Genomic DNA, 576,716 nt, shown 5'->3' with positions numbered 1-576,716 from the left:
TCTCCCGCCTCCACACCCAAACCCGGTCTGCTTCCCTTCCCCTCCCCAGCCAAACTTGAACCCCCACTGACTGAACCCAGTCTGCTTCCCTTGTCCACCAAACCCGATCCCCCAGTATGACAAAGTATCCACCATTCTAATTTTATAAAAACAACAAGGAGTCCAGTGGCACCTTAAAGACTAACAGATTTATTTAGGCATACGCTTTCATGGGTAAAAACCCCACTTCTTCAGATGCATGGAGTCAAAATTACAGATGCAGGCATTATATACTGACACATGAAGAGAAGGGAGTTACCTCACAAGTGGAGAACCAGTGTTGACAGGGCCAATTCAATCAGGGTGGATGTAGTCCACTCCCAATAATTGATGAGGAGGTGTCAATTCCAGGAAAGGCAAAGCTGCTTCTGTAATGAGCCAGCCACTCCCAGTCCCTATCAAACCCAAATTAATGGTGTTAAATTTGCAAATGAATTTTGGTTCTGCAGTTTCTCTTTGAAGTCTGTTTCTGAAGTTTTTTGTTCAAGAATAGCTACTTTTAAATCTGTTATAGAATGTCCAGGGAGACTGAAGTGTTCTCCTACTGGCTTTTGTATGTTACCATTCCTGATGTCCGATTTGTGTCCATTTATTCTTTTACATAGGGACTGTCTGGTTTGGCTAATGTACATGGCAGAGGGGCATTGCTGGCACATGATGGCATATATAACATTAGTAGATGTGCAGGTCAATGAGCCCTTGATGGTGTGGCTGATGTGGTTGGGTCCTTTGATGGTGTCAACAGAGTAGATATGGGGTCCAATAACATGTATTAATTCTAATGAACAATGCCGTATTATGCAGTATTCATTTTTGAAAGTTTATAATAAGCAATGCTCCAGGGGGACGGGAGGGGAAAAGGGGAGCACAAGGTGGAAGTTTCGCCTAGGGCGCAAAATATCCTTGCACCAGCCCTGGAAGCACCTCCATTTCTGCTGCATCCTCTTTGAGATGTGGTGACTAGACATGAGCACAGCACTCCTGATGAGGGTATCCAATTGGTTTATGTGATGGCATGCAAATACTTTCAGTGTTATTCTTTGTTTCATTCTGATGATAAATCCTAAATGTATGCTTGCTTTAGACCACTGCTGTGCTCTGACGAGAGATCTTCACTGAGTTGTGTGAGACCCAGGTCTCTTTCCTGAACATTCACACTTATTCTAGAACACAGCAATATGTCAGATTAATTTAGGTTATTTCTCCAATGGGTTTTACCATGCATTTGTGAACACTGGAGTTCATCTGCCATTGTGCACCTTAGTTAGGATCCAGTTAGTTAGTTGTGAAGTTCCTCACTGAGGAGAAATATTTTGGCCATAACTTTTTTTCAGTGAAAAACTTTTTTCATGAATTCATGTCAGTTTCACTGAATAGTTCACTTTCAATAAATAATAAATACATCTGAAAAAATCACATTGCATTTTGACACTTTTGAAATGAAACATTTAATTTTTTCAGTTTGAAATAACTGTTCAAGTCAAAATTTCCTTTAAAGTAATTGGGAAAAAAATAAAAAATGTTAAAAAAAAAGGTTGAAATCAAAATGAAACATTTTGTTAGACCTGAAACAGAAATGGTGTGTTGACTTTTTGATTTGCCAAAAATTTCAAAAATGTTCATTTTTGGCCCAACCCAAAATGATTTTCCCCCCAACTTTTTGAAATTGCTAGTGAACTGAAAAATCTGTTATTTCCACTGTTCTGCTCATGATCTTATCCAGCCTTGACTAACCTAAGCAATTCTGTGTCATCTGAAAATTTTCCCACCTCAGTGTTCATCTTCCAGCTATTCTAGGTGGGTGTAAAGTCCATAGAGGTCATTTCAGCTGGGGTGCAACACAGGGCAGCATTCTGAGCTGCTCTAACCATAATTGAGAATGCTAAAATCAGGAAAGCACATTGCTACATCACTTGCCAGACTCAGCCCCAGTTCAGAGATGAATCGGGGTTGTGCCATTTAATAACATGGTAGAGAGAGGTCCAAACCCAAACCCAGGGTCTGAATAAGCCCTGATGTGGATCTGAATTTCACATCTGATTTCACAGGACAGGTGAAAAATCAGGACTGCAATCCTGGAGTGCTGTGATGCAGCCAGGGATCTGCAGTGGCCTGCTATTTACAGGGCAAGTGCCATGTAATTATAGATTAAGCATGCAGGGTCAGACTGTGCCCTCAGCCCTCAGATGCATGTGTGCAAGCTGTGGTACAATCAGCAAGAACCCCGTCTGTGTATCTGAGGACAGGATTTATCCATAGTTGGGTTTTCCACCTTTATAGTGTAGTTCAGGCTGCATGGTAATCCCTTTACTCTTCACGCTCACCCATTTCCTTAGGGTAGCTATAGTGGCTCAGTATCCAGGGGGCTGGTCAGTTTCCTCAGGTTTGGAGGTGGCTGTTTGGGGTTGTTTGCTGAAGAGATGGGTGAGCTTCTGGCTACTGGGAGACAGGACACGAAGAAACTCTTTGGAACAGCTAGTCCCTTCCTCAACCTGCACTCCAGACACAAGTTCCCACCTCCTGCTGGGGATGTGGTGGGGGAGCTGCTGAGGTCTGGGGCTGGCAGACAGAGAGGGCTAGTGGGGCAGGGAGGGGGGGCTTATGTTTGGATGTTCATGGGGAGCTCAGGAAAGGCTGAGAGAGGGAAGGAGCAGGGGCAAGTTGGGAAATGGGGTTCCTGCTTAGGGGCACAGAGAGGAGGAGAATGGCCCAGGCACATGGAATCAGCTGCAGCCCTTCAGTGAGGAGCAGTGAGGGCTCAAAGGGTTAAGGAGCATTTCACTGGCACGTAACTACCCAGCACAGAGCCAAAACCTGTGTTTACCCCCACTCCTATCAAACATGGCACCCAGTGACAGTCATAGGCTTGCCTGGCTGTATGCTGGGGCAAAGTTGGGCTCTCTGGGAGTTCAAACAGCCCTGCAGTTCCTGAGTCACTGCCTGCCACCAGTGGTCTGCAGTGCTGGGACTTGTCCTCGCACCATGGCCTGGGCTCCTTTTGCTAGTTTAATTTTTGGATATGTTGACTCTGGAACAGCTTCAAAGTGTCAGCTCTGCCCATCTCCCAGGGAGAATCAGCGTTTTGTAAAATGTTAGCAGTGTCCCTATTCATTACAAATTTGCGAAAGGCCCACAGCACAGAACAATCATTTCTCCCAGATGGTAGCGGCTTCCCATGTGGGTCCAGAGCAGCCTGTGGCTTTGCCCAGTGAAATGGGGCTACAACACATGCCTACTACATACTTACTGCCCTGGGGCAGACCCCTCCAGCTGTGTCCCCCAGTGAACTAACCTGCTGTCAAGGCCTCCTGAAGACAGGTAGTGCAATCTTAAAGCAGTAGCGCTTTTCCCCCCCTGCAGCATGTGGAGGTTTGGGTGATGGATGGGGAAGGATATATGCACACACAGACACATCTACATGCATATATCATGCTTCCACCTGCATGCACATACATACACAACTGAACATACCAAATTTTGCTTTGAGTTTCAGGCTCAAGTTTCAGTGGAAGCTATCAGTTTCATGCAGCTTGGAGGTGAAACCGTGACACAGGCGGATGTCTGCTCCAAACTATCAATCTAGTGACAAGTGCCACGAATAAAGATCGGGATGGTGGTTTGGATTGCAAGTATTCACCAAAAGGTGGGGGAGGGCTGGATCTGGAGTTCTGGTTCTGACCAGATCTGTTTCAAACAGGATCCAAGTTGGCTGTAAGGTCTGTGAACATTAATGAACCCATCGTCAAAGCTGGGCTTAGTTCCGAGTTTGCAGCTGCATCCCAAGGTAGCTCACTCAGCTGTGTCCACAGTAAGCCTCACCGATTTCTGATCCTGCTATTGGTCTCTCTGCCAGGGAATCTGTAGCATGCACCCTCTGCTCAAAACACCACACATGCTGTGACCATGACACATCGAGTCTAACATCAGATACTTAGGTGAGAGGCCTGAGAACCAATCAGAGCAGTATCTAAAGTCCAACCAAACCCTGCCTTTAAGAATCTATTTAAACCCCACAGAGGGGATTATAATAATGATTTCTACAGCACTTTCTAGCCAAGGATCTCAAAGCTCTTGAAAAACATTAATTCATTCAGCCACGATACATCCCAGGGATGAAGGTAAATGTAACTCCCTGTTATACAGATGGGGAAACTGAGGCACAAAGGCATACAGTGACTCACCTCAAAATCACACAGTGAGTCAGTGGCAGAGCATGGAACAGAAACCAGGAATCCTGATGCCCAGTCTCAACCTCTAACCATTACACAACACTGCCTCTTGTTTGTTTGACTAGGTCCCCTCCCTGTGCAACAGATGGAAAATTTACTGCTCTAGCAATCTTACTTCCTCTGTCTCTCCTAGGAAGGCATAACACAGAGATGGATGGGGTCCCTGGGGAGATGGACATATGGGAAGAGATGGACTTCCAACAAGTACATATAAATAAATAAGAGCTAGAGATGTGTAGACAGACAGACAGACAGACAGACAGGAGAGCAAAATTCAAGTTCTATCCAAGCTGGAAAAAAAATAAAACGAGAGGGGAAGGCTTGGTTAAGACAGTGCACAGGTCCCCAGGACTGAGAGCTCATCCATATTTCAAATACCAGTTACACAAACAAAACAAGAACCAGAGGCAGCAAGGAGACCATTTGTCATATCAAAAGGGGTTGCAGTGGTACCTTCCTTGGCTGCCTGTCCCCTTGAAGTGTATAGCGGGGGGGGGGGGGGAGAGAGAGAGGGGACAGCTCCCTCTCCATCCAAATGGCTCCCTGCCACAGCTGGAGATGGCCTGTGCGTAATTAACCTCCAAGCCAATCCCCCAGTGGTGGCTGCCAGGCAGATCAAAGCACTCACACATCTTTGTCTGAAACCAGCAGCTGAGGGGAGCAGGGAGGAAAGCAGAGCAGGGGTAGGAGAAAGTGTGTGTGTGCTCCTAATTTATAAAAAGAAAGAGCATCTTCCTCCGAGACATCTCAAACTCCATCAAAATGGAGGAGAAAAAGAAAAATACTTTCTTTTCCCTTAAAGGAACATACTGAAATCCTAGCTGCTTTCAACAGAAACATGGCTGGTGCCATTTGGGCCCAACTAGAACAACCCTAAATGGGCATCATGCGGCCACATGAGGACTATCTAGCTAAATGGATATGAGCCCAAGCTGTGAAGTGGGATCCAAACTTTCCCAAATTACTGAGTGTTAAGTAATATGTCTCAATGTTCCCAGAATCTCCATGCATTGCTGAGACTCACTAGTAACATACAGAAACTACAAGCTGTATCGAACACATCTGCACTGCATAGGGATCCACATATCACGGACTAAAGACTCCAGCACCACACTCTCAACTGGTGTAAATTGGCACTGCTCCATTGACTTAATGGAGCCACAGCAATTATACAAGCAAAGAATTTTGCCTCCAGAGCCCTGCCCCAGCATGCCCCAAGCTCGGTGTAACACCCAGGGTGGATTTCCTGGGGACGGTGTCTTCCTTTGTTATACCAAAATCCTGATCAGGAATCCAAAAGCAGTGCCCCTAGGGCATTATATCTGGATCAGGGGCATTGGAGTTGGGTCCCATATCTGGTACTGATGTACCTCAGAGTACCACCACCAGTGGTGGTATGTGCTATTGAGGCTATCATATTTATAGGTGTAGCATGCAGGGGTGCTGAAACAATTTGTATAGTAGGGGTGCTGAGAGCCATTGAACCAAACTGTAAACCCTGTATAGAATGGAAACCACTTCCAGCCAGGAGGTGCTGGAGCACCTCCCGCCTCCCTAGCTCCAGCACCTATGGTAGCATGTGATTTCAATTTTCACCCACAAAAGCAGATATCTTTCTTCTGATTACATATTTCATAAATAGGATTAAACCCAATAAAACCCAATGATTTTACTAAGGGTGTGTCTACACTACAGGATTATTCCGATTTTACATAAACCGGTTTTTTAAAACAGATTGTATAAAGTTGAGTGCACGTGGCCACACTAAGCACATTAATTCGGCAGTGTGCGTCCATGTACCGAGGCTAGCGTCGATTTCTGGAGCGTTGCACTGTGGGTAGCTATCCCATAGTTCCCGCAGTCTCCCCTGCCCATTGTAATTCTGGGTTGAGATCCCAGTGCCTGATGGGGCAAAAAACATTGTCGCGGGTGCTTCTGGGTACAGCCTCACCCCTCCCTCCGTGAAAGCAGCAGCAGCCAACCATTTCACGCCTTTTTTTCCTGGGTGAACTGTGCAGACGCCATAGCACAGCAAGCATGAAGCCTGCTCAGCTCAACACTGCAATCATGGACGTTTTAAAAACATCGCGCATTCTCATGCACTCAATGCTGAACCGGGACCTGCAAAGCCAGGCGAGGAGGTGGCGGCTACGGCAGCGCGGCGACGAGAGTGATGAGGACATGGACACTGAATTCTGTCAAACTGCGGGCCCCTGCGCTTGGAGATCCTGCTGGTAATGGGGCAGGTTCTAGCTATTGAACGCTGATTTTGGGCCCGGGAAACAAACACAGACTGGTGGGATCGCATAGTTTTGCAGGTGTGGGACGATTCGCAGTGGTTGCCAAACTTTCGCATGCGGAAGGGCACTTTCATGGAACTTTGTGACTTGCTTTCTCCTGCCCTGAAGCACCAGAATACAAAGATGAGAGTAGCCCTCACAGTGGAGAAGCGAGTGGCAATAGCCCTCTGGAAGCTTGCAACGCCAGACAGCTACCGGTCAGTCGGGAATCAATTTGGAATAGGCAAATCTACTGTGGGGGCTGCTGTTATCCAAGTAGCCAAAGCAATCACTAATCTGCTGCTACAAAAGGTAGTGACTCTGGGAAATGTGCTGGTCATAGTGGATGGCTTTGCTGCAATGGGATTCCCTAACTGTGGTGGGGCGATAGATGGAATCCATATCCCTATCTTGGCACCGAAGCACCAGGGCACCCACTACATAAACCGCAAGGGGTACTTTTCAATGGTGCTGCAAGCACTGGTGGATCACAAGGGACGTTTCACCAACATCCACGTGGGATGGCCAGAAAGGGTTCATGACACTCGCGTCTTCAGGAACACTACTCTGTTTAAACGACTGCAGCAAGGGAATTACTTCTCAAACCAGAAAATAACAGTTGGGGATGTTGAAACGCCTGTCGTTATCCTGGGGGACCCAGCCTACCCCTTGATGCCATGGCTCATGAAGCCATACACAGGCAGCCTGGACAGTAGTCAGGAGCTGTTCAACTACAGGCTGAGCAAGTGCAGAATGGTGGTAGAATGTGCATTTGGCCGTTTAAAGGCGCGCTGGCGCACATTACTGACTCGCTCAGACCTCAGCCAAACCAATGTCCCCATTGTTATTGCTGCTTGCTGTGTGCTCCACAATCTCTGTGAGAGTAAGGGGGAGACCTTTATGGCGGGGTGGGAGGCTGAGGCAAATCACCTGGCCGCTGATTACGCACAGCCAGACACCAGGGCGATTAGAAGAGCAGACCAGGAAGCGGTGCGCATTAAAGAAGCTTTGAAAACCAGTTTCATCACTGGCCAGGGTACAGTCTGACTGTTGTGTTTCTTTCTCCTTGATGAAACCCTCCCCCCCTTGATTGACTCATTCACTGTAAGCCACACACCCCCCCCCTTCGATCACAGCTTGCTTTCTAAGGAAATAAAGTCACTCCCATTTAAAAATCATGTATTCTTTATTACTTAATTATAAAAAGAGGGAGCGAACTGACAAGGTAGCCTGGGTGGGGTTTTGGAGGAGAATAGTAGGGAAGTAAAATGCCACTATAAAAATTTCATAATTTCATAATAATGAGAGCTTTTTGGTTGGGCTGTCCACTGGGGTGGAGTGGGCGGGTGCACGGAGCCTACCCCCACGAGTTCTTACTCATCTGGCGGGTGAGGAGGCTAAGGAACATGGTGAGGGGGGAGGGTGGTTATACAGGGGCTGCAGCGGCACTCTGTGATTCTGCTGCCGTTCCTGAAGCTCCACCATACACCGGAGCATGTCAGTTTGATCACGCAGCAGCCCCAGAGTTGCATCCCGCCACCGCTGATCTTCCTGCCGCCACCTCTCATCTCGAGCATCTCTCCTGTCCTCATGTTCATCCCTCCTATCCTCACGTTGGTCCCTCCTGTCCTCACGGTCACTGGCATCTTTCCTGTACTTTGCTACCACGTCCTTCCACTCATTCAGATGCGCTTTTTCATTGCGGGTCACTTCCATGATTTCCGAAAACATTTCTTCTCGCGTCTTTTTTTTCCGCTGCCTTATCTGAGATAACCTTCGGGATGGAGTAGGGATGCTTGAAAAATTTGCAGCTGCATGAGGAAGGGAAAAAAGGAAGAGAAGTATTTAAAAAGATACATTTTAGAGAACAATGGTCATACTCTTTCACAATGAACAACACTATTCACCTTACATAGCACATGTGTTTTCACTACAAGGTCGCATTTTGCTTCTTAATATTGAGTGCCTGCGGCTTTGGTGTTACAGATCACAGACGCAGGTCCGGGCATCAGAATTCTGCTTGCATGAGGTCATAGTAAGCCATTGTCTTTCATCTTCTGCAGCCTTCATCTATCCAGCGCCCTCCTTTTCCAAATAGCAAGCAAAGCCCATTGAGTGCTGCTTCTTTCCTGTTAACGTGCAGCAGCAGAAACCACCCCGTGGCTGGTATCATGGAAGATCACTGCTAAACACCCCTCTTTCCACCACCACCCCCAACCGCGTGGCTGGTAGCAGGAAAGATCCCTGCTAGCCAAACGCGGAAAAGCGCAGCGCCAATCGCGCCCTCCTCCCTTCCCCCCACTTGGCTACCTGCAGGGAAGGATTTCTTTTAAGAAACAGGCAAACAGCCCAGTAGGAATGGCCATCTCTGTCCCCTTACTTAAATTCCTGAATTTCAACCAGGTTACCATGAACGATATCACTCTCCTAAGGATAACACAGCGAGATAAAGAACGGATGTTGCTTGAATGCCAGCAATCACCGGGACCATACGCATCTAGGCTTTGTCATGCAATGATACCAGATTACTTGCTACATGCATGGCGTGGTCAAGTGTCCTACCATGGAGGACAGAATAAAGCAGCGCTGCCCAGAAACTTTCTGCAAAGGCTTTTGGAGTACCTCCAGGAGAGCTTCATGGAGATGTCCCTGGAGGATTTCCGCTCCATCCCCAGACATGTTAACAGACTTTTCCAGTAACTGTACTGGCCGCAAATGCATCCCAAGTCCTCAGGCCAAATTAATCATTAAAAAACGCTTGCTTTTCCACCATGTCATGGGGAGGGATAGCTCAGTGGTTTGAGCATTGGCCTGCTAAACCCAGGGTTGTGAGTTCAATCCTTGAGGGGGGCCATTTGGGGATTGGCCCTGCTTTGAGCAGGGGGTTGGACTAGATGATCTCCTGAGGTCCCTTCCAACCTTAATAATCTATGATTTACAAGGTACACTCACCAGAGGTCCCTTCCATGGCTTCATTGTCTGGGATAGTTGCTTGGGAGGGTAATTCTGTCAGGGTGAGGAAAAAGCTCCTGGCTGTTGGGGAGTGCAGTGTGCTCTCTACAAGCTCTTCCTCCTCATATTTCCCATCCGCAGAATCCTCAGCCATGGCTGCAATTACCACCCACACCTTGGAATCCACGGACAGGGGTGGGGTAGTGGTGGCGGACCCCCCTAGAATTGCATGCAGCTCAGCGTAGAAGGGGCATGTTTTTGGCCCTGCCCCAGATCTTCCGTTTGCTTCTTTGGTTTTCTGGTAGGCTTGTCTGAGCTCCGTAACTTTCACACGGCACTGTACTGATCCCTGGTGTGGCCTTTCTGCATCATGGCCTTGGAAATTTTTTCAAATGTTTTTTCATTTCGTCTTTTGGAACGGAGTTCTGTTAGCACGGAATCCTCTCCCCATACAGCGATCAGATCCAGTACCTCCCGTGCGGTCCATGCTGGAGCTCTTTTTCGATTCTCAGGAGACTGCATTGTTACCTGTGCTGATGAGCTCTGCGTGGTCACCTGTGCTGATGAGCCCTCCACGCTGGCCAAACAGGAAATGAAATTCAAAAGTTCGCAGGGCTTTTCCTGTCTACCTGGCCAGTGCATCTGAGTTCAGATGGCTTTCCAGAGCGGTCACAATGGTGCACTGTGGGATAGCTCCCGGAGGCCAATACCATCGATTTGCGGCCACACTAACCCTAATCCGACATGGCAATACCGATTTGAGCGCTACTCCCCTCATCGGGGAGGAGTACAGATATCAATTTTACGAGCCCTTTATATCGATATAAAGGGCTTCGTTGTGTGGACGGGTGCAGTGTAAAATTGGTTTAACGCTGCTAAATTAGGTATAAACGCATAGTGTAGTCCAGGCCTAAGACAACGATTTAAACTACTCCTCTGTATTTTCCTTTGCTACTGATTTATCTCAGGGTATGTCTACACTATGGGATTATTCCGATTTTACAGAAATCGATTTTCGGAAACAGATTGTATAAAGTCGAGTGCATGTGGCCACATTAAGCACATTAATTTGGTGATGTGCATCCATGTACCGAGGCTAGCACTCTGGGATAGCTTCCGGAGGCCAATAGAGTAGAATTGCGGCCACGCTAACCCTAATTCGAAATGGCAATGTTGATTTCAGCGCTACTCCCTTCGTCAGGGAGGAGTACAGAAATCGATTTTAAGAACCCTTTATGTCGACAAAAATGGCTTCATTGTGTGGACGGGTGCAGGGTTAATTCAATTTAATGCTGCTAAATTCAACATAAACTCGTAGTGTAGACCAGGCCTCAGTGTCTGATCCAGCTCTTCCTGTACTGCTGGTAAGTGAAGATGGTACCATAAATAGAGTGGTAGAAAAGCTGTGAGCTCCATATACAACATAACTGTATAAACCAGCTTCTGTAATGTCTAATATTATTTGCTGGAAAAGATGTGTATTTCAAAGATTTTAAGGCCAGATGGGACAATTAGATCATCTAGTCTGATCTCCTGTATAACACAGGCCATATAGTTTCATCTAGTTACTCAATACCTTGTGTTTCACTAAAGCAGATCTCCCAGAAAGGCATCCAGTGTTCATACAACATCACCAAAAGATTTAATCAAGTCAACCTTCATTAGATATAATGACTGAGTTCCTGATCTACACAATTTGCATCAAAATAACTAAATCAGTTGTAATTCACACCTTTATTATTTCAGTGCCAGTCTGTGTATGGACAACTTTTATTTAAGAATGAAAATGGCCTGTTTTGATGTAGTTTGCCTTTCTTTCCTTTTGTTTTGTTTTGTTCCTCCACTGAAATAACAGGAGTGAATTAAAATCCATTTAACTGTTTCAGGGCAACTTGATGTGTAGACCAGCCCTGAGTTGTTTGGGATATGCTTTAAGATGGAGAAAGAAGCAGAGTTTGTGACACTGGTTGTCTAAAGCCTGGGGTTAGGATTCTGGTTTTGGAAACAGTTCACTTTCCTCATTGAGTTTTTAGATTTAAGCAAACACAGCTCATAAGACAAAGCTTCCTGGTGAGTAGGCTAAAGCGTATGCCAATGTCAGGGTGCTTGGAAGCAGTTGGGAAAGGATGGAGCAGGGAATTGTTTGCAGACATAGTGCTATGGAAATATGCATAGAACCTTCAAAGAAACTGGGATGTGCTAAAAGCATATTAAAAGTGCACAACATGTCAAGTTATATGCACAATGCATGAATCAGAAACCTTCCACTGCCGGACTGTCACAGCCAATACTAATTCAGATGCAATTAAAACACCCAATTTAATTCACATGCAGCAATAAAAATATCAACCAGCTTTAACCCCACAGAACTGAAAGAAAAAAAAGCAACCTGAAATTCAGCATGCCCTGCTTATAGAGCTTATGTGAACACCTGACAGGCAAATTTCAATAGCACATGCAGTGTCTCTGTTCAGCACTTGGACTCCATTCTGAAGGGCAAGGCCCTTCATGTTGATGCTTGTCTCTTCAGCCACAGAGGCCCACAGAGCCATCTCTTGACCTATGGGGAACGGAGAAAAGCACATCAGATATATTGAACTGAACCTAAATGTCTGCCAAATACACAAATAGATGGGGCCTGATATTTGGCTGGCTGTTGGGACCCATGAACGGCCCTAATATTCATGGCTAATGGCAGAGATGGCCCAGATTCAAAACTCTGGGTCTGAATTAGAGCTGGTTGAAATATTTTCATCAAAACACTTTTTCAATAGATAGATAGATAGAGGGGCGGCTCTAGGCACCAGCAAAGCAAGCAGCTGCTTGGGGCAGCCCATTTGCAGGGGCGGCAGCTGGCAGGGATCCAGCCTGGGAGCTGAGAACCAACAGGGGGCCCTGGGAGCTGTAGTTCCTTGGTTAGCTCCCTGCCTATAGAGCCAGCCCTGGAGCAGGGAAAGAACTACATTTCCCAGTATTCCCTTGGCCGCTCTCAACAGGAAAGGGAGGAGGAGAGAGGAGGGTAGCTGAAACCTCATGCTGCAGCTTGCTGTGAATGGAGAGCTCACTGTTAGAGCGGGGTGGCACTGTGAATGGGGAACAAGTGTGCCCAAGGAGTAGAAGGCTTTGGCCCAGATATCCCCTTCAGAAGACATCCTTGCAGCCCCCAAAGAAGGAATTGGGTGGACTAAATGGACAGTGCCCCTCTCTACCTGAAGCCTAGCAAGGGAGGTATGTGGTTCCCACTAGGATTTAAAATGAAAAGTAAGGGAGGGGAAGCTCTGGACCTGGGCAGCTTTAAATACAGTATCAGGCAGGTAGGAGGATTTCCACTTCTGAGCCATAGAAGCAGAAATTGACGTTTCCTTTCCAGATTTAGCTAATATTCAGAAAGGGAATCTAGCACCTGCCTTCCAGATTTGAACACCTCAAAATTCAGGAGTGCTCAAGCTCAATTTGGGCAGCTGTTACTTCATTTCTCCCAAATCAAATATACTGATCCACTGTAATTTGCTGTAAAAAAATTAGGATAAAATTGAGCAAGAAATGCTTCCCAGTGTTTTTTAGGACTGGAATTGCTATTTTCAACAGCCATTGCCTTTTTTTTTTTTTTTTTTTTAGTGATATTGCATTGGCAAATTCCCCATAGAAAGAAAGAGTGGAACAAAAGAATAATAAAGGCACCTCAACTTTTCCTCATTTATGGAGGACAGTCTTCTAATATGCATCCAGATATCCTCCAATCACACAAGCTGAAAATTGTTCCACTTTACTGCAGTTCTGTAACCATATGGGAACCAATTCTGTCTGTGTTCTGTGCACATCCAAAATTCCTGCTGAATGACCCACCCTGGGAGCAAGTTACCAGTGACCCAGGGCTGGTGAGGCAGGGGGTGCGGATGGAGGAGGCAGAGCCCAGAGCTGGGGCAGCAGGGTGTGGGTGGGTGGGGGGCACTGGTGGGGGGGGGGAGGGGAGCCTAGAGCTGGGGCAGCACAGGGTGTGTGTGTGGGATAGCCCAGGGCTGGGACGGCAGGGGGGTGCAGGTCGGGGGGGAGAGCCCAGGGCTGGGGCAACAGGGGTGTGTGGGTGGGGAGAGCCCAGGGCTGGGATGGCAGGGAGTGCGGGGGTCAGGGGAGGCCCACAACTGGGGCAGCAGGGGATGCAGGTGGAGTGGGGAGAGCCCAGCGCTGGGACAGCAGGGGAGGATGCGGGGGGGGGGGGAGCCCAGGGCTGGGGTGGGGGCAACCAAACTTTTTTTTGCTTGGGACGGCAAAAAACCTAGAGCTGGCCCTGGATAGATAGATAGATAGATAGATAGATAGATAGATATTTGACCCAAAAGAAACTATCATGAAAAAATTAAAATTGGGGCAATTTTTCCAATTTTAGATGAAAAACCAGGAACTGAACAAATTCATTTTGGGGTTAAAATGAACCTTTTTACTAATAAATGTTTTTAGAGAACTTTTTTTTCTTTCAGTTTTCAGGGCCTTTTTATTGAAAACCTGAATAAATGGCAATTTGGGGCCAGTTCTAATCTGGACTGCCACAAATGTCTCAGCCCAAGTCCCAACCCAACTTCCAGAGAATTAAATTAAGCAAAGAAGAGAAAGTATCTGCAGCTACACAAATCACGTTACCCTCAGAAGATTCCAGTCACATTGTGCCCTCCGTTTCAGCCATGCAATTCCCTCGAATTCAGGGAGATTGAGCCTGTGCAAATGAGAACAGAATTGGGCCCTGTATGGTGTAGAAATAGGAATTTTTCATTTTACAAGTTTTTTTGTTTTCTTCTGTGTTGTTTTATATCAAGCGAAGGACATTTTTGTGCTGATCAAAGTGGAAAACTGCTGGCTTCAGAGCTCTGGAGAGTGAGGTTTGCTGTTTGCCTTCTCCTGCACTGCCAGACCAGTCACCTCTGAAGACTTCAGCTCTTGATAAGGGAGTTTAGTCTCTGATCTATTAAATCTTCAGGCTCTGTCCTGAGATTGCCAACAAGGGGGCTCATTAATGCTACTTACAATGGTAGTTTGGCAGATTTAGATACCTGGGTCCACTTGCAGCTGCACTGGGACTAATAATTTATTTCACAAAAGCCGACTGGAGAGTCATCAGATGGAAATGACTCTCACTTACTGGAGATCTAGGTACTTACCTGGACTGGATTTGAACCTGAAATTGGCCCCTGAGCTATCCTCTGCTTCCTTTAATGTGTTAGAGTTTGTTGGGATCTTCCCCCATCTCAGTGTTCCTGCCCATGCAGAATATTATATCAGCCCCAAACCATTTCCTAGGCTGACACCACATGCTCACATGACACAATGTAGAGCTGATAACCCCATGAATGATGCAGTGTGGGGACCAAGATCTCTGGCTCTAGATTCTCCAGCTGGTTGATTATTGGGGCTGGAGGAAGAGAGAGAATGAAACCAACCCCCCAAATTCAGACCAGAAATAAGGCATAATTTTTTAATAGTGAACGTGGTTAACCACTGGAACTGTGTACTATGGGTTGTGGTGGATTCTCTGTCACTGGCAATTTTTAAATCAAGATTGGCTGTTTTTCTACAAGATCTGCTCTAGGAATCATTGGGGGGGGGCATTTTTATGGCCTGTGTGATCCAGGTCAGGATAGATGGTCACAGTGGTCCTTCCTGGTCTTGGAATCTATGAATTCTTCCAGTGAATAGTCTCATTTTCTGGGGGGAGTTTATTTTAACCCACAGCTAAGCCTAGGTTTCCTGGATGTAGCACCCGGTTGGCACTGAGACTTAGCTGCACGTTAGAGTACAAAGCTATGTATGGGACACACGGCACATAGCTCAGTGAAGTCTGCACACTGGGTATGGGGTTCTCCTTACAGAGATCAGGGAGTTTCCAGTGCCACTGAGATAAACATCCTCCATTGACAGGAGGTTTTACTTCTCATTAGTACAGCATAATTTAGACCCCTCTGCTGGCTCCTTGGTAATATGAGTTTGGTAGATTGCCGTGTGTGATGGCGATGGCTTCCTTTGATGGGAAAAGCTTCCAGGAGCCAGGCCAGCAGGATATAGGGGACACCTATGAGCATAAGCAGACTCACAATCATGAGCAAGCCTATAATTTGTCCTTCAAAGCTCAGAGAATGGGCTTCAGGACTTATTCACTGCTCTTGCCACATTACAAGCACAGTCTCCTTTTGGGAGTGTTCCTCTCTGGGCCCTTAGCATGACCTCCTTGTCCCACAGACACGCTTTATGCCCTCTTGTCTCCAGCTGATGGTCAGCCCACTCCTGCTAAGGTAGCCATCTGACGAAGAGTCCCAAGCTTGAAGCAACACAAGACCATGAATATCCACCACCCATGTTATCAGACCTGGTACATCTTATTGCATTGTCTGGTGATGTTACAGCTTCATGTTGCAACCTTCAGGTGAGTGAGGAGGACTGGCCCCTAGCAGACCCTGGAGCTGTTTTCCTTTTGGTTTGGATTGTTTTACACCTGCTGAGAAAGGGGTGTCCATGCCAAGAGGTACAGCCAGAGGGCTGTACCCCATTCCCCGGGATTGGACCACATGACTGCTGGTGCCAAGGGAATGACATGCGAGGTAAGCAAGGCAATTGCTTTCACCCCAGTGGGGCAACCTTGACACATAAATTTGGACATGGATGGTGGCTTTGGAACAATTTTTCTAGTGTGGTTGCTGACAGGGGCGGCTCTAGAAAAGAGGCTGCCCCAGGCAGCGCGGTGCGCTGCACCGCCCTTCCTCGGTCCCGCGGCGGGTCCCCTCTTCCCGCGGCTCCGGTTGAGCTCCCGCGGCAGGTCCACCGGAGCCCCGGGACGAGCGGACCTGCCGCAGGCATGCGCGGCTCCACACCAGCCGCGGAACAAGCGGACTCCCGCGGGCACGGCTGCGGACGGTTCGCGGGTCCGGCGGCTCCGCTTGAGCTGCCGCAGTCATGCCTGCGGGAGGTCCAGCCGAGCCGCGGGACGAGCGCCCCCTCCGCAGTCATGCCTGCGGCAGGTCCGGTCGTCCGCGGCTCCGGTGGACCTCCCGCAGGCATGACTGCGGCAGGTCCACCGGCCCAGCCTGCCGCCCCCTAGATTTGGCCGCCCTAGGCAACAGCTTGGTTTGCTGGTGCCTAGAGCCGCCCCTGGTTGCTGAGAGCCACTGAACACCCTGTATATGGTGGAAACCACGTCAAGCCGGGGGGCTGCCACACTCCCATCATCTCTAGTTCCAGAATCCCTAGAGAGGGAGCAAGCTTGGCCTTCATTACAAACATGAAAATAGCCTGCCTGTAGCTACCATATGAGGCAGCAGAGTGGGTGGATTTAAAGGGGAGGACAATGGGGTATTTGTCTCTGCAATTTTGTTTCAGTTAGTAACTGTGTGGAGTGAAAGTGCTCCTGTAGGTAATGTACATGCAAGAAACCTGCCTCTATGCTCCAAAGGAAAAATGCCTCAACCTACACCCAGGGACACGGAGAGCCCAACAACTGTCTCTCACAAAGGGGCTTGTCCCAAATCAATCCCATGGTAATTAGTATTATACTGCTTCTTGTACTGATTTAGGACCTGATTATCTAGGGCACTTTGCATCCACTGCTCCAACTGAGGTCAATGTTTATGCTCTGTAGGTGCCAAAGGGAGCTGTGTGTGCATCGTACCTTTCCCAGATGGTGATCATGAGACTGTTGTTTCAGGGATAGGAGAAGAAGGGGTGAAGTTCACACTAGCTCTCACCCCTGTGAATGCTAGGAATTTATACGAGTAAGAGGTGTCAGAAGGATTTGCAATGCATCATCTGCATTACAGCATCTTGGGAATTACAGTCACAGGGTGCACTAAGGGAGAGGGTCTCTTTAACATTCTTCCACCTGATTGGCTAGCCATCCATCCTTCGTGATTTATTCACACCAAGTCAAGTCAAGATCAGAGAGGCTGCTAAGTGCCAGCTCGGAAATCTCACCATGCAGCAGAAGGCTGTAAAAACCTGGGCAAATATTGGGCACAAACATGCACAGATCTCCTATTGTTCTCCCATTGACTATTTGGACAGGTCGAAGGCTTGCAGAATTAAGTATCCATGCCTTAGCCATATTGATCCTTAAGAAAAGGTGGGCAAGGAAGGCAAATAACATGGTGCCCTGTGATGTCTCCAACAAAGAACTGTGCAATTCTCAGATTTCCGCTGTCTGAACTACTGCTTTGTCTGCACTGAGGTTAGGTCCCCCAATATGTACTGCATACACTGGAAAAAAGCTCCTTTGCTCATCCCAAATCCCGCTTATCTGTATAATTTTCTTGCCCTCACCTCTTTCAGATAAACAAGGTTTCTCTGTGTTTGATATAGGAGAGAGGAAAAGTCCTTATTTATGATAAATAAGTGTTTCAACCAAAATAATCTCTATTAAATGGTGTTTGCCTGTAAATATCTCAATGAGCCAGAAGTGGGCTCAAACCAACCCTCTGCCCCCCAATCCAGACACTTCAGACTTTAAGGAAGTTTAAGATTTGAAATCAGAGAAAGCCTCTATAGTTTAAATGGAGCAAAGAAACTCCAGACCAAACAGTCCCAAATGTTAGGGGGCAGCCTCCAGATCCAGATCTGAATTTCATGGCTTGGGCACAGCCCTAACACCAGTCTGATCTATCAAGAGAAATTAGATAGATTGATATTTTGGATTCTGCCTGGAATATGCTAAAAGCCATGAAGTATTTAGGTGTTTAAACAGATTGAGTTTGTCCCTTCAAAAATCCTTATGGGTAGGATTAATGAATAGCTAATGTGTTTGTTTCTTTGATTCAAGCAGAGCTAATAAGGCTGCTCCTTTAGCTGTTTTTTGTTATCTGCCTCTACCTCACGAGTTATTTATACTATGCTGGTCATGGTGGTATCTGAGCACCTATATAGTTATATTGCATCTATCCATATTGTTAGGCTTCCCTAGCCGAATGACTCCCGTAGGCAGGTTTTGCTGAATATCCATTTAAAATGATATTAATGAAATAACTGTTACTTAAAGTCAGTTATTGACTAGCTCATACACTCACAATGTGATTTTGCAAACCAGTCTAGAACAACTGGATTTCCCATCTTACCATCTGGCTCAAGTTATTAACAGGCTTGCTCAACATGAGTTTGCCCTGTTAAATGTTAAACAGCGAGGCTGGTTGAAATCCAATAGTGCAGCCATTGGGATGAGTCATTATTGGCAGTTGGGATGAGGCGAGCGGTTGACCATTGGCAATTTGATGTAAATGTGAAATTTTAGAGTGGCAGAGTCACGGCTTGTGGTAAATCTGTGGCAATTGTTGTAGCAGACACAGCCGTCCCTTGGGTATAGCGAATCGGGGCAACTGCCCTGGGCCCCATGTTTTGGGGGGCCCTGTGCTTCGTGTGCATGTGTTGTGTGGGGGATCCTAGGCTGGCCCAGGGGGAGTGGGGTTAGAGGTGCCTGGGGAGCCAGGCCAGCCCGGGGTGTGTGGAAAGGGTTTGGGGGTCCAGGCCAGCCTGGGGGCTAGTGGGGGTTGGGCCCACACTCACCGTCAGGAAGCGAACATTGTATTTCTTTTTCTTGCTTGCCTGCAACTGCACCAGTCGCCAGCATCCTAGTGCCACTGGAACATGCCAACTCCAACATGCTCTTCCGCCCTGGACGCCTCCCTTTTCCAGGACCCCTTTGCCCTTAGCACAGGTGCCACCCTGTGACTCTCCATCATCCCTTCCTCCCCAGCACTGGTATCCCCTCCCCACACGAGATTTCACTTGTATAAAAAATGTTAAGGGGGGGCCATACAGGCTGATTTGTCCTGGGCCCTAGGAATGGTTCTGATAACAGGGCTGCCCTAAAATTGCCAATTGAGGCAATCACTGGTATAAATGAGCCTTATGCAGTGTCCAGCACTGGTGTATGTGGTGTACACTCGTGAAATACAGGCAACCAGGCTGATGGCTCCAGTAGATTATACAGTTATGGGGCAGTAGCTACAGGAATCAGGGAGTCTGAGTCTCCAGTGCCTTGGCACCTTGTGCACTCTGTTAGGAGTGCTAGTAGTGACAATGTAGGATTCAAGCCTGTATTGTTGCCTGAGATAGAATTTTGGGTCTTGTTTGCCTGGTTTTTTTTAATACACTTTACTAATATGCATGAACAAAGAATGAAGACACTGTGTTGTTTCTGCATAGCCAGATCGGTTTGTTAGTATAATGGGTACAGATAAGAACAATCAAAGTGTTACGGGGCATAGTGGGAGTATAATATACAAGCACACACTTGAAGACTGCCTCAACTCCTATCTCAAAGCAAGATCAAGCAACCAGTTGGGAGGGGCAAGGACATTGGGGGAAGGTAAAAGATACATTAAATCCAAAGAAATTCCTGACCTGACTAAAACACAACCTCACTCCTTCCTTACCCATCCCATGGGATACAAAAGAGGTGAGATGAAGACCCCAGACTCACGACCCCCAAAATGGAACATGACCATAGGTTGTAAGGAGTGGGCCTGAGGGCATGCATTTCAGGTATAATTATGCCTGCTAAGGAGTGGGGCAGACAGGACACTGGGAAACAAGGCTCTGCGGCGTCAGAGTTGTGGTCATGCTTGCTGGAAACTAACCCCAATAAACATTGCATTGCCTGCACCTTGGACTTCTAGTCTTCTTCTTTCTGTCTGCATGACAAGAACCAGGGAAGAGTGTGAAGGGAAAGCCCTCTAACACGCTCTCTCACACCTCAGCACAATGTGTTTAAAACACTAGCAAATCAGCATGGAAGCATTTTACACTCTGCACAGGAGTGACCAGGTGCAGGGCAGTGGAGGATTAGGCCCCTGGGAGTAGCTTGGATGTTAGACCTAATTTTCATAGGTGCTTATCAATCACAGCTCCAGTTGATGCTATGGGTGCTGAGCTCATCTGAAAATCAGGCCAGTTCTGTTCCAAAATCTGCACTGGATCAAGCAGGCTGTACAAGTGGACTCAGATACTGCTATAGGTACCAGTGAGAGAAAGTTTAGCTGAAAGATTCTCTGGCCTGGCACCCATGCAACACACTGCCTGGCATCCTATATCCTCTCCCTGCCCAACCCCTCACTTATGGGACAGAGTCTTCCCTTATAAATGGACCATGTGGAGCCCTGAGTTCCACAAGCACACAGCAATTCCCAAGGCAATCAAATCAGTGTCTAAAAGGAGGCAAATCAACAGTGTATTTGGGTACAGACCATAAGCCATAGAGCCTGTGCCATTAAAACGGCTGCCTGGTTTGATCAGAGGAGTCACTGTGACCATCTGGCAATTTCTCCTTCCAAGAGACAGTGCCTGATGCCTCCTAAGCCCTCTCTTTGTTAAATCAGACTGAGAGGACACATCTGAACACAGGCCCAAAGGTGCACTCACCTACATGTCTCACATATGTCAACACATATGTCATGGAGAACATACCCCACCCACATGAGCATACATGGAGGGAACACACTGACATACATGGGAGTGCATGTACAGAAGTACAGGAACAGACATGGTGTATGCATGTAACCCACACACTTCCTGGGTGTGGTGCTCCGTCCCCTCTAATGGCACTGAGACCACTTAGAGATTAATGAGTCTGCTACAGCTGTAGCTAAGGGGCATATGGCTTTTATCTCGTGCAGTAGAGGTTCATGCATTTAGCTCCAGAGGTCGCAGGTTTGATCCCACCCGCCGACAACTGGGGTCTGTCAGCGTCACATGCACACATGCAGGAGCAACACACGTGGGAGCACATATGTAGGATGCAAAGACATACAAACAAGCACACAAATGGAGACACACAATTAAGTGTACACACACAACTACACATGGTATTCAGAAGTATCCAGGAGATTCTGCAGAATATAAGCTTTCAGAGGATGGGTCTGGATGGAATAGAGCATCACCCTGTTCAGAGCCCCCTCTCAGATCCACACATAAGAGAAATCATACTAAGTTTCAGAGCTGACAACATAAGTCTCTCTTTCTGGGCATAGTGCATTCAAGGTCTGTTTGCTACTTGGTAAATGCAGGAGGCATTTAATGGCCATCTCTGTTCTTTTTGATGGCAGTCTCCATTGCCAGAACAGGATACTGCAGCTGACGTGTCCAGGGCATGCGGATCTGGAGAAGAGCTCATTGACACAGCGAGCAATGGTAGGGTGTAGCCTTTCCACTGGGGAGGAAAGAATCACTATCAAAATCAATAGCTACTCTTCACAAGAAGGAGATTTATCTAAGAGGGTGGAAGCAGCTCTCTTGCAGCTGGCTGGTTTTGGTAATCCATTATTAATGCCTGAGTTACAGGTCCCATGGAAGGTACTTCACAAGTTCAAAGGTCATCACAGCAAAAGCGTTTGTTGTTTGTTTCTAAATGTTCCCCCCCACCTCCCCCCCGCAGCCCCTGGCCATGGGGGGAGTTCATCCAGCAGTTACTGTTAGCACTTCCAGGCACTTTCTCTCCAGCTCTTTTGCTGTGCAGTGTTTCCTGCACACGCAGAGATGTGGCTTGGTAGCAATGGCAGATAACTGAACCTGCTCTGTCCCATTCTTGGCACACACTAACCTGCTGCCACTGCAAGTGAGGGTAGATGTTATTTATGATGCAGAGCATTCTGCCCCCTTGGAGGGATTAGGAGTTAGGTTATTGGCTTATTGCAACACTGTAAGCAAATTGTCTCTTCTTGTGCTGTACTGGACAGGAATGGCAAAGGACCGTACTCAGTGTCGGAAGCTTTAAAGATAAAACTAGAGGTGCACTCAAAAGGCAGTACTCAGATTTGTGTGAGACTATAGCTCAGGTTCAGTGCTGCATCAGGGAGAGAATATTGTTTTAGGTCTGGGTTTGACAGCACTGAAATGTGAACTGGAGATGGATCTGAACCAAAATCCCAGATCCAAATCCAAATCCAGTTTCAGATCCAAGTGTGCAGCTCAAACATACCTTTAGAATGAGCCAAATCCAAACATCCTGAACTCTGGGAAAGTTCATCCCAAATCCAAGCTGGCATGAGTGATAGGCCATTTCCAATGTTAGACCTGACCTAACACCAACTATTTGAATCCAAAACAGCCCTAGATTTAAAAAAAAAAACATGCACCAGCAAATATTTTGGGGAACTCTCAAGAATTCTACCATAGCTTATTATGCAGCACAAGAAAAATTATTTATCTCTGCTTTGGAATAAAGAAAAATGTAGATAGACTGAAGGATACTGTAGGTCTATCTAGCCTTTTCCATTGCCTCCTTTTGCAAACACTGTAGAAACCTACCCCTTCAATCTGAAACCTTCTCTTCAATAATGACATGACAAGAGAATCTATGAGAGCAGGTGAAGTACAGGATGTATGGTTCAGCTAGCTCTGCTAGCTATTTACCTATGCCAATAGGGAAGGTGGATACAAACTAAAAATCAAAACCTAGCACACTTGTAGTGACAGCTTTTGTAAAGAACATTCAAAAGTCAAAAGACACATTTTAAAAAGAATTGTTGTTGCTATTGCCAGCCCTTGACTCACCAGTGACATGTGATGATGATGATGATGATGGGCGATCACTCGTTACCGAGTATGATCATCTTCCATGGGAGTTATGGGTCCTCAGGTGGCTAATAAAGCCAATCCTTGAACCACAAGTTCTCTTACAATGGGGGCAGATGTTTTCAGGCTCAGCAGAAGGCTGTTGACCATGACTGGAGAACAGTCTCTCCTTCCTCTTGTGCCTCTTGTTCTCTTCGGCTTGTCAGCGAGCAAGTTCAAAATGCCTGGGACCATCAAGTAGGACTTCACATCATTTTAAGCGATCCCAGGTATCAATGTCAATATTACATTTTTTTAGGTTGTCCTTCAGCAAGTCCTTATAATGCTTCCATTGTCCACCCACATTATGGAACCCTTCTTTCAGCTGAGAGAACAGGACCTGTTTTGGGAGGCGATGGTCTGGCATCCGGACAACATGACCAGTCCAGCAGCATTGCTGACGGATGATCATTGCCTCGATACTGGTGGTCTTTGCCTCTTCCAAAACACTAATATTGGTGCGCCCGTCGTCCCATTTGATCTTCAGAATCTTACGAAGGCAGCGTTGATGGCGCCTCTCAAGGACTTTCAAGTGGTGTCTATAGGTTAGTGACATGTATTCATTTTTCAGAGAGGATTTTTTTCCAGTTGGGATGAGATCCTCACACCTGCTTCAGCCCATTTACACTGCATAAAAAGGCCAGAGCAGAGAAAAGGAGCCCAGTTCTCGGGCTGCGGGAGAATTCGCTGCAGGCAGACACTGCAGAAGATGGACCCCCCTCAAACACTGGCACAGGAGTGTGTGGCATGCAGCTCTGCAGAGATTTCAGGCATGGCTGCAGCCTGTAAGGCATTCTGCAGAAGTTCTTGTTACTTAGATAGGTCCTCAGGACTGTCTAGGTTATGCCACGAGCTGTTCCAGACCCTGTAGCACCCCAGGATCGGAAGGGCTCAAAGGCGGTTTAAAGACACCTTAGCCTCCTCCTACCTCTGATCTGTGAATTCTGTGCTGTGACCCTTAGGGTGTGTCTGCACTGCAATTAATACCCATGGCTGCCCAGGTCAGCTGACTGGGATCAAAGGGCTTGGGCTATGGGGCTGTAAAATTGCAGTGTAGTCAGTCAGACTTGGGCTAGATCCCAAGCTCTGGGACCCCCAGAGTCCAGGCTGCAGCCTGAGGCTGAACATCTGCACTGCTGTTTTACAGCCTCGTAGCCCAAGCCCCCCGAGTCCAGTCAGCTGTTTAACTGCAGTGTGCGAGGCAAAACACGACTCTCACTTTGGGTGTCTGAATGAGTTTATCATGAAACACTGAACAAGGGCCATTAACGTTCCTGCTCAGCAAAAGCTAAGCCCTGACAGTGTCTGCACTTGGTCACATTTTCTCTTCAACTCCAAAAACTCCTCATCCCCCTGAGCACTCGTTTGGCTGGGATGTTTGTTCCTCATCACATCGAGGAGATTCTGCTCAGGCAAACCACGCAGCTTGGAGAAACTCTGTGAAGTTATGACCAATCCCCAGATGTTTTAATGGATGAATGGAAAGGATGGGACATTTCTGGGACATCCTATGAAAAATTGGGCCTTTCCTAATTGTACCAGGACATATGATCACTTTCCCACATAGTATTTATAGCTAGATACAATCAATCCCGCATTTAAACTGCTCGCTTTTTGCCCCTCCTGCATTCCAACTATGTCAGGAAGGGTCACCTAGTGCCCATGTTAATGATCCCTTGGGTGAAAGAATGTTTTCTGGTCTCTACCCCAAACCTCTCTTTATTAAGTCCCTGTGCATACTCCCAGGTTTTTGCCCTATAATAATAGCACAGTACTTACCTCCCTCAGAGGGGTTTTTGAGAATTAAGTAATTAAAGTGTATCAATACTCTGAAGATGAAAAGCAGAGCTGGTCAGAAAAGAAAAGAAAGGAGGGAATTTTCATGATTTTGTTTTTTAATTCTCCCTCCACATTTTTAAAATTCAGAATATTTTGACAAAGCTGGTCAAAAAACAGGAGAAAAAAATTCATGAACATTTTGTTAACATTTTCCCATTTTTTAAAAAAAGGGTGACATTTTGTATTTTGAAAGGCAAAAGATAGCTCTAAGGTAAAACACTAGACAAGTGCTGGTTATTCTCATTCCACAGAGTTTGCATTTCTGCTGTCATTCATATTAACCTATTAACGAACAAAATCGCACCCGCTATAACCAGCTACAACTTATTTAATTCTAAATCCAAATATTGTCACACAACATACTCGGCCCTTGTCCTAAAGGGAGCACACTTGGGATGGGGGAAGACTTCACAATTTATGCCTTTATAGTTTTAGTTGTCACTATCCCACCCTGGACAAATCCCCACTTACCACAGGAGAAATCAAGTCATATCTGTTCTTTCAGTCCTGGGATTTTTGACAATAGATCTTACTTCTGCTCCAGAAGGACTGGCCTTAACTGAGGGAAAAGGCTGTCTTGATTAACTCTCTCACATGGTTGTACCTCTGGCAAGGGGTATTTCTCTGTAATATCCCTCTGCCCCCTCCTAGCCTCTTTATAGATTAGGTCAAGTCAATCTGTATAATTCTCCTTTCTCAGTTCCCCACTGCATGCAGTATGATAGGAAAGGAGCCTTATCATAGCACTGTAGGGCTGGAAGGGATCTCAAGAAGTCATCTAGTCCAGACCCCTGAACTGAGGCAGGACCAAGTGAACTTACACCATCCCTGACAGCTGTTTGTCCAACCTGTTCTTAAAAACCTCCAGTGACAGGGATGTCACAGACTCTCTAGGTAACCTGTTCCAGTGCTTAACTAGCCTTGTAGTGAGGAAGTTTTTTCTAGCATCTAACCAAAATCTCCCTTGCTGCAAACTAAGCCAATTTACTTCTTGTCCTACTCCTGGTGGACATGGAGAACATAGTTAGAGTTCTAGTTGGCATCAGAAATAGATGTATGTAACTAATTAACACAGTATGAATGACACGTATTACAATCAAATGTATCATTTGATATTTGCTTTGTGGGAATTCAAAGGAAACATTGCTCATCAGCAGGATTAGCAATGGGGGAGCTTGAGCACTCAGATGCTGACAGAGCAAGACCTCACAGACATGGTCCAATCAAAATCCACTTTGGGAATCAAACTACCTCGAACTTCTTGGCACAATGTCAGATCTTCACCTGCCGAATGTCACTGCTGCAGCCAGGGCTGACTCTAGGCACCAGCAAACCAAGCACGTGCTTGGGGTGGCACAATTTCAGGGACGGCATTCCTTTGCTCCCGGAGGGTTTTTTTTGTTTATTTTTTTGCTTGGGGCGGCAAAAAACCTAGAGCCGGCCCTGGCTGCAGCAGTGCAGCTATTCCAAAGTACACCAGCTGCAGATTAGGCCATGAATCTTATTATTAGTAATTATTTGTATTGCAGTGCTGCCTAGGAGCTCCAGTCATGGGCCAGGACCTCATGGCACTAGGTGCTGTACAAACCCTGCCCCAAAGAATTTACAATTGACGCATAAGATGAGACAGCAGAGGGATGCAGACAGATGTGGGAGTACAAGAAAACAAAAAGACCGTGTTGGTCAGCATAAGGAGGACAATGAGGTGGCTTTGGAGATGTTTATGGGGAGCTCCTCCAATCTTTAGGGATTCACCCATCACTGCTGAAGAGTTATAAAGGGTGGGGGTGTCCCATGTCTCAGGGTGCACCTTCTCCCATTCTGACTTCGAGTAACCCACACAAACTAGACCCTCCTGCAGCCATCTGTCTAACATGGCCCTTCTAGCTGTTTCTCTTTCACATGGGGATATCCCCAGCAGTGCCCAAGGTGAAGCTAAAATATTTAACCCTCTGAAACACCCAGGCCCCACTTCCCAAACAGAAGCTTAGCAGCCTCCCTCCACACACAGCATTTAGATGTTCTTTTTTATTATTATTATCATCATCATCATCATGATCATCATTATTTTCTGTTGTGTTAACAGAGCATCTAATGTGACTAAATAGGACAACCTGTTCTCCCATCCCTATGAAAAATATATGATGTGCTTTATACATCTCTCATCTTGGCTTCCCTGCCTCCCAGCGTGCTCGCCCGCCCCAGCAGCCTTTGCCCCCCTTTCTCCCCCTCCCAGGGACAGCACACAGGAGACCCAGAAGCACCTCTTGGTGCAATGGGTATCATCGGCACCAGCCACAAGCGAGTGTGTGGAGGTTGGGGTTTGGGAGGCAGGGTTGAGAAGGATGGAGGGGTGTGTGTATAGGAGAGAGGGAATCTATGCGCAGAAAGCGGCCAAGCGGCAGCTTACCCTGTTAAATATTAATCATCTCTGCTTCTGCAATTTCGGCAATGCGTCTGGGCCCACCACTATTGAATTTTTCATTAATACCACTCACTTTCAACTGCGCTTCTCCCACTTTCCTCTGCCAGTAGCCCCCTCTGTCTTCCCCTCCTCCCCACCCGCTATCAGCCTCCCCACTGCCACCAAGCCCTCTGATTCCTGCATCTTTCCCTCCCCCATTATGTTCCCTAGGCCAGAGCTTGGTGGGGGAAAGGGACATGGACAGGGGATGGGAAAGAGGCGGAAGATCAACTCCCTGTGGGGGAAAAAAATATGTTAGGGCAAGTCAACAAGTCCCAGGCTAAATAATACACAAGACAGGTCAGGGCAGAAATGCTGACTCGGGACTGGGAGCTTTTTAAACCACACAGTCTAAGTTTCTTCATCACTACCTTGCTCTCTGCAGGTAAATTAGGAGCACAAATGTGTATGCCGAAGGGGGGCCCTGAGTAATTTCCACCTAATTGCAGCCTCAGTCTTCTTTGCCAGCGCAGCCAATGATTGAAGAGCAATGCCATGACAGTCACTGCATGTTAAACAGCCAGAAGAGGCAGTGGCGAGAATCAAGGACAGAGAGGGCTCATACAGGCAGTCTGAGCATTGAGAGGGGAATCTGAAGAAGACCTAGGTGAGACAATACATTCTAGCTCTCAGACACATCTTGTGACTCCACCCATGTTTTTTAACCTGTATTTGCCTCTGTCCTGTTGTAGCTGGTGCCGTTTTGTTCATTAATAGGTTAATATGAATGACAGCAGAAATGCAAACTCCATGCAATGAGGATAAGCAGCTTTACCTTAGAGCTGGTTTTTGCCTTTTAAAATATGAAACATCGCCCTTTTTTAAAAAAATGGGAAAATTTTAACAAAATGTTCATGAATTTTTTTTCTCCTGTTTTTTCATGAGCTTCGTCAAAATATTCTGAATTTAAAAAATGTGGAGGGAGAATTATTAAAAAATCCTGAAAATTCACTCTTTTTTTTTCTTTTTTAAACAGCTCTGCTTTTCAGAGTATTGATAGACTTTAATTACTTAATTCTCAAAAAACCCTCCGAGGGAGGTAAGTACTGTACAGGCAGGGAATGGAAGGCCCAGAGAGGTTAAATGATCTGTCCATGGGCACAGAGCAATTGGTATCAGAGATGGACTTAGAACTCAGGAACTCCTGGTCCCCAGGCCTGACCTTTCACCACACTTGTTGCTAAAAACAATTTCATCCATATTTCAAAACTAGACGGCTGTATTACAAAAGTCAGTTCAGGCTGCTGAATGGCAACCGTGTAGCAACAAGTCATATAATTTATATACTCCAAGTCTTAAAAAATAAAGAAATGAATAGGCCAAAACATACACTGACTACATAATTAACAGGCTGGGCCAAATTCTCTGCTGGTGTAACTCTATCAAAGCCAGTAGAGTTACATCAGCAGAGAAGACAACCCGTTGTTCTTATCTAGTGTAAAGAATTGTATATTTCATTGCAGCACAACTGCTGGTAGATGTTTGTAATGTATTATTTTTATTAAGTTTATTTTTGTTAAGTTAATGCTAGTTCTAAATTTTTTAAGGGATAATGCTAAGTAGAAAATATTACTCATTAATATATTTATCAAATGCAAACTGAATTATATGGTGACATGCTTATAACTTTGCACTTCATGAGACTAATTTTGTATCTGCAGGTCATTAGGAAAGTGTATATCACATTGTTAATTTATGTTAAAATGTTGAGTGTATGTGGATTTGCCTCTGAGACTGAGCACTGTGTCCTGGAATACACACATACATACTGTAGATATGATTCTTATATTTCTTTGCCAAAAGAGCAAACCACTGAAGTTCATGCTTAGCTTTAAGCACAGGGATTTTCCCATCTGAATCAATGGGACCATGCACAGGTTTAAAGTTGAGCATGTGCTTAAACACTTTGCTAGAGTGGGGCCTACATTTGCCACAAGTGCTAGTCACATTGATTCATTTGACCAGCTGTAGTAGAAAAGCAAAATCTAAATCGAGACTGGTTAGTTTATGCTTGTGATGTGCATTGAGGGCGACAAATATAAAAATATCCTTGGAATGATCTGCATAATTCACTAGTGGCTTGCACCATTTAGGTGAAATTACACCTGGGCAGACAGCCAGCCAAGGGCTAGGCAGCATTTATTTCTTGATTAAGAAGGGACATAAGTGGTACATAGCCCTTACGTTGGCTTATTGCCTAGGGCTAAATTTCATCCTTTATGCCATATACACTGTGCTATAAAAATGGTATTTAACTGACCCATAGCCCATGCAGAGCCCCACTGCCTTGCAAGATCAGAGCCTAAGCCTATGTCTACACTACAGACTTTACCACTGCACTGCTGTAAGGTCTCCTGTGTAGCCGCTCTAAGCTGGTGGGAAAGAGCTCTCCTGCCAGCATAATTAAACCACCCCAATGAGCAGTGGTAGCTATGTCAGTGGGAGAGTGTCTCTCGTCGACATAGTGCTGTTCACACTGGCACTTTTGTCGGTGAAATTTTTGTTGGTCAGGGGTGTGTTTTTTCACACCCCTGACCACCAAAAGTTTTACCGGCAAAGGTGCTGGTGTAGACAAAGCCTTAGAAATGTTTCAGAGAGTTTTAAGCAATTAGTGCTTGGCCTTATTGTTTATAACTCTTTGCCTGCAGCAGCAACCTGCTTCCGTGCTAACTGCACAGGGCTCAAGAGGTAGGGAAAACATTATCATTGATACATTTTAGAAACTGCTAAAAATGGCTTCTCTGTAAGTGAGGCTGCCACCACGCTCAGGTCTAATGTAGCTCAACCCAGCAACGCTGGAGACCAGCACCACAGGATCGCCTCATTCTGAATAAATAATGAAGCTTTTATCCCCCCAAACTGGTCTGGCACAAGTGACATGTTAAACATTCATTTCAAAATTAAGCAATGGTGGTACACTATGAATATTTTATAATGTTGCCTCAAGAGCATCTGGGCCCTGGGGAGACATTAGCCAGTCCTGAGTCCCCTGCTTCACCCCTCACTACCCCTCCTCATCTCTCTCTCAACCTTTACTGTAGCCATCTACCATCGTTGGTCTCCCTCCTACTTCAGCCCTCTTGCATTCCTCTTTCTGTTGCCCTCCCTTCACTTTCCCCTCCAGGCTTTTCTCTGGTGTATCAATTGTATGGAACAATTGGCAGAAATCTGATACTTCTAAAAAATTGGTCACTTAAAAAATATCATGTTGATATTGACGGTGTGCCTCTAAATGTTATTTTTATCACCCCCATTCGGGCCCTACATTGCCCAGACACAGACCATTCCAGTGTGATTAGGGCCCCTTGTGAAAACTATGGGGTAGATTCTTTCGGACGCCTGCCTGGCACCCTAACTGGCCTGCTCAGAGTACCCCTGAAATGGGGGAGCTCTGAGGTGGCCTACAGCATATAGATGATTGCTACTTCAGCTGTCCCCGGCACCCCAATGAGAGCTGGACAGGGGTGAAGCAGGACATACCTGTATCCTGCCAGTTCTCAACTGGCACATGGTCCCACAAGGAGTAAGCTGGGTCAGTCCTTAGGATGTTCTAATTTCTGTGACAGGGATAGGGCCAGCACAGATGCCCTGGGAGAATCAGGGAGGAATAACTTTTTCCTTTGCTGTCCATATAGTGAAGCACCTGGAGCAGAAGAGTATCTGGACCCGTATTTAATAACCACCACCATGCCATTGACTATCAGCAGGTCTCAAACCCATCTCCTGTAGCTCCAAAGCACAGGCCTCTACCACTTGAGCTCTGCATGTCTTGAGCTAAACAACGTAGGCAGATAGCTTTTATGTGGCCAGCCACCAGATGGTGACAAAGATATATTTGGCAGTGTGGTGCATATAGTAAAGTCGCCATTGTGTTGAAATGAGTGAAATTAATCCCCATTTGGTATAAGGCACACAGGTGTTTGCAGTGTCAATTACTCATCCATCCATGTGGAAAATGCAAAAATTGCAATGGTCTGTAATGTTATTAACAAGTGGAGAAAGGGAGTTTTTGCTGAACAGGAGGAGTGCTCTTTGTCCATGGTACGTGTGGCACAACAGAAGATACTATATGCAAATCTCAGAAAGGGATTGAGATATTTCTTCTTTGTAGTATATTAAACAAAATGTGTGCTATAGAAAATCCGCTTTAAATATTGAAGGAGATAACTAAAGCTTATTAATGTACGCTCTTTCTTTCCCCCTTTTTATTAAAAATTCACAAGGCTTGTCAGCCCTGATCTCAATTAGGCAATGTGTTTGTCAGGATTATTTGTTCCACGTTTTCATAAACATTTGATGAATTATATGCAAACGTTACATTAATGTATTAATAAGACCAAGGTTTTATTTACACAACATGCAGGAAAGGCAGAGTTAAGACTCCCACCGTAACGCAAACTCTGCCCCCCTTAGGCATCTGTGCATTGCAGTGGGACCTTGCCTATGGTGTGATCACATGACCTGGGACAATGACAACATATTGGGCCCAAGCCTCTGCTAATATAAGTCAGCAAAGCTTCACAGACTTCAGTGGAGCTGCACTGATTTACACAGGACAGAGCCTATTATTCTGCATTATACAGTGTTGGGAAGCAGTTGCACCTGTTTCTATAATAACAGATGCACCTATGAAGACTTTTATTTGATTGCAGCTAGGGCCTGATCCTAAAAGTGCACAGGACCTCTCGTGAGAGTCTGAGTGCCTTCAACTCTTGTTGGGTATCAATCCTCCAGAGAGTAAGCCCTCATCTTTCAGGGCATGTCTACATTGCACACCATGGGCAGTGGCATGTAGTGTACATGTAACTACACACTGCAGTGGAAAGCAGGCTGTGTCCACACTGCAGTGTGTAGCTGCATGTCTCAGTGAAAAGCTCTGGCAGCGGCAAGGAAGCAGGATACTACACTGCTAAAAAATAGCAATGTAGATGTGGGAGGCACTGCTTGGGTATGTAGAGAACCATGAAGGGGCTATATCCACAGAGTTCTGGTCTGGCTTTACTCGCCTGAGCAGTGCCTCACCACCTACACTGCTATTTATACCCTGGCTTAGAGGATGTGCAGTGTCTGGACTCTGCATGCCACCATAAGGAGTACACTGTGTAGAGGTACCTCAGGGATTTTAAAACCAGAAAGCATCAACAAACCCTATTGTTTGTTATATTTAACCACTAGGGGGCAGAATTCCAATTTCTACAAGACCTAGTCTAGACACAGCATTTGTATGAGTACATCTATTTGGATTAAGGGTATGATTTTTTATCAAAATAGTTTTTTACCAGTATGACCTCTGTGGATGTACTTATACTGATATAATAGTGGCTTATACCAGAATAGCTTTTTCCACACAGGAATGAGTAATAGCTGCACCTTTATACTGGGCTAGCTGCATCCACATCAGTGGGTTATAGCACTTTAAATATATTGGTATAATTAAAGTGGCACAACTTTTGAGTGTGGACATGGTGTAGGGCCCAGATCCTCAAAGGTATTCAGGTGCCTAACCCCCAATGACTTCAACTGCCTCAAAGATATTTAGGTGCCTTACTTCCATTAGCACCTCTGAGGATTTGGGCCTAGGTGCCTCCTGGCTTTTGTGCAATTTAAATCTCATCCTTAACACTGCACTAATGAAGAATGTTGTGTGTGTTTATAAGTATAATAAAAATAAAATAAAATAAACAGGTGGGAGAGAAGGATGCTCACAACTTCAGGGAGAGATTTCATAGAAGATAAACTAGCAGCTGCAGTCCACTGAGCTGAAGATACATGGGTTTCATAGATTTCTTTGATGACTGACAGTCTCCCACTTGAGTTACTGAAAGGATAATATGAGAGTGATGTCCACTGATGAGATAACTGTATCCCAGGCTACAGCTTGATGTGGGGAAAAAAGTTTAGTCTTTAGATTCTTGGACGTACTTGTGTGAGTAAGTGCTACTGAACCAGGGTAAAAGATGCAGAATTGGACACTTTAGGTCCATATTTCCCAAGAACTGGCAGCATCTGGTGACAGCAACTCTCTCTGCTGTGTCAGGGACCCAGTGCATTGCCTCAGTGACATACCATTCTTCTGATTGTTTCTTTAGGAATCCAGCAATCCAATAACAAAGAATTTTAATCCCAGATCAAAATAATCCATGTCCTTATCTCCCATCCACTGCAATTTATGTTTTCCCCTCTTTCTCGCTGGTCTGGTTTATGCCCTTAACACCAGCAGACAAAGCTAAGTATAAATGCTGGTAAAATAGACAGTCCACGAACAAGGTACACATCTCCTACCCGACTACTCTGACTCTTTACAGTATGGTGTATACATAGGGAACTGGCTACATAAAGGAAAATATTACTTCAAGGACAGTTTTTTGCTTCATACAAATGTTACTTCTACTTCTGACTTGTTTCTGGCATCTGCTAGGATTAGGTACCCTTTGTTAAGAGAAGCAAATAATTCTGCATCCTCGACTTGATCTTTAATAGCAGAAAAATAAAGTACAAAGGATCAGTTTCAGATCAACTCTTACAAATATTTGTATCTGTATTACAATAGCACCTAGATGGCCATTCTACCAGGCACATACACCTGGACAAATGCGGGATGGGGTTTAAGGGGGCAACAGGGGCAGGAGAAGGAAAAGTGACTTGCCCCAGGTTACACAGCAGGTCAGTAGCAGAGGCAAGAGTTGAATGCTAGTCCAAGTGTCCTATCCACTAAACCATGCTGCTTCTTTGCAGCATAGACGCCTCTTCCTAGATACATGGCTGGTGTTCCTTGCTCACATGCTCAGGATCACCAGATTTGGGGTGAGGAAGGAATTTTCCCTCAGGTCAAGGACTTTTTTTTTTTTGCCTTCCTCTGCAGCATGGGGTGTGGATCACCTGGGCCTGTATCTCACCTAATCAGTTCCCAGCCAGCACAGGGATCCCAGGCACGGGTGGCATGTCAGTCTCTGCCTGTGACACGCAACAGTTTAGTCTCCTGAGGACCAAAATGCTTTAGTCTAACTAAAGTCATTGGACTCAATACAGAGGTATGTGGGTGAAATTTATTGGCCTGTGATATACAGAAGGTTAGACTTGGGATGGCTCATTCAGCAAAGGGGGAGGGATAGCTCAGTGGTTTGAGCATTGACCTGCTAAACCCCCGGTTGTAAGTTCGGCCCTTGAGGGGGGCATTTAGGGATCTGAGGCAAAAATACCTGGTCCTGGTATGATGGTAGGGGGCTGGATGCAAGGTCCCTTCCAACTCTATGAGATAGGTATTAAATATTTAAAAAAAAATCTAATGATCCCATCTGGCTTTAAACACAATTAAACTATGAACATCCAGTTCAATGTAATTTACCCTGAAGTCTACCAGGCCTCACACAGACACCATACAATTTCCTATCTGACATATAACAATTCCTCACTCTGAATCCTAGGGGAAAAAAAGTCCTCTGGGAAATCCTGGCCTCATCCAAATCAATGGGAGTGACTTCTCTGGTCCCAGCTTGCTCCTCTCTGAACCCACTGCTAGCTCTGCAATATCCTTTCTGAGCTGTGGTGACCAGTACTGCACACAGTAACCAGATAAGGCCACACACATTATGATATTCTCCATCCCTTTCCTTATGCATCTGAATGTCTTGTTAGCTTTTTTGACCAGAGCTGTGCATAGAGCAGTGATCTTCATTGAGTTATCTACAGTGGCACCCAGGTCATTCTCTTGAGTTGAGCCAGTTTATTTAGAAGTCTGCAAGGTGTATATGTTTAAATTTCTCCCTCCAATGTGCATTACTTTGCATTTGTTGACATTGAATTTCATTTGCTATTATGTTGCCCATTCCCCACCTTGGTGAGGTCTCACAAAACTTCCTCACCTAAATAACTTAGTGTTCTGTGTATGCAATGTAGCTGTAGCCATGTCAGTCCCAGAATATTAGAGAGAAAAGGTGGGTGAGTTAATTCTTTTATTGGACCAACTTTTGTTGGTGAGAGAGACAAGCTCAGAAGTTTGTGTCTTTCACCAACAGAAGTTGGTCCAATAAAAGATATCACCTGCCCCACTGTGTCTCTCATGGTGTTATGTGCACATTTTGCTCCTTCACAACTAACCCCTACTCTCCACATCATTCCAGGAGCCGGCCAACAGGGCTGCTAACAGGGGAGTTTGAGTGGGAGTTTACAGGGGGAGGTGGAAGGGGGCGGCGCCGTGTCCCCCGAGTTCCCCAGGTAGGAACGCCGAGCGAGGCTGAGACAGCAGCAGCCATGAGCCAAGCAGTGGAGGATACACCGAGGATGAGAGCATGCAGCAGCTGCAGTATGTACATGGTTCTAGCGGGGGACCCAGAACAGTACTATGTATGCATGAAGTGCCGCCTAATAGAGCTGCTGGAGGAAAAGATCCAAGGCCTAGAGCTGCAGGTAGAAACCCTGGTAGAGCATAGAAGGGGGTTTGAGCAGCTGATGGAGCAATGGCAAGCAGTGACCGAAGGGGAATGCCCAGGAGTACAGGGGGAAGCAGGGGATAAGGCCAGTGAGGGGGGACCGCCGGATGAGGAAGATGGGCGGTGGAAGCATGTGACTGTGAGAAGCAGGCCGAGAAAAAGGAGAGCCAGTGAGGGAGAAATAGAGCTAAGGAACAGGTTCAAAGGTCTGGAGAATGAGGAAGGGGTAAAGCAGGTCGTAGCTGACGGTGGGAGGCCAAGGAAAAAGAGAAGAGCGGCTAGTCCGATAGAAAGAGGGGAGGAGTCTATGGAGGCAGCACCAAGTGTGGGCCAAGGGAGGATACAGGATGGCTTAACGGGAACCACAAGGAATGATAGGAATGGAAGGAGCTTGCAACCACGGGGGACGGAGGATAGGTTAGAGGACCGCACTGTCCCCAGGCAAAGGCATGTCTACGTGATTGGGGATTCCATACTGAGAAGGTTGGACAGGCCTGTGACCAGGGCCGATCCGGAGAACAGAAGGGTGTGCTGTCTACCGGGCGCTAAAATACGGGATGTGGACCTGAGGTTGAAAAGGATCCTAAGAGGAGCAGGTAAGAACCCTTTGATCATCCTTCATGTAGGAACGAATGACACAGCTAGATTCTCGCTAGAGAGGATCAAGGGAGACTATGCCAGGTTGGGTAAGACGCTCAAGGAAATTGAGGCTCAGGTGATCTTCAGTGGGATCCTACCTGTCCCTAGGGAAGGGCGCCAAAGGGGTGACAGGATCGTGACGATTAATAGTTGGCTGAGGGAGTGGTGTTACAAGGAGGGCTTTGGGATGTATGGGCACTGGAAGGCTTTTGGGGACAGACAACTGTTCTCACGGGATGGGCTCCACCTAAGTAGGGAAGGAAGTAGACTTCTAGGAGGGAGGCTGGCTCATCTGATTAAAAGAGCTTTAAACTAGACACTGGGGGGAGACGGTTGGGAGAGGTCCAGGTGCTCTCCACGCCAAATTTATACATTGGGAGTGAGAACAACAGGATAACAACAGATATAGCCAGAGGGGGACGGTTAGGTGTAAGGAAGAGGGGGGAACGGATACTAGATCAACAGGTCATACTGGTAGTACTGTGTCCCTACCAAGTTGGGTGAAAAGGGTGAGAGGAGCCAACCAGCAAAAATTAGGATGTTTGTTCACCAATGCGAGAAGCTTAGGTAACAAAATGGAGGAACTGGAGCTCCTGGTCCGGGAATTGAAACCAGATATCGTAGGAATAACCGAAACATGGTGGAACGGTAGCCATGACTGGAGTACAGGTATGGAAGGGTATGTGCTGTTTAGGAAAGACCGATGCAAAGGTAAAGGTGGGGGAGTAGCATTGTATGTCAATAATGAGGTGAAATGTAACGAAATAACTAGCAATGCAATGGATAATACGGAGTGTGTTTGGGCAATGATCACATTGGGGAAGAAAACTACTAGAGCCTCCCCTGGGATAGTGATTGGGGTGTGCTATAGACTGCCGGGATCTAGCCTGGATATGGATAGAGAGCTCTTTAATGTTTTTAAGGAGGTAAATACTAATAGGAACTGTTTGATCATGGGGGACTTTAACTTCCCGGATATAGATTGGGAAACAAATGCTAGTAATAATAATAGGGCTCAGCTTTTCCTAGACGTGATAGCTGATGAATTCCTTCATCAAGTAGTTGCTGAACCGACGAGGGGGGATGCCATTTTAGATTTGGTTTTGGTGAGTAACGAGGACCTTGTTGAGGAAATAGTTGTAGGGGACAACCTTGGCTCGAGTGATCATGAGCTAATTCGTTTCAAAATAAATGGGAGGATAATCAAAATTGCATCTGAGACTAAGGTATACAATTTCAAAAGGGCTAACTTTACTAAATTAAGGCGACTAGTTAGGGAAGTGGATTGGACTAACATATTTAGGGATCTAAAGGCAGATGACGCCTGGGGTTACTTCAGGTTGAAGTTGCAGGAGTTGTCAGAGGCATGTATCCCGAGAAAGGGAAAACGGCTCGTAGGTAGCAGTTTTAGACCGAGCTGGATGAGCAAGCGTCTCAAAGGGGTGATTAAGAAAAAACAGAAAGCGTACAAGGAGTGGAAAATGGGAGGGATCAGCAAAGAAACCTACCTTATTGAGGTCAGAGGGTGTAGGGAAGCAGTGAGAAAGGCAAAGAGCCGGGTGGAGATGGACCTAGCGAAGGGGATTAAAACCAATAGCAAAAGGTTTTTTAGCCATATAAATAGGAAGAAAACCAAGAAGGAAGAAGTGGGACCGCTTAAAACTTTAAACGGAGTGGAGATTAGGGATAATCTTGGAATGGCACAATATCTGAACGAATATTTTGCCTCAGTCTTTAATGAGGCTAATGAAGGGCTAAGGAATAGTGATAGAGGGACTGATGGGAATGAAGATATGGGGGTAGACATTACGGTATCTGAGGTAGAAGCCAAACTTGAACAGCTAAACGGAAGTAAATCGGGGGGCCCAGATAATCTTCATCCTAGAATATTAAGGGAATTGGCGAGTGAAATTGCAAGCCCGTTAGCGATGATTTTTAATAAATCTCTAAACTCGGGGGTTGTACCGTTTGACTGGAGATTAGCTAATATAGTTCCTATATTCAAGAAGGGGAAAAAAAGTGACCCGGGTAACTACGGGCCTGTTAGTTTAACATCTGTAGTATGCAAAGTCATGGAAAAATTTTTAAAGGAGAGAGTGGTTACGGAGCGTGAGGCCGATGGCAACTGGGACAAATTACAGCATGGATTTACGAAAGGTAGATCGTGCCAAACCAACCTGATCTCCTTCTTTGAGAAAGTAACAGATTTTTTAGACAAGGGAAATGCGGTGGATCTAATATAACTTGATTTCAGTAAGGCGTTTGATATGGTACCGCATGAGGAATTACTGGTTAAATTGGAAAAGATGGGGATCGAAATGAAAATCCAGAGGTGGATAAGGAGCTGGTTAAAGGGGAGACTGCAGAGGGTCGTATTGAAGGGGAAACTGTCGGGTTGGAGGGGGGTTACCAGTGGAGTTCCTCAAGGTTCGGTTTTGGGTCCGATTTTATTCAATCTATTTATCGCTGACCTGGGAACCAAGAGTAGGAGTGGGCTGATAAAGTTTGCGGATGACACCTAGTTGGGAGGTATTGCAAATTCGGAAAAGGATCGGGATATCCTCCAGGGAGATTTGGATGACCTTGTAAACTGGAGTATTAGTAACAGGATGAAATTCAATAGTGAGAAGTGTAAGGTTATGCATTTAGGGATGACTAACAAGAACTTTAGTTATAAGCTGGGGACGCACCAGTTGGAAGTAACGGAGGAGGAGAAGGACCTAGGAGTCCTGGTTGATCGTAGGATGACTATGAGTAGGCAATGTGATGTGGCGTTAAAAAACTAATGCAGTCTTGGGATGCATTAGGCGAGGTATTTCTAGTAGGGATAAGGAGGTGCTAGTCCCGTTATATAAGGCGTTGGTAAGACCTCATTTGGAGTATTGTGTGCAGTTTTGGTCTCCCATGTTTAAGAAGGATGAATTCAAACTGGAACGGGTACAAAGAAGGGCCACTAGAATGATCCGAGGAATGGAAAGCCTGTCATATGAAAGGAGACTTGAGGAGCTCGGTTTGTTTTCCTTAACCAAAAGAAGGATAAGAGGAGATATGATTGCACTCTTTAAATATATCAGAGGGATAAACACCAGGGAAGGAGAGGAATTATTTCAGCTCAGTGCTAATGTGGACACGAGGACAAACGGATATAAATTGTCAGTCAGGAAATTTAGGCTTGAAATTAGACGAAGGTTTCTAACCATCAGATGAGTGCAATTCTGGAACAGCCTTCCGAAGGAAACAGTGGGGGCGAAGGACCTCCATGACTTTAAGATTAAGCTAGATAAGTTTATGGAGGAGATGGTATGATAGGATAACGGGCTTAGTCAATAAATTACCACACTGGTAATTAGTACAATGGGTCAATGATAGGATATTGTTAGCCTTTTTCCAGAGGGTATGGCTGGAGAGTCTTGCCCGCATGCTCGGGGTTCAGCTGACCGCCATATTTGGGGTCAGGAAGGAATTTTCCTCCAGGGTACATTGGCAGTGGCCCTGGAGGTTTTTCGCCTTCCTCCGAAGCATGGGGCAGGGGTCGCTTGCTTAAGGAGTGGGTGGATCGGCTTATGTGGCCTGCATCTTGCAGGAGGTCAGACTAGATGATCATAATGGCCCCTTCTGATCTTGAATTCTATGATTCTACGATTCTATGATTAAACTCAGAACCTTGAGGCACCCACTATTAACCTTTTGCCATGATGAAAACTGACCATTTACAACTACTCTTTGTGTTTTGTTTCCTAGTCAGGTTTTGATCCCCATGACTACTTAGCTTCTATAGTAGCCTCTTGCGTGGGACCTTGTCAGTGGCTTTTTGGAAGTCTAAATACATTACGTCAACCGGTTCTCCTTTATCCTCTCCTCTGTTGAGACAGTCAAAGAATTCTAGATCAGTGAGACTGTTTTCCTTTCATTTTAGAGGGTGATACTATTCGGTATATTACATGGCACTCTGGGATCTTTGGGATGAAAGGTGCTATGTATGTATAAGGCATCACTCTATACCTGGTCTTTTACATCTCAGAAGAGTTTCTTTCTCACCCATGGCTGCTTTGTACAGCTCCTCGCTTACCCATAACATTCTTACAACAGGTGAAATTCAGTGGTGTGCTAGGGGCCAGCACAAGACCTATGTACTACTGATGTCCCAAATAAGGCCTACATGAAGTACACACCCTACAGAAGTTTCTTGTACCTCCTACCTTGCTTTCTTTCAACTCCTCCACACTAGCTTGTGGTCACTAATAGGTGAGGTGAATCTGACATACCTCCAGCTCCGTATGGCTCCAAAGAAAGCCAATGGCTGCTTGCTTGTTCATGTGAAATGAGCTTTGAGGTGCAGCTCTCCATAGGCAAGTACATACCACAAATTCCACAGGGAACAAGGTACTAGAAGCCAAACAGTTTGCTGCCATGGGTAGTGAGCTCTCCCCCAAGCTCCAGAACACCAGCCTGACCAGGCACAGAGACTGTTTGAGGACTCTGAGTTGAGGGGCAATCAGTGGTCCTGAGATCCCTTTCACAGAGGACACCTGATGCCCCAATTGGGGGAAAGGAAGATGTGGCTTAGCCACAGTGCTAACCCTGACCCCAATGGGGCACACAGGCACAGCACACTCCTTTGCACTAAGACTCCATTCTCCTATTCTTACAAACTCAGTTTTGCTCACCATTTCATTAGGGGCCCAGAGGGGCATTGGAAACCCATACCGGAGAAGTGGTGTACACCAGAGTCTTGTTAAAACATATCCTGCTACTGTTCCAGAAAAGTTAAAAAATTTAAAAAAAGACTTTGTGTTGGTGTGTGGTCCTTAACCAACCCCACAGCACACACCCCACTCACCACCAACCTGGACATTTTCCTAGCTCCAGCTTCTGCTCTATACTGAGTCCACGCATCCCACCTCTGACAATGGAACTTAGCCACGTCTTGCAGATCAGTGAGACTGCATCATCACCATGAAGTTTGCTCATCCAATAATAGGGCAATGAGGAAAGTATAAACCCTAGATAAGACAGACCATGGAGAGATGGTCCGGAACAGATTGCTGTTATTAACAGACTTAGGCCCCAGTTCATCAAAGCATAGACCTAAGCATGTGCTTTGCTAAAGTGGGACCTTCATTTCTTAGCTTAGGTTTCCAGTCACCCTTGTATGACTGGAAGGGAGCAGAACCACCAGTGGTCTTTTTCTCCTCTGACATGTTATGGCATATTATGATATAGTATAATAGTCAAAACAGTATTTTAGCCCTAGAGCATTTTGTATTTTATTAGTTTAGTTTAATTTTGTAGTTTAATTTTATTTTATGAATTAGAGTAGCAGCTCTTTTTAATATCTTGTTTTAGCCTGGAATATTTTCTCCAGTATATTAAAAACAGTGCTACTCTAGTTAGTTCTGAGTTTCTTGTTAGCTTCTTGTTCCAAATGTCAAACTGTTTCATTACAACTACAAACAGGAGACACTCTGAATAAGAAACTAAGATAAGCACTCGGTGCTAATTTGGGAAGCTGTTTTTAATATAACATAATATAATATAATATAATATAATTAATAAATTAATAGCTGACATATGAATAGTACCATATAACACTGACATCTTGTGAAATAATATCAACAAAATATAAAAATTAAATAAAAACAATGTTTAAATGTAAACTTTGTTTCAAAACAAAATTTTGAATTTTTCTAAATTAAAATTGTTCATGATGATTTTTTTTTCAGAATTTCTGTTTCATGAGAAATTTGGAAATTGTTTCTTTTTGTTCTGATCTGGAACAAAACCAAATTTCAAAGTGTTGGTATTTCCTGGAGAACTGAAATTCTTCATTTCAACCAGCTCTAGTCATGACACCTTTGCCTTTAGTAACCCAGAGATCCCTTCTTCACCAATCAGAATCACTCTCTCTTTATCTCTCCCAGTATCCCAGGTTAGGGATGTACCTCCCCACTTCTTATTCTCCCTCTGACACAGGTGATTATCTTTCCTCATGGCAAAAGCCTGTTCTTGTCTAGACGCAGGCTATAGGGTGTTTTTGCTCTCCAAGGGTAGATCTGTTGTAGGCATTGAATACAAATCAAGGCAGTTGCCTTAATACTCTCATTACATTTAAATCTAATGGGCTTTTTAAATATTCAGAATCAAAGGCACTTCACCACCAGTAAGTTTTTTTTATACATCTTTAAAAAAAAATCCCTGCATTCAAAAATCACCACTCTTGGCATCTCCACTCTCTTGCTCCCTCTTTTTTAATTTTTTTTTTATAAACTGGGCTAACTCACCAGGGAAGGGCAGTGCTTACAAACAGATGCCACTCACACAGGTTCCAGGAGGCCTTCATATCATTAGATGACGGTGAACTTTGAACTCCTGATTTGGAGCCTCTGTTTGCTGGAGAAGAGGAGGAGGCAGTGGGCACGAAGGGAAGTTCAGGGGGGGTTGATGGGGCCTCTCTAGTGTATTGCTGGCCTACCCTGGCACAGGAACGCTCAGGACTTCAAATCGGCTCCAGTCACTTTGAAGCTTCTCTCTCTCTCTTTCTGTCTTTTTTTCCCCCTTGCATCTATGAATCATTCATGTCTCCCCCCTCCCCCCTCCGAGGTTCCTTTTGAAAAAAAAAAAAGAAGAAGAAAAAAGAGGGAGGAAAAAAATACCCACACGCACACAAAGCCCGGCCTATGTTTATGTTCTTATTGCTCTGTGCAGCTTATTATCACCAGTGTTGAACAAATTACTTACATGATGTTTGAACTGCACTGGCAGCCCTCAGAGCTACATACTTGGTGGGGCAAATTATTTTGTTTTAAATGTTAATGTACAGTGGGGGAGTGTTAAATGTACAGGCACAGTGAATACTATTTACTTGGTGCATTGCAAAGCCTTGGTCCCGGCTAGGGAGTTGCAGAACGCTACTGCGAGAGCACACACACCTTCAGCCGCAGGCTTATACCCCCCCCCCCCCAGTTGAGAATGAAGATTTGGGTAGGAGAGATAGCTGTACATTTAATGATGATTTCTGATTTCTTTGGGGGGGGTGTTTTGTATTTTTCTTCATTACCCCACTGCATTAAATGCCCCCACTCACCCCCCAACAAAATATAGCTCCATTCAGGAAATAAACTAGAGATGGGACTCAGCAGATCTGGGTTGGTCCCCAGCTCTGCCTTTGTGACCTTGAGCAAGTCACTGAGGGCCAGATTTTCGAAAGCTCAGTGCACACGGCTGGGGCCAGATTTGCAGAAGAGCTCAGTTGAGCTAGTTTGAAGTCAGGCTGTAAGACTCACGATGGGAAGTGCTGGACCTTAATCTCTCCGTGACTCAGACCCCTCCCCGCACCTATAAAATGGACTAATCAGAGTACTTTTCTCATATCCATTGTTTCTCTGGTCTAGTTAGATTGTAAGATCTTTGGGAAATGCATATGTACAGTACCTAACTTAGTCCTGATCTTGGTTGTGGACTCCAAATCCTCTTGGAATAATATAATATAATATAATATAATATAATATAATATAATATAATATAATATAATATATGTAAGTGATGGATACAGCAAGAATGAACTGTCAAAGTGGCACCAGACCTTGACAGAACTACAGCTGCAAAATCTGCAGACATATCTCCACTGCTATAATGATCAGTACCCCCCACAACACCCCTTTCCAGATCCATGTGTCCTATACATGCCCACCACAGCACGTGGTGCACCTCATCCAGTGCATCAAATGCCCCAGCTACAACTGTGTGGGTGAAACCACATAATCACTACCCCCCTCAATTAATTCATCCAGAAAAATGGCAAAAGACAAAAACACCTTTACAACACCTTCAAAAGATGAGCCTGGGACCTTAAATTCATAACTATGGATGGACTTATCAAAGACTCTGGTTTTATGGCCTATTACATGCCCTGCTGCCTAAACTAACCCTCCATTATCCTAGGACTGCAGATGTGTTAATTGCCATACCTACAGAATCTTCACCAAGCATTCTCAAAACTACGATACCTGCACGAGGAAATAAGGAAACAGATCAACAGAGCCAGACGTGTACCCAGAAGCCTCCTACTGCAAGACAAGCCCAAGAAAGAAACCAACAGAACTCCACTGGCCATCACATATAGTCCCCAGCTAAAACCCCTCCAACGAATCATCAGTGATCTACAACCCATTCTGGACAATGATCCCTCACTTTCACAGGCCTTGGGTGGCAGGCCAGTCCTCGCCCATAGACAACCCGCCAACCTGAAGCATATTCTCACCAGTAACTACACACCACATCATAGTAACTCTAACTCAGGAACCAATCCATGCAACAAACCTCGATGCCAACTCTGCCCACATATCTACACCAGTGACACCATCACAGGTGCCACACCATTACCGGTTCATTCACTTGCACATCCACCAATGGGCAATCCACAGAAAAATGGGCATCCCCATGCCCATATCTGCTCTGCCCGCCCAGCATTCCTGCTAGGGAGGAATGGCATGGGGGCTTCCTCTGCTCCCCCACCTGTCCGGCTCTTCTAACATGAAGTGGGGTCGGAGCACAGGAAGCAGGGGGGACTGCAGGGAGAAAGGGTGAGGATGGGCCCCCACTCACTCTGGCCCAGGACGCCACAAACCCGTAATCTGTCTCTGTATGGAAAAAGGCGATTTTGGCCAAGGGCACTAGAATTAACATCTGCTCTTATGAAAAGTCCCCTGACAGGATTTCTGTTATTCTTATCTGAAAGATCCTCATGCTGTAAATGTCATGGATCTCATTTTATCTGCCTCTGGCAGGCAAACAGCTGAACTGATTTCATTGGGATTTGAAACTATGGCTCAAGAGAGTCAAGGAGGTAGATAACTAACGCCCTAATACTGTACTCTGGACTCATGCAAAGTTCCCATTGAGCCCAATGTGAACTCTTCCCAGATAAGGACTGCAGGCTCATGCTTATTGTGATGGGTTGGATTCCCCTTCCGGGGTGCTCAATGATGTACTGGGGTCCCACTGATCCCACCCGTTCTACCAGCCTGCGATCCCTTACACTGTCCTGCTGCACGCACATACACAGGTAGGGACACACCCAGCTGTAGAATCACACAGGGTCTGCAATCAGCTCTGTGTGGGAAAACACAGCTCAGAGATTGCCCAGTACTCAGGTACACACATCCTCTGGAGTGTAAACCCAAAATTATATTGTCTTGCGCTGTATAGAGATCTATACAGTGTAAGATCATGAAATTCACTCTCTCCCTCAATGTGGAGGAAGATATGCATAGCTTTTTGCCCCCTTCCCTCCACCCCCCACAGTTATGAATTGCACACACCAGGTTTTAGACTAAACAAAAAATAAGTTTATTAACTACAAAAGGTAGATTTTAAGTGATTATAAGGGATAGCTAACAGATCAAAGCAGATTACTGGGAAAATAAAACAAACACATAAACTAGGCTTAATACATTAAATAAATTGGCTACAAATAGTAATTTCTCACCCTAAATGTTGTTTTATGCAGGTTGCAGAGTTTCTTGAAGGTAAACTGCACCACTTGCCCCTTAAATATCCAGATATTCCTCTTACAGGCTAGATTTTTCTCGCCTGGGCCCAGCCCCTCCCCTCATTTTACTTCCTTTATTTCTTCAGATATTTTCAGCAGTCTTCCTTCTTGGGTGGGGAGGCAGTGGAGAAGAGCCAAGATTAACTCACTTCCCATCCTTAAGTAGGGTTTACATATGGCAAGAATCCTTTGTTTCCTAGTTTGACCCCCACCCTTTTCCAGTGGAAAAATTCCAGCATTTCAAGATGGTATCTGATACCAGGTGACATGATCACATGACCCTACAGTGTCAAAGCAGCATCCCAGGAAACTTCTCAGGAAGGAGGCAGATTAGTATCTTCAAAGTCCTATTGTCCTTCCTAATGGCCCATCCAGGCTGATTGCCTACTGTCTGGTGGGCGTTCCCCAAGTGTACACACAGTTGTAATTGTTACATAGTCAATATTCCTAACTTCAGATAAGAAATGATACATGCATACAAATTGCATAATCGCATTCAGTAAATTATAACCTTTCTAATGATATCTCACATGGCCTATCTTGCATAATATACATCTTAGTTATGCCATATTCATATCATAAGCATATTTCTATGAAGAATATGGGGCATATGATCACACTTATATAGGTTATTAACTACCCTCCCACTCTAGAATGCTGTATTATCTAACCAGTAGAGGGGCCATTTAAAACTTCCCCTGACACTGACCAGAGTTAAACAGAACCTCCAACGTATTCCTTTTGTAGACACGACAGGCAGACTCTAAACAAGAGGTCATTTGCCAGTGATGTAGTTTAGCGAAACTATGCACATTTCAATCTCCATTCCCCTTCATTAACAAAAAAACTCTGTGTACATGTGTTGATATAGTTTCCTCCCTGTATGTGGAATGTGATCTCTTTGTCCCTGTTATAGAGAAGCATTCCCAGGTTATGAACCAGGTTATATGGATAAGCTGGAAATCTATATCCATTAGAGAGGAAGACAGAGAACTACAGTAATGTACTCTTTATTCAGAGGATGTCATGGGTGAGTTTCAAGTGGGTTTCCTCTGTGATCTGATGCTCTAGTGCAGGGGTAGGCAACCTATGGCACAGGTGCCGAAGGGAGCACGCGAGCTGATTTTCAGTGGCACTCATACTGCCCGGGTCCTGGCCTCCAGTCCAGCACGCTCTGCATTTTAATTTAATTTTAAATTTAAAACATTTAAAAATTTAAACATTTAAAAACCTTATTTACTTTACATAGAACAATAGTTTAGTTATATATTATAGACTTATAGAAAGAGACCTCCTAAAAACGTTAAAATGTATTACTGGCACGCGAAACCTTAAATTAGAGTGAATAAATGAAGACTCGGCACATCGCTTCTGAAAGGTTGCCGACCCCTGCTCTAGTGGGTCAGGAGCTCACTGCTCCCATCTGTTGGTGAGCAGGGGGAAGAATGACCACAGAGCTGTTTCATCTGCATAAGCTATTTACCCAGAACTCCAGATGGACAGAAGCTCCAGGGGGAAGGAGCTCTCTGCCACATCTGTTGGTGACCAAGGGGAAGTAAGGCTACAGAGATAATTTACTTAAGCTTTCTAGCCAGAATTCCTCCAGTGACACTAGGGGAGTCATCAAAACTGTATATAGTGTCAGAATTGTTTGGGTAGAGGAACTGAGCAAGAAGCAGGGGGAGGGAGGAAAGGGTTGTATGTCCTGTAGCAAGGATTCAGCTCAAGGATTAAGTATGGTAGTGTGGCAAAGTCCCGTCTCAGTCTCCCCAGCCTCTGCTGTTTTTAGCGCTGGTGAGACCGGCTTGGGTAATGCAGTCCCCCTTAGAACTCAGGGGAAGTCTGTCCCCTGTCTTCCCATCAGTCTTAGTTAAAGTATTTTTACCCTGCCTTGTAGGAGAGCGTCCTGCCGCTCCTCCTGGGAAGGCTTGCTGCTTCACCACTCCTGGCAGCCGGGCTCCTTCTCTCTCTGCTTTTCCCCCCTTCCTTCCTCCCAGGAAGGGGTTTAAAAAGGTCTCAGGCAGCTCCAAGTTAGAATCAGCTGGTCCTAATTACCCTCAGGTAGCTCACCTCAGCTGATTCTAATTTGCTACCTTGGTAACCCTTTCTCAGCTGAACCTGGTTGACCTGTAGTTGCCTCTCAGTTGATAAGGAGGAGGGCCTTTTAACACTCTGGGACTGACTCCTCCCCCCCTCTTGCAACTGTCTGTCCTGAGTTTATCACACATCCCCCCCCCCTGCGCAACACTACAGGGTTGGGCTACTTGGGTCGGCAAACAGTGTACCCTCGAAAGGCCATCCGCGTTGCCATGCTTGATTCCAGACCTATGTTGTACTCTGAAGTGGAAGGGTTGTAGCGACAGGAACCACCTGGTCACTCTCGCATTTTTCTCTTTGTTTTGGTGCATCCACTTCAGAGGAGCATGGTCCGTGACAAGGGTAAACTTCCGTCCGAGTAGGTAATAGCGAAGACTTTCAATGGCCCACTTTACGGCCAGGCATTCCTTCTCTACTACGGCATATTTACGTTCCCTGGGCAGGAGTTTCCTACTGAGGAACAGGACGGGGTGTTCTTCCGCTCCAACCAGTTGTGAAAGCACCGCTCCCAACCCAACCTCCGAGGCATCCGTTTGCAAGATAAACTCCTTCTCCCAGTCTGGAGCTACCAACACTGGGTCGGTGCAGAGCGCGGTCCGCAAATCTGCAAACGCCTCCTCAGCCGCACTAGACCATCTCACTATATCCGCCACGGGCTTTCGTTAGGTCAGTTAGCGGGCATGCCCTGGTGGCGAAGTGGGGATGAACCGCCTGTAGTACCCCACCAGCCCCAGGAATGCTCTGACCTGTTTCTTCCGGACAGGTCGGGGCCAATTCTGTATTGCCTCTAACTTGTTGAGTTGGGGCTTCACCACTCCTCTCCCCACTATATATCCAAGGTATTTGGCTTCTGCTAGCCCAATGGCGCATTTGGAGGGATTTGCAGTCAGCCCTGCCTTCCTCAAGGTGTCCAGGACTGCTTCCACCTTCCCCAAGTGCGTCTCCCAATCCGGACTATGTATAATGACGTCATCAAGATAGGCGGCCGCATACCTGCCATGTGGGCGCAACAGTTTGTCCATGAGCCGTTGGAAGGTTGCAGGAGCCCCATGTAAACCGAAAGGGAGGACAGTGTATTGATACAGTCCCTCTGGAGTTGAAAAGGCCGTCTTCTCTTTGTCAGCCCTGGCCAAGGGAATTTGCCAATAACCCTTAGTCAGGTCAAGGGTGGACAAGAACCGTGCTTTCCCCAGTCGGTCAATTAGCTCATCTACCCGGGGTATAGGATACGCATCAAATTGGGACACCTCATTCAGTTTCCGGAAGTCATTGCAAAATCTCATACTGCCATCCGGTTTAGGTACTAGGACCACGGGGCTTGACCATTGGCTATGAGACTCTTCAATGACCCCTAACTTCAACATTTTCCTGACTTCTGACTTGATCTCTTCCCTTTTTGCCTCCGGGATCCGGTATGGCTTTACATTCACCTTCACTCCAGGCTCTGTGAGAATGTGATGGTGAACCTCAGTAGTCCGGCCTGGCTTTTCTGAGAACACGTCCTGGTTGCGTTCGATCATGTTGATCACCTCCGCTCGTTGGTCAGAGGTCAATTCTGGGGATATTCCCACTTGGCCAGGCAGGTTGCTCTCGGGAGGAGGTGACCCTATAGTGACCACATGCGCTTCTCTGTCTTGCCAAGGTTTCAACAGGTTCACATGATAAATTTGTTCCAGCTTCCGGCGTCCGGCTGTCGGACTTTGTAATCGACCTCTCCAACGGCTTCTATTATCTCGTACGGCCCCTGCCATCTGGCCAGGAGCTTGCTCTCTGCTGTGGGTACGAGTACCATCACCCGATCTCCCACCTGGAATTTTCGGATCGTCGCCTGGCGATTGTAATATGTTTGTTGGGCCCCTTGTGCCCTCTCCATGTGTTCCCGCACTATGGGAGTGACTTGGGCTATCCTGTCTTTCATCTGCAACACATGCTCGATGACGTTTCTCCCTGGGTTTGGCTGTTCCTCCCAACTTTCTTTGGCAATGTCCAGTATGCCACGGGGGTGGCGACCATATAACAGTTCGAACGGGGAAAACCCAGTCGAAGTCTGAGGCACCTCCCTGATCGCAAACATTAGGTACGGTAGCAGGGTGTCCCAGTTCCTCCCATCCCGGCTCACCACCTTTCGTATCATGTTCTTCAACGTCCTATTAAAACGCTCGACGAGGCCATCGGTCTGCGGATGATAGACTGATGTCCTTAGGGTCTGTATGTGGAGCATTGCACATAGATCCTTCATTAATTTAGACACAAAGGGAGTTCCTTGATCTGTCAGGATCTCTTTGGGTATTCCCACTCTAGCGAAAATTTGGAATAATTCTTTAGCTATGGTCTTGGACGTAGTGTTCCGTAGGGGAATGGCCTCGGGGTATCGGGTGGCATAATCTAGCACCACCAGTATGTGCTGATGGCCTTGGGCTGATCTTTCTAACGGCCCTACTAGGTCCATAGCTATCCGCTCAAAGGGGACTTCAATAATCGGAAGAGGTACCAAAGGTGCCCTTAAGCGTGGTCGGGGCCCGTGTAACTGGCATTCTGGACAGGAGGCACAATATCGTCGGACCGCCGCATATATTCCAGGCCAAAAAAACCTCTGCAGAATTCGGTCCAGGGTTTTATCTACCCCTAGATGTCCCCCGAACAGATGGCTGTGGGCTAGCTCCATCACGCCCCTCTGATGTTTCTGTGGTACTAGGAGCTGTTCCACGACTTGCTCTTGGATACGGACGACTCGGTACAGCAGATCCTTCTTGATCATATAATACGGCCCTGGGCCCTTGGCTCTCCCTTCCACAGGGACCCCATTCACCTCCACTACTTCTTTGCGAATGTTCTGGTATACTGGATCATTGGCCTGATCCTGTCCAAAATTTTCTAGTGAAGGTCCAATTTGCCCAAACTCAGGGGGTTCTATTTCCCCCCGCCCTTCAAGGGAGGTCCCTGGGGAACTGGGCCCGGCTATTGGCTCCCCAACCTCCTGCCTAGTCCCCTTGTCAGTTGGGCCAACCCTCTCCCCTACGAGTATAGGCTTCTGGTTCCGGGCCAAGATGCTCGTTCCTCCTCTTATCTGCCCTCCTTTCTCGCCGAGTCTTCCTGGTTTTCCCAGGGGGCGAGAATAAATCCTGAGCAAATTCTTGGAAGGCTGGGGGGTTGCTAACTATTGAGGCCACCCCATTGCTTTCTGGGGTGTTATCTTCGTCTGGCTCCTCCCCAGGAAGTAGACTGCCAAACCCTGGGAAGTCTCGTCCTATGAGGACTGGGTAGGGGAGTTTCGGGACCACCCCCGCCATCACCTTAGTGGGGTTTCCTTGGACCTCTATTTTCACTCGGATGGTCGGGTAGTAATTGACATCCCCGTGGACACAGGATATTCCTGTGCGCTTGGCCCGGGATAGTTGATCATACCCGACCAGCTTTCCCGAGACCAGCGTGACCGCACTTCCTGAGTCTACTAACGCGGTGGTCCTTATACCATTCATTTTAACTTGCCTAGTATATCTATGAGGGACCATCGCTACTCCTACTAGACTTATCAGGTCACATGGCTCTTCTAGGTTTCCCAGGTCGCATTGCATGGGCTCCTCTAGGTTTGGGCATTGGGCAGCTATATGCCCTATCTCTCCACATGCATAGCATCGGTACCCTCCTCGGGGCAGCCCCTTAATTTTTGGGCTGTGAGGCTTTACCCCCCGAGTCTCTCTCTCCCAGTCCCCAGGTCCCTCTGAGTACTTTGGCCGCTCTTCGTCCTCCTTCTTCCCTGCCATAGTTCGGCCTGGAGCTATGGCAACTCGGGCTCTTGGTAGATAGACTTGTCTCCTATCCGGGCGCTTCCCTTCCCCAGTGGTCCGAGAGAGTTCCTGTGCTGCTAGGCGCCTCTACGAGGGCAACTAGCTCATCATAGGAGGAGGGATCGTTCTGACTGACCCATCCTCGTATGTCGGGCGGTAGCCCTCTCATGTACCTGTCCACAACTATGGTCTCCACGACTTCCTCCGGCCGGCGGGTCTCGGGGCATAGCCACTTCCGGGCCAGATGGATCAGGTCGAACAGCTGGGACCTTGGGGCTTTGTTGGCTCGGTATTTCCACTCATGGAACCTCTGCGCCCTTATAGCCGTCGTCACGCCAGACCTCGCCAGGATCTCCGCCTTTAGCTGGGAGTAATCTGAAGCTGCTTCTGTTGTCATATCAAAATATGCTTTCTGTGCCTCCCCACACAGAAAAGGTGCCAGGATACTGGCCCACTGGTCTTGGGGCCAGGCCTCCCGCCGGGCCGTCCTCTCAAACGCGAGGAGATACGCCTCCACGTCATCATCTCTCGTCATCTTCTGTAAGTAGCGGCTTGCGTGCAGGGGCCGAGTCCCATGGGGGCCGTGCGTTAGGGTGGTCAGGGCCTTTAGCTGGTTCACAACCTCATGCAAGGTGGCTCGATCCTGAGCTGCCTGGCTCATCAGGAGTTGATTTGTCTCCTGCTGCATTCGCACCGCCTCCTGCTGGGCAGCCATCTGCACCCTGGTAGCTTCTTGTTGGGCCGCAGTAGCCTGCACCAATGCCTTCACTAGATCTTCCATTTTTGGGGGGGGGGGGTTTACCCTGCCCCGAGACGGTTTGCCGCAAAGTGTCACTCACATCCCACTCCTGACACCACGTGTGGCAAAGTCCCGTCTCAGTCTCCCCAGCCTCTGCTGTTTTTAGCGCTGGTGAGACCGGCTTGGGTAATGCAGTCCCCCTTAGAACTCAGGGGAAGTCTGTCCCCTGTCTTCCCATCAGTCTTAGTTAAAGTATTTTTACCCTGCCTTGTAGGAGAGCGTCCTGCCGCTCCTCCTGGGAAGGCTTGCTGCTTCACCACTCCTGGCAGCCGGGCTCCTTCTCTCTCTGCTTTTCCCCCCTTCCTTCCTCCCAGGAAGGGGTTTAAAAAGGTCTCAGGCAGCTCCAAGTTAGAATCAGCTGGTCCTAATTACCCTCAGGTAGCTCACCTCAGCTGATTCTAATTTGCTACCTTGGTAACCCTTTCTCAGCTGAACCTGGTTGACCTGTAGTTGCCTCTCAGTTGATAAGGAGGAGGGCCTTTTAACACTCTGGGACTGACTCCTCCCCCCCTCTTGCAACTGTCTGTCCTGAGTTTATCACAGTAGGTAATCTGTTCCTGTGATGTTCAGAGGATGTTATAGCAAGAGGTGATACAGACTGATGGTTCCTCAGGAAGAGTTATTACAGAGGCAGCTCCTTGGTAGGGTGCAACCCAGATATGGTTCTTTGTTGAAGCCACAGAGGATAGTCCAGGGTTGAGTGAACTCTAGTGAAGCCACTGAATGAAACTAAAATCACTTTAGCTGGACTAACTGCTGGAAGCTCAGGACAGGACAAGGCAGCACTTCCCAAGGGACTGGAGACAGACCTGGCTGTGTGCACCTCACGAATCTGGGACTGTGCTATGAGTGGGAAGTAATGTCGTAAAGGGGTATTTGCCTATTGGACATTCACACCAAGTTAACAGACTAATATCAAAGTTACTGTGGGCAAGTGTATTCACTGGAGGGTACTCATAATTAATTTAGATACATGGCTGCTGTGTTTTCCAAAACAGATGCTGTGGTCACTTTCCCCCAATAAAGTTTTTGTTGTTTCATGCACAGATTTAATGCTTGGGAATGGAAACCGTTGCCTCTTAAGGAAGGTATTTAGTGATCCCAGAAATTCTGTGTGTGTGTGTGGAGGGGAGTGGTGGGTTGACCACTGATGTTTGTTAGCTTTAAGGGGGTCTCCTAGCTCTTCCAACCCAGTCCTTGTTGCTGCTGCTAACACCTGACAGGAAGGATATATGCATTTCAGTATTTGTACATTTCCCCTGGTTGTCTTACCTGAAGTGCAATAGATGAATAGCATGGATCTGAATGTAATGGAGTTTTATTTACATGCACTCGAGGGATGGGAGCACGGACTTAGAAATTTATGGTGATATCACAGGGATAACATTACCTGATGGCTGCTGCTTGTGAAGTGGAGAGCTTGTGTGCATACTGGATCTATTATAAATAGACTATCTACAGTTGAGTTCCCTCTCTGGCAGGAGTCACTGAGCTAAAAGCACATGCTGGTTGCTATTAGCAGGTTAGATTCACTCCAGAAAGTATGTCCATTGCAAGTCTTCTTCTCTGACCCTGTATAAGCAATGAAGCCAACCCACAGACCACTTCTACAGTGGTAATATCCTCATGATTAACTGCAGATTCATGTGACCTGTTCATACCTTTTTGAGTGGCTTATCTGAACGCTGCCCACTTGGCCATCTCCCTTGAGATTTATTCTCCTTTTCAACCTACTGAGCAGCTTCAGAGAGCTGCCATTTGTGTGGGATTTTCCTCCCCAAATGACACTGTTCTGAGACACAGAATGGGCAATACTGAATCCTGGACCAGTGGATGGTCTAAGTCCAGTTAGCGCTTATCATCAGTAGATCTCACAGTACTTTATAAAGAGCAGGATCATTATCCCCATTTTAAAGATGGGGAAACTGAGTCATAGAGAGGGACGTGACTTGCACAAGGTCACCCAGCTGGCCAATAGCTGATCTAGGAATAGAATCAGGTCTCCTGAGTCCCAGACCAGTGCTCTATCCACTAGGCCACCCTGCTTTGTTTACACCCTTTGATCATAGAACCATAGAATCATAGAACTTAAGATCAGAAGGGACCATTATGATCATCTAGTCTGACCTCTCACAAAATGCAGGCCACAAAAACTGACCCACCCACTCTTGAAATAATTCTCTCCCTTGACTCAGCTGTTGAAGTCCCCAAATCTTGGTTTAAAGACTTCAAGTAGCAGATAATCCTCCAGCAAGCGACCCCTGCCCCATGCTGCGGAGGAAGGCGAAAAACCTCCAGGGCCACTGCCAATCTACCCTGGAGGAAAATTCCTTCCCGACCCCAAATATGGCAATCAGCTGAACCCTGAGCATGCGGGCAAGACTCTCCAGCCAGACACTCAGGAAAAAGACTTTCAATATCCCAACATTGACTCTCGGTACTAATTACCAGTGGCAGCACGTTATTGACCTATTGACTAAATAGTGTTATCCTATCAAACCATTCCCTCCATAAACTTATCAAGCTTAATCTTAAAGCCAGAGAGGTCCTTCGCCCCCACTGTTTCCCTCGGTAGGCTGTTCCAGAATTTCACTCCCCTGATGGTTAGAAACCTTCGTCTAATTTCAAGCCTAAACTTCCCGACTGCCAATTTATATCCATTTGTTCTCGTGTCCACATTAGTACTGAGCTGAAATAATTCCTCTCCCTCCCTGGTATTTATCCCTCTGATATATTTAAAGAGAGCAATCATATCTCCTCTCAACCTTCTTTTGGTTAAGGAAAACAAACCGAGCTCCTCTAGTCTCTTTTCATACGACAGGCTTTCCATTCCTCGGATCATTCTAGTGGCCCTTCTTTGTACCCGTTCCAGTTTGAATTCATCCTTCTTAAACATGGGAGACCAAAACTGCACACAGTACTCCAAATGAGGTCTCACCAACGCCTTGTATAACGGGACTAGCACCTCCTTATCTCTACTAGAAATACTTGGTGTCATCCGCAAACTTTATCAGCCCACTCCTACTCTTGGTTCCGAGGTCAGTGATAAATAGATTGAATAAGATCAGACCCAAAACCGAACCTTGAGGAACTCCACTGGTAACCTCCCTCCAACCCGACAGATCACCTTTCAATACGACCCGCTGCAGTCTCCCCTTTAACCAGTTCCTTATCCACCTCTGGATTTTCATTTCAATCCCCATCTTTTCCAATTTAACCAGTAATTCTTCATGCGGTACCGTATCAAACGCCTTACTGAAATCAAGATATATTAGATCCACCGCATTTCCCTTGTCTAAAAAATCTGTTACTTTCTCAAAGAAGGAGATCAGGTTGGTTTGGCACGATCTACCTTTCGTAAAACCATGTTGTAATTTGTCCCAATTGCCATTGAACTCAAGGTCCATAACTACTCTCTCCTTTAATATTTTTTCCATGACTTTGCATACTACAGATGTTAAACTAACAGGCCTGTAGTTACCCGGGTCACTTTTTTTCCCCTTCTTGAAAATAGGAACTATATTAGTTAATCTCCAGTCAAACGGTACAACCCCTGAGTTCAGAGATTCATTAAAAATTATCGCTAACGGGCTTGCAATTTCATTCGCCAATTCCTTTAATATTCTAGGATGAAGATTATCCGGGCCGCCTGATTTACTACCGTTAAGCTGTTAAAGTTTGGCTTCTATCTCGGATACTGTAATTTCCAACCCTGTACCTTCATTCCCATCAGTCACTCTGTCACTATTCCTAAGCCCTTCATTATCCTTATTAAAGACCGAGGCAAAATATTCGTTTAGATATTGTGCCATGCCTAGCTTATCCTTGATCTCCACTCCGTTTACAGTTTTAAGCGGTCCCACTTCTTCTTTCTTAGTTTTCTTCCTATTTATATGGCTAAAAAACCTCTTACTATTGGTTTTAATTCCCTTCGCAAGGTCCATCTCTACCCAGCTTTTGGCTTTTCTCACTGCATCCCTACACCCCCTGACCTCATTAAGGTAGGTTTCTTTGCTGATCCCTCCCATCTTCCACTCCCTGTATGCTTTCTGTTTTTTCTTAATCACCCCTCTGAGATGCTTGCTCATCCAGCTCGGTCTAAAACTGCTACCTATGAACTGTTTTCCCTTTCTCAGGATACAGGCCTCTGACAGCTCCTGCAACTTCAACCTGAAATAATCCCAGGCGTCTTCCGCCTTTAGATCCCTAAATATGTTAGTCCAATCCACTTGCCTAACTAGTCCCCTTAATTTCATAAAGTTAGCCCTTTTGAAATCGTAAACCTTAGTCTCAGATGCAATTGTGTTTATCCTTCCATTTATTTTGAAACGAATTAGCTCATGATCACTTGAGCCAAGGTTGTCCCCTACAACCATTTCTTCAACTAGGTCCTCACTACTCACCAAAACCAAATCTAAAATGGCATCCCCCCTCGTCGGTTCAGCTACTACTTGATGAAGGAATTCATCAGCTATCACGTCTAGGAAAAGCTGAGCCCTATTATTATTACTAGCATTTGTTCCCCAGTCTATATCCGGGAAGTTAAAGTCTCCCATGATCATAAAGTTCCTATTAGTATTTACCACCTTAAAAACATTAAAGAGTTCTCTATCCATATCCAGGCTAGATCCCGGCGGTCTATAGCACACCCCAATCACTATCCCAGGGGAGGCTCTAGTAGTTTTCTTCCCTAACGTGACCATCGCCCAAACAGACTCCGTATTATCCATTCCATTACTAGTTATTTCATTACAGTTTACCTCATTATTGACATACAATGCTCCTCCCCCACCTTTACTTTTGTTTCGGTCTTTCCTAAACAGCACATACCCTTCCATACCTGTACTCCAGTCGTGACTACCGTTCCACCATGTTTCGGTTATTCCTACGTTATCCGGTTTCAATTCTCGGACCAGGAGCTCCAATTCCTCCATTTTGTTACCTAGGCTTCTCGCATTGGTGAACAAACATCCTAATTTTTGCTGTTTGGCTTCTCTCACCTTTGTTACCCAATTTGGTAGGGACACAGTACCTCCAGTATGACCTCTTGGTCTAGTATCCATCCCCCCCGTCTTTATTACCTCCAAACCCCTCCCTCTGGCTATATCCATTCTTATCCTGTTGTCCTCCCTCTCAATGTTTAAATTTGGCGTGGAGAGTGACTGGACATCTCCCAACCGTCTCCCCTCAATTCCTAGTTTAAAGCTCTTTTGATCAGTTGAGCCAGCCTCCCTCCTAGAAGTCTATTTCCTTCCCTACTCAGGTGGAGCCCATCCCGTGAGAACAGTTCTCTGTCCCCGAAAGCCTCCCAGTGCCCATACATCCCAAAGCCCTCCTTATAGCACCACTCCCTGAGCCAACTATTTATCATCACAATTCTGTCACCCCTTTGTCGCCCTTCCCTAGGGACAGGTAGAATCCCATTGAAGATCACCTGAGCCTCGATTTCCTTGAGCGTCTTACCCAGCCTGGCATAGTCTCCCTTGATTCTCTCCAGCGAGAATCTAGCTGTGTCATTCGTTCCTACATGAAGGATGATCAACGGGTTCTTACCTGCTCTTTTTAGGATCCTTTTCAACCTCAGGTCCACATCCCGTATTTTAGCGCCCGGTAGACAGCACACCCTTCTGTTCTCCGGATCGGCCCTGGTCACAGGCCTGTCCAACCTTCTCAGTATGGAATCCCCAATCACATAGACCTGCCTTTGCCTGGTGACAGTGCGGTCTGCTAACCTAACCCCCATTCCCCCTGGTTGCAAGCTCCTTCCATTCCTATCCTCCCTTGTAGTCCCCCTTAAGCCATCCTGCATCCTCCCGGGGCCCAAAGTTGGTACTGCCTCCATCGACTCCTCCCCTCCTTCTATCGGACTAGCCGCTCTTCTCTTCTTCCTTACCCTCCCACCTACCGGACTAGGAACAAGAGATGTACAGCCTCATGAAGGGAGGTTCCCAGCTTCCCTATGAGCTACACAACAGTCACCCCTAGCCCTTCGAAATCCTCAGCTTTCAGGTGTGACATTAGGGCATTTTATAGAGATGATACAATATACTGTGCAGCATTTTCACTGCCTCCAGTGTCTGGGCTTCACAGCACCAAGCTCCTGTTTCAGGAAAGCACTTCAGCAGAGCCTAAATGTTAAGCATTCAGTTTTTAGGGCCTGAAGGAGTGCAGATTTATAGATGTGCTTCACAGGATGAGGAGTGTGTGGGTATTCACCCACGAAAGCTCATGCTCCAAAACGTCTGTTAGTCTATAAGGTGCCACAGGATTCTTTGCTGCTTTTACAGGATGAGGAGTAGAATGCTTAGCATCTGCCCAGGGACTTACCTGGTTTTATCATGGTAATATCTGAGCACCTCACAGTCATTAATGGACTTCATCCTTATAGCACCCGATAAGGCAGGGAAGTGTCATCCCCATTCTACAGATGCGAAACTGAGGCACAGGCTAGATTAAGTGGCTTGCCCACTATCATACATTGAGTCCATGGCTGAGCAGAGATTTGAACCCAGGGCTTATGACTCCTACTCAGGCAGACCATCTTTCCTCCCCTATGGGTAAAAAAACAAGAAGTCAGTTGTGTTTTAAAAACCCAACCCCTTTTTCAGTGAGATGGGTGGCATATATATAGCTCACACAATGATGTGAACTAAGGATTTTACCAGCCAGTCTGTGATGACCTGCTTAATTGACTTAGGGGTACAAGTCTTCTGAGTTACACAATATGCCAACTCATATGCTCATTTTCTGTACAGAGCCACTACAGCAAAATTCCCACTGTCAGAACTAAATACGGGCTTATGGAGAGGGATGTATGACCTATTTAATATGTTAAAAATATTAACAGCTTTAGTATTAATAATACATATTTAGGGCATATTCTGACTCCTCTGGTGTGGCTGAACTGTAAACTGTTTACTTTGAGTTTCTTTCTCAGGAAAAACATTTCTATTGCGATTATGTTAGATGTAAGCAGGGTCTGAATGAGCTCTCCCCTGACAGCTAGTGGGGGAGGGAAAAGGCTGCAGGACCAGAATGTATTTACATGAACACACCCACTCTGCATATGTATCCAGCAAACAGAGCTGTGTTGCCAAAGTGATCAACTTTGAATGGTGTTGGGTTAAAAATCGCTTTAGTACTGAATGCAGGGGGTAATGAAATGTTGTTGTCCTTATTGTATGAGAAAAGTGTAGCAGAACTGTAATTGTGGGGGTCCACCTTCACTTTAAATAAACTCGCTAAGCAGGGGGCTCAAATGCCAGACCACTGTAAAAATGAATGAGAGTAGGGATAGATGTCACTGTTTAGAGAATCTGGGCCCTGCCTAAGAGTCTGAGGCTTGGTGTAACATGTTTCTCTCCAATATTCAAAGATAGAACTAATTAAGGCTCTAGTAGAAGTCTTTGGGGGTTGGTTTTTAAGTGGTTGTTAGAACTGAAATTGTCTGCTGTGGGAGAGTGTTTCTACCTAGTTTCTTTCAGCACTGAGGTTCTCCCACTGAGAGCTAGGTGGAACCTTAAAAGACCAATCTACAGATGTCACAATAGAGAAGTAAATGGAGCAGCAATGCTAGAGCAAGTACTGGATGGTGGAGTGAGCCAGGTGCCTTCTCTTCTCCTACTCCAGAGTAGGAGATGAATTCATAAGCTACACCCATGAACTCTGGGTCTTCACTGATCAAGGACAACAACTGTGAGTGAGGTGTGGTGGAGGGAGAACAGACAGGACTTTTGGTTGTTGAACTCAAGAACCAGAGGCAAAAGACACTGCCCAACATACTCTAGGATGGGTCTTTTTCTCATAGTTGAATACTGCTGGTGGTTTTTTCCCAACTTAATGTGGGTGATTTCCCTCTTTTCATTACAAGTTTCTTTTCTATACTCAGATTCTGTGATTGCGAGAGGGGAAGTATTGCTTCTTAGAAGCATCCAGAGGTGGTGTGTAATTTTCTAGGTTATTGGGTGGGGGCTGAAGCTGGTTCTGTGTATGTATTGAACCTGACCCTGGTTCCTGCCGACTCCATCGGGCAGAAGGGTTACATAGATCATGTTTAGTACATTCCCCTCCTCTTTCTTTCCTGTGCAAAACCTTCATTTTTGTCCTCAAAGTCTTGACACGTGTCCTGCTGGGACAAACTCTGAGGTTGGCAGCATCCATAACTGCCCTACATGTCAGCCACCTGCACAGAATTCTCTTTCCAAATCAACTCAATCCCAATAGTAAGAAACTAGTTCACTAATGCGGTTTGCTACCTCTGCTCCCGTGCACCTTAGATCATTTTGCCATCACATTCAAAATAACAACTCTTCAAACTGCTCAAGATGCAACATACTAAAGAGAGTGCAAAGGGGGACATCTGTCAACCTGAAATAATTGAGCAAGCAGGCAATGTCCAGTGCAGCACAAAAGTAAACTTGTTACCCATCTCCTTGGGTAACTTCATCTCTGTCACAGCAGCCTGCTGTTTGAAGCTCCCTCTGGTCACCTCTGCTGCTGCAGCTGAGCCCTAATAAGGAAATCAAGGCATTGAGGTGCCCGTTACTTTGGAGAAGGGCTCAGCCCCTACAAATGGGATCAGATTTTCCCCAAGAGCTGAGAACGTTGGGTGCCGAGCTCTCTGGAAATGCAGCCCCATGGGGCTGGCAGTCAACCGATCTCCATGGGCTGGGTGTATGGTTCCATAATATTTGATGCTCATGAATTTGGGGGATTAAAAGACCCAGCTAGAACAGATGTGTGCTGTGCAAACTTCCCACCTACAGCTGTGCCCTGCCCCTCACTCCTGACCCGCAGTACCCCTTTTCATCCAGTCGTGTGCCTCCACCCACAGCTCTGCCATCACAGTTCAAATTCTGACCTGCTACAGTCTGGTACGTTGCTATGTAACTGTGGTCAAACCCACAGCACCACTTCAGACTGCTCTGTGCCTTGTTTTAAAGCAAAATGCTACAAATGAGCCTGACGAATGTTGTACTTGATTCTGCAGCTAGTCACACTGAGATCTACAGGACAGATTCAGCCTGTCATGGAGCAGGGCAGTCAGGCCTAGTGGTCAGAGCAGTGTCAGGAACAGTGCTGAGGATCAGAGCTGGAGTCAGGAACTAAGCAGGGCAGGAGCAAGGCTGGCAACAAGACAGGCTCTGGAGTGATTGCGGCTGCAGCTGTAAGCACTGCACCTGCAGGCTCCTTGAAGCCAATTGTGTGGGTGGGCCAACCAGCTAGGTGATTTGCCACAGCCACTCCCCTATGTGGAGGAAATTCCTGAAGGGCCTCTGTTGCAGCTTTACGGCCACATTGGCCTGATGGAATCAGCCTGACATGGCACCCATGAGCCAGACCCTGTGGAGTGCTTACCAGGGATGGCTATCCCCAGCATAGGAGAGGGTGGCCTGGTGACAGGTTGCTGTGCATTCCCCAGCACAAAGGAAATAAGATGATCTTGTCAGCAGCATCCTCCCTCGGTCCCTCCCCCAGGCTCTTTCCCCACAGGAGCTGCTGTTAGAGCAAAGCAGTACAAATTGAGGGGGGTGTCAAAAAGCAACGAGAGAGGGAGACGGGCACAACGCTTGCCGAGTGTCTGATGCTCTTAGCTGGCGCTCCCCACACAGTCAGGAGAGTCATGAATGAGCCGGGGCTCAGGGAGCTCTCAGCTGTAAGCAGCCTAATTAACCTCTGCACGTGGGCTGCTTCGGCTCTGGCCTGACGTTGAGGTGGGCGACCACACGCGCGGCTTTGTGCTCTGGATTTAGCAGCTCAGCAGGAACGTGTATTATATCGATTCCCTAATCCCATTTCTTTTCGCCTTCTTGGCTCACTAATGAACGCTGGGGCTCTCAGAGGCTGCAAGGTTCACCTTGCCTAGTGCTGGAAGTACCTGTATGGGGGAAGCGAACACGAGGGAACCTTAATTTCCTCCAGCTTGGATCATTCACCTTTTCTGAGCCTGGCTGTGGAACTGGGCTCATTTGAGGGGTTCAGGACTTTGTCTGCAGTAAAAAAGGTGGGGGCTAGTTCTCCGGGGCCTGCACTGTGGGGAATCATTTACACAATGTGAATAGAGTGCAAAGCAGCTATGAAACACCCTGGCTGACGTGCTGTACTGGTCTCTGAGAGGTACAACCCAGGAGTGGAAGGGGGGCAAACTAATGTTGCATTAAACCACCTTTGTGTCCTCCCTGTTCTCCATGGCTACAGAGGTTGGTATGGCCCCAGCATCAGCCAGAGTAGTTCCACCATGCTCTTCATACGCAGCTGCCTATTTGCTACACCAGAGCCTGCAGCAGCCCTGAAATCCAGGGCCGCCTGGGGGGAAGGAGGGGTGAAAGTGGGACAATTTGCCCCAGGCCCCGGGCCCCACGGGGGCCCCCACGAGAATACAGTATTTTATAGTATTGCAACTTTTTTTTATGGAAGGGGGCCCCTGAAATTGCTTTGCCCCGGGCCCCCTGAATCCTCTGGGCAGCCCTGCTGAAACCCCTGTAGCAGCATCTGCTTCTGCCTCTGCTTCCTAGCACACCCCTTATGACTGGGCTTGGGAGGGGGTCTCTGCAGGCTGTCCTATACTACACATGTGGCTAGGGGAATCTCCCCAGGCTACACCCCTGTACATCACCCCAGGGGAGAATCATCAGAATCTAGAGATTTCCAGGGGTGCCGGCGGGAGGAGGGAGAATAACATTGTTGTGTAGTCATTAGAATAGGAGACAGAAGAGTAGGGCAGATTCCAGCAAATGAAGGGCCTTTGCTACTGATTGCAGATTGATGGCTGCCCCTGGTTCCTGTCAGATGTTGGACAGATCACTTAGGCACTGATTTAAGGTGCCTACATACCTTGGAGGATCTGGGCCTCAGTTTCCCCTCTGTAAAATGGGGTATAATAGCACTGTCCTATCTCCCAGGGAGGTGTTGGGGGAATATATTAAAGATTGAGATACTACAATAATGGAGGCCAGAGAGTGAAACCTAGAATGGTGAAACTCCAGGTCTGGAGGCTTGGCTCAGAGAAGCACCCAAACCTCGCTTTAGAGAGACAGTGGGATGCGTCAGTTTCTGTAAATTAATCATGTGCATAAGTGTTTGCTGAATCTGAGCCTACCTTGTATATATCAGCTGCCTGGAGACTGTCAGGGCTTTCCAAAATGAAAGATCTCACACAGCAGACGGGCAGGCAGCCTCCTTGCATTGAAAGGGGCCTTGATGGAAACCTGGCTCCTCTCTTGCACTACCGTTGCATACAGGTTTCACCAGGGAAGAAACAAGTAGCATTGGGGAAAAAAACCGCACATGTAAATAATTTAGTATTTGAAAAGCAATGCTATTTTTAGTAACAATCAGAGATGGGTTTAAGCTGAAGAATGTGATCCATATTTCTAACACCTCAGATGTCAGGGAGCAGGGGGTTGATTTGTCCAATTAAAAGCTAGACTATCTCTAACATGTGTTTGTCTAACCAGTTCTTAAAATCCTCCAATGACAGAAATTCTACAACCTCCCTAGGCAATTTATTCCACTGCTTAACTATAGTTAAGAATTTTTTCCTAATGTCCACACTAAACTTCCTTTGCTGCAACTTAAGCCCATTGCTCCTTGTCCTATCCTCAGAGGTTAAGGAGAACAATTTTTCACACAACGTTTTATGTACTTGAAAACTGTTATGTCCCCCTCAGTCAAACAAACCCATTTTTTCTAGTCTTCCCTCATAGGTCATGTTTTCTAGACCTTTATATTTTTGTTGCTCTTCTCTGGACTTTCTCCAATTTGTCCACATCTTTCCTGGCACCCAGAGCTGGACACAATACTCCAATTGAGGCCTAGTCAGTGTGGAGTAGAGCAGAAGAATTACTTCTCGTGTCTTCCTTACAACACTCCTGCTAATACATCCCCAGAATGATGTTTGCTTTTTTTGTAACTGTGCTACACTGTTGACTCATATTTAGCTTGTGATCCACTATGACTCCCAGATCCCTTTCCCCAGTACTCCATCTTAGGCAGACATTTCTTATTTTGTATGTGTGTAACTGATTGTTTCTTCCTAAGTGGAGTCCTTTGCATTTGTTCTTATTGAATTTCACCCTATTTATTTCAGACCATTTCTCCAGTTTGTCCAGATCACTTTAATCCTAACCTCCAAAGCCACTTGCAACCCCTCCCAGCTTGGTATCATCCACAAACTTCATAAGTGTACTCCCTATGCCATTATCTAAATCATTGCTGAACAGAACCAGACCCAGGTCGGATCCCTACAGGACCCCACTCGATATGCCCTTCCAGCATGACTGTGATAACTACTCTCTGGGAATGGTTTTTCCAACCAGCATAGCCTGAGCTATAGATTATGCATTAATTATATTGATTTACTTAAGAATTCCAAGTTATTCCAAGGCTGAAAGTTAACAGGTTCTTGTCCCAAGATCAGGCCCACTATTATTACAATTACTATATAGTTGGGAACCCCAATGTGCATGGTTGCAACACTCACACTATAGGAACTCTTCTATATTTACAACAATTTATTAAGTATCAGAGGGGTAGCTGTGTTAGTCTGGATCTGTAAAAAGCAACACGTGTCTGATGAAGTGGGTATTCACCCACGAAAGCTTATGCTCCAATACATTTGTTAGTCTATAACGTGCCACAGGACTCTTAGTAATTTATTAATACATTTAGCAAGTCACAAACACTCTATCTCCCTTACTGAGTTGGAGATACTACAAAATGTACATCTGCACATCCATATATTCACACCATCCCTTGCAGAACAATCTGCACATAGGCGGCAGGTTTGTATAATTTTTGGTGGGGCCCAAAATGGTGGTGCCCCCCCGCTCCCGCCCTGTAAGCCGATATAAAATGAAGCTACAACGCGTCAGCACCACAAGATTACAAGGGTCAATTAAAAGTGGAAAGTCAGAAGCAGAACTTGCCTACTTCAATATACAGTATTATATTTTGTTGCACCTGTTGTGATGAAGTGGGAATGTTCTTAATATTTTCTCTGAATACTGTGTGGGTGCCTCAGTTTCCCCTGCAAGATGCCAACTGAAGGTGTTGGGGACAAAGAGATCAGGTGGCCTCCTTGCCCGGAAGAGACACAGAGGCCAGAGGAGGGAGTGTCAGTTTGGAGCTGGCTGGGGAAATGGGGAGAGACTCAGAACTTGGTTCTGGGCTCCCCACCCTGCAAGATGGACCTGAGAGAGGGGTCTGTTTTCTGTACCAACAAGCTCTGTTTAAACTGTGTTCCCGTCATCTAATAAACCTTCTGTTTTACAGTCTGGCTGAGAGTCACATATGACTGTGGAGTTGGGGTGCAGGGACCTCTGGCTGCCCCAGGACCCCGCCTGGGCGGACTCACTGCGGAAAGTACATGGTGTGGAAGGGCATGCTGAATGCTCTGAGGTCAGACCCAGGAAGGTGTAAGCTTCTTGCCCTGAAGACAGTCTGCTCAGAGAGGAGGCTCCCCCAGAGTCCTGACTGGCTTTGAAGGAGTGGTTCCAGAGCATCCCAGCATCCCCTTCCACCCCATGCACTTCCCAGAAGTCCGCACAGGCACTAACACTCCCTCCTCTGGCCTTTGTCAAGAAGGCTAACAGTATTTTGGGCTGTATAAGTAGGGGCATTGCCAGCAGATCGAGGGACATGATCATTCTCCTCTATTCAACATTGGTGAGGCCTCATCTAGAGTACTACGTGCAGTTACATTGCAAGAAGGATGTGGAAAAATTGGAAAATCCAGTGGAGGGCAACAAAAATGACTAGGGGGCTGGAGCACATGACTTCTGAGGAGAGGCTGAGGGAACTGGGATGGTTTAGTCTGCAGAAGAGAAGAATGAGGGAGGATTTGATAGCTGCTTTCAACTACCTGATAGGGGGTTACAAAGAGGATGGATCTAGACTGTTCTCAGTGGTAGCAGAGGACAGAACAAGGAGTAATGGTCTCAAGTTGCAGTGGGGGAGGTTTAGGTTGGATATTAAGAAAAACTTTTTCACTAGGAGGGTGGTGAAACACTGGAATGGGTTACCTAGGGAGGTGGTGGAATCTCCTTTCTTAGAGGTTTTTAAGGCCCGGCTTGACAAAGCCCTGGCTAGGATGATTTAGTTGGGAATTGGTCCTGCTTTGAGCATGAGGTTGGACTAGATGACCTCCTGAGGCCCCTTCCAATCCTGATATTCTATGATACTCTAAACTGACCACCAAATTTAAGTTGCGTGTTTTTCCCATCAGGTGAGGACTCTGGGGCAGGGCTGGGGATAAGGAACTTGGGGTGCAGACAGGCTGCCCCAGGGCTAGGGCCAAAGAGGACTCCCCTCCACCCTCCCTGGCAGCAGCAAGCTCCAGGGGAGGGACCCCTCCTCTCCCCCACAGTTCACTGCACATGCTCCTAGGTCCCTCTCAGGTCCAGAAAGCCCACTCGCCTCCCCTATGGTGGGTACCGAGGGGGGAGGTTGCCATCACGTGTGGCCTCCCCTGCTGCCACCCCTCACCATAGCCTTACTGGGGATGGGGCTGCCCCTTGCCCAGCATGGTGCAGGAGTGGGGATTGCAGGGCAGTAGCTGGGGAGGGGCACAGTATCACAAAATTCACCTAAGCCCCAGCTGCACAGGTCTAGGAAGCTCCCCTCCCCAGTGGTGTAGCCAGGTTCTAACATCAGGGGGAGCGAACACGTAAAAAAAGATGCCAGCCAACATATCCAATTACTAATCAGGTAGTTCTAGAACAGGCTGCCCTGGACCCCATCACCCCCTGAAGCACAAGGTAGGGGTAGGCACCACCATGTTGTGCAACAAACACTTGACAAAATTACTGGACTTAGTGATGGACAATGCGGGCAGGTGGGTATTATGTCATTCAATTATTCAACCCATAAAATTGCACACATTTTGCCTCAATTAAATATCCAGAGAATTACTGGGCCTGTGATGATGACCAGGGCTTGCTCACCTGTGGCTCCCCCTCCCTGTGCTGTGGAGGCACAGCCAGGCAGGTCTGCATCTGCAAGCAGGCACCCTGCCTCAGGTGCAGCTCCCATGGGCCCTGATAGCCAATAGACTGGGAGCCTCCCGGCCAATGGAATGGGCTGGGCTGGGGGGCGGAAGGCAAAGGGGGAGATTGTAGGGAGCTTTGGAGGAGGGGAGGCTGTGGGGGAGGGGAGTGGGCTGGCACAAAGGGGAGGGCTCTCTGGAGAGGAGTGACAGGGGCACAGGGGTCATTGGGAGTCTCTCAAGGGGGCAGAGGGTTGTGTGGGTCTCTGTGGGGCAGGGGGCTGTGATGGGTGGAGTCAGCTGCAACCTGGGTCTGCTCTGCGGGGGGTGTTGCTATAGTCCCCTCAGGAAGCTCCCCCCATCCTGTGTATTTTATACCAGCCCCGGGGTGCCCATTGCTGCTCCTTTTCCCGCCCACGGCTCCATCTGTCTGTCCCCACAACCCCCCAGCTGTGTCCTGGTGTGTGTCTGTCCCACAACCCCCTGGCTGTGTCTGTCTGGCTGCCCCCACCACCTCCGGCTGTGTGTGTCTGTCCCACAACCCCCCAGCTGTGTCTGTTTGTCCCCACCAATGCCCCCCCCCGGCTGTGTCTTTGTGTCTGTCTGTCCCCACCACCCCTGGCTGTGTGTGTCTGTCTGTCCCCTCCCCCCGCTGTGTCTGTCTGGCTGCCCCCACCACCCCGGCTGTGTGTCTGTCCCACAACCCCTGGCTGTGTCCTTGTGTCTGTCTGTCCCACAACCCCCTGGCTGTGTCTGTCTGTCTGCCCCCACCACCCCGGCTGTGTCTGTCTGTTCCCCGCCGCTGTGTGTGTCTGTCCCACAACCCCTGGCTGTGTCTGTCTGTCTGCCCCCACCACCCCCGTCTGTGTGTGTCTGTCCCACAACCCCCCGGCTGTGTCTGTTTGTCCCCACCAAACCCCCCTCCCCGGCTGTGTCTGTGTCTGGCTGCCCCCACAGCTCACCGGCTGTGTCTGTCTGATAGGGACAGACCCTGCTGCTTGCTCTGCCCAGGGCTCAGCCGCTGCCTGTGGCTCGCTCCCCCTCCCTGCTGTGGAGGCGCAGCCAGGCAGCTCCAGCACCGCCCCCGGCAGCTCCCATTGGCTGGGGTTCCTGGCCAATGGGCTGTGAGCCCAGTCGCTGCTGGGGCGACATTGGTGGAGCTGGGCCCAGCTTCAGGATTATTGGTGGGTCCTGGGCCCCACGGGCCCATAGAACTCGCCGCCTATGAATCTGCAATGTTAGCCATTGTTGGTGTCACCAGGCATGGCCCAGTGTTGACAGAGGGGTGGAAAACAACAGTGCCAATGAAGGCTCCCTGTATCAGGCCTCTGCTTGCCCGAACCGCTTCCATGTTAAGAACATAAGAACATAAGAAAGGCCGTACTGGGTCAGACCAAAGGTCCATCTAGCCCAGTATCTGTCTACCGACAGTGGCCAATGCCAGGTGCCCCTGAGGGAGTGAACCTAACAGGCAATGATCAAATGATCTCTCTCCTGCCATCCATCTCCATCCTCTGACGAACAGAGGCTAGGGACACCATTCTTACCCATCCTGGCTAATAGCCATTTATGGACTTAGCCACCATGAATTTATCCAGTCCCCTTTTAAACATTGTTATAGTCCTAGCCTTCACAACCTCCTCAGGTAAGGAGTTCCACAAGTTGACGTGAAGAAGAACTGCCTTTTATTTGTATTAAACCTGCTGCCTATTAATTTCATTTGGTGACCCCTAGTTCTTGTATTATGTGAATAAGTAAATAACTTTTCCTTATCCACTTTCTCAACATCACTCATGATTTTATATACCTCTATCATGTCCCCCCTTAGTCTTCTCTTTTCCAAACTGAAGAGTCCTAGCCTCTTTAATCTTTCCTCATATGGGACCTTCTCTAAACCCCTAATCATTTTAGTTGCTCTTTTCTGAACCTTTTCTAGTGCTAGAATATCTTTTTTGAGGTGAGGAGACCACATCTGTACACAGTATTCGAGATGTGATGGATTTATATAAGGGCAATAATATATTCTCAGTCTTATTCTCTATCCCCTTTTTAATGATTCCTAACATCCTGTTTGCTTTTTTGACCGCCTCTGCACACTGTGTGGACATCTTCAGAGAACTATCCACGATAACTCCAAGATCTTTATCATGTTGTATGTATAGTTGGGGTTATTTTTTCCAATGTGCATTACTTTACATTTATCCACATTAAATTTCATTTGCCATTTTGTTGCCCAATCACTTAGTTTTGTGAGATCTTGTTTAGACTTTAATTAACCCCACAGGCCAGATGGAAAGAATGGAATGTGTGGCAACTAGTTATCAGTACCAGGAGGCAATTATACAGCCTGCTTGCACCTGGTTGAAGGGAGTGAAACAGAATGACCGGTCAAGAAAAGTTACTAACGAGATAATATGTTTGCTGCCAAGTCTTTATAATGTGCTTGCTGTATGGGAATGCGAGGGGGAGGAGGGGGGTGAGTAGAGGAGGTAATAGAGATGCTTAGCTAAAATCATGTATAAAGAGAGAGAGCTGTTTGTATCTGTGTGCAGGATTTGAGATTGCTATGTCTCCCTTGCACCTTTTTTGGGCTTAAATAAACCTGGTTTTTTGCTTCTCCACCTTGGTGTGTTTATTGCAACACCATCATCTTCCTCATCACCATCACCTTCCTCATCATCCCTAGTGGCCATCATTCTGGCACCTTTCTAGGGCTACATTTCTCTCTCTCCCCTCCTGCCCACAGGCTGGGATGCCACTTCTATACTATGTTACACTAATGCCACTATGTCTAATGCATCATTAGAGGTTTCTCCCCTCTTCCTTATTTGTATTTCCTCACACTAATAATGTTGGAGTGTCCTTCTCATATAGGTTCAATGATCTCAACTTATTATTGCAAACATCAATTGGTTGCCATGGCACTCTTGTGGTTAGTCATCTGCGGATGTTGACTAATGTTCCTGTGGTTGATAAGTGTCATTATGGTCAGAATCCCCCCTTGCACATTCTATTTTCAGTTCCCCCAAACTTAGGGGGAACTATTAGGTTATTTATCTGTGTTCATAGGCCTCAAGCCTCATGCTAACTGCTGAAGCCAATGTCTGTAAGTTCTTTGCATTACTGCTGTATATAATGTAACTAGGGCTGTCAAGCAATTAAAAAAATTAATCGTGATTAATCACACTGTTAAACAATAATAGAATACCATTTATTTAAATATTTTGGACATTTTCAAATATATTGATTTCAATTATATTACAGAATGCAAAGCGTACAGTGCTCACTTTATATTTATTTTTATTACAAATATTTGCACTGTAAAAAACAAAAGAAATAGCATTTTTCTATTCACCTAATACAAGTACTGTAATGCAATCTCTTTACTATGAAAGTTGAACTTACAAATATAGAATTATATACCAAAAAAACTGCATTCAAAAATAAAACAATGTAAAATTTTAGAGCCTACAAGGCCACTCAGTCCTATTTCTTGTTCAGCCAATCGCTCAGACAAACAAGTTTGTTTACATTTGCAGGAGACAATGCTGCTAGCTTCTTGTTCACAGTGTCACCAGAAAGTGAGAACAGGTGTTCACATAGCACTGTTGTAGCCGACGTTGCAAGATATTTACGTGCCCAATATTCTAAAGATTCACATGTCCCTTCATGCTTCAACCACCATTCCAGAGGACATACATCCATGCTGATGATGGGTTCTGCTCAATAACAATCCAAAGCAGTGTGGACCGACACATGTTCATTTTCATTATCTGAGTCAGATGCCACCAGCAGAAGGTTGGTTTTCTTTTTGGTGGTTCAGGTTCTGTAGTTTCTGTATTGAAGTGTTGCTCTTTTAAGACTTCTGAAAGCATGCTCCACACCTCGTCCCTCTCAGATTTTGTAAGGCACTTCAGATTCTTATGTCTTGGATCAAATGCTGTAGCTATCTTTTGAAATCTCACATTGGCACCTTATTTGCGTTTTGTCAAATCTGCAGCGAAAGTGTTCTTAAAATGAGCATGTGCTGAGTCATCATCCCAGACTATTATAACATGAAATATATGGCAGAATGCAGGTAAAATAGAGCCAGGGACATACAATTCTCTTGCAAGGAGTTCAGTCACAAATTTAATTAATGCATTATTTTTTTAATGAGTATCATCAGCATGGAAGCAAGTCCTCTGGAATGGTGGCTGAAGCATGAAGGGGCATACAAATGTTTAGCATATCTGGCATGTAAATACCTTTCAATGCCGGCTACAAAAGTCCCATGTGAACACCTGTTCTCACTTTCTGGTGACAGTGTAAATAAGAAGTGGGCAGCATTATTTCCTGTAAATGTAAACAGACTTGTTTGTCTTAGCGATTGGCTGAATGAGAAGTAGGACTCAGTGGACTTGTAGGCTCTAAAGTTTTGCATTGTTTTGTTTTTGAGCGCAATTATGTAACAAAACAATCTACATCTGTAAGTTGTACTTTCACAGTAAAGAGATTGCACTACAGTATTTGTATGAAGTGAATTCAAAAATACTATTTATTTTGTTTATCATTTTTACAGTGCAAATATTTGTAATAAAAATAACAATATAAAGTGAACAGTATACACTTTGTATTGTGTATTGTAACTGAAATCAATATATTTGAAAATGTAGAAAAACATCTAAAATACTTAATACATTTCAATTGGTATTTTATTGTTCAATGATGCAATTAAAACTGCAATTAATTGCAATTAATTTTTTGAGTTAATCACATCAGTTAACTGTGATTAATCCACAGCCCTAAATGTAACCTTTCTGCCAGTCAAAGTTGGCAGCAACAAGGGCCGGTATCTAGGGGTTCCTTTTCAAAAATAAACACAAAACCGTTTCAAGTGCCCACCCAGTCACCTGGGACAATTACACACCACCCTCTGGGTGCCTCTAAGAGGCAATACTTCTTCTCTCACAAGCACAGAGTCAGAGTGTAGCAAAATAAACTTTTAATAAAAGGAGGGAAGTAATTTGGCATTAATTTGGAAAAACACTGCAAGCAGGTTCATAAACATAAAGCATGAACAACAGACCCACCCCCAAGCAAGTGGGGCAGTGTTCTTTTCCCTCAGGTTCTCAAGTTCAGCAACCAAAAGTCCCTTTAACTTGTCCATCCCTTCTCTGTATCCCAATCACAGTTGTCCTTGGTTAGTGCAGACCCAGAGTTCAGAGGTGGAGGTGGGGTAAGAAGGCACCTTTCTTGCTCTGCTGTCAGGGCACTTGCTGGCTGCTCCTCTCCACCAGCCCCCCTGCTGGCCAATTGCTGCGCCTCTCCACCAGGCTCTGCTCCAATCCTCTCTGCTAGCTGATTGCCAAGATATCTTCACATCCCACCACTTAACAGAGCTCTCAATTATTTCAGCCATTATTGGGGGAGTTTCATTTCTGGTGCACACTGGGTAACTTTTTGCATCAGTAACACAGTCCCAAAGCACATTTAACACTTAAACTTAGGTATCAGTGATTTCAACTCTACCTCGTGTAATAAGGCTCTTCATTGAGTCTAAATTAGCCTTTTTATTACATAGTGAAGGAGGAAAAGATCAAATGTCATCTAGGACCCCCATACAAATATCCTCTCTTAAGTCATTGGGCTTTGGAACCCATGTTCCCTGGCTAGTGAATGCCATTTAGTTGAGGGTAAGTCCCTCAATCGGGATATACCAAGTACAGTCTACTGTCCTTGATTCACACAACAAGGCTAATAGCCCTTTATTATTCCTGCCCCAATAACAAGGAGACTGGGGATCCAACACCAACCACAAGTGACCATTTCGGCAAGCAATCCCATCATGCTGAGCTCCTAGGCAGAGTGGGTGTGCCCATACAAAAGAGATCAGCTCCTGAACGTCCTCTTGCACAGCTCATCACTAAATGTTAGAGGAGAGCTCATTCAGACTCTGCTTGCAATAATAAAGGCAGAATATAATGAAGTCAAAGCAGTGACTAGCTAGACCTATGGAGTACACCAGAGTTATGCACCCACCTTATAGTAGCTTCATATAGGTTGCATTTCCCTAGTTTACTTATGAGATGGTCTTGTGAGCCAGTATCCAAAGCCTTACTAAAGTCAAGATATACCACATCTACAGCTTCCACACAACCAACAGGCTTGTTACCCTGTCAAAGAAAGCTATTAGATTGGTCTCACATGATTGGTTCTTGACAAATCCATGCTGACTGTTACTTATCACCTTATTATCTTCTAGGTGTCTGCAAACTGACTGTATGATTATTTGTTCCATTACTTTCTGAAGGTAGGCTCCTAAGCCATGTAGGTGCTTTTAAAATTTTTATCCGATTTACAAAATTTGGATGCAGATCTATAGTTATATGTTTTAGTCTTTCCAAGCTCAAGCATTACAAAAGCATCACCCTCAAGGCCTCCAAGATAATTATACTTTATATAAAAATAAATACATTTTTGGATGTTTAGTTGCTTTGTGTGGTTTGACCCTTGAGGAGTCACATTTTCAAGTTTTGTTCTGAAACTATGAAAGCTAAAACCCTTTTTTTAAAATGAAAGCTGAGATGCTTATGCATTCCCAGGACTCCAGAGGTTGGGACTTTAAAAAAACACACAAGATATGGTGAGATTCAGGATAAAATCACCAGAGTTTGCAACAGAGCATTCTGAATACACTCACAGCTCAGAAGCTGGGGTTGGTTTGAGTGAGAAGTGGTTTCGAGAATTGCCAGGGGATTACCCTTACCACTGTGGCTATCCCTTCCCAGAGGGACATACATGGAGAATGTCCTCAGCTTCTCTTGGATTGCCTTTTGGCTTTGAAATGCAGGAGTTGCCCTAGACTCAGAACGTAACTGGAATATTTTGATCAAACAAATATTTAATCCACACTTCTCCAGAGGTTAGAGCATAAAGATTTGGTCTGATAGGAGTTTAAATCCAATATTGATTTAACCAATTCATCCCACCCACTTCACAACATCTGTACCCACTGATAAAGTATACTGGCTTTATTGTGTATTTATGCACCTCTTCACTCAGATTCCTTTAGCTGCTTCTCGTATTTGGGTAGGACACTGTATAAGCAGTGCTGTCATCTCTACTGGTTTTTATCATGAGTCTCTGCAATACTTCTCTGGCCCCCATCATCGGACTGTCTGAACATGTCACAGCATTGTTGATAGATGCTGTTAGATGTTTGGCTGTGTGTGTGTTTTCTCTGTGTGCTGCCCCAGCTTTGCACAGATAGTTGGCACGGCAGACCTCGATCGCACTGCCCAATAACCACAGACCCATTTATAGCAAAGGAACTTGGTCCTGTTTACTGTCAACGAAGCACGGTCTTAATGTCCTGACTCAATGGTTACAAGTACACGAACACATATATGCCCGTTGCATTGGACTAGCTCAGTTAACAGCAGGACTTCCATTCTCCTGCAGGCCAGCCAAAGACTCTCCCTCTGAGACTTCATTTTATACATCAATACAAACAACTTTCATACTGCCCCCTGAAGTGGTTAGTACTGTCCCCTGATGTGGGTTGTTACCACCTGTTGCCTTGTACATGTTGATTTGATCAAAACATCTCTATCCATCACACTGTCATCCTAACCTTATCTTTAGGAGGGGTTGGTGTATTATTGTTATCTTTGGGGGGAGGAGTTTGTACCATCCTTCTGGAATGTGTTTGTATGTGTGTCTTGTGCCCAGCCTTTCTCAGGAATGTCAGCCCTGTTCTTGCCAGATTCTGTGAGTTTGCAGGCAGGCAGAGCCTGACTTCTGATCACTTTGCTTCTTTGCTTTCTATCAGCAAAGCTTGACCACTGCTTTAGTTCAGGCCTCAGGTCTCACACCAGGTTTCTGATACAAGGCCTTATGTTTCAGGCTCGCTTCCTACTACAAGCATTTGACACATTTATCCTCACGCACCCATAGGAAGCAGACCAGTGCTATTATCCCCACTTTTTATTTATTACAGAGGGGGACTAAGGCCCAGATGGTCTGTCTATACTGCATTGGAAACCCATGTCTGTGGGATCCACACTTACAGACTCAGTATTTCCAAGCTCACGTGTGAGCGTCCACACTGCATTGTAAACCTGGGTTTACAGTTTCTAGACCTGAGTCTCACAACTGTGCTAGCACGTCCACACTGCACTACGCAAACCTTCTGACTCCAGTTGTCAGCTTGAGCTGTGTCCACATGCAGGGGTGGCTCTAGACATTTCGCCGCCCCAAGCAGGGCGGCATGCCGCAGGAGGCGCTCTGCTGGTCGCCGGTCCCGCTGCTCCGGTGGACCTCCCACAGGCGTGCCTGCGGAGGGTCCGCTGGTCCCGCAGCTCCACCAAAGCCGCGGGACCAGCAGACCCCCCGCAGGCACGCCTGCGGGAGGTCCACCGGAGCCCTGCCTGCCGCCCTCCCGGGAACCGGCAGAGCGCCCCCCGTGGCATGCCACCCCAAGCACGCGCTTGGCGTGCTGGGGTCTGGAGCCGCCCCTGTCCACATGGCAAAATGACAGGGCTTGGACCCTTGCCCTGCAGGACAGTGCTAGGATCTTCTTCCTGAGTGCTTGCTGACCCAAGTCAAAAGATTTATGTGTGGATAATAGTTGAGTTTAGGCTCAAACCGGAGTCTGAGTTTACAACAGAATATAGAGAGACCTGGAGAGGCTAAGTAATTTGCCAAAGGATATACAGGTAGAGCAAGGAATTGATCCTAGGTTGCCTGAGTTCCAAGCTAGTGCTTAATCATTGAACTATCATCTCATTATATTTGGTGTCTTTCTTCAAGCCCCATCTCCTGGAGGCATGTGACTAGAAGAGACTGAGCTGTTGTTTTCATAAAAAAGGAAATCTCTAGCCCACCGGGCTGAAAAGAATAGCTTGAAAATGTGATCTAAGTGCAGCCTAAAGGCTTGGAAACGAGAAGGCAAAGAAAAAGAACCCAAAACATTTTTAAAAAAAAGTCATGATTTTGGGGGGCTAACTCATGATTTTTAGATGCTTGGGGTTCTATGTGAGCCTAGTGTGAGTCCATGCCCTACTGAGTCCATTTTAAAAAGTAGGAGACTGGACAAGGGAAGCTCTTAAGGTTTAATGCTAGACCTTGTGGGGGATTGTTGCAAGTTTTCTGATCCTTAGACAAAGCTACTAAATACAGTGTAAACCCTTCAGATCTTCTTAGGCTATTGATTTTGGACTTTCACTCCTCCTGCCACCTCCAACTAGTTAGCTCCGCTTAAGGGCTAAGGCAGCCTAATCTGACTTGATTCTTAGATTTCAGATGGATGGATTTAAACAAAGTCACCTCTCTCTGGCTCTAATGCACTGCCTAATGGGCCATCTGTATGTCACAGGGGACCAGAGGAATGGACGGGAGCTGGGCATCAAGGCTGATGCTGCTTGTTCTATGTCAGCAGAAAAGCTGCAGGTTTCTCCAGTGTCTGGGGGATTCCAGGGCTGTTATCTCAGTGCAGGAGCTGAATGGGATGTGCAGATTGGGGCATGGGGCTAAGAAAGGATGTTGGAAGCTGGGTGTTTAGGATCCTACTATTCCCCACCTTCACCCCAGATTTCCCTTACTTCCTTTGCCCTTGGTCTCATATTATATGATGGGTTGCCTGCAATAGCAGTGGACTGGACTTTACGACCTAGGAGGTCCCTTCCAGTCCTGTGTTCCTATTAGGGAGAGGACAGAATCTCATCACCTTTATGAGCACATCAAATACATACAATGGGCCAGATCCTCAGCTAGTAAAGGTGCGGGTATCTTCATTGACCACCAGGGAACTCCACTGATTTACCCCAGCTAAGGATCTGGCCCATTCAGTGAAAGAGGGGAACCGATAGGCAAAGGATGGCAGAGGAAGTCAAGAGGAAAGAGGAAGGATGGTGCAGTGGTTAGGGCACTAGCTAGAGACATGAGTGCAATTCCCCACCTTGCCACAGACACCCTGTGTGACCTTGGCTGAGTCACTTGGTCTCTGTGTCAAATGGGCTGAATAAAGCTGCCTTACATCACAGGGCTGAATACATGACAATACATGAACTATTGCGGGGCTCAATCTTGCATTCCTGCAGTTTTTAGGAAAGCACAGCTCTGCCTCTCACTCGAATGGCAGTGTGCAGGCCCGGCACATGGCATTTGCCCCACTCTGTGTGTGCAGTGTCCTACAACATAAAGATGCCATGACATCACTGGCCCTGGCAGCCTCAGCTCAGGAACACCTGTGGCAGGAAATAGAACCCATCTACCAGCCAGGACTGGAATACAAAGATCGAGGCTACAGCCAGTGCAGGAGGTAGGAGCTGCTGTCTTGCCTGGGGACGGTTGCGAAGGTGATAGGTACACTACAAATACCTCCACCTAACAAGCCACCCTCCAGGCCTTCTGCTTTCCCATCTATACCATGCATAATAATGTGGTGAGGAGAAATGAGTTAATGTTTCTGAAGTCCTTTGGGAATGTAAGATCTGATTCACCATTGACTTCAGGCAAGTTACTCTTGATTTTCCCCAGGGCTTGTCTACACTGGGAAATGTACTGAAATAGCAATTCAGGAACAGTAATGACCTGTGTGGATTACCCTGTGTGGATACTCTCCTTTTTCCAATATAGCTTAGTCCACTATTCTGGAATGAGAGTGTCCACATGGGCACTTATACTGAAATAACTATTCTGAAATACACCCTATCACCTGTGGGCACACACTTCACAAAAAGACCACTCTATATCTGACTTATCAGTCCCCATCCTCAAAAGAAACCAGCACAACCCCTTCAAAAGACGAGCCTGGGAGATTAAATTAATTACTCTGCTAGACACCAAAAAACATAGACTCAGTAGAGACACTGATTGTATGTCTCATTACAACCACCTGCAATGCACCAACCCTCCTTTGGTCTAGGACTGCAGAGGTATTAACTGCCCACTTCACCTGGAATGGTCTCTTGCAACATGTGCTATCTCCTTACACTTAACAATCTGTCCCACCTTGTATTTAGCTGTGATGCTCGGAGTACCTTTCCTAGAGTTGGAGAAGAGCTCTGTGGCTCTCGAAAGCTTGTCTCTCTCACCAACAGAAGTTGGTCCAGTAAGAGATATTCCCTCATCCACCTTGTCTCTATTCTGAAATAGTTATTCTGGACCAGTGAATTTCCAAGTGTAGACAAGCCCTGTTGAAAATCAAGAATAACTTGCCTAAGTATTATCCTCAGTAAGTTCCCCATCATCCTACTCCAGGGGCGGAACTGCCCCATCATTTAACTTTTATTTCTCTCTTCCTCCTTCCTATTCTATCCTTCCCTTCCTCTTCTTTCCCCTCTCTCCTTTTAGGTGCCACATCACTGTTCCCTTCTACACCTCCTTCCAGTTGCCACTGAGACCTCTGGCCATGCCTTGGTTGCTCTCAATCACCAGGGCATCTCCAATGGTTTAATGGCCAGAAATCCCATCTTCCAGCAGATACTGGTAGGAAGTATAGTTTCCCCTATGAAAAGAATGTGACTTGTTGAATAATATGGTATGCTGAAAGGTGCTAATGGAGTCTTGGCTCCAAAGACCATTACCGACACATTTACATCAAGAGCTGTGCCAAGCAACCTCCTTCAGGTTCAACAGAAGGAGCAATCAAGCCCCTTTTTGTAGTAAAGACAGTTGTAGACAATAGCAGCTACTGTTCAAGGACTAGGCTGAATGGCAGGTCAGAGCTGAGATGTGTGGGCTGAGAACACAGGGGCTAGGGCCTGGCTTCAAAAACAGGGGCAAGGAGATTGGTTGCAGCCCATATGTACCGGAGGCAGAGAAAAGCCAGTAGAAGCATTGTGAGTGTGACTCTGAAAGGAAGCAGAGAGACAGGGCTTCTGGGGCACAGAATTTGCTGGAGTGCCAGATACAGAGATTTCTGAGCAAGGGAACTGCCTGCTGTTATTTGTTTCTACTGTGTTCCAAGAAACAGCACTTTGTGTGTGTTCTTTGAACGCAAACAGGACCACACCAAGAACAGACCTGACTCTTAGCACCAAGTTCTCATCCCAGTGGAAACAGCCCTACAAGGCCCCAAACTTTAACTAGCTGCTGGGGCAAATGCAGCACCATAGGAAGTGAGGACACTTCTGCAAGTTGAATAACTCCCATTTTAGACCTTATCGTCTTTGGGGCCATGATTTTTTGTCTCCCTTTTGTTTTTTAAAGGTACCTAGCACACTGTGAATGCTACTGCAATCTAAACAATTGTCGAGGGAATTTGTTCAGGAATCTCAGGAATTTAGGGGCTCAGCTCCCCCTGAATTTTAACAGGAATTAGGCACCTCAGGATTCACTAGCAATCCCAGGCAGTAAGAGTAAGCTCAGTCCTAGAATGTGTTTTGCTAAAGGTTAGTGTTGGCGGCGCTGGCAAATCTGCAACTACAGCAGCGACGGGCCCTACAAACAGCATGCTAGAGTCCCACCAGGCAATGTGGAAAATTCTGTTCTAGTGAGGCATCATTTAAAATGTTCCCATCACATCTTGAGAGTAGGGATAAACTGCTAGCTCACTAGAGTGGGGACCTCTTAGGGCTGGTCTACACTGGGAACTTACATTGGCAGAGTTACATAGCTCAGGGGATGAAAAATCCACACCTCTGAGCCACATAGTTAAGCCAATCTAAGACCTGGTGTAGACAGCACTAAGTCCATGAAAGAATTCTTCCTACTGCCTCTTGGGGAGGTGGATTAACTGCAACAATGGGAGAACCCATCTCGTCAGTGTAGGTCATACCTACAATGAAACCCCACAGCAGCACAGTGCCTCAGCTGTGCCTCTGTAGCGTTCAGGTATAGACAAACCCTGATATGGCTTCACTTGTCACATGTCACAGGAACACAGGAGTTTACTGCCACCAGGAGTTACAAACTAGCAGCCTGCTACAGATAGTGACCAAGAACCGAGGCTTCAAAGGGAGGCAGAAATATCCCTATACAACTGTGAATAAAATACACTGCACTCAAGATCTGATCCAGGGCCTGCTGATGTCAATGGGAGACTTCCTATTGACTTTAGTGGGCATAATTCTGCTGCCCCTTAGCATGCAGGCCTCTCCCTTCTGGGGTACAGGCCATTTCAGCCAAACCCCTTGTAATGAATCCACGTTCTGAATGCAGCAGAGTCTGAATGAGCTCTCCTCTGACATCTAGTGATGAGCTGTGGAAGAGGACTTTCAGGAGCTGATCTCTTTTGTATGGGCACACCCACTCTGCCTAGGAGCTCAGCATGATGGGATTGCTTGCCCAAATGATCATTTGTGGTTGGTGTTGGATCCCCAGTCTCCTTGTTATTGGGGCAGGAATAATAATGTTATCCTTGTTGTGTGAACCGAGGATAGCAGAACTATACCTGGCATTCGCCAATGGAGGGACTGACTGTCAACTCAATGGCACTTGCTAGGCAGGGGACATGGGTTCCAACGCCAATGGGTTGATAAGGGGGTGGTGTTTGTCTTTGTAGTAAAATAAAAGTGTGATTTAGACTCAAGTGAGAGTCTTATCCACTCAGTTCTATTTCTTGTTCAGCCAGTTGTTCAGGTGAACAAGGTTGTTTACATTTGCAGGAGACAATGCCATTAGTTTCTTGTTCTTGAACAGGGGCTGCTAACAGGGAGTTTCGCAAGGGAGTTTAGAAGGGGAGTGGGAAGGGAGTGGGAGTCCCTTGTCAGCCCTAACCCCTTCCCTGTAGTCCCCTTAAAACCTATAAACCAAACTACATTCCAAAACCTCGTTCTGTAAACCACCCTTCCATTAACTAGGAGACAATGCAGGCAGAAGCCCAGCAGCAGAGTGGGGGCTATCCAGTTTATTGCGCTGAATGTTGCATGTATGATTACCTGCCTTGTGGGCGGGTGGCATATGTGTGCAGTCGGTGCAAGGAGCTCCTGGCCCTCAGAGACCATGTATGGACTTTGGAGGCCAGGGTGGCGGAACTGGAGGAGCTAAGAGAGGCAGAGAGGTATGTTGATGAGGCTTTCCGGGACACTGTAGAATTGTCCCACCTCTGCTCAGACAGCCCCTGCGCTGTTGAGGAGGAAGAACGGCCCAGGGAAGCAGAGCAGTCAATGGGAGCAGAGGGAAACCTTCCCGTATGTAGCGGGGATGCCCTTGACTCTCTCCTGTTTGGCAGAGTTCTCTAGCCCCAACAAGACTGGGCCCAGGATTCCTGGGGACAGGGCTAGGTGTCCCCCACCCCGTACCCTCTCTCTGCACTGGGCACTCCTGACCCACTGATTATTCCATACAATTTAAAGCAAATACAAGTTGTTTTTTAACAATCAATTTAAAGAAAAGAAAAACACATCACCCTGCTCTGTGGCAGGAACATTACAAACATTAAGCACTTTGCAGTCTGTTCCTTGTAGGCCCCAGGCCTCCTTCTCAGGCCCTGGCTGTGCTGCAGGGAAAAATTACCACCGGTACACCACAGCCACATAGCCCCCATATAACCAATATATACATTATATTATATATATTAAAATAATTAAAAATTAATTAACAATTATTTTACATTTAACAACACTACATACTTTACACTACTATACTACTATATATAACAATATACATCAACACACTAATAAGAACCAATAAAATAGTATCTCTAAAGTCTAACAGGAAGTACACTTATTACTCCTCTCTCTAAACCTCCTTAAAACTGGGTTAGTTACCACTTTTTTTTTTTCCCTATCCTTCCGGGGTCTGGTGGTCAGTTTGAGGATCTGGCATTCGTCGTTAGGGGGTTTGTTGCCACCTCCCCCCCTGTATTTTGTTTTGTGGGACACTAGAACCATCCCAACTGGTTTCAGCCTCCTCAGAGTGTACTGATTACGCCTCCCTATGGTCCCTGTCTGGACTAAGACTAAGAGTGCAAACTGGTCCCTGTACTGCTCTCTCTCTCTCCCTCCTCCTCTCAGGGCGAATGGTGTAAACTAGTAGCGGGATTGGTGTGAGAGCAACACAAATGTGGGCTTTGACTCCCACTTGTCCTGTATTTTATTACGCCCGATGGTTACGAACGTCACGGGCCTGATGAGAGCCCCCCTGGACTTGCGCATAATAAGTCCTTTTACTTGGGCAGGCAGTGTCTTTTTTTATGAGAGCAACACTTCTTCAGGCTATTTCAGCCTGTCATGGTGACCTTGACTTGGTCATCATAATTGGTCACCTCATCCTTAGAAAAGATTGAATAACTGCAGTCTCCCATCATCATCTTTGAAAGAAAGGTAACCCTGTCCTCCCTCCTCTCCTCATCATCAGCTCATTTTTTGGTACACAGCGGTGTTCATCAAGGATCTTCCCTTTCCACGGAGGAATAATGGTCTTCTGTTTCTGCCCACTTTAACATTTTCAATATGCTCCCTGGGCCCCAGGAATGACTATAGTGCTCAGTTCCTCCTCCTCCTCCTTTTCCCTCTCCTTAGCTCCTAGCTCACTCATGATGTTGATGATGTTCATCCCTAGACTCTTCTCTTCTTCTGGCTCCCTGGCTTTTGCTTTTTCTTTCTTGATGAAGATGCATTTGCATTTTCAGCGTTGGCCCATCATATATATCTATGCTCTGCTTCAGCACCCCGCCACTGGGATTGCCAGTCCATTAACAGCTGTTAGACTGTGCATGGTCAGGTCCTTCAAAAATTTTTTTTTAAATGCGACTTCTGTAAATGGTGGTGACCGCGCAGTATCTCCAAAACATCTGGTCTCTCCCCTGCTATATAATACTTCAGCAGTAGACAGTCTCCAAATGCTCAGATATGACCACACTTTCCCTCCTGTATGCAGTTTTATTTTCATTTCCACCCAGAGGACAGGCTAGGGCTCCCTCTGCCACTTCTTCTCTACTCGATGGACCACTGGACCACTGCCCATGGCATTGGTTTGTGCCCAGTGCCTGGGACTCTCTTCTTCTCAGTGAACATTCTCGGCTATGTCCTGTCCTGGCCTCACAAGTGTAACAAATGTATCCCAGCAGCTCATCCTTCAGTGGGGCTCTGGATGGCATATTGGTGGGTTTTTTTTTTCATCACCTCAGTCATTACTTTCAGCATCTCCCCCCTTGGACCCCCAGTTTTTTGACAGCTTCACTTAAGCTTTCCAATGTTAGCTGTGTTTGGGGCAGGGCTTTTCCTACTCTGCCTCTCTTCCTCTCTTCTCTCTTCTCATCTGACCATGATGGCATGCATGAGTTCATGAGAACTTTCTTGGCTCTTTCTTCCTTTTCCCTTTTCATTTCAGAGTCATCACCAAGTCCCAACCCCAACCAGCAGAACAGAACAACTCTCTCTCTGGAACTCGTTGAGGGTGAGGGTCTCGCGCGCCACTTTGCTCTCTCTCTCAGAGGAGCTACATATGCATATGGATAGTTTCTCCTGCTTTCTCTTTTCTCCTCAAGAACTCCTTCAACTCCTTTCCAAAAGGCACCCCTCTGTCCATACACTCTTCTAGGAGGAGTGGATAATTTTCCACATCTTTCTTGTCTGCCACTGCCATGAACTTTTACTGTGGCCCCTTTGGGGCCTTTGAGATGTTCCCTCATGAAGTCTACATGGTCTCTACAGGTACTCTTCAGCACAGAGAGGCGCCACAGACAGACTTGACCCCTCTTACCGTAATGTCTCTCCTGGTTGTGGGGAAGCCACCAAACTCTGTGGCTGCTGTTGGTCTATCTCTGCCTTGGCCAGCTTCTCTCTTCTCTCTTCTCTGTTTCAGCTTTTTGTGTTGTTGCCTCCGCTGGTCTGATAATCTGCGCTGAAGTTCAGCAAACTGGGTTAAGTAGTTCTTCAATTCCAGCCAGAGTGAGTGCTCCTGACAGTGCTACTAGAACTCAACCAAACCAGTAACCAATGGGTGGACCTGTGGTGGATAGGATCCTGTTTCTGACTAACTACTATGTAGCGGGGAATGGTCCCTATTGTGGGGAACTTTCCCTGGCTTCTGTGTACCCGGTGAAGTGGGCTGTCCCACTTCCTTTAGAGGCAGGCCTCCCTGCCCTTGAGGACTCTCCTGTTTGGCAGAGTTCTGGCTGGCCCCAGTTGCTCACCACACTCTGGCTCTCTGGCCTGCTGCTCCCAGCACTGGATCTGCTCTCTCCTGGGCTGTGCCTCTGGCTCTCTGGCTGCTGCCCAAATCAGGGCTGACTGGAGCATTGGCCTCTTGCCATTGTTCCTGGGGACTGTCAGTCTCAGGGTCCTGATTTGCCATCAATCCGTTGGAACCCTCCTTCCAGATGGTGCTGGGGTTGCCTCTCGCACTGAGGTTGCCTCTCTGGGGGAGGGAACTCCAGTTTCTAGGAAAAGGCAGGTTTTAGTAATGGGAGATTCGATTATTAGAAATGTAGATAGCTGGGTCTGTGATGATCAGGAGAACCGTATGGTGACTTGCCTGCCTGGTGTGAAGGTTGCGGATCTCTCAAGGCATCTAGACAGACTTATGTGTAGTGCTGGGGAGGAGCTGGTGGTCGTGTTACATGTAGGTACCAATGACATAGGGAAGGGTAGGAGAGATGTCCTGGAAGCCAAATTTAGGCTGCTAGGGAAGAGACTGAAATCCAGGACCTCTATGGTGGCATTCTCAGAAATGCTCCCAGTTCCACGCACAGGGCCAGGTAGGCAGGCAGAGCTTCAGAGTCTCAACGCGTGGATGAGACGATGGTGTAGAGAGGAGGGGTTCACATTCATTAGGAACTGGGGAAACTTCTGGGATGGGAGGAGCCTATACAGGAGAGATGGGCTCCACCTAAACCAAAGTGGAACCAGACTGCTGGCACTAAACATTAAAAAGGTTGTAGAGCAGTTTTTAAACTAGGAGATGGGGGAAAGCCGACTGCTGCAGAGGAGCGTGTGGATCGGACACAGACTTTTCTTAGGGTAGAGTCTGATGATAGAGAATCTCCAGGTTATAGTCAGGAGCAGAGGACGGAAGAGGATAATGTAAGGGCCGGATCAGATGATAAACAGTCACATAAAAAAGAATCTGGCACATCGGAAAAAGGCAGGCTAATAAACAGGGACAAGTTTTTAAAGTGCTTGTACACAAATGCCAGAAGTCTAAATAATAAGATGGGTGAACTAGAGTGCCTTGTGATAAAGAAGGATATTGATATAATAGGCATCACAGAAACCTGGTGGACTGAGAGCAATCAATGGGACACAATCATTCTGGGCTACAAAATATATCAGAAGGACAGAACAGTTCGTGCAGTGGGAGGAGTGGCACTATATGTGAAAGTGTAGATTCAAATGAAGAAAAAATGTTAAGCGAATCCACATGTTCCATAGAATCTCTATGGATAGAAATTTCATGCTCTAATAAAAATATAACATTAGGGATCTATTATCGACCACCTGACCAGGACAGTAATAGTGATGATGAAATGCTAAGGGAAATTAGAGAGGCTACCAAAATTAAGAACCCAATAATAGTGGGGGATTTCAATTATCCCCATATTGACTGGGAACATTTCACTTCAGGACGAAATGCAGAGATAAAATTTCTCGATACTTTAAAGGACTCCTTCTTGGAGCAGCTGGTATGGGAACCCTCAAGGGGAGAGGCAACTCTAGATTTAATCCTGAGTGGACCGCTTGGAAATAGTGACCATAATACAATAGCATTCAACATCCCTGTGGTGGGAAGAACACCTCAACAGCCCAACACTGTGGCATTTAATTTCAAAAGGGGGAACTATACAAAAATGAGGGGGTTAGTTAGACAAAAGTTAAAAGGTACAGTGACTAAAGTGAAATCCCTGCAAGTTGCATGGGCCCTTTTTAAAGACACCATAATAGAGGCCCAACTTCAATGTATACCCCAAATTAAGAAACACAGTAAAAGAACTAAAAAAGAGCCACCCTGGCTTAACAACCATGTAAAAGAAGCAGTGAGAGTTCAGGTTATGTAGTTTCCACATTGTTAAGTGGGGGTCCTTGAAAACATCTTGGTAAATGGCCTGCTGGGAGGCTAGCAGGGCAGCGGGTGGACAGGTGCTGTGAGTGGCCAGCAGGTAGAGAGGGCCAAAGCAAAGCCCCACAGAGAGGTGTGGCAATGGGCCATTGGGGCAATGAGCAGCAGAGCATGTAAGGTGCCTCCTTGCCCTCCCTTCCACCCAGGGTGAGAGGTGAACTCTGCAGATGAACCTCTGAACTCTGGGGCTGCGCTGGCCAATGACAGCAACTGTGAGTGGGGAACACAGAAAGGATGGGCACGTTAAAGGGACTTTTGGGTTGCTGGACTTAAGACCCTGAGGGGAAAAGGACACTGCCCAACTTACTTCAGGGTAGGTCTTTTGCTCATGGTTTATGTTTATGAACCCCAGTTGCAGTGTTTTCCCAAATTAATGCTGAGTTACTTCCCTCTTTTTATTAAAAGTTTTGCTACACTCAGACTCTGTGCTTGCAAGAGGGGAAGTATTGCCTCTTAGAGGCACCCAGGGGGTGTTGTGTAATTGTCCCAGGTTGCTGGGTGGGGGCTTGAGCCAGTTTTGTGTTGTATTGTTGAAAAGGAACCCCTAGATACTGAACCCAGCCCTTGTTGCTGCTGGCTCCACCATTATATAAACCTCAGACAGACTTGGGAAGCTGGGCCTAGAACCTGATCCTTCAACACCACAAACACAGACCTCAAACATTTCAGCTAATGGAGAGCTCCTTTAGCCTGTATTAGTAATATGTCCCTTAGTGTCTGTCTATACTACAAAAAATGACCCACAGTAGCAAGTCTCAGAGCCTGGTTCAACTGACTGACTCATGCTCACGCTACAGGGCTAAGAATAGCAATGTAGATATTCCCACGAGACCAGGGGCCCAGATGCTGAAACCCAGCAAGGGGGTGGGGCTCAGAACCTGGGCTCTAGCCCAAGCCCAAATATCCACAGTGTTATGTTTAGCCCCATAGCCTAAGCTCTGGGAGTTCAAGTCAGCTGACCTAGGCTCTGATATGCTGTTGCAGATCTTTTTTTGCAGTGTAGACATACCTTAGTTTCTCTCTGGACACACCCACTAGAAGGCCACAGAACTCACTTGGCCAATATGTTACATTCCGGACCTTTCGTTGTATTACTAGTATTGCAGTAGCCCCATTGTGCCAGGCTCTGGACAGATAACACAGAGACAGTCCATGTGCCAAAGAGCTTATGATCTCAACATAAAACAAAACACAACAGGCAGCTACCCAAAGAAGCAGATAAGGGGAGCAGAAGGGTGGCCTGTCACTAGTATCAAGGTAGGTTTTGAAAATGCTCTTGCTTTAGAGTCAGAAGAGCAGTGGCTCCCTCTGAGTGTATCCATTTGTAGCACTGCTGTTATTTATTACCATAGTACCACAGTGCAGGTAGAAGTGATCACATCCAACAGAAGGAGCCGCTGCCTGTACATTAGCTGTGGTTCAAAATTCACTTTCTTCCTCCTGCTGCGCGAGCCCGATCCAATGGAAAGGCTTCCCTTTGAACCAGCTCTCATGGGCACCAGCTTAGTAAGGGCGTCTGCATTTCCCCTCTGACTAAATGTACACCAGTCGGGAGAGCTAGATGTGTGGTTTAGTCCCCAAATCCATACAGGATACCACCTGGAAGTAGGGCTTACCCACATCCATTAAGCCACAAAAACCTTCACCACTCATGGGGTCTCCTCGCAGCAGTGTTTCCAACTTTCTAATTGCACAAAACCAAACATCCTTGCCCTGCCCATTGCTCCGCCCCTTCCTGAGGCCCCGCTCCTATCTCACCCCTTATCCAAGGCCCTGCCCCTACTCACTCCATCCCCCTTCCCTCTGTCGCTCACACTCTCACTCCCTTTCACTGGGCTGGGGCAGGAGCTTGGAGTGCGGGATGGGTGAGGGCTCCGGCTGGGGGTGAGGGCCCCAGGATAGGGCCAGAAATTAGTGGTTATGGATGTGGAGGGGGGGCTCTGGGCTGGGGCAGGGAGTTGGAGTATGGGAGGGGGTGAAGGCTCCAGCTGGGAGTGCAGGCTCTGAGGTGGGGGCAGGGATGAGGGGTTTGGGGTGCAAGAAGGGGCTCAGGGCTGGGGCAGGAGGTTAGGGGGTAGGGTGGGGGGTGGGGTCCAAAAGGGAGTTTGTGTGCAGGAGGAGGCTCAAGGCTGGGGCAAATAGTTGGGGTGGGGGATGGGGTTCAGAGTGTGGGCTCCAGCTGGGCAGCAGACATGGCAGCTGCTTCCGGGAGCTGCATGAAGCCAGGGCAAACAGGGAGCCTTCCTTAGCCCCTCTGCGCCGCCAACCAGACTTTTAATGATCCAGTGAGAGGTGCTGACCAGAGCCGCCAGGGTCCCTTTTCGGACATTCCGATCGAAAACCAGATGCCTGGCAACCCTACCTTGCAGATCAGCCCTGGGATGCATTGACCTGATCACAGGCCCAGGGACACCCAGGATGCAAGTATTGGAGCACTTTGTGGTGCCTCTTGGGGCCTGCTTGTAATAGCCCCTTTCCTCTTGCTCCCCTGGGAACTGCAGACCACCTGGACTGTCCAGTCATTGGCTTCTCCACTGGAAGGACAGTCTCACAGCAAGGGCCTTTGGGAACTATTATGATTATGCGGCATTGGATTTCAGTGGCCATTGGTGCAGGCCCTTTCTGCTGAGCCAGCAGGCTCCTGTGTTCTGGACCAGCTGGAGACAGTTCAAGGCTGGCTACTGATGCTCCTGAATGTCCTGGGGGCCTGAGGAACATTCCCAGGAGCCTTTTGGTTGCTCCCTGTCCTCTGAGAACTGGACTGAGCATGCGTGCAGGATGCACTGCACACACTCTATGCACTTGATTTGCTACTGAGCTGGGCTGGATTCAGATTGGTGACCTAAAAAGGAAAGTCTAGATCTTCTTTTGCAGATCTCAAGAGCCCCTGTTTATGTTTCAAAATGAAAATGGAAGGTGAGAAGTTAAAGGGGCTCATCACCTTAAAAATCATACTCCTTTCTGAAACATTTTTCCTGAAGTTGGTTGACAAGTAACACCCAATGTCACCATCTATGAAAGAGATCAGATGGAAAAAAAACACTTTCCTCCATTCTTTTCTGTCTGTTTTCTCCTGGGTCCTTCACACAGACCAAGGTGAGAGAAAAAGATTTTTGAAAATAGGAAAATGTGATTATAACACCTCAACCATTGGCAGGCCGGTCTCAGGAATCAGAGTTGAAGTTATTTTAACTCAGGTTTTAAAACTGACTAATTTTAACCACTCTGCGGTGTTTCTCTCATGGTGCAGAATGCTCCATTTTTGTCACAGACATTGTCTGCTTCGTCACACAATTATTGCTTGGAAACACACAGATCTAATCAAATATATCCTCATAGGGTCTGGTTTTGGATTATTAAATACCAAATAAGGTATGTCCCTGAAAAAAACAGGCAAGTGGCAGCGGTGCTGGAACAATTTGTATAGTGGGTGTGCTGAGAGCCATTGAACCAAACTGTAAACACTGTATGTGATGGAAACCACTTCAAGCCAGGGGGTGCGGCAGCACTCACAGCACCGTGACAAGTGGTCACCTTACCATCATCTACCAGGTTTATTAGAGCCAGTGAAAAATACTGTGGTTGAGGTCCATAAACTCAAATATGGGGCAGGGGGAGTTAATGACAGGTCTGATTGTCAGACCATTCTTCCAAAGGGGCTTTACTTGGGGAGTGGGAGGGAGGTAGGGGGACTGGGTTTGGTCCAATTCTCAATATTTGCGAGAGAGATCAATCAGTATTTTCGATGATTATTTATCGTCATGGCTCTGGAACCTGGGTAGCAGATGTGAACTACTCCCAGGCCCTGTCTACATTTAAAGGGAGTGAACACAGAGGGACTGGTTGGAACAGACAGAATCATAGAATCAAAATTGGAAGGGACCTCAAGAGGTCATCTAGTCCAGTCCCTTGCACTCATGGCAGGACTAAGTATTATCTAGACCAGGGGTGGCCAACCTGAGCCCGAGAAGGAGCCAGAATTTACCAATGTACATTGCCAAATAGCCACAGTAATACGTCAGCAGAGCCCCATCAGCTTCCCGCCTGCCCCCACTCCCAGCACCTCCTGTCCACGGCAGCCGTGCCAATCAGCGCCTCTCCCTCCCTTCCCACACCTCCTGATCAGCTGTTTCGTGGAGTGCAGGAGGCTCTGGGGGAAAGGGGGGAGGAGTGAGGGCATGGCAGGCTCAGGGGAGGGGGAGGGAAGGGGTGGAGTGGGGACAGAGCCTGTGGCAGAGCCAGGGGTTGAGCAGCGAGCACCCCCCAGCACATTGGAAAGTTGGCGCCTGTAGCTCCAACCCCTGGAGTTGGTGCCTATACAAGGAGCCACATAGTAACTACTGAAGAGCGGCATGTGGCTCTGGAACCACAGTTTGGCCATCCCTGGTTTAGACCATCCTTGACAGATGTTTGTCCAACCTGCTCTTAAAAATCTCCAATGAGGGCGATTCCACAACCTCCCTAGGCAATTTATTCCAGTGCTTAACCACCCTGACAGTTAGGAAGTTTTTCCCAATGTCCAACCTAAACCTCCCTTGCTGCAATTTAAGCCCGTTGCTTCTTGTCCTATCCTCAGAGGTTAAGAAGAACAATTTTTCTCCCTCCTCCTTGTAACAACCTTTTAAATACTTGAAAACTTATGATGTTCCCTCTCAGTCTTCTCTTTTCCAGACTAAACAAACCCCATTTTTTTTTCAATCTTCCTTCATAGGTCATGTTTTCTAGACCTTTAATAATTTTTGTTGCTCTTCTCTGGACTTTCTCCAATTTGTTGACATCTTTCCTGAAATGCTGATTTTGTGTGTGGTGATGGGGTGCTTTTAAAGGACCAATGTCCCATCTTGAAAGATGGGTGAAGAGTGCTGAGTTGGGACAGCCTTTCACCCATAAACCACCCTCACCCTGCATTACAGTGTCTATTCTAGGCTGATTAAATATTAAAACAATTCATTTTGTACTTAAACTGTTTCGATGGCCCCTGCTGATGGCAGCTTTGAAGTCTGCAGCCAAAGGGTTTAGCTCTTTGGATTTTTTCCTTTCCCTTTTTAATTTCCAGGTTTGCGGGGGAGGCTCATGAGCAGCCATGCCTGGTTTTCCGATGCCAGCAGTTGTTTGTATGACCCAGTCTCGTGTACAGCTGTTGGAGGGCGTGCTGGCCTGCACGCAGGGGCAGCTCTACCTTTTTGGCCGCCCCAAGCAGTCATGCGCGGGAGGCGCCCCGGAGCCGCGGGAGCAGCGGACCTACCGCGGGCATGACTACAGAGGGACCGCTGGTCCCGCGTGGCTCGGCTGGACCTCCCGCGGCTGCGGACGGTTCGCGGGTCCGGCGGCTCCGCTTGAGCTGCCGCAGTCATGCCTGCGGCAGGTCCAGTCGTCCCGGGGCTCCGGTGGACCTCCCGCAGGCATGACTGCGGCAGGTCCGCCGGCCCAGCCTGCCGCCCCGGCAGCAGGGGACGGGCCACTCCTCGGCTCGCAGCGGCAGGATGAGCTGGGACCCCAGCCTTTTGCCGCCCCCTAGATTTCGCCGCCCTAGGCACCAGCTTGTTTTGCTGGTGCCTAGAGCCGCCCCTGCCTGCACGCAAAGGAGACGGTTCAGTCGAGCTCATCTCAGATGTGTGCTGTGCCATAAGGTGTATGAGCAAAGAGGGGACATGGGTGGGTTTGGGGTCCGGAAAAGCATCATTGACACCTCTCCTGGACCAGGCACGAGGTCCCATCCTGGTACTTCTGGAAAACTGGACGTGGGAACTCTGTGCTCAGAGCTGGATCGCGAGAATGGGCCATGTCAGGGCATTTACTAAAGATGGTAAATGTGCAGACTGTGAACCTGTGTTTACTGCCAAGCTGTGTTAATGATGGAGCTGCCTCTCCTCAAGGGCAAGAATGATCTCTCCCTGCACAAGGCAGAGGCCATCTGGCTCCGCACGGGGAGACAAACAACAGAGGGGAGAATCCAACCTGTGGCTGAGAGATGCAAGCCACTCATTCATTTCCCCATGGCACCCCATCCATGGTAGTTGTGGGCACAATGGATTCTGGATCCTTTGACATTTCCTCTTGCCCATTCCCAGTGGTCCACGTCAGGGACCCAGCACAGGAACCACTCCGTCAGCAACACAGCTGAGCTGACTGCACGCAGTAGTTGCTCTGGACTTCAAAGAATATTTGTGGTCTGAGCTGGCTATAAAAGAAGGACAGCCAGCTGCTGAGTTCAAGCTAGTCCTTCGGGGAATTTATGATGAGGAGAGCCCACTCTTAGACCCCCCATCCAGCAAAGCACTTGAATTCTAGTTACATTCTTTTAAAAAGAATTAATTGATTTTTAAATAAGGAGGCAGCATGGCCCAGTGGGTAGGGGACTGGACAAGGTCTTGCCAGACCTAGATTCTGTTGCTGTCACTGCCACTTGCCTCTTGTGTGATCTTAGGTGAGTAACTTCCTTTCTCTGTGCCTCAGTTTTCCCATATACAAAATGAGGACAATGACAGTGACTTCCCGTATAGAGTGATTTGAGAACTAGGGACGAAGAGAGCTGGGTATTACTAAGCACACGAGCAGCCGCATGGAAGCCAATGGTGCTACACACCTGCTGAAAGTTAACCATGTGCTGAAGTGCTTTGTTGGTTTGGGAACTTAATTAAAAGGTTGCACCTTAGCTGGTTCTCTTGCTGGGCCTGGTTTTAGGAGCAAGAGCACAGCTCCCATCAAATAGCCAGTATTTCATCTGTTTGCTGGAGTCTGCGGAGGGAGGGCAGCGAAGAATTTAAAAAGAAGGAAAAGATTTTTTCCCAGTAAGAAAAAGAAAATCAAATTTCTCCCCTGCCCCCATCTCATTCTTCCTTTCCCATTTTTACATCTGTTGTATGTGAAAACTGAGCAAACTCTCAGCAGAGCTCATTATCCCGCAGCCCCATTGCACTGAAGAGGGCTGAAAGGTCCTTCATGTAATGATTCAGAGGTGATTTGTATTTAAGACACTTGGCTTTCAGATACCAAAAGGAAAAAAAATTAAATAATTGAAAGCTGTTAGATGGGGGGGAGGGGCTGAGGGGAGGAGGATGGGGAGAGAGTCAAAGAGAAAAAGAGAGAAGGATAAATAGTTTTTTATTATTAAAATACATGTGTATTTCTAGTCATCTATGTAAACAAGGAAGCCACTTAAATATACACCAGCAAGAGGCACAGAGCCAGGAAAGGAACTGTGATGCCCATGTGGTGGCTCAAAGCCGTCCTGCAGCCAGATCAGTGAAAGCTCTAGGAGAAGGATGTGCCTGAGAGATCCTGAGCATCTGCCCCTCCCAGTGAGGTCACTTGGAACTGTGGGTGCTCAGCGCCTGAAGACTCAATTCTGCCTTGGGCTGGGGCTTTGGGGTAGAGAAAACAAGGAAGGGGTCTCTCCCTCTGAGTCTCTTTTGGTCTGGCCACCACTAGCCAGACCCCATCCTTAGTGATGGACAAGATTACCCAAAAGGTCCTTCAGTTCCTTAATGTCTGGGCCAAAGGAAGAGCTTGTAGAAGGCCTGCACAAGATAGTTAAGTCCAGTACCGGATTTACCATGGTGCCGCACCAGGCCCAGAGTCAGAAGAGGCCCCGGCCAGCCCGATCCCCCGGCTAGCTGAGCTGGCCAGGAAAGCTGCCCCCACCCCTGCTGCATCTCCGCCCCACCTCTTCCCACCCCTGCTCCACCCCAGCCCCGCCCCCACTCTGCCTCTTCCCCCACAAACCCTGTCCCCTGAGCTACACATCCCGGGTGACTGCAGCAGGGGTCGGGCGCGTCCTGCACTCACCAGGCAGCGGGAAGTGGAGTGACCCAGCCCCAGCCCTCTCCGCTCCACCGGCTCCCAGCTGCGTCACCAGTGAGTGCTGGGGGGCAGTTCCCCCTGAGTCCCAAGACTCAAAGCCAGGGAAGCAGAGTGGAGTGGGCTGGGGCCGGGTCACTCCACTTCCCACTACCCCATGAGTGCGGGGTCGGGCCCACCTTGCAATCACTAGGTGGCAGGAAGTGGAGCGACCTGGCCCCAATCAACTCTGCTCTGCTGGCTTGTGCTGGGGGGCGGTTTCCCCCCGTCACCTAAGCCTGGGGAGGAGACGGAGTGGTGGGGAAGGGGCATGGGATGGGGAAGAGAAGGGGATGGGGGAAGCGGGGTCAGGGGGGAAGCTGGAGCCCAGCACGCGGCATGCCCTTGGCAGAAGCTGGGGCTTCCCTCTTAAGCAGGTCCATCGAACCCTCACCCTGACAAACCCCACCTCCCCTGCATCTGTACCACCCCAATGAGCCCCCCCAGACACCCTCCCCACTGAGCCACAACCACCTGCACCTAGACCCCCACCCAAATGAACCCCACCTCCCCTGCACCTAGACCCCACCTGCTGAGCCCCAAACACCTTCACCTGGATCCCCTGCAGAGTCCCATTGCCCCTGCACCTAGAACCCCCCAATGAGCTTCTGTGCATCCAGATCTCCCACTGAGCTGCCCACACCCAGATTGCCCCACAGAGAACTCTCTTACCCCCACCTAGATTCCCCCCACACCAAGTCCCTCTGTACTTGGATCTTGCTGCCGGGCTGAGCCTGCTCACCCACACCTGTTGCACCTGGCACAGGGAGGCAGGGCCCCAGGGTATTTCTGGGACAGGCCTGTCCCTTGTACTGTGTCAGGGTTGGGTGCAGCCTCACTGCCGAGTCCCTGTCCCGGGGTGTGGGGAGGTTGCAGGGTAATCTTCCACCTCCATGCAACCAGTGGCCTGTAATCCCCACTGCCATGTTGGATCCTCCACATTTATTTATTGACAAATAAAATGTGCAGAATTTTTAAATATTGTGCACAGAATTTTTAATTTTTTGGTGCAGAATCCCCTCAGGGCTATGGGGTGCTGTGCAGCTGTGGTGGTGGGACTCTGAGGAAGGTGGTGGGCAGTGAAGAAGTCTATGGGCGGGGGGCACTGAGCAAGCGGTGTGGTGTGCAGGGTGCTGTGCAGTTGTGGTGGGAGGCCAGTGGGGGAGGTCTCTGGGAAGGGTGTGGGCTGGGCATAGAGATCTGTGGTGGCAGTCTCTGGGCAAGGGGGCACTGGGCATAAGGATGGGACAAGGAGGGCAGTGTGGTGTGGTCCCGCCCTCAAGGGGAAGGGGCATACTGGTAGCACATGGCTGGGCAGGCCAGTGTGCGTCTGGCAGCTGCAGGTTTGTAAACAGTGTCCTCCTGCTGGGCTGCGCAGAGCGGGGCTGCTCCTGCCATGCTGTGCCTCATTGCCCCCAGCTTGCCCTTCACTCTGGAAACTGACCATCCCACCCTCCTTGCCCACAAATATGCTTGGTGCCGGGCCCACAAAAAGTTAATCCGGCCTTGGTTAAATCCCAGGCAGACTGCGAAGAGCTACAAAAGGATCTCTCAAAACTAGGTGACTGGGCAACAAAATGGCAGATGACATTCAATGTTGATAAATGAAAACTAATATATATTGGAAAACATAATCCCAACTATACATCTAAAATGATGGGGTCTAAATTAGCTGTTACCACTCAAGAAAGAGATCTTGAAGTCATTGTGGATAGTTCTCTGAAAACATCCATTCAATGTGCAGCGGCAGTCAAAAAAGCAAACAGAATGTGGGGAATCATTAAGAAAGGGATAGATAATAAGACAGTAAATATCATATTGCCTCTATATAAATCCATGGTATGCCCACACCCGGAATACTGCATGCAGATGTGGTTGCCCCAGCTCAAAAAAGATATATGGAATTTGAAAAGGTTCAGACAAGAGCAACAAAAATGATTAGGGATATAGAACGGATTCCATATGAGGAGAGATTAATAGGACTGGGACGACTAAGGGGGGATATGATTGAGGTCTATAAAATCATGATTGGTGTGGAGAAAGTAAATAAGGAAGTGTTGTTTACTCTTTCTCATAACACAAGAACTAGGGGTCACCAAATGACATTAATAGGCAGCATGTTTAAAACAAACAAAAGGAAGAATTTTTTCACACAACTCAGTCAACCTGTGAAACTGCTTGCCAGAGGATGTTGTGAAGGTCAAGACTATAACAGTTCAAAAAAGAACTTGATAAATTCATGGAGGATAGGTCCATCAATGGCTATTAGCCAGGATGGGCAGGGATGGTGTCCCTAACCTCTGTTTGCCAGAAGCTGGGAATGGGTGACAAGGAATGGATCATTCTGTTCATTCCTTCTGGGACACCTGGCATTGGCCACTGTCGGAAGACAGGGTACTGGGTTAGATGGACCTTTGGTCTGATCCAGTATGACTGTTCTTATGTTCTTATGAGTGGCCAGACTGGTGTGAGCCTCTCTTGTACCACGGGCCTGGTTCACACTCTAGAGTTAGGTCAATGGGAGGCAGCGTACGTCACCCTGTCTCTGTAAGTGGCTACACTATAATGTTGTCCCTGCCAATGTAAGTCGCCCACTACACCAACCTAGTAACTTCACCCCCATGAGACATTGTGTTACTTGCATCGCCTGTTGGCTGTCAGCGCTAAGCCCCCAGCCACGGGCTGACAGCCGGAGGGCCCCCGGCCCTGCCCCAAGGCTGATAGCTTGGGCTCTCAGCTCCCAGCAGTGGGGCTCCAGCTGTGATCCCCGGGGTGGGGGGGTGTTTCCGGCTCTCAGACCTGGGGTGGGCAGGCAGGCAGGTGTGTGTGTGTGTGCTCTGAGTGTCAGTGCCCCACAATGCCACACATAGTTAAATTGGTGGAAGCGCTCCTGGTAAGGACGTACACCACCAACAGAAGCACAGCGTGGACATGAAATACCACTTTAATTACTGTGGCTGTATGTCTACTTAATTTTGCAGTGTAGACATGCCCTTATGTTCACCTACTACTATTATGATTTGCATTACACAAGCCCCTAGAGTTCCAGCTCATTCAGACCCCCATTGTGCTAGGTGCTGAACATACAATGCTTACCCTAAAGCTCTTACAATCTAAAGAGACAAGCCAGATGAAAGATGGCAAAAGGGAAGCATTATTTTCCCCTTTCTACAGATGGGGAAACTGAGGCACAGAGCAAGCTAAGTGACTTGCCCAAGGTCATCCGAACAGAGATGGGATTCAAATGCAGCTCTCCTAAGCCCCAGTCTAATGCTTTAACTGCAGTACCATCCTTCCTCTCTTGAGCTGAAAACCATACCCACTCCTGAGTTCTAGGCTTGTCAAGCCTACACAGGGAATATAGAAAGCAAATGGTGCAGTTGAAGGTAAAACAGTTATTTCACTCTTCCTTTTTGAAAGGCACCTGGTGCACCTAGCCAGAAGGGAGATGTGAGGAGTGCAGACACTGCGCACAATTGGAAAAGTTAATTTCACTGAATAATAACCATCCAGATCTGCCAAATCTGGTTCATGTGGAGCAAGGCTCCTTCATTTTGCGTTAATGCTCAAGCGGCTTCTAAAGCGGCTGCCTCCCGGGAGGAAGAATTCACCACATGTTCCAACGAAGCATTTAAAACCCCTTGCTCCAAACTTTTTTGAAATCTCACTCATTTAAATTGGCCCAGCTTGAGAGCCTTGAATAATAGATAATATACCATGTATAAGCAGATATAGGGGCAGAAACTATCTCTTACCAGACCGGGTTGCTGTACAGAGCCTAGCACAGCAGGTCCTTGATTGTGTTTGGTGCCACTAGGTGCTATGTTACACAAATAATCATAGGAATAGAATGCAATGCAGGAGCAGATGCTATACACCTCTGCCTATGTCCATAGACATACAAGCCAGATGTAATGCTGATTGGCATAGCCCCACTGATTTTGATCTGGTCCCGCCTCAGACTAATGGTACTGGAATCTGGTTCAAAGATTAATTTGGGTTATCCCTCCGACATCCACCTCGCTTTGATCGGTGTGTCTGATTGGTCACTACTGTCAAGGTGATACAAACTTCCTGAAACAGACAATGTTTGTGCTAGCAAACTCCTGTCCACCCAGGGCCGAGCAGGTTCTATAAGGCTGTGAGAGCTGCCCTGGGTGGGTCAGTGCCAGGGCAGAAGCACGACTGATTGTAACTAGCTGTATTCTGAGTGCCTCTGGTCCAGCGGCTTCAAAGGGATTGAGGAGGGCTACCTTCCTGGATGTGGGCCTCAGTGACCTAGGCGCACAAGCTCCTAGGACTTCAGCTGGAGACTAAGGGCATGTCTTCACGTACAGAACTGCATCGGCACAGCTGCATCACTGTGGTGCTTTAGTGAAGATGCTGCTACACCAAGAGGAAAGCTTCTTCTGTCAGCACATTTATCCATCTCCCCGAGAGGCTGTAGCTGTGTCGGCGGGAGACAAGGGTTAGGCCCGTAGAACTACACCATTCAGGGGGGTGGATTTTTCACAGGTTTGAAGATCCTACTCAAATTCTGCTAAAAGTCCAGTCCTTTCCCTCATTTGAAAACATCCCCGGCAGTCCCTGCCCTCCAGTGACATCTACTTAGCTTAGCAAAGAGAGGGTGACGGGGTGACTTGATTACAGTCTATGAGTACCTACATGAGGGACAAATATTTAATCACGACTCTTCTTCCAGTGGCTGGAAGCTGAAGCTAGATAAATTCAGATGGGAAATAAGGCGTAAATTTTTAACAGTGACAGTAATTGACCACTGGAACAACTTACCCAGGGCTGTGGTGGATTCTCCAGCACTGGCGATGTTTCAATCCAGACTGGCTGTTTTGCTAAAAACTCTGTGCTGGAGATTATTCTGGGGAATTCTCTGGTCTATGCTATGCAGGAGCTCAGAGTAGATTATCAGAATGGTCCCATCTGGCCTTGGACTCCAGGAATCCATGGATCTCTACAGTCCCAGGCCCCTCGCTGAGAGCTATATTCCATGGTGGGAGGGGCACACATAGAAGCACAGATAGGGACTGGCTTTTGGCAATGGTGGTTTGGAGCTATACCGGTGCACGATCCCTACATCTTCCTCTGCACTAGACAAGACCTAATGCAGAACGGAGACCCTCCCCCCTCAAATGGGGGAATACGAGAGAAATAGTAAAGCAGGAAGCTGCAAGCCATGAGGGACTCATTCCTTCAGCATAAACACCACTGTTTGTAACCTCAATTTCCTGATTCAACATTTCAGATGGAAATAATTGCCAATAATAAAAGGCAATGAGGTCTCTATGGGAGGGAGGTAAGTGAGGGAACTAAACTCTGTGCTAAGGATCTATCAACCTAGTTTTCTGTGTCCATAACAGAAAACACCATCTCAAATGATGGTGCCAGCAGAGAGGCCAAGGATTGAATGGGCCCTGGGGAATGAACTGCCCCTGCAACTCTTAGGCTTTGTCTGGCATCACTCCTGTGATCATGTGGACTCTGTTCTGGAATAAAAATGACTTGACTCCAGAATAATTACTCCTCTCCCAAGGCAAAGCAGTATTCTGGAATATCTTATCCCACACTGGCTGTGCTTGGCAGTTTCCCTATGCAGGCAAGGCGGGGTCCCTTCCAGAGCAGGAGTGATGTATATTGGCAGGATGGAGCAAGAATACTTGTCCTAATGCTACCCATGCTGAAACTCTTGCCAGAGCAAACAGAGGCCTCCAGAGCTGTCAGTCCAGCCCCTTTCACCAGAATCAGTGCACCCAAAAACTAGATTTAAATGAACACAATTAAGGCTTGATCTGCAGCTGGTGTCAATTGGCACAGCTCCATTGCAGCCAGCGGAGCTCAGCTGACTTACACCTGCTGCTGAGCTGGTCATTCAGTTACTCAAAAAGTGTCTCTAAAATGAATGTAATAATAATAGCACCCAGATCTTATAACACACTTTCCATTAGCAGAGCTCCAAACACTCCATACGCCACACATTCTTCCCATTTCACAGGTGGGGAAACTGAGGCACAGAGTGGGGACATGACTTGCCCAAAGTCACCCAGAAAATTCATAATAGAGATGGAATATTAATCAGGGCTCTTGAGTTGCAATTCCCTTCTCTAACCACTAGGAAACACTGCTCCCCTGTACTATATATTAATGAAGAGGTACAGTCTGGAATCTGGGAGGTACAATCTGGGAGATTACTGGGCACAGAAAACTGCAGTGGAACTGAATTCTACTGGATAGACTTGTGGGTGGGGGAATGACTACATTAAGCTGGTTGAAATTTTAAAAACAAAATTTTGAATTTTTGAAATTAAAAAAGACAAAATTATCACATAAATTTTGCCCATGGACCTGATACAAATGCTTTGAAAATTCTGACCAGTACAGCTACATACATATATATGACCATAGAGTCATACCATCCATGTCCAGAAGGGACCTTTGTGATCATCTAGTCTGACCTCTTGTATAACACAGGCCAGAGAACTGCCACAACATTATTCCTATGTTCTTATCTGTTCCTAGAGTAGATCCTTTAGAAAAACATCCAGTTTTGATTTTAAAATGGCCAGTGATGGAGAATCCACCACGACCCTTGGGAAATTGTTCCAATGGTTAATTACTCTCCATGTTAAATGCACCTTATTTCCAGCCTGAATTTCTCTAGCTCCACCTTCCAGCCATTGGATCGGGTTATGTCTTTCTCTGCTAAACTGAAGAGCCCCTTATAAAGTGTAATCAAATCATAGGGGTTCCTTCTGGCCGTATAATCTTTGAATCTATAACTGCCTGAAATGGCACATCCCTCTGAAAGTAATCAGACCACAAACTATTTGGCTTCTCCAGTGACTTACCAACATGTTCTATAGCTTACCTCATTTTAGAGGAATGATACTGGCTCATTTATTTTTCTTTCCATGGAACAAGCAGCCCCTGCAGAGCAGGTTTCAAAGGAGGTCTGCTAGCCCTTCAGGGCATGATCCAATTCTCATTGGAGCCTGTCCATGAACTTCATGAGAGTCAGATCAGGTTGTGAAGTCCCGAACCCAGTGTGATAATTATGACATGTCACCTCCCCCAGCCAGTGTCATGATAATGATACCATCACATTGCAATGGGTACTAGAGTTCAGGGGAGCAGGGAAAAGTTAACAGCTGACACTGTCCTTCTACCTGTGCTCTGAGGGCTGGGGTCCCTTCTTTGTGGTGGCGCCAGATGCTGTTGGCCTGATGAGACACTATGGTGCTGTAATGTAAAGATGAAGGTGGCGATGTGATGAGCTGCCGAACCTGCCCCCTTACCCAGAGCTTGTTCAGGTGGGTTCATATGGACTGCTGCACCACTCAGCCAGCCGTGCCAAGCACGGGGCACCAAGGATGCGAGGAGCTGGGACTGGCTGGGGGAATGACACCCCCACTCGTGCCAGCATGGCACCATTGCAACCCAGCTAGGAGAACAGAGAGTTCTGCTGAGAAGCTCTGCAGAGCCTTGGAGCACCCAGGGGAAGGGAGAGGCCACACCTCTCCTGAGGGAGTGGGGAACGGGTACTGGATGGGAGACACGCCTGGGTCATGGTAACAGCAGGAGGCTAGAAACATAGACTGGGCTTCGAATATGAAACAAAGCCCATGCTGTCCAAGTGCTGCCATTTTCAGGAAACAGGAAGATTTCAACAGCCTGGTGCCAGGGGCATTGCCCATCCGTCTCCATTAGCCTTGATGTGATCAGTGAAGAGTGGTTAGAAACGCACACACACACACACACACACACACACACACACACACACACACACACACACACACACACACACACACACACACACACACACACACACACACACACACACACACACACACACACACACACACACACACACACACACACACACACACACACACACACACACACACACACACACACACACACACACACACACACACCCCTTGGCCATCTCTCCTGGTGTCTAACTTCTCCTACAGCTAAAAGCAAGAATGAGAGAAAATTGGCCTAAGGCAGGGATCCAGGACTCCTGGGTTCTATACCCACCTCTGCCACTGACTGGTGGTATAACCTCAGGCAAGCCACTTCACCTTTCCATATCTCAGCTTGCCCATTGGAACAAAGGGGATAATGATGCTGACCTGCCTCATAAGGGGGACTTAAGTGGTGTAATTCCTTTACCCTTGTAACAGTCCCTCAAGACTCTGGATGGCAGGGCATGCTGTTAATGAGTGAGTGTGAGACGGTCTTACTAAAGCATGATGTGCAGAAAGTATCTTTCATTTTGTCTTATTGATGCCCAAGGTGTGAGATAGACACAGATTAAGTAGATTAGGTAGATGCACATGCACACACAGGGACTTCCTTGGCCATCTCTGCATCCCCACCACACTCAGTGGGGGCTTTTCATCTGAGTCTGAAACTGGGATGAGGCAGTGGTTGCTTTTGCGCAGCACTTGTGAGAGAGGGCTGAAGGGGAAGTCTCCCCACCCCCATCCACTTTGTCTCAATTCTTGCCTTGACAGTGACGGGTGCTCCCCCGCCCTGCTCCTTGGTTTATTACTCAGGATCCTGGGGAATCCCCAGGGTTACCTAACTGGCGACTGGTGGAAGGCCAGGGCACCCTGTGGTTCAGCCCTGGAGGAGTCCGCTGCAGAGCATGTTACGAGAAGAATCCTGGGGAAAATAAATAAGACTAAAACCATTATCAATCAGGGTTATGTTTCCATTAGCTGCCCAAAGAATCCTCTCTGCCCAGAAGAGGGCTTTGCATTGTGGGTTTTGAGTTACTGCAGCTTAGCTCTTTCGGTAATCTGCTGGATGTAATAAATAACTCCAGGAGCCCTGCATGGGAAATTTGGGATCATTAAACATGCCAGGTTATTTTTACAGTGTTGCTGGTAGGAAGGAGAGAAAGAAGAAGATGAAAAAACCCAGCCCTCTCTCTGAAATAGGAAAACAACTGAATGCAATCTAGCCCTGAGCCCAGAGCTTTGTAAACACTTTCCTACCAGCACCATCTACTGACCATTACACGCATTGAATCTATTTCCCCATGTTAAGTATTCTCACACCTCTTATCAAACTGTCTGTAATGGGTTATCTTGATTATCACTACAAAAGTTTTCTCTTACTTAATTAGCCCCTTAGAGTTGGTAGGACAACTCCCACCTTTTCATGTTCTCACATATATACCGGTGTGTGTATATATATATATATATATATCCTTACTATATGTTCCATTCTATGCATCCGATGAAGTGGGCTGTAGCCCATGAAAGCTTATGCTCAAATAAATTTTAGTCTCTAAGCTGCCACAAGTACTCCTGTTCTTTTTGACTAACATAGTGTCACTGCCTCTCCACCAGCAAGCTGCTGGGCAAAGAACTTCCAGGAAGCACACTGCACAAAACTTCAGTGACTGTTTACGAGCCAGGTGGAAAGAGGATGCTGAGGAGTCAGCAGGATCAGGATTTTCTACATACTTTCAGTGCAAGGCTGGAATGACATTTTCTCAGTGAGGAGTGCACCTCCAGGGAGGTTTCTAGCACTGGGAAGCAGGTGGGCTGGAACAGGGTGGGCCAGGGGGCCATGGCCCCTCACTTTCTACCTGCTTTCAGGATGAGCGACAAGGGGAGGGGGAGAGAGGAGTAAGCAGGGGCAGAGCCTTGTGGGAAGAGGCAGAACAAGGGCAGGGCTTCAAGGGAAGAGGAGCAGCAGGGCAGGGCAGAGGAGGGGAACGGGCAGAGGGGGGCAGGATCTCAAAGGAAGGGGTGGAGCATGTGCAGGGCCACAGTTTAGGCACCAGTGGCCCTCCATTTCTACAGAGCTTCCAGCACTCATGCTGGGAAGGATTTGCCATCCCTTCTGACCTGAACCTCTTCTCATTTACATTGGTGTAATTCAGGAATAACTCCATTGAAGTCAATGCAGTTGCCTCAATGTAAGTAACAGACTAATACCCCCAGCACTCAGAAAACCAGGTTTCATTAATGGGCTACCAGCATCATGCTGTGCTTAGGGTGGCTACTCCCACATCCCTTGAATACTGGACATTCTGGTACTTATGGGCTGTAACGGGGCAATGCTCACCTCCACGGGGCTTCCTGGGGAATTAGCTCACCAGCCTCCAGAACACCTTCTGCCAGCCGGTGTCTCACCTTTCACTGGCCCCTGTGTCCCTCCCAGACCCCGGTGCCCCTTTCTCTTGGTGGTTGCCCCCTGGCAGTGCCCCCATAGTATCTGTGTCTCCCCACCCAGGGGAACTCCCACCCACTATCTCCACCTCACCTCAGTATCAGGCTACTGCCAGTCACCATCTAGCCCCTGTTCACTGGGGGAGACTGCAGTGTACAAGCCACTCATCACAGGCAAGAGGGATTTGGACCTGCTGCCTCTGCCTACCCTTGGGCTGCCCCTCTGCAACCCCAGTACCCTTTTGGGCCTTTAACAAGGCCTGCAGGTTTTCCAGGCCGGACCTCCCCAGCTCCTCTGGCCTTTCCCCAGCCCTGCTCAGCTCCCAGCAGCCAGGCCCTTCTCTCTCAAGATCCAGAGAGAGACTGACTCTGCTCCTGGCCCACTGCCCTCTTATAAAGGCCAACTGAGCCCTGACTGGGGCGTGCCCACAGCTGAGCCTGCTTCCCCAATCATCCTGGGAACTGCTTGCTCCCAGCCATAGCCCTCTCCTGGGCTGTTTTAAGCCCTTTACGGTCAGAGCGGGTGACCACTCTGCTACATGGGCCCACACCTGCCCCTTCCTGCCTGACCCCTACCCATCCAATGTGTCCTTGCCTGCATGGTGCACACAAGGTCATGCTGTAGAGAAGTCACCATTTTGAAGAGCACCTCAACATGCCCTGCTCTTGTTGCGTGGTGCATGTGAGATCACACCGATGGAGGCAGAGTAGTATGCTCTTCAAAATGGCAGCCCCCTGTAAGGTTATTGACATGAACTGTGACCGTATAGGTCATTGTTGCAACCAGGGTCCTACACCCAGAGGAGGTCAAGTCGGGTGTCTATGGAAAGGTTGTAGTTTGCTGGTTATGATTATGCTGTCTGTATGTCTGTATCATGTTTGTATTTGAATTTATGAATATTGGCTATGTACTTGTATCTCAATGTGTTTGATTCTAAGTAGCCTAAGTGAAGCATTTGGTCAGCTTCTTGAGAAAGGACTATTCTCAGTAAGTGCCCAGTCAAGAAACACTTAACTCACAATGGACTTTGGAGACGCCAATCCACATCTGAGCTTTTCTGGGAACATTCAAACTAACGTGTAAACAATGGCATCGGCCTGCAAAAAATGGAATCATTCATGGACTTGTGACTTGCCTGGTGGCTACAAACGCAATCTTGTTGCTGTGATTTTGCACAGAAGAACAAAGGGGATTCCACCCACAAGAGAAAGAATATAAAAGGCCCTGGCAACCCCTCCATTTTGTCTTCAGCTGGCTTAAAAGATGGCCTCTCTGTGACATTGGACTCTATATGATTTTATGAAAATATGCTAATGAGTTTAAATATAACGTGACTGGAATATGCTCCATGATAAAGGTCTCTTGTAAGGTATCATTACAAAGCTTATAATCTACTGAGTGTGATCATCCTATATGTATAAATGTACCACTTTTGTATCTGAAACTAGAAATATGAAATATAACTCTGAGGGCCTATTTTAATTATGCAAAGTATGGGCCATTAATGGTGGTTTGGAATCTTGATGACTCCCATTAACCAGAACCATTGTCTGCAGATGGCTCTGTTTTACTTGTAAGTCTTCTTGTATATATGTGTGCTGGCAAGTGGGTAATGAAGTTTTACAATGATACGTGATCATGTCATCTGAACTGGAATCCATCTCTAACCTGGTACATTTCATTGAGAAGGAGGAGGTGGGAACCCAGAGAGGGACAAAGGATTCCCACCTTATGCAAAAGATATATAATTGGGTGGAACAGAACAAAGGAGGCAGCCATCATGAGGAATCCCCTAGCTACTACCTGAGCTGAAACAAGGGCTGTACCAGGGGAAAGGATTGTGCCCAGACTAGGAAGGTGTCCAGTCTGTGAAAGAAACATATTGAAACACCTCTGAGGGTGAGATCTTATCTGTATTCCCTTTCTTACTGTATTAGACATAGACTTGCATGTTTTATTTTATTTTGCTTGGTAATTCGCTTTGTTCTGTCTGTCACTACTTGGAAACACTTACATCCTACTTCCTGTATTTAATAAAATCACTTTTTACTTATTAATTAACTTAGAGTATGTATTAATACCTGGGGTGGGGGGGCAAACAGCTGTGCATATCTCTCTATCAGTGTTATAGAGGGCGAACAATTTATAAGTTTACCCTGTGCTTTATACAGGGTAAAACTGATTTATTTGGGGTTTGGATCCCATTGGGAGTTGGACATCTGAGTGTTAAAGACAGGAACACTTCTGTAAGTTGCTTTCAGTTGAGCCTACAGCGTTAGGGGATGTAGTTCAGACCCTGGGTCTGGGTTTGCAGCAGGTCAGCGGATCTGGCTCAAACCAGGCAGGGCACTGAAGTCCTAAGCTGCCAGGGCAGGAAAGCAGGGGCAGAAGTAGTCTTGGCACATCAGTTTGCAGCCCCTAAGGGGTTTCTGTGATCCAACCCATCATACTCTCCACCCCCAAGAGATGCCTGAAGGAAACTGGAACAAAGGACAGTAACTATAGGGGTGTGCATGATTGCTTGACCCAGACTAGGAAGGAGTCCAGTCTGTGAAAGAATCTTATTGGAACATCTCTAAGGGTGAGATTTACTTGTATGCAGTTTCTTAATGTATTAGGCTCAGACTTGCGTGTTTTGTTTCATTTTGCTTGGTAACTTACTTTGTTCTCTGTTATTATGTGGAACCACTTAAATCCTACTTTTTATATTTAATAAAATCACTTTTGCTTATTACAGAACCCAGAGTTAGTGACTAATACCTGGGGGAGCAAACAGCTGTGCATATCTTTCTATCAGTGTTATAGAAAATGGACAATTTATGAGTTTACCCTGAATAAGCTTTATACAGAGTAAAACAGATTTATTTGGGGTTTGGATCCCATTGGGAACTGGGTGTCTGGGTGCTAGAGATAGGAGCACTTTTAAAGTTGTTTTCAGTTAAGTCTGCAGCTTTGGGGGCGTGGTTCTGGGGGCCTGGGTCTGTGTTGGAGCAGACTGGTGTGTCTGCTTGACAAGGCAGGGTTCTGGAGGCCCAAGGTTGCAGGGAAAATGGGCTCAGAGGTAGTCTCAGCACATCAGGTGGCAGTCCCAAGGGGATCTCTGTGACCCACCCGTCACACCCCCCATCCATCATACCAGACAAAACCACCTGTGGTTTTGGCTCAGTACTGGAGAGGGATTCAAGGCTTTAAAAAATAGGACTGTCTGGCATAAAACCTGACTAATGGCCTGCCTAACTGTTACAAGTTGCTAGCCCAGTGCAAACAGTAATAGGATTATATGGGGGACTGTACTGAATATACCATTTAGCCTTATTGGAAGCCTTCAGACCTAAGCTGTACCTCCTAAGACACTAACCCAGAGTTTTCAAACCGTGCAGTTTGCCCCCAGGGGTGTGTGGAGGAATGTTCAGGGGGAGCAAGCAATGATGCCAGCCCCGCGCATCCCCTGACTTACACCAAGCCACCCAGCCTGTCTGGGTTGGGAACAACCAAAAATTATAACTGAAAGCGGGGCTCATCTCAAAAAGTTTGAAAACCACTGCACAAAGCATGCCCCATCTGTCTCTGGCAGGATTCCAGACAAAATGAACCATTAGTCTGTTCCCCTAAGGCAATTGTAACAGAGCCTAGGCAGGGACAGTGGGCATTGCCAGAGCGATATTATTAATTATTATTATTATACTATAACCCCACATGCCATCTTGCATTGTCCTTTGCATAGCTTGCAGCTGTTCACGTTTTGCAAAGGACCGGCAGAGAACAGGAGGATCCTCCCAGCAATCACTTTCAGTAGGCCAGTGTTCAGACTTCATCTACGGTTAAATGCTGGACGGAGAAGGAGCCTATCATTAATCCAAGGATGGTTCATCTTCCAGAGAAGTGAAATCCAGCAAGTCAGGCAGGAATTTAGGTTCATAACTTCCATTGTCTGGGCTTTTGTCCTTGGAGCAAATGTTAAGGGCTCATGACACTGCAATTCAACATGCCACCACTAGATGGAAGTAGCCAGCAATGCACAGTTGCCAGAAAAGAAGTCAGGCTCTGCAGAGTAAGGACTCTGCTGCTTTGAGTCACACAGGGTATGTCTAGGCTGCATTGTAAACCCAGATCTGTGGGACCTGGGCTTGCGTACTCAGTGGTTCCAAGCCTGCGAGCATCCACACTGCATTGTAAACCTGGGTTTGCAATTGTTGGCCCTGGGTCTCACAGCCATGCTAAGTAACCTGGCCATACTGCACGGCACAGACCTTCTGACTCTAATCTGCAACTCTGTAGCTTGAGCGGTGTCCATACTGTTAATGACAGGACTTGGACCCAAGCCACAGTGGGACTCAGGCTCTGACCCAGCCTCCCTAGTTTTTTCTCCCATTAAATGTTTAAAATAAATCTTCACAGGAGAAATTCAAAACAAAATGAAAAATTTGTATCAGTTCAGATTTCATTTTTGTTTCAATTCAAGTAAAAGTTTGTTTTGCTTTGAACTGACATTTTTGTTTTGATTTTCAAAAAACAAAACATTTCAAAATGTCAGATTTTTTATTTTTTCCCTTTTTTTCTTCCTTTTTTCCTTCTCCCATTTGTTTTCAATGAACTTTTATGGGAAATTTCTAAATGAAACTGAATTTTGTTTGTTTATTTTGCGGTTTTTCCCTTTCTGGCTCTCTTTTCCTTTTTTGCCACTGAATGCAATGGACTGGACCAAGTCTAGGGTTTTCTAAAAACAATTCTTTTTCTTTTTTTAATTTTTCCTTTTACAGCTCAGTAACTTTCCAAAGCTTTTCCACCTTTGCAAAAGCAACAGAATGCAAATAGGGAACACTGAAAAAAGACAAAGAATGTTTAAAAAAGCTTTAATATCATTCATTCTGTTGCCTGAAGTGACCAAAAAGTAAGAGAGAGAGAGAGAGAGAGAAAGAGAGGGGAACAAATACACAATTTCCAAAAAAGTTGGCTTTTGAAAAAAATGAAAAAAAATGACAATTTCAATTTAAACTGAAACATTTTTTTAAAAATTGTGTTATATTTTGAAATTCCTCTTTGAAAATGTAATTGAAAAAAACATTTTCCTATGGAAAAAAGCCAGACTTTACAAAAACCCATTTTTGGCAATTTGTTGAAAATGTTTGACTCTGTCTGTGGGTAGTGAACCTCAGACAGTGAGGAACCATGCCTGCTGGCATGGCCATGTCTGTAACCCACATCCCTGCAATATTAGAAACACAGTGAGAGCTATTGGCTGGGATCTTGGTCTATAGAACAGAAAGAGTTTACAAATGTAAGTGTGTCAGCCTTTTCCATATCCCGCTCTTATGAAGAGCTAAACAGTGAAGAGTTAGTGAGTGTTACAACACTTGTTAGGAGAGAAACTGAACTCACCTGCTGAGATGCCACTGAAAGCTCAGACCTTACAGTAATCCAAACATTTCTGAGGTTTTGTATTAGTGATGGGGACCATACAAAGGAAGGATTGTGTAGGGTGTGAGCCAGAAAGATAGATTCAGTTCCACATCAGCATTATTATGAGACCCAAGTTCAACAATTATAAACCCAGGTTTGCAATGCAGTGTGGATGCTCAAATGTGGGCTTAGAAACATGGAGTCCATAAGCATGAGTCCCACAGAGCCAGGTTTACAAGTCTGTGCAGACATACCCTTAGTCTCTCTGGGCTTACCTCACAGGGGTGTGAAGGTACATACATTAAAGCTCGTGAGATGCACAGACACTAAGGCAGGGATCAGCAACCTTCGGCACATAGCTCGCCAGGGTGCTTACCCTGGCGGGCTGGGCAGGTTTGTTTATCTGCCGTGCCCGCAGGTTCGGCAGATTGCGGCTCACACTGGCCAATGGGGGCTGTGGGAAGCAGCACAGGCTGAGGGATGTGCTGGCCGCCACTTCCCGCTGCCCCCATTGGCCTGGAGTGGCGAACTGCGGCCAGTGGGAGCAGCGATCAGCCGAACCTGTGGATGTGGCAGGTAAACAAACAGCCCAGCCTCCAGGGTGCTTACCCTGGTGAGCCACGTCCCAAAGGTTGCTGATCCCTGTGCTAAGGTAACGGGGAGAGATGAGGTATATAAAATAGATACAGGATTTGAGTGACACAGAAATAGAAAAAACTCCAAAGGTGTGGCCCAGACCAGCCTTCAAGGGTTGGGATGCTGATCTCAGCACACAAGTGGCCTCAGCATAGAGCTGAGTGGGCAGTTTCTGGTGAAACACTTATTTTGTTGGCAAATCCTAATTCATTGAAACCATGGGAGAGTGTTGGTTCTGATGAAACTTTCATGGGAAAGTTTCTTGGGTCCAGGATGAAATTTCTGAGAGAGAGAGAGTGTGTCCAGGGATCAGAATAAAGAATTTGGGATGTGGGGAGTTTGGCTGTTTTATCTGTGTGCTGGCCCTGCTGTGACTGTAAATTTTGTTTCTGGTTTGAAGTTTTGTTTCATAAACGTGAGGTGAGAGCCCGGTGGTTCGGGCATTGAGCTGGGATGTGGAAGACACAGGCTCAAGTCCTGGGTCTCCCTGATTCACAGAGGGGATAGCTTGTGATTTGGTGACACATTTGGAAAAGTCTGTTTCACCCCACCTTGGAACAGAAACAACTGTTGAACCTCATCATTTCTCATGAAATGGAAATCTTGTTTCCTGACCAGCCCAACCCAACATAGACAGTTAGTTTGGGAGGGTAGAGTGAGGCTGGAATGCAGCTGGGCCCACTATGTTCAATAATGTTTCACAAGCCTACTGCCCTTCTGTAAGGAGGTGGCTGGGAATGCCGTAAAGCATCACAGCTCGTTAGTAAATGACCTCTAGAATGTGTGATAGACCCAGGCCAGTTGGGTATAGCAGAAAGCAGATATACTGGCCACTGGATTAACAGTTTTCTGTTCCCTGACTGACCAGAGCAGGGGCTGCTCCAGGCTAATGAGAACACCTGACTCTAATTAACCTGCAAAGAGTCAGGTGAGGCCATTAAGTTAATGTGATCACCTGACTCTAATTAAGGCCCTGCTGATACTATAAAAAGGGCTCACTCCAGTCAGGCAGAGGAGAGCCAGGGAACCAGAGGAGAGAAGTGCGGCTGAAGGGCTGGTTACTGAAGACACCCTCAAACCATCGATATGGGAGCCCTAAGGTAAGGGTGAAGAAGGAGATCTGTGGGGAAGTGGCCCAGGGAAATGTAGCAACTCTGGCAGTGAAAGGTTGGCTGCCAATAGCTGCTACCATTAGGGTCCCTGGGCCGGAACCCGGAGTAGAAGGCGGGCCCGGGTTCCCCCCAACCCACCACTACAGGAACATCTCCTGGGAGGGGAAGTCAGGTCCCTGTCAGGACAGGAGGCTGAACAGAGACTGTGGGAGTTCTCTCACCAACCTCCTTGCTGGCCTATGATGAAAAGGGCTCAGTAGACTGTAACCCTGGCCCTAGAGAGAGAAGGGCTACGTGGAGGGTCACAGTGAGCCACTGAGGCTAGCATAAACCACCTAGAAGCGCAGGACCCACGGGAGCAAGGTCAGAGCTCCGCCACAAATGTTACTACCATCTCAGCATCATGCGCTAAGGAAGGCCTGTGACTCTCCATTCCCTGCCCCCTGTGCTGCTTCGTGCCATTGTATCAATGTCTCGGAAACACTTGAGGCTGCTTTTTCATAAAATGCATGTTATTGAAACCCAAGGAATGGGACTGCTCGGGGCTCGACTCTTTGCTTGCCTGTTGATCCTGCTTTATCTTAACACCCAAAATGGGGTGATGTCACACCCCAATGGCTCCCTCCCTCAGGGCAGATTTCAGTTACCAGTCTTCCTGAGGCATCAGGTGATCAGGCTGAGGCCGCAGGATCATTAGGGGAGGAGATGACGGAGCACACCAAGTGACTGAGTTTTAAGCTTTATTAATAAAAAATTAAAATAGCAGCAGAGAGTGCTGAGGGTTACTCACCTCATTCAGAGGAAGGAAGAAAGCATTAGTGCCCCAAGCCCTAACCCGCTTTCATACTCACACACGCACTACCCGGGGCTGGCCAAGCCTGGGTGTAACGTATGAAGAAGGGAGGAAAGAGGTGGATGGGAGTTCTGTCCTGTGCACAGGTCGTCTGGGGTCCACTGTTGATCTCCGATTTGCTTCAGCTCTCAGGAGGGTTTTAAGTCCTGGGGTCTTTTCGGGGTGTTTCGTTCAGGGACCTCTGACCCCCGTGCTCTTTGTACCAGTTCAAACCGGCTTTCTGTGGCCTCCTCAGTGTTCCCAAAACACACCGGCTTCAGGGACGTGAGATGGTTGTTTTTAGTCTGTTCGAGTGCAGTGACCTTGGACTGGAGCCGGCATCTTATCTTTGGGCTGAGCTGAGTCATTGCGTTAACTCGTTCTCTTCTCCCTTCCTCCCTCTTCGGCCTCTCACAACCTGCAAAGGAATCTTCCACTCCACACTCACACCTTTAACCCTTTAACCCTTCCCAAAATGCCTTGTGATGCTTGTAACAGAGATAGCAACATACAATGCTGATGTGCCTCCCCAGGAGACACCTGGGGTCATTGGGGTGTGACAGTGACCCCTGGACAAATGGGTCCACTTTGGGTCCATCTCTAATCTCAATGCCTGAAGGCTGGCGTGATTGGGGTCTGGTCTCTCAGACAAGGGGGGGGGAAAAGAGGCATTCTATACTGGACCATATCTTCAGCTGCTGTAAATTAGTGACTTCCATGGAACTATGCTGATTTACACCACTTAGGATCTAGTCCACTGTATGTGCCTCCCCTGTGCATCAAGAAAAGAAGGAACTCTTGAGCCCGTAGCAGCCTGTGACTCTTATGCATTATTTACTGGAGTTCGTAAGGAGCCGTTGCACAGTGCCATAGCAGGTTAATAATATGGAAACTTTTACCTAGGAAGTTAGAATAACAGCACAGCTCAATTCAATTGAAAGACAACATATTGTGGGAGCCAGCAGGTCACACAAAAGGCCACTTAACCTTTTGCCTCAGTTGATCTCATAGAAATTCTTCGATAAATCACGTGTGAAATGAGTTTCCTGGTCCTCAGTGTAATCCCCAGTGAGTATAGACCACAATGCCACTCAGTTTAGCTTGGCTGGCATTTTCTCTTAGAGAGAGATTCAGGATCTAATTTACCTCGATTTCAGTAAGGCATTTGATATGGTTCCACATGGGGAATTATTAGCTAAATTGGAAAATATGGGGATCAATATGAAAATTGAAAGGTGGATAAGGAAAGGGGAGACAACAACGGGTCAAACTGAAAGGTGAACTGTCAGGCTGGAAGGAGGTTACTAGTGGAGTTCCTCAGGGATCGGTTTTGGGACCAATCTTTTTTAAGCTTTTTATTACTGATCTTGGCACAAAAAGTGGGAATGTGCTAATAAAGTTTGCGGATGACACAAAGCTGGGAGGTATTGCCAATACAGAGAAGGAACGGGATATCATACAGGAAGATCTGGATGACCTTGTAAATTGGAGTAATAGTAATAGGATGAAATGTAATAGTGAAAAATGCAAGGTCATGCATTTAGGGATCAATAACAAGAATTATTGTTATAAGCAGTTCACAGTAACAGAGGAGAAGGACCTTGGAGTATTGTTTGATCACAGGATGACTATGAGCCACCAATGTGATATGGCTGTGAAAAAAACTAATGTGGTCTTGGGATGCATCAGGGGAGGTATTTCCAGTAGAGATAAGGAGGTGTTAGCACTGTTACACAACGCACTGGTGAGACCTCATCTGGAATACTGTGTGCAGTTCTGGTCTCCCATGTTTAAGAAGGATAAATTCAAACTGGAACAGGTACAGAGAAAGGCTACTAGCCCCTGCCCATGTCCTAGGGTTGCCAGTTTTGGTTAGATGTATTCCTGGAGATTTTATCACATAACAAAATCTTTAATTAAAGATTAAGCTTTAATTCCTGGACACTCCAGGACAATCTTGAAGGGTTGGCAACTCTACCATGATCCCACCCCCTGGGACTCTCTCTCATGGCAGATGGAGTGACCCAGGCTCCCCACAACTGCCCGCACAGCTCTCCCAGACGTGGCTCCAGCTGGTGGGTGGGGCCTCGGAGCTGCAGCCTGGCCATGATAAGTGCCGCATGGACAGATGTGGAGAGCTATGGAGGACCCTCAACCTGCCTGCAGTGCGGGAGGCCCACTGAGAGCAGCTTCCAGCCCATGTCCCCTTCCCCCAGGATCCCACCCAGTGCAGCTGGAGGGTCCATGGCTCCCCACAGCTGCTCGCATGGCTCTTACCATGGCTGAGCTGCAGCTCTGAGGCCCCCCCACGGCTGGAGCTGGGTCGGGGAAAGACACGCTGGCAGCTGTGGTGAGCTGGCGGGGACCCTCCATCTTCAATTGCCCTGAGCCAGGCGGGGAGCCTGGGGGATGGGAGCACGGGCTGAGGCTGCTTTCAAACCACAGGCAGATGGAGGGTCCACACGACTCCCGTAACTGCCCGGATTCCCTGGCTGGGCTCCATGCCAGCCTGGCTGGGGGGTGGGGCCTCAGGCCAGGCCCTTCCGCTGGCGGGGACCCTCCGTCTTCAACTGCCCTGAGCCAGGCGGGGAGCCTGGGGGATGGGAGCACGGGCTGAGGCTGCTTTCAAACCACAGGCATGTGGAGGGTCCACATGACTCCCATAACTGCCCGGATTCCCTGGCTGGGCTCCATGCCAGCCTGGCTGGGGGGTGGGGCCTCAGGCCAGGCCCATCCGCTTTCAAAAAGTGGGAAGGCTATGGCCCCTCATGTCTCCCACACACACACCCAGTTCTGGTGCCACTGGGACATACAGAGCATGGGGCTGCATCCCTGACCATCTTGGCTAATAGCCACTGATGGACCTATCTTCCCTGAACTTATCTAATTATTTTTTTAACCTGGTTATACATTTGGCCTCTACAGCTCTCCTTTGCAATGAGTTCCACAGGTTGACTACACATAGTGTAAAGAAATACTTCATTTTTGTTTTAAACCTGCTGCCTATTAATTTAATTGGGTGACCCTAGTTCTTTAGTTATGTGAAGGGGTAAATAACTGCTTTATTCATTTTTTCCAGACCACTCATGATTTTATAGACCTCTATTATATCCCCCCCCCCAGTCTCTTTTCCTTCCTCATGTGGAAGCTGTTCAATACCCCTAATCATTTTTGTTGACATTCTCTGTACCATTTCCAAATCCAATATATTTTCTTGAGATCGGGCAACCAGAACTGCATGCAGTATTCAAGGTGTGAATGTGACGGGATCCCCAGGGTACAATCTGGAATTGGGGTACTGCTGTGCCCCCTTAACTCTCCAGGCTGGGCTTTCTCTCCCAATGCATCGCTAGTGACAAGCAGTGAACACAGAGAAAGGCACCAGCAAATCTCCTGAGCCCCGAGCCTTGCGCTTCTGGAATTACCGTCTTGCCCTGGTCAGAAGCCTGACCAGTGTAAGTTTATTATCCAGTTTGCCTTTCCCTCAGTGTGAAGGGGGCACACTCTACCTTCGTAAACTGAACTGATATTTCCCAAGCACCTCAAATAAAATGCACTGTTTTAGATAAAATATAAAACAGATTTATTAACTACAGAACGATAGATTTTGAATGATTATAAGTGGTAGGCACAAAAGGGCAGACCAAAGAAAATAAAAGATAAGCGCACAGTCTAAATCTTAAACCTTATTACAGTAGGCAGAGGCGGATTAAGGTTTCCTGGGGATGTGGGCCAGAGCAAATGGGGGGGTCCCTCCCCAGCCCTTCTGCCTGTGATACCACCCCCATTCTGCCCCTTCCACCTGTGGCCCCACCCAGAGCTCCACCCCTTTCTGCCCCTTCCCTGGATCCCTGCTCCTGTTCCACCCAGGGTACCCCCTCTGCATACCACAATCTTTTTGTCTAAGACCGGAGAAACTCTGTCCCCATGCCATGGCCCCAGGGCCACAGCAGGGAGTGAAAGCTCCTCCAGTCCCAGGGCCACAGCGGTTGTCCGGGTATTGGGGCTTCCCCTGACACACACACACACACACACACACACACACACACACACACACACACACACACACTTCTGTGGGTGAACAGAGTCGGGGCGCTGGAGCTTCTCCTGCCCTGCTCACCTGGCGCATCTGCCGAAGAGAGGGGTCAGGCGCAGGGGCTTTCCCTGCCACCCTGCGGCTTCTGCATGGACAGGATTGAGGCACTGGGGGCTTCCTCTGCCAGGGAAGGGGGCAGTGGGCCTCTGGGTGGGGTTCCCCTACCCCATGTCTTTTGCCGGGGACAGGGTCGCGGGGTGCAGTTGGCCGTGGCCCCATGGCCACTGAGACTAGGCAGTATTTGGATCAAGCATTTCTCTCACCTCATTGGATGTTGCAGGTAGGTTAGCATATTTAATACACAGGCTTCCCCTTTAAGCCTGAAACCAGTCTCCTCAGTTCAAGTCTTTGTCTTCCCATTGTTCTTGTTGTTTTCAGCGTAGGTGGGAGAGGAGAAAGGTAAAAGCATGGTACCATTGTCCCCTAATTTATATCCTCAGTCCATGTGCATGGAAAACACTAGCCCAGACATTACCTGATGGTCTTTGCTGAGTCACACAATTGAGCAGTCCCCCATTGTGTGATGCTTGTGCAGCCCTCTTACTGAATTATAAATCCCTTGTTTACAATTTCCCTGCTGATGAATGGTCACTTAATACCTTCCTGGGAGTGGGTCACCTCCTTTGTTGTCACTGGGGAACTAGCAATAGACTTTCAAACTTAAAACATATTTCAGTAACAACTATACCGCAAAATCTCATAACTTCATGCACACTAATGATATACATATTTGGACAGAACAATGGGTTTCAGCAGATCACGACCTTTCATATGATATCTTACATGGCATGCTTTGTATGAACTAGATCATAATTATATGACGGGGTGAATATGGGAGTTCCAGGGTGCTGCTTTGAGATACAGAGTGCCACAGTGGGTGTCTAATGGTGTCTAAAATTCTGATAACTCTTTTGACTGCCACTGCACATTAAGCAGATGTTTTCAGAGAACTATCGAAGGTGACTCCAAGATCTCTTTCTTGAATGGTAATAGCTAATTTAGATTTTGTATGTATAGTTGGGATTATGTTTTCCAGTGTGCATTACCATGCATCGATTAACATTGAATTTCATCTGCCAGTTTTGTGAGATCCCTTTGTAACTCTTTGCAGTCAACTTTGAACTTAATCTTGAGTAATTTTGTATCATCTACAAATTTTGCCACCTCACCATTTACCCCTTTATCCAGATCATTTATGAATAGGACCTTACCAAATTCACGGCCATGAAAAATCATGAAATCTGGTCTCCTCCCATAATTTCATGGGGGAGACAAGGGTTTCTCAAATTGGGGGTCCTGACCCAAAAGGGAAATGCAGGAGAGGTCACAAGGTTATTTTAGGAGAGTCGCAGTATTACCACCCCTACTTTTGATCTGCCTTCTAAGCTGGGCGGCCGGAGAGTGGCAGCTTCTGATTCAGGGCCTAGCTTGCAGGCAGCAGCACAGAAGTAAGGGTGCCAATACCACACCATGCCATCATTACTTCTGCGCTGCTGCTGTCGGTGGCTCTGCCATCAGAGCTGGGCTCCTGGCCAGCAGTTGCCGCTCTCCGGCTGCCCAGCTCTGAAGGCAGCGCTGCTGCCAGCAGCAGCGCAGAAGTAAGGGCAGCAGTATAGCAACCTCCCCCCCTCATGATAACCTTGTGACTCCCACACACATCTCCTTTTTGGGTCAGGACCCCTACAATTACAACACCATGAAATTTCAGATTTAATAGCTGAAATCATGAAATTTATGATTTTTTAAATCCTATGACCATGGAATTGACCAAAATGGACCATGGATTTGTTAGGCCCCTATTTATGAATATGTTGAACAGCCCAGGTCCCAGTACAGGTCCATGGGGGACACCACGATTTACCTCTCTTCATTCTGAGAACTGACCATTTATTCCTACCCTTTATTTCCTGTCTTTTAATCAGTTACTGATCCATGAGAGGTCTTCTCCTCTTATCCCATGACTGCCTACTTTAATTAAGAGCCTTTGGTGAGGGTATGATTTTACATCCCATATTCTTCATAGAAATATGGGGGAAGACTAAGAGAGGCAGGCAGAGGAACACACAGGCTACTGAAGGGAGTGTGCAGTGTTCTAGCCGTGTCTTGGTGCTTGTTGGGGGTTTGTTTTGCTGTGAGTGGTGGTGTTTTGCGTTGGTTTGTGTTTCCCAGTGTAGACGTGCGGACTCACCCCTGCGGCGCCTCCTGCTGGTTGTCCTCGGGAATTAGCTCTTTTTCCAGCCAGGAGCGCCCTCTGCAGGCAGGTGATCCGCCTGTCCTCTTGGCCCCCGTGTCCCTCCCTGGACCCCGGTTCCCTTTTAACTGGGGTGCTGCCCCCTGGCAGTAACCCACCAATCTGGGTCTCCCCTCCCTGGGGAACCCCCAACCCACTATCCCCACTTTGCCTCAGTTTTGGCTACTGCCCAGTCTCCGTCTAGCCCCCGTTCACTGGGGCAGACTGCAGTATCAGCCACTCGTCATAGGCAAAGGGGTTTGGACCTGCTGCCTTTGCCTACCCCTGGGCTGCCCTCTGCAACCCCCAGTACCTATTGGCCTTGTGCTAGGTCGCAGCCTGGGGCTTTCCAGGCTGGAGCTCCCCCACTCCTCTGCCTTTCCCCAGCCCTGCTCCACTCAGGTACCCTGTGTCTAGCTCCTTGCAGCCAGGCCCTTCTCCCTCTACAGACAGAGGGAGACTGTTTGCTCCTGGCGTCCCTGGCCTTTTTATACAGGCCAGCTGTGGCCTGATTAGGGTGTGGCCCAGCTGCGGCCGCTTCCCCAATTAGCCCAGCTTTTAAAGCTGCAGCTTTCAAGCCCTCCCCCGCTTTTTAAACCCCTCAGGAGCGGGTAACCACCCTGCTACACCCAGATTTACAGGATTTAGGTGGGAAGCCTATGACAGATACAGAGGCAGCAGTTGTAGTGACCCAAGCAGTGGAAGACACAGTGAAGATGACTGGATGTGGAAGCTGCAGCATGTACATGATCCTGGAGGGGATACCTGAAAAGAGTTTTGTCTGCATAAAGTGCCGCTTGATAGAGCTGATGGAAGAAAAGATCTGAGGACTGGAGATGCAGGTGGAAACTCTGGTCAAGTTTAGAAGGGGGTTCGAGCGGATGATGGAGCAGAGACCTGATGAGGCCAAAGAGAAAAGCTCAGACTTGCAGATGGAAGCAGGACCAAAGAACTCTGAGGGGAGACTGCTGGGTGAGGAAAGTGAACAGTGGAAGCATGTGACTAAGCGAACCAGGCAGAGGAAAAGACGGGCTAGGGAAGGAGCAATAGAGCTCAGGAACAGGTTTGCAGAGTGGGAAAATGAAGAAGGGGCACAGCAGGTGGTCGCTGAAGGTGAGTGGGCTAGGAAGAAGAGAAGAGCAGCTAGTCCTATAGGAAGAGGGGAAGAGTCAATGGAGATGACACCAAACATGAGCCCCAGGAGGATATGGGATGGGTTGCAGAGGATTGCAAGGGTGAATAGAAATCGAGAGGACTTGCAGCCAGAGGGAACATGGGATAGACTGGAGAATTGCACCATCACCAGGAAAAGGCAGGTCTACATGATTGGGGACTCCTTACTGAGAAGAATAGACAGGCCTGTAGCTAGAGCTGATCCGGAGAACAGAAGGGTGTGCTCTCTGCCGGGTGCTAAGATACGAGATGTGGACCTGAGGCTGAAAAGGATCCTAACAGGAGCGGGAAAGAATCCGCTGATTGTCCTTCATGTGGGAACGAATGATATGGTTAGATTCTCGCTGGAACGTATCAAGGGAGACTATGCCAGGCTGGAGAAGACACTTAAGGAAATCAAGGCTCAGGTGATCTTCAGTGGGATTCTGCCTGTTCCTAGAGAAGGGCAATGAAGGTGTGACAAGATTACGGTGATCAACAGATGGCTCAAGCAGTGGTGCTATAAGGAGGGCTTTGGGATGTATGGCCACTGGGAGGCATTCATGGACAGAGGACTGTTCTCTCAGGATGGGCTTCACCTGAGTAGGGAGGGAAATAGACTTCTAGGATGGAGGCTGGCACAACTGATTAAGAGAGCTTTAAACTAGGAATTGGGGGGAGATGGTTGGGCGATGTCCAGGTAATCTCCACGCCGGATTTTAACATTGAGAGGGAAGAAAATGAAGCAAGAAAGGAAACTCTCATGGGTAGGAGAATGGACATACGGAGGAAGGGTACTGTAGATACAATTCTAATAGGTGATTCTGGTGGTAGAACATCTGGGCCTAATCGGGTAAAGAATGTGAGTGAAGCCAAACAGCAAGAATTAAGATGTTTGTACACCAATGCGTGGAGCCTAGGTAACAAAATGGAGGAACTAGAGTTACTGGTGCAGGAAGTGAAATCAGATATTATAGGGATAACAGAAACATGGTGGAATAGTAGTCATGACTGGAGTACAGGTATTGAAAGGTATGTGCTGTTTAGTAAAGACAGAAATAAAGGCAAAGGTGGTGAAGTAGCATTGTATATCAATGATGAGGTTAACTGTAAAGAAATGAGAAGGGATGGAATGGATAAGACAGTCTGTCTGGGCAAAAATCACATTCGGGAAGAAAGCTATTAGAGCCTCCCCTGGGATAGTGCTTGGGGTGTGCTACAGACCGCCGGGATCTGATTTGGATATGGATAGAGACCTCTTTAATGTTTTTAATGAAGTAAACACTAATGGGAATTGTGTGATCATGGGAGACTTTAACTTCCCAGATATAGACTGGAGGTAATAATAACAGGGCTCAGATTTTCCTGGATGAGATAGCTGATGGATTCTTTCACCAAGTAGTTGCTGAGCCAACAAGAGGGGATGCCATTTTAGATTTGGTTTTGGTGAGTAGTGAGGACCTCATAGAAGAAATGGTTGTAGGGGACAACCTTGGTTTGAGCGATCATGAGCTAATTCAGTTTAAACTAAATGGAAGGGTAAACAAAAATAGATCTGTGACTAGAGTTTTTTATTTCAAAAGGGCTAACTTTAAGGAATTAAGGAAATTAGTTAGGGAAGTGGATTGGACTGAAGAACTTGGGGATCTAAGGCAGAGGAAGCCCGGAATTACTTCAAGTCAAAGTTGCAGAAACTATCAGAAGCCTGCATCCCAAGAAAGGGGGAAAAAATTCATAGGCAGGAGTTGTAGACCAAGCTGGATGAGCAAGCATCTCAGAAAGATGATTAAGAAAAAGCAGAAAGCCTACAAGGAATGGAAGATAGGAGTGATCTGCAAGGAAAGCTACCTTATTGAGGTCAGAACATGTATGGATAAAGTTAGAAAGGCCAAAAGCCATGTAGAGTTGGGCCTTGCAAAGGGAATTAAAACCAACAGTAAAAGGTTCTATAGCCATATAAATAAGAAGAAAACAAAGAAAGAAGAAGTGGAACTGCTAAACACTGAGGATGGAGTGGAGGTTAAGGATAATCTAGGCATGAATAAATATTTAGATAAACTTTAGTTAATAATTCTTAACTACAGTAGGATACAGTTCCTATTCACTTTAAAGAAAGGGTGCAATGTGTACTGTCTATCCAGCTATCTATCCACCCAACTTCCTCAATTTTTGAAAAATTATGGAATGGCAAAAATATATCTTTTCATTTTTCTACTCTGTAACTTTTCCAAAGTTGGGGCTCTTTTGGAAAGTCACACACAAGGGAAAAAAAGAATCAGGAAAAAAGTGGTGGAGGGGAAATGCATTGTAGATATCAGTCATTCTATTGCATTCCGCAGTGGGTGGAAATGGAGGGAGGAAAAAAGAGAGAGAAACAGAAAAAAACAAAATTTGAAATTTTGAACATTTTAAAAAATTCAGTTTTTAAAAAATAAAACCAAAACACACATTTTGTTTTGAACTGAACTGAAATACAATGAAAAATTCTTTTTGTTTCATTTTGAAACTTTCCCATGAAAAATCCATTTTATTTATTTATTTATTGGTGGGGGGGACAAATGAGGTTTTCATTCAGCTCTAGTATACTATACTGCAGGAGTAGGCAACCTATGGCACAGGTGCCGAAAGCAGCATGCGAGCTGATTTTCAGTGGCACTCACACCTGTGGTCCTGGCCACTGGTCTGAGGGGCCCTGCATTTTAATTTAATTTTAAATGAAGCTTCTTAAACATTTTAAAAACCTTATTTACTTTACATACAACAATAGTTTAGTTATATATTATAGACTTAGAGAAAGAGACCTTCTAAAAACGTTAAAATGTATGACTGGCACGCGAAACCTTAAATTAGAGTGAATAAATGAAGAGTTGGCACACCACTTCTGAAAGGTTGCCGACCCCTGCTATACTGATTTGAGCTTGTATTCAACACTGCCCACTAGTGGTTGGGACGGTGACATGCTGTCTGCTTAGGAACTTATCAGCATCGTGTATGAGGGGTTCTCAAACTTCATTGCACTGCAACCCCCTTCTGACAACAAAAATCACAACACAGCCCCAGGAGTGGGGATTAAATCTTGAGCCCACCTGAGCCCCACTGCCCCAGGTGGGGGGTGGGGCAAAGCTGAAGCCCAAGGGCTTCTGCCCCAGGTGGGAGGCCTGTAACCCAAGCCCCGCCACCCAGGGCTGAAGTCCTCAGGCTTTGGCTTAGGCTCAGAGTGGTGGGGCTCATGCTTCAGCTTCAGCCCTAGGCCCCAACAAGTCTAAGTCAGCCCTGGAGACCCCATTAAAATGGGGTTGCAACCCACTTTGGGGTCCTGATCCACAGTTTGAGAACCGCTGAACAGGCTGTCCCTAGGGGATGCAGGACCCAGGGCAAATCAGCCTGTATGGGGCCCTCCTTAACATTTTTTATACAGGTGAAATCTGGTTACAGTCAACTTCAAGGGCAGCTGCTGGGCAAAGGTTAAATATTGATAGTGCCCAGCTGTATTATTATAAAGTTGTTATATTATATTGTAGTTCTTTTTTATAATTATAAAGAAGTTTATATAATTAAAAAAAAAACCTCACCGATCATGATCAGTGTTGCACCGCTTACATTCTGAAATCCACTTTCCTGGACTTTCTTGCAGCAAACTCACTTCCCGGGTGCATATGATCTTGCTACCCTCAGTGGGTTTTTTTTTAAATGTAATTACACATTCGCAACACTGAGAGCCCATGTTTCCGGAACTAGGTGGCTCTTGGAAGGCCTATATTTGTCCTGGTGCTGGGGGACCCCAGGACCCTCCAGCATGGAGGAGGGGCTCTAAGATCTGTTTTCTCTGTGGGCTGGGAGGGGGGGCAGAAAAGCAGATGGATGGAGGACCTTAGTCCTGGTGGGTGGTGGAGAGAGCAGAGTTGTGGGACCCCAGGTACTGTGGGGAGGGGAACCCCAAGGCTGGACACTGAGGCAGGGGGGTGATAAGGGCTGGCCTTAGCTGGGAGGTGGCATTAGAGGATCCCACCCAGTGCTGGGAGAGGGGAGAAACTGCAGTGGAAAGGAGGTGTGGGCATAGGCGCCGACTTATATGGGGCTCTGGGGCTTTAGCCCCAGGAATAAATCCCAAGCAGGGGCTCTGCCCCACCAATGTTTTCTCCCCTGCTTGAGCGCACCCGCCGCCACCGTCGCCACGGCTGGAGCTTCCCCCCTCCCCGCCCGGCAGGGGCGGCTCTAGGCACCAGCAAAACAAGCTGGTGCCTAGAGCTGGGGCCCCAGCTCATCCTGCCGCTGCGAGCCGAGGCGGCCCGTCCCCTGCAGCCGGGCAGGGCCGCTACCGGCTCCACTTGGGAGAGGATGGCCAGCGCAGCCCGCCTGGCTGCGGCGGACGGGCCGCTCCTCCGCTTGTTCCCCGGGTCCTACACAGCCCGGCAGCAGCTTGGCTGTGGGGGCGGGGCTGAGCTCCGCCCCGCTCAGAGCGGCGTGGTCAGGGGGCAGGGCTGGGAGCTCCAGGCCGAGCGGCTCCTCCCCTGACCACGCGGCTCTGAGCGGGGAAGAGCTCAGCCCCCTCCGGGAGCCATGCGGCTGCCTCTCTGTGCAGGGCCGCTTCCCCAGGCGCGCAGTGAGCGGGGGGTAAGCAGCTGGGGCCGGGGGGTTGGCTAAGGGGCAGGGAGTCCCGGGGACACTCAGGGGGCAGGGAGGGGGCACAGGTTCTGTGGGGGGAGGGGCGGTCAGGGGCCAGGGAAGGGGGGTTGGATTGGGGGGGTCTCAGGGAGGTGGTTGTCAGGCACCCCCCGACCCCATTACCCCCCAGGCCCAGCCCTGACCCCCAGCTCCAAGCCCAGCCCCACTGAGATGGGCACCCCCCCAAACCCATCCTCCCCACCCAGCCCTGTCCCCAGCTCCAAGCCCAGCCACTCTGAGGTGGGCACCCCCAAACCCATCCTCCCCACCCAGCCCTGACCCCAGCTCCAAGCCCAGCCCCTCGGACTTGGGCACACCCCCGTCCCCATCCCCCTCACAGCCCTGACCCCAAGCTCTGAGCCCAGCCCATCTGATCCGGACAACCCCCTGTCCCCATTCCCCCACAGCCCTGACCCCAGCTCGAGCCCAGCCCCTCTGATCCGGACACCCCCGGCCCCATCCCCCTCACAGCCCTGACCCCCAGCTCCGAGCCCAGCCCCTCTGATCCGGACATCCCCCTGTACCCATTCCTCCCACAGCCCTGACCCCCAGCTCCGAGCCCAGCCCCTCTGATCCAGACACCCCCCTGACCCCATTCCCCCCACAGCCCTGACCCCAGCTCCGAGGCGAGCCCCTCTGAGCCAGACAACCTCCGACCCCATCTCCCCACAGTCCTGAGCCCAGCCCCTGTGAGCCAGGCACCCCCCAGAGCCCAGCTCCCCACCCAGCCCTGGGCAACAGCAGCACCACCTCCAGGCAGTGACAGCCCATTGGCACCAACCATCACCCAGCAACAGCCCATTATGTAATTGCAAATGTAGACAGACCAGTAAAGCATTTAATGTTTTTAAATAATGTATTTGGTGTATTTTCAAATTATTACAAATTAATTTTCACTAGTTATTTTTTACATTTCCAAATACATGTTACTATAGTATTGCAACTTTTTTTTATGGAAGGGGCCCCCAAAATTGCTTTGCCCCAGGCCCCCTGAATCCTCTGGGCGGCCCTACCCAGTGTGTGTGAGGAGCTGGGGAGGGACGGAAACGGGGTTCCCCTGGAGCCGAGCCGGGCTGCGATGGCGCTCCTGGAGTGTGTGAGGAGGTGAGCAGCCGGCTGGGTTCGTCGGTGCTGAGCAGGTAGCCCCGCAGCCGGAGATCCTTGCCTTCCCTCCTGCCGGGGCTGGGCCAGGGCACCGTGAGGCTGAAGAGCAGCAGGTCCAGGGGGCTCTCCAGGTCCTCGGCTGCCAGCAGCCAGACAGTAAAACAGAAGGTTTATTAGATGACAGGAACACAGTCTAAAACAGAGCTTGTAGGTACAGAAAACAGGACCCCTCAGTCAGGTCCATCTTGGGGGGTGGGGAGCCCAGACCCAAGTTCTGGGCCTCTCCCGATTTCCCCAGCCAGCTCCAAACTGACACTCCCTCATCTGGCCTTTGTGTCTCTTCCGGACAAGGAGGCCACCTGATCTCTTTGTCCCCAACACCGTCAGTTGGCACTTTGCAGGGGAAACTGAGGCACCCACACAGTATTCAGAGAAAACATTAAGAACATTCCCACTTTGTCACAACAGGTGCAACAAAATTTAATACTGTATATTAAAGCAGGCAAGTGCTGCTTCTGACTTTCCACTTTTAATTGACCCTTGTAATCTTGTAGTGCTGACGCATTGTAGCTTCATTTTATATCAGCTTACAGGGTGAGAGCGGGGGGGGGGACACCACCATTTTGGGCCCCACCAAAAATTATACGAACATGCCGCCTATGGGTGTGGGGCACTGGAGGGACAGCAGTGCTGGGCAACTGGCAAGGGACAATGGAGACTACTGGCTGGCACTCACCTGTGCTAGGGGCGAGGGGGCCCCCTGTGCTGGTGGAGGTTCCCACTGGAAAAGGGTAGGGTCCATCTGAGGCAGAAGGGCAGGGTCAGGGTCAGGGTCAGCTGGGGTCAGCATGCCCTGGGAGCCGGCGGAGCAGAGCAAGCTGGGGCCAGGTCTCACTGCTGCTGCCGCAGAGACTGAGCCCGAGCCCAGGGGCCTGCAGGCAAGAAAAAGAAATAAACACCCAGGGCAGTGAGTGCAGGGAACAGGCCCAACCCCCGCTAGGCCTCCGGGCCACACTGCCCCCGCACCTCCCGCATACCCCTGAAGCCCAGGGGCCCCAAAGCAGGGAGCCCAGGGCAGTTGTCCCCCATCCCCGGGGACAGATCTGCCACTGAATAATGGAGCAGCTGTCTGGGAGTGTTATGAAGAGTCTTGTGAAACACACCAACAGATATACCCTTCAAGTGATGTTCTCTTAACTGCTACATAGGTTCATGTGTTTATGGTTTTGTTATTAGGAAATAACTGTCTTCTCCAGCAAGCACACCTAGCCTGAGCAGAGGATTAGCTTGAAATGATGGGCCACTGCCAAAGTATCCAGTTGTAGTATTCACTAGTTCTCATGTAAAATGTGGAATGGATTCTTCAGGGACAGATTTTTTTTCTTTGGGTGTGTCTAAGTCCTGGCTTGAAGTGCAAGTAGGAGCATCACAGTCTAAAAGAAATAAAGAGCTGGGATTGGTCCATTATGAGTCAGGCTCCAAGCCTGGTGGGGATATGTGTAACCACTTGGACCCAGACTTGCTCCCTTGACCATAGAGTCTCCACTTTCAATTCTCCTTTGCTTTAATTCCAAACTGGAAACAAATCAGACTGTGTAAGGAAATGGAGGGGAAACAGAAACAAGTGACCTACAAAAAGAGCACAGATGTTTGATTCACACAGCACACTCCAGGGAATGCATTACATCCTTACCTCCTTGAGTGATTAAAGCTACAGACCCCTGGGGTCTCCAAACCCCAGTATTATTGTGACATTTTAACGGGAGAAACAGGTAGGTTTATAGCTGAGATGGGCCTGAACTAAAGACTTGTATACAAACACCCGCAAACGTTGGGAGGCTTGAGAACCAGAATGGAACTTGATGGCCTGAGCCCTAGCCTAGTTCTTCTCTTGTTGCTGAAATAAACCATTCTATCTTTCAGCAGAGTTGTCTCTAGTTATTCTGTGCTGCATGCTACAGAGCTCTTTCTGGGCTCCATAAGTCAACACTGACTAATGTAACAGAAGCCAGGAGAGCCAGCATCCCTCAGCACTGATGAGACCTAAAGAGAATTCATGTGAATCAGCTGTGCCAATAATACAGATGGTGCGGTGGTGAACACAGCATAAATACTCAGACAGATCAGACAGAACATAGGCCAAAACTGCAACCATTTACTTGTCCTCTCTCCGCTGAATGTTGGCAGTTCAGATAAATGGGAATGTGCTCTGAACTTCCAGGAGTTGGGTATTGATTTTCCAGAACTGAGGTTACCTTTAGTTATGCCAGTCTCCAAATGCCAAGTATCTCCAAGGCCAGTTGTCTGGTATTCACTCTTATCCAGACCAGGCACCCACAGTATAGCACTTCCACTACACATTCCATCACAGGCAGCACTGTTATGCATTCATCCCCTCACCACTGTCCTCCCTGTCACATCGCCAGTGCCCATCGGGACTTACACTCAGGATCATGAAGTGTGCATGGAGAGTGACCACTTGCACCATGTCATTGTCAGCCACCATCCTGCACATATACCAGCCCCGAGAATGAAAACTTGCCCTGATGCCTTGTGTTTGCTGCCGCTCCTCCACCCTCTTCTCTGAGTGATTGACCCTAGAAGTCATTTTCCCACCAGTAGCATTAGTAGCTTCAAGATCAACAGCTTCCAGGAAATGGACGGGAACCCTATGAATGCAAACTGATCTGCGACACAGCCCGGCTCCCTGAGCACACAGTGGGTGGGCTCATTCCCGCAGCCCTGACCGAGGGCACATACCTCTCAGGCCCTGTGGGATTATAAGAGTTGCCATGGCAGTCTGTGTTCTTGACCTTTTGGTCCAAACAGGATATGACCAAACCAGCCACTCATCCAAGAAACATCAACCTCTGTCTATGTGTTTTGGAGAGTAATTGGAAATGTCCTTTTGTCTCCTCTGGTTCATCGGCACAGCAGAAGAAGTGCTTCATGCCCTGCTAATAAAGCCTAATTAAATCTTAGAGGTCATCCCACTTCAAACAGTGACTCATTAGCTCATTTGATTTCTGGCATATACCTTCCTCCCCCATCATGTGTCCCTAGTCTGTCTCTCTGGCTGGGTCATCGCTTGTCTTTCTTGCCCTAAAATTCCTGACCATTTCTATGACTCAGCCACTGATGATGGATGTGCTAATGTAAACCATTGTGTTGTCTAATCCTACTCATAACAATCATAGGCCATGCCTACATTATAAAGTTAAGTTGATTTAATGTAAGTCAACATTGAGCCACTGATTTCAACAAGTCAATCTTGTGTGTCCACACTACACTCATTGAGTTGGCAAAGTTCATCCTCACTAGCAGGGCTTGCATCAATGCACGGAGCACTGCACTGTGGGTAGCTGTCCCACAGTGCATGTAGCCGAGTGAAATTTTGGGATAGGCTTACAATGTCTTATGGGACCAAAACATTGGCGTGAGTGGTTATGGGAACATGACGTTAGCCTCCCATGATGTACTTACCTCCCTCTCTCCTTCCCTCCCTCCCTCCCTGAAATCAATGACAAACCAACCAAGCCTTTGTCCGTACATCTGGGTTACCTGCATGGACGCCATAGCACGATAAGCATGGACCCTGCTCAGCTGTATACTGTTGTTGTGAGCATTACAAACACCTTGCACCTTATCCTGCAGTATACAGGAGCCACCGCGTGGAACAATGTGATGCCATGCATGCAGCCCTGCTGGAAGACATAGAGCAAATCGTGGTTGCTGGTGACAGTCACGCATCACCTTGACACAGTTGAGCACCGCTTCTGGGCCCGGGAAACAAGCACTGACTGGTGGGACTGCACCGTTATGCAGCTATGGGATGATGAGCAGTAGCTGCAGAACTTTTGAATGCATAAAGCCTCTTTCCAGGAACTGTGGGAAGAGCTTTCCCCAGCCCTGAAGTGCAGCAATACTAAAATGAGAGCTGCTCTGACAGTGGAGAAGCAAGTGGTGATAGCTCTGTGGAAGCTTGCAATGCCAGACTGCTACTGGTCAGTGGGACATCAGTTTGGAATCAATAAATCTACTGTGGGATGTGTTGTGATTCAAGTTTGCAGGACCATTAACAAACTTCTGCTAAGGTTCGTGATTCTGGGCAACGTGCAGGACATAATGGATGGTTTTGCTCTGATGGGGTTCCCTAACTGTAGTGGAGCTACATACAGGACGCATATCCCTATCTTGGCACCAGACCACCTCGCCAAAGAGTACATAAACTGAAAGGGGTACTTCTCAATGGTGTTACAAGTGGTGGTGAATCACAGGGGCCATTTCACTGACATCAACACGAGAAAGGTTCATGACATGCGCACCTTTAGGAACACAGATCTGTTCAGAAAGCTGCAAGCAGGAACTTTCTTTCCAGACTGCAAAATAACCATTGGTGATGTTGGAATGCCACTCATGATCCTGGGAGACCCAGCCTACCCATTGCTCCCATGTCTCATGAAGCCATACACAGGCAGCCTGGACAGCATTAAGGACCGGTTCAACCATAGGCTGAGCAAGTGCAGATACACTGCAATAACAATCAAAGGTGCAAGAATGGGCACGTTCTGGTCCTTGTACCCTCCCCTGGTGTTGAGTGCAAGGGATACTGAACTCCCCTACTGGATGTATGGGGGAGGGTGATGTAGAACTGGGTGATGATGGCAGCAGGTTCAGCATAGGTTGCAGAGGGATTCTAGCATCCAGTTGCCTTTCTTGAATCTCAACCAGACACCTCAATATGTCTGATTGCTCCTTCATAATCCAAAGCATCTCTTCTGTGTGGCAAGCTCTCGTTCCCTGCATGCTCTCCTGTCCTCCCTGTCCATGTCGAGGTTCTCAGACAGTGTAATCCTCCATGCTCTGAGCTCCATCTTGTCACCCTCGGAGGCGCGCGTTAACTCATTGAACATGTCTTCCCGAGTCTTCTTTTTCCACCTTCTAATCTGGGAAAGTCGCTGTCCTTGTGTGGGGGATGTGCCAACGGACAAGGTTTCAGCTGCAAGGAATGCAAAGCACAAGGGTAGCACTGACAGTGCATACATTATTTCTGGAGCAAGGTTAATTTTTTTTTATTAAAAAAACACCCCTCAATACACTTTACTGCAAGTCACAACATAATCACAAACACTAGCTATTGCAAGAGTCAGTTTGCTGCTCCAGTTGTGGTGAGTAAGGCCATGAAACATGGGCAAGAGGTTTTGTGCTGCTGCTTTTGTGAAGACATCCTTGGGATCACAAGTTGGAACTTGAGAAAAGTCCCCTGTCCCCTAACAACCTGGATAATGCTTGAGGACAGGCACCAGTGTAAAGCCCCCCCCAGATAGTTTGTTTTTCACAAAAGCAGCACCAGGGGCGGGAGGGGAGACAAACAGGAAGCCGTCATTCCTCCTCCCCCTTTTTTTCAATGTTGCTTGCAATACACAGTGATCCCTTCCAACCACAGCCCTGGCACATTTGGGAAAGCGTGGTTGTATAACCCAGATTTCACCAAACAGGGGATGATTACTTGTTGAATTGTTTGCAGCTTAAGGGCTAGCATTGAAAATCCCCCCAGGTGACCCTATGTGATATCACTCTCCTCAGGGTAACAGAGGCAGCAAGGGAGCAGATGCTGCAAACATCTGGGTACTGACCTGATCCTTGTGTTGCAATGCTGTGTGCTGAAATGATGCCAGCAGAGTTAATACTGGAGTGGTGCAGGAAAGTGTCCTACCATGGTGAACGAAATAAGGCAGCCCTTTCCAGAAACCTTCTGCAAAGGATTGCAGAGTACCTCTATGAAACTTCCTAGAGATCTCCATGGAGGATTCCTGGGCCATCCCTGTACACATAAACAGTCTTTTTCAAAGAGTACCCTCTGCGTAGCTGGAGTGGCCACCGATACCCTCTACACCTAATTTTTTGTTCAGATTAAACATAAAAAATAATAGCATGTAACAGTTTGATTGGGAATGTGTACTCACCAGAGATGCATTGCGCTCCACCACCAACTGGTCTTGTGAAGGGATGGGCTCCAGGATTAAAAATAGCTCTCGGCTGTCAGGGAGAATGGATCCTCCACTTGCCTGCCTCACATCCTCCTCCTCTTCCTCATCAACAATGTCCTTCTCGTTGTTGCTCAAGGTCGCCCAGGGCTTCTGGGAGGTATCCACAGAGTGTTTTGGGGTAGGGGTGGGGTCGCTACTGAGAATCACATGCAGCTTCTCATAAAAGCGGCATGTCTGTGGGGCAGAACCAGAGCGACTGTTCACCTCCCTTGTCTTCTGATACACTTGCCAAAGCTCCTTTATTTTCATGTGGCACTGCTGTGTGTCCCTGGTGTAGCCCTTCTCCCCCATGCCCCGTGCAATCTTGGCATAGATGTCAGTGTTTCTTCTGCTGGATCGGAGTTCTGCCTGCACTCTTCTCCCCACACAGAAATAAGATCCACCTCTTCCTGTGTAGTCCAGGCTGCAGCACATTTGCAGCCTTAAGTCACCATGATCATCTGGGCTGGTGAGCGCTCCACGCTGATCAAACAGGAAATGAAATTTTCAAAAGTTCCCGGGGCTTTAACAGGGGAGCAGCTGTTTCCTGTATAACTGGCTGACATGCAGTGGAGTTGAAAGTGATCTCCAGAGCGGTCACAGCAGAGCTCTGTGGGACACCTCCCTGACACAACACAGTGTCTACACTATCCCCATGTCGACCCATGGATGTCAAATCAAGTGCTATGTCTCTCGCGAAGGTGGAGTACAAAAGTTGACTTTACAGGCCACTTAGGTCGGTGGAAGGGACTCAGTAGTGTAGACCCATAAATTATTAGATCAACTTAACAGGGCTTATGTCAACCTAAGTTTGTAGTGTAGACCAATAGATTCAGAGATTCCATGGCCAGAAGGGACCATTGTGATCATCTAGCCTTATGTCTATATAACACAGGCCAGAGATCTGCCCCGAAATAATTCCTAGAGCAGATCTTTTAGAAAAACAACCAGTCTTTATTTTAAAATTGTCAGTTATGTAGTATCCACACAACCCTTGGTAAATTGTTCCAGTGGTTAATTACTCTCACTGTAAAAAATATACGCCTTATTTCCCGTCTGAATTTATCTAGCTTCAACTTCCAGCCACTGGAATGGGTTAGACTTTTTTCTGCTAGCTTGAAGAGCCCATTATTAAATATTTATTCACCATGTAGGTATTATAGACTGTAATCAAGCCCCACCCCCTTTGTTAAGCTAAATAATTGAGTTCCTTGAGTCTATCACTATGAGGCAGGCTTTCTAACCCTTTAATCATTCTGGTGGCTCTTCTCTGAAGCCTCTCTAATTTATCAACATCCATCTTGAACTGTGAACACCAGAACTGGACACAGTATACCAGCAGCATGCACTCTGTTTCTCTCACTGCAGGATACAGCTCCCATTGAAGTCAATGGGTGCAAGTCATATCCGCTAGCAAGGGAATGGGATTCCTTACAATGTAATCTCTCAATACAGACATTTTTGTGTCTTGAATTTTCTGAGGGCAAAGAGCTGGGGCAGTAATTATTGTTGAGCACAATTAATGTCACATAGATATCTGAGTATCTGACTGGGCCTTTGAGTAATCTAATTAGACATATAAATTACCCAAATTGCACCCACAGATAATTGTAGCTGCAGAATTTCACCCACAATTATTTGTGCCTGGCACTAATAGTAGAGTATTGTTGTAGCTGTGTTGGTCCCAAGATATTAGAGAGAAAAGACAGGTGAGATATTACATCTTTTATTGGACCAACTTCTTTTGGTGAAAGAGACAACTTCCGAGCTACACAGAACTCTTCTTCAGGTCAAAGAGCCACGTGTAAGCTCAAAAGCTTGTCTTTTTCACCAAAAGAAGTTGGTCCAATAACAGAGATTAATTCACTCTCCTTGTCTCACAAATAATAGAATCCATCTTCTGAAAATCTGGCCCAGAGATCCAAACTGTGCCCTTGTTTACACAACCCCATTAACATGACTGAAGTAGTCTGGGTCCAGTGAAGTAGAACTTGGTCCAAAGAAAGCCATGGGCAGAGTCCTTGTACTTGTGAATTGCACCACAAGTGTCTTAGCCCTGGTCTACACTATGAGTTTAGGTCAAATTTAGCAGCGTTAGATCGATTTAACCCTGCACCCGTCCACACGATGAAGCCATTTTTATTGACTTAAAGGGGTCTTAACATCAATTTCTGTACTCCTTCCCGATGAGGGGATTAGCGCAGAAATCGACATTGCCAGGTCAAATTTGGGGGTAGTGTGGATGCAATTTGATGGTATTGGCCTCCGGGAGCTATCCCAGAGTGCTCCATTGTGACTGCTCTGGACAGCACTCCCAACTCAGATGCACTGGCCAGGTAGACAGGAAAAGCCCTGCAAACTTTTGAATTTTATTTCTTGTTTGGACAGTGTGGTGAGCTGATCAGCACAGGTGACCATGCAGAGCTCATCAGCAGAGGTGACCATGGAGTCCCAGAATTGCAAAAGAGCTCCAGCATGGACTGAACAGGAGGTACTGGATCTGATCACTGTATGGGGAGATGAATCTGTGCTATCAGAACTCCGTTCCAAAAGACAAAATGCCAATATAGTTGAAAAAATCTCCAAGGGCATGAAGGGCAGAGGCTATAACAGGAACCTGCAGCAGTGCTGCATGAAACTTAAGGAACTCAGGCAAGCCTACCAAAAAAACAAAGAGACAAACGGCCACTCCAGTTCAGACCCCCAGACATGCCACTTCTATCATGAACTGCATGTAATTCTAGGGGATGCCCCTACAACTACCCCACCCCTGTGCATGGACGGTCTCACACAAAGAAGTCTCACGCAACAGGGATGAGGATTTTGGGGATGAGGAAGATGAGGAGGAGGAAGTTGAAGATAGCGCACAGCAGGCAAGTGGAGAAACCGTTCTCCCCGACAGCCAGGAACTATTTATCACCCTGGAGACATTACCCTCCCAACCTTCCCAGCCCAGGCTCCCGGACCTTGAAGGCAGAGAAGGCACCTCTGGTGAGTGTACCTTTGTAAATATAATACATGGTTTAAAAGCAAGCATGTTTAATGATTCATTTGCCCTGAAGACTTGGGATGTATTCACAGCCAGTAAAGCTACTGGAATGCAGTCAAGCAACATCCTCAGGAGAGTGATATCATTCATGGTCACCTGGTTGAAATAGGGGAATTTTATTAAGGGGACATTCAGAGGTGGCCATTCCTGCTGGGCTGTGTGCCTGTGGCTGAAAAGAAACCATCCCTGCTGTTAGCCACATGGTGCGGGGAGGGATGAAGTGATCATCCCAGACAATTCAGGGGGTGGGGGTGGTTAGTTGGGTTTGTGCTGCACGTTAACCCGAAAACCACAGCCCCTCCTTTTAAATGGCCAACCCATTTTAAATGGTCAACCCAACTCTCCCTTTTTTTCCTCCCGCAGCTGCAAATGTTTCAACGCTCCCCCTATCATCTCTGTCCCAGAGGCTAGCGCAGATAAGAAGGCGAAAAAAATGCACTCATGATTAAATGTTCTCTGAGCTCATGCATTCCTCCTGCACCGAAAGAGCCCAGCAGAATGTGTGGAGGCAGACAATTTCAGAGTCCAGGAAAGCACAAAATGAACGCGAGGACAGGAGGGATGCGTGAGAGTATAGATGGCTGGAGCAAGAGGAGCGGTGGTGGCAGTGTGATGAGAGGAGGCAGGCTGCAATGCTGAGGCTACTGGAGGATCAAACTGATATGCTCCGGCGTATGGTTGAAGTGCAGGAAAGGCAGCAGGAGCACAGACTGCCGCTGGAGCCCCTGTGTAATCAACCGCCCTTCTCCCCAAGTTCCATTGCCTCCTCACCCAGATGCCCAAGAACGTGGGGGCGGGGGCGCTGGGCACCCAACCACTCCACCCCAGAGGATTGCCCAAGCAATAGAAGGCTGGCATTCAATAAGTTTTGAAGTGCAGTGTGGCCTTGTCCTTTCCTCCTCCACTACCCCAACCGGTGCTTCCCTCCTCCACCACCCCTCCCGGGCTATCTTGGCAGTATTTCTGTGACTAATTAATAAAGAATGCATGAATTTGAAACAACAATGACTTTATTGCCTCTGCAAGCAGTGATCGAAGCGGGGAGGGGAGGGTGGTTGGCTTACGGGGAAGTAGAGTGAACCAAGGGGCCGGGTTTTCATCAAGGAGAAACAAACAGAACTTTCACACTGTTGCCTGGCCAGTCATGAAACTGGTTTTCAAAGCTTCTCTGATGTGCAGCATGCCCTGCTGTGCCATTCTAACCACCATGGTGTGGGGCTGCATGTAATCAGCAGCCAGACGATTTGCCTCAACCTCCCACCCCATCATAAACGTCTCCCCCTTACTCTCACAGATACTGTGGAGCACACAGCAAGCAGTAATAACGATGGGAATATTGGTTTCGCTGTGGTCTAACCGAGTCAGTAAACTGCACCAGCACACTTTTAAACGTCCAAATGCACATTCTACCACCATTCTGCACTTGTTCAGCCTATAGTTGAACAGCTCCTGACTACTGTCCAGGGTGCCTGTGTACAGCTTCATGAGCCATGGCATTAAGGGGTAGGCTGGGTCCCCAAGGATAACTATAGGCCTTTCAACATCCCCAGTGGTTATTTTCGGGTCTGGAAAGTAAGTCCCTTGCTGCAGCTGTTCAGACAGAACAGAATTCCTGAAGATGCGAGTGTCATGTACCTTTCCCAGCCATCCCACATTGATTTTGGTAACATGTCCCTTGTGATCCACCAGTGCTTGCAGCACCATTGAAAAGTACCCCTTGCAATTTATGTACTGGCTGCCTTGGTGCTCCAGTCCCAAGATAGGGATATGGGTTCCGTCTATCGCCTCACCACAGTTAGGGAATCCCATTGCAGCAAAGCCATCCACTATGACCTGCACATTTCCAAGAGTCACTATCCTTGATAGCAGCATCTCAGCGATCACAGCAGCCCCCACAGTAGATTTGCCCACTCCAAATTGATTCCCAACTGACCGGTAGCTGTCTGGCATTGCAAGCTTCCACAGGGCTATCCCCACTCACTTATGAACTGTGAGGGCTGCTCTCATCTTGGTATTCTTGCACTTCAGGGCAGGGGAAAGCAAGTCACAAAGTTCCATGAAATTGCCCTTATGCATGCGAAAGTTTTGCAGCCAGGGGCGGCTCCAGACCCCAGCACACCAAGCGCGTGCTTGGGGTGGCATGCCACGGGGGGCGCTCTGCCGGTCGCCGGGAGGGCAGCAGGCAGCTCCGGTGGACCTCCCGCAGGCGTGTCTGCGGAGGGTCCGCTGGTCCCGCGGCTTCGGTGGAGCATCCGCAGGCATGCCTGTGGGAGGTCTACCGGAGCCACGGGACAGGCAACCGGCAGAGCATCCCCCGCGGCATGCCGCTGTACTTGGGGTGGCGAAATGGCTAGAGCCGCCCCTGTTTGCAGCCACTGGAAAACTGGGACTCATCCCAGACATGCAACACTATGTGATCCCACCAGTCTGTGCTTGTTTCCCGGGCCCAGAATCGGCGTTCCACGGCATAAACCTGCCCCATTACCACCATGATGTCCAAATTGCCAGGGCCCGTGTTTTGAGAGAAATCTGTGTCCATGTCCTCATCAATCTCGTCACCGCGCTGCCATTGCCTCCTCGCCTGCTTTTGCAGGTTCTGGTGCTGCATATACTGCAGGATAATGCGCGAGGTGTTTACAATGCTCATAACTGCCACAGTGATCTGAGCGGGCTCCATGCCATGGTATGGTGTCTGCAGGAGAGCAGGAGAACAGAGTGGCAGCGGAAGCGTGATGATGGTTTGCAGCCCTACTGCACCATCTGCTGCCAGAGCAGGATTGCAGAGTGGCAGCAGAAGCGGTTGTTCGGTCGTTCGATGACGATGGTTTGCAGCCCTATTATACCCCATCTGCTGCCAGAGCAGGAGAGCAGAGTGGCAGTGGAAGCATGATGATGGTTTGCAACACTACTGCACCATCTGCTGCCAGCAGCACCCAGGACACAACAGCGGCGGCTGAGCTGAACGGGCTGCACGCTTACCATGGTATGGCGCCTGCGTGGAAAAAAGGTGAGAAACGATTGTCTGCTGTTGCTCTCATGGAGGGAGGGGCGACTGACGACATGTACCCAAAACCACCCGTGACAATGTTTTTGCCCCATCGGGCAGTGGGAACTCAATACAGAATTCCAATAGGTGGCGGAGACTGCAGGAACTGTGGGATAGCTACCTACAGTGCAACGCTCCGAAAGTCGAAGCTAGCCTCGGTACTGTGAATGCACTGCGCTGACTTAATGCGCTTAGTGGGGACACACACAATCAACTGTATTAAATCACTTCCTAAAAAATCTACTTAGAATCATAGAATTCGAGATCAGAAGGGACCATTATGATCATCTAGTCTGACCTCCTGCAAGATGCAGGCCACATAAGCCGATCCACCCACTCCTTAAGCAAGCGACCCCTGCCCCATGCTTCGGAGGAAGGCGAAAAACCTCCAGGGCCACTGCCAATCTACCCTGGAGGAAAATTCCTTCCTGACCCCAAATATGGCCCATAACCAACCCCTGTGGCTACACCCGTTTAATTATCCATACCATCTCCTCCATAAACATCTAGCTTAATCTTAAAATCATGAATCCTCCTCTACCTCTCCACTACCTTCACTAACTTCTCTGAATGTTCATTTCCTCATGGTTAGGTTCCTTTCTTGCACTCGCAAGCCTATTTAAACTGCCTGATCTTAATTCTCTCCTTCCTCTGGTCCTTCATTCAATTTCCTCTGAATAATTTCAATCCCTTCTCTTTATATCCCTCTTATCCTCCTTAACAATTATATATCCTAATTCCCTTCTGACTCTTTATATCCTTTTGTCCTTTATCATTCTTTAAGCTCCTTCCTAAGGCTTTCATACGTCCTTCTTCATCCTTCTAATTCCTTCTACTTTCCTCTCAAAATACAATTCATCTCCCCTTTCTCTTCTTAAACTCCTAAACTAAAACATCCTTCTCTCACTAGTTTACCTCTTCTTTCTTAAACTCCTAGCAACTGCTGTCGCCTCTCTTAAAATACTTCGCCAGATTGCCTACTCTACTCCAATTCCTCAGAAATACTCTACGAAATCATCCCCAAGACCTCAATCTCTTTTAACGACCACATCACCTTGCCTACTCACTCTCCTCCGTTCAACATCCCGCACTCCTAGACCTCCTACTTACTCTAAACCATATTCTCTCCTTACTATTCTCATAATTCATAACCTCCTCCAATACTCCAAGTTCCTGTGCCCATCCTTCCTCCTACACTAATACCTCCTTATCCTTTGACTATTTATACATCCAGTTCACTCCCGGTCCACTCTATATCTCATCCCCCTCCAATTACTTTAGGTTCCCATAACTCCTAACTCCACCCAAAAAATCGACCCAAACACTATCTAAAACTCCTCCAACCCGAAAATAGATCCAACAAATTCAAGATTGAAACCCTCACTGCTCCTTCCTCACCCTTTCTGGATTTCCCTCCCTTATTTTTCCTTTTAATTTTCAGTTTCCCTACCTAAATCTTACCCACCTCCCTCTTACATTTGGATTTTCTCCTCCAATCATCCACTTTTTTAATTTAATCAAATCCCCTCTCTAAGTACCCTTTCCTTTTTCTTGAAATTTTCAAGATATAAGGAGATCAGGTTGGTTTTCTTATGATCTACCTTGTATTAGCTCCTGAAATCAAGAAGCTCCAGATCCATGGACCTATGTAATTAACACCCTCTCTCCTGTTTAAATTTTCATGGCTTTTAATCGGCCTAAAGTAAAATTAAGGCCTTTTTTTTATTACTTCTTTTTGCCAACTTTTACATTAGACAACATCCAGTCAAACAGTAAAATTTCCACTTTTTTCTTTTTGAATTTAGATTTTACATTAGCTAATCTCCAGTCTCAATTTCACTTGCCAATTCATAGAATATATCCTAATCAATTCTAGCACTTGGGCTTTCACTTTAGTTTCAAGTTTGGTTTTTCTTTCAGATACATTTATCCTCCGTTAAATGTCCTTCTTTCTTTCTATTTTCTATCACCTAGTCTATCACTATTCCATTCATTTCCCTTCATAAGATCAAGATTCCTTATCTGCTCAATATACTTGCCATTCCAAGATTATCCCAAGATTATCTCCGAGGCAAGTTTTCCTTAAAGTTTATCCCCTTCTTTGGTTTTCTTAGCATTTATATGGCTAAAAACCTTTGCTTTTGCTTTTTTCTTCTTCTGCCTGGTCTTATCTATTTCTTGGCTTTGCCTCTTTTTTAGTCCTGCCACTTCTGGCCTCCTGCCTAAAGTACCTTTGTTTCTTTGCTAATCCCATTTTCCCTTTTTTGCTTTCTTCGTTTTTTCTTTTCTACCTCTAAGACGCTTCCTCCCATCAGCTCCAGCTCGTTTGCTACCTATGAGCCATTTTTCCTTTCTTGGCTCACATGCCTGCTGCTGACTCCTGCAACACGCCTGAACTAAATTCTAGGCAGTCTCCGCCTCATGCCTATCCCTAACCATCTGCCTTAGTCCCCTAGCCTACGCCTTAATTTAGTAAAGTTAGCCCTAGCCCTATCGTATACATAGTCTTAGTCAACTAATTGATATTTTCCCATTTATTTTTGAAGCAGATTAGCTCATGATGATTATCCTCACATTTATTATCCTACAACTATTTCTATTTCCTGTCCAAGGTACTCTCCAAAACCAGAAAATCAATCCTAAGCATCCCCCTCTCTTAAATCAGCAACTACTTGAAAAGATCAGATCCATCAGCTATCTCGTAAATCTAAAGCCCCTAGCCTATCATTATTACTAGCATTTGTTTCCCTCTATATCCGGGAAGTTTAAAGTTATTCATCCCAGATTGTTCCTAGTAGTATTTACCTTTATAAAAAAATTAGCTCTCTATCCATCCATCTCCAGGCTAGATCCTAATCCTAGCACACCCCAATCACTATCCCGGATCCCGGCCTCTAGTAGTTATCCTCCCCACCTGCCAGGCCAAACTTCTTCTTATCCATTGCATTGCTGGTTATTTAGTTACATTTCACCTCATTATTGATATATTATGCTGTTATTTCCTACCTTTTACGTTACATAATGCCTAAACAGCCACCACCCTTGCATTCCATCCCCTACTCACATCACATCTCCACCACTGCCATGTTCCAATCCGATATCTGGTTTCAATTCTCGGACCAGGATTGATTATTCCTCCAGTCCATTCCCTCTCCTTCTGGTGGTGGAGGCCAATTCAAATAACCTTTTTGTTGGCTCTGGTGAACAAAAACCTAAAAGGGAAGGGACACAGTACTACCTCACCTCTCTGTCGATCACAGTATCCATCCTCCTCTTCCAGTACTACCAACCGTCCCTCTTCATCTTGTCTCTTTGTCCTCCTGTTGTCTCTACTCAATATGTTATATTTGTTGTCTCCCACATCTCCTCTCCTCTCAGGACTTGCAGAAGATCTCTCCTCCCTTTCCTTCTATAAGCTCGACTTACCCTAGTCACTACTTCCATACCGTAGTGTAGTCACCCCCATAGCACACCAGTACAAGTACAAATAGTTAGCTCTATTTTTCTGTTGTAATGAATTGAATTATCTAAATTTGAATTCTCTTGTTGAAAAATTGCTAACACAAATTTGTCCGTGTTTAATAGGTTTCATTTGGAAATTACCCAAGCATCTTCTTTAACCTTGGGGGGAAGCATCAGACGGAGCTCCACCAGACAGGAGGATTGTAGACATAGACCCTTTTGTTTGTTTTAGGTCTTGTTTCTGTGTTGCAGTAGGTTAAATTAGTTAGCAGGGTAAGCAGGTAATGCAAAATCAGCAAAACAATTCAAGTATCAGAGTATCAGAGGGAGCAGTCTGGTTCTCTGTTAGAGCAGCACAGAAATCCTGCAGCATTGAGTTTCAGCATGAGTTGTGGTGATCACCCACTCTTCTCAGTGGCAAGCAGTGGCTGCAAGAAGCGCAGTGGGTAAAGCTCATGCAAAGCTCATTCTGCAAAACTATCTAAGTCTAGCCACAGGATTCTTTTGCTGCTGCTACAATTCAGTTAGCATACTAACAACAGACTGAGAAGGGGTTCTTGTTTTTTCTCATTTTTCTCAATTAACCTGCCCATGTTTCTGCAGCACTCTGGGCCCCAGAGAAGAGAAGGGTCTCTTGGGTGACTCAAGGCTTTTAATTAGCAGGCAGAAACAACAAAACAAACAAACTTCTCAATTTCTATCATTCAATGATCATCATTTCCAAATAAAAAAAAAAAGCTGGGACTCTGTCCTCTCCCCAGTCCCATTACATTACATTCAGTGGGGGTTAACCCGGAATGATCTGGCTTTGGCTTTTTTTTTTTTTTTTTTGACTGACCCAGAAAATGTGACTGGGAAGGTTCTGAGCCATGTGGCCCTACAACAGTCGCCTACTGGTGTCACCTCTCTCGGGTTCTGCATCAGTCTGCGTAGTTTGAAATTAAATACATGGCTGTGGGAGGTGCCATAGAAATCAGCACTTAGGTACTGATCCTCTATTTTTGACATCAATAGACATTTTGCTAGTGGCTTCATTGGGTGCAAGATCAGTCTCTGTCGCAGATAGAAAATGAGTTTTTCACCAAATCTCACAGTCACAGTTCTGCCTGTGGAGCCCTGAGACGTAGGCAGATGATGGTGTCACCATCCAACATGGCAATTAAGCTATTGTGCATCACATATTGCATTGGCTGTTCAATGCTGCAAATGTGCTGTGCTTCCTCTCCATGCCATTCTAAAGTCAAAGCCCATCTAAATCAAAGACTTCAATGGCCTTGGCATGAAGGCCTTTATGCTACACGCATAGTGCCCATAATTGGAATGCATAGGCTTTCACGGTGGGAGCCTGGAACATGCATATTATGATGATCAGTAATATTGCTGTTATTAACTATGGCTTTACTCCCATGGGTCTGCCACTTAGCTTCTCTGGGGCCAACAGTGCATGGATGGATGGATGGATGGATGGATGGATCTGCAAATAGATAGGTAGATAGATATGCAAAGAGGAAAAAATAATTGAGTCTGTGCCATTTTTTGCTTAAAAAAGACCTAAGAGGAGAAGATGATGATTAGGGAGCAGGGAAGTTTCTGCTCTTTTTGATGTTAAAAATCCAGCTGTTGTCCCCTCTGTTTTCCTGGAAGACTCTCTGAATGACTGGAGAACTGATAGGATTGTGATATCAGAAGTGACAACAGGAAATGAAAGCTGAGCACTTGCAAACTCTTTGGGTTTTGTTTGTTTGGGTTTTCATTACAAACAGAAATGTATCTCATGCCTGCTGAACAGTCTGAAGAAAAATTCTCTTTAAGATTTAACATATCTGCCCTTTCAAGCGAAGGCTGGGAAAGCTTCTATTTCAGTTCTCTGGTCTTCTAAGCAAAACAGGGAAGAAAAGTCTTGGTATCCTGTTTTAAATCAAGACTGGATTTTTTTCAAATATATGCTCTAGTTCAAACAGCAATTAATTCAGGGAGGTCCTATAGCCTGTGAAATACAGAAGATCAGACTAAATAATCACAGTGGCTCCTTATGGCTTTATAATCTATGAATCAGTGTGTGACAAACTGGGAAAGTGTCTATATTATCTTATCTCTATAATATGTGTGACTCAGTTTCCCTGTTCAGATCAGTATTGTTACCTGTCTGAATGTAGAATCAAAGGAGGCTGTAAAGGAGGATTATTAGGAACCTCAGAAAAGGTAAAACAATGCCACATATAAGACAGGCCCTCGGGTATTCAGCTTCAAAGAAGTTAAGATAACAACAGATGGCTCCATCCAGGTTACAATACAGTATGTTCCTCAAGGCTAAGTCTAGGATCAAAGGAGGCAAAAAACCTAGGAGACCCTAGAAAGGGAGAGGTTTTACTGATGAGCTGGGATTATAGGGTTGCTAACTTTCTAATAGCACAAAACTGAACACCCCTGCCCTTTCCCAGAGGCCCTGCCCATGCCCTGCCCCTTCTCCAAGGCCCCGCCTCCACTCACTCCATCCCCCCTCCCTCTGTTGCTTGCTCTCCCCAACCCTCACTCACTTACCAGGCTGGGGCAGGGGGTTGGGGTGTGGAGGTCTGTGGGAGGGCTCCAACTGGGGATGTGGGCTCTGAGGTAAGGCTGGGGATGGGGGGTTTGGGGTGCAGGAGGGGGCTCCAGGCTTTGGCAGGGGGTTGGGCTGTAGGGGGATGGGGAGGGATCCAGCTGGGGGTGTGGGCTCTGGGGTGGAGCCGGGATCAGGGCTTTGGGGTGCAGGAGGGGGTGAGGGCTCCAGGAGGGAGTTTGGGTGCAGGAAGGGACTCCAGACTGGGGCAGGGGGATGGGGTGCGGGAGGGAGTGCGGGGCTCCCAGAAAGCGGCCGCCAGGTCCCTGCAGCCCCTAGACACATGGGTGGCCAGGGAGGCTATGCTGCCCTCGCACCTGCAGGTGCCATCCCTGCAGCTCTCATTGGTCATGGTTCCCAGCCAATGGGAGTTGCAGACCCAGCACTTGGGCGGGGGCAGCATGTGGAGCCTCCCTGAGCCTCGGGACTGCAAAGATCTGGTGGCTGCTTCTGGGAGCTGCGTGGAGCCAAGGCAGGTAGGAAGCCTGTCTTAGCCACAGCCCCGTGCTGCGCCACTGACTGGAGACACCAGAGTCCCTTTTTGACCAGTCATTCCAGTCAAAAACCAGAGATCTGGCAACCCTAGGTGGGAAGAATGGGAAGAGTTGCTAGCATGTTCATAGCATAAATCACTGACAGTGTGTGTTACATCCTCCTCCAGTGGCTAATTCTCATAAGAAGATAAGAATCCACTAATTCTCCTAGCTACAGGATTTATTCTGTTAGGGTAGGTGGTAGAGGTCCACGCTTTCAGGCCTGAACGTCCTGGCTTCAGACGCTGTGGCTGACTCATTGCGACTGTACTGCAGCAGTGGGACAATTCGGGAGATGGATATGAAGTGGCTATAAGCATTTGATGAAGAGATGGTAAGAAGATCTCCAGTTTTCTGCTCTACCCCTTTTTCCAAAGTCCTGTTTGAGGGAGTCATTCCCTCTGACTGCACAAGGCTGAAAACAAGTCATTGCAGACCCCACCACACAATGCTACTCCTGTATTCAGCCAGGAGGTTTTGCTAGAGAAGGCAACTTGCATTGCTCACTTCTTGCTACAGGTTCTGTGCTGAAGGTCCTGCTAAGAACCCATGTTTCTCTCTCACTGTCTTGTCTCACTGTCAATTGTCAGGTTCCTCTCCTGTGGCTTTATCCTCCTCCTGGCTGCGTGGTGCCCCTCTCTTGCTTACCGGTAACCTGTTGACAACCTTAAATGCTCTTCTGTGAGGCATGTGTCTACTGTTTCTTTAAATCTGTGACAGGAGGCCTAGGGCTAGTTCTAGGAGAAAAATAGCAAGTCTTTATTTGTATTTTATGTCTATTAAAGGAATGTAAAAACTGATGTGCGCTGAGTAACACTCGCAATAGTGATTTGCAGTGAAGCAGAGAGAGATGGGAGCTGTAGGGATTGTGCTATCTTCCTTACTTTAACAAGGTTGCTTGGCTCAGTGTTAGAAGGAAGTGGCTCTTTCTGTGGTCTTTTACCTTGTTCTAAAACATACTCGTGCTCCTGCTGCCCCTGCCGCTGGTTGAGGCCTCCCCTCTTTCCGCCAACTCTCTGCATGGTTAGAAGTTTGTGCTCTTCTTTCCTGGCCATCCTTTGAGCCAGTGCAGATGGATGCTAAAGTGCCCATGGCCTATTGGAAGCAGTAGGGAACATAAATGCCCTTGCTCTCTGAGAAACTTCGTTATACCCACGAAGTTGCATAGTGAGCACAGCATAGCCACCCATCTGACCACAGAGCAGCACAGAATTCAGAGCTATCTGCGGGCTTGGGTTCACAAAGCAACTGCTGGCAGTCTGTGGAGAAATGTCAAAGTACAAAGTGCTGGCTGCTGTCTTGGTTTCCAGCTGTTAAACGGAAAGAAAAGCCAGCTAAGTGGGCACTTGAAATCTGCTTTTCCTTCTAAGCAAGTGCTGTGGTTACCACGGAGATGCCATGTGATGGCCAGGGGGGAGGGAGATGTCTGTGAGACAGTCTCTCTGATTGGAGAAATCTATCCATCCCCACCCCCAAGGGTAGCTCACTACAAAGGGAAACACACAGCATCAGGAGCATGAAAAGCACCAAAGAAAGTCAAAATCGCTGGGCCTCAGCAAATTGTTACGTCATTTCCCATGGCACCCACACCGTTTCCTGCTGGCAAAACTGGCAAGGCTGCAGGAAGACTCCTGACAGGGGCGGCTCCAGGGCCCCAGCACGCCAAGCGCGTGCTTGGGGCGGCATGCCGCAGGGGGCGCTCTGCCGGTCGCCGGGAGGGCGGCAGGCGGCTCCGGTGGACCTCCCACAGGCGCCTGCGGGAGGTCCACCAAAGCCGCGGGACCAGCGGACCCTCCGCAGGCACGCCTGCGGGAGGTCCACCGGAGCCGCCTGCCGCCCTCCCAGTGACTGGCAGAGCACCCCCCGTGACATGCCGCCCTGCTTAGGGCAGCGAAATGTCTAGAGCCGCCCCGACTCCCGAAACAGGATGGCAGACTCTATCCTCAATGCCACCCCCCAGCATTTAAAGGCAAGGCATTCTCAGTATGGCCCCTCACTAAGGCCCATGGTTCTCCAGTCACATGCTCGGCTTGTGACCCAGCTGCACTCATTGGACATAGTCACCTCCACAGAGGGCCCAGTGTCTCCAGAACACAGAGATGCTATTGAGGAGCCTCACATGAAGCCAGCCAGCTTAACATGCATGACCAGCTATTGCCTGCAAATCATCCTTGATTTATAGGGAAACTCATATATTTTTAATCATTAGTGTTATTTAAGTTCTTCTGCCTGTAATGAAAAGCCTCTCAGCAAACCCTGATCATTTGACTCACCACGGGTCAAGGGGCTGATTTCCCATTGCCTCTCTTGGCAAATGTTACCAAGGTTGTGAGTGGGACCTTCAGGCTGGCTGTCAAGGTTATGCATGGGGCCTGAAGGCTAGCTACTAAGGTTTGAATGGGACCTGAGGCTGGTGGCCATTAAGATTACAACTAAGGTTGCTAACATTTGTATATCAAAAATACGGGACTGTTTTCTTAGCACTCATATGGGAGAAGAGTGCCCTGTGCCCTGGGGGACAGGGGTAGGGTGCCCACTACTATAGGGTCTGGGGGTGCTAACCATGTGTCAGTTGAGGAAATCTTCCACTCCCTGCAGCAGTCCGGACTGTTGGGACCCAACTCTGGAAGTGAACAGAACAGCACTGAAGGCCCAGGGTCAGGAAGGGGCTCTGTCTGGCAGGGGGGTGGAGTCAGTACTCCAGGGGTGTAGCCTTCCATTCCCAGCTCGCAAAGTCTCTGCCAGCATCCCCAGCAGAGAAGAATAACTGCTGGTTGGTGGCTGCTGCAGCTGCAGCAGTGGGGGAGCGAGGTGAACAGGAAGGCTGGTCCTGGCAGCCAAGACCAGCTGCACAGAGCCCCATCCACTTCCCCTGCCAGACAGAGCCCCCTTCTGTCTCCAGCCTTTCAGCGTGGCCCCATCAGATCTTCCTACCCCCTGTTAACCATCTTGTGCCCCCCAAGGGGCCACACTCCCTAGTTTGGGAACCTCTGTGCTATAGGTACATGGTTCATTAAACCATGGGACTGATTTTGCATGATTACATAGTCTAATGTTACAAACTTGAGATCACTGGAAGGCAAGGGAATAATAAAACTGACTTTGCAATATGAGAATATTTGTAATATGTTGAAATACGGGATAAAAGGCATCCCGTGCTGATTTAATATGGAACAGGCAATTTTCTATTTAAATCAGGGATGTCCCTTGTAATATGGGACTGTTGGCAACCCTAATTACAACTTAGATTTTGATGGAGGCTTAGCTTGGGGGTGGGGGGGTGTTTCAGGAACTCTGCCTTGCAAAGATTTCTGTACTATTGCTGAAATCTTGTTGGTGTGGCAGTACCTGGACAGGGTGCATGTTTATATTCTCTGCACTGCTGCTAGAGTTTAAGGAAGGTTTTTTTGCTATCTAAAATCAATCAGCCAGTAGCTGACAAGGTAAGTGGGACAGGGAAAGGGAAAGGCAGTGAAGAGAGAAAGCAAAAAAAAAGTCATGGAAAGAAAAGAAGGGGCTAAACCCTGGAGTCACTGAAGTCATTGGCAAACCTATTGACTCCAATGGTGGGGAGTGGGGGGGATTTGGCCCTGTATGGAAATGCACAATACACACCATCGAGAGCCCCTGCAGCTTCTGAGAGAGCAGCCTATAAAATTAGTGGCTGCTGGACTCAGGCTAAAGAGTGTTGCCAACACTTATGATTTTGCCAAGAGTCTCATGATATTTTTTTTCCTTAAAGCCTCAACTCCTGAAGTCAAATCATGTGATGATATCAGCCTTCGTTCTTAAAGAAAAATTAAGTTTCTAGCCCTCGTGGCTGTGGAGAAAGCTTCAAAATGTGACCCCAGTGCACTCTAAAGGCTCAAAAAGTGAAAGACAAATAAAAAGAACACCAACTCTATTATTTTTACATAATTTCGTGATTTTAAAGCCAATCTCATGATTTTTGATAAGCCTGACTCTAGATTTTCGAACATTTGGGGCTGGCAACACTGGAACCATGCTATTAGTCCCTTTTTCTGTTTATGAATTAGCCACAGACATTACAAATTTGCTTGTTATTCGAAATTATCCAATGAGCTTTCCCTATAAATGTATATCAGCCGGCAAGCTGCTCATCGGTGGCTTACCATGGCTATTGTCTGGAGTAGTCAATGTTTCTAATTTGCAGGGGCGGCTCCAGGCACCAGCATGCTAAGCATATGCTTGGGGCAGCAAGCCGCGGGGGGCGCTCTGCCGGTCGCCGCGAGGGCGGCAGGCAGGTTGCCTTCGGCGGCATGCCCGCGGAGGGTCCACTGGTCCCGCGGCTTCGGCGGACCTCCTGCAGGCTGCCACCGAATTCGCGGGACCGAGGACCTCCCGCAGGCAAGCTGCCAAAGGCAGCCTTCCTGCCGTGCTTGGGGCGGCAAAATGCCTAGAACCGCCCCTGCTAATTTGATATTCATTCTGAGTAACTGGTTACCTCCATCACATGATAGAATGTCCACTCCCTGATTGGATGATTCCCAATCCCACCAAGACCCTTCAAGAGAGCCGGGTGAACATTTATCACAAATACTTCTGTAAATATCTTCTTATTTGGTATTTGTAACCTCAAGTGTTCAAAAATCATGAGTCAAGCCCCCTCAAAAATCATGAGATTGAGTTAAAAATCAGGAGATTTTAAAAAAATAATTAACATTGGATTTTTTTTATTTTCCTTTTGGGTTTTAAATCTTTCAGAGGGTCACATTTTCAAGCTTTTCTCTGCAAACAGACAAGCTAGACACTTACCTTTTTTATTTTTAACTGAAGGCTGGGATTGTCATGGCTAAGGTTAAGATTTTGTCATGGTTATTTTTAGTAAAAGTCAGGGATGGGTCACAGGCAATAACCAAAAATTCTGGAAGCCCATGACCTGTCCTGACTTTTACTAAAAAAATGGGACTGCAGGGGGAGAGGACTGAAGCCTGAGCAGGGGGATGAGAGCCTGAGCCCCACTGTGGAAGGAGGGAGGTCCAGCACCCACACCCCGCAGCAGCTGGGAACTGCAGGGGCTGCTGCCACCCACAGTGGTTCAGAGCTGCGGGGACCCCCACTGCCCGCGGAGGCTCAGAGCTTCCAGTCCCCCTGCTGCCTGTGATGGCTGAAAGCAGCAGGGCCCCCATTGACTGACAGCTCTGGCCCGTCATCCCAGGGGCTGGAAAATGTCAGTGAGGTCTCTGTAAGTCATGGAATCCATGACTTCTACAACCTCCATGACATAATCTTATCCTTAGTCATGGCATTATGATCCAGGAGCTGTTTGGTCCCCTGTTGCCACATCTGCAGAAACAAAGTGAATGCTCACTTTCCTTTTGTCAACTCAACTGCACACTACCTCTTAAAATCAGGCACAAGATGTCTCAGGTTGGTCACCCAAAAAGTCATGCACACAAAATTAATTAATGCTTTGACCAGGTGAACCTCTCTTGTGCCTGACTAGGTTGGTGGAGGCAGCTCATCTAAGGTACCTGTTTAGACAGGATGCTTTTTTTCAAAACGAGCTGTTCTAATTCAGCCAGAAGTTCTTAGGCTGAATTCTATCCATTGCTGGAGTCAATGGGTAGAATTCACTGATCTTTATTATACAGGAAGTCAGAGTAGATGATCATAATGTTCCCCTCTGGCCTTAAAAGCTATGGATCTGTGTAAACGCTGGCCTTAGTTCCAAGGGTGGGGGGAGAGGAAGGAGTGAGAACTCCCACATGAAGAAAATTGGACTGATGTAAAAAACAGTGCTGGCAGGAATTCACTGTGCTCAGAACACTGCAACATTTACACTAGCATTTTCATCACATTTCCCACAGTCACTGTCACCAGTGCAGCATCTTCAGCAAGCATGGCAATGGTGGGACTAAATTGGCTCCCAGCGGTAGTGCCAGCAAGCCATCTAACACTGCTCAAGGCAGGTCAAGACAACAGGGTAGTTAAAACACCAGTGGTTGGTCTGCAGTGGTGGTCCCTCCATAATTGTTACCGGAGCGAATGCACCAGTTATAGTGCCATGTTTAGAAGAAAGATGTTAGTATAGAAAAGGCAACACAGTACCTTGGCTTTTTACACATATGGAATGATCTTAACTGCAAAATGTTAAGAGAAATTCCAATAGCCTTTGTCATTTCTTTTGGGTACCATAACTCATGGCTAGAGCTCGGTGACATTTTATGGATGAATAGTTTATTCACTGAAAAATATCATTATGAGCAACTTGAAACTATTTGTGACTTTAATGCAAACAGCTTCAGCTATTTGCTAAATGGCTGGAAGATTTGGTACTGCTACCCTATAGTCATAGAATATCAGGGTTAGAAGGGACCTCAGGAGGTCATCTAGTCCAACCTCTTGCTCAAAGCAGGGCTAATCCTAATTAAAGATTATTAGGAAGTTGCTGGGGGGTGGAAGTCAGAAGCAGAAGGGGACTGTGGCAAGAGAGGGAAGAACTCAGAAGACACTATCCTGGTGATAGAGAGCAGGGGATCAGCAGAAGCTGGCACACAGAAAGCTGGGATGGAACTGGCCAGAGCTGAGGACCCCAACTGGGTAGAAGGCTTCTGTGGGGCCCTGAGGTAAAGGGGAAGAGTTGGCTGGACGCAGGAGTAGGAGGTTCTGGAGGAGCCTGGCAGGGATGGCAGAGGAACAAAACACTGCAGGGATCCCTGACGTGAGGGTTGTGGTGGGTTGGGAACACAGCCAGAGGCAGAAGCCAGACTGCCAGGGAAACATTCTGTGAGCTGTTGCTCATTGGAAGAGCCCAGAAAGGGGCTGGGAAGAAGGCCTGAAGAAAGGCTATAGTAAGAAGAAGTCCAGGGAGGCAGCAGCAAGGAGGCTGAGGGAGCTGAGCTGGATTGCTGGTTACAGGGCCCCTGGACTGGAACCCAGTGTGGTTAGAGGGCCTGGGGTTCCCTACAAGCCACTGTGTAAGGTATCCTGAAGCCCCCTGACATAAGGGGATAAGGACAATTCAGGGCCTGGAGAGAGAGGTGTCATAGAATCATAGAATCATCATAGAATCATAGAATATCAGGGTTGGAAGGGACCTCAGGAGGTCATCTAGTCCAACCTTCTGCTCAAAGCAGGACCAATCCCCAACTAAATCATCCCAGCCAGGCCTTTGTCAAGCCTGACCTTAAAAACCTCTAAGGAAGGAGATTCCACCACCTCCCTAGGTAACCCATTCCAGTGCTTCACCACTCTCTGAGTGAAAAAGTTTTTCCTAATATCCAACCTAAACCTCCCCCACTGCAACTTGGGACCATTACTCCTTGTTCTGTCATCAGGTACCACTGAGAACAGCCTAGCTCCATCCCCTTTGGAACCCCCTTTCAGGTAGTTGAAAGCAGCTATCAAATCCCCCCTCATCCTTCTCTTCTGCAGACTAAACAATCCCAATTCCCTCAGCCTCTCCTCACAAATCATGTGATCCAGCCCCCTAATCATTTTTGTTGCCCTCTGCTGGACTCTTTCCAATTTTTCCACATCCTTCTTGTAGTGTGGGGCCCAAAACTGGACACAGTACTCCAGATGAGGCCTCACCAATGTCGAATAGAGGGGAATGATCACGTCCCTTGATCTGCTGGCAATGCCCCTACTTATACAGCCCAAAATGCCATTAGCCCTCTTGACAACAAGGGCACACCGTTGGCTCATATCCAGCTTCTCATCCACTGTAACCCGTAGGTCCTTTTCTGCAGAACTGCTTCGTAGCCATTCGGTCCCTAGTCTGTAACAGCGAATGGGATTCTTCCGTCCTAAGTGCAGGACTCTGTACTTGTCCTTTTTGAACCTCATCAGGTTTCTTTTGGCCCAATCCTCTAATTTGTCTAGGTCCCTCTGTATCCTATCCCTACTCTCCAGCGTATCTACCATTTCTCCCAGTTTAGTGTCATCTGCAAACTTGCTGAGGGTGCAGTCCACGCCATCCTCCAGATCATTAATGAAGATATTGACCAAAACCGGCCCCAGGACCGACCCTTGGGGCACTCCGCTTGAAACCGGCTGCCAACTAGACATGGAGCCATTGATCACTACCCATTGAGCCCGATGATCTAGCCAGCTTTCTATCCACCTTATAGTCCATTCATCCAGCCCATAGTACTTTAACTTGCTGGCAAGAATACTATGGGAAACGGTATCAAAAGCTTTGCTAAAGTCAAGGAATAACACATCCACTTCTTTCCCCTCATCCACAGAGCCAGTTATCTCCTCATAGAAGGCAATTAGGTTAGTCAGGCATGACCTGCCCTTGGTGAATCCATTCTGACTATTCCTGATCACTTTCTTTTCCTCTAAGTGCTTCAGACTGTGCTTCAGACTGTCAGGGCGACTGGGCCCTTAGTCAAGGTCCACAGACCTGACACAAGGTCTTGGAATTATTATTTGGACTTTTGTTTGCTGAACTTTCTAGTATCCTGGAAGGGGAGAGACTTTAACATGACCTGGCCATAGGGCCAAGCCACGAGAAGAGCCAGAGCACCAGACAGGAGCAACTGCTAGCTGGGACTACTCGCTAACCAGGTGAGTTCCCACTTCAGCACCATAGCAACTTCTGTACTTTCCACGCTGCCCTGTAACCATCTGCAGTAACACTCCTTCCCCTGGCATTGGATGTGCTCCCTGGCACAGGTCATTTCTCCTGGAGTGTGCAACAGAGTGCCAAGTCCAGCACAAGGCATAGGGCAAGCGACACATCACGCAAGTGTTCTCCACACAAAGCAGTACCGAGTCTCACAGCCTCTGTGTACCTGCTCCCTTGCTCACAGATTTGCAGGATTCAAAAGATACCGGTGAGGGAGAAGAATAGACATGGCTCTGATGACATTGGTTTAACCCTGATCCTCCTCATGTTTATGAGGCAGTGAGCCATGTTTTCTCCTCTTTGGCCTCACTACTACCATCAGGCAGTAATAACTTGGCCATCAGGCAACAGCTCAGGATGTAGTGAGCTCCTCACTTTTCCAGGTCCTGCTGCTACATGTGGCTGTGCTGCATCAAACCCTAAAAATCAGGCTTAAAAACAAGGCCCTGGCAAAGCTAATAAGGATTCCCTATTGCTGTGCCACCCCCTGTATTACTGAACCATACTATTGTTCCCAATGGAAAAGCATGGGGCCAAATCCCTCCTCCTGGGCTAGCTCACAAGGGAATATTGTCATCAGTAGAGTGAGAAAGCTGGCATAGATTTTTGAGGACTCTGAATCTGGACTTGGTCTGCTAGTACATGTGTGTTGCACTGGAAGGAAAATCACAGTAAACTCTCGATAAAATAAGCATATCTCAGTATTGGATTCTGAGCTGTCAGGTATTTGGCTAACTGCTCTTAAAAAACTCCAGTGATGCAGATTCCACAACCTCTCTAGGCAATTTATTCCAGTGCTTAACCACCCTGATAGTTAGGAAACTTTTCCTAATGTCCAAACTAAACCTCCCTTGCGGCAATTTAAGCCCATTGCTTCTTGTCCTATCCTCAGAGCTTAAGAAGAACAATTTTTCTCTCTCCTCTTTTACCAGCCTTTTATGTACTTGAAAACTGTTATCATGTCCCCTCTCAGTCTTCTCTTTTCCAGACTAAACAAACCCAATTTTTTCAATCTTCCCTCATAGGTCTTGTTTTCTAGACCTTTAATCATTTTTATTGCTCTTCTCTGGACTTTCTCCAATTTGTCCACATCTTTCCTGAAATGTGGCAGCCAGAACTGGACACAATACTCCAGTTGAGAGCTAATCAGTGTGGAGTAGAGCGGAAAAATTACTTCTCATGTCTTGCTTACAACACTCCTGCTAGTACATCCCAGAATCGTGTTCTCTTTTTTGTGCAACAGTGTTACACTGTTGACTCATATTTAGCTTGTGGTCCACTATGACCCCCAGATCCTTTTCTGCAGTACTCCTTCCTAGGCAGTCATTTCCCATTTTGTATGTGTGCAGCTGATTGTTCCTTCCTAAGTGGAGTACTTTGCATTTGTCCTTATTGAATTTCATCCTATTTACTTCAGAACATTTCTCCAGTTTGTCCAGATCATTTTGAATTATAATCCTGGCCTCCAAAGCACTTGCAACCCCTCCCAGCTTGGTATCATCCGCAAACTTTATAAGTTTATTCTCTATGCCATTATCTAAATCACTGATGAAGATATTGAACAGAACCAGACCCAGAACTGATCCTTTCGGGGCCACATTCGTTATGCCCTTCTAGCTTGAGTGGGAACCACTGATAACTATTCTCTGGGACAGGGGCGGCTCTAGGAATTTGGCCGCCCCAAGCACGGTGGCATGCCGCAGGGGGCGCACTGCCGGTTGCCAGTCCCGCGGCTCCGGGGGACCTCTTGCAGACGTGCCTGCGGAGGGTGCGCTGGTCCCGCGGCTCCGGTGGAGCATCCGCAGGCATGGCTGCGGAAGATCCACCCGAGCCGCGGGACCAGCGCACCCTCTGCAGCCATGCCTGCGGGAGGTCCACCCGAGCTGCGGGACCAGCGGACCCTCCGCAGTCATGCCTGCCGCCCTGACGGCAAAATGCCACCCCAAGCACATGCTTGGTGCGCTGGGGTCTGGAGCCGGCCCTGCTCTGGGAACAGGTTTCAGAGTAGCAGCCGTGTTAGTCTGTATCCGCAAAAAGAACAGGAGTACTTGTGGCACCTTAGAGACTAACAAATTTACTTCAGCATAAGCTTTCATGGGCTACAGCTCACTTCTTCAGATACATAGAATGGAACACACAGACAGGAGATATTTATACATACAGAGAACATGAAAAGGTGAAAGTACGCATACCAACTGGAAGAGTCCAATCAATTGAGATGAGCTATCATCAGCAGGAGAAAAAAAACCTTTGAAGTGATAATTGAGATGACCCATAGAAGGTGTGAGGAGAACTTAACATAGGGAAATAGAATCAATTAGTGTAATGACCCAACCATTCCCAATCTCTGTTTAAACCTAAGTTAATTGTATCTAATTTGCATATTAATTCGAGTTCAGCAGTCTCTCTTTGGAGTCTGTTTTTGAAGTTTTTTTGTTGCAAAATTGCCACCTTCAAGTCTGTCACTGAGTGGTTAGAGAGGTTGAAGTGTTCTCCCACTGGTTTTTGAATGTTATGATTCCTGATGTCAGATTTGTGTCCATTTATTCTTTTGCTTAGAGACTGTCCGGTTTGGCCAATGTACATGGCAGAGGGGCATTGCTGGCACATGATGGCATATATCACGTTGGTACATGTGCAGGTGAACGAGCCCCTGATGACGTGGCTGATGTGGTTAGGTCCTATGATGGTGTCACTTGAATAGATTTGTGAACAGAGCTGGCATCGGGCTTTGTTGCAAGGATTGGTTCCTGGGTTAGTGTTTATGTTGTATGGTGTGCAGTTGCTGGTGAGTATTTGCTTCAGGTTGGGATGCTGTCTGTAAGCGAGGACTGGCCTGTCTCCCAAGATCTGTGAGAGTGAGAGATCATCTTTCAGGATAGGTTGTAGATCTTTGATAATGCGCTGGAGAGGTTTTAGTTGGGGGTTGTAGGTGATGGCTAGTGGCGTTCTGTTATTTTCTTTGTTGGGCCTGTTCTTTAGTAGGTGGCTTCTGGGTACTCTTCTGGCTCTGTCAATCTGTTTTTTCACTTCAGCAGGTGGGTATTGTGGTTCTAAGAATGCTTGATAGAGATCTTGTAGGTGTTTATCTCTGTCTGAGGGATTGGAGCAAATACGGTTGTATCTTAGAGCTTGGCTGTAGACAATGGATCGTGTGGTGTGTCCTGGATGGAAGCTGGAGGCATGTAGGTAAGTATTGTCGTGGAAAAATTGACCACGCCTTTGATTTTGGGTCAGACACACTGAGGCACTTTTATTATAGTACAAGCATGCATGCAGGGAGAGGGTTAAAACTCCCCTCTGCCTGTTACAAATTTTACCAAGCTTATAAAGTTTAAAACCGCAAATTAGCATTTACTTAAAATACCCTTATTTGGGAGTATCAGTTGTGACATTTGCAAGCTACTTCAGTTTTTTTCATACATGGTGTTTCCTTTTATTGTTTCTGGGCAGTTTTCGTTGGTAGTCTGCCTGCCTGTAAGACCCCTCCTTTGCGGTTGCATTGGATAAGGCTCAGCATTCTAGCTGAGCTTCCTCAGTTCCCTTTCTCTGGTTTCTTCATCACCCCCCCCCTCATGCCCCTGATATAGACAGACAAGAATTGCAGAAGTTAACCTTTGTTCTATATAGCAATTGGGTTTTGCTAACAGACCTGGGCCTGAAAGGCAGGGGTTAGGATGCAGTTTGCTTCTGACCCTATGGGTGGGGTCTGGATCTTAATTGTTAATAACGCCTTATTGTTTACCAAATTGCCCAATACAACTACTTCCAATAGAGTTGCACAGCAAGCCCCCTCCCAACTACATGTGCGCCCACCTACGTGCGGCTACATTGTACAAGACTCTTTATTAATTTTCCATTGCTAATATGCTGTTATACTAGGCCATGTTTCACAATTATCAGTAGGCGTTGGTTCCCCTTTCTATAGGCCTCTTTAATTACGCCATATCATACTATTACAAATTTTCCACTTGGTCTATAGTAGCCTACTGTTACTTATGCTAAGCCAACTTAATGCTAGGCCTATTGCTTATGCCAAGCCAAGCCAACTCACTTGGGCCTGCGAGACAGAGTCTTGGGGTCTTGTGCATGGGTTATAAGGAGGGTTTAGAAAATCCCCAACAACCCCCTCCTTTTGATGCATTTTGCATCAACTTCCTCAATGTGAATATTAAAAAGGTTGGGAAGCAAGGGTTGTTATGTGGCCGTTATCTTCCCAACAAATATGATCATGGTCAATAACAATTTCTCCAGGGTTAAGCTTTCAGACGGACTGGAGTTGAGGGGGTTCTAAGGACCATAATGTCCATAGATTACCTAGTTCTATCCAGAGACCCTGTCTTATTTTCATGGTACCGATTAAGAACCAGTTAGGGCCCTGGGGTGGTTTAACTGGTTCACCACCTTTTCTGTAGTTCCAAAAGCAAGCTCAGCTGTCATAATATAATAGATATTCTGGTTTCCCTTTATCCAAGTCTAGTTCCTCTTTCTGGGGCCCTGACCACATCTTCCTGCCCCCACATGCCCTTTGTACAGAAAAACCACCGTTCCATTTTGGGAACTTTCCACTGTGACTCCTTTTACCTTTTGACACACAGGAGCAACTTTCTATCACTCTTTCATCACTCTGTCCCCTCCTCTCTTTTCCTGCTTATCCGTATACACATTCATCACTGCTCCTGACTTCCTTTCTTTCCAACTGTTGCCATTAAGTTCATTAACAATTATTAGCTTCATTCGCTCTTATGCATTAAATCTAGCAGGTTTAGGACTGGGCAAGTAATAATAAATGCATCCATTACAAAGGCAACAATAACATAAAAGCAATAACATTTCTATGGCAATAAAACAATGGGGTTGGGATTACTAAATGGTTACAAAACACAAAACATCATATTTAGTACACAAAATAGAAATCCTATAGGCTATATTAAAAGCATTATTTTTTAATTTGATATATATTCTGAACTATGTGAATTTGCCATTGAAGTTCAGAAATTTTTTGTGCTACTGGTAAGACTGCAAACAAATTCTGGAACCAGTCAGGTACTAGGGTAGTCCAATTAAAGGGTATCTAAGCCTAAAGGGCTGGTTGTAAAATTTCTCTTTTAGGCCAATTTAATATATGTCTGTCTGCAGCAGTGGTGAGATCAAATGTATGTTTTGTAAATAGTGGTCTCTATAAGCACACAACTATCATTAGCTTAAAGAAGCAGGTGTCCTGTCAGGATAGTTTCTTGTTCTATATTCTTCTAACAAAACTGTGAGAACTTCTCCTGGCTTCAGTTTACATACACACTGAAGCTGTGGGGGTTCTAATGGGGAGAGCATCCATTGGTTACCTATCCCAATCCAAATATTGATATTTCAGGAGCACTAACTATGAATTGGCTAGGCATATCAGGTGGCTTAATTTCCCAAATGTCTTGGTGAATTACCCAATCTCATATGCATCCTTCCCACGGGCCTGGCAGGATTCGGTATGTGGAAGCTCACACTTTCTTTAACTGGTCCATATGCTTGGAAGGAGTACTGTGAATGCACACACTTTTGCCCAGAGAATTTCCAATTATGCTTCCATGACCACAGGTCAGATGGTACTCCTGAGATGTCTGTAAGGGCCGTGGGCCAAGCCTGGTGCTCAAGGTCACTCTGAATGGCCATTAGCTGGTCACTCAGGAAATCCCAAACATGCCAGATCCCACTGCAATTCCTTTCCAGCATCAGTGATATTTAATACCACCTCTTAATACCTTTTGGGTCATAGAACTAAGGGCTGAAATAACGTGCAATCCACCCATTCCTGCCTACACCTGAGTTAACTGCGCCCCAGAAATAATACTGGGTATACTTTTCCAGTTGGCCCAATTTACCTTCAGGCTGTTGGGTTTCACAAATACTTGGACAAATAGCGGCAATTTGAAAGGGAGTTAACGGTAAAGTAAACCTGATAGTTCCTAACGTGGCATTAAGTATAATTTATTTGAATCCCTCTGGGTCTCTTTTCTATAGGGGCTATACCACAGCTATTGGTTATATACGTGGACAACTTCCTGCGATGCCTCTGGGTTTGTAGTACGAGAGGGAGAATACTGTAATAAGGTACAGGTGATGTTATCTGCTACAGGGATGGCCTCTAGGCAGGAAAACAGACTTTTCCATGAGTATCGTGGCAGATTCCAGAAACTAGCATTTTATCTACCTTGTCATAGAATGCATCTATGTCAAAGATTGTTTCCTTACACAGTTTGGCTAGTTTGTTTGCAAGTTCCCCTTTTCCCGTTCCACTGTCCCTACATACTGAGGGTGGTGAGCACAATGTAAATGCTGCTCAATGTGGAGAGTCTTGCAGACTTGCTGCATGTCCTGACCCATAAAGTGGATACCTCGGTTACTGTTTATAGAAACAGGGAGACCGAATCATGAATAAAAATCCCTAAACAATTTCTTTGCTACTGTGATGGAGGCAGCCTCTGCACAAGGCAAGGCTCCAATTTATCCAGAGACTATACAGACACATATTCATATGAGCAACCGTTTGGCATGTTGATAAAGTCAATCCAGATATTCACAGACAGGCCCCACAGAGTGGGGTGAGCTGCCGGTTAGTCCGGACTGGCTTACCACTATTGTGTACTACTAGTGTCGTGACACCAGTGTAATCATCCCTCCTTTGCTCACGTGGGCCAAACCATGGGTCACATGAGCAAAGCAAGGCAACAAAGTCTTGGGCGCTACCGAGCGACCATCCAGCTGCTCCATCAGCCCCATCCCACCCTAAGTTCATTAAGGAGGAGAGTTTGAGGAACACTACAAGTTTCATTTTCAGGTAGTTTTGGCTAGCTTCCGCAAGCTATTCTTCGAGATTTCGTAGTCTTAATTCACTTAGCTGTCCGGCAGTGAGGCAGCAAGGGAGAGGTTGCTAGCACTATCACCTTGCTTGCTTGGAGGCTTTATTATGTCCTCAGGTGGAAAGGTTGTGTTCTTAGTAAGATTCAAAGGCTCAGTGGGTTTGTCAGCAGACAAAGGAAAAGTTGCCACATCTTTACCCTGTCCTTTACTCCTGTTGTCTAGAAGGAGCAACAACGCCAGAAGGAAAGATAGACCGCTCATCAGTCGGAGAGCCATTACAGTGAGAAACATGGGCAGGTAGTCAGTTCTCGGCACTTCACAGCGGTGTTGGTAATTAATAGGATTTGATAAGGGTCTTTCAGAATGAGGCCAGAGTAGTTTCTCACTGGTGGACTTCCATGTAGATTCAGCCTTCTGGTTCCAGCAAGCAGCAGAGCTATTATATATAAAAAGACCTAACACATTTCATTAGTCTCTTGCAATAATTAAGCATTGTGTTATTTATTAAATGAATGTCCATCTGAGCCAAAGCCAGCAGGGCACTGTTGATAGTTGCATTGGGTGCCCTGGTATAAATTTTATAAAAGCTTAATCTGGCCTTTCAATTGGGAGTGGCCTTCAAAAGGCATTTAACCATACTAGATCTATGAAGTTGCACAACTTGTTATAATTTTTTTTTCAGTACATTAAGTTCATAATCACTGTTGCTACTCACAGTTTTACAGCAGTTTTGGCATTTGTCTTTTCACAAGAGAATACTTTACTAAAACTAACACATACTTACAATTACAACATTCAAACAAAATTAATCTAAATAATTTTCCTTACTGATTGCAGGCAAAACTGAGGAATTACTTAAATTACTCCCCATATTTCCTGTATTTGTTCCATAGACAGGTCAGGTTTTAATGGTTTCTACCTTTTAACTTCTGTTCTTAAATACATGTTGATTTTTAAATGGAAAACACAAGCCATTTTGGCTTTTCTTTGACAACATAACCGTTGATTGCATAGAGCCACCTTGAGGCTTAGTGTGGGGGTACTTACTACAGCTTTTATTTGCTATTTGTTACCAAAACAGATTTAAAATCTCTTACCAAAATTTTATAACACATTACATTACCTTAAGAATCAAATATTAAATACCAAAATTAATACTAGTTTCTTTTTGTTTGTTTTTACAACCCCAAAACAACACCAATTTATTATAAAAGAAAGATTGTACCCACCATACGTGTTTTTTAACAAAATTGACTATCTTTTATAGTCAAATAATTTTACTTATATAACCTCTTGCCTGGATTATTCACAGACACTCCCAAAGGAATGACTGCAAAGAAACCAAGATTTTTCTTTTCATAACACCTTCTTTTAATATTTATACATAGTTTTACTGCTTAATTTTCTCCAATAACTATAGAGTTAACTTTTAACTTTCCTTCTTTTAACTTCCTCAAACTGCGGTTGCCTGCTTGTATGGGCCCGATCCTTTTTCTTGCTACATTTTTTCTTTTCATGGGCACAGGCATTGTTTCACTACCAATTTAGCAAGGAGGGCGGGCTTTTGACTTAACCCCCCATCTATCTATTTACATACACACATCACATTTTGATGCATATTATTTATTAATAACATTTTTATATGTCTAGACTTAATACAATCCTTCTCTGAGCCGGTGACAACCCCTCAGCACTGAAAACAACAGCATGAACAGCACAGTAAAATTCCTCTCGGTCTAGTTTGAGAGAGGGTTTACTACACTTTGGGAAGTGGTCCTGCTGGGTTTAGACAAATTTCAGCCAGTTGGGCAGCCCCAATGTGCCCAACCCGGTTGGCATGATCGGCTCACAATGCCCACAGGGAGGGAGAGACTTTAACCAGCTGTTCCTGTTGCAACGAGGAAGGGCTGGGGTCAGTCTGCTCCTTCAGAGTGTCCTTCTGAAAACCTGCCAGGACCTCATTGTGAGCGGGATCAGACACATCCAGATACACACCATTTGGGGTACAACAGATTGCACAATTTAATTCACAAAGCAAATCTTTTGATATTTCTTCCTCGGGCCAGTGGAGGCCGGGCAACAGCTCCTGCCTACTTTCCAGGACCATAATATGAGTATATATACGTGGCAGGAGTGCCCTTCTCTGGCATGGGAATCTACCTAGATTCCCCCTTTGCCCCCATTACGGATACCGGGCAGACAATTACAACCTAGCTGACAGGCATCCCCAAAGGGCTAACTATAAAACACTTAACAGACATGCTAGCACAGTGGACAAAACATACAACAAAACACATCACACCCCTTTGCCTCTCTCACCAGCAGTCAGGGTGTAAAGCTCAATTATTTCAGCATTCACTGGCACATCTACGGGCTGTTAGCTTCAATTACTGACAGCTAGTTTTACGGCCCTCCACTGTCTGCCTATTGCTGACGGGAGCCTTGGCCAACCTTATTCTCTAGGACCACTCCGGGTTACTCACTTCCCAGGGTTCATAGCGACTTCTACCTCGGGGTTCTAACCCCAAACCTATAACCGACACAAAACAACCTTCACAATACAGGCATGGCGTTGACAAGGAGTGCACCCCTGAGGTGTACAATCCCGTCAAGGTCAAAACTTCCCTTCAGGGGAAATTGCAGTTTTGGATCATTTCTGGTATACCAATTCCATTTTTCTAAATATTTACACGTCGACGACCTATAATGTACGTACATATAAGCAGCAGGCGTGCCTTGGGGTGGGACCGGCAGGACTTTCGATCCTTTGGCCCCCATGCTCACCACAGCACACTTCACTCAAGCCAATCACACCAGGATGCTAACTCGGGGGTTACCACAGTTCTACACTAATGGCCCAACTCGGCCTGCCCTTTTTCCATGGCAGGAACACAAGGGAGCAGGTTCCCAGGCATTTTCCCTCTGGCGAACCTACAGGAAAGCGGACAAGGGGGGCGGGCTGACTGAACAACCCGTGGTCCCCGTACGTCCCTCTCCAGCCCTGGGCACCAGCCTTCAAGCCAACGGTGCTGCAGTAGCTTTTGAGCCGACGGTACGGTTTCCTGGGGCTTCCCTCCTCTCCGAGGAAGGGAAGGGAGCTTATGGCTCCGGGGGGAACAAAAGGGACTCTGCGGCCTTCTACAAGGCAGTGCTCAAAGAGCGGTCACAGAGCCATGGGATATGGAGGGGTAAGGGACACAGGATAGGGAACAACACAAGCACCCTGACTGGTTAGCCACTTACCAAAGCCTGCCAGTCAGGGAAGCTTTTCAATCTCTCTTCAAGCGGGTTGTGGAGCTTGCTTTCCACAACCAACAACACTCCGGCTGCTCGGCCTTATACACACACACAGGCCGCACGGCCTCACACACACAGGCACGTTTCCTGGCACAGCTCGCCAGGGCGGAAACTACCCCTGGTCCCTCCCAACCTAGTGGCTCCGGGACGCCGAACGCCCAGCTCTAATAGGCGATCAGTTTTCTCCGGACCCAAAGAGCGTGGTCCGAGGGGCTGCCGGCACACCTCGCCTTGAGACTGAGACTGTAACTCAGCCTAACCTTGCCTTGCCTTGAGACTGACTGTAGCTCAGCCTACAGATCAGCCTAATCCTGCCTTGCCTTGAGATTGACTGCAGCTCAGCCTGCAGATCAGCCTAAATTCCCATTCCCTCCCAAACCCCAGCTCGAGTCTATTAAGGCCTTAGCAAGGGCCCCAGGTGCGTCTGACCATGTCCCAAGGTTGGATCCAGCTTATGACTTACCCCAGCCAGAGCCTACGGACCAGTCCTCCTCCAAGCCCCCATTAGCAGAGATTTCAAAAGGTCTCTTACCTCTCAGATGGGCCCTGGGGTTGGAAGGGAACTGCCCGCGGTCCTCTGATCCAGGGATGTCATCTGTGGATCCCGGACGAGCCCCCAAATTGTCGTGGAAAAATTGACCACGCCTTTGATTTTGGGTCAGACACACTGAGGCACTTTTATTATAGTACAAGCATGCATGCAGGGAGAGGGTTAAAACTCCCCTCTGCCTGTTACAAATTTTACCAAGCTTATAAAGTTTAAAACCGCAAATTAGCATTTACTTAAAATACCCTTATTTGGGAGTATCAGTTGTGACATTTGCAAGCTACTTCAGTTTTTTTCATACATGGTGTTTCCTTTTATTGTTTCTGGGCAGTTTTCGTTGGTAGTCTGCCTGCCTGTAAGACCCCTCCTTTGCGGTTGCATTGGATAAGGCTCAGCATTCTAGCTGAGCTTCCTCAGTTCCCCTTTCTCTGGTTTCTTCATCACCCCCTCATGCCCCTGATATAGACAGACAAGAATTGCAGAAGTTAACCTTTGTTCTATATAGCAATTGGGTTTTGCTAACAGACCTGGGCCTGAAAGGCAGGGGTTAGGATGCAGTTTGCTTCTGACCCTATGGGTGGGGGTCTGGATCTTAATTGTTAATAACGCCTTATTGTTTACCAAATTGCCCAATACAACTACTTCCAATAGAGTTGCACAGCAAGCCCCCTCCCAACTACATGTGCGCCCACCTACGTGCGGCTACATTGTACAAGACTCTTTATTAATTTTCCATTGCTAATATGCTGTTATACTAGGCCATGTTTCACAATTATCAGTAGGCGTTGGTTCCCCTTTTCTATAGGTCTCTTTAATTACGCCATATCATACTATTACAAATTTTCCACTTGGTCTATAGTAGCCTACTGTTACTTATGCTAAGCCAACTTAATGCTAGGCCTATTGCTTATGCCAAGCCAAGCCAACTCACTTGGGCCTGCGAGACAGAGTCTTGGGGTCTTGTGCATGGGTTATAAGGAGGGTTTAGAAAATCCCCAACAGTATAGAGGTCAGTGGGTTTCCGGTATAGGGCGGTGTTTATGTGACCATCGCTTATTAGCACAGTAGTGTCTAGGAAATTGACCGCTTGTGTGGATTGTCCTCACTTACAGACAGCCTCCCAACCTGAAGCAAATACTCACCAGCAATCGCACACCATACAACAAGGCTTGTTACCCAGTCAGAGAAAGCTATCAGGTTGGTTTGACATGATTTATTCTTGACTGTTACTTATCACTTTATTTTCTTCTAGATCGGGCTGTCAATCGATTTAAAAATAATTGCAATTAATCATGTAATTAAAAAAATAATCACAATTAAGTGTGCGATTTATCACACTGTTAAACAATAATAGAATACCATTTATTTAAATATTTTTGAACATTTTCTACATTTTCAAATATATTGATTTCAATTACAACGCAGAATACAAAGTGTACAGTGCTCACTTTGTATTTATTTTTATTACAAATATTTGCACAGTAAAAAACAAAAGAAATAGTATTTTTCAATTCACCTAATACAAATACTGTAGTACAATCTCTTTATCATGAAAGTTGTACTTACAAATGTAGAATTATGTACAAAAAAAACCTGCATTCAAAAATCTCTCCTGTCTTCCATGACTTTTCAAAGATAATCGCTCAGATATCTCCTCAGTAAGCTGGCAGAACCTGGAACAGAACCCAACTGCCAGTTAGATGGGAGAAATTCTTCAGCCCCAACTTTTTTCAGCAAAACATGCGGATTCAGACACACTGAGGCGTTTCATGAATTCAGGTCAATTTTGCCAAATTGTTTGTATATGTCAAAAAAAAATTCTGCAAAAGTCAACACATTTTGTCTTGACATATTTTAAATTTCATTTTGAAATTTCCCTCAATTTTATAAAAACATTTTTAATGTTAAAAAAATGTTCAAAATCTAAATAAAGCGTTTTTGTTTTGAGTCAAATGAAACTTTTCATTTAACCCAAAATGAGATTTTATTCCAAACTTTTGATTTGCCAAAAATGTCATTTTGGGACTGACCCAAAACTATTTTTCCCCTCCAGGATTCTCTGCAAACTGAAAAGTCTGTTTACACAGCTGTATTCTCAGTCCTCATGCCCTGCCCACTGGCACACACCGCCCACTGAGGTGCTTTTTCTGCATCTTCGTCACTGATTGCCAAGTGACAGCATTCAATTACTAGTGGAGATGGAGAGTCTTACCCCCTCCCCATCCGGGGTGCACATGTCTTGTTTCAGAGGACATTTCCAGCGTAGAATACTCACATATGAGTGGGGCTTGTGGGTGCCTTCCTCTAGGATTTTAACGATCACAGGGAAAGTCCACATGACATGAGATTTATTTAAAATAAATCGCATGATTTGTATAGCAGTCTCAGTCCAAAATGAATTATCTTCTAATTATTGGACTCTAGGGGCTGGTGCAGAGAGGAAATAGGGCTCTGACTTCTCTCTCAGTAGTTAAGGCTCAGGGAATAAAATACTACTTTCTGCCCTCCTGCCTCATAATCTAGGGCAAACTTTACTAGATTTTATCCCAGGGCGTTTATGGAACTGTTTTCCTGTAGTAACAAGTCTGAACAAATAGCCTGAAACCAGGGTCTGGAGCTGAAGCCCACTGGCCAAATTCAGAGACGGCATAAAAGCTGGTATATATTATAGAAAACGGGTGTTGTAAATTAGACAATGTCAAAGTTATTCCCTAAATTGGTGAGAAGTTGTCAAGTAGATGAGTCATATAGATGAGATCTAACTCTGTTCTGGGCATGTCCAGGGATTTAATCTGGTTATAGGCACATAGTTAAGACCCTGTGTACATTAAAACTCCTAACTGGATTGTAAGCAGGGCCCCTGACTGTGTTGCAGTTGTCCTATACACAGGAGCATACATGCTGAGGAGACAAAAGGGGAGAGTGTGTAGGAGTAACAGCTGATTAAAGGGTGCCAGCAATTGTCACACCCCCATTTACATCACCTCTCCGCTTGGTCCCATATACTTATAACAGACCAATCCACAATACAAGGTGTGCACACTCCAGAATGTGAATGCTGGAAATCTGAATCTAAATCCAAGTCTTCCCACATTCAGGGAGTATGGATCCACCCATTATTGGAAATGATCCAAGTTATAAACTCAGCTTGGGGTTGGATCTAGGACCTTGTTTTGGGGCCTTCAATTCTTTTTATGCCTCACAAGGTCCCTCGGGTGCCAATGCCCTGTGCTACAGCTAGAGCACAAAACAACTCTGTTATCATAGAATCAGAGAAGATTAGGGGTGGAAGAGACCTCAGGAAGTCATCTAGTTCAACCCCTTGCCCAAAGCAGGACCAACTCCAACTAAATCATTCCAGCCAGGGCTTTGTCAAGCTGGGCCTTAAAAACCTCTAAGGATGGAGATTCCACCACCTCCCTAAGTAACCCATTCCAGTGCTTCACCACCCTCCTAGTGAAATAGTTTTTCCTAATATCCAACCTAGACCTCCCCCACTGCAATTTGAGACCGTTGCGCCTTGTTCTGTCATCTGCCACCACTGAGAACAGCCGAGCTCCATCCTCTTTGGAACTCCCCTTCAGGTAGTTGAAGGCTGCTATCAAATCCCCCCTCATTCTTCTCTTCTGCAGACTAAGTAAGCCCAGTTCCCTCAGACTCTTCTCATAAGTCATGTGCCCCAGCCCCCTAATGATTTTCGTTGCCCTCCGCTGGACTCTCTAATTTGTCCACATCCTTTCTGTAGTGGAGGGGCCCAAAACTGGACACAATTGTCCAGATGTGGCCTTACCAGTGCCGAAGAAACAGGAATAATCACTTCCCTTGATCTGCTGACAATGCTCCTACTAATGCAGCCCAATATGCCATTAGCCTTCTTGGCAACAAGGGCACGCTGTTGACTCATATCTAGCTTCTCATCCACTGTAATCCCCAGGTCCTTTTCTGCAGAACGGCCGCTTAGCCAGTCAGTCTCCAGCCTGTAGTCGTGCATGGGATTCTTCCATCCTAAGTGCAGAATTGTGTACTTGTCCTTGTTTAAGCTCGTCGCATTTCTTTTAGCCCAATCCTCTAATTTGTCTAGGTCACTCTGGACCCTATCCCTACCCTCCAGCGTATCTACCTCTCCGCCCTACAGCTTAGTGTTAAACAATTGTAACACAGCTTGTCCACATGCAGCAGTGAGGGAGAGTTGGCAGGTGGGGAGTGGGGTGGGATTTAACTCAGGGATTCACCCAGCCTCTCTCCCCTCCAGTATGTGTTGCTCATACAGCATTGTGCTGTGCCCCACCTCCACTAGCAATCCCTATCTCTCAGCTAATGGCAGGTCATGTGAACTTAGGGAAGATGAAAGGTAGATGAAGAATCTGTGGGTGGCTCTATGCATACAGGTCATTAATCTTTTATACTGTATTACAAATTTGTGCTGTGCCCCAGATTTTAAACAGCCTCTTTCAGGAACCTCATCCGCATGCCAGACCCTCCCGGGGTCCTACTGTTTCTTCAGAGTAGGCCACCTGGCCTCACCACCTCCGAGACTGAGCCTCTGGACTCCAGCCCTCCTGCTTCACACCAGGAGCTCTGCCTAGCAAGTCCAGCTGAAAGAGGCTCCTAGTCAGAGGTTTGTAAGCTCCCCAGGGACTAATGCACTCAGCAAGTATTTGCAGTGACACCCGTGAGCCTTTCAAAATGGAATAGGGTTCATTAGTCAACAGGAACACAGCACTGGAAGTCCTTAGGTTTGCACAGAGAACCAAAGGTTAAGGCATAATCCATCTGGTGAAGCCAGAGCAATCCAGCCAAGCTGCTGTGGGCTCTGTTTCTCTCTGACCTTGTCTCAGTCCCAGGTGAGAGCTACCAGCATCTTCTATGGGCAGTAGGGGAGGCATAGCTCAGTGGTTTGAGCATTGGCCTGCTAAACCCACAGTTGTGAGTTCAATCCTTGAGGGGGCCATTTAGGGATCTGGGGCAAGAATTGGTCCTGCTAGTGAAGGCAGGGGGCTGGACTCAATGACCTTTCAAGGTTCCTTCCAGTTCTAGGAGATTGGTATATCTCCAGTTACATTTTTTTTTCTCCAGGAGCCCACTCTTTATCCCTTGCTGGTCACATCTCAGTCCTTCACTCTTGAATTCAGCTTGGAAAAAAGACAATTTGGGGGGATATGAGAGGGGTCTATAAAATCCTGACTGGTGTGGAGAAAGTAAATAAGGAAATGTTGTTTACTCCTTATCACAACACAAAAACTAGGGGTCACCAAATGAAATTAATAGGCAGCAGGTTTAAAACAAACAAAAGGAAGTATTTTTTTCAAACAACACTCAGTCAACCTGTGGAACTCCTTGCCAGAGGATGTTGTGAAGGCCAAGACTATAACAGGGTTCAAAAAAGAACTAGATAAATTAATGGAGGATAGGTCCATCAATGGCTGTTAGCCAGGATGGGCAGGGATGGTGTCCCTAGCCTCTGTTTGCCAGAAGCTGGGAATGAGTGATGGGGGTGGGTCACTTGATGATTACCTGCTCTGTTCATTCCCTCTGGGGCACCTGGCATTGGCCACTGTTGGAAGACAGGATACTGGGCTAGATGGACCTTTGGTCTGACCCAGCCTGGCTGTTCTTATGTTCTTTTATAGTGTCTCCTTGATGTTTTGTGGAAGTGACCCATCCCTATCCCAGTATCATAGACAAGAGCTTATAACTCCAGCCCTTCTCCAAATTTCAGAACTATGGCAAATTTAGCTGCACAGTGGCTTCCTCTGGCTCAGGTGTTTGTGCTTCTCTGTAGCTGTTACTGGTTCCCTCAAGATTCACAGGATATTTGTAACTGGAGACATAAAGTTGGAAATAGTGTGATGTGGAGGCTGCTGCATCAGCTTCTGTGTTCCTCTGGGCCAGCAGAGCTGAGTTAGCAGCCTCAGGTTTGCAGAACACAGAATTTTCTGCCATCCAAGGCAAACTGGGAGGTCTGTGACACTATTCACACCCATTTGGGGCACAGACACTTTGCAGTTGTGATCTCTTTGTAGTTGCATGACAAACAGCAACAGCGGACTTCCAGTGACCATCATCCTATCTGACATATCCCGAAGCCCCAGTTTTCAGGACAAAGAGCAGATTAATTTTTAATTATTGTGATCTAGAGGTCCCAATCAAGATCATGGTCTTACTGGGCTGGCCAATGTACAATTATGCAGCAAAAGACAGTTCTATGTCTCAATGAATATTAGGTGAGGACAACACATTAGAGAGGGACTTAAGGAAACATGGGTGATAATTAAATAATTTCTAATTGGTTGGGCCATTGATGTCACTGGGAAGCTTACTGTAGGCATTATACTTGATAGGAAGAAGTTGCAGTAGTCAGGATGTGTGATAAGAGCCTAGATAAGGGTTTTAATCGTGTGAACAGATAGGAGAGGCTATGTAAGGCAGATAGAGGCCTGCACATGAAAATTGGACACAAAACTAGGCTTTTTAAGAGTAAATGACCATTTATTCTGAAAGTGCTGAGGTTTAACCTGTCACTCATCGTTTTATGTAAAAAATCCTCTATCATATCCCCCTTTAGTAGTCTCTTTTCCAAGCTAAAAAGTCCCAATCTTATCTTCTCCTCATACAGAAGCCGTTCCATACCCTAATCATTTTTGTTGCCCTTTTCTGAACCTTTTCCAATTTCAATATACCTTTTTTGAGATGGGGCAACCACATCTGCATGCAGTACACAAGATTTGGGGGGGGGAGGGATAGCTCAGTGGTTTACACATTGGCCTGCTAAACCCAGAGTTGTGAGTTCAGTTCTTCAGGGGCCATTTAGGGAACTGAGGTAAATATCTGTTTAGGAATTGGTCCTGCTTTGAGCAGGGGGTTGGACTAGATGACCTTCTGAGGTCCTTTCCAACCCCAATATTCTATGTGGGCATACCATGGATTTATATAGCAGCAATATGATATTTTCGTAATCTTTCTCAACATTCTATTTGCTTTTTTGACTGCCACTGCATACTGGGTGGATGTTTTTAGAGAACTATCCACAATGACTCCAAGTTCTCTTTCTAGAGTGGTAACAGCTAATTTAGACCCCATCATTTTAGATGTATAGTTGGGATTATGCTTTCTAATGTGCATTAATTTGCATTTATCAACATTAAATTTCATCTGCCATTTTGTTGCCCAATCACCCAGTTTTGAGAGATCCTTTTGTAGCTCTTCACAGTCTGCTTGAGACTTAACTATCTTGAGTAGATTTGTATCATCTGCAAATTTTGCCACCTCACTGTTTACTCCTTTTTCCAGATCATTTATGAATACGTTGAATAGGAATGGTCCCAGTACAGATCCCTGAGGGACACCAATATTTACCTCTCTCCATTCTGAAAACTGACCATTTTCCCCTACCCTTTGTTTCCTATCTTTTAACCAGTTACCAGTCCATAAAAGGACCTTCCCTCTTATCCCATGACAGTTTATGAGCCAGATGTATCCTCTCATTTACATTACAGTAACCCTATTGACTTCAGTGGAGCAGAGATGTGGCCATGGATGGGCCTGGGATGGTAGTAGCCTACTCAGTTAGCGCCTAGGCCCACCCAGATCTGAGCCTGTGTAAATGCAGAAGCTGATGTCCACATGATTATGGGTCAGAAACTCTTGGCTGAAGGGCAGGAGGTGCTTGGCCCATTGGCAGAATGGTATGGCCAGCAGGGAATGGAACTGTCTGGCCAACCATGACACCACCTTCGCCCAGCACTGTAGACTTCTCCCAGCCCTGGAAAACTTTGACGAGAGCTAGGCCTCATGCAGGTGCCGATCAGCCCCCACTGGCCTGGCTTAACCTGTGCCCACCTGTGAGTCTGCAAGGATCATCCTCGATTCACCAATCCAGTCCTCAGGCTCCCTGTGCTCAAAGCCCTTCTCTGGGGACAGGGGACTGAAGGAACAAAGGAAGAGGTGTGGGCAGGAGACTAGGGTATGTCCAGAGTGACCATATTTCCCTAGTATCAGAGGGGTAGCCGTGTTAGTCTGGATCTGTAAAAGCAGCAAAGAGTCTTGTGGCACCTTATAGACTAACAGACGTTTGGGAGCATGAGCTTTCGTGGGTGAATACCCACTTCGTCGGATGCATGTAGTGGAAATTTCCAGGGGCAGGTATATATAAGCAAGCAAGAAGCAGGCTAGAGATAACGAGGTTAGTTCAATCAGAGAGGATGAGGCCCTCTTCTAGCAGCTGAGGTGTGAAAACCAAGAGAGGAGAAACTGGTTTTGTAGTTGGCAAGCCATTCACAGTTTTTGTTTAATCCTGAGCTGATGGTGTCAAATTTGCAGATGAACTGAAGCTCAGCAGTTTCTCTCTGAAGTCTGGTCCTGAAGTTTTTTTGCTGCAGGATGGCCACCTTAAGATCTGCTATTGTGTGGCCAGGAAGGCTGAAGTGTTCTCCTACAGGTTTTTGTGTATTGCCATTCCTAATATCTGATTTGTGTCCATTTATCCTATGCTGAATACAGGACACCTGGTAAAATTACTCATATTCATGCAAGTTCAATGGCAATCAATCAGAACTATGCAGTACAAATGTACAAATTAACATGCGCTGCCATTAAAAAGAAATACTGCGTAGTTGGATTCATTTTATTTACTTTCTTATCTTTAAGGCTTTAGGGTTCACATAGGGAGGGGTGACACACACACTCCCGTACACCTCTTACACGGGTTGTGTGGGGGGTGACCAACCGACCCTCCCCTCCCTGCCCAGCGCTCTCCACCCTCCATGCCTGGCTGGGCCCCCAGGATATACAATCCTTTCCTGGTACCTGGCCATGCACCTTCCTGAGGCAACACAAGGAGGGGATGGACATACAGGGTCACATGCCCCAGCCCCAGATTTCTGCCAGGTTTCACACCTCAATGTGGCCAGCAGCAGCCTTTTGGCACTGTATGGGAGTGAAGGGACTGGAGCTGCTTCCAGCCATGGAGGGGCGGGGGAGGGAAGTGATGACCTGGTCAGTGTCTTTGCAGAGTTTATCTCTTCCCTCCCCCCGCCCCATGGCTGGAAGCAGCTTGTCCCTTCCTGCCTGCACAGTGTCGAAAGGCAGCTAACACCTCCAGGCTGCTGCTGGCAACCAACATAACGCAGATGCCTTCTGCCTCAGTGTGGGCAGGAAGGGGTTTAGCCCTAAAGATGCATTGTGCACCAGGGCCCAGGGAACCTGACTGCAGGGGCTTCAGCGAACCTAGCTAGAGAGGTGGCTCAGCAGGGGAGGGTGCCTAGGGGATGGAGCAGCCCCACATTCCCTGGGGGCAGGAGCTAGGGCAGGGTGGGGGCAGGTGAAGAGGGTGCTAAGCTCCTGCCTGGGGGCTGCTGTGTAGCCTGCAGGTTCAGGGTGCGAACAGGCTGGAAATTGCTCCCACACACACATTCCAGAGCTTAGCTGAGGGGCGGAGAGGCTTCCCTGTGCCATCGCTGTACAGGGCTTTGACACATGCAGGGCTCAGCTCCTCCTGGCCAGCACCCCAGGCTGGACAATCTTGGGCTTTCCTGGGGCACCGGCCCAGCCAGAGGCAGTGGGGGAAGAAAGGACCCTGCCGGTCAGACTGCTGGTGAGCTGAGCACTCTGATCAAGAGCCGGTTCTCTGCACAGCGCTGGGAGCGGAATGTGCCCTGCAAGGGGGGCGGGAATTATAGGGGAGCAGCAGGGCTGGGGAGGTGAAGGGGCAAAGCAGGGAGAGGACAGCGAGAGGTGGAGCATGTAAAGGGTCAATGAGTAGGCAGCAGAGGCAACATTTAACCAGCCACTGTCTGGCACCTGCCCGCACTCACCAGCTACCACAGGTCACAGCACACAGCCAATACCAACCAGAAACGGGATGGTGTGGTGAGCCCCTGCTCGTAGAGAGACAGCACAAAGTGGGAGCTCCACTGATGGACCAGCAGGGGGAGCAGCCGGCCCCGTGCACTGAATCTTTGCCCCATCACTAGCCTTGTACACCCACCCCCATCACTGGCCACTGGACCCCCCACTCACCACTGGTGGGCAGGCAGCTGGTGAGTAGGGATCTGGCCAGTAGCAGGAACCTCCAGTACTGTTGGAGGGAGACAGAAAATGAGGGATAATTTGCCTGTTTCTTAAGAAAACGTCAGGACACCTGCAGGGAAGCCTATAGTGCAATCTCAGAATGTGGCTGCAATTTGAGTAGACATAGCTAGCTTGAGTAGTGAAGTTGCAACAGTATGTGCTTCAGCTTGGGCTGTACAAGCCCACCCATAATCCTTGGTAATTATCCTCAGGGCACCCTACACCGAAGCCCATGCTGCTTCACTACTCCAGGACACAAGCCAGCTAAATTAAAGCTGACTCAGGTATGCCTGCTCAAGCTGGAGTTGTACCCAGTCATTGCAGTATAGACATGCCTGAGATGGATATGGAGGCAGGACTGTGATAAGGGAAAGGTATGGAGCCTGCTAGAATGGCAGAGCCCCCCCAGCCCAGGGGTTAGGAGCAGGTACGTGGAGTCCCACTACAAGCAGCTAGAGGGGAGGCCTCCTTTATGTGTGTGCATTTAAGGTTGTTTATTTTTTTAACCTAAAAGAACCACACAAAGTGGAGTGGGCTCAAAAAAAAGGCTCAAAAAATAAACAAACACAGGAGACAGAAAAAACAAACAGCCCAACACACGTTATATGTTTTATTATTATTATTATTATTATTATTATTATTATTATTATTTTAAGTCAATCTTATGATTGTTTATTTTTAACATTTGACACATGGTGTCTGATCTCTTGAGGTTCAGTCTTGGTGCTGCTGTGGGGAGGAAAAAATGGCTCTCTGCCACTCCTTCCCTGAGCCCCAGGGAAGCCAGGAGCTAAGCTCGTCTAGGCGGAGTGCATGTTTTGTTTTACTGAAGGGACCAGGAGATGACATGCAGCCTGCCAACCAGCTATATCACCAGCAAGTCATGTCCTGCTCAGCTACTATCAAGGATGCCTTAGAGATCTCAGCAGTACTGTGTTTCGATACTTGAACAGCCCAAAGAGCACTGCAATCCTCACTTTCCATGACTAGACTTGTTGACTAACTCTGAGACAGCAGCTGAATAAAAGCACCATTCAAGAACTCTGTAAGCTTGGGAGGCGCAGGCTAGAAAGTGTTCATGCTATATCCGCCCAGCCTGCTCTTTGCTCACCAGTCTCCTTGCAGAATCAAGAAAACTGGATCAGCCAAACAGCCATGCCCATCACCCATCTTTGGCAGACCTGGGCTTCCCAATTTGTAATGACCTTTAGACTTTATAGCACAGGATGACAGGTGTCCTTAGATAAGTGTGATCTTCTCCCTTTTGGTAGCCAGTGCTCTGGGGCAGGTCTTCGGTTCGTGTCAATTGTCAGCCTAACAGGAAGCCTGACCTATGGCCAAAAGGAGACATGAATGGCATGTTCAGAGTGCATCTTTGAACCCCCTAGAGTGTTCAAGTGCTAAACTTCTCCACTCCCCACCTCCTACTTCCTTTCTCAGTCACTGTGGACAACACCATCATCCTACCTGTCACTCAGGCCTGTAACCTGTGTGTCATCTTTGTCTCAGACCTCAGTCTGCTCCTCTCATCCAGGCTTTGTTTAAACCTCTCAGATACAGCCTTTCCTCTTCATCTGCACTGCTAAAACCCCTGGCCATGCTCTCATCAGCTACTTCTCACTGTCTGCAACATATAGAGGGGAGCATGCAGGGTCAAGGGCCCCCTCCTCCCAGATTTCTGCTTGGCCTGCTGAGTGGGGAGGGGAAGAGGGGCTCTGTCTTACTCCTGCTGCGCCTGCCCCCCCGGCACACTTGGCCCCTGTCCCTGGCAGCTGGGCCCAAATGGGAAGCAGAGGGGGTGGGACCAGCTACTTCTCGGGCCGGGCACTCCAGGCAGCTGCCTGCGAGAGCACCACTGGAGAAGCGGTAATGGTGGCCGGGCTCTTGCAGGCAACTGCCATGCTGCACAGACCAGTAGTGACCATGAGCAGCCACCATCAGCCGGCTTGAGAAGCAGCTCTGTCCCGCCACCTCCTCCTCCTGCCTGAGCCCAGGTGCCATGAGAGCAGCCAATGTGCCGGTGGGAGGTGCGCAGCGGAAGAAGGACAGAGCCCCTCCCCTCACAGGTAACTGGTGAGGCAAGGAATGTGTGGTGTCCCTGGGTTGGGCGCAAGGGGGGTGTCCTGGGGCAGAGTTGCTGCTGTGAAACTCCCTGTGGCTTAGAAGTCAGAACAGCAAACATTCTGTCATCCCTAGCAATCATGTGTCCTCCCCTTTAGATTGTGCCCCCCCCCCAGTATTAGGAGTCATGAGTTGTCTATGGCCTGTAATAACATTTTAAAATCTGTCCTTTTCTCTCCCTTGACAAATCTAAAATGCTTACAAAGAACTCAACAATGGTTAGGCAGCTGGTGACCATCATGCTGACAGATACTGTTGTGACAGGATCTCTGGGGTGCAGCCTGGGACTGTGGGGCCGCTGTGCCCCTTGAACCTTTTCCAGCCTGGGCTGTATCTCACAATGCCTTGCTCGTGCCCAGTAGTAAACCCCTCCAGGTGCTGTTATCACTCAGCACAATCACATATGGAGCCCCACATCCAGCTAGATTGCGTGAATGCTCCCAGAGCCACTCATGAATCACACAGGGAAAGGCACCAGCCAGATCCCCCCAGCTCCCAGCACTGTACCTCAGGAATATACCATCTTGCACTGCTCAAGACAACCAATGCAGATGTATTAATTGGTTCACCACTTCATCAATGGAAAATGAATAAACTCACCAACCTTTGCAAAACCTGAGCATATTTACCACGCACTTCAGGCAAACTCACTGGTAAAGATAAACAGTTAAAGAAGTTTATTGATTACAAAAGATAGATTTTAAGTGATTATAAGTGACAGGCAAAAAGTCATAGTTAGTTACCAAAATAAAATAAAATATAAGCACGCAATCTGAACGCTCAACCTTATTAGACTGGGCAACATCTAGATTAAGCAGTTTTTCTTAACCCACTGGATATTGCAGTCCTTAGTATACAGATGTCACCCTTGAAATCTGGGCCATTCCCCTCAGTTGGAGTCTTTTGAGTGTCCTTGTTGCTTGCAGCGTAGGTGGGTGAAGGAAAAAGGCCCAGCGTGGTGCCCCTGTGTTCTGTTTTATATCCTCAGTCCCATGTGCTTGGGGAGCACAAGTCCAGGCATGTCTGAGTTGGCATTACTGAGTTTCCTGGCAAGGTTGAGCAATTTCCCTAGTGTGGCCTCATGCGGGTGAGTCATTGAATTTTAGCTCCCTTTCTGGACAATGGTTTTGGTGGTTGTGTCAGTGGTGTTGGTTACTTTCTATGCCGTTGCTTCTGGGGAGCTAAAATCTGGCTGATTCCCCAACTGGCATGTTTTAGTAACAACCATACAACACAATTTTCATAACTTCACATGCATTAATAATATACATATATGGATAGAGAATGACTTTCAGCAGATCATACCCTTTCCCCTGATAGCTTACAAGGCATGCTTTATATGTCAGATCATGATTATATAAAAATGAGGACTATGGGGATTACAGGGTGTTCCTCCAAGGTACAGAATATTACAATTGTCTCGTTGCCTTGTATGCCCTATTGGCCTGTATCCACCAGCTGTCTCTTGTGTTATACTTATGTTGAGAGCCAGTGGCATAGCCAGGATGGGACATTTGGGTGGGCTCCAACTTTGTGTGGGTACTCAATGACGGGGGGATGAGTGGGCAGGAGGGATCAGGGGGCCTGCCTCCCTCTTCCTCCCCATTCCAGTTGGCCTTGTGTGGAGCAATGGACACTCTGGCCAGGGGCCCCCGGGGGCCCTGGGCACACACCCAGCTCCGGGAGGAGACACCATACTCTAGCATGCATGGCTCTCAGCACCTGTCCCTGTCCCACCACTCCACGCCAGGCCCAGCTCCCTAAGGAGCCTACCTTTTTTGAGGATTTCCTCTGCTGCCGCTGGGCCAACAGGGCCATGCCCAGGGGCCTGAGCCAATTGGGGGGCCCTGGAAAAATGGGCACCTCCGCACCCCAACCCACTCTGCCTGGCACTCCAGACAGGAAGCAGGGTTGGAGCACGGGGGCTTGTGGGCAGGCACCAGAGTGGGGCAAGCCCCTGCACGCTGACCCTGCTCCCTGGCTGGAGTGCCGGGATGATAGAATGGGGCAAGCACTGGGGTTGGAGCAGAACCAGGACTCAGGGGTGGGCCTGGATGCCCCCTCAGCAGTAAAGCAGGACCCTCCCAGGTCCCAGTGCACAAGGCAACACTGAGGACCAGATCCTCCTCCCACCCAGGCCAACCCATGGCTACGCCCCAGTTGGGAGATCTTAGGGCAGGGACTGTCTGTCTAGTCTGTGTCTGTGCATGCAGCACCGAGCAGCCTGGACCATGATTGAGCTTCTAGGTAACAAGAGCTGGTCAAGATTTTCCAGCTAAACCATTTTTCGCCTGGAAATACGGATTGGTTTTGACAAAACAGTTTCACAGAAACATGTCGTTTTGATGCACTTCCACCAAAATGGAGGCAGATCATACCCTTCATGCCCGGACCCTGCCTGGGTGGGTTTCTTTGGAAACCTGCCTGCTTTCCTGTGGCAGGGTGCTAGGAGTCTGAGGTTCCATGGTCTGCCATTCTGGGCAACCCTGCCATGCTGACTGCCCCAAGGTCAGGGACATCAAGGCTGCTTCCAGGGTCCCTGCCACAGAGCCAGGAGGTGGGGAAGTGCCGGACGTTCCCAGGAGGCGGGATGGTGCCAGTCATCCTGGGTGGGCAGGGTGTCCAGGTGCTCATTCCATTTTTCTGAAATGATTTTTTTTTGTAATTTTCAATCCATGGGAAATTTCAGCATTTCTAGGTTTGTTCTGATTTGCAAGCGAAATGTTTGTCAAATGTTGGAATTTCCTGTGACCTTCTGAATGTTTACCAGCATTAGGGTACGTCTACACTACGGGATTATTCCGAATTTGCATAAACCGGTTTTGTAAAACAGATTTTATAAAATCGGGTGGAGCGCGGCCATACTAAGCACATTAAATCGGTGGTGTGCGTCCATGGTCCGTGGCTAGCGTCGATTTCTGGAGCGTTGCACTGTGGGTAGCTATTCCCTAGCTATCCCATAGTTCCCGCAGCCTCCCCCGCCCCTTGGAACTTCCGGGTTGAGATCCCAGTGCCTGATGGGGCAAAAATCATTGTCGCGGGTGGTTCTGGGTAAATGTCGTCAGTCACTCCTTCGTCTGGGAAAGCAACGGCAGACAAGCATTTCGCGCCTTTTTTCCCTGGATTGCCCTGGCAGATGCCATAGCATGGCAATCATGGAGCTTGTTTTGCCGTTTGTGACTCTCACCGTATGTGTACTAGATGCCGCTCACAGAGGCGATTCAGCAGCGCTACACAGAAGCATGCTTTTGCTTTTGCATGACAGCAGAGATGGTTACTAGCCATATTGCACCATCCAAACCCTTCCATAAATTGGAACTGAGGATGATCATGGCTACCAGTCCTTTTGTACCATTTGCTGCTAGTGCCCCTGGCCAATCAGCCAGAAGATTGGTTACTAGCCATATTGCACCTTCCATCGTTTTGTACCATTAGCTGCTGTCATAAGTGCCCCTGGCCGATCAGCCAGGGGCAAAAGCAAAATTGGGAATGACTCCTGAGTCAATCCCTCCTTTTTGGTATCTAAAAATAGAATCAGTGCTGCCTAATATAGGCAAGTGTGCTAGAGAACCACCGTATCATAGAACCAGAGAGCACAGCTGCTCTGTGTCAGAGCCTGCAGAAATTATCTGTATGCTATTCACAGGGGGTGCTCCTGTAACAACCCCACCTGTTGATTCCGTTCTTCCCCCAGCCTTTCTTGGCTACCGTAGCATTGTCCCCCCACTTGTGTGATGAATTAATAAAGAATGCAGGAATAAGACACACTGACTTGTTAGTGAGAAATGAGTGGAAGGCAGCCTCCAGCTGCTATGATAGTCCAGACAGGACATTAAGCAGTGTGTAGGAGAGAAGCCCAGCATCCCACTGCTAGTCCAGGGGCAACTGAATCTTTTCTTTACACATGAAGGGTGGGGGCTGATGGAGCTCAGCCCCCTGTTGCTATGATGAGGATGGTTACCAGCCATATTGCACCATCCATCCACCAGAAAAAATTAGGGCCAATAGGCTGATGACGAGGACGGTTACCAGTCCTTTTGTACCATCAGCTGAGGCTGATCATGAGGATGGATTTCCAGCTTTTTGCACAATCAGCTGATGCTGATGATGAGGATGGATTTCCATCATATTGTACCATCAGCCGCCCATGGCGGGGGGGGGGAGCAAGGATGTTGGTGTTGAGTGCTGCACTATCGCGTCTATCTGCAGCATTCAGTAAAGATAGGGTGACATGTAAAAGAGTCAGAGGATTGTTTTACCTTTCGCTTCTGGAGGTGGGTGGGGGGTGGGTGAGTAGATTGCCAAGCTATGCCCTGACCCGCGGACACTGTGTTTGACCCTAGAAGCATTTGGAGCTCAGCCAAGAATGCAAATAATTTTCGGAGGCTGCAGGAACTGTGGGATAGCTTCAGTCCTCCAGTCCATGAGCATCCATTTGATTCTTTGGCTTTCCGTTACGCTTGTCACGCTGCAGTGCGCTGAGTCCCTGCTATGGCGTCTGTCTGGAGATTTTTAAAAAAGGATTCTGAATTTCATCTTCTGTAACGGAGCGCTGATAGAACGGATTTGCCTGCCCTTACAGCGATCACATCCACATGGTCCATGCGGGAGCTCTTTTTTTAGTTTGATTTCGGACTGCATCGCCACCCGTGCTGATCGGAGCTCCACGCTGGGCAAACAGGAAATATTCAAAAGTTCGCGGGGCTTTTCCTGTTTACCTGACCACTGCATCCGAGTTCAGATTGCGGTCCAGAGCGGTCACTGGTGCACTGTGGGATAGCTCCCGGAGGCCAATACCGTCGATCAGCGTCCACACTAACCCTAATCCGATATGTTAATACCGATACTGGCGTTACTCCTCTCGTTAGGAGGAGTACAGAAACAGTTTAAAGAGCCATTAAAATCGATATAAGGTGCCTCCTAGTGTGGACGGTTGTGGCGTTAAATCGGTTTTACGCTCCTAAAACCGATTTAAACGCCTAGTGTAGACCAGGCCTTAATTGTAACACTGAGAGAACTTTCTAGAATTCTGACTGGGCTGTCACTGTCCTGTGCTGATTGTCTATTTGCTCCAGCCCTTCCTCTCTTCACCTGAGCAGCACTTTGCACCTGCCCCCTTACCCTTTCCCTGTCCCCAGCCCCTTCCCTTCAGTATCCCAGCTCCCTTCACTTTGCTTTCTAGTTAGCTGATCCCCTCCTAATTAAACCCACCCCCCAAAAAGAGAAAAAAGTGACATTACTATGCCCTGTGCCACCATCACATTGTTCACTCTATTGGCACGGTCTGCCCCTGCCTCTGCCCTGGGTTTGTTAAGGCTATTTAGACTCTGAGCACTTTGGGACAGGCATCGTCTGCTACTCAGGGTTTGTACAGCACCTAGCACACTGGGACCCATTCTTCGCTGGTCCTTAGGCACTGCCATAATAATAAATTAATAATAAACATGCCCAGATTGAGGTATCATTCTCTTCAAAGACGGAATCCAATTTGTTCCTCCCCTGACTCTAGCTTCATCACAGCCAACCTTTTCAACCCTAGACCAGAAGCAATGGCGCTGCCTTTTCTCTGTCTCACTGTAGTAGATAAATAAACCCATGCCTGAGGAGTTGACCTATTTTGAAAGCAACAACATTGTGTAGGAGGAGAACCTCAAAGCAGCTGAGAGCCTCTGGCACCGCACCAAAAGTGAGACTGTACACAGAAGCCAAGGGTTCACTGAGCACAGCCAATTCTGAGTTCCAGTCAATGATGCTCTGCTGGTCAGACCAGGCAGTTCCCTCCATGCTGCCTCCTACCCACTCACCTCTGACCTGAAGGGATGTCTGTTAGGTGGCAGAGAAATTCAGTCAGCCCTTGCCCTCCGAGCTGCCTGCCAGCAAGGGCCACTTTTAACACACGGAGTGGGCTGGATGGTTCGTGGGGATGGAGAGAGAGTGTGCAGAGAGAAAGCATGTGCAGAAACTAGTCTTGGTATCAAGGAGTTTCCATGAGGAGATACTCAGCCCCCTCAGCGGTAAAGCAGGACCCTCCCATGTCCCAGTGCACAAGGCAACACTGAGGGCCAGATCCTCCTCCCACCATGGTGGCTAAATGCTGGCTTTACCAGCTGAAGCAGGATTCCCCCAGGGCAGTGAGATGCCCTAGGTTGCATGGAACTGCTGGGCCAACTCCTACACCATCTCCTTGCTTTGGTGTAAGCAACCTTCCTGCAGTACATGGGGTGTCCAGGGTGTCTACACCTCAGCACCCCAACTACTAGAACAACCCCTTGGGGCCTAGACCTGAGGCCTCTAATTCCCACAGGAGACTGGCCCAGTCAGTGGTGTAGGGGACGGTTGAAAGATGCTGTAAAGCCCTCTCTGGCACACACCCCATTTCATAACTGTTCTGAGTGCTGCTTAGACACAGCTCATGATTGGGGCTTCATTGTCTTAACATGACTGAGCAATGAGGAGGACCCTGGCTGGTGCAGGTCATGATTTACCAAATCTGAGCAGGAAGTCAGACACGTACACACACGTGCATCCATCCCCTGACACCAGGACACAGTAATCAGCCTTTACAGACAAGAAGCTGACAATCATTCCTTTTGCTGCAGTTGCTGCTGTGAAACTCCCTGTGGCTTAGAAGTCAGAACAGCAAACATTCTGTCATCCCTAGCCAGCTCAACTCTGCTTGCCCCTCGTAGATCACATTGCTGGCAAAACACATCAAGAGCAGGGTTGTCATGGGCTCATGGGAACAGAAAAAAACTGGCTCAGAATTATAGATCTCCCTTCTGCATCACCCCCACCCCTCAGTGAGAAGGAAGAGCTCTGTGTTCATGTAAGCAGACTGGCGTTGGAGAGTTTTAAACAAGACTCTTCTCCCCTGTCTTCCTAATTATTAGGAAGGGATGTGATTTTGTTTGCGTTTTGTTTGTTTGTCTGTTTGTTTGGCCTCCCTCTGAAACATCAGAGCTTGACTACAGCTGGAGACGAGATGCTGGATGGGATGGACCAGTGCTGAGGTAGTACAGAGAATCCTCTTCCTAGATGCCTGGCTGGTGTGTTGTGCTCACATGCTCAGGGTCAAACTGATCACCATATCTGAGGTCAGGAAGGAATTTTCCCTAGCTCAGATTGGCAAGGACCCTGGGACTTTTTTGCCTTCCTCTGCAGTCTGGGGGATGGATCGCTTGCTGTGATCAACTGGGCATGTCTAACATAATGCACACTCTGTCATCCCAAGGAGGTTACTCCATGTTTTTCTCCCTTTAGCTGTCCCATGTGCTCCTTCAGTGACTTCATGGGTTAAACCTGAGAGATATCAGCCTGGCCAGGCTAAGCAATATAATGATGGGTCAAAGATGAACAGCTCTAGAGAACTTGACAAGAATAAAAACATGTACAGTAGCCAAGCAGGCTTGGGATGATTCCAAAGCTGCTGTCTGGGACTCCCACCCCTCTCAGGAGGAGATAGTCAAAAGAAGTGCCTACCCCACCCTCATTCTGGCAGCACACTTCACAAAGTGACAAGAAACTCAGGGCTGAAATTGAAGAAATCAAGGCAGGATGGTGCCAGCAATGCAGTCCTGAGAACAGTGGTTGGCAAATTATGAGGAAGGGGATGTATGGCTTCATGTGGAAAGTGGAATAGCTCTGGCAAAAACAAATGTGCAGGTTTCTAAGATTAGCGCTGCTTTATAAGAAACTCGGCTCTCAGTTTTCAACTGGCATCATTAGCAGGTGTTCCCAGGGCCAGTTAACCACCAGGAGGGAAACTTTTCAGCCTTTTCAGCAAAGGATATAATAAACAAAAACAATGGATTTCTAAGTCAAAATAGAACATGCCTCTAAAAGCAGCAACCTCAATGGTTCCCTCTCCTGGAGTATTTACTTATTCAAATCCCACAGGGATGACTACTGCCACTAGATTTTCCTATCCAAATCCTTTAGGAGTTTCCCATTGGCACAGAAGTGACCAGTCCCAGTCCCACAGCGATATCCACACGCACAGGGCTTGCCCAGACAGCCCTGTCTTCCATGCATGCTACTTCCTTTTTTCCCTGCTGTGAATGGGATGATTGAGAGTATTTTAAGGCATTGTTTAGAGAGAGGGAATCCCATGCACCTATGTAGATCTCAAGGACCTGGGGTGGCATGGAGAGAAACAGAGCTGGGGGTGTCAGGGCAATCAAGGGAGGCACGGGCTACAAAAGGGCATGGGAGAGTGAGCGAGGTCGTGTAGTGGGAATGAGAGGGAGCTGGGCTGTGGAATGGCACGAGGGAGTTTGGGGGGATTATGGAGGATAGGAGAGACATCTGTCACGAAATGAGAGTATTAGTGGGAGAAGCCCTGTTCTGACAAGCTTCCAATGCTTCATCAAGCTGGAGCTCGTCGGTGGAGAACCACAGATAAGTCGTCAGAGCAGAGGTCATCTCTGGCCCTGCTTCTCCGCCAACCCGCTCCTCAGCTCTCCCCCATGCTCTCCCCCCAAGCCTCCGTGCCCCAGTTCTGCTACCCCCTCGCCTCTCTAACCCCCACATCCCTACTCACTCCCTCATGGATGCTGCCCCCAGGCCCTCCACTGATCACTCTAGGTCCCCCCAGCATGGTTGCTCACCTCCCCTTAGCACCCTATGACATTATTGCCTTGGCTCCCACATGCACCAGGCAGCAGCACCATGGGAAGCCATTCTAGGGCCGGTGCCTCAAGCCCAGAGTCACTGGGTTTCTCCTCCATCGCCAGCTCCAACCTACCTCACAGCCTTGCTAGTTACCATTTCCCCACATCCCTTCCTGCAGCTCACTGCCTGCCAGACCCCACAGGGCTGTGTGCCGCACCAAGGAGGGTATCAGGAAGGCATGGCGTGTGGGTGCGCTAGCTCAGGGTGAAGGAAGGCATAGTGTGTGAGCACGCTGGCTCAGGATGAAGGAAGGCACGGTGTGTGGGTACGCTAACTCAGGGTAAAGGAAGGCATAGTGTGTGAGCACGCTGGCTCAGGATGAAGGAAGGCATGGTGTGTAATACGCTGGCTCAGGGTGAAGGAAAGCATGGCATGTGAGCACGCTGGCTCAGGATGAAGGAAGGCATGGTGTGTAATACGCTGGCTCAGGGTGAAGGAAAGCATGGCATGTGAGCACACTGGCTCAGGGCAAAGGAAAGCACAGCATGTTGGCACACTGGCTCAGGGCGAAGGAAGGCAGATTTGATGTCTCCTTGATCTCCTATTCCAGCAGGAGTAATTTATATTCTGCCTACTTAAAAGTATTCCTATAGTTTCAAATGGACACACTATTCTCTCTGTCCTAAACTGCTGTGATGTGTTGTGGGGCTCTGTTAAATAGGTACCATGTCCTACCCCAAAAGTGGTTGCTTTCCTGTGGTGATTGAAGATGAATTGGAATCCTATGCTGGCCAAAGTGGAGTGGGGTAGGGAGCACCCCCTTTGTTGTACAATTTTTACAGTATATTTGTGAAGGGTGTACTTGTGTTTATTAATCTGGGCTGACGTTGTAGGAGAAGGGTAGTGAAAGGATGAACTAGCGACACAATCTGCTCTTATGAAATAAGACTTTTCAAACAGAACTCTAGAACACTGATGAAGCAATCAAGAAGAAATCTGTATCTCCCCATAAGCAGACGCCTCCCCTGCTCCAGGGTAGACCAGAGGGGAAATCCTCTTGTCCCAAATGGAATGTCCAGTTGGATCAAGGAAAGTCAGGAGATCAAACTCGTAGATTGGGTAGGGAGAATTTTAAAAGCACTTTGGGTCAGCTTTTCAAAGGTATTTAGGTGCGTAAAGATGCAGAGTGGTGCCTATGAGGATTTCAGAAACATCTAGATGCCTAATTCCCATAGAAACCAATGGAAGTTAGGTGTCTATGTGTTTTAGAAAATTCTTCTAGATGCATTTCTGCACCTTTAGGCACCTACAAACCTTTAGAAATCTGGCCTTTATTCTTTTTACTGATTCATACCCATAAAGCCCTTCCCTGCGTCTTGCATGTCAGACCCCATGACATATGCGATCCAGATCCTTCACTGGTGTAAACAACCACAGCATCACTGACGTCAATGTAGCTATGCTGGTTGACACCTGTTGAGAATCTGACCTTGCCTCTGTACAGCCAGTCTGTGGAATTCAGTACTGAAGGGGAATCACTGGAACAAATACAGTAGCTGGGTCTTTTAAAAAGGATGAATAATGGTACTAATACTAATGACATGACATCTGTCAAGGCTGATTCCCCACTCTGGCACTTTGAGTGCAGAAGGTAGGGGCCTACAAGGATTCTAAAAATTAATACTGGCCACTCCAGGGTGGTATTAAACCCCTGACATTGGATGGGTAGATGCTGCCACCACCCAAGTGCAAAAAAAACCTTGAACCCATGAAGGCGTACTTGGGAATGCCTTCCTGTGGGGTATCCTCAAGCCCTTTCACACACCCTCTGGGGAAGAGCTGAGAAAGAAAACAAAGGAAATTAGCTGTTGCCCCAGCTAATTAAACAACATGCACAAACCTCTTAGGACACCAAAAATCCAATCCTGTTCTTAAAGGTAAATTTTATTAAAAACAAAAAGGAAGAAAACACATCTGGAACTTAGGCTTTTGCTAGATTTAAAAAACCACTTACAAAAGTTAAATATCAAGAATAACCTTCTTGAGGTCCAGCTTAAAGGTTACACACAAAGGAAAAAGCATTTGAGGTTAGCACAGAGGAGTCCACAAGCCAATAAGAAATAAACAGAAATGAACAGAAATAAACCTAATCACATCTTTCTAAACATTCCTGATCTACTTACATATTGGGTTGTTTAATAAGTAGGTCTAGATATGATCTGATGATTTTCATATCTGGCCTTCAGCTTCTCACAGCATAACTGCTCCCTGTTCCCCTCTTTTCTGAAGAACAACAACAGCACACAAAGGGAAAGCTTTTTTCCCAATTTTAAAAAGTTCTAGACTTCCCATTGGCTCTTTTGGTCATGGACTTTTTTAACCCTTTACAGGTAAAGCAAGTAGAGAACAGCTACTAAGAGGAATTTTATAGCTAAGTGGCTGGCTGGGTATCCATAAAGGAGCTACCCCCCCCTCCTTCATTTATCACACGCCCCCACCAAATCACATATAGTTCCTTGACCCATCTAGTGTCCAAGGTATGTTACCCTGTTTAGGCTTATTTGACATTTTTTGGCCTTAATGGTCAAGTTACAGTAGGTGACAAATCTGAGGAATTGTTACAGATTGAGGTGTCACTAGAGGAGGTTTTGGAATTAATTGATAAACTTAACAGTAACAAGTCACCGGGGCCAGATGGCATTTACCCAAGAGTTCTGAAAGAGCTCAGATGAGAAATTGCAGAACTACTAACTATGGTTTGTAACCTGTCCTTTAAATCGGCTTCTGTACCCAATGACTGGAAGATAGCTAATATTTAAAAAGGGCTCTAGAGGTGATCCCAGCAATTACAGACCAGTAAGTCTAACGTCAGTACCGGGCAAATTAGTTGAAACAATCGTAAAGAATAAAATTGTCAGATGCATAGAAGAACATAAAATGTTTGGGCAAAAGTCAACATGGTTTCTATAAAGGGAAATCGTGTCTTACTAATCTAAAACCGATTTAAACGCCTAGTGTAGACCAGGCTTATGAGAGTTCTTTGAAGGGGTCAACAAACATGTGGACAAGGAGGATCCAGTGGACATAGTGTACTTAGATTTCCAGAAAGCCTTTGACAAGGTCCCTCACCAAAGGCTCTTACGTAAATTAAGCTGTCATGGGATAAGAGGGAAGATCCTTTCCTGGACTGAGAACTGGTTAAAAGACACGGAACAAAGGGTAGGAATAAATGGTAAATTTTCAGAATGGAGGGTAACTAGTGGTGTTCCCCAAGGGTCAGTCCTAGGACCAATCCTATTCAATTTATTCATACATGATCTGGAGAAAGGGGTAAAAAGTGAGATCGCAAAGTTTGTAGATGATACTAAACTGCTCAAGATAGTTAAGACCAAAGCAGACTGTGAAGAACTTCAAAAAGATCTCACAAAACTAAGTGATTGGGCAACAAAATGGCAAATGAAATTTAATGTGGATAAATGTAAAGTAATGCACATTGGAAAAAATAACCCCAACTATACATAAAATATGATGGGGGCTAATGTAGCTACAACTAATCAGGAAAAAGATCTTGGAGTCATCATGGATAGTCCTCTGAAGACGTCCATGCAGCGTGCAGCGGCAGTCAAAAAAGCAAACAGGATGTTAGGAATCATTGAAAATGGGATAGAGAATAAGACAGAGAATATCTTATTGCCCTCCATGGTAAGCCCACATCTTGAATGTTGCATACAGATGTGGTCTCCTCATCTCAGAAAAGATAGACTGGCATTAAAAAAGGTTCAGAGAAGGGCAACTAAAATGATTAGGGGTTTGGAACGGGTCCCATATGAGGAGAGATTAAAGAGGCTAGGACTTTTCAGCTTGGAAAAGAGGAGACTAAGGGGGGATATGATAGAGGTATATAAAATCATGAGTGATGTGGAGAAAGTGAATAAGGAAAAGTTATTTACTTGTTCCCATAATATAAGAACTAGGGGCCACCAAATGAAATTAATGGGCAACAGGTTTAAAACAAATAAAAGGAAGTTCTTCACACAGCGCACAGTCAACTTGTGGAACTCCTTGCCTGAGGAGGTTGTGAAGGCTAGGACTATAACAGGGTTTAAAAGAGAACTAGATAAATTCATGGAGGTTAAGTCTATTAATGGCTATTAGCCAGGATGGGTAAGGAATGGTGTCCCTAGCCTCTGTTTGTCAGAGGGTGGTGATGGACAGCAGGAGAGAGATCACTTGATCATTGCCTGTTAGGTTCACTCCCTCTGGGGCACCTGGCATTGGCCACTGTCGGTAGACAGGATACTGGGCTAGATGGACCTTTGGTCTGACCCAGTATGGCCATTCTTATGTTCTTATCCTGCCTCTCTTATGTGCTAGAAGACAGCTTGGAAGTATTCCAGGTGTTCTGCCCATGAATCTGAGAATATAGAGAGAATATAGCTACATCGTCATGGTAGGTGACTGCAAATTCCCCAAATCCAGCCAGAAGGTTGTCTACCAATCTCTGGAAGGTGGTGGGTGCTTTTCACAGTCCAGAAGGGAGCACATTAAATTAATACGGCCCTACATGGGTGATGAAGGCTGACCTTTACTTGGCAGGGTCATCTAGCGGCACTTGCCAGTACCCCTTAGTTAAGTGTAAGGTGGAGATGAACTGGGCATGTCCCAGTTTCTCCAGTAGCTCATCTGTGTGTGGCATTGGATAGTTTTCTAGGCGAGTTACAGCATTTAGCTTACGGTAGTCCGCACAAAAGCGGATTTCCCCATCTGGTTTGGGAACCAGAACCACTGGAGAGGCCCATGCATTCTCAGAGGTGCGGATTACACCCATCTGTAACATATGCTTGATCTCCATTTCTATTGCAGTTTTTGCTTGAGGAGCCATCCAGTAGGACTGGGCTTTAATTGGGCAAGCATCACCTGTGTCAATGGCGTGGTATGCCTGTTCTGTCCATCCTGGGGTGGCTGAAAACATTGGTGCGAAGCTGGTGCACAGCTTCTGGATTTGCTGTCGCTGCTTACGCTCAAGGGTGATGGAAAGGCTCACCTATTCTATGCCACTGTTGCTTTTTTTCTTCATAGTAGACTCCTTCGTCTCTCTCCTGGGCTGTAAACTGGAGAACCTTGATTTCTCAGGAATCAAAGGCTTTAGAGAATTAACATGCTATACTTTCGGTTTTAGGGTAGGGTCTGGGAATGCTATGAGGTAATTAACAGCTCCCAGGCACTCTCAGACCATAAATGGCCCTTCCCACGATGCTTCCATCTTATTGGCCTGGAACATTTTCAGGACCATGACTTGGTCACCTACTCTGAAGGAACACTCTCCGGCATGTTTATCATGTTTAGCCTTTTGCTCTTGTTGAGCATCCTGTAGGTTTTCTCAAGCAAGGGCCAGAGAGTCCTTGAGGGTGTGTTGCAGGTTGGTTACAAAGTCCAAAATGTTAGTTCCTGGAGAAGATGTAACCCCCTCCCATTGCTGCTTCACCAACCGTAATGGCCCCTTAACTTTGTGGCCATAAATGAGTTCAAAATGTGAAAATCCCAAACTGGGGTGTGGTACAGCCCTGTAGGCAAAAAGCAACTGCTGCAATACTAGGTCCCAATCACTGGAGCACTCATTCATGAATTTATATATCATGGCCTCCAAAGTTCCATTAAACTTCTCCAGTACACCATTCATTTAAAAATGGTAAGGGGTGGAAAACAAGTGGTTTGCCCCATGAGCTTCCAAAAGACATTTCATGGTCCCTGCCAGGAAGTTAGTTCACGAATCTGTAAGGATGTCGGATGGCCAACCTACACTGGGAAAAATCAACAAAGAATCCTGTGGCACCTTATAGACTAACAGACGTTAGTCTATAAGGGAAAAATGTCTGCCAATGCCTGGATTATGCTTTTAGCCCTGGTGTTGCTCAGAGCTACCGCTTCCGGCCATCAGGTGGCAAAATCCATGAAAGTCGGTATGTACTGCTTTCCTCTGAGTGTCTTCTTAGGAAAAGGACCCAGAATATTCACAGCTACACGCTGAAATGGAACCTCAATTATGGGGAGTGGCTGGAGAGGGGCCTTGACCTGGTCTTGGGGTTTTCCCACCCTCTGGCATACCTCACAGGACCAGACATAGGTAGAAACATCCTTGCCCATCCCCTCCCAGTGAAATGACTTCCCCAAACAGTCCTTGGTCCTGTTCAACCCAGCTTGGCCACTAGGGTGATCATGGAATAAGCTCAAGAGCTTTTCCCTATACTTAGTTGGAACTACCAACTGTCTCTGAGGATGCCTGTCCTCCTTCTCCCCACCAGAAAGGGTCTCCTTGTAAAAAAGTCCTTCTACAACAAACCTGGACCTATTGGAAGAGCTAAGAGGCGGTGGTTGCTCTGTGCTGCTGTCCAAGCATCCACTTCCTGCTCTGCCTGGAACTGTTCCCTTGATGCTGGAGACATTAGTTCCTTGCTGGGTTGTGGACTTGGGCTTGGTCCCACTGGAAGCGATGCAGGTGATGGGGGTGCGTGTCTCCGTCGATTGTGAACTGCTCTCTGCTGGTGAACTAGATTATATTTCAGGTTCCAGTTGAGCTTCTTGAGCCAGTTTAGCTGCTGCTGCAGATGCAGGCTCTGTGGCACCCTTTGGTGCTGGGGTTGCAAACATGCCCCCCCCCCCCCGCATTTATCACATCATCCCATAGAGATTACAATCAAAATGAGCCCACATCTGCAGCCATGCTTCCTAAGGTAATGAAAAGGGTCATTTAAGCGCATGCTTTAGGGGATAAACTGATCTCTCTTACGGTTAGCAAAGAATATTTTTACCATATACACATCAGCCTCAGTTGTCTATTAGCCCCCGAGGAGACAGGCACATGGGTCACAAACAGTATTGCACAGTTGGCTAGGTCCACTAAATATTATTTTAGAGGATAAAGGAGTTTTGCTGTCTGTTTAGCATCAAATGCAGGCCACTACTAGAAGGACACTGATTTAGATGGCCCAGAGGTCTGTTCAAGTCAGAAATTTGCTGTGTTCACCTTTGAAGGCAGAAAACATGAAGGAGAGAGAGAGGCAGCAATTTTCAAAGGGCCTAACACAGATAAGCACGAGGTCCAGATCTGCACAGCTACTTACGTATGTAAGGATACATGCAGGCACCTAGTGAAAACCCCACTAAAAAAACTTCAGCCAGTGAGATGCCTACCTGCCATTGAAATCAATAGGAATCTGAGCCCAGATGATCAAAGGTATTTAGGCATTGTCACAGGGTGGCTAGCTCCTGTATTTGAAATAAGTCCAGCAACGCTGTGCCAGATCAAGTGCTCCCATTGGACCAATTAAAGGGGCAGATCAGCTCCTGAGCTATAAAGGGACAGAGGGCAGTGCAGTGAAAACAGGATAGAGCTGGAAAGGAACTGGCTGACAGAGCTAGGAGGCAGGACTGCCAGAGTTGCCTGGAAAAAGTGGCAGGGGGAGTCTGAGATATGAAGGGTGAGCTGAGGACCTGTTTTGTTAGTTAAGCTGGACAATAAAATTGCCTCAGAAAGACTTTGAGTGTGGCATGGAGTCATTTGGCAGCTGGGGAGAAGCCCTGACTTATCACTGAAGTCAATTCTGAGTTAGATACCTAAATACCTTCGAGAACCTGGGCCTAGGTGTCTAACCTGCTTAGGGGCTTTGGAAAATCCCACTAGATGCCTAGCTGCATCATTAGGCACCTAAATAGCTTGACAAATCTGGCTATCAGCTCCCACTGCCTTTCAATGGCAATTGGGCATCTAAGCAGTTAGGCCTGTTTGAAAATTTCAGCCATAATTAGCAACAAACTTCCCTGCAGAGCTGATGGAGACAAAGCTCCCATTGACATCACTTCCAGATGGCAGGATTGGGCCCAGAGTTTTTTACTGTCTGACTGTATCGATGATTTAAAGGATACTCATTTCCTAAGTGTTGTTTCCCATTGCCCTCTAATCAGAGGACTGCACACGTATCTTTGCTTCCAGTTCCCTTAGAGCCAGCTTGCCCTCTGGCTTGAGAGCCCTGCACTGCAAACACTGCTGGAGAACAGCACAGAGGCACGAACAGAAGCCGCATGGTCCATGTACAATTTGGCCCTACTCAAAAGAAAACAGTGTCCAAGGGCAGATGCTGGTTTGTCCCATTTGATCTCCTACTGGCACTAGAATGAGGTAAATAATGGATTTTTCAGTTTGCTGGCAATTCCGTATGGAAGAAAGAAGCATTTTGGTCCAAATGGAAAATTAAATTTGTGAAGCAAAAAGTAAAAAAAAAAGAAAAATTTTGTGTCAAACAAAATGTTTTGTTTTGATTTTGAGCCACCCAATTCTTTATCCCCCCAGATACATACGTCAGTTGCCAGCTCAAGCCGCCACCCATGCTAGCTCAGCTCCACTGCTGGTTTTAGGCATGTTAGCTCAAGCAGCACTAGCATGTATACTTCTGTGCCAGCTGGGAATCAAACACCCAGCTCCAAGTGTAGATGTAGCATAAGAGAGGATAAGGCAAGGGAGAGGTGAGAGTCCTTTGTTAGGTTCCACAGATTTGGGATGCTTAATGTAGTGAAAAGAGAGAGTCTGAATGGGGGGTTTGTTCTCAGCTCCTCTGAATTAAAAGACTGTTCTGGTAAACAAGAGCATACAGTAAATGAAAACGCTACTTATCTCTGGATTATCCACAGCTCCGGTTGATCAAAGTTGCAGGCAGCCAGGGACATCATTCAGTGGAGCAACAGAAAATAATTAGTTTGCATTCTGAGGAGAACAGTTTCCAAAGAGCCAAAATAGAAACTTGCAAAAACCCTAATGAGAGAGTTTTGGAAAGGATGAGCAATTACCCCAAGCTATACACTGTGATGTCTCAGTGCCAAGGACTTGGTTAGCTGCAACAGTGTTAAACATGGTTTGTCCTAGTCTACATTTACAGCTAAACTATTATTTAGCCCTGGTTCTACTGACAAGATTGATAACATGTTCTGGCATGGTTACATTCCATAGTGCCGACCAGGCCTTTGTAGAAAGGATGGATCTACTCACAAGTGATAATGTTTATCCATCTAAGAACTATGGTAAATGGTATCAAAGGCTGCTGATTAATCTAGAAGGTCAGTGTGATTTTCCATCCCAGGAAGGGGGATCATCAGCCAATAAGATTAGGGTAGCCTCTGTGCCATTCCAGTGAGAAGGTTGCATTAGAGATGGGGCACCTGCTGGAGTAAATCGGTGCTCCAAGGTGCTACAGAAAATTCTCTATCTTAGATGCCTGGCTGGTGGGTCTTGCTCACATGCTCAGGTTCTAATTGATCACCAGACTTGGGGTTAGCAAGGAATTCCCACCCATCGCCCCTTCACCACCACCAACCCCCATTCTGATTGTCAGGGACTTCGGGAGTGTTTTGCCTCCCTCTGTTGCATGGGGCTTGGATTGCCTGCTGGGATCATCTGGGCATATTTCAGCTGATCATTTTGCTACCATTGAAGGTCCTCAGGCATTAGTGATGCCTCAGGTTATGTCTATGCTGCAATCCAAGGTGCAATAGCAGCACAGGTAACACTAGCACAGCTAAAATAGCCACGTAGACATAGCAGAATGGACCCCAGAGCGGACTAGCAACTTGAGTACATACCCAGGTTTCCTGGCATGTATCTACAGCCCATGCTGAAGTCTAGCCCTGCTAGCAAGACCTGCTAGCAAGAGTATGTCTATCTGATCTGCAATCACACCTCGGACTGCAATGCAGACATACCCTGGTCTCTGCCTGTGGTACACAATAGTTTAGCCTCCTAAGGACTAAAATGCTTTTGCATTGGGCTCAATGTAGGGGTATTTAGATGAAATTTAATGGCCTGTGATATACAGAAGATCAGATTGTATAATCTAATAGCCCCTTCTGGCCTTAAATGCTATGAAACTATGAAATTAGTGGGCGCCAAACAAGGCATCCCTGCACTGCCACAATGCAAGATCTAACTCTGTAATCAAAGTCTTTGACAGATATGACAACAACAACTCTATGAAAACTGCAGAAAGATAGCACAGAACAGGCTCTAAGGTTAGATACAAGAAATACCAGGTGATTAGTGCTTGCCCTGTGTGTGCATGGAAAAAAATTCTAAACCTGGCATCCAACAAGCAGTCACTGGTAAAATTCCTCCAATTATGTGGTTCGAAATGCACCTGAGAGTGTAGGAGCACACCCAATACAAACACTCCTTCTTACTGCAGGCTTTTCCAATAGTGAAGTAGCAAAGTCTATCACCGGTAGAGCTATTGAAGAAACCCAAGACTTGTACCATACTCAAAAGGAAGTGTACACAACAATATATCTGCATGGTGTATATACCAGTATGGCTTTGGGGACTCTTGACATCAAATTAGGTCACCTGATACAGATGTTTTGGTCCTTGCTGTTCACTATTTTTCAAAAATGAAACACGTTGGTAACATGTGCATTGAAACAGGCACCATTATCAGCACAACTGACAAGCGTTACTTCATACCCATGCATGCAATTTATGATGCACTCGCTCCTTACTTCTGCAACATACTTCTTGCTGTACATGTATTAACAGGATGTGATTCTGTGTCATCCCTATTTGGTATTGGGAAAAATCTGTGTTTAATGTTGCCAAAACAAAGGGAATTTACCGCCTCACAGATCTTGCCAAATTGGGAGAGAGTGATGGAGAAGTGGCAATTTCTGCATCATGGAAGTTGGGTAGCAGTGCTGTCTGACCATAACAAAAAAGAAAAGGAAACCCAAGGAGACCTGAATTGCTTGTGCCTCAATCTACATAAGAACATAAGAATGGCCGTACCGGGTCAGACCAAAGGTCCATCTAGCCCAGTATCTGTCTACTGACAGTGGCCAATGCCAGGTGCCCCAGAGGGAGGGAACCTAACAGGCAATGATCAAGTGATCTCTCTCCTGCCATTCATCTCCATCCTCTGCCGAACAGATGCTAGGGACACCATTCTTTACCCATCCTGGCTAATAGCCATTTATGGACTTAGCCACCATGAATTTATCCAGTTCCCTTTTAAACATTGTTATAGTCCTAGCCTTCACAACCTCCTTAGGTAAGGAGTACCACAAGTTGATTGTGCGCTGCGTGAAGAAGAACTTCCTTTTATTTGTTTTAAACCTGTTGACTATTAATTTCATTTGGTGACCCCTAGTTCTTGTATTATGGGAATAAGTAAATAACTTTTCCTTATCCACTTTCTCCACATCACTCATGATTTTATATACCTCTATCATATCCCCCCTTAGTCTCCTCTTTTCCAAGCTGAAGAGTCCTAGCCTCTTTAATCTTTCCTCTTATGGGACCCTCTCCAAACCCCTAATCATTTTAGTTGCCCTTTTCTGAACCTTTTCTAGTGCTAGAATATCTTTTTTGAGGTGAGGAGACCACATCTGTATGCAGCATTCAAGATGTGGGCGTACCATGGATTTATATAAGGGCAATAATATATTCTCAGTCTTATTCTCTATCCCCTTTTTAATGATTCCTAACATCCTGTTTGTTTTTTTGACCACCTCTGCACACTGCATGGACATCTTCAGAGAACTATCCACGATGACTCCAAGATCTTTTTCCTTACTCGTCATAGCTAAATTAGCCCCCATCATATTTTATGTATAGTTGGGGTTATTTTTTCCAATGTGCATTACTTTACATTTATCCACATTAAATTTCATTTGCCATTTTGTTGCCCAATCACTTAGTTTTGTGAGATCTTTTTGAAGTTCTTCACAGTCTGCTTTGGTCTTAACTATCTTGAGCAGTTTAGTATCAGCTGCAAACTTTGCCACCTCACTGTTTACCCCTTTCTCCAGATCATTTATGAATAAATTGAATAGGATTGGTCCTAGGACTGACCCTTGGGGAACACCACTAGTTACCCCTCTCCATTCTGAGAATTTACCATTTATTCCTACTCTTTGTTCCCTGTCTTTTAACCAGTTCTCAATCCATGAAAGGACCTTCCCTTTTATCCCATGACAGCTTAATTTACGTAAGAGCCTTTGGTGAGGGACCTTGTCAAAGGCTTTCTGGAAATCTAAGTACACTATGTCCACTGGATCCCCCTTGTCCACATGTTTGTTGACCCCTTCAAAGAACTCTAATAGATTAGTAAGACACGATTTCCCTTTACAGAAACCATGTTGACTATTGCTCAACAGTTTGTGTTTTTCTATGTGTCTGACAATTTTATTTTTAACTATTGTTTCGACTAATTTTCCCGGTACCGACATTAGATTTACCGGTCTGTAATTGCCGGGATCACCTCTAGAGCCCTTTTTAAATATTGGCGTTACATTAGCTAACTTCCAGTCATTGGGTACCGAAGCCGATTTAAAGGACAGGTTACAAACCTTAGTTAATAGTTCCGCAACTTCACGTTTGAGTTATTTCAGAACTCTTGGGTGAATGCCATCTGGTCCCGGTGACTTGTTAATGTTGAGTTTATCAATTAATTCCAAAATCTCCTCTAGTGACATTTCAATCTGTGACAGTTCCTCAGATTTGTCACCTACAAAAGCCAGCTCAGGTTTGGGAATCTCCCTAACATCCTCAGCCGTTAAGACTGAAGCAAAGAATCCATTTAGTTTCTCTGCAATGACTTTATCATCTTTAAGCGCTCCTTTTGTATCTCGATCATCAAGGGGCCCCACTGGTTGTTTAGCAGGCTTCTTGCTTCTGTTGTACTTAAAAAAACATTTTGTTATTACCTTTGGAGTTTTTGGCTAGCCGTTCTTCAAACTCCTCTTTGGCTTTTCTGATTACACTCTTGCACTTAAGTTGGCAGTGTTTGTGCTCCTTTCTATTTGCCTCACTAGGATTTGACTTCCACTTTTTAAAGGAAGTCTTTTTATCTCTCACTGCTTCTTTTACATGGTTGTTAAGCCACGGTGGCCCTTTTTTAGTTCTTTTACTGTGTTTCCTAATTTGCGGTATACATTGAAGTTGGGCCTCTATTATGGTGTCTTTAAAAAGGGCCCATGCAACTTGCAGGGATTTCACTTTAGTCACTATACCTTTTAACTTTTGTTTAACTAACCCCCTCATTTTTGTATAGTTCCCCCTTTTGAAATTAAATGCCACAGTGTTGGGCTGTTGAGGTGTTCTTCCCACCACAGGGATGTTGAATGCTATTGTATTATGGTCACTATTTCCAAGCGGTCCACTCAGGATTAAATCTAGAGTTGCCTCTCCCCTTGTGGGTTCCCGTACCAGCTGCTCCAAGAAGCAGTCATTTAAAGTATCGAGAAATTTTATCTCTGCATCTCGTCCTGAAGTGAAATGTTCCCAGTCAATATGGGGATAATTGAAATCCCCCTCTATTATTGGGTTCTTAATTTTGGTAGCCTCTCTAATTTCCCTTAGCATTTCATCATCACTATTACTGTCCTGGTCAGGTGGTCGATAATAGATCCCTAATGTTATATTTTTATTAGAGCATGAAATTTCTATCCATAGAGATTCTATGGAACATGTGGATTCGCTTAAGATTTTTACTTCATTTGAATCTACATTTTCTTTCATATATAGTGCCACTCCTCCCCCTGCACGACCTGTTCTGTCCTTCCGATATATTTTGTACCCCAGAATGATTGTGTCCCATTGATTGCTCTCAGTCCACCAGGTTTCTGTGATGCCTGTTATATCAATATCCTCCTTTATCGCAAGGCACTCTAGTTCACCCATCTTATTATTTAGACTTCTAGCATTTGTGTACAAGCACTTTAAAAACTTGTCCCTGTTTATTTGTCTGCCCTTTTCTGATGTGCCAGATTCTTTTTTATGTGACTGTTTATCATCTGATCCGGCCCTTACATTATCCTCTTCCGTCCTCTGCTCCTGACTATAACCTAGAGAATCTCTATTATCAGCCTCTCCCCTAAGAGAAGTCTGTGTCCGATTCACATGCTCCTCTGCAGCAGTCGGCTTTCCCCCATCTCCTAGTTTAAAAACTGCTCTACAACCTTTTTAATGTTTAGTGCCAGCAGTCTGGTTCCACTTTGGTTTAGGTGGAACCTAAACCAACTATACTTACAAAATGATGGGTCTAAATTAGCTGTTGCTAAGGAGATCTTGGAGTCATTTTGGATAGTTCTCTGAAAACATCCACTCAATGTACAGCGGCTGTCAAAAAAGCTAACAGAATGTTAGGAACCATTAGGAAAGAGATAGATAATAAGACAGAAAATATCATAATGACACTGTATAAATCCACAGTAAGCCCACAGATTGAATACTTCATGCAGTTCTGATCACCTGATCTCAAAAAACATACATTTTAATTGGAAAACTAACTGAGAAGAGCAAAATAAATTATTAAGGGTCTGGAACAGGTCTTTTTGAGGAGAGTTTTAAAAGATTGGGACTTGTCAGCTTGGAAAAGTGATAACTAAAAGGGGATATGTGGAGGATAGGTCCTTCAATTGCTATTAACCAGGATGGTAAACCACCCCATCCTCTGAGTGTCCCTAGCCTCTGTTTGCCAGAAGTTGTGAGTGGACGACAGGGGATGGATCACTTGATTGCCTGTTCTGTTCATTCCAACAGAAGCACCTAGCATTGGCCACTGTCCGAAGACAAGATACTGGGCTAGATGGACCTTTGGTCTGACCCAGTCTGACCATTTTCATGGTCTTATGTTCAGAAATGAATGCAAATATTTCAAAGTGGTCATTTTAACATGTTGATGGTATTATTGTTTAGCCCTATTTCTGTGGAAACGGCAACACTTGACAGCTCCACATCATACCTCAGCTTCAAGACAATATAATAGGCTTTCAAATGATGTATGATGTGCACATGTGTAGTAAAGGTACACTGAGTTGATCAAATTGGTGATGTCAGCCACTATCCTATTAAGGGAGACTTTCTCCTGTAGATAAAATTCAGGCCTGGTATTCACTATTAGAAAGAGGAGAGGCCACCAAATTAGATACGACGAAGGCAAACCAGCAAATACAATTGTAAACAGTGCCTTGTTATTAATTTATCTTAAAAGATGTGTTGCAATAGAGCAAATTACCCAGTGGCAGGACTGATTTCCAATGTGTTAAAACGAGCCATACATTGCAAGAGCTAATATGATAACTAAGCCCTAACAGGATATCTGGATGGTAAGTTAGCTAACAGGATAACCAAGCTAATTGTATAGCTAGATAATATATTATCCTTATCTGCTTAAGCTATACGATGATATCCTAATTATGGGAGAAACTAGAGAAATGGACTTATGCAATTTGGAAGCCATGCTAATCAAAAAGCAAGGCCATGGCCAGAAACCAATTCAAAGCAAACAGACATTCTTTCAGATATATGACACAGAATTGTTGCTGAAGAAATAAATGTAATTAAGGGGGGGAAAAAAACAGAAGCTATGAAATTAACATTGGCACTGTCCAAGCTGCGAGCCCTGCGATAGAAAATTAATTTCATGCTTTTCTGCTGCACAGCACTAGCCATTACTATTCCTTGGTGATGGTTGTAACTAAGACTGAGCAAAAAATTTTCACCAAAATGATCTTTTGGGATTGTTATTTTTGAAACACAGAATGGCTTTCTAATTACATTAAATGTTTGGGTGAGTGGGAGGGAGTGAAACTCCTAGTTTGTCAAAATGTCTTATTCAAAACCCTCCAAATGCTTTGATTTTCAGTGACCAAAAATCAAATATTTGTTTGATGAAAACACAAAAAAATTCAAAGGAAATTTTCATTTTTGTCAAAAATGTTCTCCAGGGAAAGATGTCTATGCCAGCTCCAATTATAACTAGCTTTCCATTCCAAGCTAAATTTGGAAACATCTCACCAGATTCCCAAACAAACCAATCTGTTGCAATTTCTCAGGTATGTCTTTCTGCCAGAACACAATCAGATTTCACGTTAATAAAGCTTGTAGCTTGATCCCGAGGTTATAAACCAAATGGGAATTAGAAACATGAGAGGCTTTTTGCTTTTCCAAACCACCAGGAAATGCACAATAGGAAGTAGTTAGTAGGACTTTTCTTCTCTCTCTGACTCATATGGTATCCTTACATGCATATTGTACCTTTCCCTCCAAAGTGCTTTATTAACTGTGCCCCAAATCTTTGCCTGCAGATAAGGAGCACACTGTGCAACTCAAGAGTAAGGGGGTATGTTGAGCCACCTTTTGGGTCCCCTGATCCTGCAGCTGCTGTTTGCTTTTTGCTGCAGCCAGGGCCGGTGCTACCATTTAGGCCAACTAGGCGGTTGCCTAGGGCGCCAACATTTGGGGGCGCCAAAAAGTGGCGCCCTCCATTTTTTTTTAAGTCTTTCAGTGGCCGCTGTGCTGGGAGGGAGAGGGCGTCTGAGCCACCAGCAGGCAGCCCAGGGGTTCCCCTGGGTCAGCGCACCGCCGCCAGCAGCCAGCCCAAGAGTTCCCCAGGGTCAGCGTGCCACCGGCAGCCCAGGGGTTCGGGCTGCCGGCGGTGCGCTGACCCAAGGGAACCCCTGGGCTGCCTGCCGGCGGCTCAGACTCCCTCTCCCTCCCAGCGCAGTGGCCGCTCCATCCCATATGATTCTTCTCATTGCCGGCGGTGGCGCCGGCGGCTGGGCAGAGCTCCGCAGCTCTGCTTAGCGCACGTGGCACGAGCCCGGCGACGGGCACAACAGCAGGGCTTCTGGAGCAGAGGTGAGTTGGGGTGGGGAGGTGCCAGACGGCTCCCCAGTAGGGGAGCTGCCATGGGGGGGGGCTCAGGGCAGGGGGGGAGCTGCCACGGGGGGGTGCATCAGGGCAGAGCTGCCACAGGGCTTGGGGGGGTGGGGCGCAAGGTGGCAGTTTCGCCTAGGGTGCGAAACTTCCTTGCACTGGCCCTGGCTGCAGCCTGGTGACTACTCTTTTGCCAGCTGCTTGTGGTCCCAAGAAACCATAATGGCAGACTTAAGGGAACTCTGGGCATAGCCCTTTTCCCCTGGGTGTCCGTGTTACAGCAACAGGGAGGGGGATGGTTTAGCAGTCGGTATGCTGGTTCTGTGATACACAGGATCCCCCTAAGATGGGATAATCTTCCCATGGCTGGGTATATCTACCATGAAGAATCACATAGTAAGGCCCTAATGTAGGAAAGAATCTAGCCTTGTACTTCCATCACGCTACTGTGAACCATGGCAGTGTTTAATAGTTCACAGCACCATTACACAATCGTTGAGGGCAGGGCATGAAATAGAACATGCGTACAATTTAAATTGCAGAAAGAATATTGGGAGGAAGGAGCTAATTACTAATTTTGGCAGTTGGCCAGAATACCACAGTGAACACTGTGACTTTTACAGATAGCCCAAATAGGGTTCTAAAGATTACTAGAACCTCAGTTTTTTGTCTCATCCAAAAGAAAACCTCCATCCCCTGCCACTATTGGCTCAGTACTGAGTCAGAAGACCACCACCAACACAGCTTCCTACCACTACTAGGACATCCCCAATCTATGCGCTGACTAGTAGAGATAAAAGATTTCAGGTGGGAAAGTTTTCAGTCAGAAAATGCTGATTTGATGGAATCTAAACATTCTGGGGGCATGTGTTGATTTGTCAAAACTTTAACAGAAACTAGTTCCCTGCCTGGCTGTCCAGTTCCCTGGTGCACTGGACTCCCAGGCTGCTTGGCTCCCCAAGATACAGGCAGTTGGGAGCTGGGGCTCTCTAGAAAACCCCAGGGCTCCAGGTGGCTGGCTGGCTTGACACAACAGACTTTTTTTTTTTATCTTGGGTGTCAGAAACCTGCATGCTAACCTGACAGCCATAAGTCCAGTGCCCACGTCTCTGTTCCCTCACTGAGCTGCTAAACACATTCCCTCTGTCCTAGAGCCCCACATCCCTTTCCCACTCAGAAGTGTTTGCTTCCTGTCTTCACGCTTCAGCTCTAACAAACATTTTCAGTCAAAGTGGAGAGTAAATGACATTCGTTTCAGATAATTTCTCTGTACCTTCATTTCTCCATGGTTCTGTGATGTTCTTTGCTGGCTCCAAATTCTCTCCCACTGGCCCTTTCATTCAAGAGCTAGTTTCAGCTGGATTTTTTTAGTTCTCTGTGTTAGAATCAGTCACAGATTGATTTGCAAACAGAAAAATGAAGCACTCCTTCCCCTCTCAAGGAGATTCATGCCAATATCACATGAACTGAGCTTCCAGCAGGCATTTGCGGCATGCACGAGCAGTGATTTTGGCCACACCTGCAGCCTTTGCTAGTGGACTAACGAACACGTAGGAGGTGCTCACAAGCTGAAGTAACAATCAGAAAATCCAGTGAGAGCTGGGCACAGCTCGGTGGGTTTGGACAGCACTGCTTCAAGTGATCCTTGGCTCTAGTGTCTGTGCATTTTTTTAGCCTGAACTGCTGAGATGAATGACTCTGAAGTCCCCGAGAGAAGTTTAATTGCCTTATACCTGATCTCACCATTGTGGTGTATTTGAAAACCGTGTTGAAACTGTAGACTCTCGCTTAAATTTCAGGGATGCGTGGGTCTAGCAGCAGTTAGTTTGCTGCAAGCCTAGAGTGAGGTGAGGTGAGTTGTGCCTTTGATTTAGTGAGCAGCCTGATTTTTCTCTGTGTGTCTTGTGTGTTATCACTCTGAATTCTAAGACAGTAGTGTCATGCTGCAACCTTCCAGCAAGAGTCTTTTATGTTTTTATCTAATTTCTCTGTGTGTGCTGTCAACATAAAAAGCCATGAAAACATTAATCATTCCTGGTTTGCTCAGAAGGTTCAACTCATGAACTTTAGCAAAACCTTTGGTCCCTGTCTTGAGTTTCAAGTCGTAAGGATACCACAAGCCAAGTGATTTTTCCATGATTTGTGGATTTTGTAGTACAAGTTTCATACCTCAGTCAAATTTCATACTTCTGGGCATAAGTTGATTGCCTGTCTGGCTTAAGAAGGAAATTTCCCCTTAGAAGTAGGTGAGCCAAGGAGAGTATTGATCTAAAGGGGGAATATTGAAATCCTGCAGTCCAGAAACAGGTTTGGTCAAGCTGCCAATCCGTCAACGGAAACATTTAGTTTAAGATCACCCCTACCTCTGGGCATGAGGGAAAGGAATTTCATGAAACAACCTTGCAGTCTTCACCAGAAGCACACAAGTGTTAGCCTCCATAGGGAAGGCTGGTGGAAGCAGGCCAATCCCAGGAACAGGCTCTCTGTTGCATTACTGGCAAAGAGGATTCTGGTGGAACTTTGGGGAATTTTTCTTTCTTATATTTTTGGATGTTGTAACCCTGAAGAAGTGGCAGGTCATAATTATTTGGTTTGGACTAGACAGACCAATGATTGGCTCCATTATGAGTAACCCTCTCTTCACCATCCTCCAAGGCATGAGCTACTTTAATGGCACTAGTTATTGTCAAAAAATGTGGTCTGTAGGAAGCAGAAGGCAGATGATGCTGGGCATTTCTGCTGCAGACGCGCTGTCTGTGACTGGAGTTACTTACTAGCTGGGATTTCCATACACTGAAAGCAGCCATAAACTTCCAGTCTAATCTATTTTGGGAAAATAACAAAACAAGACCCAACAAAAGCAGAAGCTACATGGGAGAGCACAGTGTGTGTGACCCCCCCATAGCTGAGGTTGCTAGACAGATTCTTGGAGTGTAGTCAGTGATCCATTCCATAATTGCTGACTCCAGGCAGGCACATAGGGAGATGTTAGGTAGGTCAGTCTGTGATCCAGAGAAAATCACAGGTCTCCCTGTCTGCAGAAGCCTCAATCAAGAATCCCCTTTACATTCATTACAGCTGAGTCCTGTCTCTTCCCAGATGCAAAGGACATTAGCACTCGCCCTCTCAGCCCCTCCAGATGGACTCTTTCCACTCACGAGTGCTTGACTTTCTTCCTAAGTGGGGCAGCCGAGGCTGTTTCCAGTGGGAGGCAATCAGCTGAGCTGCCATCTGCCCCTCTGTCACACTCCTCCATCAGGAGTGCTGGCCTGGACGGAATGTCTGGATCCTGCCTTACTCACCCCTTGCTGGGCTCAGGTGCTAAGGGACACGTCACACCTGGGCTGGAGCACACTCTGGTGACACATTCCTGGTGCAGAGGGAGCAGGCTATCAGCTTCTTATGGGAGCAACCGGTTTTGTCCAGCCATTGGCATCAGGGCATGTATCTCTTCAGCACCCTTTCCCCAAACAGGCTCAGCTCTGGCTGCAGCCTGCACTCTGAAAGACAGTTATACAGCGCAGGAATTCGGGCCCCATTACAAAAATGCTCCAGTGCAGTATCAGGCCAGCTATGTTTCTTGCAATAATAAGGGATCCAATCCAACCTTCCCTCCCCATCCTCCCCCCCCACCCCGCCTGTGGATCCCTCCTCCTCCTCCTTCCTGCCTGCAGCACACTACTTGTTTATTATTTTCATCTCCCTTATGAGAGCTACCCTGTATTTTTCTCACTTCCCCCTCCTCCTCCAACCTCACCCTGGCCTTCAACCATTGGCTGTAGTGCTGGTGTCCGGGGGGCACAGAGGGACCGCTATATAATTAACCACCCCATTCAAAGCCACTTCAGCAGGTAATGAGCAGTCAGTCTCGGCGACACCATCCTTTCCCAGCTCATGCACATTAAAGAAAATTCTGGGATCTAACACCCTTGGGGCCTCCAGACCAAGCCCAGCTGCCTATCCAGAAAGAAAGAGCCATCAGAGTGAATTAAATTAACCCAAGGAGCCTCTGAGTTCCTAAGGACGAGGAAGGTAACTTAATCCTGATGAAGGCTATGTAATTTCATGCTGTGTTTTGCAAACAAGCCAATCCAACAACTGAACCTCCTAATAAGAACTTTTGCATGTTTGAATGTCATTTTCCCTCTCTCTCCCCGATCTCTCCTCTGGATGACAAGCTAAAAAGGAGGTTGAGAACTGCTCAAGATGTTCCTGAGGTGTGTATGAGAAAGAGGGTGTGAGCAATAAGTCTTTTGGAAAGCAAGAAAGGGAGTTCAGCAGTTTATAGGGCAAATCCTGCATTTGTCCCTTGTTTGTGTAGGAACCTGATTGTGTTCAGACCCAATAGACAGCTGGGCATGTGATGTTAATACTCTGCCCTTTATTTCAGTTATCTTTCATGCCAATAGGTGTTTATCTCCAGAAAGGTTCTTACTCTGTTGTCTGCTGTATAATATGTCAGGTTTGTCCAGGAAGAGCACACACCGGCAGTGCTGCTGGTAAAGCAGGTACATACGGCTGTCCCCCTGAAATCAGCATGCCATCACACAGCAGGTAGATAAGGGAGAGGCTGCATCAAAGTGAATGGCTAACTAAGGATCTAGTGGGTTCATCCTTACCTCAAGAGAGGTCTTAATTCCCAGGCTTATGCCACCTCTGGGATGCTAGCATTCTGTATGGGGTGGGGCTGTGGTGATTTTTGCTCCATTTGTGGCTAGCGTCCCATCTGAAAACTGCTTCAATAATGGCTACCTCAGGAGTGTAAACAGACCACAACCTTATGTGGATTCATTTATGCTCTGTAGCCTCATCCCAAGCGCAGCAATCAGAGAGTTGTCTAGAGATGGATGCTGATATTTTTACACATATGGTGTATATACTAATGTGAGGGTCTTATTGCAAAAAATTCTAACATTCAAAAATATCAGGTGACTCCTTTGAGGAGTCTAGTTCCAGCTTGGTACAGGTATAATTCTGATCTGATACGTTTCATGCTATTTAGAAGGAAATTGACTTGTAGTTTAGGCACAAAGGTGCTACACCGGCAGCTAGTTTAAATCGGCACAGCTCCACAACAGCTCAGAATCTGGCCCAACTGTGTTGCGGGGAGGGTTACACAACCAGATAGTAACAGAAGTGTTTTCATCAATTGTTTTAGTCCAAACAATTTTTGTTTGCATTTAAATGTTTCCCTGCAGTGTTGACAATACAAACATTGCAGCAATGCGCTAGTGCATGAGACACAGAAAGTGACACTGACCAGTCTATTTTCATTGTTGGGTGAAACGCAAGAATTACACTGGAAAAAAACACAAAATCAGAAAGGCACCATTAGGAGAAAGTCCATTAGGATTTAGTAGAAAATGCTGCTAACCTTTGAATAACATTTTTAAACAACCCACGGATTTCTAGCGCAGGGATATAATTTTCTGTACCATCTACAAAATGGTTTAAAGATTCTACAGAGAGGATCTCATTCTCCATTAAATTCTCTAGCTTTCTACAGAAATTTCTGTATACCACTGTTGAATTTCTAGAGAACCATATTGGTTTAATTCCTATTACTTTTCCAAAAAAGGAATGTAAATGATTCTGTCAGTACAGTAGTTAATGGAGTTGTTAGTAAAACCAGGATGGATTTTTTTTTTATTATGAGGAGTATAGCATCGTCCAGGGATTTTACCCTTGGCTTTTCAGTTGACTTGCTGGGTGTCCTTGGACAAGTTTCTTCCCATCTGTGCCTCAGTTACCCCATCTGTAAAATTAGGATGATGAAGGATGGACCATATCCTGCACCTATTAGTCCTATAAAGAGATGTTACAATGATTACTTATCTGGATGGTCTCCCTTTAAAAGAGATTGTATTGCTTCAGACCAGCATGCTAACATTTCAGGCACACACAAGAGCCTGGAAATATGAATCAACAAAGACACTTTTTCATTAATTTTTGGACTTTCAGACTTTTAAGACCAAGCAGGAACAGTCGCTGCTTTCAGTTAATTGTTTTACAAGCACCTTGTGGGAAAAGATATGTAGGAATTGGAACTGCCTGATCACTCTCTCCTTACTCACATGAGCTGTCCCATTTAAGTAAATGGGGCTGCACACTTGCATAAGAATTGTAGGACCAAAGGCTGGCAGAGCAAAAGGGGGCAGAATTAGGTAGCAGGCAGCTCTTGTGCTAATTACAGCTGTATTATAACAGATTTTTTGGTTTGTTGGCAATTCTGAAAAAACATTTTAAAAGTTTCAGGTTGAATAAAACATTTCATTTTGATTTTAATTCAAACAATAAAACTAAAGCATAGTCATTATGAATTGAAAAATTGAAACATTTTGTTTCAAAAATGTCAAAATGAAACATCTGCATTTTTTAAAAAAAATGTCTAATGAAGCAATTTGGCAAAAGTGACACAAATTTGCAAAATGTTTCAGCAGCAAAGAGTCCTGTGGCACCTTATAGACTAACAGACGTATTGGAGCATGAGCTTTCGTGGGTGAAAGCTCATGCTCCAATACGTCTGTTAGTCTATAAGGTGCCACAGGACTCTTTGCTGCTTTTACAGATCCAGACTAACACGGCTACCCCTCTGATACTTGACAAAATGTTTCAGTGACACCGAATCGGCATTGTTTTCCAAACAAGATTTCACTCAGCTCTAGTGCTAATGTAATTAAGGGAGTGGTACAAGTGTAGCTGTTTTTTGGTGGGTGTCCCTCTGCTATCTGGTTAACAGCTGATAAATGTCTTTCACTCCACTGAGTTGCATATGTATGGATCCCCCACTATCAGCCATGTTGGAATCCTGGACCCTTAGTGTCAAAGCACAGACCTCTACTGCTCGAGCTTAATGAGCAACTCTGTTGGCTGGCAGCATATATTAGCCTGTAGATGAACTAGCCCCTAGATAGGAACACAGAGCATCTAGTCAGTATCTTACACTAGCCTGGCACAAAGTGCTGCAAACAATTAAATAATATTGGTAGATAGAATTTTCAAATATATAATTTTGTTTGGCTAAATGCTGCCATTTTCTGGATGTGACATAAAACCAAGGTCATGACCACTTGAGGTCATTAAAGATCTTATCTCACTTTTTGCATGAGATGGGGTATTAGCCATAGGACCTTATATACTATGATGATCAATAGATAGATTGATGTCCTGACTGAATTCCCAACTGCAATATATTATATTCTGCCTAAAATCCCAACTCTCTTGCCCTTGCAATGGAATATCATCTTTTTCACTTCCTGTCTTAAACTGTTGTGCGGTTTTTCAGTTGCTGCTCTTCACCACAGTGGTGGATGGAGTGATGCGGGCATATAGTTTATCCACTCGTTATATTTATAAGGCTGTTTGGGCCCCTTCTGGATAAAAGTTGCTATGCACATGTGCAATCGTTAGCATGAATATTTTACCACACAGAAGCATCCTAGTTATTAGCTGGTGAAAAAATTGATGGGGCACTTTGACTTTTTCTCCTCTATCATAAGCAGCAGGGGCGGCTCCAGGCACCAGCGCAGCAAGCGCGTGCCTGGGGCAGCAAGCCGTCGGGGGCAGCCTGGTGGTCGCTGTAAGGGTGGCAGTCAGGCATGCCTGCGGGACGTCTGCCGGTCCCGCGGCTTCGGCGGCAATTCGGCGGTGGGTATGCCAAAGGCGCAGGACCGGCAGATCACCTGCAGAAACACAGCCGAAGGCCGCCTGACTACCATGCTTGGGGCAATAAAAATCATAGAGCCACCCCTGATAAGCAGTTATAATACAAAGAAATTGTCTTTAAAAAGTATCTTTTATTACTAATCCCTTTAATAAACTCTACAGCAATTTGAATTCTCCAGCATCACTTAGGAGATCCATTCTGTGACTAAAAGATTTGATTATTTTTTAATTATCCATATTTGGCATATAATCAGAAACAAATGCTATAATCTCCCTCCCAAAGTTGTTTGTTTGTTATTTAAACTACCAAGGACTCAATTGCCTTTAGGAATTAAAAGGAAGGAGAAACACTTTGTGGAATGGTTCAATTTCAGTGAACTTCCAGCAGAACATAAGCAGAGTGTAGATTGCCTCAGAACTTGTGAGCCCAAGGCTTCTAGGGTCTGCAATTCTAGGTCAGCTGGCTATCTCGGCTCCCTGCTCCCAACAAGAGTCTGGTTAGTTTCACTGCAGCTATTCAATGGTGGGCAGTTGTGAAACTGACAATAATCAATCAATTTCAGTCAGCAGTGACTGCAAGTGGGCAGCAGGGAATCCAGGAGCATATTTCATTTCAGAAACACTAGACTTTGTGGGATTTCAGTTCTATAAAAATGCTCTAGTTTTAGCTTTTTTGTCCCAATTCAAGATAGAAAGGGGAAAAAACATCCCCTCCTTCTACCTCTCCTGGAGCTTCCCTATTCTGAGACCAAGCAGTGCACCTTGTCACTACCTTTTACATCCCTCCCAGTCCCTGGCCCTCATCTCCATGCCCCCACTCCATACCCCTTTCCTGGAATCTTGGCCTGCCACATTTCTCCTTTCACCCCATCTCTTACCAGTACTCTGAATATCCCTGTCACAAATGGTCCCCATAGTTTAACAAGCAACTTGCTGGAGGTTATAGTCTTACTGTGACTCCTACTGAAGTCAAAGCTCCCCTTGACTTTACTGGAGGAGAGATCAAGCCCAATATCACTTTATACAATGTTAAATACAGAAGGCAAAGTTCATATCTATTTATCTAATCAGCAAGGTATTGCCCTGGTACATCACAAGTGTTAATTCTGTTATACACCTCTACCCCGATATAACGCCACCCGATATAACATGAATTTGGATATAACATGGTAAAGCAGTGCTCCGGGGTGGGGGGGGGCTGCGTGTGCTGGTGGATCAAATCAAGTTCGATATAACGCAGTTTCACCTATAACGCGATAAGATTTTTTGGCTCCCGAGGACAGCGTTATATCGAGGTAGAGGTGTTTGTGCTCAGTCTGTTGTATGGTGGACTGTAGTTATCTAAAACTTATTTTATAATTGCAACTAGCTAAAGCAGGAGGAAGGATGGTCATGTAATTATGGCAATTGTGTAGGAGTCAGGAGACCTGAACTGTATTCCTGGCTCCACCATGGTTTTGTTCTGTGAGTTTGGAGAAGTCACGTGCTATCTGTGCCATTTTTCTCCTCTGTAATATTAACCTACTGCCTGGGACATTGTGAGGTTAAATGGCTTAGTGTTTTGAAATCCTGAGATGTGCACACTGCTATTTTAAAACAGTGGCCATGAGCTGGGAAGTGGAATAAGCACTAATGTGTATTATTTGCTTTATGGGAGCACCTAGAGGTCTCAAGTGGGAGGTGAGCACCACTGTGCTATCATTCATCAAAGCAGCATATTGCTTTGGGAGAGTTACATGTGTCCACTAATATTTAACATGAATGTTGTGGAAGATTCTGAAATTAAGCATTGCAATTAAAGAACTATACCAATAGAGGGGGAAAATATTCCCCCACCATATTAATTGGTATTAGATGTTTGGTTTAAACACACCATAATGGGAGAAAATCTTGTGGTCTATTCCAAGCAAATGTGGTCTATTCAGGGATGGATTCAGCCACATGGTTTCTTTTAGTTCTACATGGAGCATGCTGAAAATGGATCTTTAACTGCTTCACGACTGCCTCACACAGCTGTAATGTTGGACAAATCTCTACTGGCTGACTCCAGTGCCTACTGAAGACAATGGGAATATCTCCATTAGCCTCAGGTCCAGTTCTAATGGGACAGTGGGCACTTCAGAGACTGTCATAATGCAGTGCTGTTGTGTGGGGTGTGGAGAAGGGGTTTACATGGGGTGTTACCAAGGCTATCAAAGAGGAAGGAAGATCCATTGGTTAGGGTGTTAGCCTGGGACGTGGAAAACCCAGGTTCAACTGCCTGCTCTCCCAAGCACTTCCTGTGTGACTTGGGGCAAGTCATCTCATCTCACTGGCCTCAGTTTCTCCTCTGTACCATGGAAATAACAACACTGCCCCGCTACAAAGGGGAATTGTGAAGATAAGTATATATTAAAGATTGTAAGGCACTCAGATACTATATATCAGAGGGGTAGCCGTGTTAGCCTGGATCTATAAAAGCGGCAAAGAGTTCTGTGGCACCTTATAGTTTTTAGAAGGTTTTAGAAGTCTATATATGATAGACTTTATATATGAAGTCTATCATATATAACTAAACTATTGTTGTATGTAAAGTAAATAAGGTTTTAAAAATGTTTAAGAAGCTTCATTTAAAATTAAATTAAAATGCAGAGCCCCCCGGACTGGTGGCCAGGACCCAGGCAGTGTGAATGCTACTGAAAATCAGCTCGCGTGCCACCTTTGGCACGCATGCCATAGGATGCCTACCCCTGTTATAGATTAACAGAAGTATTGGAGCATGAGCTTTTGTGGGTATTCACCCATGAAAGCTCATGCTCCAATACATTTGTTAGTCTATAAGGTGCCACAGAACTCTTTGCCTCAGATACTATGGTGATGCCTAAGCTAGATGGATATTACTGCTGTTCTCTTACCGACGAGCATTTCTTCTGTGTTTTGGAATCGGAGAAGATTGTTTAAAGATAAACTCAGATGTAATTATCTGAGGCCAAATTATAAATGGAAGCCATGTGGGGGCCTGGGATGACAGCCAGCAAGATATAAAAGGCAGGCCTGAGATCAGTGTTTGTTGGCAAACCTCAGACTCACAGCATTCAATCTGGTTTTGTTCTGAGAGCAATAGGACATAGAATTCTTAACAGGAGACTGGCCTATTCTGCACTGGTTCTTGTAACAATGATAGCTCTTAGCTAGCACATTTCAACCACCGATCTCAGAGTACCTTATAAGTGAGGACATTAGCTACATTTTACAGACAGGGAAACTGAGTCACTGATGGGTGAAGTGGCTTGACTGAGGTCAGACAGCCAATCAGTGGCTGAGCCTGACTGTTAAGCCTTCACCGGGCCAGGCTGAGAAGAAACATCTGTTTGTATTTCATGCACTGAAGACGCTTTGTATCAATCACATCCCAAAGTGCTCTACAGACTATATGAAGCACTCTGCCCACCACTTCAATGCAGCAACCTCAAACGGGAATTTTCTGGGAAAATTTACAGTGAAATTAAAAAGCCACTTTTCTTCAGAAAAGTGTTTTGACATAACATTTTTAATCAACTGCAGTAATTACCTGGTTTGGAAGTGAGCCCAGACCTGGGGTTCACACACTTACAGCTGTGATAAGTGCCATGGGATTTTCACTGACCACGTCACTGGTTCATACTTCATCTGATATATTGCACTGCCTGTGGCACAGTGCAGCACACTGAGCTGTTAGCCCATTCCTGGTCTGAAGTGAAGAATGCCAACTGCAGTACTGAATCAACACCACTACTTGAAATAAAACCAATGTTTGTTGTTGTCAGCAGACCTCAAAGTACAGTATAGCTCCATTTAACTAGTCTCTGGATTACTCATGATCCATGAATCAATGTGCATCATGTATTGTCTCCCTATGTCTCTGGGAAGATAGGACTTCTATTGTACTGAGCAAACTGGCCCTGGTTAGCTTGGCTCACTTGAGATCTCAGCTTAAGGTGATATAGCTGCAATACACAAAATAAATCATTTTAGACGGGGAATAAGGACTGGGCAGTGCCTGAGGGGCAAAGGCTTTTTGCTGAAATACTGAATTAAAGGATTTCAGACACAGCAGCATTTTTTTGTATTTAAGATATTTAAAGAGGTTAGTCCATGTTAGATTCAGTGACTACTGCTCTGAGAATGGACTGGATCCAAAGCCATTGAAGTCAGTGGAAAGACTTCCACTGACTACACTGGACTTTTGGTCAGGCCCTATGAGAATAATGACAGTGGGGTTTCTTTGCTGATTCATCATTCAATTCCTCAATTTCATCATGCTTCCCCTTCCCCCATAACTGTTTTCCCCCCATTCCTTCTCTACAGGAGAAGCCAAGACTCAAACAGACATTCATACTGCTGCAAGCAAATGCACATAGGAATGTGGCTGGGGTTTGGTGTTCCATCCTCAATGGCTAGAATCCCAACTTCTGTAGTACTAGCCATTTGCCTGACTTGCCTCTTCTCAAGCGTCGGCAGTCAGACCCCGAGGAACGTCAAGGAGAGCACGATTCCATTTAAGGTTCTACACCAGGAGCAGGTTTACAGTCTTATCCAATCGAGCTTGTTCCAGGATGTCAGAGCCTCCTCCAACGAGTCGAATGACACCCCTGAAAACGCCCAGTCACAGCTACCCCTGCCCACTATGTGTATAAAGCCTGCTGAAATCAGACACATCTTCAAGTACATCAATACCATCGTGTCCTGCACCATCTTCATGGTGGGCATCATCGGCAACTCCACCCTGCTGAGGATCATTTACAAGAACAAATGCATGAGGAATGGGCCCAATGTCCTCATTGCTAGCTTGGCTCTTGGGGACCTTCTCTACATCCTCATAGCTCTTCCCATCAATGTGTACAAGGTAGGCATTATGGGGCACTAATAATCTTGCCATCTGGGGAGGTGGCAAGGGGGATTTCACCCTCCCACATTACAATGCTCTGATCCTACCATGATAAATACCTGGACAGATAACACTGATTTGGGTGGCCAATGCACACCAAGAAGTATGATAACTGTATACAAGTATCTGAAGCAACTGTCAGAGAACCATTATGCCAGTGGAGAAGGCATTGGGTGGGGACTCAAGAAACTTGGGTTCTCTTCTGAGGTCTGCCACTGATCTACTATGGGCAAATCACTACAGTCTCTGAGCCTCCGTTGTCCTTATCTATCTTGGGAGTAAATTCTTTGGCAGGGACTGTCTCTCCCTACAGACAGGGCTTAGCACAATACAGTCATAGCCAAGACCTGGAAATGCTATTAGAGCAATGAGTGCCACCTGGTGCAGAGATGGATTCTAGGGTGGTGAATAGGGACACAATTAGGAAAATTAAATTATTTGAAGAAACAAACAGTTAAACCACATATCAGATGGGAGGTTGATTGGACCAATGAACAATCTCTCCAGGGAAGAGGTAAAAATTACTCAGCACTAGACTGGAGAACAATTCTGTATTGACCAGGAGGCAGACTAGCCTACTAGCCAAAGCAAAGACTGCTGTACTGGGGGGAGATGGGGTCAAATGGGGCCTTCTCCCAGTCCCAGAAATGCTCTCAGGGCACTAGGGCACTCACACTCACCCACCAGGTGGCAGGTGGAGAGAAGCTGAGGTAAAGAGAGAGGGAGGGGAAGGGGCAGACGCACCTAAAGCAGGGACCTCTAGACATTGAGAGAACTTTCTGCTTTTCTGCCTGGGCTGTCTTTGCCCTGTGCTAATCGGCTCTTGGATCCAGCCCTCTCCTTCCCCTCCCTCACAATCTCTGCACCTCAGCTTCTCTCCACACGTGCCCCTCTTACCTCTTCTCTGCCCTGTCCCCTCACCCCCTTCTCTTCAATGTCCCCTCTCCTTCACTTATCTTTCCATTTAGCTGATTCCCACCTATGGAAAAGTACCTAAAAACAAAACAGTAGGACTACCATGCCATTTGCTGCCATTCCAATCACTCTTGCTGGCGTGTTCTACACCTTCCCTCACCCCATGTCTAACTGCTCTGTTTAGACTGTGAGCTCTTTGGGGCAGGGAATGTCTGCTACTCAGTGCTTGCACAGCACGTAGCACAACAGAGCCCCACTCTCGGTTGGCTGTTAGGCACTGCCATAATAAACATGGTTAATAATAATTAGCAAGAGGTAACAAATCCTCAGGTTTCCTGTGGGTGCTGGAGGTCTATGGAATGAAGTGAAGAGCCTGTGTCCTGCTGCAGAGGGAGAGTCATGAAACCTGAGATTTGTTCCCAACTCTGTACAATCATGGTCATATCACTTCCCGTCTCCATGCCTTAGTATCCCCATTGATAAAATCTTGCAGTGCAAAGGTAGATGAGCGTTACTGAGCTCAATGGATAGAGCATGCCAAGTGTCATTACTGAGCAGGAAGGAGTGTTCTGAGATAAGGTGGAGTGAGAGTATATATCCTTCAATTAACGTAATGCCCTTCTAAATCACTATTTCCATAGATTCCAAGGCCAGCAGGGACCACTGTGACCATCATCTGACCCCCTGTATAACACAGCCCAGAGAACTGCTCCACAATGTGTGTGTATGTTATACAACTGTGCACTGAGCAACTGCAGGATGTGTTCTTAAGCCCTGCAGTGGTACTGAAACAACTTTTATAGTGGGGGTACTGAAGGCGGAAGCCATATATTTGGGTTGTTACTAGCATACCAGCAGCCCTAGTTCCAGCATCACTCTCCCTGGAGAGAGAATAACCTGGGATCCAATAACTCAGTTTATTCCTGCTCAGCAAAATTTTTAGCATCCTTCTTCATTTAAAAATACCTATCAAGGTTGGAGTCATTTTTTAATCTCCTCCATATAATGAGCTGGGCGTGTGAGACAGAAAAACTCAGAGGCAAATAAGAATGGCAGCAAATTCAAGGGTAGGTAAACACACACACACAGTTTGAATCAACCAACCCTTTGGGGTAGAACTCACCTGTGCACATTTACACATCCAACAGGTTGCAAGGGAGAGCAAGTGATAGAGCACGCTAATCTGCAGTGCAGCAAGGACCTCTAATGTGAGTGAGATGATGTCCTCTTCTGTGAGCACAGGGGATTTTCAAGAACAGGTTTGACAAATAGCTGTCTGGGATGGTCTAGGTTTATTTAATCCTGCCTCGGTGCAGGGGGGGATGGACGATAGAAGACTCTTGAGGTACCTTTTATACTTGGCTGGTGCCCCTGGACCCATACATGTTTGCTTTCAAGGAGACTCTGGAGAAATTGCGCCAGTATTATGATGTCTATTATCTCCCCTGCACTTCAGGTGTCCAGTCAAAGCCAACAGATTGCCCAGTCTGTCCATTTTTGTGCAATGGCTCAGGACCGCACATCCCCAGTCCATCTAGCAGCATGAAATTTCTGTCTATATTTTTTGCCCAACAGGCCAACCCTGTCCAGGACGGCCACCTTCACTGTATCATAGTCCCAGGCCTGTTCTTCATTCAGGGTCATATAGGCCGCCTGGGCTTCTGACAAGTAGGGTGCCACTCAGAGGGCCCATGATCTCTTAGCCCATCTGGCTCCCATTGCTACTGTCTCGAGTAACGGGCATCCAGAAGTGGAATAGGACGGGCTGCTGCTGATGATTGCACTGCATTAGCAGAGTTCTGTGGGTTAGGGGAGCCTGGCATTGTTCTGCACTGGCACCGCTCTGTGGGCAAGGCTAGAAGAGCAGGGGCCATCTCAGCGCAGAACTGAGATATGCTGAGGAAGCCAGGTGGGGTTCCAGAACTCAAACAAATGGCGCTGCTGCAAATGGGGAACACTGGCAGAGTCTTGTGGGTGGTGGGAATTGGTTAGCAAAAAGGGGGTGCCGCTCAGGGACTGCAGTGCTCATGTTGAGGAATAAACTTCTGTTGGAGTTTAGCTTCTGTTCTTTCCAATGCTTTAGTGAGCATGACTACAAACTCACTCTTCTGCAGCAAGGCCAGAGGGGGCTTTGTATGTGGGCAGATGTTATAAACCAGGCTGATCTAGACTTAATCTGGGTTTGGGTGGGAAACCTCCCCGAGAAGAATACACTTGTTTTGTGCCACAAACAGCAGTTCTCCTTACATTTCCTGCAGCAGCACTGATCCAGTTCTGTGCACACCTCACACCCCAATTTGGGACTGATTTTAATAGCGATTCTTTTCTTTTTCAAAAAGAAAAATCAGAGATCTAATGTGTTACGTTAATACACAGCTACAGCTGCGATTTAAACCCTGGTGAGTAGGGAAGGGAATGTTTTTGTCATGATCAGGGCTTGTGGGGCATAACTCAGGACTCTTCTTTTAGTTTTTAAATAAAGTGATACATTTTTTTTCCTTCCCTTTAATGGCTGGCCAGCCCATTGGGAAGCCTGGCCACTGGGTTTACACTCTGAGGACAGGTATTTATTATCAACTAACAGTGATAATTTAGTAGTAGTAGAAATAAGTATATAGCAGCATTTTATTTTATTTCTGCAATGCAACCCAAAGACCCTTTCCCCAAAGAGCTTATGGTCTAAAATTATAGCAGTAGCACAGTGAGGAAATACCCCATCGGCACATTGGTGTGAGGGGGAAGAGGAAGAGGGGAGCCCAGGGAAAGCTTTTAATGCATGTATTCTCTTGGTTAATAATCCTGACCCAAAGCCCACTGAATTCAATAGGAGTCTTTCCATTGCTGTAAGTGACTTTGGATCAGGCCCCATGGACAGGAGATTGGCAGAGTGGCAAGAGGGAAGAATGGTTTGAGGAAAGACTTGAGCCTGATGCTGCCAGGTGGTAATGAGATGAGGTGGGTGATGGGTAGTGTGACAAAGCTCTGTCCTTGTCTCCGTGGGTCCCGCGTTTCCTGGTGGATTTCGCTAGCCTCAGAGGCTCACTGTGACCTTCCACATAGCCCTTTTCTCTTTAGAGGTAAGGGTCACAGTCTACTGAGCCATTTTCAGCATAAGCCAGCGAGGGAGGTGAGGAGAAGCAACCCTCCCTCACACAGTCTCTGACTTTGATTTGCAGCGCTGCAGCTTGCAGCAGGTGTGAGCTGCAGCGCTGCACACTGCTGCGGCTGCAGCGCCGCGCAGTGTGTCACAAGCCCCCAGCGCCAGGGCGCTCCAGCCCAGCGCGCTTTCCCCTTCCCCAGGCTCGCTGGAGGACGCTGGGGAGGGCTTTCTTTTTCTCTGGGCGCTGGGGCACTACACAGCGCTCAGCGCGCGCTGCGGGCGCTGGCGCTGCCGCGGCAGCGCTTTGAAATGCAAGTGTAGCCAAAGCCTCTGTTGTCTCTCAGTCTCAGTGATTAATCAGGAGGGCAATGGGGGGAGCCTGGGCCTGCCCTCTACTCCAGGCTCCAGCCAAGGGACCCTAATAGTATCAGCTATGGTACAATACCCTGGGCTACTTCCCCACAGCAGCCCCCACTTCCTCAAGCTCCACTTCACCCTTACCTCAGGGCCTCCTTCCTTGTGCCTAATATGGTGTGTACAGCTCAGTCTCTCCAACAGCGCAACTTCCTCCCACAGCTCCCTGACTAACTGGGAGGCTTTTAACTAGTTTCAGCCAGTCCCTGATTGGCTTCAGGTGTCCCAATCAACCTAGCTGTCTCCACTGCTTTCTGGAAGGTTCTTAATTGGCCCCAGGTGTCTTGATTAACCTGGAGCAACTGCCATTTGGTTACCATGATAACAGGGATTTCTTTAGCCTGGGGCTAACATACCTGTTTCTCACTACTTTCCTATAGCAATCTGGCCTTGCCCCATCACAGTAGGCTTCCAGAAAAGGGACTGCAAGAGGGGTAGGGGAAAAGGATCAGCACATAAGACCCCAATGGGAGACAAAGGGAAATCATAGGTGTTACAATACTTGATAAAGTTATCCCAGTTTGCTGAGCATCATGGCTTCCATTCAGATTCTTATACCACCCTCATCACTGCAATAGCTGAGCACTTCCAGGAGTCCATTAAGCAGCCTAACAAACTCCTTTCTCTCCTGCTGTCATTGTGTGTGCCATGAAGTGGTTTGTGTTGATATGGTTTTGGTTTTGCATTTTAAAATGTCCATGCTGCTCTGCATTCGTATTAGACAGCAGGTCAGAGTGCACCTGGCACTTGCAGCAGAAGGGGGAGAGGAGGTTTGGGGATGGCTCTTTGGCCAGGTCTGCACTGGGGTGGGGGGAAATCGATCTAAGATATGCAACTTCAGCTACGAGAATAGCGTAGCTGAAGTCAACGTATCTTAGATCGACTTAGAATTACTTACTTTGCATCCTCATAGCATGGGATTGACAGCTGTGGCTACCCCGTCAACTTTGCTTCTTCCTCTCGCTGAGCTGGAGTTCAGCAGTCGACGGGAGAGCGATCGGGGATCGATTTATCACATCTACACTACACGCGATAAATTGATCCCCGATAGATCGATTCCTACCCGCCGATCCGGTGGGTAGTGTAGACATACCCTTAGTTCCTGGAGGAGCTCATTGCATAGGCTTGTACTGGCTCCCAGGAAAACTCTGACTCTTGCACAGATGAGCTTTATGTTCCAATATGCCTGAGGAGCGGAGATGTCAGTTTATAATACAGACCCTCCTACCAGATTATTAACTCCACTGACATCTCTCTAGGTGAGTATCTCAGCTTCATTTCCATAGTATCCAAGCATCACATAATCATAATGCATGTCAACCTTCACAATACCCTTTTTATAGGTGGGGAACTGATAGATTAAATAGCTGCTCCAAACCCCATTGAAGACAATGGATCAGGTCATAAGGGTATGTCTATGCTGCATCTGAGGGCTAGTCCGCACTAGAATCGCTACAGCAGCACAGCTGTCGTGCTGCTAGTGCAGAAGCTCTATGCTGATGGGAGAGAGCTCTCTCACTGGCAAAATAAATCCACCTGTGCAAAAGACAGTAGCTATGACAGTGGGAGAAGCTTTCTCCTGCTGACATAGCACTGTCCATACCAGTGCTTAGATCAGAATAACTTACATTGCTCAGGGGGATTGCTTTGTCAGACCTCTGAGCAACATCAGTTATACCAACATAAGCAATAGTGTTACAAGCCCTCTGAGCGAGCCTCCTAGCCTGATGCCATAGACATTTTCTGGTGGAGATTTGGCTGGCACATTAAAAACAACTGCACAGATGTTTTGGTTCAGGCTGGAGCTCAGGCTCTCAAGCCTACCTCAACCCCTAGGCACTTATATCGGCGGGAGCAAGGCTGTAGTGTGGACACTGACATAATTATGTCAGCATAAGCTGCCTTACGTCAACCTAACTCTGTAGTGTCTTAATGTAAGGTTGCATTGTTCCTTTTTTGCACATGTGCAAAACAAGCCCCATAACTGGATTTCAAATGGTGATGTTCAATTATATATTAACTTAACAACTTAGCATGAGTACACTATCCTGCCAAATTAGAGATAGTGTCCTTAGTAAACTCAATGGGGCAAATTAAGACCTGGTATAATGTCATTGGGTTCAATGGGATGAATTTGAGCCAGTATGTTAAAGTAAAATGAGTCCTTTCTAATCATAGAACTTATTTTTAAATCTTTATGGGTGGCTACCTAGGGCCAACCCAGGTTGCCTTACTCAGATAAGGGTTTCCATTGAAGTCAAGTGGGTAAGGTAGAACAGAATTTGACTCCTAGCAAATACAAGATTATAAATGGTTAGTTTATTCTCTAATGACCAAATCCTGATCTCAGTCAAGTTTAATTAGGATCTGATCCTAAATGTTTCCTTGTTGTTCCTTGTCTGAGTCTGTTCAGTGACTTCTGAAACATTGAAGGGTGCTCTGTCAATTAGAGCCCTCAGCAAGTTGGCCATTTTTATGCTTTTAGGCCTGGATCCTCAAAAGTATTTAGACACCTAAACTCCCATTGATTCCAGTGGGAGTCAGGGACCTAAATGCCTGTGAGGATCTGGGCCTCAGTCTCATGCAATGAACTACTGGCTAAAGCAGCTAGTGCTGCACAGAAGAGTTGGTGTTGAGATCTACATGTATATGAGCAGTAAGTTCAAGTTTGGATACAAGGCTGAATCTGAGCTTGGCTGGAATCTGATGGCACTGAAAATCAGCAGCTGTTCTTGTGAGATTTCAGCAGCAGCTAAAGATGAGCCCCTTGAAAATGGGAGGCCAGCCCAGAACTCAACTGCCAGGGGGGCTTCCGGCCCAAAGGGGTCAAAGTTGAATTCTGTACCTCTCAAAAAGTGCCAGTGTTTGGGTTCACATATTGGCTTCTGGACCACCCCTCAGCACAATAAACCCTCCTCCTAAAAGTGTGCTCATGGGAGAGGACTTATTCCCAGTGTGACAAGCCACTGTACAACTCCATGCTCACACAGCCCAAGAAAGGTCACCCCAAATCCCAGTGGAGGTAACATCCAAGTGTTTCATAGCGTCCTCCCCTTTCCATGAAGGGAACAACCTGATCCAAAAAGCCTGACACGGCCTGTTAATCATGTGCGTCTTCGTCCTCTTTCTCAGCTATTGGCAGAAGACTGGCCATTCGGCGTCCAGGTATGCAAGCTGGTTCCATTCATTCAGAAGGCATCTGTGGGCATCACAGTCCTCAGCCTCTGTGCACTCAGCATAGACAGGTAATGAACCTGTTGTCACCACCATGTTCTGCAACCAGGTCAATTTAATCAGGGCACTGCCCTTTGCTGTCCTCGAGGCAGCCGATTGAAGAGTGGACTCAGTGCTGGTGTGCTCCCTCGTGTCTGGAGATGGCATGGCTTGCTCTCCTCTAGCTCCCCCTGCAGACACCTGCTCCGGCCCTGCCGTGGTTGGCCAGCCAGGTCACGTTTAGTGCCCCCCCCATCTTGGGGGGTAAACAAAGAATCCAATAAACTAAACTCAAATCAACAAATGCTTCACCCTGACCTGGGCTCTGCAGGGCTGCCCTTGGGCTCTCGGGCAGAGCGACACCTCCTAGTGCTTTCTCCCTGGCTCCAAACTCAATTGTCCTTCTCCCTCTTGTGGCAGGGGCTTCCCGCCCCACCGGTCCTGGAGGGCAGGGGAACTCAGGCCTGCCCTCTGCTCCAGGTTCCAGGCCAGGCACCCTGTGGTGAGCAGCTGAGCCTCTGCTCCCTCAGACTCCGTGCTGCCTCCCTGGACTTCTTCCTACCTTGGCCCCTCCCACAGCCCCTCCCTGGGCTGCCTGTGCACCTGCTTCTCTCCAGGCCCCTCCTCCACTCTCCAGCATGCAGAGACGGACTGCAGAGCTGTTCACCCCTCTCCCTACAGACCGGGCTTCCCCCTGGATTCCCACCACCCAGTTTCGCCCCCAGCTTGGCTTCACCTCCCACCCTCCTGGTGCAACCAGGGGCGCTATTTGCTCTCGGTTTCCAGTTAACTCTTTCATTACTGGGGGGGCATACCCCCTCACATAGCCACAGTGCAGCCCACTGGTCCCACATGGTCCCTGCTTCCCCGTGAGCCGAATTCAGAGAAGATGCTTAACATGCTGTGAGCCTCACTCAGACCCTGTGACACTCACTGATGCCCAAGGCAGTGGGGTAACTGACATGCAGGGGAGACTGAAGGTGCTCTAAGTCTAAGGCAGGGTTGGGGCTTCTCAGCCCTCCAGGCAGTTGCTTTTCTTGCAACTCTGCTCCCTGGACCCTTCCGCCTGTGAGCGTGACAGCGCATGGCCTGCACTTGTCCCCTTACAGCACAGCATGGTCCTGTGTGTGTTCTGCCTCAGCTTCCCCCCAGTGCCCTGTGACCTACCCAGCTGTAATAGCAGCCTTGCCCTCCAGGCAACTGAGCCCAAAGCACCTGACCCATTGGGGAAAGGAGTTCTGCAAAACAAAGCTCAAAAGGTACAAGACAACAAACTCTTTCACCAGGCAGGCTGCACTTCCAGGCCCTGCTCCTGTAAGTAATGACCAGCCATGCACAGTGGCTCTGCACCTCTCAGACACATCGTTCAGATTCAGCCACTGTCTTCTTGGCTCAGTCCTTCCTGCTAGCAACCCGTTCTTGCCAGCCAGGTCCCAGCTGAGCATCTGGAAGGAGCTGCCTGTCAGCACTCTTTCCAGGCCCCAGCTGGATTTCCCCCTCTTTCAGACTAAACCCAGCACCATTCCAGAGGGGGTCACTTCCTGAGACCAAAGTTTGCCTTAGCTCTTTCTAGCAGGGGACGGGGCTCTCATCCTGTCACAGTGAGTTGCAGCATGTGAAATGAAGGCAGTAACATCCTGTTGTGTCCGGCAGGTACAGAGCGGTGGCCTCCTGGAGCCGGATCCAGGGCATAGGGATCCCCATGTGGAAGGCAGTCGAGGTGATGCTGATCTGGGCTGTGGCTATCGTCCTGGCCGTCCCTGAAGCCATTGCCTTCGACATGGTGGAGCTGAACTATCGCGAGCAGATGCTCTGGGTCTGCATGCTGTCCGCTGAACAGAACTCCAGATTTACCCTGGTGCGTACTCCACCGCTGTTTTAGTGAGGAGGAGGAGGAGGAGGAGGCACTCCCCTTCTGGTGCTCACTCCTAGCATGCAGATGGGAATGGATGGTGCACAGCCCCTCAGTGCCAGCGAGGCGATAGCAGTACTGGGCAAAGCTCCAAAGGCAGTGGGCTCACATCTGAGCTGCAAATCGCAGGGTGGAGGTTGGATATAGAGCTTTGGTTCAGCCCATTGTGGAGCCAGAAGCCAGGTGGGATCTCGATCTAGAACCACATTTTTCTGAAGTCTGATGGTGCTCAGGTCAAGGGTTTGGATTCAGACCCTTCTCTAACCCTAGACTCTCAGTCTGGAAGCCTATATAGAAATCAGGCTGTCTTTTGAGGTTCCTTGTACTCCTAGAATCATAGAATATTAGGGTTGGAAGAGACCTCAGGAGGTCATCTAGTCCAACCCCCTGCTCAAAGCAGGACCAATACCAACTAAATCATCTCAGCCAGGGCTTTGTCAAGTTGGGCATTAAAAATCCCTAAGGATGGAGATTCTACCACCTCCCTAGGTAACCCATTCCAGTGCTTCACCACCCTCCTAGTGAAATAGTTTTTCCTAATATCCAACCTAGACCTCCCCCACTGCAACTTGACACCATTGCTTCTTGTTCTGTCATCTGGTACCACTGAGAACAGCCTAGCTCCATCCTCTTTGGAACCCCCCTTCAGATAGTTGAAGGCTGCTATCAAATCCCCCCTCACTCTTCTCTTCTGCAGACTAAATAAGTCCCTCAGCCTCTCATAGACTCATAGACTTTAAGGTCAGAAGGGACCATTATGATCATCTAGTCTGACCTCCTGCACAACACAGGCCATACAATCTCACTCATCCACTTCTATAACAAACCCCTAACCTATGTCTGAGTTATTGAAGTCCTCAAATTGTGGTTTGAAGACCTCAAGCTGCAGAGAATCTTCCAGCAAGTGACCCGAGCCCCATGCTGCAAAGGAAGGCGAAAAACTTCCAGGGCCTCTGCCAATCTGCCCTAGAGGAAAATTCCTTCCCGACCCCAAATATGGCGATCAGTTAAACCCTGAGCATGTGGGCAAGACTCACCAGCCAGCACCCAGGAAAGAATTCTCTGTAGTAACTCAGATCCCATCCCATCTAACATCCCATCCCAGACCACTGGGCATACTTACCAGCTGATAATTTGGCAATTGATCTTTGATTAATTGCCAAAATTAGGCTATCCCATCATACCATCCTCTCCATAAACTTATCAAGCTTAGTCTTAAAGCCAGATATGTCTCTCCTCATTAAGTGCCCCAGCCCCCTAATCATTTTCATTGCCCTCTGCTGGACTTTCTCCAATTTGTCCACATCCCTTCTGTAGTGGAGGGACCAAAACTGGACACAATTCTCCAGGTGTGGCCTCACCCATGCTGAATAGAGGGGAATAATCACTTCCCTTGATCTGCTGGCAATGTTCCTACTAATACAGCCTGTAACGGGCCGGACTCACCCCTGCGGCGCCTCCTGCTGGTGACTCCGGGGAATTAGCTTGGCTTCCAGCACAGAGCGCCCTCTGCAGGCCAGTGATCCGCCTGTTCCCTGGCCCTGAGTCCCTCCCTGGACCCCAGTGCCCTTTTACATGGGGTGCTGCCCCCTGGCAGTAACCCCTTTCTCGTAGGGTCTCCCCTCTCAGGGAACCCCCACCCTCTATCCCCACCTTGCCTCAGTGTATGGCTGTTGCCAGTCATTGTCTAGCCCCACATCCTGGGGAAGACTGCAGTATCAGCCTATTCATCACTGGCAAGGAGGGTTTGGACCTGCTGCTTTGGCCTACCCCTGGGCTGCCTCTGCAACCCCCAGTACCTGTTAGCCCTCTGCCAGGCGGCAGCCTGGGGCTTTCCAGGCTGGAGCTCCCCAGCTCCTTTACCTTTCCCCAGCCCTGCTCCACTCAGGTACCCGGTCTAGCTCCCTGCAGCCAGGCCCATCTCCCTCTGAATGCAGAGTGAGACTGTCTTGGGCTTCTGGCTTCTCTGCCTCTTATAGGGGCCAGCTGGGCCTGATTGGGGCGTGGCCCAGCTGCAGCCACTTCCCAATCAGCCCAGCTTAAAAGCTGCTTTCTCCAGCCACATTCCCTTCCCAGGGCTGTTTTTAACCCCTTCCGGGCAGGAGCAGGGGTCCACCCTGCTACACAGCCCAATATGTTGTGGAAGTAGAGCAAGAGTCAGGCTAGCTGTAACCCTAATAACGCGAGATTTGTAGAAGTGAGGATTGTGTGAGGCGAGTGGGAAAGAACTGTGTGAAAAGTTGTTGCGACCTTGTGTCGATAATGAGGAATGTAGACTGACTCTTGCTCTACTTCCACAATGCCGTTAGCCTTCTTGGTAACAAGGGCACACTGCTGACTCATATCCAGCTTCTTGTCCACTGTAATCTCCAGGTCCTCCTCTGCAGAACTGCTGCTTAGCCAGTCGGTCCCCAGCCTGTAGCGGTACATGGGATTCTTCTGTCCTAAGTGCAGGACCCTGCACTTGTCCTTGTTGAACCTCATCAGATTTCTTTTGGCCCAATCCTCCAATTTGTCTAGGTCACTCTGGACCCTATCCCTTCCCTCCAGTGTATCTACCTCTTCCCTCAGTTTAGTGTCATCTGCGAACTTGCTGAGGGTGCAATTCATCCCATCATCCAGTGAAACAGTGATTTCTCCTGGGTTTGAAATGCTATAAGAGCAACATCCCTAATGATTTTGGGATCCTTTTGCTTCTGGATGAAACCAGACAAGTGGGGAGTGCAGATGGATGTACTGTAAACATCTTAAAGCAAACTAAAAGTGAAGGGAACTGGACTGGACTATGCCCCGTGCATTCAGTATAGGGCCAGTGACACTCACCAGGACTCAGAGCTGAGCAAAATTCAGTGACACTGAAACATTTTGCAAATTTGTGCAGATTTCACCAAATTGTTTCTGTCAGAAAACCCACAGACAAACCCTCAAATAAAACCCTAATCAAAACATTTTGTTTTGTTATTTTCAAAATGTTTTGATTTTCTCTTCATAAATTACTTCATTTCAAAATGTGACAAAGAGTCCTGTGGCACCTTATAGACTAACAGAAGAATTGGAGCATAAGCTTTCGTGGGTGAATACCCACTTCGTCAGATGCATGTCCTTCAATTTTATTTTTAAAAAATTAAATTTTAAGAAAAACTCAAAATCAAACAGAAACATTTTGTTCCCCCTAAAATGCATTGCTTTGGCCATTTCAGAATCGTCAGTGCACCAAAGACTTTTGCACTGCTTTACCATGACTAACATTATGGATGTTTACCTGCAGAGACAAGAAGTGTAGAACTGAGCTGACCCTCCATTTACTTTTTACTACAGCTTTACAGAGCTGAAATCATAGTATCTGCGGATGGAAAAAATCCCTAATGAAGCATCAAAATGTATCCCCTTCCAGAACAGGATAGAGCCCTGCATGATATTTTGACTTGTGATTGCTTCCTGACTCTGTGTACTGTATATGATCTGCAGGAATAAGAAAGAGGTGCTATTGGAAGGCATATTAAACAGATATAAGCCATTCTCTCTAACTATTTTGGATTAGGAGACCTAATGTAAACATAATTTGACATCTGCCTAATGCAAGGATTCTTGCATCTTCCCCTGAAGCATCTGCCAGGGGACCTTGTAAAAGCCAGGACACTGGGTTAGATGGAGCCTGGTTCTGCCCCTGGCTGGTTATTCCTGTTTCCTATTCATGTCCTTTCTGTTTTGTGTGTAGTTCTACAGGGATGTGAAGGATTGGTGGCTTTTTGGCTTCTATTTCTGCCTGCCTCTGGCATGCACCGGTGTCTTCTATACCCTCATGTCCTGCGAGATGCTGAGCAAGAGGAACGGCATGAGAATTGCCTTCAATGACCACATGAAGCGGGTGAGGGGATCCAGCCTTCTGCTAGGCAACCCACAGAGAGAGGATAGAGCTGCAGCACAAAAGACCATGTATTGGCCCTAGTCCACAGTCAGTGTGAAGTCCATGGAGAAGGACAAGTCAGTGGAGTTATGGAAATTGACACCAGTGGAGCCTCTAGCTCTGTATAGCTCATCTGTCACTTTCATAGAGTTTAAGGCCAGAAAGTTCATCAGCTCATCTAGTCTGGCCTCCTGTGCATGATAGGCCACCACATTGCACCCGGATATCCCTATGCTAAGCCCATAGACTTTAGTAAGACTAAAGAATTTCCTCAGGTGACTAAACTGTTGTGTGCCATGGGCAGGGAACTGGAGGGACCAATGTGCCATCAGTGCCCAAGACCCCATATGATGGCAGGGCATAGACTAGGTGAGACATGCCCAGATGATCCCAGAAGGTAAACCATGCCCCATGTTGCAAAGGAAGATGAACCCCTCCCTTCAGGGTCCCTGCCAGTATGAGCTGGGGGAAAAGCCCCTCTTCTGCCCAGTGGTGAGTGTCACCAGAGTTCATCTGGTACAACTCCAAGCACTAGCATTAAGGCTGCAAAACAGTTTGACTTTTAATGTATTATGCTTAGTTATATTCCAGTAGTGGGTAAAGGCCCATGGCAATCAGGGTCCCTTTGTGCTAGGCGTGGCACATACCCACAAGTGCCAGTCCCTGCCCTGAAGAGTTTAGTCTAAATAAACAAACCAGGCAAGGGGCGGGGGGCAGAAAGGGTGGATTATTATCTGCATTGGACAGAAAAGGCAGGGAGGCCCAGAGCTTCACAGGGGGTTAATACACCTAACGCTCATTGAGGAGCTGGGCCTTAGTCCTAAGATGTCTTGATCTCCACCTCCTTGTGCCACAGTGGCTCCCCTGTTCCCTGTTACATTCCAGGGCCACCCAGCCAATAGCTACAAATACCAGTACAAGAGCAATCATGCGGTGTTAGGTTAGGTCTCCAGCCCAGTCTGGCCCAATCTGACTGTCTTGGGGAAGCCAAGGCCTCCCTATGTATTTATTATACTGGGGTTATAAATAGTCCTGTTTGCCTGTTGTTTAAAGAAATGTTGTACTGGCAGTCCTCGGACTTACGACACAATTGGTTCCTGAAAATCGTGTCGTAAGTCGAAATGTTGTAACTTGGAACTGCAATACACTTCATTGTGGGACCGAGCATCGTAAAATCGAAACCAATTGCCATAAGTCGAATCAGAGGGTCAATTCAGAAATGTCATAAGTGCTGTTCATCGTAAGTCGAACGTGATAAAGTTGAGGACTGCCTGTATTACCGCAGCAGCCGCACGCACGTTGCCAGTGGAGATGTCACTATGTTAGTGGGCAGAAGGGCTGGCTCTGGTAGCTTCATTGTGTGTTCACATCTCTTAATAGCAGACTCACTGCACTAGGAGAGGCTGGTGCTCAGCCTCCTGGCTTGCTTCTGATGTAAACTCCTGTCTTTGGCTATGCGTAGGTGAGTAAGGGAGACCTCATGCCTCAGCAGTGAAGGCTCTTGTAGGTCTCACCTCCTGGCTGGTTCAAGCTCACCACAGGCCTGATCCAAAGCCCACTGAAGTCAATGGGAGTCTTTCCACTGAATTCAGCCTGTTTGGGTCAGGTCCTTTGAGTGTTCACTAAAGCAAACATTGCTGACTCTGACTGATCATAGATGGAGTCCCTAGTCCCCACCAGTATTGTACTGCTTGTACTGTGCCACCCTAGCCCTCACAACCCCTCTGATCATGCAGTCATGTAAATTTCTGTGCTGCTGGAGGTATGTAAGGATTTAAGGGGGTCTCCAGCCCTTATCAGTGCTGTGCAATGATCATTCTGAGTGAGCACTAAATGCTGCTGGATGTGCCTAGGGATTTAAAGGTCCTCTACCAGGGTTGTGCTAGTGGTGCCCTGCTCCCCTCCTCAGACAGGCTCACGCTGAGTGTGCACTCACCCACACTTCTCCACTTGTGCGTCTTAGCGCCGGGAGGTTGCCAAGACAGTGTTCTGCCTGGTGGTGATCTTCGCACTCTGCTGGCTGCCTCTCCACCTGAGTAGGATCCTGAAGAAGACCATCTATGACCAGACCGACCCCAACAGATGTGAATTGCTGAGGTGAGGACGAGAAAAAGACCCCCACTTCTGTATTGTGCTTCAGTCTTGTGATCGCAGCGATATTAATACTGGACTCTGAATCCAGGCTGCTGCTGACTGCGTAATTGTCTCTGGAACTTCAGTCATTGGTTTGTTTTTTTGTTTTTATTTTAATAGCCACAGAAAGGTGTGGGGTGCAGATATTCCAGTGAGGTCCCAGTATGGCTATGGTAGGTGGGCAGGAAGCTGCTGTTATCAAAGAGCAGTGCACATGTTTTGAGCTTACAGAAAGCAGGATGATTGAGATAATCAGATGTTATGCTTCCAGGCATGAGCTGGTCACTGCAGGGGTCAGAAAACAAATATTTCCCTAATGTCAGAACATTGCACAATTGGTTAGGTGTGTTAGGGGACTGTTTTACTTTCCTTTGAAGTTCCAATCACTGCTTCTTTACAGAAGCAGGTCAGTGGGCTAGACAGAGCACTCCAAGTACACCCATCATTCTCTCTCCTCTCCATCCCCAGTTTCCTCCTGGTGATGGACTACTTTGGTATCAACATGGCCTCCCTGAATTCCTGCATCAATCCCATAGCTCTCTACTTCGTCAGCCGGAAATTCAAGAACTGCTTTCAGGTGAGAGTCAAACGCAGCTTGCTCAGACTTGCTGCATGTGCCATGTGCCTTCTGTGGAGGCTGCTGAAGATGTCTCAGCTAGCAGGAGCATGAAGCAGGGTGTGGGCTGAGCTTTGGGAGGTGTTTATCATTGTATTACAAAAGAACCTAGAGGTCCCAGGCAAGACAGGGAACCCATTTTGCTGGGCATGGTACATACACATAGCGAAGACAGGACCTGCCCTGAAGAGTTACAGTTGAAAGAAACTAAACAAAGAAAGAAAAACTGAGGCACAGAGTGGGGAAGTGACTTGGCCAATGGCACCAACTGGCAGAGTCAGGAATAGAACCTAGGTCTCCTGACTCCCACTCATGTGCACTGTCTAGTAGTCCTTAGAGGATGAATTCCCATTTGGGAAGGGACCAAAATGAAACGAATTCTCCCTAGCACCTCCCCAGTGACCTATTTTTACGATGGCTCAAAGGGTCTCCATTTTGGTTACTGATGGTCTCACTCCCATCCCGTGCTACACTCAGCAGGGCTGTGAAGTGGAGCAGAGGGTTTTGATCTGGAGCTAGCAACAACTGATGCTCCCTGCAACACGAGCAGCAGTGGCGCACCATGCGCTTTCAGGAAGCATTGAAACGTGACCAAAAGCACATGGGGAAACAAAGTCAAGTTTTACTTCTGGGGGAATTCTGCGCACAATATTTTAAAATTCTGCAAATTTTATTTGTCAAAATAATGCAATATAATCATACCAGTTTCAATTATGTTGGTAATTTTTTAAAACTACAATACAGTGGATGGAGAATGGGAGTGGGGGTGCATTAGAGGAAATCCCCAAACTCCCTTGTCTAATAGTAATGTAGCTAGGTTTGACCCTTTATTTCTAGCTATTAGTCAACAAATATATGCAGCCATATGCTCAGTGTTACATTGTAGGCAACTGAAGAGCAAGTGAGGGCTGGGGAATCAAACTCACAATTTATATTGGCTATTGACCATCTCCAAAAAGGTCAGCACCAAACAGGTTATGGAGCACATTTTGATAGGAATTTTTTTCAGTCCAAAAATTTAGACCAATTCTAAATTGGACACTAAAGCACCATAAGCATTTGTAAGGCCATACTGTCCTTTACACCACTCTGGCAATGTCAAGGAGCCTTAAAACTTTTACACCTGTTTTATATTCCTGCGGGAATTCACAAAGACAATGGGAACAATTCACTAAGAAGGCAGGCTGCTACATTCTGCTCTGCCCCATGCCTACCTCCTCAGAAACACTCCAAAGCCCTGCCTCTCCATACCAAACATGCTACAATAGCGAGCAAGAGGGACAGAGTGTCTCTCTCTCATACACATTTGCACAGCACCCCACCCCAGCAGTGATTTCTCTACCAGCTGCTCTGGATGGCCAAACCAACCTGCCTGCGCTGCAGTGGGGGGATGCATGACTGCTCTTGTGGGCTTCCCTTTGCTTCCTCGTCAGAAGTAATTTTTCTGCAGGGAAGCAAAGAAATCTGCAGAGGACATGAATTCTGCACATGCGTAGTGATGCAGAATTCCCCCAGGAGTAAAGTTTAAACTTTGTCTTCCTCTGGCCCAGCAGTCAAAGCAAATGGCTCCCAGACAATGCATGGGCTGAGATCCCGTCACACAAAGGGTTCTGTGGTCTTCAGTGCTTACGATGCCTGCAAGAGCTCTGCTTTATGCTGTACCTTGTTCCAAATGGCTGTACATAACAACAAGAACATCACAATGCCCCGACAAGACTCTGTCTGTGAAGTTCAGCCCTTAAGGGCATGGCCCCTAAGACCACAGGGTCACCAAACAATTTCAAAGTATGATAACTTGAAGTCTGTTTCCAGATAATTTATTTCCAGATAATATATGTATATATTCTCCCAGGCCAAGACCCTGCCAATCACTTACCCACAAGACTACCCTTCCTCTTGACAGTAATAGGGGATATTTCACCATAGTCCCAGCTCCTAACCTCTTTCTGTGTACCTCTTTCCAGTCCTGTCTGTGCTGCTGGTGCCAGAGACCAGCCTTGAGCAGCGCACCAACGGATGATAAGGGATCTGTTGGGAAGTGGAAAGCCAACGGGCAGGAATTGGGGCTGGACCGAAGCAGCTCCCACCTGAGTAATAAGTACAGCTCTTCCTAAAGAACCATAAATCAATTGGAGAGCTCGCCGCAAGAGCTGAAAGGAGCCATCCATCCCACTCACAGTCATTTCCTGGCTGGCTGGCTCTGAGTCACTTGCTTTCCTTTCACAGATCCATTGGAAAAAGCAGCAACACTTCACTTACCATTGAACTAGCCACTGCCGGGGGCCTTGGAACCTCACTTCTCATCTGTTCCTTTATAATCATCTTTTTTGTTTTCCTCAAAGGACCTTTTGGGTTTTAAATCCTGCTGGAGAAGCTGAGTGACCCACGGCGCTATCTGTCTCCAGACGGCAAGACCATTAGATGGGGAGGGATGGTGCTGTGGGTGATGTCACGTTTAAACTGACAAGGGACATCACTGGCGGAGGTCAATTCTGATCCTCCAAGTTGATACATTAAGAAGCTCAGGTGAAACCAAAGCAGCTGCATCACAGGCCTATAGCCTTCCCCTCTTTGCTGCTGGGACACAATTACTGGGGGTGAAATTCACCCTGGACAGCCAGCCAGCAGAAGTCCGAGGCACCACTTAAGCCCTGTTTAAGCTCAGAGGGTGCCTAGGAATTGTGCTGCCCTCTGCCCATGGGTGAATTTCACCCTGCATGTCTATAGTGTAACAACACAGTGATGTATATAGAATAGAGCTGCTTAGGTGATGTTATATTCTTAGTAGAAATGGGGTTAAGAAAATGTTCCTTTTTTGAAATTGTAGCATACAAAGAAATGGACTGTTGTAGCTTCTCCCCTCTCCTTTCCGGCAGCTCCTTCACAGTGAGAGCTGTGTCTGGTCACGCTGGTGTTTGTAAAGGCAAGCACAGGAATGGCAGCCTTGGCTAGAGTCAACGTGGGCAAAAACCAGGCACTGTTGGCTGTCATCCACCACTCAACTCTGCCAACTTGTCCTTAATTGTTATCTGCAGCATGTTGCTCCAGTCCTGGTCCTTCTGAACAGGAAAGATCAGCTCTGCTGGGGTTGTGCTATGAACAGATGCCAGCAAGCTCACTGCACATGTCACCTAAGTTAGGAGATGAACTAGAAGTGAAAGGGAACCCTTGATCACCATTGGGTCTGAGCAATGCTGGCTGCGTACCTAGCTACAGGAACACTGTACTGCATAAATTCATAGAGTCTAAGGCCAGAGAGGCCTGCTAGATCATTTCTCTGATCTTCTATATATCACAGTCCAGAAAATGTCATCCAGTTCCTCTTGGCTTGAGCCCATTGGCTTGTGCTTGGCTTAAGCCTGTCTACCAGAAAGACCTGTCTTGATTTGAAGGCTTCCAGAGATAGCAAAGCCACCGCGTCCCTTGGTAGTCCATTTGTGTGATTCATCAAACTCAGGGACACAGTTCAGAGACCTCTAAGGAAACCCCAAGTGCTGCAAGAAGTGGTGCTGGAGACTCCTTAGGACGTACTGGTCCCTCTCTTGCAATACTGAAACAATGCTCCAGCATGGTGCTGCTGGCACTGCCGTTTGGCAGACTAGCCATAAACTCACAATTCTGCCCACTCATGGTGGTCTATAGGCCCGTCGCTCTCCGTGCTAGCATCACAGCTGGGAGCCCTCATGCACAGGGGCCAGATTCCAGCATAGGGCTTACGAGAGCTGCTCAGAATATGGTGAAGAGCCTTCACGGACATAGTCGACCATTCAGATGGGCTTTCACCCCACAGCTTCCACAAAGGAACAATCTTGCATTTATTCCAATGATGTCATGAACATTTTTATGGGGAATTTTCATGGAGGAGGGGGTCAGGTTTTCTCCTCCTTTCTTTCCTTTTCTTTATTTGCCTCTTTGCCCCCTTTTCCATTCTGCCACTAAAAAAAAGGGGTGGGGAGAGGAGGGAAAAAGGAAAAAAATGGAAATAAAAATCCTAGTTTTGTTTCACTTTTGGTATTTTGCTTTACACACAGAGACACACACACTGACATGCTTTGCAAACATTTCCATTTTGAAAAAATCCCAATTCGCAATGAGAAAAAATTATTTGACAATTGAGCCACTCTAGTAATTACAGTCTGCCCAGCTAAATGCCCACAACACTTGATTGGGCTGTTCTTGCCTTCACCTCCTAAGAGTTACACAGTGCTGCTGTTACTGTGTTCTCTCCCCCCCCCACCACAGAGGTGGCTGTAGTTTCATTGGTGGCTGAAGTGCTCCAGGCTGGAGGGCACTTTCTCAACAGCAAGTATTTTTAAATCATTGTGATTTCTGTCAGGGTTCTGGTATTTCCATGTGCTTACAGATGACCTGAGCGTGTGTGTATATAAACCCCAATCTCTGTGTTCCTGTTCAGCATGTGATCTGACATCAGCACCCCCATACCCCCCTGCATTAACCCCAAACATGGTCAACATCCCCACACTCTGGAATCAGAGCATTTAGTGGCAGAGAGACTGAGAGGATCTTAAAACCAGAGACAGCTGACTAATTAAATTGATCTCTCCACCCCATTGGTTAGTGAGTCAATAGGCTAAGTGAGTCAATAGGCTAAGTCGCCCTAAACTTTGGCATATGGAGCCTAGAATTTCTAACGGGCCAGAAAAAGGGGCAGTTGGGGTTGGAGAGGGCAGCCGCTGCTTGTGGGGGGAGAGAGCCATTGGAGGAGGGAGTCCTGGAGATTTGCTCCTGTGGGAGAGGAAAAGCTGCAAGCCAGTTTGACAAGTCTGGTGGTCATTTTCAGGTGACTTTGAGGCAAGGCAGGTGACATGGCAGGACAAACTGCTGTCAACCCAAATGGTAAAATCAACACACCAAACAAGCTGAAACCAACCCAGAAAGAACAGTAGACCCTCCCCAGCATGTCAATTCCCATTGGGCTAGCACTCCCCAGGCAGCTTGGCTAGCTTCTGTCCTGATACCCTCTGCTCTTCAGGGCTTTCTAGCCATTGCTCTTCATGTCCTTGACCTTACACAGGCTCCTTTGCTGGTTTTCAGGCAGTTCATTTCACCATGATCCTGCCATGCCTGGATCTGAGGGCTGTGCTCAAGAGCTAGAGCTGGCAGTGGCCATCTCCCTGGCGGACAGGTCAGGGGAGCAGGTGGCAGGAGCAGGGGCAAGAGGGGCAGGGGGGGCAGGGCCCCCCTGCCCCAGGGGCCCCCCCGGGCCCCCCCCAGGTTTTTTTGGGCCCCCCTGGGCCTCCCCGTCTTCCGCCGGCTGGCATGACGCTGGCGCGGGCGCGGGCGCGCTGGCGGCTGTCGGCTGCTGGCTGGACTCCCGGCCACGCGCTGCAGTCACGCAGAACTGCTGACCACGGCGGCACCCGCGCTGTCATGCTCCGGCCGGGCAGGCTCCGCCCGCCCCCCCCGCTCCGGCGCCGAGGGCGAGAAGGGAAGCCCGCCCACGCGGCCGCGCGCTGGGGCTGGCGCTGGTCTGCCGGACGCCCTGCCCCGCCCCCGCCCCCCCCCCCCCCCCAATTCTCTCTGGGCCCTGGGCAGGAGCAGAGAGGATGCCTCATTTAGGAATGGCAGCATTTCAGAATGCAGAAGGAGAGGCAAAAGGGGCATTAACTCACTTAACAAGACAGTAACGGGCTATTTCTCTTGGTTCAAGAGAGACTTTGGACCATGGCAGAGGCCCAGATCCTCAGAGATATTTAGGCATCTAATTACCATTGATTTGGATGATAGTTAAGTGCTTAAATATCTCTCAGGATCTGGGCCAAAGTGCTTTGTGCTTCAAGGGACAGGCATGGGAAGAGGGTCCAATCCCCCTAGTGCTTGGAGCACCGCTTGCTGGATGAGCTGCAGAGCGACAGATTGTGCAGGTCCCCAGCACTCAGCTGAACACTGTGCCACAGTAGCACAAGCAGGGGTTTGCAGACGAGAAAAAAGGAAGCTCATTGGTTTATAGCTGTAATTTTGCCCCTTGTTAGTATCTTCCCTGTGCAAAAATGTTGCCAGTACCAACCCCAAAGAGCTAGCCCTTATCACACCACCACATAAAGAAAGCACCCAGGGTTCCTCACTAACCCAGACCATGGAAAGGGGCCTCAGGCAAGTCCTCCTACTGTTCAGTAGGCTGGCAACGAATTTGGGCCTGTGACTCATTTTATTCCACCTTTGGGGACCCCCTTGCTGCCTTGTGCTATATTGACATATTGGGCGGTGGGAGGAAGGGGGCAGATGCACCACTCCCATTAATTTCAATGGGAAATGTACCTCTAAATCCCCAAGGGCTGCTTTGAAGCTCTCAGCCATAAGCATTGAGTGGTGGCGGTAAATACACAACATCCTATACTTTCAACAGCCACAAGCTGCTCATTGGCACTGGAAGGAGAGCTCAGGGCACTTTGCGGAGCTCGAACCAGACAGACATCAATTACAGGCACCCTGGGGGAATGCAGATCACTGTATTGAACAGCCAGACATAGAAGAGCTACAAACCCCTTGCCTCTTCATCCTAAAGAAGCAGGTTTATTCATTTCCACATTAACCATTGCATGCAAATCAATGTTTAGTTTTATAAATGTTTCAAATCTTTCAAAACAGCCTCAGATCCACATTATAAATATTGCAACAAATAGGCTGCTGCGAATTTATTCCAGCTCTAGATTCTGGTGGCTCCAGCCATGTTCTTGTTTAATGAGGGCCTCAGTATCCTTCAGCATAGCTGGTCCCTTGAGGCTCACTGGGGCACCCTCTGTAATTCTCTTGTCAAAAGCAACAGATCTCAAAGTTTATTTGGCGCAACAGGAAACTGTATATGCTTTTTTGAACCCTTTTGTATGATGGATGCATTTAAATGTAATGTCCCCAGCCTTAAAATATCATTGTTGGACTAAGACCAGCCCCAGAAAATTCTTGCCTGAAAGGAAAAAAATCTCTGAAAGTTATGGGCACCTGAAAACAGGGAGTTACAATGGAAGCTATTCTTCGGCCTTAAGTTTAGCTTTCGCTACCAGCAAAAAATGTTAATACAATGACATAGCCATCCACAGAACAAGATCATATCTACATGATGCATCCAGCTTTGAGAGGCAGATAGAATAATTAAGCATGTATGTAGCCATTCCTCTCTTCTCATTGTGGGAAGAAAAAGAGGACAAGGAGGGCTTCAGAGCCAAATTTAGGGCTCATGCAGCAGTTGTTATGTCCTGACACCCTGAGATATCAGAGAAAGTCACCCGTCAGCTACCAGAAGCCAGATGGGTTTCAGATCATGTAAACTACAAGGAGGTTTATTCTCTGTCAGTTGTCCTCAGCTGAGCAATCATGGGATAAGCCTGTGTGTGTGAATCAGCTCCTGTTTGCGGACCCGTCCCTCCCGTCCCCGCAGGGTAATTGCCTTCCTGCTAACTAGGATGCTTATTTTTAACAATCCCCTTTCATTCGGGTTAGGAAATCTGGTGATCACGAGTGCAAGAAACTGATGGCACCATCTAGAGGCAGGCTGGCCCTGTGCAAACACCACCCCCCTCTACACATGGCTCTGTCAAAGACTCACCAGGATGAGCATCACAAACTCAATCCAGCTGTGGCTCAACTCCCCCTTTGAAATCAGGCCTCTACTAGAGAAAGGCTTTGCAGCCTGCCAATGGAAAGTGCTATAGAAAAGCAGCCCTTGCACCCTCCCAAGCCAAGTGCTTGACAGTTCCTTGTATCACAGTGAAATAGACAAGATGGGCCAGCTGTGGTGGAGAGAGGAGAGAATCTTATCATGAAACCCAGGGTTAGTGGGTTTCTTGACCTAATGTCTGTGAAAGCAAACACACTGTTAACCTGTCACAGGGCTCCAGTCCATCAATTTGTCTTGGAAAGAGCAATATATAGCAAATCATGACATGTTATGCCCTGTCTTTTTCTTCTCTGTATGTTAATAAAACATTTTCATGTTTGATAGGAAAGACTCTGGCTGTCTCGTATCATTGGGCAGCAGCCCTGGGAAGTCTGCTAAATACTTAATAGAGGGTCAACTGGTTCCTGTGACTCTTGTGTTCATTTGGCGACTGCAGACATTGCACACACCCCTCTAAACACGCTCCCCCGGGCTAGCATCTTGGCAAATGTCAGCCATCGAAAGGATTAAGAATGGCTTCATTTATGACAGACTAAAGGCTGGAGGGCAGCAGACAAACTTCGGGCAACATTAGGCCACATTGCACTTGGTATATACTGCAATGGGCTTGCCAGGCTCAGGCTCCAGGGCCCAAAATAGCTGTGTGGGCGTTCTCACTAGGGCTGGGGCCCAGACTCAGAGAACCCTACCCCCTCGCCAGGTCTCAGAACCCAGATTCCAGCCTGAGCAGGAATGCCTACACTGCTATTTTTAGCTCCGCCACCCAAGACCTGTAAGCCTGAGTCAATTGATCCAGGCTCTGAGATGGGGCTGCAGGTTTTTCTTTGCAGTAAAACCAAACCCATGTAGTGGAGTTCCTCTGCAGACAGTGCTGCATTAGGTTACATGCAGGAGGTTTTCTCCAGAACTCTAAGAGCTAGAATCTTTTTTTAAAATTTATTTATGGAAAAGAAAACAATTTCTGCCAAAGCTGCTGGGTGCACAGAGAAGTGCTGGTCCTGCGGGCATGCCTGCTACAGGTTCAGTCCATACACTGACCCTTAGATTGGAGCTGAAAACCCTGCTTTGATGGAAATGATTTAAAAAATGCAGTTTAAAGCTGTGCAGAAAGGCTTTTAGCCGGTCAGAGCCTGAGTTAAGCATTGTCGGCTCTTCCTGCTGGCAATTCTAATGCCATGAGTTCCTCGCTCTTCCTTAACATTCAACTACTAATAATAGACCCATGGGCTGGGAGATGTCACCAAGCCCCATTGTGAGGTGACGAATCATCCCTGAGCTAGAGCCTGATGAAGCTGCATGTGGTGATGGGTCATCCCTGTGCTAGGCTCCAGCCAGTCCTCAAGCCAGGGGCTGGTCCAGTGATTCTCAGGGACCATCCCCATCACAATTTCTGCCAGTTTGAGCAGACTGACCCCGGTCAGGCTTAATGGCCAAGGTGGATTTCATAATGCCAGCTGCTATCCTCTACAAGCAAAATAACATTTCCAGGCTCCCCTACCACTGAGATGGCGGAGCTAGTTCGAGGTCACCAGAACCAAGGGCCCAAGCTACAGTGGGAAAACATCTTCCTAGGATCACAGATCCCAGCAGTCCCAGGCCCCCTCGTGCCGTCAGCGAAAAGAGCCCAAGATCTAGGCCCAAAGCTCCCATTACGAGAGAGCTGATGGTTTCTCAAGCAATGTCTACTGTTCCGGGTGATGTTCTACCCAAAGAACCAAACCAGAGTAGGGATTGTCATCAGCTTATTGAGAGGCAAAGCACTGGATTGTGCATTGCCACTCCTTGGGGGTAGGGAGGAAGAGAAGGCGGGACACAATTCTCAATGACTTTGATGAATTTGTGTCTTTTCACTCATGTTTGATGACCCAAACTGTGCCCGCTCTGCCGAAGTTGCCTTGCAGTTATTGAGACAAGGCCCCTGTCACAGCCTACGCCACCCACTTCTGTCCCCAGGTAGCTGACAAAGCCTGGAATGAAGCAGTGCAGTGTTACCACTTCTGGCTAGGCTTGAAGGATGAGATTAAAAATGTGATACAGGCAAGTCTTAGGCGGGGGTTATCAAGTAAAGTGAAAACCGCGTATAGTCAAAATTATATCCCCAAGCCCTTTAAATGCCCCCCTGGCCCGGCTGCCAGAGCTGCGGGCAGGGTTTAAAGGGTTCCACCGGGCTTTCCGCCGCGGCGAGGAGCCCGGTGGAGCCCTTTAAATCCCACCCACAGCTTTGGCAGCCGGGCTGGGGCTGGCATTTAAAGGGCCCAGAGCTCCACGATGGCTGGAGCCTCGGGCCCTTTAGTTCGCCACAGGGGCTACCTGCCACCTCTGCAGCTGGGAGCCTCCTGGGTGATTTAAAGGCCCTGGGACTCCCAGCCACAGCTGGTGCCCCAGGACCTTTAAATCTTGAGGCCACGCCCTCCCCCGCTTGAAGCCATGCCCCCCGACTCCGGCCGTACGCGTAAAGTTGAAATCACGCATGTTAAATGCACGTAAGTTGTGACAGATCTGTATATGCCAATGTGATATATACCAATGTGATATATTCCATCACGTGCCAGCAATGCCCCTCTGCCATGTACACTGGCCAAACTGGACAGTCTCTACGCAAAAGAATAAATGGACCCAAATCTGACATCAAGAATTATAACATTCAAAATCCAGTAGGAGAACACTTCAATCTCCCTGGACACTCAATAACAGACTTAAAGTGGCAATTCTTCAACAACAAAACTTCAAAAACAGACTCCAGTGAGAAACTGCAGAACTGGAATTAATTTGCAAACTGAACACCATCAAAGTAGGCCTGAAGAAAGACTGGGAGTGGATGGGTCACTACAAAAACTAATTTCCCCCTGCTGATACTCACACCTTCTTGTCAACTGCTTGAAATGGGCCACCTTAATTACATTGGCCTCATTAGCACTACAAAAGTAATTGTTGAGAATAGCCCACTTCCACCTTAATTGAATTGGCTCGTAAGCACTGATCCCCCACTTGGTAAGGCAACTCCCACCCTTTCATGTGCTGTGTATTTATACCTGCCTCTGTATTTTCCACTCCATGCATCCAATGAAGTGGGCTGTAGCCCATGAAAGCTTATGCCCAAATAAATTTGTTAGTCTCTAAGGTGCCACAAGGACTCCTCGGTGTTTTTATTAAAAATGAACTGGCCCAGGTCAACCCCCACCACTACATTGTTCCCCTTCATTGACCTGTGTTGTGTATCCAAATTGACAATCAACTGTTCGATGCCAGGAAAGAAGGAAGGTATGTGCTCAGCCCCACCTGGCCCTGCCCTATTCCTGTTCCCCTCCCACTCCCTCCATGCAATCACTGGACCTGAAGCCATGTAGGTAGACATGACATGAACGGGACCTCAGATCAAGAGAAGGAATAGCGTTTTCTCAATGGCCTATGCCTGTACAGTGGAGAACGAGGCCACTTTGCCACCAGGTGCTCCGTGAAGTCCTGTCCCATGGGTAGTCTGGGAAAACAGGCAGGTCCAGCCTCATGAGAGGGGAAGTGGCTGGCCAGAACAATAGACATCAGTTCCCCAAGCAGACCCTCTCTGCTACCTATCCTAACAGCCACAGACAATTGCCAATCTCACTTTCTGTTCAAGCTCCAACTTTGAGGCCTGTCTACACCCAAAGCAAGCTGCACACAGCTCACACTGATAGATTCTGGAGCCTCTGGTAATTTCATGGACACTAAATTTGCTAAACAAACCACCTACTGGTGCAAAGGAAGCTTATCTACAACTTGGTGGAGGCAATCAATGGCAGCTTGCTGTCCTCAAGCCAGGTCATCTCTGAGACACCCCTCCAAGGGTACGTCCATACTACCCGCCCAGGTCTGCGGGTAGCGATCGACTTCTCGGAGTTCGATATATCGCGTCTCATCTAGACGCGATATATCGAACTCCGAACGCGCTCCCGTAGACTCCGGAACTCCACCACCGCGAACGGCGGTGGCGGAGTCGACGGGGGAGCTGTGGACTTCGATCCCGCGGCGTCTGGACGGGTAAGTAGTTCGAACTAAGGTAGTTCAAGTTCAGCTACGCGAAGTTCGACCCGCCCCCCCAGTGTAGACCAGGCCCAAGTTGTAATTCAAGACCACACAACGTTGGGGAAGAGTCAGCATGGCTTTTGAAAGGGAAATCATGTCTTACCAATCTACTCGATTTCACTGAGGGGGGCCACAAACGTGGACAAGGATGATCTAGTGGATATAGTGTATTCAGACTTCCAAAAAGCCTTTGACAAGATTCCTCACCAAAGGCTCTTAAGCAAAGTAAAACAGTCATGGCATAAGAGGAGAGGTCCCTCCCATGGAGCAGTAAGTGATTACACGATAGGAAACAAAGGGTAGGAATGAATGTTAATTTTCACAGTGGAGAGAGGTAAATAGTGGGGTCCCTGAAGGATCTGTACTGGTACCAGTTCTGTTCAACATACTCACAAATGATCTGGAACAAGAGGAAAACAGTGAGGTGGCAAAATTTGCAGATAATGCACTATTATTCAAGACAGTTAAGTCCAAAGCAGACTGGAAAGAGTTACAAAGAGGTCTCACAAAATTGGGTGACTGGGCAGCAAAATGGCAGATGAAATTCAGTGTCCAAAGTAATGCACATTGGAAAACATAATCCCAGCTATACATATAAAATGATGGGGTCTAAATTAGCTGTTACCACTCAAGAAAGAGACCTTAGTGTCACGGTGGATAGTTCTCTGAAAACATCTGCTCAATGTGCAGCAGCAGTTAAAAAAGCAAACAGAATGTTGGGAATCTTTAGGAAAGACATAGATAAGAAGACAGAAAATACCATAATGCCACTACATAAATCCATGGTCTGCACACACTTTGAATACTACGTGAAGTTTTGGTCGTCCCATCTCAAAAAAGATAAATTGGAATTGAAAAAAAGTACAGAGAAGAGCAACAAAAATGCTTAGGAGTGTGGAGAGATTAAAAAGACTAGGACTGCTCATCTTAGAAAAGAGACGACTTGCGGGGGATATGATAGAGGTCTATAAAATTATGAGTGGTGCGGAGAAAGTGAATAAGGAAGTTACTTACTCCTTCACAGAACTATGGGTCACCCAATGAAATTAACAGTTAGCAGGTTTAAAACGAACAGAAGGAAGTACTTTGTCACACAACATACAGTCACCCTATAGTACTCATTGCCAGGGGATGTTGTAGAGGCCAAAACTGAGTTAAAAAAAGAGTAAGAACGAAAAAACGGCCATACTGGGTCAGACAAAAGGTCCATCAAGCCCAGTATCCTGTCTTCTGACAGTGGCCAATGGCAGGTGCCCCAAAGGGAATGAACAGACAGGTTATCATCAAGTGATCCATGCCCTGTCACCCAATCCCAACTTCTGGCACAGAGGCTAGGGACACCATTCCTGCCCATCCTGGCTAATACCCATTGATGGACCTGTCCTCCATGAATTTATCTAGCTCCCTTTTGAACCCCATTATAGTATTGGCCTTCACAACACCATCTGGCAAGGAGTTCCAGAGGTTGACAGTACATTGCGTGAAAAAATACTTTCTTGTGTTTGTTTTAAACCTGCTACCTATTAATTTGGTGGCCCCTTGTTCTTGTATTATAAGGAGTAAATAACACTTCCTTAATTACTTTCTCTATACCACTCATGATTTTACAGACCTCTATCATATTCCCCCTTAGTCACCTCTTTTCCAAGCTGAGAAATCCCAGTCTTATTAATCTCTACTCATACGGAAGCCGTTCTATATCCCTAATAAGTTTTGTTGCCCTTTTCCGAACCCTTTCCAATTCCAATATATCTTTTTTGAGATTGGGCGACCCACATCTGCACACAGTATTCAAGGTGTGGGCATACCATGGATTTATATGGAGGCAATATGATATTTTCTGTCTTATTATCTATCCCTTTCTTGATGATTCCCAACATTCTGTTTGCTTTTTTGACTGCTGCTGCACATTGAGTGGATGATTTCAGAGAACTGTCCACAATGACTCCAAGACTCCAAGATCTCTTTCTTGAGTGAAGCACTTGGAGGAGAGGAAGGTGATCAGGAACAGACAACATGGATTCACCAAAGGCAAGTCATACCTGACCAACCTGATTGCCTTCTATGATGAGATAACTGGCTCTGTGGATATGGGGAAAGCGGTGGATGTGATATATCTTGACTTTAGCAAAACTTTTGATACGATCTCCCACAGTATTATTGCCAGTAAGTTAAAAAAAGTATGGATTGGATGAATGGACTATAAGGTGGATAGAAAGCTGGCTAGATTGTCGGGCTCAATGGGTAGTGATCAATGGCTCAATGTCTAGCTGGCAGTCGGTATCAAGCGGAGTGCCCCAGGGGTTGGTCTGGGGCCGGTTTTGTTCAACATCTTTATTAATTATCTAGATGATGGGATTAATTGCACTCTTAGCAAGTTCACAGATGACACTAACCTGGGAGGGAGACGTAGATATGCTGGAGGGTAGGGATAGGGTCCAGAGTGACTAGACAAATTGGAGGATTGGGCTAAAAGAAATCTGATGAGGTTCAACAAGGACAAGTACAGAATCCTACACTTAAGAAGGAAGAATCCCATGCACCGCTACAGGCTGGGGACTGACTAAGCAGCAGTTCTGCAGAAAAGGACCTGTGGATTACAGTGGACGAGAAGCTGGATATAAGTCAGCAGTGTGCCCTTGTTGCCAAGAAGGCCAACAGCATATTGGGCTGTATTAGTAGGAGCATTGCCAGCAGATCGAGGGAAGTGATTATTCCCTCTATTCGACACTGGTGAGGCCACACCTGGAGTACTGCATCCAGTTTTGGGGCCCCCACTACAGACGGGATGTGGACAGGGCCGGTGCAAGGATGTTTCGCGCCCTAGGCGAAACTTCCACCTTGCACCCTCCTGGTGGAGGAGGGTCAGGGGTGAGCTGGGGTGGGGCGTTCCCCTGCATGCTGCCCCCTCTTACTTGCTGCAGGCGGCCCTCCCCTGCCCCAGCTCCCTCCGCCTAAATCCCAAAGATCCGGCCACCGCGGTCACTGCCGAAGAAAATGGCGCCCCCCAAATCCTAGCGCCCTAGGCGACCGCCTAGGTTGCCTAAATGGTTGCACCGGCCCTGGATGTGGACAAATTGGAGAGAGTTCAGTGGAAGGCAATGAAAATGATTAGGCGGCTGGGGCACATGTCTTACATGGAGAGGCTGAGGGAACTGGGGTTATTTAATCTACAGAAGAGAAGAGTGAGGGGGAATTTGATAGCAGCCTTCAACTACCTGAAGTGGGGTTCCAAAGAGGATGGAACTCGGCTGTTCTCAGTGGTGGCAGATGACAGAACAAGAAGCAATGGTCTCAAGTTGCAGTGGGGGAGGTCTAGGTTGGATATTAGGAAACACTATTTCACTAGGAGGGTGGTGAAGCACTGGAACGGATTACCTAGGGAGGTGGTGGAATCTCCATCCTTAGAGGTTTTTAAGGTCAGGCTTAACAAAGCCTTGGCTGGGATGATTTAATTGGGGATTGGTCCTGTTTTAAGCAGGGGATTGGACTAGATGACCTCCTGAGGTCTCTTCCAACCCTAATATTCTATGATTCTAACAAAGCAAGAAGTGGAGGCCAGGTGACCGGTTTGCCTGGGAAAGAGAAAAAGGACAGAGGAGGGGCAGCCAGGCATGGCTGAGGGTGGGCTGCTTGAAGCTAGTCAGTCTCCTAGTTTGGGACTGAGGGGGGAGCCCAGGGCTCTGGATCTCCGCAAGATGGACTTTGCTGAATGTTCCTGCTTTCTGTGCTAACAAGATCTTTTTCTACGCTGAGTTCCACAGAACTAATAAACCTTCTATTTTACCTTGCTGGCTGAGAGTCACTGCTGACTGTGCAGTTGGGGTGCATGGCCTCTTTTGGGGTATGTGTAAGGCTTCTCCATGTGTCCTATTCAGGTGGACTCACTGCAGGGAGCTCACACTGTGAACAGGGCTGCTAAATGCTCCAAGGTCAGACCCAATGAGGCTTGCCCTAGTGAGTGTGTGGCCTGAGGGGTTGTTGCACTACAAGCGCGTCCAGTGTGAACTTCATTCAGAGCCGTTCCAGAGCACTGAGCCTGCAAATCCATGACAAATGGGCAGAGACACAACCCCATGTTCTGGTTGTCCCTAAACCTCTGCCTGCCAGAAGTAGACCACAGGGCAGGGATCACTTGACAATTGCCCTGTTCTCTTCATTCCCTCTGAAGGGCCTGGCAGTGGCCTCTGTCAGAAAATAGGGCAAATGGACCATTAGTCTGACCCAGTATGGCTATGCGCATGTTATGTTCTTATCTAGCTTTTATCCTTGGTAGATCTCAAAGCACTTTCCCAAGGACGTCAGCATTATCGTTCCCATTTTACAGTTAGGTAAACTGAGGCACAGAGAGGGGAAAGGACTTGCCCAAGGTCACCCATCAGGAAAGTGGCAGGATAGAACCCAGGTCTGCTGAGTCACAGTCCAGTGTGCTCTCCCCTATGCCACACTGCCTTTAGGGGAAAGGACGTTAACTCTCCTGGGGGATGAGACAGAGACTGGAAGGCAGGCTCTTGGTGGGTAAAAGAAGGATCAGACTCTTCTGTTTTAAAATACATGGAGCTTGATTCTTCTCAGCTTTACCATAAGTGAAAATGAGGATTTCAAACAGTGCAAAGGAGATCGGAGTCAGGCGGACAGACTGGTAAATGGTTCAGTCTCCATAGGGATCCTGTTACTGATTTGGGATCCAAACTGAATTGATTTATTGTAAGGGAATCACATCTGTTCTCCTTGTACATTACACGTAATTTATGCTGCTCGGGATAAGCCATGCCCAAGTAAAGCCTAATGATACGTTCTCTGCTGTTGTAATGAATGACCAGAGTGCCCGTTTGATAATTAAACAAATGGGATCATGATAAACCCACAACCGTTGATGGCGGATTTCCTTGTGCACCAAGAGCTCAATCAAGGGAACTGGCCACTACTCCCTCTTTGCTTTGTGAACTGATGCTTTTTAAAAAACACACACATGCTCACAAGAAAGGCGCAAACAGGCACAAGGAGGGTGGGAACTGCACATTCATTGGACTGATGAAATCTTAATGCTCTTATTATTCTGGTCTTTGCAGTTACCCTTCCAACACCACAAAATCATAGTCAGTTTCTCCCAAGGGGTGGGTAAAGGGTTAGGTGGAAATCATCAAGGCACCCCAAAAGTGGAAGAAGTGTGCAAATGTAAGAAGTTCAGAGAAAAGGGATGAAAGCTGAAAAATTAGTATCAGATTTCAAACACTGCAAAGGGTTGGAGGTGCTTTGATCTGAGGGATTTCTGCAGACTCAGATCTTGAAGTGAATTTGAGACTGTGGAGATTTCTAAGGGGGAGAATGGAAGTGTAGTGGGGACTGCTGACCTGAGAAAATTTCAGGGAACCCCTTTCTTATTCTGGATCTGTGGCAGGTCTGAATGGAGTGAAATGCAAGCAAGACTGAACCTTACAGCATTTATTAGAGAAATTACACCGTTTGCTTCAGATTTGTCATAAAAAAATAAAACCTCTTTCAACAGGGGCATTAAACATACATGAACAATATATGCATGTCCATTCCGTACTCCAGCAGCTGCAGGGGCTAGTCCATTTCTGCCTCTCTTTGGGCCTTGTATTCCTTTACGCTTGCCTGCAAAAGAGATCAAATGACCAATGTCAGTGCTGTATGTTTGATGAATTAAAACACAGCCAGGCCCATGCCCACATCTGCGGAGCTTTGAGAGGCTCTCTGGTTCTGAACATACTCTCCCGGGCAGAGTAAGACAAGAAAAGAGCAACATTTTAATGTGGCTGAGGCTCCTGCTTGAAAAGGCTGGAGGGTCTAGGAGGACCGAAGGGTGAAGGAAACTGATGAGCTTTAGGTGCTCTGAGAAATGGTTGCATTTTATTTCTGATCAGTCTTGGATCACTGTAAGGGAGGTGAGGCAGCGCCTCCAGGAGTAGCCCCAAGATCAGCCTGCCTATTGACACAGATGCTTTATTGTCATAGGTTTATTCCCCACTTTGAACTTTAGCGTTCACAAGATGGGGACCTGCATGGACTCCTCTAAACTAAATCCTAGTTTAGATCTGGTAAACGCTGCCACCAGCCAAGTTTTTAGTGTCTGGCACACTCCCTGTTCCCCCAAACTTTCCCTGGGGAACACAGATCCAAACTTTTTGAATCTCAACACAAAGGGAAATAATTTATTCCCCTCACCTCCTTCCCCCCTCCCCTCTCCTAGTCCTTAGGAGAGATACCTTGATTCAAACTCATTGAATCAAACAAAGAGGGATTCATTTTTCCCCCCTCCCCTTCCCCTGAAAATCCAAACAAGGGAAGAAATCAAGCAAGTTCTAAAAAGAAAAGATTTTATTAAAAGAAAGAAAGAAAGTACACTATCTCTGTAATACCAGGATGGAAAAATTTACAGGGTCTAACTTATAAAAACTGGAGAGACTGCCCCTCCCTCCTCCTCAAAATAATCAAAGTAACAGCAAACAGAAATAAAGATATTTCTTCAGCAAACACACAATTGCAAATGCAGAAATTAATTATAAGACTAATTCGCCTTTCTAATACTCACTATACTGAATAGAAGAAAATACTTCAGGAAACTTTGGAGAACTTGAAGAATATGTCTGGCCTCTCTTAAATCCAAAGAGAGAACGGCAATCCAAACAAAGGACACAGACAAAGACTTCCCTCCACAGAGATCTGAAATTATCCTGTCCCTTGATTGGTCCTCTGGTCAGGTGTTCCTCAGGTTACTGAGCTTGTTAACCCTTTACAGGTAAAAGAGACCTTAACCCTTACTATCTGTTTATGACATTTACAGATTACAGCAGCATGTTTGAAAGACAACAAATTCAGGGCTCATTTTTGCCCCCACTGAGGTCGCTGCCACTGCATCCAGCCCTTCCTTCAAAGAGCACACGTCCACATTCGTTAGGGTTGGGGGAAGCAGATTATTGCACCACCTTATTGCTGACTGATCCCAAACTTATTCTCATAGCCCTGCTGCATCCAGGTTCCATATGCACCACTTACACCCAAGCCACCCTTCACATTGGCACTCTTACGCTCCTACCACACCAAATTGTCTCTGTGATGCGCTAGCTGCTCTCTGCCACAAGCAGGATTATTGAGCCTCAGGTGGCTTTCCAAATCCTATCCCCCAGGTATGGTAGAAAAAACACCTCTTCCAAGATGATAGGGAAACCCCTTGGATGTGGAATGCAGATTTGTGCATTCTCTGAGCTTCACTTTACACTGCAGTAAAATGTAACCAACAGGGTGAAATAGCAATATTTTGCATTTAACTTGTACTGCAACTTCCATCTGAGGATCCCAAAGCACTCTACAAACACTGCTTGCTTCTCAGAACCCCCCTTTCAGAGGTAGGTGAAGTGTCATTTTAGAGATGGGGAAACTGAGTCACACAGAGGTGAAGTGACTTCCCCAAGGTCACACAGTGATTCAATGTCAGAGCTGGACAGAGAGCCCAAGTCTGCTGACTCCCCGTTTCACTTCTCTAACTACTACAACTGGCTGCCCTCCAAATATGTGCAGATCTTGCAAGAGGAGCGAGGAGGGGATCAGTTAGATAACATCTGCAGCCATGGACATGTTAGTGCCTCTGTCAGTCAACCAATGCAGCCAGCTATTTCTCTCTTTCACAGACCACAGAGAGGAGGAGCCCAGAGTCATTCTACCATGAAGCCGTGACCTCACCTCAAACTTGCTGAGCACGTGCTGGCAGACGTCCACCAGTTCTGTCAGTCCTCTCCGGAATGGCTCAATGGCTAGGATCCCCCCTTCAGAAAAGGAGAAGCATTCACAAAAAGTGTGGCTGGCTCCAGTATTGGACATGGGGCCCTTCCCCTCCTAACCCAACCATCATACACCTCTTTGGCGGCCCCTGTGATGAGGTGAGGATCTTAGGCCAGCATTCATGTCATGCTCCCTCCCACTCCCATCAGCAGTCTGAGAAGATCATACAAGGACTGAATGAACCATGGAGGCTTGAACTGGTGTCTCAGAGCCCCAAGTCCAGGCTGAAGCCCTTTGGCAGGGGACAGCATAGGGGAAGCCTGCCCTGCAGTTTGTGCTGAGGACAGACACAGGGCTCCGCTCTCCGGGGCCAGCAATCCAGCACTTTGCACTACTGCTACATTCTTCAAAAAATTAAAAAGCCATTTAGCACAACTTGGCCATTTCCAGTGGCTCTGCTCTTCTACGCAACCGACACTCAAGGCCACAGGAGAGGCGACCTGTGAGCTGGGAACCAAGTTAGAGGCTCTGGCTGGATTTTACAAACTATTCAGAGGAACAATTGTGAGGTAGGTATGGAAATGGAGCCGCTCAGCAGCCTCGCTCTTGCAATGGCAGATACAGTCCCAGGTGAATCCTGCAGGCTGCCCTTTGGTGTGGACATCAGGATAGGATGAGGGAAACACAGAGTACAGCACCCGGAGGGCACCCTGCTGCATAGAGCACTTGCAGTGCTATTCACCCCAGGAACTAGCAATATCTGCCCATCGAGCTGTGTAACAGACTGGATCTGTTGTTTAGTGTGTAATGTAACAAGCTCTGTGTGAAGATCTAACTTGGAGGAGGCACCCAAGAGCTAACTAGGGGGTGATGCCAGGTGGGATGCCCAGCGCTGTGAGGCTTTGGGACCACAACTCCCCAGGCTTGCTGATTACTACAGAGGCCACGTCTGGGCTCTGCAGTGGGGGATGACGGAGACCAGCTCTATCATTGCTACTCAAGCTGCACTGATCATGGATGGGGATTGCAACTGCCCTGTAGAATGCTGGAACCAACGACATGCAGAGGGAGGGGGAAAGACTTCACGGGCTGGCAGATCCATGGTTTCAGGGCCTGACATGGCAAGGGACAGCTGTCCAGGGAAGCCCAGCTGCATTCCTACCTCTGGTTTGGATCCGGAAGTTGATTTTGCTTTCAGATGGGTGGGTGATGCTGTAACCACAGAACTCCACTTCAGGGCTACAGAAAACAGAAGCAGGAAGCACAAGTGGGCTCTCAGAATCAGCAGCAAGCCAACTGCAGAGACACTCATGTTTAGGAAGCCTCTGAAGCAAGCAGACCTGTGCTGCATCTTGGTCCCACGTGTTTCAAAAGCAATCACTTCCCATCACCCACAGCTCCCTGAGACAGGCGTGCAGGAGGAAAAGGTGTGCTTCTGTGGGGTGGGCTGGATCCTAAAGTTGGTGGGGTATGGAATAGATAAACACCCCCTGTCCTTTCTATGCTGTGGATGGATTTCACACCTGCCCAGACTCAAACTTGAGACCAGTCAAGTGGTTGCCCTGGCTTTAGCAGCTGAAAGAAAGCATGGCCTAAAGGTTACAGCACTGGTTTGCGGATGGTGATTTATCATGAGCAGCTTACAAGACTATCACAATTTGTCCTCTGAAATTATCAAATGCAACCCCCCCTTCCTGAATACTTCTAGAGCTGGAACTCATGACAAGAAGTTCCTCATTAATATTGACTACTGGATAGGGTCATGTAGGTCATGAGATACTATTCCTTTGACTGCATGTGCATACGAATCAGGCTCCCAGTGCGAATATTTGTGTTTGCAAACTCAAAACAAGATTCTCTAATACTCACTTGAACACTGGCTGTTTCCACTCCCAGGCCTGTCAGTAAACTTGTTCCCAAAGGGGCAGAGATGCAGTCAAAGTGCATTTGTTTAAAGAACCCAAGTAGGGAGATTTGCAATATTCGTCTGGCTTCAGCAGTGCCAGAGGTGCTAGATCAGAAGTCTAGGAACAGCAAACATAGCCCTGAGGTGGTACCAGTTATCACAGGGACTTCACTTACTTTTTCATGATCATGTAACGGAGGGAGTTGCCAAATGTGTGGTCCTCATCATGTAACACAAATGTGACACAGTTTCCATCCGTCCCATCTGCCTGGACCTGCCACAGCCAGGAAAGCAAGAGGAGCACAAGAATATGGTTATATCTCCAGATGATTTAAACTCCTCCTGAAGTAACTAAGGCCAGGTCTACACTAGAAAAATGACTCACTTCTGATGACTGGTGTCAGCAACAGGGTCACCCCCCATGGTATAACTGTAAGCATAGACCTGGACAACTAGGTTCATCATTGTTCATCTATGTTCATCATTGTGTTAGAAAACAGTGGTTGAGATTTGCCAAGAGCTTGTTTTTGGAGAAACGTCACAGCTGGAGTATGGGCCCACCACACAAATCTGGAGGGGAAAAAAATATAAAGCCAGAGCCTTCCTCTTAGAACCCAGGGATTTCTAGACTCCCAGATAGATGAAAGCTAGATATACTGCACGATAGAAAAGCTAGGAATTATTATTATATGCACGGTCAAAGGGTTAGTGTTATCCTAGGTTCTGATCCTTCCATTCCTTGCACACCCAAAGGTCCCAGCCTTCAAAGGGAATTTTGGGAGCATGAGTACAACGACCACCCTCAACGACCTTTAATACCAAGCCGTTCTTGGATCTCATTCACTGGGAGTCACATTTCAGACCCAACAATAGTCTCATAGACTTTAAGGTCAGAAGGGACCATTATGATCATCTAGTCTTACCTCCTGCATAACACAGGCTACAGAATCTCACCCACCCACTCCTGTAACGAGGAGTTATTGAAGTCCTCAACTTGTGGTTTAAAGACCTCAAGGTGCAGAGAATCCTCCAGCAAGTGACTCGTGTCCCACGCTACAGAGGAAGGCGAAACACCCCCAGGGCCTCTGCCAATCTGCCCTAGAGGAAAATTCCTTCCCAATCCCAAATATGGCGATTAGCTAAACCCTGAGCATGTGGGCAAGACTCACCAGCCAGACACCCAGGAAAGAATTTTCTGTAGTAACTCAGATCCCACCCTGTTTAGTGTCCCATTACAGGCCATTGGGCATATTTACTGCTCATAGTCAAAGATCAATTAATTGCCAAAATTAGGCTATCCTATTGTATCCCTTCCATAAATTTATCAAGCTTAGTCTTGAAGCCAGATATGTCTTTTGCCTCCATTGCTCCCCTTGGAAGGCTATTCCAGAACTTCACTCCTCTGATGGTTAGAAACCTTTGTCTAATTTCAAGTCTAAACTTCCTGATGGCCAGTTTATATCCATTTGTTCTTGTATCCACATTGGTACTGAGCTTAAATAATTCCTCTCCATCCCTGGTATTTATCCCTCTGATATATTTACAGAGAGCAATCATATCTCCCCTCAGCCTTCTTCTGGTTAGGCTAAACAAGCCAAGCTCTTTGAGTCTCCTTTCATTTCCCCCCCCCCCCCCAAGGTTTTCCATTCCTCGGATCATCCTAGTAGCCCTTCTCTGTACCTGTTCCAGTTTGAATTCATCCTTCTTAAACATGGGAGACCAGAACTGCACACGGTATTCCAGATGAGGTCTCTCCAGTGCCTTGTATAATGGTACTAACACCTCCTTCTCTCTACTGGAAATACCTCACCTGATGCATCCCAAGACCGCATTAGCTTTTTTCACAGCCATATTACATTGGCGGCTCATAGTCATCCTGTCATCAACCAACACTCCAAGGTCCTTCTCCTCCTCTGTTACTTCCAAGTGATACGTCCCCAGTTTATAACAAAAATTCTTGTTATTAAACTCTAAAAGCATGACCTTGCATTTTTCACTATTAAATTTTATCCTATTACTATTACTCCAGTTTACAAGGTCATCCAGATCTTCCTGTAGGATATCCCAGTCCCTCTCTGTATTGGCAATACCTCCCAGCTTTGTGTCATCCGCAAACTTTATTAGCACATTCCCACATTCAGTATTAAAAAGATTAAATAACTGTCTGAGTCTGTGGAAACTGGCACCTAGAGTGTAACAAGACTCTGCTTTTTTTCACTCAAGAGAGGGGGGGAAATAGTCCCAGCATCTATTGCTGCTGGAGGAGTCGTAGGGATACCAGCTAGGATCCTTTGTGGGGAGAAAAAGGAGAATATCTAGGAATAATGGGATGAAATAAAAAGAAACAAGCAATGAGGTGAGACAGGAGGAAAAGCTTCCTAAAGGAGAAAGTTTGTTGTGAGGAGTCAGGCCAAGTCTACACTTACAAGCGTACAGCAGCACCAATACAACGTGCCACTGTCAAAGCGCTCGTGTAGCCACGTTATGCTGACAGGAGAGACCTCCCCATCAACAATGAGCAGCAGTAGCTCTGGCGGCGGGAGAGCTGGTGGCCACTTCTGGGACTGTGCAGAGCAAGGGAGCTTGCCTTAGCCCCGGGCCCTGCTGCGCCGCTTACCGGACTTTTAACTTTTACAACAGGCTATGTAAAAAGCACTAGCAAAGTCAGTACAAACTGAAATTTCATACAGACAATGACTTGTTTATACTGCTCTGTATACTATACACTGAAATGTAAGTGCAATATTTATATTCCAATTGTTTTGTTTTATAATTATATGGTATAAATGAGAAAGTCAGCAATTTTTCAGTAACAGTGTGTTGTGACACTTTCGTATTTTTATGTCTAATTTTGTAAGCAGGTAATTTTTAAGTCATTAGCTTGGTCTTCTCTGCACTAATTTCCATGCCATATTTTGCAGAGATTTCATCCAGTCATTTCACAAGGTTGGCAAGTTCATCTTCGCTGCCTGCCAGGCCATCAGCGTCATCAGCAAACCGAAGATTTCAGATTGTTCGCCCCCCAATGCTGACTGTGCATATGTGATCTTCTAGGGCATCAGTCATTATGCACGCCAAGCAGATGTTGAACAGTGTGAGCGAAAGAAGACAGCCTTGGTGCGAAACCACTCTCCTATTGTGCCATTGATGATAACTGCACTGCTGGCCTTAGCATACAGTTGTTTAATGGTAAGAATAAACTTACAACCAACATTGTACTTCTTCATAGTTGCCCAGAGAGCTTTGTGCCACACTCTGTCAAATACTTTCTTGAAGTCAACAAAGACGTGGTAGATGTCCTGCTGGTGTTGTAAGTACTTCTCACATAGAACATGAAGGTTGAAATCTGTTCTGTAGTATTTCTTCCAGCATGAAAGCGAGCCTGTTCTTCAGCGATGATATTCTCAGCTTGTGGCTTCAATCTGTTTAATATGACTTTCAACATCACTTTGCTGGGATGGCTAATTAAACTTTTGGTCCGATAATTTTGACACAATCGCAGGTTGCCTTTCTTTGGCAGAGTGACTGTGTCCATGTGGAGGGCCACTCACCAGTCTGCCAGATCTTCTTGCAGATCTTGGTGAGTACATCTATTACTATTTCTCCTCTGAATTTCATCAACTCCGCTGGGATGTTGTCAATACCTGTAGTCTTTCCATTCTTGAGTGATTTCACAGCTGTCTCCACTTCTTCACGTAGTATTGGAAAGTCATCCTCCTCTGTTGAATCTGGGTTGTCTAAGCTGATGACAAACAAACGTGATGGGATCAGCTCACATATCACTGTCAGTGGACAAGAGCTAGAGACAGTAAAACAGTTCAAGTATTTGGGGGCAATCATCACTGATGAAGGATCCAAGGCAGAAATCTGGACAAGAACTGTGAAACCAGCAGCACCAGAGGCAAAGCTAAAGCCAATTTGGAGGAATAAGAACATCTCCCTGGAATCCAAACTGAAACTGCTGCACGCACTGGTCATCTCCATTCTTCTGTATGCGTGTGAGACATGAACCCTTATGGCAGAACTTGAACAGAATATACAGGTAGTAAAGATAAGATACTTCCGTAAAATCCTGGGCATTTCCTACTTCGACCACATCACTAATGAAGAGGTCTGCAACATCATCACCCAATGCACTGGGTCATATGAAGACCTGCTGATGACCGTGAAGAAGCGCAAGCTGAAGTGGTACGGCCATGTAACAAGATCATTGGCCTATCCAAGATCATCTTCCAGGGGAGAGTACAGGGGAAGAGAAGAAGAGGTAGACAGAAGAAGAGATGGATTGACAACATAAAAGAGTGGACAGGAATGGACATTGTAGAGACTCAAGAACTGACACACAATCGTCAGGGGTGGAGACAACTGGCTGATTGCTCATCAATGATAGTGCCCCAACGACCAAATGTGGTTATGGTAATGATGATGATGATGATGATGAGTTTTTAAGTGAAGTGAAACTCGGGGGTACACAAGCCAAATCAGACTCCTGAAAGGGGTACAGTAGTCTGGAAAGGTTGAGAACCACTGCTCTAGGTGAAATCCTACCCTATTGAAATGAATGTGAATTTCACCAGTGACTTCAATAGGATCAGGATTTCACTTCAGTAATTACACCACAACCTAGCTCTTATCTAGTGCTTCCATCAGCAGATCTCAGGGTTTTACAAAGCAAGTCAGTATTGTTATCACCATTATCTATAGGGAAACTGAGGCACAGGGCAGTGACATGACTTGTCCAAGGAATCAGAGTGAGCCAGTGGCAGAGCTGGGTCTCCCAGGTCCCAGTTCAGTGCTCTATTCACTAGGCCACACTGCCTCCACCACCCCCTGGGTTTATAACTAGGACTCCATGTCTATCACGGAGATCAAGTCAGCACTAGGAGTTCCATTTTAAAATCCTGTTTGTCCAGCATTTAGATTAGCTCTCGATACCTGGTCTTAGCTGAAGGGTCTCAGGCAGGGAGAACATCTCGGTAATTCTGTGGCTAAGGCACTACATCTGGAAGTTTGGGTTCAGTGCCAAGCTTTGCTGCAGACTCCCTCTCTGACGTTGGGCAAATAATTTAACCCTCTGGGCCACAGTTTCCTATTGGTGACATGCTGCTTTTCCCTCCCATCCCATTGTGAGCTCTTTGGGGCAGGGACTCCCTCTGTGCCCACAATACTGGGGCCCTGATCTCGGTTGGGCCATCTAAGCCCTTCTTCTGCCTGTCAGGCCCTTCATTGGTTTCCTTCAACTTCTCAGGAAAGAGCAGGTTGAGGGCTGTGCACGATAGGCTGATGGTAGAGGTAGTTATTTACAGGAGTGGGGTCACGAAGGGTGGTTTAAATGGGCTCGTATGCTCTGAGAGAGGGGAGAGCAGGCAAGGGGGATTTTCTCCTTTAGTTTGATGCATTTTAATCCAAGGAGCCCGGAGCTATGGAAAGTTGCTTCTGAGCATCTATAGACACTAATGATATCAGTAAATACTTCCTTGCAGACTAGCAAAATAACAACAGGCTCTGGGAACAAACAGGAAGGAGCTGGGCCTAATGCGCGTGGGAGGGGACTGGGAGTCAGTTCACTTGGGTTTTGTTCTCAGCAATGCCACCATCTCACCGAGTGGCACAGGGAAAGCTCCTCATTTCTTGTCTTCTTACTCCCATGGAAGTTTTGCCAATGACCACCGTGGCGGAAGGACCTATTCCTTAACCTCTCTCTCTACACCTAATTTTCCCCATGTGTAGAATTGGGGATGATATTTACCTACTCCACAAAAGGGTTGTGAGGCTTAATTTATTAAAGTACTTTGAGATCCTAACATGAAAGGAGCTGTAGAAATACAAAGGATTACCGGTATAATGTTAATATAATTATTGTGCCGCATGTAATCTACAGGGGCTTTCTGGAGCCAGTCCTGGAATTCTCTAGCAGATCTTGATAACCTGTCTCATTCTCTGAAATCACTGTCCCTGTTCTTCTAAAACTCTGAGCAAATTCCTTGCAGTGTTTGTGCCTGTGGAAAGGTGAATGTAACTGCTGAGGGTGTTGCTATGTGACAAGAAGTGAATGGAGTTGTGAACCTTCTGGAGCATTTGAGGAGCTGGCCGTGGGCAGGATGTGAGGAGATGAGGGCTTTGTATAGCTCTGGCTCCACACTTAACCTTGAGACCTCACACCAGTTCCAAGGTCGGCTGGGGATTGACTGGTCAAATCAGGCTCCGCAGCAGCTATATTTAGCCCAGGGAGAGGTCAGAGGCTCAGCAGCGCTCTGATGGCTGGCAGATTATTTAGATACTCTTGGTTTTGGAGACAATCCCAACCCCAAACCAGTCCTGTTGGAGCTTTTAGTTATTGGCGCATTGGCAGGAGTCCGAACAGACTATATCAGGAGGATTCTGGATCCACTCCTGTGTCATGTCTCTAGGGGCCTGATCCTGCACAGTGTGGCATGCCCTTAAGGCACAATATGTCACAGGATTGGGCCCTCTATGCCCAAACACCTGCACATGTGGATTTGGACGTTATAAATAAGGCTACGATTTAGTCATGGGTATTTTTAATAAAATTCATGGACAGGTCACGGGCAGAAAACAAAAATTCACAGCCTGTGACCCGTCTATGACTTGTACTATAAATACCTCTGACTAAATCTTAGTTGGGGGGCCCCTCAAGAGGAGTCCTGCTCTGTGGGACCCTGGGGGTACTGCTGGAGGCCCCCGGGAGGCCGCTACTCTGGGGGTGCCCCCAGGGACCATTCCCAGACTGCTGCCAGGGGCCACTGAGCTGCGGCTGCTCCTGCTGCCCTGGGACCACTGCTCAGGTGGTTCCTGGGGCCAGCCGCACCGGCTGCTGCTCGGGCAGTCCCTGGGGCCAGCCACCCAGGGCCACCCGAGCAGTGGCCATTGAGGCCGGCTGCAGAGCCACCCAAACGGCTAGCTGTGGCACCCAGGGTCAGCCACACTGACCACTGCAGAAGTCATGGAGTTTGCGGAAAGGAGGCTGTGTGGCCTAGTGCAGTGCGTGACAGGAGATGCACAGGGCAGACTTCTTAAAGGAGACTGAGAAGACAACAAACCATGCAGCAGACTACAGTGCATTTAGCTTTTCCATCTGTCTAGTACATTGAGAAACTGGTGCAGTGATCTGATGGATGACAGCCCATGCACCACTATTTCATGGAGCCACAGGGAACATGCTGTGCCAGACCAGTCTGGTTCCCGGAGACTTGATTTTTCCCTCCTGTTTCGCACAGAGATCCCTTTGATACATTTCCGGATCTCCATAGGGATGGAAGTTTTGCGGTAGATGATCAGACCGCTGGTCCTCCAGCAGTGGCTGTTATCTGATGCTTCAGAGGAAGGCAAACAGCATCCCTCCAGTAACACACCACTTGACTTATGCCATGCTGTATACATAGGGAGGGTTCTGACATGGCCTCGCGGTAATCAGTTTGTGCCCAGAGGCATGAAGTTGGATGCCTCTACGTATTTCTAATGTGTCCATCACTGTGGTATGTAGGTGTCAAATTATCCAACCCATTTGAAAATTGTTCTCCATTATCTGACCTGAAAGCCCGATCCCCTTCCTGGTGTGGAATTCTACCCGGTTTAGGGAATTCTAGCTGGTGTGTGCAGCAATATTTTATTTTTCTACATTTACTTGCCATCCATTTCATCTGCTGGACCCTTATTCTCAAATTATGGACCAACAGGAAAAGAGAAGAACTGATCTGTTTTCATGGCCGCTTTCCTAATCTGAAATACACAATCAATCAAATTGCCTCTAGATCCCCAAAGATGTTTGGAAGTGGAGTAATTATTCCAGAAAAAAGTCGCTTTTATTCCAGAAGAGTATCTATACAGGGCAGTTATGCTGGCATGGCTATAAAAGAACAGTGATTCTGCTAAAGCTATGCTGATCAATTCCCCTGCATAGACAACCCCTTAGAGATGGGAACGACCCACAAGATTATCCAGGGTATCCACATCAAGGGCAGGGTGTTGACCCTGGTCCTGACAGACCATATCTCAGATATTTGTTTGCCTCTCCCAGCTAAGCAATCCTAATAGCTGTAATCCCACATCATATAAAAGATCTTCCTGCTTAGAGGGACTGTGATTTACAACTGTGAGTTATTTACCCTTGAAAGTGGTACCCACATACTGCAGTGATGGCTGCATTATCACTGCACACAGAGGGACTAGATTAGCTAGACAGGGTGGTGTCTAGTTTATATTTGGGACACTGGTTTTTATTCATGTTCAATGGGCAATCAGGAGGGTCAGTTTATACACAAATTGTCTTGTATGCAAGTGCAGGTGGTAACTGGTTAGGGACCATGGTGCAAGTCTGTCCCTAAATTCCCTGACATCTCTTACATCAAGCAACCCATCTCAATCCGTTTTCTCTTCTACTGTGTAGGGGTCTGTTCACTATGGGACATTTCTAGATCAAAGTGTCTGGTTTGCTGTCTAGGGGGCTGATCCTTCTACCCTTTCCCACATCTGTCTCAATGGAAGTACTCATGGTTACTCATGAGGAGATCTGCATGATTCGGCATTTGGTTGGAACAATAACTGACCATATTAACATGATTCCTTTTTAAAATCAGGCAATAAATAATAGATGCTACTAACAACAATCCATTTGTTTCCCCTGTGCAGCCACCTCCATTCTCAATAGCCCCTTCCCCGTTGGTTGGTTGGTTGGTTGGCAGGCAGGCAACTGGAGACTCTGGAGGAGCTGTCCAGAGAGTAATAATTTACAATGTCTTGGGCTGCTGGACAAACAAGTTCCTTTCAAGCTAGTAAGTGATACAAATCCAGCTACGGTGAACTGTGGCGCCATCTAGTGCATTGGCTGAGAGAGAAAAAAAAAGTACAAGGGACCTGGTGAAGGAAACGTAAGATGGTGAGGTAATATCATTTATTGGACCTACTTCTGTTGGTGAAAGAGACAAGCTTTCAAGCTAACACAGAGCTCTCCATCAGTTGAAAACCTGAAGAAGAGCTCTGTATAAGCTCAAAAGCTGGTCTCTTTCACCAACAGAATTTGGTCCAATAAAAGATATTACCTCACCCACTTTGTCTTGCTAATAACAGGACCAACACAGCTACAACAGCACTTAACCATCTAATGAAGGAAAGGCAGACATAAGAATAAAGTATGGGTTCATGGATAGAAAGGCCAGTCTGAAACTCTCACTACAGAGCTGAATAATCTTGCCAATGTGTCAGTTTAGAGTGTGGGGCAAATCTCTACCAAGGAAAGATCTTGCAGCTATCAAATTGATTATCTGAGACTCCTTAGGCCTCATTCCAAAAACTCCCCTTGAAAAATAGGGCCAGTTTTAGAAAATATTGACCCTAGCTTCTAACCTAGCTCCATCTAACATAGCACAGACTTTGCTGTTCCTATTCCACGTAGGATAATCTTGGAGAGATCAAAACACAGGGCAACACAATGAAATGCTTCAAGAAATTAAAGCAACAGGCACCTTCTCGGATCTCACTCTTATGTCCATTTCTGAAAATGCCACTTTTGTCTCCTCTCAATTTCTCCCTCCCTCCACTGTTGGCTTGGGTTCTAACTTCATACCTGTGTCATTTAGCTCCATGAAACATATTATACAAAATAAAGTGGCATCACATCCTGTGGTGCTGACAAGCATTAGATAGGGCTACTGATGTTTCTCTTAAAGATCAGGGGTGAAATCTGAACTCAAAAACATCCTCCATTACCTTGTGACAAACACCCTAAAACAAACATGTTCCTAGGTTCGAGAATTTTCTGTGCAAACTTCCCACACTGCTGCCTGGGGAAGAGGGAAGCCCACTACAGAATCAGTACTTACTAGGGCTGTAGATTAATCAGAGTTAATCACATGCGTTAACTCAAAAAAATTATTCACGATTAAAAAAATTAATTGCAATTAATAGCAGTTTTAATTGCACTGTTAAACAATAAAATACCAATTGAAATTTATTAAAGATTTTGATTTTTGTACATTTTCATATATATTGCATTCTGTGTAACTGAAATCAAAGTGTATATTTTTTATTATAAATATCTGCACTGTAAAAATGATAAACAAAAGACAGTATTTTTCAATTCACCTCATACAAGTACTGTAGTGCAATCTTTGTCATGAAAATGCAACTTACAAATGTACATGTTTTTGTTACATAACTGCCCTCAAAAACAAAACAATGTAAAACTTCAGAGCCTACAAATCCACTCAATCCTACTTTTTTTCCCAGCCAATCACAAGCAGACAAATAAGTTTTGTTTACACTTACAGGAGATAATGCTGCCCTCTTCTTATTTACAACATCACCAGAAAGTGAGAATAGGCATTTGCTTGGCACTTTTGTAGCCGGCATTGCAAGGTATTTATGTGCCAGATATGCTAAACAGAAGTCTTAAAAGAGTACCACTCTGATGCGGAAACTACAGAACCTGAGCCACCAAAAACAAAACCAACCTTCTGCTGGTGGCATCTGACTCTGATAATGAAAATGAACATTCATCAGTCCATACTGTTTTGGATTGTTATCGAGCAGAACCCATCATCAGCAGAGATCCATGTCCCCTGGAATGGAGGTTGAAGCATGAAGGGACATATGAATCATTAGTGCATCTGCATGTAAATATCTTACAACGCTGGCTACAACAGTGCCATGCGAACGTCTGTTCTCACTACAAGAAACAGACATTATCTCCTGCAAATGTAAACAAACTTGTTCGTCTGAGCGATTGGCTGAACAAGAAGTGTGACTGATTGGACTTGCAGCCTCTAAAATTTTACACTGTTTTATTTTTGAATGCAGTTTTTTTTGTACATAATTCTACATTTGTAAGTTCAACTTTCATGATAAAGCAATTGCACTACAGTACTTGTATTAGGTGAATTGAAAAATACCTTTTTTCTTTTGGTTTGTTTACAGGGCACATACTCATAATAAAAAATAAATATAAAGGGAGGACTATACACTTTGTATTCTGAGTTGTAATTGAAATCAATATATTTGAAAATGTAGAAAACATCCAAAAATATTTAAATAAATGGTATTCTATTAATTTTTTAATTGCGCAATTAATCGCAATTAATTTTTGTAATCGCTTGACAGCCCTAGTACTTACCCCTTCGATCTATCTCAGGCACTATACAGACCTCTCACTGCAGCATCTGAGCACCTTACAGTCTCTGATATAGTTATGCTCCCAATGCCCTGGGAAGTAAGGCAGTGCTATTATCCTTATTGTACAGATGGGGAATTGCGGTCCAGAGAGACTAAGCAACTGGCCCAAGGTTATACAGGGAGTCTGTAAAAGAGCAGGGAACTGAACCTGGTTCACCCAAGTCCTAGGCGGGTGCCCTAACCACCATCCCACCTGAGACATCCCTTAGACTGCATAGACCACCTGCCATGTAAATTCAAGCTCTGTATCTCAAGAGAGGGCAAGTGAAGGGGCAAATAATGGCTGTTTGCCATAGCACTACCCAACCCCAAATAAAACCAATCCAGGGCCTTACCTAGTATACAACTTCATACTGACCATCTCTCTGTTCATCCTGACCTGGTTCCCTGCCTGTTCTGTGAAACAATGAGAGCAGCAGGGGAGCTCTGGCATCACAACTCCTGAAGAAGCCACACTACCATGAAACAGGGCTGTGGAGATGGCAGAAGGAAGTGACTTCTGTGCCAATGCCAGCTGTCTCTATGACCTATACATTCATCAAGGACCTATGGATTTTTGGAGATGGGGACCTCCTGCCACTTCTGTGAATCCCTGATAGAAAGATTTCTTCCCCAATGTGTGATTAACCCTTGCAGGAAAACACTGAGCCCATAGTAATTCACTGCTACGCAAGGGACAAGATTTTGTCTGCTAAACAAACTAATCCCCCAACTGCTCCACTGCTGGGCTAGACTGATTATAAAATAATATGCCATACGCCATGCAGCTGTGGTTTCACATACAACTTTCTGTTCTGGCACAATATCCTATATTTAGAGAATCCTTTAATCGAATGTATTAGGTTACAGTTAATTGAACCCACCCCTATGAAGGCCTATGCCCCTAATCCTGGTCCCAACTCCCACTGATATCAATGTCAAAACTCCCCATTCTTTTCAGTGTCATTAGATTCCAAGACCAGAAGGGACCATTGTAATCACCTAGTCTCATCTCCTGTATAACGCAAGCCAGAGAACTGCACCACAATAATCCCTAGAACAGAGCTTTTAGAAAAACATCCAATCAAAACTGTCACTGATGAAAAACCTATCACAATCCTTGGTTGTTCCAATGGTTAATTATTCTCACTGTTAAAAATGTATGCTTTATTTCCAGTCTGAAATTGTCTATTTTTAACATCCAGCCATTATATCATGCTATACCTTTCTCTGGCCAGAACTACACTATAAATTTACATCAGTGTAACTACATCACTCAGGGTTGTGAAAAATCCGCACCCCAGAGCAACCCAGTTATACTGACTTAACCCCTGGTGCAGACAGCACTATGTCAACAGGAGGGATTCTCCTGTCGACATAGCTAGCTACTGCTTCTTACAGAGGTGGCTTAACTATGCTGGTGGGAGAAGGTCTCCTATCAGATAATAGTGTCTTCACTGAAGCGCTACAGTGGCACAGCTGCATTGGTGCAGCGGTGCTGCTTCAGCGTTTTAAGTGTAGACCTACCCTTGGATAGATGGGAGAGCCCATTATTAAACAATCTTCTCTTTGTTAAGATCAAGCACCTTGTGTCTATCACTGTAAGGCAGGTTTTCTAATCCTTTAATCATTCACATGGCTCTTCTCTGAACCCTCTCCAATTTATCGACATCCTTCTTGACTCCCTTGCTCCAAACCACACTGTAAACCAAGCATAAAATGTTCTTAATTATAAACAACACATCTGCTGTTACCAACAGCCAATACTTAGAACTACATTACACAGAGGAAGTTTGCAGCATTAATTGTAATGGAGGCTCAAGCTGAATGTAGGGAGATGAAAACTCTGAATGGGATTGGCTGAAGATCAGTAACAGGTTGGTGGTTCCTCTATTGCTCTGTAGCTATGCCACATCTTATCTTCTTCTGAAGGATACACTTGCTTTCTGGCCTCAGTTGCAGGGCACACTGAGCTCATTTTAACAGAGTGGTGGGCTGTGGAGGCAAAAGGTCCTAGCAAAACCAGAAGTGTGGCCTTACACTTAAGGAGACTCAAAATCTTATTACTACTGAACATTTATATTGCAGTAGTGCCTAGTGTTGACCAAACTGGGATCCATTGTGCTAGGTACTGTACAAATATAGTGTGACTAACAATCCAGGCCCTGCTCAAAGGGATTTAGGCACCTAATTCCCAATGGGAAATCCATGGGAGTTAGCGGCCTAAATAGCTTTGGGGATCTGCTCCTTACAGGCTAGAAGAAAAGACAACAGGTGATGAGACAACTAAGCAGATGGGGAAGGGGGGAACAGCATTTCCAACTGTCTAGAATCACAAGTGTTTTTCTTAAAGCCCCAGCTTCTAGATTCAAATGATTTTGTGAGAACCTGTTTTCATTTTCAAAGAAAAGTAAAGTTTCTAGTGCTCATGGTGGTAGAGAAAGCTTGAAAACATGAGCCTCAAAAAAGGCTGAAAACCCAGAAAGAAAATATAAAGAACCCACATTTACTATATTCTAAAATCTCATGATTTGGGGTAGGAGCTCAACTCATTATGTTTGAAGGGCTGAAGTACTGGGGTATGGAGGCTGGGGTGGGACCACAAATAAAACAGTATTTTAGGACAGATCTGGGTGTAAGTCCCAGTTCTGCTGCAAGCTACCTGGTGCAATCATCACTCACCCCAGTGCAGACCCAGCCCCCATGTGCAGAACAGAGACAACGCGCCTTTTCTCTCTGAATCCAGGACCGCAGGTGGGCTCTCAGATATTCCAGCCATGGGAGCCAGATAAAGATCGAGCTAGGCAGAAAACAGGGCCACTCATGAAAGCACTCCCAGGCCCGCGGAAGCTGAAGGATCTGGGAACAGCACACCCTGGGGGCTGCACAGGGGAAGCAGTGGGTCACCACGTGGCTCTTCTGCCACAAGCCTGAGTCCCCCAGCCTGCCTCCCTAGTGCATCCAGCCAGGGAGCCCTGGCCTCCCAGACACTCACCATCTCAAGCACCGGCTTCCTCTCCACCTCTTCAGCCATTGCTGCCTGGGAAGAATTTCCTTCCTCTTCCTCCGACGCTGCTAAGGGATTCTGGGAGTTGTAGTCCAACCCTAGTGAAGTGGGCAAACAGGGACGATTTTGGTGTGCTCTGAAAGCACTTTCCCGGCATTGCCAAATTGGAGCTATATTTGTTGTGTTTCTTAAAGCCCGCAGCTCCTGGGGTCCCGTGATTGCCTGGGAATTTCAGCTTTCTGTGTTTTTAAACAAGTTTCTAGCCCTTTGTTGAAGAGAAAAGCTTGGAAATGTGACCTGAGTGCAGCCTAAAGGTTCAAAACTCAGTAATGTGTTAATAAAAATTAGTCAAGGCCCCTAAAATCATGAGATTGGCTTTAAAAACTCAGTTGGGTTTCTTTTTGTTTGCTTTCTGGTGCTGGTACATGTATGGTTCATGCTTTCAAGCACTTCTTTGCAGCCAAGAGGGCCAGAAATTTAGCTTTTTTAAAAAATGAAAGCTACAATTGTCAGGAAATGATCAGATTCCATAACTGAGATGCTAACCTAGCCACTAAATATTATGCCACTCACAGTAAAATTGCAAGAAATGACAGTATAGAAAACCAGAAGTCAAATAAAAAGAACTCCAAATGTACTATTAAAAAAACAACAAAGCAAAACAAAACAAAAAAACCTTGTGATTTTTAAGTCAGTCCCATAATTTGGAGGGGCCTGGCTCAAATTTGAACACTTAGGGTTGGCGACGCTGCTGCTCTTGTGGCTCGTTAATTCCACTCAAAGGCATTCATGGGACCTGCCAAGGGTCTGTATGACACTGGCTGCTTGGGAGAAATGCAGTGAGAGCAGGATTAGGAAATGAAGGTATGTGAAAAATAAAGGGTAACTTATTTTTAAAGGACAGCGCCACAACAAGCTATGTCCTTGGCACCTAACTACATATCTGCACCACAGAGCATATCCTGAGCATGACTGGTGCTGAAATATGGAGAAAATTGTCTGACTCTGCCATGTGAGGAAACGGATGGCAGAGATAGCATGATGTGAGATGCTACAGGATCAGGACTGGTCATCACCAAAACAACCCAACCCCGGGTTTGAATCTCATGCTGATGGCTGCATGGAATTTTAGGAGCTGGCTGACAAGTACCCCACCCCTGACTGACCCGTCCGAGGTGGGGGGGGTTGTAATGCCCATGTCTGAGGATTATGCAGACAGGGAAGATGAAGAGGAAGAAGAAGAGGAAGAGAATTCCTGCTCCCAGCCCTCACAAGCAACTATTCCAGAGAATGACGCGCAAATTGTTTTGTTTTTTTTTTTTTTTAATGATTGATTGATTTGCCCAGAGAGGACTTAGGATGCGAGACAGTATAGTTACTTAGAAAGAAAGTTTGTTAATGTGTGGATTGTTGAGGAAATCCTCCAGGGACATATGGTACTTTACCATACATGGCATGCAGTAAGTAATCAGGTATCATTCATGCAAAGCAAAGCATAGCGCGTATGGTCGTGACTGCTGGCATTCAAGAAGCATCCGCTCTTTATCTTTGTTCTGTTATCCTCAGCAAGTGATATCGTTTCAGATAACCTGGTTAAAAATCAGGAATTTAAGTCAAATTACAGCCAGAGTGAGTGAGGACAGGGAGGGGAGAACGTGAGGACAGGGAGGGACAACCGAGATGAGAGTGGGGGCAGGAAGACCGCAGGAAAAATCAGCGTGGGGGCAGGAAGATCAAGCGGTGGCGGGATGCACTCTGGGGCTGCTGCGTGATCAAACTGACATGCTCGGCGTCTCACATTCCACCATTCTGCACTTGCTCAGCCTGTAATTGAACAGATCCTGACCACTGTCCAGGCTGCCTGTGTCTGGGTCCCAGAGGATAACAGGCATTTTCAACATCCCCAACTGTTATTTTCTGGTCTGGGAAGCTGTGGGCTGCTCTCATCTTGGTATTATGGCGTTTCAGGGCAGGGATGGAGAATCTGCCCCATTACCATCAAACATACTGTGAAGTCTTGCTCTGAGTGGATAGGTGGTACATCACTAAGGCTACCTCGGGGGTATTTTTGGTAAAAGTAACGAACAGGTCACAGCAATAAACAAAAAGTCACGGCGGCCAGTGACCTGCCCATGGCTTTTACTGAAAATACCACTTACTAAATCTTAGGTGCTGGGGGTGGGGCCCTCTAGCGGACGCTGCTGCTGGTGGGGGGGGGGGGTGCTCTGCGAGTCGCTTCGAACTGGAATCTGAATGTGATTTGGGGCAGCGGGTCTAGGGAGGCCCCAGGAGGACACGGGCTGGGCAGTCTTGAGTAGGGTGACCAGATAGGATGAAGAAAATATCGGGACACGGGGGGGGTCCCCACCGGTGGAGCAAAAAAAAACAAAACATAAAAAACCGGCATCCCGAAGTCCTGCCGGCAGAGAGAGAGAGAGAGAAAATAACGGAGTCCTGCCGGCGGGGGGGAGGGGGGTGGCAGTGGAGTCCTGCCGGCACAGCAAAAAAAAAGCGCGGAGTCCCAGAGTGCCGCCGGCAGAGAGAGGGGGGAGGGGAAACAAGAAAGAAAAATAACACCCAGGGGTGCGAAATATCGGGACAACTTGCGTCCCGCCCAAACATCGATCTGGACGTGGGACAAACGCCTAGAAATCGGGCCGTCTGGTCACCCTAGTCTTGAGCCAGCCAGGGGAGCTGCCCCCTGCCCCTCGGCTGCTCGCTGCTGTCCTGGGCTCTCGGCGGAGCCTCTTCCAGCGAGCCGGACGCGCTCACCTTAGAACTACAATACCCAGCAGTCAGAGCGGCTGGGTAGGTGGCGTTTCCCAACGTGCAGCGCGGCTCGGGCGGAAGCGGCCCCCTCCCCGCGCTGGTGACTACATTTCCCGTGAGTTCCTGCGGCGTCGGGAGCGTCTTTGGCGGAAGTGCACGTGCTCGCCGAACGGAGGGGAAAGCGACTTGGGGAGGCAGGTAAACAGTGCACCGGGCTGGGGACACCCCCGCCCGGAAAGCGAGGCCGCGGGTGCAGGTGAGAGGGGGCGGGAGTTGGTGGAAGGCTCCAGAGGAGGGGGTAGGGGTAGGGGTAGGGCTGGGGGCAGGAGGAATCTGGAGGGAATCTGGGGGGCAGGAGGAGGCTGGGGGATGTGGGTCTGGGGAGTGGGCTTGGGGGACAGGAGGAGGAGGAGGATTGGGGAGAAGGGGGGGGGGTAATAAAGCAGGAGGACGGCGGAAGAGGGCCTGGGGGCAGGGGGGGGGAAGGGTAGGACTGGCGGGGGGCAGGAGGAGGCTGGGGTGGGTGGGTCTTGGGGCGGGAGTAGGAGCAATAAAGCAGCAGGAGGAGGAGGTGTGGGGCTGGGCCCAAATGGGGACTAGAGGCAGACGGAAGAAGTGTGGGGGACAGGTAGAAGGAGTAGGGGTGGGAGTTATCACCCAAGGAGAGTGCTGAAGCTCAGGGGCAGAGCCTGGGGCTTTCCACCCAAAGGACCGAGAAGCCGCATCATGCAGCGACATTTATTAGTAGCGTCTGGTGCAATCGAGGAGGAGTGGGGTGTCCAAGTTGGTGGCTGTCGCCTGTACACCTGTGGGGTGTTGCCAGGAAGTTTCACCCAGAGACATTGCAGCCTTCCTGATTTGCCTCACTAACAACACCTGCAGTTGCTGACTGGAATCTAAACCTCTCATTTAACCTTCCCTGTTGGTGCTGTTTGTTCTCTAGCCTGCCTTTATCTTGTTTACTTATTGCATTTCTCTTCTCCTGGGCAAGCTTGTTGGTTTCACTTTCAGGTTCTGGTGTATGGGTGAATGTTACCTTGCTGAGCTTGTAAACGCCTCAAAAGGGTTTTTAATGCCAGTCCCCAAAACAAGTCCCAATATTTTGCTCGTACAAATCTAAATATTTTGGCATAAACTGATAGTCTCTCTTTAAGAGTGGGAGGAAAGGGACAGACTTCCAACAGCAAAGCTGTCCCTTTCTAAAGAGAGCTGCCATATAGAAGTAGAGGTAAACAGGAGGGAAAATAGTGAGACGATCTTGGGAGAAGCTTTGTGACAGTTGAACTTCTGTAGGTGAGAGTTGTATAATCTTTTGTTAGAGACAAAGGCAATTTTGAAACCAAATTAGCTTTAAATGTGGAGGGGGTGGGGAAGAGAACAAATATTACTCAATAATTACAAAAGGGAAAACAAAGTTTGCTGTTTTCCCACCTGTTCTGGTTAGGTGCTCGCATTGAGTGATGTGTTCTGGTTTTAGCTCATAGGGGGATGCTGGAAGTGGAAACCGGAAGACTGTGGAAGTCAGCTAGCTTCTGACTTTGCATGTGTGCTTTTATGCAAACATAAGAATGGCCAACTTGTGGAACTCCTTACCTGAGGAGGTTGTGAAGGCTAGGACTATAACAGCATTTAAAAGAGAATCTCCATGAACTTATCCAGTTAAGTCCATTAATGGCTATTAGCCACAATGGGTAAGGAATGGTGTGCCTATACTCTGTCAGAGGGTGGAGATGGATGGCAGGAGAGAGATCACTTGTTCATTACCTGTTAGGTTCACTCCCTCTGGGGCACCTGGCATTGGCCACTGTCGGTAGACAGGATACTGGGCTAGATGGACCTTTGGTCTGACCCAGTATGGCCGTTCTTATGTCCATCTAGCCCAGTATCCTGTCTTCTGACAGTGGCTAGTGCCAGGTGTCCCAGAGGGAATGAACAGAACAGGTAATCATCAAGTGATCCATCCCCTGTCACTCAGTCCCAGTTTCTGGCAAACAGAGGCTATTCATATTCATATATGGAGATATACTTATCTCATAGAACTGGAAGGGACCCTAAAAGATCATCGAGTCCAGCCCCCTGCCTTCACTAACAGGACCAAGTACTGAATTTTGCCCCAGATCCCTACGTGGCCCCCTCAAGGATTGAACTCTACCCTGGGTTTAGCAGGCCAGTGCTCAAACCACTGAGCTATCCCTCCCCCACCCCCAGGGACACCATTCCTGGCTAATAACCATTGATGGACATATCTTCCATGAATTTATCTAGTTTTTTTTTTTTAACTCTGTTATGGTCTTGGTCTTCACAACATCCTCTGGCAAGGAGTTCCACCGGTTGACTGTGTTTTGTGTAAAGAAATATTTCCTTTTATTTGTTTAAAACCTGCTGCCTATTAATTTCATTTGCAAAAGGGGTGGAGAGGTAGAATGAAGGCTGACTTTGATGGGAAGCTAGTCAATGAACTTGATGGAAGTTGTAAGGAAAGTCTGTTTTATTTTTGTTTTTTCCCCTCTTCAGTCTAGGCTTGGTAAGTTCTTATCTCTCAACAATAATTAAACACTAAAAAGGGACACAGAATGAAAGACTCATCAAACTTGAATTTAGTAAAAGCAAGGTTTTACGGAACTCGAACAATAGAAACGTATCAGTGATGCAACAAAAGTTTTCAGTGGAAAATCTCTTGGCTTGTATTTAAAAACCTGAACTATGTAAGACTGTCAGTGCATGAGAACCTGAGTATGAAATTGATCAGGTATGCAAAGTGCAACAGGCCAGTTTATTTTAGTTTATCTCTGGAATTAAATGTCACTATATATACACCGTATGTACTTGTTAATAAGCCAGGTTTTTTTTAGTAAAAAAGGGAAGCACCAGCTAAGGGGGTCGGTTTATGAATGAAGCAAGGAGAGGCAGCAGAGCCCAGAAGGGAAGAGGTGGGGCAAGAGTCTCTCAGCTTCTGGCCACACTGCTCTGCCCCCCAGCCTCCGAAGCAGCTGCAGCTATGGGCTGGCAGGCTGCAGCCATGCCGCTCGGCCTCGCCGCCCAGCCCGCTGGAACATGCTGCAGCCACGCCGCCTGGTCTGGCCCGCCGGAGTAGTCTGCGGTCGCGCCATCCAGCCTGCGGGAGCAGCTCTAGCCAGGCCAGAGACATCCTCCCCTGGTCCTCCCCAGATAAGCTGGGAAGAGATGGGATGGGGAGAGTGTGGGGGTCCCAGGATAGGGCTGGGATCATGTGGGGGGTGGTCACAGGGGTTACTCCCCTGACCCCCAGCTTCTCCCCTACAAAAAATTTCCCCACCAGTTGCTGTTCCGGCCCGTCAGTGTAAACAGCTGACACGCCGGGACACTTTGTTTACTTAGGTTTACCTCTGTGCCTGCGGACGCTCGAGGTAAACAAACCATCTCAGCCCACCAGCGGCTTATCCTGATGGCCCGGGAGCCAAAGTTTGCTGACCCCTGAATTATAGGGTTGGCTTATGAAGGGGTCATAAAAAAATTTCCATTTTTACTTATCCATCGGGGGGAGGAGGGGGGCGGGGGGCGGCTTATAAATGAACCAGCTTATGATCGAGTATATACGGTAATTTAGGCCAATTATTTAATTGGATTCAAAATAAGGATTAAACACTCTCACAGATCATGAGAAAATGTACAGTTACATTTGCTAGGGGGGAAAGTAGAAGGGATATAAACCTTCATGTTTCAGAACATGCATCAACAGCTGAATTACGTAAATTAAGTTGTCATGGGATAAGAGGGAAGATCCTTTCATATATTGAGAACTGGTTAAAAGACAGGGAACCAAGGGTAGGAATAAATGGTAAATTCTCAGAATGGAGAGAAGTAACTAGTGGTGTTTCCCAAGGGTCAGTCTTAGGACCAACCCTATTCAACTTATTCATAAATGATCTGGAGAAAGGGGTAAACAGTGAGGTGGCAAAATTTGCAGCTGATACTAAACTGCTCAAGATAGTTAAGACCAAAGCAGATTGTGAAGAACTTAAAAAAGATCTCACAAAACTAAGTGATTGGGCAACAAAGTGGCAAATGAAATCTAATGTGGATAAATGTAAAGTAATGCACATTGGAACTATACATACAATATGATGGGGGCTAATTTAGCTGCAACTAATCAGGAAGGAGATCTTGGAGTCATCGTGGATAGTTCTCTGAAGACGTCCATGCAGTGTGCAACGGCAGTCAAAAAAGCAAACAGGATGTTAGGAATAATTAAAAAAGGGATAGAGAATAAGATGGAGAATATCTTATTGCCGTTATATAAATCCATGGTAGGCCCACATCTTGAATACTGTATACAGATGTGTTCTCATCTCAAAAAAGATATACTGGCATTAGAAAAGGTTCAGAGAAGGGCAACTAAAACGATTAGGGGTTTGGAACGGGTCCCATATGAGGAGAGATTAAAGAGGCTAGGACTTTTCAGCTTGGAAAAGAGGAGACTAAGGGGGGATATGATAGAGGTATATAAAATCATGAGTGGTGTGGAGAAAGTGAATAAGAAAAAAATATTTACTTGTTCCCATAATATAAGAACTAGGGGCCACCAAATGAAATTAATGGGCAGCAGGTTTAAAACAAATAAAAGGAAGTTCTTCTTCAAACAGTGCACAGTCAACCTGTGGAACTCCTTGTCTGAGGAGGTTGTGAAGGCTAAGATTATTAACAGGGTTTAAAAGAGAACCTCCATGAATTTATCTAGTTAAGTTCATTAATAGCTATTAATAGCTATTAGCCAGGATGGGTAAGGAACGGTGTCCCCAGCCTCTGTCAGAGGGTGGAGATGGATGGCAGGAGAGAGATCACTTGATCATTGCCTGTTAGGTTCACTCCCTCTGGGGAGGATACTGGGCTGGATGGACCTTTGGTCTGACCCAGTGTGGCTGTTCTTATGTTATGGGCTAGGAAGAAACTTCTTTAAGGAGCTGGTTATTTCATAATCGTTATGGAGTCATACAAAATACAAACATAAATCCTACTGCCACAGGGTGAGTAATAGTTCTCTTGTATTGGGCTAATGCACTGCCATGTTATACCACACAAGGTCTGTGAAACATCTTTTACTGCCCGTCTGACTAGACGGGATTTGACCAATCATGGCAGCTTTTGTGTTCCTGATGCTCAGGCTGAGAGATGCAAAAAATAAACAGCCTAAGTACAGAAAAGAAGGTTAGATTTTCACATTTGTTTTAATGTAAGGTGGTGTTAATGGTAGGAATATCTTTAAAGGGACACCTGTCAGGTCAAAATAAACTAAGAGCCACATGGAAGCTTTGGAGGATAGGATAAAAACTTTTCCTCATTTTAAATGAACGAAAATGAGGGGAGCTAAAAAGAAGTTTGGCTCACTTTCTGCTCAAGTCATCAAGTTTAAATATTCACTATAGAGGTCAAGAAGGAATCTGTAGTCTATTGATACAAATGTTGCTCATGCTAGTTTTGTTAACATATGTACTGTGGAACAACACGTACCATGCATTGTCTGTACTGAATCTGATTTGGAGAAAACCTTTTCTGGTGACCTTAGGAGATTTCCCAACAAAGTGATAGGGAAGGGATTGTGTTCTGTATCCCTTGTGGCTCTTTTTGCCCCCCACAAGCAAATAGAATCATATCAATCTAGGGCTGGAAGGGACTTCTAGAGGCCATCTGCACTGAGGCAGGACCAAGTAAACTTAGATCACCCTTGACATGTTTGTCCAACCTTTTCTTAAAAGCCTCCAGTGATGGGGATTCCACAACCTCCCTAGGGAATTTATACTAGAGATACCCTCAGAGTTAGAATGTTTTCCTAATATCTAATCTAAATTTCCCTGGCTGCAGAGTAAGCCCATTTCTTCTTGTCCTACCTTTGGTGGGCATGGAGAACAATTGATCACAGTCCTTTTTATAACAGCCCTTAACAGATTTGAAGACTAACATCAGGTTCCCCCCAGCTGTCTTTTCTTAAGACTAAACCTTCCCAGTTTGATAGCAAGCCATTGATAATTAGTCTCTGAGTAATTTAATCTGGACTGCATTTTCCTAGAGTGTTTTTGGAGAATTCCCTTATTTCTTCTCTCTCCTCCAGTTCTGAGCTGTAGCTACAGTCTTCTAGTCTAGGAAGACTATGGAGTTCTCCTCAGTGAGTGGGGGCAGTACTGTTGAGTGAAGAGACATAACTGTGCTATGTCTGTATTGATTCCTGCTCCATGCTAGCATGAAGAATGAGCAAACAATCTAACTCAATTATCTCAGATGGCAGCTCAGCACTTACTGTTGTCTAGGCCTTAGTTCTGCAAAGTCTCTTGCTGCTTTTCATCAAAGATGCCAAGCACTGTAGTGCATTTTGGGGTACTTGACTGCATAAGTATGAAACCCCAAATTGTAGACAACTGAAACTGTACAGTGTCTCATGATTTCTTTTCTCTTCCTCACCACCTGATTGAGTTACTCTCATTCACTTTCTTGAGTCTTCTCTGAAAGATCACTGGGAAACTTCAGCTAATGCAGAATGCAGCAACCTGTTCACTTACTGGTCTGCATATGGAGTATATTGCATCATTATTTTGACTATACTGGTTACTTACTTGTTTCTGGGCATGGTTCAAGACATAGATTTTGATTTGCAAGGTGCTATATAATTTGGGTCTGGATTATTCTGCAGACAGTTGAAATCAGATGAGATTCTTGCTGAGAGACCCTAGATTTGAAATCTGGCAGAGTCATCTTGAAAGAGGCCTTCAACTCTGTAATATATCTATCCTCTTCTCCCCCCTCTTGGACTGGCAGTTTGCCTTGAGCGTGTTGCAAGGCCTGTTTAGTCACTCAGGCTCTTTCTAAATGAGCAAAGTAGGTCCAGATTTTCTTCCAGGAAGTTTTGAGTTGGTCTTGTACAGCTTGGGTATTTCTAAACATTATGTTTCTAATGACTATAAACATGCTTAGAGATTGAGGGTACATGTTTGATACATTAAATATTCAAAGCATTAGTTGTAAGGGGTTGCTGCCGTACTTCCTGCTTCCCCCATTATAAGGGTGGAACCTCTTTAGCATTTAGGAATAGCACAAATAATTTTAATTGGAGTTAAGGGCAAGATTTTATCCAGATTGTTCAGTTGGCCAATGGGAGCTGCAGGGGCAGTGCGCGGAGCCCCCATGGCTGCCCCTGCGCCTAGGAGCTGGACATGCCAGCCGCTTCCGGGAGCTGCACGGAGCCAGGGCAGGCAGGGAGCCTACCTTAGCCCCGCTGCGCCACCAACCGGACTCTTAGTGGCCTGGTCAGCACTGCTGAATGGAGCCGCCAGAATCCCTTTTCGACCAGGCATTATGGTCAAAAACCAGATGCCTGGCAACCCTAGTCATGGTTTTTTTCCTAGTTATGCCATACTGTTTGTATCAAACAGTGACAGTCTCCTGTTAGACCAAAATGCATCTCTTACCCAGTGACCTGTAGTGCTTCAGTGGTGGCTGTGCACTGCAGTGTGGGAGATTCAGGCTTGATTCCTTATCCTCTCCTACTGCAGATGTAGTTTGCATCCTTTCCCCACCTCTAGCTGAAGTAGTGGTGCCTCATGCCATTCCTTGAGGTAGATTAAGGAGGGGTGTTGAGAGTCTCTAAAGTTGTCACCTAAAAGGAGCCCCGGAAGTGTAAGAGGGAAGTGGAAAGGAAATAATACTTATATCTATACAGCACCTTTCATCCAAGAGTGTAAAGTGCCTTAACATATGCCTCCTGCTCAACCTCATTTTTTTTCCAAGTGGGGAAACTGACACAGAGGTTAGGTGACTTGCCAAGGACATGCCACAAGTTAGCTGGCCATTACGTATCCTGTCTCTGGTGGATTCTTGGCTTATGCTGAGGAAGCATCATTTGTACTCTAGGCATTATCTCATCAGGCACTAATGAAGACAGCCGCTTTCTGTGTAATGGGGTTGAGCAAGCTACAGTGGTTCTGTAGCCCTGCTTGCTCTTTCAAGATCCTAGTCGGGGATCCTAGTCTGCTTCTGCCTCTCATGAGAGTATTAAGCCCCAGTAAATTGGCTTGTACAGAGATGCAGTTGTGTTTGGGATCCAGTCTATTTTTGGCTTGGCTTTCTTCTCCATTTAGGCTTTAGATAGGTAAATGTGGTGGTTTTCTGCTGGAAGGTTTCAAGTGATGAAAAACTTTCTTTCTGAAATAGGCTTCCAAGGGAGGGTTTGGGTTTGTTTTTGTTTTGTTTTTTTAATTCCCCTCTTTGGAGGTTTTATGACAGATTGGACAAACACCTGTCAGGGATGGTCTGGGTTTACTTGGTCCTGCCTCAGTGCAAGGTGCTGGACTTGACATCTCATGGACCTTTCCAGCCCTACTTTCTGTGATTCTATGGTTTAGTCAGTCCTGGCATGTGCCTTTTTATATCATCATGGCCCCACTCTAAAATCACCTGGTGACCACAGCATATAAACAGATAGATGTGTCCAGTGGGCTAAGCCCTTTTCCTGCCTTTCAGAATAATGGAGGGAGGTATTTATTTGGTAACTGATGCACTCAACCGTGTCTGGTTGCACTTAAGCTGAATTCTTGCTATATGAGGTTCTTAATACTTAACTCTCTAACCCTCAATAAGAAACTTCCCCAGCTCTAGCAATGTGCTCTGAAGATCCATGGACTCAGGCTTTCCCAGACCAGAGGTGACAAGCATCTTGACTGTGGAGTCTATTTGCCTCGTCTGGTCTGGGTCTCCTTCCCTGCTCTGGTGTTCTGCAAAGGTGCAATGTAGTGTAATGGGTGTGTCTGCAAAACTTCTCTATAGTTCTGGATGAGAAATTACTTAAAGCAACTTGATCAGTTTGAAATCTGATTAGGAAGAGGTCATGGCAACTTCTCTTCCAGAAAGGTCTATCTCAAGACACATAAGGACACTTCTGTCTGACCAGACTACAGTGATACACTCCCTTGCAGACGGGCCAGTTTATGGACCTTGATTTCTCTAGATATCTCTCTGAGACTTTTGGAGGAAGGGGGTTGTTATGCTTATAAGAAGCACACAGCGTCTTTTTCAGGGGAAAAGGCAATACGCCGTGTTTATTGAAGATACAACAATTAGCAGTTAGACTGCCAGTCAATGTTATAGTTACCAGTCCAGAATCCAGATCAATCTAGTGGCCAGCTAGGTTGATCGTGGCAGGGGCGGCTCTAGAAAGTAGGCTGCCCCAAGCAACGCGGTGCGCTGCGCCGCCCTTCCGCGGTCCCGCGGCGGGTCCCCTCTTCCCGCGGCTCCGGTTGAGCTCCCGCCGGTATGACTGCGGCAGGTCCACCGGAGCCAGGGAGGAGCGGACCTGCCGCAGTCATGCCTGCGGGAGCTCAACCGGAGCCGCGGGAAGAGGGGACCCGCCGCAGTCATGCCACCGGAGCCAAATGCCGCCCCCCGGGAAAGGGCCGCCCCACGCGCCTGCTTGGCGCGCTGGTGTCTAGAGCCGCCCCTGGATCGTGGGTAGGTAGGAGCCAGGCTCTGTCGGTCGCAACATGATGCTCCGGGGAAGTCTTGGCAGGATGAACCCAAAGTTTCATGGCAAGGCACCTTTTTTATATAGTGATTTTCCTTCATTTGGGACCAATGAGTTTTAAACCATCATGCTGTAATCAGTTGTTGTTTGACAAGTGCTTGTTTTCTTAAATTGTTTTTCTCATCCTTTATCTTGTTCTTTCATCAAGTCTCTCAGGGAGTTACCCCATGCTGGTTTTGATCACAGCTATCTTGTCCCCATTGATAGGTGCCTGTCTCATCTTTCAATCTGCCCTCTTCTGACATTTCAGTAGGGGCATGTTGCAACCTCCTGGTGCTTTTGCATCTGTCTCTGGATCCTCCCTAGACCATCTGGTTCAGCGATGGCCTTCACACTTATCTCAACACACACAAAACAGAATTAATTTACACAGAAAATTTTGAACAGGAACATCAAGTTGCAATGCAAAAGAAAACAATTATGGCATTCTTTTACTTATTTGAGAATGCTAAACCTACAACAAAATAGTGACCCTCAAAGGTCTGTTACTGCATTAAAATCAGTCCAGACACAAAGAAATTCTGGCTGATGCATCTCTACTAATGGCGTATCAAGCCATTCCTATCAGCTATTCAAAAAGGGTGGCTGGCAGGATATGGTCACATCATACATCAGTACATTTAATACACGCTACATTATTATCTCATTATTCTTTATCCTTCATTCTAAATCATACAAAATACAAACATAAAATCCTACTGCCATAGGGTGAGTAATTGTATTGGGCTAATGCACTGCCATGTTATACCACACAAGGTCTGGCTTACAGCAGGTAGGTTTCCAGATATTGGTAGGAAGGAGCAATAGATTGTTGTGGTCAGGCTTCTAAAGTCTCTTTCATAAGTAACTTGTAGGTCAGTGCGAGCAGGTCACCTCAGGTTTTTACGATCAGATATGTCTCAAACAGCAGAAGAGCTGATGAGGACTCCTTGAAACCATGTTTTAAACCCCTTGTTAAATCATCATGCAGAGCAGATGGCTTAAGTGCTGCTAATGATGATGGTTTGCAGTCCTGTATGCCTTTCTCTGTGTAACTTGCTGTCTCTTCTGTGAAATAGATATTCTGATCATTGTACGGATGTGGGCAGGTGGTGGGAGATATGAACATAGTGAGGCTAAGAAAAAAGGTCAAGGCGTGAATTGATAGAATGGCCAGAACCATGCGCCCTGACTCCTAGTCAGTCCCCTACTCTGATCACAAGTGAAATGCCCTGTGGGTATGGTGCATGTGGGTTTTTTTGTGTGTGTGGTTTCTATTTTTATGTATGTATGTGGACAAGTGCTCCGTTTCATAAGTGTCTGTTTCATCCTGCAAAAGAATCCTGAATGTCTGTGCTGCAGATGTCAATTTAACTGCCCGACGTAGAGGAAGAAAGCAATAGCCTGTTAAGGGATCATGACAGGAGTTAAGGTCACCTGAGCTTTTAGGGAACCTTACTAAAAAGCATTCTCTCCTAGAAGTGCTCCTGCACATAAATAAAAATTAAAAAAAGTGCAGTTCTGTTAGAGAAGATGGGTGAAGTAATGAGAGAAGAGTCTTATCTTTATAGTAATAAAGGACAATAGCAAGTCTTGCATGCCATGATCACAGTTGTGCTATCTATAATATTGGGGAAAATAACTCTACAAAGATGATGGCAAACAGAAAAAGGTCACCAAATAAATGTATTTGCCACTGTAGCTTTTGTTCTCTTTGACTAATCTTTTGCTTGCAAATCAGAGATAAGAACAGTGCATGCTGAGAGAGAAGCCTTCAAAGCCCCTGAGAGCTTGCTTGCTGACTTCCTCAAGCTGGTAGGGCCTTGAAGCTGCATAAGCAAACAAAACAGCTGCACAGTGAGGATAAGCAGGAAGCTTGCTGACTGCTATGCATGTAGCGGGGATAGTGCTGAGAAGCCAACAGGGAGTGACTGTGTAGCACTGATGCAGGGAGAAGGATGCTGCAAAAAAGGCTTCATGGCAGTTTATCAATGGGATGTCAGTCCTACTGCTTAAGCCTAGATTAATGTCCTAACCAGGTTGTTCCCTCTAGGAGTGAGAATGGGTGGGAGTGACTGAGGTAAAAACAAGCACTTTGAAATATAAAGGGGCCTGGGGAAGTGGGGAGCCATCAGCACAGCTCTAAAGAAGCAAGGAGGACACAAGTGCAGCTGGTAAACATATGTATCAAGTTGCAGTCATCCAGAGACACTGATTGGTCTGCACTAGTTCTGCTTTGAGCAATCAAAGGAGTAGCAGGAGTAGGAGTAGCCCTCTACCTCTAGGGGGGTGAGGCTGAAAGCCCATTAATTTGGGTCTGAAGATTGACTATTATAGACCAAGAGGGAAGTGAAAGAGGCAAATTCAGTGAACGCTAGGGCACTGGAGGGAAATACTGCTGTGACTGGCTGACAAATGCTGGAGGGCCCTTCGCCCTGCCCTGCTTATTGCTCTGTTTTCATGTAAGAGGCCAAGGAAAAGTAAGTGTGGGCAGCTCTCCTGCGTCTGGGATTTCATCGATTCAGGGGGTGTTCTCTGGGTTTGTAAAGCTCGTCCATTTAATGGCATATCTGATTTGCCCTCTTCCTCTGAAAGTCTCCTTCAGCAGCCCGGAGCGCTCTAAATCTTTCATTGCTCTGGTCTCCTGCTTATCTACTCTTGTGTCTTATCACACTGGCTTTGCCAGTGATGCAAGCTTGAACACCTGGCTGTTCCCACAAATGTCTCTATGCTGATTTTCAGCATGGAATGCCATTTCTGACTTAATCCATAAATCCACTACCCTATTCTTCAAATCCCGCCTCATAACACATTTCCTGTGATGTCATCAGTTGGCCAACTTGCATGGCACTCAGCACTCTTTAATACAATGATATCAACTCTATCGGATTTCAAACCACTAAGCTATGCAATAGCTAACCTATATAACACTGTGGCCTTAGCATCATTGCCCCTCTTCCTGCCTTCCCACGTGCCTACTGTTGGCATACTCACCATCTAATTTGAAGTGAGATTCAGCAAGTATGATTACTAGTGCAGAACTCTATCTCTGTGTCTCCAGTGGCTGGCCCAGTGGGGCCTTGATCCTGAGTTGGGGCATCACAAACATCAAATATTAGCCCTTGTGCAGAATTAAGTGTTTTTAAAAAAAAAAGTCATTTTATGCCCATATTGCTAGAGCAGACCGGGTTTGGCTTGATAGAAAGGTAATGCTAGTTCTTTCAGTACATGCTTTCTGGGTTCAAAAGTTAAAGGCTGCTTTATGGTCTGGTGCCTCCTACTTCCTCTGTATGTGCCTTTCTCCTATTTTCATGCATAACGACTCTTGCACATGGTGGGGAAAGTGCTGGCCAGAAAGAGGTTGCTGAAGTGCAGGTCGTATCAGGTTGTTTTGTCCCTGCTGCCTCCTAAGATGGACACTGATGTGATCCTTGATTGCACAGAGTCATTTCAAGTCTCAGTAGCTCTGTATATGCTAGGGAATTGGGCTGTTGCTGTAAACAGCAGTTGGTACCAAGTTTCCAATTCAATGCTTGTTTCCTGTAACAGTGTACATAATGCAGAAGGGTCAAAACCAGCAGTTCTCAATGTTTCTACTGGGAATCTGGCACTGACCCGCTATTGTCAGGAATGGGTCATTTTCCTACTGTAGATGGAGTCCTGTTGTATTAACTGAGATGGAATATGTGGGCCCAAAGACTTAAAGGTGTTAACATAACCCTGAAATTGTCCAACGTTAAACAGTTTAAACAAGGTTTGGGGTTTGGTATCCGGTGACCTTAATGGCAAACACACCATGAAACATTCTTTTAATCATTTATTAAAGATGGGGGAGGGGGGGACAGTTAAAGCATTTGAAATGTATGTAAAGTATTAAATCAGGTTTTCATTTGAACAGTAACCCTTGTTGCCTTTCCCTGGAGCTCTGGAGAGCCTTCAGAAAGGAGAAGAAACCTTATTTGACCATCTTTCCGATGGCAGCCAAGATAACAGGCCTTTCTGGGGAAAAGCGAAGAAGTTAGCTGAGATGACCTGGAGGAAGTGGTGGTGGTGGTAAAGTCCGATTTAGTTTCCTAAATGACAGAATGAGAGAGCGGGAGAAGAAGGAGGAGAAAAGAACAGCAAAGATAGAAAACGCAGCTGCTGTCTCTGGTGTTGACTCTCAGTGCTGAAAAATCCAGGCACAGCACACAGTCTGATCAGCCACTTCAAGACCTGGCAAACTTGTATTAGTGTCAGGCTGTTTAGATCATTGCATTTAGCTGCCTCTCTGGTCACAGGCTTGCAAAATATACAGGCCAGGCTAGGCTAGCCAGACTCTACTTAGGCAGAAGGAAAGAGAGACAGAAAAGAGAAGAAATAGAGGGGAAGAAAAAGAACTGGGGGGAGGAGAACGAGCATGCAGCAGGTGACAGTCTTACATCCCAGGTCAGTTTCCCCAAGCCATTGGCTCATGGGGATGATGTGGTTAAGGCATGTCAGTTTCATAGCCTGTGGTACCCAAGGGAGTAGTGTGGCCAGCAGCACATCCAAATGTCTTTGGCTGCCCTAACCTGCTGGCTCATTTGGCCACTGTGTAAACTGGAGATGCCCTTTCAGTGTGAGATCAAGTGAGACTCCAAAGCACAGCTTTGGGGGTTGTAGTTGAGTTAACCACTCAGCCACTGCACTCACATCCCAGGTACTAGTTGGGTTTAGCTGCAGCTGGTAGAGGTGGAGGTGCTGATGTCACCTGAGTCCTCTGTCAGGACATCTCTCAGGTTAGGATGAAGACGGCCTGGGGGCCCAAGAGACAGTGGGGCCGGCAGCCATGATGTTGAAACTCACTCTTTCCCCTTTTTTTCAGTCAGCCAGGGTTGCGGTAGCCTCCTTCTTATTTCCCCCAAAGAGTCTTTTCTTGTAAGGACCCCAACAGAAAGCGATGGGTAGAATATCCATCCCCTCATTATTCTGTTGACCAGTTTGGTCTAACTTCTGACACACCAACTGTGGTCTCACTGTTCTTGTATACCAGGCATGATTTTAACACACTTCTGGAATTGTATCTGTAGGTGTCTGTTTGGACTAATTCAGTCATTGTCTCTCTTTTGTACCTTTTCCCATCATTTGATGTTATTTTGACATTTTATGAACTTTGAATCACTTTTTACAGTGGAGCTCACAATTAGGGTCAATTTGTAGGACCAGTTATCACAACAGTCCACTGAAATGATAGATGCTGGGTTTATGGGCAAGGAGACTAGTGCTGAAAATGCTGTGATTTAGTGCCTTTTCTTGGCCTTTTACAGTTTTTCAGTGGAGATGAGGTGTTTACTAGAATAAAACACCTCATCCCCACTGAAAAGAAAGTACCAGGGAAACCAGCACAATCCTGCTTCCAGTCTGAACAGGGATTTGATTGCTTGGCATTCTCAACGCTGACTTTCCACTCATCCCAGTTGCTTCAGCACACAATCCGATGGCTCTGCCAGCCAGGCTTCCCAAGTTCAGATCCGTGGTGATGTGCACAGCGTCTGTTTCAGTGGCTGAGTACAAGATGGATGACATTGGAACTCTCCAAGTGGAAAGTGAAAAATAGTAGGCTCCCTTGCAGGGTCAGGAGGCGTTCCGTTTACATACGCTCTAAGCAGAAAAGAGGCTTATGGATGTACTGCACCTTTTAAATCTTGGGTCCCTGACAGCAGACTAAAGTGTTGCTATTCCACTGATTAACACAGTCTGCTGCCTCAGCAGCTAACAGGTACTTCTCTACCGTCTTGCTAGACTCAGCATAACCCCAGTCACTTGGAAGCTTAAACCCTGAATTTGATATTCATATGATGTGAGGATACATGGTTACCTTCCCACCAAAGGATGCAGTCTGAGGAACATTCAGTCTAATTTTAAAAGATTCAGAATGGCATGCTGTGAGGGTTTTTTGTTGTGGAAATCCATGCATGTTGATTTGCCTAAAGCATATGAACCTCATTAACTGCCAGACCAAGAGATGCTACTGGGGAAATGTATATGGTGGTTCCAGAACTGTAAGCTGCTGGTGTCTCTCCTGTACTTTGGATCCATAATTTACCAAAATCAGGAAACCCCTTTAAAACAGCCAGCTAACCCACAGAGATTTGTGTGCATGCATTAGCACGGGCATTGGTGCATTGTGACCACTACTGGTACAATAATCATAGTCTTGCTCCCCTTGTCTGTTATGAGACGGGGGGCTACCTTTTGCCCCAAAGAGCTTACAGTCTGAGATGGTCTTTCCATTGCACGTGGCATGTCTTGTGCAATGGAGCCATGCAATGCTAACTTGGGAAATGGTGAAAATTGTGACTCTCCTGTGAAACTTAGTTACCTAGAAGCAAACTCCTTTGCAACGTTTTCTCTTGGTGAGGAGATTGGAAGGGCAATTAACTGCATGTAGTCCCATGATGCATGACCTGCATCAAACCAGAATCTTGTAGCGAGGTCAGCATAATTCTACCTATCTTATTGAGTGGTGCCTAGAAAAGGGGAAGAGGAAGAAAGATGGGCTGCAGGTAATGGCATCCAGTAGAAATACTGAACAGTCTTACTCCTTCCTTGCTCTCTATGCCAAAGATAGAGATGCTGTTAACATGGAATTACTGTGCTCTGCTGAGACGGATCTATAGAGGAAGTGTTATGAGTCTCCTAATCCTGTGTGTGTTGTGTCTCTAGCTAGTGTGAAGCAATGGCTATCCTGTTTGTCGTTGTTGCCAGAGGCACGACCATCCTTGCCAAACATGCCTGGTGTGGAGGGAACTTCCTGGAGGTGACGGAGCAGATCCTGGCAAAGATACCATCAGAGAACAACAAACTCACCTACTCACATGGAAAGTGAGTAATGCTCTGTCTTCTGGAGTTGTGGGGAAGGGGGAGAGAAGGGACCTGCTGTGGGGAGAAACTGAGTTTGGGCTATTGCTACTTAGTGATGTAATAAGACCTGAGAAGGACATTGCTCCCACCCACCTTGTTTCTTATGCAAAAAATTCAAGTCTTGAATGCCCTGTGAACAACTAGGTGGATTATGACATCACACGTCAAGATTGAAAGCTGAGCAATTGATCTAACCATGCTTTCTGAAGTGTTGCTGAACATGGGATGCCTTGGGCTGCACTTGCAGTTATGCAGAGTTTAAGGGCACCAGGTTTGCTGCACTGATTGCTGACACTTCTTGGGTACTGATACATTTAAGATGTCTCATTGCTCAGGCAGTTCTTAGAAACCTGTCCCTCTAAGAAACCAGTGGAGTTGGTGGTATCCTCTGGTATGGCTAGGAGAATCTTTTTACTATGAGTCGGAGATTCATTGGACATACCCAGAAATAGTTATCAACAATGGGGGAGGCCAGAAGGGTGCAACTGGTTATGTGCAATTTTGGCTTTGGGCCATGGAGAGCAAAATCTGTGTGGGATAAAGCTTTAATATAGATTTATTTAAACTTTCCTAAAGGATGCTGACTCCCTGCCTTTACAACACTGCGTGACCCAAACTGCCAGGCACAGAACTATGGCTGGACCTCAATGGCACAGATCAGATGGATGGTTTCCCAAAGTTCAGGGTGCATCTCAAAGTTCAATTGCATCTCTACTCTAGATCTGTAATCTAGAGTAACCCCAGACTTTCCCTCACACTGTAAGGCTACGGGTCCAAAACTTGGTGCACTTTAGGATTCCAAATGTGCTTTCAGGTAACAAGTGGCTGGACCTGCCTGCTCCATTGTTACACACAGGCTGTCTGATGAAATTTGTAGGAATCCCACAAATTATAGCTCTGACTGGGGAGGACTTTGACTGGGAGCACTGCGAAGTGTTGTATTTTAGGGATGTGTCTCACTGAGTTGGCCTAGTATCTGCTTTGCAGTCTTCAATTTTTACAAAAATACTAAATCTTAGTCTTGAGGACAGCTCACATTCCTTACTCTAATCCTGAATTTCTCCTTAAAGTCAAGCTGGGCAGTTGGCTTGGCGTGCCTCCATTAGTATATTTGATGCATGCTAATTGGGCTAATTCCTGATAGAGAGGATCTTGGCTCTGCAGTCTGTCTCAGCTGTGCAGGGAGCTCAGATGAGGGATAATGATTACTAGCAGACATGTCTGCTTCCCAAGTGTGCTATGGGTTACGTGACATGCAGCAGGAGTGTATACACCCCAGGCCTTGAGGGAGCTAAACTTGGAACTGACTGAAGATATCAGCTGGGGATGGGTGGCTATAACTGGAGCAAGGGAGGATTATTGCTTTATTAAACACTTTGCTTGAATAGGGTGAACTGCATTTCCCAGACTTTCTAAACTACTGCAGTAGGATAATGCATAATGGGCAGCTCTGAGACTAGGCACACACCTCCCCAGCCAGAATCGCAGGGGCTCCCTCCTAGCAATCTAATTCTGCAGTGTTTATATGCCCATAACAAAATGGGGAGAACCACCCCTTAGATTGGAACTCCTCTGTCCTTCCACAGGGGGAGGAAATGGGCAGATTGGCTCAAATTCTATACACCTCCTTTTGAAGAGTGTTTAGAAGGTAGGACGTCTTCTTACTTGTGTTCAAAATCCTCCAAACAGCCCGGCTTCCCTACTTGGGACCAGGCAATTCCCTCCCCTGGGACAGAGCAGAGATCATGGCATGGGGCTGGGAAGATACAGTTCAGTTCTGTCCAGTTGTGGTACTTTTGGACACCTGAGCAGGGCACCTGGGGTGGCCTGAGGAGAGGGCTAAGAGTTCAGAGCTTAGGCAGTTACTTTCTGCCCAGCGTCCTGGCCCCCAAAGACAGGGAGACCCGGGAACGCTCTTCCCCCTGTGCCAGAATGTCTGGAGTCTCTGCTTCTAAACCAAAAATAAACTCAGAGAGGAAATAGCTGAAGCCTGGTGTGTCCCCGTTAATGCAGAACTTTAGGAGTGAATGCCTGATCTTGCTGCAACCACTCCTGGGTTTCAGGGTCCCTACCTAATGCTGTTTAGCATCTTGACTGCCCGATGCTATCCATTCTCTGCTACTGCCATGAGGGAGCCTTCTGACATAGAAGGGATGGAGTTTATTCCCATTTGGGGATTAGGGTTGGGCTTTTAGGGGCTCACAACCACCCAGTAAAAATCAAAACCATGTCCAGAACTCCTAGTGTGTGTGTGGGAGGGTGTCCTGTGTGTGTGCATGTGCGTGCAAGCACACAGGTGAGGCAGAACTGGACAAATTGTACTAGGCAGACTGCATCTCTCAGGAATGTTGTGAGACTTAATTAATGTCTTGTCAATTGTTTTTTACATCCTTAGATGAAAGAGGCTGTATAATAATTCAAAAGTATTACTAAGATGCCTTTCTAAAACCTGGGAAAGAACACTGCTGTTGTACTCATTTATAGGTGTTTAATAATGCAGAACATCAGGCTTGCTTAAGTGTGTCAGTCTAGGTGCAAATGGAAAAATTAAGAATGAATGCAAGACTTAGAGCAATGTGGCTGCTCGCTATTTCCAAGGAGTTGCTCAGTTAATTAAATGCAGCCTAGCAGTCGGAGGATGCCAATCACCATAGAGCTGTTTGTGTAAGCAGCTGATGGAGGCTTGTGGAGGCATTTGATGGAGGCCTTTGAAATTGGTTTAGTAAAAACATTAATCCAGTTATTGATACAACTTCTGTTGTGGTAACACCCAGAGAGTCCAGTTGTGAACTGGCCTCCTGGTGCTAGAGAATCATAGAAGATTAGGGTTGGAAGAGACCTCAGGAGGTCATCTAGTCCAACCCCCTGCTCAAAGCAGGACCAACACCAACTAAATCATCCCAGCCAGGCCTTTGTCAAGCCGGGCCTTAAAAACCTCTAAAGACAGAGATTCCACCACTTCACACATTCCAGTGCTTCACCAGCCTCCTAGTGAAATAGTTTTTCCTAATATCCAGCCTAGACCTCCCCACTGCAACTTGAGACTTGGGCCAGAAGAGTTTACAATAGAAATTTCATTGCTTCATTAAGCAAATTACTGTGTGGACACACTAGCTACACTTTTTCAAGGAATTTATGTTGGCTTACTTCGGTAGGCATGATTGTTTGCTTTATACTTGGGATGATGTTGCATTGAATCGTATCTGTGGAAGCCCCTTGATGGTTTTACCTTGGTATGTTAAATGATTAGTACAATGCGTAACTTTAATACATCTGCAGTTAGACATTGCCTCACTTGGCTGTTAATCCAGAGGGAGCCAAGTGTGGGCTGTGAGCTACATGGTGCCATTGGGATACCAACCTGTACCACTGCCCACAGCTGTTATCTTTAGTTCTATGCAGGTTACAGTACAAAGGTCCCAGAAGAAACATGCTGTGATCAAGATGGAGCATTGCATGCTGGGACCTGTTTCTTTTCTGTAGGGTGGCTGCAAGTTGCTCCACTCCTTAATTTGGGTGTGCCTGGCAGATAGCTGTGTGAACACATCAGACATTGGGGTCTTCTACAGTAGTTCATGGAGTCTTGCTGGCAGCTCTGAATAAGATTTGCTCTTTTTTTCCCTCCCTTTTTGCAGTTATCTATTTCATTACATCTGCCAAGACCGGATTATATACCTATGTATCACAGATGATGTAAGTATTTTGGATAACGCTACTATGCGTACACCCTGAAAATGGCAGCGCTTTTCTCTCTGTGCGTATTCATGAAAATCAATAATGGGCACAAACCCATGGGGCTGTTTTCTTCAGTGGCATTCCTGCATATTTACACTGGTGTAACTCAGAACATGGGCCCCTCTATCTAAAGTCAAAGTTCAAATATTTTAGTTCAGTCTACCTCAGTATCTAGCTGGTGTGTGTATGGGGGACGACAGTGTCTCCTTCCCACTGCAACTTCCCCTGCTGCTTTCTACTTGCAAGTGAGTTGGTAAGAGTCACCCAGCTTTTTCAGCAGGACCAGTACAATAGAACTACAAGGATCAGGTGACTTTCGCTCTGCAGTCATTCCTAAAGCATCCCAGTCATTAGTGTACAGTACACTTAAGCTTTGCCCTCAGCTGTGGAAGAAAGTACAAATAGAAGCTGTGAAGTCTTTTGTCTTTGTCTTTGTTTCCCCTTAAAAAGTAAATAAAGCACAGGCTTGCTTTTGAGCTTTGTAGGGCTGATTCCAGTGGGTATCCAGGGAGGAACAGACTGATACTAAAAAAGTGACTGCTGTTAACAAAGAGATTAAGAGGAAGAGGTAGCAAGGCTTTTGCAGGGTTATGCGCAGCGTGGTGGTTCGTATTTGATAAAAGGTGGAGGGTCTCTAAATGGTTACATGTCTTAAGTTTTTCTGTAGGCCACCTATCCCCCAGTTTCCTAACTAGAATGTTGTTAGGGGACTTGCAGTTTTCTGCCTGATGTGAACATTTTGTTTTTACTTTTAGAACTTTGAACGTTCCAGAGCCTTCAGTTTCCTGAATGAAATCAAAAAGAGATTTCAGACTACATACGGTTCAAGAGCACAGACAGCACTTCCATATGCCATGAACAGTGAATTCTCCAGTATCTTGGCTGCACAGCTGGTAAGATACATATGGTTAGAAGGGGCTCTCTAACCAGTCTCATCTCTCCCTGGTAAACGCTCCTGTTGTTGGCTTTAAATCAGTGGTTCTCAACCAGGAGTATGTGTACCTATGGGGGTACGCAGACGTCTTCCATGTCATCAACTCATCTAGATATTTGCTTATTTTTACAACAGGCTACATAAAAAGCATTAGCAAAGTCAGTGCAAATTAAAATTTCATACAGACAATCTTTAAGTCCCTAGTCAGACTCCACTCCTATCCTTGGAAAGAGTTCTCCTAAGTAGGGAGGAGAGTGGTGTTTTGGAAAGAAAAATGCATGCGTACTTGGTAATAGCTTGAGCAGAGCTGTGTTGGGAGCTCCTGCCTGAACATTGATGTGCTTCTCATCAGCAGGACTCATACACCTGAGGAGTATGTAACCTTTCTAGGACTGGGCATGTCTAAGCACTTGATAGTCATAAGCCCGGCCGATGTAGTCTGCTGTTTTGAGACTGGAGAATTTCCTGTAGAATCCACCCTTTGTCACAGATCTTGCTCCAGTCTCAACTTCCATATTGAAAACCTTTCAAGGGAATGTTTAAAAATATGAACTGAATGTAACGTGACTGCCCGTAGTCTCAGGTAACATGGAAACAATAACTTTGAGCAATTAACTGCCCCATTCATTTCAATTAAGTGTTGACTCCTACTGACCGCTTAACGGCAACACTCTTTTATTGCGGATCACTTGAGCAAGAACATTATGCTAATATTCTTATCCAGCAATCCTAAACTGCCTCCAGAGTGTGGAAAGCTTTCACCCTACTGCTCTCACCCAGCTTCCTTCATAATGATGTTGATTATGCAGATAATTAGCATTCTGGAAATGTGGGGTAGCACAAAAGGAAATACAAAGTATCATGCGGTTGTAGTGCTTGTAGTATTCACTTTCCTACTGAATTCAATAAAATCCACTTGTATAATTAAATGAAGCTGTAACAGAATTTCCAATCAGTTTGCCACACTAGAGCACCACAGAATTTGTCTAGCTTGCTGCAGTGTACACAGGGCACTGATAACAAACTTTGCAACTAACCTTGCAGTTGCAGTTCCCGTTTCCCAGATGAGGATTGATGTACACGAAAGAAGTGACTTGCCCAAGACTGTACAAAGTCAGCTAGGACATAAACTCTGTAATCTTAGCTTCCACCTCAGTTTTTATTTTTCCATGCCTCCTGTAATACCTAGTACTTGTCTAGTGTTCTTCACCCATAGATTTCAAGCCATCTACAAGGGTACTGAAGTAACAGGGAAGATAAACCTGAGAATCTCTGGGTAGAACTTCACTTGTAAGCTTTTGGAAATTAGTAGCAAGCTACAGTAGATGTAGGAAGTGGTTGAAAGCAGTCCGCAAGACCTGTACAGATAGAACACTGGTACAGTAACTCCTCACTTAACGTTGTAGTTATGTTCCTGAAAAATGCGACTTTAAGCGAAATGATGTTAAGTGAATTCAATTTCCCCATACAAATTAATGTGAATGAGGGGGTTAGGTTCCAGGGAAAAAATTTTCACCAGACAAAAGACTACCTATATTATATTTAGATTATTATCAGATATTATATTTGGATTATCTCTCTCCCCTCCCACCTCCCCCAGCTTGCCAGCAAGCTCTTTAGGAGAGAACAGGGAGCTGAGATAGGAGAAATTTGTTTTCATTCTAAACAGATCTGTACCATCACTGACTCAGTTCATCTGTTACAGAAACACCACTCGGAGAACAAGGGCACTGATCGGATGGTGGAGACACAAGCCCAGGTTGATGAACTTAAAGGAATCATGGTCCGAAACATAGGTATTTATCACTTCACTTCCCGCTCTGCACACAGCATGCAGCCCTGGGTCCCAGAGGAGCATCCCTTTCAGAGGCATTCCCAATGGTATTGTGCAGCTGATGCTTTCTGGGAGGCCAAGGTTTACCTGCCATCTTCTGCAGTGGTAACTTGGTTGAACAACAGAGTCTGCTACAGTTGGCAAGTATTTCAGGCCACATACAGAAGTGCTCTGAGTTTGCAGGAGAATTTGTTTGCACTAAGATTTCACTCTGAGTGGCAGATTGGGATTGAGGAGTGGTGTTGCAGACCAGTGGTGGATGCGCTCCAAATTCCAAATGCTCAATCTCCATTCTGCACTGAAAACCATGTGGGCCTGAGTGCTGGATCAGGGCCTTAGCAAAGCATGTGTATCACTCCTTTCCTGATGGATTTGAAGAGTCTTAAAGCTGGAAAGATTTGGAACACCTTCTATTCTTGGAGAAGGCAATGGTTTATCCAAACTAAGGCTTTGTCTACACAGTGGGGTAATGTGCTCTACAGGTTGTTGTTTTTTTAAAACTCATTACTTGGTCTGTGTAGACCTTGCTGGTGTGCTTTGATGTAGTGCTGTTTGAAATGCATTGCATTAAAGCACACTAGGGAACCTTTAGTGCACACCAAGGTCTACACAGGCCAATTAATGTGCAGCATGTTAGTGTGTTTTAGAAATCACACTCCTCTAGAACACATTACCCCACTGTGCAGACAGGCCCTAAAATCCACTTGGCTCTTTGTCATAGCCAAAATAGCAACTCACCAGTTTCTGATGTAGGGCTCTTTTACACTAAAATACTTACTTCTGGACCCAAACTATATAGCAGGTTTATAGAGTTATACAAGTGAGATGAAGCTAGAGGTACTGTATTAATGCTTCCTTCAAAGCCTCGAGTAGCTTGTTAAATGACTAATCCAGAGGTAGGCAACCTATGGCACATGTGCCAAAGGTGGCACGTGAGCTGATTTTCAGCGGCACTCACACTGCCAGGGTCCTGGCCACTGGTCTGGGGGGCTCTGTATTTTTATTTAATTTTAAATGAAGCTTCTTAAACATTTTAAAAACCTTATTTACTTTACATAGAACAATAGTTTAGTTATATATTATAGACTTATAGAAAGAGACCTTCTAAAAACGTTAAAATGTATGACTGACACGCAAAACCTTAAAGTAGAGGGAATAAATGAAGACTCAGCACAGCACTTCTGAAAGGTTGCCGACCCCTGGACTAATCCATAGTGTGACCTGTTTCCTTTTGAGGGCTTCATTCATAAACAGTGCCCTAGCCCACTGCAATAGAGTTCAAGAAAAACTTGCTTGCTCACTTAAGATAGAGGGCCAGATCCTCAGCTGGTATAAATTGGTGAAACTCTAGGCTCTGGCTCAGAAACTAATTTGGGATTGCTTGGGACATGGGGATTTTCTCCTCCCTCCACCTCAAATACTGTACACCAAGTAGCTCGGAAGGGTTGTGCACAACCCTTAACTGTCTAGCAAGCGAGTTTTTTATTGGTAAATGTTTGTAAATGTCGATTTCACTGTACTCCTACCCAAACCAAGGGAAACGTATTCCCATTGACATTACTCAAAACTTCCATTAAATAAGAAAAATGCTGCTTGAGAACTTAGTTTGATTTAAAGATATTTATTTTTTACACTTTGACATATGTTGACAATTTGTGTTGAGAATCAAGAAGCTTTATAACTTAACATCTAACTTAACGTCATCGGGGCAGGAGGGGCGGTTCAGACAATTATGTGATTTCCTGGAGCTGTGAAAATTTAAATTGAAAAAAATAGAAAAAAGGATTTTTTGAAATTATAAAAATACCAATTGAATTCTGCCAACCCTAGTTGTATCAGAGATGTCTCCTGGCTTTGAAGTAGCAAGAGACTTGGATAAGGAAGGTGCTTTTGCACCTCGATTCTAACTGCTGATTTGTTCTTCCTCTCTCAGACCTGGTGGCCCAAAGAGGAGAGAAGCTGGAGCTGCTGATAGACAAAGCGGAGAATCTAGTGGATTCAGTAAGTACAGAGAGGCATAAGGGGGAGTGAGGGGGAGGTGTGGACTTTATGTAGTAACCAGACATGCTGGTATCATATTAGTTATGAGCAAAAGCTGATATTAACCAGTGTGCAATGAGTGCAGGTGGCAGCAAAGACCAGGCACAAGAGCTGTACACAGACAATGCAAATACTGGGGCTTCTAGACACTCAGCCCTTGTGTTTGTACTGAGCCTGCATATCGTGTGTACAAGACACATGACTTTCTTTCAGTCCCCCTCTAGGCCTTACCTGTGCAACTTGGTTTCCAGCAACAAAGCTGTGTTTTGCTTGTGGCGTAGCTTATTGTGCCCTCATTCCTTACTGCACCGTGTCTTCTGCTGTTTGCATCCGAGGCGTAGCCGTGCATGAGATGTGTGGATGGATACTGGATACCAGGCTACATGTAGACATGACAGAACTCTGCTCCCACTGGAATAATGCCTGATTCCTACCTCCTTGGTGCTAGTTCAGTTATGTGCTCCTGCTGCTGCATCCTGCTCTGTTAAGGAACCTTCCTGTATAAGTTCCATGCTTCCCCTTTCTTCCTGTCTGTGCACACAAGCCCCAAATGCCCATGACCTTCCTTCCTGCTTTCTAGTATGTAAGGGGAAAGCCACAGTCTGGGTTTCCTTCATATTTTGGTTCCACGACATCTATGTTCTTCATTAGAGAAACCTTAATTATGAAAATAACTCTCAGATCAATTGACTTCAGGCTAATTATGTGGAAGCCTTCTGGCCTACAATAGTGCTTTGGCTACTGAAAAGAAATAAGTTACTGCAGCTAACACCCACATAGCTATGAATGGGTCCCCTAGTTGTTCTTCACCTCTCAGAAATGTCAAGAAATGCCCTTCTGCATTTAAGAAAAGAAGGGAGAAGGGGAAATAATGCAAGGCGGTGCAGACAATTCACTTTGCTCCCAACAGAGGGCAATGCTGAGTTTCCGATAGCTGGATTGGATTGGAAGCTGTTGCATGTTCCTGTGTTGAATGTCCAGCATTTGCCAGTTTTTTCCATTCAGAGAGCTCTTTGCACTGGGATGTTTAGGGGTTTTTGTGCAAGAAATCATCTGATCTTAAAAGACAGTAGGCTGCCATCCTGGGATGAAACCCTATCATTTGGAGTGTGATGGGGTTCTGGATTACAGAGAAGCAGGATGGGAAAAACGAATAAAGTGAAGATTTACCACAAGGTCAGAATATCATAAATATTGGAGATAAGCTTCAGGTTTTCAAAGGTCTCCAGTCAGCTAGACCAAAAGGGAGCTGGTATTAAAAGTTGCTCAGTTTGAAACCTCTCAGTATATTTATTTACAATGGTAAAACTGTGCACAATGCCCTCTCTACTACTGGATTGTAGGCCTGCAAATGGAACAGGGTAGATTAGCCTGGTTGTATGTGCAACAGGACATGTGACGTGAACAGGCAGTGCATAGAAAAGCTGGAGGCTGAGCAGAGGGGTGCCCATGTACAAGGCTTACTTTCAGGCCCACACAAGCTTTGATGTTGCCTCTTTAACTACCACTTCTGTGGAAGAGAACTAGGGCAGAAACTTGGGGCCCCAATCCTGAGACGATCAGTGCTAAAGGATTGCAGGTACAGAGGCAGGAATGGGAAGGGGCTCCCTTTCCTAGGGGAAATGAAGGGACAAAGCAAATAAGTGACTTTGACAGGGGCCCCATACAACCTCCAATGGATGAAATGACCTGCTCTTCAGCAGGGGGAAGTATCCAGATTTATTGTAAATGCTGATGAAGAGGTGGGGGTTGGGCACAGGGAATGCATCTCTTTTACTCACTTACTCATAGACTTTAAGGCCAAAAGGGACCATCATGATCATAGTCTGACCTATACATCACAGGCCACAGAACCTCACCCACCCACTCCTGTAATAGACCCCAAACCTCTGGCTCAGTTACTGAAGTCCTCAAATCATGATTTAAAGACTTCACATTACAGAGAATCCACTGTTTACACTACTTTAAACCTGCAAATGACCAGTGCCCCATGGTGCAGAGAAAGGTGAAAAACCCCCAAGGTCTCCACCAATCTGACGCGGGGCAAAATTCCCTCCTGACTCCTGAGCATATAAGCAAGACGCACCAGCCAGATACCTGGGAAAGAATTCTCTGTAGTAACTCGGAGCCCTCCCCATCTAATTGTCCCATCACTTGTCATTGGAGATATTTGCAGCTAGCAGTGGCTGATGGGCCACGTGCCATTGTAGGCAGTCTCATCACACCGTCCCCTCCATAAACTTACCAAGTTCAGTCTTGAAGCCAGTTAGGTTTTTCCCCCTATTGCTCCCCTTGGCAGGCTGTTGGAGATTAGGTATTGGATCAGGAGGGACTAGGGCTGCTCACCAGGGCACATCGACTAAGTGCGGGTTGTCTTTCTCTCATAGTCTGTCACATTCAAAACTACCAGCAGGAACCTGGCCAGAGCCATGTGTATGAAGAACCTCAAGCTTACCATCATCATCACAGTAGTATCGATTGTAAGTTACTAGCCTTCATCCTCTTTCTTCCAAGGAGGTAAAGCACATGCTCCTTTCTAAAGTGAGGCCTGGATGTTAGAAAATGTCATCCATGTCTCTTCACAGTAGCCCCCAAATAACCAGTGTCTCCTAGTGATGGAGGTAAATGGGTTCCTTCTTGAAGGTTCTCTTCCCAAGGCTAGGAACCAGCATTTCACTACCCTTTTTACACTAGAGCAGGTGGCAATATCCTGCCTAGAGCTGGTCGGGAATTTTTCATCAATATTTCCCAACAAAAAATTCCCTTTTCCCAAAACTAATATCTTCTGCAGAAAATTCATTTTGCCCAAAAATTCTATTTTTCCATCAAGAAAATTGAAGTGATGGTTCCCTGGCTGCCTGCCTGCCTGCAAAACTCTTGTCAATTACATTTTCTGTCTGCCAGTTCCAGAGCCCAAGAGTTAGGAGGCCACCTCCTGGGGAGGAAGAGGCTTCCTTGAGGCAGGAAGCCAGACATTCCATTTTGGTTCTCTCAATCCCTTCCCACAAAAAAATGTTTCATTTTGACTTGTTCCATTCCAAATATGAGGACCTTTTTCAAAAATGGGAAATCTTTTACAGGCGGGGATTTCTCTTTTCCAGTCATTTCTAGCCCTGCCCATAACAGTGTGTGGGGGTGATGTCTGCTATCTTAATGTCTCAGATGAGAGGGACAGGAAGTGTAGCATTCCAGAGGGTGCCCTGTCGCTGTTCTCTCTAGCTGTATATAGCCCTGTAAGAGAGGGCAGGGACATAGCTGCCTTGTTGACTCTTAGAAGCTGAAGCAGTGAGTTCACAGTATCTGGGCCCAGTGGAGACTTAAGTTTTAAGGAGCCCTGTGCCCCTGTTGCTCTTACTTGAAATGGCTTCATGCCTGAGTCATGGCCTCTCCTCCTCAGGTATTTACCCTCAAATGTTCTTGCTCTTAACCTCTTTCATCTGAGGACCTCAAAGCATAATTGCAGATGACATAGGTGCAATGCTGTCCTTGATGGAGCCTTGCATCACTCTGCAGGGCGGGTGGTGGTATCCCAGTGTTTCAGTTGGGGAAACTGAGGCAGGTTTCCCCTGAATCGTTGAATGCCAAAGGAGAAGTTGGTGGCAGAGACAGGAATAGTACCCTAGTCTGGGTTTCCAAACCTTGTTCTAAGGTACTTGAGTGATGGGAAAGATTATCTATGTGACAGTGCTTTCTTCCTCCAGGTGGTCATCTACGTCATTGTGTCGGCTGCCTGCGGTGGGCTTACATGGCCCAGCTGTGTGCATAAGTAAACAGATGGCCTGTGTTGATCAGCCAAGGATGAGAGCGCATGAGCGTGTGCGAAGGAGCAACCCACAAAATAATGTCTTTCACTACTGACACCTCATTCTTCCATCCTTCCAGGACTTTGGACTTCTCTTTGTCTTATCACCCCCAGTGGCCCCAAATCACTGTCTCAGTGCACTTTCAGCCTGAAGGAAGAGCTGTGTTTTAAAACTACTTGAAGGGATTTTGTGTCTTTGTTCTTTTGTCTTAACTGCAGTTTCTCAGCTGGGCAGACAGCAAGGCTGGCTCCAGAGGGTACATGCATGCTCATCTGTGTGTGTATGTACAGCTTTGCACTTTAATGGGAGCGTGCTAAGCAAAGAACAGCATTGCTAGTGCCTCCATCTCTGCATGAGGAGTGGGGCTGGAGAGCTCAAGGTGGGTCTATGAAGGTAGTCAGAGTGGTGAAAGTCCATTTTGCTGCCACTGTATTGGGATCTAATTAACATCTCCTCCCTACATGTTTGGTCCACAAAGTGATGTACTATGTAGAGTTAAATGCTTGCTTGTTCAGGGGCCACCAATGCAAACATGGGTTGAGGTCACAAATGGAACGGCACAGTAGATGTTAGGATCCTTGAAAGGCATAGGCCCCTCTGGAAGAGACATCTCTCTCTTCAATATGGAACCCTTTTTTCCTTTGGGGTATCTCTTTGAACATCTGTACGGATGGGTGGGGATTGAGTGGGCATGTTGAAATTACTCCTCTTTCACCCTCTGTCTTCTGCCCAGCTCCCCTACTCTGTGATTAAGTCGATAGAGTAAAGATGATGGTTGTGATAACTTGGCTGCTGTTTGTCATTGTGTTTTAAGTATTGTTTCTGTCCTGTATGTTTAATCCTCCCCCACTCAAAATAAACTTACAGCAAGTGCTTATTACTACTCAAGATGGAAGAGATGGAATTGGGGCCAAGCTATTTTTCTAGTTTGCAAAGAGGATATGTGTTCTGAGGTGCCATGTGCTTGCATTTCCATCCTGGTCAGATCCTTCCATATGTTAAAGAAACAGGTAACTGATGGTTCCGTCCCAGTTCTAAGTCTCATCTTGTGCTGCTCTGAAGGGAAACTCTTAGCCCGAGATGTATTCTGGATTCTTATCTGTGGTACAAAACACCATTAACAACCAAAGGCAGGGGTCCTTGACAAATATACTGCTATGAGAACCTCACAGGGCCAAAAATAGCCCCATAGAGACTTGTCCAGTGTCTGATGATAGCTTTGATTATAAATCCTTTGTCCTACCTGGACATCCTTATACTAAGGGTAGCCCTGTATAATTCCTCAATAGCTGAAATTGGGGTGGCACTGTCCAGTTATATACAGTGCAGATTTGTAAAGTAGTGGCTTGAGGTCTGATCTAGGCAGTGTGTAAAAGGCTTTCTGACTCTTTTTTTAATTGGTAAACTATTCAATATTTCTTTTGAATGAGCTTTGTTTCCTATGGAGGGGATGGAGACAAAAGCAAATCCTCTGATAAATGAGAAATATGAGATGGCTTAACACAAATATCTAACTCCTGGGCCCTAGAGTTTCCCAGTGCTCAGTGATTGAGCACTCAGAAAGTAACTCCTATTAAGGTGGTGGAGGGCTGCGTGTGGGAGGAAGGGAGAGAGAAGCTTAATACTAGTGCATATATTTAAAGCCATGTGCTTATTGCTGTGCCATTAATCAGATATGATGTACAGAACAGCTTCTGCACTCTGGCCTTGAGTTTATCCCTGAGGCCATTTAGTACTGGGTCCCTATGAAACAGGGCACTGAAAACCAAATTGCCACCCCATCGCATCCTTTGTGCTTCTGCATGTTACACACCGATCTTTCAGCAGGTTCCATTCTGTAACAGTACTCTAAATTCACATCCATGCATGGGTTTATCCTCAGAAGACCAAAATCTGATCCATGGTAGTTGGAAATTGGTTAGTGTCTTCCTGCCATGCAAGTAAACATATTTGTGACCCTGTTCTCCATGTTAAGTTCACTTTTATCGCCAGTTGGACTAACCCCTGAGAATCGAGGCAGTGCTGAGTTTACTGGAAACCCTCAATTGGTGAAATACTCATGGCTCATCTGGGAAGAGCAGGAGATAGGTCATCTCCTTCAAGTATGCACTACTGCCCACAATCAATGTGCAACTCTGCATGTTTTAGGGATTTGTAATGTTACTGTTCATTTCCTATGATTTGTCTCTTTATGTACAAACACTTTTTATATAAACAATTTCCTCTTGTTTTAAAGAATGCAGAGAGGCATTACTGTAAAACAAAGTTATCCTGTTTGAATAAATTTACTCTATGGCAAATGACCAGACTTTGCTAAGTTTTGTGAAGGGTAGCTTGGCATTAAATGGCTGCTCACAACTCATGCTGGAGGAGCACCACTAATATTAAACCCAGCAGTGTTCTGAAAAGTTATTCTTTAACTTAACTTGATGTGCTTCTGAAACAGGCCAAATTACTAAGACACTAAATATATCAGCAATAGTGCTGCCTGTCCTGATTAGACTGACTTGGTTCCTCCTGAGCCGGGAGAAAACTAGTCACTACTACCTTGCCTATAAAGCATATTATCTAAATCCTCCACATGTGGAAGAGTTTGGTACATAGACTTAAATCGAGTAGAAAAACAGCTTCAAGAAAGCAGATTAAAACAAATCTGGACCATCTTTTTCTGTTTGCACAGCACCTAGCATGAGGTTGTCTAGCTGCTTCTGCAGTGCACTTTTGCATAGCCATCCTCAGCATGACTGATGTTGCCCTCAGGAGTTACACTGGAATAAGCTGTCAGAAGTGAATTTTGTGAAGAACACTCAGTAAAAAGCATGCAGAGATTCTTAATCTGAATCTAAACCAACCATCCCCTTTTCATGTGCAAGAAAGGGAAGAGGCATAGCTCTTTCTGCTCAATCCCACAGCAAGACAAGTGGGAATACAGCTTAAATCTTCAAGCAGAACTATTCACCAGAGAAAGAAGGAACTGTTGTCACATTATTCACTGCCTTACACCTTAGTCATTAAATAGCTAGATGGTGTAAGGTACCAGAGAATTGGGCCTTGCATATTGGTTGAAAGACAAGTTGTCCTTAATGTTTGGAAACTGCATTATGTAGCTTGTCTGAAGGCTACAGTGAACTTAATTTTGCAGGCTACTGTAATTAAAATGCTAACCCTGGTCCAGGTTCATAAAGTATAGTTTTTTCCTGCACATTACTACATTACATGTAGCAAATACAGTTAATGGGCCGTTCTGTAAATCCAAAGTAAACTGCATCATAGAAAGCTCGTTTACTAGAAAATACATGATTTTCCCCATGCTTAATGCTTGGCGTGGCTTGATAGGAAATGCAAAAATGCCTGTAAGCTATCCCTTTCATCTTCAAAACATCCTTTGCATAAAACATTCCATTTAATATAACTGATTTAAACTGAACATCTTGCATATCCTTCAAGTAGTTTTACCGCTGATTCAGGCAGCTAAAGGAATACTGCAGAAATTGCTTACTGTGGAGCTTGCTCTGCTGAAAGCATGTTAAACTGAGTTTTAAATACCTCATTTTTCCTATCTCAAATTAGTATTTAAGATATATGCACCATTTAGGCTACCACTTAAGATTTCAGCAGGAATCCAAAACAGATTCAGGACAACTAAGTAACTGAAAAACCAAGTTTAGAATTTACACTTTAAAGGGTGCTTACATTTAAAGTGCCCCCAAAAGCCTGTGGGACTCCAGCTCTAAAAGAAAATCCAAGTGCCAACTCTGCATGCATTGGCTAAACCGACTCTATGCATGTCTGGTAGGCACTCAATATTTTCTACATTTCTGTGCCACCTGTGATTCAACATAGCTAATGGTACCATTCCCTGCGTAAGTTAAAGCATCTTGTTTACTACAGTTTGCCTTTAGGAAGCACCTTCTCACAGGGAAAGTGTGGGGGACAGTTAGCTAAAAGAAGGTAGTAAAAAAAAGCAGCAGCCAGGATTTAAACTCCTTGGCTAGTTTTTTTTTTAAATGTAGTGTGCAGCCTTCATCCTAATCTACATTTTCTAGCCCAGTTTAATTTTGGTATAGGTAGGCAAAGCACCTCAATCTCAATGATTAAATATGGATAAGGAACTGAAATATATCTGGTCCTTTCCCAGTGATTGAGCTGGCACGGGGAGAAGGAGCTAGTCATCAGCTGTCAGTCAATAAGTAAAGTACTCAAATTAAAGCCAAGTCAGCAGTATTTCTTAAAGATGAGGTTTTCTTACATAAGCTCATGGGTTCTCAAACTGGGGGTTGGGACCCCTCAGGGGGTCATGAGGGTATTACATGGGGGGGTCATGAGCTGTCAGTCTCCACCTCAAACCCTGCTTTGCCTCCAGCATTTATAATGGTGTTATCAATTAAAAACACATATTTAAGGGGGGCGGGGGTCGCACTCAGAGGCTTGCTATGTGAAAGGGGGTCACCAGTACAAAAGTTTGAGAACTGCATTTGCTAATGAAAGAAATCACAGACATGGCTGTTTTAAGATGGTTTACTTTGCCCTGCTAACCTTAAAACAACTGCTGCCTTCAATAGGAGTAACCATGTGAAAACTACCTTGTCACTAGCTAACAGGTGGAAAGACAACACTTAGGGAAGAGGCATCCAATTGGAGGTACCTCTTTAAACCTGAACAGTTGTGCTCTGAAGCTGGAGTCTTGGAGCAGCTGCCTTAAACAGTGAGCTACAACCAATACCAAGTATTGCTCATATTTCATTTTCCACCTTTCTACCTCCCCCTCCACAGCTGAGGGCACTCCAAACAGGTGTAAAAGAAGATATCATGTATTGTACAACTAAATTTAGTGTGAGCTTGAGAAAAGTATTTCATGATATTGGAGGAGACCAGATTTAACTCCAGCCAGTCCAAGTAGTGTTTTTCTACAGATTTAGACAGCCCACTTTAAAATGTCCAGTGTTTAAAAGTTCTCTAACCAAACAAAACTAATCTATTAACTTAAGAAGCTGAGGGTTGGTTAGTCCCCAAAGTATTTTGAACTAGCCCTTCAAAGCTGTGCAGGTATAAGTTCTCTCCAACTGCTGTTTTTTAAAAATCTCATTTTTACTGCATCTGTTAATCAAACTAATCTACCAATTCATACCTCCATCTACTGATGCTGTATGGAAGGTCTTGTCCCTTCTTTAACAATAGTACTTGTACTCCATTACTTTAGACTATCAAATGTATTTGCATGCAACTGCCAGTATTTAATAATACAAAGCAACCTAGATTACATGGTAGCTGGTACAAGCAAACTAAATATTTTAATACATGTAAATGAATACATCTAGGAACAAAGCATATAGGCCAGTTATATGAGCATCTGTGGGAGACTATCTTCGAATGCAATGACTGAAAAAGATTTTGGAGGTGTTGGTGGTCTTAGATAGTTCTGTGAAAACATCCACTCAATGTGCAGCGGCAATCAAAAAAAGCTAAAAATGCTGGGACTCATTAGGAAAGGCATAGATAAGACAAAGTATCATATTGCTGCTACATAAATCCATGGTACACCCACAATGAATACTGTGTGCAGATGTGGTTGACCTATCTCAAAAAAGATGTGTTGGAATTGGAAAAGGTTCAGAAAAGGGCAACAAAAATGATTAGGGGTATGGAACGGCTGCCATCTGAGGAGAGATTAATAAGATTGGGATTTTCATCTTGGAAAAAAGATGACTGGCGTGGAGAAAGTAAATAAGGAGGTGTTATTTACTCATAACACAACAACTAGAGGTTACCAAATGAAATAGGCAGTAAATTTAAAACAAACAGAAGTATTTCTTCACACACCACACAGTCAATCTGTGGAACTCTTTGCCAGAGGATGTTGTGAAGGCCAAGCCTTTAACAGAGTTCAAAAAAGAACTAGGTAAATTCATGGAGGATGGGCAGGGATGGTGTTCCTAGCCTCTGTTTGCCAGAAGCTGGGAATGGATCACTTGATGATTACCGTTCTGTTCATTCCCTCTGAAACACCTGGCATTGGCCACTGTCGGAAGACAGGATACTGAGCTAGATGGACCATTGGTCTGACCCAGTATGACTGTTCTTAACTGTATGGCTGTTATCAGCTGAACAGGAGGTTGCAGTGCAACACTGCCTAAAAGGGCTGCTGTGATCCTGGGATGCATAAATGGGAACCTCAAGTGTGAGTAGGAAGGTTATTTTACCTCTGTATTTGGTGCTGGTGCAGCCACTGCGGCGAACAGCAGAGGCTAACAGAGGGAGTTTACCTGGGATCTGTCCGAGAGGAGGTACGCTAAGTGCTACATTAGGGGGGCTGTGTTTGTGAGTATCTGAGTGTCTGTTGCAGAGGATAGTTTGTCAGTTTGACCGTATGAATGCTTGCTTGATTGTTTGAAAAGTGTGAATTGGGAGTGCTTTGTTCCAGGTGGGGCTTGAGTGGGCCTGTTATAAAAAGGCACTCAGCAGCGAACCAACTGAGTGGCGAACACGGAGGCTAACAGAGGGAGTTTGCCTGGAAATTCGCCTGGGGAGAGCCCCCTGAGGCTTTCATCTCGCGGGCTTCTGTGAGTTGCTGCAACAGCTGAGGAAGCTCTTAAAAGGAAGAAATTATGGAAGGTGAGCGTTCAGCTATTGTAACCTGCACAGGTTGTGCCATGTTTGTCTTTCTTCCACAAGACGGAAGCGACTTTGGGTATGGCTACACTTACGGTTTGCAGCGCTGGTAGTTTGCAGCGCTGGTCATCCAGCTGTGTAGGAGCAGCGCTGGTGTGTGGCCACACTCACAGCTACCAGCGCTGGTGTGTGGCCACATTTGGAGCATTTGCAGCGCTGTTGGGAGTGCTGCATTATGGGCAGCTATCCCAGCATTCAAGTGCACCAACGTGCTTTTCAAAAGAGGGGGGTGGAGGGTGGTGTACTGTGACAGGGAGCGGGGGCAAAGAGAGAGGGGATTTTTGGAGCCAACACTGTGTTAGCTTCCTGGATTGGAAAAATCACAAAATGTTCATGAGCCCTTAGTCTTAATTCTAATTGCAAACAGCCTGCCTCCAACACAGACTGCCCCCTGTTTCACTCACTCCCTGTGGTGTACTGTGACAGGGAGCGGGGAAGAGAGATTGGAAAAATCACAAAATGTTTGCAAACCCTAACAGCCTGCATCCATGTTTCCCCTGCCTCTCATTTGATCGTTCACAGCCAGGTACAGATAGTTCCTGTTTGCTGTGATCAGTGTTTGTTTTTATAGATAAGCAGTTCAAACGGAGCTCGATGGGCTCCGTTCTGTTTCATTCACTCTGCCTGCCTGCCTCTCATTTGATTGTTCACAGCCAGGTACAGATAGCTCCTGTTTGCTGTGATCAGTGTTTGTTTTTATAGATAAGCAGTTCAAATGGAGATCGGCTCCATTCTGTTTCATTCACTCTCCCTGCCTCTCATTTGATTGTTTACAGCCAGGTACAGAACGGAGCTCCGATCGGAGCTCGTTCACAACAAAACAAAGAGAGGCTGCATAACAAAACAAAGAGAGTAATTTATAAAAGCATTCTGGGATACACCTTATACCCTGGAGGCCAATCACAGCGCTGGTGTGTGGCCACACTTGATGACCAGCGCTGCAGCACCAGCGCTGGAATCCTTATTCCCCATGCTGAGTGAGGTATACGGCCAGCGCTGCAGCCAGAGAGTTGCAGCGCTGGAAGTGCCCTGCAGGTGTGGCCACTTACTAATTGCAGCGCTGGTGGAGGCTTTCCAGCGCTGCAAATCGCCAGTGTAGCCATACCCTCAGTCTGTAAGCTGGTCTCCATGTTAGAAGAGAAGGTTCGAGGTCTGGAGAAACAAGTATCGACCCTGCGTTGCATATGAGAAAATGAAGATTTCCTGGACAGATGTCAGGATATGCTTCTACAGGCACAACGTTCTGAAGAATCGGAGCAGGCTGCACAGAGGGGACTGAGGGATGGTGAAGAAATTTGGCAGCATATGACCTCCAGAAGAAGAGAGGAGCGTCCATGTACCAGCAATGGAGATACAGAAGAGCAATCGTTTTCATGTTCTCTCCACAGGTACTAATGCGGAGAGTGGACTAGATGGTACATCTGAGGGTATGTCTACACTACAAGAGTAGTTCGATTTAACTTAGGTTGAATTTGTGGATTCGACCTTATGAATTCGAATTTGTGTATCCACACTAAGGACACTAATTCGACTTTGTGAGTCCACACTAATGGGGCAAGCGTCGACATTGGAAGCGGTGCATTCTGGGCAGCTATCCCACAGTTCCCGCAGTCCCCGCTTCCCATTGGAATGCTGGGTAGAGCCCCCAATGCCTGCTGGGGGAAAAATGTGTTGAGGGAGGTTTTGGGTAACTGTCGTCATTCAACCGTCACTCCCGCCCTCCGTCCCTGAAAGCGCCGGCGGGAAATCTGTTACCGCACTTTTCTGGTCAGTGACAGCGCGGACGCCACAGCACTGCGAGCATGGAGCCCGCTGCAATCATCGCTGCACTTATGGCCGTTGTCAACTCCTCGCACCTTATCGTCCACCTCTTCCACAGTCAGCTGCTGAGAAATCGGGCGAGGAGGCTCCGGCAGCGTGGTGAGGACATGAAGTGTCAGAGTGGCACAGACCTCTCACAAAGCACGGGATCCCGCGCTGCGGAGATCATGGTGGCAATGGGTCACGTTCATGCTCTGGAACGGCGATTCTGGGCCCGGGAAACAAGCACGGACTGGTGGGACCGCATAGTGCTGCAGGTCTGGGATGAATCACAGTGGCTGCGAAACTTCAGGATGCGTAAGGGCACTTTCCTTGAACCGTGTGACTTGCTGGCCCCTGCCCTGAAGCGCCAGGACACCCGGATGCGAGCAGCCCTGACTGTGCAGAAGTGAGTGGCCATAGCCCTCTGGAAATTTGCAACGCCAGACAGCTACCGGTCAGTAGCGAACCACTTTGGCGTGGGCAAATCTACCGTGGGGGTTGCTGTGATGCAAGTAGCCCACGCAATCGTTGACCTACTGCTCTCAAAGGTAGTGACCCTGGGAAACATCCAGGTCGTCATAGATGGCTTCGCCGCGATGGGATTCCCAAACTGCGGTGGGGCTATAGATGGCACTCACATCCCTATCCTGGGACCGGCCCACCAGGCCAGCCAGTATATTAACCGCAAGGGCTACTTTTCAATGGTGCTGCAAGCACTGGTGGACCATAGGGGACGTTTTACCAACATCTACGTCGGGTGGCCGGGCAAGGTTCATGACGCGCGTGTTTTCAGGAACTCTTGTCTGTTTAGACGCCTGCAGGAAGGTAGTTTCTTCCCGGACCACAAAATAAGTGTTGGGGATGTGGAGATGCCTACAGTGATCCTCGGGGACCCAGCCTACCCGCTAATGCCCTGGCTCATGAAGCCCTATACAGGCGCCCTGGACAGTGACAAGGAGCTCTTCAACTACCGGCTGAGCAAGTGCAGAATGGTGGTGGAGTGTGCTTTCAGATGTCTCAAGGGGAGATGGAGGAGCTTACTCACTAGCTTGGATCTCAGCAAAACCAATATCCCCATTGTTATTGCAGCTTGCTGTGTGCTCCACAATCTCTGTGAGAGCAAGGGGGAGACCTTTATGGCGGGATGGGAGGTTGAGGCAAATCACCTGGCTGCTGATCACGCTCAGCCAGACACCCATGCGATTAGAAGAGCCCAGCGGGAAGCGCTGTGCATCCGGGAGGCTTTGAAAGCTAGGTTCCTCAGAGAGTAGGGTAACCTATGACTGTCCAGTCTCTTTACAAAGAAGCTGAACCTGCCCCTGTTTCAGTTACTATTGACTTTTTTCAGCGGTTACATACCCCGTTCACCAGGTTTCCCCCCTTCCAACAGACATTTAAAAATAAAGTTATTGGAACATTTTTAATTAACAAAGTTTTCTTTACTAATGAATTCACGTTAAAGGGTTCAAACAGGGACACAGACTGTGGTGGGTATAGTGTGCAGTGATGTACAGACCGCTTCTACACTCGAAGACTGACAGGCTCCTGCTCCTACAGCGGTCTCTGGCGGGAGGACAGTTACAGAAGGGTGTGCAGGAAGGGGTGAGGGGTGTGTGGGAAGGGTGAGTAGGTGTAGGGGGTGCCTCCCAGGTTACCACCCACTTTTCCTTCCCGGTTTGTGAGCAGCAGGTCTAGAATAGCTCTGCCCCTAGTTGGTTCCTCCAGCACTTGCACCAGGAAATTGTCCCCTACACTTTCCAAAAACTTCCTGGATTGTCTGTGCACCGCTGTATTGCTCTCCCAGCGGATATCAGGGTGATTAAAGTTTCCCATGAGAACCAGGGCCTGTGATCTAGCAACTTCTGCTAGTTGCCAGAAGAAAGCCTCGTTCACCTCATCCCCCTGGTCTGGTGGTCTATAGCAGACTCCCACCATGACATCACTCTTGTTGCTCACACTTCTAAACTTAATCCAGAGACTCTCAGGTTTTTCTGCAGTTTCATACGCTCTGAGCAGTCATACTGCTCTCTTACATACAATGCAACTCCCCCTTTTCTGCCCTGCCTGTCCTTCCTGAACAGTTTATATCCATCCATGACAGTACTCCAGTCATGTGAGTTATCCCATCAGGTCTCTGTTATTCCAATCACATCATAGTTCCTTGACTGTGCCAGGACTTCTAGTTCTCCCTGCTTGTTTCCCAGGCTTCTTGCATTTGTGTATAGACACTTAAGATAACTCGCTGATTGTCCCGCTTTCTCTGTCTGAGAAAGGAGTCCTCCCCTCTTGCACTCTCCTGCTCGTGCTTCCTCCCAGTATCCCACTTCCCCACTTACCTCAGGGCTTTGGTCTCCTTCCCCCGGTGAACCTAGTTTAAAGCCCTTCTCACTAGGTTAGCCAGCCTGCTTGCGAAGATGCTCTTCTCTCTCTTTGTTAGGTGGAGCCCATCTCTGCCTAGCACTCCTCCTTCTTGGAACACCATCCTATGGTCGAAGAATCCAAAGCCTTCTCTCCGACACCACCTGCGTAGCCATTCGTTGACTTCAACAATTCGACGATCTCTACCCAGGCCTTTTCCCTGCACAGAGAGGATGGATGAGAACACCACTTGCACCTCAAACTCCTTTATCCTTCTTCTCAGAGCCACGTAGTCTGCAGTGATCGGCTCAAGGTCATTCTGTGTGCTTGATTGTTTGATTGCATGTTTGACCAGTGTGACCTCGGAGTGCTTTGTTCCAGCTGGGCCTGACTGTTATAAAAAGGCAGTCAGCTGAGCAGCGAACAGCAAAGAGGCAAACAGAAGGAGTTCACCTGGAGAGAGCCTACTGAGGGCCCCCCCTCGCAGGTTTCACTGAGTAGCGTCTGCCACAAGTAAGGAAGCTCTTAGAAGGAAGAGACTATGGATGCTGAGCAATCCGCTGTTGTGACCTGCACAGGATGTGCCATGTTCGTCTTCCTTCCACAGGATAGGAGCGACTTTGTCTGTACAAAGTGCAAGCTAATCTCCATATTGGAAGAGAAGATTCAAGGTCTGGAGAAACCAATATCAACCCTGCGTTCCATAAAAGAAAATGAGGATTTCCTGGATAGACGTCAGGATCAGCGGGCACAATGTTCTGAAGATACAGAGCAGGCTACACAGAGGGGACAGAAGGCCAGTGAGGATAATTGGTGGCATGTGACTTCCAGAAGAGGAAAGAGTACCAGAAATGTCCATGTACCAGTAACACAAATGCAGGTAAGCAACTGTTTTCATGTTCTCTCCACAGGTACTAGTGCAGAGGGTGGAGTGGATGATGCATCTGAGGGAACAGAGCAGAAGGAGACTCCACTGATTGGAAGGCATGAGATGCGCCGTCCTAGGGATGGGGGTTCCACGACCACCACTCCCAGGAGGAGGAGAGTGGTGGTGGTCGGGGACTCTCTCCTCAGGGGGACTGAGTCATCTATCTGCCGCCCTGACCGGGAAAACCGAGAGGTGTGCTGCTTGCCAGGGGCTAGGATTCACGATGTGACGGAGAGACTGCCGAGACTCATCAAGCCCTCAGATCGCTACCCCTTCCTGCTTCTCCACGTGGGCACCAATGATACTGCCAAGAATGACCTTGAGCGTATCACTGCAGACTACGTGGCTCTGGGAAGAAGGATAAAGGAGTTTGAGGCACAAGTGGTGTTCTCGTCTATCCTCCCTGTGGCAGGAAAAGGCCAGGGTAGAGACCGTTGAATCGTGGAAATCAACGAATGGCTATGCAGATGGTGTCGGAGAGAAGGGTTTGGATTCTTTGACCATGGGATGGTCTTCCAAGAAGAAGGATTGCTAGGCAGAGACGGGCTCCACTTCACGAAGAGAGGGAAGAGCATCTTTGCAAGCAGGCTGGCTAACCTAGCGAGGAGGGCTTTAAACTAGGTTCACCGGGGGAAGGAGACCAAAGCCCCGAGGTAAGTGGGGAAGTGGGATATCGGGAGAAAGCACAAGTAGGTGAGTGCAAGAGGGGAGGGCTCCAGCCCCATACTGGGACACTAGGACGATCAGTGAGTTATCTTACATGCCTATACACAAATGCAAGAAGCCTGGGGAACAAGCAGGGAGAACTAGAAGTCCTGGCACAGTCAACGAATTATGATGTAATTGGAATAACAGAGACTTGGTGGGATAACTCACATGATTTGGAGTACTGTCATGGATGGATATAAACTGTTCAGGAAGGATAGGCAGGGCAGAAAAGGTGGGGGAGTTGCATTGTATGTGAGAGAGCAGTATGACTGCTCAGAGCTCCAGAATGAAACTGCAGAAAAACCTGAGTGTCTCTGGATTAAATTTAGAAGTATGAACAACAAGGGTGATGTCGTGGTGGGAGTCTGCTACAGACCACCAGAACAGGGGGATGAGGTGGACAAGGCTTTCTTCCAGCAACTAACAGAAGTTGCTAGATCACAGGCCCTGGTTCTCATGGGTGACTTTAATCACCCTGATATCTGCTGGGAGAGCAATACAGCAGTGCACAGACAATCCAGGAAGTTTCTGGAAAGTGTAGGGGACAATTTCCTGGTGCAAGTGCTGGAGGAACCAACTAGGGGAAAAGCTCTTCTTGACCTGCTGCTCACAAACAGGGAAGAAATAGTAGAGGAAGCAATAGTGGATGGGAACCTGGGAGGCAGTGACCATGAGATGGTCGAGTTCAGGATCCTGATACAAGGAAGAAAGGAGAGCAGTAGAACAGAGACCCTGGACTTCAGAAAAGCAGACTTTGACTCCATCAGGGAACTGCTGGGCAGGATCCCCTGGGAGAATAACATGACGGGGAAAGGAGTCCAGGAGAGCTGGCTGTATTTTAAAGAATCCTTATTGAGGTTGCAGGAATAAACCATCCCGATGTGTAGGAAGAAAAGTAAATATGGCAGGCGACCAGCTTGGCTTAACAGTGAAATCCTTGCTTGTCTTAAACACAAAAAAACAGCTTACAAGAAGTGGAAGATTGGACAAATAACCAGGGAGGATTATAAAAGTATTGCTCATGCATGCAGGAGTAAAATTAGGAAGGCCAAATCACACTTGGAGTTGCAGCTAGCCGGAGATGTTAGGAGTAACAAGAAGGGTTTCTTCAGGTATGTTAGCAACAAGAAGAAAGTCAAGGAAAGTGTGGGCCCCTTGCTGAATGAGAGAGGGAACCTAGTGACAGAGGATGTGGAGAAAGCTAGTGTACTCAATGCTTTTTTTGCCTCTGTCTTCACAGACAAGGTCAGCTCCCAGACAGCTGCACTCTGCAGCACGGTATGGGGAGGAGGTGACCAGCTCTCTGTGGAGAAAGAAGTAGTTCGGGACTATTTAGAAAAGCTGGACGAGTACAAGTCCATGGGGCCGGATGTGCTGCATCCGAGGGTGCTAAAGGAGTTGGCCGATGAGATTGCAGAGCCATTGGCCATTATCTTTGAAAAATCATGGCGATCGGGGAAGGTCCCGGATGACTGGAAAAAAGCTAATGTAGTGCCCATCTTTAAAAAAGGGAAGAAGGAAGATCCAGGGAACTACAGGCCAGTCAGTCTCACCTCAGTTCCTGGAAAAATCATGGAACAGGTCCTCAAGGAATCAATTCTGAACCACTTAAAGGAGGGGAAAGTGATCAGGAACAGTCAGCATGGATTCACCAAGGGCAAGTCAGGCCTGACTAACCTAATTGCCTTCTGTGATGAGATAACTGGCTCTGTGGATGAGGGGAAAGCAGTGGATGTGCTATTTCTGGACTTTAGCAAAGCTTTTGATACAGTCTCCCACAGTATTCTTGCCAGCAAGTTAAAGAAGTCTGGGCTGGATGAATGGACGGTAAGGTGGATAGAAAACTGGCTAGATGGTCGGGCTCAACGGGTAGTGATCAACGGTTCCATGTCTAGTTGGCAGCCGGTATCAAGTGGAGTGCTCCAAGGGTCGGTGGTGGGGCCGGTTTTATTCAATATCTTCATTAACGATCTGGAGGATGGTGTGGACTGCACCCTTAGCAAGTTTGCAGATGACACTAAACTAGGAGGAGTGGTTGATACGCTGGAGGGTAGGGATAGGATATAGAGGGAGCTAGACAAATTAGAGGATTGGGCCAAAAGAAATATGATGAGGTTCAACAAGGACAAGTGCAGAGTCCTGCATTTAGGACGGAAGAATCCCATGCACTGCTATAGACTAGGGACCGAATGGCTGGGCAGCAGTTCTGCAGAAAGGGACCTAGGGGTTACAGTGGACGAAAAGCTGAATATGAGTCAACAGTGTGCCCTTGTTGCCAAGAAGGCTAACGGCATTTTGGGTTGTATAAGTAGGGGCATTGCCAGCAGATCAAGGGACGTGATCATTCCCCTCTATTCGACGTTGGTGAGGTCTCATCCGGAGTACTGTGTCCAGTTTTGGGCCCCACACTACAAGAAGGATGTGGAAACATTTGAAAGAGTCCAGTGGAGGGCAAAAAAATGATTAGGGGGCTGGAGCACATGACTTACGAGGAGAGGCTGAGGCAACTGGGATTGTTTAGTCTGCAGAAGAATGAGGGGGGGATTTGTTAGCTGCTTTCAACTATCTGAAAGGGGATTCCCAAGAGGATGGATCTAGCCTGTTCTCAGTGGTAGAAGATGACAGAACAAGGAGTAATGGTCTCAAGTTGCAGAGGGGGAGGTTTAGGTTGGACATTAGGAAAATCTTTTTTTCACTAGTAGGGTGGTGAAGCACTGGAATGGGTTACCTAGGGAGGTGGTGGAATCTCCTTCCTTAGAGGTTAAGGTCAGGCTTGACAAAGCCCTGGCTGGGATGATTTAGTTGGGAATTGGTCCTTTGAGCAGGGGGTTGGACTAGATGACCTCCTGAGGTCCCTTCCAACCCTGATATTCTATGATTCTAATAATGTGTCTGCAATTCAAAAATGTTGATAAACTGGAGAGGGTTCACATAAGAATGAGGGGGGGGATTTGTTAGCTGCTTTCAACTATCTGAAAGGGGATTCCCAAGAGGATGGATCTAGACTGTTCTCAGTGGTAGAAGATGACAGAACAAGGAGTAATGGTCTCAAGTTGCAGAGGGGGAGGTTTAGGTTGGACATTAGGAAAATCTTTTTTTCACTAGTAGGGTGGTGAAGCACTGGAATGGGTTACCTAGGGAGGTGGTGGAATCTCCTTCCTTAGAGGTTAAGGTCAGGCTTGACAAAGCCCTGGCTGGGATGATTTAGTTGGGAATTGGTCCTTTGAGCAGGGGGTTGGACTAGATGACCTCCTGAGGTCCCTTCCAACCCTGATATTCTATGATTCTAATAATGTGTCTGCAATTCAAAAATGTTGATAAACTGGAGAGGGTTCACATAAGAATGAGGGGGGGGATTTGTTAGCTGCTTTCAACTATCTGAAAGGGGATTCCCAAGAGGATGGATCTAGACTGTTCTCAGTGGTAGAAGATGACAGAACAAGGAGTAATGGTCTCAAGTTGCAGAGGGGGAGGTTTAGGTTGGACATTAGGAAAATCTTTTTTTCACTAGTAGGGTGGTGAAGCACTGGAATGGGTTACCTAGGGAGGTGGTGGAATCTCCTTCCTTAGAGGTTAAGGTCAGGCTTGACAAAGCCCTGGCTGGGATGATTTAGTTGGGAATTGGTCCTTTGAGCAGGGGGTTGGACTGGATGACCTCCTGAGGTCCCTTCCAACCCTGATATTCTATGATTCTAATAATGTGTCTGCAATTCAAAAATGTTGATAAACTGGAGAGGGTTCACATAAGAATAACTGGAGGATTACAAAAGCTGTTTTATAGTAACTGAGCTCCTTACAGTTTAACAAAAAAAAAGGTTAAGGAGTGATTTGATTAGTGTGCAAGTATTTACAGGAGGAACAAATATTTAAGTCTTCCATCTAGCAAAGAAATGTATAACCATCCAATGGCTGGAAATTGAAGCTAGGCAAATTTGGACTGGAACTAATGTGCACATTTAACAGTGAAAGTAATTAACCAAGTGTCATGGATTTTTAAAATTAAGAGAGTGGGTGTTTTTCTAAAGCTATACTCTCAGAATTATTTTGGAAGTGTTATTGCCTGTGTTTACAGGTTGTCAGGCTAGAAGATTATCACAATGATCCCTTCTGGCGTTGGAAGCTATATGCTTCTGAAGTTTATCACAGTCATCACACTCTGCCATTAGGGTTGATTCCTGCAAAAATAGTAGGAGATTCCAGGCCCCCATTTTGTTGACTTTTCCCTTGCAAATAACCTGGACTCGTGTTTCTTTAAAGTTTTCTAAAATCACATTCCAGTTGATTTGAGGCTCCAGAGTGAGTGTAAATGTAGCATCAACTTTAATCTACCTACATGAAATTACTAAATAGAAACCTGTAATGCAAATAATAGACAGTAAAAATGTTCTGTAGTGGTAAACCTACATGTTTCTGAAAATAATTAGGTACTGAGATCTAAAAGTGAATATTTTGTCCCTCTGCCCATTAACTTTTTTATAAAAATATTACCATGAAGTTCAGTAGTTAAAGGCATATCTAGTTTCAGCAACTTAACATTTTTTATTAAACTACAATATCAAATCACATTGATGGCAGGAAGAACATGGCTGAGTTCTATTACCAGTGCATATTTCAGAAAATATGATTGAATCAGTGGCCTCCATAGTTTGCTGAGGACGGGGACCCATTTTGAACAGATTCCTTCGTATGAAAAAATGCAGTAAAAAAGTTTTTTATACAAAACCAGTAAAGGGCAATTGTTACTGAATGGGTAAAGTAGATCACAGAGGGAATCACTTTAGGTGCAATAGCTTCTCTCCAGTATACAATGGGAGGCCATTCAGAAGCAGACTCACCTGTAGTAGTTCATCTTACCAATGTTTGGTATTTCCTAGAGAAGTTATGGAACACAGCAAATACTGAAATTTGACAGTTTTTAAGTAGCACCTATTGAAGTGTGACTGCCTGTTCATAAACCCACACAAATATTGTGTACTACTTCATTTGTGAACTTACACTTGGTGAGGCACACACTAATACAAATGTCTTTTTGAACTGTACTACCGAGTTATAAAAAGCTGCTTCATCTTCTAGAACAAACATTAATAGAAAGTAGCAGAGAAGAAACATTCTATACAGGAACAAGTAAAAAAAACTTTGAACTTCAGGCAAAAGTTAATTACACCAGGTGAATTTAAAAAACACAATCAAACCTCATTTTCTAATATCTATACAACTATTTCTCTAATCTCCAAACCACTGCTTAGCAACAAGGAAATACAGTGGGTTAAAATTTCTTGATGGCACAGACATTACCACCTATGCCCTTCCAAGCACATTTTCCCATGAACAGATCATATTGTATCTAAGTCAACATCTCTTCCAACAACACACTGCTGATCTGGTAGATAGTCGTACTAGAGATACACAGGCTAGCGTCAACCAGTCTTCATCTGATGTTTTTCAGACTTCAGTAGTATATTCTGAACAGTAGGAACACAGTAAAGAAAAAGTTGTCTATTTCTACCAGTAAGAGACCAAACTCTTTGCAAAATAAATGAAGGGAAGGGGGTAATTTGCATTCAAAAGATAAGGAAAACATACAGGTCAGTCCTATGTGATGAGTCTGGGGCAAGGTATATTTTAAAATAATGTTCTCATGCCCAGCCAGCTGGGGGTATGCTTCATACAGATGTTTGACAGTTTATCAGCTTCTTTGGGTTGGCTTAGTAACACCCATCCTTCCAGGAATCATCAGCTGTTGTCTGACTGGTCTTTGCTGACTGAGGAAATCTATTTTAAAAACACAAAAAAGCCAACACATCAGACAGCCTGATGCATTAGGGTACATTTTAAAAAAAACCCGCAAGAAATGAAATGCTCATTAAAGCATAAGAAACATATTAGTTCTCTAAGCCTTGAGACTGAATGCTAATATTTTTGCTTTTACAAAATCCATTTATCACAGACTTTTAGCACCTGCCCTACAGTCATGTCTTACAGTCCATAGTTCCCTGTTACACTCTCATCCATGAATACCAACTATTAAAGCCAGTCTCGTGTTCTGTGGCATGCTAGTGCAAGAGACAGGAAACTCTGCAGCAGGCTCAGGTAATGTTGAAAAAGGCTTTAAAGGTAGACATAATAGCAGCTATGGTCCATCTAGCCCAGTATCTTGTCTTTCAACAGGGGCCAGTACCAGTGGCAGATTTAGAGTTAGTGGGGCCCTGTGCTCAGCTTCATTTTTGGGGCCCTTCCTTGGGACGCAGCCAAAAAAGAACACTCGCTCATCTCCCCCTACCCCCATTTTTCATTTTTTTTCTTCATTCTCCTCCTATAAGTAATAAGAAGTAAATGAAAATAAAGTGAAGTACCTTGATTGTTTTTGTAGTCTAACTTATTTTTCCACAGACCACTTGAAAATCACTGAGGGTCTCACCTGACCACTTAATGATCTTTCCAAATACTGTTTGTACCGTTAGCGAACTATTGTAAAGCACTTTGGATAAGAGTGCTTTATAAAAAAAAAAAATGTAAAAAAACATTGGGATGTGGAGTCTGACCAGGACTTAGGGGGCGGGAGGGGGGGTGCAGGGTCTGGGAGGAAGTTAGGGTGTAGCAGGAGGTTGGGGTGCAGGGTCTGGCCAGGAGTTAGGGTGCAGGAGGGGGCTCAGGGCTGGGGCAGGTCTCATTTGGTGTGGGGGTTGCATGTGGGGGGAGGGTGCAGTAGTCAGAGAGGGTAGGGGGCTGGTTGTGTGAGGGGGGTGCAGGAGTCAGTGCAGAAGGCTGGGGTCGTGGGGGTGCCTTTGCTCTGCCTTGCCCCAATTCCACCCCCTTCCCCAAGGCCCCAACCCCACCTATTCTCCGCTTCCTCCCTCCTGGAGTGCCAGCAAACAGCTGCTCGGCGGGGGGACGGGGGAGGGTAGTGCTGGGAAGGGAGGGGCAGGAACGTGGCATGCTTGGGGGAGGAGGTGGAGGACGAGGTGCAGAGCCTGCAGAAGGAGCCCCAGGAGCCATTAGGACCAAACTTCTTCCCCCACAGCTGCCCAGCCCTGTGCCCCCCTGTCATTGGGGGTACCCTCTGTTTCACTGTAAATCTACCTCTGGCCAGTACCAGATGCTTCAGAGGGAATGAACAGAATAGGCAATCAAGTGATCCCCTTATCATCCAGTCCCAGATTCTGGCAGTTAGAGACTTAGGATAACTCTCTTGATCATCTTGACTAATAGCCATTGATGGACTTATCTTCCATAAACTTACCTAATTTTTTTTTACCTCAGTTATGGTTTGGCCGTCACAACACCTCCAGCAACAAGTTCCACAGGTTGACTGTGCATTGTGTGAAATAGTACTTTCTTTTGTTGGCTTTAAAACTGCTGCCTATTAATTTCATTGGGTAATCCCTGGTGCTTGTGTAATGTGAAGGGGTGAACAACATGTCCTTATTCATTTTCTCCTCTATCAACACCAAAATTCAGACAATTGTGGGTTAATTTGTACTTGTAACATCAACTGAAAGGTATCAGAGAAAAATATGTTCTACACACACAGACCCTGATTAATTTAATTGTTTCTCTCGTTGGTGTGAATTCCTTCACAACAGTAGAGAAAAAAAGCCTATTATTTTAAGACACATTTTCTTAAAATTGTAAGTCTCAAAAATTAGCCAACAGGGATTTTGGGGCAAGCATAGTACCCAGGAAATTGCGGGGTAGGGGCATGGCAGAAGTGTTACTTTACTTTGGTTGGGATTTTTTAAAAGCACTCCGCATTGGCTACAGTGGAAGAAGGATTAGACCAACAGTAAAACTCCCAAGTTACCCTTTAAGGATAAGCTTGGGTAATATAATCAGTACAGTAGCCCCTACAGTATGTATTTTGAGAATAAGTTCAGTTTATTTTACTCAGACCATAAATTTTCAATGTGCCACAGATTTACATTGACAAAGTATAACTACCCTGTAGATGTCAGACAAGGTCTGAGGTTTTGTCAACTGTGTGGAGGACAACTGAGGATTTGGCAGGTAGGAAAGCCTGGGAGATGGTTTGGACTATGGGATAAGCACATTCAGACAGACTTCCTATCAAAATGATAAGCTGTGATTAGTTCCTGTAGATAGCTGTCATAATTAGGTTTCACAGCCATCATAGCTGTATTTCAAAGAAACCTACCTTAATGAGGTCAGGGGGTGTAGGGATGCAGTGAGAAAAGCCAAAAGCCGGGTAGAGATGGACCTTGCGAAGGGAATTAAAACCAATAGTAAGAGGTTTTTTAGCCATATAAATAGGAAGAAAACTAAGAAAGAAGAAGTGGGACCGCTTAAAACTGTAAACGGAGTGGAGATCAAGGATAAGCTAGGCATGGCACAATATCTAAACGAATATTTTGCCTCGGTCTTTAATAAGGATAATGAAGGGCTTAGGAATAGTGACAGAGTGACTGATGGGAATGAAGGTACGGGGTTGGAAATTACAGTATCCGAGGTAGAAGCCAAACTTGAACAGCTTAACGGTAGTAAATCAGGCGGCCCGGATAATCTTCATCCTAGAATATTAAAGGAATTGGCGAGTGAAATTGCAAGCCCGTTAGCGATAATTTTTAATGAATCTCTGAACTCGGGGATTGTACCGTTTGACTGGAGATTAGCTAATATAGTTCCTATTTTCAAGAAGGGGAAAAAAAGTGACCCGGGTAACTACAGGCCTGTTAGTTTAACATCTGCCGTATGCAAAGTCATGGAAAAAATATTAAAGGAGAGAGTAGTTACGGACCTTGAGGTCAATGGCAATTGGGACAAATTACAACATGGTTTTACGAAAGGTAGATCGTGCCAAACCAACCTGATCTCCTTCTTTGAGAAAGTAACAGATTTTTTAGACAAGGGAAATGCGGTGGATCTAATATATCTTGATTTCAGTAAGGCGTTTGATACAGTACCGCATGAAGAATTACTGGTTAAATTGGAAAAGATGGGGATTGAAATGAAAATCCAGAGGTGGATAAGGAACTGGTTAAAGGGGAGACTGCAGCGGGTCGTATTGAAAGGTGATCTGTCGGGTTGGAGGGAGGTTACCAGTGGAGTTCCTCAAGGTTCGGTTTTGGGTCCGATCTTATTCAATCTATTTATCACTGACCTCGGAACCAAAAGTAGGAGTGGGCTGATAAAGTTTGCAGATGACACGAAGTTGGGAGGTATTGCCAATTTGGAGAAGGATCGGGATATCCTCCACGGAGATTTGGATGACCTTGTAAACTGGAGTATTAGTAATAGGATGAAATTCAATAGTGAGAAGTGTAAGGTTATGCATTTAGGGATGACTAACAGGAATTTTAGTTATAAGCTGGGGACGCACCAGTTGGAAGTAACGGAAGAGGAGAAGGACCTTGGAGTCCTGCTTGATCGCAGGATGACTATGAGTCGGCAATGTGATGTGGCCGTTAAAAAAGCTAATGCGGTCTTGGGATGCATTAGGCGAGGTATTTCTAGTAGAGATAAGGAGGTGCTAGTCCCGTTATACAAGGCATTGGTGAGACCTCATTTGGAGTACTGTGTGCAGTTTTGGTCTCCCATGTTTAAGAAGGATGAATTCAAACTGGAACGGGTACAAAGAAGGGCCACTAGAATGATCCGAGGAATGGAAAGCCTGTCGTATGAAAAGACTTGAGGAGCTCGGTTTGTTTTCCTTAACCAAAAGAAGGTTGAGAGGAGATATGATTGCTATCTTTAAATATATCAGAGGGATAAATACCAGGGAGGGAGAGGAATTATTTCAGCTCAGTACTAATGTGGACACGAGAACAAATGGATATAAATTGGCAGTCGGGAAGTTTAGGCTTGAAATTAGACGAAGGTTTCTAACCATCAGGGGAGTGAAATTCTGGAACAGCCTACCGAGGGAAACAGTGGGGGCGAAGGACCTCTCTGGCTTTAAGATTAAGCTTGATAAGTTTATGGAGGGAATGGTTTGATAGGATAACACTATTTAGTCAATAGGTCAATAACGTGCTGCCACTGGTAATTAGTACTGAGAGTCAATGTTGGGATATTGAAAGTCTTTTTCCTGAGTGTCTGGCTGGAGAGTCTTGCCCGCATGCTCGGGGTTCAGCTGATCGCCATATTTGGGGTCGGGAAGGAATTTTCCTCCAGGGTAGATTGGCAGTGGCCCTGGAGGTTTTTCGCCTTCCTCCGCAGCATGGGGCAGGGGTCGCTTGCTGGAGGATTACCTGCTACTTGAAGTCTTTAAACCAGGATTTGGGGACTTCAACAGCTGAGTCAAGGGAGAAAATTATTTCAAGAGTGGGTGGGTCAGCTTTTGTGGCCTGCATTTTACGGGAGGTCAGCCTAGATGATCATAATGGTCCCTTCTGATCTTGAATTCTATGATTCAAAAATCTGAAGTAATAAGTAAGTCCCATTAAGATGAATTGATGTAGTTATACCTTTCTGAGCTGTGTCAGCCTGTCTGCAGACTTCAGGAAGTCAGCTCCGCATAGCTTTACACAGCTGCAATTGAAAGATTACCTTAGATGCTGTCAGAGCTAGGAAATTTTAAAAGCCTAAACAATTTTGGGGTAAGAGGTGAATTCTGTTGCAATTTCAACAGCTGCAGGATCAGAACACATGGAGGCCCTGGTTAAATTATATAAAATAAGATTTTATAATATTCCATTTTAATGTTCCAGCTGTATTTTGGTTTTCATTCACATGTGAATGCTATTCTCCATTCTATTTCTGCTTCATGTGAGAGAAAGATTACGAACACAGAAACTTGCCAGCTGAGTTCTTATGAGACATGGGGTCAGACTATCCATTGCCCTATACTTTATATAGCCATTTACACCAGTGCAGAATGGGAATAACACTACTCGGTCAGAATGGTAGCATTTTACACCCACTTTGCACTGGCGTAAATGGCTACAAAAGATTCAGAATAATGGAGAAATCAGGCCACCCAAAGGCTATTTTGGATTTTAATACCCTCCTAGTTAATAAGAACAGACTGGCACTGGAAACCAGGAGAGAAGTAAGAAAGTTACCAGCATTGCAGCACTTGTTTTGAAGGAAACACTTTACAGGATTATGAAGGCACTTTAAAATGTTAAAGTATTTTTAATGTAGGGCCTACATTTAACCAAGATAAAAAGCTATTTTAAAAATGTGAGCTTTCCACTGAGGAGAGAACACATTAGCGATGACCCCAGCTGCACCCTTCATCAGGGAAATGTTGTGGTCTAGTCAGTGGATAGAATAGCTTGGAGTAAAGAGATCTGGGTTCTCTTCCTTGCTCTAGCCACTGACTCAGTGATGCTCGGCAAATCATTTCACCTCTGGCTGTGAAATGTGTAAATTAAGCTGATCCCAACTCCAACTGAATACTGAAGTCACTATGTCACATCACAAAGTGAAGGAAGAATCTATTTGATTTTCTGCCATCCATAGAATTCTCTCAAGCATTGCTCCCTGCAGTAATAATTAGTAAGGAGAATTTGTCAGGTTACTACTCAAAAGGAAATTTGCCTGGGCAGAAATAGGACAAATAGCTGACTTCCCTGTTTACCTTTTTGGTGCCAGGAGATATTATTTCCCCCAACACAATATGCACACTCATTTTGTATTATTGCTAATAGTGAAATTTAGAGCCCAGCTGCTCTAAGGCATTAAACATATCCCTTGCTTTCCCCCAGTTGTGTGGCTCTTTAAGAAGTTGCCCAAGTGGCATATATGTACAAAAGAGATTTGTTAAAACTAGGGTTGTCAAGCAATTAAAAAAAATTGTGATTAATCGCACTGTTAATAACAGAATACCATTTATTTAAATATTTGGATGTTTTCTACATTTTCAAATGTATTGATTTCAATTACAACACAGAATACAAAGTATACAGAACTCACTTTATATTTATTTTTTATTACAAGAATTTGCACTGTAAAAAAACAAATAGTATTTTTCAGTTCACCTAATACAAGTACTGTACTGCAATCTCTTTATCATGAAAGTTGAACTTACAAATGTAGAATTATGTACAAAAAAACCTGCATTCAAAAATAAAATAATGTAAAATTTTAGAGCCTGCAAGTCTACTCAGTCCTACTTCTTGTTAAGCCAATTGCTCAAACAAGTTTGTTTACATTTGCAGGAGATAATACTGCCCAGTTCTTGCTGACAATATCACCTGCCAGTGAGAACAGGCGTTCTCATGGCACTGTTGTAGCTGGAATTGCAAGATATTTACATGCCAGATGCACTAAAGATTCATATGTGCCTTCATACTTCAACCACCATTCCAGTGGACAAGAGTCCATGCTGATGACAGGTTCTGCTCAATAAGAATCCAAAGAAGTGCAGATTGATGCATGTTCATTTTCATTATCTGAGTCAGATGCCACCAGCAGAAGGTTGATTTTCTTTTTTGGTGGTTCAGGTTCTGTAGTTTCTGCATTGTAGTGTTGCTCTTTTAAGACTTCTGAAAGCATGCTCTACACCTCATCTCTCTCAGATTTTGGCAGGCACTTCAGATTCTTAAACCTTGGGTCGAGTGCTGTAGCTATCTTTAGAAATCTCACATTGGTACCACCTTTGTGTTCTGTCAAATCTGCAGTGACAGTGTTCTTAAAATGAACAACACATGTCATCATCCGAGAATGCTATAACATGAAATATATGGCAGAATGCGGGTAAAACAGAGCAGGGGACATACAATTCTCCCCAAAAGAGTTCAGTCACAAATTTAATTAACGCATTATTTTTTTAACTAGCGTGGAAGCATGTCCTCTGGAATGATGGCCAAAGCATGAAGGGGCATACAAATGTTTAGCATATCTGGCACATAAATACCTTGCAATGCTGGCTACAAAAGTGCCATGCAAGTGCCTGTTCTCACTTTCTGGTGACATTGTAAATAAGAAGAGGGCAGCATGATCTCCTGTAAATGTAAACAAACTTGTTTGTCTTAGCGATTGGCTGAACAAGAAGTAGGACTGAAGTTTTACATTGTTTTGTTTTTGAGTGTAGTTATGTAACAAAAAAACAAACATTTGTAAGTTGCACTTTCACAACAAAGAGATTGCACTATAGTACTTGTATGAGGTGAATTAAAAATACTCATTTTTACAGTGCAAATATTTGTAATTGAAATCACAGTATATATTTATTACAACACCGAATTATATATGAAAATGTAGAAAAACATCCAAAATATTTAGTAAATTTCAATTAATAATTCTATTGTTTAACAGTGCAATTAAAACTGCGATTAATTTTTTTGAGTTAATTGCGTGAGTTAACTGCAATTAATCGATAGCCCTAGTTAAAATATTTTCAGTCAGCTCTACTTTTCAAATCCCTCTTCAGTGGTGATGTCATAACTATAAAGGGAAGGGTAACAACCCTCCTGTATACAATTCTATAAAATCCCTCCTGGCCAGAGGCACCAAAATTCTTTTACCTGTAAAGGGTTAAGAAGCTCAGATAACCTGGCTGACACCTGACCCAAAGGACCAATAAGGGGACACTTTTCACTAGGAGGGGGGTGAAGCACTGCAATGGGTTGCCTAGGGAGGTGGTGGAATCTCCTTCTTTAGAGGTTTTAAGGTCAGACTTGACAAAGCCCTGGCTGGGATGATTTAGTTGGGAACTGGTCCTGCTTTGAGCAGGGGGTTGGACTAGATGACCTCCTGAGGTCCCTTCCAACCCTAATGTTCTATGATTCTAAGATACTTTCAAATCTTGCGGGGGGTGGGGGAGGAGGGAGGGAAAGGCTGCTGTTTGTGCTCTTTGTTTTAGGTGGTGTTCGCTCTTGGGACCGGACATCAAACCATGCTCTCCAAATCTTTCTGCACAAGTCTCTCATATTTCAAATTTATAACTAACAGCCAGGCAAGGCGTGTTAGTTTTATTTTTGTTTTCTCAACTTGTAAATGTTCCTTTGCTAGAGGGAGGTTTATCCCTGTTTTGCTGTAACTTTGAATCTGATTATCCTGTAAAGTTGTTTATTTCTGTAAAATCAGGATGGAAATTTTACCTTTTAATAAAATCCTTCTTTTAAGAACCTGATTGATTTTTCATTGTTTTAAGATCCAAGGGTTTTGGATCTGTGTTCACCAGAACTAATTGGTGAGGGTATACTCTCAAGCCTACCCAGGAAAAGGTGTGTAAGGACTCTGGGGGGAGGAATTAGTCTCAAATCTGCCCAGGAAAGGGGAGGTTAAGGACTTGGGAAATATTTGGGGGAAGGCAGAGTTCCAAGTGGCTCTCCCCTAAGATTTGGAACACGCTTGGTGGTAGCAGCTTACTGTTACCCTAAGCTGGTAAATAAGCTTAGGGGGTCTTTCATGCGGGTCCCTACATCTGTACCCTAGAGTTCAGAGTGGGGAAGGAACCCCGACAGGTGAACAAGTAGATTATCTGTTTTTTGATTTGCAGTCATACCTTAGTCAAGAGCCTCAGACCTTGCAAGCTAAGCAAGGTCAGGCCTGGTCAAAATATTTTTTGAACTCTAAGGCCTGGTCTACACTGGGGGGGGGGGGGAGGTTGAACTAAGGTACGCGACTTCAGCTACGCGAATAGCGTAGCTGAAGTCGAACTACCTTAGTTCGAACTGCCTACCTGTCCAGACGCCGCAGGATCGAAGTCCGCGGCTTCCCCGTCGACTCCGCCACCGCCGTTCGTGGTGGTGGAGTTCCTGAGTTGACGGGAGCGCGTTCGGAGTTCGAACTCCGAGAAGTCGAACTCTACGCATCGACCCGGCGGGTAAGTATAGACCTACCCTAAGATTTACAAAAAGGCAGTAGAAGTAATACAAGTGATTCAGCAAGTGCAACTCTTCCATCTAACTATCAAATGAAGTAGTTCTCCAGAAAGATTCTTGGGCACCATGCTGCTGGTGTAGTCTTTGAGGAAACAGACAAGACCTCTAGTCGGTCGGGAACATTAGTAATCTCAGTGTATTTTTTGAGGGAGGAGTGAGTATTGTCAAATTGACCAAATTTCATTTTCTTTTTTAAAGTTTAATTCCACCCACCTGAATTCTTCTATTACCTCATGGCTAGATTTTGCTTTTGGATACAGCCCTGAGTAAGAGGTGGTGCATAAGCTGCCCTATCCCAGTAGTAATCTTGGAAGAGGCTACTTCAGACAACTCCCTCCCAGCTTCCCCCTTGCTAGTGGCATGGGGGAAGTTGGGTATAGGTATTTTGTTAGCCTATGCCAACAGCAAAATTATGGTTCACCATGCTGGCTCAGCTGTACTGGCCAGTATGGTGAGAGCAGAGTCAAGGCGTCACTCTTTCTTTTCCAACTTGCAGGTGTATGAGGGGGTTCTTACTCCCCTGCACAGGCACATATGCAAAGTCAAAATCTAGCTGTTATCTTTATCCGAATTACCATATTCTTTGCTACTTATCTGGACGTCAGCTATTTGAGGTACTTAATAGCCCTCATTTCCACCCCACAATGTACCTCTGAGTTAAAGCATTAAGGGAAATCAGGAAATAGACATTCCAATTTTAAAGATGGTGAATTGAGGCAGAGAAACAGAATGACTTGGGTGAGGTCACACAGGAAGTCTGTGGCAGAGCAGGAAAGCTTGGCTCAATTCCCTAAGTGCCAGGTTAGTCCCCTAACCAACGAACCATCCTCCTCTCCAGAGAATTTCTCTGGGGCTCTGTTTTCCTTACCCGCCCTTTGTTAAATGCTTTGCAATTCTATAGAGTCTTTCATTTAAAGCTCTCAAAGTATTAGAATACTTTATAATTCTGTAAAGCAATATGATGCATGTCAATGGCACTATATTTATCAGTAAATACATAGGTTTTTTCCTCTGAGGCATAGAGATTTAGGGCTAGTCTACACTTACCAGCCGGGTTGACGCGGTGAGTTCGACTTCTCGGAGTTCGAACTATCGCGTCTAATCTGGACGCGATAGTTCGAACTCCGGAAGCGCCGGGTCGATTTTCGTACTCCACCACTGCAAAAGGCGGTGGCGGAGTCGACCTTGGAGCCGCGGACTTCGATTCCGCGGCGTGTGGACGGGTGAGTAGTTCGAACTAGGGTACTTTGAATTCAGCTACGCTATTCACGTAGCTGAACTTGCGTACCCTAGTTCGACCCCCGCTCTTAGTGTAGACCTGCCCTTAGTGACCAACTTACAAATTCCAGCTGCAACTATTTAAACTAAAATGGCTTCAAGGAGAACCTATGATTGATTGAGATACACTAATCTAGATAAAGTCTGGGATCTGGAAGTCAAGCTATGTTTTCTAGTTTGTGCTTTAAAAGTCATTTTGACCCAACTGAGGAGTTTAATAAGTATTGTTAAAGTGCATCTGAGGTTGTCATAAATATAAAGGGAAGGGTAACCACCTTTTTGTATACAGTACTATAAAATCCCTTAAGGCCAGAGGCACAAAATCCTTTTACCTGTAAAGGGTTAAGAAGCTCAGGTAACCTACCTGGCACCTGACCAAAAGGACCAATAAGGGGACAAGATACTTTCAAATCTGGGGAGGGGAAAAAGGCTTTATTTTGTTCTTTGTCTGTCTGTTCTGTGTGCTTGCTGGAGACAGATCAAGAAAGCAAGCAATCCATCTCCATTAGTATTAGTAAGTACTAGCGAAGGAATGTGTTAGCTTCCTTTTATTTTGGCTTGTGATTTCCTTGTCTAAGAGGGAGGTTTATACCTGGTTTTGTAACTTTAAGGTTTTGCCTGGAGGTGAGATCCTCTGTGTTCTTGAGTCTTTTGTTATTCTGTAAAGTACTCACCATCCTGATTTTACAGAGGTAATTCTTTTACCTTTTCTTTAATTAAAATTCTTCTAAGAACCTGATTAATTTTTCATTGTCTTAAGATCCAAGGGTTTGGGTCTGTTTCACCTGTAGCAATTGGTGAGGAGATTATTCTCAAGCCTGCCCAGGAAAAGGGATGTAGGGGCTTAGGGGGATATTTGGGGAAGGTAGGGCTCCAAGTGGCCCTCCCTAAATGTTTCTTTAAATCACTTGGTGGTGGCAGTGTTACCTAATCCAAGGTACAAGGAAGGATTTGTGCCTTGGGGAGTTTTTAACCTAAGCTGCTAGAAATAAGCTTAGGGGGTCTTCATTCGGGTCCCCACGTCTGTACCCTAAAGTTCAGAGTGGGGAGGGAACCCTGACAGAGGTGAACACTATTTTTACACAATTACTTTACAGATGTGAAATGCACTTCAACCATCACAGATGTCAATATTGTTGGCAAAATTTGTTAAGGTGCATTTAATTTTTTTATATTCATTTCAAGATCTTACCTCTTGGATGGCTGTATCAGTTTGCTCTTCGGAGTAGAAGTTCCTCCAACAGATGTTCGTACTTTAACAGGTGAATTTTTGGCTCCAGTGGCCATACTATTGCTTCTCGCAGTGGAAGAACTGCTATTAGAAGACCCTGGACTGAGAGTTGAAGACTGTGGCTTTCGGACTCCACTTGCAGGAGTGGTGTAACTGGAAGCTTTTAGTGGCTGCCTTGGTGTCAACAGAGAGTTTGTGCATGACCCTGCTTTCATTGGCTGTCGGACTATTAAGGGAGACTGGCCAGCACTAGAGGAATACCTGAGCTTATTGCAAGCCAGACCTAGATGTGAAGGGAGGGGTGGCCCCCCATGGGAGAGCGAGAGAGAGAGAGAAAAAAAAGAAATAAGTTAGCAATACTGTCATAGAATCATAGAAGATTAGAGTTGGAAGAGACCTCAGGAGGTCATCTAGTCCAACCCCCTGCTCAAAGCAGGACTAACACCAACTAAATCATCCCAGCCAGGGCTTTGTCAAGCCTGACCTTAGATGTTTTTAAGGAAGGAGATTCCACCACCTCCCTAGGTAACCCATTCCAGTGCTTCACCACCCTCCTAATGAAATAGTTTTCCATAATATGCAACCTAGACATTCCCCACTGCAACTTAAGACCATTGCTCCTTGTTCTGTTATCTGCCATCACTGGGAACAGCCTAGCTCCATCCTCTTTGGAACCACCTTCAGGTAGTTGAAGGTTGCTATCAAATCCCCCCTCATTCTTCTCTTCTTCAGACTAAACAAGCCCAGTTCCCTCAGCCTCTCCTCATAAGTCTTGTGCCCTAATGATTTTTGTTGACCTCCACTGGACTCTCTCCAATTTGTCCACATCCTTCGTGAAGTTGGCGGCCCAAAACTAGACGCAATACTCCAGCTGTGGCCTCACAAGTGCCAAATAGAGGGAAATAATCACTTCCCTCGATCTGGTGGCAATGCTCCTACTAATACAGCCCAAGAAGCCATTAGCCTTCTTGGCAACAAGGGCACACTGTTGACTCATATCCAGTTTCTCGTCCACTGTAATCCCCAGGTCCTCTTCTGCAGAACTACTGCTTAGCCAGTCAGTCCCCAGCCTGTAGCCAGGCATAGGACTCTTCCGTCCTAAGTGCAGGTCTCTGCACTTGTCCTTGTTGAACCTCATCAGATTTCTTTTGGCCCCAATCCTCCAATTTGTCTAGGTCACTCTGGACCCTGTCCCTATCGTCTAGCATATCTACCTCTCCCCCACAGCTTAACGTCATCTGTGAACTTTCTGAGGGTGCAATCCATCCCATCATTCAGATCATTAATGAAGATGTTGAACAAAAGCAGCCCAAGGACCAGTCCCAATGCCAGCTAGACATCAAGCCATTGATCATTACCCGTTGAGCCCGATGATCTAGCCAGCTTTCTATCCACCTTATAGTCCATTCATCCAATCCATAGTTCTTTAACTTGCTGGCAAGAATACTGTGGGAGATGGTATCAAAAGCTTTGCTAAATCAAGATATATCATGTTCAGTGCTTTCCCCATATCCACAGAGACAGTTATCTCATCAAAGAAGGCAATCAGGTTGGTCAAGCATGACTTGCCCTTGGTGAATCCATGTTGACTGTTGCTGGTCACCATCCTCTCCTCAAAGTGCTTCAAAATGGATTCCTTGAGGACCTGCTCCATGATTTTTCCAGGGACTGGAGGTCAGGTTCACCAGTATGTAGTTCTCCGGGTTCTCCTTCTTCCCCTTGTTGCCATTATATTTGCCCTTTTCCAAGTGTCCAGGACCTCCCCCAATCACCACAAGTTTTCAAAGATAATGGCCAATGGCTCTGCAATCACATCAGCCAATTCCCTCAGCACCCTTGGATGCATTAGTTCCAGACCCATTGACTTGTGCATGTCCAGCTTTTCTAAATAGTCCTTAACCCGTTCTTTTGCCACTGAGGGCTGCTCACCTTCTCCCAATACTGTCCTACCCTGTGCAGCAGTCGGGGAGCTGACGTTGTCTGTGAAGACTGAGGCAAAAAGAACATTGAGTACTTCAGCTTTTTCCACATCATCTGTCACTAGGTTGCTTCCCTCATTCAGTAAGGGTCCCACACTTTCCCTGACCTTGTTACTAACGTACCTATAAAAACCATTCATGTTATCCTTCACATCCGTTCCTAGCTACAACTCCAGTTGTGCTTTGGCCTTCCTGATTACATCCCTGCATGCTTGAGCAATATTTTTATACTCCTCCCTGGTCATCTGTACAAGTTTCCACCTCTTGAAAGCTTCCTTTCTATGTTTAAGCTCACCGAAGATTTCTCTGTTAAGCCAAGCTGGTCACCTGCCATATTTGCTATTCTTTCTGTACATTGGAATGGTTTGTTCCTGCACCCTCAATAAGGCTTCTTTAAAATACAGTCAGCTCTCCTGGACTCCTTTCCCCCTCATATTAGCCTCCCAGGGAATCCTGCCCATCAGTTCCCTGAGGGAGTCAAAGTCTGTCCCAAGAATATTTTAGGATGCTGGGCCTTTTAAGAGTCTCAAAGCTGCAGTCAGGCAAATTAAGTTTAACTAAGAACAAAAATAATCATTTTGCCACTTCATTTTTAAAATGATAAAGTGAACTGACTTGTTGATGGTTGCTGAATTCTGGAAAGTCGGCTGCTGGGCACCTGCAAATCTGATTCCAGACTCCGACTACTTCTTACAGATTCCAGTGAGCGAAGGCTTGTCCTACCCAGGTTAGGCATGCTGTGGCGCATTTCCTCTGAAATATGAATTTCCAATAGAAAGTATATTATACAGTAATCAAATTGCCTTCATTGTTTAATCTATTCCTAGGAAATTGCACGCTACCATTTTAATTCAAAATAATAATAAACAGAGCAAACATAACCAATTGCAGGAGTGGTTTCCATGAAACAGCTAATCTTTCCCTAAATCATTTCCAAGCTATTTTTAATACATAGTATCATAAAGTTTACAGCCAGCCTACCTTCATTATTTGTGTATTTTAGTGGGTCTTGCATTGGACTCTGCACAGCTCTCCTTGGGGGTCGAATTCGTGAGGTTGTTGTCCTGCTGTAATCTGCACCTGAAGAAGGGGATTGGCAACGGGGGGAGCTGAGAGGAGATGGCGAGTACCTATGAGCACTACGATAGGATAGCGAACAATCATAATCATCCTCATCCTCCAGACTATATGTATCAAACTCTTGGTCACTATAGGTGCCTCTCCTCAGAGAGTGAAGGGAAGCACTGGAACTGCGACGGGACACTGAAGCAGAACTTGAAGCACAGTCCTGGCGGAGACCTGAAAATGTGAAATATATGTCAGATTCACAATAATTTATTACAAACCATTTCCCTGCCATACCACAGTAGGGATTAAGAAGTGCTACTCTGACCAATAATTAATTTGGCTTTGAGATTGGGTTCACACAACGGGAAAAAATACAGTTACCTACCTTTTGTAACTGTTGTTCTTCGAGATGTGTTGCTCATGCCCATTTCACTTGTGCATAGTTGTCGGAGACATTTGCCTTAGCGATATCTGGAGGGCTGGCTGGGGCGCACCTTTGAGTATCATGCTCATGTATCGGTATATTAGGCGCCTCCGTCCCTATGCACTCTCAGTTCCTTCTTACCAGCAACTCCGACAGAGGAGTAGGAGGGTGGGTAACGGAATGGACACGAACAACACATTGAAGAAAAATAGTTACAAAAGGTAGGTAACTATTTTTTCTTCTTCGAGTGCTTGCTCATGTCGATTCCGTTCTAGGTGACTCACAAGCAGTATCTATGGAGGTGGGCTCGGAGTTCACAACTAAGCGGCTTGCAGTACTGCCCTACCAAAGCCAGCATCGTCCCAGGCCTGCTGGGTAAGTGCGTAGTGGGATGTAAATGTATGGACGGATGAACAGGTGGCCACCCTGCAGATGTCCTGGATAGGCACCTTGGCCAGAAAAGCTGCCAAAGAGGCCTGCGCCATGGTCAAGTGGGTGGTGACAATCACCACGGGCCGCACCTTCACTTGATCATAGCAGGAGCGAATGCAGGCAGTGATCCAAGTAGAAATTCTTTGAGCGGATACAGGGTGACCTTTCATCCTGTCAACCACTGCAACGAACAATTGTGTCGACTTGCGGAATGGCTTGGTCCTGTCGATGTAGAAGGCTAGAGCACCCCTACCGTCCAAGGCATGCAATCTATGCTCCTCCTCTGATTTATGGGGCTTTGGAAAGAAGACCGGTAAGTAAATGTCCTGGCTTGAATGAAACTGAGAGACCATCCTGGGCAGGAAAGCCGCATGCAGTCTCAGCTGGATCTTGTCCTTGTAGAAGACTGCATAAGGCGGTTCCAAGGTGAGCGCCCGAATCTCAGGACTCGACAGGCCGAAGTCACCATGACCAGGAATGCAAACTTTCAGGACAAGAGGAGAGAACAGGAAGCCAAAGGCTCGAAAGGAGGACCAGTGAGCCGCGACAGCACCAGGTTCAAGTCCCAAAGAAGAATGGGGTCCTTGACGTGTAGGTAGAGGCACTCAAAGCCCTTGAGGAATCTGAGCTCATCATATCCTGAGCGAAAACTGACCTACCCTTGAGCGGCGGATTGAAGACCGAGATTATCACCAAGTGGACATTGATGGATGAAAGGGACAGGCCCTAGAGCTTGAGATGCAGAAGACAGTCTAAAATCAGCTGCAATGAGGCTAACTCAGGCTGGAGACCTTTATCCAAGGTCCAACAGGTGAGCCGCTTCCACTTGGCCAGTGAGGTCGCCCCAGTAGAGGGCTTTCTACTTCCCAACAGAATCTGCTGGACATCAGCCAAGCACTGCTGCTCCTGCTCGTTCAACCATGCAGCAGCCAAACCATCAGGTGCAGCGCTGCCAGGTTCAGATGCAGAAGACTGCTGTGATTTTAGGACAGCCTGTGTGGCAGTTGGAACAGAGTCACCACTGAAACATCCAACAGCGTGCGGTACCAATGCTGGTGCGGCCAAGCCAGCACTATGAAGATCACTCTCACCCATGGACCATGCTGTGCCGGTTAGGGACATAAACCCCCCTGCAGAGGCCTGAGGCGGAGCCACGCATTTTGGACCACATACGTGTATGCCGCTATGAGACCAATGCTTCTTGTTCTGTCATCTGCCACCACTGAGAACAGCCTAGCTCCATCCTCTTTGGAACCCGCCTTCAGGTAGTTGAAGGCTGCTATCAAATCCCCCCTCACTCTTCTCTTCTGCAGACTAAACAAGCCCAGTTCCCTCAGCCTCTCCTCATAAGTCATGTGCCCCAGCCCTCTAATCATTTTTGTTGTCTTTTGCTGGACTCTCTCCAATTTTTCCACATCCTTTCTGTAGCAGGGGAACCAAAACTGGACGCAATACTCCAGGTGTGGCCTCACCAGTGTCCAATAGAGGAGAATAATCACTTCCCTCGATCGGCTGGCAATGCTCCTACTAATGCAGCCCAATATGCCGTTGGCCTTCTTGGCAACAAGGGCTCACTGTTGACTCATATCCATCTTGTCATCCACTGTAATCCCCAGGTCCTCTTCTGCAGAACTACTGCTTAGCCAGTCGGCCCCCCGCCTGTAGCGGTGCATGGGATTCTTCCTTCCTAAGTGCAGGACTCCGCACTTGCCCTTGTTGAACCTCATCAGATTTCTTTTGGCCCAATCTTCCAGTTTGTCTAGGTCACTCTCGACCCTATCCCTAACCTCCAGCATATCTACCTCTCCCCACAACTTCGTGTCATCTGCAAACTTTCGGAGGGTGCAATTAATCCCATCATCCAGATCATTAATGAAGTTGTTGAACAAAACTGGTCCCAGGACCGACCCCTAGGGCACTCCGGTTGATACCAGCTGCCAACTAGACATCAAACTGTTGATCACTACCCGTTGAGCCCAACAATCTAGACAGCTTTCTATCCACCTTACAGTCCATTCATCCAATCCATACTTTAACATGATGGCAAGAATATTGTGGGAGACTGTATCAAAAGCTTTGCTAAATCAAGGTATATCATGTCCAGTGCTTTCCCCATATCCACAGAGCCAGTTATCTCATCATAGAAGGCAATCAGGTTGGTCAGGCATGACTTGCCCTTGGTGAATCCATGTTGACTGTTGCTGATCACCTTCCTCTCCTCCAAGTGCTTCAAAATGGATTCCTTGAGTACCTGCTCCATGATTTTGCCGGGGACTGAAGTGAAGGTTCTCTTTCTTCCCTTTTTTAAATCATCCAGGACTTCCCCCAATCACCATGAATTTTCAAAGATAATGGCCAATGGCTCTGCAATCACATCAGCCAATTCCCTCAGCACCCTTAGATGCATTAGATCTAGATGCATGTCCAGCTTTTCTAAATAGTCCTTAACCCGTTCTTTCACTACTGAGGGCTGCTCACCTCCTCCCCATACTGTGCTGCCCAATGCAGCAGTCTGGGAGCTGATGTTGTCTGTGAAGACCGAGGCAAAAAAAAACCATTGAGTACTTCAGCTTTCACTGTTAAGCCAAGCTGGTCGCCTGCCATATTTGCCATTCTTTCTGCACTTCGGGATGATTTGTTCCTGCACCCTCAATAGGACTTTTTTAAAATGCAGGCAGCTCTCCTGGACTCCTTGCTCCCTTATATTAGCTTCCCAGGGGATCCTTCCCATCATTTCCCTAACAGAGTCAAAGTCTGCTTTTCTGAAGTCCAGGGTCCGTATTTTGCTACTCTCCTTTCTTCCTTTTGTCAGGATCCTGAACTCAACCATCTCATGGTCACTGCCTATGTTGCCACCCACTTCTACTTCCCCTACCAATTCTTCCATTTGTAAGCACCCAATGGTCCGAGGTAATATTGGACCAGGCCAACCAGAAAGGGTAGAGGCAGTTGAGGAATGAGAGGGACGGATCCAGTAAACTGACTGAGGAGTCGTCCCTGGGTGCACCCTCAAAATGTATGCTTTTGGCCTCCCTGGTTTCTGGGATGGTCAGGTAGTGCAGCCGGGTGGGAAGACAACGGATATCACCACTTATGCCCCTTGTCTTTATCCTTCCTCCTGTAGGAACCCACTCTGGGAGTTCCCCAGGACCTAGACTGTAGAGAGGGAGGAGGAGGAGGAGGATGGAAAGGCTTCCTGGACTGTTATGGGGTATGAAGGCCCAGGGATCGGAGGGCGCCTCAGGAGTCTTTAAGACCATGGAGCCTTGAGTCCATCAGCTTGGAGAACAGCCCCGTACCCTTGAAAGGAAGGTCCTGGATCGTGGCCTGCATTTCTTGGGACAAACCAGAGGACTGCAGCCAAGAACTGCGTCTCATGGCCACCGCAGATGCAACCACCCTGGCTCCTGAGTCAGTAGTGTCCCAGGCCATTTGGAGGGCTCCCCGGCGACTGACGTGCCTTCGTCCACCAGAGCAGCGAACTCCTAGGCATGATCCTATGGGAGGGCCTCTTTAAACTTATTCAGAGAGTCCCAAAGAATCCTGTGGCACCTTATAGACTAACAGACGTTTTGCAGCATGAGCTTTCGTGGGTGAATACCCACTTCTTCGGATGCAAGTCAGAGTCCCACAGATTGAAATTATATCTACCAAACAGGGCATGGTGATTAGACACCCTGAATTGTAGACTAGCAGTCAAACTTTTCTGCCAAACAAATCTAGTCTTTTGGCATCTTTGTTCTTCAGCGTGCTGCTAACTTGACCTTGTCTGTCTCTTTCGTTCACTGCGCACATGACCAGTGATGGCACAGGGGGATGTGTATACAGATATTCAAAACTCTTTGCAGGGACATAGTATTTCTTTTCTGCCTTCTTAGAGGTTGGCGGAATAGAGGAGGGGGTTTGCCACAATGACTTGGTAATTGTAAGGACCCCTGGGTGGATTGGCAATGTGACCAGAGCAGGGGTGGTGGCCGAAATCACACTGAAGAGGTCGTTGGCCTCCTTCGCCTCATCCAGGAATGATGCCAAGGGCTGTACCACTAGAGGAAGAGCATGGCTCCATCGACGCCAGGGTCTGGTGTGCTGTTCCTGCATCTGGCTTGGTACCGCGCTCTGACTGCTGTGCCGGCAGTACCGTGGCTGGCTTGTTCGAGGCGGCCAGGGAGGGCTGGGAATATATGACGGCATCACTGGCACCTCCCCAAGGGTTCAAATATAGCCACTGGGTGGGCCACGTTCCCTGCTGTAATGGCACTGTGGCCGGTGCTGCACTGGTCTCCCGCGTAGGTGGAGAGTTCCCCTTTCGGGGTGAAGGGCTAAACTTCCAGTTCAACCCAGACGATAGGTGCCGACTTCCCCTCTGCCCGGTGGGTGCTCGATCCCCTGCCTCTTCCTGCCCCTGCACCGTCCTCGCCCCACCCCCATTCCATGCCTTCCCCAAAGTCCCTGCCCCACCCTGCCTTTTCCCACCCCAGCCCTGATGCCTTCCCACCCCCATTTCACCCTCTTCCCCCAAGTCTCCATCCCTGCCCTTCCTCTTCTCCGCCTCCTCCCCTAAGCATGCCACATTGCCACTCCTCCCCTTCCCTCACGGAAAGTCCTAGCTTTTAGGCAGTGAGAGGGGCAGGAAGCACTGGGAGGGAGGGGGAGGAGCGGGGACACGGCATGTTGTGGGGGGAGAAAGAGGCAAGAAAGGAGGAGCTAATTTTTCCCCTGTGGGTGCTCCAGCCCCGAAGCACCCATGGAGTTGGCGCTTATGACCCAGACCACTAACCTTCCGGCGACCACGGTGGAGTAGTCGAGGCCCAGGTTTGCCTGCTGCCTCTGGTGACCAGGAGTGGCACTGTGATTCTGGGCGGCCCCTCCAGAACCATGATCGATGTCTAAGAGACTGCCTGGGGGAGGGTGACCGGGGTCTAGGCAACCTGTGGCCTGAAGTTCGCCAGTACAGGAAATGGCATTGCGGTTCCGGAGTCACATGTCTAGTAGGCAGGGAGCGCATCAGGGACCTGGGTCTTCTAGCTGGAGAGCTGGGATATGGTGCTGGGGTCCGAGGCCGCAGAGACGGAGATGTGCGCCTGCAGTCTGGTGACCAGGGGTGCTCAGCCATCCTGCGAGGCTGCACTCCGATGACTATGGCCCAGTACTGAAGGGCAAGGCTAAGTCATCCATCTGGCGTGGCGGCTGCACAGCCAGTCGGCTTTGCTCTTTAGCCACCAGTACCACTTTGGGCACTGACAGCCCTGGGAGAGGCTGGGGACCCTTGCCGCTTCCCGGGGTCAGGGGTAGATCCCTAGCCGGACTGGGGGGGCTGACCTCAGCGGTACCCCCGTAAAGCCTCACAGTGCGTGTGTGGCCTGACAAAGGTCCTTTGCCCACAGCCCCCTTGTCCTTCGGTGCCGAGGGGCTCCTCTTCTTTGGTGCTTCTTTCGCACCGAAGCCAAAGTACTCGGTGTGGGTTCTGCTGCAGAGGGCTCCGACGCAGGGCGAAGCGCAGCCTCCATGAAGAGGGTCTTTAAGCGGATATCCTGCTCTTTGTGTGTGCAAGGATGAACGTTTTTACAAATACGACACCTGTCCTTTCTATGGGCTTCCCCCAAACACTTCAGGCAGTTCTCATGGGGGTCACTGGCCTGCTACATGACACACATGACTTGAAGCCGAGAGAGCGAGGCATGCCCCACTCAGGGACCAAGTCCCAGCCGGGACTCTAAGTACTCTAACTTAAACACAAAGACTATCTAACTACTATTAGCTATGTACATATTAGGTAGAACAAAGGTCTATGAAGAATCGCTAATGCTCTTCTGAATTGTAAAGAGGAGGCACTCCAACCAACCCTCACAGGCGATAAGAAGGAACTGAGAGGGCAAAGAGCCAGCGGTGCCTGATATACTGACGCATGAGCACAACACTTAAGGGGGCGCTACAGCTGATCCTAAGGCAAACGTCTCTGACAACTGTGCAGGTGGGTGTGCACACACCTAGAATGGAATCGACAGGAGCAAGCACTCGAAGAACCACCATTTTTATGAAAATCAGTCACAAGTTATGATGTATTGCTCTAAAGGAATAATAATATGGTAGAGATGGGTGGGGTGGAATATTCATAATTATTGTTCTATAGACCAGTGGTTTTCAAACTGTGGGTCACGACCCAGTACTGGGTCATGGAATATAAGGCACTGGGTCGCAGTGGCTCTGGTCAGCATCGCTGACTGGGCCGTTAAAAGTCCCGTCAACGGTGCTGCTCGGCTAAGGCAGGCTAGTCTATGCCTGTTCTGACACTGCGCTGCGCCCCAGGAGCAGCAGCATGGGGCTCCGCGTGCTGCCCCCTCCCTGAGCACCAGCTCCGCACTCCCATTGGCTGGGTGCAACTTGGTTGGGTCGCAGGCATCAACAATTTTCTTCAACTGGGTTGCCAGAAAAAAAGTTTGAAAACCACTGCTATAGACTACAGGAGCCACCTACAGGGCTAAGAATATATTTACTTACAGGTTTAGAGTTCACAGAATATATTGTACGTGCGCTGTAGGGAGTAATTAAGCATGTGGTTGTGACTGCAATTTTGATAATAAGCAGTTTAAGTACATTATTAACATGAAGTAAGAGAATGTATTCAATTACAGTTTTCATATGTAATTTTGTACCTACCAGATTTTCCAACAGGTTCAGGGAAAGATTTGTATTTCCATTTACAAACTGCATAGGTCAGCGAGCAAAGGGGCATTTTTCAATCCAGCCCTCTTTGGATCCTCAGTTGTACTACGAACAACTCCTTTTCCCTATCATTCAAACACTAGCCTCTGTCCAATGTGAAATAATCTATTTAACTGATACTTATCTCAAAGCCCCTTTGTCAAAGGTGTGGAATAAATGCTCCTCATTACTAACCCTCATTTGTAGGATAACCCCATTCTCTCCCCCCAGTCACCCTAAGTATCTAAGAAGGTCTTCTGAATTGAGCAATCTTTTCATATGTTTCTGGATAGAATTTTAAGTTTGAAGTTCTAAGAAGACTATGATAAACAGGCTTTTTATTATTATTAAGTTATAACACTAAAACTCAGATTTTAAGGCCAGAAGGGACCATCATGATTGTGACGTTATCTGATTAAAATATGACCATATAGATCATTGTTGCAACCACTGTTATATATTTGCAGCAAATATTGTACAAAGGTAGCAGAGTGAGGTGTCTATGAAAAGGTTATGATTTGCTGTTTATGATTATGCTACTATCTGTATGCATGTATCATTTTTATATGTGACGTTATAAGTATTGGCTCTATATTTGGATTTCAAATGTTTGCTCCTGGGGTAACAGTTGGAGAGACTGTTCAAATTAAGTGGCTCATCAAGAAACACTTGGTTGACAATGGACTATGCGAGACACCCATTTACCCTGAGTGGACAGTCATGTAAATATGCTGTCTGGAGTGTAGCTAATGACTTCCTGCAATGACTAAGGGAAATTGGGCATGAACATGTGACTTGCCCATGTGACTTCAAACTCCATCTTGTTGCTGTAATTTTCCACAGTAAGAACAATGGGATGTCCTCCACATGACAAAAGCTATAAAAGGCCCTGGGAACACCTCCATTGTGTCTTCAATCCTGCTTACCTCTGGAGGAACCTTGCTACAAACAAGCTCTGAACAGAGCTCTGAACAGAGAACTGAATGAGCCATCCAAGTTGTGGATATACTCCAGAGACTTGACTTAAGCCAGCAGTTTATTCCATCACTGCTATAAGCCTGAATCAAGAACTTTGCCATTACTGTATGTAACTGATTCCTTTAACCAATTTTAACTCTCACCTTTCTTTCTATGAATAAACCTCTACATTTTGGATACTAAAAGACTGGCACCAGCGTGATTTTTGGGTAAGATCTAAGTTATATATTGACCTGAGTGTGTGGCTGGTCCTTTGGGATCAGAAGAACCTATTATTTGATTAGACTGATTGTAAAGAACCACTCATCTCTGAATCCAGTGTTTTTGGTGGTGATATAAGAACTGGAATGCCTGAGGAAACTGCCTTTATGTTTTCTTGTTCGCCAGTATGGTGAAACAGGAGTTTACTTTTGTGGCTGGTTTGGTATATCTTACAAAAGAATAACCACCAGTTCTGGGTTGTTTGTGCCCTATTTTTCAGCAGTTCATCCTGATTTGGCATCCTCAGATGTGACCCACTAAGGCACGGTTACAGTGGCGTAGTCTGGCTAGGATCCACAGAACCAGGTCAATTAAGCTTTGGATCAGAACCCCACACTACTAAAATCTGAATTTTGATATTGAGAGTTTGAAAGGTTAAAGATCAGTGACGATCAGCCAGAAGGCATCAGCAGAAGCAATGAAACTGCAAGCCCTGAGACAGCCTGTGTTTTGAACATGAACAGAAAATGGCTAAAATAAAGAAAGAAGCTTCTGAAAGAGAGAAAGATGCCCATGCCAGGCATATGGAATGTCTGGCTGCTGAGGAGAGGGTTCGTCAGATGCAACAAGAAACTGCCAGACTTGAGCTCCAAGTCAAAAAAGCAATGGAACAGCAGCAGAAACTGCATAATCTTGCAAATCCAGTTTATAACAATGTTGGTATGTTGTGTTACTCTGAGCAGTTGTCTGTGTTTAACCAGTTTTGTTATGGCCAGGGAAAGGATGACTCTAACCTGGGAAATGTGGCAAATATCTGTTTGTCTGTGAATGAGGTTTCTGAATGTCTGTCTAGTGTCTCAGAAGTGAATCTAAAAATTAGATAAGGCACAGGAAGAACTCACTGATCAGGAAAATGTTTATCTAGAGCAGATTAAAGTTGATGGTCAGGTTGAAGTGCTAATTGAAAAAGAAAAGGGTAGATTTTTTATGAGTTGGCTAGTGAAGTTTGTGAAAGTAAGCCTGAAAGGGGGAAAAGTAATGTGCTTAAAGTAGCTCAGTGTGATAAACTGTTGCTTTTCACAAACAGTAGCTTATCTGTTGAAGGAAAAACTGTTTCCCAATTGTTTGCTTGTTGCAAATAGCAGTGTGCCTAATGAAGGAAAATGTACCTCAGTTGTCCCAGAGTTGGATTTGGATTTAACTAAAGCCCAGGAAGGGCATTTCCTAAGTTTGTGTCTGCGAGGGAGAATAATATTATAACTAGGTCACATCCAGTTGGTGTCATAACTAGATCCCAGAGACCAGACAATTCTGGTGCTTCTATTTTGCCTGTTGCTGGTGTGGTGCTGGATAAAGGTATGACAACTCTGTTTAACCAGGTTGATATCATAGCCAGGGCACAAGGAAAGCACGAAGGTAATCTGACTAAGTTACCTACTGACAGTGTGGAAACTTGTAACAAGGATGTGTCTAATCCTGTGACTATGAAGTCTAGCAGTTTACCTGAAAGGGGTTTTTGTAAAAATCCCCCTGATGTAACACAGGTGATTCTGGATTTAAGTGAAACCCAGAAAGAGTCTGTTGTTGCTCACAAAAATGTTCCTTTAGAGCAGGTCCTAGGTGAAAAGGGTAAGGGCAGAATTTCTGTGAAAAATGGGTTGTTGCTTAGAAAGATTCCTAAAGATAAAAATCTTCAGGGTAGTTTTTGCAAGCAGTTTGCTGCAACTGATGGGTGTGGAAGTGATTTCATTGAGTTAACTCAGGGTGAATCAGTGTATAGAGAAAGCAACAGTTTGTTTGGAGACTTGTTGCAGTTCCTAACTGCCAGTCTTTCTGAGGTATATAGATCCACTGACTTTGCTGTGGAAAGACCCAGTGTGGATAGCTTTGAGAAGGTTTTAGATGGAATGAAAATTGTCAGGGAATTTGAACTGCCCTATGACCAAGTGGTTGAGTTTGGCCAGCTTGTTGGGATGACAATGTTGTTGGGACATGAATGTCCCCATGTTGATTCTTTAAGTAAGCAGTCTGTGACAAAGGTACTGAGGAAAGATTGGGTTACTGGTTTTTCAGAGCAGAACAGCCTTATGACTGAACCCACAAGGATGCAGGGGATGGCAGGTAAACTCATCTCTAGACACTTTGGATACATGTCTTGTAGTCTCTTAGTGGACTTGACATCTGATTCCATGTGGAAGCAGAGACTGGTAATGGAAGGACAAAAGAACCTTGAGTCTAACATGGTAGTGAAAATGGATGGTATTGCTTTACGACAGAGTCCAGCCTTGGAATTGGTAAAGGTTGAGGATCTGAAAACTAGAAAACAAGCTAGTGTCTGTGTTGATGCAAATTACCTGACTGGGGAGAGAAAGACTTGCACATAGTTGCTAGCAAAGAGGACACACCCATCCAGCCAATGGGTTCTGTTATTCAAGAGAGCTCAGATTTTCACCCTACTGGACAGAGAGGAAGGGAAAGATTAAACCTTGCAAATAAAAGCCACAGGTTAACCCTAAAATGCCAAAACCCCAATGGTATTGAGCAAAGGCGTGGCATAACAAAAATGATTGTAAATATACACCTGCAATGAATTCGATGTTAATATTAATGCTAATGTTAACTTTTGTGACTAATGTGTTGCTAATACCAAGAACTGTAAAAATGTACAATGTGCCTAATCTTTTGGAAAAACCCTTGAACATGTTAAGAGTGATAAGTAAGAGCACACTTTATGCTAAAAGTCCTTGTAATACTGATATTTCACAGTTAGTGCCTTAACTAATCTTGAAACTGTACATAGGAGAAAAGACATTGCAGACCTAATGTGCTGTATGAGAAGGGAAACTGAGGCACACTACCATATTGCTTTCATGGCTAAATGCCAAGATTCCTACACTATGAGGAAAGTTAATATCTGCATTGACTTGTTAATTGGGTTCCAAACATTTGCCAGAGCTTATATAAATAAATTAGCTATTTTCTTTAGCTCTTGGAAGATAACATGAAACATACAGGCATTATACTGCAAGAGCAGATCCAATCCACTATTGGTCTAACCAAGTTTTACCTTGGGTTTGTAAAGCGTTTCAACAATATTGTTAAACGTGATTTTAGTAAACCATTTTGGTTATACATTGATACTTCTAATATTGGGTTCAAAGCTGTAGTAATACAGAACCAAGAATGGGAAATTCCTGTGATGCATTCTGTAAAGTCTGGGACACCACTTCCTGCATCAATTTTGCATTGGGAGTGTGACATTATCTGACTAAAATATGACCATATAGATCATTATTGCAACGACTGTTATATATTTGCAGCAAATATTGTACAAAGGTTGTAGAGTGAGGAGTCTATGAGAAGGTTATGACTTGCTGGTTCTGATTATGCTACCTGTGTGCACGTATCATTTTATATGTGAAGTTATAAGTATTGGTTCTATATTTGGATTTCAAATGTTTGCTCCTGGGGTAACGCCCACAAGGTAACACCCATCTTGGAAGGACTGTTCAAACTTAGTGTCTCATCAAGAAACACTTGGTTGACAATGGACCATGGGAGACACCCATTTACACTGAGTGGACTGTCATGTAAACATGCTGTCTGCAGTGTAGGTAAATGCTTCGTGCAATGACCAAGGGAAATTGGGAATGAACATGTGACTTGCCCATGTGACTCCAAACTTGTTGCTGTAATTTTCCACAGTAAGAACAATGGGATGTCCTCCACATGACAAAAGCTAAAAGAGGCCATAGGAACACCTCCATTGTGTCTTCAGTCCTGCTTCTTACCTCTGGAGGAACCTTGCTACAAACTATCAAAGGGTTAGCTGTGTTAGTCTGTATCAACAAAACAAAAAAACGAGGAGTACCTTAAAGGCTAACAGATTTATTTGGGCATCAGCTTTCATGAGTAAAAGAATCCACTTCTTCAGATACATGGAGTGAAAATTACAGATACAGGCATAAATATAGGCACATGAAGAGAAGGGGGTTACCTTACAAGTGGAGAACCAGTGTTGACCATGCCAATTCAGTCAGGGTGGATGTGGTCCACTCCCAATAATTGATGAGGAGGTGTCAATACCAAGAGAGGGAAAGTTGCTTTTGTAGTGAGCCTGCCACTCCCAGTCCCTATTCAAGCCCAAATTAATGGTGTTAAATTTTGAAATGAATTGTAGCTCCGTAGTTTCTCTTTGAAGTCTGTTTTTGAAGTTTTTTGGTTGAAGGATGGCTACTTTTAAATCTGTTATCGAATGTCCAGGGAGACTGAAGTGTTCTCCTATGGGCTTTTGTATGTTACCATTCCTGATTTGTGTCCATTTATTCTTTTACGTAGATACTGTCCGGTTTGGCCAACGTACATGGCAGAGGAGCATTGCTGACACATGATGGCATATATCACATTAGTAGATGTGCAGGTGAATGAGCCCCTAATGGTGTGGCTCATGTGGTTGGGTCCTCTGATGGTGTCGCTTGAGTAGATATGGGGACAGAGTAGGCAACAGGGTTTGTTACAGGGATTGGTTCCTGGGTTAGTGTTTCTGTGGTGTGTAGTTGCTGGTGAATATTTGCTTCAGGTTGCAGGGGCTGTCTGTAAGCGAGGTCTGTCTGTCGGATACAAACTGAAGCTTTGAACAAAGGACTGAATGACCCATCCAAGCTGTGGATGTATTCCAGAGACTTGACTTAAGCCAGCAGTTTATTCCATCACTGCTACAAGCCTGAACCAAGAACTTTGTCATTACTGTATGTATTATAGAGTCATAGACTTTAAGGTCAGAATCGTGTCTGACCTTCTGCACAATGCAGGCCATACAATCTCACCCATCCACTTCTATAACAAACCCCTAATCTATGTCTGAGTTACTGAAGTCCTCAAATTGTGGTTTGAAGACCTCAAGCTGCAGAGAATACTCCAGCAAGTGACCCGTGCCCCATGCTGCAGAGGAAGGCGAAAAACATCCAGGGCCTTTGCCAATCTGCCCTGGAGGAAAATTCCTTCCCGACCCCAAATATGGTGATCAGTTAAACCCTGAGCATGTGGGCAAGACTCACCAGCCAGCACCCAGGAAAGAATTCTCTGTAGTAACTCAGATCCCATCCCATCTAAAATCCCATCCCAGACCACTGGGCATACTTACCTGCTGATAATTTGGCAATTGATCTTTCATTAATTGCCAAAATTAGGCTATCCCATCATACCATCCCCTCCATAAACTTATCAAGCTTAGTCTTAAAGCCAGATATGTCTTTTGCCCCCACTACTCCCCTTGAAAGGCTGTTCCAGAACTTCACTCCTCTAATGGTTAGAAACCTTCGTCTAATTTCAAGTCTAAACTTCCTAGTGTCCAGTTTATATCCATTTGTTCTTGTGTCCACATTGGTACTAAGCTTAAATAATTCCTCTCCCTCCCTAATATTAATCCCTCTGATATATTTATAAAGAGCCAGCATATCCCCCCTCAACCTTCTTTTGGTTAGGCTAAACAAGCCAAGCTCTTTGAGTCTCCTTTCATAAGACAGGTTTTCCATTCCTCGGATCATCCTAGTAGCCCGTCTCTGAACCTGTTCCAGTTTGAATTCATCCTTCTTAAGCATGGGAGACCAGAACTGCATACAATATTCCAGATGAGGTCTCACCAGCGCCTTGTACAACAGTACTAACACCTCCTTATCTTTGCTGGAAATACCTCGCCTGATGCATCCTAAAACTGCATTAGCTTTTTTAACGGCCATATCACATTGGCGGCTCAGTCATCCTGTGATCAACCAATACTCCGAGGTCCTTCTCCTCCTCTGTTACTTCCAACTGATGTGTCCCCAATTTATAACTAAAATTCTTGTTATTAATCCCTAAATGCATGACCTTGCACTTTTCACTATTAAATTTCATCCTATTACTATTACTCCAGTTTACAAGGTCATCCAGATCTTCCTGTATGATATCCCGGTCCTTCTCTCTGTTAACAATACCTCCCAGCTTTGTGTCATCCGCAAACTTTATTAGCACATTCCCGCTTTTTGTGCCAAGGTCAGTAATAAAAAGGGTTAAATAAGATTGGCCCCAAAACTGATCCCCGAGGAACTCCACTAGTAACCTCCTTCCAGCCTGACAGTTCACCTTTCAGTATGACCCGTTGTAGTCTCCCCTTTAACCAGTTCCTTATCCACCTTTCAATTTTCATATTGATCCCCATCTTTTCCAATTTAACTAATAATTCTCCATGTGGAACCGTGTCAAATGCCTTACTGAAATCGAGGTAAATTAGATCCACTGCATTTCCTTTGTCTAGAAAAGATGTTACCTTCTCAAAGGTTGATTCATTTAACCAATTTTAACTCTCATTTTTCTTTTTATGAGCACAGTAACTCCTCACTTAAAGTCGTTCCAGTTAATGCTGTTACATTGCTGATCAATTAGAGAACATGCTCATTTAAAGTTGCACAATGCTCCCTTATAATGTTGTTTGGCAGTCACCTGCTTTGTCCACTGCTTGCAAGAAGAGCAGCCCATTGGAGCTAGCTAGTGGGGGCTTGGAACCAGGGTGGGCCGACAGACCCCCTAAGTTCCCTGTGCTGCAGCTGCCCAGCAGGCTATCAATTGCGAAGCAATTCAATTGTCCCTCCCCCTAATGCTGTGTGCTGCTCCTGCCCTCTGCCTTGGAGCTACTCCCAGGAGCCTCCTGTGCGGGGACGGGAAGAAGGGTGCTGTCTCCCTCCCCCTGCTCCTGTACCCCACCTCCACAAAGTAGGGGGGGCACACAACAGGGCTCGGGATGAAGGGAGCTTGCTGGCAGCAGCTGCTGTCTCAACTTGCTGATCTACTTAAAAAGACAATGTACTTAGAGTGTGGTCAGCGTACTTAAAGGGGTAATGTGCGTCCCTCTCTCACACACATGGTGTGTGTGTCTGTCTCCCTCTGCCATGCTGTCTCCCCTCCCTCCATTCGTGCTGCCTTGTAGAGTGTGAGGCTATATTAACGACAATGTGTTAACCCTTGAGGGCTCAGTAAGGCTTTTAGCAGTAAGGCATTCCCTGGGAAATATCCCACCCTCTGACTCCACCACCTCAACCAAGCTTCACAATCATCATTGCTGTGTACAGTATTAAATTGTTTGTTTAAAACTTGTACTGTGTATATGTATATATATAAAATATAGTCTTTTGTCTGGCAAAAAAAAATTCCCTGGAACCTAACCCTCCCATTTACATTAATTCTTATGGGGAAATTGGATTTGCTTAACATCATTTCGCTTTAAGTAGCATTTTTCAGGAACATAACTACAACATTAAATGAGGAGTTACTGTAAACCTTTAGATTTTAGATACTAAAGCAGAGGTGGGCAAACTACAGGCCACGGGCCACATCTGGCCTGCGGGCCCCTCCTGCCCGGCCCCTGAGCTCCTGCCCCCTGCTCCTGCCCTGCAGCCTCAGCTTCCCCTGCCGCCGGCGCAGCTGCAGAGGCCAGCCTGACCATGGTGGTGTGGATGGCTCCAGCCAGGCACCTGTCCTGGTGCTCCGGGCATGCAGCTCTAGCGCCGCCAGCCACCAGTGCTCCAGGCAGCACGGTAAGGGGGCGGGGGGGTTGGATAGAGGGTAGGGGAGTTCAGGGTGGTGGTCAGGGGGCGGGACGGTCAGAGGGCAGGGAACAGGGGGGTTGAATGGGGTCGGGGGGCAGTCAGGAAGGAGTGGGGGTTGTATGGGGGGGTAGTCAGGAGAGGAGGAGGGGGTCAGGGAAGGGAAAGGGGGGGGGGATGGGGGCAGGGGTTGTCAGGGGACGGGGGTTGGATGGGGCAGTAGTCCGGGGGGGCATCTGGGGGCAAGAAGCAGGGGGGATAAGGGGTAGGGCCGGGCCACACCTGGCTGTTTGGGGAGGCACAATTTCTGAAACCTGATGCGGCCCTCAGGCCAAAAAGTTTGCCCACCGCTGTACTAAAGGATAGGCACCAGCGTGATTTTTGGGTAAAATCTAAGTTATATATTGACCTGGGTGTGTGATTGGTCCTTTGGGATCAGAAAAACTATTATTTGATGAGACTGGTTATAAAGAACCACTCATCTCTGAATCCAGTGTTTTTGGTGGTGATATAAGAACTTGAATGCCTGAGGAAACTGCCTTTATGTTTTCTTGTTAGCCAATGTGGTGAAGCAGGAGTTTACTTTTGTGGATGGTTTGGTATATCTTATAAAAAGAATAACCACCAGTTTTGGGTTGTGTTTGCCCTATTTCTCAGCAGTTCATTCTGAATTTGGCATCCTACGGCACAGTTACAATGATCATCTAGTCTGATCTCCTGCACATCACAGGCCACAGACCCTCATCCACCCACTCCTGTAATAAACCCGTAACCTCTGGTTGAGTTACTGAAGTCCTCAAATCTTCATTTAAAGACTTCCAGTCACAGAGAATCCGCCATTTACCATAGTTCACACAAGCAAGTGACCTTTGCCCTATGCTGCAGAGGAAAGCAAAAAAAAACAACCCCCAGGATCTCTGCCAATTTGACCTAGAGGAAAATTCCTTCCAGACCCCAAATATGGTGATCAGTTAGACCCTGAGCACACAGGCGACCATGATCATCCAGACACCTAGGAAAGAATTCAGTGTAGTAACTCAGGGCCCTCCCTATCTAGAGTCCCATCTCTGGCCCCTGGAAATGCTTGTTACCAGCAGTTGCCGATGGGCCACATGCCATTGTAGGCAGTCCCATCGTACCATCCCCTCTATAAACTTACCAAGCTTAGTCTTGAAACCAGTTAATTTTTTTTGCACCCACTGCTTCCCTTGGGAGGCTGTTCCAGAACGTCACTCCTCAGTTAGAAACCTTCATCTTATTCAAGCTTATTCAGTTTACGTCCATTTGTTCAAATGACAACACTGACCCTTAACTTGAGTAACTCCTCTCCCTCCCTGGTGTTTATCCCTCTAATGTATTTATAGAGAGCAATCATCTCTCCCCTCAGCCTTCATTTGGTTAGGCTAAACAAGCCAAGCTCCTTAAGTCTTTTCTCTTAAGGTAAGTTCTCTATTCGTCTGATCATCCGGTAGCCCCCTTCTCTGCACCTGTTTTAGTTTGAATTCATCTTTCTTTACAGAAAGTGGAGAATGGAATTATTATGTAGCCCAACTGCTCCATATTTCTTTGTTCTTCCTCTGCAACTCTATGCAAGACAGTGACTGGAATTCTCAGCTAGGACCTAATCCAACTCCCAGTGAAGTCAATGGAAAGGCACAGAGTAAGATTTTCAAAGGTACAAACGGTAATTAGATACCTAACTCCAGCATGGACTTTTGAAAAATCACCTCCACAATCATTTTTATGCTTAACATTTTCAATTAATGACACTTATCTTATCAACCAGGTGTAGGTGGACATCTTAGAGCTGTAGAATTTAAAGTTAACTTATAAAAGAAAATGTAGTACATTTAAAGTGGGCTATTAAAATCTTGTATGTTTGGACAGTTGAAATCTATCTGCATTTCCCTACAATTCCAATTACAAGACTAACAGAAAGGAAATTGCTGTCACATACTTTCTTCCTGTAGGCGTGCCATAACCTGGACATCAGTCAAGTCCTGCAGCTTATATCCCATAGAGATGGAGTCATCAGATGTACTCAGCTCACTGTCTACAGAGGACTGAGAGCTCAGTGCAGAATGCATGCTCAAGTAACCTTCAGGAAAAAAGAAAAGGAGACAAACACAGAACAATGAGGAGCAGAAAATGCTTTAGGCACCCACACAGAACCAATGATAAACTGTGTAATTTTATTCCAATGCCAGTTCCAGTCATGATGCAAAGAGATAAAGTTCAGCGCTGAGGTGGCCCAGCTTATTTGCTAGGAATAATTTACACAAGTCAGTAATGGCTGCAGAAGAGAGCGTGTTCCACATCTATCAGTACATTTTATGAGGTAGAGCCTGGCATGGTGCTTTGTGGCCTTCTCGAGAGGAGGAGAAATGCTCATTCTTTAATATGGACTTGAACCCAGAAATAGCTGCCAGAACATTTCTCTCGGTATTTAGTGTTTTTTGCACTTTTTTTGAGAAAGGTAATGCTGCAGCGCCAATGGCTCAATGTGAAATCTCAGGAGAACTTGCTATGGCATTTACATCTGGCCATAAGAGTGCTAAGATCTGAATCTCTCACACAGATTCACTCATTGAGTGAAAAGTCATTCAGTTTAATCTCAGTGACCCAATGGAAGGCAAAAAGCCCTCCTGTACTATTCAAATTATGAAGAATTACAACAGTGAGTTTGTTCTATGTGAGACAAGCTGTCACATAATATCCTTATGCAATGGTAGGTTTTATACTACGTACTTGTTATCTCATCCTCTGTTTTCCTCACCCCTGTTTCTGCCACTTTTTGCATCTTGTCATAAACCAAGACTGTGAAATTCTTTATCTATCTGTACAACACCTAGTACAATGAAATCCTTATTGGGACCTTTACATTGACGTAATATAAATAATAAAATACAAATTAGCAGGCTCTCTCTCTGATTAAGGAGAGAAATTTCTACTACAGGCACATACATGAATGAAAAAAAAATATTTTCAAATGAAAGCATTCATGATTTGTAATGTGAAAGTTTACCTAATAACATTTGTTTAATGATGTAAGTTTGGAAAGTCAATATTTTCCCACAGTACATTTATGAGATATTCCAATAGTTTACAGCGGGATAAGGTATATGAATACAGACCAGTTTACTGGCATACATTTGTTGGCGAAAGACATTTTCCTTACCTACAAGTCGTTTTTGGTGAACTGGTTACACCACTATTCATCCTCTGGTCTCAGGCAAATGGCAGTCAATCCAACATAGAATTGTTTGTACTCTGGCCCTTCTTCCCTTGTATTTTCTCCTCCTGCTTGGCAGCAGAGGAATGACTGCTAAAGGGTATCTTCTTATCCCACTTTACTAACCTAGCAGCTTAGTTAGCATATCTCCAGCCTCTTTCCATTTCATAAATACTGGATAAAAACAACCCTAAATACTTTTCAGTTCACATGAAAAGCAATGTCACGGGGGGTGGGGAGGGAGAAATCGAAGGGTGTGAAGATCTCTACATGGCAATTGCCTGCCTCCTCACTGATTCACATGACAAATTACTATAGCATGCACTAGAAGCAACCAAATGCCAAAATACAGAGATACAGATCCCATTACTTGTACAGTTATTTTAGGGCTGAAGAGAGAGAGAAAAATGAGTTCCAAACTAATAATAACTGCCCCTATATAACGGTTTGGACTGAGGAAGCAAACCCGCAAAAGAGAAGAACCTTAAGAATATGAAAATATAGACTCACAAGATTCTGTGCCTGTCTTATAGGAGTTGATATCACTAACATCTAAAGTAGGGTGAAGAGTGCAGCTTCCTGCTGAGAGTTCCTGCTCCTGTGGCTAGATCGTCGGGCTCAACGGGTAGTGATCAATGGCTCCATGTCTAGTTGGCAGCCGGTATCAAGCAGAGTGCCCCAAGGGTGGGTCCTGGAGCCGGCTTTGTTCAATATCTTCATTAATTACCTGGAGGATGGCATAGACTGCACCCTCAACAAGTTTGCAGATGTGACACTAAACTGGGAGGAGTGGTAGATACGCTGGAGGGTAGGGATAGGATACAGAGGGACCTAGAAAAATTAGAGGTTTGGGCCAAAAGAAATTTGATGAGGTTCAACAAGGACAAGTGCAGAGTCCTGCACTTAGGACAGAAGAATCCCATGCACTGCTACAGGCTAGGGGCCGAATGGCTAGGCAGCAGTTCTGCAGAAAAGGACGTAGGGGTAACAGTGAACGAGAAGCTGGATATGAGTCAACAGTGTGCCCTTGTTGCCAAGAAGGCTAAACGGCATTTTGGGCTGTATAAATAGGGGCACTGACAGCAGACTGAGGGACGTGATCATTCCCCTCTATTCTGTATTGGTGAGGCCTCATCTGGAGTACTGTGTCCAGTTTTGAGCCCCACACTACAAGAAGGATGTGGAAAAATTGGAAAGAATCCAGCGGAGGGCAACAAAAATGATTAAGGGGCTGGAGCACATGACTCATGAGGAGAGGTTGAGGGAACTGGGATTGTTTGGTCTGCAGAAAAGAAGACTATGGGGGGATTTGACAGCTGCTTTCACCTACCTGAAAGGGGGTTCCAAAAGAGGGTGGATCTAGACTGTTCTCAGTGGTACCAGATGACAGAACAAGGAGTAATGGTCTCAAGTTGCAGTGGGGGAAGTTTAGGTTGGATATTAGGAAAATCTTTTTCACTAGGAGGGTGGTGAAGCACTGGAATGGGTTACCTAGGGAGGTGGTGGAATCTCCTTAGTTAAAAACCTCTAAGGTCAGGCTTGACAAAGCCCTGGCTGGAATGATTTAGTTGGGGATTGGTCCTGCTTTGAGCAGGGGGTTGGACTAGATGACCTCCTGAGGTCCCTTCCAACCTTGATATTCTATGATTCTATGACAGAGGGTGAGGCACTCCTATGGTAGGAGAAGCAATACAAGTACTAAGATAAACAGAAGTTCTGTATCTTTAAAACAGACACTTTCAGTACAATGACCTTTTCCTCTTTGTCCTCATCTTTTCAAAGACATCAAAGATATTTCCAGCAGCTAAGCAAAAGTAGCAAGTTGATAAGATGTGGTGCATTGAAAAAAACAGCACAATGTTCTTCCAAAGACATTACCTTCCACCCTAAGAGGGCAAACCTGAAATACTCTGGACTGGCCAGTAGCAAGCAACAAACTCTGGGTGTTCTATATGCAAAGTCTTTTCTGAGAAAGGACTGCATAGATTTAACTTTGCATTAGTTATTCATGATGCACTAATTTTTGACAATCCTACTGACCAGTGACTTACTAAAATAAAAGCATTACCATACTTCTGTTTCTGTTCTGGTATTCCACAACAGATTTTACACTTCATTAACTGAGGGCAAGTCTACACTAAAAAATTAAGTCAATCTAAGTTACATTGACATACAGCCATTGCAGTAATTAAATCGCTTTTGCGTGTTCACACTACACTCCTTGTGTCGACGGTGTGTGTCCTCACCCGGAGCACTTCAACCAATTTAACTGTGAGCGTGAGGCATTGTGGGATGGCTTCTGAAAGGCAGCAACAGTCAATATAAGCAACGCAGCGCCCACACTGACTGCATCGACTTAAGCACTATGCTCCTTTCTGAGGTGGAGTTATTGAAGCTGGTGTAGTGGGAGAGTTACATCAGTGGAAGCTACATTTTAGTGTAGACGTTTACAGAGTTAGGTCAAAGTAAAAGACAGTTACCTTTTCTGTAACTGGGGTTCTTTGAGAGGTGTTGCTCATGTCCATTCCACAATAGGTGTGTGCGCTCTCCACATGCGCCGGTGCTGGAAGTTTTTCCCCTAGCAGTACCCATAGGGAAGCGCCCCTAGCAACTCCCAGAGTGGCGGCTCTATAGTGCGGTATAAGGGGCGCTGTGTGCTCCCCCCACCCTCAGTTCCTTCTTGTCAGACAACTTCGACAGAGGGGAAGGAGGGCGGGATGTGGAATAGACATGAGCAACACGTCTCGAAGAACACCAGTTACGGAAAAGGTAACTGTCTTTTCTTCTTCGAGTGATTGCTCAAATGCATTCCACAATAGGTGATTCCAAGCTATATCTGATGATTTAGTTGGGGATTGGTCCTGCTTTGAGTGGGGGTTGGACTAGATGACCTCCTGAGGTCCCTTTCAACCCTGATATTCTATGATTCTATTATCTGTTGGAGGTGGGTAGGAGTCCTCTCTGGTTTGGGAGACGATCGCATAATGCAAGGTGAACGTGTGAACCAAAGACCATGTGGCAGCCCTATAAGTGTCCTGAATGGGGACATGGGCTAAAAAGGCAGCTGACGACGCTTGCGCCCTCATCGAGTGCACCCTCACAATTGGCGGCGAGGGGATCCCTGCCAGCTCTTAACAGGTACGAACACACGAGGTGATTCAGTTGGAGAGCCACTGAGTGGAGATCGGCCGACCTCCCATGCGTTTGGCTGAGGCGATGGACAGCTGCGAGGACTTTCTGAATGGCTTTTACATTCCAGGTAAAAGGCCAGAGCCCATCTCACATCCAGCATGTGGAGGCAGCGCTCCTCACTGGATGCATGGGTCTTAAGCGTTGTGCGGGAATCTTTCAGGCCATGCAATTTCACATCTATCTGTTCCACAAATGGCCTTGCCATCCAACAGAAGGTCCTGTAACAAGTTCTGCGCCTCGCTGGATAGCCCAGACAGCAGGAGCCACGATGCCCTCCTCATGGACGCTGCGGAGGCCATAGACCTTGCAGCCGTATCCATAGCATCCGACACTGCCTGTAGGGTTGCCCTGGCAGCCGCTGTACCCTCCTCCACCAGAGCCTTAAACTCCTTCTTGTCATGCTCTTGGAGGGAGTCCTCGAATTTGGGTGGAGAGCCCCACAAGTTGAACTCATCTCCCCAGGAGGGCTTGGTGGTTCGCCACCCTTAACTGGAAACTCAAGGACGAATAAACCTTTCTCCTGAATAGATCCAGTCTCCTTGAGCCTTTATTCTTAGGAGTAGGGGCTGGTTGGCCCTGCCTCTCCCTGTGGTTGACCAACTCAACCATCAGGGAGTTGGGGGCAGGATAGGTGTACAGGTATTCATACCCCTTGGCAAGCACAAAGTACTTCTGTTCCGCCCTTTTAGAGATAGGGGGCAAGGAAGCCGGGGTTTGCCAAAAGGCGTTTGAAATCTTTGCCACCCCTTCATGTAGTGAGAGGGCCACCCTGCCCAACGCTGAGGCCAAGAGGATGTTGAAGAGGGAGTCCGAGGGTTCCTCCACATCCTCGGCTTCAAGGTTAAGGCTTGATACCACCCTTTTCAACAGTTCCTGGTGGGCTTTAGAGTCCTCCTGCAGGACAGGCAGAGGAGGGGCCATAATTGCCTCATCAGGGGAGGATGAGGAGAGGGGTGCAGTACTCTGCGTACCCACCAGTGCCGCAGACCCCACCACTTGGTCCCCCTCCGGGCACAGAACCGGTAATAAACGCCCCACCGACTCCTTCCTCAGAGGAAGAGATAGGGAGGCCGATGGTCTCTCCGAGGCTCCGGCCACTGAGTGAGCCACCACTGGGGGCTGCATCAGGGGCCACGGGGCCCATTGGTACCACGGTGCCGGCCAAAGAGTCCAGTGCCACTGCACCTGCTGTGGCACCAGCAGAGCAGGCTGTTCAGCCTGACTAGCCTGTCCCAACGACTGACGACTGCGAAGGGAGACTGCGACGGCGAGGTGCCAGTGATCAACACCTGTGACTGCGGGAGCAGTGCCGTGGCGGGGACCTCGACCAAGACAAAGAATGGGAACAGTCCCTCGAGGCAGAGTGGTACCTGGAACCAGACAACCTGGGAGTCGATAGGGACCGGCACAGACTATACACGGGGCAGTTGCTGAGCAGCAAACAGCGTCAGGAACATTCCCTAGACCATGAACGGTACCGACCAGGTGGCAACTGAGGGAATCCAAGCGGTGGCTTGCCTCTGGACTGGGGAGCCAAAGATGGTGGTGCCCCTAGTACTGGCAGAGACATAACGTCCTGGGTCGCTTGCAGGACCTCCGGCGTGGAGGGCACCCAGACATCCGGGGAGGTTGATGCAGAGAGGGCCGGGCTACTCCACTCAACCTGAGTCGGAGGCCGGGAGGCCGACGGGGACAGAGAACTGCCCAACATGGGTCTAGTCTCTGCCCCGGTCTTACTCTGGTGTCCCGGTGGAGAAGACCTCTTCTTTGCTTTCTTGGAACGTCCTGCGAACGGGGAGCGGTGCTGGCTGGTGGAAGGCACCGAAGGGTCACTGCGCACTGATGCCACGGTGCTTGGTGCTGACTCGGAGCGGCGCACCGGAGTCAGGGTCAAGGCCGACTCCATCAAAATGGCTCGAAGCCGAATGTCTCGTTCCTTCTTAGTACGAGGCTTGAAGGATCTGTAAATCTTGCAGTGATTGCTGAGATGGGTTTCCCCCGAACCACATAAACAGTCAGCGTGAGGATCACTCATGGGCATTGCCCGCTTGCAAGTGTTGCACAACTTAAAGCCCGGGGCATGCCCCGACCCAGGCGCACTAAACTAACTCTAAACTAAACTACTTTAACTATAGGTGTTACTATGAACTAACAGCATCCAAGAGGGAAGCTGCAGCCAAGCTGGAGTAGAGCAGTTCCGATGCACCTTCACTGGTGGCAAGAAGGAACTGAGGGTGGGGGGAGCACACAGCACCCCTTATACCGCACCATAGAGGCACCACTCCAGAGGTTGCTAGGGGCACTCCCCTAGGGGTACTGCTAGGAGAAAAATTTCCTGCACCGTTGCACGTGGCGAGCATGCACGCCTATTGTGGAATGCACATGAGCAATCACTCAAAGAAGCTGCCTTACATTGACCTAACTCTGTAGTGTAGACCAGGCCTCAGATAGCAAATAATTTTTGTGTGGAGTGAAGTGATGAGCAACTGTAGAAAGATTTTCGTTTACTACAAGCCATTTACAAAGTTTGTTTCTATCCCATTCTTGAATTCTTTCCTTTGAAAGTGTCCTGATAGAAGGGATAGGGGATGAAGAGACTCATAGGTGCTAGGATAATACAAATAATAAAGAAGGTGGTGGTCGTGGTGAAGAAATACAAAAGAATTTTCTCCAGAATGGCAACAAAATACTTCAATATGCAGTATACCAGGAATTCATCCTGACAGAATCAGCCACCGCTCTCCTGGAATCATTGGCATCTACAAGACTACAATAATGGGCAGAGACGGGGGAGGCCATAGACTTCAAGTAATCAAGTTGTAAAGCATGGGCCCTTTTGTGGTACTTAGGTGGGATGGCACCATCACACACACAAGTGATGCAAATTACTGCTAACAGCATTGCCAATCTTCTACCAAAAAACTCAAAGACAATTGTAAGCCAGTGAACAAAAAGATGAAATAACAGCTCAAGGAATCTTGTGCATGAAGTGCACCTTTGTCAAGTTTCTGCCAACCCTTCCTCCCTCAAACAGAAAAAGCAGCTGACGTTGATGGCATCCTTCCAGACTTTCTTAAATATCTTAGATCAAGAGGGCGCAACTGGAAGCCTACAATATTCACAAAAGTCATCATGACCAGCAAACTTCCAACAGCTTGGAGACAATCCATGGCCATCACTATTTTAAAACCTAGAAAGCTATCTCCCTATCGCTCTCCTTTGGCAAGGCTGACCCCCATCCTGGAGACCACAACGAACAGGGCAAAGCTGCTGTGACCAAGCTTTTGCACTAGCTGCACACACTGAGGCCAGCTGCCAGCGGAAATGACTGCAGCTTTTATCGACTTCTCATTGGCCTATGATATCATCATGGCATAAGGGTTTACTGGTGAAGCTTTCCAACCTGCTTCAACACAACCAGACATTTTGATTCATTAAGTCAATGTTCTCGGACAGAACATTCTGTGTCCATCTTGGAAGTCAGGGTAGCCAAAAGTGGAGTTTGAACAATGGCTTCCCACAGGGATCAGTACTAGCACTGCCCCTTTTTAACTTGTATTTTAAGTGATATGTTCAAAACGACATGCTGCATCATTTATGTTTATGCTTGGCACTAACGACACAGGCCACAACACTCAAGAAAGCGGAAGACACCCTTAATGATCTGAAGAGACTGGAAAACTATTTTTGGTACTGGTGGCTCATACCCAATCCATCAAATACGGTGTTTCAACTTTTCATCTTAACAATTCTGAAGCTAAGAGAATGCTAAATGTAAACTTTTGGGGCAAGTCAATTGCTCACAATCCTAATATCTGCTATCAATCACAGCCTTATCTATCAACAATATCTGAAGCAGGGGAGCAATAAAATGAAAAGTCACATTAATATACAAAAGCTAGCAGGTTCTAGTTGGGGTTGTGACTCTCGAATGCTACAAACTGCAACACTGGCTTTCGTTTAACTCCATAGTTGAGTACCACGCACCCGTTTGGGGAAGACGCTCTCGCACAGACCTTGTCAACACCTAGCTAAAGGCAGCTCTGACACTTGTAACTGGCACCCTGAAGTACACTCTGCTGCCCTGTCCTCAAGTCCTCACAAACATCCTTCCTTCAACCATCTGGCAAGAGATAGTAGCACTGTGCAACAACAACAAAAATCACTCACTCACTTGGCAATTGCCTTAAGTCCTGCTGACCATTCTGGGCATCTGGTGAAGCTCTTCTGTCATCTGTCAGCCAATGGGAGTTGCTCCAAAATACTATTGCATAAATGTTTCCAACCCCCACCCCTCACCAAAAGGCAAAAAAAGATCTATTTTTCTGATGTTTAAGAAATTTGCTTGGTAGTTCAAGATTTATATTCAAGGAACTTTCCATTGGACCAGGAAAAAGTCTTGGATTCTCAAAGTCAAACCCATTGCAGATCCACACCCCCGAGCGACATAGTTATACCAACCTAACCCTGTAACCACAGCATTATGTCAGCGGGAGAGCTTCTCCTGCTGACATAGCTAACACCTCTCAAGGAGGTGGATTAACTACACCGACAGGAGAGCTCTCCCCCTGTCGTTTAGAGCGTCTTCATTAAAGCGCTACAGTGGTGCAGCTGGACTGATGCAGCGTTTTAAGCGTAGACTTGCCCACAGTCACTAATAGAACTGGATTCCTGATCTGAACAGTCCTTTTGAGTAACCTCATATTAAACAAATTAATAACTAATTCAGCTCCTCAAAATACACTGCAACTATAAAAGAGATCCTTTCCTATAAAAATCAACCTACAGAACTTAAATAGTAAAAAGAAAGAAGAGTGTCCAAATAATTCAGTACTTCCAGAAACAGTGTTCTATTAAATCTAAAAAATCAAGGGGGGGAAAAAGTAACATCTCAAAAGCATACCTGCATCTGTCAAGATATCTGCATGTGAGGTTTTTAAAATATTAATGTGACTTTGAGTTTCAAGACAGACTGTGTTAAACATGCATTTTTTTTTTGAACATGCAAATCAGGTCTACACAAAAATGAAACAAGAGAAATTCTTTTGATAGGAAACCAAAGGCAGAGCATTGCTCTAACAGCAAACTAACCATGGGCTGCATTTAGGAGGGTTAAATGCTATCCCCGAAAGAGTCCATGTACAAATTTCATTGAGAGCAGACCATGTGCATCCAAAGGGCAGACTCTGATCTAAAGTGTTCAGGAGAAAAACTAGTAGTTTAATCATCATTTGACACAAATTAGAAGTTTTGGTCCCAAATTCCAATGAGGACAGATCCTCTGATGAAAATATGAGACGTATATAAATTATTCCTGTTGGAGGTCTTGGCCATCTTCTAATTTAAAAGTAATACAAATTTTATTCCAACAAAACAAGCAAAAGCTTTCCATCAGATTTTACTATTCCAATCTTTATTTAGCTACTCAATTATTTCACCATCTCTCTAAAAGGGGGAACTGCAAAGAGTTCGGTGTTTAGAGACAATTAGTATAATTTTCAAAAGCACCTAAGTCACTTATGAACTTATGTCCCATTAACTTTCAGTAAGACTTCAGCCCCTAAGTCCCTTAGGAGCTTTTGAAATTTTTACCCAATATCACCAAGTAACCATCTGAATTCAAGGGTTTTTTTTGGTTTTTTTTATGGTTAACTCTTTATTGTTTTATACTGGGCTATTTAAGGAGCAATGCTTCTTTGTTTTGTTTGAACCTAAACAGCTGTTTCATATTTTTGTAATGCCTAAAGTTAGTACAAATTAATTAGTTCTAAATATATATATTCAATTTAAATATATATAGATATAGATAGATATATAGAGAGAGATTATCACAAGACATTCAGGATGCAAGGAGGCTCCTTCCATGGTGAAGTTACCACTTCAAAAGATTCCCAATGGCTTCATGCATAGCTGAGGCTAGCAATATAAACCAATTTAAGTTATATCCATTGGATTCTCCTTTTCCTCACATCCCAAGATTCCCCCCCCCCGCCAAAAAAAAGCCAACAACAATTCTTCTTGCATAGTTTTAAAAGTTTCACTCTGCATTCTTGATATGCCATACCTGAGCTGCCACATGTTAGTAGTGGTTTGTTAGTTGATTTGAGGTGCCCTGGAGAGTTTAGTGCATTGCTACAGGAGCTTGTCTCTGTATTCAAGTTATGTGCACTTGGTGATGCCAATGGACTGCAATACAGGTTTTTCCACCTACCAGCTAGAAGGAAAATACAAGAAAGCCATATATATTACCAAATTAGCTTTGAAAATGAATGAGGTTGGGGAGAAAAAGGCAGTAAATCAAACAGGACCAAGCATTATCATCAGCATTTAGAATCATCCATCACAATAAGTGAAAAGCCACACGATATTTCTTCCTCTACTCGGCCACGCCCTTCTCCCCAACCCCTTACCTTGTATAATCACCTGTTTAGTATCCCAAGTGCAGCTTCTTCACCAAGACTGAGATTTTTCAAAGATGAATGGCCTTTTTCTTTTTCTTTTTTTTTTGGGGGGGGGAGGGGGACGGGGCAGGAGGGTGATCTCAGCCTTGGTCTTCAAAAAGGACTTTAAAATTTTGAAGCAGATCAATGAAAATGTGATGCAGAATTTAACTGATACTGAAAAAACATCATTAGTCTTTACATTCAGATGTGCACATTTCTTTGGATTTGTATTCTTGATATTAATATCAAAGTATTAAGCTACTTTGATATAACTTTGGCTCAAAACTTCAAACAAAGATGTTTAAAATATCTGATGTGCAAAACCCACACCCCAGAAACAATAAACAAAATACTGCAGATTAAAGACAGACAGATGATGCTCTAGTTAAAATGAAATGGGGGAGGTACAAAGCCTGATCAGAAAAGAGCTCAGCTCAAGAGAGTACTTTAATGGAAATATGAAAGAGAAAGTGAATGGTTAATAGAATAAAGACATCTTCATCCATCCTCTAGGTTACAGAAAGTTCACCAAAACAGACTGAGTTTTTAACCAAACCTGGCTCTACAACCTACATTCAGCTATCATACACCATCCTATCTTAAGGCCTGACTCAAAACAAATCTGATAATGTGCCTTGCTGAACATACTGTCAGCACATAACTACATTAAAAATACACCCTCCTATCAAGGACCTAGGCCCACATGGCTGAAGTAGGATTTCTTGGCTGAATCAAGGCAAATGTTAAAATTTTCACACAGAAGAAAGTGCTTAAGCAGACAGTAATGCCAGATGTATATGAAAATTATTTCCCCAGTAGCTAGGACTCTCAACTGACTTTCATATGTCAGTTTTCCCAGACATTGCTCTCCCAGTACCATGTTCTGCCAAGCACAGGACTTGGGTTTAGGAGGGATGTATTATGAATAAGGCTAAGATTCTGTCCTGGACATTTTTAGTAAAAGTCACGGACAAGTCACGGGCAAAAAAGAAAAATTCACAGACATCGTGACCTGTCCGTGACTTTTACTAAAAACGTCCAAGACAAAATGGGGCTCTGTGGATCCCCACACTGCCTGAAAGGGAGCAGCTCGGAGGTTCCCCAGGGTGACTGGGAGCTGCAAGGGCCTCCAGAGGCCCACAGGGGCCCTGCAGCTCCCCACCGCTGAGCTGGTGACTTCCGCAATGAAATCGTAGCCTTAATCATTAGTCAGGCCAGACATCAGAGATGATGCAACATGAATCACACTTTCCTGTCCCCTAACAACTAGTCACTGAAAGATGCTGCAGCGGGAGCTCACAATCTTTTTGAGTGCAGCAATCATAGTAGCAATTATGGGAGGAGAGTGGAAAAACAGATCACACATGACAGTGAGGATTAGAACGAATATAAAAGTGACTCAGTTAACTCTAGATTATCAACATTACTTTGTGGTTCCAGGATTGTGGAGAAAAGAGGTCAGGGGAATGATGGATGAGGGCTCTACCAGCATATTCACTTGTACCCAAAACTTCAATATTAACTGGCATAATGTGGAAATACTAGGGATGTAAATATCGTTTAAAAAGATAACCGTTTAAACTATTAAAATTATATAGTTTAACCAGTTAACCAATTAAAGGGAGAGGGTTCCCAGGTACCTAGTTTGTCCTGATGCGGCCTCCACAGATGCTCCATGGCATCCCAGCAGCGGCTTCCCTTCCCTGACCAGCATGCCATCTGCCTTCTCAGCCAAACCCCTTCCAGTGGCACAGGGGGAGGCCCGGGACTAATTTACACCCCGACGGAACCTGCAGCCCCTGCCTGCCCCTCTGGCCTAAACGCACTCCCCCTGCAAAGCCCACAGCGCGACCTGGGGAGGCTGAGGCCAGCTGGCCAGCGCGGCCCAGGGCTTGAGAACTGGTTCGAGACCTGCACGTAGGGGGGTTAACGGTTAGGCAGGGTTAACGATAAGACCAAATACTAACCAGTTAACCATTTAATATTGTACATCCCTAGGAAATACACAAGTATAAAGTTATCAATGTTACAGTGAAGTCAACTGTACATCTATTATTTCAAAACTCTTTTAAAAAAAGGATGTTCACAACACTGAATGGTCAGTTCCTTCCCAAACTGCATTAAAAAGAACAAACTCTGAGATACTGGCTCAGAAGGAAATATGTGACCACTGAAAGAGAATGTTCCATAACATTTTGTGCTTCAGTTCCTTCCTGAGCCAAATAACTATAAACTGCCAGTTAAAGCATAGAAGTAGTGCAGCAAAGGTTTTTACTGAAGGTGAAATGGTCACCATGGAATATATTAGGGTAATATCAAAAATTTGAATTTTTCCTAGACACACCACCAAAGATAGAAGATCAAAAGTTTTCATGCAGCATGACTAAGTTTTTAGCACTAACCATGTTTAACCATCACTAGAAATAATGCATGGGAGAATCACTACAGGAAGAGGAAGGTTAACAAAATTACTCAACTTTTTTTGCAGGGAGAGAAACTACAGAAGAGTTTTGTTTTCCACACATGCTTTACTCTGATTGCATATTTTTAATACCAATGTTTAAAGTTTTGTCTTCAATGAAAAAAAAAGGATCAAATTAAATCTTTTGTAAATACGACAGTCTGAAAACAATAAGTCATTCTCAGATTTATACATCTAATGTGAAATTTGAGTAAAAAGTCAGGTATAGATAGAAATCAGCAAGATTATCTCTTTTGCACTAGGTCAGAAGTGCCTGTATTAGTGTTAACCCATTTTAGCTTACCAAAATGAATGCAGAAAGTTCTAATTCTCAGAGTCAAAGCTAAATTTGCTTGATCTATTGCTTTTAATCTATATCCAATTTGCAAAGACATATCTCACTTCTGATTCCATTATTTGGTTTACAGGTATCTTTCTTAAGAAAGCACAGACGTTTTATATAATGACAAGCGTACTTTAGAAGCACTCCTGAATAGATAGATTGAGGTGCTCTATTTACTATTAAGTCTGTAATACACTATATTTTATTTCTAGTTCAACTATTACTTCATTAATAATGCAAGATATATCTAAGTATTCAAGATATATTTAGTGTACATACCTTGGTCAAGTCTATTTATAAGGGTTCGGCAGGCTACTTCGGTCTCAGCACTTGGGTTATCCAACACCTGTCGACACCATTTTAAAGGAGACTCTGTTTTCTGATCTGCAGTAGATTTTCTTGGAGAGACATACAGCCTTAAACAAAGGAATTGAAAAGGTATATTGGGTAAATGTTTATTAATTCAAACCCTCCTTTCATAATGTTGTAGAAAAATATGTTTTCTTAAACTACTTACAAGATCATTTGTGGTTTTTTTTAAAAGACACTGGAAAGAAGAGGAAGAAAGCCATTTGGGGGGAGGGATGGCTCAGTGGTTTGCGCATTGGCCTGCTAAACCCAGGGTTGTGAGTTCAATCCTTGAGGGAGCCACTTAGGAATCTGGGGCAAAAATCTGTCTGGGGATTGGTCCTGCTTTGAGCAGGGGGTTGGACTAGATGACCTCCTGAGGTCCCTTCCAATCCTGATAGTCTATGATTCATCCAAACAAGATGATTGTGTTACCATCTTTGATCCCCCTATAAGGCCTAAACAGAACTACATTTATGTCTACAATAATTTAGTCTACTTCTGTGATAAATGAAGGGGGTGGGGATAGCTCCCTTTTATGGGCAGCCAGCCAGTTAGCTACAAAATCCCTCTTGGTAGCTGTTCTCTACTTGCTTTACCTGTAAAGGGTTAAAAAGTCTGACTGCATGTATAGGTGAAAGGAAGTGAGTGGGCACCTGGCCAAAAGAGCCAATGGGAAGGTTAGAACTTTTAAAAATTGAAACAAGACTTCCCTTTTGTCTGTCTGTTGTTCTCCAGAGAGAAGAGACACAGAGCAGGAACAGGGCTGAACTATGCTGTAGGAAGCTTTAAGCCAGGTATGAAAAACCATTAGATCATACCTAGAGACTATTTATTTGAAACCCCCAGATATGTAAGTAGATCATGGAATGTCTAGGAAGATGCGATTAGGTTTCATCTTTTATTTTCCTTATTGGCTTTTTAAATTTTCTCTCTTTTTGTTCTTAATAAAATTTACCTTTTTTTTTTTAAGAACAGGATTTGGTTTTTGGTGTCCTAAGAGGTTTGTGCATATGTTGCTTAATTAGCCGGTGCAACAGCTGATTTCTTTTGTTTTTCTTTCTCAGCTCTTCCCCAGAGGAGGCATGAAAGCGCTTGAGGGTACCCCACAGGGAAGAATTCCCAAGTGCACCTTCCTGGGTCCAAAGGGTTTTTTTGCACTTGGGCAGTGGCAGCATATACCCATCCAAGGTCAGAGAGAAGTTGTGACCTTGGGAGTTTAATACTAGCCTAGAGTGGCCAATATTAAGTTTTTAGAATCCCTGTAGGCCCCCACCTTCTGCACTCAAAGTGCCAGAGTGGGGAATCAGCCCTGACAACGTCAACTGAGATCCATTCAAATACACTGCAGACCTTGCATACAGTGAACTGCAGGATTGGAGACTGCGGGTTCTACCAGAATATAAATAAGACTAACAGAGGTTTCCAGGTTCGAAGTACCCTTTCGCCTCCTCCATAATTTTCCACACTTATTAACTGGTTAAAAGAATCTGAGAGTAATGATTTTGATGCATCTTTCTAATCTGTCATGACAGAAAAATGGACTGACTATACTTCTAGGCAAACATGGAGTATCAAGGTCCAGGAAATAGACAGTAAAATTCCAGACTCCATATCCAAAAGATATGACATTTATTGCACGAATAAATCATGCAAAATTGGGTACATATATCCTTTTTATATTAACAGGTTAGAACATTTCATCTTGGAGTCCATATTACATAAGAACAGCCATACTGGTCAGACCAAAGGTCCATCAAGCCCAGTATCCTGTTCTCTGACAGTGGCCAATGGCAGGTAACTCCGAGGGGAACGAACAGATTATCATCAAGTGATCCATGCCCTGTCACCCAATCCCAGTTTCTGGCAAACAGAGGTTAGGGACACCATTCCTGCCCATCCACACTAATACCCATTGATGGACTTATCTTCCATTAATCTAACTCCCTTTTGAACCCCATTATAGTATTGCCCTTCACAACACCATCTGGCAAGAAGTTCCAGAGATTGACAGTGCACTGCGTGAAAAAATACTTTCCTGTTTGTTTTAAACCTGCTACCTATTAATTTCCTATGGTGGCTCCTTGTTCTTGTATTATGAGAAAGAGTAAATAACACTTCTTTATTTACTTTCTCTATACCACTCATGATTTTATAGACCTCTATCATATCCCCCCTTAGTCGCCTCTTCTCCAAGCTGAAAAGTCCCAGTCTTATTAATCTCTCCTCATATGGAAGCCGTTCTATACCCCTAATAATTTTTGTTGCCCTTTTCTGAACCTTTTCCAATTCCAATATATCTTTTTTGAGATGGGGCGACCACATCTGCACGCAGTATAGAGATGGTCGAGTTCAGGATCCTGAGAAAATGAAGAAAGGAGAGCAGCACAATACGGACCCTGGTCTTCAGAAAAGCAGACTTTGACTCCCTCAGGAAACTGATGGGCAGGATTCCCTGGGAGGCTAATATGAGGGGTGAAGGAGTCCAGGAGAGCTGGCTGTATTTTAAAGAAGCCTTATTGAGGGTGCAGGAACAAACCATTCCAATGCGCAGAAAGAATAGCAAATATGGCAGGCGACCAGCTTGGCTTAACAGTGAATTCTTCAGAGATCTTAAACACAAAAAGGAAGCTTACAAGAAGTGGAAACTTGTACAGATGACCAGGGAGGAGTATAAAAATATTGCTCGAGCATGCAGGGGTGTAATCAGGAAGGCCAAAGCACAATTGGAGTTGTAGCTAGCAAGGGATGTGAAGGGTAACAAGAAGGGTTTCTACAAGTATGTTAGCAACAAGAAAGTGGTCAGGAAAGTATAGGACCCTTACTGAATGGGGGAGGCAACCTAGTGACAGATGATGTGGAAAAAGCTGAAGTACTCAATGTTTTTTTTGCCTCGGTGTTCACAGACAATGTCAGCTCCCAGACAGCTGCACTGGGCAGCACAGGATGGGGAGGAGGTGAGCAGCCCTCAATAGTGAAAGAACAGGTTAAGGACTATGTAGAGAAGCTGGACATGCACAAGTCAATAGGTCTGGAACTAACGCATCCAAGGGTGCTGAGGGAATTGGCTGATGTGATTGCAGAGCCATTGGCCATTACTTAGAAAACTAGTGGCAATCGGGGGAGGTCCCAGGCTGGAAAAAGGCAAATGTAATACCCATCTTTAAAAAAGGGAAGAAGGAGAACCTGGGGAACTACAGACCAGTCAGCCTCACCTCAGTCCCTGGAAAAACCATGGAGCATATCCTCAAGGAATGCATTTTGAAGCACTTGGAGAAGAGGTAGGTGATCAGGAAAAGTCAATATGGAGTCACCAAGGGCAAGTCATGCCCACTTGATTGCCTTCTATGATGAGAACTGGCTCTGTGGATATGGGGAACGTGGTGGACGTGATATACCGTGACTTTAGCAAAGCTTTTGATAAGGTCTACCACAGTATTCTTGTCAGCAAGTTAAAAAAAAGTATGGATTGGATGAATGGACTATAAAGTGGACAGAAAGCTGGATAGATCATCAGGCTCAGTGGGTAGTGATCAACAGCTTGTTGTTTAGTTGGCAGCCAGTATCAAGCGGAGTGCCCCAGGGGTCAGTCCTGGGGCTGGTTTTGTTCAACATCTTTATTAATGATCTGCATGATGGGATGGTTTGCAACCTCAGCAAGTTTGCAGAGGACACTAAGTTGCTGGGAGAGGTAGATACACTGGAAGGTAGGGATAGGGGGCAGAGGAGGTGGATAGGACAGGGGCCTGGGCATAAGGGAACAGGGGGAGTTGGATGGGGCAGGAGTCCCGGGGGGCCGTCAGGGGCGAGAAGCAGGAGGGGATGGGATAGGGGGCGGGGGCAGGGGCAGGCCACGCCTGCCTATTTGGGGAGGCACAACCTCCCCTAACTGACCCTCCATACAATTTCTGAAACCCGATGTGGCCCTCAGGCCAAAGTTTGCCTGCCCCATGTCTAGATAAACGTAACTACGTCATCCCCCAGGGATAGACAGATGACCTCTTGAGGTCCCTTCTAGCACTACATTTCTATGATTCTATATACTGGAAGAAGCCAACAGACATTTTGTAACTTCTTACTGCAAATCTCATTGAACAGAAATTTCTATAGCCACAGGGGAACAGAAGCTCCCTGGGAATGGCAGAGAGAGAGAGAGAGAGACTGTTATACTATCAACTATTTAGCTTTTCAAGTTTAGGAAGTCAGTGTCTGAGTCTGAACTCGTCATTAGGCAAATAATTAATTGGGTGCTAGCACCATTGCTGGGTTAACAGAATCCATGCTTTTTCTTTTTCCTTTTTTAAAATTTTATTTTATTTTAAATACATACATAATAAGTTAATCAGTTAACAGAATAATAAAAACAAGAACAAGACTGGAAACAAAATACCCTCCACCAAACACTACAACACTTACTTTTTTTTTTTTTTAAAGTGCACTAAGACCCTGTTCCACAAAAGTTCCTTGTTTTATTCACACTTGAAATTTAAGGTATTTATGTTCACTTTTTCTCAGTCTGCAAGACTGATCACCCTACAGCTTCCCATCTTTTCCAAGTAACAACTCCATTCACAAAAGGCTGAGAAAGTAATGTCTCTCACACAATCAAATTCACTAAGAACTCAAAGTAAAACTTCTAGCACAGCTATTGTTTGGCACTGTTTTAAACATACTAAACAATTTATATTCTCTCTAAGGGCTTGTCTACACTTAAATTTTATAGTGCTCTAACTTGCTGGCTCAGGGGAGTGAAAAATCACCCCCCCGAGCGCAGCAAGTCTGAACACTTTAAAGCCCTAGTGTAGACAGGCTCCGAGCACTCGGAGCTAATCCCCTCATGGATGTGGATTACCAGGAGTGCTGGGAGAGAGCTCAGATGCAGTGGGAAAGAGACCCCCAGTATTTACATTTATTTAACATATTTTGATATATAAACTATGCCGTTCCAGAGTGTTTACAGGGCATCTACATTGTTCAATGAAGCATGTAAAATTCAGCACGTAATTCCCACATTTTTCTATTTCCAAAACCAAGTGTCCACCTCTCCTTAGCCAAAGGAAAGGTTACCATAGTTGGGACTTGAAATGTTTGGCCCATACTGAATAGTCTTCCAGATAATCCCTAAGATGACTGTACCACCAAGTATCATGCAATTTAAGACCATTGTGTTTACTGTTGTACATACAGTGAGTGAGATTCTGTGCCATACATTCAGGGTACCACAAAAACTTGTATGGGCTGCAGTAGTTAATCCCTCCAATTAAAAAGTAATTCATTATGTTTCTCATCTGCTTAAAAAAAGCACTTTTCCCTCACTGGCTTCACTCTACCTTGTCCTATAACAGACTAAGGTGCAGTTTTTCCCCATGGTGTCCCCAATGTTTTGTTTCCTTCTTTCTCACTACTTCCCATCCACCTCTTTCTCTCTCCCAGTCCACCTATCCCCTGTAGCCAGCTCACTCACCAACTCTCACACCCACCCCTCAGCAGAAGTGAACACAGCAGAAAATCTGCCCCCGATCTCAAGTTTATTCTTAAATCAAGTTTTCCTGCTTGTTGATTTACAAAATCAGTGATTTAAATCAATCCATTCTTTCTAAAACTAGATATAAAACAGCAAGAAATGACCCAAAAAGGGTAGGATTGAGAGGTTGTGGGAAGAGATACAGAAGATGATATATGTTCTAACTACCTACACATCTAGCTAATTCCTTTGTTTGTAAACTGCTTTTATAAATAGTAAGTACAGAAATTGACTTTTTTGAAGGGCAATGTAAGGGAGCAGTCCAGCAATCCTTCAACAAGTAAAAGCCAATGACTGCTACTGTCTACATTTATTTAGAAAGTTACTTGCAAGTTTGATAACATGCAAGGCAGGAAGCCAGCTTTCTCACAGACTAATTACTGGTGGTGCAAGCAGATATACCATTTTGAGTAGCTGTTTAAAAGAGATAAAGAGACCCAAGAAAATGAAAACAAAAAGTGAAGCTACAGACTTCAAAACTATTAAAAGTGAAGGCTGTTGAGTTACTATGTGAAATGTATCTATGAGCAGGGTGTATAAAATGGGTCTCTGATCAGTGTGATGTTATTTTTGACAACGTAACTGGTTTAGAAGGTGGGAGGGACTTCAATAGGATATTACATAGACACGTCCGGAGGACTGGACCCTTATTAAGTTAAGAGAAAAAAATATCTTCAGAACAGAGCTGAAGTCAAGAATGTTACTGTAATAGTCCATTTCTGATATTTTCATTTAAAAAAAAACTGCAAACTTCATGACTTTTTAGCATTTAAGGTTCCAAAAACAACCTTAACTCTGTCCCCTTGTTTCAATCAATGCTTATATTGGCCCCGAGCTTGCAAATATTCACACACGTGCTTAAGCACCTCACATCCTGGGCCTTAGAGGTTATTAGAAAAAATATTTGAAGTCTACTGAAGAGGTCGTAAGTCTCAATTAAAAAATGTCTGACAAAATAAGTATTCTAAAGACAAAACTCCTCTGGTTCAAGAGGTTTTAAGAAAGATAAGTCCAAAGCAGAAGCTACTTACCAAAATCTGATCTCTGAAATCCCACTAATCAATAAACATGCAAAATTGATGAATATTTATTTCTGTACATTTAATACTGCACAAACTTAAATGAGATAACTTTTACTTTATAATTTGGCTTGTTTTGGTTATTTATTATAGGCAAGGCTGGTATCACTGCCTGTTAAGGCTGCTCCACACTTCCGATTACAAGACCCTATTTTTACTTGCTTATAACTTTGTCCAACTTCAGCCTTAGAGTTGAAATTTTCCATTTGGATGTCAGACTCAAGCTGAATTTTTCTGGAAAATTTTAGCCAAAATGGTTCAGACATTTCCAAGACCAAGACTACTGAAAAATTCATTTTGCCCCCCATGTTAATTTTTGAGAGCTGTTCTTTTAAATGCTCTATTGCCTCTCTGCTTTGGAGAAGGGACTTGAAATTTGGCAGGTGTTAGCCTTTGTGTCAAAGATGTATCTTTGGCCACCGTCATGAAAACCATGCAAAATTATAACCCTTTTTTGGAAGGGTGCAGTGAGGGAGGAAACTGCAATTTGCATATGCTCAGTAGAGACTGATTTTTAGCAGCTAATATTTCCAAAGATTCCATTTTCACTGCATGCTCCATCTCCTCCCTGCTCCCATATGTGACTGCACTGCATACTGACCATCCCCAGAGAGTGACTGAATATGCACTAGCCTTGGGCTACAGGGGCTCAGGACTTACCCTGTAATAGCTCCTCTAGACCGGGACCAAGCACTTAAACTCAGTTCAGGAACCCAGTAGCTTCTGTCCTCTCAATAACCTCTCTGCTGGCATCCAGGAAGCATGGAGAAAGTTGCAATCTAATTCAAATGCACAAATGAAAAGCCAGTCCAAAGGGGGAGAGAAAGGAATAGACTGGGACAAATCGTCTGATGAGATTTGGAATTGGGGACGAGGGTGGGTGAGAGGGAAACTGACACTGGGAGTTGGAACAGGGCAGGCTACCACTGTTTGGGTAAGGCTCGGGGAAGAGAGGGAGACTAAAACTAGGGCCCTGGTGGGGGAGGGAGGGAGGGAATGGAGGAAGAATGAGGAAAGGAGGTTGTGATGCTCTGTACCTTGGGGGAACACCCAGCACCCCCATATTCATCCTTGTAAAATGATTGTGTGGTATCCAATGCAAAGTTTGTGATGTTGGCTGTCTTCGGAAGGCTCATGATGCACCAAGCATTTTTGTTATAGTGATGTTATAGTAATTGTTCTTACAGTAATGTTATAGTTTATAATGTCATGTATATAGTTATGAGGCTGAAAATGTGTTTTCATGGCTTAAAATAAGCCTAGGCAAAAACTCTCAAGGAGCAGAGGGGCAGTTCACACCTCATCAGGGCATGTATAGGACAAACCCAGTCCAGCCTCACAGGAACAAAGGACGCTGGCCTAGGCAGCGACAAAAGTATCTGTTGGACTCTCGAGTGAGTCACCCCCCTTCCCTTGGTCAGTCAAGGACCATGATAAGATAATGCTCACCTGACTTTGGGGGGGGGGGGGAGAAGAGAAAGGGTGCAAAGCCAAGAGGGAAGGAAGAACATGATAAAAGGGAGACATTTGCCATGCTCTTCCTCTCACTTCCACCTCCATCTACAGACACACCAAGCGACTGATCAAAGGGGAGAGCCTGGCTGAAGGACAACCAGCCAGCCTGTGGTGAAAAGCATCTAAGTTTGTAAGGACATCGAAAGTGTTAAGATCAGCTTAGAATGCGTTTTGCTTTTATTTCATTTGACCAAATCTGATGCATTATGCTTTGACTTATAATCAGTTAAAATTTATCTTTGTAGTTAATAAATCGGTTTATTCTACCTGAAGCAGTGCGTTTGGTTTGAGCCGTGTCAGAGACTTCCCTTAGGATAAAAAGCCTGATACATATACATTTCTTTGTTAAATTGACTAACTCATATAAGTTTGCAGCGTCTAGTGGGCATAACTGGACACTGCAAGATGGAGGTTCCTAGGGTTGTGTCTGGGACCAGAGATATTGGCTAGTGTCATTTGGTTGCACAATCCAAGGATTAGTTTACATGCCAGAAGCTGTGCATGAACAGCCCAGGAGTGGAGGTTCTCACAGCAGTGCAGGGTAAGGCTGGCTCCCAGAGTCAAGGATTGGAGTGACCTAGCAGATCACTAGTCCAGATAACACCAGAGGGGAACGTCATAGAGGGGAGGAAAGAACTGACAAGGATCAGGGATATGGAGGGAAAAATGAAGCTGGTTGGGTAAAGAGACTGGACAAGAAGTGGATTTCCCTCTCCTCCAACCCTAGATTGGATGAGAAGCCTGGCCAAGGTGACTGGGAGTCCGTGGGGTTGGAGGAGAAGACAGATTTAATGAGAAGCCATGAGGGGAGTGGAACTGGGACTGCGTGGGCAAGAATAGACAGACTAGGATTAGAAGTCTCAGGGTTAGAGACTAGGATGGCAAGAAGAATGAGACAAGGAGCCAGGGGTGGGGAAGAGACAGGACTAGGATAAGAAAAGTTTGGAGAGGACAGGGCAGAAGAGTCTGTCCTCACTAGAGCACAATCCCTTCCGGAACTTGGAATGGCACTTGAGTACCACCATTCCTCCGCTGTCAACCACTATCTGTGAAACCCACTAGCAAAAGATTTCTCATCTCCTTCTAGTGCTGGTCTCCAGAGAGCATGATCACCTACTATTGCTATCAATTACTCCATTAGCTCAAGCAGTGGAGTTCTGTGTAGTAGATCTAAAGGTTCCAACTCTACTGATGAACCATGCAGATGTAAATGTAATGCTAAAAAAATATTAAGGTTGCAGAGTCAAACACTCAAAAGTTAAATGTCAGATTAAAGTTGCCCGTGCAACCTTAATTTGGCCCCCTTGTGCACATACATTAGGATTCATCTTTAATTACATGATCATGCGTTATTTTTTCCACAAGACCCCTGCCTCATTCAGTGGACAGGATACACAGTGTTCACTTAATAAGTATCTAACCAATATTTTGTTTTATCCTCATTGTTCAGGTCTTAATTACAGTAAGATGTTCTCTTCTATAAACCCCGCCCTGCTGTAAAGGCAGAATTATTAATTTCCTCATGGATATTTCTATGGTGCTAGGTATTTGAGTACTTCTTAAACATTAATTTATCTTCACAAAAAACATGTGCGATGAGGGGGTATTAGCTTCATTTTATAGATTAGGACCAGAGGCACAGAAATCCATTAATTCTGGGTTCCCAATTTGAGAGAGGACATGATTTTTCAGAGTACTTAACATTATATTGCACTTTATGTATTCAGACAGTTCCCACTGACATCAGCTACAGCTGAGTGCTCAGTACTGATTAGTCAAATCAGGCCCCCGGGTCTCAAGATGGGCACTCAGAAAATGAGAGCCACATAATTAGAGACCATCTCTGACAAGTTTGGTTTCAGTGACTAGCTGTGTAGCAGAGGCAGGGATAGAAACCAATTCTGCAGGGCAGAAGTTAACCAACAAAGATGAGAGCATCCTTTCACTTCCTGCAATCCCGCCTTACTCACTAGACACCATCCAATTTCTGCAAGAAATGAGACAGGAGTCCTACTGACAACACCTTTCTTTGCTAGACAACCCTGATTCATTCCCAGAACACTGTGTAATCCTGTGCACTGAATGAGGCAGGAACCCTGTGGAAACCAAATAGTATGTGATCATGTAATTAAAGACTGTATCATAATGCATACGCAGTAGGGGTCCAAATTAATGACTGCACAAGCAACTTTAATGCCAGCATTTCCCAACTTGTGCGTGCTTGTCCTGCAACCTAACGTTTTTAATGCAGTTTTCTGTATGTTCTATAAAATCTATTTTAGAATTTCTTATTTTTAAAGTGTGACTCACTTCAGCATTAGACAAACTTAACAAGAGAACATGTCAAAAGGATTGTACTAATCAGTATTCCTAAAATTATAAAAAACCAAGATTTTTTTATACTCATGAGACTCACCACCAATGCTACTGTATAACAAGATTTTAACGTATATATTTAACACAGAACAGGAAAAGAAAAGCCTATAGCTAATAGCCTGTGACAAAGTTCCTCCTCTACCTTGGCGGGTCCTGCGCTTATTGGCGGATTTGCTCACCTCACAGAATCACCATGTGGGTCAGGAAACAGCCCAGAGACCTTCCCCTCTGGTAGAAACCACAGTCCAGGTCAATTTCTCCTGTGTCTGATCAGGAGTTGGGAGGTTTGGGGGGAAACTCAGGCCCGCTCTCTACTCCGGGTTCCAGCCCAGGGCCCTGTGGACTGCAGCTGTCTATAGTGCCTCCTGGTACAGTTGCATGACAGCTACAACTCCCTGGGCTACTTCCCCATGGCCTCCTCCCAAAACCTTCTTTATCCTCACCACAGGACCTTCCTCCTGGTGTCTGATAATGCTTGTACTTCTCAGTCCTCCAGCAGTATGTCTTCTCACTCTCAGCTCTTCGTGCCTCTTGCTCCCAGCTCCCCGCATGCACACCACAAACTGAAGTGAGGTCCTTTTTAAACTCAGGTACCCTGATTGGCTAGCCTGTCTTAATTGATTCTAGCAGTTTCTTAATTGGCTCCAGGTGTCTTAATTATCCTGCCTGTCTTAATTGGTTCTAGCAGGTTCCTGATTACTCTAGTGCAGCCCCTGCTCTGGTTACTCAGGGAACAGAAGACTACTCATCCAGCGACCAGTATATTTGCTCTCTACCAGACTCCTGTACTTCACTGGTCTGGGTCTGTCACAAGGCCTATAAGCCTATAGCCATAAAACAAGAGTTGAAGTAGATACACTGACCTAGAAATCTAGAATTTTTAATTAAATGTACTGCTTTAGACACACTTTGATACCTACTTAAATCCAGTTACTAGTACAATACCCTAAATTCGAAGTTATTTCATTAGCTCTCTTTTTAATCTATACATTTGATTATTATGATGATAATCTATGGAAGTTTGCATAGAAAGAAACATGCCCTATCACCCACACAGGAAAGTGCATTTTAATATACAACAATACGTTTGGGCATACTGTTATTGGCACAGTGTGATTAGTCTCATGCTTTCAGTCATCTAAACAGTGGAACTCCAAGACAAGTTCATCCCCCAAAATTGCTTGTTATTCTAACAGAATTGTTTGGCAGACAAAAACCTGAATGATTGAAACTATATAAATTTGTCAGTACTATTTCTGAAATCAGTACTTGTGGAGTTGTTATACCAAAAAACAAAAAAAAAACAAAAAAAAAAACGCAGCATTGCTATATTTCCTAAAGAAGCTATTTTTAAAAATTCAGTTGACTAATTTAAGCCTCCTGTTGATGGCATTCGTGACCCCAACCACATGGGAGACCCCCTTGAAGATTACAGCGAGTTGCCACCTTGCTTTAATCTTTGAGTCTATTTCCAGCTTGCAGGTACTGTCAAAGTCTTGTGCTGAATTCTTCTAATGCTCAAACATGCTATAATATCCAAGCAGTAAGGGCAAGCTATGTTCAGAATTTTAACATTAACCATTTTTTGCTATTTTCATACATACAAAATCCTCACACCCACCTCTCACACCCACCCACACTGGCCAACATGTTCAAAAGTGCCTACTAATTTTTGTGCCTCAGATTCTGGATGCCCTACTTGAGATGCCATAAAGGGTGCCAATTTTCAGGGCTGGGTTTCTCAGCACTTTCTGAAAATCAGGCCCCTTCAGGCATTTCAAACTAGGTACCCAAAAAAATCAAGGCACAAAAATTATGTTTCTTGTTTTGAAAGTCTTTGCCAGTTTTATTAAAATTTAACTAAAATTTAGCTCTTCCCATATCCCACATTTTTAAGTTGACCTACAGAACATAGGCTAGTGAAATACAAAGAGAAGTCTGATTAGTTCCCTCTAAACACTAGTGATCTATAATTTTTAGTGTGAAAATATCATCTTCTCCTTGTCCCTCTTACTCAGACTTTTCCTTATTTTACTTCCATCTTTTTAGGCGGCAAAAGATATACCTGAGTAACACTGGCACACTTAAACTGAAATACCACCCTATTTATGCAGATGAAATGCCATCTAAGATCAACTGTAGATAACTAGCTTTAAGTAGTTTTCTGGATTAACTACCTTTGCTCACAAGTATAGTAATCCTCACATTTGGTGTGAACAGTGACTTAAGATGGTCACCACTAACAGAAAGTGTAGCAATGCCAGTTTCATTAAAAACTGTCAAATCCATTTTATATTTGGTGACAAATGTTTCTAACCCTATGAACTCTCTCTGAATCATAGGTTGTATCAGCTGGAGTTGTCAGAATATGTAGGCAAGCTCTTACATGCCAATTTATCCTATGGCACTACAGAACTGTGGTTAACACTGAAAAAGACAGTCAACCTTTATTTTTCCCCTCTCAAATACATCTACCTGAAGCTGTGACATTTGCTTCCTAGAGTTTTATCTGCAAAACTCGAAGTCTTTGCAGTGCTTCAAAAACATCATGATTAAATGGACTGTGCATATGAGCAACCACACAAAGTTACATTACTATTCAAATTTAGCTTTTAAGACTACCTATTGATCTTGTTAAAAAGACAGCATAAGATATTAATAAACTGACAGTATATGAAAAGGAATATTTAGCATAAGCCTTTTTTTCTTTAGTAGCATGAAAATGACTAACTGGAATCCCAACATTTCACATTGGCAATCCAGGTACATTAGAATGCACTTCTTTCCCTACTACAATACAAGGAAATTCATGTACACACACTTCTTCGTGGGAGAAACCACCACAAGATATCCAACCTCCTGTGCCTCAGATCTACTAGCCAACAGCAAACAAAGGGCCTAATTCGTTATTTCCCTGCACCTTGCAACCATTGTGCTGTGTGGATGAAAAATGCTAGCATTCTAATTGCTAGCATTTTATACTCACTTTGCACCATTCTAAGTGATTAAACAAAGAACCTATTCTGATCCCGTTTATTCAAATAAAGTATAAAACAAAAATAGTGTAAGTTTGGAATAATGCCACAGAAATCAATGGAGTTACACTGGCATAAGAAGTAGGGAGAGTTCAAAATCAGACCCAAAATGCAGGGCAAAAATGAAGTGGGCTATAATTATTAACTGTATAGGAAATGTTTAGATTTGCCTGTTAATCTCAACATTAGTGATTTTAAGGTCCAGATTTACAAAGGAATTTAGGGGCCTAAAGATGCAGGCAGCTAGTAGAATTCACAAAACCACATAAATAGGTTTAAAAAAATCCAAACAGAACCACAGCACTAGTACAATGCTGCAAGACTTGCATCCAAAAACAATTGTAGAGAAACATTTAAATTTCAAACAAAGAATTCACTGGCATTCTAAGAAGTTGCATAGAAATATCAGTCTCAGTTTATTTAAAGGGACACTGTCAGGTTCATTTAGGTTTATAAATCCTTGTTTCTGCAAAATCTTTCTGACTTAAATATGTATAAATTGCACTGAACCGTTACTACAGAGAAGGCAAATTCACCACTCCGGAAAATTTGGCGCACACTGCTGAAATAAATTACTGAAACTGTGAGAACCTAACACTTATTTCCTTAACTTGTAAAATGTTCAGTGTAGATTTGATAGAAATAAGCCTTTACTGAATAACTAAACATCAGACTGGATTAAAAAACTGCTTTATGAAGCACATTTCTTTTAGCTCTACTTTGGCCATGGCTACACTTGCAAATTTGCAGCGCTGCAGCAGGGTGTGAAAACACACCCTCTCCAGCGCTGCAAATTGCGGCGCTGCAAAGCGCCAGTGTGGTCGCGGCTCCCAGCGCTGTACGTTATTCCCCACAGGGAGGTGGAGTACGGACAGCGCTGGGAGAGCTCTCTCCCAGCGCTGGCGCTTTGACTACACTTAGCGCTTCAAAGCGCTGCCGCGGCAGCGCTTTGAAGTGCAAGTGTAGCCATAGCCTCTGAATTTATGTCTGTTCTGCAGATGAACTGGTTAATGAAACGGCCTAAAATGTAGTTTGCAGTGTAGTTGTAGCTGTGTCAGTCCCAAACGCTTGTCTCTCTCACCAACAGAGCTTAGTCAATAAAAGCTATTAATTCACCCACCTTGTCTCTCAAAAAGATAGCTTGAAAGGAATAATCACAAATAAGTCACGAAGTGAACAAAAAGCACCACTACATGAGCACATTGTGGAAAAAGTGCATTACATTAAAAATGCTATTATATTTTCAACTCATCCTGTAGGTTTTACATCAGGGTAAATCACAGTGATTTAAATCAGTGACCACCAAGCCTTGATTTTAATTAACTTTTTCATTTCCAGTCTTCAGTTGTTTTCTAAACAAAAGTGCATTCTCACTGACTGATATAACCATTGAAACATGTTGATTTACAACTAAATAGAGCCTTTCCACTAGATTTGGTACATCTTTTTGCTACTTAAAAGGGTACACTTACAACTATATACATTTATTCAAACAATTATATAGCTTAATATTTCCAGATTCTTATTAATTGTACATTTTTAATGTTAGAAAATTGTGAACGATATATTGCTTATTTACTAAACTAATTTTTGCTCAAGATTAAGCCCGTGACCTGTCCATGACTTTTACTAAAAATACCCAACTAAAACTGGGAGGGGCAGGGGGGCACTCAAGGGGCACCACGGGTGCTGGGGCCGGGGGGGATTGGTAGGGCTGGGACAGGCTCCCTGTCCAGCTCCTGAGAAGTGGCAACCCCAGCTCCTTAGCTCTGCCCCAAGCCCCGGTTCTGTAGCTCCCATTGGACCAATGGGAGCTGCAAGGGTGGTATTTGGCTGCCGGCAGAGGCAGCATGTGGAGCTTCGGGAGGTGAGCCCCCCCCTCCAGGTAAGCACTCCCCCCAAACTCCTGCTGCTGGGGGTCAAGGGGGCCCCCGAGACTGCCCCAGCAGCAGCCGGTGCACATGGTCCAGGGGCTGCCCAAGCTGCTCAGGCGGCTCCTGGGCCAGCCGCAAGAGGCTGCTGCAGAAGTCATGGATTCCGTGACTTCCATGACACACACAGAGCCTTACTTATGATATGTTCTGACATGCTACATTAGGATGGTAACCGGAATTTATTTTTATTAAAACAACCCTAAATGCTTTGGACACAAACTTCTCTTATCAAAAGACATTTTACATTTGCAACTAAATGATTTATTAAACAGGAGTGATTAGCTGTAGTTAGTGAATTAAACTAAATTATTTTCAGCTCAGCCTGGGAAATTTTTCAAATACAGGTCTGCCGCATCTTATGCGCATTTAACATGCGCGATTTCAGCTTTACACGGTTGGCAAAAACAAAAAACAAAAAAAGAGAAAAACAACAATTTAAATACTGTTTCTGTAGTGCGGGAGATTCTGCCCACCATTCAACTCAATGTAATTTTGACTATAAGCGGTTTTCGCTTTACGCACTAACTGTGGAACGGAACACCCGCGTAAGATGAGACAGACCTGTATGCCTCAGTTTAAGTTGGCTAGAGCTTAAATTCATACTCGCTTAAATTTCTTGAAAATGTAACGGTCTCCTAACTTATTTAGGCTGCCCTATTATGTCATATTTATAAAACTAAACCTCGAAAGTTAGTCAGGGAAAAATCTCTCTTTCTTTATAAAGAAAAGCAGACTTTAATTCATAGTTTTTGATAGAGACTCGTGGTTTCAGCATGTTTGTTTGTTTTTAAAGCGATATTATAAGTAGGTTAGGCCTTGACATGCTTTGTGTTAAATTCAGATTTCATTTTAAACATAGTTCAAAGAACAAAAGGAAACATATTGATTTTTTTTTTAAATCCACCCTGTTTTACAAGCAAAATCAGATCTGTTAAGGGATTTTAGAAGCAGTATTTTCAGTGGCACTTATTCCTCTATTCTACTTGAAAGAAGCACATCTTTGTGTCTTTAAAAGCATATATGTCACTGTTTACAGGAACAAAGTTAGACCTACCTGTTTAGGTCCATAAGCACACACTCAGATGAACCAGGTAGTCTTGTGCTGAAAACGCTGGACTAGGATTCTGGAAACCTGAGTTCAGAGTCCCAGTTTTATTTCAAATATGCAACCTTGGAAAAAAGTCATTTAATTCTCTGTCTCAGTTCGCCTACATGTAACAGTACGTCTCTACCTCACAGGAGCATTGGAGGAAAACAATCTTTAAAGTTTGTGAGGTAGGTTCTAGACTGATGAGGGCCAAGCATGTAATAAATAGAACATGGTCATCTACATACCTATTGCACTTCCCCCATGTTGGCAGCATTTTTACAAGTGAGTAAGCCCCTTCATTTTCAGTTTAAACTAGGGCTGTCAAGTGATTTAAAAAATTAATCGCAATGAATCACACTGTTAAACAATAATAGAATACCATTTATTTAAATATTTTTGGATGTTTTCTACATTTTCAAATATATTGATTGTACAGTGCTCACTTTGTATTTATTTGATTACAAGAATTTGCACTGTAAAAAAACAAAAGAAATAGTATTTTTCAATTCACCTAATACATGTACTGTAGTGCAATCTCTTTATCATGAAAGTTGAACTTACAAATGTAGAATTATGTTGTAAAAATAACTGCACTCGAAAATAATGTAAAACGTTATAGCCTACAGTTCATTCAGTCCTACTTCTTGTTCAGCCAATCGCCAAGATGAACAAGTTGGTTTACATTTGCAGGAGATAATGCTGCCCGCTTCTTGTTTACAATGTCATCTGAAAGTGAGAACAGACGTTCGCATGGCACTGTTGTAGCTGGTATTGCAAGATATTTACGTGCCAGATGTGCTCAAGATTCATATGTCCCTTCATGCTTCAACCACCATTCCAGAAGACGTGTCCATGCTGATGACAGGTTCTGCTTGATAACGATCTAAAGCAGTGCAGTGTTCACTTTCATCATCTGAGTCAGATGCCACACCAGCAATAGGTTGGTTTTCTCTTTTGGTGGTTCGGGTTCGATAGTTTCCACATCGGAGTGTTGCTCTTTTAAGACTTCTGAAAGCTTGCTCCACACCTCATCCCTCTCAGATTTTGGAATGCACTTCAAATTCTTAAACCTTGGATCGAAAGCTGTAGCTATCTTTAGAAATCTCATATTGGTACCTTCTTTGTCTTCTGTCAAATTTGCAGTGAAAGTGTTCTTAAAATGAACATGTGCTGGGTAATCATCCGAGACTACTATAACATGAAATATATGGCAGAATGCAGGTAAAACAGAGCAGGGGACATACAGTTCTCCCGCAAGGAGTTCAGTCACAAATTTAATTAATGCATTTTTTTTATAACAAGAGTCATCAGCATGGAAGCACATCCTCTGGAATGGTGCCGAAGCATGAAGAGGCATACGAATGTTTAGCATATCTGGAATGTAAATACCTTGCAATGCTGGCTACAAAAGTAGCATGAAAATGCCAGTTCTCACTTTCTGGTGACACTGTAAATAAGAAGAGGGCAGCATTATCTCCTGTAAATGAAAACAATCTGGTTTGTCTTAGCGATTGGCTGAACAAGTAGTAGTACTGGGTGGACTTTTAGGCTCTGAAGTTTACATTGTTTTGTTTTGAGTGTAGTTACAGCAACAAAAAAATGTACATTTGTAAATTGCACTTTCACAACAAAGAAATTGCACTACAGTACTTCTGAGGTGAATTGAAAAAATATTTTTTGTTTATCATTTTACAGTGCAAATATTTGTAATAAAAAATAATATACATTTTGATTTCAATTACAACACAGAATACAGTATATATGAAAATGTAAAAAAACAAAATACTTAATAAATTTTCATTGGTGTTCTATTGTTTAACAGTGTGATTAAAACTGCAATTAATCACGATAAAATTTGAGTTAATAGCATGAGTTAACTGCAATTAATCAACAGCCCTAGTTTAAACTGATTTTTACCAAAAAAAATCCTGGGTTTTACAAAAAGTATTATTCTTTTTTCCCTCCCAATTTTCACCCTACTTTCGGGTCATTCAAATATATGTAAAAATAACTTGTTTTATTAGGAAGACACCATACATTGCATGAGATATATGTTTTACGATAATGCATTAATCTTTGAACAGACTAATGAATCTCACACCCATTTCAAGCTGTTAAGTAATGGTTTAAAGATTGACAGACTAAAATGAGAAGAAAACAAAAATCTGTATTAGAATGTGTTTCAGAACACAAGGAAGTATTGGAAAGTTTTAATAAAAACAAAAGCAGGAGAAAAGGGTGAAGTTGAGTGTATGAGCCACAAACGGTGTGGCCCAATTATTAAATGTAAATATTTACAGGCTAATAGTTCTGAATCTAAACAGTAAACTGTTTATTCAAATGAAAAGTTTTATTTGGGGATTAGAGATCTATTGATTTCTTAAACTCAGAGGTGGCATTGTGTTTGAGTTCTGTTTTAGTTCTGCAGCAAACCTCACTGAATTCCGTTCACCAAAGATTTAATCTGCTGAATACATTTTTTCCCGTCCTTCCATCCACCAAAATAAACCCTGATATTAACGCAGAAAAAAAATAGTTTTTTGCACCTATTTTACCTGTTTTTATTGTAGTAATAAACACTGAAATTCCTGGGAAAAATTAAATAAAATAAAAACCAAAAACAAAAGGCCCTGCAAGTGAGATATTCAGTACACAAGAACCCTTTGAAAGCCCACAGAGGTGTCAGAGATGTGTTTTCTGTTTGTTTCTTTAAAAAGGTTCAACGGGATATTTACAGGTTTTAGTGAGAGTAGATTTAGGGCCCAACAACCTTGATAGTTAACACAAATTGTCATCTACTGCACTGAGAAAGAATAAACATATTTGCTTCCAGTTATAGTAATCTTAGATGCTGGTTGTAATTAGATTGGGTAGAAAATTTTCATATGGAACTGTGAGTCCCTTTAAAAGTGAATGTTAATCTTACATTTGTCTTCTTTAACTGTTCCTTGTTTGTGTAGGTTAGATTTTGATCTTACACTGGTATCTGATTGAAAATGATAAATTCCTTCATTACACTAACAACATAACTGGACTTCAGAAGGCTCATTTATAAACATTAATATTGGAGTGTATGTACACAATTCTCTGTAGCACCTTTTCATTTTTGTTATATGCATTTGCATGTGGAGCCTGATCTATATTGTCCTGGTGAAGAAGTCAAACAAAGTTAACATTTCTTGCATTGATTAGTCTTGACTGCCAAGTGCCATTTGCTAAACACGCACCTTACTCAGCACTTGCCACAAGTGCCACAAACAAACAACTTTAATAGTTTCACATTCCAATAAATGTTTCTCATTTTTAAGAAATCTGATCACACATTTTTAGGTATTCTGAAGGTGTGCACAGTTGGATTATAAAAAGTGACAATCAAATCTGGCCAAATGTTTAGGCTTCATAAAAGTTTCACAGAAGCTAAGAATACCAAAAATATTTTCAACAGGGAGATAACCAATGGAAGTTTTTAAAGACATTCCAGCATTGCACTAGTACACAAGAACCTGAGAAACACAGGAAGAAATTAGATTAGAAGTATTTTTTAACTAGATGGAGTCTTTTCCGCTCCTCAAACTAGCAAGAGGAGACAGTAGTGCCATGTCATTTGAAAGATAATTGTTTCCCTGTATATTTATAATCAAATTTCAGATTTGAACTGTAACTGATGTCACTAAGGCAGGGGTTGGCAACCTCTGGCATGCGGCTCGCCAGGATAAGCACCCTGGCGGGCCGGGCCAGTATGTTTACTTGCCGCGTCGGCAGGTTTGGCCGATCACGGCTCCCACTGGCCCCAGTCCCAGACCAATGGAGATTGCGAGAAGCCGAGGCCAGCACATTCCTCGCCCGCACCGCCGCCCCCATTGGCCTGGGATGGCGAACCGCGGCCATTGGGAGCCGCAGTCGGCCGAACCGGCCGACGCAGCAGGTAAACAAATTGGCCCAGCCCGCCAGGGTGCTTACCCTGGCAAGCCGCGTGCCAGAGGTTGCCAACCCCTGCACTAAGATATTCATCTCCATACTAATGATATGCAAACAAAAATGTTTATATTTTTTTAAGTTATTTTTACAAGTATAAACTCTGTTTAGAACTCATTAATTTCTAAGGTTTGTTTTGCCCTGAGCACATATTCTGTAATAGGTATCTTCACTACAGTGTTGATGTCTGGTCTATTTGCAGATGCATAACAGTAAGAAAGCCACATTAAACATATCTAACATTCTGTGAATGCAATGAATGAAATCTTAAGATACTCACAATGTGCCTTACTTCTAAGTCAAGGCTACTATTGAGGAGTTGGAATTAGTTCTGAATGTTATCTTGTTTAGCAAGCAAAAGTGAAATTGGTAAGCATGCACACAAAAAAACAAGAAGTAGAGAGAGACAATTACCTCCTGTCAGTACACTCCATGTGATATTGGCTTTTTTTTTAAAACTACATCATGTTGTTGACTCATATTTAATTTGTGATCCATTATAACCCCCAGATCCTTGTCAGCAATATTACTGCCTAGCCAATTATTCCCCATTTTGTAGTTGTGCTTTGATTATTTCCTTCCTAAGTGGCTTGGCTTTATTGAACCTCATCTTGTTGATTTCAGACCAATTATAGTTAGTCTAAATGGTCAAGGATAGAAATAGTCTGTTTATGCTCGTTTCATTCAAGCACAGGCCTCTTGTAAACAAATAACTAACATTAACACCTTGATACCAGCTCCAGAAATGAAAATAGTGTACACTGTTCCATGTTAAAAGGGAATCAGATGAATAATGTTTAACATGGAAATTCCAACTGTAGTCTACATTCCAGAACCTTTGTAATACTCATATCTTTGACATACATACCAGCTGTCCTCTTCATCACTGCAGTTCCCAAGTTCTAGCACTTCCACTTCATCCAAAGCAGTATCATTCAAGAAGCTTCCTAAATCTCCACTCTCTTCATTTGGATTCTGTTCACTCATTTTTACAGATGGATGAATACCTATGGTGATTAAGTCTTCCACGAGTTCTGTGCTGCTACTCCTATCCAGACTTGAAGAACAGCTGACATTAACATCATTCTGCATTTCTGCATCATTCATATATGTTGAGTTGGGAGACACTTTCTCAGTAATACTAGGACGGCTATAATGCATTTGTACATCCACATCTTTTTTTAAGCAGTCGCTCTCTTTCACCTCTCTTCTTATTTTATTTAGTTTGTCATGTACATCTGCCATTATCTGTAATTCTTGCTTCTCTGTTATAGTGTTAATGCTATTGTTAATTTCCATTCCATTGAGTCCTGAGTTATGATTATTCACACCCGTGTTTGATTCTGTATTTGTCCCTAGCACATTTCTGTGGCTCCTAGTTCTCAGCTGCTGATTCTGGATCTCAAGTCTTCTCACTAGTTCCTGCAGCTTTCGCACCTCTTCCAACTCTGGGTGCACCTGATCAATACCTGGTTCCGTCTCAGATCCCATTGCAGAATTCTCTGTTGAGCCCCGCCCCAAGTCAGGTTCAAGGGCATGGTCCTGCTGAATGACAGGAGCGCTTCCAGGAACTACCATTTTCGAGACACACACAGCCTCACTGCAAGACATCAAAATATAGAAATTTAAGTGCATAAAGATGTACAAGCAGCAAAGAATCCTGTGGCACCTTATAGACTAACAGATGTTTTGCAGCATGAGCTTTCGTGGGTGAATACCCACTTCTTCGGATGCAAGCAGATGTACAATATCATTTTAAAATAAAGCATGGTTTTAAACAAAAATCCTGACAGTTTATAAGCTGAAACTAATTACCTTAGGAGTAGGATAATGTTTACATTTGAAGACTATCTGCTATAGACTAGATCCACCAAAATCAGTTTAAGTACATTAATCCAATGTTGGCTTCAAATATTTTCCAACCACAATATAAGGTTATAAATTCATTGAAATAACTGGATATCACTAAGAGATTCAGAAGCAATGTATGCCTATCTTTGTTAGGTATATTAAGCTGAACTTGTGTGCTGGAGGCAGTTTGGCCCCAGACATATTACAGAGCATATTACATGTATCCTTTCAAAGTACTTTGTTTGCGCAGCTATTGTTAGAAATTAGATTAAACCAATTTCCTTGCATGCAGTCATTTACAGTAGTTTAGTTTCCATCTGTTTACAAATACACTGAAAAAAACACTGACTGAACAAAGTCAGGAAGTAGAGCGAGATGCTCATCTCAGACAATGGAAAACATAAGGAAAATGGTAAAATACTTTGTGCAAGAGTTAACACTAGAAAAACACTTCAGAAAGTATTTCTATTGGCTCCGCTAAAAGATGATGCACTAACTAGATTATATCAGTAATAACAGCACCTCAGTTATTGTGGAACACATGAAAGTAATCATACATAACGTTTTTACTAGCATGCTTTTCTTGTTGCAGTGGCAAAATTTAAGAGGCAAACTCTCTGATCAAGAAATAAAATATCAGCAAGAAATAAAATATCAGACCTCATATTACAGGCTCCAATATGTTTTAGGAAGATAAACATGTGCTGTTCTTGAGTTAAGTGCTACTGTCTGTCTTCAAGCAATTATGGTGGTTGTGTTGACTAAAAAAAAAGGGTATGTATAGAGAACTATCAGTCAGCCATAAATTGCACACATATGCAGACTTGAAAAACACTGATGTGGTCCTGCACTTTCATTACCACCATTTTATACTTCTTAATCAGTCATCATAATTATAACTATACAAAGAAAATTACACAAAAAGTTATTTGAGCTGCATAGTTACTTACTGAAGTCATCCAGAAAATCTTCTGATTCTTCCCTGTGCAACCTTTGAAACATAAAAAGAACAGCTAAATTAGTTCCAAAACTGACCCTTCATTTAAAAGCCTCCCTTGTAATTTCAAGTTAGTGTCCCATGATACAGCAAGCAAACACACACACACTACAATTCTGGCCATGTCCATTTTATTGTGGAAAAAAAAAAGTTACAAGGACACAACCAACTTGAATTCTAATCAATTAAAACACACACAGACACCGTTTCAGGTGCTACATCTGTACTGAGAATCCAGGCCAGTTTCTGTGGGTTTATAGGCAAGTTCTCTCTCACACCACTCCTCTGGAGCTGCCTGAAAGACCCACAAAAAACAAGGAAAACTGCCGAACTATACAGAGGAAACAGTGAAAAAAAAAAAGACTACACAAAGTGCAGTCAAATGCATAAAGTAAACAAACTGGAAAAAAACAGAAAATTGTTTTTCTTCTAATGTCTCTGTTACCTTATGTTATTTGTAACAACAATACTTAATTTCTACAGGAAAAAAAGTGTGAAGGAGGGGGCTGTTTGTTTTTAAGTTGATGTTGCCTTTTCCCCCCTTGATTATCTATACACAAGATGAACATTTAAAGTTTAGACTGAGGTATTGTCTCTAAAGGCTTTGAACAAAAGGATGCTACAAGTGAACTGAATTCACTTTAAACAGTACTACTTAAAAGTTATGCATGATGAAAAAATGATACTGAGGTTGTTTTGGCATGGGGAACTCAAACTTGTTTGAGCTACAAAGCAATCCAATACTCAGTAACAAGCTTAGATCAAAAGTTTCTCTACATAAACATTTGCCTCTTCTGTCAATCCATTTGATCACTGAGTAAAAGAGACAAGTTATTTAAGAGGCACTTAATAGGTATGGTTCAGGGAGGCACTGAGGGAATCAGCATCAGAAGGGAATTTAAAACTTCCACTCTCACAGCAGAACACAGTGAACCAAAGGGGAAAAATAAAGAGCTTTGTCACTTGCATAATCAACTCCATCAAAGACTAAAGGAAATAAAGCTAGATTTTGTTTCACTGGGAAAACAGGCAAACAGATTAAAGAAACATTAGCCCTTCCACAAACAAACCAAATCTACAGATCACAGGCAACTACCAAATAAGCAGTAGTAGTAATATAGTATAAAAACACTTTTTTTAAAACCCTACAGTTCATTACTAAAAATTATTAGGCATAAAATAACGATGTAGATATTCTGAAAAGCAACATCTAGATTTTAACAGCGACAGCAGGGAGATGGACTGCCCCTGTGATAAATGACAAGGGATACAGCAGAAATGAACAACTGCCTAGGTTTCCCCACCCCTAGCATCAGCAAGGTCATTTCATAAAGAGCCCTTCCTCTTGCAGACAAACGCAACCCCCCCGCCCCTTCCTTTGGGCAAAGAAGCAGGGTTTAACCTAAAAAAGCAGGCCGGTGTGCTTGCATTTTTCAGCCCAGTGCATTGCCCTTCCTGCAAACCTGTCCCCGACCTGTCCAGGGGGTTGATGGTAATACAAAACCAAAGGCAAGAACCGAAACCACCACTCGCTACGTGCCATGCAGGCTGTTCAGTGAGAATCCGGATTCACCGCCTCTCCAGGGAGGGACACACACAGCGACCACCACGCCCGATTGCACCCACCCCTGATGCGCAGGGAGGGATGGACAGCTCCGGGAGGAGCCCCGGCCTGCTTGGCTGGCCACACAATGACACCAGCCCGTGTCCAGTGGAGAAATAGGTCGGGGAGGATTAAAGTCGGGGGCAAGCGCCGAGAGGGGACAGCGTGAAAAGCACAAACCCCTTAAACGGGGGCGGGGAATCCCCAGGGGCCCAGCAAGGGGGGAGCCCGGGGGGGGCGCTGGAACCCGGGAAAACAGGGGGCCCGCAGGGAGCGCTGCCCGCTGGCTGCCGCGGTAGCCCATGAAGCGGGAAACGGAGGCCGCGGTGCTGGCTGGGGGGGGGGGGGGAGCGGCCTCCGCACACACGGTACCTGCTGCGCGGCCGGTCCCAGGCTCGCGCCGCTGCCGCCTTTCCCCAGCTACGGTTGGAGCCTCTTTCGCTCCTGGAGGGGGAGGCTGCGGCGCGCGCATTCGAACCTCGCCCCGCCTCCTCCTCGGCGTGCGCCCCCCACAGTCGCCGGCCGAGTTGGCGCAGGGATAGTAGAGCGGAGCGCGCGCAGGCTGCTGCGGCAGGGGCGGGCTCTGCATCAAGGGCTGCGTGAAAGCGAAATGGTTGGTTGATGCTATGGTACACGGCTGGCGCCCCGGCAAGCCGGCGCACCGGAGAGCTGTATGCAAATTATGGAAATCAGCGATCAGATATTATGCAAATTGCTGTGTGAAACATGCGTGTCTTTACACCGTCTTTTGTGCAGTGTGCATGCATGTTCCTATGCCATCTCCCCTTGAGACGTCCGAAAGCACACTTCACCACCATTCTGCACTTGCTCAGCCCGTAGTTGAAGAGTTCCTTGTCGCTGTCCAAGGCGCCTGTATAGGGCTTCATGAGCCAGGGCATTAGAGGGTAGGCTGGGTCCCCGAGGATCACTATAGGCATCTGCACATCCCCAACAGTTATTTTGTGGTCCGGGAAGAAAGTACCTTCCTGCAGGCGTCTAAACAGACCACAGTTCCTGAAAACACGCGCGTCATGAACCTTGCCTGGCCACCCGACGCTGATGTTGGTAAAACATCCCCTATGGTCCACCAGTGCTTGCAGCACCATTGAAAAGTAGCCCGATTTCTCAGCAGCTGACTGTGGAAGAGGTGGACGATAAGGTGCGAGGAGTTGACAACGTCCATAACTGCAGCGGGCTCCATGCTCGCAGTGCTGTGGCGTCCGCACTGTCACTCACCAGAAAAGTGTGCGAACAGATTGCCCGCCAGCGACGGTTCAATGATGACAGTTACCCAAAAGCACCCTCGACACATTTTTTCCCCCAACAGGCATTGGGGGCTCTACCCAGCATTCCAATGGGCAGCGGGGACTGCGGGAACTGTGGGATAGCTGCCCACAGTGCACCGCTTCCAAAGTCGATGCTTGCCCCGTTAGTGTGGATTCACAAAGTCGAATTAGTGTCCTTAGTGTGGATACACAAATTCGACTTTGTAAGGTCGATTCCACAAATTCAACTTAAGTTGAATCGAACTACTCTTGTAGTGTAGACATACCCTAAGACACAGACTTTATATTAAAGCGTTTTTGAGATATTAATCAGAAATTAACTTTTCATCACTTCGTTAAAGGAACTGTAGCGCCCTTAGGAAGAATTTTAGGACACGTGTTCACAGAAATGTTTTTTCTTAAAATGACCTAAGGATTCACCCCCAAAGTTGTGTTGGACATTTTCCAATCACTCTGGGTATATCACAAAAATCACTCCTAATTTATGCAAAAATGTTTACTGTATATTTATATGCCCGCTGCAGGCGACTTTTTCAGTAAATTTAAAATTACAAACAACGCTACCAAAAGACTGTTGAACAGATTACACAAAATAAATCCACCAGAGTGAAACGGAAGCATGTACAAATGTACTGGTAACGGGAGCCCGTTTAATAAATGAGCTTAAGTGGTTAATATCTCTTGTGATATCTTAATATATCAATAAACAAAAACTTTTTTTTTTTGCAAAATACCTGTTTGTGATATCTTTAATGTTGCGTCTTGCTCACACTTTTCTGTAATTGCAGCACTCAGGGTGTCTTGTTGATCAACCCTTACAAAAAAAGTATCAACACATACTAATCCAACTAACTAATCTATGCGAGTACGTACTCGCCTAACCTTGGCACAAGGGTGGGAGCAGTCTGCAGTGTTGCTGGATGTGTCATAATTATCTGATTCTTTAATAATAAATCATATCTCAAAAAATCTTTGTAATTTTGTATGTGTATATTAAATCCTGATTTCAGCCGAAGTGAGAATAACTGTGACATATTACGTAAAGTGGTAAAGTAGATGTTAATATCAATTGTTATACAATCTGAAACTTTTTGACACCTTTAGGACTTTCTTGCTAAATATCATTCATTTTGGACTGAAAATGAAAAAAAAAAAAAAAACAATCCAGAGCAGTGGAGCAGTCAAGATTTTCTGTGCTCTGGCTCCGCTCCAGCGCCAGGCAAAAACCTGCAACTCCACTGCTCCGCTCCAAAGCCCTGGATGCAACGTCACTTTTGGAACACAGTGTCTCTGTGTTTTATGGCAAAAGGCTATTTGGCGAGAATTTAGAGCAACTCTCAATGTGTCAATACAACACATGCAACAGGTAGGTATTCAGAAACCACTCCCAGGAAGAGCACACACTGATGAAGAGCACCATCCTGCTAACTAGAATGTCCCCGAAAATGCAGAAGTCACATCTGGGGGAACATGAGTAGAATTAACTGAAAAAACAGTTTTAAAAATGCTTCTTTTTTGACTTTTTATACTGTTTTTTTTTTAATTTGATGCATTTTTAGAAAAAAAAATTTCCACCAGGGCTGGCTGGAAAACTGAAACATTTTTGGTGAAAATTGATGACATTGTATTATCAAAAAATTTGGGAAGATTTGGAGAGAAGGACAGTTGACAGGCAAGGATGGCAAATGTGGGTAGCCCAATGTGCAGCTAAGCACAGGATGGACTAAGGTCTAAGGTAATTTGAATATTCGATTTAAAATGTCTTTGGGGAAAAAAATTGGAAAATTCTGAGCAACTCTACACATAAGCATCATCTCATGGAAAGCTTCCAGGACCACAGAAGCATGCTTGGTCCTGCCTCAGTACAGAGGCTGGACTGGATGGCTTTTCAAAGTCTCTTCCTGCCCTACATATCTATGATTCTATAATTGTCCCAGGCCGGGGTAATCCATGGGTCAAATCCAGATCGCCAGACACTTTTGTACAGACCCTGAAATCTTTTTATTTACTTATTATCATCATTATTGTTATTTATTATTACTTTCTCTGGAGTATGGACCTTGACTATACCTTGACCAAGAAATGTGGATCTTGGCAATAAATAATTGACTAACCCTGGTCCCAGGAAACTCTCCAGAGAGCAAATAAGTAGTGTCTGAGGGAGCCCCATCGAGAACATCACACGAGACAGACTCACTTGTGCTCATTTCTAAATGCTGAAGAATTTTTAAATGGAGAATCCCTCACACTCTTGGAATGACTGGAGCAGGAGCTTCTAATTTAGATTCCCCTCTCATGCCCAGCAGCGACTGGTTTGGAGGGCAGTAGCTCATCCAGCCTTGAGCTGTATGCAAGGCTTTATGGCATTTAAATCCTACCTTCTCCTTTGAATACTTTGCCCCTAATTCTCATCACTCCACTTTTTTCCCAAAGCCTGAACCTTCAGAAAGTATGTGGTGGCTTTATTGATGCTAATATTCTTAGGCCATCAGGAAAAAAATCACACTGTCTATCAAACCAAATGACTCCAGTTGGCAATAAGAACATGTTTACATTGTGACACAGGTAAGTAAATTACAGGTAACACCTCGGTGTTTATTAGAATTGTACATAGATGTTAAACAAGTGCTACAGAGAAACACAGCAACCAACAACGATGAAGCAAAAAAACTGTAATGAATTGAAGCCTATTCCGCAATGCTTTGCAAGATCATATCAAACACCAAACAGGAAACTATGGAATTAGTTAACAATTAGCTGTGTGTATCTTCCGCAGAAGGAGCACCTATAATAGAGTGTCGTGTTGTGGGAATTTAAATAATCCCCTTGGACTGTGGGAGAGCCAGCCTTGCAACAGGAGTTTTGCAACAAAAATAGTGCCCCAAACACATCTACCTTGTCCCAGCTACTCTTCCAGTGGTTCCCAAGGTACTTCACACCAAGATTTTTAAAAGCGAGCAGTGATTGAGTGCCTCAATTTTGAGGTGTCCAATATGAGTGATGAATACTTGGAGCTATATTTTAAGGCAAGGTGGCTAAGTATTCAGGGTGATCAACAATCTCAGTGGCATAACTCTCAACCTTAACAAAGGCTGAATGTGAGAGCTAAAAATTACACAAGAGCTATATTTTGAGTTATGTACAACATTTGTTTCAACCTAAGTTTTGTGCTTCAGCATTTGTGCTGTAAATAATTTACAGTAATTATAGAAGTGGGATAACAACAGGCATTTATACGGAAGTCAATTTAGATCTCAGATGAGAGATATTCCTTGTAATGAGGGACAGTAGAGTTGAATATTCACTGGGCATGTTGTGTAAGGCCATCAGAGTCACCCCACACAAAGTTAAACTAGCATACCAGATGAAAAAATGTGCAAGCCCTCCAAAACATGTAGCAGACATGCATGGTGCTGAAGAAATCCACTGGAGAGTAGGAAGAGAAGGGAAATTGAAGCTCACACACAATTAAGGCAAAGTCAGTCTGCAAGTTCTTCAGAAAATCCATTGCAGGCAAGGGGAAAGCAATTGTCATTTATCATCAGAATATGGGAATGAAGTTCTCTTACAGCTAGATTCAGCCTGCATTGGATAAGTTCCCAAGACCCTAAGCTTGGCCTTTCACACCTTTAGTACCTATAGGCAGCCTGATTGATGTAATCAGATGCAGACCAAGATGCACTCCGATTGTAAAAATCAAAGAAAGGGAAAGATCAAAGAAAATCCTAACATAGCTTCAGAGAGAAGCTTCTGCCTGATTTCCAGGGTGCTAAGCACTCTCAAATCCCACTGAAGTTAATGGTAGCTGGAGGTGCTCTGCACCTTTCAGAAATCAGGCCACTTCTCTTTTACAGAGGACACTCCCTTGTCTCCTTAATGTCAGCACTTGTCTTGTGTGCTGTTAACAAAATAAACTAGTGGATGTTAAACTCATTCATTGTGATGAGATGGTGAGAGGGAAATAACTCCAGGAAAGGGGTAGCAGGAGATTTGGTATCTTAGCCAGTCAGGCACTGCTGGATACATTCCCATATACACTGCTGAAGTCTTCCAACTGGTTGGCTCCTTCAGTTCTTCAAGATCTAAGAGCAAAAAGGAGAAGCTGAGTGCAAGAACTGGGTGCTGCACAGAAAATAGCACTACAGAGGCCACTGGAGCAGATATAAGCATAGAAGGAGTGGGATGCAAAATCTTAGCTAGTCTTATCTAATCAAAAGTGACAATAAAGCAGCCGTGTACAATGAAGCATGTGTATATATCATCAGAGAGAGAGAACCATTTCTGATCTCATTGCAATGGCAGAGGCCACTCATTTTATCTTATGTTTGTGCCTTTATTTCAAGCTAGCTACCAAACAAAAGAAAACTAAAAAATAAATCTAGTTCCTTTTGGGTTGGCAAAAACTATAGTACAGTATCTTAAATTCAGACTTTTCATACTGCTTTTGACCCCCCAAAATCTTCACAAGCAGGAATCACTTCACCCACCACTGCAATGCTGCCACATCTAGCTGGAATGTGGCAGCTGTGTTTGTAGAAATTTTGGTGGTGCCCAGAACCCACCCCCCGAAACTCTGCCCCCCCAACTCTGCCCCCCTCCTGCCTAAGGCTCTGAACGGGAGTTTGGGTGGGGGGAGGAGGTCTGGGGTGCAGCCCTGGGCTGGGGATTAGGGTGCAGGAGGGGTGCAGGGTGCAGGCTCTGGGATGGAGTTTGGGGTGAGAGGGGGTTCAGGTTCTGGGAGGGAGTTTGGGGGCGGGGGTGTGTGTGAAGGGGAGGTGTGCATGCTCTGGGAGGGAGTATGGGGCTAGGAGGGGGTGCAAGGGTGAGGGCTGTGGGACTGAGGATGAGGGGTTTGGGGTGTGGGATGGGGCTCAGGGCTAGGGCAGAGGGTTGGGTGAGGGCTGTGGGGCTGAGGATGAGGGGTTCATGATGCAGGAGGGGGCTCAGGGCTGGGGCAGAGGATTAGGGTGCAGGGGGATGAGGGCTCTGGCTGGGGCTGGGGTTGGGGAGGTTGGGGCATTGGAGAGGCTCAGGGCTAGGGCAGAAGGGCAGGGTAAGAGCAGCCTGCCCTGCCATTAGTGGATGGAGGGCACTAGGACCCTGCAGCAGCAGTTGATGCTGGGAGCCGGCAGAGCAGAGTCAGCATGAGCTGCAGGCTCTGGGGCCCAGGGGAGGTGAGTGGGGGCAGCAAGTGGGGGCCGGGGGACACTCAGGGGAGGCGTGTGGGGGTAGCAGGCGGGGCCGGGGGAAGAGACCCAGCCCCAAACATTGGTGGAGCTGGGCCCCTGGGCCCTGAATATTGGTGGAGCCCAGGCACCACGAGTGTATATAACTGACCGCCCCAACCACAGGTTAGTACAGGAAATGCGGAGGAATATTGTATCCAGCTGATACTGAAGAAGATACTAACCATGTGTAACTGCCATTTCATTCACTAATCAAACCAGGTTTCTGCTTGATTTGACCAACTGAAATCACGATTTCTTCATTACTAGAGAGTATGTCCAGGAGAGGATGGCCCGGTTATGCAGATCCTCTGGACTAGCAATACATTTCTGTAGGTCAGGGACTTGGAGTAACAATGTAATGGTTGGGGTCTCAGTGCCTTCCATTGTAGGGACACAGGAAGATTCTTGTGCAGATGTGATTCTATGATTCTATGAGAAGCACAGAATTGTTGGCCACCCTATAACTGCAAGTGTTAGTGTTCACCATCCTTTATGCTTTCCATGAGCTAGTGTCCATCCAGTCATGCTAACCCTGGAAAAAGTGGCACTCACCTAGAAGAGCTTCTCATAGCACTGGTCACAGTGGACAATGTCACGATGAATGAATATTTTATCCAAGAGGTCTCCCATTGCCTTATGGCAAATCCCACACTGTGGAAACAAAAACAGGGGGTTGGATGGTTACCAGAGCCCTATTTAGAAGCATATATAGGAAGAGGATTGAGAAATGAGTGGCACTCTCTGTATTTTTAAGTGAATTTAAGCTGGTGAAAGGTGCTGGATTAATGGCCCTGAAGTCTAAAAATCTCTGCTTCTGTAAAGAACAGGTAAGCACAAGCCATATCACAGGAAGCTCCCCTTATACACCTCATCACCTCAGTGTACATCAACCTTGAGGAATGTACATCAACTTCAGGAAGAGAGGGAATGTCAGTCTCCATAACACATCCAAAACTCAGCTTCTCTGCTTGGGATGCTAATTGTGTGGTCGTTTTTTTAATGCAGACAACTGTGAACTAAGGCCACTAAGTAAATTCACCTTACCCACCAGTAGCAACAAGTTTCAGTCACTATTGGATATGAAATAGTGATCTACTATTACAAACCCTCTGAGCCATCCAATGCCTGACAATCACTGTTTGTTTGGTCAATTTTCTGTTTAATTTCACTGGATTATAAAATCAGTTCAATCAACATGATAACAAAGGGATCTTCTAGCTCAATAATTAGTTTATACAGCAGCCCAAGATAATTTTTGTGGGCACTTTCAAAATCTGAGGCGACATGACTTCCTACTCCAAGATGGACCCAGATCTCGTTTAATCTGCTTTTAAGATGAAAGTCTGAACAAATATTGCCTTATGATCACTTTCCCAGCCACAAGTCCCCTCCAGTTCCATTACATACCAACAAGTAGAGAATGACCTTTAGTAATAATGTCCCTTACCCTAAAGCAGTATTCATGGCAGTAAACATTGAGATGTTCTATCATTATCTTAGGGCAGTCTCGGATCTCATGGCCACAGTAAGTGCAGACACCGTCACATGACCTGTGGGGTTGGAGAGGAAAGGACTCGAATCACAACATCACCACACCTCGATAACACAAACAGTTCCAGTCCCTGAGTAGGAGTAAAGGCAATCTTAGATCTAACACCAGCACTACCATGCAGTACAAAAGTGGACATCTGTCCATATGTCTTGGCTGTGCCAAGAGCCGATACAGAAGTATCTGTGGTGTAGCAGGATTGCCAGAGTTCAAGGGCAAAGATTCCTATGTAGTTACTACAAAGCAGCATGGCAGCAGGAAGCACTGTTTTAATACCACCCCCAGTAACTCTATGGCTGATGCTCTTTATTCTCCTTGGACAGTTCTAACCTTCCTTACCAGGAAGCCAAAGAAAAGGACATTATTTTACTGAACACCTACATATGATATAAAAGATCATATACAGTAAAGCCTTAAAGAATGTTTCTGTATAACAGGGATTGGCAACCTTTGGCATGCGGTTCGCCAAGGTGAGCACCCTGGCAGCCGGGCTGTTTGTTTACCTGCTGCATCTGCAGGTTCAGCCGATCATGGCTCCCACTGGCTGTGGTTCGCCACTCCAGGCCAATGGGGGCGGCAGGAAGCGGCGGCCAGCACATCCCTCATCCCGCATCACTTCCCGCAGCCCCCATTGGCTAGAGTGGTGAACTGCGGCCAGTGGGAGGCACGATCGGCCAAACCTGCGGACACAGCAAGTAAACAAACCGGCCCGCCAGGCTACTTACCCTGGCGAGCCGCGTGCCAAAGGCTGCCGATCCCTGCTGTATAACATCCCCTGGAAATCACCCCAGTGCAATGAATTTTCCTACCTCTGGGAGGCACTGGTGTGCAGGTAGTTTGCTCTCTCTATGTCAGGCAAATCAACCAGGCTGTCACTGGAGAAGAGAGAGAGGGAGGGAGGGATCATTGCTTGACAGTCACATGTAGGAGCGGAAACATTAATCATCAGTGCAGTGCATCCGAAAATTCTAATTGGGTCACAGTGCTGCTGAGCAACTTCCCAGGTGCCTCTTTACTGACAAGAGGGTCGTCCCTTGCCTATTAAATATCAATAGACATTTTCTTAAAAGTGAGTGCTGTGCTAGTGAAAGTCAGCAAAGTGTCATCACCACAGACTGAACTTTCCTTTTATGCACAAGGCACATACTGAATGAGGGGCAGCAGAGCACAAGCTTTCCCTGCTCGGGCTGTGCGCCTCACTCCCAACCCAGAGGGACCACTCTGATGGTGAGACAGGGTAGTTTAGGCTCTAAGGCCCACCCAGTGCCTGGCCTCTCTGCTAAGTATGCTAACGAGGGTGCTAACTAAGGTATATGGTTTTGTGACCTGGAAAGAGATTATGTATGTGACGTTGCACTCTATATGATTTTATGAAAATATGCTTATGTAACTGGAATATGCCTTATGCAAAAGGTCTCTTGTAAGGTGTCATTACAAAGCTTATAATTTACTGAGTGTGATCATCCTATTTGTATAAATGTACCACTCTTGTATCTGAAATTAGAAATATGAAATATAACTCTGAGGGCCTATTGAAATTATGCAAAGTGTGGGCCATTAATGGTGGTTTGGAATCTTGATGGCTCCCATTAACCAGGACAATTGACTGCAGATGGCTCTGTTTTACCTGTAAGTCTTCCTGTATATGTGTGTGCTGGCATGTGGGTAATGAAGTCTTACAGTGACATGTGATCATGTCAGCTGAACTGGAATCCATCTCTAACCTAGTGCTTTTCCATTGAGAAGGTGGGGGAGGTGGGAACCCAGTGGGACAAAGGATTCCTGCCTTATGCAAAAGATATATAAATGGGTGGAACAGAACAAAGGAGGCCATCATGAGAAATCCCCTAGCTACCACCTGAGCTGGAACAAGGGCTGTACCGGGGAAAGGATTGTGCCCAGACTAGGAAGGCATCCAGTCTGTGAAAGAAACGTATTGAAACATCTTTCAGGGTGAGATATTATCTGTACTTAGTTGTATTACCGTATTAGGCTTAGATTTGCGTGTTTTATTTGATTTTGCCTGGTAATTCACTTTGTTCTGTCTGTTACTACTTGGAACCACTTAAATCCTACTTTCTGTATTTAATAAAATCACTTTTTACTTATTAATTAACCCAGAGTATGTATTAATACCTGGGCGCGGGGTGGGGGGGCAAACAGCTGTGCGTATCTATCAGTGTTATAGAGGGTGAACAATTTATGAGTTTACCCTGTATATGCATTATACAGGGTAAAACGGATTTATTTTGGTTTAGACCCCATTGGAAGTTGGGCATCTGAGTGTTAAAGACAGGAACACTTCTGTTAGCCACTTTCAGGTTAAGCCTGCAGCTGTGGGGCAAGTAATTCAGACCCTGGGTCTGTGTTGGAGCAGACGGGTGTGTCTGGTTCAACAAGACAGAGTGCTGGATTCCCGAGCTGCCAGGGCAGGAAAGCAGGGGCAGAAGTAGTCTTGGCACATCGGTTGGCAGTTCCCAAGGGGGTTTCTGTGATTCAGTCTGTCACAATGTATACAGCAAAAGCTGTGTACAGGCTGGTTTACCCAGCTAGCTTGAATCCAACTAGGTGGATAACTGAAGAGAGCACAGTGCAGGCTTCAGAATGGGCAAGCGCTAGCATTTGTGCCAAGCCCATGCTACGCAGTCTGAAGCCCATGCTGTGCTGCCTTCACTGCTATTGTTACCTGCACTAATTGGATTCAGCTTAGTTCAGACAAGCTAGCTTGTGCACAGCTTTTGTTGTGTACATATATCATGAGACCACTAACTCATTTGACATTGGCCATTGGACAGACTGGGGTGAAATTCTGGCTCCACTGAAGTCTGTGAAAAAACTCCCATTGATTGCAGTGTGGCCAGGATTTCACACAAGGCATCCTATTAACATTTTAGGATATCATTAATTTTGATTGTAGTGCAACTCTCAATACCTACCCAACGTGGTAGGCACTCCACAGACAAATAAAAGACACAATCCTTGCCCCAGTGAGCTTCACGTTTGTTTACTTTCTTGAAGACATTTGTGTTAGAAATACTGTGGGCACATGAGTGAATGCTGATATTCCAAATATAAAAGCACATCTCTAAGTCACTGAGATCTGCTTTTGAGACCAGAATAGCTAGAAACTGACAATGGTAACATTGCTGTGGCCAGCGGATTATAAACTCTAGCGCTGTACTGAGTGAGGATGAAAGCACAGCAAGCATGCATTTACACAAGATGTTAATGTTTACCAGGTGAGCATAAATAGAAAGCAAAGAGAGCCAAATACCACTCTGGTGAGTGGTGAGAATCTGAAATTCAGATTCTCACACTGGTGAGAATCTGAAATAACTTCACTGACTTTAAACAAAATTTAAAACACATTGTGAGTTTTGGCTTGAAAATAGATAATTTTTCAATCAAGAATGGTCCTATTTTTGACAGAAAACCCACAACAAATCTGTTTTCGCACCAAATCCAACCACTTTTGCAAATATGCAATGAAGCCCATCAGCATCAAACACTGAGGTTTTGGAATTTCAGTGTGACTGTTTCACTACCCTAAACCAACAGACTCAGTTCTGCATCTCCACTGTGGAGTGAGCCATGGATTGCTCATACCTGCTGTAGCGTGGAGATAACTCACGGCTGTTCACATACTCCTTCACAAAGAGGATCCCTTTGCTAGAGAAGGATGGAGACAGTAACAGAAACATTCACATCAGAGGAGTCAGGAACTAATGGAAGTGTGAGACACACTGTGTGTGTGTGTGTGTGTGCACATGCATGTGCATGGAAAGGGGGAAGGTGGGATGCAGGTGCTCTTGGATTATCACTGAATCTCAATTTACATTCAGTTTGACCATTTCCAACAATCTCAGGATTTAATAGCCATTAGCTCTCTCTTGCTCTCTCTGTCCTTTAACATTAAAAACCTACTACCTAGTGATACTTAAGAATGGTTGTCATTGCGAATTGATGGTTATCCTTTGTGCTGTTTTTCTTGCAGATCAGGAAACGGAACGTCCTTGCACTTGTGTTGTCCCCACACACACACACACTTTGTAATGCTCTCTTCAAAGTGACCTGCCCCCCATGTGTCTGTACTTCTGTCACAGATCCTACACAAGACATCATTCCTGCCAGCACACTCCCAGAGCCTGTGAGAATGAGCTAATCAGAGGCCGAGTTCAAGTAACCCATCTTTCTCCATGGTTCATTTTCATGGCTGCCTTTGGGCTACAACTAATCCTTTCTTCTTATGTGATCAAATTAAGCTGTGTTCCAGCTAAGGAAAGAAAAACAGAGCCTTTTCCTTTTGCATAGACTCTTCCAGAGCCAGCATCTCACACGAGCACTCTCTGCTTGTACAGTGATAGTTATCATAAACAGTGTGGCACTATGCCAGGGGCACTCCAACACTAGCCAACAGATGCCCACATTGTCATCTTAGCAGGAGTTTGAAAGCTGCAGATAATTTGCATTAAATGGACCAATTTCAGCTTTAAGGTGCAGCCTGTGGAGATTACATGTGCTAGTATGCAGTACCCTGGCTCGGCCAAGTTTACCTGACTAGGGCACTGTGGTCCTGCAGGTCAACCTTCTATAATAAAGCTACGGATGCCTATATGCTACACGGGCCCCCTGCAGCTGTATTTCGGCCTTGCCTACACTATGCAGTGCCTTTGCAGAATCACCCCTCTTCAAAAGCGAGTCCCGTTTGACAGACTGGCCTGTGATCCAAAGAATCAGAGCGTTCCAATCCGGGGCTAAGTGAGCAGAGCAGGAAGGTTTGCAAGCTGCATCACTTCATTCCATATTTTAGAGCTCAAAATATTTATCAGCCACATGAAACAGAACAGGTGAAGTCTACTCAGTGGGCCAAATTCTAGCTTTATCTTCTATCCTATCACCACAGTATCTAAGCACAGTGTATGCTCATAGTGCTCCCATTTCACTGCAGTAGAATCATAGAATCATAGAATCTCAGGGTTGGAAGGGACCTCAGGAGGTCATCTAGTCCAACCCCCTGCTCAAAGCAGGATCAAACCCAACTAAATCATCCCAGCCAGGGCTTTGTCAAGCCTGACCTTAAAAACCTCTAAGGAAGGAGATTCCACCACCTCCCTAGGTAACCCATTCCAGTGCTTCACCACTATACTAGTGAAAAAGTTTTTCCTAACGTCCAACCTAAACCTCCCCCTCTGCAACTTGAGACCATTACTCCTTGTTCTGTCATCTTCTACCACTGAGAACAGTCTAGATCCATCCTCTTTGGAACCCCCTTTCAGGTAGTTGAAAGCAGCTATCAAATCCCCACTCATTCTTCTCTTCTGCAGGCTAAACAATCTCAGTTCCCTCAGCCTCTCCTCGTAAGTCATGTGCTCCAGCCCCCTAATCATTTTTGTTGCCTTCCGCTGGACTCTCTCCAATTTATCCACATCCTTCTTGTAGTGTGGGGCCCAAAACTGGACACAGTACTCCAAATGAGGCCTCACCAGTGCTGAATAGAGGGGAATGATCACATCCCTCGATCTACTGGAAATGCCCCTACTTATACAACCCAAAATGCCATTAGCCTTCTTGGCAACAAGGGCACACTGTTGACTCATATTCAGCTTTTCGTCCACTGCAACCCCTAGGTCCCTTTCTGCAGAACTGCTGCCCAGCCATTCGGTCCCTAGTCTATAGCAGTGCATGGGATTCTTCCGTCCTAAATGCAGGACTCTGCACTTGTCCTTGTTGAACCTCATCATATTTCTTTTGGCCCAATCCTCTAATTTGTCTAGGTCCCTCTGTATCCTATCCCTACCCTCCAGCGTATCTACCACTCCTCCCAGTTTAGTGTCATCTGCAAACTTGCTAAGGGTGCAGTCCACACCATCCTCCAGATCATTAATGAAGATATTGAACAAAACCGGCCCCAGCACCGACCCTTGGGGCACTCCACTTGATACCGGCTGCCAACTAGACATGGAACCATTGATCACTACCCGTTGAGCCCGACCATCTAGCCAGTTTTCTATCCACAGTCCATTCATCCAGCCCAGACTTCTTTAACTTGCTGGCAAGAATACTGTGGGAGACTGTATCAAAAGCTTTGCTAAAGTCCAGAAATAGCACATCCACTGCTTTCCCCTCATCCACAGAGCCGGTTATCTCATCATAGAAGGCAATTAGGTTAGTCAGGCATGACTTGCCCTTGGTGAATCCATGCTGACTGTTCCTGATCACTTTCCCCTCCTTTAAGTGGTTCAGAATTGATTCCTTGAGGACCTGTTCCATGATTTTTCCAGGGACTGAGGTGAGACTGACTGGCCTGTAGTTCCCTGGATCTTCCTTCTTCCCTTTTTTAAAGATGGGCACTACATTAGCTTTTTTCCAGTCGTCCGGGACCTCCCCCGATCACCATGATTTTTCATGGACTTGTGCTCGTCCAGCTTTTTTAAATAGTCCCGAACTACTTATTTCTCCACAGAGAGCTGGTCACCTCCTCCCCATACCGTGCTGCAGAGTGCAGCTGTCTGGGAGCTGACCTTGTCTGTGAAGACAGAGGCAAAAAAAGCATTGAGTACACTAGCTTTCTCCACATCCTCTGTCACTAGGTTCCCTCCCTCATTCAACAAGAGGCCCACACTTTCCTTGACTTTCTTCTTGTTGCTAACATACCTGAAGAAACCCTTCTTGTTACTCCTAACATCTCCGGCTAGCTGCAACTCCAAGTGTGATTTGGCCTTCCTAATTTCACTCCTGCATGCCTGAGCAATACTTTTATACTCCTCCCTGGTTATTTGTCCAGTCTTCCACTTCTTGTAAGCTGTTTTTTTGTGTTTAAAACGAGCAAGGATTTCACTGTTAAGCCAAGCTGGTCGCCTGCCATATTTACTTTTCTTCCTACACATTGGGATGGTTTGTTCCTGCAACCTCAATAAGGATTCTTTAAAATACAGCCAGCTTCCCTCGACTCCTTTCCCCGTCATGTTATTCTCCCAGGGAACCTTGCCCATCAGTTCCCTGAGGGAGTCGAAGTCTGCTTCAGTAGGAGCCATTCACATGCATCAGGGACAGGATTTGGCTCTCTGTGAGGATCTGTGCATGAGAAGAGAATTACTCAGGATAACAAACACAGGGTAAGTCTTTTCCACTCTTTACCTTGCAGTGCTGGGGCTGGACTTGTGTCCCCCGGCTGATGAGCTGTGGTACTGAGAGCTGGCAGTAGACATGGAGATCCTCTCACTTGAAGCTGAGGGAAGCCTGGCAAGAGAGGGAAAAGGCTAAAAACACCTGGAACCTGAATTGCAGCAGGTGTCATGTCTGTATGCTAGGAGAGAATGGATAAGCAAGAACACAATGACATTGTTTCAAAGGTGTGGGACAATATTAAGTCCCTCAGTTGCATGAAATAGCATCCTGATTCATATTTTGTCACAGGTAACATAGGCTCATGTCCCTTCCCACGCCTGACACACAACATCTTAGGGCATGGCTACACCTGTGAGTTAGAGCGCATTAAAGCAGCCCAGTGTGCTCTAACTCACGACATGTCCACACTGGAAAGGCATGTAGAGCACTCTGACTCTGCAGCTAGAGCGCTCCTGGTACTCCACCTTGGCAAGTGGAATAATGTTTGATGTGCCCCGCTGGAGCGCCATGGCTCCAGTGTGGACACCCTGGTCTGTTAATGTGCTCTGATCAGCCTCCAGAAGTGTCCCACAATGCCTGTTCTAGCCACTCTGGTCACCAGTTTGAACTCTACTGCCCTGCCCTCAGGTGATCAACTGTCAGACCCACCCTTTAAATTCTCTGGGAATTTTGAAAATCCCCTTCCTGTTTGCTCAGCCAGGCGTGGAGTGCTCTCAGCGAATCTTTCCAGGTGACCATGCCTCCACGTGCCAGGCGATCCCCAGTATGGAGCAATGGCGATATGCTGGACCTCATCAATGTTTGGGGGAGGAAGCTGTCCAGTCCCAGCTGCACTCCAGCTATAGGAATTATGATACCTTCAGGCAGATATCAAGGGACATGATGAAAAGGGGCCATGACCGGGATGCTCTGCAGTGCAGGGTTAAAGTGAAGGAGCTGAGGAATGCCTACCGCAAAGCCCGCAAGGAAAACAGACGCTCCAGTGCTGCCCCCGCGACCTGCCGTTTTTACAAAGAGCTGGATGCGATACTTGGGGGCGACCCCACCTCCACTCCAAGTACCACCATGGACACTTCAGAGCCCAGTCCAACAAAGCAGGAGGAGGAGGAGGAACAAAGCGGGAGCGAGGGTGCTGAGGTGGAGGAAGACACCCCGGTATCCCTATATGCATGCAGCCAGGAGCTGTTCTCAAGCCAGGAGGAAGGTAGCCAGTCACGGCGGCCGGTGCTTGGGGAAGGACAAACACCAGAGGAGGTTCCCAGTAAGCGGCTTTTATTTTGCGAAGGAAGTTATTTGGTGCAGGCTCTTGGGGCGAGGAGGGTTAGGGCTGCATGCATGCCTAGATGCGGAATATGGCGTTGATGTGCTCTCTCACATCGCGGTAATTGGTCTCAGTGATCTCTTCAAAGGTCTCAGCCAGAACTTGGGCAATGTGCTGGAGCAGGTTTTGTGGGAGAGCCACTGTGGTCCTTGTCCCAGTCAGGCTAACATGTCCACGCCACTGTGCCATGAGGGGCGGGGGAACCACTGCTGCACACAGGCAAACTGTATATGGGCCAGGGCAGAAGCCACATTGTAGTAGAAGACCCTCCCTTGCTTCCCAGATCACCCTCAGTAGTGAGATATCTTCCAGGATGAACTGCTATGGAAAACGTGGGGACAGTGTTGAGTATAGGGGCCCCCTGCAGCTGTTGGCTCTCCCCAAGGCAGAGGACAGTACAGTCATGAAAGAATCAGTCCTCCTTAATCCTGTGCTTACTCACCATTTTGGGGCTCCCGGGGGTTATGTGCGCTCGCTTTGGGATGGGCAAATTGTGCTATTGTGTAGACTGTGCTTGCTCTCCTTAAGTACAGGGGAATGATTGCTCTGTCTGGTGTGAACGATGCTACCTCTGTTAAGTGTTGCATTTTGCCTTTACAGATGCAACCTTGAGATCTCAGCCGTCTGTGTTATCACCGGCTGACAGGCTGCAAAGAATCAGGAAGAGACCATGTAGAAGCAAAGAGGACATGCTGCATGAAGTCACAGTCCCTTAACGAAAATCAAAAAGTGCAGAAGTGGCGGGAGAGTGAAAGGAGGGTCTGCCAGCAGAATGCGGATCACCGTCACCAAAGCACGGAGAGGCTGATAAGCATCATGGAGCACCAAGCGGACTCGATCCAGGTGCTCGTAGCCATGCAGGCGGAGCACTACGTGCCCATCTCCGCCTGCAGCCCTTGTCCCAAAACTCTTTCCCTTGTGCCCCCATGTCACCTCCAACCCACTTTCCCCAACATCCCGGTTCTTATCTCCACTAGCTGCCTCCAACACCTGTAGCTTCACCACCCAGCCCTGAAAACTACGACCCTTACCCAGTGCACTCCACCCCCATCACCATGCAGTATAGCCATCCTGAAGTGCAGCACTCATTGCACAGCACTCCAAACAGGCTCCATTCCTGCAGACCGAAAGGGAAGACGGAGCATGCAGTACAAAAAACGTTGAAAGATGGTGCCAATTGTGGAAGGAAGCAGAGGGATTGCTGGGATGCGAACTGATACATCAGGGGGGATTGGGACAGGACCCAGAATGCCCCACGTCCTCTTCCCACAAGCCACAGCACCAGAATGGGAATAGGTGCTCTGTGGGATAGCTGCCCACAATGCACCACTCCCAATGCCACTGCAAGTGCCACAAATGTGGACATGCCAGTGCGCTAGCAGCTGTCAGTGTGGACAGACTGCAGCACTTTCCCTACTGCGCTCTACGAAGGCTGGTTTAACTGAAAGTGCTCTACATTTGCAAATATAGCCATGCCCTTAGAGAGAGGAGTAGCTTCTAAGAGGATTAATCCTGGGGCAGTACAGAGAAGGGAGGGTCAACTAAGAACTTCAAAAGACCAAAGACTGAGGAAGACAGGATAGGAAACAGCTCAGGGGACTTAGACATTGCTCTGGTTGGAGAACCAGGGAACAGGTCAGCATGTTTCGGGGGGATCCCCGCTGACTCAGTGGCAAGCACACTCGCCACTGCCAGGGCCCTGGGTTGGGACTTGAAGCAGGGAGGGCCCGAGTCCTCCTATCCCGAGCGCCACACACCCCTAGATGGCACCCCACTTCTGCAACAGGCCAATAGGCCAACACAGCCCCACGGAGGTGGGCAGCTTTATTGCCTCCTGCCAATAGGTCATGCAATCCACAGAGGTGGGCTACTCTATTGACTCCAGCCATTGGGCCACACAGCCCCATGAGGAAGGGTACCTTTATTGACTTCGGCCACTAGGATGTACTACCTTGTGTTATAGTCAGGGTCATCAGCATAGGACCTAACCTGCTGCGGTACATCCTTTCCCTTTCTTTGGACCAGAAGGGACCTAACACCCCATGACAGGGTGTACCTACACCGTTATAAAGAATCAATACAGCCTCAGAGAATGAATATTAATGTGTGATGAAGAATCCACAAACATTCTGAATACTCATTATACTTCCTCATCCCCATGCCCCCAAAACTGAAATTGAAATCCCAAAAACACACTGATTTAAAACACAATCCAGCTAACGGCAATGCCCATGACTGCTGCCAGGGGTTCAATAGGAACAGGCCCACTATGCTCAAGGTATTGAATGAACCAAATGATAGCACACTATTTGGCCTCGCAAATAAGGGTTTCATCCTGCTGGCTCCTTACCTTCCCATATTGGTGTCGAATTCATTGTGCCCTCTGGCTTTAGGACTCTCATATCTGGTGTTCCTGGGGCTGCTTCTCCCTTCATGACCTGGGACAATTCTGTTAAGGAAGCAAGAAAGCCCCATAACAGCTCCAGGACATAACATGTAGCAATTCAGGAATCAGTCAATTCCAAATATTTTGGCTCAATGGAGATATTTTAATGTAGCTCCCTTTCTGCCCTTCCCTGCTTCACACACCCAAGTTCTGCAATGCAGCAAATCATTTGAGGTCCAAAGGCCATGTAACCAGTTCCTGCAAGAGCTAACACTAATGCTTGATTACTAAGTTGAGGCATCTCTTGCATAGCTGCCTGGAAATTGACCTGTCTTGAACGCCGCTGGATCTCCTGGGGCTCACAACAAACATCACTGCACCACCTGCAATTCCCAACTGCTGACTTGGGGGGTGACGAGCTGACTCTGGGCTTGGCAACCTATGCATGTCAAGCAGTCCATGTATTGACAGAGTATGTATTTCTCCAGCATAGATCTGATCAAGGGAACAGCTTTAAACTGCAAGAAAAACTTTATTTTTCAGACAACACAACATTCCATAGTTCTATTTCTTACCCTGCTGCTTTGGGACACAGACTGTGTCTGTTTTTGTACAGCACCTATATTAATAACAGCACCACCTAGTTCTTACATAACACTTCCCTCCAGTAGGTTTAAAAGCACTTGACAAAGGAGATCAGTATCATGTCCATTTTACAGATGTGGAAACTGAGGCACAGAGTCAGGGCTGGCTCTGGCTTTTTTGCCGCCCCAAGCAAAAAAAAACCAAAAAACCTGTGCGGGGGCCAGAGCAGCAAAGGGGGGGAGAACAAACCTGCCGCTCAGCCGGAGCAGGGAAGGGGCGAGGGGGAACAAACCTGCTGGCTGGAGCAGCAAAGGGCCGGGTGGGGATGAAACCCGCCCACCAGTTGGAGCGATGGGGGGGGGAGGGGGAGAGGAGGGCGGGGAAGGGCAGGGGGGGGGCGTGAAGCAAACCTGCCGGCCAGAGCAGCAAATGGGGTGGGGGCGCAAAACAAACCGCCCGGCCAGCCGGAGCGGCGAAGGGAGGGCGTGAAACAAACTGGCCAGCTGGAGCAGCTAAGGGGGGGCGTGAAACCTGCTGGTCAGTCGGAGCGACGGAGGGGGGGCGCGTGAAACAAACTGCCCGGCCGGCCGGAGCAGTGAAGGGAAGAAAAAACAAAAAAGAAAAAAGAAAAAAAAATACCTGCAGGGTGGCGGGTGCAGGGGGACTCCCAGCCCCGCAGACCCCGGGCAGCGGAGTGCGCGCCCCGGCTAGCGGGGCGGGAGGGAAGACAGAAGCGGGGCGGCCAGGGCTTCCTTAAGGGGGCACTTGCCATGCGGCCCCTCCCGCCACGCCGCCTGCTGGGAGGGCTCCGCGCCACTCTGGTGGGCGGGCAGGGAGGGATGCAGGCTGCTGTGCCGGGCTTGCTGCAGACCTGGCACCACTCCCAGCAGCTCCCCTCCTCCGTGCTGCCGCCCCCTACAGGGCAGCAGGAGCAGCAAACCAAAAAGAAAAAAACCTGCAGGGGCGGCGGAAGGGCAACAAAAATAAAATAAAATAAAAGGATTGGGTGGAATGCCGCCCCTTGGAATCTGCCGCCCCAAGCACCAGCTTGCTCGGCTGGTGCCTGGAGCCAGCCCTGCACAGAGTGGTGGGCTGACTTCCAAGCTCACCCAGCAGACCAGCAGCTGAGCCAGAAATAGAAACCCAGGTCTCCGGAGTCCCAGTTCAGTGCTCTAGGCACTAGGCCGCACTGCCTCCTAGGCACCCTGATCCTGATTGGGTCCTCTTGGTATAACTTGGTATTTAATTCTAACGATTAAATTATGATAAAAAGTTAATGGTGAATTAAAGAGTGAAGGAAGGTGAGACTAAGGCCGTAGAGAAATGAATAGCTCTCTGGCCTATACATGTGATGCCCTTGCTCCGTGCACTGTGACATATTCCCTCTGAGTCCCAGTGGTGTAAAGCAGATCAGCAATGCAGCACTGCTCTAAAACACAGCAAACTGACCTCCTGACATTGCACTCTGCCAGAGTGGTGAGGAGAGACACACAATCTGGGGATCTCTCATGCATTTTGTTGTTGGTATTTATTTATTTATAATACAAAAATGCCTATGGGCTACAACTAAAACCAGGACCCCATTGTGCTAGACTCTGCGCAATCATAGCAAGAGACAGTATTGCCCCGAAAGAGTTTATAGTCCAAAGATACAAGACAGACACGGGTGGGAGAAATGGAGTATTATTGTGCCCATTTTATAGATCAGGACCTGAGGCACAGAGAGAGGAGATGATTTGCCCAAGGACACAGAAACATAATGAGATAAAGCCATGAATCATAGGGCTAGAAGGGATCACAAGGGTCATCTAGTCTAACCCTCTGCCAAGATGAAAGAAAGGTCAGGCAGGCCACCTAGGTGCAGAACCACACTCTTTCTTCTTTTGCTGAGGAGCTGGAGATCAGAGACTGTTGTTGGCTAAGGGCACAGCTACACTCCCAGAAAACACCCCAGTACTACAGACTAGGGCATACCAGCACTGGGATTGAACCAGAAACCTTTAAACTTTCAGTTTAATGCTCATCCAACAGAGCTACTTCATCAACTAAATGATCCCACATCTTCCAAGTCCCAGTCCAATGTCTGACCCTTGCTGCATTCTGTGATGTCTGGTAACACTACTCCATGTTACTGCCGCCAATCGGTACAAAACAGGCTCCTGTAGCCTGTTCTCTGATTACAGACTACAGTCTACATGATTCCTGGGCCTGGGCATAAGACTCCACTTTGCTTTCAGACCCCCTAGCCACACAGCAGCTTACTCTAAGTATCTCCAAGTTCTTTCCGTGACCATTCTCAACTCCCTATCTTCTGGTGTTGTATACTTAGTTGTCCAGATATGATGGGATCCTCTGACTGAGTTCTGACATGCTGGTGTTGTATCATTGGTGGTTCAGATATGAAGGCATCACATGACAGGTCTCTATCATGCTGAAAGTACTCTGTCTAGAGTGGGAGTTGGACTTGTTAAATATTAGAGTCACTGCAGCCTGTAAAGTCCCTCAGAGAATGAATTGATTTGCTATGCTTAACTTTGCAACAGTTAACCCATAGAGTCATAGTCTACATTTACTCCCACAATCCTAGAGCTGAACTTCCCAACATAGTACATGGATGCAAAATTCAGTAGTGCTATTAGTGATGTTCTGATTAACCTGGTGCCAAGGAATTAAACACAATCAAGCACATTCAGAGAGTAAAATCCTTGCTCTCTTTTCATTATTAATAGATGTATACAATCATACAGAGGGAGTTTTGCCATTGACACTCAGTGATGAGCTGCCAAATTTTTAACAACGGGTTCCCTCCTCCCTCCAAAATTTTAACAACGGGTTCCCTCCTTCCCCGTTGGGTCGTGCCCCATCCAACCCCTCATGTTCCTTAACACACACACTCCGAGACCCCTGACCCATCCCCCCCTTCCCTGTCCCCTGACTGCCCCTTGCTGCCCCACCCAACCCCTCCTCTCATTCTCAATGGCCCCCCAGAACCCCTACCCCATACAACTACCCCTTCTCTCTGACCCTGAGTGCCCCCACCACCTCATCCAACCCTGCTCTTTCCTGACGGCTCCCGGGACCCTTGCCCCATTCAATCCCCTGTTCCTGCCCTCTGACTGCCCTGACCCCTATCCACCCCACAACCCACCCCCTCCCTGCCCCCTTACCACACTGCCTGGGGACCGGGTCCACTCTGCCAGGACCACGACCGGGGCCCGACTCCCCGGGCCGGGCCCGACTCCCCGGGCCGGGCCGGCCCCGGGGCCCGCCTCCCCGGGCCGGGCCCGACTCCCGGCCAGGCGGCACCGGGCCCGCCCGGCCCGGGCGGGCCCGATTCCTGGGCCGGACTGACACCGGGGCCCGGCCCGACTCGCCGGGTCGCTCGGCCCGACTCCCCGGGCCGGAACGACACCGGGGCCCGGCCCGACTCGCCGAGCCGACTCCCTGGGCCGGGCCGGCACCGGGGCCCGGCCGCTCGGCCCGACTCCCGGCCGGGCCGGGGCCTGGCCGCTCGGCCCGACTCGGGCCGGCCGGCACCGGGGCCCGCCGCTGGGCCGACTCCCGGCCGGCACCGGGGCCCGGCCGCCGGCGGCAGCCGGGCCCGACTCCCGGGCCGGCGCTGGCTGGAGGAGCCGCGGTCTGGGACCGGGAGCTGCTGAGCCAGCCGCACCGCACCTCCCCTCCCCCTCCGCGCCCCAGCTTACCTGCTGGCTGCCTCCATGCTGCTTGTTCAGGCTTCCCGCGAACATATGATTCGCGGGAAGCAGGTGAGGGGGAGGAGAAGGGGGCGGAGCAGGAGAAGAGTGGGCGGGAACTTTTGTTAAATTTAGCAGCCCTTAACAAGCGGTTCTAAAATGGCTGCTAAAATTTAACAACGGGTTCGCGCGAACCCGTGCGAACCCGCTGCAGCTCACCCCTGTTGACACTAGTGGAGTCAGGATTTCATCAAGGGAATGTATCAATTCATGGAAACAACAGGGGATGAGGAGCCAAGATCCATCCAAGACAACAAGCAAGGCATTGATCTCACTGACTCCTTACTTTTCTGAGTTCAGGTCAGGCTCCTTGTGCCTCCTGGCTTGAGGACTCTCCTGACTCATCTCATGGTCGAGTTCAGGATCCTGACACAAGGAAAAAAGGAAAGCAGTAGAACAGAGACCCTGGACTTCAGAAAAGCAGACTTCGACTCCCTCAGGGAACTGATGGGCAAGGTCCCCTGGGAGAATAACATGACGGGGAAAGGAGTCGAGGAAAGCTGGCTGTATTTTAAAGAAACCTTATTGAGGTTGCAGGAACAAACCATCCCAATGTGTAGGAAGAAAAGTAAATATGGCAGGCGACCAGCTTGGCTTAACAGTGAAATCCTTGCTCATCTTAAACACAAAAAAACAGCTTACAAGAAGTGGAAGATTGGACAAATAACCGGGGAGGAGTATAAAAGTATTCCTCAGGCATGCAGGTGTGAAATTAGGAAGGCCAAATCACACTTGGAGTTGCAGCTAGCCGGAGATGTTAGGAGTAACAAGAAGGGTTTCTTTAGGTGTGTTAGCAACAGGAAGAAAGTCAAGGAAAGTGTGGGCCCCTTGCTGAATGAGGGAGGGAACCTAGGGAGAGAAAGCTCGTGTACTCAATGCTTTTTTTGCCACTGTCTTCACAGACATGGTCAGCTCCCAGAGAGCTGCACTCTGCAGCACGGTATGGGGAGGAGGTGACCAGCTCTCTGTGGAGAAAGAAGTAGTTTGGGACTATTTAGGAAAGCTGGACGAGCACAAGTCCATGGGGCCGGATGCGCTGCATCTGAGGGTGCTAAAGGAGTTGGCCGATGAGATTGCAGAGCCATTGGCCATTATCTTTGAAAAATCATGGCGATCGGGGGAGGTCCCGGACGACTGGAAAAAAGCTAATGTAGTGCCCATCTTTAAAAAAAGGGAAGAAGGAAGATCCAGGGAACTACAGGCCAGTCAGTCTCACCTCAGTCCCTGGAAAAATCATGGAACAGGTCCTCAAGGAATCAATCCTGAACCACTTAAAGGAGGGGAAAGTGATCAGGAACAGTCAGCATGGATTCACCAAGGGCAAGTCATGCCTGACTAACCTAATTGCCATCTATGATGAGATAACCGGCTCTGTGGATGAGGGGAAAGCAGTGGATGTGCTATTTCTGGACTTTAGCAAAGCTTTTGATACAGTCTCCCACAGTATTCTTGCCAGCAAGTTAAAGAAGTCTGGGCTGGATGAATGGACGGTAAGGTGGATAGAAAACTGGCTAGATGGTCGGGCTCAACGGGTCGTGATCAATGGTTCCATGTCTAGTTGGCAGCCGGTATCAAGTGGAGTGCCCCAAGGGTCGGTGCTGGGGCCGGTTTTATTCAATATCTTCATTAACGATCTGGAGGATGGTGTGGACTGCACCCTTAGCAAGTTTGCAGATGACACTAAACTGGGAGGAGTGGTTGATACGCTGGAGGGTAGGGATAGGCAGGGGCGGCTCTAGGCACCAGCAAAACAAGCTGGTGCCTAGGGCGGCAAAATCTAGGGGGCGTCCCCTGCGGCCGGGGGGGGGCGGCAGGCTGGGCCGGCGGACCTGCCGCAGTCATGCCTGCGGGAGGTCCACCGGAGCCCCGGGACGACTGGACCTGCCGCAGGCATGACTGCGGAGGGGGCGCTCGTCCCGCGGCTCGGCTGGACCTGACTGCGGCAGCTCAAGCGGAGCCGCCGGACCCGCGAACCATCCGCAGCTGCGGGAGGTCCAGCCGAGCCACGCGGGACCAGCGGTCCCTCTGCAGTCATGCCCGCGGGAGGTCCGCTGCTCCCGCGGCTCCGGGGCGCCTCCCGCGCATGACTGCTTGGGGCGGCCAAAAACGTAGAGCCGCCCCTGGGGATAGGATACAGAGGGACCTAGACAAATTAGAGGATTGGGCCAAAAGAAATATGATGAGGTTCAACAAGGACAAGTGCAGAGTCCTGCACTTAGGACAGAAGAATCCCATGCACTGCTACAGACTAGGGACCGAATGGCTGGGCAGCAGTTCTGCAGAAAAGGACCTAGGGGTTACGGTGGACGAAAAGCTGAATATGAGTCAACAGTGTGCCCTTGTTGCCAAGAAGGCTAATGGCATTTTGGGTTGTATAAGTAGGGGCATTTCCAGCAGATCAAGGGATGTGATCATTTCCTTCTACTCAGCACTGGTGAGGCCTCATTTGGAGTACTGTGTCCAGTTTTGGGCCCCACACTACAAGAAGGATGTGGATAAATTGGAGAGAGTCCAGCGGAGGGCAACAAAAATGATTAGGGGGCTGGAGCACATGACTTACAGTCTAACATCTGTAGTATGCAAAGTCATGGAAAAATCTTAAAAGAGAGAATGGTTCCGGGGCCGCATTTTATCTATTATTGCTGACTGAGGTAAACCAAGAGTAGGAGTAGGCTGATAAAGGGTTGATGGATGGAACCAAGTTTGGGGTATTGAAGAAAGGGGAGGGAGGATCGGGATATTCAGGGGATTGACCACCTTGTGGTTAATAACAGGATGAAATTCAAATTGAAATAGTGAGAGTGTAGGTTATGCATGCATTTAGGGATGTCTAGCAGAACTTTAGTTAAGCTGGGGACACACTCAGTTGGAAGTAAGGGAGGAGAGAAGGACCTAGGAGTCCTGGTTGGATCAAGATGACTATGAGTAGGCAATGTGATGTGGTTAAATCATTTGGAGTATTGTGTGCAGTTTTGGTCTCCCATGTTCATAGAGAAGAAGGAACAAAAACTAGAAGAACCACTAAGAAGGGCCTGAAGAATGAATGGAGAAGGATGAAAAAGGGAATGAGGAGGACTTGAGAGAGCTGTTTTTGTTTTCCAGAACAAAAAGAAGGATGAGGAGATATATGATTACTCTTATAAATATACAGGGATAAATACCAGAGGAAGAAGAATTATTTCAGCAGCTCAGTGCTAATGACACGAGAGACTGACGGATATAAACTGTCAGTCAGGAAATTATGACTTACGAGGAGAGGCTGAGGGAACTGAGATTGTTTAGCCTGCAGAAGAGAAGAATGAGGGGGGATTTGATAGCTGCTTTCAACTACCTGAAAGGGGGTTCCAAAGAGGATGGATCTAGACTGTTCTCAGTGGTAGAAGATGACAGAACAAGGAGTAATGGTCTCAAGTTGCAGAGGGAGAGGTTTAGGTTGGACATTAGGAAAAACTTTTTCACTAGTAGGGTGGTGAAGAACTGGAATGGGTTCCCTAGGGAGGTGGTGGAATCTCCTTCCTTAGAGGTTTTTAAGGTCAGGCTTGACAAAGTCCTGGCTGGGATGATTTAGTTGGGTTTGGTCCTGCTTTGAGCAGGGGGTTGGACTAGATGACCTCCTGAGGTCCCTTCCAACCCTGAGATTCTATGATTCTATGATCTCTCTGCTGCTCAAAGTTCTCTCTTTGTAATTTGGAGCAATCCTGGTAAAGCAGGAAAATGACTATGAATGTCTTCAGCACTTGTATCTGAACCAGTCAGAGATCAGCTCAGTGCACTGAGAAAGAAGGGTCAAACCAGGTTATTTAAAGAGTTCTAAGTAGCTTCTCTGGCAAAGCACCTTTTCGGCCTCGCCAGCCTGCACTATTTTTAGCCTTGGTGAGATGGACTTGGGGTAAAACAGTCCCTCTTGGCTGCACAGGGGCAGTCCGTCCTTCTCTCAGCCAGTTTTATGGGCTTGGTTTTCTGCCTACGTGGTTGGACTACTTGGGTCAGCAAACAGTGCACCCTCAACAGGCCATCAGTGTTGCCATGCTTGATTCCAGACCTATGTTGTACTCTGAAGTGTAAAGGTTGTAGCAACAGGAACCACCTTGTTACTCTTTTCAGAGTAGCAGCCGTGTTAGTCTGTATCCACAAAAAGAACAGGAGTACTTGTGGCACCTTAGAGACTAACAAATTTATTTGAGCATAAGCTTTTTTGGGCCACAGCCCACTTCTTCAGATGCATAGAATGGAACATATAGTAAGGAGATATATATATATGTTGTGACAAAGTTCCTCTTCTACCTTGGTGGGCCCTGCACTTATTGGCGGATTTGCTTGCCTCACAGATTCACCCTGTGGGTCGGGAAACAGCCCAGAGACCTTCCCCTCTGGTAGAAGCCACAGTCCAGGTCAATTCCTCCAGTGTTTGATCAGGAGTTGGGAGGTTTGGGGGGAACCAGGGCCCTCCCTCTACTCTGGGTTCCAGCCCAGGGTCCTGTGGACTGCAGCTGTCTAGAGTGCCTCCTGGTACAGGTGTGGGACAGCTACAACTCCCTGGGCTACTTCCCCATGGCCTCCTTCCAACACCTTCTTTGTCCTCACCACCGGACCTTCCTCCTGATGTCTGATAACACTTGTACTTCTCAGTCCTCCAGCAATATGCCTACTCACTCTCAGCTTCTTGCACGCCTCTTGCTCTCAGTTCCTCGCACGCACTTCCTCTCCTCTGGCTCCCTGGCTCCCTTTGGTCTGACTGGAGTGAGCCCTTTTATAGCATCAGAGGGGCCTTAATTAGAGTCAGGTGCTTAACAGCCTCACCTGACTCTAAGCAGGTTAATTGGAGTCAGCTGTTCTCATTAGCCTGGAGCAGCCCCTCCTCTGGTCACTCAGGGAACAGAAAACTACTTATCCAGTGGCCTGTATATCTCCCTTCTACTACTCTGTGGTTCCCAGCTGGCCTGGGTCTATCACAATACAGAATATGAAAAGGTGGAAGTAGCCATATCAACTCTAAGTGGCTAATTAATTAAGATGAGCAATTATCAGCAGGAGAAAAAAAACGTTTGTAGTGATAATCAAGATGGCCCATTTCAGATAAGAGATGTGAGGATACTTAACATGGGGAAATAGATTAAATCTGTGTAATGACTCAGCCATTCCCAGTCTTTATTCAAGCCTAAATTAATGGTATCTAGTTTGCATATTAATTCAGGCTCAGCAGTTTCTCATTGGAGTCTGTTTTTGAAGCTTTTCTGTTGCAAAATTGCTATCTTTAAGTCTGTTACTGAGTGACCAGAGAGGTTGAAGTGTTCTCCTACTGGTTTTTTAATGTTATGATTCCTGATGTCAGATTTGTGTCCATTTATTCTTTTGCGTAGAAACTATCTGGTTTGGCCAATGTACATGGCAGAGGGGCATTGCTGGTACATGATGGCATATATCACATTGGTGAAGGTGAATGAGTCCCTGATGGCGTGGCTGATGTGATTAGGTCCGAGGATGGTGTCACTTGAATAGATATGTGGACAGAGTTGGCATCGGGCTTTGTTGCAAGGATAGGTCCCTGGGTTATTGTTTTTTTTGTGTGGTTGCTGGTGAGTATTTGCTTCAGGTTTGGGGGTTGACTGTAAGCAAGGACTTGTCTGTCTCCCAACACCTGTGAGAGTGAAGGATCATCTTTCAGGATAGGTTATAGATCTTTGATGCTGCGCTGGAGAGGTTTTAGTTGGGGGCTGAAGGTGATGGCTAGTGACATTCTGTTATTTTCTTTGTTGGGCCTGTCCTGTAGTAGGTGACTTCTGGGTACTTTTCTGGCTCTGTCAATCTGTTTTTTTCACTTCAGGTGAGTATTGTAGTTTTAAGAATGCTTGATAGAGATCTTGTAGATGTTTGTCTCTGAGGGATTGGAGCAGATGCGATTGTATCTTAGAGCTTGGCTGTAGACAATGGATCATGTGGTGTGATGGAAGCTGGAGGCATGTAGGTAAGTATATTGGTCAGTAGGTTTCCGGTATAGGGTGGTGTTTATGTGACCATCGCTTATTAGCACAGTAGTGTCCAGGAAATGGACCACTAGTGTGGACTGGTCTAGGCTGAGGTTGATGGTGGGATGGAAATTGTTGAAATCATGGTGCAATTCCTCAAGGGCTTCTTTTCCACGGGTCCAGATGATGAAGACGTCATCAATGTAGTGTAAGTAGAGTAGGGGTGTTACGGAACGACAGCTGAGGAAGCGTTGTTCTAAGTCATCCATAAAAATGTAGGCATACTGTGGGGCCATGCGGGAGGAACAGAACTGGGTGTTCTTCTCTGACCATTTGCGAAAGAACCCAACCCAACCTCAGAGGCATGTTTTGTAAGATAAACTTGTTACCTAGGGAGGTGGTGGCATCTCCATCCTTAGAGGTTGTTAAGGCCCGGCTTGACAAAGCCCTTGCTTAGAGACACTCAGCAATGCCATACAGTCATGCTTGGATTTGTGTTCTACAAGCACATGGATTGAGAGTATAAAACAGGCAAAGTGGACACATACTGGGCCCTTCTCCTGCCCCACCTATGCTGCAAGCAAGCAACACACTGAGAAGAAGTCAAGACTCCAACACAGGAGATTGGCCCAGGTTTAAGGAACAAACCTGTATATTAAGGACTACAGTATCCAGTGGTGTGAGAAAAACTGCTTAATCTAGTTGCTGCCCAGTCTAATAGGGTTGAGAGTTCAGACTGCGTGCTTATATTTTATTTTATTTTGGTAACCACGCTGACTTGTTATGCTTTGGCTTATAATCACTTAAAATCTATCTTTATAGTTAATAAATCTGTTTGTTTATTCTACCTGAAGCAGTGCATTTGGTCTGATGTGTGTCAAAGACTCTCCTTGGGATAACAAGCCTGGTACATATAAATTTCTTTGTTAAATTGATGAACTTATATAAGCTTGCAGCGTCCAGTGGGTATAACTGAACACTGCAAGATGGAGGTTCCTAGGGTTGTTTCTGGGACCGGAGATATTGGCTAGTGGCATTCGGTTGCACGTAGCTGGGAGCAGCTTACATGCCAGAGGCTGTGCATGAACAGCCCAGGAGTGGGGGTTCTCACAGCAGAGCAGGATATGGCTGGATCCCAGAGTCAAGGATTGGAGTGACCTAGCAGACCACCGGTCCGGATAACACCAGAAGGAAACATCACACTCCCCACCCCAACTTTTCTAAATTGCCAGCAAATGGATAAATCCTTTATTTACCCAGCTCTGTTGATGGAGTGGTGTGGTTTGTTACTCAGGGAAGAAACTTGCCTTTTCACTTTTCATTGGACAATGTCTGAACTTTCATAATCCAGATTGCTCTCCTGTGACTTCAGAGTTGGGATTGCCTGTTGCTATGGCTCATAGTTTAGTGTGAAGCAAAGGGGTTAGAGAGAAATGCATTTCTGTGCTTTTGAGTGGGACAGGAATAAAATAAGATGGAGGAATTCTTGCACTGAGTAGCTAACTTTGGTGTATGCAATGTTGTTGTAGCCAGGTTGGTCCCAGGATATAAAGAGACAAGGTGAGTGAGGTAATAAAAGATATTACCTCACCCATATTGTCTAGCTAACTTTGTGTTAGTCCCACTGATTGATTACCCTCTGTGACACAGAGCCAGAAAGGGTTACACAACTAGCTGGCGAATTGACCCAGATTCAACCATTAGAGACATATTAGTAGACAAAGTTCATGGTTTTGTGTGTTTATATACATATTGTTAGAGGTTAACAATGTAACCAAACAGTTCCTGTCTATTGCTGTATTCTGTTAATTCAGAGATCAAAAGGAGATATTAACATTTAAATGAACTGTGAATGTAGTGATATCACTGTCTTGATTTCTCTTTTAAGTATATAGCAAATCACCTGCAAAAGGTGACAGGAGACAGGAAATTGCTTTTTGTTAATCCATGTAGTTAATTACTGGTGATATTTAAGAAATAGGAGGTTACTTCAAAAACACTACTGTTCACCAAAAGACTGCATGAAGTCAAAAGGCTGCCGAGAAAATGTATAAAGGGCTTTAGGGATCTGATCCTTTCATCTCAAAACTGCTTATGCTTCATCAGGGGAAATTTGAGCTACAATATTGAGATCTCCACTTCCATTCTGGGTCACCCTGATATTGAACATTGGACTGAACCTATGGACTAATTCTGAACAAACTCTTTGCCGCTCTAAAGCTCACCTTCTCTACTATGAAACTGGCCTTAGAATTCTATTCATGTCTGTATGTTTAATGATCTTTTAATCAATACTCTCTCTTTTCTTTTTTTTAATAAATTTCAGTTTAGTTAATACAATTTGGCTATAAGCATTTTTTTGGGTAAGATCTAAAATATTCATTGACCTGGGAGGTAATGTGTCCATCCTTTGGGATTGGTAGAACTTGTATATTATGATCAAGATTTTCAATAATCCTCATCATATTTGACTTGGTTGTCTGGGTGGGAGTCCAAAGCCTGGGTTGCTTCAAGGGAACTGTGTTTTTGGCTTCTGGGTAACCAATAACGTATTATAGAAGCTGTTTTGTTGCTAGCTTGGTGCATCTAAGTATTAGAATAACCACCAGTTTTGGGGATTATCTGTCCCTTTCTTTATAGTTTGCTCTAACTGAACAATCTTGGCGTGGCGCCCCATGGGACCCCAGACACCCCCTCCCACACGCCGTTCCAATTTGTAGTAGTTTGTGGCTCTATTACTCTCATGTCTTATCTCTCTGGTGGTGCTTCTCTCTCCACACCCTGTGGCAGAGCTGACAAAGAAGGAGAAAACCCATTAAGACAATTACTGTCAATATCTGAACCACCTGAGGGTTAAGCTTAATGCACAAAGAAAGAGAAGACAGTCAAGGTCTTGTGTCAATGGAGACCAATTTCAAAATTGTGCTCCAGGATGCCAACGAACTGACATGGGAACTGATCCTGCAAAGTGCAGAACACCTCCCAAAAGGGGCATGCATCTTCAGTTCCCATGCAGTTCAGTAGAAGTGCAAAGTAGTGACTATTTCACAAGATGGGATCAGCAGCTTGTAGGCACACGGCTCTAATCCAATTTTAGACACACATCTAGACACATAGCACTCTAAGTTTGTGACCTCTGATTAAGGCTGAACTTTACAAAGATTCTATTTGGATCCCAGCAGCGCTTGTGGCAGGGGGAGGGGCGCTTTTTTTTTTTTGTTGGGAGATAGCTCAGTGGTTTGAGCATTGGCCAGCTAAACCTCGGGTTGTGATTTCAATCCTTGAGAGGGCCATTTTGGGATCTGGGGCAAAAATCCATCTGGGGACTGGTCCTGCTTTGAGGAGGGGGTTGGACTAGATGACCTCCTGAGATCCCTTCCAACCCTGATATTCTGTGATTCTTTAGGTTCCCTGGAAATTAATACTTATGCTTCTGCATCATGTCCAGCCCCAACTCACAGGACGTGAGGGCTACAAATATGGTCCACAGAATCTCTAGGCTAGTGTCAGGGGCAGCTCTAGCAATTTCGCTGCCCCAAGCACGGTGGCACGCCACGGGGGGCGCTCTGCCGGTCGCCGGTCCCGCGGCTCCAGTGGACCTCCCGCAGATGTGCCTGCAGAGGGTCCGCTGGTCCCGCGGCTCCGGTGGACCTCCCGCAGGCACACCTGCGGATGCTCCACCAGAGCTGCGGGACCAGAGGACCCTCCGCAAGCACGCCTGCGGGAGGTCCACCGGAGCTGCCTGCTGCCCTCCCGGCAACCATCAGAGCGCCCCCTGCGGCATGCCGCCCCAAGCACGCGCTTGGCGTGCTGGGGCCTGGAGCCTCCCCTGGCTAGTGTCCACTTATGGTATTTATTGTGAATTTTGCAGAATGATGATACTTATGTACATAAGAACAGAAATACTGGGTCAGACCAAAGGTTCATCTAGCCCAATATCCTGTCTTCTGACAGTAGCCATTGCCAAGTATCCTAGAGGGAATGAACAGAACAGGTAATCATCAAGTGATCCATCCCCTCTTACTCATTCCCAGCTTCTGGCAAACAGAGGCTAGAGACACCATCCCTGCCCATCCTGGCTAATAGCCACTGATGGACCTACTCTCCATGAATTTATCTAGTTCTTTTTTTAACCCTGTCATAGTCTTGGCCTTCACAACATCCTCTGGCAAGGAGCTCCACAGGTTGACTGTGTGTTGTGTGAAGAAACACTTCCTTTTGTTTGTTTTAAACCTGCTGCCTAAGTCCCAGTCTTTTTAATCTCTCCTCATATGGAAGCTGTTCCATACCTCTAATCATATTTATTGCCTGTTTCTGAACCTTTTCAAATTCCAGTATATCTTTTTTGAGCTGGGGCAACCACATCTGCACGCAGTATTCAAGATGTGGGCGTACAATGGATTTATAGAGAGGCAATATGATGTTCTCTATTATCTATCTCTTTCTTGATGATTCCCAACAGTCTGTTAGCTTTTTTGACTGCTGCTGCACATTGAGTGAATGTTTTAGAGAACTATCCACAATGACTCAGATCTTTTCATTGAGTGGTAACAACTAATTTAGACCTCATCATTTTATATGTATAGTTGGCATTATGTTTTCCAATGTACATTACTTTGCATTTATCAACATTAAATTTCATCTGCCATTTTGTTGTCCAGTCACCCAGTTTTGTGAGATCCCTTTGTAACTCATCGCAGTCTGCTTTGGACTTATCTACCTTAAGTAGTTTTGTATCATCTGTCAATTTTGCCACCTCACTGTTTACCCCCTTTTTTCAGATCATTTATGAATACATTGAATAGGACTGGTCCCAGTACAGACTCCTGGGGGACACCACTATTTACCTCTCTCCATTCTAAAAACTGACTATTTATTCCTACCCTTTGTTTCCTATCTTTTAACCAGTTACTGATCCATGAGAGAACCTTCCCTCTTATCCCATGACAGCTTACTTTGCTTAATGGCCTTTGGTGAGGGACCTTCTCAAAGGCTATCTGAAAATCTAAGTACACTATATCCACTGGATCACCCTTGTCCACGTGCTTGTTGACCCCCTCAAATAATTCTAGTAGATTGGCAATGCATGATTTCCCTTTACAAAATCCATGTTGCCTCCTTCCCAATGTTTCCCAGTGTTCATCTATGTGTCTGATAATTCTGTTCCTTAGTATAGTTTCAACCAGTTTGCCTGCTACTGAAGTTAGGCTTACCAGCCTATAATTGCCATGATCACCTTTGGAGCCTTTTAAAAAAATTGTGTCACATTGGCATCAGAAGTTGATTTAAATGATAGGTTACCTAAAAAGAATGGCTCAGGTTTGGGAATCTCCCTCACATCCTCAGCCATGATGACTGATGCAAAGAATTCATTTAGTTTTTCCACAATGGCCTTATCGTCCTTGAGTGCTCCTTTAGCATCTCAATCGCCCAGTGGCCCCACTGGTTGTTTGGCAGGCTTCCTGCTTCTGAAGTACTTACATTTTTTATTTTTGCTACAAGTCTGTCTCCTATTTCCATCTCAATCACAGTTCAAGTGTATACATTTTTAATATATAAAGCAACACCTCCTCCCTTTCCCCCCTCCCTTCCATATGTTGAAAAAAAAAACATGGACATATCTGTTTGTTAGATCAGTGGTTCTCAACGGGGGTTGCGGCCCCCTGGGGGTGTCCAAACCCTTTCAGGGGGGCTTTGAGGCTCCGCAGCTAAAATCCAGAGCCCAAAGCCCCAGCACCTCCGTTGGCTGAAGCCAGGACCTGCAGGGTTGAAGCCCCGATCTCCGGTGCCCATGGACAGAGTTGAAAGGCCAGGGGGTGATCCCCCCCTTAAACTACACTGCAAGAGCAGGGCAATCCCAGGGCAGCTCCACCCCCCCCCACACACACCCCTCCTTCTCTCCCTGCCCCCTGGCCAGGTCGGAGGCTGCTCTGGCTAGTGCCATGGAGCAGGTAGCTGCAGCTTTCCCTCATCTCCTGTTGCTGCAGGGGGTTGAAGCTGTGTCTCAGCTCCCACTCCCCTTTGCTCACACAGCCGGAAAGAGCTGCCCGGGTTGGGGGATCTGGCTCCGTGGCTGGCAGAGCCCTCAGGGAAAAGGGACTGCAGGAGAGCTCTCCTGGTACACAGTCCCTAGTTACCTCCCTGCCTGCACATAGCCCCTAGCTACCCCCTCCCTGCACCAGGCTACCCCCTCCCTCTTCACCCTGAGCTAGCCCCCTGCCCACACACAAGCCCCTACCTACCCCCACACACACTGAGCTACCCCCCTGCCTGCACACAGCCCCTAGCTACCCCCTCCCTGCACCCTGAGCTATCCTCTGCCCACACACAGCCCTTACATATCACTCTCCCTGTACCCTGAGCTGTTTTCAAACTTTTTGAGCCGAGTTATAATTTTTGGTTGCACCCCCTCACACACACACAACTTAGTCAGGCTGGGCGGCCTGTTGAGGAGAGTCAGGGGGTGGAGGTGATGCTCCCCCCACAGACCCCACTGTAAGGATCTAGCTCGAGCCCCACTGGCCCCTGCCCACCTAAATTAGAAGTCAAACTATACCCACCCCTGAGGGCTTTCCCCGCTGCTGTCCCAGAGCCCCAAGTTCCCCCTTTCCCCCGGGCCCTGGAGTTTTTATAGCATGTTGTGAGGGGCCTCAGAAAGAAAAAGGCTGAGAACCCCTGTTCTCATGCATTGTGATACCTCTTGTGGTCCCTTGCTATGACAATACTGCTGACAGCTAGCATAGTCACCTATGTGATATCAACAACCCTTGCTATCACAACCCTTTGGTATACCCTACACCAGTGGTTTTCAGTCTTTTTAAATTTGTGAACCCCTTTGGAAATCTATTATCTGTATATAAAGTTGAATTCTGTTCAGTAAGTTTTCAGTCTGTCTTTCGCGGACGCCTTAGATATAGTTTAGACCACAGGTTGGGAACCACTGTCCTACACACTGAACTAAGAATTCCAGCTTTGCTTCCATGCCTCTCCAGAACAGCTGACTGTGACACTCTGTACCCCAAAGCAACACCCTGGCAACCCCATATGTACCCTGGTGATATAATTATGATATGCTGTGTACAAAGTATGTCTTGTAAGGTATCATTTTAAAAGTCTTAATCTGTTGAACATTAATATCCTGTTAAATTGTATGTGCTATCATTATATCTGGAGTTACAAAGTTTTGCTATCAAAATATGTTGTGAAGTTGGAAATACCCACAACCAGCCTTTCAGGTACAACAGTGAAGTCGTTGATAGTGTTGATGACCCATTAAGTGGAATCCACACTACCAAGGACTATCACAGGATCTTTGTACAATAAAGATTTCTCAGAGGGAGCATGTAAACAATGGACACTGTTTGACTCACATCATAGCAAAAGATCTTTCCAGCAAGCTCCTATAAAGGAGGGGAAGTGACATCATCATTTAGCCTCACTCCCCCCACAACTCAACACCTGGAAACACATCTGGAGAACAAAGACTGAACTGGGGAGGTAGTCCCAGGTTGAAGGGGATTTCCAACCTGCATATGGAAGATCTGTGACCTACTTGTATTATCTATCATGGTGAGACACTACTTGATTCAAATCCTGTCTAGTTTATAGAACTCAGATTGCGATTCTACTTTTTATTTCTTAGGTAACCAACTTTGATCTGTATGCTTACTACTTATAATAGCTTAAAATCTATTGTTCTGTAGTTAATCAATCTGTTTTATATTTTACCTAAAATAGTGTGTTTTGCTTGAAGTGTTTGGGGAATCTGCTCAGTGTACAAAAGCTGGTGCATGTGCACTTTCCTTTGTAGAAGTGGCAGACAGGGTAATAAACTTACACTGGTCAGGCTCCTGACCAGGGCAAGATGATACATTTCTGGGGTCCTAGGCTGTGGAGCTGGGGGAATTGGCTGGAGCCTCTCTATTGTTCATGAGTGGCTAGGAGAAGCATTCATGTAACTCAGCTGGGTGCGTCCCTGCCAGTGGATATCAGTTTAAGTGCAGGATCTGGAGAGGTTTGCAGCTCGTCACAGCATCACAGTGTGAAAGGGAGCCCAGGTTGTTAAGAGAGAGGGCTCAGCACAATCCCAGTTCCAGGTTGCACTCTTGGGAACCTGTCACACTGACTGCCAATTTTTTCCCATTGTCCTCAGATTTCTTGTGACAACACTAAATGCAAGACTTCCCATACCTTTCAGGGTCCAATTCCCCAGCCTCCATACACCCAGGAATTCTGTGTCTTGGGTCATTGATAGTAACATTGCTTTCTGTAGAATGAGAGCTGGACCTGCTGAAGAAAGAAAGTCATTGCAGGACACGAAAAGCCCCAGAGATCGGCTCATGGCATTACGATCTGAAACAGCACATTCTTAAGTGACACCTTTCCACAAGGAAAAGCGTACTGTGGGGAAAGTGTAAGCAGTAGGAATGAAATATGAAATCCCATTTGGTCAAGGCCTCTTAATACTGCACATTAATATGGACTGTCTAGAAAAAGTGCTATTATTGTCTGCAGAAAACTATATGATGTTTGATTATATATTGAGCATTGGCAGTGTGCTCAGTGCTTTACAATCATAAATGAAGACCGGGTACCTGACAATCTAAATCAAAGTCCTGATTCTACTTCCAAGACTTACCAGTGCAATATCCTCACTTGAGGACAATCTAAATCAAAGTCCTGATTCTACTTCCAAGACTTACCAGTGCAATATCCTCACTTGAGGTACCCGGTCTTCATTTATGATTGTAAAGCACTGAGCACACTGCCAATGCTCAATATATAATCAAACATCATATAGTTTTCTGCAGACAATAATAGCACTTTTTCTAGACAGTCCATATTAATGTGCAGTATTAAGAGGCCTTGACCAAATGGGATTCCATATTTCATTCCTACTGCTTACACTTTCCATGTCTAATATCACTCAGCAAAATACACATCTCCTTCTCACCTGTTGAAATCAAATTCTTCATTATCCAGGTGCATGGGGACTTTGTATCGGACCTCTTGGGTAACAGCGCTGTTGTCTCCAGAAGAAGGGCTGGACCTACCAAAGAATGAGGGTCATTCCAGTATGCAAAGGGCCTTGGAGATTGGCTCATGGAATTAGATTCTGAAATGGCTAGATCCTTTGTGAAATATCTGCTCCAGAACATGGCAATGTGGGGGAAGTATAGGCAATGCAAAATAAGCGTGGTCTACAGAACTCCTTTTGCTAAACTCCTCTTAGCACCACCCATGGGATGTACAGCATTCTATGGGCTTTCCTCCCAGCAGTAGTGGCTTGACAGTTGTAAGTGAAGAACAATAGCCAATGGAGTCTGACCCAGGGTCAGCACCTGCACATCAAGCCAACACCCAGGGTCAGAGTGGGAAAGAAGGAGGAGGTCTTATGATTAAGGCACAATGCTGGGAATGAGAAGACATGCACCTCTAATAGCTCTACCACTGATTCACTGTCTGTCCTTTGGCAAGAATCTTTTAGTTGCTGTGCCTCTGTTTCTTCATCTGTAACATGGGATAATCATATTTACTTAAGTCAGAGAGGGGGTTGTAAGGCTAAGTTCACTCATGTATAATTAATGTGTTAGGGTGTGAGCTGCTATAGAAATGACTATTTTGTTACTTGGGCTCTCTTATGCTGGAGTTAGGAGACCCTTAGCATGGGTCTAGGAGACCCTTAGCAAGGGACCACCCAACTATACACAAGTTGCAAGGTCTACAGAAGTCAGTGAGAGTTCTGCATGCATTTCTGAGGGATGGATTGTACCCATGAAGACACGCATGCAATGGATAGATCTTGGGAACATTGGGAGAAGCTTGGGCTATATTAGATCAGTTCACTGAGATTTGATTTTTCTGTGGATATCATCTGAATATTAATTACTCAAATTAAGCCCTTTGGCAGTGAGTTTGGAATTGCTTGGCCTAATTGCCCTGAACATTGTAGAGTAATAAAGTTTAAGGCCAGAAGGGACCAGCAGATCATCTAGTCTGACCTCATGTATGTCACAAACCACCAGCAACACACAGCACCTGCATATGCAGAATTAGGGCAAATTACTGTGTGCTACAGGAAAAGAACAGGAGGGACTAAGGTGCTACAGTGCCAAAGGTCCCTACAGGGAATAGATGGAATTGGCACCTGGCATGGGAATTTCAAATTGTGATGTTCTGCACCTGCTTGATGCTAACAGGTTAGGGAGCAACAGGCATTTCCAAAGCCTTAGACAAAAGGGGAACGGAACACAGCTAAAGAATTCATCATCAGAGCAATATGATGGTTGTTCCCCCTAACTCCTTACTTTGTCACATTCAGTTCAGGCTCTTTGTGTTCTGTGGCTCTGGTACTCTCGTATTTGATCTCTCTTGTGGGACGTCTCTCCTCATAGCATGGGACAGATCTGGTAAAGAAGGAAAAGCCCATCACTGGCACCTGAATCATCATGTAAAACTGTTCTGTGTGCTGAGAAAAAGGAAAGACTCTGTCCAACTGTTCAAAGGCTCTTTCTGTGGGGATTGTCTCATGGGCCCCAACTGCATTTCAATGTGCCAACCTACTGACACTGACTTTCTATTTATTTCAGTTGCCCTTCAACACCTCTGTTGCCTCTGCAGCATCTTATGGTCACTAGGATGGGAGAAGAGCCTATCCACATTAACATTGGCTAAGAACTAAGGGTACTAATCCCTCCAAGCACATGGCATTGACAAGAGAACAGAGCTCAAGTATTCGAATCTTGTCAGGAAAGGCTGAGGTGAAATACACCTCAAGCTCACCTTACGTCCTGCAAGCTGGGGTATCTACACTCTTCTGCACAGTCCCTTTCATCATTTCAGACTCCAGGGCTGATGGCTATAATAAGAGTGCCTTCTGAGAGCAGTGGACTTTAGATTTTCCTTTGTCCTCAGATTTCCTGGATAACCCCACTAAGTGCAACACCCAAGTACCTTTTATCTGTATCACCCAGGTATCCAGGGACTGTGAATCTGGCATCAGTGGGATGTGTGGGGATGTCTTTAGATTGGGGGCTGGACCTGCCAGAGGAGGAGAGTCATTAAACTGCTTCACTCGCTCATATGTGTTGTTAAAGTGTTTCAGAAAGGTCACTCAGTGGAATTACTGTTTAGACCAGTGGTTCTTAACCTGGGGTGCATACACCCCCTGGGGGTGGAGATACCCTTTCTGGGGGTTCGAGACATGCCAGATTTTTTTTAGAAGGTAAATAATCGAAAACACAAATTAAGCACAGGCACGTAAATACAGCTGTTTCATCAAACCTATGTATTTATTAACATTATACATTTTTTAATGATTACATACTGTAATATACAAACAAAAATATATCTAGGTTTAAGGGGTCTGAGAACATATTTTTTAGATTTAAGGGGTGCGAGAACATATTTTGATTTTTGATAAGGGGTGCAAGAACATATTTTGAGAACCAAATGGGTGCAGGCTGCAGTAAAGGTTAAGAACCACTGGTCTAGACTAACAAGGTTGCACTGTGTGAAACATTAGAAATGATCTGAAGAAAATAGGATGAAATTCAATAAGTACAAATGCAAAGTACTCCGTTTAGGAAGGAACAATCAGTTGCACACATACAAAATGGGAAATGACTGCCTAGGAAGGAGTACTGCAGAAAAGGATCTGGGGGTCATAACTGACCACAAGCTAAATATGAGTCAACAAAAAAAAGCTGCTGCTGCAAAAAAAAACCCCAAACATAATTCTGGGATGTATTAGCAGGAGTGTTATAAACTAGACATGAGAAGTAATTCTTCTACTCTACTCTACGTTGATTAAGCCTCAACTGTAGTATTGTGTCCATTTCTGGGCACCACATTTCAGAAAAGATGTGACAAATTGGAGAAAGTCCAGAGAAGAGCAACAAAAATGATTAAAGGGCTAGAAAACATGACCCATGAGAGAAGATTAAAAAATTGGGTTTGTCTAGTCTGGAAAAGGGAAGCCTGAGGGGGCATGATAACTGTTTTCAAGTATATAAAAGGTTGTTACAAGGAGAAAGAAGAAAAATTGTTCTTCTTAACCTCTGAAGATAGGACAAGAAGCAATGGGTTTAAATTGCAGCAAAGGAGATTTAGGTTGGTAATGAAGTAAAAATCTTAAGCGAATCCACATGTTCCATAGAATCTCTATGGATAGAAATTTCATGCTCTAATAAAAATATAACATTAGGGATCTATTATCGACCACCTGACCAGGACAATAATAGTGATGATGAAATGCTAAGAGAAATTAGAGAGGCTATCAAAATTAAGAACCCGATAATAGTGGGGGATTTCAATTATCCCCACATTGACTGGGAACATTTCACTTCAGGACGAAACGCAGAGATAAAATTTCTCGATACTTTAAATGACTGCTTCTTGGAGCAGCTGGTACGGGAACCCACAAGGGGAGAGGCAACTCTAGATTTAATCCTGAGTGGAGCACAGGAGCTGGTCCAAGAGGTAACTATAGCAGGACTGCTTGGAAATAGTGACCATAATACAATAACATTCAACATCCCTGTGGTGGGAAGAACATCTCAACAGCCCAACACTGTGGCATTTAATTTCAAAAGGGGGAACTATGCAAAAATGAGGGGGTTAGTTAAACAGAAGTTAAAAGGTACAGTGACTAAAGTGAAATCCCTGCAAGCTGCATGGGCGCTTTTTAAAGACACCATAATAGAGGCCCAACTTCAATGTATACCCCAAATTAAGAAACACAGTAAAAGATCTAAAAAAGAGCCACCGTAGCTTAACAACCATGTAAAAGAAGCAGTGAGAGAGAAAAAGACTTCCTTTAAAAAGTGGAAGTCAAATCCTAGTGAGGCAAATAGAAAGGAGCATAAACACTGCCAAATTAGGTGCAAGAGTATAATAAGAAAAGCCAAAGAGGAGTTTGAAGGACAGCTAGCCAAAAACTCCAAAGGTAATAACAAAATGTTTTTTAAGTATAGAATCATAGAATCATAGAATTCAAGATCAGAAGGGACCATTATGATCATCTAGTCTGACCTCCTGCAAGATGCAGGCCACATAAGCCGATCCACCCACTCCTTAAGCAAGCGACCCCTGCCCCATGCTTCGGAGGAAGGCGAAAAACCTCCAGGGCCACTGCCAATCTACCCTGGAGGAAAATTCCTTCCCAACCCCAAATATGGCGGTCAGCTGAACCCCGAGCATGCGGGCAAGACTCTCCAGCCATACCCTCTGGAAAAAGGCTAACAATATCCTATCATTGACCCATTGTACTAATTACCAGTGTGGCACTTAATTGACCTATTGACTAAGCCCGTTATCCTATCATACCATCTCCTCCATAAACTTATCTAGCTTAATCTTAAAGTCATGGAGGTCCTTCGCCCCCACTGTTTCCTTCGGAAGGCTGTTCCAGAATTGCACTCCTCTGATGGTTAGAAACCTTCGTCTAATTTCAAGCCTAAATTTCCTGACTGACAATTTATATCCGTTTGTCCTCATGTCCACATTAGCACTGAGCTGAAATAATTCCTCTCCTTCCCTGGTATTTATCCCTCTGATATATTTAAAGAGTGCAATCATATCTCCTCTTATCCTTCTTTTGGTTAAGGAAAACAAACCGAGCTCCTCAAGTCTCCTTTCATACGACAGGCTTTCCATTCCTCGGATCATTCTAGTGGCCCTTCTTTGTACCCGTTCCAGTTTGAATTCATCCTTCTTAAACATGGGAGACCAAAACTGCACACAATACTCCAAATGAGGTCTTACCAACGCCTTATATAACGGGACTAGCACCTCCTTATCAGTACATCAGAAGCAGGAAGCCTGCTAAATAACCAGTGGGGCCCCTTGATGATCGAGATACAAAAGGAGCGCTTAAAGATGATAAAGTCATTGCGGAGAAACTAAATGGATTCTTTGCTTCAGTCTTCACAGCTGAGGATGTTAGGGAGATTCCCAAACCTGAGCTGGCTTTTGTAGGTGACAAATCTGAGGAATTGTCACAGATTAAAGTGTCACAAGAGGAGGTTTTGGAATTAATTGATAAACTCAACATTAACAAGTCACCGGGATCAGATGGCACTCACCCAAGAGTTCTGAAAGAACTCAAATGTGAAGTTGCGGAACTATTAACTAAGATTTGTAACCTGTCCTTTAAATCAGCTTCGGTACCCAATGACTGGAAGTTAGCTAATGTAACGACAATATTTTAAAAGGGGTCTAGAGGTGATCCAAGCAATTACAGACCGGTAAGTCTAATGTCAGTACCGGGCAAATTAGTCGAAACAATAGTTAAGAATAAAACTGTCACATAGAAAAACATAAACTGTTGAGTAATAGTCAACATGGTTTCTGTAAAGGGAAATCGTGTATTACTAATCTATGAGAGTTCTTTGAAGGGGTCAACAAACATGTGGACAAGGGGGATCCGGTGGACATAGTATACTTAGATTTCCAGAAAGCTTTTGACAAGGTCCCTCACCAAAGGCTGTTACGTAAATTAAGCTGTCATGGGATAAAAGGGAAAGTCCTTTCATGGACTGAGAACTGGTTAAAGGACAGGGAACAAAGGGTAGGAATTAATGGTAAATTCTCAGAATGGAGAGGGGTAACTAGTGGTGTTCCCCAAGGGTCAGTCCTAGGACCAATCCTATTCAATTTATTCATAAATGATCTGGAGAAAGGGGTAAACAGTGAGGTGGCAAAGTTTGCAGATGATACTAAACTGCTCAAGATAGTTAAGACCAAAGCAGACTGTGAAGAACTTAAAAAAGATCTCACAAAACTAAGTGATTGGGCAACAAAATGGCAAATGAAATTTAATGTGGATAAATGTAAAGTAATGCACATTGGAAAAAATAACCCCAACTATACATACATTATGATGGGGGCTAATTTAGCTACAACGAGTCAGGAAAAAGATCTTGGAGTCATCGTGGACAGTTCTCTGAAGATGTCCACGCAGTGTGCAGAGGCGGTCAAAAAAGCAAACAGGATGTTAGGAATCATTAAAAAGGTGATAGAGAATAAGACTGAGAATATATTATTGCCCTTATATAAATCCATGGTACGGCCACATCTCGAATACTGTGTACAGATGTGGTCTCCTCACCTCAAAAAAGTTATTCTAGCACTAGAAAAGGTTCAAAAAAGGACAACTAAAATGATTAGGGGTTGGAGAAGGTCCCATATGAGGAAAGATTAACGAGGCTAGGACTCTTCAGCTTGGAAAAGAGGAGACTAAGGGGGGATATGATAGAGGTATATAAAATCATGAGTGATGTGGAGAAAGTGAATAAGGAAAAGTTATTTACTTATTCCCATAATACAAGAACTAGGGGTCACCAAATGAAATTAATAGGCAGCAGGTTTAAAACAAATAAAAGGAAGTTCTTCTTCACGCAGTGCACAGTCAACTTGTGGAACTCCTTACCTGAGGAGGTTGTGAAGGCTAGGACTATAACAGTGTTTAAAAGAGAACTGGATAAATTCATGGTGGTTAAGTCCATAAGTGGCTATTGGCCAGGATGAGTGGGGAGTGGTGTCCCTAGCCTCTGTTTGTCAGAGGGTGGAGATGGATGGCAGGAGAGAGATCACTTGATCATTGCCTGTTAGGTTCACTCCCTCTGGGGCACCTGGCAATAGCCGCTGTCAGTAGACAGATACTGGGCTGGATGGACCTTTGGTCTGACCCAGTACGGCCGTTCTTATGTTCTTATGACATTAGGAAAAACTTCCTAACTGTCAGGGTGATTAAGCACTGGAATAAATTGCCAAGGGAGGTTGTAGAATCTCCATCACTGGAGATTTTTAAGAGCAAGTTAGACAAACACCTGTCAGGGATGGTCTAGATCAGGGGTCCGCAACCTTTCAGAAGTGCTGTGCCGAGTCTTCATTTATTCACTCTAATTTAAAGGTTTCGTGTGCCGGTCATACATTTTAACGTTTTTATAAGGTCTCTTTCTATAAGTCTATATTATATAACTACACTATTGTTGTATGTAAAGTAAACAAGGTTTTCAAAATGTTTAAGAAGCATCATTTAAAATTAAATTAAAATGCTGATCTTACGCTGCCAGCCTGCTCAGCTCGCTGCCAGCCTGGGGTTCTGTTCACCTAGGCCGGCAGCAGGCTGAGCAGGGCCTGCGGCCGGGACCCCAGACCTGGGTGGGGAGGTTTCAGGGGTCAGGGCAGAGGGCTGGGGTGTGGGGGGGTTCAGGGATGAGGGCTGGGGTGTGTGTGGGGTGTAGGGCAGAAGCCTGTGGGGGGGGTCAAGGGTCAGGGCAGAGGCTGGGGGTGTGTGGGGGGTGCAGGGCAGAAGGCTGAGTGTGTGGGGGGGGTCAGGGCAGAGGGATGGGGCTGTGGGGATGCAGAGCAGAGGGCTGGGGTGTGTGGGGGTTCAAGGGTCAGGGCAGAGGGCTGGTGGGTATGGGGGCTGCAGGGCAGAAAGCTGAGTATGTGGGAGGGGGTCAGGGCAGAAGGCTGGGTGTGTGAGGGGGTTCAAGGGTCAGGGCAGAGGGCTGGGTGGTATGGAGGCTGCAGGGCAGAATGCTGAGTGTGGGGGGGGTAAGGGCACAGGGCTGGGAGGGGTGGGGGGTTTAGGACAGAAAACACTGTGGGGGGGATCAGGGCAGAGGGCTGGGAGGGGTGGGGGGTGTAGGACAGAAGACAGTGTGGGGGGGATCAGGGCAGAGGGCTGGGGTGCTCGGCCCATAGGGGTGCTCCCAGCCCCCTGCCCTGAGCGGCTCAGGGCAAGGGGCTGGAAGAGAGATGCCTGTTCCACCCCCTTCCCCAAGGCTCCACCTCTACCTCTCTCTGTCCCCTCTAGGGAACTGCCTGCACGCTGTTGCTCTTCCCCCCTCCCCCTCGCTAGGGCCATCAGCTGATTGGTGCAGGGACGGAGAGGGGGCGGGGCAGGAAAGCACCACTCTGGGGGAAGAAGCGGGGGAGAGGGAAGCTTGGTTGCCGCAGAACCAAGCTTCTGCCTCCTGCCCCCGCAGGGGAGAGCGGTGGATGGGGGGGGCTGAGTGGGGCTGGGGGCCAGGACTGTGGCAGGCAGCTGCGTGCCGCTCAAAATCGGCTTGCGTGCCATGTTTGGCACGCGTGCCGCAGGTTGCCGACCCCTGGTCTAGATAATACTGAGCCATGAGTGGAGGGGACTGGATTAGATGACCTCTTGAGGTCCCTTCCAGTCCTATGATTCTATGAAACTAGCAAGTAAGTGATGTGGAAAGCTGTGTTCCTTTCAGAAAAACATTCTCACTACCTCTTACCAAGAAATACAGACTTCTAGAGAACAAATGCAGTTACTCAGTCTCAGCTAGTGCAGCAATCCCCGATAAAGCATAGCAGAAGTTTCTTGCAGGAATCTTAGCTAAACCCAGGATTGCTATCAGCAACTCCATGGCTTCTGACTGCCTGTGGTTGGGTTTTTGCCAGCCCCCACATTGGGTTCACCATCCAACTCACAAAAAGGATAGAATAGTGTCACAAGATCATACCTCTCAACTTCCCAGTCCCTTTGGTGGGATCAAGTGTGAGACCAATATCCAAAACTAGGCACCCAAGTAAAAGAGACGCTGAGGGTCTTCAGCATCCATAGCTGCAACTCAACTATCACTTTCCTGATTCCACATGGCTGATGTCAAGTTTGAAAGTGAACAAACTTCAACACTTGTGTAGAATGAGACTCTAGATACCCAGGGAAATCACAAAAGTGAAGTGGACACAGCACAACTGTAGTTACCGCTACTAGCTTGGTTGATTCTGCAACAGAAAGCTTGATGAGCGATGAATCAACAAGACTAATAACCATGTGACTGCAGTTAAGCTGTGCCCGCTTCATGTCCTATACCTTTGGCTCAGGATGTGGATTGTGTTTCCTGGTCTTCTATGTACAAGATATCCCATTCTCATTCTCCTCTGCCCCACAGCCCTCTAGGTCACCCTGTCCCCTTTGGAAAGCTGATGCTAGTTTATCCCAATATTATCAGATCTCTACTTACACCACTGTGAATGCCATCTCTAGGCTCTTACCTTGTAAGGTCAGAATTTGTGTCATCCAGGTATTCAGTAACCCTGTACCGGTGGCGCGTCTCAGATGGGGGGTCCGCTGTATTGTCCATATAATATGAGTTGGACCTGCAAGGGAGAGAGACTCATGACACCTTGTAAGAGCAGTTTGATGAATGGAGTTAATGTCTGAAGTAACAAAATCATATGATGTGAAACTTTCCTTTTGGAAAAGGACTTACTGACCCACCAGCATACTATACAACATGACAGCCTACTGGTCAAAGTGTGCAGACTGGAATCTGGGAGACACATGCCAACATGGGAAAGAAGCTGAAGGACCTCAATGCACTTTTAATTGATGGGTTGTTTCTCTTCCCCAGGGACAATACATGCATCACCTCCCTCATAATTCTGCAGGAGTGCAGTCCCCTTGGCATGCCCTTTGTTAGGATGCTTTGGGGGAAGAAAAAGATCCCTCTATCCCAACGACAAGACAAAAACAGCAGCATGTGATGCTGTTAACAGACTCTGCTCTTACTTTATTGGGTCAAATTCATTGTCAACCTCTAGGGAATCAGGATACCTAGAAGAAAGGAAAGAAATCACCATTAGAAAGCATATCCATCATGCAGAGCACGGTAATTTGCATAGCATTACCCATTTCCTGAATATTTGTATCCAGCATTTATAAAAACCAAAAGGGCTCTCCTGAATCTTCCCAATGTCCAACAGGGAGACTGGGCTTCTTGGGAAGCCTCAGCAGCCAACAGTTTTTGGCAACAGTGAAAAGGCATCATCCTCTGGGGATAAGCCTCAGCATATTTCTTACTGGGAAACTCTCCATTGTTTTGGGAAAATAAATGCAAACTTCCCCACTTCCTGCTTTGTGTATCAGATGCAAGGAAGGTGGGGCCAGCCCTGAACATCAGGGTGAGTGACTGTCGGGTTACATCATCCCTATGCTGCCTTGGTGGAAAGTTACAGCAGCAGGACAACAAGAATAGAGGAGTTAGATAAAGTTGTTATGAGAAAGTAGGAAACTGCCAGAGCGAGGCAAATGCCAGGTGGCCTAACTGGGATCAGATAAGTTGCATGGGAAATGGGAAACCAGTAAGCAAAGGGCCATGCATGTGAAAAGTGTGTGTATCAGACAAAGAACCAATCAGCAGCAATGTAATGTTGGTGTGTCTGACGTTTGCTAATATGGAGAAGCCTATATAATATGATGCATTGTAAATAATAGATGATTCAGCTTGCAATCATATTGGTTGTTGTGCTTTATCCGGCTCGCATGCAACGCAACAAATGGTGACCCCGACGTGATTCGTATCGACTGAAAGTGTCGGTGGCCTGACCCAGGCAGAGAAGCCCTGAGCCCAGAGGCGAATGGCCAGGAGCCTGAGCCCAGAGGCGGGGAGTGCTTATCCGACGTGACTCGTATCGAGTGATGATAGTGTCGGGAGCCTGAGCCCAGAGGCGAACGGCCAGGAGCCTGAGCCCAGAGGCAGGAAGAAAAGGAGGCGCACCTGAGCTCAGTGTCGAGCGGTTAGGAGCCGCAGGGCGTCCGAAAAGGAGGCGCACCTGAGCTCAGTGTCGAGCGGCTAGGAGCCGCAGGGCGTCCGAAAAGGAGGCGCACCTGAGTTCAGTGTTGAGAGCGGCTATAAGCCGCGGAGGAGAAGGGCGGCTATAAGCCGCGGTGGAGAAGGGCAGAGCAGCTAACGTGAGTACCGCTGTATCAGCTGAAGAAAAGATAACACAGAAGCTTTATTTGCACATTATGAACCGACAGGGGGAAAAGATTTCCCCTGCTGCACTGATTTACTTATTAAGAAGAGAGGGGGAGTTGGGGAGGCTCCTCCTGACCGGCCTTCGGGCACAGGACGAGGAGGTGCTCCGCTGGAAGCGAGCCCTGGACGGGAAGACGTTGGAGTGCATGGCGCAGGCAGAGGCTCGTGAGGAGGTGCTCCGCTGGAAGCGAGCCCTGGACGGGAAAGTTTTGGAGTGCATGGCACAGGCAGAGGCTCGTGAGCAGGCAGAGGCACGTGAGGAGGTGCTCCGCTGCAAGCGAGCCCTGGACGGGAAAACTTTGGAGTGCATGGCGCAGGCAGAGGCTCGTACGGGGACAGTGCCGGGAATACCGTTATGCTTCTCCGGTATGAGCAGCAACAGCTGGGTGTTCTGACACAGGATTTACAGTTTAAAAGAAGCCAAGCAGGGACAGAAAAGGACAAGGTAACGTGCTGGCTAATCTCTCCCTCGTTCGCTGCAGCCCCCACGTCCTGATTATTTCCCCCGTAGAAGCTGAACCACGACGGTGGTGGAAAAGAAGAAAAAACACTCACGTTGTTGATATTGCCAAAGACCAGAAATTCCTGACTAAAAAGACATTGAGAACTGACCCTGGTGAAGAAATAAAGAATTGTACACTGGCAGGAAGAAATTTGGGACTCCTGCTGAGAAATGTGATGTTAATTGGATTTTGGGACTTATTCTACAGGCTGCGCCCTGTGTTTTGGATAAAATTTTTAGCATATATTGCCCTCCCTAATTGGATTGTAATGATATTACCCCCCCCCCCATTACTAACCCCGGTTTTTTAGATTTTAATTGTTTTTTGTTTTTAAAGTTTGAGAAAACTCAGCCAAAAGGTTTGTTGAGTATTCTCAAGGGGGGGGGGGGAGTTTATGGTGTTATTAGGCATAAATTTAGGTAATTTGGGAGAATGGCTTTGAATTTATGTGATCCAAAGTACTTTTATGTAAAGTGCTTTTGTTAGCCTTATTAGATTTTGTTAATTTTGTGTTATGTGCTGATTATTGGTTGTTGTAGATTGCTTGATACTAGATGTAGTCTATATAATAATAGATAGGTTGAAAGCAGATGTTGTAATTAAAGTTATGCATGAAAATGTAGCCCCCACGGTGGGAAAGTATAGATAATTGCTTGCAGTAGAGATTAGAAGGGTGGGGGCTAGTTAAGAAGTACACCCTCCTAGCTAAATTGATAGTGAAATAAGTTGGTGTTCATGTAAGGAACGGTTTAGGAAGAGGAAAAAAGGATCGGGCCCAGGCGGCGGGCAACAGACAACAAGCTTGGAAAACTGGTTGATAACCTTGAGGGTGTAGTTGATAGAAAAGGTAATTAACTATAAGCAGAGTAAAAAGTTAACTCTGTGATTGCTAGAGGGAACAGCAGTTGAATTTTGTAAAATGCTAAAAGAAAAGTTTTTGGTGTTTTTAAATGTTTGTAAATAAATTTAGGTAAAGATATTAGTTTGTAATTGTTTGGCTATGAATAATTTTGCTGTATTAGCTGAAGAATGTATATAGTGCTATGTAATTGTAATTGTATTAGGCTTAAGGGCATATAAGTGGTGGTGTTTTTTTTTTTATTTAGTGTTTAATAGCAGAAGTTAATAGTAAGAATCCTTAAACTGTGGATAGCTTTGAATTTAGAAGTAAGCCAGGATGCAATTGTATTATTGTAAATGATTTAATTGACGAAGTGATTTTCCTGTTTTGTACGCCCTTTGCAATGAAGTTTGAAGAGGTTTATTGGATGTTTTTCTTTTTTTTTAAGAAAAGAGGGGGAGATGTCGGGTTACATCATCCCTATGCTGCCTTGGTGGAAAGTTACAGCAGCAGGACAACAAGAATAGAGGAGTTAGATAAAGTTGTTATGAGAAAGTAGGGAACTGCCAGAGCGAGGCAAATGCCAGGTGGCCTAACTGGGATCAGATAAGTTGCATGGGAAATGGGAAACCAGTAAGCAAAGGGCCATGCATGTGAAAAGTGTGTGTATCAGACAAAGAACCAATCAGCAGCAATGTAATGTTGGTGTGTCTGACGTTTGCTAATATGGAGAAGCCTATATAATATGATGCATTGTAAATAATAGATGATTCAGCTTGCAATCATATTGGTTGTTGTGCTTTATCCGGCCCGCATGCAACGCAACAAGTGACAGAGGATGGTAGTATGGAATGCATATGGAGATTCAGACAAAGCCATTTTCACAGGACCAGCCCATAACATTTTGGCACCTGAGGCAGTGAGCTCAAATGATGCCCTCTCGCTTTGGCCACAACTTTGAAAGGTCTCAATTCTACCTTCTTCCTGTTCTACTCCTCTCCTGATACTGCTCTGCTACCTACCCCAATAAAGGAGAACTAACAACTTAAAATGCCTTGTTCAAAAAATTTAAGTAACACTTAACTTTCAAACACCTGAACAGCAAATCTAACTTTTCTTGTCTGCATAGTAAGCACTGGCATTTTTATTTGTTTGAATAATCAAAGTGGTGCTTTCCATGCCTTCTTGGTTGCAAAGATTTGAACTGCTTCCTGAAAGTCCACAGTCTGGGCCAGGTCATGCTCTACTGAGATGCTTGCAAGGCTGACCAGCCTCTCCTGTGTCATTGTGGAGTGTAGATGTGTTTTTATTAACTTCAGCTTGGAGAAGCTGCGTTCTCCACTGGCAACTGTTACCGGAAGTGTTAGAAGTATGCGCAGAGCAACAAAAGCATCTGGAAAGAGGGTGGTCATCTTATTTGTGCACATATATTCCAGAACAGCCTTTGGAGTTGATCCTGCTGAAATGTATCTTGAAAGGGCTTTCAGTTCATCACCTAAATCACTCGCATCAATATCACGCATGTCATCATGTGTCAGTACTGTCTCAAGTGCCCTGCACTGCTGGTGTAGGTCTTCTTCAGGTATAGTGAGGAGTTTTGGAATATCATACAACATCCCAAATATACTGCTGTGTTCTTTGAGCTGCATGAAAGGTTCTTCAACTGACTGTATTGCACAATCTAGCACCTGGTTAAAGAATTCAACTTTGAATTGTTGTTTGGAGTCTCTTATGGGATTATCCCGTGCCTTGTAATCAAAATGTCTTTTTCGTCAGTGACTCTTGTATTCTTGAATGGGTGGGAAAATAGCTTCAGTGTGAAGTTCCTCTGCCAACTTCTGTGCACTCTTCAGAATGTATTGAAATCCCTCATCTGACTGGTAAGACTGTAGGTATGACTTTGCTTTGTCCAGTTGTTCCATTGCTCCAGATATATCAAGGTCAACACCTTGGAGTCTCTTGCTTACAACATTTATTTCAAACAGTATGTCATGCCACAACACTAAGCCACACAGAAATGTGAAGTTATGTATGTTTCTGGTGATTCCATTTCCCTCTGCCACTGTTCTCCCATGAACAATTCCTATCCTAGCATTATCCTCCATAATGGCAACTATGGCATCATCTATCTTCCCAATTTGGTGTTTGATAGGCTTTATCGCCTCCACTCGACTTTCCCATCATGTGGCACTCAGTGGTTTCAGTGTCAGAGAGGATGTTCCCAGATGTTGCTTCAAAATTTGCCATCGATGAGCGGATGCAGAGAAAAATACATAGATGCTTTGAATTACATTAAAAAATTCAGCAGCCTCACTAGAAGCTGATGCTGCATCACTGACCATCAAGTTCAATGAATGAGAACTGCATGGGACAAAAAAAGCTCAAAGGTTTAACTCTCGGATCCGTGTATGCACTCCTCTGTTCTTTCCTCTCATGTTGGCACCATTATCGTGGCCCTGACCTCTCATGTCAGCTATCGCAGTTCCCATATCTTCCAGCTTTTTAAGAAGCACATTTGTCATACCAAGTCCTGTAGTATCATCAATGTCAATAAATTCTAAAAAATGCTCTCTGACAGTCTCCATTGCAGGGACATTTTCACTAGGTTCTATAGTTACAAAACGCACCATCAAAGTCATTTGTTCCATATGGCTGATGTCAGGTGTGCAGTCCAGAATAACAGAGTGGTAGCTTGCTGACTTCAGATCTGCCACAATCTTCTGTTTGACTTTTGTTGCCAGTAACTGTATGATCTCACTTTGAATTGTTTTTCCAAGGTAGTGGTGTGTTTACATTTCTTGAGTGGTGACTCTTCTTAGATGCTCCTGGAGTACAGCATCAAACTCAGACATAACCTCCACAATTTTAAGGAAGTTTCCATTGTTTGGCACATACAGTTGATCCGAAGTGCCACACAGTGCTAGGTTTTGGGTAGCAAGCATTCGCACAATGACAATAAGCCTTTTCAGAACATTTTGCCAGTAAAGAGACTCTGATGCAATCTTCTCTTGATGCTGATCATCTATGGTGGCCTTTAACCTTAGTTTCATCTCAAGCTCTTTCCACCTATGGAATGCTTTCTGGTGATTTGCTGCGTTCTCGTGGCATGCCAGATTTCTAGCCAGATTCTTCCAGTTCTTTGTTCCTGTAGAACCCAATGTGGCTGGAACATTAGACTGGAAGACTTTGCAACAAAAACAGTATGCAGCATTCTGGGTTTTTGAGTACATAAGCCATGGCCTCTCCACTTTGTCACCATTGGGGATTTCAAACCAGTAATGTGTTGGATGGAAACTTCTATTTTCATTGTCTTTGGGGAACATGAAGTTTTTCACTTGCTGTGGCCCATGCAGTAGAAGGAAGTACCTCAAGCTACTGCTCAAGTGGATCCACAGTCCTGGATCATCTAGACTTAAGGAACAAAACTCAGCAGCAGCAGCTGTTTCTCGCACCTCCACCACACTCTTCTCTGATCTACACTTTTCTTCAGGAATGTGCCTGGTTACATCCAGTTGAGATGGAGATATGGATGCTTCAGTAGCTGCCAGGTCACCTGCACTCTGATTAACTGGAAGATCAGGCATCTCCACACCACTCACATCCTCACTGGGGCCAGAAGGCTCACTGTGAACATTTGTGTCAATGTATCTCAGTTGAGCTCCTTCCTGCTTAGATAGAAAAGCTTCCTTTCTTTTTCTGAATGCTGCTTTCACTTGTGACTGCTATTCTGTCCCAGTTATAGTGGCTCCCAACACTCAGTTGAAGGGGACAAATAAGCAGGGCCTGATTGAGGGAAGATATCAGTGTATTAAGGGCCTAACTGGCTCCTACTACTTCAGTTGACTGCCTGTTCTCCTCAAGTGGGTTCAGGGAAGCAGCAGGAAACAGGAAGGTAATAATTGGAGATATACCAATATCCTAGAACTGGAAGGGACCTTGAAAGGTCATTGAATCCAGCCCCCTGCCTTCACTAGCAGGACCAATTTTTTTTTTTTTGCCCTAGATCCCTAAATGGCCCCCTCAAGGATTGAACTCACAACCCTGGGGTTAGCAGGCCACTGCTCAAACCACTGAGCTATCCCTCCTGCTTGAGAAGCTGGTGTTAATCAGTCCAGGCTCCTGGGGTGCTAGAGAGGTACATAAGAGGTTCCTCCTCCTCTCTCTCCCTGCAGTTCCTCCTGATTTCTGTTATTCCCTCTCACCTTTTCTCCTGCCTGCCTGTTATGTCTCTTGTGCCCTCCTTCCTCCAGCACAGCACTCCACCATCTCTGTGCATCTCGAGCAGAAATAATACATATGCATCAGCAGCAGACACAATTTTCTACACTCTGGGTCCTAGTGGTGCCCCCACACAGTCTGGCACCTGAGGCAGCTGCCTCAGTTCACCTCACGGTAAGGCCAGCCCTGCATTTTCAGGTACATTGGGACAGTCTGCAGCCCCTACTTCAATCCCACTCACACATGCCCAGAGTGAGCAAGAATGACCCTTACCCCTTACTGCTTGTTTCCAGGGAGATGACCGTGAGGGGAACTTCAGATTTTTGGTCCAACAATGTATTCTGTTTTCTTGTTTCATGGCTGTAGGGATAAATGAATAAAATAAAGCACAGGGCTTTGATTTCCTACATCACATACCCTCTCTTGGTAATGGTTTCTTCTACACTGGTGCCTAGTGACATTAATACTTGCCCATGTTCTACATCAGGGGTTCTTTGTATGGTTCTAGGTACTGTAGCACCTGAATGCCTCTTAGACATTAATGGACATGTCTTCACAATGGTCCTGTATGGCAGGTTCATTATGCCTTTTTTACCGATGGAGAACTGAGCTACAGGTAAAGTAAGTGACTTGCCCAGTGTCACTCAGGGAGTCAGTGGCAGAACTGGGACTAGAACCCAGATCTCTTGAGTTGCAGCACAGGAAGCCGTTCTTATCAGTTTAATATCTGATATGTCCTTAACATTAAATGCCTCTGAGAAAAATTATTAGCACAAAAATCAAGTTCAAAGGTGCCCACCCCTTTGGAAATTCACTTAGCTAGTATCACTTATAAAAACACTAGAGTGAGCTCCAGACCCAAAGGCTGCAGTGACACAATGAAAACTACAGAGGGTTTGGAGTCATTGTGTCGAAGGCTGCTTTGCACAAGGGAAAATACTCTACACATTGATTACTAATTAAAAGGAGGCTAGATGTCCGGCAATGCTACCTCTCCTCAGAAGAAATGGGGTCACAGTTATTCACATGCACTTCCTCCTTCTAACTATGGAAATAAGATACACACAGAGTGAAAAGGGTTCAGTCTTTCTTCTTTTGTTCCCCAAATTCCTTTCCTATCTTCAGACAAACCTGCTGTGGGGAACATGGGAAGACTAGTCAAAGGAAACTTTTTAACCAGCTCTTCTGAGCACAGAGCATTTGGTTTATTTTAACAGGTGCTGACTTTGTTTGTTTGAAAAGTGTGAATTGGGAGTGCTTTGTTCCAGATGGACCTTGAGTGGTTGATTAGAGGGAAGGTTTTGAGCTGGGGCAACTGCTTCGAGCCAGCAGCCTTATAAAAAAGCAGTCAGTTGCGAACGGAGTGAGCTGCAAACAGAGGAAGTTTGCCGGGGGGAGTTCCCACAGAGTTTTTGCCTTTCAGGCTTCTGTGAGCAGTAAATCTGCTGAAGAGGCTCTTAGAAGAACACAATATGGATAAACAACAAAGAATCCTGTGGCACCTTATAGACTAACAGACGTTTTGCAGCATGAGCTTTCGTGGGTGAATACCCACTTCTTCGGATGCAAGAAGAAGTGGGTATTCACCTCATGCTCTGTTAGTCTATAAGGTGCCACAGGATTCTTTGTTGCTTTTACAGATCCAGACTAACACGGCTACCCCTCTGATACTTGACAATATGGATAGTGAGCGATCAGCAGTTGTGACCTGCACAGGACGTGCCATGTTTGTCTTTCTCCCAGAGGATAGAAGCGACTTTGTCTATATGAAGTGCAAGCTGGTCTCCATATTGGAAGAAAAGGTTAAAGGACTAGAGACGCAAGTATCAACCCTGCATTGCATCAGAGAAAATGAAGACTTTCTGGATAGAAGTCAGCATTTGGTACTGCAGGCATAGCATGCTGAAGAATCAGAGAGGGCAGTGCAGAACAGGGAAGAAAATTGGCAGCATGTGACCTTCAGAAGAATAAAGAGGAGAACCTATGTACCCCCAATACAGATAGAGGTGAGAAACCATTTTTGGGCTCTCTGCAGAGGTACTATGGCGGAGAATGGTTTGGAGGAGTCATCTGAGGGAAGGAATCAGAAGGAGACCCCCTCGACCAGAAGGCATAGGATGTATTGTTCTAGGGATTGACATGGCCACTACTCCCAAGAGGAGGAGATGGGTGGTGGTGGTTGGGGACTCCCTCCTAAGGGGGACAGAGTTATCCATCTGCCGTCCAGGCCGGGAAACTTGAGAAGTGTGCTGCTTGCCTGGAGCTAGAATTCAGAATGTGACAGAGTGTTTGCCGAGACTGATCAAGCCCGCGGACTGCTACACCTTCCTGCTTCTCCACATGGGCACCAATGATATTGCCAAGAATGACCTTGGAACTATGTGGCTCTGGGAAGAAGAATGAAGGAGTTTGAGGCGCAGGTTGTGTTCCCGTCCTCCTCCCTGTTGAAGAAAAAGGCCCAGGTAAGGACTATCAAATTGTGGAAGTAAATGAGTGGTTGCACAGGTGGTGTCAGAGAGAAGGCTTTGGATTCTTTGACCATGGGATGTTGTTCCAAGAAGAAAGATTGCTAGGAAGAGATGGGATCCACCTAACAAAGAGAGAGAAAAGCATCTTCACAGGCAGGCTTCCTAACCTACTGAGGAGAGCTTTAAACTAGGTTCACCAGGGGATGGAGACCTAAGCCCAGAGGTAAGTGTGGAAGTGGGATACCCGTGGAGGAAACACAAGGAGGAGGATGCAACAGGGGAAGCCTCTTGATTCATACTAAGAATGTAGGGCAATTGGCTAGTTATCTTAGATGCCTGTATACGAATGCGGGAAGCCTGGGAAACAAGCACGAAGAATTGGAAGTCCTGGCACAATCAAGGAACTATGATGTGATTGGAATAATAGAGACTTGGTGGGGTAACTCACATGACTGGAGCACTATCAAGTCTGGGTATAAACTGTTCAGAGGACAGGCGGGGGATAAAAGGTGGAAGAGTTGAACTGTATGTAAGAGAGCAGTATGATTGCTTAGAGCTCCAGTATGAAACTGGAAATAAGCGTGTTGAGAGTCTTTTGAGTTAAGTGTAGAGGCAAGTGCAAAAAGGGTGATGTCATGGTGGGTGTCTGCTATAGACCACCAGACCAGAAGGATGAGGTAGATGAGGATTTCTTCAGACAACTAACAGAAGTTTCCAGATCACAGGCCCTGGTTCTCATGGGGGACTTCCAGGGCCACCCAGAGGATTCAGGGGCCTGGGGCAAAGCAATTTCAGGGGCCCCTTCCATAAAAAAAGTTGCAATACTTTATTCTCGTGGGGGCCTTTGCAGGGCCCGGAGCAAATTGCCCCACTTGCCGCCCCCCAGACCGCCCTGGGAAAAATAAACATTTAAAAACCTTCCACATCTCAGCACAAACCCAGTTTTGAGAAAACTTATTTTCAAGTCACCTTTACAAGGTATCACTGGTTCTCAGCATCAGTTAGTGCTAAAAGGCACTAAAGCTCATTAAAAGGGTTGGACAAATATTTTCCATCAAAACTTTTTTGGATCGAAAACTAGGGGTTTTTAAAAAGCAGAAAAAATCACGGACAATGTCTGCTTTCCTTCAAAATTTGTTGTGGTTTTTTTAATTGAAAAGCTGAAATTAGTCTGCCAAAACCTGAACATGGCTTGGGGTTTCAGAAGTGCGTGGCCAAATATTTGCTGCTTGCTGTGTTTGATTGTTTAAAGAAACAATTAAAAAATTCTGCTTAAAAAAATCCAAAACTTTTGAACCACCTCAGCTTGTGACCAAACGCCTGAGCCCATCCAGTCAGAGATTTTTCCAGGTTTCTGATACTCTGCTGGCTTCCTTGACTCATATCTGTCTCAATAACTTTGGGTTCATTTAGGTTAGAACATAAGAATGGCCACACTGGGTCAGACCAAAGGTCCATCCAGCCCAGTATCCTAGCTACAGACAGTGGCCAATGCCAGATGACCCAGAGGGAGTGAACCTAACAGGTAATGATCAAGTGATCTCTCTCCTGCCATCCATCTCCACCCTCTGACAAACAGAGGCTAGGGACACCATTCCTTACCCATCCTGGCTAATAGCCATTAATGGACTTAATCTCCATGAATTTATCTGTTTCCTAGAGACTGGCTCCATGGGGTCCCTCACAAACTGGAGATGGTTACTGTGGGTTTGTCTTTAGTATAGTTTATGTACATACTTCACGGACTGAGCATTTGAGCTTGTTCCAGAATCTAGGATGAGCCTATGTTATGAAAACTGAAATGCTCAAAATAGCACATGCATGTGAATGGACACAGGATGCTAAAATTAAATTAACCCAGGGGGTCTCAAACTGGGGGTCGGGACCCCTCAAAGGGTCACAAGGTTATTACTGGGGGTTGTGAGGTGTCAGCCTCCACCTCAAACCCTGCTTTGCCTCCAGCATTTATAATAGTGTTAAATATATAAAAAGTGTTTTTAATTTATAAGGTGGGGGGTCGCACTCAGAGGTTTGCTATGTGAAAGAGGTCACCAGTACAAACGTTTGAGAACCACTGAATTAACCCCTTTGGAGCCTCGGGGAATGCAGGGGGGAGGTCTCCCTTGGTAGGGTTGGGAAGGAGGTAGGTGGTGTAGGATATTGCTCTTCTCATGTGATCCCTCCCCCATGGCTCTCTTGGCTCTATCTCTGTTAATCTAAAATGGCTAATTTTAAATGAGGCTACCCTCCCCTGACATGAATCTCCCTATGGCACTGAAATTAAATGTAGACTATAATTTGGCATTTGAGAAGTGAAAGGGACTTCTAAAGCCCTAAGGGAAAAGATAACAGCTTGGCTCTTTGTGTTAAATAGCTGTCTGCAAGCCTCAAACTACTGAATGAGCTTTAGGGCAGGGAAGGCTGTGCCTCCCCAAACAGCCTGGCCCTGCCCCATCTGACCCCCACCCACTTCCTGCCCCCCGACTTCCCTCCTCAGAATCCTTGACCCATCTTGCTCCTTGTCCCCTGATCACCCCCCTGAGATCCCCCCCAACCACCACCCTTGGACCCCCCCCACGAACCTCCCCCCGCTCCCTGTCCCCTGACTGCCCCAACCCCATCCATCCCCCGCCAAGTCCTGATAGACCCCCAGAATGCCCACGATCCAACTCCCATTCCCCGTCCCCTAATCGCGCCCCCCCGAACCTCTGCCCCCTCCCTGTCCCCTGACTGTCCCCAGGACTCCCTGCCCCTTATCCAACCCCCCAGCCCCCTTACCATGCTGCTTACCTCCACCTCCCCCCTTCTCCCGGAGCCTCAGTGCGCCATGTCCACGAGTGGCCCTGGACAGCACTGCAGCAGCGTGGCTCCTGCGGGACCTGAGCTCACAGCCCCGCCTCCTTACCACGCGGCTCCAAGCGGGAGGAGCTCAGGCCCTGCCCAAGCCACACTGCTTTAGCTCTGTCCAGGGCCACGGCACGCTGAGGCGCTGGGGTATAGGGAAAGGTGGAGGTGGGTCCAGGGCGAGCCTCCAACATTCTCGTGGGGTCCCCTGCGGGGCCCGGGGCAAATTTCCCCACTCCCCCCGCCCCCGGGTGGCCCTGGGGACTTCAGTCGCTCTGACATCTGCTGGAAGACCAATATAGCAGCGCACAGACAATCCAGGAAGTTTTTGGAGAATGTTGGGGACAACTTCCTGGTGCAAGTGCTGGAGGAACCAACAAGGGGCCATGCTCCTCTTGACCTGCTGCTCACAAACAGAGAAGAATTGGTAGGGGAAGTAGAAGTGGGTGGCAACCTGGGCAGCAGTGACAATGAGATGGTTGAGTTCAGGATCCTGATAAAAGGAAGAAAGGAGAGCATCAGAACTCTGGACTTCAGAAAAGCAGACTTTGACTCCCTCAGGGAACTGATGGGCAGGATCCCCTGGGAGGCTAATATGAGGGAGCAAGGAGTCCAGGAGAGCTGGCTGCATTTTAAAGAAGCCTTACTGAGGGCGCAGGAACAAACCATCCTGATGTGCCGAAAGAATAGCAAATATGGCAGGCAACCAGATTGACTTGACTTAGATAAATCTTCAGTGAGCTTAAACACAGAAAGGAAGCTTACAAGAAGTGGAAACTTGGACAGATGACTAGGGAGGAGAACAAAAATATTGCTCGAGCATGCAGGGGTGTAATCAGGAAGGCCAAAGCACAATTGGAGTTGCAGTTAGCAAGGGATATGAAGGGTAACAAAAAGGGTTTCTACAGGTATGTTAGTGTAAGTAGAGTCTGGATGAGCTCTCCCCTGACATCTAGTGGTGAGCTGTGGAAAAAGATTCAGAAGCTGATCTGGTTTGAAAGGACACATCCACCTTGCGTAGGTGCTCAGCATGATGGGACTGCTTGCTCAAATGATCACTTGTGGCTGGTGTTGGATCCCCAGTCTCCTTGTTTTGGGGGCAGGATTGCTATCCTTGTTGTGTGAACCCAGGGCAGCAAAACTGTACCTGGCATACCCCCAATGGAGGGACTCACCCTCAACCTAACAGCACTCGCTAGGCAGGGGACATGGGTTCCAAAGCCCAATGAGATGAGAGGGGATGAGTATAGGTACATGTATTCAGGGTGGTTGGCTGTATTAAGGGTTTTAGAGGCTATTTATTTGACTCTCCTTCTCCAGGATATAATAAAAGAGCTAATTTAGACTCAATTGAGAGTTTTGTTACATGCTACAAAGCTAAAATCACTGATACCTAGGTCTAAATATTAGATCTACTTTGACACTGTGTCTCTACTGCAAGAGACTGTCCAGTGTGCACCAGCAGTAAAGTTCCCCCACTAACAGCTGAACTCACGGAGAGCTGTGTTAAGTGTATGGGGGAGGGGCTGAAGACATCTTGGTGAGCTGGCAGCTGGTGGAGAACCATGACCAGCAGGGTGGCTGGTGGAGAGGGCCCAAGCAGAGACCCCCAGAAACATGGCATTTGGCTGTTGGGGTGACAAGCGAGTGCCTGAGCAGTGCAGCATTTAAGGTGCCTCCTTACCACCTCCTGTGCCTTCCACACAGGGTGGGATATGAACTCAGTGGATGAACCTCTGAATTCTGGGGCTGCACTGGCCAAGGGCAGGAACTGTGAGTGGGGTACAGAGAAGGGATGGGCACGTTAAAGGGACTTTGGGGTTGCTGGACTTAAGACCCTGATGGGAAAAGGACACTGCCCAACTTACTTGGGGGTGGGTCTTTTGCTCATGGTTTATGTTTATGTGCTCTAGGAGCAGTGTTTTTCCAAAATAATGCTGAGTTAATTCCCTCCTTTTATTAAAAGATTTTGATACACTCATACTCTGTGCTTGTGAGAGGGGAAGTATTGCCTCTTAGAAGTGTAATTGTCCCAGGTCACTGGGTGGGGGCTTGAGCCAGTTTTGTGTTGTATTGTGGAAAAGGAACCCCTAGATACTGAACCCAGCCCTTGTTGCTGCTGGCTCCACCTGGCAGAAGGGTTACAATAGCAACAAGAAAGTGGTCAGGGAAAGTGTGGGACCCTTACTGAATGGGAGAGCCAACCTAGTGAGAGATGATATGAAAAAAGCTGAAGTACTCAATGCTTTTTTTGCCTCAGTCTTCACAGATAAGGTCAGCTCCCAGACAGCTGCACTGGGCAGCACAGGATGGGGAGGAGGTGAGCAGCCCTCAGTGGTGAAGACCAGGTGAAGGACTATTTAGATAAGCTGGACATGCACAAGTCCATGGGGACAGATGCAATGCATCTGAGGGTACTGAGGGAGTTGGCTGATGTGATTGCAGAGCCACTGGCCATTATCTCTGAAAACTTGTGGTGACTGGGGGAAGTCCAGGACAATTCAAAAAAGGTATATATAGTGCCCATCTTTGAAAAGAGAAGATGGAGAATCCAGGGAATTACAGACCGATCATCCTCACCTCAGTCCCCAGAAAAATCATGGCATAGGTCCTCGAGGAATCCATTTTGAAGCACTTGGAGGAGAGGAAAGTGACCACGAACAGTCAACATGTATTCACCAAAGTCAAGTCATGCCTGACCAAACTGATTGCCTTCTATGATGAGATAATTGACACTGTGGATATGGGGAAAGCCATGGACTTGACTTTAGCAAAGCTTTTGATATGGTCTCCCACAGAATTCTTGCCAGCAGTTTAAAAAAGTATGGATTGGATGAATGGACTATAAGATGGACAGAAAGCTGGCTAGATCATCAGGCTCAACGGGTAGTGATCAATGTCTCGATGTCTAGTTGGCAGTTGGTATCAAATGGAGTGCCCCAGGGGTCAGTCCTGGGGCCGGTTTTGTTCAACATCTTCATTAATGATCTGGCTGATGGGATGGATTGCACCCTCAGCAAGTTTGCGGATGACACTAAGCTGCAGGGAGAGAGGTAGATATGGGAGAGTCTGGACAGGGTCCAGAGTGATCTAGACAAATTGGAGGATTGGACCAAAAAAAATCTGATGAGGCTCAGCAAGGACAAGTGCAGAGTTCTGCACTTAGGACGGAAGAATCTCATGCACCGCTATAGGTTGGGGACCAACTGGCTAAGCGACAGTTCTGCAGAAAAGGACCCGGGGATTATAGTGGATGAGAAGCTAGAAATAAGTCAACAGTGTGCCCTTGTTGCCAAGAAGGCTAATGGCATATTGGGCTGCATTAGTAGGAGCGTTGCCAGCAGATCGAGGGAAGTGATTATTCCCCTCTATTCGGCACTGGTGAGGCCACATCTGGAGTACTGCATCTAGTTTTGGGGCCCCCACTACAGAAAGGAGAGAGTCCAGCGGAGAGCAACTAAAATGATTAGGGGGCTGGAGCACATGACTTATGAGGAGAGGCTGAGGGAACTGGGGTTATTTAGTCTGAAGAAAAGAAGAGTGAGGGGGGATTTGATAGGAGCCTTCAACTACCTGAAGGGGGGTTCCAAAGAGGATGGATCGAGGCTGTTCTCAGTGATGGCAAATGACAGAACTAAGGAGCAATGGTTTCAAGTTGCAGTGGCGGAGGTCTAGGGTGGATATTAGGAAAAATTATTTCACTAGGAGTATGGTGAAACACTGGCATGGGTTATCTAGGAAGGTGGTGGAATCTCCATCCTTTGAGGTTTTTAAAGCCCGGTTTGACAAAGCCCTGGCTGGGCTGATTTAGTTAGTGTTGGTCCTGCTTTGAGCAGGGAATTGGACTAGATGACCTGAGGTCTCTTCCAACCATAATATTTTATGATTCTATGACTTTGCAGCTGGTGAAAGAGCATAGGCGTGCACAGCACATTTCATTAGGGTGTGCACTCAGGGAATTTTATTTATTTATTTATTTATTTTAAAGACAAACATCATAAAGGTTGGGGTACAGGAGGGAGTGCGGGTTGTGAGAGGGGATGTGGTGTGCAGGAAGGGGCTCAGGGCAAGGGATTGGGGCAGAGGAGGGGTATGGGGTGTAGGAGGGGGCTCAGGGCAGGGGTTGGGGTGCAGGGTGCAGCAGAGGGCTCAGGGCAGGGGTTGGGGTGCGAGGTGCAGGAGGGGGCTTAGGGCAGGGGTTGGGGTACAGGAGGGTGGGGGGTTCAGGCAGGGGGCTCAGAGCAGGGAATTGGGGTGCAGGAGGGGTGCGGCGGGAGCTCAGGAGAGGGAATTGGGGTGCAGGAGGGGTGCAGGGTGCAGGTAGGGGGCTCAGGGCAGGGGGCTGGGGTTTGGGGTGCAGGTAGGGGGCTCAGGGCAGGGAGTTGGGGGGCAGGGTGCAGGAGGGGTTCGGGCTCCAGCCCGGCACCACTTACCTGCAGCGGCATGCTCCCTGCCTGCCTACCCTGGCCCCACGCCACACTGCTCACAACGTCCCTGTGCAGCCCCTGGGGGGGCACAGGGCTCCGAGTGCTACCCTTGCCACGCCTCCAGGTACCTCCCCTGCAGGGGGTGGTGCCTGGAGCGAAGCACAGAGCCCTCTGCCCCCCTGGGGCCCCAGGGACATGGTGCCATGCCAGCCGCTTCTGAGAGTGGTGCGGGGCCTGCCACACCACGGGGGGCACACCCGGCACACCCCATGCACACGCCTATGTGAAAGAGGCTGTATGGCAGTCAATGGGGGCACACCCGGCACACCCCATGCACACGCATATGTGAAAGAGGCTGTATGGCAGTCAATTTATCCACAGCACAGGAAGCCTCAGTGCAAGCTTCCATCACACACTGCATCACCAACCTGCCTCCCACCTGAGCTGGAGAGACAACCTCTAGGCACAGGAGGGAAGTGTGATGGAGTATATGTTCCCCCATCTCTGGCTGAGCAAGAAATGGGTTAATCCCCTTTGCTTTGCTGAGAGGAGGTATCTACCCCTTCAGGAGTGTTGGAGTGTTGGGGAAGGGGATGATACAGGTGTTTCTACTGGTGGTCTGGACCTGTTTGAAGGGACTTACAAGCCATTTGTCTCTTCCCCTTTGGTATTTAAAGCAAACTAGATTCATTTGAGAGTTCTGGTTCTTTCTCAGCGATTGCTAGAGCTGAGCTATGGGGGAGGGATATCTCAGTGGTTTGAGCATTGGCCTGCTAAACCCGGGGTTGTGAGCTCAATCCTTGAGGGGGCCATTTAGGGATCTGGGGCAAAAATCTTTCCGGAGATTGGTCCTGCTTTGAGCCGGGGGTTAAAGTAGATGACCGTCTGGGAAGCCTTCCAACCCTGATATTCTAAGCTGCCAGGCCTAGAGAAAGGAGGTTGCTACTCTGGTCTAGTAGGCTGCTGGGAGCTGGAGTTGGCAGCTGTTTCTCCTAAAAGTGGAAACTATACAAATGAGTAGTCTTCTGAGTGGGGATATGGGGATGGCAGAGAGAGAGGGAAAGGAAGAGGGGAAACTGCCAGGGCATGCAATGTCTTAAACACCACCTGCCCTCAGGGTGAATTCTCATGGTAACACTAGGTTAGAGGTTTGTTATAGAAGTGGATGGGTGAGATTGTATGGCCTGCATTGTGCAGGAGGTCAGACTAGATGATCATAATGGTCCCTTCTGACCTTAAAGTCTATGAGTCTAGTACAGGGGCTTCAATTTGCATCTTCCTCTCCTCTCTTTCTCCAGCACACATGAATCAGGTCAACAGTCAAACCTGATTTGAGATCCTGCTAGCTGAAATGAGCTATATAAATGAGTGCTACATCACTGATCTTATGCTGAAGGTAAGTAGGGCAGTGGTGGGCAGCTTTCATTAGAGATGTGGGGAGAACACTCACAACAGCTACTTCTGAATAGAATGTGCTCCAGGGGTAGAAGAGGCATTTAGCTACTTGCCATGCTACCTTCACGTCAGGCTGCCCCATTTTCCTGGTGTGATGAAGTGGGGATTTTCCCTTGTTATCTTGTATGTGAGTCTTAGGGTACGTCTACACTACGGGACTATTCCGAATTTGCATAAACCGGTTTTGTAAAACAGATTGTATAAAATTGAGTGCGTGCAGCCACACTAAACACATTAAATTGGTGGTGTGCGTCCACGGTCCGAGGCTAGCATCGACTTCTGGAGCGTTGCACTGTGGGTAGCTATTCCGTAGCTATCCCATAGTTCCCGCAGCCTCCCCCGCCCCTTGGAATTTCCGGGTTGAGATCCCAGTGCCTGATGGGGCAATAATCATTGTCGCGGGTGGTTCTGGGTAAATGTTGTCAGTCACTCCTTCCTCTGGGAAAGCAACGGCAGACAAGCATTTCGCGCCTTTTTTCCCTGGATTGCCCTGGCAGATGCCATAGCATGGCAATCATGGAGCCTGTTTTGCCTTTTGTGACTGTCACTGTATGTGTACTAGATGCCGCTAACAGAGGCGATTCAGCAGCGCTACACAGCAGCATGCTTTTGCTTTTGCATGACAGCAGAGATGGTTATCAGCCATACTGTACCATCTACCAATCCATAAATTGGTAATAAGATGATCGTGGCTACCAGTCCTTTTGCACTGTTCCATTTGCTGCTGTCATAAGTGCCCCTGGCTGCTCTTAGCCAGGGGCGCAAAAGCCAAAATTGGGAATGACTCCCTGAGTCAATCCCTCCTTTTTGGTATCTAAAAATAGAATCAGTCCTGCCTAGAATATGGGCAAGTGTACTAGAGAACCACTGTATCAGAGAACCAGAGAGCACAGCTGCTCTGTGTCAGATCCTGCAGAAATTATGAGCTGTATTCTATTCACATTGGGTGCTCCTGCAACAACCCCACCTGTTGATTCCGTTCTTCCCTCAGCCTTCCTGGGCTACCGTAGCATTGTCCCCCCACTTGTGTGATGAAGTAATAAATAATGCAGGAATAAGACACAGTGACTTGTTAGTGAGATATGAGTGGAAGGCAGCCTCCAGCTGCTATGATAGTCCAGACAGGACAGTAAGGAGTGTGTAGGAGAGGAGCCCAGCATCCCTCTGCTAGTTCAGGGGCACTTGAATCTTTTCTTTACACATGAAGGGTGGGGGCTGATGGAGCTCAGCCCCCTGTTGCTATGACGACTATGGTTATCAGCCATACTGCACCATCTACCAGGAAAAATTGGCCAGGCGCCCTTGATCGACCTAACAGATGCTGGTCATCATGGTTACCAGTCCTTTTGCACTGCCCCATGTGCCAATAGGCTGACGAGGACAGATACCAGTCGTATTGTACCATCAGCCAGCCATAGCGTGGGGGGAGCAAGGATGTTGGTGTTGAGTGCTGCACCATCGCGTCTATCTGCAGCATTCAGTAAAGATAGGGTGACATGTAAAAGAGTCAAGAGAGGATTGTTTTCCCTTTCACTTCTGGGGGTGGGGGGGGGTGCATAAATTGCCGAGCTATGCCCTGACCCACCGCGGACACTGTTTTTGACCCTAGAAGCATTTGGAGCTCAGCCAAGAATGCAAATGCTTTTCAGAGACTGCAGGAACTGTGGGATAGCTTGAGTCCTCCAGTCCATGAGTGTCCATTTGATTCTTTGGCTTTCCGTTACGCTTGTCACGCAGCAGTGCGCTGAGTCCCTGCTATGGCATCTGTCTGGAGATATTTAAAAAATGATTTTGAATTTCGTCTTCTGTAACGGAGCGCTGATAGAACAGATTTGCCTGCCCTTACAGCGATCACGTCCGCATCGTCCATGCGGGAGCTCTTTCTTTATTTTAATTTTTAACTGCATCACCACCCGTGCTGATCAGAGCTCCACGCTGGGCAAACAGGAAATATTCAAAAGTTCGCGGGGCTTTTCCTGTCTACCTGGCCACTGCATCCGAGTTCAGATTGCTGTCCAGAGCGGTCAGTGGTGCACTGTGGGATACCGCCCGGAGGCCAATAGCATCGATCTGCGGCCACACTAACCCCAATCTGATATGGTAATACCGATATTAGCCCTACTCCTCTCGTTAGGGAGGAGTACAGAAACCGGTTTAAAGAGCCCTTTATACCGATATAAAGGGCCTCTTAGTGTGGACGGTTGTGGCGTTAAATCGGTTTTACGCTCCTAAAACTGGTTTAAACGCGTAGTGTAGACCAGGCTTTACTGTTGGGCCTATGTGAGTTTTACAGCATCTATTTCACTCTCTGCACAACGCTCATTTCACTGCAGGAGGAGGGAAGTTGTTTCATACAGACTCTACCTTTCCCCTGTGGAAATGGTGGTGGCTTTTGGAATCGATTCATCCCAGGAGATCAGGTCAGGCTCCTCTTTAACTGGTTTGTCACTAGTAACAAAAAACCAAAAGTAAGACTCACTATGTAGTACTTGTACTGTAGCCTAATATAACTTACTGAAATATAATACAGGGGTGCATAGGAAAAAACAGAGAGATATACTGGGGGATAGTCCACTCTGCTCAAGCTAATCATATGAATCAGAGCCACCATGGACCTGTTCAGCTGCTGTGTCTATTTTCTCGCTCTGCCAATTGTTCCCTACAGTGTAATCTTTCTTCACTCTTTGCCCTGCCTAACTCAGGTAACAGCGATCCCCTCTGTCTTTTGGGAGACTATCCCACACACAGAATGATTGCACTGGTAGGAGTGGCCATGTCAGATAACTCCCACCATGGCCAGTGCTCTATGATCATGCATTCACTGCAATAATGAGACAGGGAGATATATTCATGGACCTTGACTAAGGGAACATCAACACAGTCTGAACTTTACCTTTTCTCTGGGGAGGAGGTGACTCTCAACTTTATTTCACTCTGAGGCATTGGCTTGGGGACATTTATAACTCTTTCTTCACTGATGAATATAGAAAGAAAGTTGCAATTAACTGGACATGCTACCACAAACTCATATGGTACATCCAAGTCCTCTATAGTTATTGAAGTTTCATATAGCAAAGGAAGACAGAATTTAAAAGGAAAGACCAAATAAATAGGTCGGAAGCCTGTTTTGATCCAACCAAATCATAGCAAACAACTTCTGAGCAGTGAACATGAGAGGGAAGAGAACTCCACTAACATGGGACATAGTAAGCAAATGAGTTTCTTCCACCCATGGAAGTCTGAATCTGAGGAAAGGACAGAAGGATCTCTGAAACAGACAAAGGGTATAACCTAGGCCAGAGGAGGTCTGTATAAAAGAAATGGGTAGCAAGCCTTCTCAGCTGGACCGGCGGGTATAACTGAGATTGGGGCAGAGGAGATCTGAATATGGGGAAGCTGGCAGCCCCCATCTACTCCTGGGTAAAACAAACTAAGTGCCTCACTGCTTCCTCATTGGGCAGAGCAGCTTCTTTCTCAATGCTGAGAGGAACCACTCCTTCCTCAGTGGAATTAGTGAAGGCAATAGCATAGCAAGTGGCACCACCGGCCACACAAAGTACATATGAGTTGGGAGCACCCACTGGCATGCAGGCTCATTTAATGTAACAAACTACACAGCAATTCTACCTTCTGCCTGTAGCCAGAGTGGGTTTGGATGTTGTTGCTTCACCTGGAGAAGTCCCAACAGGCTTCTCCTCATCCACTTTGTCACTGATAATCACAATAAATAATAATTAATAAAACACAAGATCAAGTGTGTATGCCCCCATGCTTTCCAAGACACCCAGCACTGCACTGAACACTCCATGCCAGATAGAAATGCGTGCACATGGAGTGAAGGTCTGCTCCCTGCAGCAATGCAACGAACACTTCTGAAATACTGAATAAACTGTTCTTCTGGATCTGATCACTTCCCCTCTTCCCACAGGAATCAAAATGGAGCTCCAATGTTCCTGAAGTTCATTGCATGTGGTCTTGACACTTCATAGTGATTACGTGAGTTTAGAGTGTGTGCATGATCTTACCTGGGAAGCTCCTTGTCTGGCTTTTTAGCTACTTTTGTGCCTGGGCTCTGGTGCAGCACTGGAGGGAGCCACAGTGACTCAAACTCAAAGCACTCTCCCACTGTGATTGGCAGGTGTACAGCTTGCTGGGGGCAGTTGGGAGCCCATTAGGAAAAGTAAGGAATGGCTCCCTTTGGGCTAGGGTGACCAGATGTCCCAATTTTATAGAGACAGTCCCAATTTTTGGATCTTTTTCTTATATAGGCTCCTATTACCCCTCACCCCCTGTCCCGATTTTTCACACGTGCTGTCTGGTCACCCTACTTTGGCCCCATTCCCACCCCTGCCCTTTTGTCCCCTAGAATTAGTTGACCTGTTTCTTTTGGCCCCCTCTCCTCTTCAGCAGGGGTGGCCAAGGTTGTAACAGAGTTTAAGGCCAGAAGGGCCCACTAGATCATCTATTCTAACCTCCCATAGAACACAAGCCACCAGCCTCACCCAGCACCCACACACTAAACCCAAAATGAGACCAAAGTAGAGGAGATCACAGGAGACTAGACTATTATGTGCCACAGGCAGAGAATAAAAGGGACTAGGGTGCACCAGTGCCCAAAACCCTGCATTGGCAGGGAAATGATGAAGTGAGAGACACCCAGATAATCCTGGCAAGTGACCTGCATCCCCACAGTGCAGAGGAACGAAAAACCCACCCAAGCTCACTGCTGATCTGATCTGGAGGAGAATTCCTTTCCAACTCCACATATGGTGGACAGTTAAACCCTGAGTATGTGAGCTAGCCAACCACCTCAGAGAGAGAATGCTCAGTGCCACCTCAGAATTCTGGTCTACCCTGCCTACTGTACCATCTCCAGCCATAGCCATCCTTGGTGCTTCTTGTGGGAAGGGACCCTCCATCATCAACTGTGGTCAGAATGACTGTCACCTTTCACCAGCAACTATCTTCAGTGTCACACAGGAAGACAAGCTGGAAAATGGACCCCATCCCAAACACACACACAGTAATCCAGAGTCAGGGACACTACCTTTTGCCACCAAGACCAAACCTTGATGAAGTCAGAAGGGTCTGACTCTGCATGTGCCGTCCTCCTTCCTCCTCAATCTCAACCCTTTCAGGATGAAAAATAAAGACACAAACATTACATCATTCCACACACATGCACACACACTTGTTCAAACATTTTATTTCATCTCCCCTCATGCTGTAGAATTTTTCTCTGCTCATCTTAGGGTCAAATTTTGCTTCTGTCCCTAGAGTCCACAGCTGGACTTAACAATGAATATGTTGTTAACTGGCTGAGTGAAGCAAGCCTTTACCCTCACCTTGATAGTCTTTCTTTGTATGGGACTGACTGCTCAGGAAGCTAAAAGCCCAATGGTGGCCCTGATTGCAGGGGTCAATCTCTTCTTGAAGAAGAAGGGAAGTGGGTCCCCAGGATCTCCCAACCACAGTTCCAGGATTCCTGACAATCCATGGCTGTCATCTTCCAGTTCAATATCTAGGGCTATGTCTACACAGCGTACCTTACAACAGCTGCCACGCTATTGTAAGCGTACAGCCACGCTGTTGTAAGGTGCACTGTATAGCCATTTTGTCTCCTGGCGACAAAATAAGGCCACCTACAATGAAGGGTGGTAGTTTCAAGGATGAGAGCGCAGCTTCCGCTAACAAAGTCCTGTCCACTCCTGTGCTTTTTGTTGTTAAAACTTTTGTTGTTCAGGGGGGTGTTTTTTCACACCCCTGAGTGAAAAAAGTTGTAATGATGAAAGTGCCAGTGTAGAGATAGCCTAAGTCACCGTGTTCATCCCACGAGGAGCTTTCCAGTGCCAGTATAAGTCAGCCCAGATAGATGGGTCCAGCCTATCTAGGCATTTTCCCTGCCTCCAATTTTACACCAGACGGAAATGCCAAACCCTAGCCCTTAGTAGAAACCACTACACTGAGATGGTACCATAGAAGGGGAGTTCTACTGTAATTTTTGGGGCACAGAGCCAGAGACTCACCTCTTGGCAATGAAGGGTGGTACTTCTTGTGTTGGGCTTCTGTAAAGGAGATACAAGGGCAAAGATTGCATGAAGCCAGTGAGCAAACCTGGCATGTGGGCAGTTCTCACAGGAAGTGCTGAGACAAATTCAACAGAGACCTGAAGGATGATGCTATTTTACATATAGGGCCATGTAATGCAGTTCGCACAGATTTAGCAGTGAGTGGGTATACAAAACCAATGTAACTTACACACCTAGGGGACAAAAACAGGAAAAGCATCTGATAAGAAGGTGTAAAATAAAGCCACCCACTCTTATTTTACACCTTTCTTTTAGTAGTTTTTTTCTTGTTACACACAAAATCCTTCTGTCTCCTAGCCACATATACGGCATTTGTTTTGCACACCAGCTGAATTCCAAATCAGTGCAAGGTACACTATCTTATTGCCCTTGTGTAAATTACACCATCTTATGTCACTGTTGTGGCACATTCCTTCTTTGCTTCTCCCATTTCCTCACAGGCACTGCCAGCCTCCCTGCCACCTCATTGTGCCACCCAGAGTTAGACCAAGAGGGAAAAAGATGTCCTTTAAGCTGCAAAAATTGCAGTCACTTGTCCTGGAAGATCAATCTTATTTTGACCAGTAGAACTGACCTTTACAACTCCCAGGGGAGAGGTGGCTAGAGGAGCTTCCTACACCAGTAGTATCTCCTGCATACTTACACTACTACTGTTACTGGAGCTGCCGCTGAGATGGGGGCTCATAACATATGGTAAAAGACAGTCCCTGCCCCAAGGAGCTTATCTAAACTTGATGCAAATCCTGCTTGGAATCCAATTTCTTTGTGGGAGATTCCTTGGCCCATACCAATGTTTACAAGCCCCTTCTGCCCCTGCCCCTCTCTCCAGGGTGCAATAAAGCTGGGCTGGAGAAAACAGGTGCTTGGGATGTTCTGAGCAGCCAGGCCTGAAAATATGGGTCTTAGTTGTGGGTTCTAGACAGTTAGGAATATTTTTTTCAAAGATTTCAGGCTGTTTTTCTTTCCTTTTGCTCCTTTCCCTCTCGGATGGGAAACACTTCAAAGGTCCTTCAGTGAATATGCCCAGTTCTGCAGTTCCTTGGACTTTTCTCAGTTAGGACTTGATTCAAAGCCAATAGAAGCCAATGGAAAGATTCACATTGCCTTCAATGGATCAGGCCCATAAGTCCCTGTGAAACATTTGCTAATAGTTTCCCTTTCTGTTCACCCCTCCCATGAGACTCACCCATTGCTTTTCTTGGCAGCAGAGAGGACGTAAGAGCGCTCCCTGCTGGCTGTGCGCCTCAGTACACTGTTGGCTGCCTCTGTCCTGGAAAGGAAGGAAGAGATACCCCTGGGGGAATTCTACGCCACTGCGCAGACGCAGAATTTATGTCCCCTGCAGGTTTCTTTGTTTCCCCACAGAAAAATGACTTTCTGACAGGGAAGCAAAGGGAAGCCACAAAAGCGGTCATGTGACCCTCCCCAGCAGTATGTTTCGGGTGCACAGGGCAGCTGACAGAGAGGTAAATCACTGTGGGGCAGGGGCGGGACTGGGGAAGATATGGCTGGTGGCTCCTTCCCTGTGCCGGGCTCAGCTGCTAGTCCCAGCTGGGTTGGGAAGGATGGAAGTTCTTCTTCCCCTTCATGGCATCCGGGGCCATGTCAGCCCTCCCCCAGATTCCCTTCCCCCCCCCCCAGCTCTTCCTGCACCAATCGTTCCTCAGCTGCAGCGGGAGAGATCACTGTACAGAGAGCTGATCCCCCATCCATCCAACCCCCATGCATCCAGACCCCCTCATACCCAGACCCTCCCACCAAGCCTCACCTACACCGCACCCAGAACCCCCCTCCCCAAAGAGCCCCACTCCCCCTGTACCTGGACCACCCTGATGAGCCACCAGCACCCGGATCCCCAACCTACCGAGCCCCAAACAGCTGCACCTGGGTCCCAACCCCAATAAGCCCCACTCCCCCAGCATCTGGCTCTCCGCACTGAGCCCCCCAAACCAAGATCCCCCTGCTGACCTCTATCCCCCCTACACTCAGACTCCACTGCTGAGCTCTAACCACCTTCACCTGGATCCTCCTGCAGAGTTCCATCACCGTTGCACCCAGAACCCCCCAAGTAAGCCCCTGTGCATCTAGATCCACCCAGCACCCCGATCCCCCACTGAGCCGCTTGCACCCAGATTGCCCCACACACGACCCTCTCAACCCACACCTGGATTCCCCCCACACTAAGCCTCTCCACACTTGGATCCTGCCTGCCCATACCTAGTGCACCTGGCACGGAGGGGCAGGGCTCTGGGGTGTTACTGGGGCAGGCCCGGTCAGTCCTTGCACTGTGTCAAGGTTGGGTGCAGCCTTATTGCTGAGTCCATGTCCTGGGGGTGGGAGGGGGAGCTACACAGTGATCTCCTACCTCTGTGCAACCAGTGCCCTGTGCTCCCAATGCCATGCTGGAGCCTCTGTATTTATTTGACAAATAAAATTTGTAGAATTTTAAAATATTGTTGACAGAATTTTAATTTTTTTTGGCACAGAATGCCCTCAGGAGTAAAAAGAGCACATTCCAGTGATGAAGCTGGGAGGCAGGAGACTGAGATGGTAGGGGCTAGAGGTGAATGAGTCACTGAAGGCTTGTACCAGACTCCGCTGGAAAGAACATAAATCAAGCAAGAGCTAAGGGTAGTAACAATGGCCTATCTGTCCATTTATTCTGTTCCCATCACTGTGGTGGTCAGGTATCAATTCCCGCCTTCATACTATTTATACTGTGCTAGGTGTGTATGTAGCTCTGTGCAATGGGTGATATGTGCCAAGCAATCAATAGAGTCCCTAGCTCAAGGGGATTACTGTCCAAAGGCAATGAAAGGTTGCAATATGGTACATAATAAAACAATGCAAATACAGAGTGTGGGGCCTGGGCTTCACAGCTGGATTGCTGAATGGACCAGGTGTGTCTATACAGATTCATTTGAAGATTTTGGTACCACTAAATGTGGATGGGGTGCTGCCAACCTCAGTTTTTTGCCCACAGTGGAATGTGGGCAAAATCACAGAACTGCAAGGGACCTCGAGAGGTCATCTAGTCCAGTCCTCTCCACTCACGGCAGGACTAAGTATTATCTAGACCAGCCCTGAGGGGTGTTTGTCTAACCTGCTCTTAAAAATCTCCAATGATGGAGATTCCGCAACCTCCCTAAGCAATTTGTTCCAGTGCTTAACCACCCTGACAGTTAGGAAATTTTTCCTAATGTCCAACCTAAACCTCTCTGGCTGCAGTTCAAGCCCATTGCTTCTTGTCCTATCCTCAGAGGTTAAGAAGAACAATTTTTCTCCTTCCTTGTAACAACCTATTATGTACCTGAAAACTAATGTCATGTCCCCTCTCAATCTTCTCTTTTCCAGATTAAACAAACCCAGTTTTTTTCAATCTTCTCTCACAGGACATGTTTTCTAGACTTTTAATCATTTTTGTTGCTCTTCTCTGGACTTTCTCCAATTTGTCCATATCTTTCCTGAAATGTGGCACCCAGAACTGGACACAATACTCCAGTTGAGGCCTAATCAGTGTGGAGTAGAGCAGAAGAATTATTTTTCATGTCTTGCTTACCACACTCCTGCTAATACATCCCAGAATGATGTTCGCTTTTTTTGCAGCAGTGTTACACTGTTGACTCATATTTAGCTTGTGGTCCACTATGACCCCAAGATCCCTTTCCGTCTTACTCCTTCCTAGGCAGCCATTTCCCATTTTGTATGTGTACAACTGATTGTTCCTTCCTAAGTGGAGCACTCTGCATTTGTCTTAATTAAACATCATACTGTTTACCTCAGACCATTTCTCCAGTTTGTCCAGATCATTTTGAATTATAACCCTATCCTCCAAAGCACTTGCAACCCCTCCCAGCTTGGTATCATCCGCAAACTTTGTAAGTGTACTCCCTATGCCATTATCTAAATCGATAAAGATATTGAACAAAACTGGCCCAAGAACTGATCCCTGCAGGACCCCACTCGTTATGCCCTTCTGCATGACTGTAAACCACTGATAACTACTTTCTGGGTATGGCTTTCCAACCAGTTATTCACCCACCTTATAGTAGCTCCATCTAGGTTGCATTTCCCTAATTTGTTTATGAGAAAGTCAGGTGAGATAGTATCAAAAACTTTACTAAAGTCAAGATATACCACATCTACCACTTGCCCCCTATCCACAAAGCTTGTTACCCTGTCAAAGAAAGCTATCAGGTTGATATGACACAATTTGTTCTTCACAAATCCATGCTGTTACTTATCACCTTATTATCTTCTAGATGCTTGCAAATTGATTATTTAATTATTTGCTCTATTATCTTTCCGGGTACAGAAGTTAAGCTAACTGGTCTGTAATTCCTCGGGTTGTCCTTATTTCCCTTTTTATAGATTGACACTATATTTGCCCTTTTCCAGTCTTCTAGAATGTCTCCTGTCTTCCATGACTTTTCAAAGATAATGGATAATGGCTCAAATATCAACTCAGTCAGCTACTTGAGTATTCTAGGATGCATTTCATCAGGCCCTGATGATTTGAAGACATCTAAGTAATTTTTAACTTGTTCTTTCCTATTTTAGCCTCTGATTCTACCTCATTTTCACTGGCATTCACTATGTTAGAAGTTCAATCACCACCAATCTTCTTGGTGAAAACCAAAACAAACAAGTCAATAAGCACCTCTGCCATTTCCACATTTTCTGTTATTGTCTTTTCCCCCTCATTGAGTAACATCCCTACCCTGTCCTTGGTCTTCCTCTTGCTTCGAATGTATTTGTAAAATGGTTTCTTGTTACCATTTATGTCTAGCTTGTTTGATCTTGTTTTGTGCCTTGGCCTTTCTAATTTTGTCCCTACCTACTTGTGTTATTTGTTTATATTCATCCTTTGTAATTTCACCTAGTTTGCACTTTTTGTAGGACTCCTTTTTGATTTTTAGATCATTGAAGATCTTCTGGTTAAGCCAGGTGGTCTCTTGCCATACTTCCTATCTTTCCTACATAGTGGGATAGTTTGCTTTTGTGCCCTTAATAATGTCTCTTTGAAAAACTGCCAACTGTTTTCAATTGTTTTCCCCCTTAGACTTGTTTCCCATGGGATCTTACTTACCAACTCCCCGAGTTTGATAAAGTCTGCCTTCTTGAAATTTATTGTCTTTATTTTCTCTTCTCCTTCCTACCATTCCTTATAATCATGAACTCTACCATTTCATGGTTCCTTTCACCCAAACTGCCTCCATTTTCAAATTCTCAACCAGTTCCTCCTTATTCGTCAAAATAAAATCTAGAATAGCCTCTCCCCTAGTAGCTTTCTCCACCTTCAGAAATAAAAAAGTGTCTTCAATACATTCCAAGAACTTGCTGGATAATCTGTGTTATTTTCCCAACAGATGTAGTTCTGAGCAGTTGAAGTCCCCCATCACCACCAAGTCCCGTGCTTTGGATGATTTTGTTAGTTGTTTAAAAAAAGCCTCATTCACCTCTTTTTCTTGGTTAGGTGGTCAAGGCCTACTATGACATCACCATTGTTTTTTACCTCTTTTATCCTTACCCAGAGCCTTTCAACAAGTCTTCCAAAATATATGTTTCCATTCCTAAAGTCCCATGCCAGAAAAAGGTACTTCTGAAAATATTATTTCAAGTGTCAGGAACTCTGATTCGCTGCTTCTGAGGCAGTGTTCCAGGAAGTCCTGCCTTACAGAGGAAGTGATGTGAAAGCTAGAGCTTGGCCTGAGCTATGGAAGTTCAGATCTGGATTTAGATCCAAATGCAAAAATATCCAGACTTAGAATTCTGGAGCCCAGGTCTGGCTACAGAAAGGGGCTTGCTCACTTTACTTCCAGGATAATCCTGAGTCTTTACACCATTTTTTCAATCAATTCACATAGACTGTATGTAGCTGATGGGTTCCCCACCTCCTCTCACTCGCTAGGAAATTAATTGGGCCATACTGTCATTTTGAATCATGTCAGGCTTTTAATTATATTTTGTTAGGGGCCCAGAGGCCTGGGGGCATTGATGCACTGTATATAGAAATGCATTATTATTCTGACTGGCTCACAGGGGCGGCTCTAGGCACCAGCAAAACAAGCTGGTGCCTAGGGCGGCAAAATCTAGGGGGCGGCAAAAGGCTGGGGCCCCAGCTCATCCTGCCGCTGCGAGCTGAGGAGCGGCCCGTCCCCTGCCGCCGGGGGGGCGGCAGGCTGGGCCGGCGGACCTGCCGCAGTCATGCCTGCGGGCGGTCCACCGGAGCCCCGGGACGACTGGACCTGCCGCAGGCATGACTGCGGAGGGGGCGCTCGTCCCGCGGCTCGGCTGGACCTCCCGCAGGCATGACTGCGGCAGCTCAAGCGGAGCCGCCGGACCCGCGAACCGTCCGCAGCCGCAGTCATGTCCAGCTGAGCCACGCGGGACCAGCGGTCCTCTGCAGTCATGCGGCCAAAACATAGAGCCGCCCCTGCTGGCTCAGCTAAAGTTTTCATAAACTTGACCCACATGATGCTGGTAGAGAAGATGAAAAGATACTTTCTGTTGTGTCTATTGAATCCCCAAAACCCCTGCATGGAAAGATGTTGGCTGCAGCAGTTTGTACCTCTTCTTATGTTCATCTGGGGAAAAGGCTGGTTTCTCTTCATCTGACTCCACTGATATTTGCCTGACATTGAATGGAGCCCTGAATCCAAGAGAAGAAGAGAACTATGTTAATGGCTTTGCTTTTGTACTTAGTCATAAAAGAATTTAAAGCAATGGGCACTGGATAACAGACTTTGAAGCAGCCTTAGCCAGGTGAGCATAGATGATGAGATGACTTACGGGTAGACGTCAGTATAGCACCTAAAGGAGGGCACCAGAATCCTGACCCTCATTCATGGGAGAGGCACTTTTATTTTCCATGCACAATGGTGAAAACATATCCCTGTCCAGGTTTTCTGATTTACAGGGCTTGAGCCTCAACAGATGATAATGCTGAATGCTCAGCCAGAACCTGCTTTGATCAGAAAAGTCAGGCAGTGGCCTGGCAGCAGGCCCGGACACGAGATTTCTGCATTTCTTGCTTTCAGACAGGCCACAGATACTGCAAAGCAAGCATCTCTTGTGGTAGTTTGGAGGCTTCTGACTCCTGTCCCAACTGGGTTTACTAAGAACAAAATTCACCCCATGCAGAAGGAAGCTCCACACAGTAACTTCTTTTAAAATGAAGGGCAGTGGAATGTTCAGCAAGCCAAGCGATCAGCCTGGCTGAGCAGGTGGCTCCACCATGCAGGCGAATGCACCAGGCGAGGCCCTGCAGTTGGATAAGCAGTGCACTGCTCCTCTTGGTACACTCACAGTTTCTTGTAATCCTCAGTTGTCATCTTGTATCCGGAGGAGAAGCGGGGGAGGCTGGCACTCTTAGCCTGAGCTGCAGTACTGCAGATAACACACAGTCACTTCCATTAATGTGACACTTGTGACCTCTTGCCCTCCCGCCAGATTCCCTCCCATGAAGATTAGAGAATGTTTCACAAGAGAAGGGTAAAAAGGATGAGCTAATGTATCATGTTGATTACTTTAGCCAGTGTATGGACAGCAGATTGTTCTTCTGAGCTGTCCTGGGCCCAGGATATGATATAATAGATATGAGGGCCCAGTAGTTTCCCAAGGACTCCTGAGAAAAGACGGTTACTCACCATTGTAACTGTTGTTCTTCGAGATGTGTTGCTCATATCCATTCCAGTTAGGTGTGTGCACGCCGCGTGCACACTCGTCGGAAGATTTTTACCCTAGCAACACTCGGTGGGTCGGCTGGGCGCCCCCTGGAGTGGCACCGCTATAGCGCCAGATATATACCCCTGCTGACCCATCCGCTCCTCAGTTCCTTCTTGCCAGCTACTCCGACAGTGGGGAAGGAGGGCGGGTCTGGAATGGATATGAGCAACACATCTCGAAGAACAACAGTTACAACGGTGAGTAACCGTCTTTTCTTCTTCGAGTGATTGCTCATATGCATTCCAGTTAGGTGATTCCCAAGCCTTACCTAGGCGGTGGGGTCGGAGAGAGACGTGGCAGAGTGTAAGTCTGCTGAGCCGAAGGCTGTATCGTCTCTGGATTGTTGTACCAATGCATAGTGGGAAGCAAAGGTGTGAACCGAAGACCAGGTAGCTGCCCGACAGATTTCCTGGATGGGGACATGGGCCAGGAAGGTGGCAGAAGAGGCCTGTGCTCTTGTGGAGTGAGCAGTAAGGTGGCTAGCCTGAACATGAGCGAGCTCGTAGCATGTCTTGATACAGGATGTCACCCAAGACGAGATCCCCTGGGACGAGACTGGCATGCCCTTCATGCGGTCCGCCACTGCCACAAAGAGCTGGGGCGAACGTCGAAAGGGTTTTGTCCGCTCTATATAAAAGACTAGAGCCCTACAGACGTCCAAAGTATGAAGGTGCTGTTCCCGGCGCGATGAGTGCAGTTTCGGGAAGAAAACCAGGAGGAAGATGTCCTGGTTTACATGAAAAGCAGACACCACCTTGGGGAGAAAAGAGGGGTGTGGTCGGAGGTGCACCTTGTCTTTGTGGAAGATCGTATAAGGTGGTTCCACCGTCAGGGCGCGAAGTTCTGAGACTCGCCTCGCCAAAGTGATAGCAACGAGGAAGGCCGTCTTCCAGGAGAGAGATAAAAGGGAACACGTGGCCATAGGCTCGAAAGGGGGCCCCATAAGTTTGGCTAAGACCAGGTTTAAGTCCCAGGTAGGGGCCGGGCACTGGATCTGTGGGTACAACCGTTCTAGTCCCTTAAGGAACCGGGAAACCATCTGGTTAGAAAAAATAGAACGGCCATCTTCGCCTGGCCGGAAGGCCGAGATAGCCGCCAGGTGCACCTTTAAGGAGGAGACCGCAAGGCCCTGCTCCTTGAGGGACCAAAGGTAGTCCAATATCTTTGGGACAGACACCAGATGAGGATCGCAGCCGTTCTGATTGCACCAGAGGGCGAAACACTTCCACTTGGTGAGGTAAGTCGACCTAGTGGAAGGTTTCCTGCTCCCCAGAAGCACCTGCTGTACTGCAGCAGAACAACTCCGCTCCGCCTGAGTCAACCACGCAGGAGCCATGCCGTGAGGTGAAGGGACTGCAGAAGCCTGCCGAAGTCCTGCATTATGAGATCCGGCCATAACGGCAGCGGAATTGGCTCCACCACTGATAGGTCGAACAGCAGGGTGTACCAATGCTGCCTCGGCCATGCTGGAGCAATGAGAATAAGGTTGGATCTGTCCCTCCGGAGCTTGAGCAGCACTCTGTGAATGAGGGGAAATGGTGGGAAGGCATAAAACAGGTGTCTCGTCCACGGGAGGAGAAAAGCGTCTGAGAGGGAGCCTGGGGAGCGTCCCTGGTAGGAGCAGAACATGTGGAATTTCCTGTTCTCTCTGGAGGCAAAGAGGTCTACTTGGGGAAAGCCCCACCTCCGGAAAACTGTATGGATGACATCGGGATGGATCGACCATTCGTGAGACAGGAATGACCTGCTGAGGCGATCTGCCAGGGTGTTCTGTACTCCTGGGAGAAAAGACGCTACTAAATGAATAGAGTGGGCTATGCAGAAGTCCCACAGTTGGATGGCTTCTTGACAAAGTAGGGAGGAACGCGCCCCACCCTGCTTGTTTATGTAGAACATTGTCATCGTGTTGTCCGTGAACACGGACACACAGCGGCCTTGTAGTTGGACTCGAAATGTCTGGCACGCCAGGCGGACTGCCCTCAGCTCCCTGACGTTGATATGTAGGGCCAGCTCGTGGGGTGACCAGAGGCCTTGAGTGTGTAGGTTCCCGAGGTGGGCACCCCAACCCAAGGATGATGCGTCTGTGGTCAGCGCTACGGAGGGTTGGGGAGGGTGGAACGGTACCCCTGCGCAAACCACCGCAGGGTCTAACCACCAATTGAGGGAGTCGAGGACTGTCCCAGGAATCGTGACCACCGAGTCTATATTGTCCCTGTGCGGACGGTATAGTGACGCGAGCCATGTTTGGAAATGCTGAAGCCGGAGTTTCGCGTACAGAGTCACGAAAGTGCATGAGGCCATGTGACCTAGCAGGCTGAGGCAGGTGCGCACTGACGTTGTCGGGAAGGATTGGAAGCTTCGAATGATCGAAGACATGGCCTGAAACCGAGGCAGAGGGAGGCAGGCCCTGGCCAGATTGGAGTCCAGCACTGCTCCAATAAATTCTATCCGCTGAGTTGGAGTCAGGGTAGACTTTTCGGCGTTGACCATAAGGCCTAGCCTGCCGAAGAGGTCTGTGACTACGCGCATGTGCTGAGACACCTGCAGTTGGGAAGTCCCGCGAACCAGCCAGTCGTCGAGGTACGGGTAGACGTGTATTCGACGACAGCGGAGGGCTGCAGCGACCACAGCCATGCACTTGGTGAAGACCCTCGGCGCCGTAGAGAGGCCGAAGGGGAGCACCGTGAATTGGTAGTGCTGATGGTTGACGACAAAGCGAAGGTAGCGTCGATGTGGCGGGTAAATGGCAATGTGGAAGTATGCGTCCTTCATATCGAGGGTAGCCCAATAAATTTAGGAGGTTTTTAAGAGATTAATTAATGTTAGTTAGAGTTAGTTTGTTTAGGTTGACCTGGTGACTGGTGGAAGCAAGATAATGAAAGAAGATATGAATTGTGTGAAGATTATTACGAGCAAATGCGCAGTCTTAGTCTTCTTTGTTTTTTTTTCTAGTGAGAGCTAAGAAAGCTTATAAACAATAAAAATGTGTTTTTTGTTTTGTTTGTATTATTATTATAGAAAAATTGTGTGTAAAAAAAAAAGCTTTGCTGTGATTGTTAGTTGAGAGACTGAGTCCAGACCCTGTGTCCTATGGCACTCTCTCCCTCCATGGTAATTACTGGAGAAATAATAAAGTATTTGATTTTGCTGCATCCAAACAAAAAGTGAGAACTGAGTTTTTCTTCGACAGCGGCATACCAGTCTCCAGGATCCAGGGAAGGGATAATGGTCCCCAGGGTTACCATGCGGAACTTGAGCTTCACCATAAATCTGTTGAGCTCTCGCAGGTCTAGGATTGGTCGCAGACCCCCCTTTGCCTTGGGGATTAGGAAATAGCAGGAATAAAACCCCCTGCCCCTCATGCCTTCTGGCACCTCCTCTATGGCACCCAAACTCAAGAGAGTCTCTACCTCTTGCAAGAGGAATTGCTCGTGAGAGGGGTCCCTGAAGAGGGACGGGTAGGGAGGGTGGGAAGGAGGGGGAGAACAAAATTGGAGGTGGTATCCCGCTTCCACCGTGCGGAGGACCCAGCTGTTGGAGGTTATCTGGGACCAGGCAGGGAGGAAATGGGAGAGGCGGCTGGAAAAAAATGGGGAAGGATCCAGTAGGGAAACTGGTGGGCCGTCCTCGGGCATCCTATCAAAAGTTCTGCTTCGACCCCGAAGATGGTTTTGGGGGCGGTTGGGCTTGGTTCCCCTGGTTGCCCGATTGTCTCCGCCTGTTCACCCTGCCACGACGCCTGGTGTCTTGTCGCGGCCTGGGTTGATTATAGGGGCAGTAGGGCTGGGGCCGGAAGGACCTAAGTTGGGTTACCGGAGTCTGCATGCCCAACGAGCGTATTGTAATGCGGTTGTCCTTGAGGCTCTACAGTCGTGGGTCGGTTTTTTCTGAAAAGAGACCCTGACCGTCAAAGGGCAAATCCTGAATCGTTTGCTGCAATTCAGGTGGGAGAGTCGAAGCTTGGAGCCAGGATATGCGCCTCATTGTTATGCCAGAGGCCAGGGTTCTGGCCGCCGAGTCCGCTGAATCCAGGGAGGCCTGGAGGGCAGTTCTGGCTACTTTCTTACCCTCTTCCAAAAGGACTCTGTACGGGAGTCTTGTGGCAGAAGCTCAGCGAACTTGCCTACAGACACCCATGTATTAAAGCTGTAGCGGCTTAGGAGGGCCTGCTGGTTGGCCACCCTAAGTTGAAGGCCGCCAGCCGAGTAGATCTTATGGCCTAGAAGGTCCATGCGCCTCGCCTCCTTCGCCTTAGGAGCCGGCGCTTGCTGGCCATGTCGTTCTCGTTCATTGACGGATTGAACTACCAGTGAACAGGGAGGAGGGTGGGTGTACAGATATTCATAGCCCTTTGACGGGACCATGTATTTTCTTTCTACTCCCCGAGCCGTCGGTGGGATGGAGGCCGGGGACTGCCATATGTTATCGGCATTGTTCTGAATGGTACATATAAACGGCAGGGCCACTCGGAGGGGGGCATCCGCTGTCAATATGTCCACCACTGGGTCCTCCACTTCTGCTACCTCCTCAACCGGCAGGTTCATATTTTGGGCTACCCTCCTCAACAAGTCCTGATGCGCCCGAAGGTCAATAGGAGGAGGACCCGAGGAGGATGTTCCTGCAACTGCCTTATCAGATGAGGAGGAGGAGGAGAGGCCCGGTACCAAGGGGTCCTGTGGTGGGTCAGTGAGCGGCGGAGCAGCGTCTGCGGCGAGAGGAGCTTCAAGTTCCTCCAAAGCAAGTGATGCCTCGTCCATGGTTGTAGGAGGAGGCCTGCTGACCGTGGCTTCTGGAGCTCGATGGTCAGAGGGGCCTGAGCGCTGAGCCGTGAATGGGGCACCTTGCGCTTCGTGGTACGCCCACAGGGTCCAGAAGGCCCATTGAGGAAGGCCTTGGTCTTGGCCTTGAGGCTCGGACTGCTGGTATGCAGCACTGTCGGCGTGGGACGAGATGGATGGATGTCTCGAAGGCCATGGCGGTGCCAAGAAGCCCTGCGGTGCCACCGATTCAGCCGTTCGGTCCCGGGGTGGTACCGAGGAACGGTACCGGTCCTGTCGGTGCCGGGAGTGAGATCGGGACCATCTACCGCGCCGGTGCCGGGAGGTCGACCGGGATCTCGAGTCTCTATGGTGAGAACGGCTGCGGGACGTGTGGTACCGAGAGCGGTACCGAGAGCCTGATCAGTGCCGATAACGTCTGCCTGGCGACCGGGATCGTGATCGTCTCCGCGAGTATGACTGGTACCGCGATGGAGAGCGATACCGGGACTGCGAGCGGTGCCAGGATCGGGACCGGTGTGAGCGGGAACGTCTCCGAGATCGGGATCTGGAGTGACGCTGCTCTTGGTGGTCCGGAGAAGGAGGCCTCATTATGGCCGGCTTGCCAACTGACTTGACAACCCGCACCGGCGGTGCCGGGGGTTGAGGCTCCATCAGCGCAATTAGCTCTCTTGCCGTCGAGAAAGTCTCGGGAGTTGAAGGGAGAGCTAGCTCAACCGCAGTGTGGACCGGGGAGCAGTGTGGTACCGGACTCAACGGCCCTTGCGGTGCCGGAGTCGACAGTGCCGTGCTAGGAGGAGCTTGGAGTTGCGGTGCCGGAGTTGGTGGTGCTGGTGTAGGTACCGGGGTTCGGCCTACGGGCCTGGACGCATGGTCTTTTTTGGAGGATGAAGTCTGCACCGCCTTACGTTTCCCCGAGGGGGAGAGGGAACGGTGCCAGGGAACCGGTGCCGGCTGTTGTCGGTGCCGGGCCTCAGTGCCAGAGTGAGTTGGTGCCGAAGGCACGCTCCTCACCGATGCAGACTGCTGGGCGGTCGGTGCCAGCGCCGCAGGGCTAAGTGCCGACTCCATTAGGAGCTGCTTTAAGCGAAAGTCCCGCTCCTTCTTTGTTCTTGGCTTGAATGATTTGCAAATGTGACACTTATCAGGAAGGTGAGACTCTCCTAAGCACTTCAGGCAAGATTCATGAGGGTCTCCAACCGGCATCGGCTTCTGGCAGGCCGAGCACGGCTTAAATCCCGGTGCCTTGGGCATGAGCCCAGACCGGGTCAGGGGAAAAAGGGGGCTAGTCCCCCAATCCCCCAGTGAACTATACACTAACTACAACTAAACTAGTAAACTAACTCTAACTAAACCAAAGTTGAACTATATACACAATAAGGTAGAAACAAGAGCGAAAAGCTAGGGTTGTGGAGGACAACGATGCCGCACTCCACTGTTCCAACGACCGTCACAGCGATAAGAAGGAACTGAGGAGCGGATGGGTCAGCAGGGGTATATATCTGGCGCTATAGCGGCGCCACTCCAGGGGGCGCCCAGCCGACCCACCGAGTGTTGCTAGGGTAAAAATCTTCCGACGAGCGTGCACGCGGCGCGCACACACCTAACTGGAATGCATATGAGCAATCACTCGAAGAAGAACCGTCATTACTAGGTTTGGAATCCCCCTCCACCACACAACCCTATCTTGTTACAAGGAGAGTCAGACACACATCTTGTAACACTGCTCTCTCTAGCATTATCCACTGGTCAGTAAAGGGGGAAATGCATGGGTGTGCCATGGTGGCAAAGAAGCCATAAATCATCCTGCCATGGGGAAGGCACAGGACTGGCTATGCTAGCTTTGCAACTCTCCACCCCCCAAGTACTCCTGATGCCAGGGGCATGTAATGAGTGCTCAGGGGTAGGCTAGTGGCAGCAGGAGCGGTGCCAGGGTTTCTGGCACCCTAGGCAGAATTCGGGGGGCGGCATTTTGTGCACTCCCCACGGGGCGCGCGGGAGCTTCCGGTTCCACTCCTATAGCACCGTCGAAGAAGGACCCTCCACCGAAATGCCGCAGGCGACAGCGGCAGTCATTGAGCTGCTCAATTGCCTGCCGCTGTTTTCCACGGCATGTCGGCAGAAGGTCCTTCTTCGGCGGTGTGACAGGAGAGGAACCCGAAGCTCCCGTGAGCCCCGTGGAGCGCACACAAAATGCCGCCCCCCGAATCCTGTTGCCCTAGGCGACCGCCTAGGGTCGCCTATATGGAAGCGCCAGCCCTGAATGGCAGGCTGGGAGTGAGAGGTGTGTGACCACAACCTCACCTCATCTACTCCAGCTTTCAAAAATAAACATCATCTTAATAAAATATTTTTGTTATTTTTGTGATTAGGTTTGTTACAATGATTATTGAATGAAACCAGCATGGACATTTTCTCAAGGTTCCTACCCACACCAAAAAGCTCTAATCAGCACATGTTTTCTGGGACGAGCATCCCAAGATAAAAAAACGAGGGCACACCCAGAATACTCCCACTCCAGACAACTTCCGGCAGTCTTCTCGGAGGTCAGCAGTGGGCCAAGCTGAACCTTTCCACTATGTGCCACAACCAGTTCAGTTTAGAGATGGCATTAAGCCTAAGAATTGGGATCCGAGTTTGGAGTTTTTAATGCACTTCAAGTGCAGTGGGTTGGGTCCAAGTCTCTCTCTAGTTTGTTAGAAGCTTCATCGTCTCGGGATTCTGAATTGTGGTTGGAGAGGCTCTGCCAGAGTTTAATGGAGATCTGTGGGACTCTACAGGCACTGTATGAAATCAAACACTGGGCACCAGTGTATGCAGAATATTCCAAAATGCTAAGCAGGTCTTGTATGAAGAATAGGATCAGACAAACCTTTTCGGCGTGCCATTGAAATAGAAGGTGCTTTCAGGCAGAGTCTTGTCAATGGTCCTGGTGAACACCCCCCTATAGGAAGAGGAGAACTGTAGTTAGATTCTTAGAACCAAAATTACAGAAAAGCTGAGAGAGCCACTGAGAAAGGCCCTAGAGGAGAGGACCATGCTAAAGTGGGCCCCAAATCTGTCTCTCTGTCAGATCTATTAAGCTGCAGATTTTCCACATAGATTGCAGGGCTCTCATCACCTCCAGTACATTATGACTGTATAATCTCTGTCCATCACAATGGCATCTATATAGCCTGATGGGGATGCACTGCCCAGCCTCGCATTCCATGGAAGTATGATGACTTTGTGACCCTTGAGTGTGTACCAGGATTCATCCAGCACCCAAAGGGTAATGGAATTGTGAGAGGAAGCAAATACACCTAGCGTTTTGGCTAATGCAAGGGCCTATGTATCATGTTGAGGGGAAGAGGTTGGGTCAGAAACAGATTAAACCATTTCATGGTCGTAGTCAATACTTAATCAGCTCCCAAATGGACTTGGGAGTGTGGCAATACAGGATACATGATCCTCTGTCAGACCACAGAGGACCAGGTCCATTGCTGGTCAACACCTAGTGCTGCAGTGGAAGATGAATCCCACAGTGCTCTGAGTTTCTAGTGCACTGCTTTTTACAAGGGACTGGGAGAGACTTCCTGACACCCTCACCAAGTGACCACCTTACTCCTCAGGCTATGACAACTGATTTCCCATCACTGCCAGGGCTCTGCTTGTTAAGCACCCAAACATGTCTACCCACAGGGGATCCCCACAGTCAGACACCACCATAACAGTGAAACACAGGTGATATTGATATTTCACCCATTTTATCCTCTACTGTCTTAGCCTCTGTCACCTGCAGCCCCAGTGTTTCTAACTCCGGGGATGGGGCTCTGCATACCAACCTGATGAGATAACCGGAGTTGGGCTTGGAACTTGGCAACCTACACAGGGAATAGAAATCAAAAACTCACAAGGAAGAAATGGGAGCAGCAATATCCATAGGGTACAAACAGGAGTGGCTCCAGGCCCCAGCACGCCAAGCGCGTGCTTGGGTCAGCATGCCGCGGGGGAGCGCTCTGCCAGTTGCCGGGAGGGTCTGCGGAGGGCCTGCTTTGGTGGAGCCGCGGGACCAGCGGACCCTCCGCAGGAACACCTGTGGGAGGTCCACCGGAGCCGCGGGACCGGCGACCGGCAGAGCGCCCCCTGCGGCATGCCGCCGTGCTTGGGGCAGTGAAATGTCTAGAGCCGCCCCTGGGTACAAGGCTGTCAGTGCAACAGGGCTTCTGGTGCTGTCCAAAGCCACAATAGTGGAAATCCAGAGCAGCGAGCCCCGTGATGCTATTTCACATCCCCATCCAAAGTTTATGTAGCCTCTATTGTTTACAACTAGCTCCAAAGGATTTTTTTTACACTATTTCAGGATGTGCTATAAGGGGCTCTATCAGGAAACTGACTAATTCTTTAAAAATTTGTGCTGACAGTCTATTTAATTCCAGACACAAAGATAAATCCACAGATGGAATATAAAGGCATGGATAATGGATCAAACATTGTCTCTCTTATAGAACAACATATTTACATTAACTTATTCAAATGTCCATCTGCAGAAGGGGCTTGCTGTTCAGCCAGGGAGGGAGTTTGGAGAAACACTCCCTTAGGGGAACAGGAAGGAAACATTGTGAAAAAGGGTTAGAACCTGCAAATTGTGACATGCTAAAAGGACTGACATAAAAACCTGTGAAATATTGAGTCAGAAATGTCTTTCTGACAGTGAAAGTAGGACAGGGACTGGAGGCGAAGCAGCATAGGAATGGCCACACTGGATTTTCAAAAGTGACTAGTCATTTGAGGTGCTTCAATGTTTGGGTGCTCAACCTGAGATACCTTAAAGGCTCTGATTTGTAGCGACTGGGGCTCAGGTCCTCAGAGGTGCTTAGGCTCTTTCAGTGGGAGTTAGAAGCCTAAATACCTTTGAGGATCTGGGTTTTGGTGAAAGTCTGGCCCCTTTTAACATGTCTCAAGTTGGGCACCCAGAATCACTAGATGCTCTTGGAAAGCTTGGCCCATTAATTATTTGTATTGCAGTAGCATGTCAGAACCCCAGTCACGGACCAGGACCCCAATGCTGGGCGCTGTACAAACAGAACAAAAAGACAGTGGTCCTCGTTACCCTCGGGTTTCTGAGCACCTCGCTCTCCCCCTTACCTCAGCTCCAGCAGACTCCACTCCTCCCCTTTTCACTGCCCCTAAGGCATCACATTGCCAATGTCACAGGGGTGTGCGCCGGGGTGGGGGGAGGGCAAGCAGGGGCACAGGCAGGGCCGGCTTTAGCAGGTGCAGGGCCCGATTCCGGGGGGTGTGTGTGCTTGTACTCACCGGGCAGCGCTCCCAGTCTTCGCCAGCACTTCAGATTGCCAGGCGGGAGATCGGGACCGCGGGGCTGCCGCGCTCCGGCTGGGGTTGCGGGGCCGTGGGGCTGAAGTGCTACTGCTAGGGCCGCGGGGCTGTCGCGCTCCGGCCGAAGCTCCGGCCGGGAGATCGGGGTCGCGGGGCTGCCGCGTTCCGGCCGAAGCTGCGGCCGGGAGATCGGGGCCGCGGAGCTGTCGCGCTCCAGCTGGGGTCACCGGGCTGCCGCGCTCCAGCTGGGGTCGTGGGGCAGCTGGGCTGCAGTGCTACCGCCCGGGTTGCGGGGCCGCGGGGCTGCCGCACTCCGGCCAGAGTCGCGGGGCCGGAAGACCCTGGCAGAGCAGACTGCCCAAGGGTGAGTAAAACAAATTAAAAAGGCGCCTAAGTGGCGGTGCCGATTCCAGGGAATCTGTCAAATCGGCCTAAAGCCAGCCCAGGGCACAGGCCCCCCAATCAATGGGAGCACAGAACTCCACCTGGGCGGGAAGACTGAGCTCCTCCGGCCTTGAGGCTGCAGGGGGAGATCCAGATTCTCCGGCTTCTGGGTGAGAGCGAACTCCATCAGCCATGGGGGGCAGGCATGGAGAGCGAACTCCGCCAGCCCTGGGGCACAGAAAATGCCGCTCCAAAAGCGGCTAAATTTTTATTCCAGTGCACTCACCTGCAATGTCACCAAAGTTGCTGTTATTATCTATTGTGCCTCAATGTGCATGTTGCTTTACAGGAAGGCCTCAAGCAAAGGCCCTCCCGGGAGAAGCCTGCCATGGGGGATGCAAGGAGAACTGACAAGAGGTCATGGAGGAGAAGGGGGAAGTGGCAGCAAACTGCTCACAGGAGAGTTATTAATGAAAAATTCAGATCGGCGAGGACTGTCACTTTTCAGCAATGGGACTGCAGCCAGCAGGGGGCTCAAACACCGGGCTAATCGCTGCCCCATGTTTTTATTTTCTTAGGATCTGAACAGCTGGATCCTTATCCCCAGGCACCACACTGGCACAGGAATCCACCTGTAAGCTTGCAGAATCAGGGCCATCCAAAGCACCGTGCCAGCACACGGATCCACCTGCATCAGTGAGCTTGCAGGCTTAGGGCCAGAGGTGGATTAAGGTTTCCTGGGGTCCTGGGCCAGAGCAAGTGGGGGGGCCCTCACTACCCCTTCTGCCTGCAGTCCCGCCCCTTCTGCCTGTGGCCCTGCCCATGGCCACACCCCATTCTGCCCCTTTCCCCCGCAGCCCCACCCCTGTTCCACCCACGGCCATGCACCATTCCACCCCCACAGACACACTGTTGCCCTGCAACCCGTTTGCTCCTTTCTGCCTCCCCCTCCATGGCGCTAACACGAGAGAAGCCATGGCAGCGAGTGAGAGCTCCTCCAGTCCTGGGGCCACAGTCAGGGTCCAGGCACTGGGGCTTCCCCCACCCACTCCCTGCTTGGCGCTTCTGCCAGGGCTCTGGACTTCCGCCACAGTGCAGTAGATTTCTGCTGAGGGTGGGGCACACATTTTTCTGGGGCTGCCGAATTGGCCAGGGCGCCTGGGCACAGACCCTGTCAGCTCATTGGATAATCTGCCACTGCTTGGGACCACACATAGCACTATGGTGGCACACGGATCCATCTGCATGTATGAACTTGCAGGATCGGGGCCATGCTCTGTCCAAGATGAACGCTTGCAGACTGCTGTGCTGAGCACAATGGGTGCAGCTCTCCTCCAGCATTACATTTTATAACCGAATAATACCAGGAGTGGGTGTGAGGAGACCTCGAAGAATCCCATGTCCAGGCAGATGCAATGGCACTACATATTTATACCATCCCAGCCAGAAGCCTTCAGTTACCTGTTACCGTGGGGTGTAACAGATGCTGAGGCTGGGGATCCCCTGTCAATCTTCTCAGACCTACATGGTGAGTGCCTGGTGGGAGGAAGGAACAGAATCACAATGGTAACAGTCCCATTCACACAATTCTCAACTGCTTTAGACATGCCAAATGTGACAGTTATGTGAGTAAAATGCACCTCCCGTGCCATCCCATGTGCATGGCACATCGTGGTGCCAGTGTGGCAATGGCGTGCTGCAGCCAGAGAGGACATCCAGAGGAATTCACCCATGAAGGAAATCCCGTGCAGGCAATGCTCCCTGAAGAACCACATTGGTGTCATCATATTCACCCAGCTCTTTCATCCACAGATCTCAAAGCAACTCACCATGAGGCAAGGAGCATTATCCCCATTGCACAGATGGGGAAAGTGAGGCACAGAGTGGGAAGTGACTTGCTCAAAGTCACACAGCAAGTCTGTGGCAGAGCCAGGCATAGAACCCAGGTCTCCTGAATGTTACTCTGGTGCACCCAGCCACTGGGATTGCACTGTCTGTCTCCCTATTTTGCTGCTGTTATTTAGAGAGTGCTCATGCTGCAGATGCTGCTTTATAAACAAGTAGGGAGAAAAGTCGCTGCCAGAGATTCTACAGCATCCAAACTGGTGTGGGGATGGGGCATCCTGTGGTCAGCTGCCAGCTTGCTGACGCACTCAGGTTTCATCAGCACTGGGGAGGCTTGTTCAGAGAGGAGGGAGATTTTTTGTTTTGTTTTTCATTAAGCAGTTTAATAAAACACTAGCCCTTTAAGTGTCTTTAGTCCCATGCTCTGCCCAATGCACCTTGCAAGGGTAATGCCATGCCACTGGGATCAGCAGGGTGTGTGTGTGTGTGTGTGTGTGTGTGTGTGTGTGTGTGTGTAGCTGTGTTGGCTTTACAACACTTAGGGTCCAGGATTCCACCACATGGGGCAACCTCCATCTGCCCACTTCTGGCAGCTTTGCAGCCCCTTTTTACCATGCCAGCAACTACAGGGCCAAAACACTGGGCAGGACTGGCTCCATGAGTTCAGCTGATCCTCACCCATTTGCAGTTGGACATCTCTTGGGGATTAAAAACACCTCCGAGCTCCTGGGTTCGTGGTTCTCTGGAAAGGTCATTTCCATTTGACTATCAAAAGTAAATACAAGCAATGCGTCCATTTGATTGTGAGTTTACTGCCAGCCACATGGCCTTGTGCCACCCTTAAGGAATGCCTGATGATGATGGGGTTGTCTCATGACTCCATTGAGTTTGGGGAAGGGACTCTACCAAAATAGCACAGAATTCTGGGAGGAAGGGGCAACAAGCTGTAGGTGGGAGAGACTGGTAACTCTACTTACAATGGGCTGCTCTTCGTCTCTTCCTCATTGTCTGAGTTTTGTGGGTAGATCCAGCTCTTATCCCCTTTTAGTGTGGTGCGTACCTTCATCTGCCTGATGATCTTCTTGCGATCTTCTTCACTGGGTGGAATAACACCCCCTGATACAGAACAAGAGGAGATGGTTTAGGGGATGTGTGGGACTGAGGGAATGGGCTTGCTGAATAAGCACTGAGCTCCCACTACCAACTGACCCACCCTGGAGCCATTCCAGTTGGGAACAGCTCTTATTTCCCCCTTCTTATTCTAATAGATTTAAAATACCGAGGGAATCTTTCACCTACTCATACAGGCTTTGGCAGTTGGAATTTGCCAGCTGGCAAAGTCAGAGGCAGACTCCAGACTGGATTTAGGGTGCCACTTTACACTGAATATCCTGGACTACAGGACCCTTTACTGGAATTCACAGACTCATTTGCTCGTGCTCCTTTAAAGGGAGTACCTAGCATGAATGAGTTGTTTTTCTACCACAGAGAACCAAAGACATTCAGGTGACTGTCTGCTCGCTTATCTAAAAGGCAGTAAGTTTGCCTCCACATTCCCTCTCCCTGAATCTATGTAGAGTGGCTGAAGCTAATGCAAGTGTTAGGTTGGAAAAAACCATGTTTCTGGTTGTCATGCATGGTTTGCCATTTCTGCCACCTGGTGGTGAGACAAGTTTAGGACTTGCTCAATGGGAGGACGGACAGATTGAAAGAACATAGGATTCCCTCCTGCAAACCTTGTCTAATGACAGCCTCAAATTAGCAGATTAAAGAGACCCTTGCCTTGCTCATTTCTACCCTTCCATTCCCAATTGCTATTTCAAATGCAAGTGATCAATCCATGCCTTCCAGAATATGCGTACCACACCTGGCACAATGGGGCTTTCATTTTGATTGTGGCACAAGCACTAGCCTCCTGTCCCTATAATGCCTTTTCCTTCAGTGCTACTCTGTCAAAAATCTATTTATCTTCCATTGGCTCTGTCCTCTCACCTATTAGGAGCCTTAATTACATAATTCACTGGAATAAGTGTTGTTAACGTTAATTAAAACATTGAAGCAGGAGATGTGAAAATGCCATAGGTTGGAAATTAGGACATGCTGCATCATCAGCAGGGTAGAGATCAGGTGAGAGAAAGCAGTTCAGGGGAGATGGGAGAGAGTGAGGGTTGGACAGGGTGGTGTTTGAGAGGACCAAAGAAGCCTAGGGAGGGGCTAGAGAAAGTGCAAGACGCTGAGGAAAGCCAGGGTGTGGAGGAGCTGTATGTGGCGGGGAGGGGAGAGGAATATCAAAACATGGATTGATCTTGCAGATTGCTAAACACTATCTGCAAGGGGCTGAGAACAGCTGGATGGAGAATGGGAATTTTCGTGGGGAAAATCCCCATTCAAAATAGACTCCCCCTTGCATACAAACAGTTTTTCCAGGAGAAATTTTTGAAAAATGAGATGGTGTGAGGAAAGCTTGCTGCCAAAAAGCCTCCAACTTTTCCAGTTGGAAACCAGCAAAGGATTCCTGCCTTGTGCATTTTCCTGAATATGCAGATAGCCTGAAACTAATGGGAATAGCTATACCAGTATAAGCATCTTCATAATGGCATAACTGCATCCAAACTAGGGAGTTATACCACTTTAGGTAAACCAGTCTAGTTAACTTGTGTGTGTAAACAAGTTACTGTCAGAGAGGAACACTTTCACTTTTAAAGAGTAATGCTTAAAAGTTAAAAGTGGAGGCCTAGTGTCTAGAGCAGTGGCTGGGGCTAAGACCAGGGTTCTGTTCTCAGCTCTGCCATTGGCTGAATGACCTTGGGCAAGTCACTTCACCTCCACGTGCCTCAGTTTCCCCATCTGTGCAATGGGGATAATGATTCTGACTCCTTTGTAAAGCACTTTGGGAGCTACTATTACTATTAAAAGTGACATCAATTGCTTCATTGAAATGAACAAAGTTATCCAAACTATTAGTTTCAGGCTGCTTGCAGATTCAGGAAAATGCACAAGGCAGGAATCCTTTGTCTCTCTCTGGGTTCCCACCCCTCCTTCTAAATGGAAAAGCAGCAGGTTAAAGATAGATTCCAGTTCAGGTGACATGATCACATGTCACTGTAAGACTCCAAGCCCTCATTCCTCCCAGCCTGTCTCATAGGAGGCCAGCCAATGTACAGGATCCCCCTGGACCCTTATCTTGCCAGACCCTGAGATATCAAAATGCCAGGAACATGATTAAATTAAGAGCCAACACAAAGGGGAAACACTGGAGGGAAAGAGAAGCCAGTGACTGATTACAAAGGACACCATCGGTAATGAACAAACTAACCTCAAACTACAGTAACTGAACAGAGGGCGTGGTATCATAAAGATACTTGTAAACATCCATCAGTGATAACAATTTGGGGATAAGAATTTTGACACGGATGTTAAACCTTATCATAATGCTACTTTTCAATTAATACCTATAAACAGGTTTAAAGCTTACGACAGCAGAGAAATCATAAAAAAATCTGGTTTGCTGTGTGTGAATGGGGAAACTGAGGCATACTGCCTCATGGCCTTAAAGGCTGAATGCCAAGAGAACTATAACAACAAACTGCCTTCGAGATAGTCAGTGGCTAACCCTCTTCCAGTAACCTAAGGGGGGAGGTGTGACTGTACCTCGGGGGAACACCCTGCACCCCCATGTTCATCTTTATAAAATGAGTGTGTGGTATCCAATGCAAAGATTGTCATACTGGGTGTCTTCAGAAGGCTCATAATACACTGAGCATGTTTGTTATAGTGATATTATAGTAATTGTTAAAGTAAAGTTATAGGTTATAATTTCATGTATATCATTATGAGGCTGAAATGTATCCTCATGGCTTAAAGCAAGCCCAGGCAAAAACTCTCCAAGAACAGAGAGGCAGTTCACACCTCATCAGGGCATGGATGGGACAAACCCTGCCCAGCCTCACAGAAACAACGGACACTGGCTTAGGCAGTAACAAAAGAATCTGTTAGACCCTTGAGGGAGTCACCCCCTTCCTTTGGGCAGTTTGGCAGCAATGCTCACCTGACTCAGAAGTGTGGCGGGGGTGGGGGGAAGCCAAGAGAAAAGAAAGGACATGATAAAAGGGAGAGACATTTTGCCATGATCTCTCTCTCTCTTCCACCTACATCTACAGACACCACCACCACCAAGCGACTGAAATGCTGACCAAAGGGGAGAGCCTGACTGAAAAGTAACCAGACAGCCTGTGGGGAGAAGCATCTAAGTTTTTAAGGACATTGAAAGTATTAAGATTAGCTTAGAATGCGTTTTGCTTTTATTTCATTTGACCAAATCTGACTTGTTATACTTTGACTTATAATCACTTAAAATCTATCTTTATACCTAATAAATCTGTTTGTTTATTCTACTTGAAGCAGTGTGTTTGGTTTGAAGCATATCAGAGAACAAGCCTGGTACATATCAATTTCTTTGTTAAATTGACAAACTTATATAAGCTTGCAGTGTCCATCAGACATAACTGGACACTGCAAGACGTAGGTTCCTAGGGTTGCTTCTGGGACCAGAGATATTGGCTAGTGTCATTCTCTTGCAAATAGCTGGGAGTAGCTTACATGCCAGAGGCTGTGTGTGAACAGCCCAGAAGTGGGGAGCTGTCACAGCAGAGCAGGATAAGGCTGGCTCCCATAGTCAAGGATTGGAGAAGCCTAGCAGATCACCGATCCAGATAGCACCAGAGGGGACCATCACATGTATTACCCTGGTGGAATCTCCATCCTTAAGCCTGGCTTGACAAAGCCCTGGCTTGGATGATTTAGTTGGGGTTGGTCCTGCTTTGAGTAGGGGGTTGGACTAGAAGACCTCCTGAGGTCTCTTCCAACCCTAATCTTCTATGATTACTTTTAATATGAAGCCTCAGGTTCTGTAGCAGGGGTGGAATCTGTTGTTGACTTGTGGGATATATGTTGCCCCAATAAGAATTTTATACACTCCTTCTGTGCCAGCCATGACAGTACAGGGTTGCTTACATTATTGTTTTGTTCATCCTGAAATTCATTGGAAGTTACTAGTTTTGCACCTTTCTCTATCTTTGTAGGCATTACAATTCTACCCCAGTGAAATATCAAACACAGAATTCTGTAGAAAGTAAATACATGACAATCTGTTGAGTAAGGCTGAGAGGAAAGAGTAGGACCAATGAATTTCAGACATCATACATTGGAATAGGGGAAATCACAGATGTTAGAGTTCATATAACAAATAGCAAATAGCATGATCTTAAGGAAGGAGAGCACTGCAAAGCAGCTTAGGTAGGGGCAAGATAAATTACCTTTGCTGACACCAAGAGACATCATGGTTCTCTCAAATTTTCTCCTACTTCAGTTCCCAGTTCAAGGCAATGGGTCCACCTGAAAAAATGAAAAAGCGTGAGAAACCCAAATTATTGCTCCAGTTATAAATGGTTTCCAGACAGGATCTGAGTGAGTGTGTGAATTACATATCACAGTAATATCACACTGGCAGAAATGAGACGGGGAAGGTCTATTTGCCCCTCTATTTTATTTCATCCTCTTGGCCAACTGGAGTCTTTCCCATCACTGTTCTCATGGATCCATGTGAAAAGTTGTTCAGAATTAAGGGATCATAGCAATGTCGGTCTGGAAAGGACCTTGAGAGGTCATCTAGTCCATCCCCTTGCTCTGAGGCAGGATCAAGATGGGTAAAACTCACTTGGATTCATGCCCAGGTCCACTAATTCCATAGTCTAGTCATGGCAGACATGCCTATCCAGGCTCAGCAGAGGAAGAGGTACCCCAGGGTCATATGCCTCAAACCACTCAGACAAGACAGAGAACAAGACACATATTGATGTTGCTATAACACTGACATTCTTTTAAAGCAGCATCACTTTTCCAGGCAGAACTGACAATTCCTGTTCCCTGCCTAATGATCTCACAAGCAGGTAGCAAGCTGTAGTAACCTTAGCCTATAGATACCTACACACATTGTTGTCTCTTTTACAAGTGCATAAATGACTTAATGACTGACAATTAAGAGTCTCTTTCATCCAAAGAGCTATATTCTCTACAGTCTGGTATGCAAGGACTCTCTTCTTCTCCTTCTTGTATAGCAGCAGGTGCTGTCATGTATGGGGCCTTTCAGCAATTTCTGTGAGAACATCATGACAGTTACAAAGCTGTGGATCTATAGAACCTTATCCAGCAGTGAAACATGGCTGCTGAAGAGTGGCACACTGACATTTGCGATTCTCACCATCTTCGTCCTCTGCTCTGTATTAAGAGACAAGATCAGCAACGAGAACGTTTGTAGCCAGACCCAGTAACCATTTCCATCAACACCGGTTCAGGTTCCGTGGCTTTCTTGGTATGGACCAGGGGTAGGCAACCTATGGCACGGGTGCTGAAGGCGGCACACAAGCTGATTTTCAGTGGCACTCACACTTCCTGGGTCCTGGCCACCAGTCCAGGGGTCTCTGCATTTTAATTTAATTTTAAATGAAGCTTCTTAAACATTCTGAAACCTTATTTACTTTACATACAACAATAGTTTAGTTATATATTATAGACTTATAGAAAGAGACCTTCTAAAAAGGTTAACACGTATTATTGGCACGCAAAACCTTACATTAAAGTGACTAAACGAAGACTCAGCACACCACATCTGAAAGATTGCTGACCCCTGGTATGGACATATAATTACAATGAAAGACCATTACCACGGGACCAGAGATCCTGTGGTAATCACAAATTTCAGGGGTGCAGTAAGATTACTAGTGATGAACATAATCTGAATAGCAAGCCAGACCACTTGAAGGACCGAGCTAGAAATCGATCTGCCTGGCACTCAGAATGCAAGGATGCTACATCCCTTTGGGATTTGCATGATGATGATTTGCATGATCTCCTTTGAGTGTAATCCTCTGCAGCAATGTTCTCCAAGGCATCTGAGTCAGTTTGAACCAGTGCATCAACTGGGAAGCTAGGAAGTATTTTGCTACTGGAGGTATCACCTTTCCTATGAAATACAACACCAAAGTCCTGGCTATGAATGGTCATTGGACATCCCATGCATTTGGGGCATCCCAGACTAGGGTTAATGTGAGTGTCTTGGCCAAATTCCAGTTTGGCTAATTATATGCTGCCTGTCTAAATCCTCTCTGAAAACATTACAAGAGAGCAGAATTTTTCACTTCTTGTCCTAAAGGATTATCCTGTGCCACTGCTTCCGACAGCTGTGTATTCCTTTCCAGAAGCAGCCATGCTCCCTGTGTGTACAGTCTGTAAGTGCTTGGGAATCTTCAAGATGCTGCATGAATATAAAGTTAAGTTATTATTACCTGTGGGTGGCTTGTGTCTGAAATATTGCATGGAAACCACGCTCCCATTAAAAAATACCTAGTACTGATCTCACGGCATCGCTGCTTGGTGAAGTCCTCACCCTTTGCTTGGCACATGGGAAGCTGAATAACCACCTCTGCTCTTTGCAGATGCAACTTCCCTCCTAGTTTGCACTGAATTCTGGAACACAACCAAAGTGCAATAAATTCAGGACAACTCCTGCTCTCAGGCTCCATTCACCTGCTCGACCTTTCCCTTCTAGAATGCTAGTTTAACTCCCACTGCATGTAGACAGCCCTCTCCTGCCCCCACCCTTCCCAGACTGTCCTTCTTGAGGCCTTTCCGCTCAGACTCACAAGGGGACAGAGACAGAACAAGGACAATAATCCTATTATGGATGGCCATACAGTATTTCAATTCTAATCTTTGATATGCAAGATGCTCTGATGCATTTCTTCCTCCCTTCTAGTTAACAAGTTATTTCCTATTCCTGCAGTAACTGTATGGTATAAAACAACCCAGGAACAGGGACAAAGGGGAAAATGGTGGCAAGGAACTAGCCCAAACATAGGGCTAGTTGAGAATTTTTTGGATGAATTGTTTTTCACTGAAAGAGGCTAACTTGTCAAAACCAAAACTGTTCTTGAGTCAGAGTCAGGTTTGAGAAAAACAGAAAAAAAAGTCAAAATTGAAATGAAACATTTTGAAATTTTCAAAATAAAATGCTTCCATAAACGCAAACCAAAACATTTCTCGGTGTTTTGCATTGCAATTTTTTTTGAGATTTTGACTTTTTATCTTGATTTAAGATGACAGCAAATTGTGAACTCTTGAATATTTGAGGGAAACTGTTTTGCACCCAGCTCTACCCAACAGTCAGATGCTGCCCTTGATCCAGCTCTATTTGATTCATGTTGAGTTAAAAGCAGCGGCGTCGCTAGACTGATGGCTAGTTGAAAATGTTCTGCCTGATTTGATAGAATCAACATGCATCAATTCCATCAACAGTTTCAACGGAAACCAGATAAGCAGGTACCCAGGCTGACACTGCCTATGAGCTGTCAAGTTTCCTAGATTGGTCAGATCCCCAGGATGGTCAGCTACTCAGCTTCTTAGCTTCCTGGTCTGCAAAGAAGTAGCTAGCTGGGAATCCAGGCAGCCTAGGAGCCTGGCAGCATGCCAGGCTGACAGCAAGCAAGCAAGCTGAAAAATTTTGTTTTGGTTCTCCTGAAACAGAATTTTTCTGGAAGTCCTTCCCTGCAAAAAATATAATGTTTCTGAGTTTTTGTCCCAATATGAAATTATTCGCAGGAAGCAATTTCTATTTCCTGGCCAGCTCTAGTGATAGCCTTAAAACAGAAGTAATTTAGTGAAGTGTTTTTGAGAATCTGGAGTGTTGATACACACATAAGCTAGTGTAAATGAGAGGACAAATCAGTTATTTAGTACAGAGGAGCAGAGCTTTCCATGTAATATAAATCAGTTTTAGAATCATGCAAATAGGATTCATAAAAAGATGAGATTCTGGGCTTGTGCAGCATAGAACTCACAGCCCAGGTTGTTAAAGCTATGGTGGCTTTAAGCTACCTTTGCACCCACCCAATGCTGAGCTGCTCTAGGTGCACCTCTCCTGGACTGCAGTGCTACCTGAAATCTCCCAGCTGTTCTCCCACCCCCAGTGCATCCCTCCCATCACCACAGTCCCACATGCCCTATCCAAAGACTCATGAAAGCATCCTCAGAGGGCAGCTTACAGTTGTCTTCTGCAGTGCTTGTACAGAGCGAGTCTTTTATATGGCAGGTAATGGGGCCAGAGCAGTGATGAGAATCTCAGCCCAAGAATTTTGCTTGGGACTTCTCCCTAGACATAGCTGACACATCATCTAGCCAGTACTATCGATGATATTAGCCTCTTACCCAACTTTATCTGCCTTTAACAATACACCCCAAAATTAAAGGAGGTACCAATGGACATCAAAGGACGTATGAATAAATACACAGTTCTGATGCCTGAAACTACAAATTGGCCAACCCTACTACCTGATCTTTCAGGCTTCTCTATCTTTCCATTCACATCAGCGTGGGAGAGCGCATCACAAATATCATCACAGATATTTCTGGCTCTGCAGACAGGTGTTTGGGCATGTTGATGGCTCATTAGGGCTGGCTCTGTGGGACTGGCAGTGGTTCCCACACATTGTTTTTCCAACCGTGACTCACACAGCAGCAGCCAGCCCTGCCCTTCCTTGACAGGCATGCTATGGCCTAGTAAGGTACAAGCACGCTGAGTGTGGTGGTTCAGAGTCAGTGGCAGGCCAGTGTCTGGGAGATCCATCTCTAGAGCCTCAGTAAAGGGCCACACCACAGTTTCAGGGGCTGCCCAAGTGCAGAATTCCAAGCAGATTTCCTAATGACGTGTTGGAGACAATGAGATTTTTTATAAAGCAAATAACCTATTGCAGGAGAGTGCACTGCAAGAAATGGGACAGTAAACACAAACAGGGTCTAGTACCAAACCACACTCCTGGTCTGAGGCAGACAACGTTTAATTGATTACTGCAGTCCACATAGGAAGAGCCTCCCAAGATAATTCTCAGCTACCAGGAGAACTTCTGGCTTTGTGGTGGGGGACAAGTTGACTACTTTTTAGTGTGGAATGTCTATCCTGGGAAGGCTATGCCAAGGCACACTTGGGGTTGTTAAGTATAAATGAGTCTTCTTCCAGTGCCAGAGCACAATAGGATCCATGCAGCGCCTCAGACACACAAGTTACACAGCCTCTCCAGATGTTAGCACTCCAATTAGACGGAGGTCTAGCTCAGTGGTTTGATCATTAGCCTGCTAAGTCTAGGGTTGTCAGCTCAATCCTTGAGGGGGCCACTTAGGGATCTGGGGCAAAAATCAGTACTTGGTCCTGCCTAGTGAAGGTAGGGAGCTGGACTCGATGTCCCTTCCAGTTCTAGGAGATATAGGCATATTTCCATATTGGCCTCCACAAATCACTCCTGGATAGAGTACAGTGTGAGATGACAAAGACATGGATCAATAATGGCAAGCTCTATATCTGAGAGGAAGAGTTCTGCTGCCTTGCAAACTGAGGCTGAGTAGCACTTATAGCTGCTATTTGGAGATCGAGGTGTATGCCCTGAAGCCTCTGCAGCTCTTTAACAATTGAGCCCTAACTCAGTTGTCCTGTAAACTTCACGGAGTCTACACATGTGTTGAAAGCTAGCCATGCGCTTAAACACCTGGTTGAACAGGGGCCTTGGAGAGCAGATTCTCTTGACACCTGAAGCTTACCATTGCATTGTCAAACGTGGGGTGGCTCTTCTCTTAAGTGGGACGCTTCAGAGAGAACATATCACACCAGCACTCTGAGAGCTACTCTGGGTTTCTACCCAATTTCAGATCTACAGTAAGATTGACTTTAAGCTGTATCATCTCCAGAAGCCTCTATGGGCTAGGGCAGTGGCTTTCAATATTTCCAGACTACTGTACCCCTTTCAGGAGTTTGATTTGTCTTGCATATCCCCAAGTTTCACCTCGCTTAAAAACTACTTGATTACAAAATCAGACAGAAAGGTGCAAAAGTGTCACAACACATTATTACTTTCTCATTTTTACCATATAATTATAAAATAACTTAACTAGAATATAAATATTGTACTTACATTTCAGTGTATAGTATACAAAGCACTATAAACAAGTCATTGTCTATATGAAATTTTAGTTTGTACTGACTTCACTAGTGCTTTTTATGCAGCTTGTTGTAAAACTATACAAATATCTAGATGAGTTGACATACCCCCTGGAAGACCTCTGCGTAGCCCTGGTTGAGAACCACTGGGCTAGGGTGTGGCCACCTCAGGGCCACCTGTTCTTCTGTACCACACCGAGAATTAGATGCTCTGTGGGAACATTGTGAATGTTAGAGTCAAGAGTGAAGCAGCCACATTAGCCAGTTTTCTGCAGTAGGTTCACAAGGAGAATAGGCTTTTTCTTCAGGAGAAAGGAGTCCCTGCCTCAATTAATTTAGAGCACAACACAAGACTCACCTTCCTTATTAATGGAAGCTAAAAAGTGGCCAACTTTTATCCTTTGCTTAGATATCATCCCCCAACATGATCACAGAAATGTCCTAACCAAGGGAGGGGCAGAGCCAGAGATCCATAACTGGACAGAAATTATACTTCTTGTATTTAACACCTAAAGTACTATGGTAATTGGCACAATAGAGAAAGACACAGCTCCAGACCATCCATGGTAGAACAAACACAACAGGGACCAAGCAGTTGCTGGAACTGAACTGGAAACCTCTCCTTCCTGCTTGACACTGATTCTCAGCAGATAGCCTGGCAGTTTGAGATGGCGATATTGACAGTTGCATTAGAGAACCATGCATAAACAGAGATACATGAGACACTCCAAGACAAACTGAAAGAGGGACAGAGCAACAAACAGCAAACTTCTTATCAGGAAAAAAAGCTTTAGAGGCTCATCTGATAATACCGCCTCCCTCTCGCTTCCCTCGTGCCCACTCGCCTCCCTCCTATCTCTTTATAGGTCATTATCAAAAACTTCCAAATCAAATTGGCTTGAGATCCCCTTCCATTAATACAACATGTAATGCATCTGTACTTCAACAAAGAGACAATTAGATTTTAAAACAAAATGCTTGGCAAGCATTTTCTTCATCACTAGTAGCTATTGAACCTGAAGCCCCCAACAAATGAAGAGCACAAATCATAGCTCAAAGTTTCTTCAGAGATCTGAGTTCAGGATTTAGGGTGAGGTTTTCAAAAGCACTCAGTGTTGACCCATTGGAGTCACTAATTCACTTCAGAAAATCCCAGCTTTGGCCCAGATTCACACTAGAACCAGTTGCTGGGCTAGACTAGAAGTGAGATTTTGTTACATCATTTTTATATTGGCAAAAGCCCTAGTGTAGACGCAGTTACACCAGCTTATGGCAGTATAGCTGGTAAGAGAGCTTTGGCCAGCATGTCTTATTTCATTTGGAAAGTGGTTTAAGCTACATCAGTAACAGCACTCTTTTGCTGGGATAAGCTATGTCTTCACTAGCTAGACCAGCTTACCCTTTCCAGTGTAGACAAGCCTAAAGTCTATTGACACTGCAATTGATAGGGGTGATTCCCAATGCAGCAGACAGATTGGTGTTAGCTCAGCTTGAGCAAGGGGACTAGAACTAGCAATGTGAATGCTACCTCATGGGCAGAGGCTCAGGCTGGCCACCCGAGCTTGGACTTGGGAGGGTGGGCAGACTTGGACTTGAGCAACAATCCTAGCCCTCGCCCATGCCACAATGGCCACATGACTATTGTTAGCATGCTAGCTCCATAGGAACTTGTGCAAATTTGTGTACTCAAGCTGGGACTGAATGTAGTCAAGGAGGCTGAAGCTCTGGGCAAGTCTACACAGTAGAGCACTACATCAGCACAGCTGCACCACTGTAGCACGGGCGGTGAAGATGCACTATGCCAATGGGTGAGTGCTCTCCTGTCGACATAATTACTCCACTTTGGCAAGAAGTGGAAGCTACGTTGCTGGTTGAGTGTTTCCCACCAATATAGCACTGGCGTGAACTGCGCAAAACTTGTGTCACTCAGGAGGGAGGGATGACTTTTTCACACTCCCGAGTGACGTAAGTTAGAGCAACTTAGGCAATGGTGTAGACCTGCCCTCTGAGACCAGCTAGAACGGCTCTCCTCCCTGCCCCACCTTAGGCACATTGTCAGTCACTGCAGTGGAGGCTCAGATTTCTGAACTCAGCAAGGAAGGGAAGGGAAAAACAAATCAGTGCTGAGGTATTTTGTTTGGACTGAACCAAAATCCCAGAGCCGAACACCCCCAGCTCTGGATAAGAAGGATCATTATTTGTTTGTTTGGTGCAGCAAATCCCATGCTCATCTGGTGCTGCAATATTGCCCTCAGCTTTGTGTATGGTTTGTGCCCCCCTGGATTCTGAGCTCATGGTCTGGACACAAAAGTTGTGCTCCAACCAGTGAGGCTCATCTGGCCTGCTAGGCAGTGGTGATGGACGCCTTGCTGATCGTGAGTGCTGGGAGCTGTTTGACCATCTCTGGCTCTCCATAGGCTCTTCTGAAATATCTTCCACAGTCACCTTTCATAACTACTTTTCAACACCAAAACCCTCCTGACTAAGTGAGGAGCAAGAGCAGAGCATGTCCCCTGGCCTCCCTTTTGAGCCACAGACTAGAAATAGTGCCAGCACCAGAGAATTTACAAGAGTTCTTCCAGGGAATTATGGCAGTGTGACCTCTTCTCCCATAATTCTCTTGTGCCACTCCAGGTAGCCTAGAAGAACTTTTGAAATCTCCCAGAAGTTACAGCTTCTGGTGGCAGTACCAGGAAATGTGGGATAGGTACCCAAAAGGCACTGTGACTACAGCTGTGTAAATCGCTGTTAGAGTGGACACAGGGCAAAACTGCAACCATTCTGAACCCAAAACAGCATGGCTTTTGTGGACACATTGACTGCTTTGTGGGTACTTCCAGCAGTGCTGTCCCACAGATTCAATGATGTTGTTAGCTAATGTAGAAAGTTATTAAATTCTCATGCACCTCTTGCTAAAAAAATAGTCACAGGGCAGAATATAAGCATGAATCATGTGGTGAGAATAAACAGTCATAACGTGCAATCAGCCCTGACTTGCTCTTGAATACCTGGTTGTCCAGGATGGACCATGGGAGGCTGAGGAAAATACCATTGCTTAGGTTGTTATGTGGAGAAGGGGATGTCTATTGGCATCATGTTACAGACTGAAGTGGCATCAGGGGAGAGGCTGGGCCTCAAGACAAGTCCAGAGGACAGTGATGGGAGGTGGCTGCTGTGATGGGAAATAGAAAAAAGAAAAGAAGACAAGACATCCACATTACATGAGTCAGAGCAGGGATGGGCAACCTGCAGCCTGTGGGCCACATGCAGGTCACCAGGGTAATCAATGGCGGGCTGCCAGACAGTTCGTTTACATTTGCACAACCTCCCGCAGCTCCCAGTGGCCACGGTTCACCGTTCCCAGCCAATAGGAGCTGCGGGAAGCAGTGCGGGCAGCAGGGACGTGCTGGCCACTGCTTCCTGCAGCTCCCATTGGCCAGGAACAGCAAACTGCGGCCACTGGGAGCTGTGGACGGCCGTGCAAATGTAAACAAACTGTCTGGCAGCCCGTTAGCGGATTACCCTGACGGGCTGCAGCTTTCCCACCACTGAGTCAGAGAAAATATAGCAGCTTCTCTGGAGTATCTTTGTGGCTCTCTACGGGAGGGGAATGCCTGGTAAGTATTTTAGCTCCAAAACCAACTCTTACATTGAGATGTGTCCAGGTACCTATTTTGGAGCCCTTCAGTCTGATCTCCATATTTATAGGGCACAGGAGAGGAAGAACTATTAGCAAGCTGTAAACTGTCCCAGTCAGTTGATCAGTCATCTTGCTATTTGTACTACCTGCTGGCAGGATGAAAGGGTTTTGTGATTTCTGGGGGAGGAGGAGGATAAACAGAACTCTGTAAGAAAGCTACCACAGCCCCAAGTGTGATTCCACAAGGCAGGAGAAAATAATGGCAATGGATCCCATTTATACCATAGTTCACCCAACCCCTCACACAGATAACATCAATTTCAGTTTTATATAGCACTTTGTATCCCATAGCACTTCACAGCCTCTGTAGTACTACCTGTAGCACCACTGAAATGCGGCCACCTTTAGGGTGGGTGTGAAAACAAACCAGCATGCTGCCTCTTGTGTAATGGAAGATGCATTTCCCCATGAGATCACTGACATTCATGCACTGCACACAGGGCGTCACATTTTCAGGTCTTGGCTGAATAACAAGGATCTCTCTTGGCTGAGCCTTCAGATCCTGCCACCCTCTGAAAACTTTGTAGCAGATCTTCCTGGTGTCTATTTTCTAGCTCTAAAGGCTGAGTGCAGTGCGGAGCAGGATGGGAGAGGCTGAGAGAGCCCAACTCCCTGAGGGAGTGTCTATGGAATTCTTCAGGGAACTATGCAAATTGACATGGCCCAGAACATGTTCTCTGCACAAAGAGTCCGCAGAGCCTGCCAAGAAACTCTGCATGCCCTTACCTGTTGCTTCGGCAAAGTTCCTGCTCCTGAGCCTGTTACTTCCTCGACATTTCACCATATCACTTGCTCTTCCACAGCCCCTTTCACCACAATGCACTTTATGTGGATAGAATTCTTAGTTAAATTGCCTTTCAGAGGAGAGAGAGCCCCCACTCCTCCAGCTGACCACAAGTTTTCATTACAGATCCCCAGTAATTGTCATGAGGGGGTATTAATCCCAGTGCCCTGGCTATTTTCCAGGTTGGGTGCCTACACTTGGCCTAACTACAGGTCTTAACTGAGCATTCTGGATTATTTGCCCCATCTTCCTCCCTGCCCCTCTTGATCTCTACTCTGCTGCCAGCCTCACAACCCCCTGCGCTCTTCACCATCTGCCAGGCTTTCCTTCCCCTATTTCCCCTCTACCCCCAGAGTCCCTTCTCCCACTCCCATACCCCTGCCTTTGCACCTCCCAATTAAAATCAACAGCAGCAGCAACAGCAGGTTGCCTGCAAAAAAAACCAAACCCTTGATAACATTTAGGCTGCTGGTATGCAGAGACCACTGACTGTCATGCTGACCACTTTGCTTCCTTGTTTCTTTGTACTCCCTGTCTGCCTCCCTCTAGCTGTCTCTTGTCTTCCATGTAGAGTGTTAGCTCTTGATTCCATTTAGGTGCCTAACTCTCATTACCTTCAAGAATCCAGGCCTTTGGTGCAGGGACTGTCTTTTTTTTGTCTGTACAGCACCTAGCACCATGGGGTCCTGGTCCATGACTGGGCTCCTAGATTCAACACTAATACAAATCAACAGTGACTCAGCATGTGGCTACTACAGCCATGAGGCAAATCTCGTCTGTTATAGCACTTTTTCCTAGCCTTTGTCCATGTTACACTATAAGACAAGCTCTTTGGGAACGGGGTCAAACTATTTTTTCCATTTTCATTGATTGTTTTGTCAAATATTTTCACTTCAGTTGAAAACTGAAAATAAGTCAACTTACAAAGTTTCCTGATTTTGGTTGCTAGAAACTGATTTTATTTTTCAGTTTTTCAATAACCACCCCGCCCCCAAAATTTCAACAACAATGGAAAGGTTTTTAAACACAAAAAATCCACTTAATCAAAAAACTATTTTTGCCTTTTAAAAAAAGTTTAAATGGAAGGTTTTCAGCCAGCGTGAAATGTAAATGCTTCAAAGAAGGAACTGTGTGTGTTCATCCAGGCCCCAGCACAATGGGACCTCAGTCCTCATGTAGCACCCAAAGGCTTGCCCACAATGTAAAGGACATAACAACAGTTCTTCACTTCCTCTATGTCATGTTGCTGAGCTCTGTTATATAGCTGCCATGTTCCACGCCAGAACTGGCTGCACTTCAAGGAGCAGAAATGATCCCTTAATAGCCCTTTCCTATGAAAGGTCCCAGGGTGTAAGACTGAGTGTTTGTGAAGTGCTCAGAGATCCTTAAATTAAGATTCAGTTGAAGTGCAAAATATTGGCATGTGATTCTACTCTGAAAAATAACCTTACAAAAATTGCCCCTTCTACTCACTAGATCTTCTCACTGTGTATATCAAACTCTTCTACAGCTTCTTACTCGTGGTAGACCTGTAGAGCCAGTGGGCTGGAGTCTCTTCCATCTTGGGCAGCAGTGACAGAATGGCTTGTTAAATTCCAATTAGTTACACCTGTGCAAACCTATTGAAGGTAAGGGGGCCCTACAGGTGTCACTGAGACAGGGCATAGTTTGAAGACAGTAAGTAACACAAGTGTCCTTGATAGCATAATTGAGCCTGTAGATACTTTTTTAGATGATTCCTGGAAAGGAAGGCACCCAGTGTGACTCTCCGATCCCAGCGGGAGTTTGCAGGGTCGGCGGTTAGAAAACCATCATTTTACTTGGAAACTGAGCATTTTTCATATGGAGTCAGTAGGAGACAGGAAAAGTGGGATCCCAATTGCCATTTTCATAGTTGCTTATCAAAAAAGTGGAGTCACACTTTAAAAGTAAGCCTCACAACCTGCCTGTGAGCTATCCACATGTTACCAGTGGGGCAACTGAGCACAAACATGTGACATGATGGCCATCCATGTCAGGCAGCAAATCAGTGGCAGAGCTACAAATAGACTTCAGGAGTCCTAAGTCCTCGTCCCTTCCTCTTGCTACAAGACACTGCTCCCATCTTTCATGCTGATCCTACAAATGGAGGCAGATGGCCCTTGGATTAATTATATTTTGCCCTGTAATGCAAGTAAAGATCCTTCTTCATCTTCTTATCTGTAACCCTAGAGAGAACAGGCTAACCAGCTACTGGCAGCATCTGACTGCCCATGCTTCCTGTTTCGTAACAATTTAAACATGTTTTCCATATTGCCAAATCTGTCTTCATAAACTCACATGCCACACTGCTTGTGAAAGAGAACAAACATAAGGGATAATGCAGACTGCTTTTATTCACAGTGCCTAGATTCATTATTGGCCAACTCCTTTCTCATTCTCCTTAAGGGTTTGTTGGAAAGATTACTCAATGGTTTTCTGCGGACAAATCACATGCAATCTCTTGACACAAGCCCATGGCTACCTAAGACTGCAGTTGTCATTATACCAGCTAGAGTGGTCAGTCAGAACTTCCAGGCAACAGTGGGGATAGAATTCATATCTCCTTGCGCCTTCTCATAGGCCCCTCCCTCTTGAGCCAAAGGAGAATCTGCCTTAGCTTTAGAAGCATAGGGTCTATGACACATAAAGCAGTTCAGTTTCTGTCCAGAAGAGGGCTGTGCTACGCTGTATGCACATACACAAACAGACAGTACCCCCCGCCACAAGCCAGTTCATTACAATGGTTTATGGCAAACAGAAACTACAGTTTATATATATACACAAGTTAATGGACCAAAAGCAGTTATTATTCCTCATCAGTTGCTTAAATATGCAGGTATCTTATGCTCTATCCTGTCCACATTTTTCTTTTTCTCCCAGTTCAGTATAGCTACCTCTGTTTTGTGCATCAGCACATTTATACAAAGTAGTGGATACACAGGTCTTAAATTCTTTCTGCCCCAAAGACTGGTTAGAACTTGTTTGGTTCCTAAACACATGCCTGCCATCTTTCCAACGGACCTTGCTTACTAGAGACATTTCTTCTTCAGCAATAAGAACGAATAGGAGGAAAATAAAATCAAGGGAGGCTATCATACCTCAATCGCAGAAAAATAATTTCTTCTTCCCCAGCAAACAGTGCCACACTTTACGTCTTTAAGAGAATCTAGTGGATTCATTGTCCCTTCCAATCAGTGACTACACTTGAAAACATGTGTCCCCTGCTCCCCCACCCTTCCCCTCCACCAATATTGAAAGTGATCCTCTACTAAAGTGAGCAGGGTCAATAGAGTTCAACACCAGTTGTAAGGAAGCATGAGTCACACCCCTTTTAGAACAAAGGGGTCACCCATGCTTTGCTGCATTGAATTCATTTGGCCCTGCCAATGCTAGCTGGACAAACATTTTCAACAATGGTTGAAGCGCTAGATTTCCCCCCTTGCCCAAACAGCAGGATTCTTTAGTATAGACATGCCTGTGACGGCCACTAGATCAAATGCCTTTGGGATTTGGGGGACCGAGAAAAGGGAGTGGGGTTATTTTCATTTAAAGATTATTCCACAATGAGAGCAGAGCTCTGCTTAACCCAATCAGATTCTGTCAAAGTTCTGGCAAAACCATTCTTGTCTGCCATTTCCAAACATGGTTGTAACTAGCCTGAGTTTAACAGGGCTTTAGCTCCAGCATGGACAGGGAATCAAACATGCTAATGGAAACCATGCACCTAATCTCTCCACACCAGCCTCCAGCAGAGACATGGCAAGATTTCCACATAGAGCTGGTAACTGCAAATGGGCAAGAACCAAAATCCTGGATCCAAATGCAACTCATTCAGCATGTGACACAGCCCTCACTCTGCCTGATTCACAGAGCATATGGTCTGCTGCAGCCCCCCAACAGAAGAATTAATCTCTAAACTCAGACTTCACTCCGAAAACAAGTGCCTATGAAAGATTCTCAGCATTGGATGAAGAGACTATCACCAAGAAGAGACCCAAGAAGTCACCGGCCAGCAGCTCATCTCCACTAGAAATAGAAGGAAGCACTGGACATATTTGGGGCAGGTACACTGGATGCCAACACACAGATTCCCACATGAAGCTGTCAAGTGGAAACTGGCTGGTGTGAGGAAATGAGGACATGGTACACCCAAGAGAAAGCTTAAGAACATGGCAAGCAGGGTAGAATAGATGGAAGCAGCAGCAAGCGACAGAGAGGGAAGGAAGATACTAGTTTTTGCCTTATGGTCCAACATTGGTACAAGAAGAATGTAATAAAAATCAGGCTTCACTGATTGAATCCCCAGCAGTGCTGAACATAAGGATTGTTACACAAACACCTCTGAAATGTAATGGCTGTATAGCTCAAAATCTGAAGCCAAACTCTCATAGGTAGATAGAGCTAAACTTTGCAAATAGCCTCATGCAAAAGCCTGCAGCTGCTGAACATTTCCAGACATGGTTTTGAAATCCTGATCCAAATTTTGCAGCTTAGATCCTTTTGTGTTTGCCACCAAAAGGATTCAGCAAACTGGTCATGTTACAAAAGTATTTGGCTGTAACCCCAGTGAGGAATAGCTCCACACAAGGTCAAAAGCACTGCCACATAAAAGGACTTAAAATGAAGTGCGTGGAATAAAAGAACAATACCTAGCTCTTATATAGCACTTTTTGTCCATAGATCTCAAAGCACTTCACAATGGAAGTCCCTATTTTCCTTATTTTTCAGATGGGGAAACTGAGGCATAGAGAAGGAAGTGATTGGCCTGAAGTCACCCAGCAAAGTAGTAGCAGAGCTGGAAACTGAACTCAGGCCTCTTGCAGCCCAGTCCAGTGCCCTAGTGAGTTGGGTGCGTAGGGTGGGTGCCTCTGATTTACTGAGCAGGTCAAAATAACTCCTGTGAAATATCTATGGAGGGGCCTTCAGTAAGCTGTGCTTTTTGATCAGTGACTGAGAACCTGATTCCCATCGCCCTTGCATTGGTGTAATCTCATTAACGTCAATGATGGTAACTCTTGATTTACCCCACTGAAAGGAGAGAAATATCAGGGCCACAGGCACTTTCCAAGACTGAACTAAAAGGAAGTTAAAGAACAGGCCCAGCACACAACTCGGGACTGTGCAGCTACCTGCTAAAACACATCTGAGTCATTGTTCTGAAAAACTGCCCTTTCCAACACTGGCACCTGCCATGGTAAGACAACGCCTCCCCAGAGAGCTTTAGGGACAGTGCAGTACTTGTCTCTGTCAGAAAAGCACAGCTAATTATTTTTGCTCAGAGCCAACTCAATGCCCTGCGCAAAGGTGGCTTTAAGAGGATGTCACAGGTGCTTCTTTAGCTACCCAGTGTGCCGCACTGCCTAGCCTGTTTCCATGGTCCCTCAGTCCAGGGCCGTCCTTAAGCATATGCAGCATATGCAGCTGGGTCAGGCACCCAAAAATTTGGGGCAGCACCGGGACCATTGGCGTCGACTTCTCATCTTGCCAGGGGGTGCTCGACCTGCCCACCTCCATTCCTCGCCCCACACCCACTTCACCCAAGTCCCTGCCCCGCCTCTTCCTGCCCTTGCTCCACCCCCACCCCACCTCCTCCTCCGAGAGACGGGGGAGCTTGACACCAGTGGGTGCTCCACACCCATTAAATTTTCCCTGTGGGTGCTCCAGCCCCAGAGCACCCACCCACGGAGTCCACGCCTATGACCAGGCCAGTAAAAGCAGTTTGGCTCCCGCACACCCAGCACACGCTGCAGTCTCCTTACTAGGCAGAAGGCTGGGGCCGTATTCACAGACCCGAATGCGCATGAGGGAGAGGGTATGAGGGTCTGTGGGGAACTGTGGATCTCCGCCAGGGAGCTTGGTATCCTCTTTGCTGCCTTGTCCCTTCCCTAGGGCTGTGAGCCCGGGCTGCTGCTCGGTGTGTGTCAGCAATGGGGGGGTCTGCAGATGGGGGTGGTGGTTGTGCCCCAAGTCGGGCATAGGGGCACCTTTAATAGTACTGCTTAGGGCCCCATAAATCCTAAGGATTGCCCTGCCTCAATCAAAAACACACCAGGTTGTTGCCCTTTCACCACTTGCACATTTATTCCTCAGCTCTCTCACAAACAGAACAAGATATTGTAGCAGGAGCCTTCCATGTTGTACCCTTCCCTCAACTTCCTGTCTTCCCCTTACATCCTTCCAATTACAGCTATCATATCATTAACCCAGCTATTACCACCCAAGTGTCCTAATCCCCCAGTAGAAAGTGATTAACTGCTGCCAGCTGAGCCTGCAGCCTTTTCTGTGCTGCAGCAACTCTAGGGATCAGGGTGCTGCTGCTAGTGCTCTGTCCTGGAGACCATGTAACACAGCATGGCATTGCCTCAGCATCTGGGCTGGGGTGGGGGTTCATACCCCTCTCTACTACAAACCTGTCCTTTATGATGCTGTTGACATGGCCTGGCTGGTGCCCATTTTGGTATGGTAATTCTCTCTGAAAGGCAGAAATGAGGTAGAGGCCTGACTAGCTCTGGGAAGGGTAGTGGAGCCGTTTTCTTCTCAGTCACCGCTCAGGTCCCATAGCTGAGGAGACATATGCATGCTAGCTCTGAGTGAGCTACCACACTGAAAACAGAACATAACTACAGCTGTGCAAATAGCAGCAAGGGCTAGCTGCCCGGAGCCTGAGCCCATAGGTCGGTACTCAGGGTGGCCAGCCCCTCTCGCTGTGGCTACATTTCTATTTTTAGGATGCTAGTGCTTCTGTCTCCTTGAGCTGTAATTTATACCTTCCAGTTCTAGTGTAGACAAAAGAGAACAACAGCCTCTCTCAACTAGAACTTAAACTAGTTGCTCTAAAAGGTTGGTTCAGCCTGAGCTTAACCACAAGGCTTAGGGACAAAGTGTGAGTCCATCAAAAGTGAGCTGTCCTAGTTAGTATTTCCACCCTGGGACCTAGGCTGGATGCCTTGAGCACATCTTTTCACAGAGTGCTGCAGAAGTACCTACTTCACCTAGCTGACCTCAGCTCTGCTCCCCTCCTGGACAAGTTTCCCTGCCACACTCTGCACTTCAGCCAAACAGCGGGCATCTTTCCCTTGCTCCTGAAGTGTTAACCCTCTCTTTTCTGAATGGAATCAATGCATCTTGGCATTGTCCCCAACATGAATCCAGCCTAGGCTAATAGTGACCAAAAACTGATTACAGTTCAGGGTCTTCTATGGACTGAGATGATGGCAAGGGCAAGTCATGCCTGAGTAACCTAATTGCCTTCTATGATGAGATAACTGGCTCTGTGGATGAGGGGAAAGCAGTGGATGTGCTATTTCTGGACTTTAGCAAAGCTTTTGATACAGTCTCCCACAGTATTCTTGCCAGCAAGTTAAAGAAGTCTGGGCTGGATGAATGGACGGTAAGGTGGATAGAAAACTGGCTAGATGGTCGGGCTTAACGGGTAGTGATCAATGGTTCCATGTCTAGTTGGCAGCCGGTATCAAGTGGAGTGCCCCAAGGGTCGGTGCTGGGGCCGGTTTTATTCAATATCTTCATTAATGATCTGGAGGATGGTGTGGACTGCACCCTTAGCAAGTTTGCAGATGACACTAAACTGGGAGGAGTGGTTGATACGCTGGAGGGTAGGGCTAGGATACAGAGGGACCTAGACAAATTAGAGGATTGGGCCAAAAGAAATATGATGAGGTTCAACAAGGACAAGTGCAGAGTCCTGCACTTAGGACAGAAGAATCCCATGCACTGCTACAGACTAGGGACCGAATGGCTGGGCAGCAGTTCTGCAGAAAAGGACCTAGGGGTTACGGTGGACGAAAAGCTGAATATGAGTCAACAGTGTGCCCTTGTTGCCAAGAAGGCTAATGGCATTTTGGGTTGTATAAGTAGGGGCATTTCCAGCAGATCAAGGGATGTGATCATTCCCCTCTATTCAGCACTGGTGAGGCCTCATTTGGAGTACTGTGTCCAGTTTTGGGCCCCACACTACAAGAAGGATGTGGATAAATTGGAGAGAGTCCAGCGGAAGGCAACAAAAATGATTAGGGGGCTGGAGCACATGACTTATGAGGAGAGGCTGAGGGAACTGGGATTGTTTAGTCTGCAGAAGAGAAGAACGAGGGGGGATTTGATAGCTGCTTTCAACTACCTGAAAGGGGGTTCCAAAGAGGATGGATCTAGACTGTTCTCAGTGGTAGAAGATGACAGAACAAGGAGTAATGGTTTCAAGTTGCAGAGGGGGAGGTTTAGGTTGGACATTAGGAAAAACTTTTTCACTAGTAGGGTGGTGAAGAACTGGAATGGGTTACCTAGGGAGGTGGTGGAATCTCCTTCCTTAGAGGTTTTTAAGGTCAGGCTTGACAAAGCCCTGGCTGGGATGATTTAGTTGGGTTTGGTCCTGCTTTGAGCAGGGGGTTGGACTAGATGACCTCCTGAGGTCCCTTCCAACCCTGAGATTCTATGATTCTATGGCCCCTCTCCAGTTCCTAATAGACAAGTGGTGTCTCAGCAGCACTCAGCAGCAGTCTATCTATGCCATTGGTAAAATTCACATTGGTTTCACCAGAAGCAGAGTTAGGCCAATGCTGAGCACTTTTGAAAATCCACCTACAGTGTCTACATCACAAAATGCATGCTCACATCTGGCCAGGAACTGAGCTGACTGTGCTCATCTGAACAGGTCACCAACTACCAGGTGACTAGGATAAATAGGAGACTTCACTCTCCAAAGCTATCCAGCTGGCACCTTTCACTTGGAGTGGAAGGTGCTGTCTGGGGTTCTCTGCTCAGTGCCCCCCTCTGGTTCCCTTGTTTTAATCCTGTGATGCTCACTCTCATCTAGACTTTCTACATTTGTAGTCCTCCGTAATCTGGTGCAACCCTCCCATTCCTCACTGCTTAAAATCCCTCATTCTGTTCAGTATCATGGAGCAAAACTTGTGAGTCTCTGTTCTAGACACCATCACTCTCAGATGAAAATAGCACACACAGGACGCACAACCACAAGGTTTATGTTTGGGACTTTGGGCAATCAGTACAACAGAGGCAGCAGTTGCAGCAAGAAAGTTTAGGATTGGTAGTGAATCAAAAGTGTAATGGATCATATTTTAAGCCAATATCCGCATGCAGAGTCATTGGGCCCATTTCTTAAAACCACTGTGGATACATAACAATGAAGCAATCTACACATCCTTGGTTCAGACAAGATACAATCAGCAAGAGAGAAACTTCTGCCTGAGCAATTTAACAGCATATATCAGACTCAGCCCTTGTGAAAAGAACTGAGTAGTTAAAGAAACAGATGGGAAAGGGGGACAGCCAAGGAAAGGAAGTTCTGCAGCTAGTGGCCCGAGCATGTTTTCATTACATACCCCCTGACTCATTTCTGCCACCCGACCTTGTCCCTGCCTCTGGTCACTGTACGTTACCTGTGCTCTGTGCCCAATCCACCGAGGACAGGAGTCAGTAACAGTTATAACCTAGGGAACTTTATTCCCTTGGGCTTTTAGCTTTGGAGGTCCCTAGTTCAATGCCTGGTGTCAGCCAAGATGGCAACCGTTAGAACAGCAAAGCAATCTGGGGAGGTAGCATTCTTGTAAAGCACTTCCATTTAAATGCTTGGCACAAGCTGAGCTATCCAGGCTAATGTTATAAGCGGCGGCAGAGTGGAGAACCCCATTTAACATAAAACCCATGTTGGAAAGCAGAAGCTCCAAACCTCTGAACTGTGTGTTTTGGACAAATGACCAATATGGACTAGATGGAAGCCATCAAATTCATTTTACCTGTGATTCAAAATCCAGCTCTGAAGCCAGGTCTCTAGAAGCACAACTGTATGGTGCCACCCAATCTCTTTGTCATATTGACGCTAGGGGTTGTTTTCAAATGTGAGCTCCTAACAGGTCACTGAGATCAAACATTAATATATCCCAGTCAGCACATAGACATATAAAATGGGCATTTACTCAGCTAAGATATTATGGACACACCATCCGAAGTTTGCCAGTTTCTACTGCGAACAGCCAACCATGGAATATGAATGTTCTGTTTAAGAAGACAATATGCGTCTCCTGCTAGGAGCCAACTCTGGGGAAAAAATGGTGGGTGCAAACAGAAAAGAAAATACACAGATAAAAATTGAGGCTTCCAACAGGAGTGGGAGAATAAGTACTTTTTTGTTGAATGTAAATGGTAAGGCCATGTGTCTTCTTTGCCAGACATATATCTCGCAGTTCAAATCTTCAAACTTGCAGCATCATTTCGCTTCTAGCCATGCACATATGGATCAAGAATTCCCACAATGTTCTGAACTCCACACTTTAAAACTGAAAACTTTGAAAAAAACAAACATATGTAGAAGCCCAGTTCTTCATGAGATTTGCCAACTGATCGCAGACTGTAACGTTAGCCTCCTATTATGGGGCCTGGCACATAGCCCATGTGAAAAAGCCCTACTCTGAAGGAGAGCCTATAAAAACGTGCCTCACTAATGTGATTTCAATCCTGTCACCAGAGAACGAGAATCTATAGAGGAAAATTTCTGGCCTGAAACAATAGAATGCAAAATCTCCGACCTGAACAGATGCAGCAGAACTCCTAAAATGGAGCACACCTAGGTATGTGAGTGTGATTAAAGATCTTAAGGACAGTTTTGAGGAAAGATTCCAAGATCAGCAGCAGAAAAGACCTCAGATCAGCTTTCTGATTGACCTTTTTAGTGCTGAAGCCAATTGTCTGAAGCCCCCTTTAGTCACTGATGAAGCAACATCCCAGATGGAAATAATAGAACTTTTGGAAGATGACAGATTGAAATCTGTTCAGAAGACAGAGAGGACCCTCACTTTCTGGAAATCTGTACCAAAGGATAAATACCCCAAATTAGAAGTGCAGCCTTAAAATTAATCTTGATGTTTGCCTCAACCTATCTTTGTGAGTCTGTTTTCTCAACACTCAAATGTGAAATCCAAGTGTAAGCGGGGGAATGGTCCCGCTATTGTGGGGAACTTTCCTGACTTCTGCACTACCCCAGTGAAGTGGGCTAGCGAAAGGATCTGAGTCCTCGCTCCCACTTCCTTTACCCAGAGGCCTCCCTGCCCTCGAGGACTCCCCTTCCACTCTCCTGTCTGGCAAAGTCCTCGTAACCCTGACAAGGCTGGGCCCAGGATTCCTGGGGGGCTCGACCCCCAACCCTGCTGTGGTCACCTAGGACAGGGGCTAGGGTGTCCCCACTCCGGGGTACCCTCTCTGCACTGGGCACCTCCCTGACCCACTGATTATTCCATACAATTTAAAGCAAATACAAGTTGTTTAATTAACAATTCATTTTAAAAAAGAATAAGGAAAAATGGGAAAGGTTACAGGAAAACACATCACCCTGCTCTGTGGCAGGGAACACCACAAACAGTGTATCAGGACATCAAGGCAGTTCACAGTTTGTTCCTTGTAGGTCCCAGGCCTCCGTCTCAAGCCCTGGCTGTGCTGCAGAGATGCTGCGGGTTGGACACTTGCAATGGTGGTGGCCCCACATCACCGGGCTTTGGGTGGTAGGACCCTTCTTCCCAGCATCAGCCCCCCATCAGGTTAAGAACCCCCTCCCAGCCTGGCTTGCAAGGACCCTTGGCTGGGGGTGTCTTTCTGTACTGGGCCCTTTGCCCAAAGTCCCCCACTTGGCTGGCCCCAACTGCTCACCACACCTGGCTCTGTGGCTGCAGCTCTGCTCCCAGCACAGGATCTGCTCTCCCTGGGCTGGGTCTCTTGCTCTGTGGCTGCAGCTCTGCTCCCAGCACAGGATCTGCTCTCCCTGGGCTGGGTCTCTTGCTCTGTGGCTGCAGCTCTGCTCCCAGCACAGGATCTGCTCTCCCTGGGCTGGGTCTCTTGCTGTGGCTGCAGCTCTGCTCCCAGCACAGGATCTGCTCTCTCTGGGCTGTCTCGGGCTCTGTGGCTGCAGCTCTGGCCCCTCTGGATCTGGCACGGCTCTGTTCTCCAGCTCAGCTTGGGCCCCTGCTTTCTCCTTACCTCGGCCCCACTCTGTCTGACCCAGGCAATTTCAGCTCACATGGAGGACGGGACCCCCCTGGCCTCCTGACTCCCTGATTAGCCTGCCCTCCCTGTCAATCAGGCTGACCTGGAGCGTTGGCCTCTCGCCATTGTTCCTGGGGACCGTCAGTCTCAGGGTCTTGATTTACCATCGACCCTTCCCCTTTTAGTACTGGGAGCTAGCCAACCAAAACACCCCCACTGAATGTTAGTAAGGGGACAACCCCTTACACAAGCACTGATCCGTTTGGACAGACAGCCACTTAAGAGAACTGCTCCGTGTGAGCACAACTGAACACAAACCAAACTTCAATGGAATTGTTAAAAGCAAAGATTGCCAGAAGTTTCACTAAGTAAAAGATTAAGTTGTTATTATCGTTAACTATACATTATAAATGTATAATAAATATACATTATCAACTTATACAATGATTATGAGTGTGTATATATATATATATATATATATATATATATATACACACACTGTGGCTCTTTGGCAGGGGTGAAAGTAACTTACAGGATTTACCGGTAATGCCGGAGTCCTGAGGAGGGCGTGGCCTCATCTGGAAGAGGTGTGGCCTCATCCAGAAGAGGCGTGGCCTCTCAAGATATAAAGGCCCTGGGGCACTAGCTGTGGCTGGGAGACCCAGGGCCTTTAAATCAACCAGAGGCTCCCAGCTGAAGATGTGGCTGGGAGCCCCCTGGGCTCAGGGGCAAATTAAAGGGCCCAGAGCTCCTGCCACTGAGGGGAGCTGGGAGCCCTTTAAATCCTGGCCCCAGCCCGGCCGCCAGAGCCGTGGCCGGGATTCAAAGGGCTCTGGGCTGCCCGCAGAGGGCTGCCTGCAGCGGCTGGGAGCTTTGAGCCCTTTAAATCCCGGCCCCTGCCTGGCTGCCGGAGCCACATTCGGGATTCAAAGGGCTCTGGGCTGCCCGCAGCGGCGGGGAGCTCTGAGCTCTTTAAATCTCAGCCGCAGCTGGGATTGAAAGGGCTCTGGGCTGCCCGCGGCTTTCAATCCCCGCCATGGAAGCCGGTGCGGTCCAGCATGGTGTACTGGCTCTTGCCGGTACACCGGACCGGACCGGACCGGACCAGCTTACTTTCACCTCTGGTCTTTGGCAATGTACATTGGTAAATTCTGGCTCCTTCTCAGGCTCAGGTTGGCCACCCCTGTTCTAGAGTGACCAGGTGTTTGGTTTTTGACCAGAACACCTGGTCAAAAAGTTACCCTGGCAGCTCTGGCCAGCACTACTGACCGAGCCATAAAAGTCCAGTTGGCAGTGCTGCGGGACTAAGGCAAGCTAGTCCCTACCTGCACTGCACCCTGGAAGTGGCCAACAGGTCTGGCTCCTAGGCAGGGGGGCCATGGAGCTCCGCACGCTGCCCACCCCCCAAGCACCAGCTCTGTACTCCCATTGGCCGGGCGGTGCCTGCGGGCAAGAGCAGCGTGCAGAGCCATGTGCGTGCCTCTGCCTAGGAGCCAGACCTGCTGCTGGCTGCTTCCGGGGAGCAGCCCAGTCTCTGGTGCCAGGACAGGCAGGAAGTCTGCCTTAGCACCACTGCTGCGCCTCTGACCAGGAGCTGCCAGAGGTAAGCCCATGCCCCAACCCTGAGCCCCACCCCCAGAGCCCGCACCTCCAGCCCAGAGCCCGTACCCCCTCCCACATCCCAACCGCCTGCCTCAACCCACAGCCCCCTCCCACATTCTGAATACCTCGGTCCCACCCTCCAGCCTGGATCCTCCTTCTGCACCCTAAACCCCTCATCCCCAGCCCCACCCCAAAGCCAGCACTCCCAGCCCAGAGCCCTAACCCCCTTCTACTCCCCAACCCCCTGCCTCAACCCACAGCTCTCTCCCGCACTCCAAATCCCTTGGCCTCACCCCTCAGCCTGAAGACCCCTCCTGCACCCCAAAGCAGTCATCCTGGCCCCACCCCAGAGCCCACACCCCCCTCCCACATTCTGAATCCCTTGCCCCCCCCAGCCTGGAGCCCCCTTCTGCACCCTAAACCCCTCATCCCCAGCCCCATCCCAGAGCCTGTGCCCCCAGAGCCCTAACCCCGTCCCACACCCCAACTCACAGCCCCAGCCCAGAGCCCCCTCCCACACCCTGAATCCCTCATCCCCAGCCCCACCCCAGAGCCAGCACTCCCAGCCCAGAGCCTTAACCCCCTCCCACTCCCCAACCCCCTGCCTCAACCCACAGCTCTCTCCCGCACTCCAAATCCCTTGGCCTCACCCCTCAGCCTGAAGACCCCTCCTGCACCCCAAAGCAGTCATCCTTGGCTCCACCCCAGAGCCTGTGCCTCCAGAGCCCTAATCCCGTCCCGCACCCTAACTCTCTGCCCCAGCCCAGAGCCCCCTCCTGCACCCTGAAGCCCTCATTTCTAGCCTCACGCTGGAGCCCGCACCACCAGTTAGAGTCCTCATCCCCTCCCACACCCCCACCCTCTGCCCGAGCTCAGTGGGGGAGAGTGAGCCACCAAGGGAGGGTGAATGTAGTGAGTGGGGTTGGGGGGGCTCAGGGAAGGGGAAGGGCTAGGGTGTTCAGTTTTGTGTGATTAGAAAGTTGGCCACCCTACCTATCTCCAGTAGCTAATGTGTTACCCGATAAGTGTTAGCACTGGCTGCCTTGACCAAACTGAACACTTGCTACTTAGTTCAGTCCTCTAACTTGTTTCCCAACACCTGGGAGCCCATCCCCCATTGGTGACCTCCTTCCAGCACTTTCCCCTATGCTGAAAACATTAATTCCGGACATCCCTGCCAGATGAATAAATGGAATTCTGTGCCATTATATAAAATGGTGGTTTGAAAACTGTTGTTTAGATTTTAACCTCCAGGGTGTGTTGGTCTGAAGGCAAAGAATCGTTTCAACCCTTCCTCTGGTCCTGGTTGCTGCAGCGATCAGGGTTCAGTTTAATTTTGTAAGTGATTTGCTTAGCTGGTTCCAGAGACTGGTAATGGGAGATGAAACCTTTCCCCTCTTCAGCACCCTTTCAAATCCAGCTCAGGGCAACAGAGAAATGGAATGAAATGAGTTTGAGTACTTAGTTCAGTTGCTTGTGAACAGATGTTCACATCACAAAGCCCACCAACATGGGCTGCTGCAGCAGAAGAGCTAAAGGAGGAATAGGTCCCACAAATGAACTTCTGTCTCAACTGGGGTGGAGGTGGGCTCTACAGGTGATGGTTGAGACACATGGGTGAGACAGGGTGTAGGGGTGAAGACTGCCCTGCCTTCCTGCCTGTGTAGTACCCAGGCTTGCAACCAAACAGATGCTTAGCTGGCTTGAGACATTTACTGGTTTTGCTAGTTTCTGATCCTGTCAGTGCCAGAGACACAATCCCAGACTTGGGATGAGCCAGAGTGGCAAATCTATATGAAGTTCTATGGCATCAGCATCTCAGGATCAACCCAGAGCAGACAAAGGCTTGCACAGAACTGCCTTCTGAGCACCAGTCAGTGTTTTGTATTATAACACAAAAGAGTGGGCAAAATCCCAACCTAAGAACCCTTCCAGGAGATGGGTGCTACGAGTTCTGACATTTTTGTTGTTGACAATCACAGAGTTAAAGCGTTAACAAAGGAAACATTTCCTTGACCCCCTCTCCCCTTTCCGCATGTGTAATATTATTGCACATATAATCAACAGCATGTGGGGTCACTAACCGGACTGGGACCCTATTGTGCTATACAAACAGAAATTGATAGTCCCATATCCAGTGAGCTTACTATTATCACCATACACATTTCTAAAACACATTTCACAACACTGTGCCCACCATTTAATTAATTATTATTAAAGTACTTCCTTTATTTTAAAAAGGAGAGCAATGGTCTCCATACCCACATAAACTTCAGCTTGAGCCCTGACCGCAATATAAAAAAAGAAAAGTAAAGACACCATTTTCCCTAGAGTCAAGGGTTCAGCCAAGCCTTATGTTCACATTACAGCCATCTCATCGATGAAGCATCATGAACAGCTCGATTTTCAACTGAAAATGTTCAACTTTTGCAATGGAAAACAGCTTTCTTTTTAACAAAATGGAATTTTTTTGTCAAAAAAATCCATTTTTGTCAAAATTTTTCAGGGTTTCATAAAAAAAAAGACATGAAAATTTGTTAAAAACTGAACAAAAAATTGGGTTTCAGATTTTTGGGATTTTTTTTTTAAATGAAAAACCATAATTTTTGAGGACACATTTGACAAGCTTAATTTTCATTTAGTTGTTTTGCAGGCATAAAAAATAAACTCAACTAATACTCCTGAGCTGTTCTCCTCAGGAGCCTTTTGCCTTTGGAGAGCTAGGTCTGCATGTTGCCTTGGCTCACAAGTGAAATGAGCTGGGCACGGCTGCATCACAGTTCTTAGCCACCACATCACTTGCTGAGATAGCCAAGTCTTTGTTAGGCAGAGACCTAGAACTAGACTAGCAGGTGGGGTGGAAAGGATGTACCAGGATTTGAGGTGCAGTGGAGAAGTTAGGGTTGACAGAGGTGCCTGCCTACACTAGACCGGCCCTACCCGTACTGTCAGTCCCATACCTCCCTTCCAAAAGCATTAATTTACATACTAATTCAGAGATAAGCAAACAAGCCTCTGCAGGAGAAAGGGTTTGCCAGAAGTTTCATAAGCCTCCTAGCCCTCCATCACCACTCTCTTGCTCTCCAGCCCATCAAGTTAATACATACAAAGGGGAGACCAGTTCTTACTCAGTATATAATGATCTTAGGTAGAACAGTGGCTTCAGAGAGGTTGGTAGGAAGGAATGCTGCGGTCAGACAAGGCTAAAGCCTGGTCTACACTACGCGTTTAAACCGGTTTTAGGAGCATTAAACCGATTTAACGCCACACCCGTCCACACTAAGAGGCCCTTTATATCGGTATAAAGGGCTCTTTAAACCGGTTTCTGTACTCCTCCCTAACGAGAGGAGTAGCGCTAATATCGGTATTACCATATCGGATTAGGGTTAGTGTGGCCGCAGATCGACGGTATTGGCCTCCGGGCGGTATCCCACAGTGCACCACTGACCGCTCTGGACAGTAATCTGAACTCGGATGCAGTGGCCAGCTAGACAGGAAAAGCCCCGTGAACTTTTGAATATTTCCTGTTTGCCCAGCGTGGAGCTCCGATCAGCACGTGTGGCGATGCAGTTAAAAATCAAAATAAAGAAAGAGCTCCCGCATGGACCATGCGGACGTGATCGCTGTAAGGGCAGGCAAATCTGTTCTATCAGCGCTCCGTTACAGAAGACGAATTAAAAAACATTTTTAAAAAATCTCCAGACAGACGCCATAGCAGGGACTCAGCGCACTGCTGCGTGACAAGCGTAACGGAAAGCCAAGGAATCAAATGGACGCTCATGGACTGGAGGACTCAAGCTATCCCACAGTTCCTGCAGTCTCTCTGAAAAGCATTTGCATTCTTGGCTGAGCTCCAAATGCTTCTAGGGTCAAACACAGTGTCCGCGGTGGGTCAGGGCATAGCTCGGCAATTTACGCACCCCCCCACCCACCCCCAGAAGTGAAAGGGAAAACAATCCTCTCTTGACTCTTTTACATGTCACCCTATCTTTACTGAATGCTGCAGATAGAGGCGATGCTGCAGCACTCAACACCAACATCCTTCCTCCCCCTCCGCCATGGGTGGCTGATGGTGCAAAACGACTGGTACCCGTCCTCATCATCAGCCTATTGGCACATGGGGCAGTGCAAAAGGGCTGGTAACCATGCTGACTAGCATCTGTCAGGTCAATCAAGGGCGCCTGGCCCTAATTTTTCCTGGTAGATGGTGCAGTATGGCTGATAACCATAGTCGTCATAGCAACAGGGGGCTGAGCTCTGTCAGCCCCCACCCTTCATGTGTAAATAAAAGATTCAAGTGCCCCTGGACTAGCAGAGGGATGATGGGCTCCTCTCCTCCACACTCCTTACTGTCCTGTCTGGACTATCATAGCAGCTGGAGGCTGCCTTCCACTCATTTCTCACTAACAAGTCAGTGTGTCTTATTCCTGCATTCTTTATTACTTCATCACACAAGTGGGGGGACAATGCTACAGTAGCCCAGGAAGGCTGGGGGAAGAACGGAATCAACAGGTGGGATTGTTGCAGGAGCACCCCCTGTGAATAGCATACAGCTCATAATTTCTGCAGGATCTGACACAGAGCAGCTGTGCTCTCTGGTTCTCTGATACAGTGGTTCTCTAGTACACTTGCCCATATTCTAGGCAGGACTGATTCTATTTTTAGATTCCAAAAAGGAGGGATTGACTCTGGGAGTCATTCCCAATTTTGGTTTTTGCGCCCCTGGCTAAGAGCAGCCAGGGGCACTTATGACAGCAGCAAATGGTGCAAAACAACTGGTAGCCATGATAATCTTTTTACCAATTTATGGATTGGTAGATGGTGCAGTATGGCTGATAACCATCTCTGCTGTCATGCAAAAGCAAAAGCATGCTGCTGTGTAGCGCTGCTGAATCGCCTCTGTCAGCGGCATCTAGTACACATACGGTGACAGTCACAAAAGGCAAAACAGGCTCCATGATTGCCATGCTATGGCATCTGCCAGGGCAATCCAGGGAAAAAAGGCGCAAAATGCTTGTCTGACGTTGCTTTCCCAGAGGAAGGAGTGACTGACGACATTTACCCAGAACCACCCGCGACAATGATTTTTGCCCCATCAGGCACTGGGATCTCAACCCGGAAATTCCAATGGGCGGGGGAGGCTGCGGGAACTATGGGAAAGCTACGGAATAGCTACCCACAGTGCAACGCTCCAGAAATCGATGCTAGCCTCGGACCGTGGACGCACACCACCGATTTAATGTGTTTAGTGTGGCCACGCGCACTCGATTTTATACAATCTGTTTTACAAAACCGGTTTATGCAAATTCGGAATAGTCCCATAGTGTAGACGTACCCTAAGAGGTAAATGGATATGGATTATATCTGACCTGAGCCCAAGCCACAAAGTCCAGATCCAGATCTGGCCCCTCCTAAGTTTCTGGTCCACTCAGGTTCTCATACCACACTCAGCACTCTGGTAGCCCAGCAGCACTTGGACCCAGGCTATTACTGTCCATTATAGAGGGATTTCAGATACAGGTCCTGCATGCTCCACTGCACGCTGGGAGCTGGGATTTTGATTCAGGCCCAGCTCTGCTAACAGCAAAAGCCTTTGGCTGAATCCCAGCACTGGCAGGTTATAAACAGCCTTTTCTTACAGTGAGCACGGGAGAGAAGAGGAGAACAGAAAGACAGAGGCTCTGTCTCGCTCTTTCCAGATGCCCCAAGAAGCACAAGTGGCCCTACCTGTGGCAGCTTTTCAGCTCAGGTTTCCCCAAAAGGCGAACTTGAGAATGGTGTGTGAAGTGGCTCAAGCTGTCTCCCCCAGCTCCCTGCAGGTCTCTTCTTTGCACTCCCCAGCAGCTGCAGTGGGTTACCTGCTAGGGCTGGCTTCCAAAAGCCAAGCCTTGTTCTGAGGAGGAGATATGGGTGTGTCTTGCCCTTCAGGGGAAGATCAAACAGGTTTCTCTGTTCAGATGCAGTCTCCCTGCCTCTCACCAAGGAGGTGCCCTTCTCCCTCCGCATTCCTCGCATACCCTGGTGACGCTGAGTGGTGCTCAGATTATTACGAGAATAATCTGGCTAACAAATAGCAGCCTCTCTGCCGGAAGCAAAGCAAATACACTGTTCCAACCACTGCTGTTCTAAGGTGGAGCCAGGCTAACAGGACACTTGGATTGGTGCTCTGAGTATCATGCTGGTGGCACAACTGGACTTCTTGTTGAACGGGTTGTGTGCGTGTGTCTCATCCACCAACCAGGCCAGATAGACAAGAAAAAGCACCAAGAAGAAACCATCTCTCCACTGGTTGTCCTCGGAGCTTGGCAGGGGGTTGAAAGAAACTTTCATCCTCACAGCACGGTCCTTCTCTAATCCCAATGGCACATGACACTGCAAAGAAGGCAGCTTGCTCTAGTGCAAGGCCTAAGGCAAGTTGGATCATAGCAAGTCTAAGACAAACAAACAGAGTGCTGAGCTGGATCTGGGGGCAGGTAAATATCTGTCCAGGTTTGGCTGAGGGGGAGGTGGTCAAGACTGTGGTAGCATTTCCCATTGAAAAAAGGGAGTGCATCATTGCTTGACCCCATAGGAAGTACGCTTGTAAGGATCCTGCACTTTTCAGCATGATGCCATCATATATGTTTGTAGGATGGGGATACCTGCACCAGGTCAGGAGCTCATCAGCTTGGAAATAGACCTCCTGGGGTTAATTTGATCTGTTTTGAGATTTTTGAACTCTTGGCTTTACCAGTCTTCCCATGCGTTAGTCAAGGACTGGCACCACATCAGAGACTATAGCAATTGGGGGCAGTATATAAACATGGGGGGGGGGGGTCGCTAGCCTGAGATACTGCCCATGCTACAATATCCACTCTGCTATTTTTAAACACCCTAGCTCCAGCAGGTCTGGCCACCTGGGCTGGGAGGCTTGCTAATAGTTGCGGGTATAGATATACCTGAAGAGTTGCCAAGGCAGTCATACTGTGCTCCCCAATTGGCAAATGCAGACATAACATAGAAAAGACGGTTACTCACCTTTGTAACTGTTGTTCTTCGAGATGTGTTGCTCATATCCATTCCAGTTAGGTGTGCGCGTGCACGTTTGTCGGAAGACTTTAACCCTAGCAACACTCGGTGGGTCAGCTGGGCGCCCCCTGGAGTGGCGCCGCTATGGCACCGGATATATACCCCAGCCGACCCATCTACCCCTCAGTTCCTTCTTACCGGCTACTCCGACAGTGGGGAAGGAGGGCGGGTTTGCAATGGATATGAGCAACACATCTTGAAGAACACTAGTTACAAAGGTGAGTAACCATCTTTTCTTCTTCGAGTGATTGCTCATATCCATTCCAGTTAGGTGATTCCCAAGCCTTACCTAGGCAGTGGGGTCGGAGTGAGATGTGGCAGAGTGCAGAACCGCCAAGCCAAAGGCTGCATCATCTCTAGATTGTTGGACCAGAGCATAGTGTGAAGCAAAGGTGTGGACCGATGACCAGGTAGCTGCGCAACATATTTCCTGGATTGGTACATGGGCCAGGAAGGCGGCTGATGAAGCCTAAGATCTGGTAGAATGGGCGGTGAGATGGCCCGAGGGAACATGAGCCAAGGCATAGCACGTGCGTATGCACGCCGTTACCCAAGAGGAGATCCTCTGTGCGGAGATGGGCAGGCCTTTCATCCGGTCAGCCACTGCAACGAAGAGTTGGGGGGATTTTCGGAAGGGCTTTGTCCGATCAATATAAAAAGCGAGCGCCCTACGGACATCTAAGGAGTGTAGCTGCTGCTCCCGTGGGGATGAATGAGGCTTCGGGAAGAAGACCGGAAGGAAGATGTCCTGATTGGTATGGAAGGCCGATACCACCTTAGGGAGGAATGCCGGATGTGGTCGCAACTGTACCTTGTCCTTGTGAAAGACAGTATACGGTGGGCCCACCGTAAGCACTCAAAGTTCGGAGACCCACCTGGCCGATGTAATGGCTACTAGGAAAACTGTCTTCCAGGACAAGTATAGCAGTGAGCAAGTTGCCAACGGCTCAAATGGCGGAATCATAAACCTGTTTAGGACTAGGTTGAGGTCCCAGGTAGGGGTAGGGTGGCGTACTTGGGGGTAGAGGCACTCCAGGCCCTTACGAAATCAAGTAACTAAGGGGTGGGAAAACACTGAGTGGCCACTCTCTTCTGGATGGAATGTGGAGATGGCCGCCAAGTGCACCCGCAAAGAAGATATCGCCAGGCCCTGCTGCTTGAGGGACCAGAGGTACTCCAAGATAGTAGGGATGGAGACCTCTGAGGGAGTAGCATTCTGCATCTCACACCAGCAGGAGAAGCGCTTCCACTTGGCCAGATATGTGGACCAAGTGGAAGGTTTTCTGCTACTCAGGAGAATATGCTGTACTGGAGCGGAGCAGCGTAATTCTGATTTGTCTAGCCACGCAGGAGCCATGCCGTGAGGTGGAGGGCCCGCAGGTCCGGGTGGCGGAGATTGCCGTGATCCTGGGTTATAAGGTCCGGGTGGAGTGGCAGGGTAATTGGGCTGGCTATGGAGAGGTTGAGCAGTGTGGTGTACCAGTGCTGTCTGGGTCACGCTGGTGCGATCATGATTAGATGCGCTCTGTCCTGGCGGAGTTTTAACAGGACCCTGTGAACCAGCGGGAACGGTGGGAAGGCATAGAGCAGTCGGTGCTTCCATGACATGAGGAATGCGTCCGAGATCAATCCCGGTGAAAGACCCTGGAAGGAGCAAAACACTTGGCATTTCCTGTTCGCTCAAGACGCGAATAGGTCTATGTGGGGAAAGCCCCACTTCTGGAAGATCGAATGAATGTCTGGTCTTATCGACCATTCGTGACACAGGAAGGATCTGCTCAGCCGATCCGCCAGAGTGTTCCGAACCCCTGGGAGAAAGGACGCTACCAGGTCCATCGAGTGGGCTTTGCAGAATTCCCAGAGTCGGATGGTCTCCTGACAGAGGGCGAGAAGATCAAGTCCCTGCCTGCTTGTTTATATAATACATGGCCGTTGTGTTGTCTGTAAACACTGAGAAACAACGGCCATGCAGATGCTTCTGGAATGCACTGGCATGCCAGGCGGACCGCTCTCAGCTCTCGGACATTTATGTGAAGCGCCAGTTCCTCCAATGACCAAAGGCCCTGGGTGCGAAGGTGTCCGAGGTGAGCCCCCCATCCGAGGGATGACGCGTCTGTCATCAGGGATAGTGAGGGTTGAGGCAGATGGAACGGTAACCCAGCACACACCAGGGAGGGGGTTAGCCACCAGTCGAGGGAGCGTAGGGTGCTCGGTGGAATGGTGACTCTTGTGTCTATTGGGTCCCTGCCCGGACGATACACCGAATTGAGCCACGTTTGGAGGGGTCGAAGGCGGAGCCTGGCATATTTGGTCACATAAGTGCAGGCAGCCATGTGACCTAGGAGACCGAGACAGGTGTTAGCCGAGGTCGTGGGGAAGTTCTGCAGACCTCGGATGATTGCTGCCATTGCCTGGAATCGCAGCTGAGGCAGGTAGGCCTTGGCTAGAGTGGAGTCCAGGGTAGCTCCTATGAAGTCTAGCCATTGAGTAGGGACTAGTGTGGATTTCTCCGTATTGAGCATCAGGCCTAAACGTGTAAATAGGTCCCTGACGATGCCTACGTGCTGCATGACTTGCGCCTCGGAGGTCCCCCTGATGAGCCAGTCATCCAGATACGGGAATACATGAATCCCCCGTCGGCGGAGGTGTGCGGCGACTACGGCCATACACTTTGTGAACACCCTTGGGGCTGTGGAGAGGCCAAAGGGAAGGACCGCAAATTGGAAATGTCGATGGTTGGCTACTAAACAAAGATACCTCCTGTGCGGAGGAAAAATGGTGATGTGAAAGTACGCGTCCTTCATATTGAGGGCAGCATACCAGTCTCCAGGATCCAAGGATGGGATAATGGTCCCCAGGGGGACCATGCGGAACTTCAACTTTATCATGACATCAACGTTAACATCAACTTTTGAGGCCTCGCAGGTCTAGGATAGGCCTGAGGCCTCCCTTCGACTTGGGGATCAGGAAGTAACATGAGTAAAAACCTTTGCCCCTTTCTTCCTTTGGTACCTCCTCTATCGCTCCGATGGCAAGGAGCGTCTGCTCCTCTTGTAAGAGGAATTGCTCGTGAGAGGGGTCCCTGAAGAGGGACTGGGATGGGGGGTGGAAAGGCGGGGTTGAAACAAATTGGAGGTGGTATCCTTGTTTCACGGTGCATAGGACCCAGATGTCTGAGGTCAGTTGGGACCACGCCGGGAGGAAGTAGCAGAGGCGGTTGGAGAAGGGAGGAAAAGGATCCTATCCAGAAACTGGTACGCTGTCCTCGGGTGAACCTTCAAAAGGCAGACTTTGGTCCCGCCAGTGGTTTGGAGGGACCGTGGTTTTGGCCCGCCTGGGGTCCTGACTGACATCTACGCCCACCTCGTCCGCGCCGCCTGCTAAAGTCTTGCCTGTGCCTGGGCACAAAGTACGGGCGGTAAGGTTGGGGATGGAAAGGTCTGCGTTGGGTCACAGGTGTATGCATGCCCAAGGAACGCATGATGACCCTATTGTCCTTTAAGCTTTGTAGCCTGGGGTCAGTCTTGTCCGAGAACAGACCCTTACCATCAAAGGCAGTGATGAGCTGCCAAAATCTTAACAACCGGTTCCCTATAAAAAGTTCTGATTTAAGGGGGGGAGGGGCCGGGGCGGGGGAGACATATCCGTGGGGCCGGGGGCCCCTGCAGGGCCTGGGGCAAATTGCCCTACTTGCCCCCCCGGCAACCCTAGAGCTTGCAGCCTCCTCCCCCCTTACCTTGCCGGCAGCTCAAAGCAGCAGGACGACTCAGGAGCTCAGCTGAGCTGCCCAGCTGGTGCTGGCGGCTGGCCATGCTGCAGCTGGGGGAAGCAGGGCAAGGGCCAGGGGAGCCTCAGCCTCCCCAGCTGGGAATCCTGGGAGCAACAGGATGGTCCAGCCCGCAGACCGGAGTTCTTTGCCCACTCCCTGGCCCCATTAACAACCGGTTCTCCACAGAGGTCTAATTTTAGCAACCGGTTCTTGGGAACCTGTGGGAACCTGCTCCAGCTCACCACTGATCAAAAGGGTAAGTCTTGGATGGTATATTGTAACTCCGGCGGGAGGTTGGAGACCTGCAGCCATGAGATGCATCTCATGGTGATACCGGAGGCCAGAGTTCTGGCTGCCGAGTCGGCCGCATCTAGAGAGGCTTGGAGGGAGGTTCTGGCTACCTTCCTCCCTTCCTCCAGGAAAGCAGCGAATTCCTGGCGGGAGTCCTGGGGGAGTAGTTCTTGGAATCTACTCAGCTCCGCCCAGGTGACTATATTGGTTCAGTAGAGCCTGCTTGTTTGCTACCCTGAACTGTAGGGTGCCTGCCGAGTACACCTTGTGATCGAGTAGGTCCATTCGCCTAGCCTCCTTGGACTTCGGGGCTGGCGCTTGTTGGCCATGGCGCTCCCTCTCGTTGACCAATTGGACAACTAAGGAGGAGGGAGGGGGGTGGACATACAGGTATTCGTACCCCCGAGAGGGTACCATATATTTACACTCGACCCCCTTTGCTGTAGGGGGGATGGAGGCTGGGGACTGCCATAAGGTGTCAGCATTGGCTTGGATTGTCCTGATGAAGGGCAAAGCTACTCTAGTGGGGGTATCTGCCGACAGGATGCTGACCACTGGGTCTTCGACCTCCGGGACCTCCTCTACCTGGAGGTTCATATTGAGCGCAACCCTCCTGAGGAGGTCCTGATGGGCCCTTAGGTCTATTGGTGGTGGCCCCGAGGAGGAGGTCCCTGCCACTGCCTCATCTGGTGAAGAAGAGGATGAAACACCAGGGACGAGCGGGTCCTGTATGACCTCTTGCTCTTGCGTCGGTTCCTGCTCTAGTGGTACCGGGGAACCTGGTGGATGGACCAGCGGGTCATCTGTCCCGGTTGGAGGGGGACGGCTAACTGCGGCCTCTGGTGCTCGATGTTCTGACAAAGCAAAGCGTGCCGGAGCTAACGGAGCACCTTGGGTCTGGTGACACGCCCAAGGTGTCCAAAAGGGCCACTGTTGAGGACCTTGGTCTTGAGGCCGGGCTTCTTGGAAAACTCCGGCGGGCACATCCGAATCGCAGTCTTAGGTATAGTAGCTGTCCATGTGGGATGACACCGATGGATGTCTGGATGGCCATGGAGGAGCAGAGAAGCCTTGGGCAGATGTCCTGACAGACCTGGTTCCCCTACGCACCAGGGACCGGTGCCATGAAGCATCTCGGTACCGAGAGTGAGATCGGGACCTTTGACCGGACCGACGCCGGGAGGTCGACCGAGATCTTGAATCCCGGCGTTGTGAGTGGCTTCGGGAGGTACGGTGCTGGGAGCAGTGCCGGGATCTGGAGCGGTGCTGAGAGTAGTGAGCCGGTGAACGGGATACCGACCAGTGCCGCGAGTCTCACCAGTACCGTGTAGCGGAACGATGCCGGGACTGCGAGTGGCGTCGAGAGCGGGAGCGCCGTCTGGACCTGGAGCGTCTGCGGGACCGTGATCGTGAGCGGTGCCGGTCCGCTGCGCCAACAGAGGGTGGTCTAATCAAGGCTGGCTTGCCAATCGATTGAATTACCCTCACCGGCGGTGCCGGGGGTGGAGGCAGTGCCGAGTCTGTCAGCTGCGAGCAGCGGCACGGGAGCCGGCGAACAGGGCTGCTAACAGGGGAGTTTGAGTGGGAGTTCCCATTGGAGGAGCAGGTATTTGTATTTGCATCTGTCTTTGTAGTGCTTGTATCTATCTGTAGAGGCCCGTAGGGGCAGACTGCTGAGCGGGCAGCCGAGCCCTGAGTAGGGGGCGGAGCTAGGCTGAGGAGGGGCCTATAAAAGCGGCCGCCCAGCCAGGCAGCGGCACAGCTGCGAGCAGCGGCACGGGAGCCGGTGACCAGGGCTGCTAACAGGGGAGTTTGAGTGGGAGTTTACAGGGGGAGTTGGAAGGGGCAGGGGGCGCGGTGCTGCGTGTGCTGTGTTCCCCAGGTGAGAAGGCTGATAGAGGCAGAGACAACAGCAGCCATGAGCCAAGCAGCAGAGGATACAATGAGGATGATTGCATGCGGCAGCTGCAGTATGTACATGGTCCTAGTGGGGGCACTGGAACAGAGGTATGTATGCATGAAGTGCCGCCTAATAGAGCTGATGGAAGAAAAGATCCTAGGTCTAGAGATGCAGGTATAAACCCTGGTAGAGATTAGAAGGGGGCTTGAGCAGCTGATGGAGCAAAGGCAAGCTGTGGCTGAAGGGGAATGCTCAGAGGTACAGGGAGAAGCAGGGGCTAAGGCCTGTGAAGGGGGAATGCTGGATGGGGAACATGGGCAGTGGAAGCATGTGACCATGAGAAGCAGGAAGGGGAAAAGGAGAGCCAGTGAAGGAGAAATAGAGCTAAGGAACAGGTTTAAAGGTTTGGAGAATGAGGAAGGGGTACAGCAGGTGGTAGCTGACGGTGGGAGGGCAAGGAAGAAGAGAATAGCGGCTAGTCCGATAGAAAGAGGGGAGGAGTCGATGGAGACAGCACCAACTTTGGGCCCCAGGAGGATGCAGGATGGCTTAAGGGGGACTACAAGGGAGGATAGAAATGGAAGGCGCTTGCAACCAGGGGGAACGGGGGATAGGTTAGCAGACCGCACTGTCACCAGGCAAAGGCAGGTCTACGTGATTGGGGATTCCATACTGAGAAGGTTGGACAGGCCTGTGACCAGGGCCGATCCGGAGAACAGAAGGATGTGCTGTCTACCGGGCGCTAAAATACGGGATGTGGACCTGAGGTTGAAAAGGATCCTAAAAGGAGCAGGTAAGAACCCGTTGATCATCCTTCATGTAGGAACGAATGACATGGCTAGATTCTCGCTGGAGAGAATCAAGGGAGACTATGCCAGGCTGGATAAGACGCTCAAGGAAATTGAGGCTCAGGTGATCTTCAGTGGGATTCTACCTGTCCCTAGGGAAGGGCGACAAAGGGGTGACAGGATTGTGATGATAAATAGTTGGCTCAGGGAATGGTGCTATAAGGAGGGCTTTGGGATGTATGGGCACTGGGAGGCTTTCAGGGACAGAGAACTGTTCTCACGGGATGGGCTCCACCTGAGTAGGGAAGGAAATAGACTTCTAGGAGGGAGGCTGGCTCATCTGATCAAAAGAGCTTTAAACTAGGTATTGGGGGAGACGGTTGGGAGATGTCCAGGCACTCTCCACGCCAAATTTAAACATTGAGAGGGAGGACAACAGGATAAGAATGGATATAGCCAGAGGGAGGGGTTTGGACATAAGGAAGAGGGGGGGGATGGATACTAGACCAATAGGTCATACTGGTGGTACTGTGTCCCTACCAAATTGGGTAACAAAGGTGAGAGAAGCCAAACAGCAAAAATTAGGATGTTTGTTCACCAATGCAAGAAGCCTAGGTAACAAAATGGAGGAATTGGAGCTCCTGGTCCGAGAATTGAAACCGGATATCGTAGGAATAACCGAAACATGGTGGAACGGTAGTCATGACTGGAGTACAGGTATGGAAGGGTATGTGCTGTTTAGGAAAGACCGAAACAAAGGTAAAGGTGGGGGAGTAGCATTGTATGTCAATAATGAGGTAAACTGTAATGAAATAACTAGTAATGGAATGGATAATACGGAGTCTGTTTGGGCAATGGTCACATTAGGGAAGAAAACTACTAGAGCCTCCCCTGGGATAGTGATTGGGGTGTGCTACAGACTGCCGGGATCTAGCCTGGATATGGATAGAGAACTCTTTAATGTTTTTAAGGAGGTAAATACTAATAGGAACTGTATGATCATGGGAGACTTTAACTTCCCGGATATAGATTGGGGAACAAATGCTAGTAATAATAATAGGGCTCAGCTTTTCCTAGATGTGATAGCTGATGAATTCCTTCATCAAGTAGTAGCTGAACCGACGAGGATGCCATTTTAGATTTGGTTTTGGTGAGTAGTGAGGACCTTGTTGAGGAAATGGTTGTAGGGGACAACCTTGGCTCGAGTGATCATGAGCTAATTCGGTTCAAAATAAATGGAAGGATAAACACAATTGCATCTGAGACTAAGGTTTACGATTTCAAAAGGGCTAATTTTACTAAATTAAGATGACTAGTTAGGGAAGTGGATTGGACTAACATATTTAGGGATCTAAAGGCGGAAGACGCCTGGGATTATTTCAGGTTGAAGTTGCAGGAGCTGTCAGAGGCCTGTATCCCGAGAAAGGGAAAACGGTCCATAGGTAGCAGTTTTAGACCGAGCTGGATGAGCAAGCATCTCAGAGGGGTGATTAAGAAAAAACAGAAAGCGTACAAGGAGTGGAAGATGGGAGGGATCAGCAAAGAAACCTACCTTATTGAGGTCAGAGGGTGTAGGGATGCAGTGAGAAAGGCCAAAAGCCGGGTAGAAATGGACCTTGTGAAGAGAATTAAAACCAATAGTAAAAGGTTTTTTAGCCATATAAATAGGAAGAAAACCAAGAAAGAAGAAGTGGGACCGCTTAAAACTGTAAACGGAGTGGAGATTAAGGATAAGCTAGGCATGGCACAATATCTAAACGAATATTTTGCCTCGGTCTTTAATGAGGCTAATGAAGGGCTTAGGAATAGTGGCAGAGTGACTGATGGGAATGAAGGTGCGGGGTTGGAAATTACAGTATCCAAGGTAGAAGCCAAACTTGAACAGCTTAACGGTAGTAAATCAGGCGGCCCGGATAATCTTCATCCTAGAATATTAAAGGAATTGGCGAGTGAAATTGCAAGCCCGTTAGCGATAATTTTTAACAAATCTCTAAACTCGGGGGTTGTACCGTTTGACTGGAGATTAGCTAATATAGTTCCTATTTTCAAGAAGGGGAAAAAAAGGTGACCCGGATAACTACAGGCCTGTTAGTTTAACATCTGTAGTATGTAAAGTCATGGAAAAAATATTAAAGGAGAGAGTAGTTACGGACCTTGAGGTCAATGGCAATTGGGACAAATTACAACATGGTTTTACGAAAGGTAGATCGTGCCAAACCAACTTGATTTCCTTCTTTGAGAAAGTAACAGATATTTTAGACAAGGGAAATGCGGTGGATCTAATATATCTTGATTTCAGTAAGGCGTTTGATACGGTACCGCATGAAGAATTACTGGTTAAATTGGAAAAGAAATTGAAATGAAAATCCAGAGGTGGATAAGGAACTGGTTAAAGGGGAGACTGCAGCGGGTTGTACTGAAAGGTGATCTGTCGGGTTGGAGGGAGGTTACCAGTGGAGTTCCTCAAGGTTCGGTTTTGGGTCCGATCTTATTCAATCTATTTATCACTGACCTCGGAACCAAAAGTAGGAGTGGGCTGATAAAGTTTGCGGATGACACGAAGTCGGGAGGTATTGCCAATTCAGAGAAGGATCGGGATATCCTCCAGGGAGATTTGGATGACCTTGTAAACTGGAGTATTAGTAATAGGATGAAATTCAATAGTGAGAAGTGTAAGGTTATGCATTTAGGGATGACTAACAGGAATTTTACTTTTAAGTTGGGGACGCACCAGTTAGAAGTAACGGAAGAGGAGAAGGACCTAGGAGTCCTGGTTGATCGCAGGATGACTATGAGTCGGCAACGTGATGTGGCTGTTAAAAAAGCTAATGCGGTCTTGGGATGCATTAGGCGAGGTATTTCTAGTAGATATAAGGAGGTGCTAGTCCCGTTATACAAGGCGTTGGTGAGACCTCATTTGGAGTACTGTGTGCAGTTTTGGTCTCCCATGTTTAAGAAGGATGAATTCAAACTGGAACGGGTACAAAGAAGGGCCACTAGAATGATCCGAGGAATGGAAAGCCTGTCGTATGAAAGGAGACTTGAGGAGCTCAGTTTGTTTTCCTTAACACAAAAGAAGGTTGAGAGGAGATATGATTGCTCTCTTTAAATATATCAGAGGGATAAATACCAGGGAGGGAGAGGAATTATTTCAGCTCAGTACTAATGTGGACACGAGAACAAATGGATATAAATTGGCAGTCGGGAAGTTTAGGCTTGAAATTAGACGAAGGTTTCTAACCATCAGGGGAGTGAAATTCTGGAACAGCCTACCGAGGGAAACAGTGGGGGCGAAGGACCTCTCTGGCTTTAAGATTAAGCTTGATAAGTTTATGGAGGGAATGGTTTGATAGGATAAAGTGATTTAGTCAATAGGTCAATAACGTGCTGCCACTGGTAATTAGTACCGAGAGTCAATGTTGGGATATTGAAAGTCTTTTTCCTGAGTGTCTGGCTGGAGAGTCTTGCCCACATGCTCGGGGTTCAGCTGATCGCCATATTTGGGGTCGGGAAGGAATTTTCCTCCAGGGTAGATTGGCAGTGGCCCTGGAGGTTTTTCGCCTTCTTCTGCAGCATGGGGCAGGGGTCGCTTGCTGGAGGATTATCTGCTACTTGAAGTCTTTAAATCAGGATTTGGGGACTTCAACAGCTGAGTCAAGGGAGAGAATTATTTCAGGAGTGGGTGGGTCAGCTTTTGTGGCCTGCATCTTGCGGGAGGTCAGACTAGATGATCATAATGGTCCCTTCTGATCTTAAGTTCTATGATTCTATGAAGGTGATCAGGTCTCTCGCTGCTGAGAAAGCCTTCGGCGTGGACGGCATGGTGAGCTCTACCGTGGCAGGCGCCGGGGAGGTCACAGGCGCCGGACTCGACGGCCCTTATGGGACCTGAATCGGCGGTGCCGGCTTAGTCGGTGCCGTGGTGGGTGTCGGTGCCGGCCGGTCCAACCTAGGCGCACTCTCTGGCTGCGGTGCGGGCGGTGCCGAGGCGGCAGGAGTCTTGGCTTTCCTTACCCTCGGGGAGAGGGAGCGCTGCGGGGCCGACTTCGGTGCTGGTGACGTCCGGCTCCGAGAGGCCTTGGGCATACCGGTACGGTACGGTGCCGAGGAGGTGCTTCTGCTCTCCGACTGAGCAGCGCTCGGTGCCGAAGATGGAGGGGTGAGAGCCGCCTCCATGAGGAGCTGTTTAAGCCTTATGTCCTGCTCCTTTTTAGTCCGTGTCTTGAAAGCTCTGCAAATGGGGCACTTAGCTGAAAAGTGTGATTCCCCAAGGCACTTCAAACAGGAGTTGTGCAGATCTCCTGTCGGCATTGGCCTGTGGCAGGCCGAGCACGGCTTGAAACCCGGTGAGCCGGGCATGTGCTCCGGCACCGGGTGCGGGGAAGGGGCTAATCCCCGAACCCCTCTAACTATTACTACACTAACTATACTATTAAACAAGTAAATATGACTATATTATATATATATATATATAAGAATTATAACTATGTACACAACAACGAACGAGAAACTACGAGTAAGCTAGGGAAGTGGAGGTCAGCTGAGCCACGCTCCACTGTTCCAACGACCGACACGGGCGGTAAGAAGGAACTGACGGGTGGATGGGTCGGCTGGGGTATATATCCGGTGCCATAGTGACGCCACTCCAGGGGGCACCCAGCCGACTCAACGAGTGTTGCTAGGGTAAAAGTCTTCCAATGAACGTGCATGCAGCGCGCGCACACCTAACTGGAATGGATATGAGCAATCACTCGAAGAAGAAATAGGCTCTCTGTTTTTCAGGAGTCATTAATTTCATTTGGGGGAGTTACTTTTAGCAATTTTTGAATGCTATGTAGAAATGGCAGGTTTCGAGGCTCTTGCTTTGACACTGTAATGGTAAGACTGTTTGGGTACTGCACAAAATTCTTGTCTAAGTAGGATCTGTGTTAATTTTTATTTTATAAACACATACAGGTTAGTTTAAGCTTTGTATCCATGTTATTGAAATCTTGGTTCAGCATGTAGTGCATTGTTCCCTGGGGCACGTTAACATACTGTGTCAAACAGCACTACAGTAAAGCCCTCTAGGTAAACTTTAGTGTGCATGTTAATGCACAACACCAGGAGAATCAGGCACAACACATTAGTGCGCTTTAGAAATCATAGCCCCCTAATCCACATTCTGACTCCATGTGGACAAGCCCTTAGGTACAAGTCAGGGTGCAGGGACATCGCCTATATAACCAAACTGCACTGGGAAATGTGTGAAAGGAACACAAATTGAGTAACTGGTGTCTGGCCAGTGTTGATTGGCTAAACATCAATTTCTTTTCTTTTCTTTTTTTTTTTTTTGAATAGGGAGTTTTATTAAAAAATCAGTTTATTAGTTAAAAACCTAAACCCAGAAGCCCTACATATAATCTCTTCTTTAGATATCTAGTGTCAAAACCATGGCCCCCATCACAGGAAGCAATGGCATTGTCCATGGATTGACACAATGTCTAAGCGCTCACATTTGGTTATAAACTACTGAATCTTCATCACCAGGACATGAGAAACCCAGCATTTCTTTGCAACTGGTTTAGCCAACAATGATGCCAGAAAGGCACTGAGAAGGAAGAGCTGAAGCCACAACAAATGTAAACAGGCTTTCTTCCATTGATTTGTATTTATATCTGGTGCAAAGGTAGCCCTAGGAAGGGTCCAATTCTTCCTACGGCCACTGGCCTCCTTGTATGACATTGGAACAAGTCACTTGACCTCTGCATACATCAATCAACATTTCTGGAAACTGAGCATAAGGGGAAAGAGCAGGTCCATGGCAGAAGCCAGAAGCTCTATGCTAGTCAAGTTTCTCTGGATGAATGAACTAACCTTGCTCTCCCATGGGAATAACAAGCAGTTTTCAGGACAGGTCAGAACGCAATGACAGCATGTTTTCCTGCTACTCTTGTGGCAGGGCCAGCTGCTGTTAATGTGCTAAAGTGAAGTATTGTTTCCATTCAACTACTTCCTGATAAATATGACACTGACTAGCTTATTGCTCTGGCCCATGGGGCAGGTTTTGGTTCACATTTGGGTTCTTGTCTCTCACTCCCCATTTGGGAGATTCCCCCCTTCACCCATTTCTGCTGGCAGTAAAGCAGTTCCACTGCACTGTCAATCACTAATAAAATAATCATGGCTACCCGTACAGAGCACTTACCTTGACCTTTGGTTTCCACATGCTGTTCAGATACTAATCATCATGTCACCACTGTATTGTATTGGTCAGGTTAGGAATATTCAGCTCATTGAAATACTTGATTTGCCAAACCCCTCATTGTGGTTTATTTGAATTAAGCTCTCAGACACATTGCAGTGTTAAACACTCCCTCCCAAAGCTGGCTGAATGTTACCCCATAGCAAGCACACCCACAAACCCTGATTAGGATTTTTCTCCCTCCTAATTACAGGTGTTTAATTTTTTTAAATGAAGGTGCATGTGAAAATAATAGCAGTTGCCAGAGGCAGGAATTAATGCTAGCAAGTGTTATGGATACTTCCCACACTACCTTGTGCCAGTCCCCCTGCCTGGTGAGCTGCAGCACCTCTGGGCCTTTCTTGATCAGAGGCTGCCCAGCATGTAGTTATGTAGAGGGGCAAATATCCAGGCACTCAGGTAAGCCAGGCTCTTTGTCCCCTATCATTGCTACAGGGGTGGCTCCAGGCCCCAGCACCCCAAGCGTGTGCTTGGGGCGGCATGCCGCGGGGGGCGCTCTGCCGGTCGCCGGGAGGGCGGCAGGCGGCTCCGATGGACCTCCTGCAGGCGTGCCGAGCGTCCGCTGGTCCCGCGGCTTCGGGGGAGCATCCGCAGGCACGTCTACAGGAGGTCCACCGGAGCCATGGGACCGGCGACCGGCAGAGCGCCCCCCGCGGAGTGCCGCCGTGCTTGGGGCGGCGAAATTGCTAGAGCCGTCCCTGCATTGCTAGACACTGTATAGGGGTTTATGAGCCTGCTATTGTCCCAGAACTAACAGAATCAGTCCTTTAGTACAAGCAGTTGAGGCTCATGCTTTTCCAGGCAAAGGTTCCCAGATTCAGTACCCATAGATGTGCTATTACTTCAAGGTGGAACTCATGTTCAGTTGTGAGCTAAGCCAACTTTTGAAACAAGTTTCTAGAAGAAGCAGGTTAACTCTCTGTGAGGTGAACACTGACAGGAGCAGATCCTGGGCCAATGGAAGTCACTGGAAAAACTTCTGTGATGTACAATCAGGCTCCATGTGTGGCAGCTTTAGTATATGCAGGGAAGGCCAACAGGGTCCATCTAAAAGCCCCTGCACAGCTGCTGCATTTCTGGACTAAAGGCAATAGACAATGGAATGATTAATGCCAACATAGTAAGTGTGCTATGGGAAACCAAGTCACTCAGCCCAAATGTCAGTGGAATTATCGTGACATGTTTCAACAATGCAACATTTCTATGGCAACACATGCACATTCCTGCAGCAGAGGAGGGCTTTCTGGTTTGACCGGACCCTAGTTCAATCCATGGAACAGTGTTCTTAGGTAAATCTCAGCCTGGAGTATCTGATTTCACCCAGAATGGATGCTGGCTACATCTCCTTTAAGACGATGGCATGAGCTGGCCCCATGGTGATGTTGCACAATCTAGCTACTGATTGGTGGAGGCTGTCAGGGTTCCCTCCCCACTATGAACTCTGGAGTACAGAAGTGGGGACCCGCATGAAAGACCCCTGTAATCGACCGCGCCGGGGCTCGACCCTCCTGAGGGCAGGAGGGGAGCCACACCGACTCACTCCACGTCTTCTGTGGAACCGGCTGAACAACAATAAACAGTGTTTAAGAAGCTCAGGCCCTCTGTTGCAGGGGCTGAGCGGCAATACAGTACACGGAGCTCAGGCCCTTTGGAGCAGGGGCTGAGCAGCAAACAGTATATAGGGAGCTCAGGCCCTTTGGTGCAGGGGCTGAGCGAGGGGAAAAACTGCCACCCGTGAGTGGGGTGGCAGGGGGGACACAGGCCCACCCACTCCACTGCGTCACAGCCCGGGGCCCTAGCAGCGGCTATCACCGCTGATGGTCAGTGGGGTCCTGACCGCAACACACTGACATTGGGACCTCTGTGTCTGTAGCCTGACAGGGGTCGGCTACCCCCGGGCTACTTCCATTTTCCCCCTCAGGGCTTACCTCGTCCGGGGCACCAGCTCCAGGCCAGTCAACCTGCATAGGCTCCTCAAGACCAGGGCTTGGTGGCAGGTCTGGCAGCTCCTCGGGGAAGTCCGGCCAGGCGTGCTCAGGCGGCTCCTCCGGGTAACAGCAGGGGCGGGGATGCTCCGGCAGTTCCTCTTCGTAGGGAGTGCGGGGAAGTTCCAGCGGATGCTCCCAGTACCGGTCACGGGGAAGCTCCGGCGGCTCCTCGTCGTAGTGGGCCCGGGGAAGCTCCGGCCAATCAGGACAGCTGCCTCGGGTCCTGGAAGGTTCCCAGTCAGGAGCTCTCGCTGGCACGTCTGCTCCTGGTGGTGGCTGGGCTCTGACTGAGCTCTGGCAGCCGGCTTTTCTACTTCCTGTCCCACCCCTTGACTTCTGGGGGGCAGGGACAGGTGATGGTGGCTCCGCCCAGTTGGGTGTCTGTGAGGGTGCTCCCTCTGCTGGGCAGGAGGGGAGCCACACCGACTCACTACACACACACACCCACCCTTAAGTCTGGCTCCCGCCTGTTGGGGCCAGGCTCTTCCATCCCCCCCAATACAGGACAGGAAGTCCGCGTTGGCATGGTCCTTGCCAGCCTGATGCTGGATGGTGAACGCATAGGGCTGCAAGGCCAAGTACCAGCGCATGATGCGGGCGTTATTGTCCTTCATACGCATCAGCCACCGGAGTGGGGCATGGTCCGTGACCAGGGTGAAGGGCACCCCCAGGAGGTAGAAGCGGAGGGATTCGCAGGCCCATTTTACGGCAAGCGCCTCCTTTTCTATCACAGAGTAGTTCTTTTCTCGAGGAAACAGCTTCCGACTGAGGTATAGCACGGGGTGGTCCTGACCATCCACCTCTTGGGACAGGACCGCCCCAGCCCCACCTCGGAGGCATCTGTCTGAAGAATGAACCCTCGATGGAAGTCCGGGCTATACAGGACTGGGTCCTGACAGAGGCACCTCTGGAGGGTCCGGAAGGCTGTCTCGCACTCCGGGGTCCACCGCACCTGCCGGGGGCTGTCTTTGGTCAGCAGTTCAGTTAGGGGTGCCGCTATGGACGCGAATTGCGGGACGAACCTCCGATAGTACCCGACGAGGCCCAGGAACTGCCGAGCATGCCGTTTAGTTGTCAGGGTAGGACAGTCCATTAGGGCTTGCACCTTCCCCACAAGGGGTTTGACCTGACCTCCCCCAACCGTTAACCCAGGTAGGTAGTCTCCTGCCAGGCAATGCGGCATTTCTTGGGGTTGGCTGTCAAACCCGCCTGCCGCAGGGATCTCAGGACCGCCGCGACCCGGGGCAGATGGTCTTCCCATCGGCAGCTATAGATGATGACGTCGTCTAAGTAAGCGGCCGCATAGTCGCGATGGGATTGTAGCAAGTGGTCCATCAGTCTCTGGAAGGTCGCGGGGGCCCCATGAAGACCGAAAGGCATTCGGGTAAATTGGTATAGCCCCGTCAGGGTGGCAAAGGCGGTTTTCTCCTTGGAGGCTTCGTCGAGGGGAATTTGCCAATACCCCTTGCTGAGGTCGAGGGTGGTAATAAACTGTGCCTCTCCCAGTCAGCCCAGTAACTCGTCTACGTGGGGCATCGGGTAGGTGTCGAAGCGCGAGATGGCATTCACTCTCCGGAAATCGATACAGAAGCGACGGGTGCCATCTGGCTTGGGCACCAGGACTACCGGGCTGCGCCACTCGCTTTGGGACAGCTCAATGACTCCCAAAGCCAGCATTGCTCGAACCTCCTCCTCGACGTCCTCACGCATCTGGTAGGGCAGGGGCCGGGATGTTTCTCGGACCACCTTCCCGGGCTCGGTCTGAATCGAGTGGCAGACCAGAGTGGTGTAGCCCGGGACTGCTGTGAAGGTCTTCTGGAAGGCCCGCAGGAGACAGTTGGCCTGCTTGCGCTGGTCTTCGGTCAGCGACTTGCCCAGCATGGGTGCCGGGGGGTCCTCCGTCTGGGGCATGTGGGGCCCCAGTTCTAGTTCGGGCGGTAATGGGTTAATTAAGAGGCCCTCCCGGTCACGCCACGGTTTCAGCAGGTTTACGTGATACTGTTGGGTCCCCTTGCGTTTATCCGGTTGGCGAACCTCGTAGGTGACCGGTTTCACTTTCTGGACTACTTCGTACGGTCCCTGCCAGCGGGCCAACAGCTTGGACTCACTTGAAGGTAGGAGGAGTAGGACTCGATCCCCCGGCATGAACTCCCAGGCCTGGGCCTCCCGGTTGTAGGCCCGCTCCTGCCGCTCCTGTGCCACTCTTAAATTCTCCCGCGCCACGGTCCCCGCCTGGGCCAAGTACCCCTGCAATTGGAGGACGTAATTCAGGAGGCCCTGGGCGGGGGAGGTCGACTGTTCCCAGGTTTCCCGCATTAGATCCAAGAGGCCCCGTGGCTGGCGTCCGTATAGTAGCTCAAACGGAGAAAACTTCGTTGAGGTCTGGGGAACTTCCCGGATGGCTAACAGCAGGGCCGGCAGGAACTGGTCCCAGTGGCGGAGCTCCCCCGGTGGGAATTTTCGCATCATTCCCTTCAGGGTTCGATTAAAGCGTTCCACTAGCCCGTCCGGCTGTGGGTGGTAGACTGACGTGCGGAGCTGCTTTATCCCTAAGAGGGTAGACACCTGTCTTAGCAGTTGGGAGGTGAAGTTGGTCCCTTGGTCAGTCAGAATTTCCCTGGGGAGCCCTACCCGCGCGAAGACCTTCACCAACTCCCCGGCGATGGTCCGGGCGGTAACACTCCGCAAGGGGATGGCCTCTGGGAATCGGGAGGCATAGTCCACAAGGACCAGAACATATTGAAATCCGGCCGTACTTCTCAGTAGTGGGCCCACGAGGTCCATGGCGACCCTCTCAAAAGGTGTCTCCATCAAGGGCATGGGGACCAGGGGCGCCCTGGGCACCCCAGGCGGAGCAGCTAGCTGACACTCCGGGCAGGAACGGCAATACGTCTTTATGTCTTGGTAGATCCCCGGCCAGAAGAACCGTCCTAGGATCCGCGCGAGGGTCTTCTCCTGCCCCAGGTGCCCGGCGGCCGGCACATCATGGGCTAACTTCATTACGGCCCGCCGGTGACACTGGGGAACCAGCAGCTGTGTCTGCGGCTCCTGGGTGCACGGGTCCCGGTCCATCCGGTAAAGGCGGTCCTGGCGCAGTTCAAAGTGTGGCCATTGGGCAGCTCACTGGGGATCAATGACCGCCCCATCCACCGTCGCGAGTTGCTCATAACAGCAGCTGAGTGTAGGGTCTGCCCGTTGGTCCCGGCAGAAGTTGGTGTCGAGGCGGGGTTCAAGGGTGGGCTCTGGCTGTAGCCCCGCTACATCCGTAGTCTCCGCCTCACTATCCGTGACGTCCTCGGGGCCCTCGGGCGAGGGCTCCTGGTGGTCCGCTTCTAGGGCCGGCATGGCTCGCAGAACTTCCTCGAAGGCGGGCCAGTCCCGACCCAGGATAACGGGATATGCTAGGCGGGGCGCTAGGCCGACTGTCAAACTCCGGGTGACGCCTGCGATCGTCAGGGGAACTCGGGCGCTGGGGTAGGGCCAGACATCCCCGTGGATACATTGCAAATGGATCAACCCTAAGCGGGAGTCGGCCGGAGGGCCCAAGTCCTGACGGATTAATGTCTGGCCACATCCGGAGTCGATCAAGGCCTGTGTGGTCCGGTTGCCAACGACCACCGGGACTGTGAGCTTGGGGTTCAAGGGCGGCCGGGCCCGGTTGAGCCCTGCCCAGACTTGCCCGTAGTTGCAGTCCATGTTGGGGCAGTCTCGCTGGAGGTGTCCCATTTTTCCGCAGCCGAAACAGGGACCAAGCTCAGGCCGCCTACTCCGGGAGGCCACTCGGCTTGGACTCCGGGGGGGGGAGGGGGGCTCTGTCGGGTCCCCGGGGGTCCCTGGCCGGGGGGGGGGGGTTGGTCCCGTCCGGGGGGGCCGCTTCCAGGCGCCGGACCCGGGGCTCCGAGTGGGAACTAGGTCCGCGGCCTGAGTGCCGTGCCTCGCTCGGGGTGTTCCCCTTCTTCTCCATGTGGGCTGGTTCGGACCTGGTGCTGGGACGCGGAAAGATGGGGCCCACCGCAGTTTCAGTGGCGAGGAAGTCCTCCATGAGCGACACAGCCACGGCTAGCGTCGCCGGCCGGTGGCGGAGCACCCAGGCCCTTCCTCGGGAGGGCAGGGTGTGGATGAACTGTTCCAAGATGACCTGCTCGGTCACCTCCTCCGCCGTCCGGACGTCCGGTTGTAGCCACCGCCGGCAGGCCTCCTTTAAAGTCTGGGCCACCAACCGTGGCCGGGCGCCCGGGGGGGTAGGTCTGGCTCCAGAACCATTGCCTGAAGGTCTCGGGGCTGACGTCCAGGGCGTCTAATATCGCGGCTCTCACCCGGTCATATTCCTCTTTCGCCAGTCCGCGGTAGGCCGTCTGGGCCGCCCCGGTCAAATATGGGGCTAGCAGCGTGGCCCACTGGTCTCGGGCCCACCTGGCGATGAGGGCCACGCGCTCAAATGTGACTAAGAAGGCCTCGGGGTCGTTGTCCGGGCCCATCTTGGTCAGTCGGAGGTGGGCAGCTAAGCGGGGCGCCCCCGGCCCTTCCCCTGCTGGTCCCTCCGCGGGGCAAGGGAGTGTAACCAGCAGTTGTTGCAGCTGGTTCCCCAGCTGCTGCAGCAACTGCTGCTGCTGTTCCAGCTGGGCCGCATGCTGCTCCTGCTGTAGCCGGAGGTGGGCGGCGTCCCTCTGCTGCTGCTGCTCGAGTTGGGCGGCCTGCTGCTGCTGCTGCTGTTGCAGTTGGGCTGCCTGCTGCCGGTCCTGACTTTCCACGAGCAGCTGGATCAAACGGTCTATATCCATTCTGTCTTGGGAAGGGGTGGGCAGCTGCCACTCCCCTTCCTAGCCCCTTCTCACAGGGGCAGGAGTTCGTAGCCTCAGAGAAGGCACCAGTGTAATCGACCGCGCCAGGGCTCGACCCTCCTGAGGGCAGGACGGGAGCCACACCGACTCACTCCACGTCTTCTGTGGAACTGGCTGAACAACAATAAACAGTGTTTAGGAAGCTCAGGCCCTCTGTTGCAGGGGCCGAGCGGCAATACAGTACACGGAGCTCAGGCCCTTTGGTGCAGGGCTGAGCAGCAAACAGTACAAAAGGCTCAGGCCCTTGATTGCAGGGGCTGAGCAGCAAACAGTACAAGAAAGCTTGGGCCCTTTGTTGCAGGGGCTGAGCAGCAAACAGTATATAGAGAGCTCGGGCCCTTTGGGGCAGGGGCTGAGCAGCAAACAGTAGATAGGGAGCTCGGGCCCTTTGTTGCAGGGGCTGAGCAGCAAACAGTAGATAGGGAGCTCGGGCCCTTTGGGGCAGGGGCTGAGCAGCAAACAGTAGATAGGGAGCTCAGGCCCTTTGGTGCAGGGGCTGAGCGAGGAGAAAAACTGCCACCCGTGAGTGGGGTGGCAGGGGGGACACAGGCCCACCCACTCCACTGCGTCCCAGCCCGGGGCCCTAGCAGCGGCTATCACCGCTGATGGTCAGTGGGGTCCTGATCGCAACACACTGACATTGGGACCTCTGTGTCTGTAGCCTGACAGGGGTCGGCTACCCCCGGGCTACTTCCATTTTCCCCCTCAGGGCTTACCTCGTCCGGGGCACCAGCTCCAGGCCAGTCAACCTGCATAGGCTCCTCAAGACCAGGGCTTGGTGGCAGGTCTGGCAGCTCCTCGGGGAAGTTCGGCCAGGCGTGCTCAGGCGGCTCCTCCAGGTAACAGCAGGGGCGGGGACACTCTGGCGGTTCCTCTTCGTAGAGGGTGTGGGGAAGTTCCAGCAGCTACTCCCAGTACTGGTCACGGGGAAGCTCCGGCGGCTCCTCGTCGTAGTGGGCCCGGGGAAGCTCCGGCCAATTAGGACAGCTACCTCGGGTCCTGGAAGGTTCCCAGTCAGGAGCTCTCGCCGGCACGTCTGCTTCCGGCGGCGGCTGGGCTCTGACTGAGCTCTGGCGGCCAGCTTTTCTACTTCCTGTTCCGCCCCTTGACTTCCGGGGGGCGGGGACAGGTGGTGGTGGCTCTGCCCAGTTGGGTGTCTGTGAGGGTGCTCCCTCTGCTGGGCAGGAGGGGAGCCACACCGACTCACTACAACCCCCTAAACTTATTTCTAGCAGCTTAGGTTAAAACTTCCCCAAGGCACAAATCCTTTCCTTGTCCTTGGATGGTACTGCTGCCACCACCAAGAGATTTAGACGAAGATTCAGGAAAAGGATCCTTTGGAGTTCCTATTTTCCCAAAATATCCCCCCAATTCCCTTCACCCCCTTTTCTGGGGAGGCTTGAGAATAATATACCAACCAATTGCCTTTAATAAAAGTACAGACCAGATCCTTTATTTTTAGGACAGTAAAAATCAATCAAGTTCTTAAAAGAAGAACTTTATAATAAAGAAAAAAGTAAAAGCAGCACCTCTGTAATTTTAGATGTATAATTTCAAAGTATCTTTTCAAGAGATAGGTTACCTGCTTGGTCTCTCTCTCTCTCGCTATCCAGAGGGAACAAACAAAGAGAGAACACACAAAACCTACCCCCCTCCTCCCAGATTTGAAAGTATCTTCTTTTCCCATTGGTCCTTCTGCTCAGCTGCCAACTAGGTTAATTGAACTGATTAACCACTTACAGGTAAAATGATTCTGTACCTCTGTCTGTACCTCTGGCCAGGAGGGATTTTATGTTACTGCGTACATAAAGATTGTTACCCTTCCCTTTATATTTATGACAGAGGCATTGGCAAAATACTCCTCCTAAGAGACATCGGTAGGCTAGGAAAGAAATATATCTTTGGTGAGCTCCAAAGCAGATCATTTTCAGCGAGATCAGCAAAACACAAGAATTGCATAACACAAGAAAGCTCGTACTGAGCAGGCAGTAAGTTCCTAACGCTACAAAATGCAGCCAGCATGACTGAAGCATATGACTTGATTGCCACTATCTTGGCTTGCATCACAATAGATATTGTTATGGGTCAAATTTATCAAGCCCTTTCCAGCCACGGTATTTGAGTCTGTGACCCCCAGCACTAGTGAATTCCACAGGCTGACTATACACAGTACAAGAGTATTTCCTTTTATTTTCTATTTACTAATCTCTACTTTAATTGGCTATTGTGGGTAAAAGGAAGGTGAGCAATCAATCCCTCCCTTTGGCCTCATGCCAGGGTCACACAGAACTAAGGCTTTCCTCCTTTAAGTTGATTGAAGGAGACTGTGAAGCATAGAAGGGTGCGTAAACCATAACACTCACTTGTTGCAAGGGAATTAAACTGGCTTTTCGGCAGTTGTCATTACCTAGCTCTGCCAAAATGCCAGACCTCACCGCCCTCAATCCAGTAGCGGGTGTCAGAACTATGCCTCGCACCCTTCCCTGTCTTGCTGCGACATACGGAAATCTCAGCAACTCCAGGGAATCTCATGTTGGTCAAGGCACTCCCTTGCTGGAGTTGGTCAAAAAATCCCGAATTAAGCCTCCTGCTCCAATGTGAAATGGGATAACAGGCATGGGGGGGGCTCCCCAGTCCAGAGGCACTATTAGAGAGAAGCCACTCCAAACTGCAGCTGCTTATCTACAGCCAGAGAGATCCCAGCTCTGGCATTGCATTTGGGTTGAAGAGTTAAACACATGAAGTGCCTAGAGGAGGCACAAAGGAGCAGCATGTCAGGGATGAGGAGTAGGGCTTGAAGGGTACACTAAAACCAGGAACTATTTCAGCATGTGTTTTACGGAATGCCCCCACCCTGCCATCCAGCCCCCAGTGTACAAAATGGGCATGAGCCTTCCCCCAACCAGGCTTTCAAAACATACCCAAACCTCATCACTCCAAGCCCAATGGGCCAGAAAGTCTCTGTTTCCCCCTCCCCCAAATCTCATGGTCTTGTTATAACTCACATTACGTTTAGTGAGGTTCACCTCTGTAAAGATAGCAACAAGGGGTTCCATCATTATGGCCTCCCACCACAGCCAACTCAAGTGTGCTCTCTTTACAGCTAAAAAGATTTTTTCCCCTGATCATCAGCCTTGTAAATGCTCTCTGGGATCTGAATCAAGCAGGGTGCTTTCCTGCTCCCATATTAAAGACCAAATTACATCTGTGCAACCCCAGGGCCTTCAAAGGGTTTGCACAGGTGTAACTGGAACTCAGTAAACAATTCTGTTGATGAGGCACAAGAAGAAATAAGCATCAGCCCACTCATTCTCCCTTTTGCTGGATCCACAGGGATAATGGGAGTACGAGGCAGTACAAATGTGTGCATATCACTAATGTCAGCAGATATGACTCTGGTACACGTAGGGATCTGCTGAGTAGGAAAGTGCAATTTTCATATAGTCTTTTTCAAAAAACCCGTACTTTACCATTGGGATACTAAAAACAAGATCCTAACATAATAGACATGGAAGGTAGCGTACCTCCAATGGGAGATGTAACCTGTACACAGTTCAGGCCCTTAGCTCTTTCCACCTGAAACCTACCACATACCCGTTCCTGGGACTGACTCAGAAATCAGTCCCCATGTCTTTGTGCTTCCAGGGCATGCGATTCAGCAGTAGACATACCATGGCTGCTGATCTGCTTTGTACTGATTGTTCTTCTCACCTGCTCCCAGCTACTAACCATTCTCCTACAACTGAGCAATGCTTTTGCCTTTTTTGGTAGTTTGCTGAGAGCTCTACAGCAGCTCTGACTCAAGAGAGAAGACTGAATGATTGGCATCCTCAGCTACGGTAGTTCCAACTAAGTACCGGGTAAAGCTCTTGAGCTTAGCCCATGATCGTCCTACTGGCCATGCTGGACCAAAGACCTTTTGAGGAGGTCATTCCACTGGGAGGGAATAGGCAAGATGTTTCTACTTATGTCCGGTCTTGTGAGGTGTGCCAAAGAGTGGGAAAACCCCAAGACCAGGTAAAAGCCCCTCTCCAGCCACTCCCCATAACTGAGATCCTTTTCAGCAAGTGGCTGTGGATATTCTGGGTCCTTTCCCAAAGAAGACACCCAGAGGAAAGCAGTACATACTGACTTTCATGGATTTTGCTACCTGATGGCTGGAAGCCGTAGCTCTAAGCAACACCAGGGCTAAAAATGTGTGCCAGGCACTAAAAGACATTTTTGCCAGGGTAGGTTGGCCCTCCAACATCCTTACAGATACGGGAACTAATTTCCTGTCAGGGACCATGAAAAGCCTGTAGGAAGCTCATGAGGTGAACTACTTGGTTGCCACCCCTTACCACCATCAAACGAATGACCTGGTGGAGAGTTTTAATGGAACTTTGGGGGCCATGATACGTAAATTCGTAAATGAGCACTCCAGTGATTGGGACCTAGTGTTGCAGCAGTTGCTCTTTGCCTACAGGGCTGTACCACATCCCAGGTTGGGCTTTTCACCATTTGAACTTGTGTATGTCTGCAAGGTTAAGCGGCCATTACAGTTAGTGAAGCAGCAATGGGAGGGTTCTACATCTTCTCCAGGTACTAACATTCTGGACTTTGTAAGCAAACTACAAAACACCCTCCAAGACTCTTTCGCCCTTGCTAGAGAAAACCTAAAAGAGACTCAGGAAGAGCAAAAAGCCTGGTATGATAAACATGCCAGACAGCGTTCCTTCAAAGTAGGGGACCAAGTTATGGTCTTGAAGGCGCTCCAGGCCCATAAGATGGAAGCATCATGGGGAGGGCCATTCCCGGTCCAAGAGCACCTGGGAGCTGTTAACTATCTCATAGCATCCCCCACCTCAAACCTAAAGCCTAAAGTGTACCATGTTAATTCTCTAAAGTCCTTTTATTCCAGAGAACTAGGGTATGTCTACACTACAAAATTAGGTGAAATCTATAGAAATTGTTTTTTTAGAAATCGTTTTTATACAGTCGATTGTGCGTGTCCCCACACAAAATGCTCTAAGTGCATTAACTCGGCAGTCTGCATCCACAGTACTGAGGCTAGCATCGACTTCTGGAGCGTTGAACTGTGAGTAGCTGTGGGTAGCTAACCCACAGTTCCTGCAGTCTCCGCTGACCATTGGGATTCTGGGTTGAGATCCCAATGCTTGATGGGGTAAAATCAGTGTTGCGGATGGTTCTGGGTACATGTCATTAGGCCCCCCTCTCCCTTCCTCCTTCCATGAAAACAATGGCAGACAATTGTTTTGTGCCTTTTTTCCTGGGTTACCTGAGCAGACATCATACCACAGCAAGCATGGAGCCCACTCAGCTCACCATCACCGTACGTCTCCTGGATGCTGGCAGACGTAGGACTGCATTGCTACACAGCAACAGCTCTTTGCCTTTTGGCAGCAGATGGTGCATTACTATTGGTAGCCATTGTCGTCGTACTCCTGGGTGCTCTTTTAGCCGACCTCGGTGAGGTTGGTCAGGGGTGCCTGGGCAGACATAGGAGTTTGCTGCCAGCCTAAGATGTAAAAGATAGATGGAGTGGATCAAAACAAGAAATTGACCCAATTTGTTTTGTGAAATCAACAGCCTGCTAAACCCAGGGTTTTGAGTTCAATCCTTGAGGGGGGCCGTTCTGTGTGACAGTCGTTTGTGTTTCTCCTTGATGCAAAGCCACCTTTCTCTTGATTTTAATTCCCTGTAAGCCATGTCATCAGTCGCCCCTCCCTCTGTCAGAGCAACGACGAACAATTGTTTCGCGCCTTTTTTCAGCGCAGAATCAGAAGCTGCAAAAGCAAAACCAGGCGAGGAGGCGACGGCAGCGCAGTGACGAGAGTGATGAGGACAGAGACATGGACATAGACTTCTCACAAAGTACGGGCCGGGCAATGTGCACATCATGCTGATGAGCTCCGCATGGTCACCTGTGCTGATCAGCTCGCCACGCTGGCCAAACAGGAAATGAAATTCAAAAGTTTGCCGGCCTTTTCCTGTCTACCTGGCCAGTGCATCTGAGTTGAGAGCACTGTCCAGAGCGGTCACAATGGAGCACTCTGGGATAGCTCCCAGAGGCCAATACCATTGAATTGCATCCACACTACCGCAAATTTGACCCAGCAAGGCCAATTTCAGCGCTAATCCCCTTGTCGGAGGTGGAGTGAAGAAATCGATTTAAAGAGCCCTTTAAGTCGAAAAAAAGGGCTTTGTCGTGTGGACGGGTCCAGGCTTAAATTGAGGCAACGCTGCTAAATTCGACCTAAAATCGTAGCATAGACCAGGCCTTAAAGGTTTGTCAGTTTACAGCCCAGGGAGGAGATGACGCTGCATGGCCTGAAGGTGTCTACTACGAAGGAAAAAGTGATGGTGGCGTGGAAGAGGTGAACCTCTCCGTGATCCTTGGAAGTATGCAGCGACAGCAGATCAAGGAGCTGTGCACTAGCTTCGCGCCGATGTTCTCAGCCACCCCAGGATGGACCGAACAGGCATACCACTCCATTGACACAGGTACTGCTCACGCAATTAGAGTCCAACCTTACCTGTCTCCTCATGCTCAAACTGCTCTAGAACTGGAGATCCAGGACATGCTACAGATGGGTGTAATCCGCCCCTCTAACAGTGCATGGGTATCTCCAGTGGTTCTAGTTCCTAAACCTGATGGGGAGATATGCTTTTGTGTGGACTACCGTAAGCTAAATGCTGTAACTCGTCCCAACAACAATCCAATGCCACGCACAGATGAGCTATTGGAGAAACTGGGATGTGCCCAGTTCATCTCTGTCTGAGACAAATACAGGTTCGAACAGCTTTTTATTGGGAGAGGAAAAAACAAGCTGCAGCAGAATAAAGTTTAAAGACAAATGGCTGTGTTTATTTGGGGGAGAGTTACAACCTGGGCCAGGGAAAGGGGTGATTCTTTAACTGAGATTTTATCAAAATGCAAGCACACCCAAAAATTGTTAGAGTACAAATTCACCTGAGAAATTATTAACATACAAATTTACACTACTCACTACTTTACACTAAGTGGACAAACATGCACCAATTGCACAAGAAGGAAATTCGGGTTCGTCAGAGCGGTGCCCGGTGCAACACACAAAAGGAGCCCACAGACTACTGCCTCAATCGCCCTTGCTTTCACACCAAGGGTTTTACCCAAAGTGTGGTGCAGCTGTGATTGTCCAGATTCCACTCACTCAGACCGCGGGGACAGAAGCCCCTTGGTTGGCCAATCCCCAGATAGAGACGGCACCCAGACTCAAACACTCCACAGAAGGATGGAGAGACACAGAGACAGAACAGCCCTCAGTCCCAACAAAGAGGGAACCAACAAAGGGTAGAGGGGAGAAGCTAGATAACAGTAATTAACCAGAACAGTAATTTACACAACTTGAAACAGTCTATTTACATCTAACAACAAGAAACTAAACAACCTGTGATCAACTGCTCACTAAAATCCAGAACAAATACACAAAACTGAATAAACTGTACACAAATAAACCAAATATTGCAAGATACAACAATTAACCAGAACAATAATTAATACTCTTATATACTGTACACATGCAACGTTGCACTAAGTAAGGGAGGGGAAAAGGGGAAGAGGTTAAGCAAACAGAGTATTTACAGAAATTACAATGAATATACCACACTCCAGGCGCAGGTGACCAGCAGTACAGACACCGAGTACGTGGCAAGTTGGTGGGGGGAGGGTAATCCAAGAAACGACACGAGCCAAGCTAGCTAAATCTGGAGACCCTTCTGGCTGAAAGGGTGATCAGGCCTTTCAGCTAACATGCAGATACTCCTGCAGATTTTGGTGGGAGACAGTTTTATTCGAAGGCTCTTACTCGTGTCAGCGTCTGATTGGTCCCTGGCTCCTACACCCTCCAGGCTCCGAGCTGTTGCCCTCTACGCAAACAGGAGCTGCACTTGGCACACTAGCCTTATGCACACGGCACTAGCCTGACCCCTAGGTGACCAGGCAAAAAGAGCGGGAAAAAGGCACACGGCACTATAATGTTGCACACTGCACCTTAGGGCTGCACACAGCACCACGGTGTTGCTGGGCAAGGTTAGGTTCCTGCCCTTTCTATTTTCCCGCCTTTTCTGAGGAACAAGAACCTGATCCAAAATGGAGGTTGCCTTGTCCTTTTACCAGAACAAAATGGCCGTAGACCGACAATTGGCCATACAGAAACCATAACTGAGCATAGGGTTGCAACAATCTCTACCTTAGACTTAACCAAGGGGTACTGTCAAGTACCGCTAGATGAATCCGCCAAGGAAAGGTCACCCTTCATCACTCAAATTGGACCGTATGCATTTAATGTGCTCCCTTTCGGGCTGCGAAATGCACCTGCCACCTTCCAAAAACTTCAAGATGGTCTCTTAGCAGGATTGGGAGAATCTGCCGTCGCCTACCTTGACGATCTGGCCATCTTTTCTGATTCATGGGCAGAACACCTGGAACATCTGCAAAAAGTCTTCAAGTGCATAAGGGAGGTAGGACTAACTGTTAAGGCTAAAAAGTGTCAAATAGGCCTAAACAGAGTGACTTACCTTGGACACTAGGTGGGTCAAAGAACTATCAACCCCCTACAGGACAAAGTGGATGCTATCCAAAAGTGGCCAGTCCCAAAGTCAAAGAAACAGGTCCAATCCTTCTTAGGCTTGGCCAGATATTACAGGCGATTTATACCACACTACAGCCAAATTGCTGCCCCCATGACACACCTAACCAAAAAGAAACAGCCAAATGCAGTTCAGTGGACTGAAGAGTGTCAGAAGGCCTTTAATCAGCTTAAAGCGACACTCATGTCTGACCCTGTGCTAAGGGCCCCAGACTTTGACAAACCATTCCTAGTAACCACAGATGCGTCCGAGCATGGTGTGGGAACAGTTTTAATGCAGGAAGGACCGGATCAAGAATTCCATCCTGTCGTGTATCTCAGCAAGAAACTGTCTGAGAGGGAAAGCCACTGGTCAATCAGTGAAAAGGAACGCTATGCCATTGTGTACACCTTGGAAAAGCTACACCCATACATTTGGGGACGGCATTTCCAACTACAAACTGACCATGCTGGGCTGAAGTGGCTTCATACTGCCAAGGGAAATAACAAAAAACTTCTTTGGTGGAGTTTAGTTCTCCAAGATTTTGATTTTGAAATACAACACATTTCAGGAACTTCTAACAAAGTGGCTGATGTGCTCTCCCCTGAACGTTTCCCAGAATCAACTGATTAAAAATTGTTCTTGGAATGTGGGACATATTGTTAGTTTTTATATAATCAGTAGCATGTCTAATGTGTCTTATTAACTCTGTTTTCTCCTAGAGCTCCAGGAAGAAATCACAGCCAGTGTGGAACCAGCTGTCCAACACTATCTGTGGTTTGGGGGGCATGTCATAACTCTAAAGGGAAAGGTAACAACCCTCCTGTATACAATTCTATAAATTCCCTCCTGGCCAGAGGCACCAAATCCTTTTACCTGTAAAGGGTTAAGAAGCTCAGGTAACCTGGCTGACACCTGACCCAAAGGACCAATAAGGGAACAAGATACTTTCAAATCTGGGGGGCAGGGCTTTTGTTTGTGCTCTTTGTTTTTGGGTGGTGTTCGCTCTTGGGACTAAAAGGGACCGGACATCAATCCATGTTCTCCAAATCTTTCTGCACAAGTCTCTCATATTTCAAACTTGTAAGTAACAGCCAGGCAAGGCGTGTTAGTTTTATCTTTGTTTTCTCAACTTGTAAAAGTTCCTTTTGCTAGAGGGTTTACCTCTGTTTGCTGTAATTTTGAACCTAAGGCTAGAGGAGGTTCCTAAGGGCTCTTTGAATCTGATTACCCTGTAAAGTAATTTTCCATCCTGATTTTACAGAGATGAAGTTTACCTTTTCTTTTAATAAAATTCTTCTTTTAAGAACAGGATTCTTCAGTTCTCTTGAGTTCAGAGTGGGGAAGGAACCTTGACAGGCCTGATGGTTGGCAACCCACAACTATAGACCGGAGGATGAATAAACTTTATGCTCAAACAGGTCTAGTCTGAGTCTTTATTCTTAGGAGTAGTCCCCGGTTGACCCGGTCTCTCTCTGTGGCTGACTGCCTCTACCACTAGGGAATTGGGAGCAGTGGGGGTATAAAGGTACTTGTGACCCTTGGATGGCATAAAGTACTTGCGCTCCGCTATCTTGGAGAGCGGAGGCAAGAAGAAGGGAGCTTGCCAGAGGGCATTTGTAATTTTCTTTACCCTCTCATGTAGCGCCAAAGCTAGCCTGGCCAGGGCTACGGGGCAGAGACCATAGAGAGTCTGTGGGTTCCTTTAACTCCTCCGCCTAGAGGCCCAGATTGGCGGCGACCCTCTTTAACAGCTCTTGATGTGCCTTAGCATCATCCTGGGAACCAGTGGAGAGGGCCCCACTATAGCTTCGTCCGGCGACAACGAGGAGGAAGCCAGTAGCAAGGAGTCCTCCGCAACCAGAAGTGGTCCAGCAGCTTGCTCGCCCACTTCCTCCTGTGCCTATTAGAACAAATTCATTTCATGATTCGACAACAAAATATGCAAAGAGGTAGTGATGATAAAACATGGTCACCATTATGTTTTGTTTAATAGTGGACATAAGTTTTAAGAGTATCGCTTTGGCTGGCTTTCTCCCCTTAAATCTCACTTGTTCCTCCAGCACATCTCCCAAACACACTCTTCAATGTATTTTGTCCATGATTGCACCATAAGAAATATCCAACACACTCAATTAGTGGTGGGAGGTGGATGAAAGTGAGACTTGTTTAGAATGGCTGTTAATCCACTGCCATTAGGATAGGCTGGCATAGTCACCAAAGCAGCAAAATAGAAGTCATGGGCGGAGACAGCAGGGGATGGAATCAGGATGTGCTAGCTCACTACTTTAGGAGGAAATATTAGGATGTTTATTCAAACAGTAGCAGCCAATAGCTATTTTAGAACAGGCTGTCACACAAAGCAGTCACAGAGAAGTACGGGCTGTTAGTACAACTACAGGATGAAGTCCTTCAACCCAGAGAAACTTGTTATCCCTAGGAGAGGCTTGAGGAAAGGTTAATCTGTCCAGAGAATTCAGGTCTCTTCAGTTTCTCTGCGTCTCCTTACTTTGCCCGGCGTAGGTGGGAAAAGCTCTGGATAGTCCTCTCCACTGCTTCATCCAGGCTCACCACCGGCTTGTAGCCCATGTCCCTTTTGGCCCTCTTGCAACTGTAGTAATGGAATGTCCCAGCTAATGCTACCCGCATGGGGGTGAAGGTAGGTTTGATCGTTATGAGTGGACTCAGCAGCAGCAACCCCAGAGACAGTAAGAGGGCTAAGTAATATGCCACCCAATAGGGGATTTGGTATTTGGGTGCATCGTAGTTCAAGCCAGTCAAGATACGAGACATGAATGACCAGAAAGGGACTGGCTCATCATTTGTGATGTGAAATGCCTGAAAGAAAAAACAAAAAAAGCCTTGTGATTAAATGTGACAATTTGGACACATTTTTATAAAATCATAGTTTTCGTTTCATTTTATTGTTGACTAGATTAACACCCGCAGCTTTGCTCTGATGATTCTTAGTATCAGACTTAAAAAAGAAAATTAACTACATTTAATATCAAGAAATGGCCATTAACGGAGCTACAACTCTCTCCCTTGTTAAGAGAGCCCACTGCTCCCAACAAACCAGAAGTGAAAATTCACACCCCCGAGTGACATAGTTAAGCCAGCCTAAGTCCCCATGTAGACAGCTCTAGGTTGACAGAAGAATTCTTCTGTTGACCTAGCTACCACCTCTCGGGGAGGAGGATTACCTATGCCGATTGGACCAACCCTCTTGTTGGTGTAGACAGTGTCTACACTGAAGCGATACAGCTGCACAGCTGTGCCACTGTAGCATTTTAAGCGTAGACAAGACCTCAGACTATTAGTGATTGTTGCACTGTTTAATTCTTTACCCAAAGATAACCCTGACAATTTCTGCTGCCTTGGAGTAGGTGTTTTGTAACTGCTATGTTATACTTTTAAGTTTAAGTCTAAGTCTAAGTCTATCTTTAACCCTTATGGTTAAAGGCTATTTAACTATTGTATTGCCAATCCTACTAGCAGAAACATGCAGCTATTTCAGGAGCGTGGGCAGAGCATGGATAGGGTACCACACTCCCCCAACCCCAGCTAAGTCCCGACCATGGGGTGCGGCAGAACAGTGCATGTTGGGGTGAGGAGATGGAGTCTGAGGGAAGTTTACACAGCACTTTTTCATAGTGGGTTTTATTCTAGTTAGTGCAGTCACTTTCCTGTGCAATAAAAATTCATCCAAGTCATTGAGAGGAAAGAAGAGCTAAGGGAACAAAATGTGTGAGAACAAGGAGGACACAAAGAAATGGAACCTCTGATCACACCCAGTTTTGCTATCCATATGCAACGGAGAGAATACCTTACCTTCCCACACAGGGGAGAGTCTTTATGAAGATGTTCTGCAGCTAGTATGTGCCCATGGACCACATTTTCCACAAAGGTAAAGTCTACTAGGTTCTTCCCGTCCCTGCATACACAAAAGGAAAAAACTTATCTCAATGTACAAGGCAGCTGAAAATCAGCAAGTGGCAAAAGGCAAAGCTGAGCTACCAGCTACCTCTTCCCCAGATGTCAGAAAAAGGTGCTGCTTCAGGGCTGGAGCACCCATGGGGAAAAATTAGTGGGTGCGCTGCACCCACCAGCAGCCAAGCTCCCCTCTCCTCACCTCTTTCTTCCCCCCCACCCAAGCACACTATGTCCCTGCTCCTCCCCTTCCCTCCCAGCGCTTTCCGCCCCCCGACAGCTGTTTGGCAGCACTCAGGACTTCCCAGGAGGGAGGGGGAGAAGAGGCAGGGAAGGGACAGGGACTTGGGGGAAGAAGGTAGAATGGGGCGGGAAGGGGGCAGGGCTGAGAAAAGGTGGGGCAGGGAGGTATGGGGGTGGGGCAAGGGGGGTGCAGGGGCAGGAAGAGGTGGGCCGGGGCAGGGCCGGGGGAGTCGAGCACCCACCGGGCAGAGGGGAAGTCGGCACCTATGGCTTCAGGCCAACCTGTTTCTGAACGAGAAGTCTCTAAGGCTTTGCCTACACTACGGACCTTACAGTGGCACAGCTGTACTGTTGCAGCTGCGCCACTGCAAGGTCTCCCATGTAGCTGCTCTATGCCAATGGGAGAGCTCTCTCCCACCAGCATAATTAAACCATCCCCAATGAGCAGTGGTAGCTATGTTAATTGGAGAGTGTGTTTTTTTCACACACCAAACCGATAAAAGTGCTAGTGTAGACAAACCTAAATCACTATTCAGGAGAGCAGAGCAAGCCTGGCACCACCCCAGCTCCTGTCCAAAGCCTTCAAAACCTGCAGTCACACCTAATTGAAATCTGAAGGTTTGGGGACACATAGAACATCAGTGGAACAATCCACAGATGCAGGACAAATATGGATATTGTATCTAGCATAAAAGTGGTCATTTAAGGACAAGCTTTCTGCTCAATTATGAATTTGCCTGGCTCATTAAATTTAAAATTTCATCCAAATTTAGCCCTGGCCAAAGTGAGGGGGATCTTCACCTGCTTACATCAGAGTTGAATTTAACCCACTGTGTTCATTTCTCTTTAAGAGCCTAATTAAATCAACAACTGGATTGTCAGATGCACTCTCCCAGCCCCTATCCCTGAAAGCAAATTATTGTGAAACAATTGTCCTGATGATTTATAATTTTCAGTCATTCTGGCTTTAATGGGTCATACAAAGACAGAAAAGAAAATAGTCTTCACTGGAAGGGAATACATGAGTGTTTCTAGTTATGCACAGCCAACAGCTTTCTGATGGAGGAAAGTGGAGACTGCACAAGAAATGTTTCCGTATCATAAGATAGGAAAGCTTACATTTATTTGGATTAATGATTCATAAAGCAGCTTGAGAGGGGAAGTTTAATTGATGGTAGAGGTGCAAGCTAACACAAAAGCCACACAAGACACCTCTCTTTCTAAATGTCAGGGGGTAGCCGTGTTAGTCTGTATCCACAAAAACAACAAGGAATCCGGTGGCACCTTAAAGACTAACAGATTTATTTGGGCATGAGCTTTTGTGGGTTAAAAAAAAAACAACAAAAAAACCAAAAAAAACCCACCACTCACTTCTTCAGAACTTTTTTACCCACAAAAGCTCATGCCCAAAGAAATCTGTTAGTCTTTAAGGTACCACCGGACTCCTTGTTTTTCTCTCTAAATCTCTCTCTCACACACACACACCTACCCCTCCCGGCATGCAATTAAATCCATCATAAACTGGACAGGAAATGTATTTTTTAAATCACAATACATGAGTCTAAGAAAAAAAGTCTTAATGGCAGTCAGTACTATTTCTTGCTCTAAGTTTTAAATTCCACACTACAAGTTGTGCCACTTTCAATGAGGAAGCAAAGTTTTTGAACCTTATTATAGTTATCAATATGAATATCAAAATGCAATTTAAGTGTTGAGATCACAATAAGAGTTGAAAGCAAGAATTGTATAACACTAGATGAGCTAATGTAACAATCCATGCTCTGTCAGGTCTTGTTGCATATTATAGATGAACATAACTGGACCATGCTGAATGTGTGACTGGTCAGCTTTGAACTACTGTCCCAACTACTAGGTCTGTGGCATTTGAATGCAACTTCTCTCTGATTTACAGGTCAATCTTTGGTTTGACCTGTAATGTCACAATCATAATTTAGCCATAATGATCAAGAATCTTCACTATAAGCTAGCATAGAACAACAAACTCAAAGATGGTCTATCTGATAAAGGCTCATATGCCACTCATTACTGTAGAGTTTTAGCACCTTCCAGTAGTGCATTAAGCAATATTTGTACATAGGTATATTATAATTATATTCATTTGTTCTAGATTGTTCATAGATAGCTCAAGTGATGTAGTCTCTTCAAACAGGAGACAGTCATCTCAGTGCCAGTATCCCACAAAAAGAAGGCTTCTTCAAAATGAACCCTTGGTCAAAGCAGTGGTGGTATAGCTGGGGAACCCATAATTTCCTGGAAATTTTTTTTGATTCCTGAGTAGGTTCTGTGCAGAAGTTGATGGACTGTTAAATCACACATTCTGCCTAGTTCTTGGGCATCTCCAGTCAAGGCCTTTGATTTAACATTGGAGAAGCACCATCCACATCTTTGATACTACAGATTTAATAATACTCTCTTCCAAAAGGGGCATGTCACTTTGTTATCAAATTTCCCATGAGACAAAGATGTCTGAGCCTCTCTCACCCAATCATGAACTTCATTTTGCCACTCTTAGCTGCCTGAATGAGGATGGGAACCAGCTGGAGGTCCCTGGGACCAAATATCCCATGAGGGCGAATGGCAGTTGTGAAGAAATCATCATCTGGGTCATTAGCATTTAGCACTTCCTGTGGGAGACAAAAAGTTAGTCAAGAAAGACTGGTGAGACCAACAGATGGCTTAGAAATGCATCCCTTGTGTCATCCCATTGAACTGCTTCTCACTAGAAAAATGCTTCCTCCACATCTTTTGGGAAAACCTCTCTCCAGCATCAATATATGAGCTAATGCCCATCTATGCCTTAGGGGAACACCTTTTTCCTCTGGATTGCCTCCTTTTTTCCCCCCACTCGTCTTCCTGTCAGGAAGGCAGCAGACAAGGCCACATCCAGTTTCATTGTCAGACACAACTTCACAGATCAGTCAGCAAAGAAGAGAGCAAAGGAGGTCTCTCAACAAGGACCAAGGAAATCATATCTATAGGTGAACAATGGAATTCCGGAACTGCACCGCTCCATCCCATTCCTTGCTTAGGTAGTGGGGAATAGGAGAATCAGAAAATTATTTTTCCACCCCAAAATCCTTTAGCTCGTCAATAAATGAAAGATTTCCATCATTAGCTCCCTTAATGCACCTTTTGAGAAAGAATCATCTCACTCCACTGGAAGCACCAACTGATAACATGCAGACTTAGTTTAGTTTTAGTTCCATTAGGAGTTTCCAAACAACATGTTCTACCATATTCCAGCAGCTGGTGTCTTTCCCGGAAGAAACCCATGTTATTTGTTATGAAGTACTGAGTTGTATGTGCAAATAAATATGGATATTTCCACTGCTTAGACCTGGGGTAGGCAACCTATGGCACAGGTGCTGAAGGCGGCACGCAAGCTGATTTTCAGTGGCACTCACACTGCCCAGGTCCTGGCCACCAGTCCGGGGGGCTCTGCATTTTAATTTAATTTTAAACGAAGCTTCTTAAACATTCTGAAACCTTATTTACTTTACATACAACAATAGTTTAGTTATATATTATAGACTTATAAAAAGAGAGGGGGGAGGGATAGCTCAGTGGTTTGAGCATTGGCCTGCTAAACCCAGGGTTGTGAGTTCAATCCTTGAGGGGGCCACTTAGGGATCTGGGGCAAAAATTGATCCTGCTAGTGAAGGCAGGGGGCTAGACTCGACTCAATGACCTTTCAAGGTCCCTTCCAGTTCTAGGAGATTGGTATATCTCCAATTATTAGATCATCTTAAAATGTATTACTGGCACGCGAAACCTTAAATTAGAGTGAATAAATGAAGACTCGGCACACCTCTTCTGAAAGGTTGCCGACCCCTGGCTTAGACAAAAACAAAGGCATAATTATGGGCATACTGAGCTGGATTTATCTAATCATGTATTCATAAGCCTCCTACTACATTAGATCATCAATCTGCAAGGCAGCTGAGTTTGCAAATGAACAGATGCTCTGATGAGATTTTTGAATAGCAAATTCTTAATTTTTTTTTAAAAAAAGCTTTGTGTTTTTTCAAGGAATGTAAAAATGCTGTTAAGCCTAATACTTTTGCTTAAGGGGCCACTGTCAACTTAAATTGGTATTCAAATGTAAATTGTTGAGATTGAGATTGTTTCCATACCTTTTTTTTAAATTCCAACTACAAGGATTTGGTTGTGTTTCATTTAAACAGTCCCCTGCCATATTTAACACCCAACTCCTGCTCTTTCTGTGTCCTGGGACGAAAGTTCTTGCAGATGCAACACTTCTCTTTTATGTGGGATTCCACTACACACTCCAAACAGCTGCTGTGCGGGTCTCTAACAGGCATAGGCCTGTTGCAGTCAGAGCAGGGTTTAAAATCTGGAGACGAGGGCATGCCCTGCCTGGAGCAAAGTCCCTGCCTGGATCCTAATGGACTATTTACTATATAACTACTACATAGAAACTATTATAAACAAATTATTTGCAGATATAGCACAAAGATCAAGTAGGAAAAAAAAATGCTGACCACCTGTGAAGTCAGAGAAAGAAGCACTCCTACTAACCACCATGGTTAGTAAGAATGAACTGAGAGGACACTGGGATGGCGGCACCTGATATACCAACGCACAAGCACAGCACTCAAGGGGGCACCACAGCCAGCCCTCTGGATACCGCGAAGGCAAAAGTCTCCGATAACTGTGCACGTGGGTGCACACACACTTAGAATGGAATCGACATGAGCAAGCACCTAAAGAAGAACAGCTCTGGTGAAATGAATGGTACATTTTATATCTTAGAGCTATCCTTTCAGGCTCTGAGAACTCAGGCAAACTTTGCTGCATCAGTTATACTTGGGTCACGTTTTAAAGGTTTTCTTTGCAACCATAAGAGCTAGAGATGTCTTGTTTTTTAAATGAAAGCTGAGACTCTGAAAAACAACTAAGAAGTCTGTCCACCCCATGGCTAGTTGTCTGCCCCCACTGCACAAGGCATGCCCCACTTTGGGAAGAGGAGGTTACTTACTGTAATTGGATACTCTTCACAATGTGCGGTCCCTATTTGGATTCTAAATGTGGGTGTGCATGCTCACCATGTGCTGGAGCTGGAATTATTCATAGTAGTGTCCGCTGACCACCGCATACGAGGCTTTAAGAAGCTGGGCAGGTCAACGCTGCTCCAGTTTCCTCTTCCTGGCAACAAAGCAGCCCAGAGTAGAGGGGAAAGAGAGCAGGACTGGAATCCAGATAGGGACCACACATCTTGAAGAACCTCCAGTTACAGTAAGTAACCTCCTCTTCTTCGAGTGGTGGTCCCTATGTGGATTTCAAACGTGGGAGAGTAGTGAGTAGTGCACAGGTAGAAGGTGGCTGTGAGGGCTTGGAAGAAGAGATAGTACGAAGTACAGCATGGCCCACTGCAGCATTTGTTGATTTGGCAGAGGTGATGGCATAATAAGCAGAAAAGGTGTAGACCGAGGCACAGGTGGCAGCTTGACTGTTGTCATGCCATGGGACATCCGCCAGGAAAGTGGATGTAGCAGCGTGAGCCAGTGTGGACTGGGCCATGACTCCCGGGGGGAGGGAGGGAGGGAAGAGAAATATGGGAGAGCATGTAGAGGTCCATGAAGCAACAAGAGGCATTGCAACGAAAGGGCATGGCTGCAACAACACTCCGCAACAGTGATAAAAAGCCAATGGGGAGGCCTGAAAAGCACTGGGTTCGCTGGAGGTAAAAGGCCAATTCATGGCATACATCCAGGGTGTGAAAACACATTCCTGGGAAGAGACCTGCAGTTTAGGGTAGAAGGTGGGGATGTGCACAGATTGGTTGAGGTGAAATGGGGAGGAAACTTTGGGGAGGAATTTGGGATGGAGACAAAGGGAGACCTTGTCTTTCTGCAAAACAATAAAGGGGGGTCCTGCCATCATGGCTGCTAGGTTCACTAACTCGTCTTAGAGGTGTGATGGCCACCAAGATCACCACCTTCATGGAGAGATTTGGGCGAGGGAGCATGTTGCAAGCGGCTCAAATGGTGGTTTGGTGAGGGCCAAGAGGATGAGGTTAAGGTCCCAGAAAGAAGTAGGCTTTTATATGGTGAGGAAGGCATTAAGAAAGCTATGCAAAAAGGAGGAGGTAGTCGGGTGGATGAAGACGGAAAAATCGAAGCACTAAGCACTGCCAGGTAGATGCAGACAGAAGAGTGGGCAAGGCCCGACTGATGGAGGTGGAGGAAGTAGTCCAGAATGGCAGGAACGGAGATAATCCAAGGGGAGCCCAGGCGACAAAATGGCACCCTTTGGCATGGTAACATGCCCTACCAGATGAGTGGCAACTCCGGGAAAGGATGCCATGAACAGGAGAGGAATGTGTGTTGTCTACACATGAGCCCCATCAAATACCAGGCCGTGAAGTGGAAAGGACCCAGGTTGGGGTGGTGGTGTCAGCCATGTTGTGTGAGGAGATTCAGGATGTCCGGAAGACGTATCTAGGGGTGAACAGAGAGGTGGAGGAGAGTTATGTACCAATACCGGTGAGAAGAGGAGGGGACTCTGAGGAGAAGAGTTGCGCAATTTCGCTGTACTTCGCAGAGGACTTGGGGAAGTAAGGAAATAGGCAGAAAAGCATAGCATAGACTGGGGATCCAGGGAACGAGGAGGGCGTTGCCCTAGGAGCCTGGGCCAAGAGCACCTCTGGAGCAAAAGAGGGGAAGTTTGTGGTTTTCTGGCATGGCAAAGAGGTCCCAAGTCAGCATGCCCCACAGGTGGAAAAGGGACCGGAGTTGTAAAGTTCCCACTTGTGATTGGCATGGAAGGAGTAGCTGAGCATGTCTGCCATGGAGTTGCTGGTTCTGGGAAGATGTGCTGCCTGCAACATGTCGTGCTGGAGGCACCAGTTCCACAGGAGGATGGCCTTGGTAGAGAGAGAGGGATGGGGCGCCACCCTGCTTGTTGATGTAAATAGCAGTTGTACACAGCGGGATCGAAGGAGAGGTAGGAAGGCCCAGCAGGCAAGGCAAACGGCTTGCAGCTCTAGGATGCTGAGACGCATCCGTGCTTCCCTGAGTGACCAGAGGCCCTGAGCCACATGGTTGTCTAGATGAGCGCCCCAGCCAACGAGCAAAGCATCTGTTGCGAGGGTAAGGTGGGGTGTGGGAGGTGCGAAGGGAACGCCAGTCAAAACTGTGGCTGGATTGCACCACCAGATGAGAAAGGCAAGAACTGGTGGGGGAATGAGGACTCATTTTGTTGAGGTGGTCAGACTGCAGGTTGTAGATGGACCGGAGCCACAGTTGGAGGCAGCACAGATGGAAATGGGTGTATGGGGTAACGGAGGTGCAGGCTGCCATATTACCCAGAAGGGAGAGGCAACACGGATGTGGGTACATGGGTGTCAGCAGAGCTGTGCAAGGAGAGTGATAAGAGTGGTGAAGCATTCTGAGGGAAGGTAAGCCCAGGCTGCAACGAGCACCTATAAAGGTGAGGGAACGGGTAGGGGTGAAGATAGACTTTTCCTCATTGATGCAAACCCCTAGGGCGCCAAGGAGGACACGCAGGGTTTGAATAGTGGTGAGGAGATGGGCTTGGGGTGATGCAATGAAGAGCCAATCATTTAGGCACGGGAACACAGAATGGCCCAGGCAGTGCTGACACGAGGGCAAAGACCTTTGTGAAGACGCGGGGAGCATTAACAATCCCAAAGGGGATGGCCCGGAACTGATAATGAGAGCGTTGACTGTGAAGCAGAGGAACTTGCAATGAGCAGGGTGGATGTCAATATGGAAATATAAATAAAGGATGCCTTCATACTGTGAACCAAGCTCCATGGGGAGAGGGGGAATAATGAGGGGGAGGGTGAACCATGAGGAAATGGAAGTTGCAAATAAATTTGTTCAGAAGGCGGAGGTCCAAAACAGTACTGAGGCCACTGTCCTTCGAAAAGAGGAAATAGGGGGAACAGAAGCCCCAGCAGCACTTGAGTTGGAAGACATACACTTCCTTCTGGAGGAGGAGAGAGTGTGATAATGTGGCAGGGTGCTCCTGGGATGGGCAGCAAGTCAGGAAGGAGATAAACTCAATGAGGTACCCACAATGAACAATGTCTAGCACCCAGCAATCTGTGGTAATGCTGCCTCAGTTGTGAGCAAAGAGGCCAAGGTGACCCTCGAAAACCACCTGTGGAGTGGAGGGAAGATGGTGGGGAGGTTCATGGATCTCAGGGAAGGCGTCAAAAGGGCTGCTTTGAGGAATGTTGGGGACAGATGAAGAAGCAGTGGCAGGGAAGCAAGGTTGCTGGGTGCACAGGTGGTGCCAAAAAGAATCCTGTGAGCGCTGAGAATAGGGCTGGTGGTAAGGCTGGTACATGGTCTGAGGGCGGGGTCGGAAGGAGGACCGTTGTTGGTAACGGGTCGGGGGAGGGGAGGATAAAAGCCCAGGGACTGGAGAGTGGCACAGGAGTCCTTGAGGAAGTATAGGGACTCATCCATCTTGAAGCTGAACAACTTATGGTCATCAAAGGGGAGGTCCTCAAGGGTGGTTTGGACCTCTTTTGGGAAGCCACTGGATTGAAGCCAGAAGTCTCAGCAAAGGACAACCCCGGATGCTAGCAAGCAGGATGCAGTATTGGCAGCATCGACCACAGCCTGGACAGCAACCTTGGCCACCAACTTGCCTTCATCCAGTTGGCATTGGAAGTCTTGTTGCTTCTCTGGGGGAAGGAAGGCCTGGAAGTCTGCAAGCTTGGAGTATGTTAGGAAGTCATACCTGGCCAAGATGGCCTGGTAGCTGGCGATGCAGAATTGAAGGCCAGCAGAGGAGCAGACCTTGCAGCCCATGAGGTCCAACTTCTTGGCAGCCCAATCAGGGATGTAGACCGCAGGTGTTGGCGGGCGTGCTTGGTCACAGGCGAGTTATGGAGTGGGTGGTTGAATGAAAAGAAAGTCCATGCCCTTAGAGGGAATGCAATAGCAGCATTCCACCTGCTATGGCGTTGGGGCACAGGAGGCCGGGGTGTGCCAAACAGTCTGGGCCGGTTGTAAGAGTGCATTGTGAATGGGGAGGGCAATACATGAGGGTCCAGGAGATCGTAGGATGTCCAAGAATTGATCCTGTGGGTCCTGGACATCTTGGACAGGAAGATTGAGGGCAGTAGTCATATGCTGAAATAAGTCCTGGTACTGCACTAGGTCGGCAAGACATAACAGTGTAGGAGGGATGATGGCATTATCGGGAGACGAGGAAGTGCCCGTATGGACTGGGGTTGGTAAGGTCACTGTCAGTAACACCAGTGCCGCCGGAACAGGGATAGCCTGTGGGTCCTCAAAGATGGAGGAAGGGGCCACATGCGTTGGGGATGGACAGTGTCACAAGTGAGGTGGCATGCCATGGTCACGGTAGGGCTTCCACATGGCCCAGCATACGGGTCGCCAGGCGGGGGTGGTGCTCGGAAGTAATGGTACCATGGATTGGCCGGTGGGGCATATGTGGGAGGGTATGGATGGCACTGAAGGTCCGGGCTGTAGGACCGTACAGGCGAGAATGTGGCGTTCAGTTCGGAAGACCACTTAGATTTGGAAGACAGATCTGGTAGGGGCAGAGCCGTCAGGACCACTGGCACCGCTGGTGTGAGAGGACAGTCCAGAGGCAACAGGGGCTCCTCTGTAGATGGGCCCAGCATAGAAGAGCAGAGAAGGTTGGAATAGGAGCAGCTCGTCCACGAGGGATGGTAGGCGGATAGTGACAGAGGTCCTGGGACAGGGCAGGGAGACCATGTATGGCAGCATAAGTTCAGCCGTTGGTGTAAGGGGAGACAAGCGTTCTGGAGTACATGGTACCAGGCAGGTATGTCTGGATGGACTTGGCAGGCTGAACAGAGCCAGAGGTGACAGCAGCGAGCCAGACACCGTGGCCGGTGGTAGGCTGAACAGAGCCAGAGGCGACAGCAGCGGGCCAGACACCATGGCCGGTGGCAGTGCCAGCGGAGCGCAGGTCTTAGATTTGTGCTCAGAGCGGGACTTCTTTGGAGCAGGAGTGTCTGAGTTGGTGAGCAACTTCTCACCTGACCTGGCACGGCTCAGGGAGGCAACGCTGTGCTTGGAGGCAGTTGCCATCAGGGAGCTCCCTTTGTGCCCATGAGTGTGCTTTTTATGTAGCTGGTGCTGGGTGGGGTGGCTCTGGAGAGGTGTTCACTGCCAGTGTTGAACCCCACTCCAGCAGATCCTGGAAGCACACACGGTTGCATCGCATTGCCTCTTCCATGAGGTTTTTGCGGAGGTGACGTTCTCTGGCCTTGCAGATGCGTGACAGAAACGACTGACAAACAGATCAGCGGGCAGCAATGAGCTTCGCCATGGCAATGGTGGTGCTCATTGCTCACAGAAAAGGACTGCAGGCATGAAGCACGGTATTTGAACTCAGCTTGCCAGACAAAAAGTCCCCAGAGGGGAGAAGTCCAGGGGAAACAGATAACTAATTAATGATAAACAAATAAGTACACTACAAAAAACTAACTAAGGAGAAAAAACTATGTACAATGGACAGAAGCAGTTCTCTTATCAAGCTAAGAGCAGCAAGGAACAGGGGTTCCAACTCTGGCCATGTGGTGGTAAGAGGGAACTGGAGCGGCATCGACCCACGCAACCTCTTAAAGCCTCAGAACGCGCGGGTCAATGGACACTACTATGAACAGTTTTGGCTCCAGCATCTGGCACAAATGCGCACCCACATTTGGAATCCACATAGGGACCATCACTCGAAGAAGAAATGCTGGTTTAAGTACAGAATGTGATAGTATTAGCAGCATGGTGCTGTATACCTTCTCCTGCAGGATCTTGGTCTCTGTGTAGTAGTCGATGGGCTTCTTTGCATAAGGGAGGTCTTCTGTTCCATTCTTGATGTCTGTGCCCTCAAAGACTACACTGGCACTGCTGGTTAACACCAGTTTCTGACAATGATTATGGAAGAAAAAGTAATGTATTAGAGGATAAGCCAAAAGATGTATTGTTTACAAAGGCTGCATGAAAAGTCAAAGTGAAGGAACAATATTAGCCTCTTCTTGGCTAGTTCTACAGAGAATGCAGCAGTTCCTTTTAGAGATGCTTTAATTGAAAATGATCTGAAAATTACAGGTTATAAAAACCCCATATTCATAATTGAGCTCCATTAGACGGCACACTGCTGTAAAAATCAGAGGAACTCCCTATTCTAAGGAATGTATTTAGTTATTTATTTCTATGAACTGTTTATTAATTTTTTAATACACATAGAAAATGCAAACAAAATATACATAAACTTCTCATAATACATATGTGATACTGGCAAACCAGATGCCAGCTCTTGCCCATGCTGCCGGCATTAGCTAAGAACTGACAAACTCATAGCTGGAGATCAGACCAGTTCACCTGTATGTTAGTTTTGCTCAAAAAAACTAAGGTATTTAATGTTTAGACTCTACGAAATGCTTGTAAAATTTTGCATGCATTAATCTCACTTGTAATGTTGGTATTCCATACTAAGAAAATGCATAAGTTTTGCTTTATAACTTTGAAAATATTTACTCTGAACTTGTGAACCCAGGCACCGGAATCATGCATCCCGCTCATCCCAAAGGACTATCAAAATCAGATGGGCCATCAAGGAACATCGCAATACAATGGACTGGTTAATGGGCCTCTCACACCTGGGAAATTCTAACAAAACAAAGTCACAAGAAGATTTTTTCTCTCTTTGGCCCTGTGAGAGTTCAGACTGCAGAGCTACCAAACTGAAGCCAGAGATCCCCAGGGGCGGTCTTCTGGGTCTGCTCTGAAAGACACTTTGAATTGACAGATTACTACAACTCTGTCACTCTTAGAATTTAGATGGTAAGTAATTTGTTTGTTTGCTTTAAGTTGTAACTAACTCTTTTTCCCCCTAGTTAATAAACCTTTAGATAATTTATTATAAGACTGGCTACAGGCATTGTCTTTGGTGTAAAATCTAGGGAACCAGTTGATTTGGGATAAGTAACTGGTCTCTTGGGATTGGAAGCAATGTGAATATGGTATGATTGTGGTGTACATAACCATTTATCACCAAGCCCAGTTTGTCTAGATGACAAGATAGACTGGAGAGTCTAAGAGGACTGTCTGACTCTATGCTAAAACTGTTATAGTGATCCAGGAGTTCACATTTGGTGAAATCTAATTACAGAATACATCACCAGTTTGTGGTATCTGCCCTGGTTCTGACAATCTGCCCTGAGATAGAAACTCATGGTTGTGAGCCACTGCAGACCGCCTGACGACATAAACATCTCATAATATATCCTACTCTAAGGATTTTATAATCCTACTGAAGTGATCAAATGCTTCAGAAACAGGTGAAGTGGACACTTCAGAAAATTTCCAGTGTTGTCAATCAAGAGGGAAAAATAGTTTCCAAGGAGAACTTGAATGCCCACTTACCCTGCTTTCCTGGTACATTTCAACTCTTAATACCAATGGCTGCTTTTTAAGAGGTATTTGCTAGTCTTTAAAGTATCTTAAAAATATTTTTATGCTACATTTGTTAGAATATGATATGGCCCAGCAGATTTGAAATGGGAAGTCAGAGATATATAGAGAAATACCATCAACCAAATTACCCTCTGAAACACAACTTTTTAATCTTTTACACTTTAAAAGAGACATTACTTTCTGGCTAAAGTACTGGACTCAGATGTACTCCTTGTTCTGACAAATCCCAATCTGAAACCTGAAGGTAAACAACACATGGCCCATTTTCCTCCCAGCAGCCTATTACAGAAAGAAAGCAATTGTGGGATGGGAGTCCATACTTGACATGCATCATTTAATTCTGTGTATTGTTTTCGTAACTCTGTATTTCCACCCAGAGACTGTACAATGGGGTATTTCATAAGCAACTTTCCCTCCACCAAAAAATAAAGTCTCTCATTCATCCAGTGCTCAAGGATTTCAATATGCAGAAATTGAAATAAAAAGCTCATGTGATGTCAGAAAGATCAAGGGGAAAATGGTGCAGTTGTCTTACAGTTACTATTGGAGTCACTGAGTTCACATTTCTTTAATGCCGCTATTGCTCTATATCCTTATATCAGGACTTCAGCATCTCACGTTTCCCCCCCATATGATGTTCTACTCTTACCTGAACCCCAGCTTCTTTGCAGGCTTCAATGACAGTTTTGGTCCCCATAAAATTCACCTTGTAAAACAGATCCCTGTTGTCACTGGAAGGTGCTGGTGAAGCACAGTGAAAAGCCACTGTCACACCTTGTAGAGCTGGGAACAGGTCCTAGGGGGACAGATGAGACAAGGCACCAGTGAAAACACCAGGAGTACTTTCCATTTGGAAAGTGTATAGGTTATATGAACACACACATGCCCACATTTTTGTTGTGAAACATAACAGCCACATCATCTTCATGAAGCTGAAGAGTCAAGATATAGGACCAGCTCTTGTATCTCCAGACCCGTTACTGCTAGGCAGGAAGCTCCATTTGTTGTTTTTTCCCCCCAGAAAAAAAATCCAGAAGCTTTCTAAGGCTTGGAAACAACTAGTCAGCTGCAGGCAGAAGGCCAAGGACACCTCAGATAGGAGTTAATAACTCAGCATGGAACCCTTCCAAGGATTTAACCCCAAATCCCAACGTTACTGCCCAGCTTTATGGTGCATCCCTCGTAAGGAGTACATCATGCCTGTGGAGGAGTCCTCTCTAAGACACATGCAGCAATTTATTTCCAAGACACGTCATGATGCATGTCTCCACATTGCAAGGCAGGTATAAGCCCTGTCCTTGTACAGATACAAGCTAAAACAACCAAGGACTGTTCCAAAGAGTTCAAGAAGAGTCCCCCTCTTAGGGATTATTTTTAGCCACTGGCGAAAGAGAAGCAAGGGACTGCACTGGCAGAGAGGGGACATAGTTGATCACCCTTTCACAAGGTCGTACTGCAACCCTTCCACAAAATACTGCTGTAGCGTTGACCTTCCCACCTTTCAAGGAACACATTACATGTCTCATACAAAAACTGAGTCAATTACCTTGGGGAATGTGCCTCTACGAGATCCTAAGCTCAGTCTATATATTTCACTTTTGTTCCCTAACACAGTATTATATTTGTTAGCTCTGTTCATACTATACCTTTTTACTGCAGAGATCTCCCAGGAAAAACTGCACTTTATCATTCTCAAACCCCTTTTGGATATCAAACACATTGACTGTGTAGCCTTTCTCCAGCAGCTTCTCCACCATGTGTTGGCCTAAGAATCCTGAGCCACCTATCACGGTACATTTCTTACTGGCCTGCAGAGGCAAGAAGGGGAGAGAAGTATCATAACAAGCAGACACGCTTGTGAAGTCTTTCAGTAAACCCAGGATTGAACTTCACAGGATCATATGAGTAATGATCTCAGTCACTTGGCTGAAGTTCAGAATTCAAATTTTCCACTGCTGCAGTTAGACAAGTCAGTAATTAGGCTGACCAGAGGACTCTGAATCCAGGTATTAAGCGACTCACTGGCACAGCTTATGTCCTTTGTAAGAAAACCCTGTCTCATTCTCTCTCATTGACTAGGTTTATCCTGACTGTATTTACCTTCCCAGGAGGTTGATTATAGTGCAAAATTTCATTAGGCTAATTTATTTTGTTTAATTTCCCAGTTCTTGTATCAAGCAGGCTGAAACTGCTCTAGAGCCAGAGACACGGGAAACAAGAGCTTACCCACCCCTAAAAATATGATGAACCAAGTTCTACACAATCCTATCTGACTTTATGTACTGATTCACAACCCATGTAATGCCACTAATTTGGCTCAGATATAAAACAAATACATTAGTTTCCCAATATTAGAAAAATCCGTTCAGTTTCCTGTAAACAGTAGCTGCAATTCTTGGGCTTTGCAACATGCCAGCTATCTACCTCCTCCCCCATTCTGCCAACGAGCCCCACTCTTTATATATTCCAATTGCTCACTCATTTACAATCTCGATCTCTAGAGCACTCAGATTGCAAAATTCTTGTCTACTTCGATACACATGTATTTCATACTGTGCAGGCAATGTATCTACAAACCAAAGCATGAATGATAGGTGCAGTTGTAGATCTATTTTCCCCAAGTGTCTCTTAAAATCAATGGGAACAAAGTCCACTCTGGCTGTCAGTAGCTCCTAGTCTCCAGAGGTTTCCTTCATATATAGCTGTAACCCTCCCACAAACTTAGCTTACTATAGTTAAGTCCAAGAGTTTCATTCTCAGTGATGGAAAGGAGCAGGTGAAACTAGCTCTCACACAAAGCTTGGAGCAAGACTAATGGGTCCAAAACCAGGAAGGCAGCCAAGCAGATACAGCTTATCCTTTTAATTAATCCTTAGCCTTTCTTCTATGAAGACATTGGTCAGAGTCAATATCAGGCACTCTGGTCTAGGTACTCACCTGCCTGAAATAAGACCAGTGACCTATCTGCTCAGCACCAGCATTGAGTGAGCAACTGAGGCTTTGCAGAAGAGCTTTGTACAGAGAACCCTTTGTCCTGGTTGCAAACAGATTTGCTCCTATCGTTATTACACAAAAACTCGCCTCAGCAAATCTTCTACAGAGTTCAAGGGGAAAATTATCCCAGTGAAACTACCCAAGGCAGGTGATTGTTCAATGGATTCTAAGTGCTGTGTCTTTAGACTGGGATCACATTTGCAGAGTACCAGTGTTCCAGAACGGAGATGAGAAAAAAATATTTCCTTTGAACTTACTGGTCTGAGTCGTGTGGCCATTTCTTGGAGGATTCACTGCAAATCTAATTCCAAAAAAAAAAAGAAAAAAAAAGTTAATACTTTAACATATCACATTTAATTAATGAGTGGTGCAAAGAACTTAAACACCTGCCATTTAAACTGGAAAACACAGACTTTCCCCATATAACATTACCATAGCAGATGAGTAACTTGGATCAATCTTGTATACTTTACTCACTAGCATTGTCCTCTTAAGGAAAGCACACTGTTTTTGTGTAGGTCCCACAAAAATAAAATGGCTATTTTTCATAAAACATAGTTGAGCTCTTACTATTTTAAGCTCCAGAAAATACATAATTATTGAAATTCAAATTGATATAAAGATTCTATGTCAATAACAGAACTCCAAACAGGTTTATGTAACTCAGGTATTTGTATATTTGTGGAAAAATGACTCTTAATCAGCAAATCCTTCTCATTTTAGCCAGTTTAAACTGCCGTGCCATCTCTGAATTGAACACTAGAATGCAAACACATCAGTAGACTGTGCAAAATAATTCCCAGAGAGCAGCCTGGGAGTGGGGCAGAAGCTCCCTGCAAATGTGGGGGATTGAGGGGTGGTACTGAGACTCAGCCAGGAAATGGAGTGTTTCTAGGCTGGAAAGGAGGCTCCCAGGGGTACCTGCCTACTCCAGCCCCTGCAGGTCCCACTCTCTGGCCTAACCCCCAACCCCTGGTAGCCACTCCAGCCTCTCTGGCTCCCACTCTTACCTCCCCTCCCAGTATGAGTTTACTGTGTGACTATTGCAGGGGTAGGGGCTAGACCGCCCCTCCAGTTCCACCACTCTGGGCCCATCAAGAACTACTGCAGATCTGTTGAGGTCCATCTGCACAACATCCAGAGGCAGAGGAACCAATGGTCACATGGTTTATCCTTAGCCAAGACAGGATTGAAGCACCATAATATAAAATTATTTTCTAATAATAATGGCATTGCAAACTCCCAAACTGGAACTAGGGCCCCATTGTGCTGAGCACTGTACAACAGAGAAAAGAGACAATCCCCACCCTGAATTGCTTACAATTTAAAGACAAAAAGAAAGACTATAACACAGGGGTTAGCAACCGTTCAGAAGTGCTGTGCCAAGTCTTCATTTATTCACTCTAATTTAAGGTTTCGTGTGCCAGTCATACATTTTAATGTTTTTAGAAGGTCTCTTTCTATAAGTCTATAATACATAACTAAACTATGGTTGTATGTAAAGTAAATAAGGTTTTTAAAATGTTTAAGAAACTTCATTTAAAATTAAATTAAAACGCAGAGGTCCCGGAGCGGTGGCCAGGACCCGGGCAGTGTGAGTGCCACTGAAAATCAGCTCGCATGCTGCCTTTGGCCATAGGTTGCCTACCCCTCCTATAACATAAGCAAACGAATCTGGTTAGGAATTGGCCCCGCTTATTTAGTTACATTGAAAACAAACAAGGTACACTAACTGGGGAGGAAGAATCACAGCTTGTCTCTAGTCCAGCTATGATTAACAGGCTGGGGTTTGTAGGTATAACAGCAAAGGTGACTCTTAAGGAAGAATCTGAGGTTAAATTAGTGGCGGTTCGGATTTTATCAGGGAGATTTTGCCAGGGAAGAGTAGTATTGTCAGTCCCCAGTCTTCAAAAATCAGAGTCTGGCCCTGGAAAAACATTAGATTGGCTTAAAATTCATGATGTATTTTGCATGATAAAAGATTTCTGTGCCTTCACATTGCACCTGCTTCCTCACCATGACAGCTAGAAACTTTCTTTAAAAGAATGAAAACTGAAGTACTGTACTGTATAGCAGTTCCAGCACCTGGAGCTTTAATAAAAGCACAAGAGTTGGCAACACAAAGGCAATATGGGAGAGAGCTCCTAGGTGAGTCCCTGCCCCGGGCTAAAGCCTGGGAGATACCACCCCTCCCAACGCCCATATTAAAATGACACATGTGAATGACAAACACAGCCCATAACTCCCCCTGTTCATGGGCGGCGAGTTCTATGGGCCCTTGGTGCCTGGGCACCAGGAATATCCCTGGCCCAGGGACCTGGCTCCAGCAGTTTCCCTCCCCTCCCCACCTGCTGCCCCCTGGCAATTTAAAACAGTGGGGCTGAGCGGCTTCTTGCAGACTCATTCAATGTGGCTGCCCACACGTCCTTGCAGCCCATGGGGGGGGGAGGAAGTAGTAGCCCCCACCCTGAATGCCCCCACGGCCAATGGGAAGCTGCAGGGGCGGTGCCTGGGAACAGCAGCATAGGGCCGCTGCTGGAGGAGGTGCCCCAGGTAAGCACCAAACCCCCCCATCTACTTCCAAAGCTTGCACCCCCACCACCTCCTCCTCCTCCTCCATCTCCACCCCCTGTCCCAGCCCAGAGCCTGCACTCAGCACCCAAACTCCCTCCCAGAGGCTGCACCTCAGGTCCCCTCCCTGACCCGAACTCCCTCCCCGAGCCAGACCTCTCACCCCTTCTGCACCCCAACTCCCTCCTAGAACCTGCACCTGCCCCAGCCCAGAGCATGCACCCCAGACCCCCTCCCCCACCAAACTCCCTCCCTGAACCCAATCCCTCATACCCCTTGCACCCAAACTCTCTCCCAGAGCCTGACCTCTCACCCCTTCTGCACCCAAACTCCCTCTCAGAGCCTACACCCTGCACTCCTCCTGTACCCCAATCCCCTGCCCCATCCCAAAAAACCCCTCCCTCCCAGCGCCTTAGGCAAGTGGTGGTGATGGGGAGTTTGCCGGAGGGGGTTCTGGGAACCACCAAAATGTCTACAAACCTGCTCCTGTTCCTATAGCCCAAGGACTCCCATTATCCCCCCTTTCCCCCCAACCAGCATTCGGGACTCCCCATCCACAGGTCCCTACGGCCGCGAGCACCCAGACACCCTCCCTCCAGCCCTGCCGCCTCCCAGCCCCCCCCTTGTGCCCCCAACCTCCTGCCACAGCCCTTCCCCACCTACCTGGCGCCCAGCCCCGCGAAGAAGCAGGCAGGACCCCTACACCGCCGCTGCGCTCACCAGCCCTGTCCCAGCCTCAACCCTCAAAGCGGCAACAGCCTTTCCCGCTAGCTCCGCCCTTCTCGCAGCCCAGCCCCTGGGCCGAGAATCAGCCGAGCCCCAACACGCTCAGTGATTGGGTCCCCGGATACAGAGCTTCAGCCAATCAACTTGGCGGAAGGCGGAATAGACCCCCCCCCTTCTTCCGGATCCGCCCACTAAGCGTCTTGACCAATCGGCATAGGAGCGGGTCTCCAGAGCTAGGCCTTTAATCAATGGAAAACGTGGTTGCTATGGCACCAAGATAGAACTATTGGCTTACGGGGAAGGCTGCCGTTGATACTGGGCCCGCCCCCTTTTTTCTGTCCGGAGCGGAGGCGCTGCTCCCGCGGTACCGGCCTGCGGGATGGTGAGGGGGGCGAGGCGGGACGCACAACACGGCGTGGCGCGGGCTAGGCCGGCTGCTTGCGGGAGTGACCGCAGTGTAGTGCAGCGGCAGTAGGCCCCGAAGGCTGTCCAGGGATTTAGCAACCCCAGCCCCACACAGCGGCTGGGGCAGTGGGCCCTGGGGTGGTCACCGCCCCGCGGGAGGCAGCCCTGGGGCTGGGTCCGGGCTGGCGTGGCAGGTACCGAGTTCCTAGCTGCATCCTTGCCCGTGCTGTAGTGGCGCTTCCAAGGGGGCTGCAGGCCCCACATGCGCGTGTCCTCCTCCCACCCCGCCATAATAACACCACCACATTTTGTCAATGTCAAAGTACATTACAAAGGAGGGTGGTAGCATTATCCCCATTTTACAGGTGGGGAAACTGAGGCACAGTGCAGGGACATTACTTACTGAAGGTCCCTCTGCAGGCTAATAAAGGTGCTGGGATTAGAACCAGGTCTTCTGAGACTGGTTCAGTGCTAATTTATTAGGCTACACTGCCACAGTGTGTTGCTCCAGTTGATCTAAGTGGCATGACCTAGGTAGGCGACAGGCCCTAGTGTGTGCTACATGGTGCTGGTCCCAGCTGCGTGGCTTGCAAACATATTCTGGTGTGCACTGTATCATCTTGATCCCAACCATGTAGCCAGGGCTGTCGCTAGGGGTGTGTGGGGCCTCGGACTACCCCCCCCACTCCATCCCAGACCCCACCCCTACTTCACCCTTTCCTTTAAGCCCCCACCTGCCTCTTCCTTCCCCTGCTCCACCCCTGCCTTGCCTTTTTCTGGCTTCCGCCCCCTCCTCTGAGCAACACCGGGAGCTGGTGGGGAGGGTTGGGGTCACTGCTGCCGCTTCCCGCTGGTGAGTGCAGGCCTGACCTTTGCTGCTGGTGCTAGCCTGGCCCCCCACACCCTAATCACACACAGCCCAGGCTGGCCTAGCACCCCTCCTCCTCCCCCCCCCCGCACGACACACAGAGCTGTCCCTAGGGTATGGTGATTCGTGGCAGCTGCTGTGGGGTCCCCCAAAGTGTGGGGCCCCCCAAAGTGCTGGGCTTAGGGGCTGCCCTGATTCGCTGTACCCTGCAAAAATTACCAGTCTCAGCATACATTGCACTGTCTCAATTTCAATGCACTTACATACAAATATAGATGGAGCATAATATGCAGGGATCTATCATCCCTGCAAGTTACACCTTCAGGCTGGAGCCTTCTGTCTTCACAAGCCATACCTCTGTCCTTTAAAAGGGCAGCTTTTTACATTTTTGTGTGGCCACAAGTGTCTATTGTTCTCTGGCTTCTCTGGAAATCACAAGGGTTGCTGAGAATGGAAGCTTTTGATTTCATTCCGGATTGTTCTCCCCTGACACTGAGAGTCTTGTCTGCCTACTTTGGGAATCTAATTCTAGTCTCTGCTCTTCTGTTAATATTTCAAGGCTTCCAGCTTCAAGAAATCTACTTTAGGGGCAGTAGCCCAGAGGAAGAAGACAGGTCCTAAACTTGAACTAACTGAAGACCAGAAGCAGGAGATCCGAGAGGCTTTTGATCTGTTTGATACCGATGGCACTGGGAACATAGATGTTAAGGAGCTAAAGGCAAGATTAAACTCAATGTTAAAGAGAAAAAGGACCTAGCCGTATAGAGACCTAAACTAATTTAAGCTGGGGCAGAGGAGGGTTGATCCCTTTACAACACAAAGCCGCTGCATCCCCACACAACCGCCATCTGTCGCTCTTTGTGCTGTCCCCTTCTCCCATGGGTCTCTTTGGAGCTGGGTTGGCAAAAACACACTCTGGATTGTAGTTCTAGGATGTCATGAGCTTTGTATGTGTTGGTAGAAGGTCAAAGGTTTTTGGTTATTATGAAAGCCACCTTAGGCTCATACCATTATGAAAGCCATTGTTAAAGAACATGCCAGTGTCATCATTTCTGTGTCTCTGTGACAGAGCAGATATTTGGGGCTTCCACCTCACTCATTCTGCTAGGGAGGATTAACCCTGTCTAGGATTTTCCTGCTTTCTACAGCTCCCTCTTCTGCTTCTCCAGTTTAAACCCTGCCACACTCAGAGGGCCATGCAGAAAGGCAACCTCATGGCAGGAGGGATAGCTCAAGGGTTTGAGCATTGGCCTGCTAAACCCAGGGTTGTGAGTTCAGTCTTTGATTTAGGGATCTGGGGCACACAAAAAAATAAAAAAAATCTGTCAGAGATGGTGCTTGGTCCTGCTCTGAAGGCAGGGGACTGGACTCAATGACCTTTCAAGGTTCCTTCCAGTTCTATGAGATCATAGAATCATAGACTATCAGGGTTGGAAGGGACCTCAGAAGGTCATCTAGTCCAACCCCCTGCTCAAAGCAGGACCAAAACCAACTAAATCATCCCAGCCAGGGCTTTGTCAAGCCTGACCTTAAAAACCTCTAAGGAAGGAGATTCCACTACCTCCCTAGGTAACCCATTCCAGTTCTTCACCACTCTACTAGTGAAAAAGTTTTTCCTAATGTCCAACCTAAGATAAGTATACTTCCATAACAAAAAAAACAACTTTCAAGTCTGCCATTTGTCTCTTCACCAGGGAATGTAAAAGCAGTGTGTGGAGGGGTGAGGAAACTCTCAAATATGCTGAGGGGATTCTAAGTGTTTTTTCTACACTCTTTGAGAGAAATTTCCATTATGTCAGTGGAATGTGGCAGGGGCTGAAGCAACTTCTATGTACATGATGGACAAAACCAACTATTCAGCTTTTTTAAAGGAGATTTGTAGAGGAACCAGAATCCCAGCTGTTTTAGACTTTCTTCTGAAGGTTTATGTCAAGGTGTAAACGCAAACTCCCCCTGGGCTTAAGTGCTGGTTGACTTGAGGAGCACAGTAGATTGGAGTTCAGTACAGTACTAGACATGATGGGATCTTCTCCCATGGGGTCACGTTCCTTGAAGGCTGTGACCTTTCTTTTCCCTCCAATTACCTCCCTAGAAGCTCCAGGAAGTCTGTATATCTGAGGTTCCTCATTCTGAATGTAGTGTCCACATAGTAATGTAGTGACCCTTTGACCAGTAGAATAGGAGAGCTCTCTGCATTTTCCTGTACCCCATCCACACTTGATTTCCCATAGAGAAAAGGTGGTCTTTTAGCTCTGTTCTATTTGTTTTCCCAAACCTTTCACCTAACCAGAACACTTATCCTCTGAGTGGGTGTCCGAGTTCTAAGCCAGAAAGAGGGAAAACCCAGACCTCAAAAAGTGACTTAGAATGCTAAAGATCAAATGAATAAGGTTAAAGACCTGAGGATCAGGGGGAACAATTTCTTATGTGGCATGGGTGATGAGTCTTACATCTTTGGCTTTTTTCTTATGGGGGAAAGAGGGTCTGCAGAACACCAAGAACTTCTCTCTTCCATTAATTTTCCCCTTTACTGACTCCACTTCCTTGCTAGTACTGACTAGATATTTTCCAGAGCATGTCTAGAGAGCTCCTATACAAGCCGAAGGAGTTACTGTAAAGGCATTCAGCTCTCTCCAGGTTGCTAAGTGTTATTAGGAGACCATTTTTCCATCACCTGCTCTTCGACCTTGCTGTTTGCCTTGAGGAAAAAATACCTAATTTAACCACAGTGTGACATAGTTTAACTTTTTTTTCTTTCGTACTTCTATTTCCATTGCCCACTGAGGAGCTAATCTTTTTTCATTGTTTGCAGGTGGCCATGAGAGCACTAGGGTTTGAACCCAAAAAAGAAGAGATCAAGAAAATGATATCAGACATTGATAAGGAAGGAACAGGAAAGATCAGCTTCAATGACTTTCTGGTGGTGATGACTCAGAAGATGGTATGTAAATTGGGACAGTTACAATGAAACCAACTTTGCAAGTTGCTGAATGCTTTTCAATTCCTGTTGACTTCAGTGGGAATTGAAAGGACGCAAAACTTCCCTGCCTAATCTTAGCAACCACATGTACAAAAGTTGTGGTTGCGAATAGGAACCATCCCATCATAGTTGGTGGTGTCTTTAAGATCTTTCTCTCTGATAAGATTGCTTAAAAAGAAGGGTGTGGAGAGAAACTAATATCAAAACCACACAAGAGAAGAAAAACATTGGCCACCAAGAAGAGAAGCTGTGATAAGTTTTGGTAAGTTGAGGATGACAGTGATAGTCATTATGCCAGTGCAATGTTTTTCCAAATTTAAGATCTCTACTGCCATGATCTATGTACTGTACCTAAAAATTCTTAGAAAAACTCATTGATAACAAAATAGCATATTTGACAGTGTAGAAGCTTGATGCTGCAAAACTTTAATCATGCAAAGATCTGGTCCTAGACATGAAAGGAACAGAAAAGTGACATTCAGAGAACATCATTACATTGGCAAAATTAAGGCTCGCTAAGTGCTTTCACTCACTATTTGCATAATTTATAATAATTGGGTTTATATTGAATCTTATCTGAGTTTCCTGTGTTTCTAATGTTTATTTTGATAACTACAATTTTACACTTAAGTTATTGATATATACTCTTAGACTTAACTACAAGTTAACAAAGTTTTTGGCTATGAACTGGTATGTTGTTTACTTCTTTAAGGCTGAAAAAGATTCCAAAGAGGAGATTCTAAAAGCCTTCAAACTGTTTGATGATGATGAAACTGGCAAAATCTCTTTCAAAAACCTTAAACGTGTGGCCAAGGAACTTGGGGAAAATCTCACAGATGAGGAGCTACAGGTTTGTCCCTTGTATGATTTTTGCCCACGTATGTTGTGTACATAGTAGTTGTGACAGGTTGGATTGGATCACAGAACCCCCCTTGAGAGCTGCCACCTGATGTGCCAAGACTACTTCTACCCCTGCCTTCTCTGCCAGCTCGGGGCCTCAGCACCTTGTCTTGCTGAGCCAGACACTCCCGTCTGCTCTAACAAAGACCAAGGGTCTGAATTACTTGCCTCAAAGCTGCGAGTTTACCTGAAAGCAGCTAACAGAAGTGTTCCTGTCTTTAACACTCAGATGCCCAACTCCCAATGGGGTCTAAACCCAAATAAATCCGTTTTACCCTGTATAAAGCTTATGCAGGGTAAACTCATAAATTGTTTGCCGTCTATAACACTGATAGAGAGAGATGCACAGTTGTTTGCTCCCCTAGGTATTAATACATACTCTGAGTTAATTATTAAGTAAAATGTGATTTTTATTAGATACATAAAGTAGGATTTAAGTGGTTCCAAGTAGTAACAGACAGAACAAAGTAAGTCACCAAGCAAAATAAAATAAAATGTGCAAATCTATGTCTAATCAAACTGAATACTGATAATCTCACCCTCAGAGATGCTTCAGTACTTTTTTTTTTTTCCCCTCCTATCTCAGACTGGACACCTTCTAGGCCCGGGCATAATTCTTTCCCCTGGTACAGCTCTTGTTCCAGCTCAGGTGGTAGCAAGGGGATTCTTCATGATGGCTCCTTCCCTCTCTTTGTTCTGTTCCATCCCTTTATATATCTTTTGCATAAGGCGGGAATCCTTTGCCCCTCTCTGGGTTCCCACCCCCTCCTTCTCAATGGAAAGACACCAGGTTAGAGATGGATTCCAGTTCAGGTGAAATGATCACATGTCACTGCAAGACTTCATTGCCCACTTGCCAGCACACGTGTACAGGAAGACTTACAGGTAAAACACACCCATCTGCAGACAATTGTCCTGGTTAATGGGAGTCATCAAGATTCCAAACCACCATTAATGGCCCACACTTTGCACAATTACAATAGGACCTCAGTTATATTTCATATTTCTAGTTTCAGATACAAAAGTGGTACATTTATACAAATAGGATGATCACACTCAGTAGATTATAAGCTTTGTAATGATGCCTTAGAAGAGACCTTTTGCATGAAGCATATTCCAGTTACATTATATTCACTCTTTAGCATATTTTTATAAAACCATATAGACTGCAATGTCACAGTAGTCACTGATTGTATTACTCCACTCAGATTTAATTCATTAACTTTCATTTTTTAACTTAAGTGAAACTGCTGCAAAATCACCAGTCTGCTGCACTAGAGTGCCACAGAATCCAGAAGTTTTGCAACAGAGTTCTGGTTTAGTTTGTCACACAGTACATGGGGCCTTGAATATGCTCTTTTTAAAGAGATGGGTGTACAATGTAGTGGAAAGAGCCTAAAATATAAGCCCTCCCCACTCTGAACTCTGGGGTACAGATGTGGGGACCCACATGAAAGACCCCCCTAAATTTATATTCCACCATCTTAAGTTAAAACTTCCCCAAGGCACAAATTCCTTTCCTTGTTCTTGGATGGTATTACTGCCACCACCATGTGATTTAAACAAACATTCAGGCATGGGCCACTTGGAGCCCTATTTCTCCCCGCCCTTCAAAAAAAATATCCCCCCAAGCCTCTTCATCCCCTTTCCTGGGCGGGGTGGGGGGGGCGCTTGAGAATAATATACCAACAGTTAAGTTAACAAAGTGAGCACAGACCAAATCCCTGGTTTTTAGGACTCTGAAAATCAACCAGGTTCTTAAAAGAAGAATTTTATTTAAAAAAAAAAAAAAGGTAAAAGAATCACACCTGCAAAATCAGAATGGAAGATAACTTTACAGGGTAAATAAAAAGATTTAAAACCCAGAGGATTCCCCTTTGATTCTGCTTCTCAGTTACAAAACAGGAATAAAATTACCTCTTAGAATAGGGAAAATTCATAAGATAAAACAAAAGATAATCTAACGCATTTCCTTGCTATTACTTACAATTTGTAATCTTAGATCCTTATTTCAGGTAGGGTTTTAGGAGATTTTTTTTCTTGCCCTGGTCCCTCTCTGTCCGAGAGAGAACCCACAAAGAGAGCACCAACAAAAAACCCCCCCACACACATACAGATTTGAAAGGATCTTCTTCCCTTATTGGTCCTTTTGGTCAGGTGTCAACCAGGTTATTTGAACTTTTTAACCCCTTAGAGGTAAAGGAGAAATTTTATGCTACCCTTCGCTGTGTGTTTGACAGGCCTGAACTAAAGTAGTGGGCAAGCTTTGCTGATATAAAGCAAAGTTAGGCTGTGAGCAAACATCAGGCTTTGCCTGCTTGCACAGTTACAGAATTTGGCAAGAACAAGACTAATATTGCACAAAACACACATTTCTAAGAAGTGGTAGGCACAAAGTACTTATGCAAACTCATTTTAGAAGAGTGGTACCAGAGCATTTCAGTATTAAAGATGGTACAAAAACATTCCCCAAAGATAACAGGGACACATTGACCCTCCTAAAAATAGGGTCAGAATAACAGTGTAATGAATAAAAATGTATAAGGTGATGGGTGGTAACTGGCTACGTCAGAGGGTGCTAACTAACCACGTCAGAGGGGCAATACGTAACTTGTTTATACTAACGTATAAAATTAAGTCTCCGAGGAAGTGTCTTTGGCCAGCCTAAGGGGCAGTGAAAAGTCCTGCCACTAACTAAGCTGCATCCATTGTCCTGGGCATATGTGTCTTAGTATCCTCGTAGAGTCTGCCAGGTGCTATTACTGTGCTTCATCAACAATAAACCTAGCTGTGTGTCTTCATTCCTAAACAGATCTTGTGGTCATTGGGCGGTTTGCTCAAGGTCTGCACAAAGCTGGGACAGCGCACAGGAAAAACACACACGCAGCCGAATATCTAACAACGTTGGTGACCCGCTAGATCTTTTGTTCTTTCACACTCCATAGACCAGATCCCCAGTCCCCGACATATTCCCTTTGCATTGCTTGGTAGTGCAAAAGGTCCGTAAGACTGCCCTAACCAAGTACTTGAGGATTTCCCTTGTGTGGGGAAATTCCTTGGTGGAATAACTGGTTCTGTGTTAAAACCCTCTCAGTCTTCAAGGCATGGGGATGGTAGGGCAAGGGAATGTGTCCAGAGTGCTGCTGTGTGCCTACAAACCCTGGTTCGTGTTATGGCTCTGTGGGGGCTATTCTTAGCCAGCACAATCGTGTGGCTGCTCTGGCTTATGTGGAAGAGGCACACCACAGGCACCAGGATCAGGGATGGGATGTAAAAGTTATTTAAACCCACTCTTGCCCTGGATGCAAGCAGGTAAATTTGTAAATTATCTTTGTAACAACAGAAAGTGCTGAGTTTTACTTAAATTATCTCCATTTCCTGCTGCCCTTTCCTTTCCCACTCCCTCCTATTTCCTGTACTCTGCTGGTGTCATTCTTGCTCAAATGGCACTACTCTGGGACTAAAGAGTGCAAGTTAAAGATCCACACCACAATGGGAGCTCTTGCCCAGTGCAGACATTGTAATGTATTAAGTGAATGTTGTGCTGTCCTTCTGCATCTTAAATCAAAGTCCTTTCCATGTGCACTACTACAAAAAATAAAGTTAAAGAGTTTATGAATATCTGTGTCTGAAATAGGTTCTAAAGGCCAAGACTGTGTTGAGTGTATATGGCCGGATGGATCCTACTTACAGTTACACTTTTGTAAATCCCAGGTAACTCCAATGTCTTCAGTGAAATTGCAGTACTCTGGAGTTACAAAGATGCAATACAGCAGGATCTGTTGTTTTCTTCCAGGATAGTTTCTGTACCACACAGTGTGTATAGTAGCATAACAACTGCTTTTGAATAGATTGGATGTGAAATTTGCTGTAATAAAATCCTGTGTTCTTTTTATTCCATTTCCCTCCCTTCCCTGATATACCTTAATGGACCCATCTAATTTGGTCTCTGAATCCTTAACATCATGCAGGAAATGATTGATGAAGCAGATCGAGATGGAGATGGGGAAGTGAATGAGCAGGAATTCCTGAGGATCATGAAGAAGACCAGTCTTTACTGATATGTTTGTTGTGGATTTTCTTTTTATACAGTTGGAAATATATTTGGTAGGTGCATGAGTTTTCTCCAGTCTCTGTCATTTCTCAGGGACAAAGGAAAAGTTGGGTCATTGTGTTCTGTGTGTCTGATCTTTAAACTTCATTTGTGAAATGTTCCAACTGCTAAGCTGAAACTGTTTTCAATGAGAAAAACCTTCACACATTTATTCTTATAGGTTTTTCACACCCAGTTTGTTTCAAATATACAATTCATATTTGCAGAGCCATATTTGACTAAAAACGCACCGGAAAGAGATTGTGTATGCTTACAGAATTGTTAATACAAGAGAGGACTCATAGCCAGAGATTTCTGATACAAACTGCCTCACAGTAAACGGTGAATTTGAATCCAGAGTTTTGGTTTGGGCGCAGTGATATTAAATGCTGCATTTAACAGAGTGACAGGAACCCTTTCCTTCTTTTATTATACCGTTGAAAAACATGTAAGTGAGCAGATTGTTGCAGCTTAACATACTGCTATCAGAGAAGTTCTTCTTTGTGCAATCTGCCCTTAATAGTGGGGGACGGGGAAGAAGAGAAGTTACAACTGTTAAAAAAACAGAGAGCTGTATGTTGTGG

General features: G+C 46.7%; 7 protein-coding genes across 24 annotated transcripts; 3 read left to right on the top strand and 4 right to left on the bottom strand.

Annotated features, from left to right (window-relative positions):
• Window positions 1-164,815: 164,815 nt before the first annotated feature.
• On the top strand, window positions 164,816-234,138 carry LOC120371669 (endothelin receptor type B-like). 2 transcript variants are annotated; one of them, XM_039487692.1, is made up of 10 exons: window positions 164,816-164,943; window positions 165,047-165,131; window positions 165,570-165,713; window positions 213,421-213,958; window positions 221,562-221,674; window positions 223,296-223,500; window positions 227,273-227,422; window positions 229,425-229,558; window positions 230,063-230,171; window positions 232,175-234,138. In XM_039487692.1, the coding sequence occupies exons 4-10, from the start codon at window positions 213,464-213,466 to the stop codon at window positions 232,322-232,324; spliced, it is 1,356 nt and encodes a 451-aa protein (XP_039343626.1). In that variant the 5' UTR covers window positions 164,816-164,943; window positions 165,047-165,131; window positions 165,570-165,713; window positions 213,421-213,463; the 3' UTR covers window positions 232,325-234,138. The 2 variants fall into 2 exon arrangements, with proteins under 2 accessions (XP_039343626.1, XP_039343627.1); XM_039487693.1 differs by lacking the exons at window positions 164,816-164,943; window positions 165,047-165,131; window positions 165,570-165,713 and adding an exon at window positions 205,431-205,461.
• Window positions 234,111-268,520, bottom strand: LOC120371671 (DNA-directed RNA polymerases I and III subunit RPAC2-like). 2 transcript variants are annotated; one of them, XM_039487701.1, is made up of 6 exons: window positions 265,719-265,848; window positions 251,734-251,831; window positions 250,814-250,890; window positions 249,613-249,695; window positions 247,433-247,527; window positions 234,111-234,145 (listed from the first exon to the last, which is right to left on the bottom strand). In XM_039487701.1, exons 1-5 carry the CDS (start codon window positions 265,755-265,757, stop codon window positions 247,480-247,482), a joined length of 345 nt encoding a protein of 114 aa, XP_039343635.1. In that variant the 5' UTR covers window positions 265,758-265,848; the 3' UTR covers window positions 234,111-234,145; window positions 247,433-247,479. The 2 variants fall into 2 exon arrangements, with proteins under 2 accessions (XP_039343635.1, XP_039343634.1); XM_039487700.1 differs by lacking the exon at window positions 234,111-234,145 and adding an exon at window positions 268,503-268,520 and having other exon boundaries at window positions 247,339-247,527; window positions 265,719-265,828.
• A 24-nt stretch (window positions 268,521-268,544) lies between these two features.
• VAMP7 (vesicle associated membrane protein 7) lies at window positions 268,545-299,556 on the top strand. 5 transcript variants are annotated; one of them, XM_039487695.1, is made up of 8 exons: window positions 268,545-268,697; window positions 284,710-284,868; window positions 288,543-288,600; window positions 289,398-289,535; window positions 291,282-291,372; window positions 293,344-293,411; window positions 295,838-295,930; window positions 297,152-299,556. In XM_039487695.1, the coding sequence occupies exons 2-8, from the start codon at window positions 284,723-284,725 to the stop codon at window positions 297,218-297,220; spliced, it is 663 nt and encodes a 220-aa protein (XP_039343629.1). In that variant the 5' UTR covers window positions 268,545-268,697; window positions 284,710-284,722; the 3' UTR covers window positions 297,221-299,556. The 5 variants fall into 5 exon arrangements, with proteins under 5 accessions (XP_039343629.1, XP_039343631.1, XP_039343630.1 ...); XM_039487697.1 differs by having other exon boundaries at window positions 268,604-268,693; XM_039487696.1 differs by having other exon boundaries at window positions 268,619-268,755.
• A 14,679-nt stretch (window positions 299,557-314,235) lies between these two features.
• Window positions 314,236-387,851, bottom strand: LOC120372006 (SLAIN motif-containing protein-like). The gene is given in 10 exon segments (XM_039488640.1): window positions 314,236-315,491; window positions 326,979-327,300; window positions 329,612-329,749; window positions 329,978-330,295; window positions 348,339-348,479; window positions 358,870-359,019; window positions 362,332-362,468; window positions 383,797-384,528; window positions 387,752-387,827; window positions 387,830-387,851. Coding segments are annotated over 10 exon segments (2,103 nt in total). The 3' UTR covers window positions 314,236-315,424.
• A 3,369-nt stretch (window positions 387,852-391,220) lies between these two features.
• ZNF185 (zinc finger protein 185 with LIM domain) lies at window positions 391,221-530,537 on the bottom strand. 11 transcript variants are annotated; one of them, XM_039486982.1, is made up of 28 exons: window positions 530,424-530,537; window positions 484,597-484,675; window positions 480,259-480,397; window positions 478,898-478,972; window positions 475,558-475,596; window positions 474,606-474,677; window positions 466,536-466,616; window positions 465,799-465,879; window positions 460,414-460,497; window positions 459,165-459,203; window positions 458,186-458,269; window positions 456,766-456,849; window positions 456,032-456,112; window positions 455,503-455,586; window positions 442,218-442,304; window positions 435,134-435,178; window positions 434,617-434,721; window positions 427,537-427,623; window positions 426,891-426,989; window positions 425,537-425,632; window positions 424,774-424,872; window positions 406,242-406,340; window positions 402,580-402,681; window positions 399,049-399,111; window positions 396,252-396,317; window positions 395,341-395,443; window positions 394,446-394,544; window positions 391,224-392,747 (listed from the first exon to the last, which is right to left on the bottom strand). In XM_039486982.1, the coding sequence occupies exons 2-27, from the start codon at window positions 484,619-484,621 to the stop codon at window positions 394,446-394,448; spliced, it is 2,118 nt and encodes a 705-aa protein (XP_039342916.1). In that variant the 5' UTR covers window positions 484,622-484,675; window positions 530,424-530,537; the 3' UTR covers window positions 391,224-392,747. The 11 variants fall into 11 exon arrangements, with proteins under 11 accessions (XP_039342921.1, XP_039342924.1, XP_039342925.1 ...); XM_039486981.1 differs by lacking the exon at window positions 530,424-530,537 and adding an exon at window positions 514,163-514,262; XM_039486985.1 differs by lacking the exon at window positions 530,424-530,537 and adding an exon at window positions 514,163-514,262 and having other exon boundaries at window positions 424,774-424,869.
• A 15,350-nt stretch (window positions 530,538-545,887) lies between these two features.
• Window positions 545,888-567,065, bottom strand: NSDHL (NAD(P) dependent steroid dehydrogenase-like). 2 transcript variants are annotated; one of them, XM_039488897.1, is made up of 8 exons: window positions 566,824-567,058; window positions 563,847-563,890; window positions 562,242-562,403; window positions 561,245-561,391; window positions 558,915-559,043; window positions 550,610-550,752; window positions 547,766-547,868; window positions 545,888-546,772 (listed from the first exon to the last, which is right to left on the bottom strand). In XM_039488897.1, exons 2-8 carry the CDS (start codon window positions 563,865-563,867, stop codon window positions 546,440-546,442), a joined length of 1,038 nt encoding a protein of 345 aa, XP_039344831.1. In that variant the 5' UTR covers window positions 563,868-563,890; window positions 566,824-567,058; the 3' UTR covers window positions 545,888-546,439. The 2 variants fall into 2 exon arrangements, with proteins under 2 accessions (XP_039344831.1, XP_039344832.1); XM_039488898.1 differs by lacking the exon at window positions 558,915-559,043 and having other exon boundaries at window positions 566,824-567,065.
• A 35-nt stretch (window positions 567,066-567,100) lies between these two features.
• Window positions 567,101-576,158, top strand: CETN2 (centrin 2). Its single transcript, XM_039488899.1, has 5 exons — window positions 567,101-567,268; window positions 568,719-568,877; window positions 570,972-571,100; window positions 571,852-571,989; window positions 576,011-576,158. The coding sequence occupies exons 1-5, from the start codon at window positions 567,266-567,268 to the stop codon at window positions 576,098-576,100; spliced, it is 519 nt and encodes a 172-aa protein (XP_039344833.1). The 5' UTR covers window positions 567,101-567,265; the 3' UTR covers window positions 576,101-576,158.
• The last annotated feature ends 558 nt before the right edge of the window (window positions 576,159-576,716 follow it).

This window comes from Mauremys reevesii, linkage group 9, assembly GCF_016161935.1.
Source record: "Mauremys reevesii isolate NIE-2019 linkage group 9, ASM1616193v1, whole genome shotgun sequence".
In the NCBI taxonomy this organism is placed as follows: Eukaryota; Metazoa; Chordata; order Testudines; family Geoemydidae; genus Mauremys; species Mauremys reevesii.
This window is presented reverse-complemented; position numbering and strand designations above follow the sequence as displayed.

Bases quoted from the DNA above. Each gene is read 5' to 3' on its own strand.
- VAMP7 (XM_039487695.1), top strand. From the start codon at position 284,723: ATGGCTATCCTGTTTGTCGTTGTTGCCAGAGGCACGACCATCCTTGCC. The intron at 284,869-288,542 runs GTGAGTAATGCT...CCCTTTTTGCAG, and splicing joins CTCACCTACTCACATGGAAA to TTATCTATTTCATTACATCT. The intron at 289,536-291,281 runs GTAAGATACATA...CATCTGTTACAG, and splicing joins GTATCTTGGCTGCACAGCTG to AAACACCACTCGGAGAACAA.
- CETN2 (XM_039488899.1), top strand. The intron at 568,878-570,971 runs GCAAGATTAAAC...CATTGTTTGCAG, and splicing joins TAGATGTTAAGGAGCTAAAG to GTGGCCATGAGAGCACTAGG. The intron at 571,101-571,851 runs GTATGTAAATTG...TACTTCTTTAAG, and splicing joins TGGTGATGACTCAGAAGATG to GCTGAAAAAGATTCCAAAGA.
- ZNF185 (XM_039486982.1), bottom strand. From the start codon at position 484,621: ATGATGTCTCTTGGTGTCAGCAAAG. The intron at 466,617-474,605 runs GTTTGTCTGATC...TGTTATCTGCAG, and splicing joins TTCAATGGCACGCCGAAAAG to TACTGCAGCTCAGGCTAAGA. The intron at 459,204-460,413 runs GTGAGTCTCATG...TCTCCTTTACAG, and splicing joins GCTGCCAAGAAAAGCAATGG to AAGCCCAACACAAGAAGTAC.
- LOC120371671 (XM_039487700.1), bottom strand. From the start codon at position 265,757: ATGGCTGAAGAGGTGGAGAGGAAGCCGGTGCTTGAGATG. The intron at 251,832-265,718 runs GTGAGTGTCTGG...TGGCTGTGGCAG, and splicing joins GGAAGCCGGTGCTTGAGATG to GTCCAGGCAGATGGGACGGA. The intron at 250,891-251,733 runs GTAAGTGAAGTC...TGTTTTCTGTAG, and splicing joins CGTTACATGATCATGAAAAA to CCCTGAAGTGGAGTTCTGTG.
- LOC120371669 (XM_039487692.1), top strand. From the start codon at position 213,464: ATGCACATAGGAATGTGGCTGGGGTTTGGTGTTCCATCCTCAATGGCT. The intron at 213,959-221,561 runs GTAGGCATTATG...CCTCTTTCTCAG, and splicing joins TTCCCATCAATGTGTACAAG to CTATTGGCAGAAGACTGGCC. The intron at 223,501-227,272 runs GTGCGTACTCCA...TTTTGTGTGTAG, and splicing joins AGAACTCCAGATTTACCCTG to TTCTACAGGGATGTGAAGGA.
- NSDHL (XM_039488897.1), bottom strand. From the start codon at position 563,867: ATGGCCACACGACTCAGACCA. The intron at 562,404-563,846 runs GTAAGTTCAAAG...TTGCCTCTGCAG, and splicing joins TGGCCACACGACTCAGACCA to GCCAGTAAGAAATGTACCGT. The intron at 550,753-558,914 runs GTATACAGCACC...TGTCTCCCACAG, and splicing joins CCAAGATCCTGCAGGAGAAG to GAAGTGCTAAATGCTAATGA.